A 446,451-nucleotide genomic window follows, 5' to 3' on the forward strand; every position below is an offset into this window, starting at 1 on the left:
GCTGGGTATAGAATTCTACCCAGAAAATAATTTTCCTTTAGAAATTTGGAGGCATTGCCCCACCGTCTCTAGCTTCAGGGTTGTTGTTGAGAAGTCCGATGCCATCTGGATTTCTACTTCTTTGGATGTGCTTTTTCTCTTTGGAAGTTTTGGGTATTTTGTCTTTGTGCCTGGCATTCTAAAGCTTCATGATAATATGCTTTGTATGGGTCTGCTTCCCTTCACTGAGCTGAGTACTTAGTGGGCCCTTTCAATCTGGCAATTTAGGTCTTTCTGTTACCTTTCATGTTAGAGGATTTCTTAAGATGTTTGGTAATCCTGGTTGTCTGCTCGTATTCAAGGGTGAGAAAGCAAAAAGCTGCATAGTAGAAGCCCTGTGCTTTGGGGAAGACCTGTTGCCCAGGAACTTTACTGTAAGATGAAATGGGTAGGCTCTTTGTTGGGGAATTCTAACCACACCCTATCCTCCTCCATATTACCTCTTATCACTATCTTTGGGGATTTTTTTTTTCCTTTTGGGCTGGTAATATTCCTTTAAGAAGGCTTTTCCAATCTTCCACTTGGAAGGTGAGAGGATCTGAGCATTTAGCATGACTGCATTAATTAATCAATCCCAGTTTTCTCTCTAGAGTCCCTATCCCCTTCAGCTATGGCTAAGAAGTGGACAAACCTCTGCATCTGTTAGGACGGAGGAGGGGCAGTTACCCAGTAGAAAGGAGTAGAGAGCATGCATATAAGAAGTACTACTACTTTTTAAGTAGTTCCCAGCCTCCAACCAGTTCCCTTATTTTATTCCTTCTTCATCTTCACTCTATATCCTGAGGATTTTGCAATGCCAGTAACTTAGCATTTGGTTTTCTCGTCTGCTAAGTCCTTTATCACTATTCTCTGGCCTCCAAAATTCTGTTGCTATTGCTTCATCTCATTCTCTCCTCGTTCTTGAGGGTTTTAGTGGGGTTCTGGAGGGAATCAAATTACATGCATTTGTTTAATCCATCATCTCTACCTGGAATCAACTGTCAAACATTCCAAAAAAACTGAGATTTATTTATCTACTAAATACTGAGTGTCTGTGATGTTTCTGGCACCTTGATAAATGCAGGAGATGAACTATGATTTATCTTCATAGTGATAACTGATGCTCTAACATAGTGTTTTGAAAAGAAAAATGTGCCTTTCCTCGCTACCATCCTGAAATTCTATTTTGTGAAGATTGGTAAATGCTGGGGTTATTTTGGGCTAGGGCAGCTTCATAACTGATACTGATTTTAAACAACATCTAGAAGATTTGGATCATTTCTGACATCACCCACCCACCCGTCCACCCCGGATGTATTTCTGAGTGAACTGGCCTAATACCTAATTCTAAGAGTGTATGCCAACTTATCTTAAAGGCCATTCATTCTGAACACTGCATAAAGCAAGATCAAACACCTCAAGCTCTGACCGAAGGGTGAGTATGCAGCTGTCTTAACAAAATTTTTATATACCCTTGATTGTGTCTCTGGTCCTGGTGGCAATTTATTCTAGATCTTGTCTTCAAAGTTTGGCAATCACAATGATATGATAACAGGAGGGAGGTTTAACATTTATTGAGTGCCTACTATGTATCAAGCAGTGGCCTTGATACTTCACAATTAGTAACTCATTTAACGTTATTCCTTAATAAATTCATAAGCACAGCAAAATTCTCCTGGAGCAAAGCAAATAGTTCAAGCATATGTCACTTTCTTTTCATTGTTCTCTTCACTCAGAATTCAAACTCCAGTTCTACATTTTTGTATTCTATTGTATAAAATCTCTTGATGCCAAACAGACATATTTGTACAAATCACATGCATATGAGGGTGTGCTCTCAGAAATGTTGATAACCCTACTCTACCCTGTTTTTATATTCCAACAGATAAACCGTATACACCTAGCAGCATGGCCCAGTTGCTCTGGTGGTAGGTTTGGTGCACCCATGGAACAGAAAGAGGCCAGGCAGGCTCCCATCAGGACCAAACCCCATGAGCTACAGTGGCTGCCATCTTTTGCCTGAAACACCAGTGTCCACTGGTGATAAGGTTTTACTTTGAGAAAACTTTCTTTTGGCCTCCAAACTTTGTCCTGACATTGAGAGGATACACAGTTTTGTTTTGTTTTTTAATGGATTGTGTCATCTTAAATTTCTGGCCCTGACTATTGATCAGAGTCTATGATGAACTGGCAAAGAGAAAATTATCTCTGCTTGTTACTGGTATCTTACACTGGCAAAGAACTGAACGATTTCTGGAGTTCTTCATCTTTTACATGAGTCAGGAAAATCACACATTTGGAGCAACTATCAGTAATAATGACATTAATAATTACATTTTATTTTTGTGAAGGTTACAAAGCAATATTATGCAAACTAGTTCCCATCAATATCCTTGAACTTGGTATTCTTTGATTTATAACTGTGTGAGTCAAAGATTATACTGTAAAATCATTAAAGACTAACACAATAAACATCAGCTAATGATTTTCCAATCTCAGTTTAAAGGTATGGTTTATGTTGAAAATTCCCCACCCCCGTAATAGAACCCCCTCAAAAATCATGAGAACAAGGAATTGTAGCAAATAAGCTGTTTGAGCCTTAGAAGCAGTACCTTAAGACAGAAACATAAAATCTCGGTGAGGGAAGAAACACTGAAGGTCAAACGTCTACCTAAATCCTGCTCTACATTCAAATATTCTTCCGCAGGGGAAGGCTCTAAACGCTCCTAAAAGCATTTTGCATTTCCTAGATAGTGGATTCTCCCTCTAAGCCAGTGGGTTCACAGGAGTAGGAAGGAGAACTGGGGGCAGTGGACAATAAGGAATTAGAAAAGGAGAAGAGGAAGGGAGAGAAACGGGAACTGCCTTAGGGAGAGAAGAGTGGAAAGTTTACAGGCACACTCGTTTTATTGAGCTTCACTTTATTGCACTTCGCAGATACTATATTTTTTACAAATGGAAGGTTGGAGCAAGTCTATCCATGCCATTTTCCCAACAGCACATACTCACTTTGTGTCTCTGTGTCACGTTTTGGTATTCTCGCAATATTTCAAACTCGTTCCCAGTTTGTATATCTGTTAGGATGATTTGTGGTCAGCAATCTTTGGTGCTACTATTGTAACTCTTTGGAGGGCTCCACAAACCATGCCCACATAAGACGGCAAACTTAATTGATAAATACTGTGTGTGTTCTGACTGCTCCACCGACCAACCATTCCCACTTCTCTTTCTGTCTTCTCAGTCCTCCCTGTTCCCCAAGACACAACAATATTGAAATTAGACCAGTGAATAACCCTACTATAATCTTGGGCGACATAGTGAGACCCTGTCTCTAGAAAACATTTAAAATTATTAACTGGGCTAGGCCAGGCGCAGTGGCTCACACCTGTAATCCCAGCACTTTGGGAGGCTGAGGCGGGCAGATCACCTGAGGTCAGGAGTTTGAGATAAGACTGGCCAACATGGTGAAACCCCGTTTCTACTAAAAATACAAAAATCAGCTGGGCGTGGTGGTGGGCACCTGTAATTCCAGCTACTCAGGAGGCTGAGGCAAGAGAATCGCTTAAATCCAGAAGGTGGAGGTTGCAGTAAGCTGAGATTGCACCATTGCACTCCAGTGTGGGCAAGAAGAGTGAAACACTATCTGAAAAAAAAAAAAAATTAGCTGGGCTTTGTGGTGAGCACCTGTAGACCCAGCTACTTGGGAAGCTGAGGTGGAAGGATCACTTGAACTCAGGAGGTCAAGGCCGCAGTGAGCCGTGTTCACACCACTGCACTCCAGCCTGGCTGATAAAGTGAGACCCTGTCCCCCAAACAAACAAACAAACAAACAACAACAACAACAACAAACCCCTACAATGGTCTCTAAGTGCCAAGTGAAAGGAAAAGTTGCATATCTCTCACTTTATTTATTTATTCGTTTATTATTGTAGGGATTATGTCTCTCACCTTAAATAAAAAGCTACAAATGATTACACTTATTAAGGAAAGCATGTCAAAAGATAGGCTGGGCGTGGTGGCTCATGCCTATAATCCCAGCACTTCGGGAGGCCAAGGCGGGAGGATCACTTGAAGACAGGAGTTTAAGACAAGACTGGGCAATACAGTGAGGCCCTGTCTCTAAAAAAAAAATTTGTTTTTTAATTAGCCAGGCATGGTGGCATGTGCCTGCTGCCTGTGGTACCAGCTACGTGGGAGACTGAGGTGGGGGGGTTGGTTACTTGGGCCCAGGAGGTTGGGGTTGCAGAGTGCTGTGACTGCACTACTGCACTCCAGCCAGGGTGACAGAGTGAGACTCTGTCTCAAAAAAAAAAAGCTAAGATAGGCCAAAAGCTAGGCTTCTTGCACCAGTCAAGTTGTGAATTTAAAGGAAAAGTTCTTGAAGGAAATTAAATGTGCTACTTCAGTGAACACACAAAGGATAAAAAAAAGTGAAACAGCCTTATTACTGACATGGAGAGAGTCTGATAGAAGATCAAACCAGCCACAACATTCCTTTAAGCCAAAGCCTAATCCAGAGCAAGGTCCTAACTGTCTTTAATTCTATGAAGGCTGAGAGAGGTAAGGAAGCTGCAGGAAAAAAGTAGGAAGCTACTTTTTCCTGAGATTTAAGGAAAGACGCCATCTCTGTAATATAAAAGTGCAAAGCGAACCAAGTGCTAATGGAGAAGCTGCAGCAAGTGATCCAGAAGATCCAGCTAAGATAACTGATGAAGGTGGCTACACTAAACAACAGATTTTCTTTTTTTTTTTTTTTTTTGAGACGGAGTCTCATCCTGTCGCCAGGTTGGAGTGCAGTGGCGCGATTTCGGCTCCCTGCAACCTCCACCTCCCGGGTTCAAGTGATTCTCCTGCCTCAGCCTCCTGATTAACTGGTCTTAGAGGCACCCGCCACCACGCCTGGCTAATTTTTGTATTTTTAGTAGAGACGGGGTTTCACCAAGTTTGCCAGGATGGTCTCGATCTCTTGACCTTGTTATCTGCCCGCCTTGACCTCCCAAAGTGCTGGGATTACAGGCCTGCGCCACTGCGCCCAGCCAACAGATTTTCAATGTAGGTAAGACAGCCTTATATTGGAAGAAGATGGCATTTAGGACTTTACTAGCTAGAAAGAAGTCAATGCCTGGCTCCAAAGGACAGGCTGACTGCCTTGTAAGGGGCTAAAACAGCTGGTGACTTTAAGTTGAAACCAATAATCATTTACAATTTCTAGAATTCTAGGCCCCTTAAGAATTATGCAGCTGAGCACAGTGGCTCACATCTGTAATCCCAGCACTTTGGGAGGCTGAGGCAAGTGGATTGGGCAACATTGCAAAACCCTGTCTTTACAAAAATAAAAATAAATTAGCTGGGCATGGTGGCATGCACCTGCAGTCCAAGCTACTTGGGAGGCTGAGGTGGGAGAACTGATTGAGGCAGGGGCTGTGATGATTGCACCACTGCGCTGCAGCCTGGGCAACAGAGTAGACTCAAAAAAAAAAAAAAAAAAAAAAAAAAAAAAAAAAGAATTATGCTAAATCTGCTTGGTCTGTGCTCTGTCAATGGAACAATAAAGCCTGGATGACAGCACATCTGTTTACTGTACGGTTTACTGAATATTTTAACTCTACTATTAAAATGTACTGCTCAGAAAAAAAAGATTCCTTTCAAAATATTACTGCTCATTTACAATGCACCTAGTCACCCAAGAGCTCTGATGGAGATGTACAAGGAGATTCATGCTGTTTTCATGCCTGCTAACACAACATCCATTCTGTAGCTCATGGATCAAAGGGTCATTTTGACTTTCAAGTCTTATTACCTGAGAAATACATTTTGTAAGGCTATTACTGCCATAGATAGTGATTCTTCTGATAGATCTGGGCAAAGTAAATGGCCAGATGATTCAAAGGATGAGGTCACCATATCAACACTGAGTTTGGAAGAATTTGATTCCAACCCTCATGGATGACTTTGAGGGGTTCAAGACTTCAGTGGAGAAAGTCATTACAAATATGGTGGAAATAGTAAGAGGATTAGAATAAGTGGCGTCCAAAGATGTGACTGAATTGCTGGAATCTCAGGATAAAACTTGAATGGATGAGGAATTGTTTCTTCTGCATAAGCAAAGGAAGTGGTTTTTTGAGATAAAACTTACTCCTGGTGAAAATAACGTGAATATTGTTGAAATGATAACAAAGTATTGAGAATATTACATAAACTCAGTTGATAAAGCAGTGGCAGAGTTTGATAGGATTGACTCCAATTTTGAAAGAAGTTCTACTGTGGGGAAGATGCTACCAAACAGCATTGCATACTACAGAAAATTCTTTTGTGAAAGAAAGAGACAATCGATGTGGCAAACTTTGTGGTTATCTTAAGAAATTGCCACAGCCACCCAAACCTTCTGCAACCATCATCCTGATCTGTCAACAGCCATCAATCTAAAGGCAAGACCCTACACCAGTGAAAAGAGTATGTCTCACTGAAGTATCAGGTGATCATTAGCATATTTTAGCAATAAAGTATTTTAAAATTAACGTATGTAGATTTTTTCAGACATAATGTTATTGCACAGTTAGTAGACTACAATGTACTATAAACATGACTTTTATATGTGCTGAGAAGCCCAAAAAATTGTGACACGCTTTATTATGGTGATCTGGAAAAGAACCCACAATCTCCAAGGTATGCCTGTATGTTTTTCAGGGGACACTGACCCCCCTCACCATGGACCAAGCAGAGCTGGTGATGTGGAGATACACAGAGAGAGAAAATAGACTCAGCATTCAGGGAGTTTACAGCTTAGTGCAGAGGGAAGAACCTCTTGCATGAAGCAGTTAAATTTAGAATCTGCCACTGAGTCACTGGTAAACTCTGAGAACTGGACTAGTAAAATAAAGGCAAATCAGATTATACTGGATACAGATACTCTCAGATACAGGTACTTTAAAGGGACCGAACAACTCTCAGGCCAAGCACATGATTTGTTCAGAGCAGAATTGGGAGATGTTAACTTATCTACATAAAGAGTTTGGGCCGGGTGCGTGGCTCACGCTTGTAATACCAGCATTTTGGGAGGCCAAGGCAGACAGATCCCTTGAGGCCAGGAGTTCGAGACCAGCCTGGCCAACATGGCAAAACCTCGTCTCTATTAAAAATAGAAAAATTAGCCACCTGTGGTGGTGCGCACCTGTAGTCCCAGCTACTCGGTAGGCCGAGGCAGGAGAATTGCTTGAACCCAGGAGGCAGAGGTTGCAGTGAGCCAAGATCTCACCACTACTCCAGCGTGGTGACAGAGCAACAGTCCGTCTCACACACAAAAAAAGTTTGGTCACCAGTTGGAGGGGACCAACTGGTTGCAAGTTAGGACCAAAAAAGCAAGTCTGAGGGTCTCTTGGATGCCTAATCCCATTCTGAGGAGAGACCCAAACACTGGCTTCAGAGAAGTTCCCAGTTGTGGAGACGGCCTCACAGGGGCCTGCAGGTGCCACCACCAGGACTGCCTGCCATCCTCTGCTGTAAGCCCACTCTTAGCAACACCTTCTGCATGATCTGGTGTTGCAGGTACATCTCCGTGAAGTTTTCCTGGGTAGTATTTCCACCTCCTGGTTAGCATTAACCACTCCCTTCTCTGTCTCCACATTTATTGTGTACATACCTCTCTTGTGGACCAACCATACTGTGTCCGGAATTGGTTCCTCCCGGTGGGTTCTTGGTCTGGCTGACTTCAAGAATGAAGCCGCGGACCCTCGCGGTAAGTGTTACAGTTCTTACAGATGGTATGTCTGGAGTTTGTTCCTTCAGATGTTCAGATGTGTCTGGAGTTTTTTCCTTCCGGTGGGTTTGTGGTCTTGCTTGACTTCAGGAGTGAAGCCGCAGACCTTCGCAGTGAGTGTTACAGCTCTTAAAGGTGGTGCGTCCAGAGTTGTTTGTTCCTCCCGGTGGGTTCGTGGTCTTTCTGACTTCAGGAGCGAAGCTGCAGACCTTTGCAGTGAGTGTTAGGGCTCTTAAAGGTGGCGCGTCAGGAGTTGTTTGTTCCTCCCGGTGGGTTCATGGTCTCGCTGGCTTCAGGAGTGAAGCTGCAGACCTTCACAGTGTTACAGCTCATAAAGGTAGTGCAGACCCAGAGAGTGAGCAGCAGCAAGATTTACTGTGAAGAGAGAAAGAACAAAGCTACCACAGCATGAAAGGGGACCGTAAGTTGCTACTGCTGGAGCTGGTGGCCAGCTTTTATTCCCTTATTTGGCCCCGCCCACATCCTGCCGATCGGTCCATTTTACAGAGCACTGATTGGTCCATTTTACAGAGTGCTGATTAGTCCGTTTTTACAGAGTGCTGATTGGTGCAATTACAAACCTTTAGCTAGACACAGAGCGCTGATTGGTGCGTTTTTACAGAGTGCTGATTGGTGCAATTACAAACCTTTAGCTAGACACAGAGCACTGATTGGTGTGTTTACAATCCTTTAGCTAGACAGAAAAGTTCTCCAAGTCCCCACCCGACCCAGAAGCCCAGCTGGCTTCACCTCTCAATACCACACAGTATTTGTAATGCTTGGTTTACACATCTGTCTCGCCTACCATATTGGAAGACAAGGAGCAAATCCTAGACATTTTTGTGTTCTTGGTGCCCCTGCCCAGTGCTTGGCACTCAGCAGATGCTCAGTCAATATTTGAATGACTGGATGAGTGAGTGAGTGAATGAGTGAATAAATGAATGAATGATAAATGATCAAATAAATAAAAGGGTACGTGGAAAATTAATGTGAGCAAAGAGTTCAAGTCAACACTGTACCCAGGGAACAATGCTAAGAATGACCTGCACAAAGCCTGTGTGAAAAGAATCAAAAGAAAGTAGATTAATAGAGTTAGGCCAGGTAATTAAAGGCCTTGAGTGCCAATAAACGTTCCTTTGTTTATTCATTCATTCCCCTAAAACATGCTGTTAACTTTTTTAGGTTTTGTCTCTATCCTTAGAGAGTACGGAACTGAGGGGAGAGGATGCCCTCACTACAGCTACATTCAAAGGCAGATGGTGGCAAGGGGCAGAGAGGCACAACTAAGGGGCCGTGGAGGTTCAAGGATCAATAAGTCACTTTTGGTTGTGCTGACAGAGAAGCATTTGAGTTGGACTTCAAGGGTAAGAGGACCAGCAAAAGGCACGGCATCAGCAGGGTAGCAGAGGTGGGATTGTGCAAGGAATATAGGGAGGCTGAGAATGGCGCCCCATGGCTAAAGCAAATCAGGAATCAGAGGGGCAAGATAGAAGATAAAGAAGATAAAAATGTAAGAGAGGTGGTTCATGCCTGTAATCCCAATACTTTTTTTTTACTTTAAGTTCTGGGATACATGTGCTGAATGTGCAGGTTTGTTACATAGGTATACATGTGCCATGGTGCTTTGCTGCACCTATCAACCTGTCATCTAGGTTTTAAGCCCCACTTGCATTAAGTATTTGTCCTAATGCTCTCCCTCCCCTTGCCCCCATCCCCTGACAGGCCCTGGTGTGTGACGTTCCCCTCCCTGTGTCCATGTGTTCTTACTGTTCAGCTCCCACTTATGAGTGAGAACATGGTGTTTGGTTTTCTGTGCCAGTGTTAGTTTGCTGAGGATGATGGTTTTCAGCTTCATCCACGTCCCTGCGAAGGATATAAACTAATGTTTTTTCATGGCGGCATAGTATTCCATGGCGTGTATGTGCCACATTTTCTTTATCCAGTCTATCCAATCCCAATACTTTTGAGGCCAAGGCAAGAGGATTGCTTGAGCCCAGAAGTAGGAGACCAGCCTGGGCAACAGTGAGATTCTGTCTCTACAAAAATTTTTCAAAAATTAGCCAGTTATGGTGGTGCATGCCTGTAGTCCCAGCTACTGGTAAGGCTGAGGTGGGAGGATCACTTGAACCCAGGAGTTGGAGGCTGCAGTAAGCCGTGATCATGCCACTGCTTTCCAGCAGTGACAGAGCTGAGGCAGAGCAAGACCCTGTCTCAAAACAAACAAACAAACAAAAAAGATGTAACAAGAGGTTAGGTGAGCCTTGCAGGGTGTTTGTCAGGCTAGGCTGAGTGCACTAATTTCAGGAGGAGCTGGGGAGCGTGTGGTGACTTGCTGCAGGTTTGGGTAGGGCTAATTACTATAGGCACTGAGAGCTGTCAGCCCAGCACTGGATACAAAGGCGAGGTAAATCTTTTTGACAGGCTTACCTAAGGTTTTGAATTTTTTTTACTGTATAATTAAGTGTCAAATGCTGAGGTAGTTTCTGAGGTTTTTGTATAAAAACTCGTTCTTCTCAGGTTGCCCTTTCATGGCACCAGATACTGTCATTATCATTGTGTAGTGTTTGAAGACAGATCTCAGCTGAGACAGATAACCATAGACCTAGAACATGGTAGGTTCTCCCCTGCCTAGTTAGGACACCCTTGATCATGGGGTCAGTGAAGCCTCTAGAAAATGTACTATGAAAACTTTCAGTTTATCAGTACTTGGCACATATTAAACCTCAGTGACTGTTAGCCCAGGTATGGCTGTACTTACATATGGGAAAAACATTTCATGTTCTGTAGTCTTAGAACAGAATACAAGTGTATTTTTCAGGATTCCATTGGTTCTAAGTGACAGCCAAAACCACTTATGCCTTGCATTAGATTTATTGGAGAGATACTGAAGTAGCTCACAGAACTGAAAGAAAAGCCAGAAGTAGGCAGCTCTGGGTGCTTGGAGATGATAGCTGGGCCAAGGCTGCCCAGATTGTCTATTTACCATTCCCTCTGCCAGTGGGGAGCAGGACTTCTGGCAGCCCCAGATTCACGTCCTTCCTGCATCGTGACCTAAGAGGCAAGAATGAGCCTCCTCTCTATAGCTCCAGTAGACAATTCTGGATAAAGGCTTGGAACTCCTTGGTTTGATCTGTGTGCCTCCTGCCCTCACACTGAAGTGTGGTGGGTGGGGTGATGGGGACAGAGCACCATGATCAACTCAGCATGGGTTATACGCCCTCCCCTGTGGTCAGGGAGTCTGGGACTCTGCCAGAGGAGTGGGGAAGAGAGCAGGTACACAAAGACAACAACTACTATGCAAAGGCAAAAAGTCCCGTGTAGGTGCTCATTTGACTTTGGCTGGAACTCTGAGGGTTTCCTGATTCAAATTCCAAAGACTTAAATTTTTGACTGGGTTCCACTCAACAGAGTATGAATCAATGATGTCCCCATACTTCAGTGTACCTTAATTATGTCTTAATTACTTCAGAGTCACTGACACTGGCTTAAGTCCTTCAAATTGTTTAATTTAAAAGGTATTTCTTTTTACCTTCAATCTCTGTTTATCTTGAAAGACATCTTTTAATTTTCTCACTTAGACATGGAATTTTCTATGTCTAAAAGCCAAATGTATGCATTAAAAGACACTCATAGTAGCTTTTGTGAGTTGTGTCCCCTAAGGACCAGGCAGTGACTTGGTCATGACTCACCAGCTGCTGATCTGTAATAACCCTTCCAGTGTCTGAACCTGCAGTGGGAGCACTGGTGCTGGCCCTGCTGGGTCAGAGCTGAAGAGGGAAGGGAAGAGAGGGTCTCCAGCAAAACAGCCAAAGGAAAGGCTTATTCTTTTTTATTTTATGTTTCATAGAGACAGGATCTCGCTAGGTTGCCCAGGCTGGTCTCAAACTTCTGGCCTCAAGCAATCCTCCCATCTCAACTTCCCAAAGTGCTGAGATTACAGGAGTCAGCTATGGTACCCAGTCCTTAAAATGCTGGGTTTTTTTAGATGGAGTCTCACTCTGTCACCCAGGCTCGAGTGCAGTGGTGCAATCTCAGCTCACTGCAGCCTCCGCCTTCCAGGTACAAGCAATTCTCCTGTCTCAGCCTCCCAAGTAGCTGGGACTACAGGTGCACGCCACCATGCCCAACTAATTTTTGTATTTTTAGTAGAGATGGGGTTTCACCATATTGGTCAGGCTGGTCTTGAAGTCCTGACCTCAGGTGTTAAATACTCAGAGTATTAAAAATTGTCTCGGCATCCCGAAGTGCTGGGATTACAGGCATGAACCACTGTGCCCAGCCCTTAAAATGTTTTTAAGCATTTAGGACAGGATCTGGGAATATAATAAACATTTGTAGTAGGGCAGAATAGGAGAGGTGGCAATCCACAGAAACAATTTTCTTCCTTATTCAGATGTCTTGAATAAAAGCCTAGTATATTAAATATCCTGATTAAGAAGGACAAGTTAGCCAGGCACCATGGCTCATGCCTATCATCCCAGCATTTTTGGAGGCTGAGGCTGGAGAATCACTTGAGACCAGGAGTTCAAGACAAGCCAAGGCAACATGGCAAAACCCCATCTCTACAAAAAATACAAAAATTAGCATGGTGGTGTGTGCCTGTAGTCTCACCTACTCAGGGGGCTGAGGTGGGAGAATCACCTGAGTCCAGGAGGTAGAGGCTACAGTGAGCCATGATTGCACCACCACACTTCAGCCTGGGCAGGGCAAGACTCTGTCTCAGAAAACAAAAAGACAGGTTGCATCAAATCTAAGGGTCCATTCAATTTTTAATACTCTAATTACATTATACTTGATATTTCTTGAAATAAAATGACTTTCAGTTGGAAATGCTTTTGTTCTAGTGAATTTTTATACAGTTGTACTTTATAGTGGATTATGCCTATGTATATATAGTCAGTCAAGACCTGAATTCAAATAATTTACCCCAAATGACTCTATACCACTTGTTCTCAACCAGGAATGATTTCTCCACCACTGAATACATTTATCAACGTCTGGACACATTTTTGCTTGTCATGACAGGACAGCCCTTTACACTCTTACAACAAAGCCCCAAATGTTAAGAATGCTGAGGTTGAGAAGGACTGTGAAGGACTATTCTCTCTCTCTCTCTCTCTCTCTCTCTCTCTCTCTCTATATATATATATATATATATATGCAAAAGTACAGTCATGAAAGAAACAGACTGAAAGTGATCTACAGTAAAAACAGGACTTTTCCAAGGAAAATGTGAATGAGTGGTAAGGGAGGTACTGAGGTGAATGGCATGTCAGAAGAGTCTGTCTGTGGAGACTAGAGATGATCAAGATGTCAGGTTTCTAAACAAGTCAGCCAACTTTCCAATCCATCTGCCAAGAGCTCAGCCCAATTCTGCCTCAGCTGAGTGACCCATCTGTAAGCCTTGGCTACTGGAGACAAAAGTGCTGCTATCTCTTCATAGAACTGGGCATAACTGCAGAGTAATGCACACTAGCATTCTTGTTAGCAGTTGGCAAGTTCACAATTAGCGCAATTGTTTCTGAAAGCGTGCGAGTGCACTATTGCTTCATGTTATTAATGTCTGCAGTGTGCTAGGAATAAAAGGATGGCTGGGGGGAGGGGATACATACATTTTAATTATTCAAATACATGCAGAATTCAACAGCCTTAAAGACTATTTCTGAGGCTCCTTCCTGCATCGACACAACGTGTTAGATTCTACCAAGAACTCAAAATAATTCCCTTGCTTTGAGTTGGGATTTAAAAGATACCCATTAATTCTCTTGGGGTACCAGGTGAACATTTGGTCATTCCTGTTGTGGGGGGAAAAAAGAAAAAAAATCAGAAATAACACAGCATGGACTGGTAAATGTCCCTCGGTCCACCTCACCATCTCCTTATTTATGTGGCAGCAGCTCAGAGGCAGCCTTTCAACATAAGTCCCATATTTTATTCAGTTCTGTTCATCAACTGCTGTTCTTGTTGCTTTTCCATCTAATTGTGTTTTTAGCTAAAAAAAAATTTGGGGTTCTATGATGTCAGTATCAAAAGACACTTGCTCTTTGACAAGTTAAGTTATTTTATCTCCAAAGAAAGATATGGAACAATGTCAGACCACTAAGATGCTATTTTATGTTGGGCTTAGAGGTCATGGAGTGATTCAAAGTAAAATGTTACTCAGTCTTATATATTATATAATATATGTTATATATATTATATATTAATCAACAAATATTTAATGAGTGATCACTGCTACTTAGGACCACCAGTGTTAGGTGCAATGAGACATGTAAATATATGTTATTGATCTATAAATATAAAAGCAAATATAAATATAGAAAGAAAACATATCAAATGTTTTTACTGAGTCAGAGACAGTATTTGTGGTGAAGGAGTGTTTTGGTAGGGGGTAAATCAAAAGACTATTCTATGGCAGCTGGTTAATAGAGTTTCAGGCTTCAAGGATATCATAATCTAGTTAGGAAGACAAATTACATTGATAGTAGAGAATTAATGAGTGTTAAATAGTTTGGTCTTCATTATCAGTGTAATGTTAGTTTATAAAAGGAAAAACCAGATTGGCTTGAATAAATGGTTTACTCGGTAAAGTAGTCAGAAATAAGATGGGATGAATAATTCATATCATGGAGCTAGTCAAGCTAGAAAGTCTGAAATTGATCACACACAGACACACACACACGCGCACACACACACACACAGAAGCAACTCTCTCGAATAAGGGAATGACAGTCATTCAAGGGCTATAATATGTGCTGGGCACTGTGCCAGTTGCTAAGGGCACCAAGATGACCAGTGTACAGTTCTTGCTCTTATGGAGCTCACAAAGAGGCATTTTAGGAAATTGATTTGGCTGAAGTCCACAGGACAGACAGGAATGGGGTGAATTGAGAGCTAAAGAGACCAGCTATGAGGATGGCCAGTGAGAAAATGAGGGCCTGGGCTAATGTAGAGGTCTTGGGAGAGCAGAGAAGAGTGAACCTGCAGGTACGGAAGTGCTTGCCACCTGCAAAAGGAGGGTTGGAAAAGAGGGAAGCAATAAGGAGGGCAGGAAGGAACAGTAGGGTTGCCACCAACTGAAATAGGGCACTTGTAAAGGCAGCCAAACTACAGTAGCAGAAATTATGAATTTTTAAAAGATACTGAAAGTGAGCTCATGGCAGGACATACACACTGAAATAAATACTAAGAAGATGGAACTATGGACTGATGCAGGATAGATGAGGCTGGATGAATTCTCCAGGAGCTGAATAGCGAGAGAAATCAGAGCCTTAGCAGGGGCACCCAGAGAGTTAGGAGCTGGGAGGGGAAGGGAGTCAAAAGTAGTTGAAAGGTCAAGAAGAAGGAGAATGTAGTGTCACTGAATCTAAGGGAGGAAAGAATTTCAAGGAGTGGGTTGTCAGAGAGGCTGAAGAGAATGAAAACCAAGAGAAAGCCATTCATTGTATAAAACTGCACTCTATAAGGCAGTCTGTGGGTTTTTTGTTTTAAAAATAAATAAAAAGTATATGATATTAATAGGCTCTGAAATAAAACATATATGCAAATGAACATCAAAGATTCAGTGACCTGCAGGACTGAGATAAGAGTGCCTTATAGTCATATAGCCTTTTGGTTTTTAAAGTACCTTAGAATACATTATTTGAACTGATCTTTTATTACATTCCTGGGATGATTATAACCTAAAAGGAATCACATTTCCTGTTTTGATCATTTAGTTACTCAACTACAGTTTTGCATTTGTACAACTATCAATACTAACAATAAATAACTATCCGGGAACTTTGTGACAGAAAATGAAAGATGATGACAATTATGATGATACCCATAGTAATAATACCCAACATTTATATAGCATGAAATGATTTCACATATGTTATTTCATTTTACCTTCAACAGCTCAGTGAAATAAATCTCATTATCTCCATTTTATATGTGTGGGCAGCTTTTAAAAATCCATGCTCCAAACAGATAAATTAAACAGGGCTAAACTAGACCAAAGAAATGGGCTTTTTATGTTTAATAAACTTAAAGCCCTGCTAAGAACAATGAAGGAAATTTTTATTATAGAACAAGAAACAAAATACTAGGACACATCAATTAATCTATCCCCTTTCTCTAAGAAGACAGAATATGGAGTTGCTTATCCCATTTGAAAGTCTCCTAAATTTCTGCTAGTTAGAAATGTTTTGGTTGCAAATGACAAGACCCACCTCAAACTCATTTAGGAAAAATAGTAGCAGGGGGATTGATTGCTCAATAATTGAACAGACTAAGAGTTGAAGTTCAGTCTAAAGGTTCAGATGTGACTGAATTCAAGCACAATTCTAGCTGGAAAAGAGCAAATGCAGAGTTCAGATGGGCTGAGTGTGTGTGTATGTGTGTGTGCGTGTATGTGTGTGTGTGTGTGTGTGTTGGGGGTGGGGGGAGCGGGGGAGATGAGACAAAGCCCTACCTCAATTTCAAGGACTTAAAGTGGGGAAGGAATGGTCTTCAGAAAGAAAATTAAGGTGCTTCCAGTAGAAGAAAGAAGAATGGATGCTGGGCAGGCAAAACCGTAGATCTCCAAAATTACTATCCTCAAACGGTGTTCACCAACTTACCTGAAATTCTCACTGTCAGAACTATTTCTTTAAGACTTTGGGTCTCAAGAGTTTCCTACAGTTAATTGGCTACTCTGGGGCAAATGTTCTCAATGTTGGCTGTATATCAGAGTCATGTGGGTAGCCAGAAAAGGTTTCAAAAATATATGGATGACTGAGCCTAACCTCTCAAGTGGGGTCCAGTGGATACCCCAAACTTTGTCCATGCAGTACATTTTGAAAGGAACAACAAATTGTGCAAAATGAGTAGCAGAGTTATCAGTTTCTCATTCCATATCTTCTCTCCTCTCTCTTTTCACCTCCAATGCTATCAGTGAGGACTGTCACGGAGTAGGCATCCCATAAATATTGGCAGAACTGAATATAATGGAACTGAAATGAGAGAATATACTATACTATCCGTGTTCCTGTGTTTTCCTCCTTTGAACATACTAGATTCCTACTTCCGGTTTGGGACTTACTGTCGACAAGATAAGAAAAGTGATGGACAAAGTGAGGAGGAGTCATGTGCTCAAGGACCCTCCAATCCAGCAGGGGAAAGAGGTGAGTTTCCCGGAATGACTGGAATTTGGTGAGCACATGGAAGGCACAGCTAACCCCATCTTAAAGAATCCAAATAAGTCTAAGTCTTAAGTGAAATTTAGAAGTCAGGGCCGGACGCGGTGGCTCACGCCTGTAATCACGGCACTTTGGGAGGCCAAGGCGGGCGGATCACGAGGTCAGGATATCGAGACCATCCTGGCTAACACGGTGAAAACCCATCTCTATTAAAAATACAAAAAAATTGGCCAGGCGAGCCGAGATGGCGTCACTACACTCCAGCCTGGGCGACAGAGCGAGACTCAGTCTCAAAATAAAATAAAATAAGTCAGGCAGAGAGAGGGGGTATTGGGTGTGCTGAGCATGGTTAAAGTCCAGTAAGCAAGAAAGCCGGCCTATTTGAAGACTTGCTTCAGTTATGGCTAGAGGATAGTACCTAAGGGCAAGGTGAGCAGGGCTGAAGCTGGGGAAAGAGCCCGGGACTTGAATGGTATGTTTATCTTTATTTAAATACTCAGGGCTCTAAAGGAGCGTTAATTCCAGACAGAATTCTCACACATTCAGTCATTTTTGCGCATGTACATTTCTATTTGTGGATTGAAGAAAAATATTACAGTTTTAAGTTGGGTTTAAAAAAATCAGTCAAGAAATGAACCCAAATGGCTTCCATAAGGCCACTATGATTTGGCGTTCTTGGGCTGCAGTGCCACCACTCGGCCACAGGGTAGCAGTGCAGCTCAGCAGACAGTGGGAAGCGGAAAGCAGAATAGTTGAGGGGCGGGGTTACAGGGAATCCCTCCCCAAAGCAGCAAATAATAGGGCTCTCCTTGAACTAGGTGGAACACATTAGCCCCATTTCTACACCTCCACACTTCCTTCCTCTATCATCTATCCCCACATCTATCAAGTCTAGCATAAATTCATGCGGAGTACAAACATGTTTGTAAAACAATGATCCATCCCTACAGGACTTGCTACATGCCCCCCATCTCAGTAAACAGTGGGCTTTCCTTGTAAAAAAAAAAAAAAAAAAAGGGAAATAATGAAAAGGTCCAATGATCAGAGGCTGACTAAATGACCTGTGGTATGTTTATCAAAGAAATACAATGCCTCCATTAAAAAAAAATCTGTTTTGCAGATTATTTAAAGATAGAGAAAATGATAAAGAGAAAAAAGTGAAAAAAAAAAAAAAAGCAAAATCCGAACAATATGCAGTGAGATCCCAGACTGCTTGCTTGCTTGCTTGCTTGAGACAGGGTCTCTCTATGTTGCCCAAGCTGGTCTCGAACTCCTGGGCTCAAATGATCCTCCTGTCTCAGTCTCCCAAGTATCTAGGACTAGGGGCGCCTGCCACCACAACTTGCTAATTATTTTTATTTTACTTTTATAGAGATGAGAGTCTTGCTTTGCTCCCCGGCTGGTCTCAAATTCCTGGCCTCAAGTGGTCCTCTTGTTTCCGCAGAACAGATATTTGTAACAAAATAGAAACCTATTGTTTTGTGACTTGCTAAATTCATATAACTATATATCCTGAACTTTTCCCATGTCATTAAGTACATGATTTTTTATGACTGGGCTGAATACTTATTTTAATATAAGTGTGAACTATAACTTATTCAGCCAATCTCCTATTGTTAAATATCTCTTTTATTTCCTAGTTTTTAGCTGGTAAGAATGAGACTAATATCCATTTGCTTTTGCGTCTCTTTGATTATTTTCTTAGCATTAATTGTTAGAACTGAATTGTTGGATTAAAGACATTTCATCCATTTGTCAAGTGAAAGGGTGCTGCAATTTACCCCTCCTCAGTACTATCTTTTGGAATATCATAGCATTATGATAAGTCTTGAAACATGGTAGGGTTAGTCATTCAACTTTGTTCTTATTTTCCAAAGTTGTTTTGGCTATTCTAGTTCTTTTATATTTCCATATGAGTTTTAGAATCACCTTATCAGTTTCTACACAAAAAATCTGTGAAATTTTAGCCGGGTGCCATTGTGTGCACCTGTAGTCCTAGCTACTTGGGAGGTTGAGGCAGGAGGATCTCTTGGCTCAGGAGTTTGAGGTCAGCCTGTTTCTAAGAAAATACAAAAACAAAACCAAATTTGGACTGGGATGTCATTGAAACTAGAAATCAATTTGGGGATAATTGACTTATTCTTAAAAATTGGCCAGGCGCAGTGGCTCATGCCTGTAATCCCAGCACTTTGGGAAGCTGAGGCTGGTGGATCACTTGAGGTCAGGAGTTCGAGACCAGTCTGGCCAACATGGTGAAACTCTGTCTCTACTAAAAATATAAAACTTAGCCAGGCATGGTGGTAACCCATTAAATCCTTCACAATTAAGTATTAGGCGTAGGTTTTTATGGATGCCCTTTATCAGGTTGATGAATTCCTTAGCTTGTTGAGAAAATGGATGTTGGATTTTTGTCAAATGCCTTTTCTGCATCTATTGAGATGATCTTGTGGTTTTCTTTTTCAGTTTGTTAAGATGATGAATTATAGGCCAGGCGCGGTGGTTCACGCCTGTAATCCCAGCACTTTGGGAGGCTGAGGTGGGCAGATCACGAGATCAGGAGATCGAGACCATCCTGGCTAACACAGTGAAACCCCGTCTCTACTAAAAAATACAAAAAATTAGCCGGGCGCAGTGGCGGGCGCCTGTAGTCCCAGCTACTCAGGAGGCTGAGGCAGGAGAATGGCGTGAACCCAGGAGGCAGAGCTTGCAGTGAGCCGAGATCGCACCACTGCACTCCAGCCTGGGCGACAAAGTGAGACTCCGTCTCAAAAAAAAAAAAAAAAAAAAAAGATGATGAATTATATTGATTTACTATATATATATATATATACACACACATACACACACACACACGCACACACAAAATACATATGTATCTTAATTCCAATAGCTTTTGGAGTGCAAGAGGCTTCTGGTTACATAGATGAAGTGTATAGTGGTGAAGTTTGAGATTTCAGCATACCAGTCCCAAGTAGTGTACATCCTTGACTTGCTCCTGATTTTAGGGGTAACCCATTAAATCTTTCACAATTAAGTATTAGGTGTAGGTTTTTATGGATGCCCTTTATCAGGTTGATGAATTCCTTAGCTTGTTGAGAAAATGGATGTATATGTAGCTTTTCATCACCTATCCCTTCCCACTCTCCCCCATTCTGAGTCTCCATTATACCACTCTGTGTGACTTTGCACATCCATAGCTTAGTTCCCACTTAGAAGTGAAAATATACAGTATTTGGTTTTCCATTCCTGATTTACTTCACTTAGAATAATGGCTTCCAGGCCGGGCGCGGTGGCTCATGCCTGTAATCCCAGCACTTTTGGGGGCTGAGGTGGGTGGATCACTTGAGGTCCAGAGTTTGAGACTAGCCTGGCTGACATGGTGAAACCCCATCTCTACTAAAAATACAAAAATTAGCTGGGCGTGGTGGTGCACACCTGTAATCCCAGCTACTCAGGAGGCTGAAGTGAGAGAATCACTTGAACCTAGGAGGTGGAGGTTGCAGTGAGCTGAGATTGCACCATTGCGCACTGAGATCGCACCATTGCACTCCAGCCTGGGTGACAGAGCGATACTCCATCTCAAAAATAATAATTATTATTATTATTATAATGGCTTCCAGCTCCATATTGATTCATTTTCTAATTTTAAGCCAACTTTTCATTCCTGGGATAAATTCCATTTGGTCATGACATATTATTCTTTTTCTATATTGGGAGATTTTGTTTAGAATTTTAGATCTCGTTAATGGAAGATAATTAGTCTATAGTTTTCTTGTAACACCTTTGGTTTTGGTATCAGGGAAATGCTGGCCTTGAGTGAACTGAAAAGTATTGCTCCCTTTAAATTTTTAGGAAAATTTGTTGATAATTGGTAGAATTTTTTTCTCAAATGTTTGCTAGAATTCACCAGTAAAGCCATCTGGCCCTGGAGTTTTCTTTGTGGGAAGGTTTTTAACTACACATTTAATTTTCTTAATAGTAATAAGGCTCCCCTCGCTTGTGTCCTATCTTCCAGACCTCATTCTTCTACATTGCCTGATGTCTGTTGCCTTGAAAACTATGCTTTCTTATGTTTGGTCTTTTTCCTTTTTTGGCTGCTTCAGGAAAGACAATAAATCTGGTTTTTGTTATTCCATGTTGTGTGGAAACAGAAGTGCTTTATATGTTTCTGTATTTTCATAGAAAAATTTTTTTATCGCTCAAAAATTATAAATATACATTTGGAAAATGCTACATAGCTTTGAACAGCAAAGAATTTAGTAATTATTTTGAGAATTTCTGACAGGTCCTCATTATTTACTCTGAAAACACTAAACTGTAAAGCTCTATGCAATTATTAAATATTATTTTTGTTGTGTTTTCCATGTTGTATAAAAGCTTTATATATACTTTAGGCTTACAATGTGTTCCTACTTTCACATAATATTTAGAAGAGGCTGACTAATGAAAGCTGGAGAAACAGTATACGAAATGCTTAATTTTGGTTTATCAATTATATTCAATAAGTTAAAATGTCTAGTTTAATGAGTCATTAAATACAAATAACCTGGATAGGGCTATTTTAAAAGTTTATATTAGAGAAGGCTTTCTCTTAACATCTTGACTTTATCTAGAACTTTAGGAAATGTTTAGGTGAAAGGAAAGGTAGCAAAAATTGTAGTAATTAATGAACATTAAGGACAAAAGTTAAAATACCCACTGAAAGCTGCAAATGTTAAACTGTATCTCTTATCATGGTTTGACTTGAATATGCCCTACTGCACACTGAAATATATCAAATTCAAAGATTTTATAAATGATAAAACAATTGTAAGTTTTCAAAAAAAGATGGCAGGAATTGCAGTAAGTGCTTTTAGAGCATTGAATTCTGTTCAGATGATTTTAAAAAATAATTGGTAATAACTTAGTAAATAGTTTAGTAAACTGTTTCTTAAAACTTTTTTCATCCATGATAGATATAATAATGTAGCATATAAATAGGAAGAAGTGTAAACATAAGACAGCCTGAAGGTAAAAATTAAGCCAATGGGAACAATTTCTTTTTCCAGAGATACGGATTTCCTTATTCTGCCACTGTATGGCAGAGTAACAACCAACCAACCAATCAGACAAACAAAACAAAACATCCAACCAATTTTTTTTTTTGTTTTGAGATGGAGTCTCGCTCTGTCACCCAGGCTGGATTGCAGTGGTGTGATCTCGGCTCACAGCAACCTCCACTCCCCAGGTTCAAATGATTCTCCTGCCTCAGCCTCCTGAGTAACTGGGATTACAGGCATGTGCCAGCATGCCCGACTATTTTTTTTTTATACTTTTAGTAGAGATGAGGTTTCACCATGTTGGCCAGGCTGGTCTTGAACTCCTGACCTCAAGCGATCCATCCACCTCAGCCACCCAAACTGCTAGGATTACAGGCGTGAGCCACTTCACCCAGCCGCAACCAATTCTTCAAGACCACCTCATTAGCATTCACAGTGCTGTGTCTCCAAGGCTCTAGAGATAAATGAAATAACTGAATCCTTGAGAAAATTCTATTTTCTTAATGATGAAAGGGGAAATAAAACTGGCTTTCCGATGAGTGCAAATTTAATACATATTTTAAAAGGGTAAGGTTGTCAATTGTCATAAACAAAAACAATCAAATAGAATAAGGGAGCTCAGATTCTGAATGAAACCCTATTCTGTATTTTGAGTCATTCCGTTTTGAATCATACAGTTACCATGTCCTATCAAATACAGAAAGCAGTGAGCAGGATAAATTGGACACCTAACAGCTTTCTAGTTAAGCAGTTTTTACAGCTACCTTCACTGAAGCTATTAGGAAATTTCTACTTGACCTGAACAGAACTACCAGACTGAGTTTCTTGTAAGAAAAAATGATTACTTACTATTGTAGCTATTTGGAGACCCTTGGTTTCAATGAAAACAAGCAAGGTATATTCCCCTATGGGAAATGCATTAGCTGAGATGTAGAATTCCTCTGCTTCTTTCAAACAAATACATCCTACTGTAAATATGAGGCTGCAGGCCACTGTGAATTTTTTTTTTAGGAGGGAAAATTCAATCCTTTCCTTATTAAAAAACAATCATAATAGCTCTGCCACATGCTACAGCATAGTATCTTCATAGGTGAACCTTGAAGGCACTACGCTAAAGGAAGTAAACGAGCCACAAAAGGAAAAAAATTGTATATTCCACTTATACGAGTTTCCTAGAATAGTCACATTCATAGAGACAGAAAATAGCATGGTGTTTGCCAGGGCCTGAGGGAAAAGAGGAAAAGGGAGTTGGGGCTTCATTGGTATAAAATTTCCACTGGGGAAGTTGACGAAGTTCTAGAGATGGAAGTGGTGATAGTTGTATAACAATGTGAATGTACTTAATGCCACAGAACTGTAAAATAAGAAATGGTTAAAATTGTAAATTTTATCTTATATATACTTTGCCACCTTAAAAAACAAAAAACAAAAACTTAGCTCTTATTCCTTTTATTATAAAATTATAAAATTTCTTATTATAAAATTATAGAATACATGTCCATTATAGAAAATACAGTACAGATAATAAAAAAGAAATAAAAATTCTATAGTTAGCCATTGCTAGTTTTACTTTATAATTTTCTAAGTTATTTTGTTGTATACAAATGTATGTTTGTGTGTGTGAGAGATAATTTATTTTATAACACGGCCTCTTTTTTGGGACTGTGAAGCTGGAGAGAGAATGTTGGTGATTAGTTTGACATTTCTTTTGCTTTTTTTTGAGACAGAGTCTCACTGTGTCACCCAGGCTAGAGTGCAGTGATGCAATCTCAGCTCTCTGTAGCCTCTGCCTCCTGGGTACAAGTGATTTTTGTGCCTCAGCCTCCCAAGTAGCTGGGATTACAGGTGTGTGCCACCACACCTGGCTAGCTTTTGTATTTTTAGTTGAAATGGGGTTTTGCTATGTTGGCTAGGCTGGTCTTGAACTCCTGGCCTCAAGTGATCCATCTGCCTTGGCCTCCCAAGGTGCTGGGATTACAGGCATGAGCCACTGTATATGGCCTAGTTTGACATTTCTTATGCTACTTTATTTAAGAGGAGAAGGTAGCTGCCCTTAGAAAGAAACTGCAGGCTGTATTAGAAAAGATTATCAGAATGTAGTAAGAAAGCTATATTTTTCACTTGAGCCAAGAGGGCAATGGTGACCAAATTATCTGGTCAGAGTAGTTAGTGACCAGTGGCTTGACCTAGAAATTTCAGAATGTTGGCTGTGGGAATTGGACAATAAGGTTTAGGCAGAAGCATATATACAAAACCAAACTTAAGACAATATTCAAGACAAAGTTCTAAAGAAAACACTTTCAACAGAAACACGAATAACACAAATGGTAATGTGGGTAGTTCCTTTACTCATTAAATATTTGTGTGTGTGTGTGTGTTTTTTACTTTGGAAAAAACATTCTGAATATGGAAAAATACAGAGGATAGTATAATAAACATCCACATACCCATCACTCAGAATTAACAAAGATTATCATGTAGTCGAATGAGCCCAAATATTTAGGTAATAAAACCCTACACTGAAACATGACAGATAAGAGTGCCCTGCCCCAGGCCCATTGCCTTTCTTCTTTTCCAACCTCTTTCAGTTTCATGGTTTTGCTGTGTGTCCTTCCAGTCCACATTTTTGATAATTTTAATACATATATATTATTCATAAAAAGTACATTGCTTTTTGTGTTTCTAAAATTTACATTAATGGATATATGCTGTCTGTATCTCTTTTTTTGTAGCTTGCTTTTTAAACTAAAAGCTATATTTTGTGTGTGTGTGTGTGTGTGTGTGTGTGTGTGTGTGTGTGTGTGTATAAGACAGGATCTTGCTCTATCACCCAGGCTGGAGTGCAGTGGCACGATCATGGCCCTCTGCAGCCTTGATCTCTTGATTTCCCGGGCTCAAGCAATCCTCCCACCTCAGCCTTCCTAGTAGCTGGGAGTACAGGCACGCACTACCATGCCCAACTGATTTTTAAAATGTTTAGTAGAGATGACGTCTCGCTATGTTGCCCAGACTAGTTTAGAACTCCTGAGCTCAAGCAATCCTCCTGCCTCAGCCTCCCAAAGTGTTGGGATTACATGCGTGAGCCACTGCACCTGGCCTAAAACTATACTTTTAAAGATTGATTCATGTTACTAGTTCATTCCTGTAAGCCAGTGGCTCTCGACAGTTTTTTTTTTTTGAAATGGAGTCTTGCTCTGTCACCCAGGCTGGAGTGCAATGGCACTATCTTGGCTCACTGCAACCTCCACCTCCTAGGTTCAATTGATTCTCCTGCCTCAGCCTCCTGAGTAGCTGGGATTATAGCACCCGCCACCATGCCCAGCTAATTTTGTATTTTTAGTAGAGAGAAACAGGTTTCACCATGTTAGCCAAGCTGGTCTCGAACTCCTGACCTCAGGTGATCCACCTGCCTCAACCTCCCAAAGTGCTGGATTACAGGCATGAGCCACAGAACCTGGCCAACAGTTTTGCCTCCCCAGTGGACCTTTGGCAATATCTGGAGATATTTTTGATTGTCACGGTGGGTGGTGGGCAGGGAGGTGCTATTGGCATCTAGTGGGTAGAGAGGCCAGTGATACTGCTTAACATCCTACAATGCAGAGGATAGCTCCCTGCAACAAAGAACGGTGTGGTCCAAAATGTCAGTAACACCGAAGTTGAGAAACCCTGATCTAAACAAGTGATTCTCAAAATGTGGTCCTGACTGGCAGCATCAGCATCCCCTTAGAACTTGTTAGAATACAAATTCTTTGGCTCTGTCCCTGACCCAATGAATCAGAATTTATGGGGGAGAACACAGAAATCTAAGGTTCTACAAACCCTCCAGGTGATTCTGGTGCACACTAAAGTGAGAACCACTGAGCTAAAACTATTGAATTGTTTTCAATTGTATGGAAACACCCCACTGCATTTATCTTATTGATCATTTCACATTTATCATGTAAGATGATGTTCTCTATACTAAGAGGCTCCTTTGTCCTCCTACACTACACCATACAACATACCCCTTAAAACATTAAAATGGACATTTTAGTAATAAAAAACATCTGTTGGAATGCTTACTATTTCCTTGGCATTATTCTAGGTTTTTTATCTATTAATTACCCGTAACAACCCAAGGAAGTAGATGCCAGTACTATCCAATTTCACAGATGAGAAACTAAGTAGTAAAGTAATTTGTTCAAGGTTACACAACTAATAAGTGTCTGACCGAGCCAAGATTTGAACCCAGACTGTTTGGGACTAGAGCCTGTTTCTTTAACATTGCACACATTCCCAGAAACACAGACTGTACCATTTTGGCTTAATGTTCAGAGCCTAGTGTAATAGATTATGCATCCAAATGTCTAACAAAAAATGACGTGGAGCCTGGGCTCAGTGGCTCATGCCTGTAATCCCAGCACTTTGGGAGGCCGAGACAGGCAGATCACTTGAGGTCAGGAGTTCGAGATCAGCCTTGCCAACATGGTGAAACCCTGCCTCTACTAAAAATACAAAAATTAGCCAGGCGTGATAGTGTGTGCCTGTAATCCCAGCTACTCAGGAGGCTGAGGCAGGAGAATCACTTGAACCCAGGAGGCAGAGGTTGCAGTGAGCCGAGATTCTGCCACTGCACTCCAGCCTAGGCGACAGAGCAAGACTCCTTCTCAAAAAAAAAAAAAAAAAAAGTGGAAATGAGAGAAAGGGTGCAGACAGTGGAGTCTAATCTAAATTTGGCATGCTTCTACCAAGCACAGAATTCATTTTCTCTAAAACGCCTCAAAGCTCCTGCTCCAGCCATATACACAGGCACTTATATTTATATCACTAAGACATGAACCTTTACATGAAATTTGGAGAAATAATCTTGCTACTCAACACTATACATATTTTTAAAAAGATTAAATACAGGATTTAGAATCAGGTTTTCATTTAAGCACATCAAAAATAGATGCTAAAACTTTAATGGTATTAAAAAAACAAAAAATAAAAAAATGGTGGCCTTTAAACATTTACTGTGGTTTTAATTTTTCTTGAGTGTCACTTTATATTTTCATGTGGTATGAAAGGTTTAGTGACTTCCAACCAGAGATATTTTCTGATCACTTTCTAGAAATCTACAATGTTGTTAGGAAGATAAAGCATACACATGCAAAGCAGTTAAACAGTAATACAAGTCCAGGTAACCTTAAGAGGTCAAGGTTATAATATAGCAGATACAAAGCTTAACCTTAAGAGTTTAAGCTTAAAATGTAGCAGATACAAAGAGAGCAAAGGTTATAGAAACTCAGAGAAGAGTGAAAATATCTGAATTGGCTGGAAATTTTTTATGAAGGAGGTCAATTTGCATTAAGTGAGAAGAATGCATATTATTATGAAAGAAGGAAGGTACTTTATGTAAGTTTGATTTTTTTTTTTTTTTTTTGAGATGGAGTCTCACTCTGTCGCCCAGGCTAGAGTGCAGTGATGCGATTTCAGCTCACTGCCAACCTCTGCCACTTGGGTTCAAGTGATTCTCATGCCTCAGCCTCCAGAGCAAGCTGGGAATACAGGCGCGTACCACCATGCCTGGCTAATATTTTTGTATTTTTAGTAAAGATGGGGTTTTGCCATGTTGACCAGGCTGTTCTCAAACTCCTGACCTCAGGTGATCCACCCATCTCAGCCTCCCAAAATGCTGGGATTACAGGCATGAGCCACCACTCCTGGCCAAGTAAGTTTGACATTTTAAAAACTAACAGTACTCTCGGTGATGGGCAAAACAACTTCTGGCAGCTTCAGATTTACATTCTTCCAACCTAGTAGTCCCAGGAGAAAGATTCATATCTGCTTCCAGCATCCTTATGGCAATCCAGGGACGTATTCTGATTTTTCCTGTTCAGGACATGTGACCATCCCTGGCCTAATCACTTTTCCCAAAAAGATAAGCTGCTATGATAGGCCAGGTATAGATCTTGTACTTAATCCAGTGACCACATGGAATAGAGAACATGCAGTTCCTCAAGGAAAATAGGGGTCATGGACACTCAAAAATGACAGCAATCTACTTTACCTTAATATCAATGTTATTTCTGTGTTACTCCATTTTGCACTGCTATAAAGGAATACCTGAGACTCAGTAATTTATAAAGAAAAGAGGTTTATTTGGCTCATGGTTTTGTGGGCTGTACAAGTATGGCACAGCATCTGTTTGGCTTCTGGTGAGGTCTCAGGAAGCTTTTACTCATGGGGGAACGTGAAGGGAGAGGAGGTATGTTACATGGTGAGAGAGGAAGCAAGAAAGAAGGGAACAGGTGCCAGGTTCCTTTTAACAACCAGCTCTTGTGTGAACTAATAGAACGATAACTCACTCATTACCACCAAGACAGCACTAAGCCATTCACGAAGGATCTGCCCATCCACCAAGACCCAAACACTTCCCACTAGGCCTAGCTCCAAACATTGGGGGTCACATTTCAACATGAGATTTGGAGGGTCAAATTTCCAAACCCTATCAGTCTCCGACTCCTCCCTAATATGAAGCCCTCCATGATTATCTTGCCCAAGTCAGTCTCTTTATTGTCTCCTGATCATCCCATGTTTGTCCCGGACTTTAAGACTAAGCCTTTGCTCATGTTGTTTGTCTCTACTAGAATATTATTACTCTTCCTTTCCTTTTTTCTAAATATCCATTACTCAAGCTTAAGTCAACCTCCTTCTTGAGGAATTTCCATCCAGTCCTGATACTTCCTTCTCCTGCTTCTCTACATTCCTATAGCCCCATATTAAAAGAACCTCCATATTATCTTCACCCAGATACTCTCCTTGCTCTATCACCCATTTTCTCCATTATATATGTATGTATGTATGTATGTGTGTGTGTGTGTGTGTGTATACATATCCATTATCATTAGTTTATATTTTTCTGAACCATTTCAGAGCAAAGCATGGACATAAAACCCCATCATTGCTAAACTGTCCAGTATATGTTTCTTTAAAACATAGCCATTCTCTAACTCTGCAGGTCAGGATATCAACATTGATTTTACACTACCATCCATTCTACAAACCCCATTAAAATTTCACCAACTATCCATAAAATGTCTCTTTTTACCTTCTGGTCCAGAATCTCACCCAAAAATATGCATTGCATTTAGTCATGTTTTTTTTGTCTCCTATAATCTGCAACAGTTCTTCGGTTTTTCCCTCCCTTTCATGTCCTCAACAGTTTTAAAAAGTACAGACCTCACATTCCATAGATGATCCTCAACCTGTGTCCAATGTTTCCTCATGCATGATGAGAATCAGGTCATGTTTTCTTGGCAGAAACACCATAAAACTGATGCTGTTCTCTTTACAGTGTATCATCTCAGGAGGCACATAATGTCAACCCATTGTGTTAACCTTGATGACCTACTCATGTTGGTGTCTGCTAGGTTTCTCACTTGTAACATCATCATTTTCTCCTTTCTAATTGATTAGTATTTTATGGGTAGATATTCTGAGATTATGTCAATACCTTGTTCTTTATCAAAACTCTACTCACCAGCATTAGCATCTTTTAACAACTCCTACCTGAATCAACCACCATTGTGATGGTTGCCAAATGGTGATTTTATATCTCTACCATTCCTTGTATATTTATCATTTAGCATTCTATTGTAAGGAAGAGCTTTACACTTATTTATTATATGTATGGACTCACTTGTTTCTATTTTTAAAAATGTATTTGTTCCTTATCTTGTTTTTTTCTTTGATGTTCAAATTGTACCAAATTTACTGAGTGGGAACACCTTCAGGGTGGCTCCTGTGTCTTCTTGACATATTCTAATTATTTTTTGAGCACAAGATATTCTAGGCTCATCTTCCTAACTTTTTGACACAAGATATTCTAGGCTTATCCTGTGCCTTTCCTGCCCCAGACTAGAATCATCCATTTCTCCGAGAAGTCCTAAGTTTCTTTCAGTGAAGGATGGTATTTAGAAACCAAGAACTGGGTCTTGGTGTGCTCATTGCCACTGGGAGATGGAGAGGGGCATTGTTTTTAGGCCTTCTTAGTGGACAAAGCTAGTAAATATATGTGTGTGTACACACACACATACACACACACACACCTAAAACTATTTCTAAATCTTTCTATATACATGTAAAAACATGAGTTTATATGATCCCTGCAGTTTTAATCCAATAGGCTTCTTTCTAGGGTTCCTTCTTTCCATGTTTTTAAGTACTTTCTCCAACTTTTTCAATGTATATACTTATTCACTTAATTGATTTACTTATTTGCTCAATATAATCAATCGTCAACACACTGGCTGTCCTCTCTGCCCACCAACTCCACTCTCTGCCTCTCTAGTCTCTTGTGTTCATGCTGATGTGCCTCTGAATAGCTACTTCCTTACTTTTTTACTTCTCAGTGCCCTCACATTCTTGAATGTCACTAGGAATAAGGGCACTATTTCTTAAGAAAGACGCTATTGGTATTTTTGGGTGGTACAATTCTTCATTATGTAGAACTTTCCAGCACATTGCGGGAAGTTTAACATCCAGGCTCTTCACCACTAGTTGCCAGGAGTGTTCCCTGTCATTTTAACAGTGAAAAATCCTCCCACAAATTTTAACGTGCCCTAATGTCTTTTTTTTTTTTTTTTAAAGATGATCTCGCTCTGTCACCCAGGCTGGAGTGCAGTGGCATGCTCTCGGCTCATTGCAACCTCTGCCTCCCAGGTTCAAGTGATTCTCATGCTTCAGCCGCTAGAGTAGAAGAGATTACAGGTGCACGCCACCACACCCAGCTAATTTTGTTATTTTTAGTAGAGACGAGGTTTCACCATGTTGGCCAACCATGTTGGCCAGTCCCAAACTTCTGGCCTCAAGTTACCCACCCCCTTTGGCCTCTCAAAGTGCTGGGATGACAGGCATGAGCCACCGCCCCCAGTCATATGGTGCCCTAATGTCTTGATATTCAAAATGTGGTCCTTGGACCAGCAGCATCAGTGTCACCTGGGAGCTTGTTAGAAATGTAAAAGGTAGGCTAAGTGTGGTGGCCCACACCTGGAATCCCAGCACTTAGGGAGGCTCAGGCGTGTGGATCACTTGGGCCCAGGAGTTGGAGAGCAGCCTGGGAAACATGGTAAAACTCTGTCTCTACAAAAAGTGAGAAAAAAAAAAAATTAGCCAGTCGTGGTGGCGACCTATAAGCCCAGCTACTAGGGGAGCTGAGGTGGGAGGATCACTTGAGCCTGGGAGGATGAGGCTGCAGTGAGTCATGATTGCTCCACTGCACAGCAGGATGAGACCCTGTCTCAAAGGAAAAAAAAAAAAAGGAAATATAAAAGGTAGGTCTCCATTCCAAACCTAGAGAATCAGCAACTGCATTTTAACAAAATCTCAGGTGATTTGTAAACATATTAAAATTTGAGAAGCAGGCTGGGGCCACTTGGTTGAAAACTATTTCCCTAGGGAAATTCTTGCATATATACATCAGAAGGCATGCACAATAATGATCAGACTAGAGATGCTAAGCATTTTGTAATGCAGTTCCAATTGTGATTAAAATCACATTTGATTCTCCCATTTGATTCTTCATCTCATTGAATATCAGCTTCATTTTGCAGAAATGTGCTCCATTTAAAAGACAAAGACTGGTAGAATAGCATAGAAAACACGATTGAACTATATGCTGCTTACAAAACACTCACCTTCCCTGTAAAGACACATTTAGAATGAAAGTAAAAGAGTGGAAAAAGATATCCCATGCAATGGAAGCCAAAAGCAAACAGGAGTAGCTATACTTATACCAGATATAACAGACTTTAAATCAAAAACAATTAAAAAAAAAAGGTCATTATACAAAGATAAAGGGATCGATTCAACAAGAGGATATAACAATCTTAAATATATATGCATGCAAAACCAGAGTACCCATATTCATAAAACAAATACTACTACATCTAAAAAAGAGACAGGCAGCAATACAATAAAACTTGGAGACATCAACACCCCACTCACAGCAACAGACAGATCATGAGACAGGAAATCAACAAAGAAACATTGAACTTAAATTGTACTTTAGACCAAATGGACCTAAGAGACATTTACAGAACATTTTACCCAACAACTACAGAATATACATTCTTGTCATCAGCCCATGGGATAGTCTCCAAGATAAACCATATATTAGGCCACAATACAAGTCTCAACAAATTTTTAAAAGTTGAAATAATATCAGTGGCTCACGCCTGTAATCCCAGCACTTTAGGAGGCCGAGGCAGGAGGATCACGAGGTCAGGAGATTGAGACCAACCTGGCTAACATGGTGAAACCCCGTCTCTATTAAAAATACAAAAAATTGGCTGGGTGTGGTGGCGGGCACCTATAGTCCCAGCTACTCGGGAGGCTGAGGCAGGAGAATGGCGTGAACCCGGGAGGCGGAGTTTGCAGTGAGCTGAGATCGCACCACCGCACTCCAGCCTGGGCGACAGAGCGAGACTCCGTCTCAAAAAAAAAAATTTTTTTTTTTTAAAATATCATGTATCTTTTCAGATCACGGCTGAATAAAACTAGAAATCCATACCAAGAGGAACTTCAGCAACTATAAAAATATGTGGAAATTAAACAACATGCTTCTGAACAATCATTGAGTCAATGAAGAAATTCAGATGGAAAAAAATAAATAAATTAAGATGGAAATCCTTTTTTTTGAAATGAATGAAAATGGAAACAACATACCAAAATCTTTGAGATAGAGCAAAAGCAGTGCTAAGAGGGTAGTTTGTAGAATTAAATACCTATATCAAAACAATCGACAGAACACAAATTAACAATCTAACATTGCACCTCAAGGAACTAGAAAAAAAAGAACAAATCAAACCTAAAGTTAGTGGAAGAAAAGAAATAACAAAGATCAGAGTAGAACTAAGTAAAATAGAGACCCCAAAACAACACTAAGTATCAACAAAACAAAAAGTTGGCTTTTCGAAAAGATAAGCAAAATTGATAAACCACTAGCTAGACTAACCAGAAAAAGAAGAGAGAAGATTCAAATAAACAAAATCAGAAATGAAAAAGGAGATATTACAACTGACACCACAGAAATACAAAAGATCATCAGAGACTATTAAGAACCATACACTCATGCCCTAGAAAACCTAGAGGAAATTGATAAATTCCTGGAAACACACAACCTACGAAGATTGAACTAGGAAGAAACAGAAACCCTAACAGACTAATGATGAGTAGAAAAATTGAATCAGTAATAAAAAATCTCCCAACAAAAAAAATCCAGGACCAAATGAATTCATAGCCAAATTCTACCAAATGTACAAAGAAGAATGGGTACCAATCTTCCTGAAACTATTCCAAAATCTGAGGAGGAGTGAATTATCCCTAATTCATTCTACAAAGCCAGTATCACCCTGATACCAAAACCAGACAAGGACACAACACAAAATACGACAGCCCAATTACCCTGAGGTATATAGATGCAAATATCCTCAACAAAATACTAGAAAACCAAATCCAATAGCACAACAAAAGGTAATACACCATGATCAAGTGGGTTTTATACCTAGGATGCAAGGATGGGTCAACATACACAAATAAACAATTGTGATTTATCATATAAATGGAACGAATGGCTAAAACCATATGATCACCTCAGTATATGCAGAAAAAGGATTTTATAAAAGCCAACATACCTTCATGATAAAAACAGTCAACCAACTAGGCATAGAAGAAACATACCTCGAAATAGAAAAGGCTATGTACAACAAACCCACAGCCAACAACAGGCTCAACAAAGAAAAGTTGAAAGCATTCTCTCTAAGACTGGAACAAGACAAGGATGCCTGCTTTTACCACTCCTACTCAACATACTACTGCAAGTCCCAGCCAGAGCAATCTGTCAAAAGAAAGAAATAAGAAGTATCAAGATTGGAAAAGAGAAAGTCGAATTATCTCTGTTCACTGATGATATGATCTAGAAAACCCTAAAGACATCACCAAAAAACTGGTAGATTTGATAAATGGATTGAATAAACTTTCAGGATACAAAATCAGTGCACCAAAATCAATAGCATTTCTATACACCAATAATGTTCAAGCTGAGAGCCAAATCCAAAAGGCAATCGCATTTACAATAACTACAAAAACTACCCAGAAATATATTTAAGGAGGTGAAATATCTCCACAAAGAAAACTATAAAACACTGGTGAAATTGTAGGTGACACAAACAAATGAAAAAATATCCCATGGTCATGGATCAGAAGAATTTAATATCATTAAAATGACCTACTGCCCAGAGCAATCTACAGATTCTATGCAGTCTCCATAAAAAACCAATGTCATTTTTTTTCACAGAATTAGAAATAAACAATCCTAAAATTCATATGGCACCAAAAAAGACCCCAAATAACTGAAGCAATCCTAAGTAAAAAGAGGAAAGCTGGAGGTAGGCTGGGCATGGTGGCTCATGCCTGTAATCCCAGCACTTTGGGAGGCCGAGGTGGGTGGATCACCTGAGGTCAGGAGTTCGATACCAGCCTGGCCAATATGGTGAAACCTCATCTCTACTAAATGCGCAAAAAAATTAGCCTGGTGTGGTCGCCGGCACCTGTAATCCCAGCTACTTGGGAGGCTGAGGCAGGAGAATCGCTTGTACCCAGGAGGCAGAGGTTTCAGTGAGCAGAGATCACACCATTGCACTCCAGCCTGGGCAAGAAGAACAAAACTCCGAAGAGAGAGAAAAAAAAAAAAAAAAGCTGGAGGTATCACATTACCTGACTTCAAATTATACTACAAGGGTATAGTAACTCAAACAGCAAGGCATTGGTATAAAAATAGATCAATGGAACAGAGTAGAGAACCCAGAAATCAAGCTACATATCTGCAACTGATCTTTGACAAAGTTGACAAGAAGATACACTGGCAAAAGACAACTTTTTCAATATATGATGCTGGGAAAATTGGATTGCCATATGCAGAAGAATGAAACTGGATCCCTATCTTTCACCATATACAAAAATCAACTCAAGGTAGATTAAAAACTTAAATGTAAGACCTGAAACGATAAAAATACTAAAGAAAATTCTGTATATTGGCCTAGGCAAAAAGTTTATGACTAAGACCTAAAAAGCACAAGCAACATAACCAAAAATAGACAAATGGGACTTAATTAAACTAAAAAGCTTCTGCATGGCAAAAGAAATAATCAACAGAATGAACAAAGAGCCTGTGGAATGGGAGAAAATATTTACAAACTATCCATTTGACAGGGGACTAATATCCAGAATTTATAAGGAACTCAAACAACTCAACGAAAATCTCAACTCCAAAAAATGCTTAACATTACTAATCAGCAGAAAAGTGCAAATTAAAATCACAATGAGATATCATCTTACACCAGTCAGAATGGCTATTATTAAAAAGACAAAAAATAATAGATGTTGGCAAGGATGCAGAGAAAAGGGAGCACTTATACACTATTGGTGGGAATGTAAGTTAGTACAGCCTCTATGGAAAACAGTATGGAGGTTTCTCAAAGAACTACAAATAGAACTACCATTTAACCCAGAAATCACACTACTGGGTATCTACCCCAAGGAAAAGAAATCATTATACAAAAAAGAAACTTGCACTTATAATTATTGCAGCACTATTCACAATAGCAAAGATATGGAATCAACCTAAGTGTCCATCAACAAATGACTGGATACAGAAAATGTGGTATGTATACACAAGGGAATACTATTCAGCCATACAAAGGAAGGAGGCTGGATGCAGTGGCTCACGCCTATAATCCCAGTACTTTGGGAGGCTGACGCAGGAAGATTGCTTGAGTCCAGGAGTTACAGACGAGCCTGGGCAACAAACCCCATCTCTACAAAAAATACAAAAAAGCTGGGTGTGATGGCATCCACCTGTAGTTCCAGCTTCTTGGGAGGCCGAGGTGGGTGGATTGCTTGAGCCCAGGAGGTCAAGACTGCAGTGAGCTGTGATTGTGCCACTGCACTCCAGCCTGGGGGACAGAGCAAGACCTTGCCTAAAAAAAAAAAAAAAATAAAAGAAAGAAAAGGAATGAAATCATGTCTTTTGCAGCAATATGGGTAGAACTGGAGGCCATTATCTTAGGTGAAACAACTCAAACAAAAAGAACTAGACATTGGAGACTCAGAAGGGTATAGGGGTTGGAAGGGTGTGGATAATGAAAAATAACTTAAAAGGGTACAATGTATATTATTCACCTGATGGATACACTAAAAGCCCAGATTTTAACACTATGCAATATATCCATGTAACAAAAACTGCACTTAAATTTATATAAGTAATAATAATTAAAAAACAACTCTTCATTCCTTCTCTCCAGCACTTGCCAACCACTATTCTACTTTCTGTCTCTATGAATTTGACCTCATATACATGGAATCATATAGCATTTGTCTATTTGTGACCAGTTGATTTCACTTAGAATAATGTTTTGAAGGTTCATCCATATCATAACATGTGTCAGAGTTTTCTTCCTTTTTAAGGCTGAATAATATTCCATTGTATGTCTGTACACATTTTGTTCATCCATTCACCTGTTGATGGACACTTGGATTCCTTTCACCTTTTGGCTATTGTGAATAATGTTGCTGTAAACATCAGTGTATAAATATCTCTTCAAGATACTGCTATTAATTTTGGGGGGTATATACCCAGAGTTAGAATTTCTGGATCACATGCTAATTCTATTTTTAATTTTTTGAGAAACCACCATATTGTTTTCCATAGTATCTACACCATTTTATATATGCCCAAACAGTGCATAAGGGTACCAATTTCTTTATATCCTTGCCAATATTTGTTATTTTCTGTTTTTTTGATAGTAGCCATCCTAATGGGTGTGAAGTGCTATCTCATTGTAGTTCTGACTTGCATTTCCCTGATGATTACTGGAGTTGAGCATTTTTCATTTTATTGACCGTTTATATATATATTCTTTGGAGAATGCCTAATCAAGTCTTTTGCCCATTTTGTAATCAGTTTATTGTTGTTGTTGTTGAGTTGTAAGAATTCTTTTTATATTTTGGGTATTAATCTATTATCAGATATATAGTTTATACTATTTTCATCAATAGGTTGTTTTTTCACTCTGTTGATTATATCCTTTGATGTGCAGAAGTTTTTAATTTTTATAGCGTCCAATTTATCTATTTTTACTTTTGTTGCGTATGCTTTCAGTGTCATAGCCAAGAAATCATTACCAAATGCAATGTCATGAAGCTTTTGTCCTATGTTTTTTTTCTAAGAGTTTTATTGTTTTAGCTTTTGTGGTTAAATCTTTGATCCATTTTGAGTTATTTTCTATAAACACTTAAGTTTTTGAGTAAATGAAGTGACATAAAATGATTGTGAGCTAAGGATGTAGTTGCCAATAATAATCAACAGACGCTTCATTCACATCCTCAGATTCTATATGTTAACTGCATTAAATATAATTCTTTCTGTGAAAGAGCTGTGATCAACTTGAGCACTGGGTCTCAACTTTGGCTGCCCTAGCATTCCTGGGGAAGCTTTAAAAGATACTGATATCTAGGTTTTGCCCCCAGAGATTTTCATTTAATTGTTTTGGGGTACTGCCTGAGCATTGGTGCTTTTACAGGCTCTCTGGGTGATTCTGATATGCAACCAAAGATGAGATTCATTGTACTAGAGAGACTCCCACCATTACAAAATTAAGCAAGAGTTTACTGTGTAATGATCACAGATGTTGCTTTTTATTTGCTTTACTTATTGTTGTAAAGGCAGCTTGTAGATTTAAGAGCAGAAAAAGCATGCATTCCAAAATGTTTCTAATTCAATGTATTGCCTTCTCCAATATTTCAAAATATTAGAGGGAATCTGACTTCAAGGATTTATATGTTTTTGAAGAACTCTTAAATTATAAACTGCCTATGGTATTATTTTTATAACTATATCATATTCCCCTTTGATACATAATGGCAAGTGTGTGTTTGTTTGTTTTTTAATTAAAACACTTGTATTTTCGGCTGGGCACAGTGGCTCATGCCTGTAATCCCAGCACTTTGGGAGGCTGAGGTGGGTGGATCACTTGAGGTCGGGAGTTCGGGACCAGCCTGGCCAATGTGGTGAAACTCTGTCTTTACTAAAAATACAAAAATTAGCTGGGTGTGCTGGCGCACGCCTGTAATCCCAGCTACTCAGGAGGCTGAGGCAGGAGAATTGCTTGAACCCAGGAGGTGGGGGTTGCAGTGAGCCGAGATTGCACCACTGCACTCCAGCCTGGGTGACAGAGCAAGACTCTCTCTCAAAAAACAAAACAAAACAAAACAAAAACCAACAAACAAAAAAAACCCTTTTATTTTAGATCCAGGGAGGCACATGTACAGGTTTGTTACGTGGGAATAGTGTGTGATGCTGAGGTTTGGGGTATGATTGATCCCATCACCCACATACTGAGCATACTATCCAATAATTAGTTTTTCAACCCTATGGCAAGTGTTTTATCTTAATGGTATCCTCTTCTGACTCCATGAAACATTCAAAAGTAAAATGTATTGGCAAAAGAAATATGTTAAAGAACTGTAAAAACGTTTAGAACTTTAAAAAATATAACTTTATATTTCAGAACTGATATCCATGCCATACATAAGGCTCCCTATTTCTTTCTTAAACTACTTAGACTTGGAAATATCACTGTTCAACAATTACAATTTCATGAATTCTGGCCAGTAAAACAATTAGAGACTGAAATTCACTGTCAAAGACTGTAGACACAGAGAAACCTGTCGAGGGGGTAAGAGGATTAAGAGAGGAATAAGAAGAGCTGCTTGTTTATGTTATGGAATTAAGCCCTGATGACTGAGATATAGAGCAGCAAACCTGATATGTTTAGTTCAGGAATTATTTTGATAACAGGACATCATGCTTGCTTTTTTGTGGCAGATCTTATAGTTTTCACTTTACAAGGTCATAGATAAGCTATGGGTAGCCAAATCCCATGGCTATTTAGATTTAGAGGAATATAGATTGGATATGATAAAGAAGTGCCCTTTAAATATTTTTCCCCTGGATTTTACACCAGCGGTTCCCAAACTTTACTGTGAATCAGAGTCACCTGACTTGTTAAAACATTAATTGCTGGGCCCTACCCTCGAAGTTTCTAATTGATAGGTCTAGGTCTAGGACAGGGCCCAAGAACTTCCATTTCTAGCAAGTTCACAGATGATAGTATGCTGTTATGGGTAGAGAGGACAATGCACACTTTGTGAACCACTCTTTTATAGTATCTTTTAAACACTGACCCCCCGCAGATCACAGGTGTTTCCTATTATTCCTTATTCTTGAATTGTCAGCACACTTTCAAACTGATTTTTGATTTGATAGGACTTTTTTAAATGTTTTCCTTTTAACATGGTTTCAGTCTGGTATCTGTTTTTATTTTTCAATTGAATAAAATGTCCTACTGAATGATTCCCAGCATGCATGTATTTGGATATGTGGATGTGTTTTTATATGAGTTCCCGTAATCCTTCATATGGATACATTTGATTTATAAAGTATATTTCCTTTTCTATCTACAACAGTGAATTTTATAATTCTGCCACATTTTTAAATTTTGGTTGATCAGAGTTGTGAATTATGGTGATAGGAATGGTTGGTAGGAAATACGGGCTAGTGGCATAGAGGGAAACAGATTTTATTAGGATAACCTGTAGATTTTAATTATTCATACAGTTTTATCCTGTGAGTAATCAATAGTTCACTGGGGCTATAATTTTCTGTTGAAAATCTCCTTTTTAAAAGCACATAGCAGCTTAATTATAATCTCTCACTGCCTACTCAGAGAAACCTCTTGAAACTGGCTGTCGGTTTCTTAAGTATCTGAGTTTAATGTGTTATTTTGTAGCTGAGGACTGAAAATAAAGCATCCAGTATGAAATGTATGTAGTAAGGCACAAAGAGGATGCAATACGTGAGAAACCTAAAAGATAACTGACAAGCATTCTTTAGATCAGTGGTCCCCAACCTTTTTGGCACCAGGGACTGGTTTTGTGGAAGACAATTTTTCCACAGACTGGGGTGGAGGTGGGGGGATGGTTTCGGGATGATTCAAGTGCATTACATTTATTGTGCACTTTATTTCTATTATTAATACATTGTAATATATAATGAAATAATTATACAACTCACCATAATGTAGAATCAGTGGAAGCCCTGAGTTTGTTTTCCTGCAACTATACGGTCCCATCCACGGGTGATGGGAGACCGTGGTACCCGAAGTGTGTTGCTTATGTCCAGTCTGCAATCTCGTTTTGGTTGCTGTCACAGCAGAAAACCCTGCTTCACAAAGATAGGATGTTGGGAATAGAAGCAGGCTTTTTAGTGCTTTTGTGGCAATCTCAGTATATTCTGCTTTCACTTTAATCCAGAACGTATGGAGATTTGAAGTAATCTCAAACATACTTTTGAGGCCACCGACATTTGCAATCTCAAGGAGTTGATCCTCTTCCAGGATTGACAAAGTTGATTTACCTGACTTATTCACAAATGGGGCATAGATCTATTCTTTCCTGGTTAGGGGGTCGTTTGTGGTTGGAAAGTAATGCTCAAACTCTTTTAAAAGTTGAGATAGGTTATCATGCACCAGCTGGGAAAAAGAAGGCCCTGGCTCAGTCTCCCTCAAAAATCTCTGCTAATGTTAAAAACATGTTAGAAAGCCCAATGTTCACTCATCGCCCTTATAATTCCAGTTTGGCGTTGAATGCAGCCACTTTATCTGTCGACTTTAACAAAGTTTGCATTCTCCGCTGAAGTGACAGATTGAGTTCGTTGAGCAGGTTAAATATGTCACACAAATAAGCAAGTTTTGTGACCCATTCTGTGTCGCTGGAATGTTCTGCCAGTGGTGACTGTTTTTCTAGAAGAAATCTCTGGAGTGGCTCTCGAAACTCAAAAACTCTGGCCAGTGATCTACCATTAGAAAGCCATCTCACTTCTGTTACAAGAGAAGTTGTGTGTGCTCTGTGTCCATCTCCTCACAGAGCTGTGTAAATGGACATGAACTAAGGTCATATACTTTAATGTGGTTGATAATTTTAATCACATCCTGCAAAATGTTGTTAAGTTCAGGTGACCCTTTTCACCTAGCCAGCATTTTTCTATGGATGACATGGTGTATAGACTCACATTCAGAGGCGGCCTGTTTGACCTGAATAGTGAAACCAGAAAGCCGTCCAGCCATGACAGTTGCTCCATCCATGCGTATATGGACATAAAATGACCAATTCAGTTTTCCTGATATGTTATCAAAGATTTGAATAGTTCTGCAGTTGTGCTGTTTGTTGGCAACAAAAGTGCACATAATATATCCTCATGCACATCCTCCTGAAAAATATATGGCACAAAAACAAGCATTGCTGCCTTGTCAATATTGGTAGACTGGTCAACCTGGATTGTGTGCCATGGTGACTCATTAATACTCTCTAACAATTGTGCCTCAATATCCTCTGCTATTTAATCGATTCATCCAGTTATGGTGCTAGCCAAAAGAGGAACACATTTGAACTGAAGCCTCTCCTAGAAGTTCATGACAAATATTCTTAGCAGCAGACAGGATCAACTCTTCACCAATAGTAAAGGGGTTCTTAGCTTTAGCAACGTAGTTAGCCACAAAGAATGATGCTTTCAGTGCAGACACATTTGATGAAGGGGTGGCCTTCAATAATTGCTCCAGTTCTTTGTGTTCACATTTTTTTCTTTTGAAAAACTCCAAAGGCTTGTCTTTTAATGCAGAGTGCATGGTCTCCATGTGGCAAAGCAGTTTTGAAGGTTTAATGGCTTTGGTCACATATTATACAAAGTGGGCTTGGAGAATGTGAATCACCTGTTGCAATGAACCTGTAATTTAAGTAGCATTCTTGATACTTTCTTTTAAATGCGGCTTTCTTTTTGTTGGTAGTCTTACAGTCTTCTGTCTCATGATTGGGTCTTTGCCCCTTTTCAAGGAAGTTCTCCAGTGATGTTTGTTTTTACTCATTTCTGGCTAGGGTTAGCTTGTGGGCTTACTAAAACTGCGACTGAGACAAGCGCACAGTGTGGAAGTGGTAAATAAAATCATAACATAAATAAATAAAATAATAGATGGAAGTGGTAAATAAAATGGGCGGGCCACACACAGACTAAAATAAGTGTTGGATTCTGACTTAAAACTTGCCACCAGATGCAGCTGTACAATTGAAGCACATCAACTCACTTGCCTCTATAAAGCTTGCCATCAGATGCAGCTTAATTGTCACTTGCCACTCACTGATAAGGTTTTGATATGAGTCTGCAAGCAATTGATTTATTGTGATCTTTGTGCAGTCAAACCTTTCTGCCAATGTTAATCTGTATTTGCAGCCACTTGCCAGTGCTAGCATCACTGCCTCAGCTCCACCTCAGATCATCAGGCATTAGATTCTCATAAGGAGTGTGCAACCTAGATCCTTTGCATGTGCACTTCACAACAGGGTTTGCACTCCTAAGAGAATCTAATGCCACCACTACCAGTCCATGGTCCGTGGGTTGGGGACCATTGCTTTAGACTATAACAACAGACAAAATAAAGAACAAAAGGAAGGGTAGATGATTTGGAAAATGCTAGAGTTTTTCACAATTATTTTTAAGAAAAAGTTTATCACCGATTGGTTAGAGTAGGTGCCTTCCATGAAAAGAAAAAAAATACCCTCAGATGTCATGAAAGCTCGAATAACATGTTAAAGTAAAAACTGGACCATATCAGGAAAGGCTAAGAGCAGGGAAACTTAAAAAAATGGGACTGCATGACAGCAGATCCACCAATAGCACCAATAACAATAGGATAAAAGCATTCCTAGGGAAGAGCAAATATAACATTCATCTTTTTTAAAGGAGGGGAAAAGAATTTGCCTTGTGACTTTAGGGTAATATATTAAAAGCTTAGAAAGATAATTTAATTGCCTCAATAATTGCTCAATCACCAAGAAATGTGCAAGGCACTGGGAAACAGTGTACTTATCTGCTTAGCTTTCTAAAGAGAAAATTGGGTAGGACTAACTTTTTCTATAATAATAATGGGATGATTAGAGAAAGGGAACATCTAAATATCCATTTTAGGGTATTTGAATTTTTCCATTTTCAACAGATATCATACCCTGCTAGCCAGCTGGATAAAGGGTCTTAAAGATATCATCTGGGATAATGAACCAAATATTCATGGATGTTTCAATAAGAAAGAGGTCATAGGGCTTTGTGGCTATCATGTAAGAACTGTGACCATAAAACAATGAGGTACTCTATGAATTAAACATAAAAACCAATCTTATCAATTTAGAGCTTTACATATATCCAGCCAAGGACATGGAGTCAATACCATATATGTATCCGGGTACTCCTAATTTATACTAACTCTTGCAAATCCATTTGTTTACTCCTTTTTTGTCCAATTGGATTCTATTTCCCATTCCCTGAATATGCCTTTTAGCTTCATGTCACTGTTGATATTTCTTTTAAACAGGAAATACCTTCTTTTCTAATCTTGACCTGTTGAAAATCTATAAAGTCCATCAGATTTTGGTCAAATACTATTCTATTAGGTCTTCCCAGTCTTAGCCCCAGATAAATTTCTCCCCTTTTAAAAATTCCTTATAACTCTAATTCATATTATTCCTTGTTTATAGTGACTAGACAGTTTATTTTCCTTACTGGATTATGATGGTAAAGATAATATTGTGTTCATTTTTATGGCTCTCTTAAGGCCTAATGCAATGTTTGGAAAAAAAAAGGGAGGAAAGAAGAAAGGAAGGAAGAAAATAAAAATAAATAAATAAATAAATAAATAAATAAATAAATAAATGGTTGGGCACAATGGCTCATGCCTGTAATCCCAGCACTTTGGGAGCCAAGGCAGGCAAATTGCTTGAGCACAGGAGCTCGAGGCCAGCCTGGGCAACACGGTGAAATCCCATCTCTACCAAAAATACAAAAAGTAGCTGGGTGTGGTGGCATGCACCTGGGGTCCCAGCTATTAGGGAGGCCGAGGTGGGAGGATTGCTTGACCCCGGGAGGTGGAGGTGAGCCAAGATTGTGCCACTGTACTCCAGCCTGGGTGACAGAGTGAGACCCCATGTCAAAAAAAAAAAAAAAAGAAAAAAGAAAGAAGAATAAAATAAAGGTATATATATACATACACATACATATATCACACATGCACACACAAATATATGGCGTACCACTTATTCTTAAGGCATGTGTTCATAATTATGTAAATGTCTTTGCATGAATGTTTCATGCATTACATCAGAGACTTCTGGTTCCAAGTAAGATGGTGAAATAACCATGGCTCTGGCTCCTGCTCATGCACGAAAAATTTTGGAGATGCCAGAAAGGACTGGCAAAACAACCTGGAATTAACTGATAAATGAATTCAGTAAAGATGCAAATCAACAAAGATAAATCAACAAAAATCAGTAGCATTTATCTACATCAACAGTCAACAATCTAAAAAAGAAATCAAGAAAGCAATCCTATTTACAATAGCTACAAAAAAAATACCTAGGAATAAATTTAACCAAAGAAGTAAAAGACCTCTACAAGGCAAACTGTAAAACACTGATGAAAAACATTAAATAGGACACACATACAAAAAGGACAGATATCTAATGCTCATGGATTGGAAGTACTAATATTGTTAAAATGTCCATACTACCCAAAGCAACCTACAGATTCAATGAAATCCCTATCAAAACACCAATGACATTTTTCACAGAAATAGAAAAGGCAATTCTAAAATTTGTATGAAACCACAAAAGACCCCGAGCAAAAAGAAACAAAGTTGTCTCTCCCTCTCCCTCTCCCTCTCCCTCTCCCTCTCCCTCTCCCTCTCCCTCTCCCTCTCCCTCTCCCTCTCCCTCTCCCTCTCCCTCTCCCTCTCCCTCTCCCTCTCCCTCTCCCTCTCCCTCTCCCTCTCCCTCTCCCTCCCCCCTTCCCACGGTCTCCTTCCACGGTCTCCCTCTGATGCTGAGCCAAAGCTGGACGGTACTGCTGCCATCTCGGCTCACTGCAACCTCCCTGCCTGATTCTCCTGCCTCAGCCTGCCGAGTGCCTGCGATTGCAGGCGTGCGCCGCCACGCCTGACTGGTTTTCGTTTTTTTTTTGGTGGAGACGGGGTTTTGCTGTGTTGGCCGGGCTGGTCTCCAGCTCCTAACCGCGAGTGATCCGCCAGCCTCGGCCTCCTGAGGTGCCGGGATTGCAGACGGAGTCTGGTTCACTCAGTGCTCAATGGTGCCCAGGCTGGAGTGCAGTGGCGTGATCTCGGCTTGCTACAACCTCCACCTCCCAGCCGCCTGCCTTGGCCCCCCAAAGTGCCGAGATTGCAGCCTCTGCCCAGCCGCCACCCCGTCTGGGAAGTGAGGAGCCTCTCTGCCTGGCCTCCCATCGTCTGGGATATGAGGAGCCTCTCTGCCTGGCTGCCCAGTCTGGAAAGTGAGGAGTGTCTCTGCCCGGCTGCCATCCCATCTAGGAAGCAAGGAGCGCCTCTTCCCCACCGCCATCCCATCTAGGAAGTGAGGAGCGTCTCTGCCCGGCCGCCCATCGTCTGAGATGTGGGGAGCACCTCTGCCCCGCCGCCCTGTCTGGGATGTGAGGAGCGCCTCTGCTGGGCCGCAACCCTGTCTGGGAGGTGAGGAGCGTCTCTGCCCGGCCGCCCCGTCTGAGAAGTGAGGAAACCCTCTGCCTGGCAACCGCCCCGTCTGAGAAGTGAGGAGCCCCTCCGTCCGGCAGCCACCCCGTCTGGGAAGTGAGGAGCGTCTCCGCCCGGCAGCCACCCCGACCGGGAGGGAGGTGGGGGGCGGTCAGCCCCCCGCCCGGCCAGCCGCCCTGTCCGGGAGGTGAGGGGCTCCTCTGCCCGGCCGCCCCTACTGGGAAGTGAGGAGCCCCTCTGCCCGGCCAGTCGCCCCGTCCAGGAGGGAGGTGGGGGGGTCAGCCCCCCGCCCGGCCAGCCGCCCAGTCCGGGAGGTGAGGGGCGCTTCTGCCCGGCCGCCCCTACTGGGAAGTGAGGAGCCCCTCTGCCCGGCCACGACCCCGTCTGGGAGGTGTGCCCAGCGGCTCACTGGGGATGGGCCATGATGACAATGGCGGTTTTGTGGAATAGAAAGGCGGGAAGAGTGGGGAAAAAATTGAGAAATCGGATGGTTGCCGGGTCTGTGTGGATAGAAGTAGACATGGGAGACTTTTCATTTTGTTCTGTACTAAGAAAAATTCTTCTGCCTTGGGATCCTGTTGATCTGTGACCTTATCCCCAACCCTGTGCTCTCTGAAACATGTGCTGTGTCCACTCAGGGTTAAATGGATTAGGGGCGGTGCAAGATGTGCTTTGTTAAACAGATGCTTGAAGGCAGCATGCTCGTTAAGAGTCATCACCACTCCCTAATCTTAAGTACCCAGGGACACAAACACTGCGGAAGGCCGCAGGGTCCTCTGCCTAGGAAAACCAGAGACCTTTGTTCACTTGTTTATCTACTGACCTTCCCTCCACTATTGTCCTATGACCCTGCCAAATCCCCCTCTGCGAGAAACACCCAAGAATGATCAATAAAAAAATAAATAAATAAATAAATAAATAAATAAATAAATAAAAGAACTGTAACACTAAAAAAAAAAAAAAAAGAAACAAAGTTGTTCCTGAGCAAAAAAGGAACAAAGTTGGAGGTATCACACTACGAAACTTCAAAATACACTAAAAAGCTATAGAAACAAAAACAGCATGGTACTGGCATAAAAACAGACACATAGACCAATGGAACAGAATAGAGAACTCAGAAATAAATCCGTGCATTTATAGCCAACTCATTTTTGAGAAAGATGCCAAAAATACACATTGAGGAAAGGATACTCTCTTCAGTAATGGTGCTTGGAAAACTGAACATCTCTATGCACAAGAATGAACTAGACCCCTATCTTTCACCATATACAAAAATCAAATAAAGATGGATTAAAGACTTAAATGTAAGGTCTGAAACTATGAAACCACTAGAAGAAAACATTGGAGAAATCCTTCAGGATATTGGTCTGCACAAAGATTGCTTGGGTAAGACATCAAAACTATAGGCAACAAAAGCAAAAATAGACAAATAAGTTTATATCAAGTTAAAATGCTTCTGCACAACAAAGGAAATAATCAACAGAGTGAAGAGACAATCTGCAGAATAAGAGAAAATATTTATAAACTATTCATCTGACAGGGGATTAATAACCAGAATATATAAGGAGCTCAAACAACTCAATAACAAATAGTAATAATAATCTCATTTAAAAATAAGCAAATTATCTGAATAGATATTTTTACAAAAGAGGACATAAAATGGCCAACAGTTATATTAAAAAATGCTCAACATCACTAATGATCAGGGAAATGCAAATCAAAACCACAGTGAGATATTATCTCACCACAATTAAAATATTATCAAAAAGACACAATGAAAAAAGAAAACTACATGCCAATATCCCTAATGAACACAGACACTAAATTGTTCAACAAAATCCAATAAACCAAATCCAGCAGCATATGAAAAAGTTAATTTACTATGATCAAGTAGGCTTCATTGCTGGGATGCAAGGTGGGTTCAACATATGCAAATCAATAAGTGTGATTCACCACATGAAACAGAATTAAAAACAAAATCCATGTGATCATCTCAATAGGTGTGGGAAAAAGCCTATGATAAAATCCAACATCCCTTCATGAAAAAAACTCTCAACAAACTAGGAATCAAAGAAACATACCTCAAAATAATATGACAAACCCACAGCCAACATCATACTGAATGGGCAAAAGCTGGAAGCATTCCCCTTAAGACCTGGAACAAGACAAGGATGCCCATTTTCACCACTCCTATTCACCATAGTACTGGAAGTCCTAGCCAGAGCAACCAGGTTAAAGAAAAAAAGAAAAAACATTCAAATACAACAAGAAGAAATCAAACTATTTGTCTTCAGTGATGATATGATTCTGTACCTAGAAAACCCTAAAGACTCCACCAAAAGGCTGCTGGAACTGATAAAAAAAAAGGATGACTTCAGCAAAGTTTCGGTACACAAAATCAATCTACAAAACCAGTAGCATTTCCATACACCAATAATGTTCAAGCTGAGAGCCAAATCAAGAATAGAATCCCATTTACATTAGCCACACAAAAAATAAAATATCTAGGAATACAACGAACCAAGGAGATAAAAGATCTCTATAAGGAGAACTACAAAACACTGTCAAAAGAAATAATAGATGACACAAGCAAATGGAAAAAACATGTCATGCTCATGGATTGGAAGAATCAATATCATTAAAATGGCCATGCTGCCCAAAGCAGTCTACAGATTCAACATGATTCCTACCAAATTACGAATGTCCTTTTTCACAGAACTAGGAAAAACTATTCTACAATTCATATGGAACCAAAAAAGAGCCTGAATAGCAAATCAATCCTAAGCAAAAAGAACCAAGCTTGAGGCATCACATTACCTGACTTCAAACTATACTATAAGGCTATAGTAACCTAAACAGCATGGTACTACTGGTAGTAAAACAGACACATAGGCCAATAGAATGGAACAGAGAACCCAGAAATCAAGCTGCACACCTACAGCCTTCTGGTCTTCGACAATGTTGACAAAAGTAAGCAATAGGGGCCAGGTGTGGTTGCTCTCACCTGTAATCTCAGTACTTTGGGAGACTGAGGCAGAAGGATGGCTTGACATCAGGAATTCAAGACCAGCCTGGGCAATGGCAATGTAGCGAGTGAGACCTTTCCTCTAAAAAAAAAAAACCCAGGTGTAGTGTCACTTGCCTAGGGTCCCAGCTACTTGAGAGGTTGAGGTTGATAGATTGCTTGAGCCCAGGAGGCTGAGGTTGCAGTGTGCTGTGATCATGCCACTGCACTCTGGCCTGGGTGACAGAGTGAGATCCTGTCTCAAAAGAAAAAAAAAAATGGAGAAAAGGTTCTCTATTCAATAAACGGTGCTGGGTTAGGTGGTAGCCATGTGCAGAAGAATGAAACTGGACCCCTAACTTTCACAATATACAAAAATTAACTCAAATTGGATTACAGATTTAAATGTAAGAATGTCAAGCTATAAGAATTCTAGAAGAAAACCAAGGAAACTCCATTCTGGATAGCAACCTTGGGAAAGAATTTATGACTAAGTCCCCAAAAGCAATTGCAACAAAAGCAAAAATTGACAAGTGAGAACTAGTTAAGCTAAAAAGCTTCTGTTCAGCAAAATAAATTGTCAGTACACTAAACAACCTCCAGAATGAGAGAAAATATTCACAAACATACATCTGACAAAGATCTAATATCTAGAATCTATAAGGAACTTAAATAATTCAACAAGCAAGAAACAACCCCATTAAAAAGTGGGCAAAAGACATGAACAGACACTTCTCAAAAGAAGACATAAAAGTGGCCAATAAACATGAAAAAATGCTCAAAGCAACTAATCATAAGATAAATGCAAATCAAACCCACAATGAGATACCATCTCACACCAGTCATAATGGCAATTATTAAAAAGTCAAAAAACGACAGATGTTGGCAAGGCTGCAGAGAAAAGGGAATGCTTATACACTGTTGGTGGGAATGTAAATTAGTTCAGCTACTGTGGAAAGCAGTTTGGAGAGTCATCAAAGAACTTAAAACAGAACTACCATTTGATCCAGCAATCCCATTATTGGGTACATATCCAAAAGAAAATAAACCATTTTTCCAAAAAGACACATGCAATCATATGTTCATTGCAGCACTATTCACAATACCAAGACATGGAATCAACCATGGTGCCTATCAGTGGTGGACTGGATAAAGGAAATGTGGCACATATACACCATGGAATACTATGCAGCCATAAAAAGAATAAAATTATGTCCTTTGTGGCAACATGGATGGAGCTGGAGGCCACATCCTAAGCAAATTAATGCAGGAACAGAAAACCAAACACAGCATGTTCTCACTTGTAAGTCAGAGCAAAACACTGGGTACTCATGGACATAAAGATGGCAACAATAGACACTGGGGACTTCTAGAGGAAGGAGGCAGAAGGGTTCAAACACTAACTATTGGTTACCATGCTCACTACCTGAGTGATGGGATCATTCAGATCCCAAATCTCAACATCACACAATATACCCAAGTAACAAACCTGCACATGTGCTCCCTGAATCTAAATCTAATCTAATCCTGAATAAAAATGGAAATTATATTTATTGAAAAACCAAATCCTTCTGGGCGTGGTGGCTCATGCCTGTAATCCCAGGACTTTAGGAGGCCGAGGCAGGCGGATCCCTTGAGGTCAGAGTTCAAGAACAGCCTGGCCAATAAGGTGAAACCCCGTTTCTAGTAAAATTACAAAAATAAGCTGGGTGTGGTGGCACATGCCTGTAATTCCAGCTACTCAGGAGGCTGAGGCACAAGAATGGCTTGAGCCCAGGAGGCAGAGGTTGCAGTGGGCCGAGATTGTGCCACTGTACTCCAGCCTGGGTGACAGAGTGAGACTGTCTCAAAAAAAAAAAAAAATGCTCATGAGGTTACAGAGAAAGGGGAACACTAGTACATTGTTGGTGGGAATGTAAGCTAGTATGGCCACTATGAAAAACAGTATGGAGGTGCCTCAAAAAACTAAAAATAGGCCTACCATATGACCCAGCAATCCTACTGTTGCATATATATTCCAAAGAAAGAAAATCAATATATCAAAGAGATATCTGCACTACATGGTTATTGCAGCACTATTCACAATAGCCAAGATATAGAAGCAACCTAAGCATCCATCAATAGTTGAATGAATAAGGAAAATGTGGTTTATATACACAATAGAATATGACTCAGCAATAAAAAAGAATAAATTATGTGATTTGCTTCAAGAAGGATAGAACTAGAGGACATACATTAAGTGAAATAAGCCAGGCACAGAAAGAAATTCTGCATGTTCTCACTTATATGTGGGAGCTAACAATGTTGATCCCATGAAGATAGAGAGTAGAATGACCATTACCAGAGGCTATGAGGGAAATGGGTTATGGGGGATGAAGAGAGATTAGTTAATGGGTACAAAAATATAGTTAGATATAAGGAATAAGTTCTAGTGTTCAATATCATAGTAGGGTGACTATAGCTAACAGTAACTTATATATTTCAAAATAGCTAGAAGATTTGAAATGTTCTCAACACAAAGAAATGATAAATATTTGAGGTGATGGATATCCTAATTACTCTGATTTGATCATTACGCATTGTATACATGTATCAAAACATCACATGTATCCCACAAATATGTACAATTATTATGTAACACTAAAAAATAAAATTGAAAAAAACCCACTGATGGTGGAAGTGAGGTATGAATAGAGAATCTAGAGAGTGGTAAGAGTTGCTAAACTTTAGACATTGACAAGGAAAAATAAGTGTAAATATGGTCCTTGGTAAGTTAGCGCCAGATGTGGTGGCTCACACCTGTAATCCCAGCACTGCACTTCGGGAGGCTGAGTCGAGAGGTTCACTTGAGCCCAGGAGTTTGAGACCAGCCTGGGCTGCTGCTCTATCTCTACAAAAAACTTCAAAAAATTTAGCTGGCTGTGGTGGCACATGTCTGTAGTCCCAGCTACTCAGGAGGCTGAGGTGGGAGGATTGCTTGAGCCTGGGAGTTTGAGGCTGCAGTGAGCCATGATTGTGCCACTGCACTCCAGCCTGGGTGACAGAGTGACCTTGTCTAAAAAAAACAAAAAACAAAAAAACTTAGGGATTACTACCTGAAGAATAAAAACAAAATACATAAATTTTAAACAAGCAGAAGAAAATGTGATCTATCAAAATGCAGGCAAAAAAGAAAGTATGGCAAAAATAAAACTTGAAAAAGATGGCAAATAGAGTGCCAATATACCAGAAATTAGAATATATATGAGTAGATTAAACTTCTAAATCATAACCTGAGAATCTCAGAATGTATTTTAAAAAATTAAATGTAGCAATATGTCATTTACAGAGGATAGACATAAAATAAACAGTTCAAGAGAGGTAAAAAATAAGCATAGAAAATGCAAACCAGCAAAATATGAACCAGAAGAGAACTGGGGTAATAATTTTAATATACAGTTTGAATTTAAGGCAAAAAAAAAAGTTACAAGGGATGTGATAGTTAATTTTATGTTTCAACTTGGAGGGTGTTTTGGATGAGATGAACATTTAAATCAGTAAACTTTGGGTGGGGCAGATTGCCCTCCATAATGTGGGTGAACCTCATCTAATCAGTTGCAGGCCTGGATAGAACAAAAAGACCAGTCTTTCCAAGCGAGAGGAAATTCTCTGCCTGCTGGACTTTATCTGATCCCCTAGCTATAGACTTCTGGCCTATACAGTAGATTTGGACTTGACGGTCTCCATAATTGCATGAGCCAATTCCTTATAATACATCTCTTTCTATGTATATGCACATCCAATTGGTTCTGTTTTCATGGAGAGCAGTAATACAAGGAATAAAGTGGGTTACTGCATATTGGTAAAAAAAAATAGATCAAGAAAATATATTATAAACATATGTGCCACTAATGATGGAAGAAATATGCACTAAACAACATTGTATTAGTCCAGTTGTGTTGCTATAAAGAAATACCTGAGGCTGGGTAATTTATAAAGAGAAGAGGTTTAACTAGCTTGTGGTTCTTTAGGTTGTACATAAAGCATAGTGCTAGCATTTGCTTTTGGTGAGGGCCTCAGGAAGCTTACAATCATGGCAGAAGGTGAAGGGGAACCAGTGTGTTGCACGGTGAGAGAAGGAGCAAGTAAGAGAGGGAGGAAGTGCCAGGCTCTTTTAAACAATCAGATCTCATGTGAACTTACAGAGTGAGAACTCATTCATTACTGCGAGGACAGAACCAAACCATTAATGAGGGATTCACCCCCATAACCCAAACACCTCCCACCAGGTTCTACCTCCAACATCGGGGATTACATTTCAACATGAGATGTGGAAGGGACAAACATCCAAATTATATCAAATATACATTCAAAGTACAGGGAGCAGGACCAGTAGACTACTGGAGAAAATTTTTTTAAATCAACAATAATACATGGTAATATCTAACACGACACCTTTAAAATTTTTTGATAAGGCAGATACAAAATAAGACACAAAATGTACAAGATTAATACATTTCATCTTCTATTGTTCTATATGTTGAACTTTGCATGCCTGAAAAGCTAATTTTTTTTTTTTTTAAAGAGACAGTATCTTGCTCTGTGACCCAGGCTGGGGTGCAGTGGCACAGTCACAGTGTGCAGCCTCAATTTCCTGGGCTCAAGCAATCCTCCCACCTCAGCCTCCTAAGTAGCTAGGACTACAGGTTACGCCACCATGCCCAGAAAATTTTTGTTTTTTTTTTTGGTAGAAATGGGGTTTGCCATGTTGTCTAGGCTGGTCTTAAACTCCTGGGCTCAAGTGATTCAACCACCTTGGCCTCCCAAAGTGCCAAGATTACAGGTGTAATCTCACTGTGCTCACACCTGTAATCAATAATTATAAATGCATAATCAATTAATATAAATGCATAACATAAATCCATAATATAAACTCATAATCAATTAATATAAATGTTCCATGGGTGCTTTAAAAATATCAATTTTTAAAAAATATCTATTTTTAAAGCACCCATGGAACATTTATATTAATTGATTATGGACTAGGTTACAGAAGAGCCTCTATAAACTCCAAATAATTAGCATCACAACAGAGTATGTTGTCTGACAACAAAACACTAGAATAGTTGGCCGGGCGCGGTGGCTCACGCCTGTAATCCCAGCACTTTGGGAGGCCGAGGCGGGCGGATCACGAGGTCAGGAGATCGAGACCATCCTGGCTAACACGGTGAAACCCCGTCTCTACTAAAAATACAAAAAAATTAGCTGGGCAAGGTGGCGGGCGCCTGTAGTCCCAGCTACTCGGGAGGCTGAGGCAGGAGAATGGCGTGAACCCTGGGGGGCGGAGCCTGCAGTGAGCCGAGATAGCGCCACTGCACTCCAGCCTGGGCGACAGAGCAAGACTCCATCTCAAAAAAACAAAAACAAAAACAAAAACACTAGAATAGTTAATAATAAAAAGGTAGATTTAAACAGCTCTGTCAATAAAAAATTCCTAAACCACCCAGGATTAAACTGAAATCCAAAGGGAAATTATAATATTCAAATTCTTTGCATATTTATCTGTGGCAATGCTTTGAAGCCTGGATTTAAAATGCATTCCTCAACAGGATTTGTGTTTGTTGTGCCGGCTGGGCACCTAGAGGTACAACCAATCCAGGACCCATCTGATCTAAACTTTTGGAGTATTTTTGGACCACATAGATAATATTAATTTTGGCTCCAAATTAGGTGTGGAGTTAGTGATTTTCAGGGGAAACTTTTTTTTAAAATCATTCCACCCAGGGCCAAGGCTCAAAAAGGCACATATCTTCACTGTCTTCCTCTGTGGATTCCACTGCCACCCCCCTTCTCCTAGTGTCTTCCTCTAAAGGTTTGTCTCCTGTCCCTTCATTTATATCCCATTGTAACCCAGGTTGTAGGCCACCAGGGATCAGTGGATAATTTCCAGACAAGTGCCGGCTCTGGCGCTCTTTTATTCTACTTTCCTTTAAAAAAAATGGACAGATATTTCATATGCTGTAAAAGTCATCTTTTTAAAAGTATGCATTGAGTGGTTTTAGTATATTTACATGTAGAACCATCATTACTATCTAATTCCAGAGCATTTTCATGACACCAGAAAGAAACCCTGTATCCATTATCAGTCATGCCCCATTCCCCTCTTTAACTCTAACTGCCCAAGTCTCTTTCTGCCTGTATGGATTTGTCTATTTTGATTCTGGACATTTCATATAAATGGAACCATACAATAATATCTTTCATACCTGGCTTCTTTTATGTAACATAATATTTTCAAGCTTCATCCATATTGCAGTGTATATCCTATTGATATTTCATTCCTTTTTTTTGAGATGGAGTCTCGCTCTGTCACCCAGGATGGAGTACAGTGGCACAATCTTGGCTCACTGCAACCTTTGCTTCCCAGGTTCAAGCAATTCACCTGCCTCAGCCTCCCAAGTAGCTGGGATTACAGGGACCTGCCACCATACCTGGCTAATTTTTTTTGTATTTTTAGTAGAGACGGCATTTTACCATGTTGGCCAGGCTAGTTTTGAACTCCTGACCTCAAGTGATCCACCCGCTTCAGCCTCCCAAAATGCTAGATTATAGGTGTGAGCCATGGCGCCTGGCCACTTCATTACTTTTTATGGCCAAATAATATTCCATTATATGGGTATACCACATTTTGTTTAACCATTCATCAGTTGTTGGACATCTGGATTATTTTCACCCTTTAGATATTGTGGCTAATGATGCTATGAATATTTATGTACAAGTTTTTGTGTGGACATATGTTTTGTCTTGCATATATGCCTATGAGTGCAATTGCTGGGTCATATAGTAACTCTATGTTTAATTATTTCAGGAACTATCAGACTATTTTCCAAAGTAGCTACACCATTTTAATTTCCCCTTCTTACTGTTTTTTTAATACTTAAGTAATTCTACTTTCCTGTCATGCATTTTAAAAGATTTAAAAAAAAACCCTTCTCTCTGTCACCAAACAACCATCAATTACATGGGTCTATTTGGCTTGTGGAAATAAGCTGAGCTGTACACTTATAAGTAGTAATGGATAACTAATTCATGGAGTATTTACCCAATGAAATACTATATACAGCAAATAATAAACTACCCATAAGCACATCAACATCAACAATATGGATGAATCTTACAAATAAGAACCAGAGAGACAGATACAAAAGAGTATCTATTCTATTATTCTAGTTATATAAAGTACAAAAATAGACAAGACAAATCTATGCAGTTAGAAGTCAGGATTAACTTTGAGGGGAAATAGTGGTTGGAAGGGGACACAAGGAAGCTTCCAGATTCTGTTTCCTGATCTGGGTGCTGATTACATGGGTTTATTCAGGTTGTCGAAATAAACTGAACTATATACTTATAATACGTGCACTTGTCTTTATGTGTATTAAAAGTTTCAAAAAGAAGAAAAATGTATTCAACTTTGGGTATGCAGTATCCAGAGTTTTCCCTGCATCTTATTGCCTGATGATTCCTACAATACAAGTTGCCCTGGAAAAACAGAAAAAATAGGCAAAGTGTTCAACATAATTTATAAGGCCAATATAATGTTGATACCTAGTCACATAAAGAAAAAAACTCCTATTTTACTTATGAACATAGATGCAAAATAATGCTAAGTAAAATGTTAGGTAACAGAGTCTAATACCCTACTAAAAATATATTACAATCAAATAGGGTTAATATAAATAACGTAAATTTGGTTCAATAAAGGAAGATCTACAATAAAAATCATCACATCAAGGGACATAAACAGGAAAAATAATCACATGATCATCTCAGACACAGAAAAATCATTTTATAAAGTTCAATACCAGTTAATGATTTAAAAATCTCTTAGAAATTTCACAAGAAAATAAAGGAAGGTTTTCAACCTAACAGAGGACATCAACTAAAAATCTACAGCAAACATTCTATTTAACAGAAACTTCAGTGTGGTGCTCTCCTGTAATCCCAGCTACCCTGGAAGCTGAGGTGGGAGGATTGCTTGAGGCCAGTTAGAGGCTGTAGTGAGCTATGACCGCACCTAAGAATAGCCACTACACTCTAGCCACTACGCAGCCAGAACCCATCCCTAAAAAAAAAATTTAAAAACAAAACCAAAAACTTCAGATGCATATTATTTGGAATGTGTTTGCTATACTTAAAAGAAACTGAAATAAAAGTAGTATAAACACATAAGGATTGTTTTTTATCTCAGCAGGAAGTTCAGAGGTCGGCAATACAGCTATGGTACACGACTCCACAAAGCTCAGTGTTCTGGAGGCCCCTTTTGGCTTTCTGCACCATCATCTCATACATTTAACTTTTGCTTTCATCATCTTAAAATGGCTTCTGCTTCTCCAGGTAACCAATGTCCAAGCAGGAAGAAGTGGATGGAAAGAAGGGCAAAGATTCATGGAACCAAGCCAGCTGGGCTTTCTGAAAGTACATGCAAGGACATCCTCTTACATTCCATTGGCTTGGACTGTGTCATATAACTACCTGTAGTTGCAAAGGTGGTTGCATTTTGCTGCTATAAAAAAGCGGGGAGGGCGTTCTGGTAGAAAGATAAAAATAGAGACTTGAAATTGAATAGGCAACTAGTAGTGTCTACCTTGTATTCCCTTTAGGTTTGATAACAACACAATGATCCCCACTGATATGGTTTGGCTCTGTGTCCCCATCCAAATCTCTTCTCAAATTGTAATCCCCATGTATCAAGGGAGGGACCTGGTGGGAGGTGACTGGATCACGGGGGCGGTTTCACCCATGCTGTTTTCCTGGTAGTGAGTGAGTTCTCACATTATCTGATGCTCACACTCTCATTCTCCTGCTGCCTCGTGAAGAAGGTGCTTGCTTCCCCTTCGCCTTCTACCATGATTGTAAGTTTTCTGAGGCTTCCTCAGCCATGTGGAACTGTAAGTCAATTAAACCCCTTTCCTTTATACATCACTCAGTCTCAGGTAGTATCTTTATAGCAGTGTGAGAACGGACTAATACACCCACTATGACCACTACCTTGCAAAACAGTACTTGATGTCTTGGCCATTGAAAACAGACAAAAATAAATGTAACATACAGCTCTGTCAAGAGTTCTGCTACAAACTGCAGAAAACATATGCAGCTGATTTAAAAGAAAATAACTTATTATAATATTAAGTAGCTTATTGAATCTATAAAGTTGTCCACAGAGGTTATGTAAACTTGACAGCTATATAACTAGGAACAACACCCAAATCATATTATAGATCTACTCCAATGGACATGCCATTATTACCACTATTTGGCAAAAATGCTGCAGCATGTACTGCCAACTCCACCAGACTGAGCACTGGGTACTATTGTGGGAATCTCTGCCACTACCCTCTCTGCTAACATATTTTTATTAATTGTACTTGTTAGAAAAAAGAATTTCTTGGCCAGGCACAGTGGCTCATGCCTGTAATCCCAGCACTTTGGGAGGCCGAGGTGGGCGGATCACAAGGTCAGGAGATCGAGACCATCCTGGCTAACACGGTGAAACCCCATCTCTACTAAAAATACACAAAATTAGCTGGGTGTGGTGGTGGGAGCCTGTAGTCCCAGCTACTTGGGAGGCTGAGGCAGGAGAATGGCGTGAACCCAGGAGGTAGAGCTTGCAGTGAGCCGAGATCGTGCCACTGCACTCCAGCCTGGGTGACAGAGCGAGATTCCATCTCAAAAAAAAAAAAAGAAAAAAGAATTTCTTGACAGCATGATTACTATTATAACAGAATACACATTGTTCATTTTTGAGCTCTTTTTTTAAGAGAAGCAACTACAGAAGATAATTTAAATTTAGATTTAATCTGACTACAGATGATAATGTCTTCATGTACTTTTTACTTTCAATTCCAAGGTATCTGGGACAACTTCCCTATGTTGCATTTTAGCTTCTGCTTTTCTTAAACACAGATGATGCACTTTGTCCACTTCCTCATAGGAGTGTTAAGATCTATAGTCCTATGAGCTCTGTGAAAGAAGAATTTGTGTATGTATGTGTGTGTGTGTGAATGATGAAATACTTCTCTCCTTTGTTCATGTAATCTTGAATATCTAGTATTTAACACGTTTAATAATTTGAAAAAAATGTAATTTCAAATATAATTACATTTTAAAATGGAAATAAAGGTGGTAAGAAAAAGAGGGAGAAGTCTTGACTGGCTTCTACAATAAAGAAATATAATTTCAGTGCTTTAAAGTACTATAATAACAGAGCTGAAGAGTATAAAAAATGAATAAAGAGGGGCCAGGCATGGTGGCTCATGCCTGTAATCCCAGCGCTTTGGGAGGCCGAGGCAGGCCGATCACAAGGTCAGGAGTTTAAGACCAGCCTGGTCAACATGGTGAAGCCCCATCTCTACTAAAAATACAACAATTAGCTGGGCATGATGGTGGGCGCCTGCAATCCCAGCTACTCGGGATTGCAATTTCAAGGCAGGAGAATCACTTGAAACTGGAAGGCGGAGGTTGCAGTGAGCCGAGATTGCACCACTGCACTCTAGCCTGGACCAAAGAGTGAAACTCCGTCTCAAACAAAACAAAACAAAACAAAAAGAATAAAATGAAATACATTAATAAAAAACATGATTTAGAAACGGCTACTGTTACTAATATATGCATTTACAGCCAATATACTTATTTTTAACTTTTGCTTAATTAACTTCTAAAGCAGTAGGTTCAAATTAATTGCTGTTTAACTGGATGATGCTGTTAAAAAACGCACTGCTCCATATTGGAATTCTTATATGTTGTCAGTGGGAGCATAAATTGGTATAATCACTTTGGAAAATTGTTTGGCAGTATCAACTAAATCTCATTGTATATACAGCCTATCATCCAGCAATTCCACTCCTGAGAGAAAGTGATACCTTCCTATGGCAGAAAACTTGGAAGTAGAGAAAAGCACAGAGAATAAAAATAAACTGTCATCCTAGTACTGAGATAATCATTATTATTATTATGATTTTTTTGAGATGGAGTTTCACTCTTGTTGCCTAGGCTGAAGTGCAATGGTGCAATCTTGGCTCACTGCAACCTCCGCCTCCCAGGTTCAAGTGATTCTCTTGCTTCAGACTCACGAGTGGCTGGGATTACAGGCGCCTGCCAACACGCCCAGCTAATTGTTGTATTTTTAGTAGAGACGGGGTTTCACCTTGTTGGTCAGGCTGGTCTCGAACTCCTGACCTCAGGTGATCCACCTGCCTCGGCCTCCCAAAGTTCTGGGATTACAGGCATAAGCTACCATGCCTGGCTGAGATAATCATTATTAATATTTGTAAAGAGAATCTTACTTTACACACTTACTTTTATAGTAGACTTACTTTATACAATATTATAAATATATTTCCATGTAATAGATATTTTCCAACTTTTTTTTTTTTTAAGAAGAGACAGGGTCTCACTCTGTTGCCCAGGTGGGCGTGCAGTGGCACTCAAAGCTCACTGCAACCTCGACCTCCTGGGCTCAATTGATCCTTCTGCCTCAGCCTCCTAAGCAGTTGGGACTATAGGCCCGTACCACCACATCTGCTTATCCTTTATTTTTATTTATCTATTTTAATTTATAAAGAAAAGAGTTTTAATTGGCTTACAGTTCTGCAAGCTGTACAAGCATGGCTCCAGCATCTGCTTCTGGGTGAGGGCCTCGGGAAGCTTCCACATGAGCTACCATGCCTGTCTTCATGGTGGAAGACAAAGAGAGAGCAGACAGTGTCATATGGCAAGAATGGGAGAAGGAGACAGCCCCTTTACCTTTAGCAAGACTTATTTCCTCAAAAGAATGAGTCTGTTTCACTCCCAGAGGGCATAATGGATATGAATGAAATTCATATTTGTAGAGAGGGAACTAACATTCTTAAGTGTCTATCATGTATTAGGCATTGTGTTATACACTTCACTATGCTAATTTGTCATCCTAAAACAACCTTAACAAAGTAGGTATTACTTTCATTTTATAAGTTGAAGAAACTGAAGACCATTCAAATTATGCGCCTCTCCTTTCCTGCCTTGATTTTACCCTAACCTCCTTTTGAAGTCTTCTCCAACTTTGTTATAGCAGTTCCGTCCTTACGCTGCCCACATTCAAATTATGCGCCTCTCCTTCCTGCCTTGATTTTACCCTAACCTCCTTTTGAAGTCTTCTCCAACTTTGTTATAGCAGTTCCATCCTTATGCTGCCCAGGCCAAAAGCCTCAGAGTCCTTCTCATCTCCTTCCTTTATACCCCACATCCAATGTGAGGAAACCATCAGCTTATCATCTCTACCACTATTTCTCTGGTCCACATCTCTATCTTCTTGTCCCTCAATTATTATTATTATCTTTTTGTGAGATGGAGTCTCGCTCTGTCGCCCAGGCTGGAGTGCAGTGGTGCAATCTCGGCTCACTGCAACCTCTACTCACTGCAACCTCCGCCTCCTGAGTTCAAGTGATTCTCCTGCCTTAGCCTCCTGAGTAGCTGGGACTACAGGTGCGTGCCACCACACCTGGCTAATTTTTTGTATTTTTAGTAGAGGCGGGGTTTCACCATGTTGGCCAGGATGGTCTTGATCTCCTGACCTTGTGACCCACCCACCTTGGCCTCCCAAAGTGCTGGAATTACAGGCATGAGCCACCGCACCCGGCTGACCCTAGATTATTTTAGTAGCCTCTTAACCAGTCTCTGTGCTTCTACCCTTACACCCTACTGTTTATTCTTAACCCAGCAGTCAAAGTGATCCAATTACAATGTCAGAAAGTGTCACTTTTCTACACAAAATCCTCCAATGGCTCCAACCAACTCACTCAGAGTAAAAGCCTTACCTGATCTGCATCACCCCCACCTTTCACTTCTTTGACTTCATCTTCTCCATTCTTTCATGGTGCCTTCTGGATTGCTCCTAGTACACTTAGGCATACTCCTGCCTCAGGGCCTTTACATTTGCTATGCTTTCTGCCTGGGAAGTTGTCTGCTCAGATATCCCTAACCTCCCTCAAGTCGTTCCTCAAATGTTACCTCCTCCAGAAGCTTTCCTTGATCATCACCCCTCTCCGAACATAGCACCCCTCATACTTTCTATGTACCCTCTCTGCTTAATTTTTATCCACAGCATTTCTTTCTTTCTTTCAAAACAGGGTCTCACTCTGTCACCCAGGCTGGAATGCAGTGGGCTCAAGTGATCCTCCCACCTCAGCCTCCTGGATAGCTAGGACTACAGGTGCACGCCACCATGCCTGGCTAATTTTTAAACTTTTTGTAGATAGGGGGTCTTACTATGTTGCCCAGGTTGGGTCTCCAACTTCTGGCCTCAAGTGATCCTCCTCCTTTGGCCTCCCAAACTGCGGGATTACAGGCATGAGACAGCACTCCTAGCCTCTCCATAGCATTTCTAATCATACAGCAGTCCATATATTGTCCTTATACATTTACCATCTGTCTTTCCCACGTGGAAGAGGTAAGCTCCACGAGGGCTGGAATTGTTGTTTGTGCTCTCTGCTGTGTCCTCAACCCCTAGAAGCGTGCCTAGCATGCAAAAGGCACTCAGTATATATTTGTTGAGTAAATGAATGCTTCCCCCACCTTCCAACTGTTAGAGCAGGCCAAGGGGACCTGTTGTGCAGAACTTCACAGCTTTCTACTCTGAGCTCTATCTTCCTTGTTCTTCCCCAGCTTTTACTTAGGAGCCACTTCTTGACTGAGCTTGTCACAGGTGAAAGGCTGATGAATCTGGAGAGATACTTGTGGCAAGTACCCGGTGTTCCTGCAGTCATCCACAAGCGCAGCAGTGGTGGTAGACAGCTAGAGAAGAAAGTGTAAAGTTTGCATCCTCCAATTATCACGGTTGCAAGACAGAACTTGAAACTAGATACACCTGATTTTGGTTATCTCTGGATGCCATTCACCGAGAATGAAGGGAAGAAGATACTTCCTCCAAAGGAGAATCTGATGAGGCGCCAGCAGGCTGCTGCTGCGGTGGAAACTGCCACATCCGCTTTTGCAAACTGGTGTGGCCCCAGCTGCTTGGACTGAGGCTCAACGCAGGTTTCAGCCACTTCAACCACAGGGCTACGAACATGCCAAGAGAGCCACTAACCAAGTTTCTCATTCCTCCTCTGAGATTTAAAGTCCATCACTTCGCGACTCAAACACGCAAGAGGCGTGGGAGACGGAGGAATGGGGAAGCGAGGCGGCGCTGCCCACCTTGGCAATGGCACAGCCGCGGTCTCTGATGCAAAGGCAGGCGGCCGCGCAGGGCCGGGCCTGGGTGGGAAGGCTGGGCTCTGGGAAGGATGTCGGGGCACCCGGCAGTGCCCAAAGCCACCATCTCAAGCGTGATAGTGGGAAAATGGATGCTGCACCTGCTCTCTCATCTTGCGGGGAATCGTGATTTGGGGAAGTTTCACCTTTGTTGCAGAACTGCCCACATTAGAGCCTTCATTTCTTGGGAAGGGGTTGGCGGGAGTTGCCAGTGAAATGTGTGACACACACACGCGCCACATACTCCCCAAACCCACAGACGACTCCAGTAACGCTCTAGTTACCCTTAAAAAGTAAAACAGAACAAATCAGCAGGCCCCCTCCCTCCATCCTGGCACTTCATTAATGTCGGCCAAGGCCACATTTCCCCTGCCCACTGCAGGGAGTCTGTCAGGAGAACAACAGGCGAACGTTTGCCTCACTTGACTCAGCTCTCTTGGGGCGGTATCAGCATTTTAAAATTCACACCTAAAGGAAGGAGTCAGCAAAGGAAAGCAGAGCTGGGCCGGGGCGCCGGTGGCCGCCGTCAAACCTTTGGGAAGCAAGAAATCCGAAACGCCCGTGACGTGCGGCGTTGTCCGACTCCTTCCACTAGGCAGAACCCGAGAGACGAGCCTTTGGCGGGACGGTGAACGATTGTGCTGTGTACGGCGGTGTGCGTGCGTGAGTAAAGAGTGTGTAGCTCCGGCCAAACGCTAGCCCCCAAGGGCGCGAGTGCTACACTGCGCCCAGCTCAAGTTTCTGTGGAAACTTTCCCTCAGAGGCTCCTCCTCCTTCACCTTGGAAACCGGCGCGGGCCGTGCGGCGCGGCACTGCCTAAGTCCCCGGCGCACCTGGCGGCGGCGTGTCCCAGCGGCAGAGGCGGGGCCGGCGGCGGCGGGGGCGGGGCCGGGGCGCGCTCCCCGAGGCCTCCAGGCAGGTTGGGCCCCACCCCCGCCCCTGCCCCGCCCCGGCCCCCGCCCCCGCCCCCGCCCCCCCCGCGCTCACTAGGGAGAGGCTGGGGGGAGGCAGTGACCCACGCGCCTCAGCCCGCGGCTGACGCACCTTCGAAAAGTTGCGCTCCGACCTTCTCACGACCTACATTCTTCCCGGGCACTCCTGAGTTTGAGCCGGGCCTGGAGGACCTGGGCCAAGACTTTCGAGCGGCGGCCGCCCGAGGTGCGAGGAGCCAGCCCGGCTTTCCTCACTGGGTCCCGCGCAGGCGTCCCCGGGACCGCAGAGCAAACTTTCTGGACTATCTGAGGACACTTGTCCAGCGAGCCCCACTGCTCGGGGAGGAGGAGCCACGGCCGGGGACAGGTAGGTGCTGTGCTGGCCGGAGATTTGCGCTTGAGGGATTCTTTTATTTTAGAGGGTTGAAGGAGGAGGGAGAGTCGAAATGTCCCTTCTCTGCATCCGCCAACTGGGCAGGGGGTGCGGGCATTGGGCTGAGGGAGCAGGCATTGGGCTGGGGGCCGGCTGGGGATGTTCCAAACGAGGTCGCTGCGTCGGGCGGGGGCGCAGGGGGGAGGAGGTGACTTCTAGGGTTTCGGGCTCCGGGACGGGGCGTAACGCGGTGACTGACCCTGGGAGAGAGAGAGCCAGCTTGTTTTGACGAAGGAATATGTCATTAGGGCCCTCCATCCCATTCCTTGGTCCCAGGGTCCTCTGGGAGGCACAGGAAAAGGCAAAGAGATGTGGAGTTCAGGTTTCCCCTGTAAATCAACTTGCTTACACAGGAGACAGAGGCGGTGCCCCTCTGAGGTTTGCAGCCCTTTCCTGGTGTAAGGACTTACTGGTTAGGTAGCTGTTGCTCAATTTCGTAAATTCTGTGATGAAACTGCGTTCAAGTCGTGGTTATTATTGATAGTGTGTATGTGTTTGTGTTTCCTCTGGCTCAACAAAGGTCCCTTGTTAACTCCGCTTCTGCTAGGGAGTGGGAAGAACTACCTTGGTGTCTTATTTCAGGCCTGGTCAGAGCGAGGTGTTGGTGCAGGCGGCGGTAGCCTTGTTGGCTTGGGACTTTGGGAATCACATGAGCAGGTCTAGTGAATTAGTGTCCCAGCCTCCTGGACCCACCCATTCACAGCAGATCTAGCTTCCACTATTCAGCAGATGCTGCAGCCCCAGCTATCCAGGGACAGGGAAACCCCCCTGAAGGGAAAGAGCCAAATGTTGAGAAGGAGAGACAGCTTTCAGGAGGAGGAGTAAACAATGCCTAACAATTGTTGCTTCCCTATAGATTGGGCTTGCTCCCTTGGCTTCTCTGGAAGGGCTGTGCTATCAAATTCATCTCATTAGGAAGTCAGCTGCTCCCTGCTAATAGTCATAGCAGCCCTGATGAAATTATATAGGTCATTGAAAAATAATTCCTGCTTAATTACCTTTATCCTGTTGATTAATGAGAGGGAAGATTTCCTCTCCTTAATGTATTATGCCTGCTTGTCAGGGTCACCTGCCTGACCTCAAGTTCACTTGTACACCTGGCACTAGGCAGGATGCTGTCCCCGAAGCTGTCCACATGTAGTGAACCACAGCTGAAGTCCACGTTTGGAGAACTTCAAAGGTCTTCTTTGGACCGAAATTGAGCAGGATATTTAGTCCATAAATTTACTCTTTAATACAGTATACTTGTTGGCTTTAGGTAACTTTTCGCATAATTAAAGGTTGATATCTTTTTAGTTCCAGTTAATCCCTTTCCGCAGAGCTCATAAGAATTATGTCCATGCCTGTCTTGAAATAAATTAAGTTTGGGGTCCTATTTATCATTTGTCCTGTAGGACAAGGAACAGGATTAAACTGTGTAGGGTGGCTGGAAAGGGGCAGAGAAACTGGACATCACTGAAGTGGATTCAGAGAGTGATTGAGAGTGGTCTAAAAATTTAGGTCCAACTGCCCAGCTACCTTTTTTCTTGGCTCTCATATAAAGACATTGTGTAGGACTTTTAATGGAGGACTTGAAGACTAGAAATAAAAGGAGTGTTTTATTTTTACATAGTCAGAGTGATGCATTGCTGGACAGTTCTGTACTCTGCCTCCCAAGATTGGTTCAAAATACTTTCTCTGCTAAGTTCTTTCTTTAATAGGAACTTGATAGATAATGACTGCAAACAAGAAGCAGATGTACAAATATATTATGTAGAGATATGGAGGTAAAATGAGAAAAAACAAGAATTGCCTCTGAGGAGTGAAATTATATATATATTTTTTTTTTTTTAAAGTTAGGGTCTCTCTCTCTCTCTGGCCCAGGCTAGAGTTCAGTGGCATGATCTCGGCTCACTGCAGCCTTGATCTCCTGGGCTCAGGCAGTCCTCCCACCTTAGCCTCCTGAGTAGCTGGGACCACAGGTTCATGCCATCACACTCTGTTAATTTTTTGTATTTTCATACAGACAGGGTTTTGCCACGTTGCCCAGGCTGCCCTTGAGCTCCTGGACTCAAGCAATCCGCCTGCCTTGGTCTCCCAAAATTCTGGGATTACAGGTGTGAGCCACCATGCCTGGCCTCTTGTATTACTTTCATAAAGAAAATTTAATAAGGAACCTCCTTTCTCCATGCAAATATAAAGCAAAATTGCTTTATTTAATCTGTTTAGACACTTGATCTTTATTCTGTGTACATCTGTCTTCTAGGGTGATACGTAGGCCCAGTGAAGATCTGGATCAGATTCTGCCATTGAAACACAATTTAGATCTACTTCATCCTTATTTTTAGCAACTTCCAACCCTTGGTTCTTAGCCCAGGTAGGGGAACAGTGCTCAAGAGTGACAAGAAACTCCAGGAACTTCATTTATAGGGATCTCTTAATGAAAACAATAACAGAAGTGAACAGTTCTGTAGTGCTTTATGTTTCACAGAGTGCTTTCATGTACCATGTTTGTGCCTTGTGATTTAACCATTTTGTAGTAGATGCCATTGTGTTTAGATTACACAGGAGGAAAGCAGATGAGGTTCAGAGATAATAAGGGACTTTTTTGAGACGGAGTTTCACTCTTGTTGCCCAGGCTGGAGTGCAATGGTGTGATCTCGGCTCACTGCAACCTCTGCCTCCCAGTTCCAGCGATTCTCCTACCTCAGCCTCCTGAGTAGCTGGGATTACAGGTGCCCACCACCATGCTCAGCTAATTTTTTTTGTATTTTTAGTAGAGATGGGGTTTCGCCATGTTGGCCAGGGTGGTCTCAAACTCCTGACCTCAGGTGACCCACCCACCTCGGCCTCCCAAAGTGCTGGGATTACAGGCGTGAGCCACTGTGTTCGGCCAATAATAAGGGACTTTTATGGGCATACTCTTTGCTCCTGTATATTGTGGACTGAGACCTGAATTCAGGATTTCTGATTTACAGCCCATGCTTTCACTTTTTTCCTTGTTACATTTTGTGAAGTGGTTGGATGTGAAATGGGCTTTTCTTTTTCTTTCTTTCTTTCTTTCTTTCCTTTCTTTCCTTCCTTCCTTCCTTCCTTCCTTCCTCCCTCCCTCCCTCCCTCCCTCCCTCCCTCCCTGCCTCCCTTCTTTCTTTCTTTCTCTCTCTCTCTCTTTCTTTCTTTTTTTTTTTTTTTTGATGGAGTTTTGCTCTTGTTGCCTAGGCTGGAGTGCAATGGCGTGATCTCAGCTCACCGCAACCTCTGCCTCCCGGGTTCAAGGGATTCTCCTGCCTCAGCCTCCCGAGTAGCTAGGATTACAGGCAAGCACCACCACGCCTGGCTAATTTTGTATTTTAAGTAGAGATGGGGTTCCTCCATGTTGGTCAGGCTGGTCTCGAACTCCTGACCTCAGGTGATCCACTTGCCTTGGCCTCCCAAAGTGCTGGGATTATAGACGTGAGCCACCGTGCCTGGCCCTCTTATTTCTTATTAACCAAAATATGAGCTCATGTGGAGACAGGATGACAGGACTATATATGAATATGTACATATATGTGTATGTGTAAGTGTGTGTACACATGTAACATATAGTCTGTATAGCCTTGGCATCTCAACAGTATAGCTGTGCAATAAAATTGAAGTAACCTCCATTAAATTTGGGAGGGAGATCTTGGGAAGTGGCGTAGGTGAATAAATACCTTGATAGATTGAATAAGGAATTTTGGCAATGTCTAAAATTGAAAAACTCTGTAAATAGCAGTATAAGTGCATGATTTACAAATATAGAAGTAATTACCAGAAGAAATAGCTAAAAGAGTTGAAGGACCTTCTTTCGGAGAATGAAACTCAGGGGTGAGGAGGAGCCAGACAGGAATCTGCTGTTTTTGGCTATGTACCTTATAATATTAGATAATATTTTATACTGTGTACGTATGTATTACTTTATTTTACTTTATTTATTTTTTGAGGCAGAGTCTCGCTCTGTTGCCCAGGCTGGAGTGCGGTGGCACAATCTTAGCTCACTGCAACCTTCGCCTCTTGGGTTCAAGCCATTCTCCTGCCTCAACCTCCCGAGTAGCTGGGACTATAGGCATGCACCAACATGCTTGGCTAATTTTTGTATTTTTAGTGGAGATAGGGTTTCACCATGTTGGCCAGGCTGGTCTCGAATTCCTGGCCTCAAGTGATCCGCCTGCCTCAGTCTCCCAAAGTGCTGGGATTACAGACATGAGCCACCGCGCCTGGCCTCATATGTATTACTTAAAAAAAAAAGCCCTTTGGCAAGGATGGAGCAAAGGTCTTTTGTCAGAATTTTAGAGCCAAAATTATGTATTCCCAGTTCTTCCATTTTACAGGTGAGGAAATTGAGGTGTAGGAGTTTAAATGTTATGCTCTTGGTCACATAACTGTAGAGACAAACCTCTCCCAGACAAGGTCAACTGTAGAGACAAACCTTTCCCAGGCAGGTAGAAAGTTTTACCTTGCTAGTGATTCTTCAGTTTCCTTTCTAGGCAGTTCTTTTGCCTTCTATCTAGTTAGTGTTTGTTTGTTTTTTTTTTTTGAGACGGAGTCTCACTCTGTCGCCCAGGCTGGAGTGCAGTGGTGCAATCTCGGCTCACTGCAACCTCCGCCTTCCAGGTCCAAGTGATTCTCTTGCCTTAGCCTCCCGAGTAGCTGGGACTACAGGCATGCGCCACCATGCCCGGCTAAGTTTTGTATTTTTTTAGTAGAGATGGGGTTTCACCATGTTGGCCAGGCTGGTCTCAAACTCCTGACCTTGGGTGATCTGCCCGCCTCGGCCTCCCAAAGGGCTGGGATTACAGGCTTGAGCCACCGCGTCTGGCCTCTATCTAGTTTTTACAATCTTTGAACAGGTTACTGGACTATAGATTCAAAAGTATTTTTATCTAATTCCTTAAATTTCCATTTTGAAAATGCTTCAAATGGTTTTTCGAGTCTGCAGAATCTGTACCCTTTTGTTGTTAATTCTGTAATTACTTTTACTTAGAAGTAGAGATGTGCGGTTTGTCTGCAATGTTTAGAAGCTGGCATTCTTGCCCAGTTGAATTTGATAAATACTGGAATTTGGACTAAACTTTTATTCTCAGAAGGCATTACTAAGGGGAGATGCTAAGGGGACTTTTCCAGTATCTATGTGTTTTGCTTAATTTTGAAGTTCTGAGAGTGAGGATACTACTGCCTTCTAAAAGACAGGTAGAGACAAATGATATTTTAGAGCTATTATAAAAAGTTAACACCCTTAAGTTTATCCTTTTCTTTATAAATATGATTTTCTCCTACTTCCTTTCCAATTATATCACTAACTTAAATGAGAGTTAATTTTCTTATTACATACATGATACATATTATTCAAATTCTAAACAATATAGAAATATATAATGTTAAAAGTTAAAGTACACTGCAATGTTATATTCTGGATAAACTGCTATAAATAGATATATTTCCCTTCATTTTTCCCTCTATTTAAAAATGTTTATTATTAACGTGGTTGTTAATAACTACTGGGGTAATCCTATGCAACTTTCAACTTGGTTTTTATTTTTAACTCAATAATATACCTTGAAAATGTTTTTATGACCATACATGCACATCATTCTCATTTTGTTTTTTTTACTGGCTGTATAGTAATGCATTGAATAGATATAGTTTTTTTGGTTTTTTTTTTTGTTTTTTTTTGAGATGGAGTCTTGCTCTGTCACCCAGGCTGGAGTGCAGTGGTGCAATGTCAGCTCACTGCAACCTCTCCCTCCCAGGTTCGAGCAATTCTCCTGCCTCAGCCTCCTGAGTAGCTAGGACTACAGGTGTGCATCACCATGTCTGGCTAATTCTTGTATTTTTAGGAGAGCCAGGGTTTGGCCAGGTTGGTCTCAAACTCCTGACCTCAGGTGATCCACCTGCCTTGACCTCCCAAAGTGCTGGGATTACAGGCGTGAGCCACCATGCCTGGCCCTATAACATGGTTTATTTAAACAGCCTTTTGTTGGGAATTTGGATTGTTTTCCATTTTTCTATATTAAGAACAGTGCTTCAGAGAACATCCTTGAAAGTGTTATCATTGTACACTTGTGTTTTCTGTAGGAAAGGTTTGTGAGTCACTGTTATGAAAATGTTAAATTTCTTTTATTTACATTTCCTCTAGTAGTGTCCCTTCATTTTTAGTTATATGAACATATTCTTTCTTTCTGAATGCACAAGACTGAAGACAGAAATTATTAATAGATGACCAGCCACTGAAATAAGAGGTCATAACAGCAAAAGGTGCTGAGCTTTTAGGTAAGGTTCACCTCATTTCCTCACATTTCAGGTTCTTTTTGGTTTTAATGTTTTCCCCAAGAGAAGATAGTAATTGGTAACAGCTATAAAAATACTCTGCAGCTGTTGGTTGAGCTGCTAATTAGCTTTTATGGAGCATAGTGTTTTTTTTTTTTTAACATTTTCCTAAGAACATTATTTTAGGACATGCCATTAAGGAGTTCAGAAAATCCACTAGGTTTTGCAGAATGCAGAGTGTATTTTAGCTCTTCTCCTTAAATTGTTAAAGTTTACCTCTGTTGAAATATTAGTCATGGGTCCATTTTAGGATCTTTTGGCTTGTAGAAAGTTCTAGGAACTGATTTCCCTCTGTGTGTGGAAAATGTGAAATAAGATACTTTGGCTAAATTTCATGACTCAGGCTCATTGAGGTGGGAACATTTCAGGAATTCCTGTGGCAAAGTTTTTACTGAATGTCTAAAAGAGTTGATTAATATTTTTATTTAGTCCAAGCTTTTTTTCATAACCATTTCATTAGAGGAGTGTGTCTTATTCCTCAAAATGAATATCTTCTATTTTGTTTGTGTTCATGGAACTTTTATTTGGATTCCATTCATTTTAGGTTGATTTTCTTTATAATATACTAGAATGAGTATAGAAAAATATGTTTACAAATGTAATTTCTATACACACATACATACCCCCTATATTTATATATGCACATATGTATTGTACACATTTGTGTATTTATGCCTAAGTATATAGTGATATAAGGAATGTTTTAAAAGTATGATCTTCTTCAGGTCATTTAATAGAAAACTTTGTACATCCTCAAAATAAGGATGATGTCTCCATATTTATTTATTAGAAAAAATGTTTCTTGATTTTCTTGGTATAAAAATTTTTCTTAATAAAATAAGAATTTCTTAGGACACGGGAAACTTATAGTTTGTATATATTCATATTTTGATCTTTTCTGTGGGAAAATACAACATGTCTAATGTATTATCCTTTTTTTTTTGAAGCAGGGTCTCACTCTGTCATCCAGGCTGGAGTGCACTAGTGCAATTTGGGCTCATTGCAGCCTCAGCTTCCTAGGCTCAAGCGAATCTCCCACCTCAGTCTCCTGAGTATCTGGGACTACAGGTGCATGCCACCATGCCTGGCTAATTTTTGTATTTTTTTGTAGAGACAAGGTTTTGGCATGTTGCTCAGGCTGGTCTTAAACTCCCCGGCCCAAGAGATTCCCCTGTCTTGGCCTCCCAAAGTGCTAGTGTTACCAGTGGAGGGTGTGCAGGTTCTTGGTGCTTTGAACAAAGAATTGGACTAAATGCACAAACAAAGCAAGGAAAGAATGAAGCAACAAAGGCAGAGATTTATTGAAAGCGAAAGCACACTTCACAGGGTGGGAGCAGGCCCGAGCAAGCAGCTCATGGGCCTGGTTTCAGAATTTTCTGGGGTTTCAATGCCCTCTAGAGGCTTCCCATTGGTTACTTGATATACACCCTATGTAAATGAAGTAGTGGCCCAAGATCTGTCTGATTGGTTGCAGAAAGCGACCAAGCACCAAGCAGAGGCTAAAGTGAAGTTACAGAGTTACACCCTATGCAAACATCTGATTGGTTGTGGAAAGTGACCAATCAGAGGCTGAAGTGAAGTTACAAAATTATATTTCTATGCAAAGGAAGACTTGGCTTGTGACCAGCCTGATTGGTTTTGGGAGGGGACCAATCCGAGGTACTTTCAGATTTTTATCTGTCATGCGGAACAAGGAGATGGGGGTTGCAAAGGGAATAGCCTCTGGTCCTTTTGTTACTTGGGTGTGGAAAGTTGGGGTTTTCCTTTTGATTTAGTTCTAGGAAGTCAGCATGAATCAGCCTTAGGTTCCCTGCCTCCAGACCCTGTTCTTCTGCCTCAGTAGGATTACAGGTGTGAACCACCACACCTGACCATGTATTAGTCTTGATTATTGCTTATTCTCTAACACTAAGTCACTATTTGATAAGTTGAATTTTTAAATCTCTCTAATTTGTGTATACTACAAAACATTTGTACTTTTGGCTTATTTTAAGCAAGATGTTGTAGTTTAACTGCTTGTAAAAAATCTGCCAGGCCCAATGGCTCATGCCTGTAATCCTGGGCATTTTGGCAGGCAGAGGTAGGAAGATTGCTTGAGGCCAGAAGTTTGACACCAGCCTGGGAGACATAGTGAGACCCGTCTTAACAGCAATAACAACAAAAAATTAGGCGGTATGGTGTCTCACCCCAGGAGTCCCAGCTACTTGGGAGGCTGAGGCAGGAGGATCACTTCAGCTCAGGAGTTTGAGGCTGCAGTGACACAGGATGATGTCACTGCATTCCAGCCTTGGTGACAGAGTAGGAACCTATCTCTAAAAAAAAAAAAAAAAAAAAAAACAAGAGAAACTCTGACAACATGAATTCATTGACTTTGATCTGTTTCAGGAAACACCAACTGACTTGATATTTACCTACTGATTAAACTTAATGGTTAATGTTAATTTCTTATCAGCTTGATTAAGTTTGACCTCTGAATTTTCTCCTTATACTTCTTCACAGTGTTTAGGACCTTGCATGTCCTATTTGAAAAGTACACCCTGGAGTTGCTATAGATAGTAAGAACCAGCTTGCAACAATTGGAGAGTGTTTTTTTTGTCCTTAAAGTAATTCTGCCTCTTGATTATGTCTTAGGATTGGTTTCACAGAGAAGTGGTCATTCCTTCACAGTGAATCACAAAATGAGTAGTTTTGACAGGATTTCCTGACTCAGTCTGGCTAACTCAACCTGCTGTTCTGAGTTTCTGTCAATATTGGCATGCCAGGAGCAAACTCTTGACTTGGTTGTCTTGGGTATACAGATAATTCCTAAATCCATACCCTCATTGCTGACCTTTGGACCATAGGCTTGTTTCTAACCAGTTCCTGCTGGATAGGTCTATGTTTAGATCCTGACATCAAAGTAAACCATAAGGAGTTGAGAGTAACTCTGCATCTTAATTGCCTACCAGAGCACCTTATATTGAATAGAATCCTATAAATGTTTGTTGTTAATGATCTGCCTCTTATTATTATATGGCCAATTATAATATTTTTCATTTTGTTTCTCTTTCCAGTTTTTCTTGCTCTAATCTATTTTCATTCCATAGTCAATTGATTTTCCAAACTATAGCTGTGCTCATGTCACCTATCATGGTCTCTGTTGCCTACTGGGTAATGACTCAACTCAAGGCGTGATGGTTAATTAATTTTATGTATCAACTTGCCTGGGCCACAGGGTGTCCAGGTATTTAGTTAAACATTCTGGGTATGTCTGTGAGAGGATTTCTGGATGAGATTAACATTAGAATTGGTAAACTCAGTAAAGCAGACTGCCCTCCCCAGTGTGGATGGGTCTTATTCAGTCTATTGAAGGCTTCAGTAGTACAAAAAGACTGAGTAAGGGAGAATTCACTCTCCTCTCTCTCTCTCTGTTTGACTGTTTTCAACCTGGGACATTGGTCTTCTCCTGCCTTCAGATTCAGACTCAAACTATAACTTATGTTATTGTCTCTCTTGGGTCTCCAGCTTGCTGACTGCAGATCTTGAGACTTCTTGGCCTCTATAATTGCGTAAGCCACTTCCTTATAATAAGTCTCTTTATAAACACACACATACATCTCCTACTGGTTCTGTTTCTCTGGAGAACCATTGGCTGATTCTCAGGGCATTTATGATCTGGTGCTCTGTGCAAATCCTTTGCTTTGACTGCCATGCTGGTCTGTTCCTCATTCTTTTTTTTTTTTTTTTTTTTTTTTTTTTTTTTTTATTATACTCTAAGTTTTAGGGTACATGTGCACATTGTGCAGGCTAGTTACATATGTATACATGTGCCATGCTGGTGCGCTGCACCCACTAATGTGTCATCTAGCATTAGGTATATCTCCCAATGCTATCCCTCCCCCCTCCCCCGACCCCACCACAGTCCCCAGAGTGTGATATTCCCCTTCCTGTGTCCATGTGATCTCATTGTTCAATTCCCACCTATGAGTGAGAATATGCGGTGTTTGGTTTTTTGTTCTTGCGATAGTTTACTGAGAATGATGGTTTCCAATTTCATCCATGTCCCTACAAAGGATATGAACTCATCATTTTTTATGGCTGCATAGTATTCCATGGTGTATATGTGCCACATTTTCTTAATCCAGTCTATCATTGTTGGACATTTGGGTTGGTTCCAAGTCTTTGCTATTGTGAATAGTGCCGCAATAAACATACGTGTGCATGTGTCTTTATAGCAGCATGATTTATAGTCCTTTGGGTATATACCCAGTAATGGGATGGCTGGGTCAAATGGTATTTCTAGTTCTAGATCCCTGAGGAATCGCCACACTGACTTCCACAATGGTTGAACTAGTTTACAGTCCCACCAACAGTGTAAAAGTGTTCCTATTTCTCCGCATCCTCTCCAGCACCTGTTGTTTCCTGACTTTTTAATGATTGCCATTCTAACTGGTGTGAGATGATATCTCATAGTGGTTTTGATTTGCATTTCTCTGATGGCCAGTGATGATGAGCATTTCTTCATGTGTTTTTTGGCTGCATAAATGTCTTCTTTTGAGAAGTGTCTGTTCCTCATTCTTGAACACACCCTACCTCTTCCTTTTTCCCCATCTTTGTTGAGACCAGTCCTTCCTCTTTCCAGTTATTTTAGTGATGTGCATTCTTCCAAGCCTAGTTCAGAGCTGTGTCCTCCATAAAATCTTTCTTGGCTGTCTTTTCCTGTAGTAGTTTCCTGGCACCTGAATCTCCATACTGAAATTTTAGGAATTTAGTCATTTGCTGCCATCCAGTGTTATCTTTTATACATTTGTCCTTCTTCCCAATTAGATTATAAACTCCTTTAGGACTGGAGCCTAACTCTGTATTTCCACATCCCTCCACTGTTCCTAGTGTTGCTTTTCTTTTGCTTAGTAGGTTGCCAGTGAGTGATTACTGATATTTTTAAAGCACTAAGATCAACCTAGGGAAGGAAAGGCAAATGAGGGGCTTGCATGCCTGCAGTGCCCCATCTTGAGCCCATGGCAGAAATGTCTAATTAATTCCCCACAGGACCCAGAGCTCTCTCAATGCAGTGCTCCGGAGAGGCCTTGCCAGTTGTTTGAGGTTGTTACTAGAAATGAAACTTTTATATCATCCTTAACCTAGAGCCAACTTTTCTAAGAAAAAAAATTGAGTCGCATTTAAAGTCCTCTTGAATTTGCCCTTTCCTAAGGGACTGATTTGCAACGATTTTTGCTGTCATCTGTTTTGCTTTGTCCCTTGTAGTTCCCTTTGTTCTGCCTCTGGCTAAGTCATTTTATATCTTTTTATATATTCTGTATAGCACATTTGGGTCAATAATTTTGAACAATGGTGAAGGAGATCAATATGGAAAATGAGCTGTGTGTTCCCAGGAAATTTGGATTTGTCAAATTTTACACAAATTTCATATAAGCACAGTGTGACTCTTCTTATTTTTCCTGCAATTGAATGTAATTTTTGAGGGACACCATTTGAAATCTGACCTCATTCTCCTCTTTGGCTAGTCTTCTAAGCTCAAAGTATTGCAAATCCTCTGTAGTTTTCATCCCCCTTACTCTGCTCTCCTGCACTTGTCTTTTAACATATTTTAGTTTACTTATGTCTTTTTAAAATTTAAAAAAATTTTTTCAGTGGTTCCCTGGTTGGTTAGTGTCTTTTGTTTATTAACTCTTTCCCCACATAAGAATGTAAAGCTTTGTGATATTTGGTAGTCTTGGCTATATATCCCAATACATAGACCAGTGCATGACATTCAATAAATATTTGTTGAATTGAGTTGGGGTTTGCTAACCTGGAACCCTTCCCTCCCCCGAATCTCTTTGTTAATTGAGGCTTCCTGTTGCATCCTCTGGGACCTCTCTTACTTTTTTCTTCTTGTTGCTGAAGACCCCTGTTTCTAGACCTAGCTAGTTCCTTCAAGCCATACAACTATCGCCTTCCTAGGTCTGTGCCTTTGTAATAGCCACACCAATAACAGAAGTGGCAGTTTCCTTGGCAGTTCATGGTTTGCAAAGCACTTTCACATATATGATCTAATTTGAGGTATTCTTGAGTCTTGACAGTGATGGTACTCTTTAGGGCTTGCCTTTTACCAAAGTATGCAAGTTAGCAAAATCTTGTTCTACTAGGGGATGCAACCATTTTTAATGATGTTCCAGGCCTATTTTTTCCTTGGCTGCACTGTTGTCAAATTATATATGAGGGGTATGCTGCTTTGACAAAGTCTTCTGGCCCACTAGGAACATTCATTAGAGTCCTCGAAGAGTACCTGTATGGTAATAAGATCCTCAAGTAAAGTGACAAAAATGGGAAAGAAAAAAAAAGAAGCAGTTGACCATTAACAAATATTTATGAGACATTAAAAAAATATATATATATATTAACTCTTTCCCCACATAAGAATGTAAAGCTTTGTGATATTTGATAATCTTGGCTATATATCCCAATACATAGACCAGTGCATGACATTCAATAAATATTTGTTGAATTGAGTTTGGGTTTGCCTCCTTTGAAAAAAAAAAATATATATATGCATTTTTTTAATGAGAGAGAGAGTCTTGCTCCATTGTCCAGGCTGGAGTGCAGTGGTGCAGTCTCAGCCCACTGCAACCTCCGTCTCCTGGGTTCACAGGATTCTTGTGCCTCAGCCTCCTTAGTAGCTGGGACTACAGGCACAAGCCACCACGTCCAGCTAATTTTAATATTTCTTTTTAGTAGAGACGGGGTTTTGCCATGTTGGCCAGGCTGGTCTCAAACTCCTGGCCTCAAGTGATTCGCCTGCCTCAGCCTCCCAAAGTGTTGGGATTACAGGTGTGAGCCACCGCGCCTGGCCAGAGACACTTTTCAGTGGAGGTACTTCACTAGATCCTGAAAAACTGGTTGCCCCAAAGTTAATTTGATAGCAGGAGCTCCATGTAGACCTGCCCAGCTGGAATTGGAGATACAAGCGTGGAATTGAGAAGGCTGGAATTGAGAAGGCTGATCTGAATGATGCTGATTGTGTAGAGATCAGAGCTGGTGACTTTTAGGTTCTCTGCCAGTGAATCGCCATCACTGTCTTTCTAGCCCCTCTCTTTCTAAGCTATTAATATGAAGAGGGAATCATTTTCTTCCTAAAGGCCTTCTGTTCTGCTTTCTAGCCGTGAGAGTGATCAATAACTATTAGTGTCTAATGATGACACAGGAATATTCCTCTGAGCAATTGGAGAGCTGTAGGCTTGTCACCCATTGACAGGTGTTCACAAATCTCTTTTTGCTGTTTTGAAATATCACTGCCAGGGGAGTTGTATACAACTTGTTCTGACAGAGTAGTCTTAAATATTCATTCCTTTTACCCGTTGCTTTAAGAGAAATGCCAGCATTTAGTCTTCAGGCTGCCAGTAGTAATTTTGGAGAAATTGTATTATAACTTTATCAAGATGCTGATTTTCATATAGCTAATTTATTTATATATTAATATATTAATTTTACTATTTTTAATTATGGAAGAACACACACTTTGAGGTTAGTGGAAATTTAGGGGTTACATGGAGGTCTTTGATCAATTATGCTCTCAAATTAAATTAGCAAGTGTTTAACATTGTGTGAGGCTGTATGTGCCTAGTGGAAAGAGAATGCAATTTGGGTGCAAATATGTTTCAAATCTCTGATCTACCAATTGGTAAATATGTGACCTTGCACAAGTTACTTTTCTTTGATTAACCTTAGCTTCCTTATCTATAAATAGAGATAATAATGCCCATACAGGGAGTTTCTATGAGGGTTAAATAAGATAACACATGCAAGGTACTTAACATGGAATTAATAATCAATACATGGTAATTGCTACCTATGCACTGAAGCTGTATTAGCACTCTTCTAGGGACTGTGGGGGAGGTTCAAAAGGTGTGCAACATGTATGTCTGCAAAGCCACAAAAGGTAGTGACAAATGAGTACCTGACACACAGAAAATCAGGACAGTATATAATAAAGTGTTAATTGTACAGAAAGGAAGTTTGAGAAACTGGAAAGGTAGAAGTCACTGTGGTCAAACTCTTCAAGAACCATTATGGGGGTTGTATTACAATTCCTTTGGTCACAAATTATATAAATCTAAACCATATAGAAGGGGGATTTATTGGCTTACATGGCTAAAGTGTGGGAGAAGTGAGGTAGTTCTCAGGGAAGCCAGAACGGGGAACTCCACACCACCTACACTTTCTGTCTTATATCTCTGTGCCTCTTTTTTTGTGTCAGTTTTCTCCACATTTTGGGGTGTGGCTGCAGCAAGCCAGAGATCACCCAGAAAGAATGTCTGACCTTCTTCCCTTCATTTAAATTTTCAAAATCCCCGGAATGGTTCTGGTTGGCCTAACTTGTGAGATGTCCCCATCCTTTTGGCCAGGGACACAGATTACCAGGTAACTGGCAGCCCCATCTAGAATTACATCGTTGGTCTGGGAAAGATGAACATTTTCTTTTAAAAAGGATTCTACCATTCTTAGAAAAAAGGAGGAGTGCTGGATGGCAAGAGCAGGAGGTGGTGTTTACTCCCGAGGGGAGAAGAGGAGGGCTTGAGCTGGCTGTAGGGAGAAAGGCAGGACCTTAGAGCAGTGAACCAAAGGCATGGAATCTAGAATGAGAATATGGTTTGTGTTAGTGAAGTAGGATAAGGTAGACTCAGAGTGGATGGTTTGAAGTAGTTGGTTTAGGAGTTTGGACCCATCTGATAGGGCATAAACCCTAAGGACTACATCAGATTGACATAGTCATATTGGATCTTTTAAAAATAGGTTTCATGTTATATGCCAAGTATTTAAATCAGTAACTTGAGAACCAACTTGAGTACAGTTGAGAAGTTATACTCATTGATTATAGACAAGGTGATCTTTGTAGTCAAGAGGCAGATACCCATCCTGGTACTATCTTAAAAACTAGATGCTATCAAGCATTTGTCTTATCTTTCCTGTAAAAAAAAAAAAAAAAGTTGTATTTCAGAATAACCAAATAGATGATTCAGATAAAATCTTGCTTTTAGAAAAATTCCAGTTAATAAACGCAAAATGAGTGATACAAATAAAATACTACCATTTTGTTACCTCCAATGAAATAATAGATTTAGAGAATGGACATCAGTAGCTGCTAAAATTATTAAGTTAAAGGTTGATGGGGAACTTTATAGCTGATGGATTGGACTAATAACCCCTGAACCTACTGGTCAATCTTACCATTACAAAAGAGAAAGAGATAGATGTTACATGCCTCTTAATTGGATACAATAGGTTCTGTATAGGAAATACACAGAACCATCTGTGAAGTTTCTTGCCAGAAAGCTGAACATGATTCTGATCAATCCTTTAGATCTCACTACTCGTTTATAAGAAGCACAGGAAAAGGAGGACTATGTCAAACCATACCATAAAGATGTAGCCAAATTCAGAGTGTAGGAATTTCTACAGGACAGATTACTCAGTTTTTTCAATAAATAAATGACAAGAAAAACAAAGAGGGAAGAGGAACTATTATTAACAGACTTAAGAGACATATTAACCATGTTTGGATCTTGACTTAGATAAATCATCAACCCTAAAGTTATATATTATAAATATAAAATCATGAATAATATGAGAAATTTAAACTCTGGATGGTAGATAAATTAAGGGACTATTTTTTGTTAAGGAAATAATAATGGTATTATTTTAAAAAGAGTTCTTATTTCTTAAAGATTCACATAGACTTTTTTTAGATTATATGATACTGTATTAGTTTCTTACAGCTGCTATCACACAAATTATGTGGATTAGAAAAATAGTAATTTATTCTGTCATAGTTTTGGAGGCCGGAAGTCTAAAATCAAGGTATAGGCAGACCCCATTTTCTCCAAAGACTCTAGGGGAGAATCCTTGCCTTTTCCAACTTCTGGTGGTTGTCCTTGGCTTGTGGCTGCATCTCTCTGCTCTGTCTTTGCATCATTCTCCTCTACATGTGTCCCTGTCTAATTTCTTTCTGCCTTGCTCTTATAAGGATACATGTGTGCTCGCTTCAGCAACACATATACTAAAATTGGAGGGACATGTTATTGCATTTAGGGCCTGCCTGGATAATCCAAGATAAACTCTTCCCTGGAATCCTTAATTTAGTCACATCTTTTGCCATTCAAGGTAATAGTCACAGGTTCTGGGGATTAGGAAGTGAATATCTCTTTGGGACGTAATTTTTCTGCCTATCTTTAATATGATACATGAGATTTGCTTTTAAAAAAACAAGCGGGGCGGAGAGAGGAAATGGAAGATTATAGTTGGCTGAATCAAAATTGGCAATCCATTCATTGTTAACTCTGAGCTGGGTGATGATAGTTCATTGTATGGGTCTCTCTACTTTGTATATGTTTGAAAATTTCCATAATAAAAAACAACAAAAAAGGTTAGCTCTCACACCAAGATTCTTTAGTAATCATTTCCTCTCAGAACCTAGAAAATACCATATTAACATTGATAAATGCAACGCTTAATTTTTTTTTCTGTTCATAAAAATTAGGTATGAGACTGCAGATATCCTGGCTAATCCTTTCATTTCTTACCACCATTTCAGACATATTTCTTTGTGCTTCTCAAGAAAAGTGAAGGGTGAATGAAAATCTCTTCACTTGAAGTTCAGAAATTATAAAATGACCTGAGGTTTAAATAGGATAATCAATTTTTCTTCTTACTGAACTATTGGTGAATGAATGAAGTGGTGTGGTTGTATTTGAAGACTCATTGGCAAAGTAACTTATCATAATATCTTGCCAGGCAGATGAAATCAAGAAAGGGCCAACAGTTTTATTATAGGGAGGTCCCCATCTTTCAGCTGTTGTAATGTAATCATAAAATGTCCTAATGAGCTGCAACTTGGCATACAGAGAGCACTTCCTGGCATAGGCTGGTGGTAATATTTTCCTGTGAATTTTGTTTAGGTAGCCTTACGGTGTTATAAGGCTTAAGATTTTAATTCCTAAACCTAAATTATTGTATTTTTCTTTAAAAACCAAAAATAATGAGAGTTTTTGTGATTTCCCCTCCTCACTCCTGTGCTAGAAAGGTTTCAAGGTACATTTAAAATATAATCACAGAAAGCAGAGCACAGCATTTTTTTTAAAGAGCTATTGTGTTATATCAGAAGTGTAATATTTCCTAAAACACACATGCCCAATTCATGCTTCAGCATATGTGTTATAAATGATGGTGACTATCCAGATCCTGTTATAGGCTATTCAAGTTACTTCACCTAAACTTTAGTACCTTAATGATTTTTTTTTAAGGAAAGAAAACAATTCATATGCAGGATCTCTGTTTAAATAATGCTTAGGTTGTGACTTAGATCACCAAAAGCAACATGTTTAAAAGTGCACTTACTTAGCCTTTAGAAGTCAGTTTATTGACTTATTATGGTTTTATATTTTTTCATCAGTGATTTTTATATTGAGTTTGTTTCTTTCCAAATCAAAAGCTTCATTTTGTAGGAGTGATATAAACTGTAGTTGCAAAAGCTTAAAATTAGACTGTCTTTTTTTAGCTCATGGAATTAGAATTTAGATAGGACATTTGTTGTTGATATATGAGACTAGTAAAACCCAGCTCCTTCTTTATGTTTGCGCTGAGCTGTGGTACAAATTGTTCTCTATAAGTCAGACACAAAAACATGTGGGCAAGTCAGTATAAAATTAGACTTTTTGTGGTATATGTGTTCATACAATCTGTAAGGATGACTACATTTTGTACTTTAAAATTTTAATTTTAATTTGAATTTTTTTTGCCCTCTCAACCCCATTTTCCTAATTCTGAGAAGGACCAGGAAGAGAACATTTTGAACTTCTTATTACATTGTCATGACATTGTAACCCAGACTTATGGGTAAGCTATATTTTCTGGAGGATGTCAACTACAGAGAGCATATCATGGTAATACAGATATAAAATGACTTTTCCATGTGAGTAAAATCATTGGCGATGTGAGTAAAATCATTGGCGAAGGAATAGATCTAAATCATTGCAAGCCTCTTGGGCATTCCAGTTGCTTACTAAATGGTTTATTATGAAACTCGATGGTGATTATTAAATTTCTGAGCCATGCCATCCTTTTAGAGTTATAAAATCACCCAATTTATGTACCCTATAATAAAGGAGAAATGATGTATGGAAATAATCAAGATAGTGGTTTGTATTTCACTTGATATAGTATCATGGTAATCTGTTTTGCATTTTATAGTATATGCTTTTGTGCAAAGAAGTAATGTTTATTCAGGAATATTTCTGAAGGTATATGTTGTTTTATTGCCCAGGTATAACACAATTTTTCAGGAACACACATTTTTACATAAAATGAGATACATCTTGAGTTTCATTTTTCTCTTTGCTGCTTTTTCATTTTTGTCAAAAATATGCTTTAGAAATACCATAAATATGATGCGGAAGGCTGATTGAAAAAGAACCCTAACATTTGTATGATGGTTTTCAGTTTGCAAATAATTAAGGAACTCTTTGGCAAAACCAAAGCATTATCTCTAAGTAAATAATGAAACTGATTTTATATCCTTAATATTGCTCAAATTCATTCATTTCTCTCCATCTTTACTAATACTACCTTCTCTTCTGTGTTACTACATTCGTCTCTTAACTGGTCTTCCTGCTTCTCCCCAGGCCACTCTCTTCTACCTCACCCTTAGTAATATTTAAACAATGTAGATTTCATCATGTCATTCTCCCTCCAGCACCCTCCTTCCCATTTTAAAATCCTTTTGGGGCTTTTTTGTTTAATCACTGTAAGGGTAAATAAAGATCCTTAATACGTGCAAGGCTCCCCAACTGTCTTTCCAGTCTCATCTCATGATACTCTCTCACTAACTCTCAATACTTGAGGACCACTGTCGTTCTTTCATTTCTTTTAATGTGTTTTTCTCTTTTAAAAAGTTGCAGAGCCTTTGCACACACTGTTGACCATACTTGGAACACCATTCCTCCCCCTCCCACATCATCTTTATACATCTCCACCTCAGCCACCTTGGCTTAGTTAACTCCTATTTATCTTTAGCTCAGGCTCCATTTCCTTAGGGAAGTCTTTACCCTAGTTGGGTCTCACTATTATAGGCATTTACATCACTATGTATCTTTTTTTCCCATTGGACTTACTGGTTATAATTTATATGCTTACATAAATTGTTTTCCCACCTGGCTGTACACTTCATGAAGGCAGGCAGTTCGCCTGTTTTGTTTTGTTCATAGTGTTTGGGTCTCACTATTATAGGCATTTACATCACTATGTATCTTTTTTTCCCATTAGACTTACTGGTTATAATTTATATGCTTACATAAATTGTTTTCCCACCTGGCTGTACACTTCATGAAGGCAGGCAGTTCGCCTGTTTTTGTTCACCATTGTTTCCCCAACACTTAGCTCAGTACCTAGTACAGATTAGGTACACCATAAATATTTGTTGAATGAATGAATAACATGAAAGAATGGAATTAGATATGGCCATCATCTAGTTAATTAAGCGCACACACAATACCAATACCAAAGACATTGTAAAAAGTGAAACGTGCCCTTCAAAGAAATCATCTAGGGAGGTTACCTCCTTATTTCATAGCTGCTGTTGTTAGAAAGGAATTTTGGAGCAACTCTAAAGAATTGTCTTTAGAAGTAGTTTACAAGCCACATAAAGGATGAAAGCACTTATCCTTTTGATTAAAAATAATATCCACGGTGGCTCATGCCTGTAATCCTGACACTTTGGGAGGCCAAGGTGGGTGGATCACTTGGGGCCAGGAGTTGGAGACCAGCCTGGCCAATATGGCGAAACTGTGTCTCTACTAAAAATACAAAAATTAGCCAGGTGTAGTGGCATGTGCCTGTGGTCCCAGCAGTTCAGGAGTCTGAGGCATGAGAATTGCTTGAATACGGGAGGCGGAGGTTGCAATGAGCCGAGATCGCACCACTGCACTCCAGCCTGGGCGACAGAGTGAGACTCTATCTCAAAAAAAAAAAAAAAAAAAAAAATCAGTTTGATGATTCTCTTCATTTTCTAAATGTACTTTCCAGCTTACAGATACCAAATTCCACTTTCAAATAACCAAATTTGCCACAGTTGAAAATTTCAAAGGAATGTTATATGCATGAAGGCAGTCCTAAAAGAATTGTTCCTAAAATGTTTAGAGCATTGGTGGGCATTTTTATAATAAGAAGTGTGTTGTCTTTGAAGAGGCTAATGCTCCTCTGGATGTGTGGGTTTTGCTGTTTCTGTTAAAATCTTTCACAAAGCCTCTCTTCATGAAGTAAGGATGTTTCAGTTTTGCTTCTGGTTATGAGGTGGAGGGATGTGTTTTACCTTCTTAAGTCATTCACTTCATCTTTGTGCTTTTCATCCTCCATGGTCGAAATAAATCTTGCAGAATTTGTTTTTTACTAGAAAGGAATGTAACAGGGAGTTGAGTTAACACTTATAAAGTGCCTTACATTCCCAGGTGTTGAGTTCTATGCTTAAGAACAGTCCCTGTTAGTGTGAAAGATCACAGAACTGGGACCACATTCTTTCATTGAAAAGCATCAGGGATTCTTGCCAAGTTCTACTATTCAAGATTATTTATTCAATATTTTCATTGACTTAGCTGCCAGCACTTATCCTTTTTTGTACTAGGTACTGCCCTTTTACTTTCTGATTTTGGAAGAAATTTACTGTGTGTTATACCTTTCTCCAATAGCTTAAATTGGCATTGATTTTAAGTAGGAGTAATTGAGTCTAAAATAACACATATATGTCTTTGCCTTTTAATCTGTGGGAACACTTTTGGATATACTGAACTGATAACAGCAGCTATTGAAGATTACCTTCCAGCAGGATATTTGTCACAGCTCCATTCAGCTGACCCTCAGGACTATACTTTTCACTTGCTTACCTTTGAGAAAATGCACTCAAATCAACATGATACGATGCTTTCAGTATAGTAGACGGCTCTGTAAGCCTAACATTTTGGTAGGAAGCCTTAGTTTACACGGGCAGTAACAAAAGTTCTATTGACCTTTTATTCTAGTATTCTTGTTTGCACCTGAGCAACAGAGGTTTAGCTTTCATTTGCTTTTTGTTTTGTTGACTACTTGCCAGTAAAAGCTTACATTTTCATACTGCTTCAGTGCTGACTATATTTACTTATGCAAATACATTTTTTTGTGCCTAGCAATAATAAGATTTGTGAGAGAACCATCTTTTGAATTTGATCTTTTAAAGACTGCTTCTAGGATAAATATCTTCTTTAGCAGGCCACTGCTTTTTTGGTAAATAAGCCTGGTGGAAAAGGCCTTTCAGTGTTTGTGCAGGAGACTCACTATGTTTTCTGCCCATCTGTGTGAATCTCAGTCAATCCTGACTGTGGTTGAGTCGCAAGCTCTAACCTGAATCAGTGAGTTAATCCTTGTGAGCCCTGGCCCGCCACTCCCTACCTCCAAATGCAATTGTCCCCCAGAGGGATTTGAATAATGTCAAATGCATTTTGACTGAGATGATGCGCTTACATTTGCATTAAGCCCCTTATTATTATTGTTTTTAAAAAAATCATTCTTAAGCTGGGGTCATGTTATTTTGTAATGTATTTAATAGGTACAGTTCATGTTCTTATCACTTACCTGACTGTCGTGCCATTTCCTGTGTCAAGTGTTAAGGGAAAGAGAATTACTTTTCTGTGTGAGATAGTGCCACTTTGGGAAATTATTTTGCTGTGGCTTCAGGAAGTCTTAGGTATGAGGGCAGTAATGTTCTAAAGTCACTTGTGTTCACTGGATGAGCACTGCAATGCTGTAAGGTCATGAAAAGTTAATGAGAATTAATACTTTCTAAACATAATCCCCTACTATTTTAAATAATGACCCATTCAAGTTCAAGCAAAATGTATTGAAATATTCTGACATGAGTTGAACAATTTAAAACTGGTTAAAGAAAGGATAATAAAGGATTCAGGATGGATCATTTAGCTGTGAAGGAAATTGGCTGCTTTGTATGGCAGGTTTACTAATCTTTTAAGGAGGAAGCTGAAGTGAAGAGAGATTAAATAGTTGCCCAAAGTCATATGGGTAACCAGTGACAGAGCTGGGTTCTGAATCCAGATCTCTAAAGCAAAGCTGGTGACCTTAACTACTCTGTAGTACAGCCTTTCCTCTGGAAGAGAGGCATTATGTGCCATAAGAAATAATGCAACTCCTCTTTATTGAAAATATGAGACAAATTCAGATTTGGAAGATAAGTTAGTAAATTACTTGAGCCTTTATTGAACTAGCAATCCAATTTAATAGAAATTTGTCAAGGGCCTAGTATGTGTAAAGCATTATGTTAGGTGCCAGACAGGTTATCAAGATCACCAACTCACAGAGCTTTTAAAATATGTGTGAAAATAACTTTCGTATAAGACAAGATTCATTCATTGAGCAAATATTTACTTGGCACCTATGTTGTGCTAGGACTGAGGTAGACACTAGGAATCATTCATCTAGTCATGAATTCATGAATTCATCCTGAACTTTTGATGATCTGCTGTGTGCCAGGCACTGTTCTAGGTGCTGAGAATATAGTTGTGAACAAAGCAAGCAAGGTTCCTATTCTCATTGGGTGAGTGAGGAAGAGACAGACAATAAATATGTAAGCAGGAAAAGACCTGCTCTTCAGAGAATTAAAGTCAGATGGTCTGCAGAGAGTGACTGGGTGGCTGTATTAGATTGCAAAAATTAGTTAAGACTTGGTCTTTGCTCTGGAGGAGATGGACTTGTAACTCCAGTGTGATTCCATTTGTGCAGTGATCAATGTATGAACAAAGTGTGCTGGGTAAATCCAACTGTGGAGAGCCTTGCATATCCTCATGAGGAAACTGAGGGATGACTAGGCACTGTGCTGACAGGATCAGAAGTGTGTTTAGGATGGTAAGGTTGAAGCAGTCAGAAGTCTAGGCTAGACAGGAGAGAGATTGATAAGATGTGATGATTACTCTCTGGAATTACAGCCCTAGTCAAGTGCAGGGGGAGGGAGAGAGGAGGAAGTGCTTACTTTTTGCTGAGAGGACTAGAAAGTGCTTCCTGGGTGAGGTACCATTTAAACCTGGTCTTTTAACATGCAGAGATGAAGGGAAGGGTATTGTATGGTTGTATTACTAATGAGCAAAAATGGAAAGATACAGCTTATTTTGGGAGTAGTTAGACTTTTGGCAAGTTCAAGTGTGTGTGTGAGGGAGAAAGCCTTTCGGGTTAGGCCTGAAATACCAGCTTGCTTCAGGTGAGCAGAGGAAATGCGATGAAGGTTTTTGACTAAACTGACACAGTCACAGCCTTAGGAATATTATTCTTACAGCAGTATATAAGATAAGTTGGAATGGGGAGAGAGGTGGCTGAGAGAGTATTGAGGAGGCTACTGTGAAGGCCCGTAGGTAATGGCGTTCTGATCTAGGATGGTGACCCTGGGGCTAGAGAAAATGTGATGGGTCCCTGTGGAGGTAGGAATAGTAAGGCAGTCTACTGATGAGATGTGGAAAGTTAGGGAGAAGAAGGGGAAGAGTGTGACTCCAGGAATGTAAGCCCAGATGACTGGGAAGATGGGATTTCTGTGACAAACTTGGGATGGCAGAAAAAAAATAGATTTAGGAGGACAGACTACTTAGATTAGTTTGAAACTTGCGGAGTTAATGGCGCTGGTGAGACATTGAAGTATGAGTATCAGATAAATAAATGAAAATGGGATTTTAGCTCTGAGTTAGAAGAGGTGTTAACTAAGGGCATGGGAGTGGAGGCTGTGAGATAGATGACGGTGGCCAGGAACTTGCTCAAAGAGAGAAGGGAGGTGAGGTGGAAACTTAGAAACATCACAGTTTTGGCTATTTTTATTTTTGTTTTTGTACTTCACTGCTGATAATCTCTGAATCAAACTACACTATTAGACTCGTAGCCCTTTAGAATCTCTTGCTCAATCTACTATGTCTCTTGAAAAATTGCATGCCTGGGCCATATTATCTTGATTCTATTGCAAAGTTCAGATTTAATTAGGGACAGCATATAAAACAGCTCTATGCCCTTTTTTGCTATAGGGATGCTGTTGGGAGATTTTTCCGTCATATCTTTCAGTGTTTCGAAGAGCAACTTTTTCATAGTAAGTGATAGGAAAGAACTTTGCTTCCCTGAAGAAGTGCAAATGTTTGTTCCCGATGGAAAATTATATAACTAATCATGTTTACGTTTTCACCTTTGCTGCTATAAAGCACAAAATCAAATTCCCTGTTGAACTGTAGTTACTGTGTAAGACTTCATGGTCTCCATTTTGAATTCTATTCCATTTTCTTTTATCCTGGCCACATTCTTCATTTACTACCCTAATTTATACTCTTTGGCTGTAAGTCCTAGTTTTCTTTTTTAACATATGCATTTCTCATAAGCTATCTCAAATTCTTTGTAGGATTAGATGGGAATTAATAAATAATGTCACTATGTTACTTACTATATGAATGAGATATTCTTAGACTGTTATAGATCAGTATATAAATATAAGGACTCAGCATATTCTAAATTTACATATTTTTTCTTTTCTATGAAACTTTTCTTTGATAGCTTTAGGCAAGTGGTACATATAATCACAGAGTGTAAAACTATGTGAAAAATGATATAACAGGGAGAGCCAAATTCAGGAGTAAATATTTTCACATTGACTCCAGTTAACTCTGCCTCTTGGTCAATTATTCATTCCCAGGTGTATGAATCATTGCAGTAAGAATTGGATTTTTTTTCCCCAGTCATTCATAAATGTTACCAGTTGGCTCATTTGGAAACTTGGAGTTTATATTATTAGTGACATGGGACTAATCATTGGAATTTGAGCTGATCTAATCTGGTAATGATTTTAGTTCCAATCAGTGTATGCAGATCTTGCCTCAGAACACTGTGTAGTATTAGTTGGTTGTTTACTATTGAGTAATGAGTAGGTCACTGGTTAGGTAAAAAGAATTGACCTCCTACTGCCAATCATTCCTTGATTCTGTTGTCTAAGAAAATATCTTTTCTTTTTCACACTATGCAAGGAAACCCTTGCTCTTGGTGGCCAGATGAGGAATTGGACTCCTTTATGACACACATCTTTTAAAAAAATTGATATGTAATAGTTTTAGGTATTTTGGGGGTAATGTGATATTTTGATACATGCATACAATATATAATGATTAAATTGGAGTAATTGGGATATTTATAACCTCAAACATTTATCTTTTCTTTATGTTGGGAACATTCCAATTCTTCTAGTCTTGCTATTTTGAACTATACAATACATTGTTGCTAACTATAGTCCTATAGTCACCTTACTGTGCTGTGGAACACTGGAACTTACTCCTTTTAGCTAACTATTTTCCTACTCATTAACCAACTTCTCTTCATTCTCTCCTCCCTCCACCCTCTCTCAGCCTCTGGTAACTACGAATCAACTCTCTACCTCATGAGATTCACTTTTTAAGCTCCCACCTGAGTGAGAACATGTGGTATATAAATCTTATAAATAAAAATCTTTTAAATTAAAATTATCAAATAATTAAAGGGGTATCTGTGATGACTGGATTTGCCCTATTTAACCTCCAGTAAAAAATTTTCCTAAACCTGCGTTGGTATAAATCTAAATGGGTTTGGGTGTGGTGGTTCACACCTGTAATCCCAGCACTTTGGGAGGCTGAGGCGGCTGGATCACCTGAGGTCAGGAGTTCAGGACCAGCCTGGCCAACATGGGGAAACCCCATCTCTACTAAAAATACAAAAATTAGCCAGGTGTGGTGGCACATGCCTATAATCCCAGCTACTCGGGAGGCTGAAGCAGGAGAATCGCTTGAACCCAGGAGGCTGAGGTTACAGTGAGCCGAGATTGTGCCATTGCACTCCAGCCTGGGTGACAGAGTGAAACTCTGTGTCAAAAAAAAAAAAAAAAAAAATTCTAAATGGTATAAAAAATCTTTGTAGAATCATATGAATATCAAGTAAGATTTTTTGGAATTTTGTTTTAAAAATAGTAATTCCTAGCTGTAAATCACTTTTGTTTGTTTCAGACTGATGACCTATTTTCCATTTTTATGGAATATCAAAATGATGACATCACAATGCTTTTGTGATTTAATTTGTATAAGAAAAAAGTTATTTAGTTCAGTTAAATGACACATTGATGTTTACTTATTTAGATCCTATCTGTATTTTATTCCCCAAAAAGAAATGCAGCTATCTTAAATATGGCAGCGACGCTTCAGTATCTTCTCTGGAAGCTGCAGGTATGGACCTGACTAACATGGCTGAGCCAATCCCTGCTCTTCTGCCTGGTGTTCATGTTACATTTCTTGGTTTTCATTAGAGTTTCTCAGCCCCACTCAACCTTAGCACTGTTCATTGTAAAACAAACAAAAACGTAGGGGTTTTTATTACATTAAATAGAATCTTTTATCAGGAACCACAGGATAAATTTCATTCTGACTCAGTACCAAAATAGTTCTTTCTTTGAGCAACTGGTTTATTTTTACCCTGTGGACACTGAATCTTAAAACAGATCGTGTTTCTGTCTGCATGTTGGCTGCAGCAAAGCTTAGAGTCCCTCTAAGCTGAACATCTACAACACTTCTCTTCTGGCTCTCATTCTACCTTGTGGCTACAGTTACTGGTACGCATATCTTATCCTACTCGTTTAAAAGTTGCTTGAAGACCAGGATTCTACTGTGGTCATCCCTCGGTATCTGTGAGGAACTGGTTCCAGGACTTTTCCAGTTTTAAACTTGACAAAGTGTCATCTTTGTCTCAAATCACCCTCTCAGTTCTTAGGAAGTGGAAGAATATAAACCTGTGCTAGTCTAAATCTAAATGGTGTAAGAAATCTTTGTAGAATCATATGAATATCAAATAAGATTTTTTTTGGAATTTTGTTTTAAAAATAGTAATTCTAACATCCAGTAGAAATACCAGCATCCAGTAGTAATACCAACATCCATGGGATGTTCAAGCCCCTGATATAAAATGACATAGTATTTGCATATAACCTACACATGTCTTACCATGTATTTTGAATAATCTCCAGATTACTTATAATACCTAATACAATCTAAATACTATGCAAATAGTTGTTATACTGTCTTGTTTAGGGAATAATGGCAAGTAAAAAAGTCTGCATATGTTCAGTACAGACATGAATATTTTGAATATTTTTTATCCTTGATTAGTTGAATCCGTGGATGTGGAACTCATGGATATGGATATGGAGGGTTGAGTGTAGTACTCTTTATATTCTTTACAGTGCTATAATATTGGCCTGCATATGTTTTGCATGCAAAATAATGGCTGAATTGAGTATTAGTAAGCCATTCAAAACCGTGGTGATCATGTTAAGGAGAAAGATATATGTATATAGTATGCCAGTGAAGCTTTTGAAATCCGCTGGGGGTTCTAGGGATTGTGTGTTTGAAAATATAGCATAATGAAATGAGATCCTCCCAAGGATGACCAAAAATGTTGAATATAAGAGCCAACATAGGCTATTTTCCTCTGTATCATATCTAAATATATTGCTTTGTTGAAATAGGGAACCTGGGATCTCCCACCATTGCTCCAGGAAGAAAAATCACCTCTCTTCTTTCATAGAAAAAAGATAAAGGGCTTGTTTGGAGCTGAACAAGTTAATCCATGAGGGTTTCGAAGTTGCTTTGAGGTCTGCACATATAAATAGTATAGACCATTCCTACTGTGTAAAGCAGGTTACATTACCTCTAACATGGTAATAAAATGTCATAGCTGATGATCCATGTATTCAACTATTATTCCATGTGATTAAATTCCAGTACAACTGGACAGACCCATGGGTGGACACACCCATAGAGTGAATCTTAATGGCATGTGACACATAGTCAAACCTTCTAATAATACTGAGAAAGCCTATTGAAATGAAGATGAACCTCATTAACTAAAGGCACATCAACTTTAGACATACAGTTGGTAACTTTTTATAATGCATTCCACAAAATCTATGTTCAGTTGTGTAGAAAAGGAAACTTCTTTTTTTAGTTTAAAAATATGTTATTATATTTTATCAGTATGTGTTGTATGTTATTCAAGTCATGATTCTAATAGTAAAATCTTAAATATCACATGCTTAGAAAAATATTAACTGTAAAGAGAAAACCCTGGGACTGTATTGTCCCCACCCCCCAGCCCCCCAAACTGGGAAAGTGCTGAGAGACCAAAGAATGATGCAGACAAGTCCAGCTTGGTTAGTAGATGTGTTTATTAAGATTTACATATGGGGCACTCCTGGGTGGCAGCAGAACAGCCCTGGAGATCCGTGTTGCCTCCCATCTCTAAGGTGCTTTTAAGCTAATTTTCTGGCTTTTTGCCTACTACGTGTGTGTAATGGGACTATTTTCCTTGGTAGGTTCTTAGATACTCTCCGAGATGTTTGCGTTCTCAGGAATACCTGTTTCTGGTTCGGGCACCATGGCCTTGGCTCACTGCCTGGCCTGCAGGATTCAGGCAGTGGACATACTAGTAACCTAGCGGGGCACCTGTCACACTACACTAACCAGAAAAAGGATTTAATTCTTTTCATTGTATTTCTCTCTCCCTTTCCCTCATCTGAAAACCAAAAGTATGGGATTTGTTTAACTAAAAAACAAAAAAACAAAACAAAACAAAAAAATCTACCTCACCAGAATTATTTATTTATTTATATTAGATTGGTGCAAAAGTAATTGCGGTTTTTGCCTTTTTTTTTTTTTTTTTAAAGGCAAAAATTGTGATTACTTTTCACCAACCTAATAGACAAGAATCTGGCCCTGTTACCCAGGCTGGAGTGCGGTGGCATGATCATAGCTCATTGCAGCCTCCAATTTCTGGGCTCAAGTGATCCTCCCACCTCAGCCTCCCTAGTAGCTGTGATTACAAGTACACACCACCGCACCTGGCTAATTTTTAAAATTCTTTGTAGAGAATGGGGTCTTGCTGTGTTGCTCAGGCTGGGCGTGAGCTTCTGTCCTCAAGTGATACTCCCACCTCAGCCTCCGGAATTTTGTTTAAAAAAGAAAGGTTACGTTAGGGTCTTGAAAGTGTCTTTTGAAGTAGTATGTAGTTGAAAACATATCTTTAAGGACACTTTATTGAATTAATGAAACACCCGTGTACTCAGCATAATACTGATTATATTATATAGTTTCAAGTTTTCTTTTATTTTAAAGCATGTTTTCTTCAAATGAAGCTTAAACGGTTGCGTTTTCCACATATAAATATGTTTCAATTCTGGTAGACTCAGATGAAAAATCTAGAACCTAGTTTCCTAATTAACAATAAAGATTGTGCTATATGAAGTTATGCATAAATAATTAAAAGAGGATGGCTTGGCATTAAAAGGACTGACTCCAGAGTCTTCCTTGGGGAAGGGTTGTTGTGGGGACTAAAGGAGTTTATTATTTATGACAAGTATTTAGAATAGTGTCTGACACAAAGTAAGTGCTATATAAGTGTTTGCTGTTTTTATTATTGCTATTATGTGGCTTAAGCCATTTATTTGTATAATTTTAAAAAGTTTTTTTTTTTCATTACCTTACCCCTAGAAGGATTTGAGCCTCTTCCAAAGCAACTGAAAGGGCTTCTGCTTTCAGTAGAAGTTAATGAAAAGCTAGAGTTTTGGAACTCCCCCTTCTGCCCCAGCTGTCTTTTGTTCTAAGATGAAGTTTCTTAAATTTGGTGGTTCTACATTTTCTCCTCTGTAACATGATGGTCTAAGTTGACATCTGTAAGATGACAGTTCCAAGTTCTGATATCTTTTCAAGCCACAACAATTCTGTGACTCTTTGATCTTACCTTCTGCTTAAGCAAGAATGTTAGGGTTATTCCTTTAGAATTTTAGAACTGGAAAAGGCATTAACCAAACACTCCACTCTCTGGGGAACTCATCACTTCTCCTAGCTTCATTTAGTTTTTGTTGTTGTTTTCTTATAAATTACTAGCAATCTTTGTTCTTCCTTTTATGTATTTTTCTAAAGCACTTTTTACATACTGTATAATGTATTTAGTTATTACGTTTATTGTCTCTATCTCCATGTTGAATGTAAGTGTATTAGTCCGTTCTCACATTGCTATGAAGAAATACCCAAGACTGGGTCATTTATAAAGAAAAGAGGTTTAATTGACTCACAGTTCTGCATGGCTGGGGAGGCTTCAGGAAATTTACAGTCATGGCAGAAGACACCTATTCACAGGGCAGCAGGAGAGAGAATGAGTGCCAGCAGGGGAAGTGTCAGACACTTATAAAACCATGAGATCTTGTGAGAACTCACTCACTATCATGAGAACAGAATGGGGGGGAACTGCCCCCATGATTCTGTTACCTCCCACTGGGTCCCTCTCATGACATGTGGGGATTACGAGTGTTACAATTCAAGATGAGATTTGGGTGAGGACACAGCCAAACCATGTCAGTAAGCTTCATGAAAGCAGGGGTCTTTGTCTTTTTTGTTCAGGTGCCTGACACATAGTAGGTGCCAAGTAGGGGCTCAAAAATATTGTTGGATGAACAAACAAATAGATTTTCAATTGTCTACTGGACAATTTCTAGTAGCTAGTCATCTCCAGTTCTTTTCTGAAGCAACTATCTTTCATGATTTTTCTTATCTCCACCAATGACACTACCTCCATGTTGTCAAGAGCAAACTCCTAGAGAAGTTGGCAGCCACACCTAGAACAGAAAAATTCAGTGATTTTCAAGGGGATTTAGGATAGTCACCACCATCATGGCCCTGGGTACACAAACAGTAGCAGTACAGTGTCACACAAGGTAGATGGAGCTGAATCTTCTCAGAGAACTGGGGGTAACTGGCCAACTGCCCAGGAAATTGCTTCAAGTTACCAAAATTTATTACAAAATCATAGCTTCTGTTGGGTATGCCTGATATGCTTCCTCTGTCATGTTAGTTCCATTGGAGATTCCTTATTGCTTCCAAGCAAATTCCCAGTTTTTGCAGCTTGGCATCCAGTTCCATCTCACACTAGTGCCCCTTGTCAGTTATCTGCTCAGCTGAGGCCTCCTCCTTAGTGTCGCCGAATGCAGTCCTGCTTCTGCTTTAAATCCCCTCTGTTCACTAGGCTGTTTTTCTTCACCCATTCAAATCCAACTTTTCTAATTGACTACGCCAGCTTCTCAGCCCTCACTTGCATGAAGCCCCCCTATCATGTTTCTGGGCTCCCAAACACTATTATTCTTAAATATTTCATTTGCTTATCTCCTGCTTTCCTCACTTATGATAACCTTTTGAGGAAAGAGGCTAGTGGAATAATAGAGGTAGGGATTCGTGAATGAATCACAAATCCTAGCTAAAGCAAAACCCACAAAACCATGGTACAAAATTGACTTAAAGTAAGTGCATTTACTGGCCTGTGATGAAGTTTTCAAGGGGTTTAGAAAATTCTGAGATCAAGTCCTTTCTACTTTTTTTTTTTTTGTATTAAGATGACCTTTAAAAAAAACTGGATGATAGTGTTAATACCTAGTAATAGTAATGGCTTCAAATGAATTATCTTTACTTGCAAAAATAGAACATTGGCAATTGAATTGATTGTGTGTGTGTATACATATGTACATACATATTATATATTTTTAAAAGTAATTTTATGGATCTCTGAGATCAGAGTCTGGGAAAGATGGTTGCTAATCACAGAAGTATACATACATACTCTATCTCTTTATGTTGGCTGTTCTTTCCTCTGCTCAAGCTCAAAATATTCATTCTTCAGGGTCTCAGACATTGGCTTAAGATTCTCATGTTTTGGTTTGATTCTGGTTATCCAGCCAGGAGATGTGTGAAAGTTACTTCCATGTATGTAAAAACACCCTCCTTCCATTTCTTGAACTTCAAAGAATATTTTTTCTTGTTCTGTGCAGATTAATCTAGACAATGGCCTTCCATTCCCTTTTTAAGTAAATCAGCTTTGTTAAGCTCATCAAAAGAGAAATTTTATGTGGCTTTCTAATTTTTCAGGCTGATGAAAGAACTGAGGACACAAAAGACATTAATTTGTTCATTTTCTTTCCAAATCTTGAACGATTTGTTCTCTTGTTCCATATTGTAAGGCAAGTTAACATTTGCCTCCTATTTGTAATTGTTCCATAATCTCAAGTTTTCATTGAATGTTTCATTGAATTCACTATATGTTTACTCTTGGATTTTGACATTTTAATTATTAGGAACATTTGATCACATATAATCTTAGTAATGTTCAACAATACCACACTGCTCACATTTATGCAGAATGCTGACAGAATGACAGGCAGTGGGAGCCAAGATTATGTGCCGCGTGGCTGATTGGTGCAGGGGAAGGCAGGGTGTTCCCATGTTATAATGCAGTGTCTCTTGGTTACTGTGCAGTTCCAGACAATAGATACCTGCTGTTTTAGTCAGAGTTTGTTGGTTGCAAAGAACAGAAGCCCACTCAAATTAATTAAAAAAAAATCAACAGAAAAACCCCCCAAACCTTAAAAATGTAGAATCTCTCAGCTAATCTATATGGCACTGGTAGACCCATGAGGGACTGTGGCATGGGCTGGAAATAGAAAGTCAAGAATCATGGTCATTGCCTCCTCTCTTGTTCTTCCTTTCTCTGCTCTCTATTTTCTTTTCTCTCACATGGGTCAGCATATTTATACATGCCAGCATTGACATGACCTTTTGGTTTTAGGCCCGTATTAGACCCTGCATTTTTCATAAGTCATATTCCCAAAAGAGGCTATTTGATTGGCTTCATTTAGCCTGTGGAGTCATTCCTGCTGGATGAGGTTGCTACCCTGGGTTCAGTGTTCTTCAGGGTTTGGAGTAGGGGAGGATTTACATGGTACAAATTGGGAAGCTATTAGTTGGATATTGCATCTCCTGCATTGGTCCTTTGTTTCTAATCTGTTCTTCCATATGTTCTATCCTTGTGTCTTTTTGTTATATACTTTGAGAGATTTCCTTACTGTTATGGTAATTTTATTAAATTTCTATTTTGCCGATCACATTTTCAGAAATATTTAAAAAGTTTTTTATTGTTCTCTATAATCACTTTATTTTCATTGTGTCTTATTCTTTAATGATTGTAGTTGACTGGGTGTGGGGTGCAGTGCATGGCTATAGCGCTGGCACTTTGGGAGGACAAGGTGGGAGTTCAAGTTCAGCTCCTGCTTGAGGCCAGGAGTTTAAGACCAGCCTAGATAACATAGCGAGACCCTGTTTCTACAAAAAATTGGTATAAAAATTAGTCAGGTGTGGTGGAGCAAATCACTTGGGCGTGGTGGTGTGCTTCTGTAGTCCCAGCTATGCAGGAGGCTGAGATAGGACGATCACTTGAGCCCAGGAGTTCGAGGTTGCTGTGAGCTATGATCACACCACTACACTCCAGCCTGGGTGACAGAGCGAGACTGTCTTAAAGAAAAAAAGATTCAAGAAGATACTACAACCATTTTTTGAGGATTGATCTTGCTCTGTCACCCAGGCTGGATCGCAATGGTGTGATCATAGAACTCCTGGATTTAAGGGATCCTCCCGCCTCAGCCTCAGCTACCACGCATGCCTGGCCACTCTTTGAAGTACAGTACTCTTTTGTTTCCCAAATTAACACTTCGCTTTCAGGGTCAGTTTTCCCCTCATGTTACTGGTTTTCCTTGTAGACTTGGTTCCCTATTCATAATAAGGAAAGAAAGATGGGAAAGTTTCCTCTGCTCTTTTAAAAAGATGTGTATGTAGAGCTTTTTTTTTTTTCCTTCTTTTTCCTCAGTTATCCCTCTTCCCTGAGTGAGAATTCTAAATGAAGCACTCTGTGTGTGTGTGTGTGTGTGTGTGTGTGTGTGTGTGTGTTTAGTACTGGGTTGTCTGCTGGCCAGCTTTTCTTCACCCCCAAAATGCCGTGAGGAAGTATTTACTCTGAGGTATCAGAATTCGCATCAGAAGCCTTCACAAGCCATCTCTTACTCCCTGCTGCCACAGTTGGTTCAGTTTCTTTAGAAATGAACCCTGAGATGTGTTGTCTGTCAATACACTTGGCCAGGCTGCGTGAAGGCTGTGCTAGAGGCAGAGGGAGAGATGGGAGTGCTAACTGTCATCACTTCACCCCCTATTTCCTGCTGCAGATCCTCTCCCCACTCTGTGATACCTGTTGACTCTGAGCCCAGAGCCTCCCCAGGCTCTATTGAGCAGATTGCCTCCTTGGTGGCCTTGGAGAGCAGCTTTCCCCCGTTTCGTCTGTGAGCGCATACTCCTTACCCTGTGTTCCAGGAATTTGTTGAAATCTCTTACCCATTTAAAGTTTCCTTCCAATGAGCTCTTTTCAATAGTATGGAATTCTCCCATTTTGTTCTTTGATGTTTCTCCCTGCATTAGGGACTCAGGAGGGACATGCAGGCGGTCAGGCATCTTGAAATGGAAGCCACATCAGGTTGTTCTTTTAAAAAATAACATTTGAGTCTTGGCTTTTATTTTGCTTTTTAAAATGAGACATATACATATAAAAGAATATACATAAGTACATGTATAATTTAAAGAAACTTAATAAAATGAGCATTGATACCTACTATATAGCTTAAGAAATTGAATGTCATATGAACAGTACCTTAGAAACCCGTTTGTCCTCCCTTCATTGTATCCCTTTTGTCCCCCACCCACTCCCCACGTTTCTCCTATGGTGACCATTATCCTTCATTTCTTAGTCACTCATTTGCTTTTTAAAAAAATTCATTTGTCTTTTATATATTTATCTCTAGACAATATATTATTTAATTTTAGCTGCTTTTGTTCTTTCTACAAATGGAATTCCATAACATGTACACTTCTGTTGTACCTTGCTCTTTTACGCAAGCTTATGTTTTTGAGATTTATCCATGTTTATTCATGAAGCCATATTTTAGTTATTTTTACTACAGTGTAGCACTGCATTGTAAGATATACTACAATTTAATTATCTTTTTAAAAGAGGATTACAATTTTTTACTGTATACTCATAGAACACTTCTGATACAAAATGTGTGTGGGTATTTCTCACACCAACCAATTCTTTAATTCTTGGCAGACATTGACTACTTATCCTCCAATTTAATTCTGACACTAACTGCCTGGAGTTAGAGAGCCCACACATTAAGGGCTCAGTCCAAGATTGCCCCCTACCTCAGATGCCACAAAAAGTAGGGGGTCCCCAGGTTTCCTACAACTTCTATCTGACTTGGCTACAAATTGGAGGTTCTCATGACCCCCTTCCTCAGGTTTGATAATTTGCTACAAAGGCTTGTAGAACCCAAGGAAAGTTTACTTACTGTTACTAATTTACTACAAAGTATATATTAAAGGATACAAATGAACAACCAGGTGAAGAGATAAATAGGGTGAGGTCTAGAAGGGTCCCAGCATAGGAACCTCAGTCTTGGTGGAGTTTGGGATATGCCACTCTCTCAGCATATGAACATGTTCTTGTACATCAACCAGGAAGCTCTCTGAACCCTGCAGTTTAGGGATTTTATGAAGGTTCCATTTATGTAGTAGGCATGATTGATTAAATCATTGGCCATTGGTGATTGAACTCTATTTGTAGCCCCAGCAAGGTGGAGTGGGGGGGTGGAGGAGTGGGGATGAAAATTCCAACCCTTTAATTAAATGATTGATTCTGATGACAACCAGCCCCTATCCTCCAGGAGTCACCTCATTAACATAAATTCAGGTGTGTTTGAAAAGGGCTTATTATGAATAATAAAAGACATCCCTCTTATCCCATCACCCAGGAAATTTTAAGGGCTTTAGGAACCCTGTGCCAGGAATTAGGGGACAAAGGCTAAATATATATATAGGTCTTCTACATTATGAAATACATGAGCACCTTTAGTTCCAGCTATTCAGGAGGCTAAGGCAGGAGGATTGCTTGAATCTAGGAGTTTGAGGCTGCAGTGACCTATGATCACACCTCTGCACGCCAGCCTGAGAGACCTCATCTCTTAAAATATATATATATATATATATATATTTCATATGATATGTTATTATATTGCAGTATCACACTTTCTACTGCTGGTGAACATTTGTGTTTGTGTAATCATATAATCATGAGAAAGATTGCTATGAAGGTAGCGCTGTTGCACATGTGCAAGAGTTTCTCTAGGATATAAACCTAGGAGTGGAATTGCTGCTTCCTAGAGTATATGTGTGTTTAGTTTTACTAGGTGATGACAACTGCTTGCCTGAGTGGTTGTACCAGGATACAGTATATCAGTGTATGAAATTGTCTGTGGCTCCCCATCTTGGACAACACATGGTATGATCAGACTTCTTAAATCTTTTGCCTGTGGATGTGGAATCATTTCTTACTGCGTGTTTTTAAAATCGAGATGTGATTTATGTGTACTAAAATTTACCTTATTGTGGCCTTAACTTTCATTTTTAAGGATTTATTTTCATATGGCTACTAACCTTTCATGCTTTCTCTTCTATAAATTTTTGCCATATCTTTCCAATTAGTTCCTCTTTTAGATTGGTGGATGTGCCTTATATATTCTGGATATACTGTACATATACACACATAATGTCATGGGATTTCTTTCTTCCTTTCCTTTCCTTTCCTTTTCCCTTTCCTTTTCCTTTTTTTTTTTTGCAGGATTCATTTTACCAGGAGGAAAAGGCAGTGCTTATATCCAGTAGTCAGTTTTCTGTAAATATGAATGTGTTGTTCTTTTTCTTTTTTTTTTTTTTTTTTTGGTTGTGGTTTAATCTTTGACAAAATTGGGAAGTTTCGGTGCTTTAAAAAGTTTAGAGTCTTTTTTTCCTTCACCTTCCTAATCTATTACCTCTGTTGTGAAACATTGTGATTGAGAATGTATCCTTGTATTCAATAACTCAGAATGTTTTCCTTAGAGTGCACACTATTAAAGTTGGTGTATGACGCTTAAGATACTTGTGGTGCTTGGTGCTTGTGAGGCTGGCTCTGCTGATAGATAGCTGTTTTGGAGGTATCAGTCCACAGGCTGGCCAGCACTTGAGGAGATGGGTTGTGAATGCTGATCCAGACTTATAATATGAGAGCTGTAGTGTTTTTCTTGATTCTGTAGTTAACACATTTATGAAATTTAATGGAAAAGTAAGTTGGCTTTAATAAAATTATAACATTAATTAGTAACCATTCTTTTTTCCATTTAATGATTTACCCTGAAGTTAACCTAAGGGATATTTTCTGTTAAGTGGTGATATTTCTATGGGTAAAAACTTAATAAAATGGCTAAAATGGCAAATATTTGCGTATTTCACCACATTAGTAATTTATTTTAAAAGATACTCTTTGGAAGACTTCTTAGGACTGTAACAAAAGTGTGAAAATGAACTCTGAAATAGTTTGTCTGTTTTTGAATGCAGAGAGGTCTTCCAAATGTTAATTCAAGGTATTGATGTATGGTAACTAGCAATATGTCTTTTACATAGCTGGTTGGTCCTTCTCATGACTGTTCTTTTTGGAAGGCTTACGTGTTCTTAGAGTTTTTGTAAACATTTGGAATGTTTTTCAAGGAATGCATTTTCATTTCACTTCTGCTCGAAGTATTAGCTATCACTTCCCCTGTGCTGCAGCCACACAGGTCTTCTTTCATTTCCTCGAATCACCATACTTTTCCTGACTTAGAACCTTCCCATATGTTGATCTTCACCCTCTGCCCACTATCATTTATATTGTTTATTTTTAAAAAATTGTAGTGAAATATACATTTTATGGGCTGAATTGTGCCCACTCAAAATTCATATGTTGAAGGCCTAACCCCCAATACCTCAGAATGTGATTGTATTTGAAAATGGGGGTTATTTAAAGAGGTAATTAAGTTAAAAGGAGGTCATGAGGGTGGCCCTTCATTTGATACAAGTGGTATCCTTATAAGAAGAGGAAATACAGACACAGACAGGTACAAAGGAAGACCATGTGAAGTTATAATGAGAAGACAGCCATCTGCAAGCCAAGGAGAGAAACCTCAGGAGAAACCAACCTTGCCTGCACCTCGATCTTGGACTTCTAGCTTCCAGAATTTTGTTTGTTTGTTTTTGAGACAGAGTCTTGCTCTGTAGCCCAGGCTGGAGTGCAGTGGCACAATCTCAGCTCACTGCAACCTCCACCTCCCAGGTTCAAGCAATTCTTATGCCTCAGCCTCTGGAGTAGCTGGGACTACAGGTGTACACCAACACACCTGGCTAATTTTTTTGGTATTTTTTTTTTTTAGTAGAGATGGCATTTCACCATGTTGGCCAGGCTGCTCTTGAGCTCCTGGCCTCAAGTGACCCTCCCGTCTTAGCCTCCGAAAGTGCTGGGATTACAGGTGTGAACCTCTGCACCTGGCCTAGCCTCCAGAATTTTGAGAAAATAAATTTATGTTATTTAAGCCACCCAGTCTATGTTTTTCTGTTATGGCAGCCTGGGAAACTAATATAATACATAACACAAATGAGCATTTTAACAGTTTTTAAGCATACAGTTCAGTCGCATAAAGTAGGTTCACATTGTTGTACAACCATTACCACCATCCATCTCCAGAAGTGTTTTCATCTTGCTAATCTGAAACTCTACCCATTAAACAGTAATTCCCCATTATCCCCCTTGGCCTCCAGCTCCTGGCAACCACAATTCTACTTCTCCATGAATTAGACTACTCTAGGTACCTCTAGACTAGAATCATACAGTATTTGTCCTTTTGTGACTGGCTTATTTCACTTAGCATAACATCCTCAAAGGTCATCCATGGTTTAACATGTGTCAGAATTTTCTTCCTTCTTGATGCTGAATACTCCAGTGTATGTGTATATTCCATATTTTGTTTATCATCTATCGATGGGCACTTGGGTTTCTTCTAGTTTTTTGGTGTTGTGAATGCTATGAACATGGGTGCACAAATATCTTTATGAGTCCCCACTTTCACTTCTTTTGGGTATGTATTTAATACCCAGGAGTTTAGAATTGCTGGATCATATGGAAGTTTTATCTTTAATTTTTTGAGGAACTGCCATACTGTTTTCCTTACCGGCTGTACTATTTTACATTCCTTTCAACAGTGCACAGGAGTTCCAGTTTCTTGGTTTTTTAGTTAGGTCTTTCTGGTTAGTCTGTCTCATGGTGCCCAATTATATTCTTTCATAACATTTACCACAGTTTCTAATGATACATTTTGTATGTTTTTAGTGTCTACCTTTTCAACTAGACTGTAAACTTGAGCAGGGATGATGATGGTTTTTTTAGTATCTCCATAGCATTCTAGTATGATGCCTGATACATAGTAAGCTCAAAAATAATGATTGCATAACTAACTGAATGAATGAATACATGATATGCTTATTTTGTGCCTGGTATAGTATTGAGCATATTTTATATGTTATTTTATTTTCACTACAATCCTTTGAGGCAGGCATTATTTGTAACCTCAGTTACACATGAGGAAACTGAGGTATGGAGAAGTGAAGTAGCTTGCTCAGAATTAAGCAAGTTAGTGAGTGTTGGAGGTGGCATCTTAAAATTAAAATTTTTTTTAATTGACACATTATAATTATACATATATATGGGGTACAACTTGATATTTCAATACATGTATACATTGTATAATGTTCAAATTAGGGTAGTTAGCATATTCATCACCTCATGCATTTATCATTTCTTTGTGGTGAGAACATTCAAAAACCTCTCTCCTAACTATTTTGTAATATGAAATACCTTACTGTTAACCATAGTCACCCCACTGTGCAATAGAACACAGAACTTATTCCTCCTGTCTAACTGTAACCTTTTTCCCCTCTACCAACTTTTCCCCATCCTCCCCTCTCCCATCCTTTCCCCAAGGAGGTGGCATCTTAATACTTGTCTGTCTATACAAAGTTTCTGCTTCTAATCATTCTTAACTCTAGAGGCAGCATGTGTCCTGGGGTGTGTTGGGATGGTGTTAAATAATGCCACAAACTCGTATTTTGCTTTTGATGAAATGTGAAATGACAGTCTGTGAAGGTTTACAATGTATTTTTTTTAAACTTGAGTTTTTCTGTGATGATTTTTTAAATAATAGATTTGCATGTTCCTTTTTTTCTCTGAGTTTAGAAATCTTAAGTTTTATCAGCCTTAAATATTGAGTACCTTGACATCTTTACTCAAAAATTCCCTCAAAATTAAAATTTTACAAATAAGATGTACTTTGATGGTGTTGACAGGGATTGTCATGAGCACACATTTCATAAAAGTTTAAAATGTTTAAGTTTGTTGACTGGTGATATGGAATCCAAGAAGTATTATTTGAAAAAACTTATTTTAATAAAAGCAATGCTTATACATTGCAAAAAGGTCAAACGTAAAGAAGTGTATAAAATAAAAAGTAAAACTGAAATGTCTAGCCTCAGCCTAATAGTTTTTTTATATATTCTTATTTATACTGTTTGATTTCACTCAAATAAGATCATACTGTAAAGCTGTTTCCATTTAATAATATCTTTTGGATATTTTTTCTTAGCACATATACACTATAGGCTAAGAAGTATAGACCATATACTTTTTAAGGGGTGAATTGTGTTCTAGTTTATGGATATACCGTTATTTATTTAATCTATCCTCTTCTAATGTAAATTTGGATTGTGTATTTGTTTATTTGACTTCTGTAAACCATGCTGCAGTGAACATTCTTGTCTGTATATCTTGGTATGCTTACACAACTGTATATATAGGGTAAATTACTATCAGTGATATTGCTGAGTAATACCACTGTTAGGCCAATACTCTGATAGGCCAATTTGCTCTCCAAAATTGTTGCAACAAATGTCTTTAAGATTTTTCTCTTTACGCACACCTTCAACAACTTTTAATATTTGTACATATGAATGACAAATGTTTCAGTGGTGTTTTGATCTTTGTTAATTTTCTTTCTTTATCTCGTCTTTTTTTTTTCTGAGACAGAGTTTCGCTCTGTCCCCCAGGCTGGAGTGCAGTGGTGTAATCTCAGCTCACTGCAACTTCTGACTCCCGGGTTCAAGTAATCCTTCCACCTCAGCCTCCCAAGTAGTTGGGATTACAAGTGTGTGCCACCATGCTTGGCTAATTTTTGTATTTTTAATAGAGATCGTGTTTCATCATGTTGGCTAGGCTGGTCTCTAACTCCTGGCCTCAAGTGATCCACCCTGCTAGGCCTCCCAGAGTGTTGGGATTACAGATGTGAGCCACTGCGCCTGGCCAATCTTCATTACTTTAAATTAAGAATGAGACTCAGTGTCTTTTTATATAACTATTGGCTGTTTGTCTTTCTTTTTCTGTATTTGTACCCTTTGCCTATAGTTTTTGGGGGTTTTCATCTTTTTCTTATTGATTTTTAAATGCTCTTTTTAGGTTAATAAAACTTTCATTATGTACTATAGATATTTTTCCCAGGTTACCTTTCAACTTTATTTATTTTTGCTTTACATTTTTACTTAGTCAAATGCATTAGCCTTTTATGGTTCCTGGTGATTGGATCATCTATGTTTTCTAATGTTTTTATAATTCCTTTTATTTTAACACTCAAATCTTGAGCAAGCAGGAGTTCATTTTGGTATAAGGAATGCTGAGACATTTTAAATACAGTTCTACATGAAAGATAGAATCTAATGAATTATCTGTGCTTCCTGGCCTTTGGGTCTTTGCTGTGCTATTCCTTCTTTCTAAAATGTTCTAGTTCCCCCATATCTTTGTGTATTGAACTATGAAAGCACACCAAGAACTACAGAAGTAGATGATAAGAGGTCAATTTCTTCCTACTGATCCTTTGACCAACCCACGGTTGAATGATTATTTTCTGAAATTAGCAGGGGACACATGAATTTAAAGCTCTATTTCCAGTAAATTTTTTTCAAATAGTATTTGATGACATTTTTATAATAAAGTGCTTTTTTTCAGTTGCATGTGTTTTTCTTTTTTCTTTTTCTTTCTTTTTTTTCTTTCTTTCTTTTTTTTTTTGAAACAGGGTTTTGCTCTATCTGTTGCCCAGGCTGAAGTGCCATGGCACTCTCACGGCTCATTACAGCCTTGACCTCCTGGGCCCAAGAGATCTTCCCATCTCAGCCTTCCAAGTAGCTGGGACCACACACACACCACCATGCTCAGCTAATTTTTAAAATTTTTTTGTAGGGATATGGTCTCCTTACGCTGCCTAGGTTGGTCTTAAACTCTGGAGCTCAAGCAATCCTCTTGCCTTGGCCTCCCAAAATGTTAGAATTACAGGCGTGAGCCACCACGCCTGGCTACAATTAGATGTATTTTTCAAGTTAAACCTCAACAAGGATTCTGTTATTAGTAAGCTTTGTGAAAATCAGTAGATTAGACTCATTAACATGGTTCTCAAAGGAGATTTTATCAAATGTAAAACTTGAAGATGTTACCTTCTGTCAATGCTCATTTGAAAAATGCTCTGGTTTTTAGTGCTCTGTATTCTGGCAGATAAAAATGTCCGTGCTTGGAAAATATGGACACCTTAGTGAAAGGAGATATGAACACTTTACCTCCAGAGTTTAATTAAGCATTTAGTTTTTTAAATGTAAATTTTTCTGGTTATAAAAGTGATACATCAGGCTGGCATGGTGGTTCACACCTGTAATTCCAGCACTTTGGGAGGCTGAGGTGGGCGGATCAGTTGAGGCCAAAAGTATGAGAGCAGCCTGGCCAAGATGGTGAAACCCTGTCTCTACTAAAATAAATTAATAAATAACCATATCTGTATCTGTCTATATATGTATATAGATGTATATATAAACTAGCTGGGTGTGGTGGCTCATGCCTGTAGTCCCAGCTACTTGGGAAAATGAGGCATGAGAATTGCTTGAACCCAGTAGGCAGAGGTTGCAGTGAGCAGAGATTGGCGCCACTGTACTCCAGCCTGGGTGACGGAATGAGACTCTGTCTCAAAAAAAAAAAAAGATACATTTATATTCTAGAACATCTTGGATATAGAGAAAGTATATATTAAACACTGTAATGCCATCATCTAGAGGTAGCCACCATTAAATTTTGGCATATTTATTTCTAGTATTTACCTTTTCCTATGTCTGCAGACATTGAAACGTATATATATATATATACATACACACACACACACACACACAAACATACATTGATATTTTATAAAATTAGGCCTATACTGGACATAGTTGTTTTTTTTTTGAGATGGAGTCTTGCTCTGTTGCCCAGGCTGGAGTACAGTGGCGTGATCTCGGCTCACTGCAACCTCCACCTCCTGGGTTCAAGCGATTCTCTTGTCTCAGCCTCCCGAGTAGCTGGATTACAGGCGCCTTCCACCATGTCTGGCTAATTTTTGTATTTTTAGTAGAGATAGTGTTTCACCATGTTGGCCAGGCTGATCTCAATCTCCTGACCTCAAGTGATCCGCCCGCCTTGGCCTCCCAAAATGCTGGGATTACAGGCATGAGCCACTGCACCTGGCCCATAGTTTTAATTTTTCATTTGCTATTATGATATAAGCATTTTTCCATACCATTAAATATTCTACAAGCTTTGCCACTTAGCTATGCAATCTTGGACAAGTCATTTAACCTCTCAGTGCCTTATTTTGTCATCTACAATAGGGATAATAATGGAGATAATGATAATATACTCACCGTACAAGTTTATTGTATGCATTAAATTCATGTAACACATACAACAAACTTATTAATGTGTGTAAAGTATTCAGAACAGGCATGAGATATTATAAATGCTGAGTTGATATTATTCTTATTCTAAAAACCTGATTTCGGATCACCTGAGGTCGGGAGTTCGAGACCAGCTCGACCAACATGGAGAAACCCTGTCTCTACTAAAAACACAAATGCGTGGTGGCGCATACCTGTAATCCCAGCTACTGGGGAGGCTGAGGCAGGAGAATCGCTTGAACTGGGAGGCGGAGGTGGCGGTTTTTGAACTGGGAGGCGGAGGTTGCGGTGAGCCGAGATAGCACCATTGCACTTTAGCCAGGGCAACAAGAGCGAAACTCCATCTCAAAAACAAAAACAAAAACAAAAACAAAACAAAACAAAAACACCAAAAACCACGATTTATAATTTTTCATAGTATTTCATCCTATGAATATATAATAATATATTTAGCCACTTCCTTATGGGACACTTTTTAAAAACCAAATATTCGTTATTACAGGTAATGCTGTGATGAATAAACATTTTTTACATAATTTTTTCCCATAGGAATGTACATAATATACATTTCCTAGAAGTGATATTACTGGGCATCACAGCTTTCAGGTATAATACAATGTCCTTTTGATTTTATTATGGAAAAGTGTTAAAATATGGGTTTTTAATTATCACTGGATTAAGACAGAGAGTTGATTCTTAAAGGGTTGTGATATGGCATTCATATACCTATTGATTTAGGCATATCACATTGGAGGCACATCAAGAGCCATTGGAGTTATTGGTGTGAAAGACAGGCAGCCATTTCTTTTCCTCCCTGTTTGGGCCAAAGACTGTTCCTATAGGTAACTTTGGGTCTGCTTGTATGACACAGAACAAGCTATGCCAAAATGCAGGCATTTTCCACTACAGAGACTCTGAAATAGCTCTTTTGCAGAACTAAAGAGGCTAGTAAGTTTGTTACCTTTTTCCCTCAATGTAAAATTTTTATATTCCTAAGTGTTTATAGCTGTGTTTGTTTAAAACACGCATGTCCCTAAAACTTCCAGTCCAATGAAGAAAACAGAGCAAGGTTGAGGCAAATTAGGCCTTAGAAATCCGAAGCAGAGATTATAGTAAAACACAAAAGGTCTGGGAAATGCACAGGTGTTTTTCTGAAGGACTTTTTTTTTTTTTTCCAGGTGATACACTTGGGTGTTGAAGGACATTTTTGAAATCATGAGAACTCAATGTTTGACTATGAATGTTTCGTTATAACTGCCTGGAAGGTTAGCGTCAAAGAAGTTGAGGTAGGAATATTTATAAATACGTTCCTTAACTTTTAGCTTGTGTGTGAAAATGGAAAAGATTATGTGGCTTAATGTTAATTTTCCTTGGCCCCTTATGTGGATTTCCCCATAACCTAGTTGCAATTCTTGGTGGCTTACGCTGGCAAAACAAAAATCATTCTTCACTGTGGTTTGGAACAGAGATACCAGATCTTATTGGGAGGGCAAATCCAGGAACCCTTCCCCACATTTTGCCATTCTGAACTCTGATTTGTATAGATGATGATTTGACTCTGAAGCTGCTTAGTTTAACAATTACAAGTTCACAATGTTAAGGACCAACAGTAGCATCATGAGGCTTAGTAAAATTAATTTTACACACACAACTTATATTTTTCTTCATGCAGTTTGTACACTTACTGGTTTGAAAATTCACAGAAAATATAATTAAAGCTATCAAAGCCAAAGAATATAAAGATGTTTCCTCTATTGTTAGCCAGTCTTCAGTGTCACTGTAATAATAGCACCTTGTGTAAGAACTCTAAAAACCTTGCCAATGCTTTATAGGCTTTGTAAACTGAGATAACCACTGCTGTCATTAAAGGAGGGCAGGTCATCCCTCAGCAGGGATCAGCTACTCCTGCCTCCTACTGTTTGCTGGTTTAATTCTCTTTGTAATAGTGAGGCTGGATTAGGAGTCTAGAGCTAGCACTGCATGCCTTTCCAAAGGAACCATGGAAGGACTAGGAGTCAATTTCATTACTTTCTTGAGGTGTGGCCCACCCCCCAGGTCTTTTCCTCATATTTTGGAAGTTCAGAGCCGGTTCAGGGAGATGCCACTTCTTCCTTCAGTGCTGTGGGTATTTTCTGAAAGCCTTCCATCAGTGGTCCTGATCTTGGTCAGTGGGACCACATTTCAGTCTTTGTTATTACACAGAATATAGCACTGCTTCTGAAGGCAAAGAGGCAGAGAGCTGGGTTTACTTTACTGTTAATTAATTGATTGATTAGTTGTTTCATTTATGTTTAACAAATAGATACCAGGAGTCTGCTGTTTGTTGAGAGCTACATTAAACTCTGTGGAAGTATATAAAACATATAAAACACAGTTCCTGTTGAAAGCAGTCTGGAATATTAGATGGAAGCACTGAGCCCTAGAGAACAGAATAGAAAAATTTAATATTTTCCTGTTCTAACTTTGCCCACACAGGTTTTCCATTAGTGATAAAAGGACATAACTGATAATTCAGAAACACATACCTTCTTAACATACATCATCTATGGAAAAAAAAGCTGTTAAGGCACCAAAAAAAACCCACTGTAGGACTGTAAAGATATTTACCTATTACAGAGATTTATTGACATGATAAAATTAAACAACCATAACTCTCTAATTTATTAGAAAATCTCCATCACCTTCTGTCATTCCCGAAAGTCTATCCATTGAAAAGGTTCTTTTTAAAATAACATCAGCTTTCAGTACTCTAAAATGAAAACAAATGGGCTTTTTTCAAGGTTTACAAAATTTTTTCAAAATAAATGCAAAGTAAAAGACAGGGCCAGCGGGTGGTGGAAAGGACTAAGGATTTCATTGTGTGGTACAGAGCTGGAGTGCTGTGGAACTCAAGTGAGGAGAGTTGGGCATTAAACCTCTCGGAAGATGAAATGAAGGGAAAGCAAATAAGGAAAATCAGGTAGAGAGCTACTTTCTGCACATTTACTTCTGACTCCTTATGGGACTTCTTAAGGGCACTTTGGAAATGTACCCTGATCCACCAATCATGGTTACATACAGTATTGTTAAAATATATAAACATTTAAAATCTCATAATGAAAGTATAACTTTTATAGAGCAGAAGACTTAGAAAACATACACATAACACACAAAAGAAAAATAAATCATCTATAATCTGGCCACTTAGAAATAACTATTGTTATGCCCTTACTTTTTTTTCAATGTAAATGATTTTGATTGCATTTACATTGGATTCCCAGAGCAGAGGGTAAACAGATTCCATAAAAATAATGAGTTGGATTCATATGAGATTGTTGTATTGGTTATTGTGACAATAATTTTGGCCCTGTCTACCTTTTACTTTGCAGTTATTTCAAAAAATTTTTGTATAGCTTGAAAAAAACCTATTTGTTTTTATTTTACAGTATTATTGTGATTATTTTAGAGTATTTGAAAGCTAATGACATTATTTTAAAGAGGATCTTTTCAATGGATAGACTTCTGGGAATGACAGAAGGAGATTTTCTAATAAATTAGAGAGTTATAGTTGTTTAGTTTTCTCATATCAATAAATCTCTGTAATAGGTAAATATGGTCTTGTAGTGGGGCTTTTTTGGTAATTTTAACAGTTTTTTTCCCCATAAATGATGTATGTTAAGAAGGTATGTGTTTCTGAATTATTAGTTATGTCCTTTTATCATTAATGGAAAACCTGTGTGGGCTAAGTAAGAATAGAAAAATATGAAATGTCAGACAACTTAAAGTTTCTGATATGTGTGAAGCTATTAGGTGAATTTAAGCCCTTGACCACTGACAGGTGCATTTGGAACAGGAAATTGCCTGAGCAGTGGCCTTCTGCATGTAGGGAAGAGCCCTGGCCCTGGAAGTGTGCTTTCTGAATCTGAAATTATTCTATTTGGTCTATCCGTGTTGTGCCCTACCAGGAAAGGGAGAGAGGGGTTTTGTGTTTTAGAAGAACCTCACAAATTCTCCATGTTCCAGAACTTATTACTGACTGTAAAACTGCAAAGTAGAGTTTATTCCTTTTCCCTCCACCTGTCACATATATGTCTTTTGACTGATTGAGAAATCTTAACCTTTTTGGAAATTAGTGGCTCCTTTCTGTGTTTTTAAAAAAGGTGTTTTTTAGTATACTGTCTGGCTGCCCTAGTTCTATAATGTCTTTGATTTAACTCCCCTTCCGCCCCTTTTTTAGGTATCTCTGAGACCTTTTTTGGAGGGGTGGGGATCACAAACTCAGAGGCCAGGCAGGTAGTATAATATGAATATAAGTTTCTAGGGAGGAATGGTAAGAACTATGACAGACTGGAAAATACTTCTATCTCCAAAGGTAATTAAAATAAAACAAAAACAGAAATATATTTTGATGGCCAAACAGGAAATCCAGATTTGGCTTGAAGCCTACCAGTTTATGGTCCCTGTAGTGATAATGGTAGTAGAGTAGTCATGTAATGATAATGATTGTAAAAAATAGCTAACATTTATTGAGCACTTACTATGTGCCAGGCACATGTGCTATCTTATTCTGTCTTCACAGTAAAGGTAAATGTTATTATTATCCCCACCTTAGAGATGAAACTGAGGCTTAGAGAGGTTCTTTGCCCATGTCGCAGAGGTCATAAGTAGCAGAGTGAAAGCCAGGTTTGTCTAACTCAGAATCATGAGCTCTGTGATGTGTTTTGCTTTTAGGCCACAGAACTTTGAATTGCACTTGGAAGAAAATAGTCAGTGGTTAAGCTACTCAGAGTGTTGGCACCAACCAGTTTTGTGGCCTTGGGGGAAGAAGCCAGGCCTGGAAAAAGGGGCAGTGTTCTTGGTCCTATAAGGAGGAGGAAACAGCCTAGCCAGGTCTGCTGTGGTGTGAACAGGCTCTAGGAAAGTCTTCACCAGGTACTTTGGGAAGTGATTTCTTTGGTAGAGGGTAAAGAAAGTAATAGTTCCTGTGAGGTGCAGAAGATGTGTGTGGGTTTGGGGGTGGGGGTGTCTGTGCAGCATATAGGAGGGGAAAATCAGACTAAATGGAAGTTTAGTAGGAGCTTTTAATGTAGGTTTTGGCAGATTTGAGTAAGGTCTACTGGAATATTTTGTACCCTGGCTGTCCTTAACTGTGTATTTGGGAATATCTAGAACTGTAGAATAAATAACTAAAATGTATGGGGTTGACATTTAATCCAGGGCTTCTTGTTGCAGTACACTTTAAAACTGAATGGGGTTTTAGTCTGGGCGCAAGGGACTGTCTTTTGTTTGGCTTATCTTAGTCGGCTCCTACTCACACACCACAGAGTCGCTTTTCTTGGGCATAGTGGATCTCTATCAGGATCACTGGCATTTCCTGTAATATTTAGCAGAAAAAGGGTCATAGAGAAAGTATCCTCACAAACTCTTGGTTATTGAACCAACCAGCACCACCAAAATATTTGCTGTTAACATAGCACCTTTAAACGAACAAGTGACTTGTTATACCTTGTAGTTCTCAAACCTTCTCTAAGTGACTTTAACACAAGGAAATGAAAAGTAAAGCCAATCTGTTCGTATGACCAGCTGCATGTGAACATAAACCCTGGGAAACACAGTGGCCTCTGTGAGAGGGCTGCTTGCATAAACCTCACAGAGCCCTAAAGAGAATTTTTTTTTAAAGTATATATATACACACACGTGCACAAAAAGTATTACCGGAGTATATCTTGACTTTTGTTCCTGAAAAAAAGTGAATATACTACAAAAATATATAAGAAGGTAAGATTGATTGATGGAGTTTACTTTCTGCTACCTAAAGACTTTTAAATAGATACTGAAGGATAAGGAAGCAAATTTAGTTTCAAGAAACCTAATACGTCTCAAAGTGAGTACGGGTGGGACCAAAAGTCCAGCAAGAGTGGGTCTAGGGAATCCCTTCTGTTAACTGTTTCATGGTTTAAAATGATCACTTTCCTAAAAGGAACAAGAAAAACTGGTCTAGTTTGTTTTCCAAGTTGGAAGTAAATACTTATGTAAGCAGCACCTGACTTTGCAGCGTTTCCATCTGTAATATCATTTAAGAATTTGGCCAGATCTCAAGTGATTTATGTTTAGCAAACGAGATTATCTTCAGCTTCCTATTGTGGAAGAGCAAATGGTTTGGGGTTTGGTTGCTGCTTTTCAGCCTCTTTTTAATTGCTTCTTCAAGGTAGTACTGCATTAATCTTTGTTATTTACCTTCAGTGTTGGTTTGCGACAGAAGCAAGAAACCAGAACAGTGGCTGAAGCTAGAATGGCTTTAAGTGTTAATACCCTTGTTGTAGAGCTACCAAAAACAACAACTATTTATTAAGGTTGACGGAGAGAGAGCAAGAATGAGAAAGACCTTTTGCATACACTTGGAATTCAGCTTTTTGTATATATATTTTTTATCATATGACAGATGCTCTTAATTTTATGGACAAATGAAATAAAGGGAATCTTTAGATTGCTATTTTGAATGCTTATGATTGTTTATGTTTTTAAGAGTTTAATTTTCTCCCAATATAGGAAAACATTTATTTTTGAATTTGTGGCTACATATTGAAAAATAACACTTCTTTTTGATATTTGAGGATACATTATTATGGTAATGTGAATACCAACATACTGTTTATTTAAAATGTGGGTAAATTTTTAATATGTTCTACATTTAAATCAGCTTTTAGAGGCCCTGCGTTAAAGGTCTTCCTGTTATTAGGTTTAAATTTGTGTGAGAGAGGTAAACATTTTAGCAAATAAGTGATCATTTTATTTCCCATGGCTGGACAAAAAAATGAATGAAGTGTTTCAGAGCACAACATTTGGGAAAACTATGTATTACATATTTCATATACCCTGCAGATAAAAATAGCTACTCACATCTAGTTAGTGTGTTTCTGCTGTTGTACCTACCACCACCACCACCTTTTCCTGAGTCTTAATTTGATGGTCTCTTCCTTAACTGCTGTCTTAATATTTTAAGTTTCATATCTTGCACACAGTGCAAACCAAGCAAAGATTAAGTGTATAGAGAGGGTCACTCTGTCTTTCAGATTGTATCAGCTATTTTGAGTCTAATTCTTAAACTGCTCCTGATACCTTGGCAGCAGGCCATGTAGTTGTCATATTGTCTCATTAGAGTTAAGTCTAGTCCTGTCAAGAACAGATTTACTAGTCTTTTTTAATTGCCTGCTTAAAATTTTTCATTTCCAAAATCAGCTGAAGAATTTAAGATCATGATAAGTATGGACCGAGGTCAGGTAAAAGTTCTGAGCAGATTAGGAATTCACTGAAGGAAGGAAATGAAGAGATGAAGGATTTTAAGGCTGTTGTGGAAGAGTGGAGGATTTCTGAAGCATTTGTGTTTAGGAAAATGAAATAGGGCTTAAATTGTGTGGTTGTATGGCAATGGATATGAAGTTTATTTGACTGGTATAAATTATTTTCTTTTGTGCCTTTTTGCATTTAAGTATGCCATCTATTCTTCTAGGGAACTAGAGGCTAAGCATGAGATAATTAGAAGGTTGAAGAAAACCAGATGAAGATAAGGTGGAATCTGGAGAGGACAAATAGGAAAGTGTGCCCAGCTAGCTGAAAATAATGATAGCATGTTGGAGAACAAACAAGGGTTAAGTGTGCAGCCTCCTCATGGGCAAAGCCAGCAGAACCTATGTTCTGCCATATAAAGGAAAGAGGACTGAAAAAAAGGGAGGTGAAGAGATGTTTAGGAAGAAGCAGGATGTTTTTTGAGAAAACTTGTTGGATGAAATAATACATACATGCATCTCTGGGAATAGGAGAGGGCCAGGTTTCCCAGCAAATGGTCAGGCTTATTTTGTTGATGCTGCCTACCTAAGTGTGAGGTGAGGTATGGTGGGCATGGCACTCATTCTCGTGACAATACCATGGTAGGATGATTATAGTTAATAATAAAATATAGTTTCAAATAGCTAGAAGGTAAATATTGAATGTTCCCAACACAAAGAAATGATAAATGTTTGAGACGATGAATATGCTAATTACACTGATCTGATCACTATACATTATATGTATCAAAACATCGCTAGGTACCCCATGGATATGTATAATTATCATATGCCAATTAAAAATAAAATTTTAAAATTTTAAAAATGGAAAAGAATGTAGGGGCTATATTAGCCTCCAGGGAAATGTGGAGCCACGGCAGTTATGTGTGACATTGAAGGAAGTGGAAGACTGTAGCAGTTGGGACTGTGTAAGTGATTGGATAGCCTAATCGAGTCAGATCAGGGTAACCTAACAGGCTCATTTCTTTTTCTTGAATTATCCCTGACCTGAAGGACTTTGGGCATGGGATCGACTCTGTAATATATTGAGGGTAGGTCAGGCACAGTGGCTTACGCCTGTAATCCCACACTTTTGGAGGCTGAGGTGGGAGGATTGTTTGAGGCCAGAAGTTCGAGACCAGTCTGGGCAACAAGGGAGACTCTGTCCCTACAGAATATTAAAAAATTAGCCAGGCATGGTGGTGCATGCCTATAGTCCCAGCTACTTGGGAGGCTGAGTTGGTAGGACCCCTTGAGCTGAGAAGTTGAGGTTGCCGTGAGCTGTGATCATACCACTGTACTCCAGCCTGGGCAACAGAGTGAGACCCTGTCTCTAAAAAATAAAGTAAAATAAATGTATTTTGAGGGTAAGGCTGACCATATTCTAATATGTATCATTAAGGTCCTTATTTTGCTCCCTCTAAGCCTCTTCCTGAGATGCACCATGGGTTCACATTGTTCCCTGACAGGACCCAGTGTGCTGGGGGTGTACTTCATGTTCCGTATCTTTCTTGGTTTTCTTTCTACATGCCAATACTTACCTGTTCACTGTCTGAACAGTTTCTTCAGATAGTTTCACTAGATTCTTCAGATAACTGGAGCTAATTGGTAAAATCATTCATTCTCTTGTGTAGGGTTAATTTATAACCCTTTCTGTGTTATATATTTACATTCAAAAGAAGGATTCATAGTATGTTACATAACTCAAAGAAATGGTGGAATTTTTGGCATGCCTTTGAGTAAATATTAAGATGATGATATTACAGAGGAGTCATATATGCATATTTCACTCATGGGAATTCAACTAATGCACCTGGCCAAAAGAAGAAAGAAGGGCAGGAAATAGCAATTGAAATTTGATGAGCATAGTCCTGGAGTGAGCATAAGATGGGAGTTGTGAGCCTGCTGTTTATAGGGGAGATTTAATTTCCTCTCAGAGTGAGAGCATTTTGGTCTGAACAGCATGGCCCATAAAATGCAAGCTGGTTACTTTCTCTGATGTTTACCTGAACAGACAATAGTCTTTTCTGGATGGCTTATTGTGGACTTACTGAGAGATGACTTAGTATTGTATTTTATGCGGAATTACATGGAGTTTTCAAGGGTAGTTTTACTATTTGTAATTGCTGCCTTGGTTTGACTTTAGATTCTAATCCAGTTCCCTGCATTATTAGGTATGACTTCACAGTGTTGGCCGGTTGAGGGTAGGTCTTTTAGAGCTCCTGTGAGCTCCTTGAGATTTGGGGCTGTGTGTTATTCATCATTGCCAAAGCAACTCAGAAAATATTTTTGTTGAATGAAATAATGAATACTTAACACCCTGCCATGGTACCTAGAGCATGGGCACATTCTGGCTGTTTTGGTTTAGAAGAGATGGGTTTTGCTGAGTGATTTAGGCCATCTGTTGGAACTGGATTGCAAGTCATAGACTTGTTGAGACCATCTTTTCTTCCTACCTCTGGTGATGCCCTAGCCAAAGAAGGTGGCATTGGGGAGGGATGGTTGAAAGTAGAATGATGGTATGTCAGAGATGCCAGTAGCTTTGAAGAGGTTCTTATTATCCTTTCTGTTTTATACTGAATCCATATCTTCTGTGTCATGACAGGGCACCTTGATCGTCACAGACAATTTTGGCATTCCAGGAATGGATGACCTTCCAATTAGAAGATTACACTTCCTCCTTTGCCCCTTGCAGATGGTTTTGAACTCTAGAATTATGGGTGACATAAATTAAAGCTACTCGTAAAATATATGCCCCCAGCCTTCTGTTCTTTCCTTTTAAATGTGGTCCAGTTGTGCTCTACAGTAATGATCCTAGTATTTTATGCACAACTTGCCCAGTAGCTTCCAATTATGTGTCACAAAGAAAAGTTTTAACTGTTTGGTAGGTGGCCTTGTCTGATGACAATACCGAGCATGTGGCATTTTGTTCTGTGTCTCACAGTATCACCATGACACTGACTGAAAAATACCCTGGTTTCTGCAAGGTGTCTGATAGATCAGGCAAGATTAAATAAAGATAATTACCCCTGAGTTTTTCTATTTTTTACATTCCATTTAGAGAGGTTTGGTTACTGCCCTTGGTGAATTTGGAAGCTCCTATATATGATATCCAGATCTTCCTACCAGACATGAATATGATCTGACTCCTAACCTCTCATTCTGATATAGCCTTCTGTCAGCCTCCTTAGCCAGTTTGATATTTTTATTGTTTATTTACTTATTTTTTACCCTTTTTTCAAGAAATGGGGTCTCACAGTGTTGCCCAGGCTGGACTTGAACTCCCACTCCTGGGCTCCAGCAGTCCTCCTGCCTCACCTTTCCAAGTAGCTGGGGCTATAAGTACACACCACCATGCCCAGCAATATTTTTATTTCTGTAATGTGTCATTTAGCCAGTGATTGTTGTATTATAATAGAATCACAGAAATGGAGGGACTCCTAGAGGTAATCAAATCTGGTGGTTTTTAAGCCTTTTATTCCCTCTAAAGGGATAGTAAAACCATTAAAAATATAATTTATCCCAATATGTAAGTCAGAGAAAGCTGAACTTCTGGTTTAGAGAGGAACACAGATGAAAGGCCAAATGCCTCCATCATTTCTCCACTCTCCACCCAACCCAACCTTCAAGGTATCTGGGGGCTCTGTGGACCTCACTTTGAAGACCATAGTTCTGGAGTAATGAAGGACTACTATATTAAGTAAATCCTTCTAGCACCGTTTAGCACCAGTTTGCTTGTATATTGCTTCCTGAGGGTAAAATTTTAAAACAAAACTGCTCCAAGTTCTTCCTCTGCATTTGTCTGTAGTGTGTATTACCTACAGACACTCACCAGTCATCAGGAAGCTTATTGTGTATCTTGAATGTTCAGCCCAACCAGCATACACTGTAGGTACCACAGGTGAGAGGCTGACCTGAGTGACAGAGTGGTACTCACTTTTTTATTTGATGATGAGTATGGCATCTGGATAGCACTTAAGAGATTGGAGTGTACTAGATGAGATAGGCTCTAATTGTGTAGATCAGTGATTGTCAAAGTGTGGTCCCCTGACTAGCAGCATAGGCATCTTCCAAAACTTGTTAGAATACAAATTCTTGGGGGTTGGGTGCCATGGCTCATGGCTGTAATCCCAGCACTTCGGGAGGCTGAGGTGAGGATCATTTGAGGCCAGGAATTTGAGACCACTCTGGGCAACATAGTGAGACTCTGCCTCTACAAAATGTTTTAAAAATTAGCCAGGCATGGTGGTGCACACCTGTAGTCTCAGCTACTAGAGAGGATCCCTTGAGCCCAGAAGTCCGTGGCTGCAATGAGCTGTGATCGCACCATTGCACTGCAACCTGGGTGACAGAGTGAGGCCCTGTCTCTTTAAAAGAAAAACAAAAACAAAAACTACCATCAGAGAATACTATAAACACCTCTACGCAAATAAACTAGAAAATCTAGAAGAAATGGATAAATTCCTGAACACATACACCCTCCCAAGACTAAACCAGCGAGATCGAATCCCTGAAGAGACCAGTAACAAATTCTGAAATTGAGGCAGTAATTAATAGCCTACCAACCAAAAAAAGCCCAGGATCAGACAGATTCATAGCTGAATTCTTCCAGAGGTACAAAGAGGAGCTGATACCAATCCTTCTGAAACTATTCCAAACAATTGAAAAAGGAGGGACTCTTCCCTAACTCATTTTATGAGGCCAGCGTCATCCTGATACCAAAACCTGGCAGAGATACAACAGCAACAAAAAACTTCAGACTAATATCACTGATCAATATCCATGCGAAAATCCTCAATAAAATACTGGCAAACCAAATCCAGCAGCACATCAAAAAGCTTGTCCACCACGATCAAGTAGGCTTCATCCTTGGGATGCAAAGCTGGTTCAACAAACACAAATCAATAAAAGTAACCCATCACATAAACAGAACCAACAACGAAAACCACATGATTATCACAGTAGATGCAGAAAAGGCCTTTGATAAAATTCAACATCCCTTCATGTTACAAACTCTCAATAAACTAGGTATTGGTGGAACATATCTCAAAATAATAAGAGCTATCTATGACAAACCCATCCAATATTATACTGAATGGGCAAAAGCTGGAAGCATTCCCTTTGAAAACTGGCACATGACAAGGATGGCCTCTCTCACCACTCCTATTCAACATAGAAATAAAGGGTATTCATATAGAAAGAGAGGAAGTCAAATTGTCTGTTTGCAGATGACATGATTCTATGTTTAGAAGACCCCATCGTCTCAGCCCAAAAACTCCTTAAGCTGGTAAGCAACTTCAGCAGAGTTTCAGGATACAAAATCATTATGCAAAAATCACAAGCATTTGTAGACACCAACAATAGACAAGCAGAGAGCCAAATCATGAGTGAACTCCCATTCACAATTGCTACAAAGAGAATAAAATAGCTAGGAGTACAACTTACAAGGGACATGAAGGAACTCTTCAAGGAGAACTACAAACCACTGCTCGAGGAAATAAGAGAGGACACAAACAAATGGAAAAACGTTCCATGCTCATGGATAGGAAGAATCAATATCATGAAAATGACCATACTGCCCAAAGTAATTTATAGATTCAGTGCTATTCCCATCAAACTACCCTTGACTTTCTTCACAGAATTAGAAAAACTACTTTAAATTTCATATGGAACCAAAAATGAGCTCATATAGCCAAGACAATCCTAAGCAAAAAGAACGAAACTGGAGGCATCACACTACCTGACCTCAAAGTATACTACAAGGCTACAGTAACCAAAACAGCACTGTACTGGTACCAAAACAGACATATAGACTAATGGAACAGTACAGAGACCTCAGAAATAATGCCACACATCTACAACAATCTGATCTTTGACAAACCTGACTAAAACAAGCAATGGGGAAAAGATCCCCTACTTAATAAATGGTGCTGGGAAAACTGGCTAGTCACATGCAGAAAACTGAAACTGGACCCTTTCCTTACACCTTATAAAAAAATTAACTCAAGATGGATTAAAGACTTAAATGTAAAACCCAAAACCATAAAAACCCTAGAAGAAAACCTAGGCAATACCATTCAGGACATAGGCCTGGGCAGACTTCATGATGAAAACACCAAAAGCAATTGCAACAAAAGCCAAAATTGAGAAATGGAATGTAATTAAACTAAAGAGCTTCTGCGAAGCAAAAGAAACTAGCATCAGAGTGAGCAGGCAACCTACAGAATGGGAGAAAATTTTTGCAGTCTACTCATCTGACAAAGGTCTAATATTCAGAATCTAAAAGGAACTTAAATAAATTTACAAGAAAAAACAGCCCTATCAAAAAGTGGGCAAAGGATATGAACAGACACTTCTCAAAAGAAGACATTTATGTGGCCGAGAAGCATATGAAAAAAGCTCAACATCACTGATCGTTAGAGAAATGCAAATCAAAACCACAATGAGATACCATCTCGTGCCAGTCAGAATGGTGATTATTAAAAAGTCAAGAAACAACAGTTGCTGGTGAGGCTGTGGAGAAATAGGGACACTTTTACACTGTCGATGGGAATGCAAATTAGTTCAACCATTGTGGAAGACAGTGTGGTGATTCCTCAAGGATCTAGAACCAGAAATACCATTTGACCCAGCAATCCCATTACTGGGTATATACTCAAAGGATTATAAATCACTCTACTGTAAAGATACATGCACACATATGTTTACTCCAGCACTGTTTACAATAGCAAAGACATGGAACTAACCCAAACACCTATCAGTGATGGACTGGATAAAGAAAAGAAAATGTAGTACATATACACCATGGAATACTATGCAACCATAAAAAAGAATGAGATCATGTCCTTTGCAGGGACATGGATGAAGCTGGAAGCCATCATCCTCAGCAAACTAACACAGGAACAGAAAATCAAACACCACGTGTTCTCAATTATAATTGGGTGTTGAACAATGAGAACACATGGACACAGGGAGGGGAACGACACACACCAGGACCTGTCAGGGGGTGGAGGGCAAGGGGAGGGAGAGCATTAGGACAAATACCTAATGCATGCAGGGCTTAAAACCAGGATGATGGGTTGATAGGTGCCGCAAACCACCATGGCACATGTATACCTATGTAACAAACGCTCACGTTCTGCACATGTATCCCGGAACTTAAAAAAAAAAAAAAAAAGCCGGGCATGTTGGCTCATGCCTGTAATCCCAGCACTTGGGGAGGCCGAGGAGGGCGGATCACGAGGTCAGGAGATTGAGACCGTCCTGGCTAACGCAGTGAAACCCCGTCTCTACTAAAAATACAAAAAAATTAGCTGGGTGTGGTGGCAGGCACCTGTAGTCCCAGCTACTCCGGCGGCTGAGGCAGGAGAATGGCGTGAACCCAGGAGGCAGAGCTTTCAGTGAGCCGAGATTGCGCCACTGCACTCCAGCCTAGGTGAGAGAGCGAGACTCCATCTCAAAAAAAAAAAAAAAAAAAAAAAAGAATACAAATTTGTGACTAGATCTCCTGAATCAGAAACTTTGAGGCTGGAGCCCAAGCAATTTGTATTTAATAAACTTTTTGGGTGATTCTGTTGCATGTTACAGTTTGAGAACCACTGGTGTCAGTGAATCCAGTGGCAATGCCAAAGGCTGGCCTGGGGTGCCTTAACCCTGCATCCCCTTTCTATTAGCATTCTTCTTGCTTTGCTATGGAAACTCAGTATTTTTTTCACTCTTACGTGAAGTCTCAGGCAACTTTAGCTTCAAAACTAATACCCTAGGTTGGACTTCCAATTAGATTGCCACCCCATGCCCCATTTCTGTAGACATTCTAAAGTAGCCACTGGATGTGTATGTACACTAAGTTTTAGATGTTACCTTAGTTGGAAGGCTGGTCATTTATCAAAGGAAGTGATTTTCTGCTTAACTTACCAGGGCCTCATTTGTCTGAATACTGCTAAGGTAACTTGGGAATTATAGACCTTTCAGCCGCCTGTCTACTGTGAAGGTCTGATGGAGGGTTTCCTTAAGGGCAGCACCTATGTAATCATGATCATCTGATCTGGGGTACTTTGTTATCATTATGAACCTGTTCCTGTTCTCAGTGTCTTTATGATTCACTAGGCAGTTATTCAGTATCCTGCAGTGAGGGATTCCTAGCCTGGGATCCCAAGAACCACCCCTGATAGCAGAAAAATAAGCTTTGCTTGAATATGTGGTTATACTTTTTGTGAGTGGAAGGTCAGTAGTCTTCATGAGATTCTGAAAAGGCTCTATTGCCTTTTACCCTCTTCCCTCAAAAAAGCTGATTTACCATTGCTTTAGTTGCTTTTGGATAATAGTTTTAAGAAGTGTTCACAAGATTTGCAGCCATTTGAACTGGAAGACCTTTTGGTTTAAATTTCACAATCCTATATTAGCTTGTCTTGTCTACTCAGGCGTTACTGTATACATTAAGTCAAGTAAGACTGGTTCTATACTTGTGCAATCTTGCTTTTCTGTTTTTGGTGTTTGAGAACAGTGCTTACTTGTTGCCATCAACAATAGTAATGCATTTGGATAGTGCTTTCCAGCTTATCCAGTAATTTCAGGTATAGCTTCTTTTTAAAATTTGATACTGTGAGACATATAGAGCAGGAGGATATTAGCCCTATTTTTACAGGTGATGACACTAAGGCTTACAGGTGATGACATCACTAAAAACTAGGTTTACCCATCACATAAAAGCTTGGACACTCCCACTACACTCACGTTCTGGTTGCTTCCAAATATGCTTGAATGATGCCTAGAAAATTCTCAAAAGTTCATTATGTCTAAAAGACTGTTTACTGGCACATTAAATCATTATTGTCTCTAAAGGAAATGGATAATTTTAAAATTGTGGATTTCTTTTTTGCTTTTCCTTATTTTTCTTTAAAACAAAACTTAGATATAGATATAATTTCCCCATTTCACAGTCAAATAAAACCCCTCTTCTTTTGCCTTCCACAGATACCTTTCAAAATCCTGTTCAATCATATATTTTAGGATGTCGGGTCAGGAGACGGCAAATCATTGCCAGCTGGTGGCATCACCTCATTTTCATTAGATTGTTCTTTGAGTTTCAAAGACTAGTGCCCTTGTAACTTACATTACACAGCCTTAAAATTGCACATAAAAGTTTGCTGTGGAAGAGTAGCAAATGTAAGATAAATTGAGAAGGTTAAGGGGAAAACTGTGCTAAGAGCTTCTCATAAATGAATTCTCATCATAAAAGCACAGTGATTTTTTCAAGTGACAAATTAACTCAAGAATTGTGCTCTGCATTTTTAAACAATGTGTGGTAGAGTAGTATGGTAATTCCATTTGTCTTTAAGCCAGAGGTTAGTGCCTCAGCATATTACACTTGTGCTTTTTGACTAATAGTGTAGAAAAGAAAGCTGTGTGTATGGATATTTAATTTATTTTTACTTTGCAAATGTGTTATGTCTATGATTTAGTCAATAAACAGATGCTGTGTGTTAAGGCAGGCTGTCATAGAAAAGGAGTTTGTGTTGAGGCTTGGGGCCAGAACATTTTCCAAAAGGAATATTCGTGCTTAGAAAACTTCTTATAAATATTCTTGTTCAGACATGCATTCCTCTTTTACTTCAGTGGGGTCACTGAGTAGATGTTGGTCGTTTATTTCAGTTCCCTGCTATCGGGTCAGTAAAAAAGGTATTAGTGGAGTGTGGGTGGTTTTTCTTTCTGCTGCCAAGTTAGAGGTTTGATTGTGACAGTGAACTCTGAACAAATGACTTCATCTTTTTATGAGGAATATACATATTAATGTCATTCAGACAGTTTCTTGGGGACATACAAAATATCGGTATTAATTTTAGGGTTTGTATAATACAATGAGAATAAAGAGAAGAGGGTTCCTGCCCTGCCATCTTACAGTCTAGCTAGTGAAACCTGACAGATCATGTGAAAGCTCTGTATTCTTCTAGTCATTGATGTCAGTATTATGAGTTTAGACTGGGTAATCAATAATAATATCTTTGCCCTTTGCATCCTTCTACTGAAGTTTTCATTTTCCTTTCTTTGGACTGTGGCCGTATTGTATTTTTGCTCCAGGATTTTAATTTGTGGGGCAGGGACAGTAGGTGTGATGTTAGCTAATTGCCTACAATGCTGGCTGGCGTGGACTTGACCTTTCCAAATTGGAGCACAATACCAAAGATCACATTTTTAGTTGAATGAGATTCTTTGTTGTTTCAATCTGAGGGGAATCTTAGTATCTGGGGATCAATGAATGCATATAGATGAGGGACAAGTGCTTGGTTCAGGAACTCCAGGGCCATTTACCAATCAGTCCTCCAACCTGTGTGGTGGTCTTTACATTTCTTGGAAACATAATAGATTCAAGATATGAGGATAGGAGGGAGCCTGAAGCAAAGCAGTTCTCTAGATTTCCTCAAAGTTCCTTTTAACTCTGGATCTCTCTTGGAATTGTTCCTTTTTTTTTTTTTTAAACTTTAGCGTATTTTTTCCAATAAGGAAAAAAAAAAAAAGAAAAAACCACCAAAACAGCACTCTGAATCTCTTCTTCCTATGGTGGAACCTAGTATTATGGAATCTGTTTACATCTAAATAAGGAAGGTAAATTATAATTTCAACAGCATGCCAATCAGCAGACCTAGAAGCCATAACTTCTAAAAGAAAATTTATATTCTAATTTTTATTTGTTGCCTATGTTTCATAATTTTTAATCTAAGGTCTTTTTAGAAATGTTTGTTAGTCCAAATGAGTGCTCACAATATGGTAAACACATGGGAGATTTCTTTTTTTTTAAATTTTATTTCCATACGTTATTGGGGATCAGGTGGTGTTTGGTTACATGAGTAAGTTCTTTAGTGGTGATTTGTGAGATTTTGGTGCACCCATCACCTGAACAGTATATACTGCACCCAATTTGTATTCTTTTATCCCTTACCCTCTTCCCACCCATTCCCCCTGAGTCCCCAAAGTCCGTTGTGTCATTCTTATGCCTTTGCATTATCATAGCTTAGCTCCTACTTATGATTGAGAACATACAATGTTTGTTTTTTCCATTCCTGGGTTACTTAACTTAGAATAATATTCTCCAGTCTCATCCAGACTGCTGCGAATGCCATTCATTCATTCCTTTTTATGGCTGTGTAGTATTCCATGGCATATATACCACAGTTTCTTTATCTTCTCATTGATCGATGGGCATTTGGGTTGGTTCCACATTTTTGCAACTGCGAATTGTGAGAAGCCATAACTTGATGGGTGTTTTGCAGTTGTATACTCCTTTGTCTGGATGGACACTGGACATATGTAGGGTTAAGAAATACATATGTGATTACAGGGCTTATTGTTTATTGAAAAACATATTACCATTAAATTAGAGTCTGGTGACCTATGATCTGATTTCAAAATAGCTTTGCCCTAATAACTTAAAACAGCTCTTTTCCTGTCAGCTGGCTTTTAACGTGTATTCAGACCATGATTTTTTTTTTGTACTTTAAAAAATTTGAGATAAAATTCACATAATACAAACACTATGAGTATTTCTGGTCAAGAGAATTTAAGAAAAGTTAATTGACTCAACACTTGGTCCATTTTTTTGACTGATGGCTGATAGGCTGGGTGCTATAAAGCCAAGTCTTTGCCTTCAAGATCACAGCCACCTGTGGGGATAAAAACATGTAAACAAATATTAATAGAAACACGTTACAAGGTGCCCTGTGATTGCCAAGGATGTTTATTACACTTTCCTCTTTGAGCCTGCCTCTGAAAATAGTGGAATTTTTTCCTCTTGCCTTGCTGTTTTTTTTTTTTTTTTTGTAGCAACTACTTCATTGTCTTAATGTTTACTCTGTCAGGGATTTCATATGAAAGTTAGAATTTTGTCAGCCACTCTGTTCTTCTGAACATCTCTTCCTTCCAACATTCAAAAGGCAGAAATATAAGTGGTGACACCTGAAGTTAGTGTATTTGTTGGGATTATAAAACATGCAGCACATTTAGGACTTGGTATAAAAAAGCTATTTTTGAATGCTGAAATGTAGACTGGGTTTATACCAAGCTTATTTTTCCTGCAAGTCTGTGGCAAGACCATTGCACAATAAACTCCAAATCTGCTTGCTTACTTAAGCCAGTCTTAATATTCACATATTTGTTTTTATTGTACATTTCACCTTTCTCCCTTCCAAAAAACCCAAGCCAGGAAAGGGTCTCCTTACTGTCTTCTGTGCTTTGAAGTTTCCTGAAATTTTATGTCTCTGTTTTTTGTCGTTGTTGTTGCTATTATCTCTTGGATGTTTGTAAATGTAATAGCAGTCAGTGCCTTTTCCTTTTATACTGGTAAATGAAGGCTTAGCTGGATAATGTTCATAAAGATCTCTAGAATCCTTAGAGAAAGGACTAAATAAAATGAAATAGTATTATGCAAGATGAATAAACTACTTTCCTGTATTAAGCCGAGTTTTATTAAGGTGAATTTTTTCTCAATGCTTATCTTTTTTTTAAAATTTATTTTAAGACTCTAGCTTTATTAATAGTTAATGCTCCTTCATTTCCCTACTCTAAGGCATTTCTGAACTGGTGCAGTTGTCATTTTTCTTCTTAACTTTATAAAGTATAGTATCTTTAAAATGTTAGTTAAACATTCTTTGATGTCTCTCCTTGGCCCATGAAATGTAAAAATTGATTTTAATAATCTTATTTTATTAAAATCTTGCAACATTTTTGTCTAGTGCTAGAATATAATATTCATAGCTCAATTTTAAACCTTAGACTTGAGTTTTATTTTACCTCTCTCTGTGTGAAAAGCTTAAAGGGCAAACTTATCAGGTTATACTTTACAGTTTTGCAGTTTTCCTCCTTTCACTATCCTGACAGCTGAGAAAGTCAAGGGAACAATCAACAGACTGGTTTAAGAGAGCAGAAATGTTTCCAGTGTCCTGGAATTTGCTTCCTCCCTGGTATGAAAGCTTATATTTGTAGCATACAAAGTGATGTTGTGTAAAAATGTGAAGGACAGGTGTTTACTCTGGCCTTGACCAAGGTGAGAATTTGAGATGGAAGAGTCAGGCTCTATATAGGGGATGTTTTGGAACTTGACCAGTCTGTCAGTTTTGTTACCTACCAGTGAAACTGAAAGGTAAGTGAAGGCAATGCAATTTCACAACTCATAATACAGCTCTAAAATCTTTTTTTTGGTTGATGTATTTTAAGCAGTTGAATATATTTTCCATAAATTTTACTGCTTTCCATTTACCTTTGAATAGAAGCCAATGAGGAGAAGTATTTAGAAGGTTATGAGCAATAACAGAATGAACTGTTGGAAAAGTCTTTTTGTGGCTTTCCTCAAGTGTGTACTGGTGGAAAAATTACTGTAATTTGATAGTGAAATGTTGGAAAATGATTTTATTTACTATTTAGAAAATAACACAAATGGGCCTTGCTTTTGAAATTCACAGGTTCAAAACATTTAGTTATGCCTCACTACCTTAATCTTTGCTCATTATGCTTTACATTGATGGAATTAAATGTGACACATTGCAATGTTGGATCAGCCCCACAGTTCTAAAATACAGGGTTTGATTAAATTATAAAAAAAATAAAGATACTGTACTGTTTAGTGTCAGAAATGGAGATTTGTGAAATTTTGTTTTTCGCTTGACGTTGTCTGAAGGAAAGAAAGTATCCCAGTGAGAGAGGAGGAAAAGAACATTAAGAATACCTGACTGTAACTTGCCTGTTGAAATCACAGAAGATTCTTCAGCTTTGGAAGAGCAAATAGTTTTTTCAAAGCTAAATCTTTAGTGTCTGTACTGATCATAATATGGCTAGTCCGCTGGGAAATGGTACTTTCAGTATGTGTGTCTGCCCATGCCAGTAATAAACACGTGTTTATTGGCCATTCGGCCCTGAAGCATCCAGTTTTATCTTTTGGGTATACAAGGGCATGTGCAGATGAAGGTCACAGCTTCATGATGCTTGCTGTGAGGCTTATGGGTATCAGTAGGAAGGCTAACAATGTAATTCCCATAATGTCCAGGGAATTCTTTGGAGGCCATCCTCTGATTCTTTTGCTTACCTTGTACAGGGGCTTGTCTATACAGTATTCCTCAGACTTTCAATCAATGGTGTGATTAACTTGTGCTTTAGAATTCATAAGATTATATGAGCATTTTCAGTGGCCTAAAGTCACCTGTCATTTGTTTTAATGGTTAAGGGTCAGGAATTGAAAGTTAGACGTAGGTTTTAGTTTCAGCTGTGCTTCTGTGTGATTTTAGTTACTTAATTTCTATAAGCTTCAGTTTTCTTATGTGTAAAATAAGTATCCATTCATTCATTTGTTCATTCATCCATTCAATAAATAGTAAGTACTTCCCATGTGCCAGGCCTGCTCTTGGTGCTGGGAAGTGAGCAACAGGGAAAGCAGAGAAAAATCTCCGCTGTCATGGAGCTTCAATTCATGGGGAAATGGAATGTAAATTAAAAGAAGTTAAACATTTTGTGTATTTTCCACATGTGAATATATATGAGATGATGACAATTGCTACAGACAAAATGAAACAGCATTGGGGTAGAGACAAGATTGGAATGCGATTTCTATTTCATGGGGGGTAGACAGGAAAGGCTTCTGTAAATAGGTCATATGTAAGCAGAGACACAAATGAAGAGGAGGATGATATATGAGGATATCTGGGGATGGAGGCTCCGGGGAACAGCAAGTCTGGCAGGTGTTGCACATTCCTGAGGTGAGAACAAGCTTGGTGCATCAGAGGGGCAGTGAGGAGAGGCCATTGTGGCTGAAGTGGCTGAAGTAGAGTGAGGGAGGGGCAGAGCAGGATGGTAGTAGTGCCCAGTTTGTGGGGCTGCTTAGGAAATAACTTGCTTAACATGTACTTCGTACATATTAAAAGAATAAAACACTGTAACAGTTGAGGTTTATTTCGGGAATGCAAGAAGGGTTCATCATCTTATTAAATATAAATAGAAAAAAGTCATCTGTTTTTTTTTATAGAAAAGGCATTTGATAAAATTCAATCTCTATTATCGATTTTTTTTTTTTTTGAGACAGAGTCTCCCTTTATTGCCAGGCTGGAGTGCAATGGCATAGTCTTGGCTCACTGCAGCCTCCGCCTCCCGTGTTCAAGCAATTCTCCTGCCTTAGCCTCCTGAGTAGCCGGGACTACAGGTGCCCACCATCGCACCTGGCTAATTTTTGTATTTTTAGTAGAGACGGGGTTTCACCATGTTGGCCAGGATGGTCTCGATCTTTTGACCTTGTGATTCGCCTGCCTTGGCCTCCCAAAGTGCTGGGATTACAGGCATGAGACACTGTGCTCGGCCGATTTTTTTTTTTTTTTTTTTGCCCAGGCTGGAGCGCAGTGGCAAGATCATGGCTCACTGTGGCCTCAAACTCCTGGGCTCAAGCAATGCTCCCACCTCAGCCTCCTGAGTAGCTGGGATTACAGGTGTGCACCACCATGCCTGGCTAATTTTTTTATTTCATTTTTTTTGTCGAGACGAAGTCTTGCTATGTTGCCTAGGCTGCTCTTGAACTCCTGGCCTTAAGAAATCCTCTCACCTCATCCTCCAGAAGTGCTGGGATTACAGTTGTGAGCCATTGCACCTGGACCTATTATTGATTTTATAAAAACCCTTTAAAATATAATAGGAAAATACCCTTAGCAAAGTAAAGTATGTTCATCTCAACCTAAAACCATCTGAGCCTAAATAGGAAATTTGAGAGCATTTCCATTAACATCAGAACCCAAAATAAGAATGTTTACTATTTTCACTAATTGTTAATGGTATTTGGAATCATAAACCAGTGCTGCTGGATGAGAGAAAATAATGAAGTTATCAAGAAAATCAGAAAGGAGGTAAATGAATGTTGTTTGCAAATAATGGGAATATGTGACTCAAATATCCAAGAGAATAAAATAAAAAGCTAATTACGAAGAATATGATAATCTATAAATGTGCCTGGATACCCAAGTAATGTGTCAGCATTCATAACTTCCATATATGCTAACAATAACCAGTTAGAAGATATATTGGGGAAAAAGGCCATTAGCATAAAAAGGATGAAATACCTAAGAATAAACTTAGGAAAATAATATGGATGCTGTATGTGAAGGCGTTTAAAAATGCTCCTGATGTGTAAAAAAAAAGATACGAAAAAATGGAAAGGTCCCATCATATTCTTGGATGTGAAGGTGCCAATTCTCTGTGAATTAATCTGTATTTTTATGTAATTCCAGTAAAAATAACAACAGGATTTTTGGGGGCTCTAAACAAGCTGGTTCTATGGTCATTTGGAAAAGTAAACAACCACAAATAGGACAATTCTGAAAAAGAGAATAAAATCTAGCTTAGTAAGTCTACAATAATTGAAACATTGGTATTGCCAGATACCATATTTAGCATACAATAAAGGTGGTATTTCAAATTAGTCGGGTAAAGTTGCTCAGTTCCATAACTGAGGGATAACCAGGTAGCTGTCTGGCGGAAAAGGTACTATTTGCAGCAGTATCTCAAATGTTAAGCCAAAAATCAATCTATGATAAACAAATTTAAAATATAAACTAGATTGTAGAATAACATGGGAAAGTTATTTTATAATCTTGGAGTATGTACATACGGCCCTTCTAAGTAAGATAGAAAACTGAGAAGCCATAAAAGAAGAGATTGATATATTTGATTACATTTTTTAAAAAACCTGAGTAGCTTCTGCATACTTCAAGGAACAAGAAAATTGGGGAAAATATTTGCTTCTCAAATCATGAAGGGACTAATTTTCTTAATAAAAAGCTCCTAAAATCCATAAGAAAAAGTCCAAAAACCAGAAGAAAAATGGACTAAGGCTACAAATAGTCTAAAGGAAGGGAAATAACAGTGGCTTTTAAACATATGGAAAGATGCTTAACTTCACCCATTATCACAGATACGCACATTACAACTACACCGAGGTACCATTTATCACTGTTAGATGGACAAAGATTACAAAGTCTTATAACCTATTCTGTAGAGAGTATAGGTGCAAAACATTAGTCTATTTAGTGGGCAATTGGCAAAATCTATAATATGAAAATTTCATATTGCTTTATCTAGGAATTTCAGTTTTAGAAATTTATCCTAGATACAAAAACACAGTCCTAGACATGCAAACATTCATACGCACTATGAATGTATTCTGCATATACTGTACATACTTATTACATGCATGAGAAAATTATGTACAAAGTTATTAATTGTAGTAGTGTTTATAATGGCTAAAGGTTGGAAACAACCTAATGTTCATAATGGGATACTGAATCAATACATTATGTTACAGCTGTACACTCGAAAATGTTCGACCATAAAAATCCACACCAGTGAATTCTCTTTAGGTACCAATTTGGAAACATTGCCAATGTATGAAATAGTATAATATGTTTATTTGTGTAAAAAACATTTATACAAGATGTTTTGTTTATATGTGAAAAGATACAATTTCTGGGAAAGCTAACTTGGTGGCTGAAGACATGCCTAGCCTCATTTCAAAAAAAATCTACATGTAGCACATGCCTTGCTGTTAGCACTTATTACATGCTAGTGGTGGTGGTGATTTTCGTTGTAAAAACAAGATTCCTTTGCCTCACAGGTTGATTTTTAACAGCTGAGTCTGGAAGAGGGCGGTCATCTCATTATAAATACTGCTTATTGAGTGTCAGACTTGGGTTTTTCACCAAGAATGCCGTATATACTTCCTGAAGTATGTTTCTTGGAGGTTATCAATACTAGCTGTGCAAACCAAAGATGTCAAATAATATTGGGCTAAACAAAACTAAGCAGACTTCTTTTCTACAAGGCCTTCTTAGAGCCTTAATATACGTACTGTGTTTTGTGAATATTCAAGAAGAACATTTAGAATGTGGCATTTCCCCAAATTTATTTAACTACAGAACCTTGGACAATAACTACTTAAAAAAAACACCTTATGAGTAGTTGTCACATTGGGAAACATCACTTTAATACTAGAATTTGGTTTCATTCACCTTCATTATTCATTTTAGTAAGTCAGTATTCTTGGTGTATTTCTAAGATACTTGTGGTCTCTGCCTGCTTTCTTTTCCTTCCCTTGTGGTATGCTCCAATTCACGAATTTGTTTTGTAGTTGAGACCCTCCCAAAGTCATCCAAATTACACTCAGTTTCTTGGGTAAAAAAGAATTGTATGAAATTAATGTGAAATCTCAGGGATTGATTGAACAGAAATTGAAGATTGAAGCTTCATTTGGTTCAACTTTTCCTAAAGCTTTAGAAGGTTTGCTGTTGAGAGGAGGAATAAAATCAACTTAATGGATACACTGTTGAGGAATTGTGAGCTTAATATGGAGAAGACAGTATTACTGTGGGGCTTAGAAGACATGGCTTCTACCTCTGTCTTCATCTTTTAGCACAACTTAATTTTGAACAGGTCACTCATCCTCTCTGTGCCTCAGTTTTATCCTCTGTAAAACTCAGGGATTGCATTGAAGTGATAAGTATGGGTCCATCCATTTTAAGACTTTAAGTTATTATTAACGTGCTTAATGGAATCAGTGAAGTTTGTGGACCTGTGTAGAATATTTTGTTCTACTATGGGAGATTCCACATGTGAATATAATGTATTACCTGTCCCAGTTCAATCCTTTTTGAGAATGAAATTATTCAATAATTAGCTCATAGTCAGCTTCATGTGTTTGAAAACTTATTGAATTGTTTGAAACTTCTCTCTTCGTTGGTTGGTTGGTTAATTATCCTCCAGGAAAGCGTTTGATTATATTACAGATCAATTAATACAATGCTATGGATAATCCACACCTCTTGTATAAATGTGCACCCCACCCACATTTGTTTCTCTGGTGTATGGAGAAATCCATGATGTGGATATTAATTCTCTCTCCCCACCCCAACAAAGTGTTCATTTGGTGGTTTTGCTGTGCTTTTGTGTACTCCCTGCCTATTAGCATATTTCTGAACTTGACATAGTAGAGGTCTAAATTCACTGAATTTATGCCATCTGGAAATGAGCTTTAAATTTTGTTCCTTTGTTGAAATTAGGGATGTGATATAGCTATTACACAGGACTGTGAGCCTGAATTTGATTATATTATGTGGAGGTAGAATGTTTTGTTAGAAGGAAAGCATTTGCCTGGGGAGAGATTTGAGTGTGACTGAATTGTTAACTGCCAGCTTCCCCCCTTTTTGGCAGGAGACATATTTTGTTTTTAAATGAGATGACAACCAAGAGAATTATCAAGAACCAGTGAATTTTAAGAGAGTTCTTTCAATTTACTTGAATTCCACTTAACCTTGCTTTCGATGTCATTCTGTGCATTACTGTCAAAGGACTCGGCTTCCTTTGAAGTCATGAAGCGTTGCTGCTGGCGGGATCATGATGGTAAAATATAAGAGTGGTTCTTAGTAAAGCCCTTAACTGATACCCAGCAATGCCTTATTACCTAAGTAAAAGCATATGTGTGCGAGTGCCTAAAATTGTAGAGTGTAAGGGGAGGATATATGATAATGGACATTGAGATGGGAGAAGTATTTCTCATGAATTAGGGATGCCCTTTCATAATTCACAAATTGCAAGATGAGAAAAGGCTTGAAATCACCTGAAAAGCATCTAGCAGCAATCTGTAATTCTTAAGAGGAGGTAAAAGAGCCTGTATCTCTCCAGCACATGATGATAAAACTGTTCCTGTGGGATACGGAAGAAGGAGAATTCTGTTACTTGTAAAACCCCTTGCGATTAAATGGCCAGATATTTGGTTATGAGGTGATACTGGTAGTTCCCAGGTGGTTAATAAATGATTAATTGATTAGACTGAAGAAGGCTGATTTGAGGGTATTGAGGAAATCTGAATATGAAGAATTTGTTTTTTGCATGCAAAACGTTATCCTTTACTTTTCATACTCCACTCTTCTCATGCCTTGCCACTGCTACTCCTGTGCCTAGTTTTGAAGATTTAGGTCACACTGTGTCCCCCCACCCCCATTTTTTTCTTTTCACGAATATTTGTTATAAGAGAAGGTACATTCTAAGCCTTTGACACACATACACACATAGGTTAAACACACATACACAACACCTTTTGTAGAGACTTCTAGGGCCATCTTTTATTATATTGGACTATTGCAGAAAAATTATTATGTGAAAGTGGCTTACCCTTTGAGGCTTGAGAAATCATGGCTATATAGAGATTTCAAAAAGACATATTTGTTTTACAGGACTCTGACTTGAATTGCTCCCCTCAACCCATCTAAAGATAGGAACTATTTTACCTATTATTTGTAACTATATCAGAAGAAATTGCATCTTGTTTTTTTCTTTTGCATAAGTAGTTGTGATCATATGTAATTACAACATTGTACCCTGCTTTTTCTTTCCACTTTGTATTATAAACTACATATTCCCATTTTATTGTAACTCATAACATTTCTTTTTTATTTAAAAATTACTTTAAAAATTTGACATAAAATTGTATATATTATGTACAGCTTGATGTTTTGAAGTATATTTATATATACATATTATGGAATGAAAAGTTTTTAATGGCCAACAGAATTGTGATTAAGTAAATTATGTGGTTGTGGCAAATTTACAGTTTGTGACAAACTGACTTCCTCAGTTATTGGCATTTAAATCGTTTCCATGTTTATTTTTTATTTTTTTAGAACCCTAAGAGAGGCTTCTTGCACCTACGCAAGAAAAAATTGAGGGCAAATCCATAGAGTAAAGTGAAGGCAAGTTTATTAAGAAAGTAAAGGAATAAAAGAATGGCTACTCCATAGGCAGAGCAGCCTGTTTCCATGTTTTAAATTTAAGTATAGTATTTATTATTTCCTTAAAAAATGTACTCTCTTGGACATTTTCTCTGGCCTCCACTTATTGTGATATCAAATAGTGGCTTCTTGTGGTTTTGTTTAGTATCTATGTTGGCTTCTGGCTAACTGCTAAGGGTTAGTCTCTCTAGATGTTCTTACTGCTGTCTTGGACACCTCTACGTTTTGTTCTCTGTGTTTCTCCCAGGTAGGATAATTTCCTTGCCAGCTTCTCTTCAAGCTCATGTTTTTCTGGTTGTAAGGTAGGCATTAAGCCACACATTTGTGTTACGAAAATTATCTTGCCAGTTAGGCCTGATGATAGGAGATGTGTGTCTAAGACCAAAGTAGACTTTGCCCGTTGGATGGCGAAAACCTGAACTATGAATTGTCAGTATCTAGAGAGGTCAAAGTTACTCAGAAATATTTGGGAATGTGTACATTTTTTGAAATTGTTTATAAAAAGTTTTTTGTGCTCCTTTCTTTGCTATTTTATATTATGCTATCATTATTATCTTAATATGATACTGTTGACCCATGGATATGGATTTATTTTCACACTTTTTTTCACTCCCAAAAGAAGCATATAATTGTTTGACATCTCTTATAAGATGGAAGAATCCTTTTCTATTTTCTGTTACCCAGCAGGAGTTTCTCATTTTTGGCTAGCATTCAGATTTCTAAATAAAGATTTGCTTTTTGCTTATTTATTTATTTTTTTATGGTGAAGACAAATGCACACTGGGAGAACCCACTCAGTGTACAACATGTAGTGGTAAATGCGAGCGGAGAAAAAATAGAGATACTCAGATTGGATTTTGCAGTTTATTAATTATTATTTTTATTCCTCTTCATAGATTTTTAAAGTCTTCTTCTAGGGGTTTCCAGCAGAGCCAAATGTTAGAAAAATCTTTCCGCTCCTCTGAAGAGTGAAGTGAGCAAATACAACCCAGCAGTAGGTTATTGAAGACAGCAGCCCCAGGTAATGTCTTCTTTTCTCATTATTATTGACATGTGTTCAGTAATGCTCAATAATATGTTATACTTTTTTTTTTTTAAAGCAAGTCTACTTGAACTTACACATCCATGTGAACATTATCTTGTTTAAAATGTCTTAGGGAGAGGCTGTACTCTATCCTCTATGTGAAGCATTTAAAAAATCTTTTCTTAAGAACTGCATCTTGACCCTCTGGTAGCATTCTTCTAAGCATCCTGTTTTCTCTAGTGGCAAATATCAACCTTGTAAGGATATACTTAGGAAATAGTCTAAACTCATTTAGAACTTGGGTGATGATCATACCTGGGGTTCTCTAATTTTGATCAAAACCAAGAAGGAGCAATAACATAAGGAAACCAATTTTTCTTTTTGTAATTTGAAGACTCATACACTGTATTGAAAATAAATTCTACGAAGTGACTGAGTTTCAAGCAATGGTAGTATTGTTAAAATAATTGTTCAGGCTTCATAATTTACAGAGGCATGTACTATTTATTTGACTATAAATGTTGATATTCTTTCTTATTAAAATCAATAAGTCAATCTGTTAGTATTGTAGAAGAGTTCCTATGTTAATCAGAAACTTCCTTATTAGATATACCTCTAATGCTTTATAATTTGCCTCTATAAATGATCTTCTTGTGGGGGTGGGGGGGTGTTTTGCAATATTTCCCAAAGTGTTACTAGAGTGCTTGCTAAAAAAACACATTAAAAATTTCATATTAGTAGGCCTGAAACTAGTGTATCAAAATCAGAATCAGAATGGTAGGGGCAGGACTTGGGAATCTGCATATTGCAAGTGAATGTCAACAGAGATTGACACTCTGGTCCAGTAAAATCAGACCTCTACCTAGGATCTTTGTAGTTTAAAAAATTTAGTGCAACTTATTGTGTAGACACAAAACAGCTATTTATGATTGTGTGCTTTTCTGGGAAGAGTAGGGGGAAGGGAGGCTTAGGGAAAGATTTGTTAAAGGATCCAAAATTATAGCTAGATAGGAGAAATAAGTTCTTCTGTTCTATACCATGGTAGGATGACTATAGTTAACTATCTAGCTGTAATTTTGTATCCTTTAAGAAATCTCTCCCTAACCTTCCCTTCCCCCTAGTCTTCCAAGTCTATCATTTTAGAGACAGTTTAAGATACGGAACAGAAAAGCTGATAATCATAAATAGCAGTTTTATGTCCACGTAGGACTTCTTATGAAGTTCTGTTTCTAATTAAGGTATTTCAGGAACAAAGTGGTATTGCATAAATTTGGAGCTCATTTTAGACTAAGATTTAATAATTGTTAATAGGCATTGAGCCTGTGTTTAAGTTTTATGTTAGCATTTGTTGGGTAATGACTTCTTAAATTCGGGATTTGACTCTGATGAACTCTGAGTTTTGGTCTTAAGTTTGGAATGTGTGTGTGTATCCTCTGTTACAGGGCTTTTCCCAGTTAACTCCAACCAATGAGAGCTCCTCTGATGTTTTAGGGAGCTTTAATTTCAAGGTCCTTAGCAGAATGAACATTCTTATGATAAAGAATTAGCCACTCATGAATCCTGGGGATAACCTATAGTCGTTTACAACCATTCACCTGTCTGTAGAGCAGAAGTTGTTTGGAACATGTTCTTGCCTCTTAGCTCTAGAAAGCAGCATGAGTGATAGAATGATATTTATACTGGTTTGGAAAAGGTCAGAAACCAAATATTGTTGCCTTAGACGTGAGGTTATTTTGAGTTGTGCAGGAGACTTTGGGAGTGGGGTGTGAAGAGTACAAAAACAAATATATGTAAAAGGGAAGGCCTGGCAAGGATACTAAGAAGGTAGAGGGAGTAGCTTAGGTGGTTGTAGGACTGACTTGGATAATGAAAGGATGTAACACTTGGGTGTATTGGTTTCTTCCGAGGAAATGATGGTGGATACTAAAGGTAGCATAACAAGGACCACCCAAGTGGAAAATGGGTTTGAAGATGGACTCTGAAAGCTTGAAGACAGTATGATGCAAAATGTGTATGATAGTCCTCAGGAGAGGCTGTCAGTAGAATTCATCTGTTATGAAATTTGGTTGTGTTCTCAGAACAGTGAGACAAATAGCAGGTGGATAGAGGCAATTACAGATATTCTGAGCTGTTGAGATAATTGTATATTTGAATATGCTATTTCAGGGTTAAAAGTCGTCTACATGAGAAAAGAAGAGCAGTTATGGCAGCATTAGAAGGCTCTCCTTTCTAATGTAATGCCAGGAATGTCTGAGTCATGCAGAATTGGGGTGGTGAGTGAGGAATGTTTCTCTGTGGCTTCCCTGGCTTTGTGTGGGGAGCCAGTGGGAAGCCATTTTCAAAAGTGGTTTTGAATAAAAATCTAGCCCCAAAACTGTTTTAGTAAATAACACAAAAATATACCTAAAAAGTGACTTGTTAGGGTCAAATAATCAAACCACCTACATAATGCTGTAAATCTGAAATTTGTTCATTTTGCACATATCTTTTCATAATTTTATCAATTTTTAAATTATAATCTGTGCCTTCTTTTGTAAATTTAGTCTTTTTAATTAATTCATCCATTTTGGTCTCTTCACATATTCTATGACCCTTATAATTTCTTTCGAGCATAGTTTGGATCTTTTCCAGTTTTTTTTTTTTTTTTTTTTGTCTGTTCTAATTGACCAGAATGGCTTAAAATAAATATGTATAATTTATGTTTGGTCGTGTTTTCCATTTCATTTTTAACATCATTTCTGAAATACCCTTGTCTTGGTCTTTAAGTGTATAGTGCCACACTGAACTGATGTACTCAGAGAAAAGTCTCTAACAACTCTAGTCTAGACTAGAGGTTCTCAAAGTGCGGTCCCCAGATGAACAGTGCAAACTTCACCTGGGAACTTGTTGGAAATGTAAATTCTTGGACTGAATCAGAAGCCCAGAGGGTGGAGCTCAGAGTTTTTTTTTTTTTTTTTGAGACAAATCCTCACTCTGGTTGCCCAGACTAGAGTGCAGTGGCACATTCTTGGCTCACTGAAGCTTTGACCTCCCGGGCTCAAACAATCCTCCCACCTCAGCTTCCTGAGTAGCTGGTATGACAGGCACCTGCCACCATGCCTGGCTAATTTTTTTATTTTTTGTAGAGACGGGTTTCACCATGTTGCCCCACCTTCTTGAACTCCTGAGTTCAAGCAATCTGCCCGCCTTAGCCTCCCAAAGTGTGGGGATTACAGGCGTGGGCCACTGTGCCTGGCTGAGGTTTATATTTAACAAGCCCTCTAGGTCAGCAGTCTCCAACCTTTTGGCACCAAGGACTGGTTTTGTGGAAGACAATTTTTCCATGGATGACGGGGATGGCGTGGCTTGAGAATGAAACTGTTCCATCTGAGATCATCAGGCGTTAGTTAGATTCTCATAAGGAGTGTGCAACCTAGATCCCTCACATGTGCATTTCACGATAAGGTTTGCGCTTCTATGAGAATCTAATGCCACTGCTGATCTAACAGGAGGTGGAGCTCAGGAAGTAAAGCTCACCCACTGCTTACCTCCTGCTTGGTGGCTTGGTTCCTAACAGGCCAGAGACTGGTACCAGTCTGGGTCTCAGAGGTTGGGGACCCCCTGCTCTAGGTGATTCTGATATGTGCTATTGTGCAAGCCATTTATTTTTTCTTGTCCTTGGTCTCCTGAGCAGATACATTACGGGTTCTCAAACTGTGTGCACATGAATCATCTGGTAAGCTTATTTTAGACATTTCAAGAAGCAGAGAATTTTTCCTGACCACATACCAGGAGATTTTGATTCAATACGTCTTGGATAACTCAGTTTATGTGCATTTTAACGAGCTCTCCAAAGTAGTTCTCATATCTATGATCTGGATTAAATGGATGTCTCTCACTTTCTTCAAGCCCAAAATTGATGTGATTTTAAATGGCTCTTTGGGTTTAGTAACTGAAAACTTGGGGCCAGAAATTTATTTGTAAAATGCAGTTTGGATTATTTTTTGCTGAAGTCAGATTATGTTCTGATTTCTTTCCTTGAAAAATATTTTCTTGCCGGGCGTGGTGGCTCATGTCTGTAATCCCAGCACTTTGGGAGGTCGAGGCGGGCGGATCGCCTGAGGTCGGGAGTTCGAGACCAGCCTGACCAACATGATGAAACCCCATCTTTACTAAAAATACAAAAATTAGCCGGGTGTGGTGTCAGGCACCTGTAATCCCAAGCTACTCGGGAGGCTGAGGCAGGAGAATCACTTGAACCTGGGAGGTAGAGGTTGCAGTGAGCCGAGACTGCGCCACTGCACTCCAGCCTAGGCAACAAGAGCAAAACTCCATTTAAAAAAAAAAAAAAGAAAAATATTTTCTTGCTTACTATATAATATTTTTCTGAGGCTTCTCCTTCTTGTTAAGGAAAAGAGCCTTTGGCCCTTAACTTGGAGATTTCATTATGCAGTTCTTCTAGGTAATTCTTTCAAATAGTAAACCTTAAAACACTATTCTAGGGAATGTCACTTTTTATTGAGATGTATCTTTTTGTCCCTGCCCTGTATTTCTTATCTTTAAGCCTGTTCCCTATGGATGATGGTATATTTTCCTCATCTCAATGTCATTCATATTTTTGTTTTTTTCTTTAGTTTTATGGTACTTCTTTATTAGAAGAATCGTTTGTGAGTCTTCCTCTTCTTTTCAGTCTTTTTTTTCTCTGTTCATCCCTTGGATTTAGGAAATTTCCAAGCTTTTTCTTCTTTCCACATCTCACCCACATGTTCTTCCCTCAGGGCCTGCTTTTTCATGTTGGCTAGGAACTTGCTCAGACATCACCTTAGCGTCCACTTTATAAAGTAGCATCCAACTCCCACAACTCTCTCCTAAGCTTTAGACCTGGATGTCCCACAGTCAGGTCAGGTTATCGTGTCTGGCATTGAACTCATTGTTCTTCACACCTGAAATCCGTGCCTTCTTTCATATTCCCTGTATTGGTAAATGGCATCACCATCAACCATCAACCAAATGTAGCTAACATTTATCAGGTGTTTCCTGTGTGCCAGGCACTATTCTAAGATCTTCCATGTAATTCCTTACAAAATCCTTTGAGATACATTCTATTATTTTTCTCATCGTACAAATAAGGAAACCGAACCACATAGAGTTTAAGAAATTATCTCAAGGTCACAAAAGGATTAATTAATGGAGATGGAATTCAAGCCAGGCTGTCTGGTTCTAGAGCATGTAGTCCTAATTACTGTGCTTTGCTGCCTTTCTTTTTCAGTGGCTCAAGCCAGAAATCTAGGATTATCCTTTACTTCATTTTCTTCCCTCTGCATATCTGCTTGGGACTCTTGAGTTCACCTGCTAAATCTCTCTTAAAACTACACTTCTGCTTCTCTACATTCATTGTAAGGGTTCTGGTCCAGACCTTCATCATCTCTCTTCTCAACTACTATAATTGGTGTTTTCTTTCCATTCATTTATGTTATGACTGGTGTATTCTGATCATGACACTCCTCTGCATTCACCAGTGTAGCTCCTCCACAATCAGTCATCCATTGTGGGCAATGCTTTTCTTTTATCCATATGTGCAGGTTTGTTATATGGGTATATTGTGTGATGCTGAGGTTTGGGGTATAAATGGTCCTGTCACCTAGGTAGTGAGCATAGTACCCAATAGGTAATTTTTCAGCTCTTTCCCCCCTCACTCTCTCTCCACTCTAATGGTCTCCAGTGTCTATTGTTCCCACTTATAAGTGAGAACATGTGGCATTTGGTTTTCTGTTCCTGCATTAATTCTCTTAGGATAATGACCTCCAGCTGCATCCATATTGTTGCAAAGGATGTGATTTCATTCTTTTCTAATGGCTGCATAATATTCCATCATGTACATATACCACATTTTCTGTATCCAGTCCACTGTTGATGAGCACCTAGGGTGACTCTATGTCTTTACTATTGTGAATAGTGCTGTGATTAGCGTGTGAGTGCATGTGTCTTTTTGGCAGAACAACTTATTTTCCTTTGGGTATATACCCAGTAATGGGATTGCAAATGCTGCCATAGTATTCCATTCTTTTCCTTTCATCTGACTCATCAAACTGTTTTAGTTGTTTGTTCAGTTACCTCTTTTAGACCGTGAGCTGCATCTTATTTATTTCTGTGCGTCTATCACCCAACGTAAGTATTCAATATTGATCATATGAAAGGACAAATGAATATTTAAATGAGCCAACTGATTTCTACCAATTCTACATGCTTCCTACTTTTGTAAAATAACTCGAGCTGGTGGAGAGAGAGTGGGAAAATGGCAGATAGGAGACAGGATTAACAGGCAGCTCCCACTTAGACAGACAGAACAGCATATGGAGACTCACATTGTGAAGTTTTGCTCCAAGAACCACCACAGGAACATACCAGGAAAACTGAAAGAATTCACAGACCCTTTGAAAGAAGCAGCTTACCGCTGCAAACTCTACGTGAGTTCCCAAGGTGTGAGAGGAGGAGAAGTCTGCCTCTGCACCCACATCCCACTGGGAACCTGAAAATCCTGAAAATCCAGCTCACAGGAGAAGGATTTAACCTCACCTAGAGCTGAAACGGATTTAGGGAGCTGAGTGAAATATAAAAGTAGAAGAAGTAGTGGGAAGAGCACTGTAGGCACTCCAGGTCCCCAGCTAGAGTCCAGGGAAGCCATTCCTGGCCTTATATCACAGGGGTCTTTGGGGAAGGGAAGGCAGCCAGCAGAATTGGGGAGGGGCCACAGAGTGAAGGAAACTCCTAGCTGAACTTTGTAATAATTTTGACTGAGCACGAATTTTCCTGAGTAGAATGTAGGGTTGAGGAGTGAACAGGAAGCGCGGATAGGAGTGCAGAAGCTACAGCCAAAGGTGCAGGCAGGTGGGGAGGGGCAAGGCCTGAGAGCCCTGCTTGCTTTCTCAGCAGGGAGGCTTGTAGCCTGGGGCAAGATCTCAGCCCTGCTTGCCAGCTGCTGGATATAAACTCAGTGCTGTTATCGAGGCATGGTGGGAGTGAGACTGGCCTTGCTGGGAGCTGGGTGAGACCTGTCATTGCCGACTTTCCCCGCTTCCCTGATGACCTGTAGGGTGCAGCAGAGGCAGGCATAATCCACCTGGGAACATAGCTCTATTGGCCTGAGAACTACCCTCCATCCTCCTCAGTGGCCGCAGCAAATCCTACCCAAGGAGAGTCTGAGTTCAGACCCGCCTAACCCTGTCCCCACCTGATGTTTTTCCTCTCCCCGCCCTAGTAGCCAAAAACACATAAACTCTTGGTTGGAAGTTCTATGGCCCCACCCATCACCTGAGAAACCAGAGCACTTATCTTTGCCTATGTAGGGCAAGGTTATATCCCCCTTCTACTACTGCAGCAAGTGCTCTCTTGAAAGCACCACCTCCTGGCTGGAAACCAACCACTTGAAGTTATTATAGCAACTCATAACAGAACCCTGCTCCAAAGAAGGAGAAAACAACAGCTAATTCCACTACCTGCAACACCCTGGCTAACCAGAGGTCGTGAGTCTGTCTGTGTGACAGCTTCACAGCTAGCATAACCAGCATTTGAGAAAACCAGTGCACTAAACAAAACTAAAACCAAGGACTCCCGCAGAGTCCACTTTACTCCCCTCCCACTTCCACCAGAGCAGGTGCTGGTATCCATGGCTAGGATACTTGAAGATGGATCACATCACGGGACTCTTTGCAGACATTCCCCAGCACCAGCCCAGAGCCTGGTAGGCCTACTGGGTGGCTAGACCCAGAAAGGCAATAACAATCACTGCAGTCTGTTTCTCAGGAAGCCGCATGTCTAGGGGAAGGGGGAGAGCACCACATCAAGGGATCACCCTGTGGGACAAAAAAATCTGAACAGCAGCTCTTGAGTTCCAGATCTTTCCACTGAAACAGTCTCCCCAAATAAGAGGGAACCAGAAAAGGAATTCTGGTAATATGACAGAATGTGATCCCCAAAAGATCACAAGCTACCCAGCAATGAATCCAAACCAAGAAGAAATCTCTGAATTGCTAGATGAAGAATTCAGAAGGTTGATTATTAATCTACTCAAGGAGGCACCAGAGAAAGGTGAAAACCGACTTAAAGAAATTAAAAAAAAAAACAGGATATGGATGAAAAAGTCTCCAGAGAAATAGGTATCATAAAGAAAAGATAATCACAACTTCTGGAAATGAAAGACCCACTTTGAGAAATGCAAAATACACTGGAAAGTTTCAGCAGTAGAATCGAACAAGTAGAAAGAACTTCAGACCTTGAAGACAAGGCTTTTGAATTAACCATCTGACAAAGACTAAGAAAAAAAGAATTAAAAAAATGAACAAAGCCTCCAATAAATTTGAGATTATGTTAAATGACCAAACATAATAATTGGTATTCCTAAGGAAGAAGAAAAATCTAAAAGTTTGGAAAACTTATTTGAGGGAATAATCAAGGAAAACTTCCCTGGTCTTGCTAGAGATCTAGACATCCAAATATAAGAAGCTCAAAGAACATCTGGGAAATTCATTGCAAAAAGATCATGATCTAGGCACATAGTCATCAGGTTATCTAAAGTCAAGACAAAGAAAAGAATCTTAAGAGCTGTGAGGCAAAAACATCTGGTGACCTATAAAGGAAAACCTATCAGATTAACAGCAGATTTCTCAGCAGAAACCCTACAAGCCAGAAGGGATTGGGGTCCTATCTTTAGCTTCCTTAAACAGAATAATCATCATCCAAGAATTTTGTATCCAGTGAAACTAAGCTTCAAAAATGAAGGAGAGATAAACTCTTTTTCAGACAAATGCTGAGAGAACTTGCTACTACCAAGCAAGCACTATAAGAAATGCTAAGAGGAGTTCTAAATCTTGACGCAAAACCTCAACATACACCAAAATAGAACCTCCTTAAAGCATAAATCTCACAGGGCCTATAAAACAATAACACAATGAAAAAAAAACACAAGGTATTGAGGCAACAACTAGCATGATGAATAGAGCAGTACCTCATATCTCAATACTAACGTTGAGCGTAAATGACCTAAATGCTCCATTTAAAAAATACAGAATGGCAGAATGGATAAAAATCCACCAACCAAGTATCTGCTGTCTTCAAGAGACTCACCTAACACATAGAACTCACATAAACTTAAGGTAAAGGGATAGAAAAAGATATTCCATGCAAATGGAAACATAGAAACCAAAAGCAAGCAGGAGTAGCTATTCTCATATCAGACAAAACAGACTTTAAAGCAACAACAGTTAAAAAGGACAAAGGGGAACATTATATAATGATGAAAGAATTAGTCCAGCAGGAAAATAACACAATTCTAAATATATATGCACCTAACACTGGAGCTCCCAAATGTATAAAAAAATTACTACTACACCTAAGAAATCAGATAGATGGCAACACAATAATAGTGAGGGACTTCAGTACTCCACTGACAGCACTAGACAGGTCGTCAAGACAGAAAGTCAACAGAAAAACAGTGGTCTTAAACTATACCGTAGAACAAATGGACTTAACAGATATTTACAGAACATTCCACCCAACAACTGCAGAATATACATTCTTTTCATCAGCCCATGGAACATTCTCCAAGATAGACTATAAGATAGGCCACAAAACAAGTCTCGATAAATTTAAGAAAATTGAGCTGGGGGCGGTTGTGTAATCCCAGCCACTTTGGGATTACATTCCTGTAATCCCAGCACTTTGGGAGGCTGAGGTGGGTGGATCACCTGAGGTCAGGAGTTCGATAACAGCCTGATCAATATGGTGAAACCCCGTCTCTACTAAAAATACAAAAATTAGCTGGGTGTTGTGGTGTGCACCTGTAGTCCCAGCTACTTGGGATGTTGAGACAGGAGAATTGCTTGAATCTGGGCGGCATAGGTTGCAATGAGCTGAGATCGTGTCATTGCACTCCAGCCTGGGTGACGGAGTGAGGCTGTGTCTCAAAAAAAAAAAAAAAAGAAAATTGCAATTATATCAAGTACTCCTCTCTCAGACCACAGTGGAATAAAATTGGAAATTAATTCCAACAGGAACCCTTAACACTATACAAATACATGGAAATGAAATAATCTGCTGCTGAATGATCTTTGGGTCAACAATGAAATCAACATGGACATTAACAAATTCTTTGAACTGAATGATAATAGTGACAACTGATCAAAACCTTTGGGATACAGCAAAAGCGATGCTAAGAGGACAGTTCATAGCAAATAAATGTCTACATCAAAAAGTCTGAAAGAGCACAAATAGATAATCTAAGGTCACTTCAAGGACCTGGAGAAACAAGAACAAACCAAACCAAAACCCAGCAGAAGGAAAGAAATAACAAAAATTGGAGCAGAACTAAATAAAACTGAAACAAACACAAAGGCAAAAGATAAATGAAACAAAACTTGATTATTTAAAAAGATAAACAAAATTGATAGATCATTAGATTAACCAAGAAAAGAAGAGAGAAGATGCAAATAAGCTTAATCTGAAATGAAATGGGAGATATTAAAACCAATACCACAGAAATACAAGAGATTATTCAAGGCTACTATGAACACCTTTATGGCTACAGACTAGAAAACCTGGAGGAAATGGATAAATTCCTGGACATATGCAACCCTCCTATATTAAACCAGGAAGAAATAGAAACTCTGAACAGACCAATAACAAGTAGTGAGATTGAAACAGTAATAAAAAAATTGCCAACAAATAAAGTCCAGGAACAGATGGATTTACAGCCGAATTCTATTAGACATTCAAAGAAGAATTGCTACCAATCCTACTGAAATGATTCCAACAGAAAAAGAGGGAATCCTCCCTAAATCATTCTGTGAAGCCAGTATTCCCTAATACCAAAACCAGGAAAGGACGTACCAAAAAAAAAGAAAATTACAGACCAATATCCCTGATTAACATAGAAGCAAAAATCCTTAACAAAATACTAGCTAACTGAATCCAACAGCATATCAAAAAGATAACGTACCATGATCAAGTGGATTTCATACCAGGGATGCAGGATTGGTTTAACATACACAAGTCAATAAATGTGATATACCACATAAACAGAATTAAAAACAAAAATTATATGATCATCTCAATAGATGCAGAAAATGTATTTGACAAAATCCAACATTGCTTTATGATTAAAATCCTTAGCAAAATCAACATTGAAGGGACATACCTTAAGGTAATAAAAGCTGTCTATAACAAACCCACAGCCAACATTATACTGAATGGGGAAAAGTTGAAAGCATTCCTCCTGAGGACCGGAACAAGACAAGGAAGCCCACTTTCACCACTTCTATTCAACATAGTACTGAAAGTCTTAACCAGAGCAATCAGACAAGACAAAGAAATAAAGGGCATCCAAATTGGTAAAGAGGAAGTCAAATTGTCCCTGTTTACTGATGACAGAATCAAATACTTAGAAAACCCTAAAAACTCATCCAAAAAGCTCCTTATAGATTCTGGATATTTGATCTTTGTTGGATGCATAGTTTGCAAATATTTTCTTCCATTCTGTAGTTTGTCTGTTTACTCTGTTGATAGTTTTTTTGCTGTGCAGTTGCAATTGCTGTTGGTGCCTTTGTCATGAAATCTTTGCCAGGGCCTATATCCAGGATGATACTTACTGGGATATCTTCCAGGGTTTTTATAGTTTTAGGTTTTACACTTAAGTCTTTAATTCACCTTGAGTTGATTTTTGTATATGGTATAAGGAGGAAGTCCAGCTTCAATCTTCTGTATATGGCTAGCTAGTTATGCCAGTACCATTTATTGAATAGGGAGTCCTTTCCCCATTGCTTGTTTTTGTCAACTTTGTTGAAGATCAGATGGTTGTAGATGTATAGCTTTATTTCTAGGCTCTCTATTCTGTTCCATTGCTCTATGGTCTGTTTTTGTACTAGTACCTTGCTGTTTTGGTTATTGTAGCCTTGTAGTATGGTTTAAAGTCTGGTAACATGATGCTCCAACTTTGTTCTTTTTGCTTAGAATTTCCTTGGCCATTTGGGCTTTTTTGAGGTTTCATATGAATTTTGAAATACTTTTTTCTAATTTTATGAAGAATGTCATTGGTAGTTTGACAGGAATAGCATTGAATCTGTAAATTGCTTTGGACAGTATGGCCATTTTAACAATATTTATTCTTCCTCTCCATGAGCATGGAATGTTTTTCCATTTGTTTGTGTCATCTCTGATTTCTCTGAGAAATTTACAATGACGATTTTGGACTTCTCATTGTAGAGATGTTTCACCTTCCTGGTTAGCTGTATTCCTAGGTATTTTTCTTTTTGTGGCTATTGTGAATGGCATTGTATTCTTGCTTTGGCTTTCAACTTGGATGTTATTGGTGTGTGGAAATGCTACAGTTTTTTATACATTAATTTTGTATCCTAAAACTTTGCTGAAGTTGTTTATCAGATTTAGGGGCTTTTGGGCAGAGACTGTGGGATTCTTTGGGTATAGAATCATATTGTGTGCAAACAGAGATAGTTTGACTTCCTCTCTCCTTGGATTATGCTCCTGATTTTATAAAATTGATCAAATTATTAGAAAGTATAGAAAAAAGAATGGAAAGGGGCCGAGTGTGGTGGCTCACCCCTGTAATCCCAGAACTTTGGGAGGCCAAGGCGGGCAGTTCATCTGAGGTCAGGAGTTTGAGACCAGCCTGGCCAACATGGCGAAACTCCATCTGTACTAAAAATAAAAAATTAGCTGGATGTGGTAGCACGCGCCTGTAGTCCCAGCTACTCGGGAGGCTGAGGCACAAGAATCGCTTGAACCTGGGAGGCAGAGGTTGCAGTGAGCCGAGATTGTGCCACTGCACTCCAGCCTGGGCAACAGAGTGAGACTGTTTCAAAAAAAAAAGAAAGTAAAGAAAAGAAAAAAGACTGGAAAGAAAGATATTGAAGTTTTAAAAGTGGTTTGTCTCTCATGTTGGTGCTATGAGTGATTTTTATTATCTTTTTGTTTGCTATATATTCTTTTTTTTTTTTTTTGAGATGGAGTTTCTTTCTTGTTACCCAGGCTGGAGTGCAGTGGTGTGATCTCGGCTCACTGCAACCTCCACCTCCCAGTTTCCAGTGATTATCCTGCTTCAGCTTCCCAAGTACCAGGGATTACAGGCATGTGCCACCATGCCTGACTAATTTTTCTATTTTTAGTAGAGACAGGGTTTTGCCATTTGGCCAGGGTGGTGTTGAACTCTTGACCTCAGATGATCCTCCCGCATTGGCCACCCAAAGTGCTGAGATTACAGGCATGAGCCACTGTGCCTGGCCTATATATTCTTTTCTTACAATGATTATATATTGTTTTATGATTTAAAAATACTGTTAAAAATAAACAATATGTCTACCGTTTTGATGATCAGCTGCTGCTTTGCTATTTAGGGTCTCAGCATGAAAGCTGAAATTTTAATATTGATGTTTTAATCAAGGAAGAATAAGCCCATGGCATATATATCCTATAGGATTTGGGATTTACATATTGGACATGTTTTCCTGCATTTGTTTAGAGATATTTCCTCCTTTTTATTCTAGTAATTTAGATCTCACCTAATGGAATCTAGTACATTAAATAAACAAAAGATTATATATATATATTTTTATATATATATATTTTTTCTTTCTTTCTGTGGCATTTGTTGTAGCTGTTGAAAACAAAAGCACCACAAAGCTTAAAAGCTTAAATACTCATATTCGGTAGCTTTGTAGTCCTGTGGCTGCTTTTAGCATCACCATTTCCAGGGCAATCCTGATATGAATATATATTTGTTTTTGGAGGGAAAGCTGAGAAGATTGTGGCACATTTGTGCTCTCATGTAGTTGACCCTTAAGAAAGATAATGTGTCCCACTGCCCTATTTCATATTCACAGACCCTATAGTCAGGAATAGATTACATTTATTTATTTATTAATTATTTGAGATAGAGTCTCACTCTATCACTCAGGCTAGGGTGCAGTGGCACAATCTCAGCTCACTGCATTCTCCATTCCCCCGGCTCAAGTGATTGATTTTCCCATCTCAGTCACTCTAGTAGCTGGGACCACAGGAGCATACCACCACGTCCAGCTTTTTTTTTTTTTTTTTGTATTTTTGATGGAGATGAAGTCTCACCATGTTGCCCAGGCTGGTTTTGAACTCCTGAGCTCAAGCTGTCTGCCCACTTTGTCCTCCCAAAGTGCTGGGATTACAGGTGTGAGCCACTGCCCTTGGCCAGGAATAGATTAATTATAGAGCTGTATTCCAGAATGCTAGATAAAGAGAGCAAGTATGAAAAACATGTTAAATATAAACCAAAAGAAACATATAAATATAATATAAATATAAACCAAAAGAAACAATAAAAGCAAATCCTGAAAGCAACAATATATAGCTGGGAATTTTGGGACCTGGGGATGGGAATGCAAGGTTTAGATTATGTTTAGCGGGAAAAAGGCAGATTCATGTAAACATTTTAGAGTGGTTTTCCTTAGGCTGTTTGAGAATGAGCAAATCTTTCTAATGTAAAAACATACTTCAGAATGCTACAAGATTCTGCCTCTAATTCTGTTATCTCTTAACTGAGAAAATAATATTGATAGAAAGTTACTTAAACTCTAATTATGCTTTTAAATAAATCCATATTTTGCTAAATATGACATTATCTATATGCCATCTATATTTATTCGAAGAGTGGGAATTAGTCTAATGTAGATTTCCCCAAACTATCTATGGCCCATGAACCAAATTTGGCCAGTCACCTGTTTTTTTATGGCCCACTAGCTAAGAATAGTTTTTAGATTTTTAAATAGTTGGGAAAAAAAGACAAGGAATAGGCATATTGAATGTATGTATCTTGCAAAACTTAAAATATTTACTCTCTGGCCTCTTATAGGAAAAGTTTATCAGCTTGTAGTCTAAAGCAGTTGTCACAACCAGGGGTGATTTTTGCCTCCAGAGGATATTTAGCAATGTGTTATTTTTGATTGTCACAACTTGTGTGTGTGTGTGTGCACATGCACACACATGCTAGTGGCAATCAGTAGGTAGAAGCCAGAGATGCTGCTGACCATGCACAGAAAGGCCCCCAGCAACAAAGAATTATCTGAGCCAAAATGTTGACAAGCATTGTCCTTGACCATGCTTTGTTTAGGCTCCTCTGAGCCCTCTTCTCGACTCAGCCATGACTTGTGGCCCCATCCTGTCTTTAGTCTGTCTAGCTAAGTTTTAGCGAGAATTCTGCTAAATCGGTTTGGTGAGAATCCTCCAACTGTTGATACCTGATCAGATTTGATATCAGATCAAATTCTGCATCCCCCAAAGTTGATATCTGATCACTCTGGCCTGCTTTCAGCAAGAATCCTGTTTGTCAGATTATCAAGAATCCCCCTACCCTCAATGTCTCCTCTTAGTAATATTCCATCCACTGACCCCCTCTCTCTGCTCATTGGCTGTAATTCCCATCTGTGTTTTTTGTATTCAGAGTTGAGTCCCTGATCTCTCTGATCTATTGTGGTAATCTTGATACCTGTTGCAGTAGTCCTAAATAAAATCTTTCTTACTGTTTTAACAATTGTCAGACTAATTGTTTCTTTAAGAATGTCATTAGTGCAGAGATTGAGGAACCCTGGGCTAAAGTAATGTTTGGTACCCGTATGAATTCAGGGACTACCTCTACAAATGACTGCAACAACTTTCTTCCCTTCTGGGGTTCCAGTGTTAGGGAAGGGGAACTGACCAACACAAACATGTAATAGGGAACAGTTGTCTTAAGGCCTTGGAAGAGGCGAGTTGTAAAGATATTTTACCCCAACATCTCCAGGGTAGGGGAGGGCGGTTTGGATAGGGGTAGCTGTGCTGTGTTTGGCCCTCACTCTACTCCCTGGGTATCCTTAAAAATGAAATTTGGGCCAGGCACAGTGTCTCACGCCTGTAATCCTAGCACTTTGGGAGGCCGAGGTGGGCGGATCACGAGGTCAGGAGATCGAGACCATCCTGGCTAACACGGTGAAACCCCATCTCTACTAAAAATACAAAAAATTAGCCGCGCATGGTGGTGGGTGCCTGTAGTCCCAGCTACTCGGGAGGCTGAGGCAGGAGAATGGCATGAACCCAGGAGGCAGAGCTTGGCAGTGAGCCGAGATCACGCCACTGCCCTCCAGCCTGGGCGACAGAGTGAGACTCCGTCTCAAAAAAGAAAAAAAATATATGAAATATGGTTGATTCTCTGTCTAGGGGGATTTCATCATCAACCTCCCTTCCTCCTTATTGTTTTTCTGCCTGTTGGTATCTTCATTAAAAGATGAAGGCTTGCAGTCTTCAATTTAAGGTAAAACACAGAAAGGCAAATGTATGAGCTTGTTAAGACAGATTTAAACAGTTATTAAGCAATGAATAGAAGTGATTATATCTGCCCTGGTTCTCATTTAGAGGTGTGGTTGAAGAGAACAAGAGAGCACATGGAGTCTGAAAATGTGTATCTATATTTTGGGCTAGAAATTAGGGAGGTTAGAGATCTTCATTAGTGGGTGAGAGTCAAGAGAAAGCTAGAGACAATGGAAGAATTTCAAAGCTGTGACTTGACTCACCCTTCTTATATACCTGAGTCCCAGAACCTCTTTTTTTTGCCTACTTGTTTCCTAAAAATTGGAGCTCTGAAGTCTGTTCTGTCTATGTGACTTTGAAATTAACTAAAGCTTTCTTCTCTGGGCTAAAAACTAGATCCTGTGGCCTACCTATTGGTCTTAATTTCTCTTATTTTTACGTGAAGCCAGATCTGCCCAGTACAAGTTCAGCCTGGTGATCTGAACTACTCTATCTGATGATTCCAGTTGTTGTACATCTTGAACTTTCCTTGACCATGTTATTCCTGACCAGATTCTGAAATATGATTTCGTGAAATAAGCATAGTTACACACTGGCTACAAAGTCCTTGTGCATGCCAGTTGAACTTATGTCTGCATCCTTGTATTAGTCCACTCTCATGCTGCTAATAAAGACATACCTGAGACTGGGTAATTTTTAAAGGAAGAGGTTTAATTAACTTAGAGTTCAGCGTGGCTGGGGAGGCCTCAGGAAACTTACAATCGTCGTGGAAGGGGAAGCAAACACATCCTTCTTCACATGATGGCAGGAAGGAGAAGTGCAAAAGGGGCAAAAGCCTTTTATAAAACCATCAGATATCATGAGAACTCACTCACTATCATGAGAACAGCATGAGAGTAACCGCCTCCCGTGATGAAATTACCTTTCACCAGGTCCCTCCCATGAAATGTGGAGATTATGGGAACTACAATTCAAGATAAGATTTGGGTGGTGACACAGCCAAACCATATGAGTCCCCCTCCATTCTCCACATAGATTCTACTTTTTTCTCATTTTCTTTTGGAAGTCTTTCATTTTAATAATTGGAAGTCATTAGAGCAGACCCTGCTACTGTTTATAGGTCTTTGACTATTGTCAGGTAGAATATTTGCATATGGATATTATGGCCACTATCAGGCCTGTATTAGAGACTGTTTTGATGACATGTAATTGACAATATAGAAAATGTTCAGAGGACATGGGGAAATTTTAAAATTTGGGTGGTAAAGGAAGGAGGTTTGTACTTAGCAGAATAGGGGACTTTATGGCCACTCTTTAATTTTCTAGGCCTCAAAAAGACCATTTAGGTGTCCTGGCAACTCAATAAAAGAAGGCAACTATCTGTTAAATAACTAGGTAGAATCTACTAATTTACTATTTGTTATTAATTTCATAGATAAAGAGAATTCTCTTTTTTATTCTTCGATTGTATGGAGGTCAGCCATTCTCAAAAAAAAAAAAAAAAAAAAGACTTTGGACAGCCTGCCTGGGTTTGAATCCTGACCCCTGCCCCATGTCACTTGGGGCAACTTACTTATCTTCTGCCTGCCTCAGTTTCTTCAGTGATAAAGTTGGGAAAATAATAGTCTACATACCTCATAGGGTTGTTGTGAGGACTATATTTATTTATATGTCAAGTAATTTAAGCAGTGCAGGCCACATTGTAACTGCTATTGAAGCCTAAGGTACTATTAATGGTATTCATTGTGGTCTTAGAGTTAAGGCCCTAATCTAGCCAAAGATATTTTTAGATCATTCCAGGAAACATGTTCAGACATTTCCAGGAAAAAAGCCTAATCCTAATTCTTTGAAATACCTTAAATCAGAAAGATACATGAAATTGTTGGAGGTGTTAAATTATATATTTTTCAGATAGGTTACTCACCACGGACACACCAGCATATACTTTTATGTTTAAAGTATTTTTAGCTGACAAAAATTGCCGATGCACTGAAAAGTACTGCTGTGTTGGTTAAAATGGCACTCGTTTAAATTCAGGTTTCACTGTACGAATATTGATTTTCTGAAAAGCATTGGAGTGAAGCTCCCTTTCGGATATAGATTGGGCATAGATAACAAAATACTCTGTTTGAATTTTGGTGATATCAGCAGTAATAAAGGCAATATAAACACCCACATTTAGGTTATTTTATAAAATAAACTTGCCATATATGGAGGGGGCAATTTGGGACATTTGGATCAACAACTTTTTGGTTGTGAATCATGCTGCTATGAACATTCACAAACAAGTATTTGCTTGAGTACCTGTCTTCAGTTCTTTCAGATATTTAGCTAGTCCTGAAATTGCTGGGTTATGTGGTAATTCTATATTTAGCTTTTTGAGGAACCACCAGACTTTTTCACAATGCCTACACTATTTTAATATTTAATACATTATTTAATAGAAACACCGATGTACAAGTGTTTCTATTTCTCCACATCCTCACTAACACTTGTTATTTTCTGTTTTCTTTAATTTAAAATTTTAATTTTTAAATTATGGCCATTGTAGTGGATATAAAGTGTTATCTCATGGTTTTCATTTGTATTTCTTTGATAATCAAAGAAATTTTTTTGTTTTCTGTTTTCTTTAATTTAAAATTTTAATTTTTAAATTATGGCCATTGTAGTGGATATAAAGTGTTATCTCATGGTTTTCATTTGTATTTCTTTGATAATCAAAGATTTTGAACATTTTTTCATGTTTTTTATGTTGGTCATTTGTATATCTACTGTGGGGAAATGTCTATTCAAGGTCCTTTGCTTATTTTTTAATTGAATTGTTGGTCATTTTGTTGTTGAGTTGTAAGAGTTTTTTTTTTTTTTTAAATATATTCTGGATACTAAACCTTTATTAGAAAACCTGGTTCTCAACAAAAACTACAAATCCTACAAAGAAACACAAAAGTATGGCCATTCATAGGAAAAACAGAAATGGACAGAAACTATCTATGAGAAAGTCCAAATATTAGACTTACTAGACAAAGACTTTAAATTATGTATGCTGAGAGAGCTGAAAGAAACCATGGATAAAGAACTAAAGGGGCCAGGCACAATGGCTCATGCCTGTAATCCCAGCACTTTGGTAGGTCAATGTGGGAGAATCACTTGAGCCCAGGAATTTGAGACCAGTCTGGGCAACATAGGGAGAATCTGTCTCTACAAAAGAAAAAAAAAAAAAAAAGAAAAGAAAAAATTAGCCAGGTAGTCTCAACTGCTAGTGAGGCTGAGGTGGGAGGATTGCTTGAGCCTAGAAGATCAAGGCTGCAGTGAGCTGTGATCGTACCACTGTGCTCTAGCCTGAGTGATAGAACAAGACCCCATCTCAAAAAACAAACAAACAAACAAACAAACAAACAAACAAACTAAAGGAAATCAGGAGAACAATTCATGACCAAATAGGTAATATCAGTTTAAAAAAATAGAAATTATAAAGTGAAACCATGTAGAAATTCAGGAGCTGAAAGATACAAGAACTGAAGTGAAAAATTCAGTAGAGGGGTTCAAAAGAAGATTTGAGCAGGTGGAAGAAAGAATTAGGAAACTTTTAGATAGGGCAACAGGAATCACCCAATCTGAGGAGTAGAAAGCAAAAAGAAGGAAGAAAAATGAGCAGAGCCTAAGGGACCTGTGGGATACCATCAAACCTAAAACATGCATTATGGGAATCCTAAAAGGAGAAGAGAAAGGGGCAATGTGCTAGACATTGAGTACAGAAGGAGAGTTTCATTTGAGGCCATTCAGTTTATTATTAATATTCTTGAACAATATACAATTTTGTGTTCAATTCATAGCAGGCAAGGACAACTAAAAACACTCTACTGGCTGCAGACCAGAGAATGCTAGAGAGGTGTCATTTCTCTGTCTTCACGCAGTCCTTACATTGTTGGTGTTGGCCCATATTTTCAATACAGCTAAAGAAATTTAATGACCGTTATACTGAAACATCTGGTTTACTACATTAACTTCATATTCTTCTTCTGAAATTGGAATGGGCCCATTATGTTTCTCCACATTTGCGCCTTATTTGTCTTTGAGGAAACAAATAAAAGTTTCACCAAAATTCTGTAACCAAATTACAGGTTCAGTTGCTCACCACTTGCGGAGTCTAATTAACAAGAGAGAGGTCTAGTATAAAGAAAGTGACTTTTTATTCCAAAGGTAGGTTAGGGGAAGAAGTACTCCTACCTTATGGATACTGCTTTGCTTTGGGAGCACAAAGCAGGGGCTTTTAAAGGGAGAACTTGGCATGAATGGCATACAGGGGAGGGAGTGAACAGGTGAGGGTCCATGTGACTCACTTTGGTACCTTATCTACCAGATGGTTGAGCTGGCGCCATCATGGGCAGAACTAGTTTTTAAAGTGGTCTTTGTCTCAGGATATTCTCCATGTAGGAAAGAGTTTTGTAGTGGGCATACTTTAGGTTGTAAATTGACTGTCATCTCTTGAGGCAATCTCCTGGTGGGAGAGGTTTTTGGCTCTGGAGCTTCCAAGCACACAGTTAGATAAGCTTGATCTGTAGACAGTGTCTGGTGAAGGGAAGATAGAGGTTCTAATTGCATTTCTAAAGAGCCAAGTAGAAAGTAGGGAACAGGGGGAAAGGAGGAAAGAGAAAAGAAGAGAAAAAAATTAAAAAAAACCCAACTCATTCTCTTTCTCTTAGAAAAATGGGAATACTTGGTTACAATCCCACAAATGAAAAAAATGCTGAATTCTTCTGGCATGCTTATTCCTTTCAGGTTCCATTTAGTTCATTGCTTCTCCCCAAGTATATTAGGACATACTAGGTTCCAAAGGCCTACTTTATTGTAACAACACCAGACTTTCTCTATAGCATAGACTCCCTGTGGGCAGATCTTAACCTCAAATCCTTTGTTCTTAGATCCTCTTTCAATTCTGTTCCCATCCTTAGGAATCAGAATTCCACTCAGATTTACTTTGAATGCAAAACAATAGGAATGTCCCCTGGGTGCATGAATCCTAACTGCACAAAACCTAAAGGTAAATGTTCTCCAACTTGTTATATGGTCATATTTGTACAAACAATAGCCCAAAGAGAAAACTTCCTTACCAAATTAGCCTTACCAACAGTAACTCGAGATCAACTATTCTAAACCTATTCCCTTTAGTCTGGTGATTCTCCTCAATTACCTTTTAAAATATATATCTCCCTACATTTAACTGGAATAGCATCTCTCAGGGAAAATGTTTGCAACTCACTTATCCTCAAACATTTATCAGAAACAAGCTACAATGCCTGTACAGTTGGCTACTGATCATTTCCACACTGAGATTTTTTTTCCTCTGGCTGTGATTTAGTAATACCAGCTTTGGAAAAATTCTAGGTTAGACTTAACATGAGTATCTCCTTCAGCATGGAACACTGGGCCCTCAGTGGTTTATTAAGCCAGTTATTTAAGTGAATAGAAAAGAAAATCAGGACTGTATCCCCAGATACTTCCTCAGCCAGTATATTACTCAGGATGTTTGAAGTTATACATGATAGAAACCCAACTCAAACCTGTTTAAGCAGAACAAGAAATTTATTAGCTCATCTAGCTGGGAAAAAATTTTATGTTATGTTATGTTATGTTATGTTATGTTATGTTATGTTATGTCATGTTATGTTATGTCATGTTATGTTATTTTGAGACGGAGTCTTGTTCTGTCGCCCAGGCAGAAGTGCAGTGGTGCGATCTCGGCTCACTGCAACCTCTGCCTCCTGGGTTCCAGCAATTCACTTGCTTCAGCCTCCCAGATAGCTGGGATTACAGGCATGTGTCACCATGCCTAATTTTTGTATTTTTAGGAGAGAAGGGGTTTCACCACGTTGGCCAGGCTGGTCTCAAACTGCTGCCTGCAGGTGATCCACGCACCTCGGCCTCCCAACGTGCTAGGATTATAGGAGGGAGCCGCCGCGCCCAGCCTGGGAAGAAATTTTAACTCATAAAATAGAAGAAAACTGTCAGGACTCTACTATCAGAGAAATTCATTTGCTCTTGCCCATTACCCCCCGACCCAGTCTCTGTTTGTCTCTGTGTCTCCTTGCTTCCCTTTCTTCTACTGTATGTATGTCCTCCATGTGACACAGGAAGTAAGCTCCAGGCTATCAATTGTCCTGTACTTCTATCCTAAAAACGTAAATGTCTTACCCACTAGATTGTATCACAAAAGTTCTAGGGAGGGTTCTTACTTGTCTAATGAGATCATTTGCTTCTCCCTGAACACATCACTGTAGCCTGGAAAATGGGGGTCTCTGATTAGCTAGGCCTGGGTCACATTGCCTACTTTCGTGATGATGAATAGAAGATAGGAATTGGGGAGGCTATAGACAAACATGATTATTATCCTTACAAAACTACATGAAATAAGAAAGGAGTCCCCAAATGGAAGGGGCTGCTATTACCAAATGGCAATGAGGGAAAAACATTCAGGACACCCATAATCATTACCTATTACAGTCTATCATCGACCCCTTCCATGCAAAGGTGAAGTGGCCATTTATTCCAGTGTCATTGCTAGACTTCTTAACATTTTTCAGAAGGGGACAGCAATCTGCCACTCAGATGACCACTGTGAAGCATATGAATATATTCTTGATCGGTAATTTTGAATAATTGAACGCTGAATGTTCACAAAAAGAGAAAAATCTTTAATTCTCTGCTGTTGAGTCTTTATCAAAAGCTTAGTTTTAATAAATAACATTCAAGTGGGCATGGTGTGAGCCTGTAGTCCCACCTACTCAGGAGGCTGAGAAGAAAGGATCACTTGATACCAGGAGTTCAAGACCAGCCTTGGCAACATAGTGAAAATTTTTTAAAAATTGAAGGAAGATTACACAAAAGATTTTCTGTCCATCTATAACTACTGGTTACTTTCCAACAGCCAGTTTACCCTTCTTTTTTTGTTGAATGATATTGTGGGAAATTGGATAAAGGAATTTTTTTCTTGAGATAGGGTCTTGCTCTGTCACCCAAGCTGGAGTACAGTGACATGATCAGGGCTCACTGGAACTTCGAACTCCTGAGCTCAAGTGATCCTCCCACCTCAGCCTCCTGAGTAGCTGAGTCTACAGCACATGCCACCATGCATGGCTAATTTTTTCATTTTTGTAGAGGTGGGTGTCTCACTGCGTTGCCCAGGCTGGCCTCTAACATTCCCCCTGTCTTGGCCTCTCCAAGTGCTAGTATTACAGGTGTGAGCCACTGTGCCTGGCCTAAATGGGGGAATGAAATTGACCTCGGTGGTGAGTAGGAAGAGAAGGGCCATTTTTGGAACAGGATAGTTAATAAAATATTTACAATGACTGCAAGGCTACACTGAGTTTTCTATGAACTTTGTTAAGGAAGTATTTTCACTAAATGAAAAGAAGTATATTGCAGTATATTGTCTTAGTCTATTTATGTTGCTATAAAGAAATACCTGAGGCCGAGTTATTTATAAAGAAATGAGGTTGGTTTGGCTCATGGTTCTGTAGGCTGTAAAATAAGCATGGCACCAGCATCTGCTTCTGGTGAGGGCCTTGGGAAACCTCTACTCATTGCGGAAGGTGAAGAGAAGCTGCTGTATGTGGAGGTCACATGGTAAGAGAGCAGAAGCAAGAGAGAGAGGGGAGGGAGTACCGGGCTTTTTTTAACAGTCAGTTCTTGTGGGAACTAAGAGTGAGAAGTTATTCACTCCTAAGAAAATGGCACCAAGCCCTTCATCAAGGATCCACCCTCATGATCCAAGCATCCCCCACCAGGCCGCATCTCCAATATTGGGAATCAAATTTCAACATGAGACTTGGAGGGGACACATATCTAAACTATATCACATGCCTTCAAAGAGTGCTGAATTAACATAAAAATATGAAACCAGTTATGTAATATGGGAAGAGATTTAGAATTGTAATTATTTTTTAAATTTATTTACAAACAACTTTGCTTCCTGGGACAGAGGACAGGTCTTCCCATTTCAACAAAAAATAAATCAAATATGACATGCCATTAGCACATAAGGCAAAAATGAGACTTCCATAATCTTGAACACAAGGTACTTGTTTCTAGTTGAGATTTCCTACCCAGAATGGCACTGCTTCATTAAGTGATTCATTCCACTACCTCTATTTATGCTGTGAAAGCCTTTCCCCTGCCCCCCCACTTTTTTTTTGAGATATGGTCTCACTCTGTCACCCAGGACATAGTGCAGTGGCATGACCACAGCTCACTGCAGCCTTGATCTCCCAGGCTCAAGTGATCCTCCCAGCTCAGCCTCCCAAGTATCAGGGACCACAGGCTTGCACCACCACACCTGGCTAATTTTTAAATTTTTTGTAGTGATGGGGTCTCGCTATATTGCCCAGGCTAGTCTCCAACCCCTGGGCTCAAACAGTCCTCCTGCCTTGGCCTCCCAAAGTGCTAGGATTACAATAAGGAATGAGTGAGGAAAAAATGAGAAAATAAGAAAAAATGTGAAAAGTTAGAACATGTTATCTATTATTTTTAACCTAGATTATTTATTTTTTCCCTCTTTCCATTTAATATGTGTATTTATTAGTATTTGATAGTTAAGGATTATCTAGTGGATTTTAATTTTCATATCATTATACATTGCCAAGTGCTGTGGCAGATGATCTTAGATGCATATTGTATGTTATAGGATATGCTTTCTTGGCTATTAAGTGAACAAGGGCATCTATAATGTTTTCGATATTTATTTTCAAAATTGTAATGACCCATAGAAAAATCCCTACTGCTCTCCTCATCCCCCACCTCCTTATGGTTTAAACACGTTGAGAACCACAGTTCTGTCCTCTGAGAGAGAGATGGAGATATTTACAGGGATAGAAGGGATCAGGAGCTGAAAAGAATGGTAAAGGCTATTGCTTACCAGTGAGATTGTGTTATATATTATTTAAACAGGGGAGGTAAATGTTTCTGATCCTGGAAGCTTGAGTAGTACTGAACTTAGAGTCTCTTTCTTGACGCATTTTGAATCTGAAGGATTCTGAAGAAGATAGAATATAGAATGAAAACTGAAGAGGCTATTTTGAGGTAAAGACTGGAGGAAGTGGTACAGGAAGACCAAGAAATCAGGCAAGGCCTTATCCAGCAGGTTTATAAAAGGTTTGGAAGAGGCACAGAGATGGAACTAGGTAGATAAAGCAGGAGTTACAAAACAGGATTGCAGAATTTTATGTGGCTCTGTGCTTTTGAGTAACTCAATTTTTATTTAATCTTAGAATATCTCAGAGAGATGCAATATTTACAAATGGAAAACAACCCCTTTTGGAACTTAAGATCTGGGAAAGAACAAAGCAGGCACAATAATTTGGGGAGAAAGATTCGTGGGTCCTGCCTTCATGTGCAGCCTAGTAATGTTAGGTGTACTGAGGTCTGTCCACTGGCCAGGGTTGTCTCCTTTGGTTGCTGGTTCTGGAATTGTTAGTCTCTTGCCTTGAGCTGGGATCTGGCCCATCTAGAAATTTCCCATCAGGAATACGTGGCTGTAGGTGGTCCAGGGCTGAAGCTATAGGTAAATGATGAGTGGTGAGAAAGAACAGGCTGCCTTCTTCTCGCCCTGTAGGTGAACAGTAGCACACCCTCTATCCCTAACCATTGTTTAAACCAAAAAATTCAGCAGTATACTTGCATAGAAAGGCTCTCAGAATCAAAGTTTGACACTTTTACTCTTGGAAGGCTTAGAATCATGGGCTTACCAAAAATAGGTGACTTGGACTTGGAACCCACTGAGTCCTGGAACCAGGTAATGCTGGTTTCTTGGGATTGACTTGACCCTGTCAGAGACAGAGCGGAGCAAACAGCCTGCTCAAAGATTGGAAAAGTCCATTTCCCTACCAGTCAGCATTTACATACTCTCTTTCTCCCCAGCCAGCCCTCCCTAAAAACTACCCACAATGTTGAAAGAGCACTCCTCTTAAAACTTCTGTCCCCTCCCAAAAAATCTAGGAAACCCTTAAAACAACAGTTTTTCCTCCTTTTGGGTTTGGATGAAATTCCTCTCTTTGAGCAGGTGTCAGACATTCTTAAGCAGTGCTACAGTGCTAGGATGGGGCTTCCCATGTACAAATGAATACTAAATAAATATTACTCGAGGAGAGTAAAGGAGCTGGGAAGCAAACTGACTTTTTCAGTCACTGGCATGACTGGAAGCATTTATTAAGTATTTTTTTTGTTTGTTTGTTTTTTTTGAGACAGTCTCACTCTGTCGCCCAGGCTGGAGTGCAGTGGCGTGATCTCGGCTCATCACAACCTCCGCCTCCTGGGTTCACGCCATTCTCCTGCCTCAGCCTCCCAAGTAGCTGGGACTACAGGCACCCGCCACCACACCTGGTTAATTTTTTTTTGTATTTTTAGTAGAGACGGAGTTTCATCACATTAGCCAGGATGGTCTCGATCTCCTGACCTCGTGATCCGCCCGCCTCAGCCTCCCAAAGTGCTGGGATTACAGGCGTGAGCCACCTTGCCTGGCCAAGTTCTTTACCTTCCTGGGGTAGTGAGCCAGGGATGGTACAGACTACATTAGCAGATATGACTTCTGCCCTTGGAGACCGAGGGCACCATTTGTGAGCTCATTTTTGTGTGAAATGTACCTCGGTTGTCATTCTCAGCTGACACATAAGTAAATAGTGGTCGGGGCAGGGAATAATGGTGACCAATAGAAGGCTAGCTTTCAGGTAGACTGCACCTCAGACGCCTCCTTTGTTCATTCCACATTCCTTTCCCGTTGAGCTGCTCAAAGTACGTTAAAAATACTGTCTCTATGTTTGTGTGTGTGTGTGTGTGTGTGTGTGTGTAGGTATATATACATTTAAAGAAATTAATTTCCCCCCACGATATATCTCTCTGGAATATTATGATCTGGATTGGAAACATCAGCTTGGTCAAGGAATGATTTATCTTTCTTTGTTGGGCAGGAACCTTTTGGGAGGCCCAATAATTTTCCTGCAATCTAAAGTATCTTTAAAACATGGCAGGTCCTGGACAGGGTTGGAAACTGGAAGGAGAGATTGCTGTTCCTACTCTGGCCCTTTCCTTTTCCATGTGCCTGCAAACTTCCTGCTGCTTTTAGCTCCCTCACTTTACACATGGCCTGGGACCCTCCCTGCCAGCATTTTTTTTTTCTTTTTTTGGAGTCATGGTCTCACTGTCATCCAGGCTGGAGTGCAGTGGTGCAGTCATGGCTCACTACAGACTCAAGCTCCTGGGTTCAGGTGATCCTTCCACCTCAGCTTCCTGAGTAGCTGGTACCACAGATGCATGCCACTGTGCCCACTAATATTTTTTTCAATTTTTTGTAGAGATGGGGGTCTTACTGTGTTGCCCAGGCTGGTCTCAAACTCCTGGCCTCAAGCTGTCCTCCCACCTTGGCCTCTCAAAGTGCTGGGATTTATAAGCATGAGCTACCATGCCTGGCCCTATCAGCATTTTAAAAGAGATTTTTTTATTTTGAAATAATTTTAGATTTACAGAAAAGTTGCAAAAATAGTATGGAGAGTTCTTGTAGACCCTTCACCCAGCTTCCCTTAATGTTAACCTCTTACTTAACCTGTTTGCAGTTTGATGTGTGATTTCTACTGAGTGCATTTTTTGAACCTCATCTGTCCTAGGGATCTTACTATAGTCGGGATTCAGCGTTGACATGGTTCCTTTCTCTTGCCTTCAAGGAGCTAGCAATCTAGCAGTGGGTTTTAGTGACTTAATGTTTTATCTTCTCACTTTTACATTTAAAAATGTTTTTCTGGTAACAGCAGTAAGGAATCTAAAGGTAACAGTTTCTAGTGATCAAATTTCAGCTACAGTAGAATCTGGATGAAGGAGACATTTTTGAATTGAGAGTCTTTGCTGGGACTCTTGAAATGGCTGTTTATTTATTGATTTTTCTATTCATTTAGCATTTATTGACTGTCCCATATGTGACAGATACCATACTAATCTCTAGAGATAACTAAGTTGAATTTCAAGATGTAGCTCTTGCCTTTAAAGACTTTATGATCTTTTGGGGGAAGTATACAATTGCAAAACAATATGGAAATGCTGTGGTAGAGTTACTTACAGGCTACTCTGGAAAACATGGAAGGAGACCCTGAATTCCAGCCTGATATGACAAATCCCCATTAGGCTGCTCCAACTAGACAGAGAGCTCTTTGGAAACTGTGAAATAATATGTATTATTCAATCTAAAATTATAATTAAGATGGCCTAGGTAAATTCACGGGACTATCAGTCCTTTGGTATTTTACAAATGGATAATATATTATTCGTCCATGGGGTAGAGTTAAAATATTCATGAAATGCAATCCCGAGGTGGAGCCAAGATGGCCGAATAGGAACCGCTCCGGTCTACAGCTCCTAGTGTGAGCGACGCAGAAGACGGGCGATTTCTGCATTTCCATCTGAGGTACCGGGTTCATCTCACTAGGGAGTGCCAGACAGTGGGCGCAGGACAGTGGGTGCAGCGCACCGTGCGCGAGCCGAAGCAGGGCAAGGCACTGCCTCACTCAGGAAGCGCAAGGGGTCAGGGAGTTCCCTTTCCTAGTCAAAGAAAGGGGTGACAGACGGCACCTGGAAAATCGGGTCACTCCCACCCTAATACTGCGCTTTTCCCATGGGCTTAAAAAACGGCGCACCAGGAGATTATATCCCGCACATGGCTCGGAGAGTCCTACACCCACAGAGTCTCGCTGATTGCTAGCACAGCAGTCTGAGATCAAACTGCAAGGTGTCAGTGAGGCTGGGGGAGGGGCGCCCGCCATTGCCCAGGCTTGCTTAGGTAAATAAAGCAGGCAGGAAGCTTGAACTGGGTGGAGCCCACCACAGCTCAAGGAGGCCTGCCTGCCTCTGTAGGCTCCGCCTCTGGGGGCAGGGCACAGACAAACAAAAAGACAGCAGTAACCTCTGCAGGCTTAAATGTCCTTGTCTGACAGCTTTGAAGAGAGCAGTGGTTCTCCCAGCACGCAGCTGGAGATCTGAGAATGGGCAGACTGCCTCCTCAAGTGGGTCCCTGACCCCTGACCCCCGAGCAGCCTAACTGGGAGGCACCCCCTAGTAGGGGCAGACTGACACCTCACACGGCCGGGTACTCCTCTGAGACAAAACTTCCAGAGGAACGATCAGACAGCAGCATTCGTGGATCACGAAAATCCGCTCTTCTGCAGCCACCACTGCTGGTACCCAGGCAAACAGGGTCTGGAGTGGACCTCTAGCAAACTCCAACAGACCTGCAGCTGAGGGTCCTGTCTGTTAGAAGGAAAACTAACAAACAGAAAGGACATCCACACCAAAAACCCATCTGTACATCACCATCATCAAAGACCAAAAGTAGATAAAACCACAAAGATGGGGAAAAAACAGAGCGGAAAAAACAGAGCAGAAAAAGTGGAAACTCTAAAAAGCAGAGCGCCGCTCCTCCTCCAAAGGAACACAGCTCCTCACCAGCAACGGAACAAAGCTGGACGGAGAATGACTTTGACGAGTTGAGAGAAGAAGGCTTCAGATGATCAAACTACTCCGAGCTACAGGAGGAAATTCAAACCAAAGGCAAAGAAGTTGAAAACTTTGAAAAAAATTTAGACGACTGTATAACTGGAATAACCAATACAGAGAAGTGCTTAAAGGAGCTGATGGAGCTGAAAGCCAAGGCTCGAGAACTACGTGAAGAATGCAGAAGCCTCAGGAGCCGATGCGATCAACTGGAAGAAAGGGTATCAGTGATGGAAGATGAAATGAATGAAATGAAGTGAGAAGGGAAGTTTAGAGAAAAAAGAATAAAAAGAAATGAACAAAGCCTCCAAGAAATATGGGACTATGTGAAAAGACCAAGTCTACCGCTGATTGGTGTACCTGAAAGTGATGGGGAGAATGGAACCAAGTTGGAAAACACTGTGCAGGATATTATCCAGGAGAGCTTTCCCAATCTAGCAAGGCAGGCCAACATTCAAATTCAGGAAATACAGAGAACGCCACAAAGATACTCCTCGAGAAAAGCAACTCCAAGACACATAATTGTCAGATTCACCAAAGTTGAAATGAAGGAAAAAATGTTAAGGGCAGCCAGAGAGAAAGGTCAGGTTACCCTCAAAGGGAAGCCCATCAGACTAACAGCGGATCTCTCGGCAGAAACTCTACAAGCCAGAAGAGAGTGGGGGCCAATATTCAACATTCTTAAAGAAAAGAATTTTCAACCCAGAATTTCATATCCAGCCAAACTAAGCTTCATAAGTGAAGGAGAAATAAAGTCCTTTACAGACAAGCAAATGCTGAGAGATTTTGTCACCACCAGGCTTGCCCTAAAAGAGCTCCTGAAGGAAGCACTAAACATGTAAAGGAACAATCAGTACCAGCCACTGCAAAATCATGCCAAATTGTAAAGACCATCGAGGCTAGGAAGAAACTGCATCAACTAATGAGCAAAATAACCAACTAACATCATAATGACAGGATCAAATTCACATATAACTATATTAACTTTAAATGTAAATGGACTAAATGCTCCAATTAGAAGACACAGACTGGCAAATTGGATAAAGAGTCAAGACCCATCAGTGTGTTGTATTCAGGAAACCCATCTCATGTGCAGAGACACACATAGGCTCAAAATAAAAGGATGGAGGAAGATCTACCAAGCCAATGGAAAACAAAAAAAGGCAGGGGTTGCAATCCTAGTCTCTGATAAAACAGACTTTAAACCAACAAAGGGCAAAAGAGAGAAAGAAGGCCATGACATAATGGTAAAGGGATCAATTCAACAAGAAGAGCTAACTATCCTAAATATATATGCACCCAATACAGGAGCACCCAGATTCATAAAGCAAGTCCTGAGTGACCTACAAAGAGACTTAGACTCCCACACAATAATAATGGGAGACTTTAACACCCCACTGTCAACATTAGACAGATCAACGAGACAGAAAGTTAACAAGGATACCCAGGAATTGAACTCAGCTCTGCACCAAGCGGACCTAATAGACATCTACAGAACTCTCCACCCCAAATCAACAGAATATACATTTTTTTCAGCACCACACCACACATATTCCAAAATTGACCACATAGTTGGAAGTAAAGCTCTCCTCAGCAAATGTAAAAGATCAGACATTGTAACAAACTGTCTCTCAGACCACAGTGCAATCAAATTAGAACTCAGGATTAAGAAACTCACTCAAAACCAATCAACTACATGGAAACTGAACAACTTGCTCCTGAATGACTACTGGGTACATAACGAAATGAAGGCAGAAATAAAGATGTTCTTTGAAACCAATGAGAACAAAGACACAGCATACCAGAATCTCTGGGACACATTCAAAGCAGTGTGTAGAGGGAAATTTATAGCACTAAATGCCCACAAGAGAAAGCAGGAAAGATCCAAAATTGACACCCTAACATCACAATTAAAAGAACTAGAGAAGCAAGAGCAAACACATTCAAAAGCTAGCAGAAGGCAAGAAATAACTAAAATCAGAGCAGAACTGAAGGAAATAGAGACACAAAAAACCCTTCAAAAAATTAATGAATCCAGGAGCTGGTTTTTTGAAAGGATCAACAAAATTGATAGACCGCTAGCAAGACTAATAAAGAAGAAAAGAGAGAAGAATCAAATAGACACAATAAAAAATGGTAAAGGGCATATCACCACCGATCCCACTGAAATACAAACTACTATCAGAGAATACTACAAACACCTCTATGCAAATAAACTAGAAAATCTAGAAGAAATGGATAAATTCCTCGACACATACATCCTCCGAAGACTAAACCAGGAAGAAGTTGAATCTCTGAATAGACCAATAACAGGCTCTGAAATTATGGCAATAATCAATAGCTTACCAACCAAAAAGAGTCCAGGACCAGATGGATTCACAGCCGAATTCTACCAGAGGTACAAGGAGGAACTGGTATCATTCCTTCTGAAAATATTCCAATCAATAGAAAAAGAGGGAATCCTCCCTAACTCATTTTATGAGGCCAGCATCAACCTGATACCAAAGCCAGGCAGAGACACAACCAAAAAAGAGAATTTTAGACCAATATCCTTGATGAACATTGATGCAAAAATCCTCAATAAAATACTGGCAAACTGAATCCAGCAGCACATCAAAAAGCTTATCCACCATGATCAAGTGGGCTTCATCCCTGGGATGCAAGACTGGTTCAATATATGCAAATCAATAAATGTAATCCAACATATAAACAGAACCAAAGACAAAAACCACATGATTATCTCAATAGATGCAGAAAAGGCCTTTGACAAAATTCAACAACCTTCATGCTAAAAACTCTCAATAAATTAGGTATTGATGGGACATATCTCAAAATAATAAGAGCTATCTATGACAAACCCACAGCCAATATCATACTGAATGGGCAAAAACTGGAAGCATTCCCTTTGAAAAGTGGCACAAGACAGGGATGCCCTCTCTCACCACTCCTATTCAAAATAGTGTTGGAAGTTCTGGCCAGGGCAATTAGGCAGGAGAAGGAAATAAAGGGTATTCAATTAGGAAAAGAGGAAGTCAAATTATCCCTGTTTGCAGATGACATGATTGTATATCTAGAAAACCCCATTGTTTCAGCCCTAAATCTCCTTAAGCTGATAGCAACTTCAGCAAAGTCTCAGGATACAAAATCAATGTACAAAAATCACAAGCATTCTTATACACCAATAACAGACAGAGAGCCAAATCATGAGTGAACTCCCATTCACAATTGCTTCAAAGAGAATAAAATACCTAGGAATCCAACTTACAAGGGATGTGAAGGACCTCTTCAAGGAGAACTACAAACCACTGCTCAAGGAAATAAAAGAGGATACAAACAAATGGAAGAACATTCCATACTCATGGGTAGGAAGAATCAATATCGTGAAAATGGCCATACTGCCCAAGGTAATTTATAGATTCAGTGCCATCCCCATCAAGCTACCAATGACTTTCTTCACAGAATTGGAAAAAACTACTTTAAAGTTCATATGGCACCAAAAAAAGAGCCCACATCGCCAAGTCAATCCTAGGCCAAAAGAACAAAGCTGGAGGCATCACACTACCTGACTTCAAACTATACTACAAGGCTACAGTAACCAAAACAGCATGGTACTGGTACCAAAACAGAGATGTAGATCAATGGAAGAGAACAGAGCCCTCAGAAATAACGCCGCATGTCTACAACTGTTTGATCTTTGACAAACCTGACAAAAACAAGCAATGGGGAAAGGATTCCCTATTTAATAAATGGTGCTGGGAAAACTGGCTAGCCATATGTAGAAAGCTGAAACTGGATCCCTTCCTTACACCTTATACAAAAATTAATTCAAGATGGATTAAAGACTTAAACGTTAGACCTAAAACCATAAAAACCCTAGAAGAAAACCTAGGCATTACCATTCAGGACATAGGCATGGGCAAGGACTTCATGTCTAAAACACCAAAAGCAATGGCAGCAAAAGCCAAAATTGACAAATGGGATCTAATTAAACTCAAGAGCTTCTGCACAGCAAAAGAAACTACCATCAGAGTGAACAGGCAACCTACAAAATGGGATAAAATTTTTGCAACCTACTCATCTGACAAAGGGCTAATATCCAGAATCTACAATGAACTCAAACAAATTTACAAGAAAAAAACAAACAACCCCATCAAAAAGTGGGCAAAGGACAGGAACAGACACTTACCAAAAGAAGACATTTATGCAGCCAAAAGACACATGAAAAAATGCTCACCATTACTGGCTATCAGAGAAATGCAAATCAAAACCACAATGAGATACCATCTCACACCAGTTAGAATGGCAATCATTCAAAAGTCAGGAAACAACAGGTGCTGGAGAGGATATGGAGAAATAGGAACACTTTTCCACTGTTGGTGGGACTGTAAACTAGTTCAACCATTGTGGAAGTCAGTGTGGTGATTCCTCAGGGATCTAGAACTAGAAATACCATTTGACCCAGCCATCCCATTACTGGGTATATACCCAAAGGACTATAAATCATGCTGCCATAAAGACACATGCACACGTATGTTTATTGCGGCACTATTCTCAATAGCAAAGACTTGGAACCAACCCAAATGTCCAACAATGATAGACTGGATTAAGAAAATGTGGCACATATGCACCATGGAATACTATGCAGCCATAAAAAATGATGAGTTCGTGTCCTTTGTAGGGACATGGATGAAATTGGAAATCATCATTCTCAGTAAACTATCGCAAGAACAAAAAACCAAACACCGCATATTCTCACTCATAGGCGGGAATTGAACAATGAGAACACATGGACACAGGAAGGGGAACATCACATCTGGGGACTGTTGTGGGGTTGGGGGAGGGGGGAGGCATAGCTTTAGGAGATATACCTAATGCTAAATGATGAGTTAATGGGTGCAGCACACCAGCATGGCACATGTATACATATGTAACTAACCTGCACATTGTGCACATGTACCCTAAAACTTAAAGTATAATAATAATAATGATAAATTTAAAAAAATATATATTCATTAAATGCAGCAATATGGCGACTTTGGTTGTCTTCCCAGCCCTTTTTCTGTGCATATTTTTACCTTTATAAAACTTAAATGTGGTTATTTTGTAGATGCTGTTTTATATCCTGCCATATATATATTCATGCACTGCATAAAGATGCCTTGGTCAATGATAGATGGAATGTAGAACTGTGGTCCCCTAAGATTATAATGGACCTGAAAAATTGCTACCTTCTAGTGATGTTCTGATGATTCTGACCATGTGCAAGCCTAGGCTAACGTGTGTGTTTGTGTCTTAGCTTTTAACAAAAAAGTTTTAAAATTAAAATAAATAAAAAACATTAAAAATCCAAAAAAGCTTATAGAATAAGGATATAAATAAAGAAAATATTTTTGTACAGCTGTACAATCTGTGTTTTAGGCAAAGTGTTAATACAGAGAGTCAAAAAGTTCAAAAAATTAAAAAGTTTATACAGTAAAAAAGTTATAGTAAGCTAAGGTTAATTTATTATTGAAGAAAGAAAATATTTTAAGAATAAATTTAGTGTAGCCTAGATGTACAGTATTTATAAAGTCTATAGCAGTGTACAGTCATGTCCTAGGCCTTCACATTCACTCACCACTCACTGACACACCCAGAGCAACTTTCAGTCCTGCAAGCTCTATTCATGGTAAGTGCCCTAAGCAGGTGTATGATTTTTTATTTTTCATACTGTGTTTGTACCTTTTCTATGTTTAGATAGCTTTAGATACACAAATATTTACCATCATGTTACAGTTGCCTGCAATATTCATTACTACCATGCTGTACAGGTTTGTAGCCTAGGAGCAATAGGCTATACCAGATAGTCTAGGTGTGTAGTATACTGTACTATCTAGGTTTATGAAAGTATACTCTATGATATTTTCACAATGACAAAATCATGTAAGGATGCGTTTCTCAGAATGTAGCCCATTGTTAAACAACATATGACTATATGTTTTCATATACTCTACATTTCAGCAGATATTCTTCTCATACTATGGTTTTCAATATTTTATCATGAAAAATTTCAAACATAGAGCAAAGTTGAAGGAATTTTATAGTAAAGAAAGACCTAACCCATCATCCAAATTCTACCATTAACATTGTTCTATACTTGCTTTGTCACATAACTATCCATTTCCCTCCCTCCCTCCCTCCCTCCCTCCCTTCCTTCTTTCCCTTTCCTCCCCTCCCCTCCCCTTTCTTTCGTTTGAATGCGGTGGTGCAATCATGGCTCACTGCCACCTTGAACTCCTGAGCTCAAGTGATCCTCATACCTTAGCCTCCCGAATACCTGGGACTGCAGGCATGCGCCACCATGCCCAGCTAATTTTTTAAAACTGTTTTTATTGTGACAAAAAATTGTCAATCTGCAAAACATCGATATGTTGTCCAGGCTGGTCTCGAGGTCTCAAACTCCTGGCCTCCAGTTCTCCCACTTTATCCTCCCAAAGGCTCGAGCCACCGCACCTAGCTGCATCTTAATTTTTTGATACCTTTCAAAGTAAATTGCAAATATCCTCTAAGTTCTTCAGCATATCTATCATTAACATGAACTCAATATTTATTTAGTTTTTCTTTTGATACAAAATTTGTACTCAAATGAAATGCGTACATCTTAATTATATATTTGCTGAATTTTAATAAACACATACACCTGCATAATCCAAAGTCTGTCATAATATAGATTATATAACATCATCATCACCCTGGAAGGTTCCCTTCTGACCCTTCCCAGTCAATCCCTACCTCCCACCCTTCCAAAGACAACCGCTATTACAATTTTTTCCACCATAGGTTAGTTTTGCTTGTTCTATGATTTTATGTAATTGAAATCATACAATATGTACTTCTTTATGTGGTGGTTCTTTCACTCATCATAATGTTTTTGAGATTCATTCAGGTTGTTGTGTTTTAGTAGCTTTTTTTTTATTGCTGAGTACTATTTCATTGTATGAATCACAGTTTCCTTATTTTATTGATAGACATCTGGGGGTATTTTCATCTTTTAGCTATTAAGAAAAAAGCTGCTATGGAACATTCTTCTACAAGTCTTTTTGTGGATATGTGTGTGTGTGTGTATAGTAAGTGTATATGTGAATATGTATATATACACATCCACATTTATATATGTGTGTTTATATTTCTATATCTGTTTCTTTTGGGTAAATACCCAGGAATGGAATGGCTTGATCATAGAGGAGGTTTATGTTTACCTTTTGTAAGAAACTGACAGGCCTGTTTTCAAAGTGGTTTTTTTATTTTACATTCCCACTCATAATGTATAAGAATTCTGTTGCTCCATATCCTGGGGTTGTCAGTTTTTAAACTTTGGTCATTCTGGTTGGTGGGTAGTGGCATAATGATATTGAGCCTATTTCAAGCACTTAGTGGCCATTCGTATATCCTCTTTTTTGAAGTGTCTAGTTACATCTTTTTTCTATTTATAAACTGGGTTGAGCTGTTAAGAGTTCTAAATTCAGATACCAGTTCTTTGTCAGATGTATGTTTTGCGGATCTTTATTCCCATTTTGTGACTTGCCTATTCTCTTTACTAACCATATCTTTAATGAGAAGTTTTTAATTTTGATAAAGTAATCTTTACTATTTTTCTTATATTATTGCTTTCTGTGGCCTGTTGCCACATGTCAAGATGATATTCTCCTGTGTTTTCCTCTGAAAGCATTATGGTTTTAGCTTTTATGTTATCTATATTATATCTCAAGTCAGTTTTTTTGAGTGATGTTAGCCAGAAGTCAAGGTTAATATCACTCCATATGGATATCTAGTTATTCCAGCTCCATTTGTTGAGAAGATTTTTCTTCCCTTGTTGTATTGTGTTGGTGCCTTTATTGAAAATCCTGATTGTGTGTGTGGGAGTCTGTTTCTGTGACTCTTTCTGTTCTATTGATCTACTTTGATTATTTTGGTCTTGTGCCATTTTTAGTAGTGGTATATTCTATGAATGTTCCATAAATCATATGGAATCACTTTGCCATTGTTGGACATTTTTAAGTTTATAATTTTTTATTATTAAAAACTGTACTGTGATGTATATTACTTCTGTTGTTTAATCTTTACTTGAGTGCAAGTGGTAGAAATAATTTATAAACAAAATTCAAGACAAATATGTATAACATTACTTTTAGCTTTACATAATATATTCTAATTTTTAGTTCAGTGACAAATGACAGTAACTACTATTAACAAGAAGGTAGAGTGAGTACTGTGACCAGCAGCCATGAAGTCCTCGTCAGCTGGCAGAGGAAAATTCACTTTGCTTCTAAATGTCATTCATGGATTGTTACTATTATACTAGTAACTAAAATTATTAGAGTAGAGAAGTATAAAGAACAAAAACTTCAAAAAGGCTTTCTTAGAACTTAGTGTTCTCCATGGGTTCTGTAATATATTGTAAACATGTATTTGCATGCATGTTGCAAGATTGAAAATGGGAGTCAGATATTTGACCGATTGTTTAAAGGTATTCACTCAATTATGGAAACAGAACAGTGGTTATAACACATGTCCTATGTATTGTCAGATGTGAGAGGTTATCTGTCTTGAGCTTTTGTATATGGTAATCAGAAAGACATTTAGTTGTGTAAATGATCCCTGAGGTGCATGTTTTTATTTTATGTGTGTATAAATAAAATTATACCACTGCATGAAGTGTTTGTAAATGCTTAGCTTCTTTATGTAACAATTTATCCACTTAGAGAAGCAATTTGTGGTATGTAGGCTACCCTAGATTTTATTTTAAGTGTTTGTGATTCTTTTCTTGGGGAAGGTGGATTTTAAGGGAGGAACAGTCATTTTGGATGAATATTTAATAATTTTTTTCATATTCTTGTCCATATGAACAGTGAAATAAATGTATATCATAACCTTTTAAGAGGTTTTCTTGCATTTACCATAACAACAATTAATATCTGTGATGGAAGGACTACTATACTGGAAAACTACACTTTTCATAAATTATTTAGTCGTCTCTGCGGTCTAATCAGGGTCTGATAGCTGTAGCTTGTAGGAAGCTAGATCTTGGTAAAGCACAAAGACCAAGGACTATACCTAGAACAGTATCATAGGAACCTTGTATAAGAATGGGTTATTCGGACTGTTATATCTGCCTTCTAATTTGTCAGTAAATTGGAGGCTTCCTTTCCGGGTATGTCAGTTTGTATGTATGTATGTATGTATGTATGTATGTATGTATGTATGTATGTATTTTTTTATTTATTTATTCAAGACAGGGTCTTGCTCTGTCCCACAGACTGGAGTGCAGTGGCATGATCACAGCTCACTGCAGCCTTGGCCTCCCAGGTTCAAGTGATCCTCCCACCTCACCCTCCCAAGTAGCTGGGACCACACACATGTGCCACCATGCCTGGCTAATTTTTAAAATTTTTTGTGGAGATGGGGTCTCCCCATGTTGCCCAGTCTGGTCTCAAACTCCTAGGCTCAAGTGACCCTCCCACTTCGACCTCCCAAAGTGCTGGGATTACAGGTGTGAGCTACCATGCCTGGCTGATGTTGGTTATTTTTAGCAAAATAAAAACTCTTAGATGTCTGAAACTTTCACTATCACTCTATGATCTATTATAAATCAATAAGAATCTTTAGGCAGGCTGTCCCCTTTTTCTCTCTTTCCTCCATGAAAGAACACAATGAAGTGAGTAAAAAAGCCATTTATTTGCCCTTCCTTCTAGCCCCAGTGCTGATTCCAGCCTTCAGTGCTGATCCAGTTTCTGGATCACTGTGGATACAGGGTATGGGGGCCACTCTAACCGACTTTAATCCCTTCCTGGATTCAGCTCGTGAAATAGAATTGTTTGTTTTAGTTGTATTGGCTTTGAAGTTTTGTGTAGTGAATTGTCAGAGTCCTGGACTGAACTCAATCTCTGGTTAATTCTTGATGAAATGATTTCTCCTTTCTCACAGAACCAAATGGACATCCTCAGTTGTTCTCTGTTCAGGAATCTCCCTGTGGAAAGTCAGTGGAGGTTTAACCAGGTTGGGAGAGAGGACAGTCACTGCTGGCTGCTGCCTACTGTGAATTCCCTTCAGTATCCAATTTTTCACTTCCCTGCCTATTCTTCTAATGAGAAATAACCCAGAAGTGGAACAGAAGAAAAACAAAACCCAAAACCATCAAACAAGCTTAAGACAAATTTTGTCCTTTGGCTTTCCAATCTTCTCATCTAATCATATTATTTTCAGCAACTTTTGATAACGTGTTGCTTGTATAAAATCAATTTGTGTGTCTTTTTTCTTTCATTCTTTCTTCCTTTTTTCACAATAAGATCTTGGGAGAGTGAATGCTAATGCAGTTCTAAAGTGGAAGCTTAAAACTAAGAACAGTTTGTTCTCCTTCCATCCCTTTACACTGTGATCTTTAACATCACCGTCAAGGAGAGTGTGTTTGGTTTTGTGATCAATTTAGCTGTCAGGGGTTTGTGATTTTCTGAGAGCTGACTCTTGCTGCTAATGAACATGATCATTTATACACTGTCACTGTAGTATAGGCATGTTAAATAATTGATCAGGCCCTGGCAGTTAGAGAATGGCAAATGCAGTCCCTTTGTTGCTATGGTAATACATTTGGTTAGGGGGGCTGTCATTTGGACCACATGGATCTGGCACATGTGACATAATTGCCTGTGGTTGAGGCGGTTGCAGGAGAAAATCAACTTAAGAAGAGGTGGCATTTTGAAGTAAATTAATGTATATTTCAGGGTTTTTTTTGGGCTTAACATTGTGGAGTGACTTATTCTTTTCTATTAAAAGGCTCATTCTCAGCTAATGGTAAGCATAGAGAATGAGTCAAGTGACAGATTTGTTTACTTGCTGACACAGTGGAATTTGTTCATTTATTGTATAAAATGGTTATTGTGTGAAGTTTACATTCCTCCCTCTATTATCCCCTGGAGGGCTCCCCATAAGTGAAATTGATGCCGGGCTTATTAGGGATCCCGAAGGGAATGGACAACATACTCTCTTTTGTTCTCTGTTTTTTTTTCTTTAAACAATCATAAGTTTTTAAAGGTAGGGGCTATGTTTTTGTATTCTTTCAACAAATATTTATTTGTTGCAAGGTGCTCTTAGGGGTTGGGAGCACAGTGTGAGCAAAGCAGATATGGTCCTTGCCCTCAGAGGTTAGACTGTGGTGGATTATGTCCATTTGTCTTTGAGTTTCTCCTTTAGCCCTATCCTTAGCCTTATCAAGAACCTTCTCAATATGTGTTTGGTAAGTGTTTAGAATAGTTTCTTCCTTTCCAGTCCAGTCTCTTAATATATGTTTCTTCCAATGATCTATTAATACTATTTGTGAACAACCAACACAAAAGTAAATGAAAGCTTAATTGACATAAGTGCAGCCCTTCCATTGATCCATGTCCTTCTTTTCCTTCATAGTTTAGCCAAGTTCTACCTCTGCTGTGATGCCATCCAAGCCAACAGCAATGTCTTTCTGGCTATTTTTTTACTCAGTTGATGTGACATATTTTGTTCTGTTTTTTAAAAATGTTATTATTGGCCAGGCGTGGTGGCTCACACCTGTAATCCCAGCACTTTGGGAGACCGAGGCGGGCAGATCATGAGGTCAGGAGATCGAGACCATCCTGGCTAACACAGTGAAACCCTGTCTCTACAAAAAATTAGCTGGGCGTGGTGGCACGCGCCTGTAATCCCAGCTACTTGGGAGGCTGAGGCAGGAGAATCACTTGAACCCGGGAGGCGGAGGTTGCAGTGAGCCAAGATTGTGCCACTGCTCTCCAGCCTGGGTGACAGAGTGAGAATCTGTCTCAAAAAAAAAAAAAAAAGTTGTTACTTAATCTTTCATGTGTCCTTGCCATCCCTCTTAGATGATTTGGGGCAGGAAAAAAGCTGAAATCCAGTGGTCAAACCTCAGCATCTTCATTTTATAGAGAAGTCAGGCCTGTAGAAATTAAATGATGACAGGTTAATAAAAGAATCAGGACTGGTATCGAAGTGTCTAGACTCCAAGATTCCTCTTCTTTACTCTTCATGTGCCATTTCTGAGAGGAGGCACCAGCAGCTGCTGTGCTCTCAACTTAAAGTGGGAGTCTTGTAGCCATGGGTGGTGAACAGAGGGCTGATGCTAGGACTGAACTAGGCATAATGGGTAACAACAGTGGTTAGATAATGCAGAACTAAAGGTTGAAGCACTTTATCAGTTTTAATTTGACATATGAAGCAGTTGGAAACCATTGTAGGCTTCTGAGAAGAAGCTAAACATGAGCAAATTAACACTTGAGGGAAGATGCAAGAGACACCTGCTGAGTATCAGTATGGTTGGGGGCAGGGAGGACAGCAGGAAATGCCTTTGGAAAGGAAGTGTTGCCTGTTCGACATGTAGAAACTTGAGGCTCTTTGGTTTTGAACTAAGATACTATAATAAATACATGACAGAAATAGGAATCAAATTCTCAAATGGTGCGTCAGCTCCATCTCTTTTGATCAAAGGGCTTTCTGGCTCTGAATTTTGATGATTATCTTATTTTATTTTCACTTGCAGAAAGATCATTCTAGCATTGCTTACCTCTCATCCCATACTTATGTGACTCCAGCCCTGATTAAAATAGACTGAAATTAAGAGAAATCTTCTAAATTAAACAAAAAGGAAAATTTACTGAAAGAATTCTAATAGGTTATGGAACTCAGGCTCAGCTGGGCCTAAGGAAGATTTTACATCAGGAATTAGAATGCTAGCTCAGCACCCTATTCTGTTTTCTTTCTTTCTCTCACTAAACTGGCTTTCACTCCACATGGCTAAACCAGGCTGCACTATAGCTTCTGAGTTTATGTCTCAGTTATTGAAGCAACTTGAGAAACACATTGAGCATTTTCCAATTGTATTTTCAATTCCTGAGAGGAAAAATCGGATTGACTCAGCCCATTTTTTGCCCAGCAAAGGTGGGAGGTAGAGCAGCCAGGCTCATCTGATGCCAAAATGGCAGTGCCAGATCTCATCCTTGAATTGGAAGTATTGGGGGACAGAGAAGGGGGTCTTGGCAGATGCCCCCAACAAATTGAAAATCCCCACTTCAAATTACCCAGATTTCTAAAGAGGTGTTTGCCATTTGTTGAATAACTGTTTTGAAATTTCATTGTGGCATAATGAGGAATTACATTTATTCTTTCCATTTAATCAATTTAATCATTTTAAAAACAATTTAGATCTGTAGTGTTTTCCTGAAGCTAATGTTTTGCTGCTCACCTTTGTACTTCTTTTTTTTTTTTTTTCATTTTTAATTTTTTATTGATCATTCTTGGGTGTTTCTCGCAGAGGGGGATTTGGCAGGGTCACAGGACAATATTGGAGGGAAGGTCAGCAGTTAAACAAGTGAACAAAGGTCTCTGGTTTTCCTAGGCAGAGGACCCTGCGGCCTTCCGCAGTGTTTGTGTCCCTGGGTACTTGAGATTAGGGAGTGGTGATGACTCTTAAGGAGCATGCTGCCTTCAAGCATCTGTTTAACAAAGCACATCTTGCACCGCCCTTAATCCATTCAACCCTGAGTGGATACAGCACATGTTTCAGATAGCACAGGGTTGGGGGTAAGGTCACAGTTCAACAGGATCCCAAGGCAGAAGAATTTTTCATAGTACAGAACAAAATGAAAAGTCTCCCATGTCTACCTCTTTCCACACAGACACGGCAACCATCCGATTTCTCAATCTCTTCCCCACCCTTCCCCCCTTTCTATTCCACAAAACCGCCATTGTCATCATGGCCCATTCTCAATGAGCTGTTGGGTACACCTCCCAGACGGGGTGGTGGCCGGGCAGAGGAGCTCCTCACTTCCCAGTAGGGGCGGCCGGGCAGAGGCGCCCCTCACCTCCCAGACGAGGCGGCTGGCCGGGCGGGGGGCTGACCCCCCCACCTCCCTCCCGGACCGGGGTGGCTGGCCGGGCGGGGGGCTGACCCCCCCACCTCCCTCCCGGATGAGGCGGCTGGCCGGGCGGGGGGCTGACCCCCCCACCTCCCTCCCGGACGGGGCGGCCGGCCAGGCAGAGGGGCTACTCACTTCCCAGTAGGGGCGGCCGGGCAGAGGCGCCCCTCACCTCCCGGACGGGGCGGCTGGCCGGGCGAGGGGCTGATCCCCCCACCTCCCTCCCGGACGGGGCGGCTGGCCGGGCGGGGGGCTGACCCCCCCTCCTCCCTCCCGGACGAGGTGGCTGCCGGGCGGAGACGCTCCTCACTTCCCAGACGGGGCGGCTGCTGGGCGGAGGGGCTCCTCACTTCTCAGATGGGGCGGCTGCCGGGCGGAGGGGCTCTTCACTTCTCAGACGGGGCGGTTGCCGGGCAGAGGGTCTCCTCACCTCTCAGATGGGGCGGCCGGGCAGAGACGCTCCTCACATCCCGGACGGGGCGGCAGGGCAGAGGCGCTCCCCACATCTCAGACAATGGGCGGCCGGGCAGAGACGCTCCTCACTTCCCAGATGGGATGGCGGCTGGGAAGAGGTGCTCCTCACTTCCTAGATGGGATGGCGGCCGGGCAGAGACACTCCTCACTTTCCAGACTGGGCAGCCAGGCAGAGGGGCTCCTCACATCCCAGACGATGGGCGGCCGGGCAGAGACGCTCCTCACTTCCCAGACGGGGTGGCGGCCGGGCAGAGGCTGCAATCTCGGCACCCTGGGAGGCCAAGGCAGGCTGCTGGGAGGTGGAGGTTGTAGCGAGCCGAGATCACGCCACTGCACTCCAGCCTGGGCACCATTGAGCACTGAGTGAACGAGACTCCGTCTGCAATCCCGGCACCTCGGGAGGCCGAGGCTGGCAGATCACTCGCGGTTAGGAGCTGGAGACCAGCCCGGCCAACACAGCGAAACCCCGTCTCCACCAAAAAAATATGAAAACCAGTCAGGCGTGGCGGCGCACACCTGCAGTCGCAGGCACTCGGCAGGCTGAGGCAGGAGAATCAGGCAGGGAGGTTGCAGTGAGCCGAGATGGCAGCAGTACCGTCCAGCTTCGGCTCGGCATCAGAGGGAGACCGTTTAAAGAGAGGGAGAGGGAGACCGTGGGGAGAGCGAGAGCGAGAGAGAGAGGGAGAGGGAGAGGGAGAGGGCACCTTTGTACTTCTTAACTGCTGGAAAATTGACTTTATTATTGTTATTATTTTTATTGGTAACACAGGGGCTGAGAAGTTAAAGGTCTGCAATGCTTCAGTATAATGCTCTGATAATTAAAAGGTGAATTTCTGTGCATGAAGAAATTCTGTGAATCATAAACCATAGTTCTTTTGATTGTGTTTATACTCTTTCCAGAGAGGTTCAGAAATGAATAACCTTGAGATACTCAGACCTCACAAGGTTTACTAGCTTCAAAGATTCTGATTTTATTTATAGGCTGCAAAAAACCACTCAATGAAGTTGGTTGTGATTCACTGCTTATCACCTTGGGCTATTGCCACTCAATGCCAGGAAGGTATTGAATTTTGTACAGTGAGAGAGTAGAATAAAAACCGTGTAGCTCCAAACAGAAGCCCAAGCGTTATCTCAGGTATTTCTCATAGCTTATTGAATGGACCCAGGCCAGTGGCTTCAGATCTGAGTTTTTCTGCTTCTCCCCACCTCTGTGAGAAGTGAATACTTTGTCAATACAGCAGCTGCTTGGTTCTTTTGGTGACTGAAGGAAGAGCTAATAGGAACAGTAATTTTCATGGCCAGTTGAGTAGTGGTCTGACGAAAAATAAATCTGGATAAATTATGCCTTGGCCTGTTAGAGTACCCCTGTTTCACTCCCAGCTTTGATTTATGCAGTAGTGCTCCTCTACTGCCTCTTTAAAATCTATGGTAAACAAATTTTCTGTTATATGCAAATTTGAGAAAGGCGCTGAAGTAGATAGCTATGAAATGTACATCATGGGTATCTGCTGAAACCCATTGTCCGTTCTGTCGAAATATAGAACTCATTTATTTAAACCAGAAAACACGAAGTGGAACAAATTTTGGTTGGAAGCTAGGTAATAAAATAAATGATACATGGAAAGGGACCCCAAAGGTGCTCCAGAAAAGCTGGCATAGGATTGGAGGCCAGGCTAGGAGGAGGTGAGCATTGGGTAAGGCTTCATGTAATGGCTCCTGCAGGATTGATACTGCTTGTTATTTTGACTGTCATTTTTTAAATTATGTATTTGGATGGGGGAGCAGAGGGAAACTTTGCTTTTAGGTTTTTTCACTGTTGTCGTTTGGTTTTTGTTTGGAGGGTGTTGAATAGTCTTTCTTTTTTCATTCCTTAATGGAACCTTATCTCAAGGAGAAAACCAGCAACATTTGGCTTTGTTTCAGTCTTAAGAAGTGTTAGAATAATATTTTCCCCCCCTTCAGCTGAGGCTACAAATTGTGGCAAAAGTATGAGAGCTTCTGGACTTTATTTGGTGTTTCACTTCATGGAACTTCTTAAAGTTATCCTATACTTATTGTAACTGGGGTGTTCTACCCTCCACCTGCCCTCTGGTTGCTTCCTCTGGTAGCCTGTCTCTGTGAGAGGCATCTTGAGCCCTTCTCAGTTAGATGGGTCATGTCATTTCTCCCTCCCGGTCTTTTCAGTGAAGTCCAACAAAGCAGCTTGGTAAATGGCTTTCTGCCTCCTCATGGCCTCTTTCACAGGTGGGTGTAGGCTCCCCACCTACTTTATCTCTGGTTGCAAAGAATAGAGATACCCTCCTGTGACCTCAGGTAGTGGGAAGCTTACTGTTAGATCCTAGGAAAAAGGAATAGCTAGGCTTCAGGAAGGGCAAGGGCTGAGGAGAGCTAGTCACCTAAGAGGCTGGAATCAAAAGGCTGAGGGATTGTGGACTGTCATTCTGGGAGTCCGCCGTTATTGTAGCCTGCTACTCTCTGAGTTGCCCTTGTGTCTCAGATTTACCTGCTTTGCTGCCTGCTGCCATCTAGCTTTACCTCCTAGTTCAAATCCCCAGGATAATTTGAAAGGCTGAGCTAATTCATGATTATCTCTGACATTAGAGCACATCATAGGTTAAAGGCCAGCCTAGGGATTGTTTGCTTCTAAATCAGGTTCCCATCACTCATTCTGTCAGGTTCCATTCCCTGTGACTAGCAGGTTGATGGTGTGTGTATGTTTTGGTACAGGAAATCATGTCTAAGGCTGCCCCCGAGCAGTGGTTGGCAACATAACCTGTGCCCTTTGTGGGGGCTGTGGGCAGGGAATGCATCACAGCTGGGGTGAAGAGTACACTCGTGTCCATAAGATTCTAGAAGGATGGAGGTTATCCCCATTTTGAAACTGAGGAAATTGGAGCCAAAAGAGGTTAAGTACTTTGCTTAAAGTTACAGACTTAGTAAGTAGCAAAACTGTGATTTGAAGCCAGATTTATTTGACTCCAGTAGGCCATGGCATGTTTTTCAATTTTGAGTTTTTCAAAGATGAGGTGGGGCCATATTGAAACTTCACGAACAGTACTGGCCCTTTCTTATTCTTGGAGAGGCTGTAAAATTTCAGAACTGTTTTCCCTAGTGTCACACAACCAGAGTAGTGTCCTATGTTTTCATCTTTAGGAAAATGCCTTCTAAGAAAGATTCTGAGTTTGCGTTTATTGAAAATAAGTCGTTCGAACTCAATGCTCTGGAGTCAATACTGTCCTCACTATAGTACAACTAAATTCAGGATTGGAGTGGGGGTGGTTCTTCAATTGAGAAGTCTCCTCCTGAGTTGGAGAACACTAGAACTGAGCATTCCTGAAGTAGATCCTGTCAGTCCTGCTCATTTGCCCTTCACAGGTTCTGTACACAGGTTGTTTTCCTCCTTTAGGGTTTTATGGTTGCCCTCAAGCACATGGAGGCCCGAGACCAGGGCAGTAGGTAGGCACCTGGCACATGGTAGGCATACGATTCATATTGGTTGGGTAACTAGATGAAAGTGGGTACCCATGTGGCTCCACTGCCTCTCCTCAGTTAGGTACCTTCCTGATGAATCACTCTTTCCTCATGCTACAGATTTGCCATTTCTTTTTGTTCAAATTTTACCAGTCTTGGAAGAGAAGGCAAGTTTTCTGTAACCTGTTTAGGGAATCTTTGGAATTCTGTTTGGGCTTCTCTAGTGGTTCAACATTCAACTTCTGTGGTTTTGACCATTTTTAATCTTGTAAATGAACTCTGGGAAAACGTTTGCAATTGTCAACTCCTTCTCTTTCCTGCCTCCTCCCCTCTTTTGACATGGCCTCTTTGGTGGCGTTGTAGTGACTAACAAACAGTATAGATTTTGGAGCAGCCAGACAGACCTGAATTTAATTCTCTGCTCTGAAACATTCTGGCTGGGTGACCTTTGGCAAGTTACTCAGTCTCTCTGAGCTTGGGGCAGGTACAAAAACACTTAGCATAGTGCATGGCATATGGTAATGTCTCAAGAAAAGTTACGTGGTGCTAATATTATTATAATAATAATCAGGATAATTGCCACATTTCTTTCTAGGGCTGTCAATGCTTCTTATTCCCAAAGTGGGGAGCTGTTAACTTTGTCTGCAGCAACACAGTAATGGACAGGAGCCTTAATGCATGGTCTTTTTGTTTATATTCTGTTGTCACCCTAGAGTTTGAAGTATTTCAAGTGTTTTAAAGCACATTTTGTATGAAGATAATTATCATGCTTCTAATGTATTTGGGAGCTGAGGTATTTTAATTAATGATGTGCCAGCAACCCTTTCAAATAGGGTGAAGTGTGATTTTTAAGGCCTTCATCTGCTTGGTCATAATTAGGGACATTTGGAACGTTCAGGCATAATATCTGCTGATTTGCACACTTTCATTAAGCAATCAGGACTGAATGACCAAGTGACCACACTTTCATTGGATCAGGTTCCAATTGTTGAGGTGGAGGGGCCTTCTGTGCTTTCTCCTCCTCTCCCCTGCCCAGTTTTTCCTATAACATTTACACACATTCTGTGTTCATCTAAAACAACACTACTGTGCGTATTTTTTCAAGGCCTTGATTTTTGTAGAATCCCTGTACCGCATTTTCTTTTTTCTTCTTTTTTTTTTTTGCCTTATGAACCAGTCTGGCCGAATCTCTGTTAGAAAGTAAAATTTTCATATGAGACAGACTGTTATGGGAGTGTTAAAGGTGATTAATAATGTAAATGAAAAAGATGAAGTTCATTCCATGAGGGAGGGAGAAGAAGAGTTCTCTGAGAACTGAAAGAGACTGTTGATTTCATATCTAAGCTCCATAAAGAGAGGAACCATGTTTGACTTGTTCACTGTTGTCTTCCTTGTACCTAGCACTGGTCCTGGTACAGAGTAGAATTTACTGAATAAATTTATGTGCAATGCATGCCACTTACGTAAATTACATTGGTATCTACAAGGACAGAGCCTAAGTCAGAATCTGGATCTCCAGGGCCCAAAAAGAAGTATATGAAGAAGAGAATGAGGTAAAGAAGGCAAGAATTTAAAAAATCAACACAGAAATATATAAGGAATGTAAAAGAAAGTTACAAAATAAAAAAGGTAAGTTTTGCTCAGTAGCATTTTATATGGAAGAAATGTAGAGTATGTGGATACGTGGCATCGCATATTTCAATGCTGCTATTTGATTATTTTTTTAAAAGCAGAAGTTGAGTAGCTACATGACAGCTCTGCTGTTGTTTGGTCTATATCGTTTTTTTGGTTTTGTCATTGCGAAACTGGGATGATTTTCAAGCTCAGAGTCTTCATTATTTTTCCCCTTTCCACCTTAGGTTTATAGTTGCTGTGTTGAATTTCATAAATCTTTTTCTTGCTATTTACACAGATTGTGTAATTTCTAATCTACTTTCATTTGCCAGATCCTTTGTACATTAAGTGGGTCAAAAGCTAGTACCTCAAGTATCTTCATTCAACAGGATTTTGAGTTTTAAGCCAGTCCTCCAAACACACACTCTGTTGTGCAGTTTTCATGGACAAGGTACTCTTTCTTTTTCTACCCTCATGGCCACTCTCATTACAGACATCCAGAGGTGCCACAAGAGCCTCCTGGAGGAAGGTTAGCGTATGCTCCTTTAGTACTGGGGCACTTTCAGGCAACACAGTGAGTGCCATCCTTATGTCCTAAAGCTAGGTAAGGATTCTAACTCCTGAATCAGATCAAAGAGGAACTTGGTGGGGGGTGCTTTCTGGGATGGCGGTGGAGTCAGGGAGAGGACAGACATTTCCTGAGGAATAGGAGAAACAGATAATAGGAGAACAGATAGTAGGAGAAGACATACTGAGACTGGGAAGAAAAATAGGTTTAATTGGACTTAGAGTTCCACATGGCTGGGGAGGCCTTAGAGTCATGGCGGGAGGTGAAAGGGACTTCTTACATGGCAGCAGCAAGAGAAAATGAAGAAGCAAAAGCGGAAACCCCTGATAAACCCACCAGATCTTGTGAGACTTATTCACTGTCACGAGAATAGCATGGGAAAGCCTTGCCCCCATGATTCAATTACCTCTCCCTGGGTCCCTCCCACAACACGTGGGAATTCTGGGAGATTCAATTCAAGTTGAAGTTTGGGGGCACAGCCAAACCATATCAACCTTATTGATGTTTTTGCAGGTGAGTGCAACACTCGACTGTCAGATAATAATTGTAGCCCTTTAGCTGTGGAGAGAGATCTGTACTAGCTACCCACTCTAGGGCTGGAGCATGTATATAAGGGAGTCAGTTTAAGGAGTGTTTTTGGTGGTATGTAGGATTTATTTCCCCAGCCTGGTTGACGTGGCAAGACCCTGTCTTTACAAAAATTTTAAAAAATTAGCTGAGCATGGTGGTGCATGCCTGTGGTCCCAGCTACTGGGCTGGTGGTCGGGGTTGGGGGGCACCTAGGCGGGAGGATTGCTTGAGTCCAGGAGGTTGAGGCTGCAGTGAGTTGTGATTGTGCCACTACACTCCAGCCTAGGAAACAGATCGAGGCCCTGTCTCAAAACAAACAAACAAACAAACAAACAAAAAAAGGATATATTTCCTTTGGCTCATTGTAACACATAATTGTGACTTCCAATTTTGTAGGCATCTAGAAAAATTAGTTTTGAAAATTTGTAGAGTATGCCTATAGAACTGTTTACCAATCCATCTGTAATTATTTATTGATCACATAACATGTGACCAGGCCTAGCCAGCCCCTGTTCAGATAGAATAGTAAAATTTGGTGTAGGGTTTTTTAACTATCATTCTGTTTGTGATTTAGGTTATTAGGGAAAGCCCATTTACCCTGAATTCAAGACAGGTAGCCTCCGGGAGTTCTGAGTGGAAATTCATCTGTTTCCTCTGTCATTTTAGAGAAGGTGCTGCACTTGTACTTTCAGCAGTGGATTATGCACAATCAACCGTGATGAATATATGAGCATTTTTAATTAGTCTTCATGCCTGTGTCTAATGCAATCAGAAACCCTGTATCAGAGTAGAGATTTGTAATCAATCATTCATCATCTTCTGAGGCAGATATAAACCCATTTGCTTTTAGCCTGCAACTTAAAATATCTGCTTTAGAGAATTATTATTAACCAGGCAGATATCTGTAAATGAAGTATATTTTGAGCATGTAGACTTAAATCTCAAATTGTAGATTGCTCTGATTAGTGTAATTGTGAGAATTAAGGTGTCTCTAGCTTTCAGTCTGTCCATAGAAAACCTACCAAAAGACAAAATAGTGTTAGATAAAGAGTATCAGACTGGCGTTAAGGAAACCTGAATTTGAGGCCCACCTTTGCAAACTCCAGTTTTCTCATCTGTAAAATGAAAAGAGGATTGAAATAGCAGCTATTTAAGTTCTCACTATGTTATGTTAAAGGTATGTTACTTATAATAGAAACACTAATAGTAAACAACATCTGGGAACCATTTAATATGTCCGTGGAGGCACATGGAGCTTCTATTGTGTCACCTTTCCCCATATTGCTCCTATGAGGTAGTTACTATAAAAAGGCCACCTCTGTCCTTAGCTTGGGAGTTCTTGTTGGGGAGGCTGATCTCTGTAAGCTGAAGATTTAGAGATGTCAGATATGAATCCACAATGGTTATCTAAATAAAGATCATTGAATTAAATATAGAGTTCTGCAGAGATGATTTTTTGTTTATCTTAGTGGGTCTGTCAAAATTCTGCAATTAAAGTAAAATTGACAAATTATATTTTCAAATTTAACTGACAACCAAGTAATTATAGTGTATTTATCTGCTGTTAAAATAATTTTTTCCCCCAAAAGTGAAATTCTAGAGAATCCAAGAACAAGTTAATCCTCAGTGTTGATTAGCAGCATTAGTGAGCATGGAGAAAATGGATCACTAGTTATTGGAGTTTAAAGCAGTACAACTTTTGAGGAGTCCGTTTACATCAAAAGCCTTCAGATATTCCTACTCTTTGAGCTGATGTTTCCACTTCTGGGATTCTAATTGAAGGACAAAATCATGGGTATGTTCAAATGCTTAGTTAAAAGAATGTTCCTTGGCTGGGCATCATGGCTCACACCTGTAATTCCAGCACTTGGGAAGCTGAGGCAGGAGGATCTCTTGAGCCTAGGAGTTCAAGACCAGCCTGGACAGCGTAAGGAGACTGTCTCTACAAAAAGTAAAAAAATCAGCCGGGTGTGGTGGTGCACACCTGTAGTACCAGCTATATGGAAGGCTGAGGTGGAGAGGATTGCTTGAGCCCCGGAAATCAAAGCTGCAGTGAGCTGTGATTGTGCCACTGCACTCCAGCCTGGGCAACAGAGCAAGACCCTGTCTCAAAGGGAAAAATAAAGGAAATTCCTTGCACAGTGTTTATGACACTGAAAACCTAAAAGCAAACTAAATACCCAGCCACGAGCAGATTGGTTAAATAAACCCATTTAATGCCAAATATGTCATAAAATGGCACTCTCTGGGGACCAGTCTTTTTTCCTCCAATAATTAAAAAATCAATCTAGTTATACTTAGTAATTATAGGAATTTAGAATATACAGATAAACAAAACTAAACATACACAATCCCACTTTCCAGAAGGAACCATTATTGACATTTCCAGTTATGTCCTTCTGGAATTTACACTATATATACATATCTATGTGTATATCTATGTGCATATGTGTATGTATGTCCATACTTATATGTGTATTTGTAACTACACACACAGAAATGTGTGTTTAGTTCTTTCTCACCTATTTACTTACTAACAATCATTCAGACTGTACAGTTTAATGAAACATTGGGATCATACCTTATTTGGCATTTGTTAAAACTCCCAGTGCAAGAATAGTGCCTGGCCTGTAGAAGGAATTGAATAAATATTTGTGGAACAACTGAATGTATCTTGACTATCATTCCAGGTTCACTGTTTAATTCCAAAAGATTATTTTGATGACTAGGTAGAACTTCATAGTGTGTATGTACCACATTTAGTTGTTTCTAGTCTTTAAGTATAAAAGCCATTGCTGAATAAATGCTTTTGTCCCTTAATTTTCAACACATTACAATTTGTTCGTTACAGTTAATACTCTAAAAATGGAATTGTTGGATAAAAGGTTATGTGAGTTTCTCACTTTTGGTAGCATTGCCAAATGCCTTCTGGAAAGAGTGGGCCATTTTATATTCCCGGTGAAAGAATGCACTGTCTGAGTTCACACTTGAGAACATGAACTTTTTTTTCCCCCCAATAAAAATGTTTATTGGGATAATTGTAGATTCACATGCTGTTGTAATAATTATACAGAGAGATCCTTCCTACACTTTGCCCAGTTTCCCCCAGTGGTAACAGTTTACAAAACTATGGCATAATGCCATAACCAGGCTATTGACATTGATACAGTTCACACATCTTCCTTAGTTTTACTTGTGCTCTTTGTGTGTGCCCGCATTACATTCTACAAAGTTTGCCATCTGTGTAAGTTTGTATATCTACCACCAAAGTCAACATATTGAATAGTTCCAACACTATGTGGGTCCCTTCTATTGCCCTCTTATAATCACACCACTTCCCTCCTGCCCTCCCTGCCCCCATTTTCCCATACATCATCCCTAGCAACCACAAATCTATCCTCCATTTCTAAAATTTTATCGTTAAAAAATGTTATATAGGTGGAATCATACAGGATGAAACTATTTGAGATTGGCTTTTTTCGCTCAGCATAATTCCCTGCAGAGTCATTCAAGCTGTTGTTGGTATCAATAGTTCATTACTTTTTATTGCTGAGTGGTATTTCATGGTATAGATGTACCACAGTTTGTTTAATCATTTACCTATTGAAGGATATCTCAGCTGATTCTGGTTTTTGGCTCTTAGAAATAAAACTACTATGAACATTTGTATACGGGTTTTTGTGTTAACATAAGTTTTCCTTTCTCTGGGATTAATGCCCAGCAGGTCAGTTGCTGGATTGAACAGTAGTTACATGTTTGCTTTTTTATTCTTTATTTTTTTGTTTTTTTGACAGTGTCTTACTCCGTTGCCCAGGCTGGAGTACAGTGGCATGAACACGACTCACTGCAGCTTTGACTTCCCAGTCTCAAGCGATCCTCCCACTTCAGCTTCCTGAGTAGCTGGGACTACAGGTGGTCACCACTAACCCAGCTAATTATTTTTATTTTTTCTGGTAGAGACAGAGTTTCACCATTTTGCCCAGGCTGGCCTTGAACTCCTGGGCTTATGTGATCCTCCCTCCTCAGCCTCCCAAAGTGCTGGGATCACAGGTGTGAGCCATTGTCCCAGCCCATGTTTAGTTAAGAAACTGCCAAATGTTTTCCAGAGTGACTATACCACTTTAAACTCTTACCAGCAAGTGATCTAGTATCTCTGCATCTTTTCTGACATTTACTATTTTCACTGTTTTTAATTTAAGCCATGCTGATAGATATGCAGTAATATATCTTTGTGGTTTTAATTTGCATTTCCCTAATAGCTAGTAATGTTGAACTTTTTTCATGTGCTTGTTTGCCTTCTGTATTTCCTCAGAATTATCTCTGTTCATGTCTTTTGCCCCTTTTCTAATTTTTTACTGTTGAGTTTTGAGAGTTTAATATTTTAGACACTAGTCCTTTTTCAAGTATGTGGTTTGCAGATATTTTTGCCAGTCTGTAGTTTACCTTTTCATCTTCTTCACATGGGCTTTCATAGAGCAAAAGTTTTAAGTTTTGATGATGTTCAATTCATCAGTTTTTTCTTTTACAGATTGTGCTTGTGGTGTCAAGTCTAAGAACTCTTTTCCTAGCTGGTATGGACTTTTGACTCATCCCTTAGAGACCCTCTAACATTGGTCATAATTTTGCAGCTTGAGGTAACTGTGTTAGAAATTGGGTTGGAATATCCTTTGTTTTGTTAACAACTAGACTATTGTTTTTTCCTTTTTCATATCTTTAGCTGGAGAATGGTACAGCTCTCTTTTATTTCAGGCTGTCAGAGCTTTTCTGAAATGTTGCAATCCTGCTTCAGAATAGGGGCATCTGAGTCTTGGCATTCATCCCAGTCATAGCCTCTTTTGCCAATTCTTCCACAATTTCTGTAATTGTAACATGTAAAAGAACTCTTCATCCTGACCAGGAAGGATGGTGGTGAATGTGACAGTGGGGATTCATGGGTAAGGGATAAATGACTTTAACTGAGTCAGAAGCAGCAAACTTTGAGGGGTTTGTATTTCATGTTGAGAACGTTCCCTTAGACCATAGTAGTAGTGGAGTATAAGGAGATGGTTGAGGGTGAACTCTTTAACCTCATGGCCTGGTTTTTCATCCTGGCTCTTCCCCTTACTAGTTGTATAAGCACAGGCATGTTTCTTAATCTCTCCTTTCATCAATTTCTTCAGTTGTAGAATGAGGATAATAATAATAGTACCCATTTTATAGCGTTGTTCCAGGATTAAGTTGTTACATGTAAAGTGCTTGGTATAGGGCCTGGTAACTGCTCATAGTTGTTAACATTTTTATTATTTCACCTCTTGCATCTGTCCTGTCACCTGAAGTACTTTTTAAAATGCAGATTCCTGGATTTCCATTCCCAGACCTTCCAAATCAGAATCTGAAGGGATAGGGCCCTAGGAATTGCATTTCAGAAAGATTCCCACATGGTTCTTAGGAATGCTAAAGTTTTTGAATAGTTACCTTGAGCCATTACTATTTCTCCATGGTAAGTGAGCTCTCTAGTCTTTCTTTAGAGATGTGGTTGGGTACTTCTGCAAAAGCGCATACCTCCTCTCTAAGAACACTTCTGGTGTTGCCAGAAACTAACCAAACTTTCTATACAGAGTCAAGTTATGGCGGAACTGTGTATCTAGCTGGCTCAGTGGCATGCACACTGGGGTCAGGCGGATGTGAGACCATAGAATGTGATGAGTTCTATGACAAACTAGAGCATGAATGTTATATTCAAAGGTCTCCAGATGAAAATAAAACATAAATCTGTGGGCTGGATTCAGTATTCTGGCTGCCAATTTGTAATAGTTTTACATAGGTATGGAGCAGTGTCTTTAGGTGAGGTTGGGAGGGAGAATATAAATTTGCAAATCTCTTTGTCAATTTTCTTGTAAGTGTGCTGCTCAAGGCCAGTATTTTTTCTACCAGCCGTTCTATTAGGGATTATTGTCCAGTGTAAATATTGCAAATTAAACTCTGGGGATAACCTTAGGCTATATAGATAGCAGTATATGCTTCCTTTTTCAAAAACGATGACTCTGTAGCACTTCTCCCCCAAAGGATGTGGCAGAAAGCCACAGATATTCCCTCTCTGAGAGACTTAACTGATACTTTTTTAAGCAAGAATAACCATGATTAAAGTTACTGTTTTAAGTTAGAGACTAGCTTTTGAGAATACAACTGACTTCTTTTTATAGTACAGTAGACGTGGCCAGGCACAGTGGCTCACACCTGTAATCCCAGCGCTTTGGGAGGCTGAGGCAGGTGGATCATCTGAGGTCAGGAGTTCAAGACTAGCCTGGCCAACGTGGTGAAAATAAAAAATTAGCCGGGCATGATGGTGGGTGCCTCTAATCCCAGCTATTAGGAAGGCTGGGGCGGGAGAATAGCTTGAAACTGGGAGGCGGAGGTTGCAGTGAGCTGAGATCTCACCATTGCACTCCAGCCTGGGTGGCAGAGGGAGACTCTGTCTAAAAAAAAAAAAAAAAAAAAAAAATACAGTGGACGTTCTCTTAACCAATCTATGTGGTTCCCTGGTTTACCAGTGCTTTCCATTCTCTCTGGAAAGTACATTGACTCTCATGCCCACTCCCTGCTGAGTGCCCTGTCTGGTAGGCTATTTCCCATGTGTGCTCAAGGTTCCAAACATTTCCTCCCACTGCTGAGTTGTGTGCATTGTTACAGTAATTACATAGTTTCATTAAATAACAAGTATACTGATGAAATATGTGTGTGAAAAGGAAATTGTTTATTTTGATGAAGTTGAATTAATTGGAAAGACTAAAGGCAACTTGCCATAAGATATTGGTGTCAAATTGGATGTGGAAGAGAGAACTCTAAATGATTGGCAAAGATGTTTAAAATATGGAAGGATTCTGCACTGAATTGATTCATACTGAGGTTCTTCTCAACTTCAAGTAACCTAAATGGGAAGTTAGGTTTATGCAAGAAAGACAACTTTGACCTTCAATCAGCAGACCTGTACTTAAAGAAATAGCCTTGGCCTATGTGAAAATGCTGGCAAATAAATTTGCTTTTTTAAGTTTCATGATTAAATATTTAAGATAGGAACATATGTGTCATTTTTTAAAATGATTATGTACCTTAAATGGTATTTTCTCTTAATCTACAAACCATCATCCCAGTTGCAATAGAGTTTCTGTAGTTCCATCCCACAGAGCTATATTGCTAATAAAATAGAGTAGTTGACCAAGACTAGCCTGCAGCCAACTTGGGAAGAGGATCTCTTTTTACAGAAAACAGTGCTTTCAAAAGCGGACTATCCAGAAATACCTCATATATTTTTTTAAGTTTGATCCTTTCACTTTATACCTTAGTTCTACCTAGTTTTAGCTTTTCAAATACTTAAATATAAGTAAGTATACATTTCATAAAATGGTAAAATCGACATTTTATCTTCCTGTGAAAAATTTCTCATTAAGTGGTGCTTATTCAATATAAAGTGATTCATTTTTAAGCTCAAAGGTGTTCAGAATACTCTACAGCAGTAAAATTGGGTATAATAAACTATCCTTACTTCAGACATGAACTGATAAAGAGTTTCTTATATAAAATCCTAGTGGTAAAAATAAGTTTAGAAAATAAAAAATATTAACAGTCAGCTTATATGGCCAAATCTTTGTTCTGCTCCCATTGTATTTTCTGGGTGTGTTTTGCTCTCCTGAGTCAGGCAGCTGCTTTGCTGCTTAGGTTATTCCCAGACTTCTCAGGGCTCCAGGAGCATGAGCTTCTATGGCTTCCTGGTCCAATGTTCCCCCGAGGCAGTGATGTTGAAGGTAGAACAGACAAGACAACTTGGATAAACAACTACATAAAAATTTTCCTTATCTTGACTTTGGCTCCAGTCCATGAGTGAGACACAGTAGAATAATATCCTCGTGCTTTTTGAGTATGTACGTACCTCCTAAAGCTAACCAGTGAGTCATCAGCAGACTACTTGATGAAGCTAGTGTTGTTACTTTTCTCTAGGGTGTTCATCTCTTCCCATTAAGGACTTTTTTTAAGATATGCTACACTAGTTTTTAGACCCTCTCTTGCATTAGTAACAAAAAGACTAGAGATCATTGTTTATTACCTGTGATGGTAAGTACCCAGGAATATTTGTTGAATGAATGAACTGGTTTGCCAGTCTCAACAGACTTGTATTTGCTAATAACCCTGAGTGAAGAGGGACATTATCAGTTAGGTTAATAAAGCATTAAGTTGAGAGTGGGAATGTTAATGCAGGCATAATGGAGTAAAATTGCCTGGCCTGAGCTGGTAATTGGAGTTTAGCCACTGCATATACATTTTTACAGTCCTTTATGTTTCTTTCTCTTTTCCATCACGAGAGCTCATTCTTTTGAGACTCATGTCTGTGTCATCAACATCCAATAATATTCATTAAGCTCCTGCATGCCAAGTACTGCTGGGTTTCGTCCCTTTTAATGAGTGTGACGTTTAAGTTGAAGGATAGGCTTTTATGCAACACTGCTTTGTCCTGGAAGGAGTAATCTGTGAGTACACATGATTTTGGCACACTGTTTTCCTCAGTTCAGTGAGCTAATTAGATCAATCACATATTTTTGTTGGCAAGCTCTGGCTGCTTCTTTAAAACAAGGGGTAAATCAGTGTGCCTTTATGCTGGGAGATGTTATCAGACCTGGGCTCTGTCGGTAGTAGCCATTAGTGGGTTCTTTTATCTTGATTTTGTAAATAGTTGCTCCTTTACACAATAGATGTTCATGCTCCATGATTCCTTGCTAATTACACTTTTGTCACTTACTACAGTACGCCTTTTCGGTCATCAAGCATTGCTTATGCAGAGTACAATTGAGACAGCCAAGTAAAAAGGGGTCCCTGGAGAATCTCTGACTGGCCTGTGCACTGGGAGGATGGGTTGGAGCCTTGGGAAGTTCACACCATTTGCAGTGGGGAGGAGCCTGGCCTCTCCTTTCCTGTTAAGAGGAACCTCTCTCACTTTGTTGAGAGGTTTTCTTTTTTTTCTTTTTTGCCCAGTAAATTCTGTTCCCCTTCACCCTTCAAAGTGTGTGTGTGGCTAACTTTTCCTGGTTGTGTGACGAGAACCCAGTTTTTTCTACAACACAGTGTTGTGTGTGTGGTGCTCTGTTTTGTGCTGCTCTTGGTTAGGTTTTTAAACAATGCTTTAAAAATAAGTAATTGCACAAAACAACATTTAAGGAAATCAAAATACATGGAAACTTTTTTTGTCCAGCCCTTGGTGGAATGTGACTTGTCCCCTCCACATCCCCTGCTTTTTTTTATTCCCAGTATTAAGTATTTGTAAGCTCTCTTAATTTTCCCTTCAAAGTTGTTTTGATTTGTCCCACTCTATATTCTCTTTGCTATCACCTGGCTTAGTCCCTCATCACTGTACTACCTGCTTTACCTGCAGTATTCTCTCTCTCTCTCAACAGCCTCGTTTGCCTCATGCCAACTTATCCCATGTTTATCTGCCAGACTCATTTCCTTACATCCCTCTTTTGTCCTACAATAACTATGCTCAGAATTCTTTATGAGCTCCCAGTTGCCTCATGAACTGGCCCCTGACTCCCTTGCCTGGCTGTCATTACTCGGTTCCATGAACTCTGTCAGTGGCAGTTCCTGCTCCTCAAAAGTCAGTTGTCTTCCCTGGGGGAAATAAGCTTGTTTTCCGCTCCCTACAGCATGGCACCATGGTTAAGAGCATGGGGGAGCAGATTTGCTTGAGATCAAATGCTGGTTCAGCCACTTACCTCAGGAAGGCAACCTCTCTGTGCCTTAGATTTCTCATCTATAAATTGGGCATAATGCTAGCCCATCCTTCATATACTTCTGAGGTGTGAGTTGTGTTATGTATCTGACACAGTAAGAATTTAGCAAAAGGGTGAACTACTATTGTTATTATGTTGCCTAAAATGCCCTTCTAATAATTATGTTAGCACTTATGTATTGCTACTATGTGTCAGATAGACACTGTTCTGAAACTCTTTCCTATGTGAATTTGTTTAGCTCTTACAATAACTCCATGAAGAAAGAACTGGTACCCCATTTTATAGATGAGAAAACTGAGGCACAGAGGTGGAGTGACTTGCTTAACCTCATCCAGCAGATGTGGCAGGGCTAAGATTTGAACCTAGGAAATCCAGCTCTAGAGTCTGTGCTCTTAAGCACTGTACTGTAAACCTAAATTCTCCTTGTATGATAAACATGCTGTAAAGTGAACCCCCTCCAAAACTGTATGCTTAGCCCCTCACCACCAGCCCATAGGGATGGCTTTCTGAACTCCTAATGCATGTAATAGGCATAGAAAAGCTAAAGCCTTCATTGTTTTGTATCCTGCAGTCCTGTATATATATGAAAAAATTCTTTGATTATAATTATTGAATGCTATAATAGAGAATTTGGAATATGGAGACACCAAAGAATAGCATACAATACACCTGGAGATAACTACTATTCACAGGTTATCTGTGTTCCTGAACTTATTTGTAAATATTATACATATATCTTTCACAATATAGGGCATTATACGTACACACATTATACATAATTATTATCATACCATGTATATAATTTTGCATCTTGCTTTTTTTGCTTAATATTATAGTGTGAGCATTTGCCTGTCATTAAATAATCTAAGTCACCATTATAATGAATGCAAACAATTTAATTTGTTATTTAGACTGTAGTGGACATATTGTTTCCTTCTAATTTTTTATAACTAGAAACATTTCTACAATTAAATGGATCAAAGATTATGGCTTAAAAAAGACTTCTGGTATGTTTGCAAAATTGCCTTTCAGTAGGTTGTATCTATTTATTACTTCTGTAGTGGAAAACTCTAGGGTGTTTCAAGGCACTGATTGATTGTGAAAATTTTGATGCATCTTTGCTAACGTGATAGATGATCTAGGGCAAGTGTCATGGCTCAAATTGCGTTGAACCAAAGTGCTTAGGGCAATAAGCACATGGTACTCCCTGAGTACTTATTTGGCTAATTTTCAATAGTGATGTGGTGGGATTTGTAGAATTCTAAGATTCAGAAACTGGAGGACACGGGACAAAATCATTTACTAAAGCTCCATATTTTGAAGATAAAGTGAGACACAGAGTAGTGAAGTAACTGTCCAAGTTCGTATAGCTGGTTGGGAGCAGAATAAGTATTATGTTTCTTGTTTTCAAGCTCTGATTGTTTTCACTATGTCACATTGTTTTTCACTTACCTTAACCCATTGACCCCGATCTGGCTTCACTTACAGTGAGACATAGCTGCCCAAACTTGGAGGTGCAGCTTATGACCATATACCAAAATAATCAATGTTTTCAACACTTTGGGTCTAAGATACAGGGATACTGATTAACCTCACCAAACAGTCCAACTTTGTCATTATTTAATTTCTCCTTTTCCTGCTTAGAGCTTCCCAGGTGCCACTGTTTAAGATCAACTGGAGGGAGTGTGAAGATGGGGACCTGAAATATGGCCTGTCCCTCACAGACCGAGACCTCAGACTCTGTGATGCTGTTTAGTGCTTTGTGCTTGGAAATAGGATTCTTAGGGGTTATGGGTTTAGGTGGTAGTTGCAGTGTCTGGCTGTGTGGCCTTTCCCCTCTTCTGCCATGGTATTGAGAAAAGGAAATCCATGGAAGCTGGCTCAGCTTGACTTAATCTTGCCTCTGGAACCAGTTCTCTGAGCTGTCATCTTAATACAGCCTTGCTCTGCAGGTTCAGAGGTGTGGAAGTTGGGAGGCTGAGGCAGGAGTTTGTCTTGAGCCCAGGTATTTGAGACCAGCCTGGGTAACATAGGGAGACCCCCTATCTACAAAAAAATACAAAAATTAGCCAGGTGTGGTAGTGTGCACCTGCAAAGCTACTTGGAGAGGCTGAGGTGGGAGGACCACTTGAGCCCTGGAGGGCAAAGCTTTAGTGAGCTGTGATCATGCCACTGCACTCCAGCCTGGGCAACACAGTGGGACTCTGTCTAAAAACAAAAAGTGTGGAAGTCCTCACTGCCCTCACTATTTTTGCATTTTCCAAAAGAGCAGTTGGTTTCCCAGAAAGGTCTGGGTAGCATGGATTAATATTTCTACATATTGATAATGTGGAATGAAAAGTAAATGCAATGACTTTTTGCAGTTTAATCTTTCTTTGATATTGTGTTAATTAAGCCATAAAAAACTAGTAGTTTCAAGGCAGAACATACATGTTAAATTCATATCCACCCATATTGCTAATAAGATTGACTAAAATTTCCAAGGCAAAATATTTCCTTATCCTTCTTTTTTTTTTTTTTTTTTTTTTTTTTGAGACAGAGTCTCGCTCTATCTCCCAGGCTGGAATGCAATGGCATGATCTCGGCTCACTGCAACCTCTGCCTCCCGGGTTCAAGCAATTCTCCTGCCTCAGCCTCCCGAGTAGCTGGGACTACAGGTGCCCACTGCCACGCCCGGCTAATTTTTTGTATTTTTAGTAGAGATGGGGTTTCACCATGTTAGCCAGGATGGTCTCGATCTCCTGACCTCGTGATCCACCGGCCTCAGCCTCCCAAAGTGCTGGGATTACAGGTGTGAGCCACCTCCCCCAGCCTCCTTATCCTTCTTAGTTTTCAGAATAACCTATCTATATCCCTCCTCTTGTCCTTAACAAAGAACAAAGGATGTAACTAGTTGATTATAAGAATTATTTTGAATTAAAATTTCCCTATTAAAAAAATTGAAAAAGAAACCTGCTTTGAAAAATGTCTCACCTTCAGGGAAAGGTGAATGCCTGAATGCTGTTATGCTGTTTATTATGCTTTTGGATGAGAAACTTTATTCATTCAAATATTTCTTAAGGGCCCATGTGATGGTTAATTGTAAGTGTCAACTTGACTGGATTAAGAGATACCTAGATAGTAAAGTGTCACTTCTGGGTGTGTCTGTGCGGTGTTCCCAGAGGAGATCAGTATGTGGGTGGGTGGGCAGACTAGTGGGGTACATCTGCCCTGAGTGTGGGCATGGAACATCCAATCTGCTGGCGGCCCAGGTAGACAGAAAAGGCAGAGAAAAGGTGATTTCCTCTCTCTGTCTCTCTCTCTCTCCTGAAGCTGAGACACTCTTCTTTTCCTGCCCTTTGACATCAGACTCCAGGCTCTTCAGCCTTTGGACTCCCGGATTTATACCAGCAGCCCCCACTACCTCACTCTCAGGTTCTCAGGCCTTTGGCCTTAGACTAAGAATTATAACATTGGCTTTCCTGGTTCTGAGGCTTTCGGACTTGGACTGAGCCACACTACCGGCATCCAAGGTCTCCAGCTTGCAGATGGACTCCTGTGGGACTTCTTGGCCTCCATAATTGCGTGAGCTAAGTCCCCTGGTAAATACTCTCTCGTCTATCTATCTGTCTGTCTGGAGAACTCTCACTGATACAGACTGCTATGTGATATTCATTGTGTAAGGTATTGGGGATATAGCAGTGAACAAAATGTAGACCTTGCTTTCACAGAGTTTGTAGTCTTGAGGAGCAAAAAGACAAGTTCTTCTGGGAATTCTTCCTAGTAGTGGAGACATCTAGGCTGAGACCTGAGGAGTGAGAAATCTCAGTTACCCAGGACTGAAGAATATGCCTACTGTGATTGGATCTGGAAATGGGAAAGTGGGGATTCAATATTTGGCTTAACTGTTAATGTGGACATACACACGCAACATGTTAAAGAAGGAGAACCATGAGAATATTTAGGTTTAATAACAGAGTCTTTATCTCAAAAAATGTTTTCTGCTACTTTAGAGCCTAAATCTTGTTTCTTCAGGTGGGCTGGCCTCAAGAGGTAGGGGGAGATTGAAGGTCTCAGGTTCCAATCACAAAGACATTCTCCTTGGTCCCCACTTCATCAGTTCCAGCAGCACCCGCCACCCCCTGCCTTGCTACTTGTTCCTTAGTTTGAAAACTGCATGGCAGTTTTTTCTCTAGGTTGGCAATTCTGATTAGAGTGGATTACTGCTACTCGGAAACCAGGAGAGAATAGTGTGACATGCTTTTGTGCAGTGGTACCCTTGATTTGCTGTATCTTGTCCCCTGAAGAGTTGTCATAAAGGACTGTAGGCCATCAATTGCATCCTGTATGTGTGAGCAGTGGCAGAAGTACCTGCAGATACAGTGCTGGTGATATGTTAGAAAGAAGGTATGTCTGAAACAGTCAAGACACACTTCTCTATTTTAGTGTGTAAATGGTAGCTCCAAGAGAAGAGCCACCCCGCAGAGAGGCCATAGGCTCACAGAAAGGTAAGGCTTAAGCTATAAGATCATCTAGTCTAATGTTCTTAGAACTTTCTTAAACACTCTTTTTTTCCCCCAAAAAAACGTTCTGTGGAAATCCAGAATATAAATTTGATAAAAAGCAGTGAATTGACACCTTAGAGAGTTTTAATATTTACCATTTTTTAAAATATGTGAAGCACCACTCCTCCCCAAAGCTCTTGGATTCTGGTAGGCACAGATGGAAAGATAGCTCATAGTAATGGCTCACTTTTGTTAGTATTTGCAGTGAGAAGGACTCTGTGCTGGGCCAGGCACAGTGGCTCATGCCTGTAATCCCAGCACTTTTGGAGGCCAAGGCGGGCGGATCACCTGAGTTCAGGAGTTTGAGACCAGCCTGGCCAACATGGCGAAACGCTGTCTCTACCAAAAACATAAAAATTAGCTGGGCATGGTGGCGGGTGCTTGTAATCCCAGCTACTCGGGAAGCTGAGGCAGGAGAATCATTTGAACCTGGGAGGTAGAGGTTGCAGTGAGCCGAAATTGCACCACTGCACTCCAGCCTGGGCCACAGAGTGAGACTCCCTCTCAAAAGAAAAAGAAAAAAAAAAAAAGATTGTGGTGAGCACTTATCTGCAGTGTCACTTTGAATCTCCCCTGTAGTCCCATGAGGTAGGCACCATCATGATCACCTCTATTTTACAGATGAGGCTTTAAGCTTGGAGTGGTTTAATGTCCTGCTGAAGGTTACATGGCTACTAAGTGATATAACTTGTGCTTGAATCTGGGTCTCCATGACTAACCACTCAATGCCTTTAATTAATAATCTAGTGGACTCTTATCACTAGATGCCTCAGGTTCATGCCAGCACCAGCACTGGGACCCAGGAATTCAAACCCCTGGTCTAGTGTTGTTGGTGCTACACCAAAATAGGTAACTGCTTTGGAAATATCAGAGTAATATTTAATAAGCGGGCTAATTCCATGGAAACAGTTTTATCAGAGGCCTTTGAACCAGAGTGACTCCATTTTGAATAGGGGCTGGGTAAAATAAGGCTGAGACCTGCTGGGCTGCATTTCTAGTAAGTTAGACATTCTAAGTCACAGGATAAGATAGGAGGTCAGCACAAGTTATAGGTCATAAAGACCTTGCTGATAAAACAGGTTGCAGTGAAAAAGCCAGCTAAAACCCACCAAAACCAAGACCAAAACCAAGATGGCAATGAAAGTGACCTCTGGTGGTCCTCACTGCTACACTCCCATCAGCACCATGACAGTTTGCAAATGAAATGGCAATGTCAGAAACTTACCCTATATGGCCAGGCACAGTGGCTCACGCCTGTAATCCTAGCACTTTGGGAGGCTGAGGTGGATAGATCACCTGAGGTCAGGAGTTTGAGACCAGCCTGGCCAACATGGCACCATCCCATCTCTACTAAAAACGCAAAAATTAGCCAGGCGTGGTGGCACACGCCTGTAATCCCAGCTACTTGGTGTTGGAAATGCAAAATACTTGTTCCCCGGTGCTGTAAAGAAATAGCACTCGAACATAAATTTAATTTTCTCAGCAAGGCAACTTTTACTTTCTGCAGAAAGGGTGCCCCTCGCAGATGGAACAATGGTGAGAGCACACCTGGACAGGGGAGGGGCAGGAGTTCTTATTCCTGATGCAGGTACCCTCTACTGTTGTGTCATTCCCCTATTGGCTGGGGTTGGACTGCACAGTCTAAACTAATTACGATTGGCTATTTTAAAGAGGGCAGGTGTATGAGCCAGAGTGGCGGGGTGAGTAGTTTGGCAGGAAGGACAGTTAGGAACAGGTAACTAAAGGTGACTTAGGTCACAGCAGGTGACTGGGATGAGTCAGGACAGAGCAGGTAATCAGGGGAACAGACGTAAACTACTGATTCGGACTGGTGGGAAAGTTGTTTAGTGAAACTAGAATCAAGTGGGCAAAGAGAACCAGGAAGTTTAAAATGGAGAATCAAAGAATAAGAGAGCTGAACATACTGACATACTGATTCTTTGAAGAGAAACTTGGGGTTCACTATATTTAACATTGGGAGGCTGAGGCTGGAGAATTGCTTGAACCTGGGAGGTGGAGGTTGCAGTGAGCCAAGATCACACCACTGCGCTCCAGCCTGGGCGAGAGAGTGAGACTCTGTCTAAAAAAAAAAAAAAAAAAAAAATAGTTACCCTATATGGTGAGAAAAGGGGAGGAACCCTCAGCTCTGGGAATTACCCATGCCTTTCCCAGGAAACTCATGAATAATCCACCTTTTGTTTAGTATGTAATCAAAAAATAAGCATAAAAATGGTCAATCAGCCACCCTCAGGGCTGCTCTGCCTATGGAGTAGCCATTCTTTATTCCTTTACTTTCTTAATAAACTTGCTTACACTTTACTCTATGGACTCACCTTGAATTCTTGCATGAGATCCAAGAGCCCTCTCTTGGGATCTGGATCGGGACCCCTTTCTGGTAAGTTTCCTTAAAAATACATGTAGTATGGGACACATGTTCTTTTTAAATGTAGCTTTAAAAAGACTAGCCTGTAGTCTTTGAAAGAGAGATGAGTATGTGTTAAAGTAAAGGGGAAAATTTCTCCTTCCTTCTCTTTTCTCCCTTACTTTCTACCTTTTGTAATCAGAAGACTTGAAAAATCTTTAAAAAGGGTTTATTTTTGAAAGAACAAGTGAGTGACAGGATGATTTTTCTTGTTCTCCAGGTTGTTGGTATTTATTTGTTTGCCTGTTTATATTTTTAAGTTTTTTATTTTTAATTTTTGTGGGTACATAGTAGGTGTATGTATTTACGGGGTACATGAGCTGTTTTGTTACAGGCATGCAATGTAAAATAATCACATAATAGATAATGGGGTATCCATCCCTCAAACATTCATCCTTCATGTTACAAACTATCCAATTGTACTCTGATTTTAAAATGCACAATTAAGTTATTATTGACTGTAATCACCCCTACTATGCGATCAAAGAGTAGGTCTTATTCATTCTTTCTATTTTTTGTACCCATTAGCCATCCGCACCTCCCCCCGAACCCCTATGTGTGTATTTTTAAATTAGCCAAATTACCTAGTAGCCTCGCATGAAGGGTAAATAGTTTTAAAATGGTAATTCAGTATGTAGAGTAAAAGCCAGTTTTTGTGTTAATTCTTAAGATTGGTTTGGGGTCATTTAGAACTATTAAAGATGGAATATTAGAAAATATTGATTGAACTTACTGAAACAGCTGTGGTGTGTTTTTGTTAGTTTGCCTAGCAAAGGTAATATTCTTTCTTGGTTTGAAGGCTTGTACCATTTAAAAGATTTCTGAATTTAAAAAACTAATATTTTCCCTCTCTCTAAGTGTCTTTAATAACCTTAGATATGTAGTTTCTTAGTTGATGGATACTGTGGTTCTAGTTGCTTGACATCCTGGGATGCAGACTCTGAGGTGGAGATTTGCATGCAGGAGTTTGTTAGGGTATGTTCTCTGAATCAGCACCTGTCAGGGAGAGAAGCAGGACTGTGCAGAGGATGATGTTGGACAACCATCAAGTCCTTTCTAAGGCCTAGGCTGACCCTACAGGAAGCTCTGAAACTGGGTTGACTCCCTCAGAGTTGTCCTGAATTGGGGATGGGGGCAACATCCTCCTTTAGTCATGGATATGAACTGCCCTTAAGGGGGAGGGCTTAATCACGGGCAAAGCAGCTGTCTTTGGCAGAGGGAAAATTCTGGAGAGGGCTGACAGCCCACAGCACTCCTGGCAGCTGGAAGAATAAACTTTTTGGTCCTGGAGGGATTTAGGGGAACCTGAGGGCATCCATTACAGTGCTATTAAAGCTTGAAATTTAGTAAAAGGGTAGGGGAAGTGGACAAAAGGTCATCAGATAATCTCTGTGTGATGAACATAGTGTTAAGGTAGATAGGTAATTGTACAAGTATAACTAAGATTCACTGCCATCCCTATCAAGATACCAATGACTTTCTTCACAGAATAGGAAAAAACTACTTTAAAGTTCATATGGAACCAAAAAAGAGCCTGCATTGCCAAGACAATCCTAAGCCAAAAGAACAAAGCTGGAGACATCACACTACCTGACTTCAAACTATACTATAAGGCTACAGTAACCAAAACAGCATGGTACTGGTACCAAAACAGAGATATAGACCAATGGAATAGAACAGAACCCTCAGAAATAACACCACACATCTACAACCATCTGATCTTTGACAAACCTGACAAAAGCAAGAAATGGGGAAAGGATTCCCTATTTAATAAATGGTGCTGGGAAAACTGGCTAGCCATATGTAGACAGCTGAAACTGGATCCCTTCCTTACACCTTATACAAAAATTAATTCAAGATGGATTAAAGACTTAAATGTTAGATCTAAAACCATAAAAGCCCTAGAAGAAAACCTAGGCAATACCATTCAGGACATAGGCATGGGCAAAGACTTCATGTCTAAAACACCAAAAGCAATGGCAACAAAAGACAAAATTGACAAATGGGATCTAATTAAACTAAAGAGTGCACAGCAAAAGAAACTACCATCAGAGTGAACAGGCAACCTACAGAATGGGAGAAAATTTTTGCAATCTACCCATCTGACAAAGGGCTAATATCCAGAATCTACAAAGAACTCAAACAAATTTACAAGAAAAAAACAACCCCATCAAAAGGTGGGAGAAGGATATGAACAGACACTTTTCAAAAGAAGACATTTATGCAGCCAAAAAACAAATGAAAAAGTGCTCATCATCACTGGTCATCTGAGAAATGCAAATCAAAACCACGTAAGATACCATCTCACACCAGTTAGAATGGCAATCATTAAAAAGTCAGGAAATAACAGGTGCTGGAGAGGATGTGGAAAAATAGGAATGCTTTTCCACTGTTGGTGGGACTGTAAACTAGTTCAACCATTGTGGAAGACAGTGTGGTGATTCCTCAGGGATCTAGAACTAGAAATACCATTTGACCCAGCAATCCCTTTACTGGGAATATACCCAAAGTATTATAAATCATGCTACTATAAAGTCACATGCACATATATGTTTATTGTGGCACTATTCACAATAGCAAAGACTTGGAACCAACCCAAATGTCCATCAATGATAGACTGGATTAAGAAAATGTGGCACATATACACCATGGAATACTATGCAGCCATAAAAAATGATGAATTCTTGTTCTTTGCAGGGACATGGATGAAGCTGGAAACCATCATTCTGAGCAAACTATCACAAGGATAGAAAACCAAATACCGCATTTCTCACTCATAGGTGGGAATTGAACAATGAGAACACTTGGACACAGGGTGGGGAACATCACACCCCGGGGCCTGTTGTCGGGTGGGAGGATGGGGGAGGGATAGCATTAGGAGAAATACCTAATGTAAATGACGAATTAATGGGTGCAGCAAACCAACACGGCACATGTATACATATGTAACAAACCTGCACATTGTGCACATGTACCCTAGAACTTAAAGTATAATTAAAAAAAAAAAAAGAAAAAACAAAAGCAAAAACAAAAAGATGTAATCTGTTAACAGATCCATTTCTCCCGGGTGTGTGTGTATGTGTGTGTTTATGTTAAGGAGGTTTGGTACATAACCCTGTAAAAATAGAACCACCTTTCTTACACAATTTATTTGATTCATGATGTGATTTGTTCTAGTGTTTAATTCCAAACCTGGCTAAGCCACAGATCTTTAAATTGCACATACAGGAATGTGCTTTGTATTATAATTATTTGAGGAAAAATCTGGGAGTATGCTGCATGGAGAAGATGAACATGATCTACAGAAATTTTCTAAAGCCAGGAGTCAAATTGCAGAATCTGATCCACAGTGGGAGATTTAATATGAAGATCAATGATTAATGACCTGCATTTTTATTTATAATATCACATGGTTTTATATTTCATAAACAATTACAAGAAAAGTACATATAATTAAATCTTAATTTGCTAATTTAAATTGTATAAAAACAGGGAATATATACAACTAAATTTGTGGGTATTCCTTGTATTATTGATCAGTATCTGCCATATGAAAGGGAAGAAACAAAAATGTTTTGAGTCTGCATTTTGGGTGATTTATCTCTCAATACAGTTAATGTATCCTTTCCTTTAGAATGAAGTAATTAATTGAGATACTTTAAGTGATTAATATTTAGTGTTTTTTTCTTTTAACTCGTAGGATAATCAGTTTTGTTTATATTTCTATCGTGTATTAGAATTACTAACCAGTTGGAATTGATTTGTATAGCTAGACTTGACTTAACCAGGGAAATGGAATATCTGTAGTGGCTGAAATGCGAAGTTTCTAGACTGTTTGAGTGATACATTGTGGTGGTAGCAATGACTAGTAAACCAGTTGTTACAGCTTCTTCAAGTCATTGTTTTGCCTATTTCCAATCTTTTAATCTCTCTGAAAGTTGGATATGTGATAGGTGAAAATTCCAAGACACTGTTCTGTTGACCTTATGTCCAAGCAAACAAACAAACAAACAAAAAACAAATGTAGAGGTTTCATTAGAGACTGAACTGCAGGAAATCACATCATGTTTTTATCAGCACTCTTTTTATTTGCTTAGGTGAATTGCTTCTTTGTATCACCCTCGGATCTATTCCTATGCAAGCAAGGTATTTATGCAGGAGCTCCTTCCTGGTAAAGCCATTCCTATACCCCTCTTATGATCACAGCTGCCCATTGACTCTTGGCTCCCATCCAGTCCTCCCAGTCCTCTGACTTTTCTTCTTACTACCCATGTGACCAGTCACTTTTCTCTAGGCTTCAGTTTCTTCATCTGTAAATGGGGATGACGCCCTACCTCAGTGGGTGGTTGTAAGAATTGAATAGACAATTTAGTGTGGTGCCTGGCACAGAGTAAGTGCCCAATAAACAGTGGCTTTTCTCACTGGTGGCTGTTACTGTTATCTGCTGATGCAAACACCTCTCCATAGTAAGCTGCTTATTCCCTGATTCCTGGGACTAGATTTTATTCACATTCCCACACTGCACATCTTGGGCTCTTGGATTAAATGCTTACTAAATCAATACATGAATAACATAAAAATGTGATCCCTACCTTCAAGGAGACCAGACTCTGGTTCTGAAATAATCACAGCAGAAGGCAGAAACTACATCACCATAGGGAGATGTAGTTAAACTAAAAGGTTTAGAGGAGAAAGATATTAATAGGCAGGTTTAAGGCAGGTACTTAGTAGGCACTTTGTTCAGCGTAGTGTTTTTGATGTTGGTAGCCAAAGGTTTTGGGATGCTGAAAATTTTTGGACATGTTCTATTTCTACTGTGAATTTTACACCCTTCAATTTTAATGACAACTTGTTCTTTTAACTGCACATGTGACAGGGATGGACAGAGTGCTCCCTTTTAGCCCACGCAGGTGGAATTAAATCTGAGGGCTTCTGTTAAAAGCATGCAGTTTCTTTTTATACTTTTGCAACCATTTACTAAATATGTTTTCATTTCTTCTGGTTTGCTATTAGACTGAATATATATGATAATTTCATATGCCTTGTAGTTAGTGTGCGTAGATAATTCAAACATTTTTGCTTTTTTAAGACTTCCATTATATAGTTATTCTACTTAATGACTTTGAAAAGATTCTTTCTCCAGAGAGAGAGAGCCAAACTGGAATTAATTATTTTTTAATCACTTTTTTGGGATAGCATGTTCTGCTTTGTGGTTCTCCCCCCAATCACAGAAGCTAGATTTATGAGAGAAATCACAGGGGGCTCTGTTCAGGCAGTTACTTGTTTGATTCCCCCAGAGGCGTTGGCTCTTTGATCTTCTACTGGTGTAGCTCCTCTGATCTTTTATTCTGTAAGGTATTTGTGTCTCTGCATGATGGATGTTACACTGACCCAAGTAAATGGAAGAAAATTTTCTCTAGCCTTTAAATGTATTGCTTTCCTTGTTCTTTCAAAAAACATACTTTTCTTGGGTAAGAACATTTTAGAGGCATCTGGCATCAAATCAACAGAATTGTGGCCTTTAATGGAATTTGAGGCACTGTGAAGTGGTTTGATTGGTAAGAATCCATTTTTGTTTCTTTCTCCTTGACTATGCCCCCACTTACACAATAACAAAAACAACTCTCCTCCTCCTCTTATTTTTTGAAACAAGAGTATCTGATTTCATTGAATTCTGTACTTTTTTATTTTACTTTTTTGAAATAAGAAAGTTCTTAAAAGGTTTTTATTGTCACTTTTATTTTCTTCCTTGAAGGGGAGGAAAAACTCTCAACTGTGTACAGAGCAAATTAAATTATGAGAAAAATAACCTATGGAGTTAAACAAGATGAACTGAGGTTTTGGAACAAATCTAAGAATTGCCTTGATGTTGTAGGTAGTTTAACCCATGATTCAGAGATATATTAGTCACTTTGATAGACTGTTGATTTGACTAATTACCCTGAAGGCTGGCTGGCTGACTGAATTGCTCAAGTCAGCTAGTAATTTTGATCAAATCAACGAGTAATTATGGTTTTGTGCAAGCAACAAATATAGAATACTGATTATGTTAGACTAAAGAAGATGTCATTGTGATATAATCATATAAAATATTTAATTCAAGCACCATAGCATCCCTTTTATTTTTTTCTTACTCTAAGGTTTACATTCTCAGAACAAATAATAGAAAAGGTTGTGGCAGCTTTTTGGAGAGAATAATTTTATTCTCTCAGTAAACAATGTATAAATGTGAACGATTCTCTAGTGCTAAGGTATATACTCTCATATTTTAAGTGTACTTTAATTATAATATGCGTATTTTTGGGAGCCTTCAGAACTAAACATGGTCAGATTTTTAAAGCTGAAAGTTCTCTAGAAAGGAGCAACTTACATGGGAGAGCTGGAAGTTACTGCTGCTAATTTCCTTACCAGTTCATTATATAGTTATTGATATTAGTATGATCAGGTCTACCTAAAATCCAAATGCTTGTATTTGTTTGGTTTCTATTCTATCATCATCCTTTCCCTCACTTTTGAAAATTCTTTCTGCAGAGGATGATGTTTATTATTGAATTCTAATTAGCAGTGTTTGTGTGCTATATTTGTGGGTTTTCAAAACATTTTAGAAACACAGACATGTTTACTTAATGGAAAAATCTGTCTTTAATTTTACTTGAGTTGTCTCTTGGATGGCTTACCTGTATTACATTCCTTTTCTATGAAAGCAGGAAATATAATTTACTTGGAACTCCGTGCAGATTTCAGTGTATAATTAGTAACGTTTGTGAAGCCCCTCCAGGGTAGTTATTCTGAAGAGAGCTCCAGTTTTGTATAGTCATTTCATTCATTGTATATGTTCTTGGCATTATCTGCCCCCTTAAAACCAGAGATTGAAAGGGAGAGATGGAGAGAGGGAAGACAATCATTTACAAGGTTAAGATAATTTTGAGTTTATTCTTCAGGAATTATAGATGTATACCTACTGTTTCCACCAGCCGCTCTCATAGTGTGGGTATCTCACTGTGCTGAAAGTAGTTCTTGCATTTGAAGACATATATTATTTTTTGTACATCCTGACCCCAAGTGCCTACTGCTTTGTTGGATATTCAGCTGTTTTGTCCAACTTAATGAGAAAAAAAAAATGTGTTGGTTTCCAACAAATGCCTCGCTAAGGGATGTTAGCTGGTAATTTTTGGTATTTTCATGTTTTGCCTTATTCAGTAACATCAGAATCTAGTCCCCATATATTGCAATTTCACTCTAATAGTATTGGGTCAGATAATCAATTTTTGGTAATTACCTAATGCATAGAATGGAAGTGAATTATTGTGAATATATGTGTTAATAACATATAAAATAATTTTTACATAAAAGGAACTATCTAGGTTCCTGTTTTGCTTCCATACTCTCTTCACAACTCCTTTGATTTTAGAAGTCAATTAACTCCAAAGTGCAGGATGCTTTCAAGGGGGAAGTAGGAACCTTGTCTATTCTTGCTCATTGTTTTCTACCTGAAGCACCAACTCTAGGGAGAAATAGCGCCAAATGCAAAATCTATCTGAAGCAAAACTTAATTTAGAATAGTCTTTGATTTTTCTTTTCTTGCTTTTGCTTTCTCTTTTTTCCCCCTGTGCAAAAGACATTGATACACACATGCTAATTTAGTGGAGAAGACTTTTAATTAAAGAAGCATAGATAGCCTGAAACCATTCAAGTCTATGCCAGTCACTCTAGAGGAAAGTGTAGATGAATTGAAGCAGAATATGGGAGAGTTGTGATCTACCCACTTGCTTCTGGAGGCTTTTGGATAAATTAATGCATTCCTCCCCATAGAGACAGCTTCTCTGCTTGGAGGGGTGGCGGCCATCCAGTCAATAAGCCATCTTTGCTGTGGCAGAGAAGTTGCTCAGTATAAGTTGTTTCAGCTTTTACTTTTATTTCTTGGAAGTACAGCATGGTAAGCCTAAATTCTGGACCTCCAAGCAGAAATTAGATCCTCCTTTACCCTTTGCTAATTGAAGGTGACACGAGGCTTTTTCTATTGTAGGGTCTCTGAAAAGGCAACAACTATTGATTATTATTTACATCTGTATGCTGAGCTAGACTTACACGTGTATGTGCGTGTGCTACAGTGTATGTTGTTCTATATATAAGGGAGAGACATTGAGAATGTATTCTTTGTTGAGTGAGATACAGTACTGCTTTATTCAGGGGTAAACAATCTTGTCAGAATTTCACAAAATGATGCTTGGGACAAAATGAAAGCTTCAAAGCAGTTAGATCTGCCATTAATGAGTGCAATATTTTAAAGAGGAAGTCTAAGAAACTTATTTACAGGTGCATAATAATATTTAGTTTTCAGAATAAATCTTAGTTGGAGAGAATAGGTTTTGTACGAGTAGAAAAACAATCTCATAAGAAAAGCCAATTTTAGAGTTGTGGTGTAGCCAGGTGCAGTGGCACATACCTGTAATCCAAGCACCTTGGGAGGCTGAGGCGGGCAGATCACTAGAGCTTAGGAGTTCGAGACCAGCTTGGCCAACATAGTGAAACCGTGTCTCTACTAAAAATACAAAAATTAGCCAGGCGTGGTGGTGCACGCCTGTATTCCCAGCTACTCGGAGGCTGAGGCATGAGAATCGCTTGAACCCAGGAGGCAGGGGTTGCAGTGAACCGAGATGCGTCACTGTACTCCAGCCTGATAACAGAGCAACATCCTGTCTCAAACAAAACAAAACAAAACAAAACAAACAAACAGAAAAAGTGTTGCAGTGAATAGTGCTCAAACTGCTTAAGTGAAGTTATGGTAAGCTGAGTGCAGGAAGCTTTTCTGGATATGAGAAATCTTCGTAGTGAGCTACATTTACTTTGACCGATTTCGTTGTTCCTTAAAAAGAGGTCCTAGAAAAAATTGTTGAGAACCATTGAGGCTCCCTGAAAGGGTTTTGGGGAACCCTAGGGTCCCTCAGACCACATTTGGGGAACCACTGATCTAGACTGACAAAAACTTTGGCAAAAGATTAATTTTACAAATTCCTAGAGCTAGTCACTTAGACTGAAGGTAAATTGCATAAATTTAATTCACTGAGTATTGTGCAACAATAATATTAAGACAACCACTTAAAAAGTGCTTCTGAAAATAAGACTACCACTCTTCTGTGAATTATTTACATTTTCCTGATATGTTATTTTTGTATATATTTATTCCATTGGAAGTTAACAACTCTTCTAGGTACAGATGCAGTTGGTTTTCCTTTATATGTTTTCTGTTAAATATCTTTCAGACATTTGGTAGTCATTATGATGGAGTCAAATAGCATATTGTATTAAGCTACTCTTTTATCCCTACTCATACCCATCAGGCTATACTCATCGTGCAGGTACTTTCCTTTCATATTGAGACTCAGAAGAGACTTCAAATATGTTGTCATTGCTATACTTATGGTAGACATAGCAAGTCCTTTTCCTTTTATTTAAGTTGTTCTTTTGCTTTTATTTTGTTAAATAAAAAATGTTTTTGCTAAGTAGTACATAAATATGGTACAAAGTTCAAAAAGTCAAAGAAGGTACAGTTTGAAAAGTGAGTCTTCTTTCTTCAGCTGTCCCCCAGCCCCCACTGCCCTGTGCTGACTCAGCCACCTTAAGAGTTCTTGTGTATCTTCTTAGAAATCTTCTATGCATCTACAATCATATGGGCTAATACATTGCTTTTCTTCTTACACAAATCGTGGCATACTATACTTGCTGTTCTGTATATATTTTGGCAGCCTTATCCTATCAGTACATTAAGAGCTGTATCTTTTTTATAATTGTAACATAGTATTCCATTACATAGAAGTGCTGTCGTTTATATAACCAAACCAGTATTGATGGATATGTAGGGTCTTTTCAATCATTTACCATTTAAACAATGCTGCAAGGTACTAGTGTAATTAGTAGCTATAGATAGAGAGTTATTGGTGGCTAAGAGAATGTGTCTGACTCTGACTTGATAGTCTGAGTCAGACTCCATGATATCTGTGTGACTTTCATGAGATGAGTTCTTTTTACTTCTGCTCTGTTCATAGCAGAACTTTTTGTTATCACAGAAGTCACAAAATTCCACAACTACATCTTCAGTAATACCATGAGAATGTGAACTGGCTATTAGCCTGTTTTGGGACTCGATTCTCAATGGTTTTACCATGAATGCATCTTTAAAGTGGGTTTTAAACTTTATTGAAGCGGGGCACCTCATGGACCCTTTATAGAATTGGCTGAAAACTACAGCCACCTCTCTTCAGAAAAATATGCCCACAGTTTATGAGATTCATGGATGTATATGGAATTTTATTGTTATTTCACTAATTACACTTAGTACTTTTATATCATGTAGATAAAGAACCTTTTTGAAAGATTGGTTTTTACGTTTCAAAAGGTAAGCATCACATCATCTGGATAACACTACAGGTTGCAAAGCTGCACATGTTCACATGAAGGGATTTAAAGCACTGGGTGGGGAACTAATTCTGATTGACAAAACTGTAGATACAGGTATTAGACTAAACAACATCACTTGCCAAAGGTACCTACTCTTCCAGAGAACATGACCAAGACAAAAACTTACATTTCTGTTTTTTTTCCAGGAACATTTTTTGAATATAACTTTATGAAGTGAGAGGGTTCTTCTTAGAAAGATTCAGAGCATCTACTTCAAGTCTCGCCTTTCAAGTTCTACCCTATAGAACTTGTCAGATCATTTTTTTCTGCGTTTACCTTAGTCAACTTTTAGGGTTTTGTGGCAAGAATCTTAAACAAGTTGTTTCTTAATAGCTTTCAACAAAATAGTGATGTGAAAGGATGGTGTATACTATCAAGAGTACAGTGATCAGTTGGGTTGGTGGGGAGACTTTCCCCAAGAATGGTCCAATTTTTAGGTTTCAACAAATCACCCTATGTGTATAAGAAACTTTTCTGTTCAATCGCCAAGGAGCTGATATCTCAATACTTGCTATAAATTTCAAAATACATAATTTTTACATTCTAAATCCTTGCCTATAGGGATTTAGTTTCTTCTTTAAATTTTTTTTAATTTTAAGCTTTATCGAGGTATAATTGATCTACTTAGTTTCCTAAATAGCTTTAAAATTAAGTCCAAAAACAAATTTCAGATAGGAATTTGAATATTTTAATTTTTCTTTTCACATTTATTCTGCTCATCAGTCAGTTGCATGGCACTTGGGTATGACATAGTTGGTAGCCTGTTCTTGTGAAATTAAGGTGTAAAACGAGGTAGGATTGTTTCGTGGGATTATTAAGTTTTAGGTATCTTGTTACTGTTTTGAAGCATGTATTTTCCAAAGCTGGAAACCATTTGGAATGTGTGTATTGACCGAATTTTCTTTGTGCACATTTTGTGTGTTAACTGGTGACCTAGAAGTTGGTGGAATGAAATAAGATTCTGATTTACTGAAATGATGGACGTTTTACAGTGAATGAGCTGGAGTTAAACTATGGCAAATTGAGGGAGGCTTAAGCACAAGGTCCAGAAGAATAGGGGGCTATTAGATGCTTGCTTTATTTTTCGCAGTCCAGCATTGCCCTGTGATATTGTGGTGAGAGAGAAAAGAGAACTGGGCCAGAAGATTAGAGCACAGGGAGGATTTAGGTTTAATAGGATTTTATGAGGCTCTAAGAAGAGGTTGTCTGAGGTAATTTGACCCAAAATGAAACACCCTCCTCAATACTGCTATTAGTTATAATTGAGGGCACAAGGTTCACCTCTCTTAAGGTGTTCCCAATATTTGATGAGTCTTCATCCTTAGATGGAATTTTACATGATAAGCACATTTACAGTAATAGACTTTTTATATATTTTTTATGTATTTAGTAGCAGCCAATTCAGGGCATTCCAAAGTACATTCTCAAACAATGAATTTTTCTATTGGCAGTTGCTCAGGAAATAAACAAAAAAAACCTCAATCATGGAATTATATTTACTGTGGCTGATTCCTGTGCTGTACGTTCCTTAAGTCAAATATGCCTTAGTAGTAAAAAGAATCCCATCTGCAACTAGATTTCTTATAAAGATTTTTGTACAAAGGCCATCATCCTTCTTTAATGATTATCTGATTACCCCTCTCCAATTGGTATAACAGTTGTGATAAAGTACATAAAATAATGACTCAAGCTGTAAGAGACCTAAGAAATCCTACTTTAGTTGTAACTGCTTACTTAAGTGACATTCCAAAAGAAGAGTCCCATTTTTCACTCAAGGTTTCACAGCTGGTTAGAGCTAGAACTAGAGTTTTGGGTCCCTGCCTCCTAGCTCAAAGCTCAGGTTCCCAGGTTGGGACTTTAAATTTTTAGACTTTCAGGCTTGGACTGAGCCAACAACTCTTAGCCATTACCCTTTGTTCCCTACTTTAAATCTACCTATATTCTCTAGCCATTTCCACAAACCAACCAGAGTAATATCAGGAGGGATGAAGAAGGAGGGGTAGGAAGGGAGCCAGCTGTGCTTCCCATCAAGTATAAGGTAGTGGTTTTGGTTTGGAAACTCACTGTGAAAGACTTGGCTTTGCCTCCCTTTTATCTCTAGCACTCTCCTGCCTGTGTTCTTGATCTCACCTTTCTTCTGCTCCTTTTGCTCCATCAAAAATCTTTTTCTTGTATCTTCAAATTATCCATGTTCATTGGTTCATTCCCATTAGGCCTGCCAATATAATCACTTTTCCTTCAATAAAAATGTTCCTCTGGCTCCGTCTCCCCTTAAGGTGGCCATTCCATTTCTTTCCCTTAAGAATTTTTAAAAATAGTTCATCATTAGAGAGTATTTATTTAAACAGATAAAAGAATTGAAGGATTGTATGAGATAATATTTAAATGCCAAGATGTTTATAATTTAAGTTTAGTCTGATAGTGAGAAAGGGATATATCAAAATATAGTTATTGAAAGTTCAGGAGGAAATGCGATTTTGACATATTTTTAGCTTTTCTAATTATTGTAGCTGTCCAAATAGTCTGAAGTTGGGTAAGATGTCTATCTGGGAATGAAGTTTTTACACTGGAAAAAGTGAAGAAATTTTTACATTGGAAAAGAGGTGTGATTTAGATGGCTAGAATCTGAGCTTTTATGATTATATGATATATTTTATAATTCTGTAAGGTGGAAGCATATGTTTTGCTTTTTGCATCGTCAAATAAATATATTTTTGAAAAACAGCAAATAAAAATAGATATAATTATTTGGCCAGTTATCCCTGTCTCTAACAATATTTAATATAATTTTTCTTTCCTTATTGATGGAAAGTATTTTTATATATAATATTAATGAGATATAAATATGGCCACTCAATAATGTCTATAGTCAGTTCTGTCTTTGCAGTGTAGAATTTATGCTGAAATATCAAGCTATTGTATATATATTTTGACAGCTCATCTCTTTCTTGCCCATTACCACAACCAAAAAACTCAACCACACCACACACCTACATGCACCCACTGTTGCAGAGTTCTTTGAGTGTTTTTTTTGTGTTGGTGGTTTTTTTGAAGAAAGATAAAAAAAAAATCACTCCTTGGCATCTAAATGGTTTGTAGAGCTCTCTCTCAGGCATGAAATTTGAGTCAATGTGCATGTGTGTCTTTACGGGAAGAACAGACTGGATGTGTGCCAAAAGTGGCAAGGTTTACTTGAAACATTTTTGACATCACGTACCTTAGACTGAAGAGTGCAGAGGGAAAGAAAGGAGAAACGTCTGATGATGCCATATTCATGACAGACTCATATTTTAGTGACTGCAGCTGCTTTACCTACTTACAGCTTTTGCCTCCATTCTGTCCTCTGTTCTTCTCTTGGGAGTTTTAGCATTGGACTGGGAATATAGAGATTTATATTCTATTTCTATCAAAACTAACTTGTGCTGGGCATGGTGGCTCATGCCTGTAATCCTAGCCCTTTAGGAAGCCAAAACGGGAGGATTGCTTGAGCTCAGGAGTTCGAGACCAGCCTGGGCAACATAGGGAGACCCTGTCTGTACAAAAAATAAAAAAAAAATTGGACAGGTGTGGTGGCACATGCCTGTAGTCCCAGCTAGTCGGGAGGCTGAGGCGGGAGGATTGCTTGTGCCCAGGAGTTCAAGGCTGCAGTGAGCTATGATGGCTTCTGCACTCCAGCCTGGTGACGGATTGAGACCCTGTCTCTAATAAAACAACAACAACAACCAACAAACAACAACAACAGCAAACTAGTAAGCTCATGACATTGGCTATTTATCCTGTCTATACTGCATTCTCACCGTTTCTGAGAAGATTGCATGTAAATTCCTTCTGAAAACTAACTTGAAGGATCTTAGCATATCTTTCTGTTTTTGATTTAGAAGCAATTGGCATGATGTATGTTCCTTTCATACCTTTGAAGAAGAATCTTTGAATTCTGGAGCTGGAAAGACCTGAGTCTTGTAGCTTTTCGATCTCTGGGATAACACAAAACTTTGATTTTCTTCGTTATGATCATTATGTAACCTAAATGAAAGGCCTTGACATTTTCACAGAAATGTAGTGTGTAGAATAACAAGGAAGTTGATTCAGAATCTTGTTTTATCTCTTATCATTTAAAACAAGGCTGTAAATGTAAATGTTTATAAGGGCTAGTGAGGTAACCTGAATGAGGTGAAGGTTCTGGCAGTAAGATCACAGGGAGTGGCAGGGACTGTGGGGACGGGAGAATGCGTACCCTGCAAATGTGGGATAGCCACTCTTGATGTTTGAAACACCAGATGGACCCAATAGTAGCAAAGGACTATGGTTGCCACTGGACAGTGTCCACTGAAAACAAGTTTGTAGTATTTGGAATTTTAGTTTGGGGAATTCAATTTTCATAATAAAATACAGCTGTAGAAGAAACACACAGGCAGTTTTCCTGGAGTATGTGATTTGTGTACTTCTTCTAACAGGTCGTCCTTTCTATATACCTTAACCCTCCTCCATTCTTTTTCAAAAATGTTTCTTTCCTCAGTACTATGCTTGCAAGTGTTCTGTTCTTATGTCCCAAAAATTCTTTCTAAGACCTTTTCATGTCGAATGGTTGCCCTCCTACTAACAGAAGTGCTTGTTTTAAATACTCCTAAACTATTTTCCAGTGTCTAATTCTACTCCCCACAAGGAACTTAACCCCTGAGTCTCCTCTGAAGCCCACTTTCTCCCATCTTACTGTTTGTAGGGAGGAATAGCCGATCGGTGTTCTCCTTGTAATACCCTTCCTATTACTGTGTTGATAATGGCTACCCCCTGTTTTCTTTTGACATTACAAGTCTACAAACTTTTATTATGGCTTTTGTTTTCCAGGGTTCTGGTAGTTGTAATTACTTTTTTTCTGAACTCTTCCCAATCTGTACACGAAAAAAAATAATATTTTGAATTATACCCAGTCCTTTTATGGGCTGATCAAACTAGTGAGACAATACCACTGCCTTACTGCTTTCGTCAGTGCCACACAAATGGATCATATTCACCGTACACTCTATGACCTCAATTTCTTTTTTCCCCTACTTGCTGTCTGGTAGTCAGGATTTCTTTGTATTTTTTCCATGTTTCATTTTTCATTTGTAAGTGTGCTACCTTGCACTCACACCTAATAAACACTATCTTGTTTTTGATGGATCATTTCTATCTCTGATTTGTCAAGGTTACTTGGAATTCCATTATTTTTCAGAAAAGCTAGAAACTTTAACCTAGTTTATAGCCACAAAATGATTGAGAATCCTTTCAATTCTGACAGCCATTGATTTAAAAAAATATTCAATCAAATTAGACCCAGGAATCTGGGTGCTGTTTTATAACACCTCCCCCAAGTTGCATCAAGCCGTTTATTTCTCTTGCTGTTAACTCATGGTTTTCCTGTTACTGAGTGTTTTTAAACTCTGCAAACACTGGTATCATAATAGTTTGGTGCAAAAATAATTGCGGTTTTTGCCCTTGAAAGTAATGGCAAAAACCGCAATTACTTTTGCACCAACCTAATAGTTTCTTACTTGATTCTAGGAACTAGACTTGAGCTTGAGTGCTTTAGAATAGTAATTTTGGGGGGTTGTGGCTGGTTGTAGTGGAGAGAAGAAACCCAATAATTGTTTCATTTACTCATGTATCTTAGCTAGCATTATTATTTTGTATTTTTAGTAGCAAAGTAGGAGAAAACAGGAGAGCCTTTAGATTGAGTATAATATCTGTTTTGTAGATTTTTTTCTGTGTTGGACTTTGAGAATGTCTAAGCTTTGATTTAAATTTAATAGTCAGTTTCCTATTTAATTTATGAACATAATAAAATTCATTTTTTTATTATTGCCATTACAGGTTTTGGAAGGTGACAATGAAATGTGAAGAAGTTACATTTCTCAAACTTGAAAGTTAGTGACGGCTTACCAAATTTTAATGAAAATTAAATATGACTTAGAAGCATTGATTTATGAAGGCTTATGATGTCATCGGTTTCGACAGAAAGCAAACTCCAGCAGGCTGTGAGCCTACAGGGAGTTGACCCAGAAACATGCATGATTGTATTTAAAAACCACTGGGCACAGGTAATGTATGAATTCCACTTTTTTTGCTGGTCTCAGTAACCCCAGGGGCCTCCATCACACTGAATCAGGGTTTTCTACCTCTGTGATAGGTAACTAGATTGCTAGAAACACAGGGAGGGAAACTCTTTCAGATAGGAAGAAAAGTAACTTTTTCTTCTTGCTTTCCTAGAATAGGTATCTGGTCAAAAACCATGGTTTTCACAAAAGCAATTAGGGTACATGCATGTTACTTGGATATTTTTAGAAGAACAGCAGTTGTTCTTTAAAGTGACTTTTATATCGCTTTGCAATATACTTGACCATAATTATATCCTCTCTCTCTCTCTTCCCTGCTGATTTCCTTCCAGTTCTTAAGCTCTAATAATACTAAAATACACATTTATTAAACATTTACCAAGTACTCTGTTGAGTACTTCAAATGCCTTATGTCATTTAATCTTGTCCACAAACCTGTAAGGTAGCTGATGTTAGTTTCCTCATTTTACAGAAGAGGGAATAGAAAATTACCGAGGTTAAATAACTTGCTTAAGGTTATACAACTAGTAAGTTACTAAGCCCATTACTTAGGCTTTGGTGCCTTGACTCCAAAGCTCGTGTGTTTGATCTCTGTGCTCTACCATTTTGGGGCTGGTGGTCCCTGTGTAATTTAATGAAAAACGCCTGAGTATACCTGAATATATGTCTTCATTACAAAGTGATTATAAAATTTTTTTTGATTATTTACTTTGACTTCTCTGATCTGCTGTGTGGATAATTAAGGGTTGAATGTTCAGAAAATTTACTATTCCGCCCCTTTCCTTAGGGAGTTTACACATAGTAAAATAAATAAAATTGTCATTCTTTACTACTTGCCCAACATTGCACTCCCCAGGTGAGCTGGTAAGTGGCTATTTATGTGACAGTTTTTTAATGACTACCCAGTTCCTTCTTGTGGCCGGAAACAGCACACTGGTTAAAGCACTGAGCCTGTAAATCACAGCAATTATAGGGGACACAGTTTAGATCAAAACCAAGCAAAATCAATTCTGCTTCTGAGCCGTTTATACTTTGTAGCTTCTTGTTACTATCTAGTATAAACCTTCTCCGATTTTTTGTGCATTCTCTGACCTTTTACCATTAGAATTTTAATGGATTTGCTATGGACATTAGGGCACATATGCTTTAGTTAAGGGAAGAAAGTAATTTAGGAGTTTTCCAGATAATTAGAGTAATAACCTTTGGCTTTGCACTTTTATAAATATTTTAAAGCAGTATCTCCAAGGCGAGGTGGTGAATCCTAAGGAATGAGCCCAGTAGTTCATTGGGTGTAGGAAGAATATTTTAGAAGGTCTGTTTCTATCTTTACCTTTTACAAATTTCTGTTTTGTGTTTAAAACGTACATTATACATTTGTATATTAGTGTCTGTATGATTACTAATTTATTTATTTGTGCTTATTTAAAAAATCTATTAGTGCATAATCATATGTTTTTAACTGAGAACATTTTCAGCTCCAGTCATTTCATTAGGCTTAGGAAGTCTATCTTACTACGTAATCTTCGCTCCCAGCCCATTTTGTTTATTCGTTTGCGCATAATACCTTTGATTATAATCATTTCTGCTGGGGTAACTGTGATATGATCCATTTAGTATTCTGTGCCACTTCCCAAAGACATGATATATCATCAACTTCTTGATTATATGTAGGTGGGTCATCTGCCCTGTCAGATTCTGTCCCAGGCAGGCTTTCTCCAAATGTGAGGAATGTGCCAGTACATTGTGTCACATTGTTGAAAGACTATTGGTCCCAGAATCATATTATTCATTTCCATAACAATACAAATGACTTCAGTATTATTGCACATTTTGGGTTCTCTGAAGCACAGTACAGATACATAGTACTCTCAGTGCAGACAAGTCTTGAGTTGAAGGTAAGGATAACTTTGTCATAGGGGATACTGTTTAGTTGTTAAATATTTTCTTTTATAAAGTTGAGACACTCATGGTCTTACTGTTGGCTCAGCCATTTCTTTACCTTTGGACAGGTGTTTTTAACCTTTTTTTAGGCTTGATGTTTCCTTTTAAATAAATCTGGAAAATGCTCTCAGTCTCTGCCTACAGAGGCTCTTGAGGGCCTTTCTGTTATCTTTATGAATGAAAATGCTGGTTGAAGAAATCTATGTGAATGTAAAAGTGTTATTGTTCAATGGAGATTTACTGAGCACACACTCCAGGCATGTCGCTGTAGGCATCACACGTGGGACTTGAGAATGTATAAGCCTTGGTCTGGGCTTTAAAAAATGTATAAGCTAATTCAGATGACAATGCAAGATACATTATTACAAAATGAATAACCATGATTACAGGAATTAAGTCAAGAGAAGGGGCTATTATGGCTGGAAATGGCCTGGGAATGGAGAAAGTGAGATTTTGCTACGTTGGCTATGGAAAAGGAAGGTTTTGATGACAGACAGGAAAATAATATTTCAGAGAATGGATACTAGGAATAAATGCTCAATTTCAGCTTTTTTGGATGGTACATATAAAAGAGGGGAAGGCAAAAAAATCAGAGCCAGGCAGAGATGTGGGACCAAAAGTAAGATAAGGAATGAGATCTTCAGCTGGGGGAAATGAATGCTACTTATTTGTTGTTTTGGAGTTTCATACGTTAGCTCTTGGCTGTGAGTTGTTGGGCTGGGGTGGGTGAAGAGCAGTTGCAGAGGATTGGGAAAAGAGCTCCAGTTTGACATAAGCTCCTAGGCCTACTGTGACTGCAGCCCCTGGGTTCACCTGAGGCAACCCAAGAAAAACCTGTAAGGCTGGTAGGGAATGAGGCATAGACAAAGCTGGGAAGCATTTTATTTGCCCAGGTGTCTGTTACCTGCCCAGTGTAATGCTTTTTTAAATGTTAAATTAGCAAAAAGTGTTGGCCGGGCGCTGTGGCTCACGCCTGTAATCCCAGCACTTTGGAAGGATGAGGCGGGCACATGATGAGGTCAGGAGTTTGAGACCAACCTGGCCAACATAGAGAAACCCCATCTCTACTAAAAATACAAAAATTAGCCAGGCATGGTGGCGGGTGCCTGTAATCCCAGCTACTCAGGAGGCTGAGGCAGGAGAATCACTTGAACCCAGGAGGTGGAGGTTGCAGTGAGCCGAAATTGCGCCACTGCACTCCAGCCTGGGTGACAGAGCAAGACAATGTCTTTAAAAAAAAAAAGGAAAAAATGAAGGCAACAAAAGCCTGTGGTATCCCAAGTTCTGTATGTTAGGAGACTTAAGTATAAATTCAACATAATTAACTTGTATTTGACAGGTTCTGTTCTGCTATTTGTTAATAGCCTCTTTTCCAGAGCTTGAGTTAAAAAGCAAACATTGATGGAGGAGATCTGCTTGCCCACTTATACCTTAGAGCCTGTCAGAGGCAGCTAGTTATACAACCAGCCATCATCCAAGCAGTCTGTGATTCTGGAGAGTTGCCAGGGGAGAGACCTTAAATGGCCCAGTGGTGCACTTGAGGTTCCCAACTGCTTCTGGGTCCAGTGATCTCATGGCATCCCCAGAATCATTCTAGAGTAGACTTTCAGGAATGGTTGCATTCCAAATAGTGACACTGAAGAGTCTGGGCTGTAGAAAGTAGCCCCTGACTTCCTGTCACCTTCTGAGATGCCATTTTATGCTATAAGTTGCCAGAGCAATGAATCTCAAACCCAGATCTGTCTGGTTCATTCCTCTGGTTGAACCTTTCAGTGGCATCTGGCCACCTACAGCCCAGGATGACACACAGAATTTGTTACGTCCTGGCTTCTGTTACTCTCTGCCTCTCATTTAATCTCCAAAAATGCAAAGTTGCTTGGGGTTCCTAGCCACCCCCTCTCCTGGCAGCGTCCATCATGCTGTTTCATCCCTCTGTGCCTTAGGCACTCCTTCTTCTTTCTGCCTGAAATATTCCTCCCACTGGTTAAATGCCTGTCCTTCTACAGGCCTCATTTGAGGGATCATTTGCTCTAAGAAACCTTCCCTGCCCTCTTTCATGCTCCCACCCCATGTTCAAGCATTAACCTGAGTATTCTATCACTCTTACACCAACCACCTTTTAATTTAATTACTTATATTTTTAGAGAGAGAGTCTCTCTATGTTGCACTGGAGCGCAGTGGCTATTCACAGGTGTGATCATGGCACACTACAGCCTTGAACTCCTGGCTCAAGAGATCCTGCTCCCTCAGTCTCCCAAATAGCTGGGACTGCAGAGATGTGCCACTGCGTGTAGCCCAACCACTTTTTATTAAAATTACATATACAGTATCTTCTTCACACTCATTACGGGCTCCTCAAGATCAGAGGCCATTTGTAACTTACATCCCCATTGCCCGGAACAGAGTGTGACATATAGTAGATGTTCAATAAATGATTGAACTGAAAGGCAGTCAGTATGAAATACAAGTTTAAAAGAGCTAGGCAACTTAGGAAACAGCTTTCAACATACACTAATTTTAAAACATTGTATAATTTGTCACCGGCAAGATCTTTGGACTTGGCATTAAATGATCTGGAAGAGTGTGTGTATATACTTAATTTTTATAGTAGTCTATTAGAACAGTTTATTCTCTAGTAGACTGTTGTTTTTATCTCTTGCCTTTGTTTCTTTGTTTTTATCTGAATGGAAAAGAGGACAGAAATAGTAAGAAGCATTAGCCCACCAGGCAATAAACTATTCAACTAGACTGCCATGTGAATTAAATTCCCTACACTAGTTATTTTTGATGGCACAATTGTACTTTCTGAAGCTTCATGGACCTTGCTCTATTCATTTTCTATCTGCTCCTTTCAAGCATTGAATTCCAAAAGGTCTCTGCTCTTAGAGCCAGGAGAACAGAGGAGGTGGGTTAAAACAAATCAATTGGAAATGCACATTTCTGTCTTTGCTTCTAGTTAGTTAATAGCCCAGAATGACTTCTTTCTACCTTCAGCCTTTAAAAATAAGCTGTTTAAAAATTTTTTAGGCTAAGAAAATATCAGAGCTCAAATAAAGTAATAGTGATGGATGAGGAAAAGTCAGTGGGTTTAGTAACCTTTTTCATCTTGGAGGGGGTAGGGATGGGAAAAAACAGAACCATCTAGATTGGTTAATTAAGTCAAATGTCTTCCCACAAAAATGAAAAACAGATAATATACTTGAGTTATGGTATTTTGTGTGGAGCTCCAAGTAGCCCGAATCTAAAGTCTAGAGCATCCATGCATGGATTTGACATGTGTACTGTATTTGAGTCTCATTCCCTTGCTCTGCTCATCTCCACTCTTTTGCTCTGTGCCTTGTACTAGACTAAATGACAGAGAAAAATTAAGTAAAGCCTTTGAGAGATGAACAGTTGGGACGTATTAGAGAACTCTGATTCATTTTCTAAATATCTTAGTAAATTGATGTTTGTTAACATTTCAAAAAGTTCTCTCTCTCTTCCAAGACTTACAGGTAGCTCTAGCCTTGACAGTAGAAGGTAAAGTGAACCAAAGTTATACTTCTTAAGTTAGATGGCCGAGGCATTAACTTGCACTTCTATCAGACTCTAAAGTGGTTGAGCATGGCCGGGTGCAGTGGCTCTTGCCTGTAATCCCAGCACTTTGGGAAGCCGAGGTGGGCGGATCACCAAAGGTGAGGAGTTTGAGACCAGCCTGGCCAACATGGTGAAACACCATCTCTACTAAAATACAAAAGTTAGCCAGGTGTGGTGGCACATGCCTGTAATCCCAGCTACTTGGGAGGCTGAGGCAGGAGACTTGCTTGAACCCAGGAGGCAGAGGTTGCAGTGAGCTGAGATTGCACCATTGCACTCCAGCCTGGGTGACAGAGCGAGACTCCATCTCAAAAAATAAAAATTAAAATAGAAATACAATGCTTGAGCATGTTGAAATGTCAGCAGCTCTCTTACTGTGTGCTTGGTGGTAAGTTTGATTTTTGCTGTGGTTGAAATTAGTGTTCTTTGAAATATTATTATTTGGATCATTACTCATAAGGCCTTTCCATAACTGTTTTATCCAAGATTTAGGCAAGCCTCTGGAGCTCAGGGCTGGAGCTGACATTAAAAAACTGGTGTTAAGTGAATACGTATTATAAAGCTGTTATCTTAATATAAAAAGAAGTGACTTGGTAGAGGTCTCCCTGTGGAAACAGATGCACAAGGAACACTTCATACTGAAAGACACAGCTGTTAAGTAATGAACAAGGACTGTATGGAAACTTTTGTGTAGTTATTTGGTACATTAAGTGGAATTTGGCTTTAGATGGCTAAATCTTGCCCTTCAGTGTGTTGGAAAATATTGCATAGTAACTTGTTTTTTTCCACAATGCCACCTTATTTTAGCATTCCAAAGGATTTGGAAGTATGGGTTTTACACATATGACTTTCTTAAAATAACTAGGCTCTAACTTTGGTAGCATAAATAATTACCTACTGATACATGCATGTATGTAAGACATAGAATAATATTAAGTGGAATCAAAGCTAGTCTCCTGAGAGAGAAACACTTGTGTTTATCCTGAAGGGTAATCATTTGTAGCTGACATACAATTAAGTGATTTATGTAGAGCCTTCATTTTGAAAGCATTTGCACTTCCTGTTTAGAATTTGTGGCCATTTGAAATTCAGGCCAATTATCATTGGGTCACAGGGGCCATCATAAGGGATAAGGATAGGAGTATCTGATACTACTTAGTGAAAGAAATACGCTATTTATTAATCTTATTTAGCCCCAGTAATTCTCACATTTTTAAGTCAAATGGCTTTGAAATTAGGTTAAATTTAGCTCTATAAATTCGATATTTTTAAGAGCATTGTTCACACTGTTGATTTTTATGTGTTTCTTTCTTTTTGGAATTGTGATACTTTACATTTAGGATCAATATGTGATCAAGGCTAATGATGCATCCAAACACACACACACACACACACACATACACACACACACATGTCTGCGTTTCTTAAAGTTTGTAGATCAACAAATGTCTAGCTATGATCCGCAAAACGTTTAAGTTGCTATTTCTGATTTCAGCTGGTTTACTTAATTAATGAGCGTGGGCTTTATAAGGTGTTGAGGTGTTGATTAGTTTTTTAAATGGTATTTTCAGCCTAACAAAGTAAATTTGTTTTATAATTTGGAAATATTTGCAAAGTATATTTTGGTTGCTTTCATTCTTTTACCTGCTGAGATCCCTCTGGCCCCATTAATTTTGTTTTTTTTCTCCTGAGCTGAATCCCTGAGACTGTCTAGATAGCTGAGAAGAAGCCAGGTATGGGAAATGAGTCAAGGTTGAGAGTATAAGACAGCTGGTAATCAGGAGTAGACCAGGCCGGGGGAGCCACTGTGAGCAGCATGAAATCGTGGCATCCATAGCACTGGAAGGTAAAAGTTGGTATGTGGGTGGAACTCTCAGCAAGCAGAAATCAGGGACACAGAAATATTGGAGTTTGATGGGAGTGATATGAAAAGAGGGCACAAAAGGAAAAAATAAGGAAAAGTCCAGGTCACATCAGAGATCAGTTTATAGAAACTGAAAGAACTATGACACTATTGGAGTGACAAACTTGGGACATTGGGACAGAAGTTCTTTGGCATTTCAGTGCAAATTGTGCTCTAGTCAAGAAGCTTCTTAGGCATTCCCTGCCAACATAGGAACCAGTCCCAAGGTTGGGCCACCAGAGCCCGCTTGTAAAAGCAGGTCATGGGTGTGTCTGCCTGGAAAGGAAAAGGAGGTAGCCTGGGAAGGTCCTAAGGAGAGAGGTTAAGGACATGTGGCAACACAAGCATAATCAGCACTTTGCTGAGCCTTGTGTGTTCCATGACTCACATACATTGGTTATAACACACCCATCTTCCAGGCAGTAAAACCAGTGGGTTAGAGCTGGGTCTTCAATGTGTCTGCTCCATCTGAAGGCAGTATAAGGGAACTACTATAAAGAGGGTAAAGATGCTTCAGTTTAAAAGCTGCTAAACAGTTTGCATTCTGTATAAAAATCTTAGTTCTCTTTTTAAAGTTTTTCATAGCAAAAAGAGGTCTGTTTGTAAAGGATTGAATTGGAATAAATAATATAAATGAAAGTTAATGAGAAAAATACAATTTATGGTTATGTAAATAGACTTTTGCTGTATCTTTCATATTTGCATGCACATATATTGTATATATAAAATATAAATACATATGCATATTTATAAATTTATATTGCTTAGAAATTGCTGAGTCTTAAGAGATCTCTAATTGTTAATTGTTTTAAACTCAATGGTTTGGTCTTTTTTGGGCATTAGTACATGATTACTTTGTCTACCTTTGTTTTTATTTAAATTATGAAATTAGGTAAACTTACAGGAAGGAATAACTAATTAACCTTAAAATCTCATTTATATCTCTTTAGACTCAATCATATATCTACTTGGCAATGTATTTGCTTTTTAACTTACATTTTAATGATATAAAACGAATTTACTTAGTATTTATTTTTGATGGGTCTATTGTATGGTGATATAACATATTTTGATTCTAATTCTCTTATTCTTGACCATTTGAGTCAATAGTATTTTTTTTTTCATTATTGGAAAATTGAACATTTTTTAGCAAATTATTTTTGGGTTGTTTCCTTGGGGCATTTTCCCCAAAGTCAGATTAACAAGTCAAAGGGCAGGAACAATTTTATAGCTCCTATTACATATTGCCATATTGTTTTCCAGAAAGATTGAGCTAATTTGCCACTCCACCATCAATGTATAAAGCACAGCCCCAGTTTTAGATAGTTTAGACAGTCTGGGCACACATGAAAAGTATAATTACATTTTTACCCTGAGGCCTAGCTGTAAAGATAGCTCTCCTAAGTAAACTCAATATATGGACTTTGAAATTATAGAACTGATAAGGCATGAATTTTGTTCTTCAGAATGTGGAGGCTTGAAGTTAGGGACTTTTGGGGCTGGACCATGTGTGGTGTGGAGGTAGAGGGTCCCTTTGGACCAGTGTGGTACTGTGATTGCATTCTATTGAGATGTTGGTAAGGCCCAGAACAAAGGGATGGGAGAGAACCAGGTCCCAGTGTTGCTGCTGCTAGGAAGGTCACCAGGTGCAAGGAATCCTGGAGGGCTTGGTGGAGGTTGTAGGATAGTGGGTGCACTTTGGAGTCAGGCATGCAGCAAAGAAGAGGATGTCTAGTGGCTGTCTTGTGGCCACTAGTCAGTGGGCCAGGTACTCCCTGGGTAGGGGCTAGCCAAAGGCCTTCCTTATTAAAAATGTCAACTTAAGGGTGTTAGGGTGATTTTTTTGCCTTTGTGACACAGCATTATCAACTTTATAATGGAAGTCAATAGAGATTATACTTTCTGTGGAAATTCTTTTATTCTGTAAGGATGGACTTGCCTGGTCTATAACGATTTTTTTCCCTGTTTCTGACAAGGGAGAGACTTAGACATTTCCCTGAGAAACAAATTTCCCTCATTGCTCATGCATGCATTATCCCTTTGCCAGCTTCCCCAATGACTTGCAAAAATTCCATAACCTAAGTACTTGCACAGAACATGTAACAGCACATCATAGGACTGGACCTGGAGGGTACTGCAAAAGACACATAGATTCCATGCAATTCAGAAAGGCAAAAACGGACAAAGATAAAGTCATTGATAAATGTTTGGTTGTTTAAAAATTATCGTATGTGTATATTTTCAAGGGAGTAAATGGAATGAATATTATACCAGAAATTCTAAGTCATGAAGTTAAATGGAAGTTGAGATAACAGATTGTTTTAGTTTCCAGGTCGCAAAGTGGAAGTAAGTATCTGTTGGCAGAGAAAGGTGAGAAACCTTCAGATGCTAGCAGTGGGAAAGGAGAGAAGCTGACTAGGGCTGTGAGGTGACCTATTTAGGGATTTTTATTTAAATTGTTAATTGAGTTTTTTGTGGTAAAGTATATATAACAAAATAGGCCACCTTAACCAATTTTGTTTTTTGTTTTGTTTGAGACAGGGTCTTTCTCTGTTGCCCAGGCTGGAGTGCAATGGCACCATCAAGGCTCACTGCAGCCTCAACCTCCTGGGACTCAAATGATCCTAATACCTCAGAGTCTCAAGGCATGCACCACCACACCCAGCTAATTTTTAAAGTTATTTTGTAGAGATAGGGTCTCACTATTTTGCTCAGGCTGGTCTTGAAGTCCTAGGCTCAAGTGATCCTCCTACCTTGGCCTCCCAAAGTGCTTAATTATCAGCTCTATTTCCAAAACTTTTTAATCACTCCAAACTTTAGGAATTTGTTTCATAATTGGTTGTCTCAGAATTTTTAAGCTTAAAGAAACACAGCATTCAAACCCTTCATTTTTTAGTTTCAGTACATGCCATATGCTAGGGTTGATTCTACTAGTTGTATGTCTCTTGTTTATCAGTTTCCTTTAATCTTTTCTGTTGCTGCATGTTTGGTTGAAGAGGGCATCCATCCAAGTAGGGAAGGGAGGATATTGTTCTGTCAAGGGCATATGAGTAGCTGTGTTCCTCTGCTGAGATCTCCAAAGCAATTCTATTTGTAGGAGAACATGGGTAGTATGGTTTCCTTTTGCTTATTTAATGTATTTTAAAATTAAAAAGCAATATTATACATCAACAATCTAGAAAAAAATTTAAGAATTTGTCACGACTTTGAACATCAAAATGATTCTTTTTGCATATTTTTTTACATACGTCTTTGACATAATTATTATGCATCTAACATCTACGAATAGCTTGCTTTTTTCATCTAACATATCACTTACAGTTTCTCATTTTCCTCAGTTATGTTCATAATAAATAATCCAAAGAATGCATGTAGCTTAATTTATATAACCATACTATTTTCTTCAATATTTAGATTGTTGAAATTTATAACTGTGTAAGTAAACATCTTCAGACATCTTCTTTCTATAGTTTAACTCCTTCATTTTAGTGTTTGAGAGGGAGACACACACACACACACACAATGCCCACACATATCTTGTGGGCAGTGGCTCCTGCATTTTTGGTGACAATTTGGTAAAATCAGTGGTGATATGTTTTTGTAATTATGATAAACATCAGATGGATGACAAATGCTTGACTTGGTTACAGGTTGTGAAAATCTTGGAGAAGCACGACCCCTTGAAGAACACCCAGGCAAAATATGGGTCTATCCCTCCAGATGAGGCCAGTGCCGTGCAGAATTACGTAGAACACATGCTCTTCTTGTTGATTGAAGAGCAAGCCAAAGATGCTGCAATGGGGCCGATTCTGGAATTTGTGGTCTCTGAGAACATCATGGAGAAACTTTTCCTTTGGAGCTTGAGAAGGGAGTTTACTGATGAGACTAAAATTGAGCAGCTAAAGATGTATGAGATGTTGGTCACCCAGTCGCACCAGCCTCTGCTGCACCACAAACCCATTCTGAAGCCTCTGATGATGTTGCTGAGCTCTTGTTCAGGAACAACCACCCCCACTGTGGAGGAGAAGCTGGTTGTCCTACTCAATCAGCTCTGTTCCATTCTTGCCAAAGATCCATCCATTTTAGAACTCTTCTTCCACACTAGTGAAGACCAAGGCGCTGCCAACTTCCTCATCTTCTCCCTTCTGATTCCCTTCATTCACCGAGAGGGGTCAGTAGGCCAGCAAGCTCGGGATGCATTGCTCTTCATCATGTCTCTTTCTGCTGAGAACACCATGGTGGCCCATCACATCGTGGAGAACACCTACTTTTGTCCAGTAAGTCTCTTTCCTTGGCATGTTTTCCACTCACTCCCTTTTTTCTCTTCTGTTGCTAGTGATGAATACTTTCTTACTCCCTTTTTTTCTCCCAGTAAGTTGTACTTGGCACTTCCTATGGAAGGATGTTTAGAGGAAATCTTTGGAGGGAGCAGACGAATCTAAGTTGAGACGCTATTTGGCTGAGCAGCATCAGCTCATCATAAGCCAACAAAGGAGGCTAGATGTGTTACCATTTTTGGTTAATTTTTACTGCATTAAGAATGATTTTAGTTGTTCCAGGAGCATATCCTGAGAGATTGGTAAAACCTGTGCTTTCTGATTCTTAGCTTTTCAGGTTGATTTTGCTCCAAGGAATCATGGCATGTGATAAGACCTCCACTGCTAGTTTCACAAAGTAATTTGTTTCTCAGCAAGAAAATGACCACTAGTTTTAGTGTATTTTGTTGTCATAGGAACATGGGGGGGTGGAGTGGGAGTTCAACAGTCAGTTAGTGTGCAGGGGCCACGCTGACAACAACAAATGCTGGCAAGATGTGGAGGAGTAGAAACTCTCATTTGTTGCTGATGGGAATGCAAATTGGTACACTTACTTTGGAAGACAGTTTGGCAGTTTCTTACTAAACTAAACATACTCTTGCCATGTGGTCCAGCAATTGCACTCCTTGATATTTACCTAAAGGTGTTGAAAACTTATGTCCACCCAAAAACCTGCACATGGATGTTTATAGAAGCTTTATTTATAATTGCCAAAAACTTGGAAGCAACCAAGATGTCCTTTAGCAGGTGAATAGACAAATAAAGTGGGGATATATGCAGATAATGGAATATTTTTCAGCTAAAAAGAAATGAGCTGGTAAGCCATGAATAGATATGGTGGAACCTAAATGCTTATTACTGAGTGAAAGAAGCCAATCTGAAAAGGCTACCTACTGTATGATTCCAACTATACGACATTCTGGAAAAGGTAAAACTATGGAGACAGTAAAAAGATCATTTTTTTCCCCTGAGCATTGGGGCAGGGTGAGGGATGAATAAGCAAAGCACAGAGGAATTTTATGGCAGTCAAATTACTTTGTATGATACTAGAATGGTGGGTACATGTCAATATACATTTGTCCAAACCCATAGAATGTAAAACACTGAGTGAGCGCTCATGTAAACTATGGTTTCTGGGGTGACTATAATGTGTCACTGTGAGTTCATCAGTTGTAACAAATGTAGCACTCTGGTAGGGGATGTTGATAATCCGGGAGGCTGTGCATGTGTTGGGGCAGCGGCTATGTGGGATATCTCTGTACCTTCCTCTCAGTTTTGTCATGAACCTTAAACTGCTCTAAAGAAAACCTCTTCAAAACGGCAGTTTTGAGAGGGAGCTATACGTGGTTTGGGTTTTAGCTTATTTGAATTGTTTAATTCAATTGTGTAATTCTGCTGTTAAAGGAGAGCAGGTATTGTAACAAATCAAAATATTCAGGTGGTTCACTTGATCAGTATGCAAAAGGCAATTTAGAAAATACCATTTACAAAAGCAACATAATCATAAGATATCTTAAAATAAATCCAACAAATACATGAAAGGCCTTTATGGAGAAAATTATAAAGGGCATAAAAGATCTAAATAAATGGAAAGCTCTACAGCTTGTAGATAGTGTATAGATGAGACATTCCTGCAAATTATAAAGTTGATGCAATTTATGTTTTAAAAAGTTTTTATTATGAGAAAAAATAAAATACAGAAAACTTAAAACACTAAGATGAACACTGCACACCACCTAGATTCAAAGTTGTTAATATTTTGCCATCCTTTGGTATTTTATGCTTTTATTTGTTTTTGTTGTACCATTTGAAATTAAGTTACAGACATTAGATACTTTAGTCTGTGTTTCCTATGAATGGGGATATTCTCCCACATAACCACAATACTGTTATTGTACCTAAGAACATTATACAATAATTCCTTAATACGACTAGTATCCAGTTCTCCTACTGTGCCCCAAATTACTTCCATAGTTTTTTTCTCCCCATTTGTAGAGTCCAATAAAAGATATCCATCTAGCTATCAGGTCTCTTTAGTCTCCGTTAATATAGTAACAACCTGCCACTTTTCTTCCCCATGACATTGACTTTTTAAGAGACCAAGCCATTATCTTATAAAACACCCCACATTCTGGGTTTGTTTCTTTTGTAGTTTGACTTGTCCCTAACCCTGCATTTCCTGCAAATTGGACTTAGATCTACATGCCCAGTTAAATTTAGGTTAAATATTTTTGGCAAGGTTACTTTACAAGCGATGCTATGTACTTATTGCATTACAGCAAGGGACCTGTGTTAAGTTGTCCCACTATTGGTGATGCATTGAGATACCAGTTAATACTTATCAGAGTAGTAAGTATTAAGTGGTAACTGTGTTGTCAAGAGTGAAAAAAACAAGAACTTTTGAGAATATAAATTGGTATAGTAACTCAGGAAAGCAGTATGGCAATGTTTGGTAAAACTGAATATTTGCCTACTGTGTGATCCTGCAACTTCCCTTCTAGATATCTGGCTTGGAGAAATCTGGCACTTATTTACAAAGATACATATACAACGATGTTCAATAAAACAGTGATTTGAAAAACAGAAAAATATAAGTACGTGAAGTGAAAGATAAACTGGTTTATTCATACATCAGTGGAATACTTTTCAGCATTCAAAGTGTATGAATCATGTGTATTATCATGTAACTATATGTATGAACAGCAGTAAATCAAAAAACATGTTGAATTATTTATTTATTTATTTATTTACTTATTTATTGAGACAGAGTCTCACTCTGTCACCCAGGCTGGAGTGCAGTGGTGCGATCTCGGCTCACTGCAACCTCCGCCTCCCGGGTTCAAGTGATTCTCATGCCTCAGTCTCCCAAATAGCTGGGACTACAGGCGTGTGCCACCACGCCCAGGTAATTTTTTGTATTTTTAGTAGAGACAGAGTTTTACCATGTTGACCAGGCTGGTCTTGAACTCCTAACCTCAAGTGATCTGCCCGCCCAGCCTCCCAAAATGCTGGGATTACAGGCATGAGCCACTGCGCCCGTCCAGAGTTTACATAAAATTTTAAAACACAGAATCTTAGTGTATGCTGTTTTTTGGATACATATGTATACAGTAGAAGTACAAAATAACCACAAGGATAATAATATATGCTAAGTTCAAGACTGTGGCTTTTTGGGGGTGAAGGAAGGGAAGGGATGGTAATGAGATTGGAGTAGGGTGCAGTTCTATTTGTAATTTTTATTGTTTGAAAAAATCAGAGTGTTCTGAAGAAACACTTGGTGATGGGTTTCTATTATGTTTTATATATTTTTCATATTTCATAATTTAAAAATTTAAATATGACAAGAAGATTTCCATTTAACTGCATCATAAGCAGATTTTAGTTGAGCATTGCTTTTATAAAAACATATTTTAAAACACTGTACAGATCATTAAAGTTGGAGGGAAAACAACATCTCCAGCTGACCTTGTTTGCTAGAATGGAACACGAGCTTCATTGTGTTAAGTTGCCCCTCAGGATAGATCCCATAATCTCATTTGTACCCAGTTTTCTATAATTACATCTGACAACATAATTAAAAAAAAAGCCCTCTTTATGTTGAAGATAAAAGCATACTCTATTAACCATCCAGCTAAGGACAACAATTGAGAAAAAGGTTTCTCTAATTAGTATGATTGTCAAAGTGTGTTAGCATCAGGCTGTTGGAACAGTAATGACTCTTTCAGGAAATCGGACCACTTTTGGAAACCTTTACTGTTATAGTTGATAGGAAGAGCTTGCTGGTTCTGCTGCCTCATAGCTCAAGATGTGCTTTCCCAGGAAAAGAAGGAGATTGAAGATACTCTAGGGAACAATTTGGTGCCAACAAAAGGATGGGGACTAAATGACCCTGTCACTTTTTTTTTTAAAACCAAATATTGATGGTTAAGCCCATGCCACTGTTATATATTGGCAAATGTAGAAAACAGTGTGTACATAAATCAAGTGATGCAAATTAAAGCAAGCGACCTTTAGGTACACAGCCACAGGTAGAATGTTATTTATCCCGTATCCAAAATTTATGAGATTTTTTGTTTTAGCAAGTTGTATCAAATAGTCCCTACCAGGTGTTATGCTGCGAGCTTCAGACTAAAGCCATCTGCCAAAAATCTTTGTGTTTGCTAAAATTAACCAGATATCATTAGATGTTTAAAGTTAAACATTACTCATTCACTGCTCTGTGCATGTCATCTTTCTTTCTTTTTTTTTTTGTATGTCATCTTTCTTTCCTTCATTGGAAACATTTCTGTGCGTAAAACATTATGCTAATCTTGGTAGATGCATTATTTTCTTTAATCCTGGCAACAACTTAGTGAAGAAATGGAAATTTAGAGAACTTTAATAACTGCCTGTCAGTGGCAGATTCTGGTTCAAAACTGCATTTGTCTGATACTTAAGTCCTTGGTCTCAGCAACTGCCACACTATACTGCTGCCAGGGAAGTTGTTTGCTTTTTTGTCTGTTGTTATCCTTGTGGTTTTACATGGTGATTAGTTTCTTTTAAAGAGATTCTTGAGGGAAAATAAGTGAAAAATAAGTGCAAATAAGTGAAAAATGGGTTAATGCTTAATGTGTTGGGAATAAATAGAATGTTTTGCAATTTTTTTGTGTGTGTGGATGGGAATCCAAGAATCAATGAAAGGCTAAAATAGTGGATGGGAATTTTATTTTAAATGAGCTGTTGAATACATCTATATTTAAACTTTTAATAATTTAATTCTAAGTTAAAAAATGAAATTTAAAAGTAAATAGAATGTGCTATTCATCTCTTAACCTAGAAAAGTTAGCTACAGACCTGTTGGAATCTTTCTTTTTCCTTATCCTGTTCCCACAGCACTCCGTATCCCCTTGGGTAGTAATTATCTTTCTTGCCTGTATTAGTTTATCAGCCGTCTTCTCCATCTTTCCTGGTCCAACTTGTTCACTACTCTTTCCCCAGGACCAATCTTGCATATGTCTGACCCACAGTCTGTGTTCTAGAAATATGTGCAGTCTGGGTGAATGAATCTGAACTCTGAGCGCAGTCTAGGAAGGGAGGATATAAATACCATAAAGATTTAGAATCTTGTTTCTAAGACTATGTAATACTCTTTATTCCGCAGAATATTTTCTCCCCTGTTTCTTTGCCATTCTGAAGGAGATAGCAGAGGCACTTTTTGTAGTGGCAGGAACATGGCAGGACTTCTTATTCAGCTGTCACTTCTGTACAGACAATGTCCTTCTGTTCCGGGAGTATCCTTATGCATAGAGAGTATCCTTCTGTACAGGGACTACCTTCTGGATGGGCAGGCTTCTGCTCACATCTCAGCCATGCCCTTTCACAATATTCATTTTAAAAAGTGAATATTACATATGTGTTATTTTTAATTACTGTCACTGATGTATGTAATTTGAAAATTAATGTTGCTATAATTATATTGATATACTGAGTAGTTATTCCCAGCTTTTTAGTCAGACAAATTAAGCCTGTCTTTATGAATTCATCCTCAGAGCCTCAAAGTGGTTAAGAATTCAGGAGTATGCAGAATTAAAGCCTTTGTTCTGTGGTTAATTTAGCATGAGTTAGCAAATGTAATTGATTTAAAAAAATGTGGCATCAAGATTAGATTTCTCTTCGAGGAGAACTTTTGGTCTCTGTTCTCTTTTGCCAGAGGTTTCTAATTTATAAGAAGCAACTCATTTGGGTCACATTCAAAACTGGAATTAAAGTGATTTGTATGGGTATGTTCACTTTAAATAGGGGACATTCTCCTTTGGGACCAAAGATGCCCTGATTTTTTAAAAAGAGATAAATGTACTGTCTTGTTTACGGTTGTATTTTCCGTACTTAACATAGTACCTGGCCTGAAATAAGTGTTTGGTATTTTTTTTAATGAATAAGTAAATGAATGAATGATTAAAGGTTGCCAGGAAATAGAACAGAGAAATGTATATTATTTTTTTGATTTCTCTAGTACTGAAATGGTTCATCTGTTTGTCTTCTTGTTCTTTATACTCCACTGGGGGCTCCTATACCATCTCCCCAACCCCTCCTAGGCCCTCCCATGACTTCATATGGTCTCTCCATGTTAACATCTGAAACTCAACATACCTGACTGGACAAATCATCCATACCTCCAGTGTGGACTTGAATGAACAAGTCAGACCAGGAGAGATGGAGAAGATAGGCAATACACTAATACATGCAAGAAAGATGATTGCTACACAGAGGGATACAGAGAGTGCTGTGGGAACAGGACAAGGGGAAAAGGAAGGCAACAATAGGTCTACAGATAATTTTTTTCCAAGTTTAACATACCTAGGCCCACACCTCCTTCTGACTTTCTGTTTGTGATGCCAGGCATTGTGGATTATTTTGTCATATCTCATCTGTCTAAATCTCCCTTTCCTTCTCTGTCTGGTTCGTATGGCTTGAGGTCCCATCTACATGTTGATGGCTCCGTCTCTAGCCCAGAGCTCTCTTTTAAGCATCAGCCCCACGTATCTGAATACTGGGCTCTCCATTTGGATGCCCCACACGCTCCTCATGTTGTCCTATAAAACCCTGCAGGATCTGATTCCCGTTTACCTTGCCAGCCTCTTTCTACCTGTAATTCTGCACTCTAACAATACTGTGCTTCTCTTAGTTCCTGGAGAATACCATCTTTTCTTTCTCCTTTGAGCTTTTGTATATGCTGTTTTCTCTGCTTGGAATATTCTTCCCCCTACTCTTTTTCTGGCTAACTCCTACGTACTCTTCACCAGCTTAGATATCACTTCTTCTGAGAATATTTCCTGCTGCCAACCCTCGAAATCTGAGTAAGAGTCTTTTGTAAATCCACAACACCATATATTTTCTATTATGTATTCTGAGCATTTCTAACACTGTTTTAATTGCCCGTTAATCTCTCATTAGACAGTGAGATCAATGAGTATGTCACTATTTCTTTTCTGGGCCTGCCTCATTATATTTTCTTGAATGTTTCCATCTCATTCGAGGCCATTGTCACCTCAGGGTTTGTGCTAGAGCAAAGCCTTTTGTAGCTGGCTTTTTTTTTTCTTTCGAGGCACTCCAGCTCTGTCGGCCAGGCTGGAGTGTAGTAGGTCCAATCTCGGCTCACTGCAACCTCCGCCTCCCAGGCTCAAGGGATTCTCTTTTGCCTCAGCTTCCTGAGTAGCTGGGATTACAGCCTTGTGCCACCACACCCAGCTAAATTTTGTATTTTTAGTAAAAACGGGGTTTCGCCATGTTGGCCGGACTGGTCTCAAACTCCTGGTTCAAGTGATCCACTCACCTCAGCTCCCCAAAATGCTGGGATTACAGGCATGAGCCACCACCCCTGGCCCCATAGCTGGCTCCTTTGCATTCAATCTGTGCCATCCCTGGCCATCTTATACATATCTAGCAAGTCAGGATCTCCAAGTTGCTGCTTAGTCAGTATCACTTCCCAGCTGGGAGGCCTCCAGTACTATGAAATTCATTGCATCCCTGGTTTGATATTCCACAAGGTAAAATCAACAAGCACTCAGCATTAAGTATGTAATCTTCCTACATTTCTGTCTCTATTAAAGGCATCACCATTTTCTTGGTGACCAAGTTGGGTAAGTTGACAGTTTTGAGTTCTTACCCCACTTACCAAGCCCAAAGGCTGTCAATTTAAATTAAGGACCAGAACACTAAGGGAGGAAGCAAGCCCTAAGAGTTTTGGATTAATGCCAGACCGATAGATGTCATGGTTAGATCACCCTCATATTCACCTTCCATGTGATGCTCAAATTTTATTTCCTCCTCTCTTTTCCTAGTGCTGATGCCTCCGTGTAGACTCACTTTATCTCTGCTTGAATCTTGTCATCACATCTAACTAACTGATTGCTGACCCCCAATTCTTTCTCCTTGCTATTGCTTGTGAAGATCAAATGAGAAAATATACGTGGAAGTGCTTTGTAAACTGCAAACATGCAGCTGTCAGTCGTGACCTCAAGCATGCAAGGAATTGCATGGAATCTTTCCCATAAAGCTCATGGTTCCAATGTATGTGACTTTCTGTCCTGGACCACCTCAAAACAGGAGTTTCTCCTCTAGACTGGGGTATGTGCCTTCTCTGTATTTGCACTTGATGTATTGTACTATAGGATACTGTTTATGAATTTGTTCCTCTCCTGAACTTCTTGAGGCCAGAATAATATTTTATTCATCTTTGCGTGTACTCCTCCTACACCTAGCCCAGCATAGTGCCTGGCACATGAGAGATGAGCAACCCATACCAACCATGTGTATATTAGCCAGATAGTTCTGATATTGCCATTCCTTCTGCCAGAGTTGTCCTTCCCTACTGTCTTCACCTGTTTGCATCGTTTTTAGCTGGCTGACGGGCTCTTATACCTTTAATACCTTGCTACTTAAAGATATAGTTTTGGGACCAGCAGCATTGGCATCACCTGTGAGCTGTTAATTGCAGGTTGAGAACTTTGGAAAAGCATTTATTTTGTTTTTATTTCTGAACACAGGTACTTGCAACTGGGCTCAGTGGTCTCTACTCTTCCCTGCCTACAAAGCTAGAAGAGAAAGGCGAGGAATGGCACTGCCTTCTGAAAGATGACTGGCTTCTACTTCCTTCTCTTGTCCAGTTCATGAACTCCCTGGAGTTTTGCAATGCAGTCATACAGGTACCAGAGCACAATAAAGGATCCCTTTGCTATGGCTTCATTCAGAGCACAAGCACTGCAAAGGATTAATTTTAAAACGTTCATTTTTTAAAATGTTAATAAATGTTTATGGAATATTGGTGCTTTAAGCCAATTGAATGTCCTTGAATGAGTGAAAATGTTAGTTTGTAGGTTTCTGGAAGTTTTAACTGAGAAAAAAAATGAGTAGATTTTCTTTATCTTCTTTATAAATTAATTCTGTTTTGATTATCTACTTAACCATCAAAAATAAGTTCAATGCCTGACTCATTAAATAGATTATTTTTAGGTTTCTAAGTACTCCAGATTATACCGCTTTTACTTCAAGGTCTTCTTGGGAATTTACAAAGGAGAACACTTTATTTTGCTTAATGGCGCATACTACATAAAGAATATTGTTATCCTGATTGAATTTAGAAGAAGTTAAGCATTTTCATTGCAACACAAATTAAATTCTCTTTGAAATTGTCCTGTTTGGGAGAGGAAAAAAGCAACCACTGAATTCTTGTGTATTTGGCTTCTTGATTAGATTTTTACCTTTAGATTTGTTGTTACTGTTTTCAATAAAAATCAGATTTTAAGTATATTTAAGGATGTGGTAAGTTTTCATAAAAAATATTTTAGTTCCATATAGCATAAATATTACCTTAATATTAGATTTATTAAGAAATCAAGTTTTCTTTCTTTTTTTTTCTCGGCCTTTTTTTTTATTATTATACTTTAAGTTTTAGGATACATGTGCACAACGTGCAGGTTTGTTACATATGTATACATGTGTCATTTTGGTGTGCTGCACCCATTAACTTATCATTTAGCATTAGGTATATCTCCTAAGAAATCAAGTTTTCTTTATAGTGATTGTAGGATGAAAGATGTTAGTTATAATCTGTTTATCTACCAAATAAAGAAATAGCTTCTGGAAGAAAATACAAGTAAATTATTTTAGTTCCATCTCATTTTTATTGCTAAGTCAAAGAAAGTTTTATTTATATATAAGAAAAATGGATTACATCTTATTTTTTCCTTTAATATTGCAGTCTATCAACCTATCAACATTTTCTTGCAGAAGTTTGTGGAAATAAAAAAGATGGAACTACTATTAGTTCTTCCCCAAAAATATATACACACAGAGAGATTATCAGTAATTTGAAGATCTAGCTTCACTTTCCTAGAAATTGCTTTTTACTTTATTGTTTGACTTTCTTTCTCTTTTTCATTTTCTTCTTTTTTTAAAGAAAGAGAAATAAAGCTAATGGGCATGGTAAGAACAGGGAAATTATATTATTTCATACTGCATTTTGACATCGAAACCATATACTTTTAAGGTTTTTTGTTTGGGGAAGCTACTGAAAAGGTTATTTATGAAAGATATTAGTAGAGGGTTATCTACACTAAATATATTTTGGAAATCAAATATGAGAAGTATTGTACTTCTGATAATGTTTTCCGCTTTTGAATATTATCTATTTTTCTGAAAATATTTTTAAATGCCTTTTCTTTAATATAAATGACTATCAGGAAATACATATTTAAAATGAGGAAATGTTTTCTGCTAGCAAAATAAATGTATTTAATTGTTTTGACAGTTATACTCAGTTTTTAAAATTAGTTACAGGTTGAGATGTGATTTAGAAGAAAGTAAGGGGCAAAAATTATACTTTCCAGTTTGTTAACTTTAACAAACTGGATATGTTTAACACACTGGATATGGTATGTGTAAGTATGAATCCTTATACATACTCAGTCTATTTATTGTCTTTTTTCCAAATACGCAGTTTAAAATTACCAATATTATGTTTGAAAGTTCAACTTCTGCGGATTTTAACCAAGGTGTTTATACTGGAATAAGCTATTTGAAAGGCTTATATGACAGTATGAGGTCTGATTTGTTCTTTAATCACAGAATAAATGGCCAAAATGTGGATTTCCTTTTTGAGTTCAGGATGTACACAGAATTGTTTTATTTTAAGAACTGAAGATTGAACTCTTTGCCTTTTTCATGCCTATGTGCCTCTCTCTCAGGTGGCTCACCCCTTGATTCGAAATCAGCTTGTCAATTACATTTACAATGGATTTTTGGTACCAGTCTTGGCTCCTGCTCTCCATAAGGTCAGTGATTGGCTCATGTAATCTTCTGTCTCTATAATACAAGTGATGGACACTGAGGAGGGTAAACACAGTGTAATTGATTTGATGGTGATTTTAGCCTGATTTTTCTTTTCATTCCGTCTATATTTCTTAGCAATATCAAACACAGGTATTAAAATGGCCACAGCTTAAACTGATGGTTCTATCTGGTGTCATAGAATACAGTATTGTGAGTGTCAAGTAGGATAGTCAGCCTAAAGGAACATTGGCAGATAGACTCTGACTCTGCCTGTTTCACTTCGTGGGCAGTGGCAACTTGGAACTGTCAAGATGTTCTCCAAGGCTGAGTCTGTCATAGAGAATGCAAGGTCTGCTGTGGGCATGGAGAGGAGCAGTGGTAGCACAAGTGCCATAGATTTGCCATCTACTTAATAAAACATAATTTTTTATTGTAACAATTTTGTGACAGCAAAAATTAAAGTGGAGCCAAATTAAGGTCCCATCAAATGTTGGCTGTCTCATTAGCACAACTGAATTTCTTATGACTCTCTCATTTTGTATAATAAATCAACTGATATCTTTTCCATTGTGAGCTGTCAGGAGACACTCCTAGGCCTAGAATTCTGATTTTCTGTTTTTCCTTCACTAAGTAAAGAGACGTGTGCAGTATTTAGTTCAGGGGATCTTTGTCAAGATTTTGGAATCATACCTCTAGCAGAGACAGAAGCAAAGAGCAACTTGATCATATGTTGTTTTGATGGAATGCCCACCATTCTGCATCCTGAAGTTCAATTTCTATGGACTTTTATTTTACAGAATCCAAAAATACTTGATTATGGCAACTTTGAAACCTTGCCATCCAAGCTGATGAGGTTTCTGGTTTAGAGCAGATCTTGACAGAAGATGTTCATCCTTTACTATTTAGTGCCTCTCCAGCATAGTGGCCATGTTTTCCAAGCCAAACAGGGTACTTGGTTTGAATTGGATTTTTATGTTATTTCTAGGTTCAAGAGGTCATCTTTGATGTGGTTTAAACATAAAAATACTGAGGTTTCCATGTTATTTTAGTAGTTTATGGGCACAAAGGAACCAAGTCTGTGAAATTAGATCTCTGTTGGAAAATAAGGGATTAACTCTGGAAAATACAGAACTTGTATTTGTTTCTAGGTTAACTTTATGTTTGTCAGTATTCTGTTGTTCCAGGGATGGAATGGGTATCTTGCATTGAAGACCTCTAAGCCTCTGCATGGAAGAATTTTCCTCTTCGGAGGAACACAAGAGTGCTATAGAAATTCTTTGGCAGTAATTATCCATATATGCTCTCACACATTTAGACTTTCTTCTTCATTTATTTCCATCCTTTTCCTCAATGACCTATTGACATAAACATTTCCTGTCATTATTATAATAGTGATAATTATTATAATTACTATTTGTTCAGGAAATTTTATGTTATTATGATTAGCACACTTTAGTGTTACAGACATTAGTGATAGCTCTTTATTCATAATTGAGGATGAAAGCCACCTCAGAGAGCTGTTACGAGGATCTTACTGGTCACCACACACTACTTCTTCATATCACTTAGTACAGGTAAAGTTAAATCATTACATGTGCTATTGCTTGCTTAATGTCTTCTCCACAGTGGTATGCGTGCTTTCAGTTATGGCATATTATCACATGTGTTTTATTCACTGGGATATCTCCAATGCTGAGCACAGTACCTTAGACTTAGGAGGCTGAAGAAACAACACACAAATGGAATGCTTGTTAAAGTGCCAACAGAGTGCTGGCACTTAGTACCTTCCCAGACAGTGGTTTGTAAGAGAATAATTGCTAACATTTGATCTAGCTCTTTACATATATTATGTAATATCCTCAGTTGTGCCCATAATTAAAATATGAGAGTTTTGAAACCATAAAGTTAATACATTTAAAGTTTAAAGCCATAAAGTTAATACATGCTTATTATAAAAATAAAAAAGAGTCAATGCTGAATATGTAAAATGAGAAGCGAATGTTACTGTATTAGGTTTGAATTTCCAACCCCTAATTAAGATTCCTTAACTTGTATCCATTGCAGACAATTTGTCTCAGGGCTATATAGCAACTAGGGAGAACAAAGATGAATTTTTTTCCTTCTTAATTAATTTTCTCCCTGTTCTCTGTCTGTTTTTTGTTGGTTTGCTTTTTTTTTTTTTATCATGTAGGATGAATAGGGTTAGGGACGGAGCAGGCCAGGGAAGGAGAACAGCCTCTCCTCTGGCTCTTGGCTCCTTATGTGGTTGATGAAGAAAGGAGCCATTTCATGAGTGGCAGGACAGGAAATCAGAAGCACATGAACAAAGAAGTCTAGAACTGGATGTTTCTTGAGGGGTTCCCAGTGAGAGCAGTCATATCCCATTTCCTGTATTTCCCCCTTTGGTATGGGGAGTGATACCGAGAAGTCTGGGCTCAGGTCCACTGGAGGGACTCCTGTCTGTGTTTCCTATACTCCATGTCCACTGCCTTGACATGAGCATTATTTTTTTTAATTCTTTATTTATTTTTATTGTATTTTTATTATACTTTAAGTTCTGGGATTCACATGCAGAATGTGCAGGTTTGTTACATATGTATACACGTGCCATGGTGGTTTGCTGCACCCATCAACTCGTCATCTACATTAGGTATTTCTCCTAATGCTATCCCTCCCCTGGCCCCTGGCCCCCTGACAGGCCCCGGTGTGTGATGTTCCCCTTTCTGTGTCCATGTGTTCTCGTTCAACTCCCACTTATGAGTGAGAACATGCGGTGTTTGGTTTTCTGTTCCTGTGTTAGTTTGCTGAGAATGATGGTTTCCAGCTTCATCCATGTCCCTGCAAAGGAATGAACTCATCCTTTTTTATGGCTGCATATTCCATGGTGTATTCCATGGTGTATTCCATGGTGTATATGTGCCACATTTTCTTTAGTCTATCATTGATGGGCATTTGGGTTGGTTCCAAGTCTTTGCTATTGTTAATAGTGCTGTAATATATATACGTATGCATGTGTCTTTATAGTAGAATGATTTATAATCCTTTGGGTATATACCCAGTAATGGGATTGCTGGGTCAAATGGTATTTCTGGTTCTAGATCCTTGAGGAATTGCCACACTGTCTTCCACAATGGTTGAACTAATTTACACTCCCGCCAACAGTATAAAAGTGCTCCTATTTCTCCACATCCTCTCCAGCATCTGTTGTTTCCAGACTTTTTTTTTTTTGAGACGGAGTCTCACTCTGTCGCCCAGGCTGGAATGCAGTGGTGCGATCTCAGCTCACTGCAAACTCCGCCTCCCAGGTTCATGCGATTCTCCTGCCTCAGCCTCCTGAGTAGCTGGGACCACAGGCGCCCGCCACCATGCCTGGCTAATTTTTTGTATTTTTAGTAGAGATGGGGTTTCACTGTGTTAGCCAGGATGGTCTCAATCTCCTGACCTTGTGATCCACCCGCCTCAGCCTCCCAAAGTGCTGAGATTACAGGCGTGAGCCACCGCGCCCGGCTGTTCCCTGACTTTTTAATGATTGCCATTCTAACTGGCGTGACATGGTATCTCATTGTGGTTTTGATTTGCATTTCTCTAATGACCAATGATGGTGAGCTTTTTTTCATATGTTCTTTGGCTGCATAAATGTCTTCTTTTGAGAAATGTCTGTTCATAATCTTTGCCCACTTTTTGGTGGGGTTTTTTCTTGTAAATTTGTTTAAGTTCCTTGTAGATTCTGGATATTAGCCCTTTGTCAGATGGATAGATTGCAAAAATTTTCTCCCATTCTGTAGGTTGCGTGTTCACTCTGATGCTAGTTTCTTTTGCTGTGCAGAAGTTCTTTGGTTTAATTAGATCCCATTTATCAATTTTGGCTTTTGTTGCCATTGCTTTTGATGTTTTAGTCCTGGAGTCTTTGCCCATGCCTGTGTCCTGAGTGGTATTGCCTAGGTTTTCTTCTAGGGTTTTTATGATTTTAGGTCTTACATTTAACTCTTTAATCCATCGTGAATTAATTTTTGTATAAGGTGTAAGGAAGGGGTCCAGTTTCAGTTTTCTGCATATGGCTAGCCAGTTTTCCCAGCACCATTTATTAAATAGGGAATCCTTTCCCCATTGCTTGTTTTAGTTAGGTTTGTCGAAGATTAGGTGGTTGTAGATGTGTAGCATTATTCCTGAGGTCTCTGTTATGTTCCGCTGGTCTATATATCTGTTTTGGTACCAGTACCCTGCTGTTTTTGTTACTGTAGCCTTGTAGTATAGTTTGAAGTCAGGTAGTGTGATGCCTCCAGCTTTGTTCTTTTTGCTTAGGATTGTCTTGGCTAAACAAGCTCTTTTTTGGTTCCATATGAAATTTAAAGTAGTTTTTTCTAATTCTGTGAAGAAAGTCAATGGTAGCTTGATGGGGATAGCATTGAATCTATAAATTACTTTGGGCAGTATGGCCATTTTCATGATATTGATGCTTCCTATCCATGAGCATAGAATGTTTTTCCATTTGTTTGTGTCCTCTCTTATTTCCTTGAGCAGTGGTTTGTAGTTCTCCTTGAAGAGGTCCTTCACATCCCTTGTAACTTGTATTCCTAGATATTTTATTTTTTTTGTAGCAATTGTGAGTGGGAGTTCACTCATAATTTGGTTCTCTGTGTTTCTATTATTTATGTATAGGAATGCTCGTGATTTTGCACATTAATTTTGTATTCTGAGACTGCTGAAGTTGCTTATCAGTTTAAGGAGATTTTTGGCTGAGATGATAGGGTTTTCTAAATATACAATCAGGTCATCTGCAAACAGAGACAATTTGACTTCCTCTCTTCCTGTTTGAATACCCTTTATTTCTTTCTCTTGCCTGATTGCCCTGGCCAGAACTTCCACTATGATGTTGAATAGGAGTGGTGAGAGAGGGCATCCTTGTCTTGTACCAGTTTTCAAAGAGAATGCTTCCAGCTTTTTCCCATTCAGTATGATATTGGCTGTGGGTTTGTCATAAATAGCTCTTATTATTTTGAGATACATTCCATCAGTACTTAGTTTATTGAGAGTTTTTAGCGTGAAGGGGTGTTGAATTTTATTGAAGGCCTTTTCTGCATCTATTGAGATAATCATGTGGTTTTTGTAATTGGTTCTGTTTATGCGATGGATTAGGTTTATTGATTTGCATATGTTGAACCAGCCTTGCATCCCAGGGATGAAGCTGACTTGATCGTGGTGGATAAGCTTTTTGATGTGCTCCTGGATTCGGCATTGCCAGATCGATGTTCATCAGGGACATTGGTCTGAAATTTTCTTTTTTTGTGGTGTCTCTGCCAGGTTTTGGTATCAGGATGATGCTGGCTTCATAAAATGAGTTAGGGAGGAGTCCCTCTTTTTCTGTTGTTTGGAATAGTTTCAGAAGGAATGGTACCAGCTCATCTTTTTACCTCTGGTAGAATTTGGCTGTGAATTTGTCTGGTCCTGGGCTTTTTTTTGGTTGGTAGGCATTAGTTAACTTGTTATTGGTCTGTTCAGGGATTTGACTACTTCCTGATTTAGTCTTGAGAGGGTGTATGTGTCCAGGAATTTATGCATTTCTTCTAGATTTTCTAGTTTATTTGCGTAGAGGTGTTTATAGTATTCTCTTATTGTAGTTTGTATTTCTGTGGGATGAGTGGTGATATCCCCTTTGTCTTTTTTTTTTTTGAGATGGAATCTCGCTCTGTTGCCCAGGCTGGAGTGCAGTGGTGCGATCTCGGCTCACTGCAAGCTCCGCCTCCTGGGTTCATGTCATTCTGTCTCAGCCTCCGGAGTAGTTGGGACTACAGGCGCCTGCCACCACGCCTGGCTAATTTTTTGTATTTTTAGTAGAGACAGGGTTTCACCGTGTTAGCCAGTGTGGTCTCGATCTCCTGACCTCATGATCCTCCCACCTTGGCCTCCCAAAGTGCTGGGATTACAGGTGTGAGCCACCGCACCCAGCCACCTTTGTCATTTTTTATTGTGTCTATTTGATTCTTCTCTCTTTTCTTTTTTTATTAGCCTGGCTAGCAGTCTATCTATTTTGTTAATCTTTTCAAAAAACCAGCTTCTGGATTCATTGATTTTTTGAAGAGTTTTTCATGTCTCTATGTCCTTCAGTTCTGCTCTGATCTTAGGTGTTTCTTGTCTTCTGCTAGCTTTTGAATTTGTTTGCTCTTGCTTCTCTAGTTCTTTTCATTGTGATGTTAGGGTGTCAGTTTTAGATCTTTCCCACCTTTTCCTGTGGGCATTTAGTACTATAAATTTCCCTCTGAACACTGCTTTAGCTGTGTCCCAGAGATTTTGGTATGTTGTGTCTTTATTCCCATTGGTTTCAAAGAACTTATTTAATTCTGCCTTAATTTCATTATTTACCCAGTAGTTATTCAGGAGCAGGTTGTTCAGTTTCCATGTAGTTGTGTGGTTTTGAGTGAGTTTCTTAATCCTGAGTTCTAATTTGATTGCACTGTGGTTGGTCTGAGAGACTGTTATGATTTCCGTTCTTATGCATTTGCTGAGGAGTGTTTTACTTCCAATTGTGTGGTCAGTTTTAGAATATGTGTGGTGCTGAGAAGAATGTATATTCTGTTGATTTGGGGTGGAGAGTCCTGTAGATGTCTATTAGGTCTGCTTGGTCCAGAGCTGAGTTGAAGTCCGTCCTGGATATCTTTGTTAATTTTCTGTCTCATTGATCTGTCTAATATTGACAGTGGGGTGTTAAAGTCTCCCGCTATTATTGTGTGGGAGTCTAAGTCTGTTTGTAGGTGTCTAAGAACTTGTTTTGTGAATCTGGGTACTACTTTATTGGGTGCATATATATTTAGGATAGTTAGCTCTTCTTGTTGCATTGATCCCTTTACCATTATGTAATGCCCTTCTTTGTCTCTTTTGATCTTTGTTGGTTTAAAGTATGTTTTATCAGAGACTAGGATTGCAACACTGCTTTTTTTTGCTTTCCATTTGCTTGGTAAATATTCCTCCATCCCTTTATTTTGAGCCTATGTATGTCTTTGCACATGAGATGGGTCTCCTGAATACAGCACACTGATGGGTCTTAACTCTATCCAATTTGCAAGTCTGTGTCTTTTAATTGGGAGCATTTAGCCCATTTACATTTAAGGTTAATATTTGTTATGTGTGAATTTGATCCTGTCATTATGATGCTAGCTGGTTATTTTGCCCATTAGTTGATGCAGTTTCTTCATAGTGTCAGTGGTCTTTATAATTTGGTATGTTTCTGCAGTGGCTGGTTTTGGTTTTTCTTTCTTATGTTTAGTGCTTCCTTCAGGAGCTCTTGTAAGGCAGGCCTGGTGGTGACAAAATCTTTCCGCATTTGCTTGTCTGTAAAGGATTTTATTTCTCCTTTGCTTAGGAAGCTTACTTTGGCTGGATATGAAATTCTGGCTTGAAAATTCTCTTAAGAATGTTGAATGTTGGCCCCCAGTCTCCTCTGGCTTGTAGGGTTTCTGCAGAGAGATCCCCTGTTAGTCTGATGGGCTTCCCTTTGTGGGTAGCTTGACCTTTCTCTCTGGCTGCCCTTAACATTTTTTTCCTTCATTTCAGCCTCGGTGAATCTGACAATTATGTGTCTTGGGGTTGCTCTTCTCGAGATGTATCTTTGTGGTGGTCTCTGTATTTTCTGAATTTGAATGTTGGCCTGTCTTGCTAGGCTGGGGATGTTCATCTGGATAATATCCTGAAGAGTGTTTTCCAAGTTGGCTTCATTATCCCCGTCACTTTCAGGTACACCAATTAAACATAGGTTTGGTCTTTTCACATAGTCTCATATTTCTTGGAGGCTTTGTTCATTCCTTTTCATTCTTTTTTTCTCTAATCTTGTCTTCATGCTTTATTTCATTAAGTTGATCTTCAATCTCTGATATCCTTTCTTCCACTTGATTGATGTGGCTATTGATGCTTGTGTATGCTTCATGAAGTGCTCGTGTTGTGTTTTTCAGCTCCATCAGGTCATTTACATTCTTTTCTAAACTGGTTATTCTAGGTAGCAATTCCTCTACGCTTTTTTCAAGGTTCTTAGCTTCCTTGCATTGGGTTAAAACATGCTTCTTTAGCTTGGAGAAGTTTGTTATTACCCACCTTCTGAAGCCTACTTCTGTCAATTTGTCAAACTCATTCTCCGTCCAGTTTTGTTCCCTTGCTGGCGAGGTGTTGTGATCCTTTGGAGGAGAAGAGGCATTCTGGTTTTTGGATTTTCAGCCTTTTTTGTGCTGATTTTTCTTCATCTTTGTGGATTTATCTACCTTTGGTTTTCGATGTTGGTGACCTTCGGATGGGGTTTTTGAGTGGACGTCCTTTTTGTTGATGTTGATGCCATTCCTTTCTGTTTGTTAGTTTTCCTTCTAACAGTCAGGCCCCTCTGCTGCAGGTCTGCTGGAGTTTGCTGGAGGTCCTCTCCAGACCCTGTTTGCCTAGTTATCACTAGTGGAGGCTGCAGAACAGCAAAGATTGCTACCTGTTCCTTCCTCTGGAAGCTTCGTCCCAGAGGGTCACCCGCCAGATGCCAGCTGGAGTTCTCCTGTATGAGGTGTCTGTGGACCCCTGCTGGGAGGTGTCTCCCTGTCAGGAGGCACAGGGGTCAGGGACCCACTTGAGGAGGCAGTCTGTCCCTTGGCAGAACTCGAGCGCTGTGCTGGGAGATCCGCTGCTCTCTTGAGAGCTGGCAGGCAGGAAGGTTTAAGTCTGCTGAGGCTGTGCCCATAGCTGCCCCTTTCCCCAGGTGCTCTTTCCCAGGGAGATGGGAGTTTTATCTCTAAGCCCCTGACTGGGGCTGCTGCCTTTCTTTCAGAGATGCCCAGCCCAGAGAGGAGGAATCTAGAGAGACAGTCTGGCTACAGCAGATTTGCTGAGCTGCGGAGGGCTCTGTCCAGTTCGAACTTCCAGGTGACTTTGTTTATACTGTGAGGGGAAAACTGCCTACTCAAGCCTCAGTAATGGTGGATGCCCCTCCCCGCACCAAGCTCGAGTGTCCCAGGTCGACTTCAGACTGTTGTGCTGGCTGCGAGAATTTCAAGCCAGTGGATCTTAGCTTGCTGGCCTCCATGGGGGTGGGATCTGCTGAGCTAGATCACTTGGTTCCCTGGCTTCAGCCCTGCTTTTAGGGGAGTGAACGGTTCTGTCTCACTGGCCTTCCAGGCGCCACTGGGGTATTAAAAAAAAAACAGCTCTTGCAGCTAGCTCAGTGTCTGCCCAAATGGCCGGCCAGTTTTGTGCTGGAAACCCAGGGCCTTGGTGGTGTAGGCACCTGAGGGAATCTCCTGGTCTGCGGGTTGTGGACCATGAGAAATGTGTAGTATCTGGGCTGGAATGCACTGTTCCTCACGGCACAGTCCCTCACAGTTTCCCTTGGCTAGGGGAGCGAGTTCCCCGACTCCTCGAGCTTCCCAGTGAGGCAATGCCCCACCCTGCTTTGGCTTGCCGTTGGTAGGCTGCACCCACTGTCTAACCAGTCCCAATGAGATGAACCGGGTGCCTCAATGGGAAATGCAGAAATCACCCACCTTCTGCATTGATCTTGCTGGGTGCTGCAGACTGGAGTAGTTCCTATTTTGCTATCTTGCCAGCCACCTCTAGTTATTCTATGAGGCTTATTTAGTATCCTAAATAAATTTTCTTTGTGCATTCTCTCAGCCTTATGCATTCTCTCAACTTATGCATAACATTTTAGTTACCTGCCATCAGCGTAGGCAGTTTACAGAGGTGAACCTATTCTCTCTGTCTCATAAATAATATAAATAATTTCATGCTTAAACAATATTTCTGCAGCATTTCTGAACCAGAGATTTCTGATTTTTTTAAGGGGCTGCATAGTTTTCTATAGTGTGAATAGGTTCACAGTTCCTTATTCACAACGTAAACTTCAAAAGCTCTGGAAACTGAATGTTTTCTTACAACTCACTTGGTTCACAACCTAACTTTTGATGAACTCATTTGGTATTGAACCCTACTTGAACCACCTCGAGGCTATTTACTTTTAACTCACTTGTGTTAATATTTGTATGTTGTGTAGAAAAAACAGTAATGTATTTGATTATAGGTGCTGCCCCCAGCCCCACTGGGGGAGGTTCTGTCAAATATGGCAGATGTACATTACTTTTCTTAAAGTTTTGCATTCCAAAATACACATGGTCTCCAGGGTTTGAGATAAGGGATTGGAAGCCTATTTTGGACATATGGGAAAGGATAAATTTTTAATTTAAGGTCAAAATCATACTTTGTAAAAGTCATATTAAATAAAATGATACTATGTTAACATAGGTAATATAGGAATTAGATCCAGCTATAGATACGGATATGATTTTGTGCAAAACTGGTTATTTATGACTTCAGATAAATGGGACGGCCCTTATTCAACAAGAGCTAGTTTTGTTGTCTCTGTATGTTTAATTTGTCAAAGCTAAATTTTCAAGGCTGAATATTCATTGGTATAGTTCTGTTAGTCTGGGTTCTCAGAGAAGCAGATGCCAAGATAGGATTGAATGTGCAAGGATTTTATTTGGGGAAATGCCTGTGTGAGAGAAAATAGGAGCAAGATGGGGGAAGGCTGGGAGAGCTTTCAGACTGCAACACCAATCTGACCCCAAGTGATGACAGAGGCAGAGAAGGCTGGCTGGAAGTGTCCTAGACTGTTGAAAAGTCTGAGAAAGGCTATTAGAGGCCTGCATCTCTCAGGAACAGGCCTGCCTTAGTATGCTTACTATACTCAGTGCTTCCAGTCACTGGCTGGGAACAACCTGTAGGAAGTGTAGCCTCAGAGCAAATGTGGAGAAGATTCCAGAGTTTAGCAGCAGGGGCCCCAGCTCAGTAATGCTCCCTGTAGTTGGAAGTCTGCAAGGTGCATTTCCAAGGCCACTAACGTGGTAGATGGATTTCCATGGTTTTTCTGATTATAGATGTGTACAAGATGGTTATATATATTTGCTTATTATAGAGACCTCTTTCCTGGTGTACAGAATATTCAGGAGTTCAAATGGACCCCTAATGCATGGGGGCATTTCGGTCAGGATTAGCTTGACAGAGGAGCTTATAGTAGCAGTCATGATGATTATGCTGTAGTCACAAACAGCACTGAAATCTCAGGGGCTGAAATAACAGATGTTTGTCTCTTGTTCACACTGCATCTTTGCATTGCATCATCACTGCATCTTTGCATTGTATCATCACTGCATCTTGATTGTGGGTTGAGCAATTTGTAGCTAGCTTTTCTCCATGTTATCCTCACTCAGGGATCCAAGTTGATAGAGCCTCCACTATTCGGAACTGATATCACTGGTCTCAAGGTGATGTCAGGGAGAAGAGAACCTTGTGAATGGCCCACTGGCTCTTGAAGCTTTTATCTGGAAGTAACACATATCATTTCTATTGACATTTCATTGTCTAAAGCAAAGCAAGTCACTAGGCCACATCTGACCTCAGGGCGAAGTGCAGTTCTGCCATTTTTTCAGAAGCAGAGAAGTCTAGAATATGATTATCAGCCCTAATGTTTGTCATATGTTATGTATTTAGTCAGGGCCCCAGAAGGAATAGATGGCATTCAGACTGGGTAGTGAGGGGAGCTTAGTAAGTGGACTGGTTACAACAGTGTGTTGTTTCAGTGATCTAGCACTGTATAATAAACTATTCTCAAACTTAGTGACTTAAAACAGCCATTGGTTATTAGTATAAATCATGATTCTCTGGTTCAGGAATGCAGTCAGAACATGGTGGGGACAGCTCATCACTGCTCTGCGATGTCTGGGGCCTCAGCAGGCTGGGGCCTGAACAGGTTGGGGCTGATTAGATCTCTCTCTCTCTCCTTCTTTCCCTCCTTCCACACAGCCTCTCCACAGGGCTGCTTGGGCATCTTCACAGCATGGCAGCCTCCGGTAATTGGATTCCTGTACTGATTGAACTCCAAGGACTCCGAGAGTGAGTGTGCCAAAGAGGCAAAAGATAGAAGCTGCTAGTCTCCTAAGGCTGGGGAACCTGGAAGAGTATCCCTTATGCCATATTTCATTGTTCATAGTCACACAGAGACCACTCAATTTCAAGGGAAGAGGACAAAGACCCCACCTCTTTATAGTAGCAGTATTAAAGAATTTGTGGCCATATTCTGGGCAGGTTTACCACAGTTGCCACCCCTAAGTCTGAATGTGCTGTAAAGGGTCAAAGAGACATATGTGGAGAGGCCCACCTGATAAGAGCCATGAACTTCAGTCATGGGTTACAACCTGCCTGAGGCAACCCTTCAGAGGGGAGTCAGGGGAATAAATAACTAAGTTTCCTTCTTCTTCCTTCCAGTCTCCTGCTGGAACCCCATTGGGTGAACCCAAGTGGAAAGCATATGGAAGGGAACCATGGGAAAAAGGTCCATACAGGTCTACTGGGGGGGCATAGGGCAAGGTGGAAAAGGTGGAGAGTAGATTTAGAGGGGCCGTTGGAAGCCATCAGCATGCTTATTTACCAGTATCAGCATCTTAGAGCAATAATTGGAAGGTAGATATGGTTCCTGTAGAGTGTGTTTGGGTTTAATGCATAAGTAAATTGCAGCTTAAAATTTTCTAGAAACACATTAGTGAATCTACTTTTTATAGCTTATAGTTACTGCCTCATTCTGTTTATTGATCCTTGTCCTCTGGAACCTAAAATCAGAGTTGGACTCCAATGTGACGGGTAGAAATGCTAACAACATACTAGATATGAATAAATGAAGGAATATCTGAAGCATAGGTAGCCATCACCAAATCAGGCTTATTATTACATGAATTTATACAGAGTCAGGGTGTGCAGTGGAAGAGCATTAGACTGTGAGTAAGAGATCTGGGTTCTAGTCCTGGCTCTTTTGTTTACTACTGCTGTGTGAACTTGTGCAAAGCTTCCAACCTCCTTGAGTCACATTTTATATTAGTCCATTTTCACGCTGCTGATAAAGACATACCTGAGACTGGGAAGAAAAAGAAGTTTAATGGACTCACAGTTTTACATGGGTGGGGAGGCCTCACAATCATGGTGGAAGGCAAGCAGGAGCAAGTTACATCTTACATGGATGGCGGCAGGCATAGAGAGAGAGCTTGTGCAGGGAAACTCCTATTTATAAAACCATCAGATCTCATGAGACTTATTCAATGTCACCAGAACAGCATGGGAAAGACCCGCCCCCATGATTCATTTACCTCCCACTGTGTCCTTCCCACGACATGTGGGAATTGTGGGAGCTACAATTCAAGATGAGATTTGGGCAAATCATATCACATTTCCATAGCTGTACAATGAGGATAGTAGACCTCCTCTTTCCTCCTTACAGGGTATGAAAATCAAATATAAGTGTGTTCTGAAAAATCATATACTGTTATATGCAAAGGTATTATCATAACTATTGCAGGACAGATTCTGCCATCTCATATGCAGTAAAAGGATAATATTGTTTGTTCAAAGACCATTTAGTCAGTGTGCACCAGGTGCAAAGTACTGCCAGACTCCATGGGGAAATGAAGGTGGCTGAAAAACTCTGTCATCTCCATGGAGTTTATAATCTGGGACCCAGGAGACTGACATGTTAATTTAAGCAAGAAAAACTAAGTGCTGTGACAGAGAAAGTAGCCAGGGCAGGTGGGGAGGGAGAGAGTGACATTGTGCCGAACCTTGAAGGTGAGCAGGTAGGGAGGGCGTGGAGGAGTGTGTTTGGATGAAAGTACGCCAGGAGAGCTGTGATGTCCAAAAGAGGTGAGGGACCACGAGGACTGAGAAAAGACCCTAATGTGATTTGTAAGGCAGGTGAACATTGATATCCATAGTAAGCAGTGCAGAGGGAGTCAGATAAGGGGCTCAGGAACCATCTGGTGGTGACAAAATAATGCCGCTTAGTGTGGACTGGCATTCTGGGTAGTGTGGTGATGAACAGAAGAAAACAGGCAGGGGATTCAAGAGAAGGGAAAGGTGTGGAGAAAAAGACAGACACAAGTGATTCAAGATTTAAGAGATAAGGGATTGTCCTGCTTTCTAGCTATAAAACCTTTCTACACTACCTAAAAGAGATGACTGCTTCTCCCTTAAGGACTATACCCAGCTTTTTCCTCACCAGGCTAATAAATGCACTTAGCATTTGCTTAAAAATATTGGGATTGTGGCCAGTCGCGGTGGCTCACGCCTGTAATCCCAGCACTTTGGGAGGCCAAGGTGGGTGGATCACGAGGTCGGGAGTTAGAGACCAGCCTGGCCAATATGGTGAAACCTTGTTTCTACTAAAAAATACAAAAAACTAGCCAGGTGTGGTGGCATGTGCCTGTAGTCCCAGCTACTCAGGAGGCTGAGGCAGGAGAATTGTTTGAACCTGGGAGGTGGAGGTTGCGGTGAGCCAAAATCGCACCACTGCACTCCAGCCTGGGCAACAGAGCGAGACTCCGTCTGAAAAAAAAAAAAAGAGAGATTGTAAAGAATCGCTTTATTAACAACCCCTGGGGCTTCTGACTCCCTGGACCCGGGTTTCCTCTTTTCCCCCTTTGATGCCACACTCTGAACTCTCTTAGTTCTCCTTAGGGTCTGTCTGCTCTGCTGACTGGATGTTGTCTTTCCCTAAATGTGGGCATGCCTCAGGGACTATTCCTGCACTGATTGACCCTCATGATTGCTATCCTTGCTCTGCACAGATGGCCTAAAAAGCTCTGGGGCTGAGTATTTGACCACTGGCTAGATCTCTTCATCTCAATGACCTGTTGCTTCCTCAAACTTAAAATGTCAGGAGGCAAACTCATAATGTCTTTCTCCCGAGGCTAGCTTAATTCATCCTCTGCATACCTTCTTTTTGTGAATAATATCACTTTTCCCACTTACCTGGCATAGAACTCTTAATCATCCTTGAATTTTTTCTCTTAATCTTCCCAAATATAGTGCCAACCTTTTCCTGCAAGGTTCTTGAGTCTGTTTTTTTGTTTCTTCTCCCAATAGTGTCACTCTGGGTCTTCATCTCCACATATCTTGACCAGGGTTAGTTTTCACTTATGGTCTCATTACTGCAACTTCTTTCTTCAGATTATCTCACACAAAACTGCTGGATTAAATTTTCTAAACACATCATCCTTCCTCTGAAACCTTAAGTGGCTCCACTTCCTACAATGTTCTTGGTCTACATGCTGTGTCACAGCCCTGACTCCGTACCATTCTCATTCTTGGTTCAAGGCCTCTCTCCTATACTCAGTCCGTTTTCTCTGCTTGGAACATTCTCTTCCTTCCTCCTCTGTGGTCAAGAGTTACTCTTTCTTCAAAGACCAGCCTAAATCCCACAGCCTCCTGCAGCTGTCCCTTACATTGGAGGTTCTAGTCTTCTCTGTTCCCTAGAGTTGGCAGCTCTCGGTGCCCATGTTATTCTGAGCACGTGCTCCTTTCTATTGTTAGGTGATTTTGCATTTGACCCTGCTTCCCTGCTCTTTCCTGAAACCCCTGGAAGGGCCTGCATCTGTGGTTCCCAAACAGTGCACCAAGGAGCCCTGGGGCTTTTCAATTAATTCACAGGGGTACTAGGAGATATTTTCAGTTTGTGAGGGAAACACAGTGACATCTGTTGGACACCACATGAACTAACAGCTCAAAATAATTTGCAGTTTTGGCATGAAATCATATTCATTACTTTCAATTTGGTCTTACCAATTTAAAAATGAATTTTTGGGCCGGGCATGGTGGCTCACGCCTGTAATCCCAGCACTTCGGGAGACTGAGGAGGGCACATCACCTGAGGTCAGAAGTTTGAGACCAGCTTGGCCAACACAGTGAAACCTTGTCTCTACTAAAGATACAAAAATTAGCTGGGCATGGTGGTGGGCGCCTGTAGACCCAGCTACTCAGGAGGCTGCAGCAGGAGAATTGCTTGAACCCAGGAGGCAGAGGTTGCAGTGAGCTGAGATCGCGCCACTGTACTCCAGCCTGGGTGACAGAGTGAGACTCCATCTCAAAAAAAAAAAATACTAATAATAATAATAAATAAATAAAAATGAGTTTTTGTTGGGTTCTGTGTTTAAGAACAAGTATCATACAAAAATTGATGTGAAACAGGAAATGAGGTTTGTAGCAGACAAAAACAAGTGAAGCAGTCTAATTGGTTTTGTCATTAGCTTGGGAAAATCTCCATCCAGATATGTTGTTTCAGGATCCTGGGCTGGTGGGAGACCCGTAGAGAGTTGGCAGTTGCAGCCAAAGATGGCTTCAGTGCTTGTCCTGGATCTGGCAGGATTAGAAAGAGGGGACTGTTAGGTTGTTTGGATGGGAAAAGGTTGTATAAGTAGCACCTCAGGCTCAGTCATATTATTTCTGTCAAATGTCTTGTGAACTAGGGTAGGGTAGTCTTTTGTTTAGTGGGTTGTTTTGCTCCTTTTTAAAAAGAGATTGTTACCAAATTATGGCAAAAGTTTGGGACTATCTCTGGTGGATAGAGGTAGAGACATCGAGGTGAATGTGCTGAAGTAAGAGGTAGATGGAAGGGAAGATAATTACATACCATCCCTTCTGCAGGCAGCTCACAGGCATTCGCAATGATAACTGTGACCACAAAGAAAGCCTGCACCTTTGGTTTATGCAAAGAGCAGCCAGCTGTGTTTCATTCAACAAATTATTCCATTCAAGAGCACTTGGAAAGACAGAAGCAAAAAGTCTACCAGAAAAACTGATTTTTCCACCATCTCTTCTGTGCTGAAACCATGCTTGAACAACATACATGGGTAGAATAATTTCAGCCATTTCCTTAAAGGCATGTGTGCTGGGTTCATATAAGCCGCCGTGGAGCCCATTTGTTTTACAAGCTTGTCTTCCAAACATGCACATACGTATTCATGATCTGCATCCTGCAAGCTCAATAATTCATGGCTTATTGACTTAGGTTGATGGATGGAAGTTTTTTGGGGACTAGAGAAGTAAAGATGGAAATTTTGAGAGGCTGAGAGCAGCCACACTTGTGAGTTGCCCACTTGCTGTAAGTGTGTATGTGGGCGGGCAGGCTGGAACTCCGGTAGAGCCCAGTTTGGCTCTTACTGGCTAGGCATATTTTGGACTTTTATGCCCAGTGAAAATAGTGACTGAAGATTTTAAGAGCAATTAAGTACCATCTTCAAATTATTATCACCATTATAAAATATTAACGGGCTATAATTGGGTGCTGAGTTTGCAGGAGGAATACACTGATCGCTTATGTCATAGTGAGGAGTGGGCAGGACAGCATGCTGTTCAACCATGATTTAATTTCATTTCTCCTGTCCGTTCTTCCTCATGCCTCTCTAGTCTGGGAGATAGTAGCGGGGGTTCTGGAGTAGGAGAAGGGTAGACACAAGTCCTCTTACTTGTTCTCTGGCAGACTTCCCGTTGGATTTTTGGATGCTTCAGCAGGTCTCTGCTCTTTGTCACTTGTCATCTGTGCCACTTCCTGAGGAAAAACGTCTTGAAGTTTTATGCCTGGTTTCCTATAATGCTGTGGAATTTCACTGATCATGTCATTCCTTTCAGTGGAAAATGGGAAGAAGGAATCAAAAGCATGGAATGTAAGATGCCACCTTGGCTTTGGAATTTTTAGATTTTGTTTTTTAAATTTGGTGGTTCTTTGCTAAATCTTTTGTAGCTTCCCTTGACTTAGTTGAGCCCCAAACGAGGCACCATCTCTGGGGTGAACCAAACTAAAAGATACAGAGGAATACTTTTTTTGATATCTGCATTTCATATTTCTACTTATATATTTCAATAATTTGCAGAAAACCCCACAAAACATTGTCAACCTTATTGACCCATGGTTTTTAATCACTGAAGGCTCCTGAACATTGTCTTGTTCTATTTTTGCTAGCTGCTTTTTCCTCTTCTTGTAATAATCTTGAGCTGTATTTGTTCATGTGGAACTTTGCCTGTTTCTTACCATGCTTGGAGTAAACCAGTGACTTAGATTGTATTCTCCACTGCGCTGAAAGCATACCTATGTGCCCACCTCAGCCCACAGACTGCTGGTCTGGTAAGAAGTTAGGGGGATTCCAACAATGTCCTGCAGAAATGAGGTGGTTCTTCTTAGAAGGTGCTGCTGTTGTCTCCACAGCTTTACAGGCAGGCGCTGGTTCCGGGACAGACAGGTATTCCATTTAGAGCCACCCAGCAGTTGGGGAAGTTGGGGATTCTTAAACTTGGCAGGAAAGCTCAATGCCCCTGGTACCATCTCACACTTACACCCTTATCAGATGCTGTCCGAGATCCAGTTGTAACCAAGGGAGCCATAATTAAGGAGCCTGGCTCAGCTGGGATAGGAGTGGTGGAGCCCAAGCAATCATTCTGTCTACTCAGTTCCCCTGGACTTAAACAGAAGAGTACCGTGGAAGCAGAGGGCCAGATGTAACCATCACTATAATCAGTCAGTAAACACAATTGAACGAGGTAATTAAAAGGCCCAGTCCTGTTGTGGGCCTGCAACTAGGTAACATGGAGTGACGGTAGCACTATTAAATCTGGATTGAAAAAATCATATTAAGCAGGCCAGTTTTAGACAGACTAAATTAATAATTTCTCTATCCAGTGACAGCCAGCTATTAAGTAGATCTAGAAAATTTTAGTGACAAGTGTAAGAGGCTTTGACTTGGGAATTCTTGATTAATTGAAAACTAAAAGTGTGTACCATCTAATATATTCAATTAATGCATTATATTCAACTGATACAATTTTGGGAAGCTGCCTAGCTTGACAGTTCAAGAAATGGGTTTTGAGTTAGCAAGACCTTGGTTTGAGTCTAGTTCTTTGCTACTTTATGTGCCTGTGGCAGGTATTCTCATTGGTGTATATGTATAATCTAGGGATAATAATACCTACCTTATCGGGCTTTTGTAAAGACTAAGTAAGATTATGCATTTAAAGTGCTTATCATTGTCTCTGGCACTTAGTGCTAAATACATACTACCTATTATTACTTATTTAAGTAACCAGCTGAATCTCTAAAGTGAGACATCCTTCACATGACACTGTGTGTTACTAGCCAATAAATTTTATACCATTTTTGGTCACTATAGTGTTTTGATTTTAGATAATATGCTTGTTGCTCCTTAACATACTTTTACATTATTTCACAGCCAGCATCACTTTTGATTTTCTTTTTCTTTTTTCTTTTCTTTTTCTTTCTTCTTCTTTTTTTTTTTTTTTTTTTTTTTTTGAGATGGCGTCTCACTCTGTTCCCCAGGCTGAAGTGCAGGGGCATGATCTCGGTTCACTGCAACCTCTGCCTCCCAGATTCAAGCGATTCTCCTGCCTCAGCCTCCCAAGTAGCTGGGATTACAAGCGTATGCCACAATGCCCAGTAAATTTTTGTATCTTTAGTGAAGACAGAGTTTCACCATGTTGGCCAGGCTGGTCTCAAACTCCTGACCTCAAGTGATCCACCCACCTCAGCCTCCCAAAGTGCTGGGATTGCAGGCATGAGGCACCACGTCCGACCCCTAACTTTTGATTTTCTCTTATTTCTCTCAGAATGTGGTATCAACTCAGTTGCTTATATAATTGTTTTCCTATTTATTCTAATTCTCAGTGTCACATGTTCTCAAACTTGAATGTGCAGCTAGTTACTGGGGAACTTCTTCATTGCAAACTCCTGGGTTCCGGAGATTCTGCTTTAATAGGTAGGGTTGAGGCCCAGGAATTTGCACATGAGCCGGCACCCAGGTGCTCCAGTGACCACACTTGGAGGAGCACTGATCTATGCCCTTGTGCCGGCACTTCTGCTATTAATGCTCCTTCGCTGAACTAGGATTCAGAAGACAGGGGTTCTAGTTATGTGTGCTGTCAAGGGTCTTAACCCAGTTAAGGATTCAGTTTTGTCTTCTATGGTAATCCCCACCTTGTCAGCCTCCCAAGACTGTGGTGGACATCAGATGATGTCAGATAAAAGCACTTTGGTGAAGCCTTTTCCAAATGAGCAAGGTATTAAACTGGAGATAAGGAATCTCAAAATATTTCATATAACTTAAGACTTAGTAGTAGTATCTAAAGGCGAGTAGTGAAAGGAGATTGTTGGGTTCTTAAATATTAGGGGTTCCAAGAATGTGTTTCGGCCTCTAATGTGTGAGTAGTGTTTGATTGAGCGGGGTACCTCCCATTGTTCAGGATGCTGGCCAAGTGTCATTATTTATTACTATGAAATCAACCCTGCTCTCCTGTGTGGTGCTATTAAGATATGTGGACAGTGATTTCGATACCATAAAACTTTTTTCGAATGGAAATGTTATCAGCTTGGGATTGCAATACTGGCCACTCAGTGATGTCATGTATATCACAGAATACTATAAGATACCACTGTTCTACCTCTGACCCAGTCCTGCCAAATGCCTTGGTGCTATGGGCAGGAGGGAAAAGAGTGCTCCTTATAATTTGAAGTTACATAATAAAGATGTGATGGGAAGATTTTCTTCAGCTGAGTATAACCATTATTACTTTTTTTCACTTCCCATTTTCTAGGTTATTAAGTGGAAAGATGATGTACCCAGACATTTAGATCTATATACAAATATGCTTTCTCTTCATCCACATGTAGAAAAACCTACAAGAATCCATTATTTATCCCAGAGCTATACTGTGGACCAACTGTAGAACATAAAGAAATGACAAATGTTTATGGTGGAAAGCCTCTGAGAATGTGGAAATATAATAGAAGCAATTGGAACATTTGCTTCTTTTTTTTTAAAGAATATCTGTAATTACTATCTGAAGTCTTGTGCTGAGTTTCCAGTGTAGTTAAGCACTGTGTCTTTGAATGTTTTGTAGACAAGGAGGCTCCCTGTAAGGCACGTGGCATGTGTTCAGCTGATACCTGGGCATATTGTTATGTGACTGGAAGACCAGATCTTTCCTCTCATTTTGCATAATCACACAACAAGTAGTGAACTAATTGGCCGTAGGATCTATATCACCTTGGCCTACAGCCAACTTCATAGTATCTTGAGGCACCCCATCACTTTAATGCTGTATCTAATGCTGTGCCAAAAAAAAACAAAAAACCCCAAAAAACTAAAATAAATAAAAATGCTGTCTTAAGTAAGTAAACTTAAAATAGAGAGCAAAGAGGAAGGCACATTTATTCATTGACATGAACCTAGATGTAGTGGTATCTAGTGAGTAAGTTTTTTGTGAAGGATTTAATATGATGTGGATTTTAGAGTCAGACTACCAGGATTGGTTTCCCAGCTCTGCCACTTGCTAGCTCTGTGCCTTTGGTAGAGCACTTAATCTTTCTGAGCCATGTTCTTCATTTGTAAAATAGGGGCAATAATAATAATGCTTTACCTTATAGGACTGGTGAAGAGTAAATGAGTTGATACTTTAAAATGGTGCCTGGAACAATGTGTATGAGTTAACTCTTATTACTGTTTTTGTTTTTATTGTTACATACTTGTTGGGAAAATAATAGATTTAGATGACTAAACAGCTCTTTTGTTCCCACTCCATGCCACCCCATAATGCCACCATCTAGTGGATCTAAGAAGAGGCTCTGTGTATATCATCTTTCCACTGTAATTTATCAAATTTGGCATATTGCCAGGAGGAAACAGGTAGAGAATTGTAGAAATCAGGTTTATTAGGAGAAATAACTCAGAGGTGTAGACTTGGTAGAACCCAACCATTTGAATCTTTTCCTAGGCTAATCCCAAAGCTCCTTCTACCTCCTTCTCTGTAGACTCACTTCTCCAGCTATTCTGGGCCATTTGCTATACCCTGAGTGTGATTCCAGCCTTCTAGTTAAATGCCCATGCTTATGCCTTTCTTCCACTTGAGATGCCAACTATATTTAGCATCTATTCCAACTACATTTATCCAAATCTTCTCATCCTCCAATGTCCAGACTGCATGCCACCTCCCAGATTCTTCCTGATCAGTGCAGGCATAGACAATAACTCTTCACTTCTCTAGAGTTTGCTGGCATCACCCAAGTGGGACTTGAAGATTACCTGGTATGATCATTATAGATTTGTTATGTTGTACCTCTCATACCAGGTGGTAAACACCATGAGAGTAGGGAACCATACACATTTCTTTATTCATTTGTTCATTGAACAAATGTTATAATATATAGCAGAATTTATAGTACATTGCCAAGTATGTAATAGGTATTATGACATCTCTTGAATAAATGAACATGTGAATGTAGATATGGTAACTAGGTAGGAGCCTGTGTGTGTGTATGTATGTGTGTGTGTGTGTATGTAGCTATGAGAGAGAAAACTAATGAGAACTGTAGTGGTCAGGTTAGGTTGATGAACTGATGTTTAGCTAGCATTGTGAGGTGGCATGGAGTGGGAGAAAAATGAGGCACTTGCACAGGGGTGGGTGGTGGTGTTTAGGATTGGCTAGAGATGGCTGTTGCTTGGTACCCAGTAGGTGCTCTATGTTAGTAACTCTTAAATGTCGTGGAAGTCCAAAAGAGAACCAGAGTTGAGACAGATACTGCTGGAGAAATTTAAAGGAAGATATAGATATTTTATGAAAAATGAACCAAAAAATATTTCTGAAGAATGAATGATGGCTCCAAGAATGATGTTTGAAATGTGCTCTCTATATGTAGAAATGAAATTGTATAAGGGCGTCAAACTTTTCTGTACTGTTTTTCATTTGAGTTGCTTATGAGATATCGAGGTAAAATAATTGGCAATATATCATTGCTATGGTTATTTATCAAGACATCAAACTTTCTGACTAAGCATGTGTAATATTTATATTTATGTTAAATGCTTTAATACAACTAGTAGATTTTAACCATCTAGTTTTTTTCTTTGAAGATAGCATTCTGTTTGTCTGAAATTAGAATCCATTTCAGTTTCATGGAGGAGCAAAGGTGAGGCACTCATCTGTCTCTATGTCCTTTTTGCCTGACACAGTGTTAGCCCAATGCTTGGCACCAGTAGGTGTTCTATGTATAAGTGTTTTTCAGTAAATGAATTAATAATATATCAGTTTTTCTCTAAATGAATTAATAACATCTCAGTTTTAAAAACTTCACAGATTAGATGGATTGATTTCATGAAACATTTCCTTTGTGTTTAAGATTCTTGCCAAATCTAAGTGGAGAGATTAAATTGGAGATAGAAAAATGATTATGTACATTTGTAGAACTTTAGTACTAGACATAATTCCAGAGATTATCTAGTTCCAGTTCCTCATTTTTCAGACAAAGGCATTGAGGACCAGAGAGGTTAAGTGACTTGCTTATGCTCACATCATGTCAAGCTTGGACCTAACCCAGATCTCCAGATCTCCAGGCTTCAGTATCATCTCTTTCCATTAGGCACCTTGGAAGTAAATCTTAGTTTCATTATTCCTTTCATGGCCTAGGTTTAACTCCTGAGCTCCCAAAGAAGAATTTAGGAAAATTTTTATTGTGTTTTTGTTAATTGCAAAGTAGAAAGATTTCTGAGACAGCAACTCCCCTTCCTCTCAAGGATCCTGTGCAATGCATGGGCTGCTTGGGGGTACCCATATGTTTTTGTTTTTGTTTTTGTTTTGAGATGGAGTCTCGCTCCGTTGCTCAGGCTGGATTGCAGTGGCACAATCTCTGCTCACTGCAACCTCCGCCTTCCGGCTTCATGCAATTCTCCTGCCTCAGCCTCCCAAGTAGCTGAGATTACAAGTGTGCACCACTACGCCTGGCTAACTTTTTGTGTTTTTAGTAGAAATGAGGTTTCACCTTGTTGACCAGGCTGGTCTCAAACTCCTCACCTCAAATGATATGCCCATCTCGGCCTCCCAAAGTGTTGGGATTACAGGCGTGAGCCACCGCACTCAGTCTCCCATATTAATTTTTAAATGTCCTTTCCTCCTGTTAAGTCTGCTGGAAAAAGAGAGCTTGTGCCATCTAGTGGATCTAAGAAGAGGCTCTCAGGCTTAAATTTTGGGTGGCCTTACTTTAAAAAGAAGAAAGGAACAATATTTTTATTTAATGAATCTGCACATTCTCACATGGAATCCTTTTTATCATGAGAGTGGCAGTAGCAGCACAGAATGAAGTTAGGGTCACTTTGTATTTCATAGTGCTAGAGACGCGACACCTTACTGACCGTGCTTCTTTTTAGTGGTGGAAGGCAGGTCACAAAGTGGGTAACTGGATTTAACTGATTTAACTGGATCAGGAAAGGCATGAGCATGGGTATTTTTAGGTAACTCTCCAGGTGATTCTAACATAGAACCAGGGCTGAGAACCACTGCTGTATTACAATCTTGGTTTTTCAACCAGTGCTTGGATTCTTGTACTCGTTAATTTAAAACACTGGCTCTTCTGTAATGGGTCTTTCCATCCTAGTTGGGAATTAGTCAAATCCTATTATTCCTGGGAAACCCGCTAGTGCTCATTTGGACAATTAACTTATTCAAGAATGTACAGCATTCTACTATCCAATGGATAATGAAGTTTTAGAAGCTTTCAAATTACTCCTTTGTTTTCCTTCAATGGAGATTTTAAATCTTTTTACATGCTCTGGAAAATATTTATCTCATGTGGCAGGTGGTAGAAGACAATATCTGTCAAGCGGGATAACTTGATGACTGAATGGGCAGTGCAGGCCGAGGGCTGTCATCACTGACATTGCCCTGTGATCTGAAATGCCCGTTAACCTCCTGGGCTTGAATTTTCTTTGAAGAGTGTGATTGGTCATCTTTATATTTACAGAGTACTGCTCAGCAAAAAACTAGGTTACAAAAAAAAGCTTTTGTTACTCCATCAGTGAAATATCTTAAGTGGCACCTTAGCACCTGTGTAGTGTAGTTGTACTTGATGGTCATAATGACCAGGAGGCTTTGTGATGGTGGTCCACAGCCTGGTGCACATCAGAAGCAACAAGGGATGCCTGGCACTAGACCTGGAGATAATTATTTAACTGGATCAGGATAGGGCATGAGCATGGGTATTTTTAACTAACTCCCCAGGTGATTCTAACATGGAACTTGGGTTGAGAACCACTGCCACAAGATATTCTTAAAAATGTTTTGCAGGCTGGATGCGGTGGCTCATGCTTGTAATCCCAGCACTTTGGGAGGCTGAGGTGGGTGGATCACCTGAGGTCAGGAGTTTGAGACCAGCCTGGCTAATATGGTGAAACCCTGTCCCTACTAAAAATACAAAACTTAGCTGGGTGTGGTGGCGCACGCCTGTAGTCTGAGCTACTCGGGAGGATGAGGCACGAGAATCACTTGAACGTAGGAGGTGGAGGTTGCCGTGAGCTGAGATTGTGCCATTGCACTCTAGCCTGGGTGACAGAGCAAGACTCCATCTCAAAAAAAAAAAAAAAGTTTTATAAGGCCAGGCATGCTGGCTCATGCCTCTAATCCCAGCACTTTGGGAGGCCGAGGCAGGAGGATTGCTTGAGCCAAGGAGTTTAAGACCATCCTGGGCAACATGATGAAACCCTGTCTCTACAAAAGATACAAAAATCACCCAGGTGTGGTGGCATGCACCTGTAGTCCCAGCTACTCGGGAGGCTGACGTGAGAGATTTGCTTGACCCTGGGACCTCGAGGCTACAGTAAGCGGTGATCACGCCACTGTACTCCAGTCTGAGCCACGGTGTGAGACTCTGTCTCAAAAAAAAAAAAAAAAAAGTTTTGTGAACCTTGAATTTCAAATCAAGTTTGGCAGTCTGGTGTATATTTTCTGGCTTTTAAATTATTTGAATATTGGAGATCCATATTTGATAACCAGTATTCTCCTGGGGCCCAGGGAGCAGGAATTGCACTGTTTTGTGATTAGAGTAATGAAGTTATTATTGTGTCTAAATGACTCCATTTTTACATCTCTCAGAGGTGCTGGTGGAGTCAGTCCCTGTATATGACCCAGGTTTGAGGAATGTGAGTACTTTCAGGGATTGCCAGGAGCGGTAAGGGCCAGAAGTTAATGCTTCTCTGAGTGGCAGCTTAATGTATTGTCATAATTGTACGCATCTGAGAGCATTGATTCTATATTGTTGGCCCTTGTCCCAGTGACAGTAGGAAAGTGGGAGTCTTTCACATAAAGCTTTTTTCCCCCTCTTATCATTTTAATAATGAATTTCACCTCTTTCTGTGGTTTCCAGGAGTAGGGTGCTCTGTGAGTTCTCTGCAGAAGCTGTTTTCTGCAGTAAAGTCCTGATCTGTCACTGGGAACAGCTTTCTTCTGACAAATGTAGCTGAATTGGTTGGCAGAAGGATGGCAGGGAGGTAAAAGGGCAGGGAGTGGTTATAAATCCTCTAAAACGCCATCAATTGAACTCTTACAATGGGAGACAGTGTCTTTGACGACGTGTTCCAAATGGTTGATACAGATATTCAATTTCAAAGGATTTCTGCTGTGTTTTCAGAGGGCAGGGGACAAAAATGCCAGGAAATTGTTAGAATTCTTGTAAAAACCATGAAATTTATTATCAGGTAGACTTAGGTTTGTGTCTGGCTTCTGCCACTTACTGTGTGCTTCTAGGGCAAAAGTTTGAGCCTCACTTTTCTTAGCTGTAAGATGAGAATCCTAATACCTACCTACCATTTTACTCTATCAAGGTGAATTAATTTGTATAATACATGTAAAACATCTAATACAATATTTGGCACAGAGCTGGTACTTCATAAATGGTAGCTATTTCTGGAACTACTATTAATAGTGGTAGTAATTGATGATAATGGCCTGTATGTCCACTTAGCCTTTGGTGGGGATGGCAAGGGGGTGTTGACAGAGGCTCATCTGGGAAGGGTATACTCAGAATTTTCATCCTCACATAGTCAACCTGTTATAATTTAGAGTCTCATCACATATTAATCCTTTAAAATGCAGTCACTCTCTAGAATAGTTCATTTCACTGATTACTCATTTTGTGTACATCCTGCTGTTTAACTCAGAGGGCTTACAATACAGATTTTTTATGTAAACAGTGTGGACAGGGGGTTAGTAGAGGAGAGGGGAAAATATAATTTGGGGATTACTTTGGCCATAAGTCACACCTGGTGTCATGGTTTGGTGTGGAGTTTGGACACCCAGAAAAGGAAAGTTTAGATTATTGGGAAGTTGGGAAGAGGAGATGCCAGAATGGGTGACAGGAGGGTGGTAGGGACCCAACTACAATTTAGAATTTCCTGTGCAGGGTTCTCTGTTAGGATTGCCCGTGTGTTGCCATGAGTTTGTCTTGGTGTCCCTTCTGTCATTTGCCATCAGTTGGCAGTGTCTAGAATACAGTTCCATTTCATTGAAGCACTCAGTCTAGAGTATAAAGCATTTATGTGAATCAGTGGAAACTGAATTTGTACGGCTGAGGATCTGTACTGCAGTTTCAGAAAAGTCAGTATAGTTTAATTGAGGTATAAAGGGCTCTCCTCCCCATCTGAGTTGTGACAAGTTGAGAAATACAAAAAATGAGGCAGATGGAAGATCAAAACACCATCTTTATTACCAGTAAAACTGTTGCCAGAGAATAGGGTTTACTCCTGTGGGCAAACATTCCCAATATTTAACCCTAGAATTAGACAGACACTCACCCAGACACATTATAGAACCTGTGGTGGGGAAGAGCAGAGACAAATATATCTTTCTTTCTTTCTTTTTTTTTTTTTTTTTTTTTTGAGACGGAGTCTCACTCTGTCACCCAGGCTGGAGTGCAGTGGTGCGATCTCGGCTCACTGCAAGCTCCGCCTCCCGGGTTCACGCCATTCTCCTGCCTCAACCTTCCGAGTACCTGGAACTACAGGTGCCCGCCACCACACCTGGCTAATTTTTTTTGTATTTTTAGTGGAGGCGGGGTTTCACCGTGTTAGCCAGGATGGTCTCAATCTCCTGACCTCATGATCCACCCACCTCAGCCTCCCAAAGTGCTGGGATTACAGGCATGAGCCACCACGCCTGGCCAGTACTTTCTTTTTTTGAGACAGAGTCTCACTCTGTTGCCCAGGCTGGAGTGCAGTGGCACAATATTGGCTCACTGCAACCTCCATCTCCTGGGTTCCAGTGATCATTCTGCTTCAGCCTCCCTAGTAGCTGGAACTATAGACACGGGCCACCACACCCAGCTAATTTTTGTATTTTTAGTAGGGATGGAGTTTCACCATGTAGGCCAGGCTAGCCTTGAACTCCTGACCTCAAGTACTCTGCCCGCCTCAGCCTCCCAAAGTGCTGTGATTACAGGTGTAAGCCTCTGTGCCCTCCCCTGAATATGTACTTTCTGCTAGAAGCCTGGCTCCCAGGAGAAGAGAGGAAGGGACAGGCTCAATCCCAAGCTCAACAAAATGACAAGTTACTCCTCCTTTCCTGGAGAAGAATTATATGGGGAGTCAGAGAGAGGCCAGAAGTACGCTGCTAGGAGATTCTGCATGTGGGAGGACACATGAGGATTGGAGACTTCATTTTACTGTATCATGTCTGCATAAATTCAAACTAAGTTCTAGCGAATTTGGAAGTAGTAATTCATACTTAAAAAAAAAAACAAATTGGAGTGGTTTAAATGTCACTCCGATCACTAAGAACCTATCATGGTCCCTGTGACCTGCAGAAGATAATCCAGAGTCCTTAACCTGGTTTTGAAAACCTCTCCTGATGTGGCCCCATCCTGCCTATGAGCCTTCCTTCCCTTCATGATGTTCAAATGCAGATGTAAAGTCTGATCAGTGCCCTCATCATCCTCTGAACAGTTCATTCTTGCTCCCGTGTTCCTGCTGGATTATCCTTTCCATTCCTTGCCTGTTCATCCAAAGTGTACTCATCTGGGCCAGGCGCGGTGGCTCATGCCTGTAATCCCAGCACTTTGGGAGGCTGAGGTGGGGGGATCACTTGAGGTCAGGAGTTCAAGACCAGCCTGGCTGACATGGTGAAACCCCATCTCTACTAAAAATACAAAAATTAGCCAGGCATGGTGGCGTGTGCCTGTAATCCCAGCTACTCAGGAGGCTGAGGCACAAGAATCACTTGAAACCGGGAGGTGGAGGTTGCAGTGAGCTGAGATTGCGCCACTGCACTCCAGCCTGGGTGACAGAGAGAGACTCTGTCTTAAAAAAAAGAAAAAGTGTATTCATCTGTTAGGTCTCAATACAAGCACTGCTGTGGGCAGAAGCCTTGCACTGAAGCATATGCTGACTTCTCTTATCTCCAAACTGCCAATGAACTTTCACATAGGACTGCACTGCTTAGTACTTGTTCATCAAATGAGCTTTATCTGCCAATTGCTGGAAGTTTTTTGAGGGATAAATGCTTCTTATACTTCTTTTGTGTATCCTCAGCTGCTAGTATATTGTACAGCTGGAAAACACTCAATATATATGCAGTTGGTTAAATAGATGTGTCAAAAGAAAGTGGCTAGCACTCATCACTATATTAGAATAGAGTGATGTGTTGGTTATGCTGGAAAATAAAATACCAGGGCAAAGAATTGAGATTAGCACTTAGTTTTATGTCACTGACATGGAATCAAAGAATGCTTTGGGACAGACTTTTGTAACAGAGAGGGTAGATCATCTAGTTCATCATCATTTTACAGCAGAGAAAACAAAGGCTCATGATTTGGAAAGAAATGTTCAGAGTCTGTGAGCTTAATATTTGTGAGAGGAATAGAGGATATGAAGCAGATGATCTTTCAGTTCTTTAATATTTGATTATGTTTACAAGGTTTGTGTGGTAGCTTTATGTTTGCATTAGAGGGTCCTCTAAGTGTTCCAAAGTGCTTTTCTATTATCCTGTAGATCCTCACTTCTTTATGTGCTCGCCAAAATCTGTGGAGGAAGGCACTTTTCACAGAAGCCTTCACATCTCATCGTTTACCTTCTTCATTGACACATGTCAACTCACTGCGGTAGATTACATAGTATGCAGGCCTGAGACATCAGGCTTGTTTTCCGTTTGTAGCAGTTGGGACACCAGAATATTACTTCACTTGCCCATGGTCACCAGATGCTAAGAATTAAAATGCAAGTGTCTTATATTCATTCCCATTGCAGACCATTTTCTACTACTCCATGATGTTTTTCTCTTCTTTAAATTATCATCTGGAGACCCTGAGAGAATCCTGGCTGAGAAAGGGAGCACATTTGTGATTCCCTGATCAGCAAAGAGATCGGTTAATGCAAGTACCTTAAGCACCCAGGGTAGAAGGTTATGAACCCCAGATTGGAGAAAGGATGGCCTGGCTTTGATGAGTGCTGAGAGAGGATGCTGCCCTGTGCCAGAGTGGAACAGGAAGCGGGAGCTGATACCTGAGAAGGACAGGTCAGCTAGCCAGCTCTCAGGGAGGGGTTTCCAGGACAGCCTTATTACTTGCTTTATGTTGTAGACTTCTCAAGACATCCATGATCATATTTAACTATTGTACAAAAATAGCAAACAAAATATAAGTAGTGTTTTGGTCATTTGTGCCACTGTTTTTTTCCAGTAAATTAAAACAATTTTTGGTTTTTAACTTAAAAAATTAAATGTTAGTGTTGTCTCTTATTGGTTAGTTAACAGAAAAGCTAATAGAGAAGTTAGTCTGTCTAGTGTATATTTTTAAACAGATTTCAAACACTGAGTTGTTGCATGAGTAAGTCATGAAGTCAATTTGGTAGGTCACAATTTAAAGTTGAATAAAATAGAAAATATCAGAGTGCATTGCACTTAGTAATGGTGAGTACTAGATATTATTGTAAAATATTTTTATTTTGATGAGTCTTAGTGTTAAAAAGTTTGAAAACACTGAATGGGAGAATGTTACTAGATTACTTGTTACTTGATGTTACATTTCTGCTTTATCATGGGCTGCGAATAAATGTTAGTTGGTATTCTTCAGTTCTAAAACATTCATTTGTTAATTATTTCATTCAACATATATATTTTAAGCACCCAATATATGCCAGGCACTGTTCTAAGTGTTTGCTGGGGTTGAGATATCTATAGCAATTTACTTACAAAGCATATTTTATTTCTCTTACTCAGAGAAAACACTGAATCGGTGTGCCTAAGGTTTAGCTGTGGATAACAGAAAACTCCCTTTACATTACAGAAAACTCCCTTTAATGATCCTTTCATATTCTGCACACCAGTTCTATTTACAACTCACTAGCCAAAACATACATAGTAACATCTAGATGCAAAGGAAGCAGGGAAATGTGGTTTTTTATTATAAAGTCAGGGTTTATTCCCAAGGAAGAGAGGGAGAATAAATATTGGGGAGACATTTAGTAGTGCCTGCCATAAACCTCAAAGCTTCTTACATGTAAACAAAATTTCATTTCCATTGATGGGAAACTGGAAATTTCTATTATTATAATTATTGGAAAGGCACAAGCTTTGCAGGGCCACTGCATAGAGTTGGGCAGGTTGTCTACTGCACAAGGGCAGCCTGCTGAGGGTGCAGATAGGAGAGATGGTGTTCATGTTCCATTTGCCAGACTTTGTGTCCTGGCATGGGGCTGTGTCCACCCACAGGAAGAGGCACCCTTCTCTAATTGGCAGAAGACACCTTCTTCTCTGGCCAAGCCATCTGCTTACCAAACTGTGGGCTTGGGGGGCTACTTTGCCCAAAGAGATCTATTTCTAATTTGCAGAAATGCCCTATATGGGCTGGCTGTGGCTCAGAGGCCAGTCTCAACTAGCCTAGAGGTCGTCTTAAGCATTTGACCCTGACATACCTGATTCTGTCCCTTCTTCTAGTATAGCTCTTCTTGCCTGGTTTTATATTTTTAAAATAATAGAAGTTAGCTGACAAAACTGTATGCATTGTCTTATCACAAATAGGCACAGAGTAAATTTTCAGAGGCTGAGTAGATCTACAGGTCCTACAGAGTCTCCTCATCCCTGACCTCTCCATTACTTCTCTTCCATTGTAGGAAAGGAAATTAGCATTATAAATTAAGCTTACATTGATCTCTGATTTGAAATGGAAAATTAGATATCTTTTTTTTTTTTTAACTTCAACAAGTGCATGAGGGAGATAATGGTACCAAACGATTGGGTTCTTAAGCATCAGAATTATGAAAAGATAGAAAGGGTCCCACCCTCCCTACACACCGAGAATAAAAAAAAAAAACCCCACACAAAACCCCACCTTATCTAAGGCAGCCAGGTGGTATTCATCTTGGAAACAAATGCAGAGAGTGGAGGGAAGATCTGGTCTGAAAGTTGGTGTGAATCTTTTATTCTTTCCCTGCACTATCCTAAGAGAACATTAAAAATTTATCAGCAACAAAGGCCCTGCAAGATTTTCTTCAAGTAAGAAAACCAAAAAGCAAGGAAAACAGAGAAGGAGTTTAGTCTGTTTATTTTATCTTCTTGCTAAATTTTCTCTCACCGCACACTAAGTTTTTTTTGAGGGCTTGCTGTCCCCTCATTTTTGTGTCTGACTTGCGTTTCAGGTGAGGTAAAGCAGGAATCATTCTGATGGGATGCTCCTCTGTGATTATCCAGTGCCAGATGATGTGCAGGTCTGGGACAACAGAGAGAAACGAACAGAATAACTGCAATTATTGAATTTGTTTGGGCAGATATGTGTGTGTTTTCTGCCTTCCCATTGTATTGAGGTCTTTCCGGTGCTCATGGAAAATAAGCTAGGAGTGAAATCTGTCTTTTATCATCAGAGCTTGCTTTGTTACTTTGTTACAGTTTGAGTGTCTAGGAAAATTGGTCTAAACTTAAATTCCACTGCCGAATGATACATTTAACCCATCAGGGAGATTGTGTGTGTGTGGCAGGGGGTGGTGGGGGGTGCGTGGGGGAGGAGTTGGGGGGGTTGCGTGGAATGGAATGGCAGGCATTAGATGCTGCGTTTTTGCAGTGGTTCTCAGATACTTCATTCTAGAGAAGCTGCTGGTTGGGGTTCTGGCCCATGGACCATTTCCCCTCTACTGTGGGTTTTAAAGTCAGTCTCATCAGCATTCAGTAGTATTGTCTTATTAATCAGGAAGATAAATAGGGAGAAGCCTGAGGAAGCATTTCTTTTTTTTTTTTTCCAGTGGATCACTTTTCGAGGTTGCCATAATTGAAGAGCATGGAATGAGTTACGCTCTGCATTTTCAATGAAATGTTATTCACTATAAATGGAAAATTTCCCCTGCTGTTCAGGCATTGTAAAATTAATATAACTACCCTGCTAAGGAAGGCATCCCCAACATGGGCTGTTGGAAATCCAGTGTTTTTATTAGTAACAGGGCTGCTGATTTCCATCTTGACACATTTATTGATTACTCTGAGTACCTGGTGGTGCATCAGGTCCTTTGAGAATTCATGTTGCAGGTCAGTTGTAGTCATTTCTGCAGTAAGTTTGCAATCTTAAAGGATGAATATGTGTATTATGAAAACTGAGAAGGGGAACTGACAGCCTAGAAAAGGGGAGTCTGAGAGGTTTAATAAGAATTCTGGAATAGGAAAGTTGAGTTTTGGGGGGACAGCATTTCTCCATCACCACTTATTAAGATGAGGGCAGGGTAAGGTACAATTTAAATTACAGCAGGTGGAATCTCCCTTTATAATGAGGAGTACTTTCTTCTGATGCAAAAGATTATGAGCCTCGACTAAGCTGTGTTGCTGAAAGAAGCCGTGTAATCTCTGTTTGAATTTGAAAGAAGGGTGTCGTGGGTGTCTGTGTTTTGGCAGCCCAGCACCAGACCTCTTTTTCTTTCTAAGCCTGTCTCTCCAGCCTTCTGGTGATTCTGTGAGACACCCCTTCAGTAAGTATCTTTTCTGCTTGGACCATCTGGAGTTAGTTCTCATAAGATTGTTGGGACTCAAATAACTGAAACAATATGCTTCGAATAGTCCTTAGTTGCATACTCGGTGCTCAGTAACTGGTCAGTGATGTTGTTTTTATTGTTTCTTAAATTGTAACCAAGAAGTTTGAATCAAAAAAGGACTCTGTGGAACAATTAGTAAACAAGAAAGAGAAGAACCAAGTGATCTTTGGAATACCCCTCAGATCTTTGTTTCTGAGCCAAAATGCCCCCATATTTCCTTGTTAATTATTACCTCAGGACCATGCTATGAATTACCTTTCTTATGGGTTATTTGGGTATTCAATAGTTAAACTTTATTAGATGAGGTTCAAGTATAATGGATCATATACTGCATTATACTCTAATAAATTATATCATAATGAAGCTGTAGGGTACAAGTTATGCACACATAGTATAGGAAAGGAGGCTATAGACGTAGCCATTTGCTGAATCCTCCAAGGAGAGAGGTTTATGATAAGCAAGCAAAAATAACTTTGGATGTGATGAAAGCAGTAACCCTTCAACTTGGCCAACGCTAGTTGCAGCATCGGCCCATTGGACATAGGACCATTTTTATTGGCAATGACAGCTTTATTCTTGTTCTGTCAGTATTGGTCAGCTTGTCCTGTGGGATTAGAATCAGGTTTAGATTGGCTAACATTGGCAAATACAGATGAAAATATGTTTTAGGGAGTTTCTGTGTCCCCTCTTAACCACAGCCTGTTCTAGGACACACTGAATCTTTGGGGCTGAGGTAGCCTATCCCTTGTGACCACCTCAAAATCTTCTGATTCTATAAAATGCCTGGGAGGGAATGGGGAGGGAGTGGAAATGGATGAGGTGTTCATTTTCTATAAGGGAGGTTGTACTTTTCCCCCTCCACCCCCGAAAATATGTACAGACAGGCAAATTTTGTTCTTTTGCCACCAACACTCCCGCTGACTTCCTGGTCCTTTTTTTTTTTTTTTTTTTTTCGCCTCAATTTGGCTTATTTTAAACTGATGACCCAAGTCAGGAAATAATAGCCATCCTTTACTGAGTCCTTTCTATGTGTTGAGATTTATGCACATTCTCTTTAATCCTCTTAATACTTTCAAAGATATTGATTATCCCCATTTTGCAGAGGAGGAAACAGGCTTAGATTAAATAACACAATAAAGGTTATAAAGGTAATAAATGTTAGGATTTGAACTCTAGTTTGTGTAGCTCCAAAGCCTCTCCTTTTTCTGAAAACCACTCTCTATTATCTTCCTCTCGCTGTTTTCCTCAAAACCTCATTTTCTGCTCAGAGCTGGCAACCGTATTCTCTGCAAGGCTAACATAACTTCTGATATAGACCTCACATAAGTTCAGGTCTTAAGTAGAATTTACTAATGCATTTGCCTTCTGCTTACAACAGCAAAACACTCAGAACTGTGTTTTGTTCATCTTTCTGTCCCCAGCACCCAGTACAGAGCTTTCACACCTGCATAAATGTTTGTTGAATAGGGCCATTCCTGATATGTTCCCATTGCGAGGAGGTATAGGAAAAGTTAGGAACCCCAAAGGAGCAGCATCCATAGCATTTGACAATATTCATGACAAGGTAATCTGAACACTGAGAACAAAATGGGAAATGCAGAAAAACAATCAACCAAATCCCAGATACTAAAGTTTGTACTTCGGGGACGGGTAGTCAGTGTTTATTCAGGTACCTCAAATTTGGGCCAGTTAAATGCATTGAGAGCAGCTCCAGGGAAGCAGCGCTCAGTGAGGAAGCCACATGGCCTTGGGAGCACCACCACTGCCTGTGGTGTGAGTGGCACTGCCTCCCACGTGTGCCTCTTGTACCTGGTTTTTCCCCAGGCAGACAGACCCCAGCTCCAAATTCCATTGGGGAGATGAGCGGTGTTTCACTATTCAGGGCCTGGAAGGACCCTGAAAAGCCATTTGTTCACTGCTTCCCTTTTCTCCCAGAAGGCATAAATTTATTATACTAATATATTTAATGTATTACAGATCCATTGAAGAAATGCTGGGAGAAAAAGGGCAGAGATTGGCTTTTATTTTAATACACTTTCCTCAAAATACGTTACTGAAATCCTCATTGTAGCCAGTCTGTTTCCTCCTTCCTCAAATATTTTAGGAATAAATCAGCAAACTTGCTGACTTTGGCTGTCACCTCCATTCACCTCCCCAGCTGGCCTCTGGCGGTGCTAGCAGTGTAGCGTGTGGCCTAGAGGTCGGGGAGCAGAAGGGAGGCATAGGGGAGCCGACGGGAGGGAGCCGGAATCATCAACTGCAGACTATTTTCAGATCTGGAGTCATTGAACATTTTCTGTCCTGAATTTTTGGCTGAAACAGTAGAGCTGCTTGCTGAGAACCAGGGCGTCTGTCTTCCCTTTTGTACTTAAATGTTCTTCTTGGCGCTTCTTGTCCTTGGAGGGGAGAAGATGGCTGCAAGGAGCCTTTCCAGCTGCTGCCCTTGGCTGCAGGTGGGTGGATGTGCCTCCCACCTGTCCGTTGGCTTGGCTCTCTCTGGCAGCAGCGGGTAGGCTCGTAGCCTGTGTTCCCTGTTAAGACCCTTTCACTCCTGTTTCGTGTGATCCAGCCTTGTCATTCTTTTCCCCTCTGCTGATTTCAGTGGGAGCTTCACTCTGGTTGGACCCACTGGGGCTGATGACTCACTGATAACCCAGGTGAACCAGCAGTTAGCTAGTTTTTTCCTCTGTTATCAAAGGAAAAGCCAAGGAAGGGTGGCTTCTAATTTGGAGAGGGTGCCACCTGCCTGCCTGACCCCACTGCCTGCCACCTGCCTGAGTGACAGAAGGTAGGATCCATCTGTTTGTTCCAATGTGACTAGATCACAAAAAAACAATTAGCAGCTTGGAAATGTATTTTTCAGGACACACATAAACCTGCCATTACAGGGAGGATTCTGGTACTAATTTAGATGCAAATGGGATCGCCTGACTAGAGCTGATTACAGAAAGGTCAGAATGTCTATATGCTCAATTTCACTCATACGCCGTGCAATAAGTTAATGTGCTTCTGCAGTTGTGGGCATGATGGCTGGGTTTGGTTCTGGCTTTAATTTTTTTTAGAGAGCTTTGGTTTTATAGAAGTAGAATGTGATGCATGGTGTCACCTCCTCCCTTCCCACCCACCTCCTTTTTAAAAGAAAACACACTGTCCATTTTGCCTATTTCTGGGAAGCTTGAAATTCTAATAAAAAATAAAAACACACTTTTGGAGCTCTTAGCCTAAGACAAAAAAGAGTAGATTGACTGTAAATTCAGTTGCCATCCTGTTCAGAAAACTGATCTCACCTATGTGTGCACTTCTTCCAGGCCAGACCTTGACGGGTTATAGCCTGGAGCATAGGGAACTGGCGATGAGAACTGGTGGGTGAAAGCATGGCGTAGATGATTGTGAACTGTGCTCCTGTGGTGTTTTTCAGATGTTTTTGGCTACTGCTCACAGTCAGAAATAATATTTTGTATGTTTGCATATATATGTATATTTACTGAATTTGCAAGCAAAGCACATATATTTAATGTATCACATTATGTATATTTTCAACAAAATATGTATACACAAGTTTGACAAAACAGGACTTGCCCTTACTACATGCAGGGCACTCTAATATTTTCTATTGGAATCTGGTCTAAACCATTAATGAAATAATAAACTGAATTCACTACCCACTTTTGGATTTCAAACTATAGTTTCAAAAACACCAGCTTAAGGGATTGGTGAAGATTCTCGGCATGAAGAAGGACCCGGACAAGGGCTATAGGAGTGTGGAGAAGATGGGCAGAGAAAGATTTATTTCCAAGGATGGACTAAACGGGACTCAGTAGCAGTAAAGTCAAGTACCTGAGTCAGGCCTCTATTCTGGAACTGACACATAATAGTGCTTAAGCAGAGACATTCTTTAGAGTAACAACTGTTCTTATCTTAGGGATAATTACTCATTTGTGGACACTGAGTTTTCTTTAGGTTATTTCAGTCATTGTGGCCCACCTTTAGTATGAAATAACATTCTTAAGCTTTAGTATCCCTAAACTTTATTATTGCGTATGATATGGCAGTAAGGTAGAATGTCATTTACTGTTTCTATTAGTATTTCTATGTAAATTCGTAGCTACCTGCAATTCTTTATAAAACAAATTAAATAAATATTGATAGTCATCTCTAAGACAGAGGTCTTACTTATATTAGCAGCTGATTGTCCTCCATAATGGGTGCATGAAGAAGATGCTACTTTCCAGTCTTGCTAACACTTCTTTGGGGCATTAGCAGAAGATTTCGTTTTACATTCTGCACAGCAGAGCATCTTTTCCCTGGTGGTTTATTGTTAGCTTTCCAGTGATCACACTTAGGCTCTGGTCTCATCCTCGTTAAGGAGGTTGCATATTTGGGGGGATTAGAGGAAGTTTCTGAAAGTAAGATAATGGGACAGGAAAAGATTTTCTGGTATAAAAAGCTCCTGAAGGCTCTGAGGATATGGTAGAAGGAAAAGATGGAAGAAGGGAGCCAGATTTTCCTGGTTTGGTTATTCGTTTAAGGTGAGTATGATCTGTTTATAAAAATAGGCAACTTAATGCTTAATGGACTTGGGTTTTTAATATTTATAGCATGTTATATAAATGCTGTCCCTCCAAGTGCTTTCTTAAATCCTCTTAGCTTATAAATGACAGCTTTGATTTCTAAAAAGAAATGAAATATTTTCATTTATCCAGCCTAACAGTAGTAAACAATAGATACTTAATGCCCTCCTTTCATGTTAGCCCTCAAAGACTGAGACTTGTAGTCTAAGGAGTTGATTGCTGTGCTTTCAAGCTTACTAAGGTCATGTGTAACTTAAGGGGGGAAAAGCTGATGCTACATTATTGGTGCAAAGGCTGGAATTCTGTATAACATGTCAGTTCAGCAGTGTTCCATAGATAAGCTGAAAATATTGTGTTACAGAAACTACATACATGGCCTGTTTGGAATGATTATGCAACTTTTTTCTAGTGATCAAGGTTGTTGGGGAATTAGATTTTTGCCTAAATCATTTAGGATTAAGTTTCTGCTAAAGGATCCCAAGTTTGCAGTAGTGAAGTGGATGTGAGCTAATGTAGGGTTGTTGTGAGTCATTTCCCCCTTAGCTATGATTGGTGACATCAGTTATTACAGAGATCTTTATAAAAAACGTCTCTACTTTCTGGGACCTTCAGGACACATGTAGAGGATAAAGGATAATTAAAAGTTAAACTAAATTCTGGCAAATATAAATCACTAGATCTTTGGGGCTATCATTCACTCAGGAAGAAGTACATTTTATGTGCCAGGCTTTGTGCATTGCATTGAGGTAATAAAGAAAAGACACAGTGTGCATCCCAGGGCAGCATTAGGAGTGCTTCATATATGGGACTAGAAAACATCAGGAAACACAAAGACGGAAGTAGTTTGTTTCAGAAGCAGGGGCAGACCATGAAAAGCACTCTTCCCAGTGCAATTTATTTGTTAAATGTTTGATGGTTGCCTATTTCTGTTGCTGTATATGGGCCACAGAGAGCTCTTTACAGTTGGTCAGATGACATAGTGGTGTATTGAATGACTGAGAACTTGCATTGTTGGCACCGAGCTAGGGGAAGGGGATTTGCGCTATGATATGTACTCAGACCACTGTGGAATGACTTCTCGTTAGATACTAATGCACTGGATAAGCATGCCTTGCTTAGATAAAGAAAACAGACACACTGACTTGGTAATATCTTATCCACCTGGGCTCATCTATCCAGAAGAAAGCTGAGCACCAATAACTTTTTAAAAGTAATTTAAACTGCCAAAATAGATAGCTCCAAGCCTTTATGCACAGATGCATCCACTCAGGGCTCATCTACACTTATGTAGCAGATCTGGACATCTGGTTTCTAAACTAATCTGTGGATTTTAAAAGCCGAAAATTAAAAGGGGAAGAGGAATGGAATATAAAAGGAATGGCCCAGTAACCGTAAGATAATGTGACAACTAACACTTTTAAAGGAAGAGAATGAAAGAAGATTTTAAAAAATGGAAAAGGGAAAATAATCACTCAAAAAGTATTGCCATCTGTTTTGTTTAAAATCGAGTGCATTTGACTCATGGTGGAGGGATTGCTAAGATTTCTAGGGTGTGTGGTATTAGAATCTGAGAGTTTGAACTATTTCTCTGGTGGTTTTCACGCATTCAGGTGTGGCTGTTTCTTTATGCTTCTGCGGGGCAATTGATGACCCTGGGAATGACCTCTATTCATCAAGAGATGGTATATTCTCATCTTAGGAGGACAAAGATGTATATGCTAGCTCTTAAAATACTCCCAATAAAAATGTTTAAGGTTAGAATTTTGATACTTGAAGCATCAAATCCTCGGCTTCTTGAAAAACTTGGCTCTTCAGAGTCTTATTCACTGAAAAATTGACATTTTACTGCATGAGAAAATTACACCAGGTAGCATATATTAATTTGTTATAAAAAAGTCGCAGTTACTTTATAAGCAGTAAGTTCTTATAGTACTTTGTAAATAACATTTTATGTGTATTATTCAGTTATAAAAAATTTGACATGCAGCTCTCCAGAAACACATCGGAACATCTGTAGCACTTTGTGTCTGTACTGCTCCTTTGCAATTTATATTATCATTTTGCTTGTCATAGCTCATCTTTCTGGACATAAGGAATGTTATGTTTTCAGCTCCTCGTACATAACAGGTCCCAATAAATGTTTACTGAATGACTAATAAAGAAACAAGTTATTCCGGGCTTTCTAATTAATCCTTTACTAACCATGTAAATACTTTCCATTATCTTTTTTCTTCATTTTTGATTACACTCTAAAATCTTTATGGTATTTGAACTGCATTTGATGATTAGAGTTACCAGAACACTTGAATTGATTCTTTATGCCTTTCTTTTTCCTTATTGAATTAAAGGGCGGAAACAGCATGAGGTATTGTGGAATGTGAATAGGTTATGGGCTTCAATAAAGCTCTGAAGTGTGTTTTCGTGGGCAGGCATGTTCTTGCCTTGATGATGTCACTGTGGTGAGGCTGGGGGCCACGGGAGAGGCGTGTATCACAGCATCAAAAGGATGCTCACCTGTGCTCACTCCGTTGTTTGTCCTAGGTGACTGTGGAAGAGGTCATGACCACAACTGCATATCTGGACCTTTTCCTGCGTAGCATCTCCGAGCCAGCACTACTTGAGATCTTCCTCCGTTTTATCCTATTGCACCAGCACGAGAATGTCCACATCCTAGACACTCTCACGAGTCGAATCAACACCCCGTTTCGGGTAAGGAGAGCGCCAGAGGAAGGGAACTTACAACTCAGAACAGATTTCAGGAGAGTTTTTTTTTGGGAATGAAATTATGAATATTCTCTTTTGCTCTCCTTTTTTTTTCTTTTTCTTTTTTGGTTGTTGTTGTTTTGTGGCCATTACCTTCTTTCTATTTGGGTAGAGATGAATGGAATAATGCGTTTTGTTCTCAGGGATCCTTCTGTCAAGAGGTGACACTTACTGCCTTTCCTAGGACATCTTTCGCTATTTCTCTGTTTTAGCACTTTCTTCTGTAGAACTAGCAGAGTGCACTTCTGTGGGGGCAAGATGCAAGGGAACATGTGGGCTTAAGCACAGATAAAGCCAAGGAACCAGAGTGCATCAAGTCTGGGTGTTAGAGATCATATTCCTGTCCATGAGTTTTCTTGAAATGGAAGTTTGGAAAGTTGTGAATTTGGGTGGTCATTCTTCATTTTGAAGCTCTGATTAACTTGAAAAATACTCCTCCCCAAAGGCTATCTCTAGTTAATTGCAATTCTTGTTTTAAAAGCAAAAGAATGAGAATGTATATATCATTCGGTTTGCAACATATATAGAGATAATATATAACAATAATTGCACAAAGGGGGGAAGAGGGAATAGACTTATATAGGAGTAATATTTCTATATTTCACTAGAGCTAATTTAATATAAACTTGAAGTAAATTCTGATAAGTTAAAATGTATACTGGAAGCCCTAGAGCAACCACTAAGAAAATAACTAAAAAAAGTGGAAAAATCTTTTAAAGGAATTAAAATGTTATACTAGAGAAAATATTCAATTAGCACTACACTTATCAGCAACATAATACACATTCTCCTCAAATGTACATGGAATATTCTCCAAGACAGACCATGTGCTAGGCCATATAACAAGCCTCAGTGAATTTAAGAGGATTGAAATCATGCAAAGCATGTTCTCTGATCATGATGGATGGAAATTAAAAAATTATTGACAGAAAGAAATTTGGGAAATTCACAAGTATATGGAAATTGACACACTTCTAATCAGTGGGTCAAAGAAGAAATCACAAGGAAAATGAGAATTTACTTTGAGATAAATGAGAATGAAGACAAAATATATCCAGACTTATGAGACACAGTGAAAGCATTGTTTAAAGGGAAATATATAGTTGTGAACACATATGTTAAAAAAAGAAGAAAGAGCTCAAAGCAGTAACCTAAGCTTCTACTTTAACACACTGGAAAAAGAAGAGCAAACAAAGCAGGCAGAAAGAAAACAATAAAGATTAGAGCAGAAATTAATGAAATAGAAAATTAAAAAAATGGAGAAAATAGGTGAAATAAAAAGTTGGTTCTTTGACAAGATTCACAAACCTTTAGCTAGGCTGAGAAAAAAAGAGGGAAGTCTCAAATTACTAAAATGAGAAATGAAAGAGGAGGATATTACTATCAACCTTACAGAAATAAAAACAATTAGGACCATGAGCAACTATATGCCAAAGGATGACTTAGATGAAATAGACAAATTCTAGAAAGACACAAACTTATGAAATGGAAGATCTAAATAAATTTATATCAAAATAAGATTAAAATAGAAATTAAAAGAACTACTCACAAAGAAAAGCCCAGACCCAGATGGCCTCACTGGTGAATTCTATCAAACATTTAGGCACTAGTTAAAAAGTGATGTCAGCAAAATGGTGGAATAGGAAGACCCAGGCCCTTATTCCCTCACAGAGAAACCCACTTAACAAAAATTTATGACCAAACTGCTTTTGTAAGAACTTCAGAAACTTTGTAAGAACACCAGTTAAGAGGTTGTAGCACAAAGCCAAGAAGAGACATATTGAAGTGTGCAGGAAAATTGGTGGCATTATTACCTGCTCTAGCCATGTCCCCTCCCCAACACAGTGTGGCAAGATCCAGAGAAAACTCCAACTACTGACTTTTACTTTGTGAGGGAAAGAAAAGAGTGAATTGCTTGCTTCACATTACTTCTTATGTTCTGTCTGCTTATTGGGAAAAGAGGAATAAAGTAGCTGTAAGACACACAGAAAACAACAAAATGGAAATAGTAAGTCCTTCCACCTCAGTAATTATTTTAAATGTGGATGGATTAAACACTCCAGTCAAAAGATATAAACTGGCTAAATAGATTAAAAAGAAGATCCAAGCATATACTGTCTAAAAGACACTCACTTTCGATCTAAGAACATGCATAAGCTGAAAGTCAAAAGATGGAAAAATATATCCTATGCAAATGGTAACTAAAAGAAAGCAGAGGTGGTTGTACTTATATTTAAAAATTAGACTTTAAGATAAAGAGACAAAAAAGGACACGAGATAAGGAATGACATTAATGATAAAAGGGTCAATTCACTAGTAAGATATAAATATTATATATAATACATGCATGTAAAAATTATATATATGTGTATATATATATATGCATGTAACATCAGAGTCCCCAAATATATGAAACAAACATTGACAGAATTACAGAGGGAAATAGACAGCTGCACAATAATAGTAGGAGACTTCAATGCCCTACTTAAATAGTGGATAAAAATATCAGACAGAAGATAAAGAAGGAAACAGGATTTGAACAACACTGTAAACCAATTGGACCTGACAGACATATACCAAATACTCCACCCAGCAATGGCAGGATATACGGTTCTCCTCAAGGGCACATGGAACATTCTCCAGGATAGACCACTTGTTAGGTCACAAAACAAAGTTTAACACATTTACAAAAATTGAAAGCACACAAATAATTTTTTTCTAACTGCAATGGAATGAAACTAGAAATAAATAGCAGAAGGAAAAGTGGAAAAAATTATGAATACATACAAATTAAACAACACATTCTTGGGCCAAAGAAGAAATCACAAGGGAATTTAGAAAATATCTGGAGACAAGTGAAAATGAAAGCACAATATACCCAAACTTATGAGGTGCAGTGAAAGCAGTACTAAGAGGGAATTTTATAGCTGTAAACACTTAGGTTAAAAAAGAAAATCTTGAAGCAACAACCTAACTATACATCTTCAGGAACTAGACAAAGAAGAATGAACTAAACTCAAAGTTAGCAGAAGGAAGGAAATGATAAAGATCAGAGCAAAAATCAATGAAATAAAGAATAGAAAAACCAATGAAACCAAGACTTGGTTTTTTAAAACAACAGCAATAATATTGATTGACCATTAGCTGGATTAACTAAGAAAAAAGAGAGATGACTCAAATAACTAAAATCAGAAATGAGAGAGGCGACATTACACCTTATGCCACAGAAATAAAAAAGAGCATACCACAAACAATTATACACCAACAAACTGGATGACCTAGAGGACCTAGATACATTCTTAGAAACATATAGCCTATCAAGGCTGAATCATGAAGAAATAAAAAAAAATCTGAACAGACTTGCCTCAAGTAAGGAGATCAAAACTGTAATGATAATTGAAAAATCTTAAAGAAAAACCCAGGACCAGATGGCTTCACTCTAGTGGTCTACCAAACATGTAAAGAAGAATTAACATCAGTCCTCCTTGAACTCCTAAAAACCTGAAGATCCAGGAACATTTTCAAACTAATTTTATGAGGCCAGTGTTGCCCTAATACCAAAACTAGACAAAGATACTTCAAGAAAACTAGAGGCCAGTATCCCTGATGACTGTTGATGCAAAAATCTTTAACAAAATACTAGCAAAAAGCATTAAACAGCACATGGTAAGGATTGTATAACATGACCAAGTGTGACTTATTCCTAGAATGCAATGATACTTCACCATATGAAAGTCAGTCAGTGTAATATACCACATTAACAGAATGAAGGACAAAACCCACAGCGTCATCTCAATTGATACAGAAAAGGCGCTTGACAAATTCCACACCCTTTCATGATAAAAGCACTCAACAAACTAGAAATATAAAGAAACAACTACAACATATTAAAGGCCTTATATGAAAAGCCCGCAGCTAACATCTTACTCAATGGTGAAAGACTAAAAGCTTTTTCTCTGAAATCAGGAACAAGGCAAGGATGCCCACTTAGAGGTCCTAGCCAGAGCAATTAGGCAAGAGAAAGAAATAGAAAGCATTTAAATTGGATAGAAAGAAGTTAAATTGTGTCTGTTTGTAGACAACATAATCATATATATAGAAAACCCTAAAGATGTCACCAAAAAACTGTTAGAACTAACAAGCGAGTTCAGTAAAGTTACAGGATACAAAGTCAACGCACATAAGTAATTTCTATATATTAACTATGAACAATTCGAAAAGGAAATTTTAAAAAGTTCTTTATAATAGCATCAAAAAGAATAAAATACTTAGGAATAAACTTAACTGAGGAGGTGAAAGACTTGTGCACTGAAAACTACAAAACATTGAAAGAAATGAAAGAAGAACAAATAGAAAGACATTCCGTGTTCATGGATTGAAAAACTTATTTTCATTAAAATGGCCATATTACTCAAAAGCAATCTACAGATTCCATGCAATTTGTAACAAAATCCCAATGGCATTTTTTGGGCAGAAATAGAAAAAAAATCCCAAAATTTATATGAAATCTCAAGGGACTCTGAATAGCTGAAATAATATTGAAAAAGAAGGAAAAAGTTGGAGAGCTCACATTTCCTTAAAACATATTACAAAGCTATAGTAATAAAAAACAGTGTGGGACTAGCATAAAGACCAATGAAACAGAATAAGAAACAGAATGAAACAGAAATGAACCGTTGTATTATGGTCAAATGATCTTTGACAAGGGTGCCAAGACTACACAATAGGAAAGGACGGTTTCATCAACAAATGGTAATGGTAAAACTGGATATCCACATGCAAAAGAATGAAGTTGAACCCTTACTTTACACCGTATAAAAAAATTAACTCAAAATGTATCAAAGACCTAAACATGAGATCTGAAACTACAAAACTCCTAGAAGAAAACATGGAGGAAAACTTCATAGCAATGGATTTTGTAATAATTTCTTGGATATGACACCAGAAGCGTAGGGAAAAATAAGACAGATGGGAGTACATCAAACTTAACAACTTAGGCGTATCAAATGAAATAATCAACAAGATGAAAGGGCAACCTACAGAATGGGAGAAAATATTTATGAGTCATATATCTGATAGGGGGTAGTATCCAGAATATATAAAAAGTTCTGTAACTCACCACCAACCAAAAACCCAAATAATCTAACTTAAAAATAAACAAAGTACTTGAATATTTCTATGAAGAAGACTTACAAAGGACCAAAAAATATATGAAAAGATTAGAGAAGTACAAATCAAAACCACAATGAGATATTATCTCATATTCATTAGGGTGGCCACTATCCAAAAAACAGAAAAAATTAGTGTTGGTGAGAATGTGGAAATACTGGAACCTTTGTGTCTTGTTTATGGGAATGTAAAGTGGTGCAGCTATTATGGAAAACAGCATGGAGGTTTCCCAAGAAATTAAACATAGGTTTAGTACATTATCCAGCAATCCCACTTCTGGGTATATATCTAAAAGAATTTAAAGCACGATCTTGAACAGATATTTGTACACCCATGTTCATTGCAGCATCATTCACAATAGCCAAGAGGTTGAAGCAACCTAGATTGTCCATTGATGGATGAATGGATAAGAGAGTATGTTATATATATACAATGGAATGGAATGTTATTCAACCTTAAAAAAAAGAAGGAAATCTTGTCATATGCTACAACACGGATGATCTTTGAGGGTATTATGCGAAGTGAAGTAAGCCAGTCACAAAAAGACAAACTGTAGGATTCCACTCATGTAAGGGATCTAAAATAGTCAAACTTAAAGAAACAGAGGGTAAAATGATGGTTTCCAGGAGCTAGGTGGTAGGGAAAATGGGGAGTTGTTCGGTGGTTACTGAGTTTCAGTTTTGCAAAATGTAAATGTTTTAGAGATCTGTTGCATAACAATGTGAATATAGTTACCACTAGTGATTTGTATGCTTAAAAATCATTAAGACGTTAAATTTTATTTATGTGTTCTTTATCAATTTAAAAAATGAATAATTAATACAGATTCTTCACAGACTCTTTCAAAAATTAGAAGAGGAGGAAATACATCTCAACTCATTCTATGAAGCCAGTGTTATTCTGATTCCAAAACTAAACAAAGACACCACGGGAAAACTCTACACTAACATCTACTATGAATATGGGCTCCCCAGTTCTCAATAAAACACTAGCAAATGAAATCTAGAATAAATAGAAAGGATTATACACTATGATCAAGTGGGATATATCAAACTAGGATTGTAAAGCTGGTTTAAAGTCTGAAAATCAATTAATGTAATACATCATATCAAGATAAAGGAAAACATCATGATTATCAACAGCATACTCAACAAATTAGAAATAGAGGGGAACTTCCTAGCAATCTGATAAAGGGCATCTATGAAAAAGTCAGAGCTAACATTATACTTAATAGTGAAGAATGTTTTTCACTAAGATAAGGAAGAAGGTAAGATATCTTCTCTCCTCAATTCTATTCAAGATGGTACTTAGTTCTAGCCAGGGCAATTCAATAAGAAAATGAAATAAATGCATTTATATTAAAAGTAAAATAATCAGTATTTGTAGATGACATGCTCTTGTATGTAAAAAACTAAGGAATGCACTAAAATTGTTAGAATGAATGAGTCTAGTAAGGTTGCAGATACAAGATTAATGTACAAAAATCAATTTACAATAACATCAAAAGAATAAAATATGAATAAATTTTTACAAAAGAAGTGCAAAACTTGTGCTGCAAAAACTATAAAACATTGTTTAAATTAAAGAAGACCTAAATAAAAGGGAAAACACCCAATGTTCATAGACCAGAAGACTTAATATTGTTAATATAGGAATACTCCACAAATCGATCTACAGTTTCAATGCTTTTCTATAAAACTCCTATCTGGCCTATTTGTTGAAATAGATAAGCTGACTCTAAAATTCATATGGAAATGCAGTGGACCCAGAATAGTCAAAACAAACTTGAAGAAACAAGTTGGAGGACTCACCGTACCTGGTTTCAAAACTTTCTACAAAGCTACAGTAATCAAAGCAGTGTGGTGCAGGATAGACATACAGACCAGTGGAACAGAATTGAAAATCCAGAAATAAACTCATATATCCATGGTCAATTAATTTTCAACAAGATTTCAAGACCACTCAGTGGGAGAAAGAATAGTCTTTTTAACAAATGGTGCTGAGACAATTGGATATCCATGTGCAAAATAATAAGGCTGAATCCACACCTCATGCCATATACAAAAATTAACTCAAAATGGACCAAAGACCTAAATGTAAGAGCTAAAACTATAAAACTCTTAGAAGAAATCATAGGAGTAAATCCTTGTAGCCTTGACAGTGTTTTCTTAGATATGACACCAAAAGCATGAACAACAACAAATGAAAAAATTGATAAATTGGAAATTATCAAAATTAAAAACTTTTGCCTTCAAGGGACAACAGCAGGAACTTGAAAAGACAATTCACAGAATGGTAGGAAAGTTTTGCAAATCATATATCTGATAAGATACTTGTACACAGAATAAACAACTCCTACAACTCAATAATAAAAAGATAAATACACCCTGCTGCTCACCCTTAACAGTGAGCGGTAGGGGTTACTATGCAATCTGATAAATTAACAGTGATTTGCAGGGGTTACTGTGGCAATGGATAAGAAGGAAACCTAACTGAGCTGGGGAAAGGAAGTGTTGGATGGTAATATTGTGAGACAGAACAGAAAGGTTTCTTAAGGGAGGCGATGCCTAAGCTAAGACTTTGAGAATAGATAGGAGTTAGCCCATGGGGGAGTCAGGAAAAGGCATTGCATTTAATGGAACCACGTGTGCAAAGACTTGGAATGGGAACAGAGTATGTTGCTTCTAGCTAACGACAAGTATATGACCTGCCCTGAGGATAAGAGATGTTTTGAGTTAGGCTAAGTACAGCTCTTTCTTTACAGCATTGTTGTAGATTTCATTGGCCAGATTTTAAGCCCAACCTGCCTAGAAGACAGACTAGCATTTATTCTCCTGTACAAAGAATGAGAGCTTAAAATTACTTAAATGGGCCAGTATGATTGTTAAAAGCTTACTCTCAAAAGGGTACAAAGATTTTACAATACACCTTTGGGTATCTCCCCTGTTTGGCAGTTTACCTTCTCTTTTTGGAAATCAGTGATTGATAGAATTCTTGTGTTTTAAAGAACTTTTTAGAAAAGAACATTATCTCACCCTCAGCACAATGGGAAATGGAACCAAGGAAAATGCCCCAAAGCCAAGAGAGGAGCTGAGCTTGAGGCTAAGAACTCTGAAGGGAGACTTGGCTAGGTTATATGCAATTTTCTGCAAGCCCTGTCTTGTAAATAACTAATGGCATATTTGAAAATAACTCAGGAAAACAAATTACCTAAATAGGAGATTGTGTGTGTGTGTGTGTGTGTGTGTGTGTGTATGTGAGAGAGAGAGAGAGAATTGGAGAATTGTAGGTAGAATGTTTATCTGTCTGGATCTTTAAAAGTTGGAAATATGAGCCCAGACATTTTTGTAGGAAGATAATTCTGCACAGTGGCATAATTCCAGACACTGGCTTTCTAATCAAATCCTATAGGAGAATTGATATCCTGAATACACATTCTCCCTGGCAGCAGCATGCTTTTTATCAAAACTGCTAAAAAAAAAAAAAGGCCATTATATTTTGTAATTCTGATTTATTTACTATCTGTGGGGAGTAGAGTTATCGTTCCAACATCTGAACTAGAATGTGTGTCTCTTGCTTCCCAGCTTTGTGTGGTGTCTCTGGCATTATTCAGAACTCTCATTGGTTTACATTGTGAAGATGTGATGTTACAGCTAGTTCTAAGGTGAGTTGCCTTTTTTGTTTCCTTTAAAGAAAAATTCACTTTATACTTTATATTACTTTATATTCATATACTTTGTTATTTATATACTTTATATTACTTTGGTTGTATAAGCTAAAAAGGCGCCAAGCATCTAAGGAAGAAAATTATCACGAACATTAATTTATTTTTTGCATTGTTTCCCAAGGTTAATTTTATTTGTACTATTAAAAGTTTTTAGAGGGCCATATGCATTATATTGTAAATATGCTCCTGGAAATTATAGATAGAATGCTTGAAAATGTTCAGAAGTATTATAAAAGCTATTCTGGTCTGTGGCTGAATGTCTTTCTCCTGAAGTGCATTTATAGGGGACTTTTGCTATTAAAAGCAAGTGTTCCAAATATAAAGTGCTTTTGATATATAATTTCTATGATTTTTGCTTTGATAATGATACACACAGTGTATTCTCTCTGATCTGTGAGTATATTTCAGTTAAATTCAGTAAAAATTTGATGAGTATTTGCTGTGAACTGAAAGGTAGCAAAGGTTTGTCCTTTGGACGGAAGTACAGGTGGGAAAGGTTTTATGAAGTGGCTGGGATTTGAGGACGAGTATTAGGAGTCAAAGTGCACAGCTATTAAGAAGACATTCATTTGGCAGTTTAATAGGGGACTCAGGAACACCAAATCTTGCCTTGGCCCAGCAATCCCTCTTCTTCTCTGGAACGCTGTGAGAAGCATCTGTTTTTGTGAAGGAAAGCAATGATGCTTCCTTATTAGCTCATGATTTAGCCCCGAATCTCTGCACAGAACTCTAGAAACTCCTGGTTAGACCATGGTGTACATCTTTCCTTCTTTTTGGTAAACCCAGATCCTGAATCTTGGAGTTGACTACTCTGGTGAAACCCTACCCCAGCACTGCAAGAAGCGGACCCAGAGAGAATGTGGCCCCAAAGCTGAGAGAGGAGCGAAGGGCTAGGGCTGAGAGGAGCTCCGAGTTGCGAGGGTTTGTGCTCTTACATGCTCTTCTGGTGGTGTGGAAGCAAAAACGAAAAAGTGGGACTACCAGGGTCCTCCAGCATGCGCTCCCTGCTCCTCCTTCCTTAGTGGACTTCCTGACCCTTCATTTGACCAGTCCTGGGGAATAAGGGTGGGTGGAGCTGAGAGTGGGGGAAGAGGGAGGAGACCTGGTCTTCCCCTAGTCCACATTGGGGTTTTGACATGATTTGAGTAGAGGTTACTGAGAAGAAGACATTCCAGGTGGATGCACTAGCATTTCCAAATAGGTAGCTCTGGAAAAGCCAGGGGTGTCAAAGTGTGATGCTGGAAACTAGTTAGAAATGCAAATTCTTGGTCTCCTCTCGGACCTACTGAATCAGAAACTCTGGGGTTAGGGCCCAGCAAGCCATGTTTTAACAAATTCCGGGGGATTCTGATGCACTACTAAGTTTGAGAACCACTTTGAGGAGTGATGCCGTGCAGGCATAACATCTTGCAAAAGAGAGTGATTACAAAATGAGTGTGAAAAAGCTGGTAGTGGCCTATTGTGGAGGGCCTTACAGAATTGTCAGGAGAGTATCACCTATTAGTTTTTCAAGTTTAAAAGAGCTTTTGAACTTTTTACAGTTTTAGATTAGGTCATCAGTAGCTAATCTTAAGGATTAGCAGAAAACAAATCCAATCTTAAAGAAACACCCTGGGTAGTCTGGGTAGAACATTAGTTATCTTTCCTAAAAGGATTATGTTAGCTCCTCATCAAGCCTCTACTGATATATGACAGAATGCATTAGCAAGGCCTGAATGAAATCCAGAACAACTTGGCAAAGCCGTTTTTAGTGCCAAAAAAACCAGGCTTTTACTCCAAAGTGGGTAAAGCCTGATGGTATTTAAATGTTAAATTCTTAAATACTGCTTCTTTGATGGTAGGAAAACCAGCTGTCTTTTTCAGTGTACTTGGAAGCCTGGCCTTGATCTGGAGGTGCAGAGCCTCCCAGCTCTGGGTCACCAAGTCAGATTTAGTCTAGGTGATGGAAGCTCTTGCTTGCTGGCTGTTCAGTGGCCTTTAGAAGGTGAGTGCTGATCACCCTTTTACTGCTCATATAGTGGTGTTTGTTGTGTTACAAAAGTGTCCGCAGAGATGGCATCGGTAATGGCTTCTCTGGAGACCCAGACTTGCCCCTTATAAAGATGAAGAGATCAGCTCATGGTTGAAATACATAAATGTTCAAGTCAGGGATAGTCATTTCTAGGGTGGGTGAGGATAAATATACCAGGAAAGTGCCTGAATGTTATGTTATCACAAGTTCTGAATGGAATAATGGAAAAAAAAAAATGCCAGACCTGACGTTAGGAGATGGGCTTGACTGCCTGGTCCTAGACTCTCTGGGCCCATGTTTCTTTAATGAGGATGATAGTGATAATAATAATAATATAGTTGCTCTTAATTGAATACTTCCTCTGTTTCTAATTCTGCTGTGCTGCTTGAGGGATTCCACCAGGAGAGAAACTGAGAGGACATACACAGAAGTCAGTTGGGCACATAATAGGCATGCAAGAAACCACTGGCTCCTGGTATCCTTCTTCTGCACTGCTGATGTGACTCAGCATGTTTTGGTTTTGGAGTATGCCACCTCATAAGATTATTGGGAGGATCAACTGTGGTGATGTTTGTGAAAATGTTTTGAAATGCTGTAAAGCAAGGTTGTGTAACCTGTGGCCTGCGGGCCGCATGTGGCCCAGGACAGCTTTGAATGGGGCCCAATGCAAATTTGTAAACATTCTTAAAACATTATGAGATTTTTTTGCAATTTTTTTTTCTTTTAGCTATCATTAGTGCTAGTGTATTTTATGTGTGGCCCAAGACAATTATTCTTCCAGTGTGGCCCAGGGAAGCCAAAAAATTAGACACCCCTGCTATAAAGTATAACACACATTTTAAGGGAGGGAATTTTCTAGAAAGGACATTTTAAACTAATGAAAATAATTCTTTTCAGATTTAGAATCTGTGCAAAAAGCAAAGCCAATAAAAAAATCTTTATTCTTCAAGTCATTTAAACATTATTTTAAGGGACATAAAAAATAGATTTATAATCTGTCCTTTTTGTTTGTTGCTGCCACTGCAGTCATTTGAATATACATGATAAACTTGCAGATCTGAGAGGCAGTAGAGCTGTGAAGATTATGTGACTGCGTTTAATGAAGGTATTTGTTATGTGATAAATAAATAATGACTGTATGTCAATTTTTATTACAACCCAAATACTCATAAATACCAACATTTCAAAATGATGATCCATTTGTAACGGATACTAGTTTCTTTCATTTGGTGAAATATCAGAAAAGTAAGTTGAAATAAGGTACCCCCAAAGACAGGATATTTTAGTGAGCAGAAAACCAAGGAGAAATTGTCCACCTCCACGGATATGACATATGATAGGCCAAAGGCAGGCAGGAAATGCTGACAAGCAGTGAGGTAACAAATCTCTGCCATGTGCCTGGAACCTCCCAGTTGAGACAAAATTTAATTGCTTAATACATTGAATACTATTTCTGAATATTCTTTTTAGAGAGTTTTTTTCAGAAGTACTGGTCCATTGTCAGGTTTATGAACTGTCTTGCCTGTTGTGTTCAGATAGAGGTTGTTTTGCCTGAAGAGAAGCTGTGTGTATACTTCAGGAACATTTTCATCTTGCATAGGAGCTAGGGGTTTGGAGGAAAGGAAAACAACAACAACAACAACAACAACAACAAAAACCCTGTAAAGCCTGCCAGCCTAGGGGAAAATGAATAGGAGAAATATGGCCAGAACTTCTTTGAATCACAAATGATCTTTTTGAATTCACTAACATTGCTTTGTAGATGTTTGTCTATTGGTGCATTGTTGGGGTTATCATCCCAGAAGAAGCACTTCACTTAGCTCATCGTACTTCACTGCCTTGTTTTGCTTGTGTTTATGGTCAGTGTAGCATAGGGCAATATGTATGCTTTGTTATCAATTGATTGTCACAGAATTATTTTAGAAGTGATGATGGTTTAATTTAATGACCGATATCCAAGAAAATAAGAAACAGGCCCAGGGTTATAAAGGGTTGGGGAAATAGTGAAAATCAGGGAGGACAATATGTATGATATATATATATCATATATCATATTTTGGACAATATGTATAATATATATGATACATATTTTATTTATATATTATATATATATTTTTCTTTTTTTCCTTCTGTGTTGGGGGATGGCTTTGCAAAATCTGGACCTCTGAAGTCAGATATTTATTAGTCTCTGATTATTTTTATAGTTTCATGAATTTAAATTCTCAAACAAAATACATATAGTATAAATGAAAAGATAGTTTGATGATAAATACCTATACTAAATTCATAAGTGATTTTTCTACTATTGACAGCCAATTCATTTTCATATTTGAAATGTGGGGATATTCTGGCATTCATTCTATTTCTAATCTTTTCCTGTGAGTGATGAAAAGACAGAGACAGAGGAGCACAGTCTGTTTTTCTATTCTTTCTTCTGGGATGATCCTTCATTTTAAAGATACAGCAGAACCACTGCTTTTTTCTTTTCTTTTGAAAATTGATGTATAATAGTTGCACATATTTTTGGGGTACACATGATATTTTGATGCATGCGTGCACTGTGTAATAATCAAATCGGGATCATTAGGATATCTATCATGTCAAGCATTTATCATTTCTTTGTGTTGGAAACATTACAATTATTTTCTTCTAGCTATTTTGAAATATACAATAAATTATTGTCAACTGTAATTTCTCTACTGTACTATTAAATACTAGCACTCTATCTAGCTGTATTTTTGTACCCCTTAACTAACTTCTTCCCCCTTCCCTTCCCAGCCTCTGTAACCACCATTCTACTCTTTACTTCCATGAGATTCACTTTTGTAGCTCCCGCGTATGAGTGAGAACATGTGATATTTGTCTTTTTGTGCCTGGCTTATTTCACTTAACATAATAACCTCTGAGAACCACCATTCAGAATACTGGCGGGCTATTCATTTGAATAGACTCCCCATTTCCAGTTTCGTAGACTCTCTTTCAACCAATAGGGGATCTCCCTTGATTTGATTTATTCAGAAGAAAATTTTTAGTTTCTACTGAAAGCATGTGTTTGTAAAGTTGCAAATTCCCAATAAGTCTTTATTCTAATATAGTTTCAAGCTACCCACTGGTGATATTTGATAAATAGCTTTATTAGCTTTGATCCAGTGTTCCATTTTTAATACTTCAAACAAAGAATAAAAATCTATGAATATCAACTTAAATCATGAAATATGCTTAGTTTGAGCTGTAAGCAGTCATTGCTGTTCCAGCAGTATATAAAAGCATTGAAGCAGTTTATTTCTTAAATAATTAATGACCAAAATAAGGATACCATAAATCCTGTGTAATCCGAATTTCTCTAGGCCTCACCAGCCTATAGGAAGAGTTCACATCAATGGCTACAGGACAGATTTTCCCAGCTCTCACCCCAGCCACCTCATAGAAAACCTTGGGCCCAACCCCCAAACCCCCCACCCAACACAAAAAGTATCACTTATCACTTCTAGGGATCACCAAGTGAGAAATCTTTTTTGTTTATCTGTTTTTGTTTTTTAGAGACAGGCTCTCACTCTGTCCCCCAGGCTGGAGTGCAGTGGTGTAGTCATAGCACACTGCAGCCTCTATGTCCTGGGCTCAAGTGATCCTCCTACCTCAGCCTCCCGACTAGCTGGGACTACAAGTACACACCACTACACCCGGCTAACTCTTCTATGTTTTATAGAAACAGGATCTTGCTGTGTTGCTCAGGCTCGTTTTGAACTCTCGGCCTCAAGCAGTCCTCCCGCCTTAGCTTCCCAAAATGCTGTGATTGCAGGCATGAGGCACAGTACCCCACCCCCAAATAAGGAGTCTTAAATATATGCATGAACAAATCTCCCACCACGGTTGCCACAGCAGCATCAGCCATGGTCCTCTCTCCTGCTCTGATCCCTTTTGTTGCTGCTGCCTTCCCTTCCCACCCCTCAACCTGCTGCCCCTGTTCCTGCTGTGCACCCTGGCGCCCTCCTGTGGTGCTAGAGCAGCATTGTCTTCTCTGGGTGCCCACTGGGGTCCAGCTATGCTTTGTTCACAGCTGGTGGGTTCACACAGAGGTGCGAGAATGCTTCTCTCTCCTGTGTTATTTCTGGTTACCAGAGCATCTCTACTCACAGATATCCTTGTGGAAAAGAGCTCCTTTATTTTCTGCCTGCAGCATTCATTTTTCCTCATTGCTAAAGTCCCCAAAACTAAGCCAAGAATCAGAACAGTCTTGCCCCCTGTTCCATACTTTCCTTTTTGTCCTTGTAACCTTCTACTTTCATGAAACTGCGCTTATGAAAACAGCTGCCACCACATCAGACCTGCAGGGTGTGTCTGGTTCTTACTGACAGCAGGTTCAAAATATATATCTGCCCATGGAGACAGTAGGAGGAGGGGATGAGGACCGCCTTACCTAGATGGTTTGCTTTTTCTGAAAACTGAAGGTTAAGTGGCAAGTTTGCTATATCATACCTGGAAAGTATTATTAAAACCTTCAGCATCAAGTACCACACAGAGAATGGAATCTTTCTTTCCTCTCTGACTCTGGCTCTTGCAGTGGATCAGTTGGGAATATCAACTTAGGTTTTCCTCATTTGGATCAGCAGGAGGTATGGGAGATGGTTGAATGTTTACAGGCCTGAAGGCATGTCCTGAAAGTCGTACTTTTTATCTTTTTTTTACAAAAACCTTAATCTTAGCTTGTTTTTCTCTGCACGGCTTCTTTCTCAAATGCCAAATACAGAAGCAAAAACACTCTGGCTGATTGAAAGTTTGTGATCGTTCACATAAGGGATTAGGCTCATCTGCAATTGGCTCCTGCACACATATGTGATGCTTGGCTCTGGCTATAAGTTCTTTATCCCATTTGCTCCATTTTTGTTTAAATAAGCAGTATGTTTTTTTTCCCTGTTAAGAAAGTAAGTCATTTAAACACACTTTATTCTAGCCATGAAGCCCACTGATGTGCTCCAGGTGTGTCAGAAATGGTTGCTCAGGTTTTCTTGTCCCCAGGTTCAAAATGATACTAAGATGCTTTTGATCACCAACCAAAAGTGTTTTATGTGAAATGGGGCCCAGTGATCCTCAGTGAGTCATTTACCATTATATTTTCTCCTGGCCACACGTAAGAACATAAGAAAAGGTTTACACTATGGAGTGGTTGTTTGCTGCTGCCATTCAGTGCCTGCAATGAGCCAGAGTTTCTGGGATTATAAGAGAAATGACTGAAGCAGCTCCTTGCTGTGGTAGCACATTATATTCAGGAGGTAGACTGAAGTAATTGTGATACAAGATAATATTGCTTAATAGAGGCCCATGAGCATAGTGGAGGGAGGGATTAGCTCCCTCTCAGAGAAGGTGACACTGAAGCTGGACTTTGTAGAATGAAAGGCATTGGTCAGGCAGAGAAAAGGGGAAAGCACAGGCCAGGTAAAGGTGACAGTGGGCACAAAGGCATGGAGTTTGAAGAGGGATCGTTTAAGAGATGAAGAAGTTCCTGGAGATTGAATTATAAAGACCATTAAGTGCTTTGCAAAGAGGTTGTTCTTTCAGAAGAAATTAAGCTAAGGAGTGAACCCTGGTGGCTGGTGAGATGATCAATTGAGAGCTGAGAGAGGATGAGTCTGCCCCTGGCCACAAGGAGTCCCTGTTATGGTTTAGTTAGTCCCAGTAATGGTTCAAGACATTGCAGAGACCAAACGCTTGTTCTTTTTGTCATTCTAGGTATCTGATCCCCTGCAATCACATGATGCTGAGTCAGAGGTGGGCTGTGAAGGAGAGAGACTGTTACTCTGTTTCTGCGGCCAAGCTTCTCGCCTTGACTCCTGTCTGCTGCTCCAGCGGGATCACTCTGACGCTGGGGAACCAAGAGAGGGATTATATTCTCTGGTCAAAGTGTATGCATGACACTTCAGGTAGGAACTCGCTAGTGATGATCTTTAAACAAAAGGATGCCAGTTCCATCTCGCCTTGGGATATGTGTCCCTTTGGGTAGACAGGGAATTATGTGGTGGGTCCCATTTCTCTTATGAATGACTAGTTAGGATCCTTTTCTGCTTTGTAAGGAGTTATGGACACGTTGTAATCAGTGTTTATTGACGTGCCCAGATGTTACGTTCTGTTGCCAGATCTTTATTTTACGTAGACTTTCTAGTGGGATCCTCAGAGTCAAAATGTGAAAACGTGTGCTAGCATGTCTTCGGAAACAAGACGGGGGTGAGAGGTGTGGAGATGGCTATTGCTGAGACAGAATCAGCCCTAATTTTAATTTCTAAAATGAGCCACTTATAGAAATCTGTCATAAGGATTTACATATTATTATATATCACTATAAAACTTGAAATTTGTGATATGACAGCAAAATTGCATGCATTTGATTGACCTAATGAGGAAGGCTGCCATAAATACTTTACAGGGGTTATGATACTTGGTGCTATTTGCCAGCTACAGTTCACCTCATACAAGCAAAACTGAAATGGCCATCTCTGTCAACCTTGGCCCTCTGGCAGGCAGCTAGAGCAAGGGAGCATCTGTATATCTTTGATGGTCATATGGCTGTTTCAATTCAGGAACATTCTGTGTGTCCTGTGACCACTAGGAAATGCCCAGTCCTGGTGTTGAGTCAAGCGTTTCCAGTTTATATTCTGATATCCACCCCAACAATGTCATTCTGTCCACCCAGCTATAATTTTCTTAGGTAAAGTGTATTTAAAAGCTGGGTTACTTGACTAAGAAAATGTCAGTATGTTTGATATTAACGTAATTTGTAGAAATTAAGGTTGTCTTACGGATTCTTGGTCTTTATATAAAGATGCATGGAAATCAGCAATTTATGTAATTTAATTATATTTTCCTATTAGGCAAATTAGTATGGATATCTTATATTTTCATACCTAAAAGTTATTTTTTAAAACATATTTAAAAATTGGCGTCTTTCTAAATTTACTATGAAAGTTTTTTCAAGAATGATTCTGTGGCTAACCTTGCCTCAGAATTCAAAATTCAAGTTAAACCTATGATTCTCCATAACTTGCCAACTTCTCTCCTGGTGTGATCACTTTTAATGCTTTGAAGAAGGTAGTATTCCCATTTTACAGATGAATAAACAAACTGAGAGAGAGGAATTGTCTTGTTCATGGTTATACAGCTAAGTAGGTTCTCTGGTTTCAGATGCCATGTTCTTTCCACTCTCCTGCCTCTGAGGTTGCCTTATAGCAGATAAATGCCCTAATGGATGGGTGGTGACATAGCTAGCTAGCTAGCCAGAGTAATTACTGTCCGGGGTAAATAATTTGCCTAAGAAAGTAGCAGAGCCAAGACTTAGGTTCTGCATCTTGGTTCTATGTCTTGGTTCTAGTACTTTCTTGGGCAAATTACTTAAGTTTTCTAAACTTTTTTTCTTATCTGTAAAATAGTACCTACTTCAAAGGGCTATTCTCAGGAAAGCAAGTGAAGACATGTAAAGCTCTTAGAAGACTGCCTCGCATGTAGTAAGTGCGCAATAAATACTGCCAGTAGTAGTATTTGATGTCTTTTTACATAACATAGATAAGAGATAAACACTAACGTTTTAGCTTAGCAGTAGAGCTATAAAATATGAATTATGTCTACCCTAATGCCCTGGAAATGGGTATCCTTAAAAGCTCGATTCTGACCCAGTCTGGTAGAGATTTAGAGCATGAAGAGACGTGAGGCTTGCAAAGATGTGGCACTGACGTAAGAATGGAGGTTGGTGTGAAATTGCCTGTGCTTGAACTGTGGCTCTTCCACAATTTGGGTTGGGTGTTCTTTCATCTCTGAGCCTCAATTTCTTTATCTGAAAATGGAGAAAATAATATCTACCATATAGGATCATTGGGAGAATTAACTCAGATAGCATTGATAAAGCACCTGCAGCCTACTAGATGTTTAAGAAATGATAGACTATATATTTTTCCCTCAGTCTTTTTCTCTTGAGGGAAAATGTAAACTCATAGGAAGATATTTTCGCAGCTATTTCAGTAGTGAAGTTGGAACTTTTAACATCAGAGGCAGTCATGGTAACATAAGCAGCATTCTTGGGTTAAAATGACTTTTGTAGTGAATATGATTTTACTCTAAGAGACCATTTGATAATATCAACATCCCTGATAGTCCCCAGGAAGACAGAATGAGTTAATAGGCTTTTCTAAAAACCCAGGATTTTTCTACAAAACGTCTGGTTCTCAGATTCATGGATTACCAGCCTTCCGCTTTAGATTCAAAGTAAAAAACTTTAAGGTTATTACTCTGTGGCAGGTACTATATCAGGTGTATTACCTAATTTAATCCTCTCAACAACCTGAGAGATTGCGATCATCAGCTCTTCTTTCTCTAATGACTCGTACCAGATAATAGATTTCCATCGGCTATAGCCACTATCTGACTGGCTATATTGGTTTTCTATCTTCCGTGAGGGTAGAGTTTCTATTATTAATCTTTCCTTCTTACAATCTAACCATATTATTCAGAGGTCATTTTAATCAGATATAATTAGACCCAAAGTAGCTGGCAAGACACAGTCTTAGCCCGAATGGGTCACAACCCCATCCACTACCTTTGTCCCCACACCTCCCTTGTTCTAACCAGCCTCTGCCTCCTGTGCAGGGCCTGTGGAGCGGCCATTCCCCGAAGCGTTCTCCGAGTCAGCCTGCATTGTGGAGTATGGGAAAGCCCTGGACATCAGCTACCTGCAGTACCTGTGGGAGGCCCACACCAACATCCTCCGCTGCATGAGGGACTGCCGTGTCTGGTCCGCCCTGTATGATGGCGACTCCCCCGACCCTGAGATGTTTCTCCAGAGTCTGACGGAGGAGGGCAGTGTGAGCTCGGCCTGCCCTGTGTTCGGGCTCCCGCAACAACTCCCCAGGAAGACAGGACCTCAGCTGGCTCCCAGAAAGGACAAGAGCCAGACAGAGCTGGAATGGGATGACAGCTATGACACTGGAATCTCCTCAGGGGCTGACGTGGGCTCCCCAGGGCCTTATGATGATCTGGAGGTTTCAGGCCCCCCAGCACCCATTGATCCCCCCAAACACATCCAGGAGATGAAGAAGAATGCCCTCCTGCTCTTCAAAGGGTCCTACATAGAAGAGTCGGACTTTCAGGATGATGTGATGGTGTACAGGCTGTGTGCTGAGAAGGACTCCGAGGACATGAAGGATTCTCAGGAGGAAGCTGCTAGGCCACCAGCTGAAGCCCAGGCTGAAGTTCAGAGTGTCCCCATCAACAACGGCCCCCTCCTCAGCACCCAGCCAGAGACAGATTCAGAGGAGGAGTGGAATAGGGACAATTCAGACCCGTTTCACAGTGAGCCCAAGGAGCCAAAGCAAGAGAGGGAACCTGAAGCAGCCCCAGAATCCAACTCAGAGTTAGCATCCCCTGCCCCTGAGGCAGAGCACAGCTCTAACCTGACAGCCGCCCACCCGGAGAGCGAGGAGCTCATTGCCCAGTATGACCAAATCATTAAAGAGCTGGATTCCGGCGCCGAGGGCTTGATGGAACAGAATTACCCCACACCTGATCCCTTGCTTCTCACTAAGGAGGAAGAAGGGAAGGAAGAGAGTAAAGGAGAAAAGGAGAAGGAGGGGAAGAAGGAGCTAGAAGATGAGGAGGATGACTTTGACTCTTTTATAGCGGAGATGCCTGCTGTAGAGACTGTGCCTTCCCCATTTGTGGGGAGAGATGAGGCTGCCTTTGCCAGTCGCCATCCCGTGAGGACTCAAAGCACCCCATTCACAGGTGACCATCTTAAATTGCTTTGTGGTTTCTGCTTTCGAAAGTACTTGTATATATTGGAACAGGAAAGGAAGGTAGGAAAAGGTAAGGGATATTATCGGTTTGTCTAACAGAGGGCTGCAAATATTTTTGTAAAGATCAAAGAGGGGTGGCTTTATTTTTATTTTTCCATTCTTGTAATGATTATCTTATTTATTTCTCAAGCTAGAGGTTAGATTTTATTACTTAGTAACTTCTTTTGATATGTCAGTGTTAAAACAGTAGGGCTGATTAAACCACACAAGAATCCAGACGTCTTATTTAATGACTTCATTTATTCTAGCGTAACTAACTTATTTTTCTCCTTAGCACTTATTTACATTTATTTTTAACAAATGACTGTCTCCCCCAGTAGAATGTATGCTCTGTGAGGGTGGAGCTCTTTCCCTAGCACTGGAAGAGTGAACAGAGCACAGAATAGGTGCTCAGAGTCCGTGTTGGGTGACAGTAGCTGTGCACACATCAGAGGCATTGGGGTTAGCTGTGCCTTTGCCTGGGAGCTCATTTCAGAGAATCACAAAATCTTTATCCAAAAATAAGTGGAGTGGACCCACGTCAACTAATAGCTCTTTGAAAGAGTGGGTATATTCAATGATACACTACCAGCCACAGGTAGAAATCTTGCAAGAGGTAAAGGGATAGGATAGGACTTAAAGATAGGCAGATTAGGATGAGGAATTATGATAGAAAACATCATTAAATATTAGCCAACAAAATCTGCATTTACAAATCATGGTGCAGAGGGAATCGCCATAGATGAGAGGGCTCACTAAGCTCAGGGAAGGCCAGGGTGGGACCACTGGATGGTGTTCAGGTAGCAAGGAGAGGGGCTGGAAGATAGTAGCAATGGAGGGTGACAGTGGCCTTGGACCAGGCCAGGGATTGAGTCCTGGTTCTAGCATTTAGCAGCATGTGGCTTTAGCATCCCAGGCCCTCCATTTGCTCCTGTGAGGACTGAATGAGATACTGGGAGGTCATTATTCATTTTATGACACGTAGCACCCAGGAGAAGCCTGGTGAGGAGGGACTGTGCTCCTACCTCTTGGAGTAACCCAAAATAGATGAAAACAGATTGCCTTCTGGTCCAGCCAGCCAAGTAGGTTTATGTGATTTCAAGGAGCTCTTCCAGCCTCCTCCTCCAGTATTTATTCATCTATTTACTGATGCCTGAAGATTTGTATATACAGGAAGAAAGCTTTTAATTCCACAATTAAAGGCTTGCAGTTCTAGTTGAGATAACATTTCAGTCTGAATGAGTTTTAATTAAAATTCAATCAGTCAGTCAATCATAAGTAAAATGGATTAGATAATCCCACTTTTCCCAGTTGATAAGGGGGACAGGGAAGGGGGAGTTGGAAGAGTTCGCTTGAAGGGAAAAGGGCAGCAGTAACTTAGCATGTCACAGCTTGCCTTCTCATAGGACATCTGGGCTATCCATAGCCATGAAGATTATTCTTTAGAATGGCAGCTTTCTTACAGAGGAGCTTCATTCCTGGGAAATGTGTAAATAGAGGAAAGAAAGTATAGCTCAGGGCAAGGAAAAAAAAAGCTAATCCAACACCTTATTAAATAACATCAATATTTTACATATAATACACCTGAGAACTGACAAAACATACTACAAGCTCTTTGATACATACAGGTAATTGTCACTAAAACCTTCCTTTTTCCTCTTTTGAACCTTATACACAGCTTTAGGAAACATCTCTCTTTCCATGTATGTGTGCTTTATAGTTTCCAAACTTCTGAGTGTGTTCTGTAGCATTAGGCTTAACTTCTTCTCTCCAGGGCATCTGATTTCTACTGAAATGAGTTCACTTCCCAGCAAAATCAAAGCATTCCATTTGTCTAATTTTATTTATTCATGTGTTCAGCAATCTTTTATTGATCCCCTGAAGTTTGGCAGGTTCTATGCTAGGAAATAAGGACACAACATTAAAGGAATTCACAGACTTTTAGAGGAGACCCCAACAAAGAAGTGTACTCTTAGTGGGAAATGCATGATTAGTTGTCATATGCCAAGACCAGTGGGAACCCAGTGAGGGGAGTGGGAATGGCCTCACAGAGGAGGGGCATGGACAGTGCAGGGGAGTCCCCAGGTGAAAGCAGGTGAGAATGATAGTCCAGGCAGAGGAGACACCAGGAGGAGACTGAAGAGCCTGCCAGCCTGTGGGGTATGACCGCATTGGGTGGGGAGGTGGGAGAGAAGGGCAGAAAGCTTGGTTGGTGCCAGCTTATGGAGAGCCTTTGGGCCAAGCCAAGGAATGGAAACCTTGTGCCCTGGCACTGAAGAAGGCCCTGGAGTTTAAAGTTGAGGAATGATGTGACTGGATCTGAAAAGGCCAGCTTTGGTAGGAGTGTGGGGAGAGCACTGGAGTGGGGAGAGGTTGGTGCCAGGAAAAACAAGTGAGACACCCTTATTGCCGTGTCAGAATTCAGAATGCGCCAGTGCTTTTATCTAGTAATTCTGTTTCTAGGAATGTCCTCAGAGCTGTATTCACACTGTGTGCTAAGGTGTACATACAGGGATGTTCATTGCAGCATTGTTTAGAATAGGAAAAGACTGGAAACAACCTAAATGCCCACCAGTAGGAGACTGACTTGCTTGTGCAACACCCTAGCAATCTAATATTTTGTGGTCCTGAGATGAGACAGCTCTGTATGTGTTGACACGAGGTGTGGTCTCTAGGGTGTATTGTTAAAAATACTAGGTCTCTCTGTGTGTGTGTCTCTCTCTCTCTCTCTCTCTCCCCCTCCCTCTCCCTCTCTCTCCTTGGCAGGCAAGATAATGCATTGGGTAAGAGCACTGGAACAGGTGGTATGAATTAAAATTCTATTATTCACAAGCTGGGTTCACTTAGCATTCTGCCTCCTCTTTAAATGGGGATAAATAATAAATATACTTCCTAGGGTTGTTTTGAATCTTGAGTGAGTTGATACATGAAAAGTACTTAGCACATTGCCTGGCAGGTAGGATGTTATTAATAAATGTTTTCAGTAATAATTAAATCTCTATTAACATAGAAATGCTGTTGCTGGAGTCCAGACCGGAAATGAGACTGACCTTAGGCAGTGGAGCAGGGGAGGTGGAGCTTCAGGTCCACATCAGAGATATGTCCAGGGTAGAATTTGCCGAGGGAGGCACGGAATCAATGGCCGCTCCATTCTTGGACAGGGGAAGTGCAGGAAGAGGGTGCAGGCTCGATGGAGGCAGGGGAACGGGAGAGCGGTGAGTGGATGACAGGAGGGGCAGTGGAGAGAGTCTCAGTGATTTTGAAGAATGTAATACTTTGTGAGGTGGGGAGTCTATCTGTCCTCTTAGGAGATGTGGGAAGAAAATAAAACTGCTGTCCTCCAGAAACACCTGCGGCTTCCTGAATTGTGCTGAGCCTTTTGATTTTCAGCTGCTTACCAGATCCCCCTCACATTTTTTGTTAAGCAGGGTTTTTTTTTTTTTTTAGTGCTAGAAACTAAGAATAAAGTAGGAATTTGAAAGTTTTAATACATTTTTAATTACACATGCCCAAGGAGTGATGAGTCATTTCATTAGCAGATGCTAATTATAATGTCAAAGTGGACTCCATTTGTATCATTACAGTCTACTGGCCTTGACCTAATGATATTCCGTCATTCACCTAGGTCAGTGATGACATGATCTTCCTCTCCACAGGGCATGGGATTCAAGCTCATGTGCCCCCCCACCTCACCCCTTATAGTAGTGATGTCCTGTGGATGGTCCCCCCTGGTCACTGCATGGTCAGCAGTTTAGAGTTTGTAGGCCAAGCACAGTCTGGGACTGGGGAAGGCACAGTCTGGGACTGGGGAAGAGAAGTTGAAGGATCATTTTATGGTCATATGTTTTACAGAAGACTCTGCCCACCTAAGTATGTCTTAATTCACCTGCTTTTGCTCCATCTGGAAGGAAATAGATGCTAAGCCAGGGACTGCGGGGGAGCAGGTGAGAGGAAGCTGAGGACAGCAGCCTTCCCCCTCTAGATCTACCTTGAAGGCCGAATTGTGTTGCGATGCCTTAAGAGTTGCCATTGACATTTCTGGGGTTCTTTATGGGAAAACCATTAGTTGCTTTCAAACTGGGGTCCCTATCCAGAGTTTCCAAATGTGTTTGGCAAGTCTCCCAGTTGTTTGTTAAGCATCTTCAAAGAGTCTCTATCTGAAGAGTTCATTGACCTCTTATGTCATGGAAAGTGACTAAAGACCTCTGCCTCCCGTCCCAAGGATGGGGAAGTTGAGGCTAAATGCCACACATGAGGGGATGGTGCCTCATGTTGAGATCCCTTAGAGACATCCTTAGTGTTCCTGGAGACAGGGATATTGCAGTTACCCTGTTCCTCCCCTGTGTGGTAAAGGTTTCGGTTTGGTGTTCCCATTCCACACACAGAGCTTCTGTTCCTTGCAAAGGGTTTTACTCTCTTATGCTACCAGGGCTTCTGAATGAAGGAAGCATCTTGTGATGAAGTATGTTTTTGTTAAACTCGTATTAATGTTGGTGACATCTTCATAAGGCATGGCTTATATATCAAGGGATGTGTGCTTTCGTTGTAAACATGCCATGGTTTAGTAGCATCATCAATAGCTCCACCAAGGGAAATGCAAAATTCTCATTGATTGTGTTTAACAGAACACTTTTATGGTAAAAATTTAAAGTATCTTCAAGTAAGTTTATTAATGCCAGATTTATTTTTGGTTTTCCCCTGCCCTCAATGAACTCAAAGCATATTAATTTTCTAGTGACCCAAAGTAGCAGAAACTTCTTTTTGCCTATTTTTCTTAATGGACCGCTTTTGTATGACTAATTTTTTAACTGCTTTTTTAAAATGACTGCTTTTGTAGTCATACGGATTTTATTTTTTAAGAAATCTGTGACATGCCGAACTGTATCTCCCAAAACTGACACCCTTTTCTCTCTCCTCTGAAAATTCACGTGTGGTTACCGAGTTGCTAAGGCTACTAAGATTATAAGCAGGGGCTCCTCCACCTCTCACCTATTTTTTTTTATTGTTCCACATTACGACACTTGACAAAACCAAATTTTTCTCAGTGTGCTTGTTCAGGATAGGCAACCCCTGTTGACAGTGTTGCTATTTGATAAACATAGTTTGTGCGTTTTTGGTGTTCTTTACAGAGAATTTTTCATTACTAAGACTTTTAATGGCCTTTGGTGCTTACATGAAACCCTACCGTCCATACAGTCTGTGCATCATGAGATGATGGCTGTCATGTTTTAAGCATTGGCAGCCCCAAGAAATACAGGAATGATGTAGAAAAGCATATTTTAATTTTAAAAAGTTAAATTATTTGTTTTTTTTTCCCGAGATCTGTGATAATTTTAATAAGTATCAAAACTGCTCATGGAGTGAAAATGTCAGTAGCCATGCCTATTTTTCTGTTTTCTTTTTGCCATGGTGGTTTGTTTTCCGTTTTGGTTTTGAGGCAGGAGAAAACGTGGCCATATTTGCTGTGTCTGGCTTGCACCTGTGGGCCCATGGTGGTTTGGGAGATGTGGCACCGATGGTTCTGCAATTGTCAGGGAAAGGCATCCCTGTGAGCCCAGCCAGCCCTGAAGCCTTGTGTTCTTCCTGCAGGCCCATTCATCAGCGTAGTCCTGTCAAAGCTGGAGAACATGCTGGAGAACTCTTTACATGTTAATTTGCTGCTTATCGGGATCATTACTCAGCTAGCCAGCTACCCCCAGCCACTCCTGCGCTCCTTTCTGCTCAACACCAACATGGTCTTCCAGCCAAGCGTCCGCTCTCTCTATCAGGTATGTTAGCTGAACCCACATCCACACCTGTTGATTTTGTGGGTGCTAATTTGCAGGGCATCTATTTCTCTTTATTTTGTTTTTCAAAAATTCCTTTGCTCTAATTCATTTGCTTTCCTTCCCTGTCCTATTAAGCTCACTGTGTAGTTTATTCTAGACAAACTGTAGAGCTTCATTTAGTTTGATGTTTTGACGGTGCCCTACGCAGAACACCCAGGCAGTTAAAAATGAACAAATGTCTAACATCATAATAGTTCCCATAATGAGGGTGCTACCTGCAAGATATATTGATAACTGGGAGTGGAATTTCATGGTGAGGCATTAACATCAGTAATGCTGTTTTTGACAGGTCCTTGCATCTGTGAAAAACAAGATTGAACAGTTTGCTTCTGTGGAGAGAGACTTCCCAGGGCTCCTCATTCAAGCTCAGCAGTACCTGCTCTTCCGTGTGGACATGTCTGATATGACCCCTGCAGCACTAACCAAAGGTAAGCCAGGTTTCTCCACAGCGCCCCTCCTTAAATTCCTCCTCCACGTCCCTGGCCTACTGGCCTCAGTTCACAGATGCTGCACTGGCTTCTGGATCCTAGAAGCATTCAGAGATATTTTCATTTTTATGCAACAGGGAGGAACCACCTCTTAGCATTCTTAAACCTAAAGAAAGGTCTGCCTTGCTCACACCTGGCCTGTTTCCTCTGTGGAGGGTCTAGAGGGGATTTTGTTTTTTTAACTGAGAGTGGTGCCTGCAAGGAGCTGATGTGTAGGGTATTGTCAGGCTAGAATAAATCACACGGCACACATGGGCCAGAAAGAGGCATTATATGCACTCTCCGAGCCATTTTTTTGGGCAGCCTGTTCTGAGGAGGGCATGTGTTCTCTTTATTATGTTTTCAGAGGCTCTTGGGCCAAAAATAAGTGTGCTTTAGGGCCCTAGGAGGTAAAACAAAACACAAAACAAAAAAACGGTTTGGACTGGGAGAAGTAAAGTTTATGCTCAGCCTAAAATCTCTGAGAGTGCCTTTTTATGGGCTCTAGAGGAGATGTTAGGCCAGGGCCCTGGCAGAGTGAGGAGTGGGGGTGGGGGCATGGGTCGGTGCTAGTAGGAGCGCTGAGGATGGCTGGCCAGGCCTGGGAGCACCACTGCTGCTTTACCTTATTTAAGCTCTGGTTGGACCGATTTGCTGACCATTGTCCCCTGAGCTGTGACTTAGGCCTTGGTAGGAGCAAAGCAGGAATGCCCCATATTGCACTGGCTTTTACTTTTCCACACACAGACCAGTCAGGCTTCTTTGTGGCAGATGAACAGTGGGGAGAGTAAGGCTCTCAGTCCTGGGCCAAAGGCAAGTGATCAGAAACAAGACTGGCAGTGAGCGGCAGAAATGAAACTCAGGGCAATTGTTCCACCTTTCAAAGAAGCTGAAAAGAACCCAGAACTCTGAAGTCCTGATGCTGCCCCTGTGCAGCTATTTGATCTTGGTTGCTTTACCTCACAGGCCCAATGTCCCTTGACTTTTAAATGAAGGATTTGTTCTCCATCTCTTAGGTGCTTTCCGGCTGAAGCCAGAACTTGGGTTGTGATGAGCTCTTAGGGTACTGCAAGTTAGGATTTGAAAGAAAGGTAGGCCATGTGCCACTGGTAAAGCGAGGAGTCGGGCTTTGAGAAGAGCAGGCAAAGGCATTCATGGAGGGAAAGAAGCCTGGCATCTCTGTGAGAAGGTAGACTTCGGGTGCCATGTGGCCTCCTTAGACACATGGGTGGTAAGTGTGTGACCTGTGTTCCTCCTGAACAGGGCGCATGCTGCTGCCACCCACCCTGTGAGAGAAGGTACACCAATTACCAGTATAATAAACCACTGCAAAAACTCATTGGCTTAACACAAGGCCATTTATGATTGCTTATGAATCTGTGTGGTCATCTGGGTGTTTTGCTGATCTGGGCCAGGCTGATTTTACCTGGACTCGCTTGTGTGTCTGCCATCAGTGGGTGGCTGGATGTCTAGGATGGCCTTACTCACATCTGTGGCTGTTGGCTGGAGTGATGGAGGTGATGGGGGTGTTTCTCACCATCCAGCAGATTAGCCCAGGCTGGTCCATGTCACAGTTAATGGGGTTCCAAGAGTGAGAGCAGAAGCATAGAAAATCTTTTGAAGCTCAGACTCGGAGCTCACGTAAGGTCCATTCTGCAGCATTCTGTTGGCCAAAGCAAGACAGAGGGCCAGCGCAGATTGAAGAATGGAGCAAAAACCCCACCTCTTGATGGGAAGAGTGGGAAGAGCTGCAACAAGTTGTGGGCATTCTGCAGTCTCCTAGACAAGGCCTGGTCTTCATTGTATTTTACAGTTTATAAGGGGCTTTCTCAAGCGGTCAATTTTCATTATCAAACAGTGCTCTGAAAAGGGCAAAAAAGGCACCATTAGCTTAATTTTCATTAAGGAAGCCAAAATTAGAGGTCCAGGGTATTCAACCAGGATCATGAAACTCAAGTGCCTGAGCCCGTCTTAGCTAATTCAAGGAGATGAGTGTACACACTGACCAACCTAGATATACTGAGGTGCACTAGATACTCAGGGTACACTGAGCCTTAACCCCTACATTCAGGGAAGGGGTGGGGGTCACTCACACCTTAGGCTTGTCCTGGTTTCAGAATGTCTGGAGGCCATGATTGCAAAATATGTGCCCAGGGAACTTGTTCTCACTGCCTAAGGTTGTCAAATTAGTTAGCTGGGTTCCATGCTCCTTAAGTAAGGTCTGTGACACTCCAGGGCTCTGACCTGTAAGAATCTTCTCTCTGGATATAACATTTTTCTTTTACTTGAGTTTTTTTAGATTAACTTTCTAACTTTTCCAGGTTAGCCAAGTCATACTCTTCCCCCACTTAAAGCATCTTTAACTGACAGAATGAGAGTTTCCTGTCCCCTTGTACAAAGCTGACTTCTGAAGCATTTACTGTGACATGATTTCCTGTAAATGAGTCAAATCTGGGAGGCCTGTTCTCACTGGGATACAGAGCAATTTACAATGAAGAATTATGGTAATGGGCCAAATATTTGGGTTTCCAAGTGTCTGTGTGCTCTGCCCTTTGCCTAATGCTGCTGCCAGGGAGATGAACACATAATGTATCTCTCTCCTCACTTCTGAAATCTTCCCAGTATTAGTCTTGAAAACCTTGTGTTGCAGCTTTTCAGACCCAGGGCAACATTTCAGAAGCCATTCCTAATTCTGACATTTATTTATACTTCCCTCCGTCCTGCCTTTTTCTTCAGGTGCTCGTGCATGCTTGTTGGACCCTTTTATGAGGGGCGTAACTCAGGCGTCTGTAGCCAGAGCTGCTCCATTATGCAGGCCCTGCATTCCCTTCACCTCCTGGCAGCCCCGATGAAAAACGAGCCTCCTCACTAATGCTTCCAACAGCAGTAAAAGTCTGTGTGGCCGCTGCTCCAGAGAGAGCGGACGTCCTGTTCCCAGTTCCACATTATTATTCTTGAGGCTGTTGGTCTCTGAGATTCAGCCACTTGCCATGCCTTTCTCTTTCTACTCAAATACTTTCCAAACCACAGAGTAACAGTTCACTGTATTTACTTATATTCAGAGCCCTTTTACTGGGCACTGATTCTAGAAGGGAGATCAGGTAGGTAATGGCCCCAGTTTACAGAGATGGAAACAGACATTTTATGATGAGCTGGTGGCCAGGTAGGGACCATAACTCGGGTCTGCTTGCTTTTGAATGGAGAATTTGATGGTGCTTGGTGACACACTGAAAGGCCAAGACCCCGGAGGGGAGCCCGGGTCAATGTGCTGCCACCACTGATGGAATCATGCTATGGATCTCCCAGCCAGCCCCTGGTCTCCCTCACTGGGTGTTCTGCCTTCATTAGTGAAGACAGTTCTGATTCTTGGATTCATACTGGGTAAATGAGCCTTAGCAATGACACTTTTTATTCACAGATCAAGCTAGACAAATGAGTCACAAAACCCCTTTTTAGGGGGGAAGAGAATGAATGAATTTGGAAGAGAATGAATGAATTTGAAGGAGAATGGGGAGAGGAATACGAGCAGCTGCAGGGAGAATCAGGAGTAGGGAAGACTGATGAGATCAGTTCCTTCACTCATTTATTCAGCAAATGTTTATTAGCTTCTGTGAATACAGAAGTGTGTTAGGGGTTGCTAAAGACATGTTATCAGATAGGGCTCAGCCCTGAGAAAGGTTGGAGTCTAGCAGAGGTGATAAAACATAAACAATGTGAGGCTGAAGGGCAATGCAGGCCTTAGTTGGTCAATAACATGGAGAGGAGGCTAGAATGAGACTGTTTGGGTAGAGGGCAGAGGAAGGCATAAAGACTATAGGAATGACTTCTGGGGGCAGGAAACTGGAAATTCATTGTGAAGTTGGTGGCAACTGTACTGATGAGGATGATGTGGTAGCTGACACCCATTCAGAGGTCCCTGTGTACTTTATACCTATTGACTCATTTAATCCTTATAACAACTCTATGAATAGCTTTTGGCAGGTGAGGAAATAGAAGTACAGAGAGGTAAAGCAATTTGCCTGAGGTCAGCCAGCAAGTGGCAGACTCTGTGGTCTTAACCACTGTACAAATAATGCCTCTAAGGCTAGTAAGATTTAGGTGAGCAGAGAATGGGGCAGGGAATTCCAGGTGGAGGAACAAGCATGAACAGTGCAGGTCTCGGTCTGGGAGTAGGTCCATGGTGTCCCAGTCCCCATTGGAACGCAGGCCAGCTTCCTTTGTGAGCTTTGCTGGGCGCTTTGGAGAGTGACAGGGCCTGAGCTAGGGTTGGGGATGAGAAGGGGTGCTCTCCAAGGTTGACATGTACCTCAGTGACATCAACACTTTTGTGCTCACTCTGTTGCCGGGACATGAATTTCTGCTGAAAGGTAGCAGAAGACAGATTCTCAGCAACTTTTCCAGTTCTTTATGGCATTAAAGCTGTGATAAGCCTTAATCTAAAAGGATATTTAAAGCAGTCAAGTGGAAGTTGTTTTTTTTTTTTTTTTTTAACACTAAAGACTATAGTAGTGAGATGTGGAAAGTACTATAAATGTCAAGAATTTTTAGTACTGTAGTTAAGCAACACTCTGAGAAGAGTGTTGAAAAATGGTACTGAATTCTAAGAAGCAGCCAAAATAATGAAGAACTTGAATATAATGATTTATAAGGAGTAATGAGATTGTTTGGGTAGGGGGCAGAGGAAGACATAAATAATTCCTACAAATATATGAGGGCTGATGATGTTCAGGAATCAAATAGGGATGTTGAACCATTTTAATTAGTAAAAACTGATTTGATAGGAAAATGCAAATCACTTGGATATGTTAAAATTTGAACTCATCTTAAGCCTATGTTATTGAAATTGAGATGGGAACCCTCCTTCAATATAGGCTTCTAAGCCATTTGCTGCTACTAATTCCCCATGGTTGCAGGAAGTTCTTAATCTGGTCTTTCCAGCACCCAACTTCCTTCCCTTCCATTATTTCTGCTGATCTCAAGGAATCTTCCGCTCTCCTTTTATGTAAAACGTTGGAGGTCCTGGCCAGAAGACTGGAGGTCACCGGGGAGCCCGAGAGGCTGGAGCACCCGCTGCAGAGAGCTTGGAGTGACCCATTTCACCCAGCCTCCCTGCTGGAGCTATGCTGTGCTGTCAGGGCTTAACTGGCAAAGGGAGAACAGTCATCCCAGCATGAGAGGCTGGCAGAGCAGGCGGGACTACTCATCGCCCCTTAATAAGCCAATGACAGGAGATGCCTTTGTCAGTTTCTCCCATTTCCACATTCTGGCATGGAGGATTCTTGACAAACCTATATTCTTGCCATGATTTCTGCATGAAGTTCCTTAGAAGGAATTTTGGGTGAAAGTCTCATATCAGATGCTATATGGTGGAGGATATCTGTTGGGCAAATATGTGTGTCATGGAGTGCACAAGGGCTGCATCTTCAGGATTTAGTCCGTTATAGGAACTGCACTCATAACTAGATACTCTCCAGCAACTCTGCCCCCAAACACATGCTTCACTGAAGAGGGTGGATTAGAAGGCTATGGAGGGACACCATGATGGTTTTCTTTCTGCTTTCAGATCCCATTCAGGAGGCTTCCAGGACAGGAAGTGGCAAGAACCTTTTGGATGGACCTCCAAGAGTGCTTCAGCCCTTCCTGACCCACAGAACCAAGGTGGCTGAGGCACCCCCCAACCTGCCCCTGCCGGTGAGGAACCCCATGCTGGCTGCTGCCCTCTTCCCAGAGTTCCTGAAGGAGCTGGCGGCCTTGGCCCAGGAACACTCCATTCTGTGCTACAAGATCTTGGGTGACTTTGAGGACTCCTGCTGTTAGCTTTTTTTTTTTTTTTTAATAGAGGTTCTTGTTTTGTAAGGTTTTAGTGTCTTGACTGAATGTTAAATGCAAAGCTGCTTACAAAGATTTCTACTTTAATGTTTCCTGACAATACTTGATTTGTGGGGAGGGGAATTTTCTGTATCTTTCCTCTCTCTCTCTAGCCGGGCCTTTCCACCTTATGTTATATATAGAATGTAAGTCTCATAAGCTGGTTGCTCCCTTGGCAGTTTTCTTTGCTCTGTTTTTCCTCCTTATATTTTTTTGGTTGTCATTCTCCTATCCCTTTGAGTTACTCTTCTTGCAGCTCAGATCACGTCAAGCAGATATTGGGGTTCAGTGATGTCTGGTGATGTCTGGAAGTGCCCCATGTCAGAATTCCAGCTGTTCAGCAGCACAGGAAGATTGTACACCTGCAACTGTGCGAATGGTCCTGTTGCCTCCTGCATTTTGGCCTCTGTTCTATAAAGGAAGAGTAAAGATGGAGCTCCTCCTGCCTCCATCACGAAAGCACATATCATCTGTCCCTTTGGATTTTACTTCCAGGACGTGTGTCGTCCCCAGCGTGTGTTGCCTTATGGTGCCGGCAGAGCCTCAGCTATCTGCCTGGGAAGTCGGATGTCCTTGGAGAGAATTTGGAATGCAGATAATTTTTCTTATTTCTTGAGAGCTTACTTTAATCAGCATGACACTACCTAAACACTGAAGATGGCCTTATATTAGTAAGATTTGCACAAAATTAAGTATACCTATGCAAACTATTACTTTGGTTTTTAGGAGTTTGATCAGATGAAGAAGTAATGGTATCACATATATATGTAAGAAGACAACCATCATTATTTTTGTAAGTGTTTTATAAAAACAAACTGATTAACTTGTGAAGCCATTTCATAGTGGGTTTTTTCAGGGAGGGTATGCTGGGTGGGATGGGGAGATAAACTAAATGCAGCCTGTAAAAACACTGATCATTATTTAAAATTCTATTCCCTTTTGCTAGTAAGCTGCACTTTGTAGAGAAACAGGAACTGTACAGCCCACTTTGGGACCTTGGATGTAAATGCAAACAGGTCACCTGGAGCCCTGCAAAGCCAAGTGCCTGCTGGCGACTCACTCTGCATGGAAATGCTGCCTTCCGAGTAATGGGGTTCATTAGAAGGCCCCAACGTGCTGTATGAGCGTCCCTCTGCTGCTTTGCAGCCTGCTCCAAGAGGCAGGATTATACTTAGAGCCACAGCCATGTTAAACCACCACCAAGAGGGGAAAACAGAATAATTGTGAGCTGAAAATGAGACCATAAACAACTGATTTTTATGGATATTAAATTCCACTCCCCTCTATTTTGGGCCCAGTTCTGCAGGTGCGAAGCAAGTAACGAGCTTGAGCCTGCCTGTTTGGAAGGAAATTGGAAGGTTTGTCTCTCTCTGTTCTTTGTGGGCATCTCTGTGGAGCCCTGAGGGCAGCCACAGGTCTGGTGGTTGTGCCTCAGGAGCACTGGTTTGGTCTTAATCAGGCCTTTCATGCACAGGCAGGGCAGTGGCGGAAGAACCACACCTGCAATGCTGTGGAGCAGTGGAGGCCCTTTTGTGCTTCAGGAATCTTGAAGCAGCTTTGTATTGAGTGAATGAGAAATTGAGAGCTGGCCTGTGAAATGACAACAGGAGACCTGGCCTGGGCAGGGTGAGCTGTTAGGAGCCAGCCTTGCTTTCGTGTTTCATAGTCCAAGCAAGACACCAAAGATTCCTACTCACTGTACATTTCTGTTTGTCTTGACAAATGGTTTGCTCAGCTGTGGTGCAGCAGCCAGAAGGGATGAAGCACAGCAGACTGGTCTGCTTCTGGCTTCCTGATGTCTGGTTGTATTTGCACAGCCCACAACTCTCCATTAGAAAAGAAGGTAGCTTAAGATAGAGAAAGAGGAACAGTTGAAGATGGAAGTTCGGCTGTAATTTATTATACTCTGTTTGTTTTTGCACAAGTATTTATCTTCTTGTTTGGACTTACAAAGTCATAAAATGCCAACGCCACATCTGTAAATGGAATTCTTTAGCTTTGTAGTTTGATTTACACCTTTCTCCATTATCTGGTGGTGGTGTTGATTCTTCTTGAATCCATATTTCTGCATTGTAGAATACCATGGTCCCCTTTGTGGAAAGTTTCCTTTGGGAAAAGATTGATTTTGTGCCTCTTACTGTTTTTTTCAATAGGTACTGAAATAAACTTACTTTATTATTTTATTTTTTTGAGACAGGATCTTGCGCTGCCTGGGCTAGAGTGGAGTGGTGTGATCACAGCTCATTGTAGCCTCAACCTCCTGGGCTCAAGTGATCCTCCCACCTCAGCCTTCCGAGTAGCTGGGAATATAGGAACGTGCCACCACACCCAGCTAACTTTTTGGTATAGTTTGTAGAGATGGGGTTTCACCTTGTTGCCCAGGCTGGTCTTAAAGTCCTGGGCTCAAGTGATCGTCCCGCCTTGGCCTCCCGAAGTGCTGGGATTACAGGTGTGAGCCACTGGGTCCAGCCTGAAGTAGACTTACTTTAAATGAGGACAGAGATGACTGGTGTGTGCAGTGACAGGCAGGAGAATGTAACTTCCCATGCTGGGGTGCTGGCAGCAAACTCACACGATAACACTAACTTCCTATTTGGATTTGGAAACTGGTTCCTGTTTCTGAATCCATTACAGTCCTCAGAGGTTTTTGTCCATGGTTTTGCAAAATGAAGTCAGAAAATGGAGCTGGATGTAGAGAGAACAGGAAAACCCATGTGGCTGGGTGAAATAACTGAGAGTGGGTTATTTAGGGAGTGACGTGGACATGCCAAAGAAAAACAGCAGAGAACTGAGTCTATCCACGGGAGAAGAGCAAATCCTGCACGATTCGGGGGAGTGAACATTGATCTAGGCGGATATGAAGAAACCAGGGAGTGGGTGGGTGAGAATGGGAACTCCTTGTCAGGAAAAAAATCATTGGCAATGAAGTAGAATATTCTGGTCCTAAAGTAAATCGGCAAGCCCTTAGAAATATCTTTTTTTATAATGAGTTGGGGGGAAAATCTTAAATATGTTTGGCATGCTTAAAGATATGGTCCGAGAGTGTGGACACTTCTCTATGTGACAGGCTCCTACACCAGTCGCTGTGCTCCTTGCTGGAAGAATGTAGGGGAAGAGAAACCGTGGGTACCGCCCGCTGGCGCAGCCCCTGAGCTGGCGTCACTGCGTCTGGCCTGGGCAGGAAAGGTGAGGGAGCCAAGGGTTCCTGGAGTATCACAACATTAACCTCAATTCATAATTCAGGGCCCGACTTAAAGTTCCAGACTGAGTGACTTCTGTGGTTCAAAATATATGAGAGCACTGGGATATTTAAAATTGATTTTTTGGAAATGGCCAAGTAAATGTTTTTTAAAATTTTACACAAAGAAATTCCAACTTAGGTTCAGCCTAAAACATAATTTCATGGGTGGTAAAATACAATTTCCCAACCATGAAATGGGAGTGCTGGAATAGCCAGTTAGAGATGTGATTTTTCTTTACCATTAGATACCTCCTTTCCCTGGTATTTAGAGGAATTGTGAAGTGGTCCCCATTTTGTGGAGTATCATTTTGGAAAATGCTTTGATGTGCTCGGGTTGGAGTGGATGTCTGTCAGGTGTTAGGTAGGACGCATTCGGTATTTTTATAGGTCATCAGGAGTACCCTTTCCTTAGCAGGTGGATTTTATTTAGGTCAGATATAGTTAGTTTCTGTCCAGGATAAGACATCATGGAGCCAGGGTCTTGTCAGGAAAGCATCCTCTTATGAACAGAATCTAGAAACAGGCTACATGAATATTGGGGTTGCCTGTTTAATTTGGGCAGCCAGTGGGTACTCAGGGTCGAAAGTTGTTTCCAGTGTCTCCAAATCAGCTTGGCTGTGGCCGTCATGTGGACTGATTCCCAGGTCTGTTTGAGGTTTAGGGTTGTGGATGGGCTGCTCTTCTGAATCTGGATCAGTGTGTCTAGGTTGTGTTCAGGAGGGAAGCACAGCCGCAGCAGTCTGGACAAATCAAGTGCTTTAACGATGGCATCGTCCTCTGGGAATAATCAGTCCTTAATACAGTTTTCACTTGACATAATAGTTTTGGTAAACTGTCTTTATCTGGCTGCACCCCCTTTTAAGTAAGCCCTTAATTTTAAATGGTCCCGGCGTGGTGTTCAGTATCTGCATATGCCCCAGTTCTCATTTAAGGGCAGTTCAATGTAATTGCTAATTACCAGCCCTGTATTTACTGAAATGGCTGTCTGTCATGCTTGCCATTTTTATGAAACACTTTATTGCAGGTCAGCTATTATTGCACGTGCTACTTCAAGTCACTGGCTCAGGCTGGTGTCATGTGTGGTTTGCTGCAAACGGCAGCCTGCTTTGCAGTGTGAGCTCTTCCTGGAAACAGCAGTCTCTTGTAGCTGATGCCACATCAGCTTTAAGTCATTAGGAAGATATTCTAGGCCCCTTGTTGCTTCAGCCATCAGTCTATAAATAACACAACACTAATTTTCCATCAAGTAACAGCTTAAAACAGAACACTGTCAAACCACTTTATGTTCCACCCTTAAATCACATCACTGAGGAAACACTGTAAGAGAATGCAGTTGACTCTTTCCCCCCCTTCTTTTTGAATGAACCTCGTAAACCTAATGCTTTAGAAAGAGCTCTCAGAAGACTGAGAATGGTTTTTAGGATAATTTTGCCTCAGTAAATCCTCTCTACATTCAGGCATTTATTAGGCCATTACTTGTTTTGGGACTACAGATTATCCTGGCAGCTCAATAACTGGATAAACAGGACTTTAGTGAAAGATTTTCAGAGGTTCTTTAGGGAAAAGAATGACCAGGAGAAGGTGGGTGGAAGCCTTCAGTTCTTTGACCTCTTGCACGTAGAATCCTAAAACTGATCATGATTTTAGCTAGGACTGACCTTTCCTAGCTTGTAGGGTCACTGTGAATTTTGTTCATGTCTTAAAAGGTTTAAGTTAACCTAGTTCACTGTTACCTACACAAGTAACAAGACGGCCAATAGGACCTGTCAGCATGACTTCGACATGCATTCCAGGCATCTTTCGGGGAGTTTAGATTTACTGTGTCATTTCAGAACCCAACAAAGGTGATGGAAGCTCTTAGGCCAGATTAAATTTCATGGAACGGAGGCTGCAGAAGTCTGTGCTGCTTAGTGTGTCAGCTGACTTTTTACTGGGACAAGTCTATGAAAGGCCCACCTGTAACAAGGCCCCTTTTTGCCCTGTGGATATTTTAAAAGAGGGAATTTGGTGTTGACAATCTTACTTACACGACTCTTGCTAAGCTATTTGACTAAGGGTTTCAATCAGATGCTTCCCACCTCACAAGCAAGGGTCAGCTCTATTTGCAAATAATCCATGAATATGTTTGTCTAAAACCTGCTGAAGAGGCATGGCAGCCACTTCCATGCTGCTTTTGGTAATGGGTAAAGAATATGGCCTTTCAGATAGATCTGGTGGCTTTTCCCCAATAGTCACCATGTGGAAACTATGCAACTAAATTCAATGGAAATGAAAGATACAATATAAAATAGCGGGTCATGGCCATAAGCTGTGTCCTGAACTAACCAACTCCAAGCTGAAGGAGGGTGTGTACTTTCCGAAACTTCGAGGCCATCTTAGTAATTATTTTAGCAATAATTACTAAAATGTACATGGGGTGGGGGAGCTCAGCTAAAATATCCTTACTTTGGTGCAATAATGATCTAGGTTCTTTTTCCTAGGCCTAGGCCTCCACCTTGAAAGACAGGAACAGAAGTTCACTGTGATGTGTGACCCTGGACAGAGATCAAACAGCTCCTTTCTAGACCCAGATGACCCAGAACGCAGAAGCCTAGTAGTTGGTATCACCAGTGTCTCTTCAAAAGGGCCCCACAAAAGGCTGTCCATTAATTTGTTTCATACAGTAAGCGAGCTTTTACTGAATACTCCCTCTGTTAGGTAGCATGCAGAGTGCTAGGGCTGGCACATTCCTGCCTTCCCACCAGAACCCTCCAACCTCCTCCCCAGGCAACAGAACACAGGGTTTGGGCCTGACCAGGCAGAGCTGGTTCAAGCCAGCCTGGGGCAGAGCCAGTTTTCCAGCACACTTCTAACTTCTAGTCAGAGCCTCAGCATTATACACCCAGCCTACAGGTGTGTGGATTCCTGAGACAGATGGCAATGGCATCACCTGTGGTGCCAACTCATACATTTTAATGAGATTTCTCCCTGAAGGGTGAACCAGTAGACCAGACTAAACGCACACTCATGCAAGAATGTAAAATTGTATTTCACTGAGGCCCCTTTATAAGCAGAGCCATCTTTGCGAATTTCTTGGGGTGTTAATGTAAACATATCTTTAGAATATCTCATCGGGTTTCAGTCAGAGCCATGCTTTGGGTTTTTCCTAGCAGCAGTGATGATATCAACTTACAAGGTTTGGCTTTCAGGATTTCAGAAGCTGGCATTCAAGACAACAGGCAGTTTGTCAGAGCTGAATGAGAATCAGCCTGGACAAATCAAGTGCTTTAACAAGGGCATCTTCCTCTGGGAATAATCAGTCCTTAATACAGTTTGCACTTGACATAATAGTTTTGGTAAATGTCTTTTTCTGGCTGCACCCCCTTTTAAGTAAGCCTTTAATTTTAAATGGTCTGGAAAGATCTTCGATGCTTTCTGTAAGGTTTAGTCACCAAGAAGCCAGAACTTTTGGTGAAAACAGAATTTATAAAATGAAACTGAACCTTCTCCTTTCTTACAAAATAAAGATCCTGTCAGACTCCAGTCTCAGACCACCTTTGCCCATTTGTAATTCAGACTTGCAGAGTGAGGAGAGAACTGCTTCAGCCTTACTGTCTTGTAGAGAGATTTGGTGAAAATCATGTTACTTTAGACCCAGTAGTTTTCAGGACCGCAACAGGATGCGGGGCACCTGGCTTCCCGGGTAAGGTCACATAGTCTCTTAAAATTCTGTCACTAATTTTTTTAAACGACTTTTTTTAAAAAGCCACCTCCTCATGCCTGTCCAAAATGAACCACGCAACTGGTTACCTTTCTCTGCCTACCTTTTGGGCTGGGGAAGAGGGGCACCTTTCTCATCACTCTCAGGGAAGTCCTGAGGAACTGTGCAAGCCAGGAAGCATGAGTCGCTGAATTGGTGATGGAGGGGTGTCCACTTTTTTCTAGTTCCTCAGCTGCTTCTGGAGCAGTGTTCACAACGGGAATGTTTTTACTGTCCTTGGTAGGCTACAGGTTCACAGCTTCAAATCAAGGCCTCCAAGGATTTTATTCTCTTACATCACAGTTTTGACAAGTATGCTTTTAAAAAACAACATTTGCAAAACTGGTCTTTAAGCGACGTGAGTCAGAGGTAACAAAGGCATATATATACCGAACAAAGGTGCTCCGGTGCAGTGGAGAGAACAGTATTAGTGTCGCAAGCACAGGAGTGCAGACAGCCCCGCCTTCATCGTGATGCCTGCAGCACACCACGATTATCATGAGAGGTCAAGATTTTGATTTACTAATTTATAATCTTATTTCCAAGCAAAACAAGTCAATTTCATGTTACAACTTTTTTCTTGTTTCTTTTTATCTTGTTTGGCCTGAGGGTTGGGGGATTTGGGGGAGTTGTCAGCTGCACAATCTTTGAAGTGTAAGTTAATTTTTATGTGATATTTCAGTATATATTTTATTGATTAAATTTATTGGAAAACTTATTTTTTTAATTCATTTATTCTCAGACTGTGCCTTCTGGGATGGGGAGGGAGTTTAACAGGCAATATCACTTCTACTCAGTCGATAGGTTGATTAATTCTAATAATATCCTCCTTCCCCACCCTCTTGAGACCTCCTTAAACAAACAAATGTGTTTATACTGTGCCAGTTTATTTGGTTGTATTTTCATCTTTGTTAACCTGTGTTTAGGTCTGAAAACAATACATCCAAATTACAGTCTCTCTTGACCACTGCTAATGCCCATCACCTACAATGGCTGGCCCTTAGGAGTTGCTCAAAAATATTTGTTGAAGGAACTGCAGAATGAAAAGTTTTCTTAGAATGGGTAACAGTATCTCCAACATACATTTTATTTAGTTTAAAATTCCTTAATACAAGAAGGTGTTACTCCTTAACCACTGCTGCAGCCTCACCGGACCCTCCTGATGTGGATGAAGCAGGCGGGGTGGCTGCTGGTCGGCTGTGGAGGCACCTCCAGGCACAGGGCCTAGAGGGTGAGAACACTGGTGACATTAATGCCATAGCTGTGGCTTGGGACAGGGATTGAGAGGCAGCTCTCAGGGCACATGGGCATCAGCTTTCACAGGATCCTGTTCCCAGTCAGGCTGCACTGTTTGTTGTTGTCCCTTGGGCAAGGGGATCCCAAACATCTCACAATGACAGCTTCTTCTCCAGGATCTCCTTTATCATGACTGGATCTGCTCGGCTTTGAGTCGCTTTCCGGACCAACCCAATCAGTTTATTTATAGCTCTGGGGTTTCTGTTCTTCACATCCATTACCTAGAAGGACAGAAATTACTTACTTAAGAGGAGAAAATGAAGGGATTCATGCCCCCAAATCCCAAACTAAGGCTTAAGTTTACTGAAAATTAAATTCCGCTTATTTCCACTAGTATTAGACATAAAATGTAGAACAGAAAAAGGGGAGGGGCCTCACTTCTGAGTAGGTTTCTAGGCTCCTGTCAAAGGAGATTTTTGCTACTCTGCTTTCTGATTAAAATGAGCAAGAAGTGATTGCCGAAAGCCAGAGAAGCTGGCACGTGGGAGCCAGGGCCCTCCCCTCTGCGACGCCACAATGACCGAGGACACTGAGTCTGGGGAGGGATAATCTCTCTGAGATGATGAATCACTGCGTCTAATCAGTGAGGACACCTCTCTGATTCTCAGTGATGTTCAGCTGAAATGTGTGGCTTTCCTTCTCCCCCTGCTCCCCACCAAGAAGATTCCTTTATCAGAAAGCAGATCTACACACTGGCCGAGTCTTCCAGAGCGCTGGGTCGGGGGGAGTGTGCTGTGTGGGCAGGGGGAGTGAGGAAGCCAGGAGGTGCTGAATTCCTATCAGATAGCCACTGACTCTTAGGGCCACCACGTGACCTCCTGCTCTGCAGCGTCTCCAAGGGCAATGACATGAGGATCTGCACTCAAGTGCCACAGAACAAGCCTGAAACTACTGGCACGTCTTTATCAGTCACCACAGATGAGGCAGGAAGACGAGGCTGTGGAGGCCCAGTGCAGGCTCATTTTCCTTATCGAGAGCTCTTTACAGAGCTGTGAGTGTCCCCGGCAAGCTGATGGGTGGGTGGGTATTATTCTGAAAAAGATGCCGACAATTTTTTTCCCCACTGAAAAAATATCTCTAGACAATATGATTAGACTTGGGGAGGGAGGGATGCCACTCGTTTTAGCTTTTATGTCTTGTGCTGTGCTAAGAACACAAAATGACCTGGTTTTCAGTCATGCTCCTGTCAGGGATTTTCTCCACAATTTATGAATACTTTTCCCTTCTGCCTTTCTTCCCACCTCTTAGAAGCATGAAGCTGAAGTTCCTGTACTCTCCCTGCTCTGCCGGCACACCTGCTGGTTCTTTACTGGGAGGTCCTTAGGAAGTAGCGCTAACCACAACAGATTCGAAATGCCAACCCTGGGAGAGGGCGACACACCTGGGAGGTCACAGCTTGGATTTCGTGAGCTTGCTGACACCCTTTTAAACTACACCTCCATGGAGAGTAAACTCCAGGGGTGGCATCCTTCTTATAGGAAAAGAAGTTGTGTTTTTCCAATATCCACCTATTTCATCTCTTCTGACCTTAACTAAAAAGATGACAGTGAGGGAATTATTGATGAAACTGGGTCAGCCATTCTTAGGAAGAGCCTCTGGGCTGCCACAGGGAGCGATGGCGAGGCTCTTGGGCATGTCCTGGGGCTGGCTCTGGCCCTCTCCCCTGCCCGAGATAGTCACCACTTGAGGATGGGCCTCCATCACAGAGTGGCAGAGCTGCTCCAGTGCCCCCTGGTCCTGCATCAGTTCAAGCTGCTTTTCTGAAACAATCTGCCCTGGAGTCTTGCCTTCCCTCTTCCACAGTTCCTCAAACACCTATGGACCAGAGAAGGGAGAGGAAAGAGAAATGAGAAGTCAGCTCTTCTGCCAGCTCCATTTGCAGTGCTGTGCTGTGTGGAGCTGGGGTGGGAATGAGCAGATTCAATTAAGTCCCCACTGCCTGGGCCTGGCCCAAAGGGAAAGGGCACCTGGCTGCCCTGCCAGAGCGTTGGCTCTCCTGAGGCATCCCTGAGTGCAGGGCTGGGGAACAAGGCCAGCTAGGTGGAGTGAATGCACCTGGGGTCTCCTCCTGAGGCTGAAGTCTCCCTCAGCATAAGGTGTGAGAGGACTCGGGCCAGCCAGATGCCCTCGTGCCCAGAGGGATGGTGAGTCCTGCCCGGCTGACTCCACATGGCGGGGGGGGGCCGCGGGAGGCGTGGAGGTGCCCATCACTCATGGGCGCCTGCTGACGGGAGTCGGCGGGCCACTGATGGATCTGTCTCATGGCCGCCGAATTAATTGAGGTGACATTTTGGTGAAGGATGGGGCCACACAGCCTGCAGGAGGTAACCACGGTACTAAATAAAGTCCAGAAACAGCATGCTGGGAAAGATGACTTTAGGGAGGCAGGAAAGTAGCCCCGTAATGAAGATACAAAATGGCAAACAACTGAAAACATAAATTAGAATCCACAGGGGCCCCCTGGCCTACCACATTCATCTCCTACAGGTAGAGCCGGACCCAAATCAGACTAGGATAATGAACGCTAATGTTTGGGGCATTTTTTTTTTACTTAAAAAATGACAACAACAAATCCCCAAATTCATCAAACCTGAGAAAAAGGAAACCATTTTCAAGGAAGGCTATTTCCTAGGGTAGCTGTTTTCCTCATTTCTCTTGTCTTCTAGCGAAAGCCAGAATTGGGAGCCGGGAGGAGGGCTTCCTCTGTTGGTCTCCCACCGGTGCCACCTCCGTCCAGTCCACAGTCATGACTGAACACCCAACTTTCCCTGTTACCTTGGTGGCCGAGAACGGGCCAACCAGGAGCCATTCCTCCTGGAAAAACAGAGCTCTTCCATAATTAGCACGAACAGCAAAGCAAATAAAAGGGAGATGCTCTGAGTCTCAGCAGGGCTCAAAGTCTTCCCCAGTCTGATTCAAAAACAAACCACAAATACTTATCACTGCTGGGACAGGCACTGCGCCTTCAGCCTGGTGCCTCAGAACGTGCGCTGTGACTGTGGCCAAGGAGGTGTGCTTGGCAGGTCCTGGGTAAGCTCCCTACAGGGCACCCCTCTGCCGCTGCCCGACTGCTCAGGAAAAGCCTGGCCCTACTCTTAGAAAAATACAGAATGCACGTGCCTCCAACTCAATTCAGCAGATATGTACGTGGCCTGACAATGAGGAAACCATTGGGAGAAAGGGGGCACAGAAGCGGGAAGAAACTTCCTCACTCTCAACATGCTTATCAGTGGAGTGCTGCCAGCAGAAGCACTGGGGACCTGGATGGCGTTCCATGGAGCTGCCCTGTAAGTCGGAGGAGTCCATCTGCCCCCTTTCTCTGACACGTTTATTTTTTGAACTAGGACTTAAATTTTAAAAATCATTTTCTAATAATAAAAGTTAATACACATTCACTGCAGAAAATATAAGGAAATACAGGAGAGATCAAAAGAGATCACCGGAATTCCCATTTTCTCAAGAAAACCAATGTTAATATTTTGGTGTTTTTTCTTCCCATCTTTTTCTTTCTGTTTTGTAACATACTTGGGATCATAACGTATATTCAGTTTGTGTCCTGCTTTCTTTCATTTAGCACAGAAGTACTTTCTTAATAAAAAGATCTAGCTAGTATCCATCAGATGTATTTATCATAATTTATCCCCTCCTCGTAGATATCTAGACTTTGACCAGTGTTGATTTTGTTCATCTGCACAGACTCCCAAAAAAGCTCCTAGCTGAAAACCTGGCTCAAAACAGAAACCACCTGTAAGGACTTGCTCGTGAAAAATCTACGCAGCAGTTCCCTCCAGGAAAACCAGGCGGACGAGCAGCCTGTGCCTGGAAGTAGGCGGGGCCCCTCCTGGGTCTGCGTCTGCAGACACAGACCAGGGAGCGATTTCTCAGCGCCTGTGGTAGCTGCTGCGGTGGGAAGCACACGGCAGACCCTGAGCAGGCTGGCCAGTGAGCCAGCCTCTTTCTGACGGGACCCACAGCTCGAATGTTGGCTGGATTTGCCTGGGCCAAAATAAGCGGAAGAGTGGCAGAGTGCTTGGGGATCACTTCCAATCACACCATTCAGAAGGAGAAGCAGTGCACCTCTAGGACAGATGCCTTCAAACGAAGAGGCTGGCTGCTCCCCGAGAAGGAGGGCCAGGCGGGGTGGTACCAAGCAGTGCCGCTAGAGAAACATCATTCAGCAGCCTCCTGGAACACATGGGAGCCCGGTGGCTGAAATGTCCTTTCCTCCCAGAGTTAGAATACATAATGTTAGTTAACTCCACAAATTAGTGCAGTGGCCATGACAGTCGAGGCCCCCAGTCCCCAGTCCCCTAGGCTTATACAACAGACGCCGGTTGTCCCATCCTTTGCTCAATCCTATTTAAGACGAGGATTGTGCACTCCTGGCTGGAGTCCAGGAGGGTGGGAGCCACTGGGTGGTAGTGGAGCGGCCCTGTCTCCAGGCCAGACTCTCCTGCTCCTGGCCCTCTTGACGCTCACAGAGTGGCCTCTGTGGCTGCCGAGCCCTGTGCTGCAGCATAAATCCTCAGCTTTTGTCTGTGTTTAATCCCACCCTGAGAAGTGATATCCAAGTGCAACTGTTTCCAGCCAGGAGCGCAGCTCCCAGGCCCTGCTGCTGCCTACCCAAGACAAACAGATGTAACAAGGAATTTCTAGCACAGTGCTGGTCCTCTGTGTTAATAAATGGCCGACCAGGAGTACTGGGTAATGCAAGCTGGGAACTCCCCATCACACACAGACACTGGAGCCGGCTCTGACACATGGGGCAGAGACTCGGCCTTTGGTTCCCTGAGGACTGAATTTACACACCCTCTTAGTTGCCACCCAACTGTTTCTAGCTAAAGCTATTTTTGAAGTATCCTGAAGGAAAGCACACAAGACTCTAGCCTCTCCCTGCCTGTCCTGGGTTTCCAAGGTCAGGATATGGTGGAAAGACCTGTTCAAGGGACATGGCATGGAGGGAGCTGTCACAGTTACAGAGAAGGGAGCCCCCTTTTTGGTCAAAGGCAAGTATTGTGAAAGGTTACTTTTCTAGAAAGGCACAAACATCAACCCAAGCCCCTAATAAAGCGGGGCCCAGTAAACTGTGCAGATAACTGAAGCACTAAAGAGAGAAAAAGACATCTAGTCATTTGTAATACAGCTTTGGTGCATGATATATAACATTTTGTACATTAAAAGGTTTTTGGCGATTTCTCTTTAAAGCAGACCACAAAGTAGACAAGAGATTGGTTATTATGGAACACTTGTGTGTTAAACGCGATTTCCATCTCTGCGGCACCCAATTCCAGAAACGTTAACTGGACAATCCTCAGGGGATGGTGGATCATCTGCATCTGTTTCCAGACGTGCATGAAGGATCTCCTTCGTACACCTACACAACCCATGCGATTTCCCTTGAACCATGACTAACCAGCTGTCTGGACGACATCCAGGGCGAGTCACAAGAGGCTTGGGAATCCTGGGAGGCTGTTTTCAGGTTAGCTGTAACTCTGACAGTTTGGGAGTCTGATGTGTCCAAGCTGACCCTGTCTTTAGTGAGGGGAGGAGACGGGGTGCCACCTGCCACTTCAATACACAGCCTGGGTCTTGTGAGGGGCACACGGGGTGCTTTTGTCTACAGTTCCCAGGAGATAACTGCTCATGATGATATATAATTTCCCAGCTTCTATTTCTGATTCTGAAGAACAAGGCTGCTTTGTGGCAGCAACCTCTTAACTCCCCTGGCTCTGGGGTGCTGAAGGGATGAGGTTTGTAAATGTCGGGAGCACTGGCAGGACACCTGGGAGGAGGGTGCAGTGAAAGGCAGAAGGAATGAAGATAATGCACAAGGAAGTGGGTGAGAGACAGGCAGAGAAAGGCAGATTCATAACCAATTAGAGCACAAAGTGGGAGGTTCTTTGGAATTCGGAATTCTGCTCTCAGGACATGATTCTTCTTTCTGTGTGTCTGTCATCCCTAGGAGTCAGTCACTCAGTCACCTTTCTTCCTTATCCCCTGGTCATCTATCTAATCACTTATTGGAGCCTCTTCCAGTTCTGCCAGAGGCAACACCAATAACCAGTAGGATCAGAGAGTCTCTGTTCTGGCTCACAGCTTTCTAAAACCCAAGCCATGCTTGGACTCTTCTATTAAATTTGGAAAAAAATATCTGTAACACATTTTTCTTTTTTAAAAAAGTACACTATAAAAATAAGATACAAAAATATTCTCAACAGATTATGGAAATGCAAATCAAATCCTCCCTGATACGACTTCACACCCACTAGGACGGCTATAGAATCAAAAAGATGGACAATAACAAGTGCTGGTGAGGACATGGAGCAACTGGAACCCTTGCACACTAACAGGTGAGACTGTAAGATGGTGCGGCCATTTTAGAATACAGTCTGGCACTTCCTCATTATATGAATGAAACACAGCATTACCATATGACCCAGAAATTCCATTCCTATAGGTATACATCCAGCCTGTGTGCAAAAACTTGTACATGAATGTTTAAGGCTGCATTATTCCTAATAGCCAAAATGTGGAAACAACTCAAATGTCCATCAACTGATGAATGGACAGACAAAATGGAATGTGTCCGTACAATGGTGAAGGGGCTTGGCAGACGAGCAGCCCCATTTAGCCCTAAAAAGGCGTGAAGGACTGATGCGTGCCGCAACACAGATGTACTTTTCATAAAATGTCCAGATAAAATAAAAATAAATAAATAATACAAAGTCAATAAATACATAAAATATCCAGATAAAATGCTTGACACTATATAATTAATAATAAGAAATAAACTAAAAAAAAGTACACCATAACTTCAGTTTTTGAAAGTCTTTATTGCTATCTTTCCTTCCTCCCTCCTCCTCCTTCTTCCTTCATGATGTTCATCTGATATTAAAGGTAGTTATTTCAAGGTGGTAGAACCTGAGAATCTTTGTTTTTCTACATTACTTATATTTTTTTATGATCAACATATATTACTTTCCCCCAGAAAATCAGTAATTTCCTAAAAACAGAAAAAAAAGGTAGAAAAACAAAAAAAACCCCAAGGCAATGATACATCACGGGGACCCCCTTAAGCAACACACACTAGACACCCTTCTAGCCAGGCTTGTATTTTCGCTTGACTGCCTCACAGAAGTCCCCTCCTTTAAACATGCTGGAAGCTGATAAAATCTGAAAGCGTCCCTACATCTGAACCCAGCTGTCAGCTTCCAACATTTTCCATTTCTTCTTACTGGAACTATCTTATTCACCGCACTAGGTATTTTGTTCTGTTGTGTTGTGGGGCAGGATGAGTAGGAAAAGGGGAAGGTTTTTCCCTTCTTTCATTTCACGTGCAATAATTCAATGTGTTCTTCTCTCTCTCTCTCTCTCTCTACATATATATATAGTGCTTTTTCTGCCCTCAGGCCATCTAAACTTCCTGCAACTGCTCAGCATTGTCATAAACATTTGTATTCCCCTGACATCCAGACAAGCAAGAGCCTTTCCTAAACGCGGTGAGGTCCCTGTAGTTGACAGCCTCACTCGAGGTGGGTAAACAGAGCTTTTATTAGTCCCGTCTCCAGTTCCACAGCACCCAGCCCGGTGCGTGCACTATGGTGCCTCATAATTATCCCAAAGCAGCCACTTTCCCCAAGCCTCCCTTTGTAACCTGCCACTACTGTCGGTGCAGATAAACGTTACATGCAAAAGGCACCATTAAAATAACATTAAACTTCTGGCTGAAGCATTGACAGCTGCGATCACTGAAGCTGAGATGAGGCAGCCACCTTGGTGTTCTTGATCTTTCTGGTTATGTGTTTTTTTTGTTTTTGTTTTTGTTTTTTGAGACGGAGTCTCGCTCTGTCACTCAGGCTGGAGTGCAGTGGCACAATGATCTCAGCTCACTGCAACCTCCACCTCCCTAATTGAAGTGATTCTCCTGTATCAGCCTCCCAAGTAGCTGGGATTACAGGTGCCCGCTGCCACACTCAGCTAATTTCTGTATTTTTAGTAGAGACGGGGTTTTGCCATGTTGACCAGGCTGGTCTCAAACTCCTGACCTCGTGATCCACCCGCCTCAGCCTACCAAAGTGCTGGGATTACAGGCGTGAGCCACTGTGCCCGGCCCTCTGGGTATGTATTTGTAAGAATCTTCTGAATTCCACGAGTCTGTCAACTGCCTAGCACTTAGGCAGAGGTATAGACAGACAAAAGGCTGCTTAGGATGATGCTATTTTTCTGAGTTTTCACACACCGGGCATGTCTGTAACATTTTATCTACAAAGTGCAGAGTCTGACTTCACCCTCCTTGTTGAGGACAGACTCTCTGAGGGCAACCATGCAGCAGGGACAAGGGAGCCCTGGGACTGGCTGGGAGGCGGTGTGGGGGCGGGACAAGAGCCCCAGCAGGCTGAGAGCTGAGCTGAGGCTGCCTTGGGCACGAGGGAAAGTTCTCAGGTGTAAAAGGGCTACAGGAGACATGTCAGGCGGAGATGTTCAGGGCAAGACCAGACAATAACTATTTCCCCAGGTTAGCGGTGATGACGAGAAGCAAACTGCCTGCATTGCACATATTGGCTTCATACGCTTGCTAAATAAAATGTTTCTACCTTTCAGCATTAAAAACACCACTACTGGCATTTAATACTTCCATGATGAAAGTCACTCAGTGATGGCATTTGGGTGTCACAGAAAACATTTCTTGGGACAGTAGCACAGTCAGAAGCTGTCGGGAGTGTGGACATACCTGTTTAGCTGCTGATGAAGAAATTGTTCTGCTGTCCAGCAGGTCAAGAAGCTCAGCGAGTGCAGAGGGTGTGACAGGACTGGTGGCCCCCAAAAGAGAAAACACATTTACATTGCACACTGTCAGGGCATCCATGAATGGCTGTTCGGAATCAGAACACTTGCTCTAGTGGGGGTAAATATCGGACCCACGCCTAGGGATGAAAACAGCAGGCCAACTGGGCTCTCTTTTATTTTACTTATTTATTTTATATCTTAGGATATAACAAATTTTTGTGACTAGTGTTCTTTCTTTCACCACCCAACAATAACAGCTGTTTGGCAGAAGTTGTAGCAACAGACAACTGCTCAGTGTAATTAGTCAAGAAAAGGAGGTGGCTGCAAAATTCATGAACCACAACAGGAAAGGGAAAACAAACTCCAGTAATTAAATATTTTCAACGGAAAGATCAGCCTAAAAATTACTTAAAAAAAAAAAAAACCAGCTAACAAAGTCACGTTTCTGAGTGTTTCTGTGCAAATATAAATTCCTTTAAATTGCAAGAGATTTTCTGCAAGGGAACACAATGACTACCAGCCACATTTTCATCCATCCTCAGGAACCTGATACATAACTCTCTTCTCCAGGCTCACACAGCTTTCTGGACACAGAAGGGCCTAGAATCCACTATACCTATATTTCTAGGATGTGACTTATTTGCCAATATCCCATGAAAGAAAAGGTCAGGGGCATCCAAGCATAGTGAAACAGCGAAGTGTCATTAATTCACTTGAAGGTGAATTAATGGTAGGGGTGAGTGCCTAAATTATGGAAAAGACAACAGTGAATTACAAACTATTTCTTTTAAAATGCACGGTTTTCTGACTTCTAAATACAGGTTGAGTTACCTCATCTGAAATGCTTGGGACCAGAAGTGTTTCCAATTTTGGATATTTTTGGATTTTGGAATATTTGCATTATACTTACCAGTTTAGCATCCCTAATCCGAAAGTCTGAAATCTGAAATGCTCCAGTGAGCATTTCCTTTGCACATCATCGTCAATGCTCAAAAAGTTTTAGATTTTGAAGCATTTTGGATTTCCAGGTTAGGGATACTCAACCTGTATTTATAGCAACTAGGCTCATGAGATGCTGCCTATCTGAGATCATTTGGGGACTGGTTTTAAAAAGGTAGGAATGACATCAATAGCACATTAGTGTTACACTGTGTAAATGAGGGCTTCTGAAATGCTTCATGCCACTTGAAAACATCTTCTATTTAAGTCTTGGTTCCCATCATGCAAAATTAATTTCTTTGGATGTGCTTAGAAAATACAAAGGAAACTACAGCTTAGTCCCTATGCCGATTTCCCGGGCTCTAAACCAATGGAGTGTGTGTTAACCAACTGACTTACTGTACTCTAATTCAAGTGCAGTGAAACCCTATTGGGGCTGTCCACTTAAAACAGCTGATGTACTGAGGCAGCCCATCATCCTGTAAGTGTCTGTTTATCCCAAAGTATGACTAAAAGGCAATTCCAAGTGAAACTTAGGTTTGGAGAATATCTGGTGTTACTAAATTGGTATTCAGAACATCTGTGAACCACCCTGATTAAACCTCAAAAGGAAGAGGGGCAGCGGGCGGCTAAACAAACTAAAAAAACCTACCTTTACTAACAAGTAAAAGGCAGGCCGGATTTTTCTAAAAGCGTGGGTTGCCTGGATGTTCTGCAATCCTAGAAAATACCATGGCCCATTATCTTAGAATGCAGACTGTGTGCAGAACCCATAAGAAGCACTGAGGTGGAACTGGATTTCTTGAGCGTGCAAAAGATAAGGTCCCTAGGCCCATACAAGTCGATGATTGCCTTGGTCTGTTTGGGCTGCTCTAACAGGTTAGTACCAAAGACGACATGGCTTATAAACCATGGAAACTTTATTTCTGCTCTGGAGGCTGGGAAGTCCAAGATAAAGGCGCTGGCAGATTCCATGTCTAGTGAGGGTCCACTTTCTCACTGGTGGCACCTTCTTGCTGTGTCTGCATGTGGTGGAAGGAGCGAGGGAGCTCTCAGAAGTTTCTCTGATGAGGGTGCTAATCCCATTCATAAAAGCCCCTCCCTCATGACCTAATCGCCCACCAAAGGTCCCATTTCCTCACACCATCACCTTAGGGGTCAGGATTTCAACACAGGAATTTGGGGGAGGATCCCAACATTCAGATCGCCGCAATGACATAAAAGACGTAGGGGTGGAGAGGGACAGAAAAGGAACACAAAATAACTAAAAATAACGTCGCCTTTGAGAAGTTCATCTAAGGACCTTAATTCATCAGTTGGGTCATAAATTTAGACTACAAAATCTTTCCACTGACGTAATCACACTTGGGATTTCTCCATCACTTTTCTGTCCCTACGATGCCTGTCACACAGTAGGTCATCATATTTGTGTCACAGGCTTCCTCACACCCATAGGGATGTCTGGCAGACTGCACATGTTAATTCCACATATGCCAGGGCTAAACTTGAGTCAGACGATGACAAAGATCAGTACCTGTCACACAGACCCCGAAAGACCCCACTCATCGCCTAAATAAATAAACCCTCAGACTCGACACGCAATGGCAGCAGCAGCACAGGCTACTAATTTGCTGTTGTCAGGTAATACTGGTTTCTGGATAGTGAATGCGTCTCCGCTGAAGAAGAAACTGACACCGCGGCCTTCAGCTCTGTGTGCTGCTCTCTTCCCTCCCATTCTCTGAGGCCGCGGTTCGACAGAGGAGGGGAAAGGGGCTCTTTCAAAGCTCCAAAATTTGTCCAGTCCCTCAGAGCTCATTCAGGATCACAGCTCCATCTCCTGCTTGGATGAGAGCAGACAACGCTGATGCTTCTACAACCACCCCCGACCCCCCGTGAACCATGCTGTCTGTCCCAATCCCCCAGCTTATCTCAGGCCCAAAGTCCACCTTCTCTGCTTCTGTTAAAACAGGATGCAAGAAGAAGGAAGACATTGGGACTTGGGCCTCCAGGTGGTACCTGCTGCGCACAGGATTCTGTGTTCATCTCACGGATTTCGCAGTGCCCCTAGCTGGCGTCCCACCAAGCGCCTGTTCCAGGCAGCCCCCTTCTGCTCCCCTCCTCTGCACATGCCCTCACCTCCCATTTCACAAGGACATCAGCTGAGCCACGGTTGAGAACTTTCTAGGGCACTCTCCTCCTCCTCTTCCATCAAACAACCCCTCCACCCCTGCTCAGAACCCCACTCTTTCCACTCCTCCGAACCAAAGATGCTGGTTTCCCGTGTCCTGTGGCTTGAATCTCACAGCTTCACAAATGCTCCGATCTTCCCTGTCTTGACAATGCCTTTGGCTGACCTTGCAGTCACTTGCGTCTGCCCAGTTTCTTGCTTTAACAATAACGATCTAGCACCAGTGGCTACTACCTACCCTGTGTAAGCACATGCCATCTGGATTCTGTGCCTACCCCTCTATAGAAGCTCTTCTCTTAAAAATCAACCCCCTTGCTTGTGGCCAAACATTCAGCTTCTCCCCATCCCGCTGCACCCTGACTCCTGGGGCTGCACCGTAAGCTCCTTGTGAAACCTCCTTCTTGGGCCTCCGGAATGTCCTCCTCTTCCTTGCCTGTCCCTCTGCTGCTCCTTGCCAGTTCATGCCAGGTGGCTCCGGTGTCCTCTTGCTGGGTCCTCTGACTTGACCCCTAGCCGTGAGGAGGATGCCCAGGGCTGCCGCTGCTGCCTCAGGTCCTGTTTCTCTCCCTGGTTGATGTCAACCACCTCCTGAGAGGCCCCGTTCACACCTAGACAATGTGCTCTAAACCAGGATGGCAAACTTCTGGAAAGAGCTAGGGTGCGCATATTTGAGGCTTGGTGAGTGCCCTCTGTCACATATGCTTCTTTGTTTTAACAAAGGTAAAAGCAATTCTTAGTCACAGGCTCTACAGAAACAGGCCAGAGGCTGACATGCTATAGTTTCCCAATCCTTATCCTAAGCCAAACTTGTCTTCCTCACAGACCAGCTCCTCTGCATTTCCCACCACCCATCTTCTGTCTCAAATGATGACAACACCACGCTTCTAGGTATCAGAGTGCAAATTATCATGTTGTCTTTGCTTTATTCATCACCTACTCCCTGAAAAATCTAGTACCTTATTACCAGATCCTAGTGATCCTTCCAAACATGAAATACGGCCATCCTGCCTTTTGCATTCCCAACACCACCACTTCTGACTTGCTGTGGGTCTGGCCACAGTGAGCTCAACAGGTTTCCAATGCCTGCAGCCCATCCTTGGATGCTATCCTACATTTCATGCTGTGGGACACATCTTCCTCTCACCTCCAGTCCCTTCTTGGTTTCAAATCCTTCCCTGCTCCAGTGCTCAGAAATTGTTGCCCACAGCTCACCTGAAACACTGGGGCACTCAACTGGCTTGGACAGCTGGATAGCTGTACCTGCCTAATTTTACCACAAAATGCTTGCTCAGGAAATCTACAATGTCTACTTTCTTAACTAAACCAAATCTGTTACTCATAATTCAGAAGCTGTCAACCAAATAAACCAACCTTTCAAGCAATATACTCAATTAAAAAGCCAAGTTCAACAAGAGGTTGGACCCTTCAAACATCAGTCTTCTGAGAGGTCTTTAAAGATGAATGCTAATTCACGTAATCATTCTCTACCAATTTGATCTCCAGAGTGTTCCTTGCCTGGGTATCATTGTGAGACTATAGCTAGTTTTGCAGCTACTGCCCTTCTAAGCTCTGGAAACATTAGCACTCATAGCTGAGGCTGTTCATTAATTAATGTTTGCTCTATGGGTAGCCTAGTATATCAGTCCAGCTAAACGTTCTTTGAACTGTGTAGGAAAAGAGCTGCTATGGTTTGGTTTTGGCTTCTCAGTCCTTGTTCCATTTAAACTGTAAAACACAACTGTTGCCTGCTTCCTCTTTACTTGATTTTGGAACAACCAAGCCTACCTTTATTTAGAATTGGGTACCCTTCAGGTTCTTAAAACTTTACTGCTTATAAACTGCTTGGGTAAATACCAGGGGCTCCAGGTCCACTCAACAGGCTAATTTATCTCTCAGCTCCTTTAGAGGCCACCAAAATGACTGTTAAACCCCTAACTTCACAGACCAACATATACAGAAGCCGATCACAAGCCAGGCGACTTGGCTTCCAGTCTTTGTGGCTGTGCCATCTGAGGCAAGTCACCTTATCTCCTAGGGCCTCCGTCACCTCGTCTGCTAAATGAAAGAGCTGAAGATCCCTAAGTTCTCTTCCAGGACTAAAGTTCAGCAATTCCGTACATTTTAACCAACAACATAGAAAAACTAAGTTTAAAGCTAAGAAATTTCTATTTCCTCCAGAAGCGCAAACACCTCATCTTCTTGGAGCTTTCCTGGACTCTTCTGGCTGGTGTGAATCTCCCTCCTCTCTGTTCCCACTGCACTGTGTCTAGTTCTAACACTGGAAGCATCCCATTCTGCCTTGAATTAAAATTCTGATGCACAAGTTCTAGTCCTCCCCAGGAGGCTGACAGCACCTGTGGGGTAGAACCGGGTCCTGGTCATCCCCCACACACTGCAGAGTGGGGCTCTGCACCTGATGGGTTCATGGCTGAATCCCCCTGACGTTCCAGAGGCTCCCTATTCCGGCTCAGCTCTGGCTCTGCACACAGCCACACCTCTTGGCCTCTTTCCACCCTCTGCTCCTGCCAGCTACGCTCCTCTCCTTCCCAATCATTCCAGTTCTTTGCTGTTCCTGCACCTGGGCTCCAGGTAGGCACTGCCCTCTCCCTCACCAAATCCTGTTGAGCCTTGAAGACTCTGGTAGAGCTGTATCCCATCCATAAACTCTTCAGCACGGCTCCTGCCTCCACAGAACAGCCACACATTTTCAGCACCAACACCAGAATTTCTGAATGGAGAGGCCAAACCCGGGAGGACAGGGATGAAAGACCAAGAGGCGCGGTGGCTCACGCCTGTAATCCCAGCACTTTGGGAGGCCAAGGCGGGCTGATCACTTGAGATCAGGAGTTCGAGACCAGCCTGCCCAACATGGTGAAACCCTGTCTCTACTAAAAAGAAAATACAAAAATTAGCTGGGTGTGGTGGCGGGTGCTTGTAATCTCAGCTACTCAGGAGGCTGAGACTTGAGAATCACTTGAAACTGGGAGGTGGAGGTTGCAGTGGGCAGAGATTGTGCCACTGCACTCTAGCCTGGGTGACAGGGCGAGACTCTGTCTAAAAAACAAAACAAAACAAAAAAAAGACAAAGAGGCAGCAGATGCCACAAGAGTTCAGGAGGGTGGCAGGTGCTCTGGTATTCAGCACACCACCCTGGCAAAGAGAAGGTGGCTCACACCGAGGCCCACAACGTGCCGGGCACTGTGACTTTTTCCCTCAAAAGCTCTCTGAGGCACGTCCTGCCATTTTCATTTTACAGTGAGGAAACTGAGGGTCAGAGGGGGAACTCATTCAAGCTGAGCAGCCGAGTCGGGAAGGGAACTAACACCCGGGCCACACTAACACATGGATGTGTGCATCCATATCCAGTGGCTGAACATGGAGTTGACACCATCTAGAGTTAACTTATTTGGGCAAACAACTGTTGGGAGTTATTTGTCAATATCTGTCTGTCTTCACTCCCCGGGATGCTGCTGAGACAATGACACACCCACCCAGCCTGGGCTCCCCCTGCCCCGGGACCTTGCAAGGGCCCTGCCACCTGCCTATGTGCCCCCAGAGAACTCTCTTTCTGATGCCCCAAAGTGACACCTACTGCCCATTCTTTCCTTCTTGAAACTTGCCTCTCCCTTGGCTTCTGTGTCACCAGTCCCCGCCCCGCCCCCCCCCCACCCCCCAGTTTCCTGGTTTTCCTTCTACTTCTGTGCCATCGCGCCTGCATTTCCTTCTCTGTGCACGCTTCCCAGTTAAAGGCTAAAGAGCTTCAGGTTCGTTCCCCAGCCACCCTGGCACGCTGCACCCTCCCTGAAAGTTCTCATCTGTCCAACAGCTTCAAGTACAGATGCTGCTGAGTCCATGTTCCACTTACGTTGTGCTGTGTCCCTGGATTCCCCAAACTCTCATGCCCAGACTCACCTCAGATTTCTCCACGTGCTTTTCCCCATGCCTGGAACACTTTTCCCTGTCAGCCTTGGCCTGTCCCTGCTCATCCTCTCCTCAGGTCTTAGCTTAGCTGCTACCTTCTTCCCCTCTCAGAGCACCCCTGTCACTGACTGTAGCCACCAGCTTCAAGGCTGCCTGTGCTTTGATTCAGGGCTGGTGTCTGTCCCAGGAACTGCGCTTCTCATGCTGGGCACAGACCTTAGCACACAGCAGAGGCTAAGTGAACATGAGCTGAATAATGAACCAACGAGATAACTCTCAACTGCAAACCTCCCCAAGATCTTATCAGCTGCAGACTCATAGATCTTGCCTACTGGTTAGCCCCGTGGGGGTGATGTCTGTCCTGCAGGCAGCTCGAAGTCAGCACGTCTGAAATGGAATACGGCATCTTCCCTCACCCCCGGCCTATAAAGTTTATTCCTTTTCCTTTAGCTCCTCCTACATTGAAAAAGTCTGCCCTCTGTTTCACCTCTGCCCAAGCAAGAAATCTGGAAGTTCTGCCAATTGAGATAATTGCTCTCAACTTGGCCTAGCTCACTTCAACCCAGCCACTGCCACCTTGGCTCAGGCCTGGGGCATTTCTCATCCGCATTCCTGAAAGAGGTTCCCAAATGGAATTCCTGCTTCTAGTCTGCTCTCAGACGCTGAATATTTGTGTCCCACCCCAAATTCCTATATTGAAGCGCGATGGTTTTAGGGGATGGGGCCCTGGAGGAGTAATGAGGTCTAGAAGAGGTCACGAGGGTGTGGTCCCCATAGTGGGAATGGGGATCCTATAAGAAGAGATTGGAGGGCCTTCTCTCCCTCCCCCCTTCCTGTTTCACCCCTCAACTCCTGCCTGTCATGTGAGGACATCTGTGAGCCAGGCAGAGGGCTTCACCCAGGAATGCATCAGCTGGCACCCGGATCCTGGACCTTCCCCACCTCCAAAATCATGGGAAAGACATGTTGCTGAAGCCACCCAGTCTATGGAATATAGTGGCCTGAGTTGAGTGAGACACACTGCATTTCCGCAGTGTGAAACTGGCATGAGCTTGTAGTCTATGGCTGTCAAGAGCTGGTGATAAAGGCAGACACAGTTCTCCAGGTGGCCCTTGGTCATCTCCGCGGCTCTGTCCCCACCATTCCCACCTGCCTGCCTCCGGCCCCTGCAGCTTCTGGCGTTCCTGAGCCTGCTGTGCTGCTGCTCTCTGAGCTTCGCACTCTGCTTTGTCTGCGTGATCTGTCCCTCCCACTGCAGAGCGACTCTCCCCTAATGCTTCAGGGCATGGCTCAAACGTCCCCTCCCGAGGGGAGCCCTGGTTGGTTCCCCAGCCTCTGTTCAACTCCCCTTTTTGTGCATTCCCAGCACCCCGTGCATGCTTCTGGCATGACAGGATCACCCTGGGGTGGCTGTTTCCTTACAGATCTGTATCCTCCACAAGTTTGTAAATGTCTGTCTCATTCATCTTTGTGCCCCCAGCCTCTGACACAGTGCAGAGGACACAGTGCACAGTCACAGATTTGAAGGAATAAATACATTTTTACACGGGCTAGAGAACATATTTAGAATGTGGAGTCCACAGGGGATGTTTGTGTCATGTCAGGATATCCTGAGGGAGAACAGCAGGAGCAAAAAAATGGACCTGCCCTATTTCCAGCACTTCTGGACAGAGCTCATCACAAAGGAAGAAAGAAATCCCAGACCTCACTCACCTCTCACTGACAGCGAGGTTCTGTTGCTTTAAATAGCCCAGAAAAGTGTTGAGGACCCAACTAGTCACCTTTTTTGGCTCTGCCCTAGTTTCTTTTATCACATTTTGGAAGAACTCCAGTAGGCCGACTTCGTTCTGTTAAAAAAAAAAAAAGAAAATTACATAAAGCCTCCCCAAAAATGAAAGATCAGCATTCTGAAGGCAAATCTGAAACTGTCCCCTCTGCCTCCTCTGAGACAGCCACTTTTTCTTTGCTAAACCCTGAGATGTCACCAGAACATTCTGATCACTTTCAGCTAATGACAACTATTCTACTACTGTCACTGTGCATTTACATAGCATTTTCTCAAAAGGATAAACACATTTTAGAGAGCCCTGACTTTGCAGACCAGAGGGATGGTGAAATTCCACATCCCCCAAACCCACTTGCTTTCTCCGTGTCTGCTGTGTGTAACCTGCACTCTCCATCCCTGAGCTGTGAACTGGGCCTAAAATGTTTGGCCTGACTTTAATGCCCCTGTTCTTTCCAGGCCTGTCCTCTGCTGAAGTCCCAGTAATTGCTAGAAAAGAGGGTAAAAAACAAAGCAAAATCAAGAAAGAACAAACAGAATATTCTACCTCTGAAAAATCAAAAGTGGATCATACCTGTACTGATTCTCACATCATGACAAGAAATAGACAGGAATGGTTCTGAAATGTTTTCAAAGTGAGGGAGAACATGGGCACATGTGACCCACTTAGGCCACTTAATAACAGGTGGAGAGGGCAGCAGTGTCCCAGCCTTCTGAGCTGGGCCAGGTACAAGATGCCCTGCCTCTCATCGTTTCCTGGGGAAATGATCAGCTGGAGACTTGTTTCATCAAGACTGTACCACTTCTCCCCCTCTGAACTGTCAGCCCCACGAGTCAGGGCTGTGCCCTCCCTGTTCACGATATAGCTACAGCTAAGTCCATGCTGGGCCATGGCAGCTGCTCAGTATTAGGTTGGTGCAAAAGTAACTGCAGTTTTGCCATCTTTCAATGGCAAGAACCGCAATTACTTTTGCACCAACCTAATATCAGCAGACGGAATTGGTGTCTCCCGTCAGCATGTATGTGTGTTGGAAATCACACATGAGGCGCGCATTCTTATCATACCATGTTCACCTTTAAATACTGCAACTGCCACAACTATGCATACGACCAGCCCTGAGGCACTTACCAGGTTCTATACTACAGCTTGCTGCCAGCTCAGATAGTTTTGACACAATCAAGAAATTTAGGTAAGTCCACCCCTACTATTTCAATAAGAAAAATAAAAACTGTGCTGCTCAGAAAGGGAAGGCTGAAATTTCCAAATTCAGAGGATATACGTTTTAAGTAGCAGATTTCCTTTACCCATGGAAATTCAAATCAAACAAACTTTTCTTGAAATATTCCTTTTAAGTTCACACTGCACCTAAGGCTTCTACCCCTGCTCCTTTCAGAGACCCTTCATTAACCAAAAGAATTTTCTGGAAAAAATGAGATACTGGAAAGAAGCAAGATATACTAACAAAAGTGCTCTCCAAGTGTAGCTATTGCAGCTGCTGGAATACACACACAGGCATAGCAGAAATTCCATAATAATAAAAAACCCTACATGTTCTTTGTAACAGATAAATTCTCTGGTGACAAGCCTGCTGAATAATCCTGCAATCATCTCTTTAATCTCTTTTCAAGCCAGTGCTATTATTCTGCTCATGCTAAACCAGGGCAGAGGCCACCTCGGCAGCCCAAGCTTGACTACAGATAAAGGCAGAGCCAGGCAACTTGAAGAGGAAGTTCTGCTTAACTTATGGAAAAGTATTCAAACTTCTACAATAGTACACAAATCACTGGGGAAGCAGAAAACTGCTATCTGGCCCAAATCAGACGGGCAGAATTCCCTTTGTTCTAACCCAGACAGGCTGGCCCACTGGTAAAATGAGCTGTCAGGAGAACTCTTTGCTTTGCCAGGGAAAGGGTTTTCTAAATCCACCTAGAAATATTGCACTTAAACTCACAGGCTTGGCTGAGTTGCTGGGACGTGATGCATATCTATTCCTCTACCCTTGGGTGGTTTTTTTATTGGATGGATAACACGGCAAGTCAGATTTCTGTTTGTCTTTTCATGTCAGTGCTGTGATGAAGCCTCTCTGAGCTGGAACTGTACTTCACTAGGGGATACATAGTTTCAGTCCACAATTTAAAGCAGACAGGAAAATCTGTGGTGGTGATGGGGTGAGCTATAGCGAGTGGGGCTGAAGGAGGCTGAGCTGCAGCCACCCAGGAAATGATGGATCAATAAAAGCTGCACATGGGCTGCCCGCTCTGCTCTTCATAGCAGAAGCTGCTTCTGAGGGAAGAAACACACACATTCTAGTTTCCTCATCTTCTTAGTTTTTCCATGAGATTGGCAAATGCTAATAAGCTTGGCACGAATCTCAGAGTCTCTGGTGAACATGTCAGTGCAGCCATCTGGTTTTCTCAGAAAAACAGTGAGCTGGTAATTCCCTTACATAAAAATCATATGAAGAGCAATGCAGAAAGGCTACAGCATTAGGGAACCTTTAATGTCCTCCTCAAAAGCAACAAGCAAGCATTCGACTCAGGATGAATCTACCCTACATGCAATAGAACTGCAACTTCAGCGACACAGAGAGTCAAGTTCCCTGGCTGACTGCGACTCTAATTGTTCCTTCAGAGATGGCTAAAGCAGCAGGCATGAGCGGTCCTGTCTTTTGTATAATACCTGACAGTCTCTACAGCTCTATGACTGGGAAGCATCTTTTTCACATTTTAATCAGATTTCCCAAAGCACTGAATTACACCCAGAACCAGTGCTGGCTCCGCCTCTCAGACATTAACAGGAACCCTTGATTACTAATGATTTGTCAGGTGATCAATGCTGGTGTGAGGCAAAGCAGAGGGACCTGCTCACCACCACTGCCTGCTCAGGGAAGGAACCTCAGTCTACCCTGCACTAGGCCCTGGGAGCAACCTGCCTCGAAGCGGTCTTCTGCATCCCACCTTCAGAGATGATCAAATGCAAATGCTGGAAGACTCTCCAGTTGGAATAGGATGAAGGCTGATTTCTCAACTGCATTTCTTGTTCTAAGTCACACACCCTGTGAAGCTGACGATAGGCCAGGAACGAGGTGGACTATATTTATTTACGAGAAGGAAACCTGATAGAGCCAGCTGCCCAGTGGCAGACTCAGAGAAGGAAAAGCAGCCCAGAAGAATGCAAGTTGAGGAACAGCTGGTTATGTGACAGGGAGCGTTCTGACAGCTACAAGGGACCCCCAGATGAGCCATTCTGGGCTAGTCAAAGGTGCTCAAGAGTATCTGCTAAATATCTGCTAGACACAGAGCTCAGAACCAGGCCCTGTGGGTGGCTGCGTGAGGCTACTGCTGCTGCTGAGGACAGTGATAACCAGAGTTACAGCAGCAGCGGTGATGGGCGCCAGGCACTGTCTACGCACTCTCTCCACATTACCTCAATTCATCCCAACAACAACTCTCTGAGCTCAGCGCTCTCAGGACTTTTACAGATGAGGACACGAGGCACTAGCTTGCTTGAGGTCCCACAGCAAGAGAGCACTAGAACTAGGACCAAACCTCTGCGGTTTGTGCTTTTAACCTCTGTGTGGCACTGCCTTTGAGGAAGAAAAGGTCATGGTCTTTGCCTGCCTGGGACCGAAACTGAGCACCTAGGAGTGCCAGGCGCAATGGGAGGCAGCCAGCTCATCTGAAGAAAGCACTTTCCCACACTTCCATTATTTTATTTGAGAGCTGCCAGCTGTTCAAAGGTTCTTAACATATTAAAAATGTTGCAAGGAAATTAACTTTGAAATCAGAAGGAGAAAATGGCAGGTTTACTTTCTGCCTTTGCCAGTGTACACCTAGGCCACGTGGCATTCAGCTGTGGCATGACACACACCTGTTCCCAGACCAGGAAGGAAGACAGCTGCACGCCCACTGCACAGGCCATACTGGGCTCCGGGGATGGAGGGCGGCCAGAGCTCCTCTGCCCCTCTCCTGCCCCCTGCCTTGCCTCTGCATCCCCTCCCCACGCTACTGCTGCCCCAGAAAAGGTCCTGCGAGCACACCCAGACCTGGACACTGCACAGTCCTGAACAAGACAAATCTTGTTATTTCTCATACCAATTGAGCATATTGTATTTTATTTATTATTGCATTCTAATTCCTCTAATAGGGTAAGTCCTACCTAATTGAGCAGGTCATGCCTGTGATGGGAGCTGCTGACTATACAAAGGCTCTACATCTGCAGACGGAACCACAGGGGTTTCCACTGGACAAGGCTCTCCCACGTCACAGTGTGTCATTTTGCAGAGGCGCACACTGGAATTGCATCCGTCCCCTTTGCGGCGGGGGTGCTGGGGTGAGCAGCTGCTGAGCATTTGTGCAGACGCTGGAGGAGGCTCATCACCTGCGTATCAACGCAGGCACTGCTGCTTTATTATTCCTGTGGATTTGGTCATTCTTATAAAGTGAGAAAAACAAAACTCAAATACAACAGCTATGTAAAAAAAAAAATGGCCCTGAAAATAACACCAAATGCTAGTGCTGGGGATGGCAATGAAGCAAAGAGGCCCAGGACAGTGATGGCTCTCAGCCAGAAAGCAGGCGTCAGGGCAAGGCTAAGGACTGGAATGTTCAGTGGGGCGGTGGCTTGGGTGGGTTCACGGGAATCGGTGCCCCTTCTGCTTTTCACAGAAACAAGAAGCCGCTGCAATAATCTTTCAGCGAGTGCTCCTGTGAACAGAAAAATTACTCATTGAGAGAGGCCTCGTCAGTGGAGAAAACAAACAGAAGTTAACTGGTGGTGTGAGGCTGGCACAGGAAACACGACCCCCCCCTCAAGAGTGTCAGGAGAAAGCTAGAACAATGCAGAACCTCCACTGCTGCTGGCAAGAATACAGGGATCTGCAGAGGCTCTGAAATGGACCCACAAACATCACGGGTGTGTTCTCCCAAGGAACACAGAACTAGGGGTCCAGGGTCCTGTTTTGGTGCCCACAATTTTTATTCCTGGGTCATTTCCCCAGCAAGGCTTGGGAGCCCCTAAAATCTGAGCAAAACTTTGGCCCCAACCATTTCACTTGTGCTATGTTCCCAGGAAAGCTGGAAAGTAGACAGATCTTGAGTTCAACTCAGGCACCAGTTCCATTTAGGGGATATTCAAACTAATGTGAAAATGACTTTACATCCTCTGAGATGCAGTAACTCCAGGGGAGATGCTGAAGGAAACCAGTTTGGGAATAACAACTTCCCCCGAATAATCAAAATCCAAATAATTCAGGTACTACAAGCTGACAGCAGACCGGCACTGCTAAAAGACTATCTGCACGAATGGGACACAGGCAGTGTGTTGTCAAGAAATCAATTCCAATTGTAGTCACGTTCCAACGCACCTAACACCACCACTGTCCAATCGTCCCCACATGGAAGGAACCTGAGTTGCTCAATAGGAGCTTTCTGGCTGCAGCTTAAAAACAGCAACAGAGGCAGTGAGGATTTGCTCCTTTCCTCCAAGATCTGCCTGAAACCTGAAATAATATATATTTATCCTGAAAAGGAAATTATTCCACAGGAAATTGGGCTTTGGGATAGGTTGGGGACAGAATCCCTGTGGGTCCCCAAGGCTGGCACTCAGGACTTTACTCCTCCCTGCACTGTCTCCCTACTGGGCAGGATCCTGAGGTGTCACACGGCTCTGAGCCCAGAGCATCTTCCCCTCTGAAAGCTCCTCATCCCTTGCATCCAAAAGAAATGAACTGCTGGTTTTACAGAAGTAGAGTTAGATGATACATCTTTTTATTCAACTTTACCAGAACAAAACATTGGTTATTTTTCTAGTGTATAGAGTCACTGTAAAAGCACCCTTAGGCTAGCAAGCACTGGATGCAATTTTTATAAAATGAAGAATAAAATCAATTTTGAAAATTGCACGGAGCTGAAATATGGTGCCTGATGATGTTGACCAAATAGATTTTCCTTCAACAGTAGTTAGAAGGTGAGTACTTTGCACCTCAGTAAGTCTGGCCAGTCTAAAACCAGTCAATATGTTTGTAGATACTATTAGCTTTAAAGTAGTATTACATATGGGATATATAGATATTTATCATGGGAAATTATTTTATAGGCAATTCATCCAGAAAGCAAACCTGGTCATTTCTGGCTTACTAGCCACTTAAAGGAAAATTCTTGAAAAACAATCCACTTAACAACCAGCTGTAGTCATGATATCTTTTCTGTTTCTTTGTCCCTTGGAGACACCTTAACCTTTTCCATGATGTCAGAAACAAAGGATTATGATTTTAAAAGTGGAAGAACCAGCTGGAGAGAATGAAGTTGTGTAAGTAAGATGACAGATCCTGAGGCTGACTATAAAGACAAAGACAAGCATATGGCAGCCCAGGGTGCTGATTCGAGGGCTCGCAAGTACATCTTCCTACAGTCTCACTGGGGCCATGTGGGATGTTTCTACAGCCCTGCCTTTCGTGGCTCTCAATGAACTGTTTTAGCGCGTTGCTTGGTGTCAACACTCTTCTCCCTGGCGACATATTCTTGGGAGTCTGCTTGGCTATATTTAGGCTTTAGATTCAATGAAGATTTGGCTGTGTCTGTCATCTTTGGGGTAAGTGAGTCATCGCCCCCTCTTTCAGCTGGGGAGGGAAACAGCTCTGGTTACCCTGCAGAGCCCTCCCAGCTCCAAAGTGTCAGAGGTCAGATGTGGAATCAAGGGTGTCTGTCCCCAAGTCAGTGTTTTAACTCAATTCCCTGTAGGGCTGCTCTGGAGAGACATGGAAAAGCTGAAGCACTGACATTTGGAACTAGCATCCGGCACTGCAGTCAGGGTGGCAGGCCCTCAAGAAACACTCAACTCGGGATGCTCTGGCTTCCTCCGCTGAACTCTCCCACCGACGAGCTTCAGATCTTCCCGTCTACTGACTGCATGCACAGCCAGGGCCCTGCAAGCTCATCTCTGCTTCCTACCAAGTTCCTATTAAAGGCCAGTCTTGAAGGACAGGAGGCACCAGGCAAAATCAAACCACAAATGCCACAAACTCTGCCCTACGTGGAGACACTCCTCAGATTCTTTTTTCTTTTTTTAAAGTTTAGAGACAGGGTCTCTCTCTGTTGCCCAGGCTGGACTGCAGTGGCACGACCACAGCTCGCTACAGCCTTGAATTTCTGGGCTCGAGCAATTCTCCCACCTCAGCCTCCCGAGTAGCTGGGACTACAGGTGTGTGCCACCATGCCCGGCTAATTTAAATTTTTTTTTTTTTTTTTTTTTTGTAGAGATAGGGGTCTCACTACACTACGTTGTTGCCCAAACTGGTCTCGAAATCCTGGCCAAAAGTGATCCTCTCACCTTGGCCTCCCAGAGTGCTGGGATTACAGGTGTGAGTCACCGTGCCTGGAACTTCCCAACGATTCAGACAGGACTCAAGTGCTTCCAGCAGAAGGTTTAAGAAACAAAATAAATAAAGCTGCAGAGGACGGCTTATATTACTTTTCTTCTAACTTTATTTTTTCACTTGGAAAATAGACATGATTTCTGCTTTTCATTGGCGTTGACTGATTTTCACTAAATTTAGTGGATGGCACTTTATGTTTATTTATAGGGCAGTCTGGCATCTTAAAAATCAATAGGAGTGGTAAAAACTTTTAAATGAATCTATGTTCTGTGATTGTGCTGTACAAAACGCTAGTGGCATGAATGTTAACAAAAGTACAAACTCTGTTTTCTCCACTAATGAAACACAAGTGACTCCAAACATCAATTAACTAAAAACACTATTTCTGTTTGACATTATAGCACATTATATATGCAAGCGGGCAGCAGAGCTTAGGAATGAAGAGCGTAGGCCTTGAAGTCAGCATGATCTGAATGTGGCTCCAATACGGGCTTGGGGAAGTTATTGAACCAAAGAGGTTACATTTCCCTACCTGTAAATGGGGAGAGCAGCAGTCCCTGCCTCAGAGGGTTGCTGTAAGGATAGATTAAAAAGTCGTACAATGTGAATTGCAGAGCATGCTAGAAGCAGGCAGCCTTTTCTAGGCTGCTTAGGCAAATGGCTACAATGCTTTTGTGTTCTCTGAGTGAAGTAAAGCACAGAGTTTAGGAAGAGATGCCCCACAGAAATCAGCCAGGGAGGATTTTGCTAAGAAAAATGCACATGCATATAATTCTGATCATTGTATTATAATAACTACTACTGATATACTGACTCAGAGAAAAACTTGTTATGCTATTAGAATCTCTCGTTTTTTCAGAATCCTAATGCCTGGATTTCAGCTTCAACATTTCTATTCTTTAATCTTTACAAATGAGGTCATGTAGAGAAAAGGAAATGCTTATATACTGTTGCTGGGAATGTAAATTAGTACAGCCTCTATGGAAAACAGTATGGAGGTTCCCTAAAGAACTACAAATAGAGCTACCATTCAATCCAGCAATCCCACTACTGGGCAACTAGCCAAAGGAAAATAAATCATCATTTAAAAAAGATACCTGCAAGCGAATGTTTATCACAGCACTATTCACAATAGTAAAGATATGGAATCAGCGTAAGCGTCCATCAATGGATGACTGGATAAAGAAGTTGTGGTATATCTACACAATGAAATATTATTCAGCTATAAAAAAGAATGGAATCATGTCTTTTGCAACATGGATGAACAGGAGGCCACTATTTTAAGTGAAACGACACTGAAACAGAAAATCAAATACCACATGTTCTCACTTATAAGTGGGTACACTCTGTGTACCCAGGGACACAGAGTGTGGAATAACAGACACTGAAGACTTGGAAGGGTGGGAGGGGAATAAGGGATGACAAATACTTACTGGGTATGATGTATATGATTTGGGTGACGGTTACACTGTAAGTCCAGACTTACACTATGCAATATATCTATGTATCAAAATTGCACTTGTAGCCCCTACATTTATATTATAATAAATTTTATAATCATAAATATTTCCGTATATGTTTTATAATATATATAAATTTATATATATAGAAAAGCTAACATTGCTTCTCTAGCTTATGTCAAGTTGCCTTGATATATATATTTATATACATACACATGCACAAAATCAAGTTGCCTTGATTTCTGTCCCAGCTACTTGGGAGGCTGAGGCAGGAGAATGGCGTGAACCTGGGAGGCGGAGCTTGCAGTGAGCCAAGATGGCGCCACTGCACTCCAGCCTAGGCCACAAAGCGAGACTCCGTCTCAAAAACAAACAAACAAACAAAAATCGATTTCATATATATGTGTGTGTGTGTGTGTATATATATATATATATATATATATATATATATATATATATGAAATGAAGGCAACTTGACATAAGCTAGAGAAGCAAGGTTAGCTAAATAGGTTGAAGTTTTAGGTGGGGCAAGATACCCCATGATTCTCTGGGTTGTCAAAGCATGGTTTATGTATCTGACCTTTGGAAACAGGGATGCTTTTATCAGGAACACTGCTTCTCCCAGGATCTTCCTGTGTGCTGTGATAACATCCCATTCACTCACCCGTCTGTCCACCCAGTCATGGAGTACCTACCGTGTCAGGTATTGTGTGTGGTAGACGCTAAAGCATAACATTAGAGTTCTGTAAATATTAAGAATAATTTGGTGCTCACTGCACGATAAAATGACAAGATAAATTAAAGACTAGAGTTAAATTCTGAAGTTTTTCGTCATTTGTGGGTGAGGTGTGCATGGGGGTGGGCATGTGCATAATGCTTAATTTAATAAGCAATCCAAAGACAGAGAGCACAGAGTTGCAGCTCTGCAAAGCACACCTCCACCACTGCTATTTATTTAATGAATACTCCTGGGCGCTCTTTAAATTGAAAGATGGTTCATTAGATTTGTGCATCTGCCCTTCTCAGCAATCTGTTGTGTTTCTGATGAAGGCAGGAAAAAACACGAACATATCATTTTCGGGTATGTTATGAGTAACGCCGCTTCCAATGATTACAAAGTCATAAAGGGCTCAGGCTGCCTAATTTCAGGAAAACAATTTGTCTGAATCATTCTCTTTCCATTCCTATCTCATTCTAATCTCACTCATCTTGGAAATTTCAAGTACTAGCCCTTTAAAGGAAAAATACTAATCACCCAATACATTATCTGCAAGCCATAAAAATAAGGACGTTTTTAAGGTATCAAAAAAAGTCCTTTCAAAAATGGCCAAAAAATTCACCCTTCTTTTTTTTTTTCCAATCAAGTTAACCACTACCTCTTGTGGGCCCTGATCCTACATTATCCATCTATCTAGTGTAATCTGTCCTGTGGGCTGGTTATTGTAGTGGGGTGTGTGTGTGTGTGCATGTGTATGTATAAATTCTTGGAAGGCAAAAAAAATCTTTAAAAAAATCTTTTGTTTCTGTCTCAGTACGTGCTATACAGAAGATGCTAATAAAAGTGCTGAACCAGGCCGGGTGTGGTGGCTCACACCTGTAATCCCAGCACTTTGGGAGGCAGAGGCAGGCGGATCACTTGAGGCCAGGAGTTCAACCAGCCTGGCCAACATGGCAAAACCCTGTCTCTACTAAAAATACAAAAAATTAGCCAGGAGTGGTGGCGCATGCCTGGAATCCCAGCTACTCGGGAGGCTGAGGTGGGAGGATGTCTTGAATCTGGGAGGCAGAGGTTGCAGTGAGCTGAGATCGTGCCACTGCACTCCAGCCTGGGCGAGAGTTGAGACCCTGTCTCAAAAAAAAAAAAAAAAAAGTGCTGAATTAAATAACTGAAGGTAGGTTTCCCTATACAGGCCTTTAAACTATTAAAATATAGACTCACTCATCTGCCAGCCCCTAGCAAACACCTATTTAAGGCCTACTAGGTTTGGGCACCATGCAGGACCCATGAATAAAGACAAGGACACAAACACAAATACAAAAATGTCCCTGCCCTCATGGAGCTTATGCTCAGTGAGGTAAGGCAGGCACTGTCCCCATCACCGCTCATGAACGGCCGAGAGTGACAATCCTATGGAAATGCCCTCTGAAGGGGGCACAGATTCTCATACAGTGCCTTGAACAGAAACAGCTGTATTCTTGAGATTCTGAAAGTTTCTTTCACTCTCTTATGGAGACAGCTAATACACACACACACACACACAAATTAATGTTATATATAGTCAATTTCTCTATGAAATCACATTTTGAGCAAGGAAACCTTGGCCATTTCTTGGTTCATCATACACTACCTCAAAGGGTTGGCTTGGGCTCCTGCTGAGTGGAGGGAGGTAACTTAAATCTTCGAGGCTGAGTAGCCTTGGTCCCTTCCTCCCATCTCCTATGTAATTTCACAAATAGTAATAAAAGGTAGGGCTAGAATTCAGTGTTTATTTCAAGTAGGTTGGAAACTCAAGTGGTCAAGATGGTGGGGAAGATGTATAAGACTAAAACGTAGTTTTGTTACGTCAACCTAGGAAAAATACATGAATTGTAAGAGGCTTTGGGTTAAGAGGTGCTCTGTACGGAATGCTGACTGACTCAGTCATAGTCAAAGTGTGGCATTAAGCACTGCTGATGTTGTGCTCATCTGTGCTGAGTAGCACAGAGGATGAAGCAGTCCTTGCCTTCAAGATGCTGAACAACATACACTAATAAGTACTTAAAAGACAGTGATATAATTGCCAGAGAGGTAAGAAGAAGATCAAACAGCAGCCCACAGGAGGCAGTGACCAACTCTGCTTCTCCAAGTAGCTGATTTATGGATGATGAAGAGAGAATCACTCATTCAACATGCATCTGACTGCCTACGTTGTACTGTAAATGCTAGGATGTTGTTATTGGAAGTGTATAAATAGACATATAAATATATATACTCCAGCATCCCAATGTAGTTATGACTGGCCATCCAAAAAGCAAAAATCCAGTTTCCGCAGATCCTGCTGCCCCAAAAGATAGGTGTGGCATATACTGATTCCCTGGAAGATGCAGCAACAAAACTTCCCACTTCCTTCCTAACAGACGACGACAACGGTGACAAAATACTACCCTCACTGATGCCGCATCACTTTAATGCTGCCATGACAAAGAAAACCACAAAGCCCCAGGCAGCTTTGAAAAGGATGGAAAATCCCTAAGCAGATCTTGACAGTGTCAGGTTCTCTACCGGCCCCGTCAGACGCAGCCTCAAGCCTCAAAGGACTGATACTTTTAGTCAGAGTTTTTAGTGTTTCATGTGGAATAAATGTTTTCTTCTGAAATTGGCAAAACAACTGGCTGGCTTTTGAGAACGCAACATCCTGCCAGCCCTGTCATGGCTCGATACCGCTAGACATCCAGAAACCCTATACATTGATTTTCTTTTGTCCTTCAGACACATGGGAAAAACTCATCCATAACATTTGGACAGTCTTCAAGAAGTCTCCACAGCTGCTGTGGTCAGGCGTTCATTTCTACACAGAAGAAATGACTAACACAAGATTGCGTTTCATCTTCTGGTTGTATGAAGAGCATTTACCATAAAGGGTAGTGAGCAAAGGTTACTACATCTTATTCTTCTCAGTAGCATCTATAGTACAACCCAAGAAACACGCCCACCCCACTCAGAGCCCATGGCAGCCTGTGTGTGGCGGGGCCTCTGAAGGGCACTGCCCCATCTGCTGAGCCGGGATCCTCTTGGCATCCGATCGATACCTACCAGCAAAGTGAAGCTGTGTTCCAGCAGCATCCCATACTGTTGGACAAGCTTCTCTCGGGTCACACTGGGGAGCTCCGGGAGTGTCTCCCGAATCTGGTCAATATTGATCACTTGCTGTGGGTCTGCACCTGCGGGCAGAGATGTGGCGTCGTAGAGCACCAGGGGAGGCAGGTTGGGTTCTGGCATGAACCTGGGCAGACAGAGGAGACGGGACCTGAATCTGGAGTACTTGGATTAATGAGAAAACAAAACCTCCCCCAGTAATATGAATGTTTCTGTGTTTAGATGCCATGTTACTTGCAAATATTTTCAAATGTCCTATTACGTCAATTCTGTTTCCCAGGGAAGCCATTGCATAAGTGTCAAAACCTCCAAACCCACCCCTCTCCATGCTTATAAATAAGATGAGTGAAAGAAGCACAACACAGGCTTGAAGTCACACTGGGATTTGTAACTGTGGATCATTCATTCCACTGTTCATCAGGAATTGTGCCCACAGTTGTGTGTTGCTTCACAACGGCGATATGTTCGTAGAGATGTGTCGTTAGGTGATTTCGTCATGGGACCATCACAGAGTGCACTCACATGAGCCTGGATGGTACAGCCTACTACAGATAGGCCATGTGGAGTAGCCTACTGCTCCAAGGCTACTGAGTGTCCCAAATCCTGCAGGCAACTGTAACACAATGGCATTGGTGTATCTAAGCATGTCTGAACAAGAAAGGGACGGTAAAAATGCCATATGACAATCTTATGGGACTCCTGTAGCATACGTAATCCACTGTTGACAGAAACATCCATATGTATGCAGGACTATGTCTTCATAAAGACACAGGCTGGAAAAAACAGGACCAAATGAGAGCAATTTGCTTATTAGAAGGAAAGATGACTTTCCCCCCATTTCAACATTTCTACTATTTTTAGCAGCATTTACATAAATAAAAAATGAAAGGAAAAAAATTTACCCTTGAGAAATAGAAGAAATGAATAGATTTTGCCTAAACAAAATGTGACAGCTGGAGAAGAGGGAGGGAGGGATGAAGAGGTGGAGCACAGGGCATGCAGTGGAACTTCTCAGTGTGACACGATGGTGGATGCATGTCATTGTGCATATGTCAAAACCCACGCAATGTACCACACAAACAAGGAACCCTAGTGTAAACCATGGACTCTAGCCAATAAGGAAGTGTGATTGGTTTCATCATTGTAACAAATGAGCATCTTGCATTACTGTGGCACATTAACAGGAGACTCTGGGGGGAGAGTGGGGAGCGGGAGTATGTGAGAACTCTGGACGTTCCATTCAATTTTATTGTAAAGCTAAAACTGCTCTAAAAAATGAAGGGAATTAATTTTTTTAAGTGTCAAAGCTGCACCATTGCATGTAATCTTATGAAACAAGATGTCCCTCCCTCTGTTCTCGTCCAGCACTAATGGTTACTCTCTGCCCATTTTTGTCAAAGGGCTTATGTAGAAAAAGCAGGGTATTCAGAAGAAGTGGTGGTTTGGAGGGAATGGATTCGAAGCACACGCTACCCATCGGCTCACTGCCAGATCTCTTCTGTGAGTTAGTCTGGCTTCTGAGGGCAAGAGGAAACCCAGGGGAAGCTTCCTGCAGCTCACTATCATTTGAGGCATCATGCTGAAGCCACGGGCGGATGGAAAGCCGGACTCCACACTCAGGGGAAGGCGCACCAACAGGGGAGGGAGCAACACTCAGGAATAAAGTGGGCCCCTGGGAGAACAGACTCACCCGGGAAGTTCACGGTTAATTAAAATAATTTTGACTCTAGCAGACAGACAATGGGAGTTCTTGGGGTGAGGTTCATGCTAAGCGTTTATGAGTTTCTTCTTTCCCACATAAACATGCAAATTTTGATCCTCATTGATAATAGCTACATTTGCATCTTTCTGCCCTTCACAAAGGAAAGGTGGCCGATCTCACAACTTTGTTGCTTAAAACTTCAACCTGCTAAACTCAATGAGAAAAAAATAAAAGTTTCAATTATCTTATGCCTGTTCTTAGCATTTGCTTTATTTGTGGGTCTCATATTAAGTAGTTCAACTTAATTTATCATGAAATAGCATCATATGAGGTTCAAGGGAACTACCATCAACATACGCTATCAACATCTCTTTTCTCATTTCTTCTCAAGGAGCTTCATTCAGCGTATTACTGAATCAGTTACTGAACATTAGAATAAGAACAGCCTAGGCCCCAACCTCTACAGCCATCCTCCTAGCTCAACTATGACAACTTTGACACAGCAGTGGATGAACAAGTTCTTCCAAAAGCTGAATCAGTCAAACAAGGCACCAGATCTGAGGCTACCAAATCAAGAAACTAGTACTTCTCTCGGTATGCATATCAAAGAGGAAGTCTAGATGTCCCATCATGTTACAACAATGACAAAAAGTGGTTTCTAAAAATTGTTCAGGATCATTATGTTGAACTTTAAATGAACTTGAAATACGCCCCAGCCCCCGATATATAGCGGTATTTTGCCATAAGGAGTAACCACCTGTAGTCCTGTTTTCCTTCTTTGTCTCTCATTGACATGGTGCACCTGCAATAGTTAAATAAGAAAACATTAAACATTGAAAGCAGCACTGGCCAGCCTATATGTGGGGAAGGGCTCCCCTACCAATAAGGGGCACAGGCAAAATCAAACTCTGTGGACTTCCATGGGGAAACCTTAAATGAATACATTCAAAAAACAATCATAAAGAAAGCGAAATGTACAGAATGATCTTTTTTTTTTTTTTTTAAAGGAAATGACTTCAATGTAGCCATCTTTCAGCCAGCTCAAACTCGGCTTTTGAGCTTTTTTCAGTATTCTGCTTTAAGTATACAATGCTCAAAATTCTGAGTGAGAAAATTAAGGCCCAAGTTATCTAAACAAAAATAAGGCATCTCTACAACCAGGTCTTCACTCTGTTCCGCCTCTAGCTTCAGCTGGGAAAGATCTGATAGATTAAGGAAGTAAAAATTCTTGCCACAAGGCAGGTAAGCTGGAAGCAGAGAAGGAAAGGGCCTAAAACGAAGCCCTTGGGCACAGTCTGGGTCACTTCAAGCCTCCTGGCAGCCCTAGGGTATATTATATCCCTATAGGGTACAGTACTTTTCTTTTTTTTTTTTCTTTGAGACGGAGTCTTGCTCTGTCGCCCAGGCTGGAGTGCAGTGGCACTATCTCGGCTCACTGCAAGCTCCGCCTCCTGGGTTTACGCCATTCTCCTGCCTCAGCCTCCCGAGTAGCTGGCACTACAGGCGCCCGCCACCACACCTGGCTAATTTTTTGTATTTTTAGTAGAGACGGGGTTTCACCATGTTAGCCAGGATGGTCTCGATCTCCTGACCTCGTGATCCGCCCGCCTCGGCCTCCCAAAGTGCTGGGATTACAGGCGTGAGCCACGGCGCCTGGCCTTCTTTTTTGTTTTTGAGAGGAGTCTCGCTCTGTCGCCCAGGCTGGAGTGCGGTGGCAACATCTCAGCTCACTGCAAGCGCCGCCTCCCGGGTTCATGCCATTCTCCTGCCTCAGCCTCCCAAATAGCTGGGACTACAGGCACCCATCACCATGCCCGGCTAATTTTTTGTATTTTTTTAGTAGAGACAGGATTTCACCATGTTAGCCAGGATGGTCTCGATCTCCCGACCTCGTGATCTGCCCATTGCCTCCCAAAGTGCTGGGATTACAGGCATGAAGGGTACAGTACTTTTCTAATTGTACTAATGAGGAAACCTAAAAGTGGAGACGCTACGTGCCTCCTTCAAGGTCACATGGCTGGTCAGTGGCTGAGCCCAGCCCTCTCGCACCACCCCCGGCTGTGGTCAGGACGCTCAGCAATGCGAACTCACCCCAGCTTGTGATGAAATGAGCGTGTTTCGTTCAGAATTTCACCTCCATTCTCAAGTTCATTGATTTGCCTCTGAATTTCATAGTCTAGGAAAAACACACTAATTTAGCATCATATTTTGATTATACCTTTCATCCAGTCAAGCAATAATTAGAAACAACCTTTCTCAATCTCTAAGTTAAAAAAAAAAAAAATCAAGAAGATTGTTTATAATAATCCTTCCCTTACACACTATATTTCCTTCTCACTGCCATCGTAGAATATTGGTGTTGGAAAGGGCCTTAGGAAGGCAGGCTCACTCCGTGTTGAGACAATTCAGGTTCAGAGAGATTAAGCAACCCCATGCAGATGACATGACTTGGCAGAAGTGGGGCTGGGCCCAATATCTCGGTCTGAGATTGCTGCCTACCCAGGGCCCTTACCCTGGGAGTCTGGGATGGGCTTCAAAGGCTCTGGTATCCCCAAAATTATACACAAAGTGTGGGTTGTGTGCATATGTGCAGGTTTTGGAGAGAGGGTCCAGCATTTACATTATCTTTTCAGAGGGACCCACGACCCCAAATGATTAAGATCCAAGGACCCATGCCTCAGCATCAAATGAGGGAGGCTGTGGGAATCAAAACACAACCACAATTGCTAAGCTGTTGCTGCTTTTTTTTTCTTTTTTTGAGAGATGGGGGTCTCACTATGTTTTCCAGCCTAGTCTCAATCTCTTGGTCTCAAACAATCCTCCTGCCTTGGCCTCCCAAAGTGCTGGGATTACAGGCATGAGCCACTAAGCCCAGCCTGCTAAACTGCTTTATGAAAATATCTTGAGCCTCCACCTTAACTCTCCCTCCCACCATGTACTACCTTCCCTTGCCCAAACCTAAACCCTTTTATCTGAGTTGCTAAGAGGCAGCAACAGCAAAACGTGTCAGTTTTTGCTCCCCATCTCTCCCCAACTCCAGTGATCTCTTTGGTTGACACGAGATGATGGCTAAATGGCCTGACATAGGGAGAAAAAGGTGGTGAAAAATCACAGGCTTGGAGAATTGAACCCATAGTAAAGCTTTGGCTCTTCCACTCTGAGTCAGACCACAGGGAGATTTCTCCCTCAGACTGGTCCTCCAAAGAGTTCTTCATAGGACAGGAGAAGGTTAGGGGTCTCCTTCAGAACTCATGGATGACTCTACCTAAAATTGGGCTGCTTTTTTAAGGTTACCATCACCACCTCTTAAAATAACGGGTCCCAGCCCACTACCTACAGGGGGAGGTGGAACTTCCTCCATTTGTTCCAGGCTTCCTCCTCACCAACTTGGCTTATAAGGGTTTTCCCTGACTCAAACCTTTCATGGCTTTGGGAACATGGGCTATGTCCCTTTCCGGATGCAGAACAGTTCACCATCTTTAGTCTGCCTTCATATAGGAGCCTATCCCTTCCCTCTCTGCTCCCATAAGCTATCCGTTTGACCACTTTAATGCCTTTTTCCTGAAGACTGTCTTCATTGAGTGGTTGATTCACTTCAGGTTCAGGACAATAAGGTCTAATACAAGACTAGAATCATCTTTTCTGTACTGTTTCTAATACTTTTCTTGACAAGACCAGGGCTCTATTAAACATTTTGGCTACAGCAAAACTTTGGCAACAGATTCAGTTGTCTTGGTCTCTGTGCACCCTTGAAGGGGTGCACTTCAAACTCCATCCCTCCCTCTTCCTCTCTAGATAGCTTCGGTTTTAAAAAATCTTTTTAGTCCTCTGAGGTCCTCCCCTTGAATTCACAGTTACCTATATCTACGGGACTGCTCAGATATTTATCTTGCTAAACTATTTTAGTTATTATACATTTATCATCAAAGAAATACCCACAGTGTGTGCTCCAGAAAGACTACTACTTCACTGCATGGGCACATAATCTAGCAGTTAAAAAGAATATAAAAAGCAGGAAAACATAATGACCATTTAGGTCAAGCCATGGTCAATCTAAAATGAACAACCATGACCTAGTAAATCTCAAGCTGGTCAGAAAGAAGGTGGTAAATGGTAAAACACAGCCATGATCTTTTGTGGATCCTCTGATAAAGAGGTGGAGTCTAATTTCCCCTCAAGTCTGCTTTGAATTCAATGTAATTTTCTTTTTTTTTCTTAGAGACAGAGTCTTGCTCTGTCGCCCAGGCTAGAGTGCAGTGGCGTGATCACAGCTCACTACAACCTCAAACTCCTGGACTCAAGTGATCCTCCCACCTCAGCCTCTTGAGTAGCTGGGACTACAGGTGCTCACCACCATGCCTGGCTAAATTTTTAATTTTTTATAGAGATGGGGTCTTGCTATGTTGCCCAGGTGGTCTTGAACTCGTGGCCTCAAGCAATCCACCCACCTTGGCTTCCCAAAGTGCTGGGATTATAGGCATGAGGCACTGTGCCTGGCCTCAATCTACTTTGAATAGAACACATTGGAAGTGACACTGTGTGAGGTCTACAGCTTAGGACTCACTTCTGCCTTCATCCTCCCGAAATGCTCCCACTGCCTCATAAGAAAGCCAAGGCTAGGCAAGTGCATGAAGAAAGATCACATGGATGGAGAAGCCCAGCAGACATCAGCATCAAGGCCCCAAGGTATGAGAGCGACTACCATGGACCCTCTGCTTCAGCTGGCCTGCCGGTTTCCCACAGCCACATGAGTGAGCCGACACAGGACCAACAGAACGGACCAGTGAAAACGAAAGTAGTTCTTGTGTAAGCCACTAAGTTTCTGGGTTGTTTGTTACCCAGCAAGAGAGAAACAATAGGAAGAAGGACACTAGGAGCGGCAGCTGGCATTCACCTATGGCTTTGGCCAGGAACCTGATGCTGTTGAGATTCTTCACTTCCGTTCGAACGCCCAAAGGCTCCCCAGGGTGATGCACGGATATATTGGCATCCACTCTCAACTGGCCCTCTGGAAGGAGAGAAGAAAACAACTCCTTAGAAATTCTTTGAGGTGACATAGTCTTTTAAAGGCAGGGAGTGTCAAAGGAAGCAGCATCTAACTCTACCTGCTGTTTAGTTATAGCAGCCTAACTTCAGAGAAGGCACGGTTGGTTCTGAAGTAGGTCGTGGCTGGTACTTCTGGCCACTCGAGAGGGGTTACAGTCCTGAGGCATCTACAGTGTGTGCCTGTACATGTGAACATATACAGATGTGTGTGCTTATGCACATATGGAAGAGAAGTTTTAGATTCGCCAGCTGGAGAGATCTAATTTTTTTGTGCTAAACAAGAAAAACAAAACTATTAAAATGGAGATTGACTCTGCAGTTTTATACTGAAGTTTTTTTTCAAAGTGTCAGAGCTGAGTTGGAGGAAAGGCCTCATATATCTGATAACCCTACACTGCTCTCCATTGGAATGTGGATTTCTAACAGTGATTCCAGGAGATTTAGAGGAGAGTCCTTGAGAATTTGCAGCTCAAGGGCAAGAACTGAAATCTGGGCTTTCCCCCCTCCTCCTTCCTCCAGGTACTGTAATAATCTCTTCCTTCCACAAACATGACTCCGAATCCTTCCTGACTGCTCTAACGATTTGCTACAGCAGACAGACAGCACTGTTACGAAGTCAGGAGTCTGTGGTGGGACTCAGAGAGGTGCTGACCCCATGCTGGGAGGACCTTCTTTGACCCTGGAGGCCCCTCAGATTAGGAGCAACAAGCCCTAAAGAAGCAGGCAATGTGTGGGGAGGACTAAAAGGCTCTTGAGGAAGAGAGAGAGAGAAAAATCCCAAGACAAATAGATGTAGGTAAGAAAGAATCACATTTGGCACCCTACAAAGTAAAGCTCTCAGATTCTCTGTTCCTCGTTTCATTTACAACATTTAAAAGAGAACAGAGTGAGAAGACAAAATGCTGGATTTTATTTTCCTAGTTACGTTTTTAAATTAAAAGTAATCTGCCAAACCTGAGTGTCTTGATGGGCTGAATAAATTCATTTCCCAAGATTCCAAAGCAAAAGCATATTAAAATAATAAAGTAGTCAAAATGAATTCCATGTCAAGAAAAGGAGACCCTTGGAACTGGTTCTCTGTCATTCTCCCAGTGCTGGGCTGTGGGGCCTATACCAAGCTGGAGGTCGCCGGCGGCCCGTGGCTGACACCTCACCACTCACCCTCAGAGAAAGGGAAGGGCTCGCCCAATTGCCACCCGTGCTGACAGGGAAAAGATGTCTCTTAGCTCAGACATTACTCTCTCCAGCACTGACTTCTCAACACTTTTACAAGAATTCTGTAACCCCTGATTTTTAATCCCTTTTTTGACAAGTTGTGTGTATCTGCATCTCAGGAAGTCCCAACTATTCCTGACACCGTGAGACTCTCGGTCTAGGAACCCTGAGGTCATCTTCTACTTCTCTGTTTTCTTTGCCCCTTATATCCAAACTGGCAACTAGCCCCTACCAGTTTGGAAGCTGTCAAATATCACTAATGTCTGTCACGGCCTTTCCATTTCCATGGCTACCACCCTTGCCCAAGGTGCCTCGCCCGAGGTCTCCGAACTTTAGGCTTAGGTGATAAGAGCACATCCTGACTCAACACAGTTCCCTCCTTGTCCAGGGACTGGCAATGTGGCTGTAACTTTCATCCTGCTATATATAGTCTGGGTTCATCATTCCTGCTGTTTACTCAACAGCACAGACAGCTCCTACCGGATTATCTGGGCTCCTCTGCTTGGTGCTCCACAGCTGTCATCTGGATTCAGTCGACATAACCTGTATGTTCCCACTGCTCATTCCGGGAGAAAGCTCCCCTCCAATCAGGGCAGCCTTCTGTATACACAACCCTGTCTGCTCCACCAGCACGCTCTCTTTATCAGAGCTACTGTCCCTCTCCTCATCCCTCAAGGACTCACTTGAGTGTTACCGCCTCCTCCTAGAAGCCCTCCTCAGCAAGCTGGCCTGCACTGGTGGGTCCCCTAAACTATCAGAATACTTATAATCTATACTACAGAATTCAGTACATGACCATAGTCTTCTGTGCACTGGCCTCCATCTTTAAGACCAGAATGAAAGGCCCCTGAGGACTGAGCCAGATTTTAACTCCCACTTGCCTTCTCAAGGGCATCACTCTCAGTTATCCCTTCTCTCCCATACCAGTCATTACTCTTTCTCAGCATTCCATCTGACGTATACATATGCAATAGTATTTCTTATTAAATGAACAAACAAGAACCCCAAAACCTATTCCCTTGAACCCAGTTCTCACTCTATCAGTCACTCATCTATCGTTTCTCTGGTTTCCTTTTCAGCAAAGCCTCTTAAACAAGTTTTGTTTGTTTGTTGCATACACTGTCTCCGCTGTTTCACTTCCCATTTATTCCTTAACCCACGTCAGCCTAGCTTCTCTCCCCATCTCTCTAAAAATGCCCTTGTCAGAGTCACCAACAGTCTCCTGGCTGCCATATCCAGCGGACACAGGACACGCTTGTCTTCACCTACTGGACGCCTCAGCAACATTTGACAAGCCAACCAATCCTTCCTTCGTGAATTATCTTCCTAGCTCAGCTTCTGCTGCCTTTTGCTCCCAGTTTTCGTCCTCTGGATGCTTTGTTTCCATTTCATTTGCTGATGGCTTCCTTCCCATCCAAACCCAGGATCCCCTTCCTTATCTAGACTCTCTGGGTGGACGGATACAGTTTTAAATACCACCTCATGCTGAGGATGCCTACATTTCTCTCTCCAGCCCAGACCTCTCTGAGCTCCACACTTACAGCTCTGGTATCTATTTGACACCTCCACTTGGAGGTTTCACAGGCATCTCAATTTCCAAAAGGAAATCCTGATTTGCCCCTGCACAAAGACATTCTCGATCTCATCTTCCAATTTCGGTAAACAGCACCACCATCTAGCTCCTCCAACTTCCCTAAAGGCATTTGTGCTTCCTCCCTGTCTCTTACCTTCCACACCAGCCTATTTCTAAAAACCATCTTGTATGTCTCTCTTGTCTCTCCTTCATCTTCACTGCCACCAGTGCTGTCCAAAACAGCATCATCTTCCATCTGAACTATTGCAAAAGCTTCTTAACTGGTCTCCTGGCTTCTACTCTTACCCATCGGAAATCCACTTCCCACAGAGCAGCCAGAGCGGTTTTCTAAAACATTCATCAGACTATGTCTTTCCCTTGCTTAAAAGCCTTTCAGTGATTACCACTGCACCTGGGTTGAGAGCTAAACTTCTTGCCATTCTCTCTGATCTACCCCTTGCCTGCCTTTACAGTGTCACCTGATGCCACTGCTCCTTCTGCTTCTGGCACAGTGGCCTTGTGCTACCTCGCTTACCTCGTGGCCCATTCCTAGCTCTTTCTCACCTCAGGGCCTTGGCCTTAGCTGTTTTCTGGAATGCTCGTCTCCTGGCTCTATGCTGCCTGGGCCTTGAATCATTCTTCAGGTTTTAAATACATGTCACCTCCTCTGAGGGCCTTTAAAAAACAACATTGTCACTTTCCAATGTTACTCTGTAGCATGGCACCCCATTTATTTCCTTGAGGCATTTGTTGCTGTAATTAGTTTATTTGTTAATGTCTTTGTCACCCTCCTGAACATAAGATCCATGTGGCAGGAACAACGCCTTTTGTGGGACCTAGAGTTGGGTCTGGCACTTGGTGACTGTTCAATAAATGAAATCTTATTGAGCGACGAATGCCAGAACGCTGGCATTTTCCTGAGCAATGAGTAAGCAGACTGGTTTCTGTCTCACACTAGGTTCCCGGTAAGTTCTACAGTTCCGTCTGAATAGGACTAATCTGCAGTTGGAATCCTCTGAAAGGCCCATTAAGCTCAAAGGAAAACTTCCAAAGTGTGCTGAGCTCCATCGAACCAAATTGCAATACTTGGGAGACAACTTTTTTTGAACTCAGGGAACCATGAATTGGACCTCGCCTGCTTTTAAAAATGAAAGCATCTTTCACAATTTAGAATTCTAATTTGGAAGAGGAATAAAAGCATGAGTTTCGGTCTCTCCCAGAGAAGACTACACTCCATAAATACCTGAGAGGAATCATTTAGTATCCTGCAGTGTTGAAAGAGAGTTCACCAGCCTGGATTCAAATGCAGTATCAAACATTAACAAAAGACATGCTATCTAGTGAAGACAAAATACCTTTTAAACAAATTAAGTTAAATTGCCTCAAGTGCACAAAAGCTTTACTAGTTAGGTTTACTTCAATGCATTCTGCACCACTGAGGGACAGCCTTCATTCACACATCATGAGAATGGCATCAGGCTCAATTTCTATCTTCTAGAAGTAGAGATTTATAACAGCAAAACTAAAAAAAACTATACCACTGAGCACAGTGATAAAGTGCAGTTTCATATTTTTCTCTAAAACACACTCACACAACAGAAATATAACATCAAGATGGAAAACTGTTTCTGCAAACAGCAGGGGCCCAAAGATGCAGTGGGTAAGGTTTGTTAAGCTATCTCGTTCTGATCACTGAAAATAACAAGGTTTGACCAAAAAAAAAGCGAACAAATTTTACTGAACGTATTTTACAAAGCTCACTCATCTAGATGAGTGGTAATTCCATAAAAGTATTACTACTTATTACTGTTAATAAGAGCACCGAACATGTATCCAGCACAGGCTGTTTTCGAGGCCCTGTCCTAAGTTTTCTAGACATTAGTACATTCATTAGTACATTTCTTGACATTAGTACATTCATTGTAATATAGCTTTAGTCAGAAGTCCCCAACCCGGGGGCCATGGACAGGTACTGGTCTGTGGCCTGTTAGGAACCAGATGGCACAGCAGGAGGTGAGTGATGGGCAAGAGAGACAAGCTTCATCTGTATTTACAGCTGCTCCTTATCCCTTGCATTACCATCTGAGCTCCGCCTCCTGTCAGATCAGCCATGGCATTAGATTCTCATAGGAGCACGAACCCTATTGTGAACTGTGCATGAGAGGAATCTAGGCTTTGTGCTCCTTATAAGAATCTACCATCTAATAATCTGTCACTGTCTCCCATCACCCCCAGATGGGACCATCTAGTTGCAGGAAAACCAGCTGAGGGCTCCCAGTGATTCTACATTACAGTGAGTTGTATAATTATTTCACTATATATTACAATGTAATAATAGAAATAAAGCAGACGATCAATGTAATGCACTTGAATCATCCTGAAACCACCCCGCCTTCGGCCCCCCAAGTCCACAGAAAAATTGTCTTCCACGAAACCGGTCCCCGGAGCTAAAATGGTTGGGAACTCTTGGTTTTGGTGACAAAGCCACTGAGCTATTCCCAAGGCCTTTCAAACTTAACCTGCCCAAACTGGAATTCTATGTTTTCTCCCACAAAGTCATTCCTCTCAGCCAGCTGCTGCAACTCCATCAGCTCTATCAGATGGCCTTGATGATTTCCTTTCCTCTTTGGTTTCTTCTTTTCCCCTTCTGTACAAAATTATTTGGGAACATGTTTTTTAAGTGTGGAAAGTGAGGCTCAGATAAATCAAAGCCTGGGAACCTACAGCTAGAAGTTGCAGGACAGGATTCCAAGCCAGATCCAGGACCTGGCAGCCCTTGGCACCCCACCTTGCTATCCTGCCTCTCTTAAGTCAGCATCTGTGATGGTCATGACACTGCCATGGCTGCCACTAGGGAAGTGGTACGAAGCTGTGCTTACAGAAAGGGCTCTTGGACCCAGACACACCTGGGCTCAAGTCCCAGCTCTGTCACTTCTTGTAAGCCTTAGGCAAATAACTCCCACCTCTCTAAGCCTCAGTTTCCTCACCTGCAACAGGCAAACACTACCACCTACTTCTCAGCAATGTCATAAAATGTAAATGAGATGTCAAATTAATTTTAAAATGCCTAGTGAACTGAGGAGCATATATTAAATGTTCCAACTGATAGATATTATTATCGTTGAAACACTTAGCATGTCTACTTCTGTACACATTCAACTTACCAAACTATTAATACTTTGGGCATCTCCACAACAGGGGCAAAAGGCTGTCCACTGAGAATGAAATGACTTGGAACCTGGGCTAAGCTGGTCTATGCTCATCAGCAAAACTATCAGGAACTCACAGAACCACAGCCCAGAAGCAATTAGGCTTCATTCCACAGCACCCTGGGTGTCCACTAGTCTTCAGTGTCACCTCTTCAGGGTGGCCCTCAGCTCCTAAGCTGCAGGCTCCAAGGCCAACACAGTGGTCCTAAAGGGGTGGGAGGAGGGACAGAAGGATGAGCAAAGGAGAGGGGGCTGATAAAATGCTCACAGCACCAAAGGAGCTGGCTCCCTGCAGACTCCAGGCAGACCTCAGCTCCCACGGAACTTTAGAACAACCAAAGCTACTCGGCTGCTGTGTTAAAAGCTGTTGGATTTGTATTTAAAAGAAACAAAAAGTGTCACAACAAGTGAGATTTAATGAACACTCTCAGCTGTCACTGACTGATGAGTTCTTGCCACTATCGTTTATCTCTTGGCAAGGACCCAGATGGGACTATTTCTCAGTTAACAGGTGACCTATTTATGATCCCATAGGGTTGGTAGGAATCACAGTTATTTTGAAGAAGAATGGGATAATAAAAACTTTCTTAAAGCAATCAACACTTGGAGCATAAATGGATAACCATCCAACTTGCCCACATTTCATTTATGTTCTGTGGATTAAAAAAAAACTGGCATGAGTGATAAATCTAAAATTGAGAATTCTCTTACTCTAAAAGAGAGTGTTGTCTCTGTAAAGAAACTTGTAGGCAGCTAACCTTTATGCCACTCAAACTCATGTGGCTGTGTTTTTCCAGTCTTTAAGTAAAATAGCAAATAAGCAAGTTCTGTCCTCAGATTCAACATGTACCAGGGCTCTGATGTTATAATTTGTTGCTTATTACACATCCTATGTGACAAATGTGGCATTACAAATCCAGAAGTCCCCCTGTAACATGCAAATACATTATGTGACATGCTAAGCTTGGTAAACAGTATTATCAACCAGCATGGAGATGAACATCATCATCAACGGGATTTCCTGGGCACCTGCTGTGACCATTGTACAGTGCTATGGAAAAGTACAATTGTAGATTCAGAACCTATATTTTGTCTCCTCTCCATCAGGGTGTGCTCTGAGGGTGGAAGAAGTTTTCAAAAAGTCCCTAGGAACAGAGAACAGGAGAAAATGATAGCAGAGGCTACCCTTTACGGACTTATGGGAGAGCAAAGCAGTACCAGACCAGGGCAAAGGATACCTAGAGCCATGAGGAAATTGAGTGTGACCAAAACCTATGATCTTTATATGTAATTTACAAATGCTTATAATGTGTGGTCTGGTCCCAAGGGTGCAGGTGTTTCTTTTATTTGTTTTAGTTTCCCACTGTATTTCCACTGAACTTAATTAAGATTTTATCTCAGGGTAAAGTTTTCATAATCTTGGCTTATAGTCAATATAATTTGGCTTCCGCTGTATATGGATGAAAAATCTACAAAAGGAAAGAAACAGACCCAAAGGAAAAGAGGCAACTAATTATGAAGTGCTATCTATACGGTACTCACTAACTAAGAACTGTTCTTGATAAACAGTGTCTTCTTCCTGAGAAAGACTGAACTGTTCAAAGCCATTATTTCATTAAGGGTTTGGTGTCTCTGCAATGTTGTTGGTCGTATATTTATATTTGGTTGGGGGCTCATCAAAGAATCCAAGGAAAATTCTAAACAAACAAACAAACAAACAACAACAACAAAAAAACAGGGTTGCAAAAGGCTGGGGAAAAAATGGCTGCAAACAACCTCAATATAATAGACAGAAAATAAAACTAAAGTCAGAGAGGTTCTAGAAGGCAGGAAGGGAGAGGGAAAGAAGAATACTGCTTCTGTGGCTTCTACCTGCCATGTTCGCCTGGCTGGTCCCCAGGGCTTGAAGGATCAGCTGCAGCTCCCTGACAGCTGTTGCCGCCTCTTCTCCACAGGACATGTCGGGCTCCAGGACCACCTCCAGAAGGCCCACTCCTACCAAAGAGGGGCAGAGTCAGCCTCACTGCAGCTCTCCAATTTCACCAACAGAAAAATTAGGCCTAAGTTTCAGGAAAACCCTGCCTTACTGAAGGACTCTCAGAGTGGTTCTAGCCTCTCAATCATTTCTCTTCCCTCCCACCTTTTTTTTTTTTTTTTTTTTAAAGAGGCGTCATCTTGCTCTGCTGCCCAGGCTGGAATGCAGTGGCATGATCATAGCTCACTGCAGCCCTGAACTTTTGAGCTCAAGTGATCCTCCCACCTCAGCCTCCTGAATAGCTGGGGATACAGGTGTATGGCACCACACCTAGGTGTTAATTTTTTGGCAAGTAGGTCTCGCTATGTTGCCCAGCCTGATCTCAAACTCTGCGTACAGTGATCCTCCCACAGCCTCCTGAGTCACTAGCATTACACGTGTAGGCACCTAGGCTCCACGTTTTGATTTTTAAATGTTTCACTTCTTTTAATGACTGCTTAAAATATCCAGCTGCTGGGTCTGTGACTAGGTGGATAGGTTTGTCTAACTTCAGGGTGAGTTATTAGCAAGCCTAATAATTACAGTTCAAGCCATGTTCGCTAGTCAGCTATGCCAATCCCAATGCTGATATTTTAGTCTCCATCTATCAGGCTCCTGTGACTGCTTTCTCAATTTGTTCAAGAAAACTCTAGCGGTGAAAAGAGGGCCCTGCTATCCAAGAACTGAAGTAGGAAGGAGAAATAATGAAAACACTCCAAGCCTACCTGCCCTGTTCAAATCAATGAGCGTCTGAGACCTCAGGTTGTCGTGGAGGCTTTTGCCACTGTCTTGCTCCAACTGGATCTGCTTGATCCTCACCGTCTTGGGGATCACCTGACTCTGCTTCTTCCCTGCACAGACGCCATATATCAAGCTCCCATTCACAGCAATTGGGAGCCTCTGCTGGGTAATTTGGTAGCCTGCCTGCACACAAACATAGGGTAAACATAGTCACTGGTCCACACATAAAAGCTGGGATCCAGTTTACTATCCCTTTTACAATGTCACACAACGACAGGCCTACTTAAAGCAAAAACAACAAGAAAAAAAGGAAAAGGAGAAAAAAATTAGTTGCTGCATTGCAGCCATCATTGAGCCTGGTCTCTTCTGCCCCTGCCATCACCCCTTCACCCTCCCCAAATCCTCCACCCCTGATAACGATGCAATAAACAACACGAATTCATCCCATTGCCCTCATTAAAGTGCTGTATTGGGGAATAACAATAATGTCATTGTCAGGGACCCCTAAGAAAAGAATTTATTGTTTCCATCCAGCTCATTAGCCTAAACTCTGCATCTCATTACCAGGCTCCTGGCAGACCCTCCTTATTTGGAATGCTGGCTAAGCATTTTGCCATCTACTCTCCACACGGCCAACAGCAGTTGCTAGTGTGTGTTTAAGCTTGTTTTGTTTCTGCTTTTTAAAGGAATCAATCATGGCAGCTGCCCTCCCTGACCCAACCTCCCTAGCTCCTCCAGTCAGAAAATGCTGTGACACTCCCCCTCCATTAATGGAAGGCACATGGTACTAAAGCACTGATGGATCCTGCAAGGATCCCTCACCTGCTTCTAAGTGGAAAGGAAGAATTACTTGCAAACGCACAGAGGCACCAATACGCACTAAAGAGACAGCAGGTCAATGAGGAGAATTGGAGAAGAACAGAGAATAAAAGCAAAGGCATCTGTGGCACTTCCTAGGTCCCAGGTGCTGCTCTCACTGTGTTCCCTCAGTTAATTCCACAACAACCCTAGGAAGGAGGAACAAGGCGTGGAGGGATTAAGACCTTGCCCACAGCCACATACAGAGCTAGTGAGCATCAATGTCAATGTCTGAATTCAGATGGTCAGGCTCCAAAATCCGTGTCTTTCACCACTTGGCAGGCCCCCAGTTTAAGAACTTTAACTGCATCAGAAATACTACTGTGCTTGTCAAAAGACAGACTGCTTGGCCCGACCTCAAAGGTTTCCGATTCAGTAGGTCGAGGGTGGGGCCTGAAGATTTATATTTCTTACCAGTTCCCAGGAGATGATGATGTCAGTGCCCTGGGGACCACACTTTGAGAATCCTGCAAAAGGCTAACCCGTTTTCTATGCTGAGACGGGAAGTCTCAATTTGTAAAACTAAGCTCTGGGTAGGGTTGTTGGATAAAATATAGGACACCCAGTTAAATCTGAATTTCAGAAAAAACAACAAATGCTTTATTATATGAGTATGTCCCATGAAACTCTGGATTATTTGAACTATCTGGGCCAGAAAGACCAGAAAGCCACAGATGACCAAAACATCTCATTTTAGTCATATTATTACTAAATCTCCCACCTCAACCAAACTGTCTGTCACTCTTAAAAGATAAAGAAAGGCGGTTTAATTCTTTCCGCCCTACCAAACAGTAGACTTGCTGAGAGGCTGGAGGCCAGAGGGGAAAAGCAGCAGCCACTGGAGAACGCAGGTCTTACTTGTATTTTTTATTTAATTCTACTCGTGCCCTCACCCACTAAAAAACAGCTCGCCCCAATCTTCAGTTCAAGGAGAAAGAGGTGAAGCAACATCATCACTGTTGTTTTTCTGAATCAGACCAAACAAAACATTATTTTGGGAAACCCATTCAACATTTCAGTTTTGTTCCTGTTCAATAGTATGAAAAATTGGCTCTCACTCACATGGTGTGGCTTAAAGAAAAAAACCTTTTAATTTTCAGAAAAAAGCGGGTCAATATGGAGTTTACTGCTCAGCCAAGTAACTGGACCAACAGTTTACTGTTCTTGGTCCAGATTTCTGGTTCATGTTTCCGCTTACTATTGTCCACTTACTTGCTCCTTGTGAGATGACAGAAATGTCTCCAAAGGAGACAGCCCTATTATTGGGAACTTCAACTTAAAAGCGATTCGCTCTCGCTCTGCTGACAGAACTACAGTATGCATTTACTGTTGCATCAGCCAGAGCCTTAGCTTTTGTACTAACAGGCAATTAGCACCAAATACCACGGCCAGGCTGAGCCTGCAAACACTGGCTTCTACTCCCTGTGCAATTATGAGCGAGCCACCAGAAGCATGAGGTAAGCAAGAAGTCAGCAATCAGGACAACTGCATCCGATCTAGTAACCATCAGGGGCACCTGCCTGCATCAGGGCTGGGCCGAACTTCCTGCTGGGATGGACACAGTGCTGGCTGAAAACATGAGAGGCACAGCCCCTTTCCCTTGCTCCGACCCCCCACAGCAGGGCTGGCCCAGCTCTGAGAACTTGCAGTGGGGTGGATCACAAAGTGTACTTACAGGGAGGTCTGCATAGAAGTAGTGCTTCCTGTCAAACAAGGACTTCTTGTTTATGTGGCAGTTCAGAGCCAGGCCTGTCATCACCGCCGCTTCTACACACCTCCTGTTGAGAACCTATGGGAACACAACACACAGTTCCTCTCAGAACCGCAGGCTGAACAAATGCTTCTCCCACACACTGACATCCTCGCTGAATATGCAACTTGGCCCTTCAACAGGCATTATCTCTGGTTCTCTGGGTGGGCAGCTCCAGTTCACAAGCCGAGTCTGTTTGCCTGGGAATCAGGGAAGGATATAAAGAAGAAAATGTATGCAGCAGTGGGTCCCACCGGGCACTTAAGGAACTGCCACATCGGGAACCCTTTCCCCCAGTGCCCGGCATCAAAGCTAACAGGAAGAGTCGCAGAAAAGCTTAGCGGAGTGGTTACTACATAGAATAAATCTAATCTCACTCCCTCTACAAACAGAATAAGGGGCCGGTCAGAATACACAAGAGGCACTGATTGCTGAGAGGAGTCCTGAGGAAGGGTGGCTTCACTTTGACAGAAAAAGAATGAACTTCTGAAAACGACAGGGCCGTAGCCATTTTCTCAAGGGCTAGGAAATGTGGCACAGCTGTTGCCTGGCTTTCTGTCCATGCCAGGCCAACTCCCTAAAAGTGGAACGCCAACGGAGGGCCTGTCCCACACACTGGACGACTCCGTGCTGCTGGTCTCTCTGGGGGCACCTGGTGCTCCAGTTCCCTCTGGGTGCCACCCTGTCCCACTTACAGGAGTGAATGACCAAGAAATGGCTGGCACACTTCCCAGCACCAAAGAATGTCAAAGCTTTTAAGAACACTGGGGGTCTGGAACTAGACAACGAGATAATGTAGCCAAGGAGAAGGAGCATTAAGTTCTCGAGTCAGGTTCAAATCCCACTTCTGCTGTGACTAGGAGTCTCAGTTTCCTTGTGTCTAAAAGTGGGATTTAAGATCTACTTTGCAGAACAGATAAAGTGATAGCTGGAACACCTCCCCTAAGGTAGAGATTCAATAAATAGTTCATTTCCCTACTCTACTTTGGGACAATTTTGGAGGATGTCATGTTTGCAGATGAAATATATTTCTATTTTTGTTAGGATATTTATGATGTTCTTTAGTATATTTAATATACTATTATTGATATAGATAGGGCCTTCTAGTTGAGCATTTCCACATCCACCATTTTATTTCAGCCTCACAGCAACGCTGTAAAATAAGGAATCTGCATTATTCCAATATTTCAGATTAAAAAAACAAAACTAAGACCCAAAGAGTCTAAAACATTTGCCCAAATTCACAGAACTGGCAAGTGGTAAAGCTGCCTGTAAAGCCCACACATGCCGTGGCTGAGAGGCGGCAAACAGAACTTCTGTGGTTCAGGGACTGGCTCTTTAGGCTGGGATGACGAGTGTAGACCAAACACAGATTTTAAAAACAAATTTCTACAACAAAATGGAAGGGGCATTTCTATTTACTGCAATATACGGTCCCCAAAGAAAACCCAAACAAGGGCCAGGCGTGGTGGCTCATGCCTGTAATCCCAGCACTTTGGGAAGCCAAGGCGGGTATATCACGAGGTCAGGAGATCGAGACCATCCTGGCTAACACAGTGAAACCCCGTCTCTACTAAAAATACAAAAAATTAGCTAGGTGTGATGGCAGGCACCTGTAGTCCCAGTTACTTGGGAGGCTGAGGCAGGAGAATCACTTGAACCCGGGAGGTGGAGGTTGCAGTGAGCCGAGATCTCGCCACTGCACTCCAGCCTGGGCGACAGAGCGAGACTCCATCTCAAAAAAAAGGAAAAAGAAAAGAAAAAAAGAAAACCTAAACAAATCTCCCGCCTAGTGACAACATCACACCCTTATTTTTCAGGACTCAGGTTATAAGATGGAGCCATTTCACAGTTTCTATTTGGAGTTCTTCATTCTGTGCCTAATAATGTCAGCTCTGCAGCAATAAAGGTTTTCAAGAAAAGATGTGTGGGGAACAGGAGGCTCTAATTATTGATGTTTTCACTTGCCTAATGTCTGGCATTTTACTGAGCGGTTGTTACTGAGATACAAACATAGCTGGTGGAGAATCCCGCCAAATCCAAGCCTGATGATTCGGGTCCAGGCACACAGAACATGAAGCTGCAGTCCCGACCCTGGGCTTTGCTCTTCCTGGGGTCAGAATGCAGTCAGCCAGGGCTGGCTCGTAAACTGCCTGACTCCTGGTCTGCACCAGTTCTGCCTCATCATTCCCTCTGCTTTCCTAACCACTGCTTTCGCTCTCATTTCAAGCTTCTTTGCCCCTGGGACCAAGCTGCTTCCTCCTGCTAGGCATGAAGAGAACCCAGGTTATTTTGTTTGTTTATTTTCAAGCACGCACCATAGCCTCCCTGTGGGAGAAGAGTTGAGGACCATCACAGACTCTCACTGTGTCCGTGTGCACACAAGCGCACGGGCACTTCATAAACCACCACTTTCCAGAGAAGAAGGCAGTAAAACACACAAACATTACAGTGATACTGAGAATATGCTTTAATCTTTTTTTGATGATTTAGAAGCCATGAAGTACTTCAAGGTCAGAATTATAAGCATCAGTCATCACACGTTACAGATGCACAGAGGGCCCAGTAAACAGAGAGTGTCAGTTAGAAGAATGCCAAGAAAAAAAGGAATTTCCTAGGATCTTAGTCAAGCTGCTTGTGACAGATGGAAGTCCAGGTCAGCATGTTCTGAGGATAGGATACAGAATGGGAAAATTCAACTTGGGCTGTCTTCACTCTGAAAAAAAAAATTCTTAAATGTCTATAAAGCACTAAACTTTAGGGGTACATAGATAAATAGGACTCTGTCTCTGCCCTCAATGAATCCGCAGTGGTGACATGAACCTGCCAGCATCTGCAAACCCTTTTCAAGTTTGTCTTTCATACTAGGGTGATCCTGCTAAAATTGTGGATCTGTGGCATTCTGTTACCTGAAGTCCCTCAATGGCCCCTGATGTTCCCACGACAAAGGCCAAGCTCTTACATGATCAAACTCCTGCCTACATCTTCAATTTCATCTACCACCATGTCCCCCCACAACACCTCTGCTGTAGTTCCTCTGTGCAAACCGTGCTGATCTTCTGATTCTCCCCATTCTTATTCCCTTCAAAATCCTAGTGGGACGTCACCACTTCTGTGAAGCCTTCCTTGTTGTCCTTTCTGTGTACCTCTTCTGACCTTCTACACACTCCCATTGGGGCTTCCATCACAGTGGATTGAATTTGTTCACATGTAGTTCCACACAATTGCACATTTCATGAGGACGGGAATTGTCTGTTCACCCTTGTATCCCTGGAGCCTAATACAGAACCTGAAAAATTGTGGTATTTGATTAATGTGTGCTGAGCTCAAAGGAGGAGGGAGGGGATGATATCAATGGACGATTTCAGAGAGGCAGTGATGCCCCAGTCTCCTCTAAGGTGTTACCTGCCACATGCTGGCCTGCAAACTTGTTTCTGGAAGTGCCCTGAAGTGACAACTGATTGTGTGTGATACGATCAAGATGTAATTTAAAAACTAAAAAGACTAACTTGGCTTGAAGAAAGTATGTTCCAGAATTTCTCTGTAATTAAATGACTACAAAGGATCTCAGGGTTAGCCATAGCAGCTCTCGTTTGGAAAGAAGGCAGTAATTTTTGGTACTCACGCAGCACACCTTTCTCAGCTGAGCCTTCAGAGGCTTCTTTTTGGCTTCAGGAAGGGTCAGCAGCGAGTATTTATTGTGCACTGACACTGTGTCAGGAGGTGTGCTGCACATCACACACACATGCCATTGAATCCTCTCATTCCTAGGGTAAATACTATTATGATCCTCATCTTACAATGAAGGGAAGCATAGAGATGACACAGTTTGGTCAGGGTGACACATGGAAGTGGCAGAGCCAGGAAGTCAGATCCCAGAATCCAGGCTCTCAACCACTATATTCAATCTGAAATCTTACAAGAAAAAAGCATGTTAGTTTTAGCTATCAAGACTACTAACAGCAGGCCATAACTCCAGAGCAGCACCTCAACCCAAATCCTACTGTACATCATTTAAGGCAGATGCTATTTCTAATGTGTTTCTTCTTGCCAGTTTCTCCCTCTTTAGATTTGTTTCCAGATGTTGAACTCTCAGAGGGCAAGCATTGTGTTCTTTTAACTACATGAAAGAATTGAGTGTTCTTTCAGTGCAGTCTCTGGCATGTGGAGTGCTTGGTGATGGGTGACCCTACATGTTTTCTCAACGAGCAGAGGATGTTCTATTGCTAGACTTCAGAAACCCTTAGACACAGGCACCCATACAATGATTTATCAAATAAGAGGCTAATTCTTCTATTTAATCAGAAGATGAGAAAGCTGTGATGGGTAGAGGTAGGAGATGAGATAAATACACAGTGGGTGGCCAACAAATTTTATGACTAGTAGAGAGAGATAAGGCACATAATGGCCAGGAAAAAGATCTTGGGGTGGTGGGTGGTGGGAGTAGCAAATGATTTTTAATAAAGAATTGCTTGTCTGGCTTATTGTAAGACCTGAGTAGTGCTGCAATCATAATTGTTTGAAACCTAAGATACATCTAGCTCATAAGGCAGCATAAACAACTCAGAGTTTGCATGAGACCTCTAAGGGGACACAGCGACCCCAATTTGAGAAACAGGCTTCTAGTTTTAACATTTATTTAGCTAAACCAGACAAATATTCCATGATCTCTGAGACCATCATTTAACAACAACTCCCAACACTTTCAAACAAATCACCAAGTTCTACACATTCTACTTTCTTAACATTTCTTGATTTTTCCCCTCCTCCTCTTGCCTTCAGTTTTAATTCAGGTCTTTGTTTAAACACCACCCACTCCCACCAGGACTTCTGCCACTCACCACCTGGCCAGGAGGTTTCTCTGCCTCCATTTTCAGCCCTCTAGTCTCTCTTCCACACCTCTCCTAAGGTGACCTTTTTGAAGGATAAATCTGTTCATGTAATTCCTCTGCTTAAAATCCTTTTCACTGCTTCCCAGTCCTAACAGGATAAAGTCCAATTGCCTGGCAGAGGCTTCAATGCTCTTTGTGGTCTACCCCGACCACCTCTCTAGCTTCCTCTTCCTCCAGTCCCCCTGACCACCATGCTCCTGCAGCCAAACGTGACACATGCTTTCATACAAACTGCTGCTTCTGCTGGGAATGCCCTTCTTCCTCATCTGCTTGAGCAAGATCTTAGTATCTGGCAAGACTTTCGGATGTCACCTGTTTTGTGACATCTTTCCCACCACTACTACAGTCTAGGTCTTTCTTCCATTTAGCTCCCCTGGCACTTGGGGAACACACTGTTTCCCCAAACAGACTGAGTTCCCTGAGGGCAATCAGGTCATTTTGTCTTATTCTTCTTTGCCCCATCACCTAAATATAATACCAAGCTGATTAAATGAGATAATGAATAATTTAACATTTCCTTTATCAACATTCAAAAGACTATAAGCTGTGACATAAAAGCAAATTGTTCTACAAAATGTATGAATCAGGAAAAGGAAACCACTCTTTTAACACAGAGGCTTTATTACACATGAGAGAAGAGCTGAAACGTCAAAGAGGGCACATTTGGGCAAGTTAAGAGATTCTCAACAGCAGGAGGCCACTCCTATCACAGGGTATTGGGGCCATCAGAGGATGCTGGAAACACACTAGAAGCTGGAGCCATGGGTAAGACCCATCCTCTATCAGAGATGTTGCTGGAGGCAGAGCAAAGGCGAAATACCCTCTTGCTCCTTTCCTCCTACCTCTAGTCTTCTATCAGAGCCTCCTGCTGGCCTAACCCAGCCAGAAGCCAGCCGAGCTGGGGCTCTAGGATCTGTAGCCTGCAGGAGCAGCCTCCCTGCCATTCAGAGTGGAGCAGCAAAGTGGTGTAGCACAGAGCTGAGAACACACAGGCCATGACTACCTCAGCAAATACATACAGTTCTATGTTCATTTCTGTCCTTTTTTCTTTTGATAAATAAACAGCTATTCAAAAAAACAATGCCACTCTCTAGTCTGTCCAATCAACTTAAAACTGAACATTTTGTGGACACCCTTTTCACATGCGTGGAGCCAAGAATTATGAAATCCAACTAATTTATAAGGAACATTTGTGATAACTCATCTGGATTGAACTCAACTGTAAATCTACATTAAATACCAGGAAAGGGTTTGCTAAGCAAATTAACAGAATAAAGAAGATTATATAACTTACTTAAGTCCATAAAATATTCTCTAGGATTTTAGTACTTTTATGTGAAATTCCACTAATTACAAATAAATCTATTCACAAAAGCCAGTCTCTAGGATCTATACTGAGAAATATCTTGTTATGTACTTCAAAGGAATAACATTGAATGTCTTTCTAAATAGTCCTCAATTCACACCATTTCTCTCCCCTTCCTACTTTGCCCTCAATTGGTGAGCCCATGATGCTGTAACACCCAAAGTTAGTCCAATAAGTATCAGCACATCCTTAAAAAATTGAGGTGACATGGCAAGACTAGAGTCCTTACTGAAAATCCAGCTGGCAATTCCTCTCAGGCATCAAAACAAAGAGTAGAAGGTGATGTTTTCCAAAAAGCCCACATGGCAATTACTCTGTGAAACTGATGCTATACATGACAAATCTGATAATTAGGATATAGCATGGTAAATGCTTTAATTTATGGAGAGAAAGCAATTAAGATTTATTAAGTAAAAAGAAGGCAGTAAAACAGGCCTTTATCTTACTGCTAACCATAAATTTGTCTCAAAGCATGAACTCCCTCTGATTCATATTCAAAGCAAAAGTTACCACACGGATAAATTTTCATTACAGTTGAGAATATTGCTCCCCTGTTTCCGCACCCCTACACCACTTCTCACCACTGAGCCCTTTTATCATCACCCAAAACAAATACAAAACCTCTTGTGCTATAATAATTAAGCTTGCTGAAACTGGTCAGTTAATTTTTTAAAGTGGAATTTTACCATCCAAAGGTACTCCTTTTATGCAGGTATTAAGTATTTATATTAACAGAACCACATAAATATATATGTTCTTTATCCTTAAGCACAGGCATTGCCTAGGGACAAGGAGAATGTGAAGGCTACATTTCCTCTTTTGTTTAAATCCCTCTTTCCCGAAGGGGAAAGAAAATCAAATAGCCATCGCACAGGAAGCAACTCTGATTCCAAAGAAGAGAAGTGTAGTCTGGCAGGTTCAACTATCCTCAGTTCCCAGTTTTCTCCTATTCTGAGCTCTCTTATACTAATTCCATTCCCCAGGGGTGGTCAGGAGCAAGGGGAGGAAATTTTCCTTGGTCCAGAGTGTCAAAAGTCCCATTTTTCTCATCTGGGATTCCATCCTCTTCCTGTCTTTGCCTACCTAGCAAGCTCAGGAGGCCACGGTCACCATGAGGCACTTGATGTCAGCATGGCTTTTGGCACTGGGGCTATCTCTCTTTTCTTTTCTTCTTTTTGAGACAAGGTCTTACTCTGTCGTCCAGGTTGGAGTGCAGTGGCCCGATCACAGCTCAAGGCAGCCTAGATCTTCCAGGCTCAGGGGATACTCCCACTTTCGCCTCCCGAATAGCTGGGACCACAGGTGTGAGCCACCATGCCTGGTTAATTTTTTAATTTATATTTTGAAGAGACGAGGTCTTGCTATGTTGCCCAGGCTGCTCTTGAACTCCTGGGCTCAAGCGGTGTGCCCGCCTCAGCCTCCCAAAGTGCTGAGATTTCAGGCTTGAGTCACCATGCCCGGCCCTTTATTGCTTTTCCATGTACCACTGGAATACTAAGATCTGAGATTTACCTCAGGGATTTTAGAAAAAGGACAGAAAAGTCTTTGGCCTACATCAGTCCTAGGTCCACCCCTAATATGGATGAAAAGAGCTCTCCCATGATACAGTTTGGTTTGCTTGGATTTCACTTTGGGATTGGAGGCCAATGGCCCAACTGCTACGGCATACATTTGTGAAATCTCATACTTGGCCAGTTAGCCATGTTAGATAGGGAGGTTACAGTGGTTGGTGGCCAGTAAAAGACAAGACTGGGTGTGTAGATTAACTGGTCTCTATTCCTTGTTCCCACAACATTCTCAACAGTTACTAATCTGGCATTACTCACTGGTGATTAACCTGATCTCTGAGAAGACATATACTAATTGATGAACTAGGGCAAAATTTAGTCAGAAAGAACAGAATCTGAATCTTACTCCTCACACTAGCCATGTTATCTTGCACAAATTACCTTACCTCTCTAGGCCTCACTTTCCTTATCTGTTTAGGGAAGAATAGTTATTTGGCAGGATTGTTCTATGAATTAAATAAAATAACTTCACACATAGCAGACACTTAGTAATATTAGTTTCAGAATGAAAATGTTATTAAATGCAAAGTGCCTATCTCAATCGAATCTTTCATATGTTAACTTTTCCAGGAGGCATGGGAATTTGATGTGAAAAGGGCTAAACAGCTCCACAGATCTATTAGTCTGGATTTATAATCCAAAATAAGGCACAACAGATGCTGAAATTATGTATTATGTCAACATAATATTTCCCCCTTAAATGATAACCAACACCTTTTGTGATAATTACTTGTGTTATCTCCAGTGGACTGGAGACCATATTTCTTAATGTCTCAGGGAGCTTACAGGACTTCATTTTCTTTGTTTCATAATGAAGCAAAAATTTCCTGGATAACCTTGTATGCCTTCCCATGGCCAAAAAAAGCTCCCATGTGCACTAAAAGAAACGAGCTTCTAACAGGCTGAAGTTACAAACCAGTTAACTGAGCCAATTTTTACTCCCATCTCATTCTTGCCTGCCACACATCTGTAACTTCCTGTCTTCTAAGCTAGTAGCTACTTTTGAAATTCAATGAGAATTGATGAAGAAGAGATGTATAAAGGATATGGGAATCATGTAAAAACACAAAACCAAACAAACAATCAAAAATATTGTTCTTTTTGAATACAACTTTAGGATATGGCCAAGATCTTTAGTGAAGAAAGATTTCTCCTACTTCAACTCTGAATATTTGTCTTTCTCTTGTTTATAACTTTTTTAAAAAAAGTATATTAATATTTAAAAAGCTAAAACACAAACTCATTCATCTAGATTTGCCCCATACTGAAACTGTCAAGTCTTTTCTGATGTGTCCTAAAATTTACTCAAGAGACTCTACACCTGGAGAGATCTGATGCAATGACAAACTATTTCACATCACTGAAACCTCAAGAGGAATCAGTGATAGTAACAAGAAACATTAATTTCATGACTGAAAAGCTCTAATAATCAGAATGAGATTTACTTTCTTCTTTATATATAAGATTAGTATTAAGTTGAAAGATTTGACTATTGCTAAGAAACAAAACAACTGTCTTGAACCAACCAAACTCTAAGTAAGAAATGCAGCTAAGTATTCACTATTGATATGAATACAGGATCAGGTATGAACGAGGCCTATGAATATCAGAAACAAATTCCTAGAGATACGTGCCATTTTGTCAAAAGTGCACCTGCTATATATTCACCAGCCTCACAAATGTCCTGAGAAGTGAGTCTCTGGAAGAGTCTATCAGGACAGAGACTTTTAGGAAGAAAAAGCTACCTTTAATTTCACACATCCAATAGGAATGCATATAGCATCATCTTAGAGGCTTCTTAGTAAGTCATAAAATCATGGAGGTTCGTAAGAGAAAGAAAGAAAAAACTGCAAACTTTCATAGGGCAAACTCCCTATTTCCTTAATTATGTTTGCTTTAGGAGTAGATAGTAAGATAAAATAGCTGGCCTGGGCATTTCAAAACTGTCAATGTCATGAAGAAAGGAAAGAAGGAAGAGAGAGAAAGAGAGGAAAGGAAAGGAAAAGAAACAAAAAGAAAAAGGACTAAAGAGACATGACAACTAAATGCAATGGGTGCTCTTTGACTGGATCTTTTATTGGGGGAAAAATAAAGGACAATACTGAGACAACTGTGCAAACCTGAATATGAACTATGTTTTAAATAACAGTATTCCATCAACAGTAGCTTTCCTGAGTGTGATAATCATACTGTGATCATAGAAGTGAACATTTTTATTCTTAGGAGATAGCTGCTAAGATATTTAGAGAGGAAGTGCCATGATGTCTGCAACTTACTCTCAAATGGCTCATCCAAAGGAGGAAAAAAAAAATCTAGGTGCAGGATGGATTTCATTGTGCTATTCTTTCAACTTTTCTGTAAGTTTTAATTTTTTCAAAACAAAAAATGTTGAAGAGAGTGGAAGTGTTGGGTAATTCTTCTATCTAGGTGAGATGGTACAAGCCTCCCACACAAAACTCAAGGAATCTATTAACTATGAAGAGAAGAAGGAGAGTCCCTAAAGGAGGCAGGAGCTATTGAAACTGATGCTGGTCGGATCATGGCAGACGGGAGGCAGGACTAGATTGCAGCTCCAGACAGAGCAGCATGCGGAGGCTTGCATTGTGAATTTTACCTCCAGATCAGCTGCAAGAGCAGGCCAGCAATCCTGAGAAAACTGCTCCTACAGGACCCGGGAGACACCCCAAATACTCTGGGAAGTGGAAAGCCTCAGGCAAGTTTTCAAGCCCCACCTGCCCTCTGCCTGGAAACAGACTCGGGGTGTGGTGGGAGTGAGACTGGCCCTTTGGTTTGTGTGGGAGCTGGGTGAGGCCTGTGACTGCCAGCTTTCCCCTTCTTCCCTGACAACCCGCATGACTCAGCAGAGGCAGCCATAAATCCTCCTAGGCACACAACTCCAGTGACCTGGGAATCTCATCCCCATCATCCACAGCAGCCGCAGCAAGACCCGCCCAAGGAGAGTCTGAGCTCAGACATGCCTAGCCCTGCTGCCACCTGATGGTCCTTCCCTACTCAACCTGGTAACAGAAGACGAAGGACATACAATCTTGGGAGTTCTAGGGCCCCGCCCACCACTGGTCCCTCTCCATACTACAGCTAATGCTCTCTGGAAAGCACCACCTCCTGGCAGAAGGCCAACCAGCACAAAAATAAAGCATTAAACCACCAAAGCTAAGGACTCCCACGGAGTCCACTGCACCCTCTGCCACCTTCACCAGAACAGGCGCTGGTATTCACGGCTGAGAGACCAATGGATGGTTCACATCACAGGACTCTGTGCAGACAGCCCCCAGTGCCAGCCTGGAGCCACGAAGACTCACTGGGTGGCTAGACCCAGAAGACAGACAACAGTCACTACAGTTCAGCTCAAAGGAAGCCACATCCACAGGAAAAGGGAGAGAATATTATTACATCAAGGGAACACCCCATGGGACAAAAAGACCTGAATAGCAGCTTTCAGCCCTGGACCTTCCCTCTGACAGAGCCTACCCAAATGAGAAGGAACGAGAAAACCAACGCTGGTAATATGACAAAACAAGGCTTTTCAACACTCCCCCAAAATCACACTAGTTTACCAGCAATGAATCCAAATCAAGAAGAAATCCCTGATTTACCTGAAAAAGAATTCAGGAGGTCAGCTATTAAGCTAATCAGGGAGGGACCAGAGAAAGGCGAAGCCCAATGCAAGGAAATCCAAAATATGATACAAGAAGTGAAGGGAGAAATATTCAAGGAAATAGATAGCTTAAAGAAAAAACCCTCTCCCTCCCCCTCCCCTTCCCCCTCCCCCTCTCCCCACGGTCTCCCTCTCTCTTTCCACGGTCTCCCTCTGATGCCAAGCCGAGGCTGGACTATACTGCTGCCATCTCCGCTCACTGCAACCTCCCTGCCTGATTCTCCTGCCTCAGCCTGCCGAGTGCCTGCCATTGCGGGCGCGCGCCGCCACGCCTGACTGGTTTTCGTATTTTTTTGGTGGAGACGGGGTTTCGCCATGTTGGCCGGGCTGATCTCCAGCTCCTAATCACAAGTGATCTGCCAGCCTCGGCCTCCTGAGATGCCGGGATTGCAGACGGAGTCTCGCTCACTCAGTGCTCAATGTTGCCCAGGCTGGAGTGCAGTGGCGTGATCTCGGCTAGCTACAACCTCCACCTCCCAGCCGCCTGCCTTGGCCTCCCAAAGTGCCGAGATTGCAGCCTCTGCCCGGCTGCCACCCCGTCTGGGAAGTGAGGAGCATCTCTGCCTGGCCACCCATCGTCTGGGATGTGAGGAACGCCTCTGCCCGGCTGCCCAGTCTGGGAAGTGAGGAGTGCCTCTTCCCAGCTGCCATCCCGTCTAGGAAGTGAGGAGCGTCTCTGCCCGGCCGCCCATCGTCTGAGATGTGGGGAGCGCCTCTGCCCCGCTGCCCCGTCTGGGATGTGAGGAGCGTCTCTGCCCGGCTGTGACCCCGTCTGGGAGGTGAGGAGCGTCTCTGCCCGGCCGCCCCGTCTGAGAAGTGAGGAGCCCCTCTGCCCGGCAGCCGCCCCATCTGAGAAGTGAGGAGCCCCTCCGCCCGGCAGCCACCCAGCAGCCGCCCCATCCGGGAGGGAGGTGGGGGTCAGCCCCCGCCGGGCCAGCCGCCCCGTCCGGGAGGGAAGTGGGGGGTCAGCCCCTGCCCGGCCAGCCGCCCCGTCCGGGAGGGAGGTGGGGGGTCAGCCCCCGCCCGGCCAGCCGCCCCGTCCGGGAGGGAGGTGGGGGGGTCAGCCCCCGCCCGGCCAGCCGCCCCGTCCGGGAGGGAGGTGGGGGGAGCCTCCGCCCGGCCACCGCCCCGTCCAGGAGGTGGGGGGCGCCTCTGCCCGGCCACCCCTTCTGGGAAGTGAGGAGCCCCTCTGCCTGGCCACCACCCCATCAGGGAGGTGTACCCAACAGCTCATTGAGAATGGGCCATGATGACGATGGCGGTTTTGTGGAATAGAAAAGGGGGAAAGGTGGGGAAAAGATAGAGAAATCAGATTGTTGCTGTGTCTGTGTAGAAAGAAGTAGACATAGGAGACTCCATTTTGTTCTGTACTGGGAGAGGTTCTTCTGCCTTGGGATGCTGTTGATCTGTGACCCTGCCCCCAACCCTGTGCTCTGGGGCATGTGCTGTGTCCACTCAGGGTTGAATGGATTAAGGGCGGTGCAAGATGTGCTTTGTTAAACAGATGCTTGAAGGCAGCATGCTCATTAAGAGTCATCACCACTCCCTAATCTCAAGTACCCAGGGACACAAACACTGCGGAAGGCTGCAGGGTCCTCTGCCTAGGAAAACCAGAGACCTTTGCTCACTTGTTTATCTGCTGACCTTCCCTCCACTATTGTCCTATGACCCTGCCAAATCCCCCTCTGCGAGAAACACCCAAGAATGATCAATAAAAAAAAAAAAAAAAAGAATTTTTATAATTTTAATGAGAAAAATTAAGAAACAAAGATCTGTGAATACTATCATTATAATTTTGTTCAAAAACATGGAAAAATAAAAAGATGCTAAAATTATATTAAAAACTATGTAGAAATAAAAAGATAAATATTAAAAAAACTAAAAAATTCAGGAAACTTTGGACACACTTTTATAACTGAATGACAATAATGACACAACCTATCAAAACCTCTGGGATACAGCTAAGAAGGTGTTAGGAGGAAAGTTCACAGCCCTAAACACCTACATCAAAAAGTCTGAAAGAGTACCAACAGACAATCTAAGGTCACACCTCAAGGAACTAGAGAAATAAGAACAAACCAAACCCAAACCCAGCAGAAGAAAAATAACCAAGATCAGAGCAGAACTAAATGAAATTGAAACAAACAAAAAAAATACAAAAGATAAATGAAACCAAAAACTGGTTCTTTGAAAAGATAAATAAAATTGATAGACCATTAACAAGATTAACCAAGAAAAGAAGAGAGAAAATCCAAATAAACTCACTGAGAAACGAAACAGGAGATATTACAACTGACACCACTGAAATACAAAAGATCATTCAAGGCTACTATGAACACCTTTAGGCACATAAACTAGAAAACCTAGAAGAGATGAATAGATTCCTGGAAAAATACAACTCTCCTAACTTAAATCAGGAAGAATTAGATACCCTGAACAGACCAATAACAAGCAGCGAGATTAAAACGGTAATTTAACAATTGCCAACCAAAAAAAGTCCAGGACCAGACAATTCACTGAAGAATTCTACCAGACATTCAAAGAATTGGTATCAATCCTTTTGACACTATTCCACAAGATAAAGAAGGAATCTTCCCTAATTCATTCTATGAAGCCAGCATCACCCTAATACCAAAATCAGGAAAGGACACAAACAAAAAAGAATATATCCTCGATGAATGATAGATGCTAAAATCCTTACAAAATACTAGCTATCCGAATCTAACAAATATAAAAAAGATAATCTACCATGATCAAGTGGGTTTCATACCAGGGATGCAGAATTGGTTTAACATATGCAATTCAATAAATGGGATACACCACATAAACAGAATTAAAAACAAAAATCAAATGATCATCTCAATAGATGCAGAAAGGGCATTCGACAAAATCCAGCATCCCTTTATAATTAAATCCTCAGCAAAACTGGCACACAAGGGACATAACTTAACGTAATAAAAGCCATCTATGACAAACCCACAGCCAACATAATAATGAATGGGGAAAAGTTGAAAGCATTCCCTCTGAGAACTGGAACAAGACAAGGATGCCACTCTCACCACTCCTCTTCAATATAGTACTGGACGCCCTAGCCAGAGCAATCAGACAAGAGAAATAGAAGGCATCCAAATTGGTGAAGAGGAAGTCAAACTGTCCCTGTCTGCTGACGATATGATCTTTTACCTTGAAAACCCTAAAGACTTCTCCAGAAAGCTCCTAGAACTGATAAAAGAATTCAGCAAAGTTTCCAGATACAATTAACATACACAAATCAGTAGCTCTTCTATATAGCAACAGTGACCAAATGGAGAACCAAATCAAGAACTCAACCCCTTTTAAAATAGCTGCCAAAAAAAAAAAAAAATACTTAGGAATACACCTAACAAAAGAGTTGAAGGACCTCTACAAGGAAAACTACAAAACACTGCTGAAAGAAATCACAAATGACACAGACAAATAGAAACACATCCCATGTTCACGGATGGGTAGAATCAATATTGTGAAAATGACCATAGTGCCAAAAGCAATCTAAAAAGTCAACACAATCCCCATCAAAATACCACCATCATTCGTCACAGAGTTAGAAAAATTCATATGGAACCAAAAAAGAGCCCGCATAACCAAAGCAAGACTAAGCAAAAGGAACAAATCTGGAGGCATCACACTACCTGATTTTAAACTATACTATAAGGCCACAGTCACCAACACAGCCTGGTACTGGCATAAAAATAGGCATAGACCAATGGAACAGAATAGAGAACCCAGAAATAAACCCACATCCTTACAGTCAACTGATCTTCAACAAAGCAAACAAAAACATAAAGCGGGGAAAGGACACCCTTTTCAACAAATGGTGCTGTGATAATTGGTTAGCCACATGTAGCAGAATCATACTGCATTCTCATCTCTCACCTTATACAAAAATCAACTCAAGATGGATTAAGGACTTAAACCTAAGACCTGAAACTATAAAAATTCTAGAAGATAACATTTGAAAAACCCTTCTAGACATTAGCTTAGGCAAGGATTTCATGACCAAAAACCCAAAAGCAAAAGCAGTAAAAGCAAAGATAAATAGCTGGGACCTAATTAAACTAAAGAGCTTTTGCACAGCAAAAGAACAGTCAGCAGAATAAACAGAAAACCCACAAAGTGGGAGAAAATCTTCACAATCTATACATCTGACAAAGGACTAATAACCAGAGTCTACAACAAACTCAAACAAATCAGTAAGAAAAAAAAAAAAAAACAAACAATCCCATCAGAAAGTGGGCTAAGGGCATGAATAGACAATTCTCAAAAGAAGATATACAAATGGCCAACAAACATTATGAAAAAATGCTCAACATCACTAATGATCAGGGAAATGCAAGTCAAAACCACAGTGCGATACCACCTTACTCTTGCAAGAAGGGCCATAATCAAAAAATCAAAAAACAGTAGATGTTGGCCTGGATGCAGCAATCAGGGAACACTTCTACACCGCTGGTGGGAATGTAAACTAGTACAACTGCTATGGAAAACAGTATGGAGATTCCTTAAAGAACTAAAAGTAGAACTACCATTTGATCCAGCAATCCTACTACTGGGTATCTACCCAGAGGTAAAGAAGTCATTATTTGAAAAAAAAAGATACTTGCACACGCATGTTTATAGCAGCACAATTCACAACTGCAAAATCGTGGAACCAACCCAAATGCCCATCAATCAACAAGTGGATAAATAAACTGTGGTGTATATATATATATATATATATGATGGAATACTACTCAGCCATAAAAAGAAATAAATTAACAGCATTTGCAATGACCTGGATGGGACTGGAGACTAAGGCGTAAGAATGATACAATGGACTTTGGGGACTCGGAGGAAGAGTGGGAAGGGGGCAAGGGATAAAAGACAACATACATGGTGCAGTCTATACTGCTCGGGTGATGGGTGCACCAGGATCTCACAAACCACCACCGAAGAACTTATTCATGTAACCAAATACCACTTGTACCCCAATAACTAATGGGAAAAAAAAGAAGAAACTAATGCTGACTTGTAAACCCCACATCCTGCCACTTCCATTCACTGCTGCTGAAAATCAGCTCTAGAAAGAAAACATTACATATTAAAGCTATCTACCTAAACTTTCCTATGCCATAGATTCAATTAAGCTATGGGATATTATTAAGGCCCTTGTGTATGTAATCAAGTATGGTGCAACCAAAATCTGTTAAGAGAATTCCACAGTATCTATAGAAAAGTATATAAACCCTGCAAATAGACACCATATACATGCATAATCAAGAGTATGAAAGGAAGATTTGTTCTTTTAACTGGTAGGAAAATAATTTTCCCCAATTATATATTTTCTAGCTGAAAATACTTTTAGCTTCCCCCAAAGCTGTATGTGTGTCTTATTTTCTATCAGTGCTTCCATTCTGTTGCCTCACTATGTAAATGTATATGTATATTTATCAATTTGTGCTTCTCTGAAAGACATCTGTGACTGAAAACTTCTCATTAATTGTTACTCATACTGTTGTGAATACATGCCATCCTAAGTTATGTCAGGATAGTATGATGTAAGTGTTTACCACTGCCACTCCCAGCCCAACTCTATTGGCCACTATGAAGTGGAAGTATCTGTGCTCACATTTTAATGATGCAAAGTTAAAAACATGAGTACTGATATGGTTTGGCTGTTCCCCACCCAAATCTCATCTTGAATTCCCACATGTTGTGGGAGGGACCCGGTGGGAGGTAATTGAATCATGGGGGCAGGTCTTTCCGGTGCTGTTCTCGTGATAGAGAATAAGTCTCACGAGATCTGATGGTTTTAAAACTGGGAATTTCCTTGCGCAAGCTCTCCTCTCTTGTCTGCTGCCATGTGAGGCATGCCTTTCACCTTCTGCCATGATTGTGAGGCCTCCCCAGCCAGGTGGAACTGTAAGTCCAATAAACCTCTTCCTTTTGTAAATTGCCCAGTCTCAGGTATGTCTTTATCAGCAGTGTAAAAATGGACTAATAAAGTAAACTGGTACCAGGAGTGGGGTGTTACTGAAAAGATACCTGAAAATGTGGAAGTGACTTTCGATCTGGGTACCAGGCAGAGGCTGGAACAGTTTGGAGGGCTCAGAAGAAGACAGGAAAATGTGAGAAAGTTTGGAACTTCTTAGAGACTTGTTGAATGACTCTGACCAAAAGCCTGATAGCGATATGGAAAATAAGGTCCAGGCTGAGGTGGTCTCAAAAGGAGATGAGGAACTTGTTGCAAACCGAAGCAAAGATGACTCGTGTTATGTTTTAGCAAAGAGACTGGTGGCACTTTGCCCCTGCCCTGGAGATGTGTGGAACTTTGAACTTGAGAGAGATGATTTAGGGTATCTGACAGAAGAAATTTCTAAGCAGCAAAGCATTCAAGAGGTGACTTGGGTGCTGTTAAAGGCACTCCGTTTTATAAAAGAAGCAGAGCATAAAGTTTGGAAAATTTGCAGCCTGACAATGTGGTAGAAAAGAAAAACCCATTTTCTGAGGAGAAATTGAAGCCAGCTGCATAAATCTGCGTAAGTAATGAGAAGCAGAATGTTAATCCCCAAGACAGGGGGAAAATGTCTCCAGGGCACATCAGAGGTCTTCACAGTAGCCCCTCTCATCACAGGCCTGGAGGCCTAGGAGAAAATGGTTTTGTGGATCAGGCCCAGGGTGCCCCTGCTGTGTGCAGTCTAGGGACTTGGTGCCCTGCATCCCAGCCACTCCAGCGTGACTAAAAGGGGCAAAGGTACAGCTTGGACTGTTGCTTCAGAAGGTGGAAGCTGCCAAGCCTTGGAAGCTTCCACGTGGTGTTGAGCCTGTGGGTGCACAGAAGTCAAGAACCAAGGTTTGGGAACCTCCACCTAGATTTCAGACGATGTATAGAAATGCCTGGATGTCCAGGCAAAAGTTTGCTGCAGGGGCGGGGTCACAATGGAGAACCTCTGCTGCTGGGCAGTGCAGAAGGGAAATGTGGAGTCAGAGCCCCCAGAGCCCCAAGACAGAGTCCCTACTGGGGTACCACGCTGTGAGAGGAGGGCCACCTTCCTCCAGACCCCAGAAAGGTAGATCCACTGACAGTTTGCACTGTGTGCCTGGAAAAGCCACAGACACTCAATGCCAGCCCGTGAAAGCAATCATGAAGGAGACTGTACCCTGCAAAACAACAGGGTGGAGCTGCCCAAGACCATGGGAACCCATCTTTTGCATCAGCCAGCGTGACCTGGATGTGAGACGTGGAGTCAAAGGAGATCATTTTGGAGATTTAAGATTTGACCTGGTTGGAGGTAACTGAATCATGGGGGCAGGTCTTTCCTGTGCCATTCTCGCGATAGTGAGTAAGTCTCACGAGATCTGATGGTTTTAAAGATGGGAATTTCCTTGCACAAGCTGTCTTCTCTTGTCTGCTGCCATATGAGACATGCCTTTCACCTTCCACCATGATTGTGAGGCCTCCCCAGCCAGGTGGAATGGTAAGTCCAATAAACTTCTTTCTTTTGTAAATTGCCCAGTCTCAGGTATGTTTTTATCAGCAGTGTAAAAATGACTAATACAAGTATTATAATAACACCAAATAAAATTTATGTGCTACTTGAGAGTCTATGAAGTGCTTTCACATATATTAACTTCTCTGCACAGATGTAAAAATGAAAAAGAATCAGAGATAAGGTAAATAAGATAGCTAGCTGGCTGTGATAAGTAAACAGAGGTTATGAGTGACTACAGGCATCTTAAATGTTTACAACCAGCTATAAAGGAAAAATTCCCCGCTATGTTTTGTCGGAAATGAACAATTAGCAAGTATTGCAGCAGCGAGTGTAATCTGGTGCTTATACTAAGAATAGGGACCAGGCAATTCTCACTTCTATTTTTAGCTGGGTTCATGACCTCTTTGTGTCCTTGGATAAGTCAGTAAGACCATCAGTTTCCTCTCCTATCAACTGGGGTTGGAGCCCCTGACCTTGCTCATTGGGATGGCCTATGAGTTGGCAAATATCACTGAAAATTCAAAATGCTATTGACAATCACATATTATTGCCTGTCTGCATTTCCTAAGAAAGCTGCAAAGCATGACAAAGACCCTTGATTGATTACGCTTCTTGCTTCTATAATTGTAAAAGGAGATACGTGCATAAAAATTTAGAATAGAATATTTTAAGGCTCCCAGAAGCACTAATGCCTTTTGATTCCCAGTTATTCTCCCTGCCTCAGCTCCAGTCCTTATTATAATGATGTACCCAGTGGTGAAAGGCTGGGGAACACAAAGGCTCACTAGCAAGAATCCTCTGCCATGAGGAACAGAATGCTCTTCAGAGGAGCCCAGCCTGACTACCTACCCATGCCAGAATCACCAAGCCTACGTTTGTCATCTCTGGTATGCCAATGGCAAAATGACCTCCTAACTTTGCCAAGATTTTTAAAAGAGCTGAGGAAAAAAACTCCCCAAGATGCCGCAGCGTAGAAAATAGCCAACTCTCCCCACAATGTTACATGTGAAGCCGCAAACACACATAAAAATGGCCAAGAGAGGCCAAGCCAATGGCCTCAGATGACAAGTGCATCTACTTGCAGTATAAACAAAGAATTCCGCAAGACTCACCCAAAAACAGCTTCTCACATCTATGCCCAGACATGATGTGACACTGGCTTCATGCTTTTGAGGGCACAATTTGGGCAACGGTCATTCCCCTGCCCCTAGGTTTCCATGTGACAGGACTTTGCTTTCTACTCTGTATTCTCTTGTCCCCAAAAGAGTGACTTTTGTGACAAGTGACTTTGGGAAATGGAACCACATGAGTGGGTTGGCCCCATGGCTGAGCATTCCTATAGAAGCTTATAGTATAAATTATCAGGAGAAAGCCTGCATGAGTTCTTCCTAATCAACATGCCCACAATGATGGGACAGTCAGCTCTACTCTGGCGACATGATAAGCTTTCTGCAGAAGCAAGTTCGTCCTCTACAAGTGAAAAGCCTGCAGTTTTGGAAAGCTGAGTTCAACAGAGGCAGCAAGTACTAAAAAGCATATGGCTAAACATCACGTTGCATTTTTCAATCAAGCTATTATCTGTAATAAAGCTGGTATGTTCATTTCCATCTGTCTGACTTCTGTGCTGATTTCTCAGTTGGTTCTGACTCAAGACAGGAAGCGAGTATTATTTTTATTGACCCACTAAAACTACACAATATCTTCCTAGAAACTCTTTCCTAGTACAGTCGTGCATCACTTACCAATGGAGATATGTTCTGAGAAATGCCTTGTTAGGAGACTTTGCTGTTGCATGAACATCGTAAGAGTGTACTCATACAAACCTGGATGGGACAGCCCTCTACACACCTAGGCTACAGGGTATAGCCTATGGCTCCTACGCTACTAACCTGTACAGCATGTTATGTACTGAATACTGTAGGCAACTGTAACACAACAGTAAGTATTTGTGTATCTAAACATATTGTCATGTATTATGCCATGATGACAAGATGGCTATGACATCACCAGGCCATAGGAATTTTTCAGCTCCACTGTAATTTTATGGGACCACCATCATATATGTAGTCTGTTGTTACCAAAATGTCATTATGCAGTACATGATGTACTCATAAAAACCATCTAGCAATCCCCGCAGCATCACCGATGATGCCACAAAGCAGAAGAAACCCAAGAGGGCAGCTGCCATGGCCAGGCATGTATTGCCTTTGCAGGAAGAGCTTTGCCAGGCCTGCCGTAATTTGTTAAGTTCGGGAACTGTCCATGGAAGAAAAATGAATGGTACCCAGCTGCATGATTTCAGGCTGCGTTTTTATTATAGGCTTCTAGTATAAATCACCAGAACAAAGCCTGTATGAACTACTCGAATGGCAGAGACAAAAATAGTGTCACAGAACACTGTTAGGTTTTTTTTTTGGACTACTACATATTTATATCACCAAAAGACTCCTAAGCTTTTGTACTCTCAGGCATCTTTGGTAATGTGTTCATACTTTATTTTCTGCACACTCCTACCTCTCTTTCCAGTACAGGAGTGCCCCCTTATCCATGAGGGATAGGTTCCAAGACCCCTGGGGGATGCCTGAGACCTCGGATGGTACCAAGTCCGATATAGACTATTTTTTTTCCTATCCATAGGTATGTATGATGAAGTTTAATTTATAAATTATGCACAGCAAGAGATTAACAACAATAATAAAAAAGAACAATATACTGTAATCAAAGTTATATGAATGTGGTCTCTCTCAAAATATCTTATTCTCCTGTACTGAGGGTAACTGAAACTACACAAAGGGAAACTACAGATAAGGGAGTACTATTGTATTACAGATTTTTGGTTGCAGTAGTGTACAAAATTCATTTTGAACAGTTAATAATTCTAAGTATAACACTGCCTTCTCTAATAAGGGCTTATTATTTTGCTCCATATCTCATCCATGTGCATATTTTTGAGGGAAAACAAACCAATAAAAGGATGTGGAAATGGGAGAAAAGGCTTTCCCAAACAATACTGGCAGTTTCTTGCTCAGGAATGAATTTGTGGGGAGATGAGCAAGCTGCCTGGAGACTTCCATTACTAGGAAAGGAACATCAAGCTCCTAAGAAACACTGCTGAGTCAGGGAGATGCTCTGCAGACCCAGAAGATTCACCCAGGGGGAGGCCAGACGAGGTCCCTCAGGTTCGCCAAGGCTCAGGTGGAGAGGAAAGCGAACTCTCAATTTCCTCATTGATTTCTCCCACTAGAGCCAGCTGCTCCTGTCAACACCATCATATTGCTTTTTGTTGTTCTTTAGGAGGAGTGAGATGGCATCATCATTTCTACACAAAGGTTAAGGGAATCATTTTATTAAGGATGAAGCTTTTTTTGGGAAAATGATCATCTTTAAAGGCAATAAGTGAGAGAGTGCATCCTTGCACATCTAGCGGGAATTTGGAAAGAGCTCAGTCACCTGATCTGTGTCTGTGATGAGAGGACAGATAAAAGGTACTGGGATGTGCACCAACCTTGGCCCTAACTAGTGTGAACTGCAATACATACACAACAACACAGAAGAATTACAATGGGAAGGGAGGGATATGGTTTTTTTTTTTTTTTTGAGACGGAGTCTTGCTCTTTCGCCCAGGCCGGAGTGCAGTGGCGCTATCTCGGCTCACTGCAAGCTCTGCATCCCCGGTCCATGCCATTCTTCTGCCTCAGCCTCCTGAGTAGCTGGGACTACAGGCGCCCGCCATCGCACCCGGCTAATTTCTTGTATTTTTAGTAGAGACGGCATTTCACCGTGTTAACCAGGATGGTCTCGATCTCCTGACCTCGTGATCCGCCTGCCTTGGCCTCCCAAAGTGCTGGGATTACAGGCGTGAGCCACCGCACCCGGCTGGGAGGGATATCTTAATGGGACAGGGCAAGGGGGCCAGAGAAAGGTTAAAGGTGCCTTCCCTGCTCCATTCTGAGTCACCCATATTCACAGCCTTTGTTTCATCCCCTCCCTTCTATAAGGTTTCAACCTTAATAAAGTTTCAGCCAGATTATAGATTTTGGTGGGTGGCAATGGGACAGGGGGTATGGGAGTCTGCCCTAAGAATTGATAGTCTGCTCTCAGACAGGCTTGGGGTCAGATGTACTAACTCTGTGGTCCAGAAGCCCCCAAGCTAAGAGGTAAATATGGAAAATGGCCCTGGCTTAGACCTGGAGCATCAGGCAAAAGCCAATGCAAAAGTGCTTTAAAGAGATGCACTCTCAACAAGATCCCACAAATAAAGCCCTGTCAGATATGGCTTCATAATAAAAAAATTACAAAATACACCAGAGAATCATCTACTGCCAGCCAGAATCAGCAGTCAAGCAAAAAGCATAATAAGATCACCCAAGAACTTCAGGTAATGGAATTACTGAATACAGACTATAAAATAAGTAGCTGTAAAATTATGAAAGAAATAAAGAACTGAATACATGAAAAAGGAACAAGTTATTTTCAAAAGGCTAGAGAAATTTAAAAGAGAAAAACAGAATTTCTGTAATTGAAAGATCTAGTGAACTAAAAACCTCAATGGATATGTAAAAGAGTGAATATTATAAAGAAAATTAGTGAACTAGAAGTCAGTGTAGAGAAAACTGGCCAGAATGAAGCCTAGAGAAAAGATCCTAAAAGAATTTTCCCATGACCGCTATTTGCATCGTGATCAACATACAGCTAAGAGCTGCCCATAGACAGGCCTGCTTTCTTCATGGTGAGTCTGGGGAAATCCGATGCACAGGGCCCTGAATTGGAGGCTAATTAGGTGAGATTTCCTTTATCCATTTCTTCTTCTGACTCAACATTCTTGTCTTTGCTCTCTCCCTAGGTTTAGATCTCACACCTAGAGGGCATCATAACACATGGTGCATACAACCAGCATCAGTGCTGTGTAGTCAGTGCCTCTGTATGTGTATAAGCATGTGGACATACATCTATAAACATATTACACACACATCTGTTAATGAGATTAATGTTTTTGGATGTATACTCATATATACATATCTGTAAAATAATAGCCACCTACATAAATCTGACTTCCAGCAACTTCAACTATAGTGGAACAGGTTGAGAGCTAATCACTGAACTGGAAGTGAGAAACTTTGGTTCTAATCTGAATGGAATGTTAAGAAATTGTGTGACCATGGGTAAGTCCCAACAGCAGTTCTCTCATCTGTAAATTAAAAGGACTGAACTGAATGATTTTCAGGACCTCTTCCTATTCTATTGTCACATGGTGATGCTAAATAGCTTTCATAGCATCCATGTACTTTCTTTTGTAGGACAGGTTTCTACTCAGAGCTTTGTTCTTATTTATATTTACAAAAGTGATAATCTGACTTTGTGAACTAATCAGAAATAATCATTGAGAAGTGAAAAATGAGCAAGAAGGGATTCCTAGAGCCAAATATACTGACAGCAGCTTTAAAAACCCAGTGAGGAACACATAACCATAAAAGCAGGGAAAAACACTGTAATATGAAACCTAAAAACAATGGCTATCTTTAGCCATTTACTGTAGGATCAAAAAGCTTTACACACCTCAATAGACCTTGAAGCCACCATTATAACACTGAGCAATAACTGATGTTGCTGATAAGCTTGGGTAATCAAGAAAAGGTTGTCTTATGTTCAGCCAGGACAAGAGACCCATAAAGAAGTTTAAAAAATAGCTAAAGGGTTTTAGACAGGAAAATCCTTTTATATGGATGCCTCGTGTGTGTACGCACGTGTATGTACGTGTATGCAAGTATATAGGGAAATATTTACAAGGGGTGCTATACACATGTTCTATGCAAGGTACTGTCAAGTAGCCCAAGAAAGATCCATGAATTGCTCTTTAGAAGCGTATAATCAAACACAGAAATCCTTATAAACAACATACATAAAACATAAAAAGATGTTCAGTCAACTGTATGAAACAAATACATATTGATAGAAAGTAGAGGCCAGGCATGGTGGCTCATGCCTATAATCCCACTTTGCGAGGTGGAGGCAGGAGGACTCCTTGAACCCAGGAGTTAGAAACTAGCCTGAGCAACATGGTGGGGCCCTGTCTCTAAAAAAAATAAAAATAAAAATAGTAGAAGCATTATTATTAATATGGTTAGGTTTCAGGTGGGGAATATTGCATGCAAAGCTGGTAGAGAGGTAGGGAAGTGAAAATTGCTGTGAAGAGAGAGGCTTTCAAGAACCCACTGAAAGTTAGAAAAAGATCTATGGCAGGGAAGGAGTCAAATGCTTCCCACAGGGAGGGAGGTGAGATCATGCTGCCTCCTGAACATGAAAGTCATCATTGTCATGAGTCACTGAGTTCATGGGAGACATCCGGTTAACTAAGTTATAAGGCAGGTTTAGACCATCAGCAGAGTAAAAGCTGAAAAGGAACATTCCACATTTGTGGGTATGAGCTCACAGACACATACCTCCTTTAGGGTGACAAGGGTCACTATACAAAACACCTAATCCCTGCAACACCTCACTCTCAAAAGCATGGAGGATAACTATAGAAGTGATTTGCAGAGTGACTGGCAAGAAGCAAGTCTGAGTATACAACATAATTATAAATCTTTCAGATTACATTAAAGCAAATCATTGAAATGGAAAGAAATTTCATAGAAAATGGTCACATTTTGTCTTCTTAAATAGCTAAACATCATCTAAGTGTGAATGGACGGAGAGATAAATGTAGATCTGATTATAAATGTACGTATTTAAAGACTTTTCCCTAATGATGCTATCTTCAATTTCTGTTTCATTTCTACATTTTGAGTTAAAAACAACTTTTATAATTATGTTTAGAATTAAGAGCCAGAAAAGCATTTCAGAAAGCCTGATGCTCCCTAGACTAGTCAAGGGTTTCTAAATCTAGCAGGTTCTTCAAAACAAAAGTTATCACCAATATCTTCTATGTTCAGAGTCGGAATGCTGCAGATTTACCTAGCTTGAACGAAATCTGTCATAAGGAATCTAAAAAATAAATTAATTCCAAAGTACTTTAGAAAAGCGTTCACATCACTATTTCTTCAGGGAGGCAAGACCCCTTCTGCTGCAATGTGCATACATATGTTCCAGAAGGAATCTCTAGCAGAAAGCACAGCATTTGCATTGTTTGTTAGTTCCCAGAGGGCAGGCATCACATCATATTTATTCACATCATATTTCTTCCCCTCTTCATTCCCCTTATTCTGGCTAATAATAGTATGCACTCTTGTGAATAAAAGAAAGTTTTGTAAAATGTAGTAAACAACATTCCTGTTTTCATTCCATAGCTTCCAGGGCCAATTCTAAATACCTTTGATATGGAAAGCCCTGAATGCTTTTTTAAACAGGCTGATCCTGAGAAAAGAGGAGAATATTCTTGCATACATGTGTGAAAAACAGCTTTTATGGTCTTTTCCCCAGTTCTGGAGACAAGAGGCATTCACAGTTGCTAGGGAGTTCTATGTTACATACAGATAAGAGCTTTCAGACAAGCAAAACAAGAGCAGAGCTTCTCATTTCTTATTAAATGAATTGTAGTGCAGCCTGATTATCAGGAGTTATCTACTGTGCCACACTGAGCATTCCTACCAGCCAGCTACGGCAGAGGCAACGGTGTCCTCTCCCCTTTCCCCTGCGTGGGAACTGACACCAGGAGAGGGCAAGCATTTCCGATGACAAAAAGTGAGTGTGTGTGTATGTGTAAACATGGGTTTGCACATGCATAAATTTCAAACAAACTTGATTCTTTGCTGAAATCTCACCATTACTGGAAATATTACTTGGCCAATTATGAAACAGACTTGTAAAGCCCATGACATTTTACCAAACAAATATATTTTCTTTCTTATTTTTCTTCCCATTTCACAACCATATACAAAGTATTACAAGTAGAAAAATTGGAATGGTATTGTTAAATAGGAAATAACTAACTTTAAGCAAACAACCTAAGATCCTGTCTATAGATCTATAGGTGAATAATTACTTAATAAATTAAGGAAGACTTGGCACCACAGTAAAGAGATTTTACTAGGTCCAAATAATGAGTGAAGCTGAATCCCTACTAATAAAAACAAAGAATGCTGTCCTTAGTGTAGCTGTAATCCTGCCTATAAGCAGTGAAATGGGCTGGCTGACCTTTTCATCCTCAAGATTTATGATGGGCTTCCATAAAATCCTAAAACTGAGGGAAAATAAGAAAATAAAAAGATCCTAAAAAACATTCAGAATAAGGGTTACTAATCAGAACGGGGAGGGGGTTGGTCAAGACAGCAGGTGTGCTCCAGACATGCTGGGGAACAGGGAGATGGAGGCAGGAGGCAGAAATGAAGTATTCTATTTATACACACATACATTTATATATACATATAAATTTACAAATACACAGATGTGTACATGCCCAGAGCCAAGCTCAAAGCAAGCAAGAAAATCCCCTGGGGCCGCAGAAGTAATGGTAGTTTAAAGCCATGTGACACCAGGGGTAACCACAAGAGACAGGACAACACATTTTCTACTCACTTTCTAACTGTGATAAGGACAGCAACTGCGGCAGGTAGGGTTGTTATGAGGTTAGAATAAGTGAATACATATAAAGCACCTAGAACAGTGCCTGCCACATGGTAAGCACTTGGTACATGGTAGTTGATTTTACTACCATTATTATTGTTAACTGGGCTGATGAGACATCAGATGTCAATGCTTTAAAGCACCTTGGGGGCAGAAGTCAAGGCCATGAGCCCATGTGATAGGGAGCTGGGATGGCTTCCTGCATAAAGCTGTGAGCCAAAAAATTCTAGTCCAGTTAGAAAACCTTTTGCCACCAACTGGAGGGGTTGCTGTGGAGGAGGCCAGCTACTTCAGGCCATAGGTGAAAAAGAGTCTTGAGAAATCTGAGCCCTTGACCCTGTGCCTGGCTTGGATGTGTGCAGCTTGACGCTGGCACTATCTAAGCTGTGTGGCAGTTAGGGGGCCAAGAAATTAACATACAAACCGGTTCATTCAATAAAACCCAATGGGCCCTGGCAGAGGCCACCAGGAATTCATTCCATAGAGATACCTCCATAGTCCAGGGTACAGTACTTAAGTTAAAAATCACACTGAGCAGAATAAATAAAAACAAATTCACATATGGACACATCCTGGCTAAAGCTATCAGAGTGACACAACAGATTACTGACAAGGGATGCAGACTTCTCATCAGCAATTACAGATGCCTAAGGACAATGGAAAAATGTCTTCAAGTGCCAACGGGAAATAAATGTCAAGTTGGAATTCTATACTACTATTCCAGAGTGAGGGGGAAACAGAAACAGCTGGAGGCACATACAGACTAAGAGAGTTCATCACCCACAGACCTGGAAAGCAAGAGCCACCAACACAGGAAGAAAACGGTGCCCAAAAGCAGAGTGAGATGTAAGAAGCAATATCTGCTACAAAATGAAAAAAATCAAGGGATGTGAAGGACCTCTTCAAGGAGAACTACAAATCACTGCTCAATGAAATAAAAGAGGACATAAACAAATGGAAGAACATTCCATGCTCATGGATAGGAAGAATCAATATTGTGAAAATGGCCATACTGCCCAAGGTAATTTATAGATTCAATGCCATCCCCATCAAGCTACTAATGACTTTCTTCATAGAACTGGAAAAAACTACTTTAAAGTTCATATGGAACCAAAAAAGAGCCCGCATTGCCAAGTCAATCCTAAGCCAAAAGAACAAAGCTAGAGGCATCACACTACCTGACTTCAAACTATACTACAAGGCTACAGTAACCAGAACAGCATGGTACTGGTACCAAAACAGAGATATAGACCAATGGAACAGAACAGAGCCCTCAGAAATAATACCACATCTACAACTATCTGATCTTTGACAAAACTGACAAAAACAAGAAATCGGGAAAGGATTCCCTATTTAACAAATGGTGCTGGGAAAACTGGCTAGCCATATGTAGAAAGCTGAAACTGGATCCCTTCTTTACACCTTATACAAAAATTAATTCAAGATGGATTAAAGACTTAAATGTTAGACCTAAAACCATAAAAACCCTAGAAGAAAACCTAGGCAATACCATTCAGGACATAGGCATGGGCAAGGACTTCATGTCTAAAACACCAAAAGCAATGGCAACAAAAGCCAAAATTGACAAATGGGATCTAATTAAACTAAAGAGCTTCTGTACAGCAAAAGAAACTACCATCGGAGTGAACAGGCAACCTACAGAATGGGAGAAAATATTTGCAATCTACCCATCTGACAAAGGGCTAATATCCAGAATCTACAAAGAACTCAAACAAATTTACAAGAAAAAAACAACCCCATCAAAAGGTGGGCGAAGGATATGAATAGACACTTCTCAAAAGAAGACATTTATGCAGCCAACAGACACATGAAAAAATGCTCATCATCACTGGCCATCAGAGAAATGCAAATCAAAACCACAGTGAGATATCATCTCACACCAGTTAGAATGGCGATCATTAAAAAGTCAGGAAACAACAGGTGCTGGAGAGGATGTGGAGAAATAGGAACACTTTTACACTGTTGGTAGGACTGTAAACTAGTTCAACCATTGTGGAAGACAAGTGTGGCGATTCCTCAGGGATCTAGAACTAGAAATACCATTTGACCCAGCAGTCCCATTACTGGGTATATACCCAAAGGATTATAAATCATGCTGCTATAAAGACACATGCACACGTATGTTTATTGCGGCACTATTCACAATAGCAAAGACTTGGAACCAACCCAAATGCCCAACAGTGATAGACTGGATTAAGAAAATGTGGCACATATACACCATGGAATACTATGCAGCCATAAAAAATGATAAGTTCATGTCCTTTGTAGGGACATGGATGAAGCTGGAAACCATCATTCTCAGCAAACTATCGCAAGGACAGAAAACCAAACACCACATGTTCTCACTCATAGGTGAGAACTGAACAATAAGAACACTTGGACACAGGAAGGGGAACATCACACACCAGGGCCTGTTGTGGGGTGGGGGTGGGGGAGGGATAGCATTAGGAGATGTACCTAATGTAAATACACCAACATGGCACATGTATACATATGTAACAAACCTGCACGTTGTGCACACGTACCCTAGAACTTCAAGTATAATTATATATATATAATAAAACAAAAAGAAAAAAGAAAAAAATCAGAGAGGTGTTTCCTCAACCTTTGACAACCAAACCTCAAAACTTCCTCACACCTGGGAGCAGAGGGACACATCTTCCCCTCGGGTTACAGTAGGAGAGGGCTCTTTCTCCACAGCTCTGGAGACATTGTCTGCTTTCTTAGGAACCTTATTCTATCAACAATTCCCTCCCCCTTATATCTTTATTCCTTTAAACCTCAGTTTTTTGTGTTTTGTTTTTTTTTGAGACAGAGTCTGGCTCTCATGCCAGGCTGGAGTGCAGTGGCGCTATCTCGGCTCACTGCAAGCTCTGCCTCCCGGGTTCACACCATTCTCCTGCCTCAGCCTCCCGAGTAGCTGGGACTACAGACGTCCGCCACCACACCCAGCTAATTTTTTGTACTTTTAGTAGAGACAGGGTTTCACCGTGTTAGCCAGGATGGTCTCAATCTCCTGACCTCGTGATCCGCCCACCTCGGTCTCCCAAAGTGCTGGGATTATAGGCGTGAGCCACCACGCCCAGCCCCTAACTTAAGTTTTTTAAACAAAATATCACAGACATGTATTTTTAAATAACTGATCATGAAAAGCAGCAGTTCCCCGCCCCACCCCTTCCTAGGTCCCGTCCTGTTCCTGGCAGCAACCACCTTCAGATCTTTGAGCTGTCTCGTTTGGTATTTATCTTCCTATTTTTAAATAATATGCTGTGCCAGGGGACCTTTGGAAAATCCATCACCTGTTGGCCAAGGCTCCTGGCCATTTGCTATGTGACAATCCTTCCTTAATCTGGAAAAAAGATAGATTTGATAAACTGTCACAATGATACAGTGTACTTGTTTTAAGAACGTGGACTCCTAAGACTTGGCCCATTCCATTTCTGAGAGATAACTGAGATAAGTTACAAGATAAGAGAATAACAATATGAGACATTTTGCAATATTTTTATATCTTACTTTATCAAAGAATTACCCAAGCTTGCTGCTACATTATATTTTTTTCTTTTCTTTTCTTTTTTGAAACAGGGTCTCACTCTGTCACTCAGACTGGAGTGCCGTGGTACACCTCCCAAGCTCAAGTGATCCTCCCACCTCAACCCCACAAGCAGCGGACTACAGGCATACACCACCATGCCCGACTTATTTTTGTATTTTTTTTTTTTGTAGAGACAGGGTTTCACCATGTTGCCCAGGCTGGTCTCCAACTCCTGGGCTCAAGCCATCCAACCACCTCAGCCTTCCAAAGTGCTGGGATTACAGGCACGAGCCACTGTGCCTAGCTGCTAAATTATATTTCTATCCAAAAATAAAATATACCCACTCCCTAAAAGCCCTGCCATGAGAAGTTGGGTAACATAAAAGTCCATAAAGTCAGTTAGAAAAAAGGATGGTAGGTCATGTCTCCCCCAGGGAAGCAGACAGAGCCATTACATGCATGAGCTTGAGTATGGATGGATCTAGAATGTGGATGAGTCTATTTCTCCTAAAATCAGGGTAAGGGTAAGAGTTGTGAGAACAGGGGTGTGGTAGGGGACTCATTATTTGGACTTTGAGAACAAAAAACAAAACAAAATGAAAAGCACTTCACCAGCAGAAGGCTGAGAAACCAGTACAGGTAATGTTTGATTATTACCTAACGTTATCTTGTATATAAAATAAAAATAAATCTTGTTTTTAAAAATGCTTTTGACTACTAGTCTGTTTCTTGGGAGCTCCAAATCATTTACCCATCACCTAATTAAAAAACAAAACAAAACACAAATACAATCCCACATCCCACCTCACCGCCAAAGAAAAACACAACAAAATAAAACCCATCTACTGGCTTAAGGCCTGAAAAGGAGAAAGAGGCCTCCAATCAGTGGCCAAAAATGTTCCTACAGCCTATACTTAGGTTACTTTTTTCTTGCTTTACCAATTTAGAACATGACTTCCAATTATGGTAGGTAAGAATTTAGTTCTTTTCCCAATATCCAAGTTATATCACAGTTTTTATTAAATCAGTAGCTGGTGCTTCTATTATTATTTACATGTTTCTCTCCTAAGCTAATAAAACACTATGATTACATTTCCTTTCTTGAACATTTTGTTTTTCCTAGACTTGCTAAGCCCTTCATTGTTTTCATGTGCTTCATTTTTTATGTACCTATTGCTCATTCCTCTAAAGGCTAGATTATATGGAAATCTTTTTTCCACACAAATCAGATACCTGTTAATTCCCTACTCTCATTTTTTCCTAGAATTCTTTATTCTGGAGCCACCTTCCTCCTCTTCCAACGGTCTCATGGTAGAGCTGGCAACCTGAAACTTCTCTATTATTCCAGCAGGTTCCTGGGGTAATGAAAGGCAAACTTTTTGAGAGTCTGTCTGAAAATACCATTCTTCTACTGTCACATCTGATTGACACTGTTGGGTACCGAATTCTAGGTTAGAATTATAATTTTTTTTCCCCTAAGAATGTTTAAGGCATGGTTCCATTCTCTTACAGGTATAAGTGCTGCTGTTGAAAAGTCTGATGTCTGACTCCCAATCCTTTGTATGTGGACCTGATTATTTTTTTCTTCTCTGTAAGCTTTAGGACCTTAACTTTATTCTCAGTGTTATTAAGTTTCTTGACATGCCTTCATGTTAGACTATTTTTATTCCTCAGGCTGGGTAGTTGGCAGGCCCTTTCCATTTAGAGATATATGTCCTTCAATTCTGGGAAATTAATCCACGTGTTTTGTTTGAGAGTTTCCTTGACTCTGTTTTCTATTTTTTCACGAGTCTCTTATTAATCAGATGCTGAACTTCCTGGACTGATTCTCTAATTTGCTTATTTTTTTCTTCTATTGTCCAATGCACTGCACATTGGTTTTGATCTCTGGAAGATTTTCTTGACATTATTTTCTAACTTTCCCAGGGGAAGGAGAGGCACCATAATTTTAATTTCTAAGAGCTCGTTTTTATCCTGTTTGTTCATTTTTTAAAAGCAGTATTGTGTTCTTGTTTCAAAGAGGCAGCTACCTTCCCTTATCTCTCTGAGGACATTTATAAAAGCTATTAATTTTTTAAGTATTCTTTTACCCTGTGCATTATCTATAGCCTCCTATTTCCTTTAGTTTTCTTTTTTATTTTGAGCTTTGTCTATCATGTTGGAGAATCTCCTCAAGTGCCTGGTGATTTTTGGCTCTCAATCTATATTTTAAAGTAAGATACTAAAATGCCAATTAAAAGTCCTATGTAAATGCCCAGGGCTTATTCATCAGTGGCCTTCACTGTAAAGCAATCAGGTGGCCAGACAGATTTTTTTAAATTGAGAGACATCCCACCATGTCAATATCTCATGTTCTTCCCACTAGGGTCACACAATCTTCAAAGAAGCTCCTGCAGATTCTTGCTTGGGGGAGGAGGGGAAGAGGAAAGATGGACATACCAGGCCACCTAAGTTCCCGCACTGGGGCAGGGAAAAGAACTGGGTAGGTCCTGGAGTTCACTACAGATGCTGTCTGATACCGCCTTTTGCTCTGACTGGTGGCCTCAGGGAAAGTGTGTCATGAGCTGAATTTCTCCAAAGACTATACATTCCTATGGGGGTAGGGCAGCTGCAGAGGGTCAGGTAGAGAAGCTCAGATCTCACTGCACTGTACTCAGACTCTGACTCAACCCCTTTGTTTTCACCTCAGCCAGCCTTCCACAATACTTGACGCCCCCACATCCTGAGCGTTTTTAAGGTTGTGTAGGACACATCATCTCAGTTCTCGCTAGTGTCCCTTCCTGCAGGCACTTAGGTCACAGTGCATCCTCTGCAAAGTGAGGCCCTCCTCCACCTACCATCTCTCTCTCACACACTCTTGTCTCCTCTCCCATTCTTTTGTAGGCTTATCACATTTGCATTCTTTCACTATGATTTCAGTGGGGTTTCTCTGGGTTACAGAGAGGATGGATTAAAATGCATGTGTTCAGTTGATCATATTAATCAAAAGCCTCTCCTGTCTTTACCCCTTCTTCATTGGCTCCTTCTCATCAGCATTTTTAAAAAATTTTGTTTTATTGCAGTAAGAACACTTAACATGAGATCTATCCTCTTAAACACATTTTAAGTGTACACTATCATAGACTACATAACTCATCAGCATTTAAACATTCCCAAGTCTCTCCAATATTAAGAAAGACATGACCAATAAATGTTTTCTCTTGATTCTATGTCTCCTTTCACTTGCTGCATTCTGTTGTCCTTCATAGTAAAACTTTTTGAAACAGTTGCCCACACTCACTTCTTCCTCCATGCCATGACATTTCTCAATCCACTGCCACCTACCTTCTGTTTCCATCACCCCACTCAAACTGTTCTTGCAAAGGATACCCTTCTTAATAAATCCAATGGGCACTTCCTAGTCCTCACTTTACTTGACCTCTCAGTAGCATCCAATGTTCTTGTACTCCCTCCTTCTCAAAACACTCACTTCCTTGGAGTTTCTGGCCCTGCACTCTCCTTACGTCTTCTTACCTCTTTGCAAATGGGATCCACACCCTTTATCAGGGCTTATATGGTACAGGCTATGCTTTCTGCTCTAGCCTCACCTCTTGCAATGCCCATATTCAAATTCTATGCTACAACACATGGAAAACGTTTCAGTTTCTAGAGCAAGCCACGTTGTTTTTCTTCTGGTCTTTGTACATCCTATTCACTTTCTACTTGGCCAATTTCATCAATTCCTTATATCTGTGTTGAATACTCTTCCTATGTGCTCCTCAAGCACCTTGTATTTCCACGACTAACATGTTTATTAAAAGGTAGTGCAACTGCCTGCTTGCTTGTTCATGCTCCATGTGGGCAACACCCATATCTATCGTCTACCAAGTTCAAAACTGTGTCACTAGAGCTACACAAGGGCTAGCATAACGTGGGCATCCAATATATGCCAGCTGAGTGAATGAAGACACAACCGACAGAGAAGAAGAATGAAATGTCTACAGAAAGACTATACATTATAACAATTGTTTTAAGTGACAATCCTAATTTTTTACTAAATCAAGAGCCAATACCATGTTGAACCAAAGAAACACTCCAAATAACTACAGATGGAAAAAAAAAAGCTCATAAGCCTTCTTTTTCGCAATAAAAGTAATGATTTCTAATTCAGAAATAATTTTATCCATATACTAGTTTTTACTGGTTTTCATTATTTACTTAATTCTCTATACATCTCTGAGGTGATGAGATACCCAGGTTAGTTTTTGTTGGCAGATCACTTAACTGGTGAAATCAAGGTTAAGTGACCAATTGTTATGTGTAGCATTTACTTTTGCTCTCACTGGCAACGTAACTGTGCACAATAACTCAGGAGAGCCTTTGTAAAGATAAAAGCCACCAATCATTATGGGTATGCTAGCAGGTAAGATTTACCTTACCTATTATTAAGAGCTTTTTAATTAATTACCTGTTATTACTTGTTAATTATCTGTTAATTAATAAGAGCACTTACTACATGCAATTACTGTTTTAAGTGTTTTAAAGGTACTGATTCATTTAATTCTCACACAAATCCAATGAGTCAATTATCTCCATTTTATAAGAAACTGATGCAAAGAAGATTAAGTAATCTACATGAAAATTCTATTCATCTCACTAGAATTTTTATCTTTAGCATTGTCCTATGTCACTAAAAGTCTATTATAAACATTATCAGTGGCTTCATAATGTTGTACTGTACTGATGTATTATAATTTACTCAATGATTCCCCCATCACTGAGAAACTGTGGTTACTTCCAATTTTCTACCTTTAAAAATAGATCTGCTATAGACATCTCTGCATATAAGTCTTTGCCCACATGTTTATTTTCCAAGGACAGATTCCTAAAAGAATTACTACGTCAATAAACATGTTGGGCGAATAAAGTAGTCAAATTGCCATTTTGCCTAATTAGCTGTTTTTTCTTGCTTTTATGCCTACAAAGTTTCTCCCCAACCCAAGGACAAACAAATATTCTCCTAGATATTTCTGGATTTAATTTGACATTTAACTTATATTATATATATATGAACTTTGTTTTGATGTGTGAAATGAGCGATACTTTTTCTCCAAATAGCTAACCAATTCCAAAACCATCAGTTAAATAACTTATCCTTTTCCCACTGATTTTTGCTTCTTCTTACATATATTTTCCCTTGTTGGTTTATTCTTTCGTCAGGAGGCAGTGAAACTTTGGGGAGAAAAGATAACAGGCTTAACACTGTAACTGCTGAATTTAAGATGTTTATGAATCATTCAGATGGAAATATATAGTAGGACACAATAGATATAGGTTTCTTGCCTAAAAGAGAGAGGGGAGCTTTATTTGAGGGTAAAAAGATTACTCAGGGGAACACAGGTAACAGAAGAATTGAGAGCCAAAGAATAGGGCATGGGAAACCAACATTTCAGGGCTGAGTGGCAGAACACAGCCATGTGAGAAGGCACAATCAGCCAGGTAGAGGGCGGGGAAGAAGCAGGAGAGAAGGGAGCAATATAAGCCCTGCGCAGAAAGAGTTTCAAGTATCATCATGAATCACACTTACACTTTGGTTTACTTGACCAAAACAATAACATAATGTTCTACTAAAATCCTCGGAAGCACAAACATATTCTCAAATTATTGGTTTCTTATGAATGGAGTTATAAGCAGAGTCTGGCTATCAGAGCATGTTTATACATCTCCATAGGGCTTAGGGGAAGGACAACTGTCTAAAGGTTTTAGTGTATTTTAAATCTATTTAGAGGTAAATCAAAAGATTTTGAAATGTTTTGAATGGCAATGCTTAATTCTGGGAGTTTGGGTATAATGTTGCTCACGTACAAAATGAGGTCCCTTAAAGGCAGAAACATTTCTGAAGAAGAGGTAGATCTCCTCTGTCTACAGAATAACCCATCTAGGCTACTTAAACCATAAGCGTTGTAGGCTCTGAAGAGGAAAACAAATCCTAGCTCATACAAAACTGTATTTCCAGACTTTGTCTGCCATTTAATTAATGTAAGCCAAGCTCTCAACACTCAAATGTCCCAAACACCTTCACTGTGTTATTGATATGCTTATCAGTGAACAAGCACCTTCTTTTTTGGTGCATGACAAGTTTTACAAAGCAATTAAAATGTTGGCATTTTAATTATTTTGAATTTTTCTAATTTGGTCTAATTTTTGACCAAATTTAGGTACAGCTGGAGAGTCTATATACAGAAAACATGCTTATCTGCAAATGGACCTGTTTCTAAAGTGAACTGTAATAAGTATGGCCTGATAGCCATCACATTCACAGCTGGAAAAACCTAGGATGAACTCAGAGCTTATGCCTAATCTCTTGATAATTAACTACAACATGGGAAAAAAATGTTTTGAATCTGGAAGGGAAAATGTAGAGGTGTTATGACAACTTGCCTTCCATTTTACAATAAATATTATTGTATCTCTACTATATCTGAATCTCTGCCCAAAAAAGATGTCATATATTTATAACCAAAATATTCACTCTTCTCAAATAAACAAAAAATCTTTCCATAGATAGATCTCTAAGTCAGAGAGAGAGAAAGAGGGCACACCTCCACATCTATCTTCTCCCAGAGGGACCCAGCAGCAAATCAAAGGTGATCCTTGATATGGTCTGCAGGGAAGGGAGTCCTCCATGACAGAAAATGCGATAAGAGAAAAGTTCCAAGACAAAGATGCTGCCCCAATACAACCAAAGCTGAGTGAGGCAGGCATACTGGAGGCACTGCCCAGAATCTTCCACTTTGGTCAGTGACTGAGAAAAGTATACCTCTGCAAGCCTGCCAGTGCTCAGTTCAACCAGCTTCCAGATTTTTTTTTTTTTTTTTTTTTTTGAGATGGAGTCTCGCTCTGTCGCCCAGGCTGGAGTGCAGTGGCGCGATCTCAGCTCACTGCAAGCTCTGCCTCCCAGGTTCACGCCATTCTCCTGCCTCAGCCTCCCCAGTAACTGGGACTACAGGAGCCCACCACCATGCCCGGCTAATTTTTTGCAGTTTACTATTAGTAGAGATGGGGTTTCACCGTGTTAGCCAGGATGGTCTCGATCTCCTGACCTTGTGATTCGCCCACCTTGGCCTTCCAAAGTGCTGGGATTACAGGCGTGAGCCACCGCGCCCGGCCTCAACCAGCTTCCACTCTTATTTAAATGTTTGAGAGCATGGAATTTACCCATGACAATGTCTGCCTCTCCCCACCTTTGTCACCACCATGGATACACATTTCCTCCAAAGATGGCAGGAAACCCCAAACACAGTTGATATTATAGGTCCTGGACAGACCATATGCTATTTATTAGCTAAAACATTTACTTGTTCCCTTCATACTTTTCTTAAAAATTCAACCAATTATATAAAAATATATGCCAAAAGTCTTGCTGATGAGTATACTGGGCCCAGTCATTCCATAGGATCAAGTAAAAATGAGTGGTTAAGTGAGTACAATAGTTAACTCACTGCATATTATGGCTGTTTTCTACATTATTGAGTGTTTCTTAATTTGCAATAACCACAATCATTACTGGCCTTACACTGTAAAATCATGTAATATACACTGCTTGCTTTGAGTTGACTCCTCCTCCTCCTTCATTTATCTGCCTAAATTTTATTGGGCTTCTCAAATAGCTCAGGCCACCACCTCTTCAGTAACCCTTCCTTAACCTAAAGTACCCCTACTTCAATTTCTCACAACAGTCCTTTCTTTTACTGAATTAGTTGTCCCTCCTCTGGGTTTCGAAATCATCCTCTGCATATTACCTTCAAAGAAGGAATCACACTGTTCTCTGTTTGTTTATAAGACACATCTCCCCTACTAGTTTTTGAACTCCTTAAAGGCAAGGATCATCTTTATGACCCAGCTCAAAGCCCAATGTCTGGTATTAGTAGACATGCTAAAATGTTTGTGAAGTGATGAATACATGTATGAATATATTCAGACTTAGAAACAGCATCACAGAGATGGGTCTTCAGAAAACATTTAATATATCCCGCTTCACCCAAAACTCCCTAAATAAGTATTTCCAAAGAGTTGTGTTATTATTAAAACAAGAAAATAATTTTCCATGTTCAATATAAAATAAACATTTTTCTAATGAAAATAGGATTAAATAAGAATCTTACCGGCAAAGTTCCAGGTAGAGATGCATCAAAAAAAGAAACCAAAGAATTTGGAGGTGCTGAAAAGCGAACTTGAGATCCAGAGAAGAGTTTAGAGTTGGAGGAAATCTGGGCATGAATTTCCAAACCTACCACAGCAGCCCATTTGTGTTCACTAAGAAGAAAGAGATAATGGTTAAGATGTATTATATTTGTCACCATGAATGAATTTCTATAAGTCTAAACCACAAATGTTAATTTCCTATATGTGTTTTAAACTTAATACAATGTTATATCCTCACATTAAAAATGTGTCATATTTTATCAGTGACTAAATAAAAAACAATTTAGAATAAGCGCCTACACTGAGATTGGCAAACTAAAATTCATTTACAACATGGCATCAGGAGGCTGATGATATAAACATGAAGGCTATAGAGAAAGGAACAATTTGGCGTCTTAAAACAATTTAGAAATGGGTATCAGGTGACAACTGCTTGGCTGACTTCAGTGAAAAGCGGCATTTAACAAATTAACTGTAACTTATCAAGTAATCACTCAGTAAATGATGAAAGCTGATCTTTCCCACATTATCTAGAATTAACATAAATGGCAACATTCTACTACTAGAGAAATAATGATAAATAGTTCCACGTCTCTTATTTAAAAAGGAAATTCTCAACCATGTTTTGGTTTGCATGTATAATAACCAGAGAGACACAGATACAATAAATCACCACTAAATGATACTCTTAAAAAAATTTTGCAAAACTCCACCACACTAAACCATCTGATGCGGCATATTTTTGGTCCCCCAAATCACTTTCAATTCCTGAGACCTAATTTCAGGTTACTTTTTTAATGCTTATTTGCTATCAAATCTAAGAAGCTGTTAAATGCTATAATAATCTCTCTTATCTGGTCAGTCCTACTCTGTTGGGTCTGTACATAGGCCTCTCCAGGTCCTTATAAATGTGCTTATTCCCTATGAAATCCATGTATGTTCCTATCCTGCTCTTCTCCCAAGTAATTTTGTGTATATACATATATATATATATACATATTTTACATCGTTTTGTTTTGTTTCAATCATTTCAACATATAAAGTTCTATATCTGAAGTACTGCAAGAATAAGTCCTTCTTTTTAAAGTTTGGAAACACAGCCCATAAGGGAGGGGAATTAAAGTAGGAACTCATTAGAAATTCTGCATGCAGTAAAGCACCATTCAAAGTATTTTTGCATTTCCATTACATGAGAGAAAAAATGTACTTTCCATTCACAAGGAAACAATCTAATTCACGAAAAGAATACAAAACTGAATACTTCTTTCTGGACAATTTCCCTCTGTTCCTCCAACTGAAAGTAAAAATAATGCCAACTAGTCTCAAAGAATAAACAAAATATTAGAAACTTGCCATATGTTTCTGTATTTAAAGAGAAACTATTTAATTCTTACATAATGAAGCATAAACAGCTGTTCAGGGGATATCTGGCCAAATAAGCAAAACTCTCCATATAACCAGGGGGAGTATCTCTTCTTTTGGCTGCGTCCTCCTAGGTCTAGTCACACATATTCCAACATAAAACGCCTGCACAGATAGCTAGTGTTTTCTGACTAATGACAATAACCCACCACTACCAAGAGCTTGTAGGTAAAGGCTCCCTTTCTACCTTTAGAACGCTGCCAGCCCATACTAGCGCTAAATAAAATCAGCTAAATATGATCCCGCTTCTCGTGTCACCGTCCCCACTGCTAGTGCTATTAGTAAGATGACCGAATCCACTCTTCTGTCTGTGCACCCTTCAAGAAAATATTTGCTATTTTACACTCGCGAATTCCCCAACTACATCTATTTGAAAACAGTGGTTTATATATGGGGGCGGAGTTGATAGAAAGTCTGTTTGTGCTTTTATTTAGGTTTCGGGGCTCCAGGTTATAACTCAACGCCCTCCCGTCAGCCAAAACGTCTAGAAGCTGGGCCGTAATTGCCATTATTTCCCCAGTCCTGCAGTTCCACCTCACAGTTAGGTGGGCAGAAATGTATGAAACAGAATACCCTTTCCTCGTCTTCTGGGCCGTGTGGAGGGGCTGCTGAGCCACTGAGCTCTCTCCCCTAATCTGGTTGGATGTGGACCCAGTCGGAGCCCCTCTTCGGTGGCAAGAACCACCGTCAACCCGGGCGAAAGCCCAACGTCTTCCACGGCAGCCCCAGCGCAGCATGGGCGCCGCCATTGTAACTCCAGGGTCTTGGTCAGGTGACTCAGCCTCACTATGCCGCGAGGCTCCCTGGGAAGCGTAGTTCTGGAAATGCATTAAAAACGCCATAGGCTCGGACCGGAAGACTACTATTCCCGGCGAGCATTGTGATTCGAAGCCTGCCGGAACCCCGCGGAGAGGGGAGGGAAGGAGAAATAGAGGAGAGGGTGGGAGGGTTTCTGGGTGGGGAGGTGTGACTCCTCCTAGCGGGGAGTTGGAGAGGTTTGTGGCTGTGAGCGTGTGTATAAGTTAGAGTGTGAGCGCTTGATGCTTGGTGCTAAAGCGTGGCCGGGATTTTATAACCCAGTTAACCTTGCAAGGGGAAGTAAATGACCTTGACAGCTCAGCAGAGACTTCCTCAGCCCCCAAACCCAATCCGTTATATTCTCTGTCTACTCTCCTGCTTCACTCAGCAATTTGTGCGTTAATGCAACAAATACTTATTTGCATGCCTACCGTAATGCCAGGCTCAGTTCTCTTAGGCACTGTAGTTACTGCAGAGATCAAGACAGTTATGGCCCGCATGTTCATGGAGCTTACATTCTAAAGAAGGGAGACATACAGAAGTTAACAAAAATAAGATACTTCCATATAGGTAGTAAGTGCTATGTTTAAGCAGAGGTAATTGGAGACAAACAGCCCTAGATTGAATGTTCATGTACATTTTAACCTCCTTTTTATTATTGGCCAGTATCAGAAACACACTCCTTATATGCTAGGAGCAGATACCATCGTCCCAGCGGACTTCCTTCATTTTCCTGTGTCAAAACTAATACCCCTTGTTAAAACTGCCACCGATTTCTTGTGTTTGAACACAGTCTAGAATAGTCATTTAGCCACTCTCTATTTCATCACCCGACTTTGATTGTCCTCGTAGTGCTTTTGACTGCCTGATGTTTATCTTCTATTTCCACAAATTCCTCGTCTGTCTTATTCACTACAGTACAAAGTAGGTTCCTTAAAAATATTTGTTGAATAAAGTAGTGCAGTGTGGAGAATGCATTTGACAAAGGATGGAGTGGATGCCCTTTGGAGCAGTAATTGTTTAGGGGAGAGATGATGAGTTAGGGTGGTGGCAGAGCCAAAGAGAAATGGATCTGTTTGAGATAGATATAGGAAGTAAAATTGAAGGACTCTGATGGATTGGATATGATGGTGGAAGGCTAGGAGAAACAAATAACTCCTGGATTTCTGGTTTGCACAACTGGCTGATGAAGTTATCCACCGAGATAAGGAAACCAGAAAAGGAACAGGTTTGCAAAGAAAACATATGAGTTTGGTTGCCTTGGAGACATTCAAGAGGAGAAATCAAGTAGACATCAGTGATGCCTAATTCTGAGTATAGAGCAGGGCAAGGGGAAAAGCTGCATATTTTGTATACTTCACATTGATAGATTTTCAGTTATTGATCAATAATCCATTGATTAGTTGGCTGTAACCTTTGATCTTTTCCTTTAATACACTTCAATTGCATATCCATATGGAAGAAAGAAACTTTAGTTACTGTCCTTAAAATTGTCATCATTTATTTTTTCCATCTTTTCTACTTTTTCATCCACTATCACTGTTCTAAATTGCCACACCAGAAGTATCAGTCATTTGACCAAGGATGAAAATGACAAAAATGACAGGGACTGGAAGGGAGTGGTGGAGACTTGTTCCAAAATTTCTCTCTAATTATTGCCCTTTATTTAAGGTTCAGATGATTCTCTAGATCCTTTACTAGAGTCTTCCCTCTGAGTTTCCATGTTTTCCACCTTTACTCTAGGTAAGCTAGCTTTCTTTTACTTATTTAGCTCCTCAGGTTTTTCTGGCCCAGACTAGGGGTCAGGAGAGTTGCCTCTGAGCACAAAATGGCTTCACTTTTGTTAGGACAACAGAGGAGAATGGAATCTTGTATCTCTAGCTAAAAAGAGAGGGGGACACTTGTTACCTCATCGCTGGTAATCAGCATCCTTAAAAGGCGATTCACTCCATCAAATGGAAGATTGGGAATGTTTTGAAAACCACTGTAAGGGAGAGCAACACATTTAATGAAAATCCTAATCTTACGGGTAAAACGCGCTATAAGGGAAGCTCATCTTTGTTTCTGAAGCGGTATTATTCAGTAATAGGCTATCGCCTCAAAGGCCCCACCCCACCACTAGAGGAGATAAAAATCCTACGCATGTAAGTGTATTTGCTTCCTTTCACGAACGGAAACCGGCCAGTTTCCTGCATCTTGTCTCTATCTAATCATTGCCCTTTCAAAAATCCTATAGAACTAATCGTGGAAATAGAGACTTGTCAATAACCATCTCTTTGGCTGTCCTCTCCCTCAAGACTATTTGTCATTTCCCGAAATGCCTGTAGTTTTCCTTGTGAAAACAGGAGCACTGTTTTCTGAGTGCTCCCCCTGCCTTGCTCCTTAGCTGGTCATACTCCCACCAAACCGCCTTCTGTGGGACCATTTCTAGCCTTCCTGCTGCATGCCAAATCTGATATCTGTCAGAACTATTGCTGATAGACAGCTCTCCAGCTGCGAGAGCTATTTTGGTTGCACCGACAAGGTGGCTGTCATCTGGGAGACACAGAGATTTTCATTTTCAAGGAACTCAGAAGGTAGCTGGGCAGAGTTTCTAGCAAAAACAACATTTTTCTTAGGGAGAGCCTCTCGGCTCTTATTTTATCCATATAATTGATACACAGTACAAATAGATTTAGAACAGGTTTTTAAAAAGCTATGTAAAGCAGAGCAGAATTTCGAGTCGTTACTTATAAATGGCAGTAGTTAGATGTGTCAAAATAACATGCTTGGTTTTGTTTAGTGCTCTTCAGTGGGTCTTTGAATGTCAGAGTTGGAATGAACTGGCTCACCTCTGCATTTGACTCAAAACTATGAATAAAACCACATTGATTTCTGAACACAGATTACTTTTTCTCTCAAATCTAAGTTGTGCTTAATTGTAATCATTCCCTTTCACTAGTTCACGATGGGGGAAATAACATGAATACCCAATGTCCTAGGATAGATAGCTTCTTCAGCAATGTGGGTGCAATGTGAGGGGGTAATACAGGTGGTTCTAAGTTTCCACTTTTTAAATGAAATAAATAATTTCAATAGAAACATTAAAATTGCAAGTAAAGTGAAAAAGAGACAGTTTCCACTATCCTGGCAATGTATGTCGAAATCTATTTGTATACATCTTTCCAGTTAAAATTGCATTAACTAATGTAGTCTTTGATTAACTACTTTTGTCCTGTGGAAACAAAGTCAATGCTTTAAAAGCATTTAGCAGGCTAATCAACAAAATGCCCCTTGTAGTCTAACAGAGCTGGAAGCAGATGGTTATCTTAGTATTTCTTAGCACAGTTGTGAGCTTGATCCCTGTCTTTCTTGGCTGTGAGTTTCTATGTGTTCTATGGCTATGGAACTCAGCCTGCTGTCTTGAAACTTTATGCCACATGGTAGAGACGGAAGATGGCTAGGTCAGTAGATATTCTCTTAAAAAAAGAGAAAGAAACCACAGCAGTAACAACAAAACCCACATAAGATAATGTACATATAACAGAAATTAATAGCATCATTTATGTTGTAACTAGAAGAGCTCCTGTTTTTGAGAAAGCATTCTGAAAACATGAAGTTCCTTCTTAGAAAAACTACATTTTAAAATCCAGTTAGGTGTCATTAGGGGAAAAAAGAAAGACTGGGAATACATGCATGCTGAGCAATTGGGAAAACAGGATTCATTTCCTTTTATTTTACCATTAAAGTCTTGATTCTGATAAAATACTGATGCAGAGGGAATAATTGCTTTCTCTAGAAGATTGCTTTGCAGCAAAGAAATCTATGACTCCTTTTTCCTTTCCAGTGCAAGGAAATAGAACACCCTGTTCAATGTCCTTGAGAGATGAAGGGCCATATGGGGAAGATGAGGCCAGCACATTGTTGCTATTATGCCTGGACCATAAACTGGAAGCTCTCTATGGTCTCCCTTCTTCTATCTAATCTCAGGGGATGGTTTGGATGGTTTGCTCTTTCCCCGGGCTTTTTCTAGAAATTTCTAGAAATCTGGCTACTCCCTCAGAGCCAACAAGAATGATGTGTAAGAAAGAAGCTCCACTTCCATACATCCTTTGCTTCATGACGTACTTGAAAGAAGATACTCCTGATTTGTAAGTAATGGGTGGTAGAACACGTTAAACTCCATGTTTCTGTAAACTGTGTTTTTGCATGTGGTCATATCCCTCTATGCACCAAGAAATTCTCTCTTTTGTGTTTTGGAATTCGATATTTGGCCTTCAAAGTTAGAGAGCTTGTACACACACACACACATCACCAAACACACACTTCTAAGCAGTAGCTTAATTCAGGAGCTCCAATAATAGAAACGTTTAGGTTTCAAAACAGATGATGTTTTTGTATGTCAGATGGTTCTCCTGATTTTAAGCCTAAAGATGTTGAAAAGTGTGGCATTAAAGAACTCCACCACCAAGACACGTGGACTTTGATGAGACCTTTCAGCGAATGAACTCCTACTTGATAATTGAAGGGAAGATGTATCAGAGTCCATCAGCATGGTACAGAAGAGAATGGAAGAGCTTATCTTACACATCCTGCCCTGTAATTGGTGTCATTACCTATGCGTATCTGAACTGGTATCTCTGTATCTAGGCCACCCTTGAACCAAGAATGGATGGACTGCACAAAGCAATAAAGGCTGAACTCATGTTGGTGGTAGAGCCTTCAGGGCTCACCACAGTTTAATGTATAGCCGTTGAGAAGAAATTTAGTGCTCCATGAAGAAGTGCCAGATTGAATTAAAATCAAGCAACAATCAGATGAAACAACCACGGAGATAAATGCAGAGAGAGAGAGAGAGAGAGAGAGAGAGAGAGAGAGAATTCCCAGGGATTCATTAATACTAGTTAGGGAAAGACCAGCACACACATTATTCATGTCTCCTTGGAGTCTGAGTCTAGATTCTAATTCAACAATAAGATTTTGATGACTTGGCCTAGCAGTGATTTCAGTTGATGTGAATTCCACACTTACATCAGCTTGGCTACTAAAAGGCATTTTCATCCCCTCACGTATAGTAAGAATGAAGATAAATGGTGTTAAGAATGGGACTGGATACTGTGTTTTTCAAAAGGCAAAAGAAAGTAAGAATACGTAAAATGCCTCTCTAGCAAACAGGAGCCTGTCTAGCCCAATATTCTATTTGTGTTTATTCCCTATAGCTGTTATCTTTCTTTTGGCTGCCGTAGCATACTGGTATGATATCTTTGGGAAACATTTTGTAGTACTTCAGAGAACGATGAATTTTAACATTTTACATGGGTTTATTAAATAAATGCATTATCTTCTACTTATTGCATTGAAATACACAATCTCATGAAATGTTCTCATCGTTTATGAGGGCAGTTTGACATTTCACAATCTCTTAGAATTTAGTGTCTTTAGCAAATGTCAAAATGAAAAATCTTGAGTTTAGGAAAGAAAACATTTGCCTTGCTTAGTTCTCTAGTGGTCCCCAACCTTTTTGGCACAAGGGACCAGTTTCGTGGAAGACAATTTTTCCAAGGACTCGGGGGTGGGGTTGTGGGGGAATGGTTTTGGGATGATTCAAGTGCATTACATTTATTGTCTACTGTATTTCTATTATTATTATTATTACATTGTAATATGTAAAGAAATAATTATACAACTCACCATAAGGTAGAATCAGTGGAAGCCCTGAGCTTGTTTTTCTATAGCTAGACAATCCCATCTGGGGGTGATGGGAGATGGTGACAGATCATTAGGCATTAGATTCTCATAAGGGGCATGCAACCTAGATCCCTTGTGCGTGCAGTTCACAGTAGGGTTTGTGCTCCTATGAGAATGTAATGCCGCTGCTGGTCCAACAGGAGGCACAGCTCAGGTGGTATTGTGAGTGATGGGGAGTGGCTGTAAATACAGATGAAGCTTCTCTTGCTCACCTGCCGCTCACCTCCTGCTGTGTGGCCCAGTTCCTAACACACTACAGACAAGTGTTGTTCGATGGTCCAGGGGTTGGGGACCCCTACCCTAGGCCAGCCATCATCTTAGGTACCTGAGGCCTTTTTCTTGGGATCTATGACTAGAGGATATTAGCTGCTCTGTAACCATCCCTCTTATAGCAATTCTGATTACTTCTCCAAGGAAGATCAAGAATATTTTGCAACTGGCCTACATTGTTTATTAACTCTTTCTAGAAACTTCTACTAGGCTTATCCTGAAGCCCTTGTGTTCTCTTTAGCCCACAGAGATATAAGGTATCACTTATTTCAAAGTGATAATATCCTTTTGCATTGGTTTTATTGTACAGTGGATCAGATGAACTGTGGTTCTCACTGTGTAAGTTAACAGAAGTTGTCCATGAACTTGAAAAATAAAATTGAGTATGTGTTTTGGGTTGGAATTCTATGCCACCATTTAATCAAATCTTGTGTTTACTCTTTTTTCTTTTAAAAAATGCTGTTACTCATTTTCAATTGTCAAGAAACAGCGAGCACAGAAATGGTAATTTTCACTCTGTCTGAAATACAATGTGGCCAGACAGGCCCAATTACAGAAAATCAATTAGTTTCTGTTACAAGAGTCATGTATCTGAGGTCTTGTTCTGTCTCCGGTTACTGTAGCTAATGTCCACTTCTCTCCAAAGGAATTCTTAGGAGAAAATCAACCAAAGACTTTTTTACTAGAGCAAAAACCTATAGGACCTAGACATTGAATCTTTGTCAATTAAGATAGAGACAGAAATAAATTTCTTCCTTGAATCACTTCCTCTCTTCCTGTACTTTTAAACAACATACTCTTGAAAGAGAAGTTATCATTTAGTTTCTGAGACCTAAAATTTCCAAGTGTTACTTCTATATTATACTATCTATGCCTTTTTGTATAAGGTAAAGACCATAATGCTTCTCAAGCACGTGGTTTCACATAAATCTGATCTATGTCATGAACTCTTCTCTTGATCTAAATCAACTAACAAATTCAGTTGAACAAATATATCTAGGTCCAAAGTTTTTATTATTCATAATGTTCCTGTTTCATAGATTTACAGTTGCACATGGCTTCTAGGAAGAAAACACTGCCCCCACATTTCCTCGCTTTTCTCTTTTATATGCTTTTAAAGAGAGGGCTTTTGTTTGAAAGATTCATTTTGGTGTCATATAACTTCTTGAGTTACACCTAGGGAAACCCAAGACATCTAAAAATAGCAGCAACATGTTTTTTTTTGTAAAGATAAACAACACTAATTGCTGATTTCAGGATATTACTGATTTCACAATATTACTGGTTCCATTTTCCTCATTATAGAACAGGACAGCCATAATCAAGAAAAACTTCAATTAACATTAAAGATTGCACTTGTACCAAACTCGCACTTAAAGCACAGATGTAGAAGGATTGTTTCAAAGTGTTGTTAAGAAACATTAAACTTGTGGTAAGCCAAGTTATAACTTGTGTTATCTAGGGCCTATAATTAATTTTTTAAAAATCAAAACACTTTTAAAAATAGTCTTGTGCATTGGATTCCAGCATGCTGCTGCTTTTTTGTAGAGGGATTTCTGTAAAATGCAAGTTTATTTATAGATTGCAAGTGACTCAAAGATGTTACAATATAAAAGAAAATGATACTCTTGAGTCTTTGTTTGGGGATGTTAGGGGCTGTCTTGGAATACTCAGTTCACTCAGAAGATTGCTTTTAATCTGAAGCAAAAGAAATTTCATAAACTGAAATTGTTGGCCAGATGGAATTTCCTGATTAATTTTTTAGTGTTTGGTATTAAACATAATAATGAAAAGGGGAGTTCTGAGAGTAAACCCAATTAACATTTCATAAAATTTATTGCTCTAAATATGGCTTACCCTTTATCTTCCCAGATAACCTGCTGGTACCTTGAAAAACTTAACTGGTCAACTTCCCTCCTTCCTTCCCTTGCATTCCTTCCATTTCTTTGTCATTTAACTTTCTTTTCTTTTTTGTACTCTATTCATTGAGTCCTTGCAAGGCTACGGGCACCCTTCCAGGGCTTACGTTGTCCTATTCTTTATGGACCTTGGTAGAAAGACTATTTGTAGCAGTTTGTAATATTAAGTCCTGGCACTAGAGTGGGGTCCCTCTTGTTGTACAAGAGACTCTTAATACTATCTGTAATCATAGACTGGCTTGCACTTGGTAAAGCTAGTCTTTGTGATGTTGAGAGCAAAGGTGGATGTTCTCCCTATATTTTCTTTTCCTATTTATCACTTTTCTATGGTAGTTGGATATTCCCATTCACTCTCTCTCTCTCTCTCTATATATATATATATAATATATATACAGACATTTAATCTTTGTCAATTAAGATAGAGACAGAAATAAATTTCTTCCTTGAATCACTTCCTTGGTAGAAAGAATATATATATATATATATGTGTGTGTGTATATATATATGTATATGTGTATATATATATATATATATATATATATATATACATACACATATAATATAGTCATTTGGATATGTGGGGATTGGAGAAACAACTTTTTGAAAATAAAATTTATCCTACCAGACTGAGATTTTTGGAGGGCAAGAACCATATCGTCCATGATTCAGTGTCCTTCCAATTCTCAGGGCTATACCAGCTGTGCTGGCCACCATCTACCCACCACTCCTGGGAACTATTTTCCCGTCCCCACCAAAACCCATCCACATGGCTATGTTAAGAACTGCCAAGCTGAGCTAGTACTCCGTGCCAGGGCTGGCTACGTTATTTGTGAAATTCAGTGCAAAATTAAAATGCAAGATCACGTGTTCAAAAATTATTAAGAATATCTAGATGGCAGAAGCATTATGCCAAACATAAGACCCTTCTAAGCACAGGTCCCTGTGCAACCACACAGGTTTCATGCCCAGCTGTGCTGACTTTCCCACCTCCCACACCAGCCATGGTTTATCGAGTCCTAGGGGAAGAGAATATCTAACTCAGGTAAAACCAGAGACCTTTCTGGTTGATTTGTTTGTACCAGAACTAAGAAAAAAAGTGTCCCAGTTGGATAAAACTGGGGACCTATCAGCTGGCTTGCTTTCAGTCATGTGATGAATGCCATTGACGGGCTGAACACACATCATTTCATTGTATCTCATGTGCTGGCAATGGCCCAAATATCACCTAAGGTACCAATAGTTTGCTAGTCTTTCTGTTGACCTGCAACTTATTGTCCACCAGCTTTGAGGCTCTGGAAGCTAGAACAGATAACCTCTTGAGCATTTTCCATTTCTGTGGTTCTCTGAACCTATGACCAGATTCTACAAAATGAACCTAATCTATAGCCATATATGTGTAAAAATGCAAAAGAGTTCTTGATTACTCATTTATCTTGGTTAAGGTTCATGGAACAGTCATTTGCTTAGATCTTGATAGTGTGGTGACCGCTGAGATAAAAACAAAATGAAACAACAAAACAAAAATAACCTATCCTTTTAAAGCTAACCATCAGTCAAGGCAGTTTGTTAGCATTCCAACTGCAAGATGATTCTGAGTGCTTCCTTAGGGGAAAACCGCTTAAGGTCTAAGTAAAGAGGACCTCATACCCCAGGGAACCTCCATCTTCACAGTTTCAGTCTCTTTCTCCTTTTCCCAATAGTATGACTCCCAGTAATTTTCTCAAAGAGGATTTACAAAACACTGGTAAATGAGTAAAGATCGGCTCCTGGCAGACCTCTTGTCTGGCATTCTTCAGGGAGCTAGCTTTAAAGGGAAACTTTAGGGGCAGGACACAGTCAGTGTTCATAGACCAGCACCTGGGCTTTGGTATTTTCTGAGTTTTTTTTCTGTTACCCTATTAGACTCTTCAAGGAAAAAAAGAAGGATCAAGGTAAATCGAAGGGCTTAGATGAAATTCAGATTTAACAAGTGATTACTTCCCAAGTTATACACAGAAACTTGGGAGGAAATTAGCTGGATATTGTGTTATGTCAAGTGTTTTATAATAAAGATGTGTACAGGTGGAAATCTATTCTAGCCAGGTGTGGTGGCTCACACCTGTAATCCCAACACTTTGGGAGCCTGAGGCTGGTGGATCACTTGAGCTCAGGAGTTTGAGACCAGCCTGGGCAACATTAACAAAACCCATCTCTACAAAAAATTGAAAAATCAGCTGGGTGTGGTGGCCTGTGGTCTCCGCTACTCTGGAGGCTGAGGTGGGAGAATCACTTGAGCCCAGAAGGCAGAGGTTACGGTGAGCTGAGAATGCGCCACTGCACTCCAGCATAAATGATAGAGCAAGACCTTGTCTCAAAAAGCAAAACAAAACAAAACGAAATCTATTCCAATGAGAAATGAATAATTTCTCAAAATATACCTAAAATTTAGGGTCATAGATGCAGAGCACTTGTTGCAGAATAATATTTAGGCAAATCATTGTTCCTGGAAGATTTTGTTTTTAAAAATGTCACCTCTCTGTCAATTTATAGATGAAGATGCTGGATCCCAGCATGGAGAAAATTCATATTTTCCCAGTGTGTATCTAGAGCTGTCCAGACCTTTTTGTCTCTAATCCTGGCTGGGTTAATATCCAGAGCCCTGCTTTTGTACACTGCCTGAGGTAAGAAATTGATATGTGTCATAATGATGACTTACTCTTACATTAATATATTTTTTGTCTTTTCAGTTGAATACACTTTAGCCTTTTATCTCTTAAGTGAAAACAGGATAAAGCCAAGGTAAGAGCCGTAAGACTGGAAGTGAGAGCAAGCCTGCAGTCCCCAAGGGAAGGCTCTTCTACAAATGTCCAGAAGATTATGTCCATATGTCTTTCTGGAACTTTTGCCAAGATAGTCACAGGATCAAAATTACTTCTTCGTGGCCATTATGCAGTGTCACATCTTACAGAGCCAAAGGAATAAATTCCAGACATACAGAACACACGTCCCTTCAGCCTCTCTCAGGCAGGCTGTCGACTCTGCAGCATTAATGCACAAATCAAAAAAGGCAGCCAGAGCCTGAAGACTTTTTCTGCTAGCCTATTCCTTACTGTCCGCCTTCCTAATGCACTGGAGTGAAAAACCTACAGCCAGGCCCTTGTCCTTCACGCTGTGTACCCCCATGCTGGCACTCCCAGGCTAGAAAAAAGAAAAAAAAAAGAGCAAGGGAGGGAAGAGAAAACAGAGGGAAGAGATTTTATCAAGCAACAAAGGAGAAAAAGCCATGTTTTCACGAACCCTTTAGTAGAGGACCTACCACAAAAAATTTGACTTGTGCTCCTGTCCCTTAACTGGCCAAGAAAGCATACTCTAAATGCCACTCCTCCTTCTTCTCAATGTCCCTCTCTTTATCTTCCTCCCTGATGGTCTGTCCTCTACAGCCGAATGCTTCTGAATGTTTTTACTCTTAGAAACAGTATGATTCCTGTCAAACCACAGCTTAAACTTTACAGAAAAGCTCTTGAGCTTTCATTCCTGTAACCAAGATCAGCGATCTGTCATGTACAGCGGCATTTCCAACTGACTGCTAGAAATCTCTGCCTTGATGCCCTGCCAGCACCTTGAAATTGACAGTTCCACAATCTTAGCATCTTCCCTCCTGAAAGAAATGTTCCTTCCCTGGACTTTTTTTTTTCTGTGAATGACAAACCACTCTCTCAGTCATTCCAGCCTCAAACTTTGAAATTATATCTGATTACTCAGTGGTATTGTCACATGTTTTTGGTGATCACCAGGTTTCTAGAATGGGTGGCTAAGTGGAGGTGATGCCACTATGGAAAAATAAGCAGGTGTGTGGAAGAGGATATTAATTGCAATTTTGGACATTGCTTTGAGATGTCAGTGAGACATCTAAGTAGATATATGCAGGGCTAGTGGAAAATACCAGTCTGAAAGCCAAGAAGTCTGGACTGAAAAGATAAGTTTCAGAGTCATCAGATCAGTGGTAGTGAAGATGTGAGAGTGATGGAGTGATGGGGTTACCCATAACAAGGGTGGAAGGCGTAATATGTTTTAAAAGTTTTTAGTAGATATATTTTTTTTTCTTGGGAGCAAACATGAGGTTTCTGGATCAGAGGCAGAGTTATTATAACCACGTGGGTTCCTCACATCCCATTCTCCCATTTTAGGGTAATGGGATGACCAGATGTCACTCTACATATGTAAAGAAATTTTTTTTCATTATAGAAGAGGAATTCTAAAATTATGGATCTGGCAATCAGTCACAAAGTTTTCTTGTATGTTTTTCCCTAGACATCTTATAGCTTTAGGTTTTACATTTTGGTCTATAATATACAGGAGTTAATTTTTATATATGGTGTGAGGTATGGATCAATGTTCTTTTAAAAAATAGATATTCAATTGTTCACCATCATTTGAAGACAAGACTATCACGTCTCCACTAAATTGCCTTTGCACCATTGTAAAAAAAAGTCAGTTGTTTGTGTATACATAGATCTATTTCTGGACTCTCCACTTTGTTCCATTGATTTATATGTCTATCTTTCCACCAATACAATACTGTGTTAACTATTATAACTTTATTATAAACCTTGGTATTGGTTAGTGTTCATTCTTTAACTGCGTTGTTCATTTTCAAATTCATTTTGGCTATCCCTTGCTTTTCCATGTACATTTAAGTATCAACTTGCTAATTTCTACCAAAAAACCTTGCTGGGATTTTGATTGAGATTACATTGAATCTATAGATTAATTTGGGGAGAACTGATATTTTAACAATTTGAGTCGTGTTTAATTTATTGAGTTCTTTTCATTTAGTTCTCTAATTTCTCTCAGCAATATTTTGTAGTTTTGAGTGTATTTGTCTTACACAATTTTGTCATATTTGTCTCTAATTATATGATTTTTGTGCCATTATAAATGGCATTGCTTTAAATTTTCAATTTCTAATTGTTTGTTATGAGTTCATAGAAATATGGTTGATTTTTTATGTTGAAATGCATTATGCAACCTTGCTGAAAACACTTACTCATTCTTTGAGTTTTTTGGTAGATTCCATCAGATTTTTTGCATGGAAAATCATGTTGTCTTCAAGTAAAATGAGTTTTACTTATTCTTTTAAGGTCTAGATGCATTTTTTTCTTGGTTTATTGCACTGACTAGAGCCTTCAGGACAAGGTTAAATAGAAATGGTGAGAATGCACATTCTTACTTTGTTCTTAATCTTAAGGGAAAAATTTGCTTTTGTATACTTACCTCTATAGTTGCCAGTTCTGGCACTCCTTGTTCCCTTGCGTAGATATATATATTTCCATTTGTTATCAGTTGCTTTTTGCCTCAAGAACTTCCTTTAACATTTCTTATATGCAAGTCTGCTGCTGATGAATTATTGTAGCATTTGTATGTGTACAGAAGTCTTCATTTTGCCTTCATTATTAAATACTTTTTTGTTGTGGCTATATGTAGAATTCTAGATTGACAGCTAGTTTATTTTTATTTCTTTAAAAGACATTGCTCCAATGTCTTCTTACTTCCATTGTTTCAGACAAGAAATCAGTTGTAGTCCTTATCATTGTTCTTCTGTATATAATTTCTTTTCTCTCTGGCTGCTTGTAGGATCTTCTATTTATCACTGGCTTTAAGCAATTTTGTTTGTTGTGCCTTGTGCTTGAGATTTGTTTAGCTCTTATATCAATGGATTTATGGGTTTCTCCAAATATGGAAAATTTTCAGTGATTATTTTATCAAATATTTTTTCTGGCCTCCTCCTCCCTCATGCCCTTCAGGGACTCCAATTTCTTATGTATTAGGCTTCTTAAAGTTATCTCACAGCTTAATGAGGCTTTTTAAATTTTGAAAATTTCTGTGCATTTTTATTTGAATAGTTTCTATTGCCATATCTTCAAGTTCACTAATCTTTTTTTTTCTGCAATGTTTCATCTGCCATGAGTACCATACAGTGTATTTTTCATCTTAGATATGCCTTTTACAGTGAGGTGTGTGAAGGAAGAAGCACATTCACCAGGTGGGCATTCGGGATCCTAAATAAGTTTTCCAAAGTGGGTGTCTGGGATTTATTCTCTTTGTGCATTTGCTGACCCTCCCTTTTTTTCAATATTAATTTTTATCCATGTTATGCATAGATAGTTTAATAAGTCAGATAGTTTCTTAAGGTATATATGTTAGTTAGAATTAGTTTCATCTGTATTTAACAGAAACTCCAAATAACAGGGTCTTAAATATATAAAGCTTACTCATTCATAGTAAAAGCTGTTTCATGCTAGTCAGTCCATAGCTTATTTGGCAGTTCCTGAAGTTATTGGAACCATAGGCTCCTTCTACCTTTCTGTTTCTCCATCCTTTGTCAGATAAGCTCCAGTCACTCATGTCTGCATTCTAGGCAGCAGAAAGATGAAAAGGGGGAGAAACAAAGGGGCATGTCTGTCTGATAACTCCTGCTTACATCTCACTGGCCAGAATAAAGTCCCATTGCCACATCCAGCTGCAAGAGCATCTAAGAAGCATGGATTTTTATCTGAGCCTACTGCTGTTATGAGTAAAATTGGGGTTTTATTACCAAGAACAAAGGGAAGAATGGTGGGCATCATTTCTAAGAAGGACTCCTGAGCCATCTTCCTTCTTACCCTAATTGTACTCCCTAGAGGCAACTACTTTTAGCTCTTCTGACTGTTTTTTCTAGGATTTATTTCATATTCAGACAACAACAACATTGTCCTGCTAATTCATTATTTCCTTATTTTAAATAGGATGAAATGAGGATTTTGCCTCTCTTGTACCCTTATTCCCATACCACTTCCACTTCCCTTCACCCATTTTTCCAAAATAATTGTCATAATTTTATTCACTCAAAGTTTATATTGTTATGATCATGTTAATATTATTCAAAGCTGAGTCATGTAGTATACTGTAATTACATATTCCTAAATTTAAAAAAAGTTCACTAAATTATTTTTTATTTGCTTAGTTTTATATGTCTCTAGTTTATTCCTGAGCTTTTAATTTAAGTATATATTGCTTCCTCAGTACAGTCAAATTTGTCTACCAATTTCATTTTTGTTTGAGGGATATGCTTCTGGATACCTTTGTTTCTTTTATTTCTGACCTGGAATATCTGCTGTCTGGTCTTGATACACAACTGTCTTCCTGAGCAATCCCATCATCCTCAACCTGGGAATTCCCTTTACTCCTTGCATGTTTTGGGTCTCCTATTTCCTTGTTCCCATCTTATGACTGCATTCTTTGTTTGTTCTCTTGTTTTGGTAAGGCACATTCTCTAGTATCTTCCAGAGAATGGACACACTGAACATAACTATTTTTGAAATATATATCTGAAAACCTCTTAATTCTAGCCTCATACTTGATTGATAGTTTGGATGGTTTTAGAATTCTAGATTGGAAATAATTTTCCCCAGACTTAAAAACAGATTTTTTTTTTTTCTCATAGATGTTTTAAGCCATTTGAGTTTTTCTCAATAGTGTTCCATTTGAAAAGTGCTATGACACTCTGCTTCCAAGTCCTTTTATGTCACCTGGTTTTTTTCTTCTTGGGATGTTTTTATAATCTTTTTATTCCTAGTGTTCTCAAATTTCATAACAGTGTCAATTTATGTGGGTCTTGTTTTCATGTACTGAGCTGGACATTTCATTGATCAGCTCAACCTGAAAATTTATAACTTTTGGTTCTGGAAAAAATTTTTGAATTATTTCCCTGGTAATTTCTTCCTGTCTGTTCTCTTTCCAGAGCTCCTACTATTTGGATGTTGAGCCTCCTAGACTGATCTTTTCTCTCAATATCTTTGATACTGTGGCTTTATGCTTTGTTTTATGCATTTCGGTCATTTTTACATAATTTCAAGCAGTAATGGTAAATGCATATGTCCAGTCCTCTGCATTTAACTGGAATCCTCTGATCTCTTTTCAGATACTTTACTGCAGGTAAGGAAACTATTGTAGAAATCCATATGGCATGTCTGAGATGAGCACCAGGCTTTTTTTTTTTTTTCTGGTCTGATTCTCCCACTTATCAAACTCTTCTTTAGGATATTTACACTAAGTAGAAACAAAGGCAAGTAAATGAAAGTAGAGCAGGACCAGGTGCAAGCCCCTTGGGCACATTATCCACCTTCGCTGTTGCTAGGTTTACTCATTTCAGAGATGAAGGCCAATAATACCCACTTTTTATAGCTCAGGCTTGTCTTGATGAACAAATGAGGGCATGTAGATGAAGATTTTTGGAAAGATATGTAGTGGCATATAAATGTGAAAGATTATAATTCTCCAAAAGGAACATAGAACCTCCTGATGAATGCTCAATTAGAACATGCTGTTGCTCTTTTTGGCCAAGGGAAAATATAAGGCAAGAATCCAGTAAGATAGTAGCAAGATCAGTGGAAAGGAAGGTCACAGAGGAAGCTCTGGGCAGTGGATGGAGTGGAGGCCTTTCAGATAGACAAGATTCACACCCTGATTTTAGGACTCGCTGGATCATCCATAAAGTATCCTTTTCTGCAAAATGAGGAAAATAATACTTACCTTGTAGTGTTGCTTTAAGGAACAGACTTACAGAGACAAAAATAAATATAAAGCCTTGGTACATAGATGGCATCCAATAAATAATAGCAACTGTCAGTGGCTAGGCTCACTGGCTCTGGAGTCGAGCTGTCTGGGTTCTGTCCCATTCTGTCATTTATGAGTCAAGTGATATGGGGACAAATGACTCAACCTCCCTGTATCTCTTTCTTCATCTGTAAGATGGGACAGTAACATTAGCCACCTCATCTAGTGGTTGTGAATATTAAATATGTTAGTTAGTGGAAAGTATCTATAATAGAGCCCTGGTACATAAAAATCAGTGCTTAATAAACATTAGCTATTATGATTGTTGTTAGCTTATAAGCAAGGCAATTATTTCAACCATGTATTGAGTCATCATTCAGAGTCCAAATAAAGTTGCAATTTAATTTGTGTGCTGCCTTAGTCTGTTTGGGCTGCTACAACAAAATACCTTAGACTGGATAATTTATAAACAAAGATTTATTGCTTACAGTTCTGGAGGCTGGGAAGTCTAAGATCAAGGCACCAGCAGATTTAGTGTCTGGTGAGGACCCATTCCTCATGGATGATGCCTTCTATGTGTCCTCACATGGTAGAGGGGATGAACAAGCTCTTTTGGGCCCCTTTTATAAGGGCACTAATCCCATTCATGAGGGTGGAACTCTCATGACCTAATCGCCTCCCAAAGGCCTAACCTGTTAATACCATTACCTTGGGGGTTAGGTTTCAACACGTGGATTTGGGGGGGATGCAATTATTCAGACCAGCATGTGCTACAGTAAATTTGCACATAATAAATAAATAGAAGTTACTTGTCCTAATGTCAGGTGGCTCATTATCTAAAGGGCCTCCACTTCTGTGTTCCTGGTCCCATAGGTCCTTAAACTAGGGCTGGGGTGAGAACATTTGAAGATGTTCTGGTGTCAGGGCTCTGAGCCAAGTCCTGATTCTCATTCTGAAAAGAAAAAGCCCTAAATTGAAAAACAACAAAGGGAAGAAAGATCAACTATCTCCAAATCAGCCTTCCAGATTTCATGGGCATAACCAAATAGCTTCAGACACGACGGCCTTTCCATTCGATGCAAAAACTGAGATCTTATAGAACTTATTGAATCTTGCCTTCCTGACTTCAGATATCCAAATACCAGCTGGCTACTCCACCCAGTGACTGGATGGACTATGGAGATCTCCTAAGCCAGGGGTCCCCAACCCCCAGGCCGCAGACTGGTACCAGTCTATGGCCCATTAGCAATCAGGCCTCACAGCAGGAGGCTAGTGACCATTACTGTCTGAGCTCCGCCTCCTGTCAGATCAGCTGTGGCATTAAGTTCTCGTAGGAACATGAACCCTATTGTGAACTGCACATGCAAGAGATCTAGGTTGCATGCTCCTTATGAGACTCTAATGGCTGATGATCTGAGGTAGAAAAGTTTCCTCCCGAAACCATCCCCCTGACACACCTCCAGCCCAGTCTGTGGAAAATCTGTCTCCCACTAAATGGGTCCCTGGTGCCAAAAAGGTTGGGGACTGCTGCCCTAAGCTTCATCAGGCTGCAGAGCTACTCAGTGCCCCGCACCGGGCTGCCAGCTCTATGCTGTGGCTTGGTTCCAACTTATAAGGATGGCAGCATTGCCCAAGCACCCAATGACTATTTTGTTGAATGAATAACCACTGGGGGAGGAGGTAATACACTGAGTATGTATGTGTTCCTAGCATATCATGTATCTGCTATATCAAGGCAATATCTAGCTTATGGTTTTAAAGGTAATATGTAGTGTTTGCTCCCCTACCCTAAGCTCATGGCACTTGCACTGTAGTGGGTGTTGTGTTTGTGCCTCCTTTAAAAAACTGTGAACCCCTCAAAGGCAGGGGACTTATTTGTTATCTGGGTAATTTGAGGAATGGATGAATGAATGAATTTGTCATTAGGCACATATTTGTTGAGCTCCTAGCAATGATCTGGAGATATAACAGTGCTCAAGACAAATGAGGTCTGTGAGCTCATGGAGCTTACATTTTAGAGAGGGAAACAAGCCATAAATGAATAAATGAACAAGGAAATTTCAATAGTGAGTGCAAAAAAAAAAAAAACCCCTCATAAATTCTATCAGTGCAAAGTTTTTGGCATTTTCTTATAAGGAAAACGTAGTATGTAATTTGGCCCTGAGTGCCTTCTCTGTGCAACAGATCTCTACAGAGGAAAGAAGGATAGACTGCAAGAATTTATCTAAATTACTAAACTGTAATGATCTAGTTCTCCAAAATGAGACAAGCAGCAGCATTGCTTAAGTGTTTTAACTTGGCCTGCAATTTGCTAATCAGAGGCTAGAGGTGACATGCCATAAAACTGCACAGGCTTTTAACTGATAGGTTTACAGAAGGTTCACAGCAAATCTGTGCCCTGTAATTGAAATTTAAAGGCACAAATCTCAGGTCATTTGAATAAAACAGCTCAATACTCCTATCTTTTCTATCTTCTAAAAATGGAAGGAAAACATATGTCAGAAATAATCTGATATAGGTCCATAACTGCCAGTGAAGAAAAAATTGAGAGCTAGTGGCAACCAAGTCCTTACTTTAGGTAGCCACAGCACTTTTAACATGTAGGTGTGGATAGGAAAAATTCTTTCTTAAACACATAATAAACATATTTTGGAGATACTGTTCTACATTGTCTACATGATACAAACGGAAACAAACTTAATTAGCCTAGACCAAATTTCACCCTGATGCACATAGATAACTCCCACTGTGATCATTATGCAAAAGCCAAGGTGGTGTTTGGATCTTGGAATAATGTGTGTTTTTCCAAGGGCAGAAGTTGATCTTTAACACATAGGCAAGTAATAATCTCCACCTGTGGCTTTCACAGAAACTTATGTTTTAGGGGTTCCTGTGATGGTGGTGGTAGTGGTGGGAACTTCTGGTCCTCTGTGATTAGTTAGTAGTCTGTTGGTGGCCAGGAAATGGGACAAACAGCAACTGTGGCCATGAAACAGACACACCGTCAATGAGGGTCTACCTCACCAGTGCTTCCCTCCACTAGCATTGCTTAGTTTTCTTTCTGATCCATGTTCTGTAGATGCCTGAGCCAAGGAGTGGGGCAGAAGAAAAATAAGGTCTTCTACTTTTCCTCCATAGCCATATTCCTTATGCTTCAAAATCCCGGAATGAAAATCATTGACATTTGGGTTAAGGGGTGTACCTTTAAGTGTGTATTAAGTCAAATTCCATAAAATGATAAAAATAAATTACATATTTATTCTAGGCATCCATGAAAATAGTGTGAGAATAAATTATTCCGAAGTGATTTCTCCTCAGAAAAGAGCTATTATACAATTTCTACACTTGCCCCTAATGTTTCACTTAGATTTATATTCATAATGTTATCAGAACACATTAATCCAAGCAAGACACTGCCCAAGAACTTCAGTTATTATTTCCTTATGTATGTACACATGCATTTATGAAGCTGAAGGAAGCGCACGCATGCAAATAGATAGACAAACAGACACACAAACACATGATGCTCCATCTCATACAGTACAATCATTTGTGACATGCTAATTTCTAGTAGGTGCCCCGTCAATTGGTTTCACAGCTTAGCTATTCATCGTCAGACAGAGTGTCTGTGTTTCCCCCATGCACTTCCAGTTCACGGAATAGTGCCAGACTGGCATCTTGTCTTGTGACTTGATAACAGATTCCATTAATAGTGTATCCACTGGGACTAACATCCAGTCCCTCTCAGCTGGGAGAAATCTGGCAATTAGTGCCAGCCCGAAGGACTGCAAGGGCTGGGAGCCTCGCATGCCAGGTCATGCATAAGAGGCTGACTGTGAATTCACACCATATATATGCACAAGGAATTACAAAATGGGAGCTTTGAAAAACAAAAAACAAAAAACAAAAAAAAATGAGGGAGTATACTGGGTAAGAACTTTCCTGATATCTGCCATCCCCACTTTGTGAAATTGGGGATGAGACAAAATCGTCATTGTTTCATTAGATTGGGACCATGCCTAGCTCTGAGCTCCATTTATTTCTCAGCACATTGCTAGTTCTCAATGATTATCATTATCATTATTAATGATGGTAATAATTGACAACATGATAAACAACTTGAAAAGAGCTAGTTTCCTGAAGGAAAAAAAATAAGTCACTGTAATAATGGCTCTTTTACACAGGAACAAATAGAACATTTGTGTCTTGGTATTTTAAATTATGTCTTTGTTTGCTGAGGCTGGAGGGCACAGGGTGCAATTTTAAACTCCAATAAATGAACAGATGAATTAGCATTAGGAAAAAGGGTACATGTTAGTCAAAACCAGCCATTTGGACTTGGGGTCCTTAATGATATGTAGATTTTCTGTCTTGCTTCTTTCATTCTAATATCACTTATTCCTGGATTTGCAGAACTGGCTTTACCCATAACAGGAGGAAAATGTTGCTTACTGGGTGCTGAGGTTTTAGGCCATGGCACATAAAATAGTTCTTCCGAAGGAAATCCCTTTAACAGAGGTAAAGTGTAAAATGCCAATATGCTAAAAGCAAGGACCAAGAAGGACCTGGAGCTCCTGAGCCAGCCAGCTTCTCTTTCTGACTTTATTCAGTCACTAGAAGGAAGGAAGACAGATGTGGATCATCAGTTTCTGAAAATTTGAGAGTTAATTAATTTTTTTCCCAGAAGACTTAACAAAGACACTACTCAATAGTCTTACTGAGAAAAATGTGTGTGTTTCCTCCTACCTCTATCTTAAAACATTTTCCTGCACTTACCTGCAAGGAGAACATATTTAACTTGGTCAATCATTTCAATGAAACTGGAACTAGAAAAAATTAACATTTCCTGCAATGTGAAATAATTGCTCCAGCTTTTCTACCCCTACTCTTTCTGTAATTTACAATGACATCTAATATTGGAATAAAAACTCAGATATGATCTAGAGAGCTTGAGTGTATTTCTTTTTGAAGTGGTTTGGCATGAATGTATTTGTGCAACTGAACTCATTTGTTTTAAAAGATGGCAGAGTAGATTTTACCCAGGAAATCCCTTAGAATTCTAAATATACATTCTCTGGGGTATGCATTTATTTTCCGAATCTGGTAAAAAAAAAAAAATACATAGGAATCCATTTGACTAATAAAGCCTTTCTTGAAATATCAGCTTGGTAGATAAAGTGTCAACTTGGTGGAAGTAATAATAATAAAGATGATAATATCTCCTTGGAAAACAGATTGAGCAACATTTCATCCCCTTTTTTCCACAGAGCATCAGGGGCCAGCTGTACTGAATCTTCAGATCATGAATTTACATTGCTCCCCGATGCCTCATTTCCTTGGGCATCTTTACTTAAGGCCCTAAAAGCAACTCACACATGCTTGGAGAACCATTGTCCCAGCCCCTGTTTCCAGCTTTATCATTGATTCCTCATCACCTTTAACTATACAGTTGGAAAATTTCTTGCCCTGTGCTTAAGGCTGAGTTCCATCTTGGTGCACCTATATTTGGTTCCTCTTGGAGCCACTAAACACAGTTTCTGAGTATGGAGGAGTCTTTTCTAGATATCCCACATGTTCTGGCTGAGCTAACAACCCACCTGCAGCTACACCCTCCAACCACTTCTGCACCTGTGAAGAGACAGAGAACATCCCACTTTCTGTGCAAGGGGCTTTGCTTCCTCTGTGTTCTTCCCTGTCCTGGGTGAATACCCTATTGAAGTGTTTCCTTGCAGAGTATTGCTGTTTGTTTCTTCAGGCTACCATCAAAAACGGCCACAAATTGGGTTACCTGAAACAAGAGAAACTTATTCTTGTACAGTTCTGGAGGCCAGAAGTCCAACATCAAGGCATTGGCAGGGTTGGTTCCTGCTGGAGTTTCCCAGGGAGAATCTATTTCTTGTTTCTCCTGGCTTCTACTGTTTGCAAGGAAGCCTTGGCATTCCTTGGCCTGTGGCTGCTTAACTCCCACCTCTGCCTACTTCTTCATGTTGCATCCTCCCCTGTTTGTGTCTGTGTCTCTTATCCTCTTCTTATAAGGACAACAGTAATGTTGGATTAGGGCCCTGCCCTAATCTGGTATGACTTCATCTTAACTTTATTACGTCTGCAAGGACCCTATTTACTGTTGTCCAAAAGACCACCAAGATGGCTAAACAGTAGAAAGGAGAGGTTTATTGGTGATATCAGTTTGCAAGCCAGGCAGAGAAAGTCTCCAGTGTAGACTAAAGGTGCTCTCTTTTTGAAGAGGGGAAGGGGGGCAGGTTGGGTTTCATGCCCCACAGGGTCTGTATTATACAATAGAGTCATACATATTCAGCAGGTTCAGGAGAGAAGCTGTATATATTTATGAGGGGAACTGAGCACATTTGTAATGAGTAAATGCATATGTGACATACATTCCATGGGTTTTAGATTAAAATGAGGTAGAATTTGGCTCTTTATGTCAAAAGGTGAACTATGGGATATAATGACAGTTTGTGCACTGTGTCTATAAGCTGGCTGAAACTGGTGTGAGGTTTGCAATTGCTTATCAGAAAAGAATGTTTTTAAAGCTGGTCCTGCTGTGCAATCAGAGTTGTAGTGGTCTGGGTTATAAATCAGAGCCCATAGCTCCTGTTGTTAGGGAGTTTAGCCATAGGAATTTAGAAATTAGTCATGCAAGCCTGGACTTGAACCCTTGACTATAGCTAACTTTGTTTCCTTAATCTTTGGGTCCATCTTGATAAATGGGCACCTATTTTGGTCTCTCAGATCACATTCCATGTAAGTCACATTTACAGGTATTGAGGGTTAGAACTTAAACATATCATTTTGGGGGACACAATTTAATCCATAACAGTATTACAATATTTCTTTACATTGTTACCTTTTTTACTTTATTTTGTAATAGCCTGATGGGTTCATCTTGCCCACTGCCCAGAAAAGCAAAAGCACCGAGAACAGTAAGTATTACAGGAAAGAAAGAGTTTAATTATCGTAGGGCCAGCCAAGTGGAAGAAGAGAAGACATTCCTCAAATCTGCCTCACTGAGAGCTTGGAGGCTGGGATTTTTAAGGTTAATTTGGCAAACAGGGGGCTTTGGAATGGGTGCTGTTAATTGGTTGGGGATGAAATCATAACAGTGTCCAAACTGTCTATGCCTACTGAGTTAGTGGCTGTGTGATGGTCACCAGTTAAATCAATTCCTTGATATGTGTTACGGGTCTGGTGGAGTCAGTCAGGATGCAAAAGTCTGAAAATTATGTCAGAGACTTATCTTGGGTTTTGACAATAGTGATGTTACCTATAGGAGCCAGTTGGGGAAGTCACAAATCTTGTGACCTCAGCTCCATGACTCGTGAGCACTAAGGGATTTTAGAAAGGCAAGATAGGGAACAATGGCTGGTTATTGTTTAACTATGCTTATGCCTTCCAGAATGTAGTCCCCGTCCATAAACATAACCTTGCGGCCTTTCATTAGTCTTACAAAGGTGATTTTGGTCCCTGAGCAAAAAGGGAGTTCGTTTCTGAAAAGGACTGTAATCATCTTTGTTTTAAAGTTAACAAAGGCAGTTAGCTTGTAAGATTAGAAGCAAGGTGGAGTCAACTATGTCAGATTTCTTTCACCGTCATAATTTTTGCAAAGGCAGTTTCAATTCCGAGCACTTTGGAACAGTTCTCTATCGTCTATATATATCTCAGCATCTGGTACATCATAGTGCTCAGTAAATAATGACTGATTAATGAATAAGCAAACTATGCCTATTCATAATCACTGTGTTGGGGTTTGGGGAAATGTTGACGTTTGATAGAAAGAAGGACCCCAGGATCTTGCTTGGGTGTCTATAATCCATTATCCTTTGGAATGTTAACTGCAGTGGGTACAAACAAACACTACAATGTCACTTCATAAAACTAGTTCCAATATTTCAATAAACCTGATAGAAAAGACATGTGTATACAGAGAAAGGCTGCACAGGCTAACCAAAATGTCAAGTTTCCTTGCACTTGACTCAGAATTTATATTAATCGGAATTGAGAGTGGCTCAGGAAAGCAAAAACTCAGCGTCTTCTCTGCTTGATGGCATTGCAAGGTCAGTTTGAAGGAGCCAAGCCCTACACTGGGTGGTCTCTTACGCAGTACTATGTAGAGGGTGGACTGAGCAGAAGGCAAGTGCTCACATTTGCCCTTGGTGTTGCTCTCACTATCCTCACTTATTTATAGCAAATACCCTTCTCTGGTCCAAAGCTGGCCCACTGACTCTCTCCTTTTCTCTTCTTCCTCCTCACTCCCTGACTCTTACCCAGGCTTTTGTTTTTTTATCATCCGCTGCCTTACATCCTCTTCTTATGGGGCAACAAGACTTACTGGCTTACCTGTATTCGGGGAAAGGAATAGCTTCTTACCACAGAAGAGTTCCATATAAGCCCTTAATAAAATGGATATTAGAGGAATTTGGAAAATCCTCTCAATACAAATGCCTGGCTTGTAAAGCTGTTGTTTTGCTGCATAATCCTATTTTGCATGTCAGAAGTGAATACCATCCTCCCCCTTTTTCTTTGTTACTTCTACAATAAATTCTAATCTCCCCCAGGCAGATGGATACCTTGGGCCTACTAGTACAAAAACTAACAAAAAAGCTGATTAAGTAATTTTCAAAATATCTCTTCTAATCAACTAAGTAATTTCAAGTTACACAGTGACAAGTGCCAAAGAATAAATCAACTAGGTGATGAGACAGCATGAGTAACTTGGTGGGGAGTTTACAGAGGGCTTTCCAGCCCACTGAACAGTCTTGGAGGGGGAAAAACTTAGCAGGAGGGCCCCAAAGAGACAATATTATTCTCTTCATTAAGGCATGGACCACATTTTACCACTGCCTTGACTAGCCAACCATTTAATTTTACTCTGCAGTTTTCCCCATTTACTTCAGACGGACAAGCATCTTCTAAGTGATTTAGTCTTCGGTAAAGCTTGTGACATTCTCAGAGACCCTTATCTAGTGATTTTTAAAATGTTCTAAAAACCTATCATTTTCATGTTGGAGCCTGGAGGAGGGAAGAGGAAGAACTAGAATCTTATTTTGATGCCATTGTCAGGACTCAGAACACAATATTCCCAAGTATGGCACCTTGGCATGTTGAGTATTTTTGAGCTGAAGAAGACAGGAGCGCCTCAGAAACAAGAAGGTCCCTCTGATCTTCTGCCCTCCTATCTCCCACCCTGCTTTCTTCCCCTAAGCAGGTCATATAAACTAGAATTCTTCTCCCCAAATCAAGCTATAAGACCTAGGACATTCTCCTCCCACCTCTCTCCTGTGTCCTGCCCCACACCAGGGGTTGGGAGAAAGGCATGTCTTACAGACACACAGCAAACAATCTGAACAAACAGGACTTTCTGTATTCCCCTAAGTTTATTACCATTAGGTCATACTTCCTTTTTTTTTTTTTTTTTTTTTTGAGACGGAGTCTCGCTCTGTCGCCCAGGCTGGAGTGCAATGGCGCGATCTCGGCTCACTGCAAGCTCCGCCTCCCGGGTTCACGCCGTTCTCCTGCCTCAGCCTCCCGAGTAGCTGGGACTACAGGCGCCCGCCACCGCGCCCGGCTAATTTTTTTGTATTTTTTAGTAGAGACGGGGTTTCACCGTGTTAGCCAGGATGGTCTCCATCTCCTGACCTCGTGATCTGCCCGCCTAGGCCTCCCACAGTGCTGGGATTACAGGCGTGAGCCACTGCGCCTGGCCCATACTTCCTTTTTTTCCACTCATGTGTCTCCATAACTAGTCACTTTTTTCATCAGATGTAGCATAAAAATACACAGTTTTCCTTAGGTCTTTGGGTCTTTATTTCTGAAGGCTCCTGTGTCACATAAAACTTTGGTTAAATAAATTTGTTATGCTTTTCTCTTGTCAACTTGTCTTTCGTTATAGGGTTGTCAGCCATGACCCTTGTGATGGGTGAAGAAAAGGTAATACTTTTCTCTCCCATACCATGGCAGTGGTTCTCAACCTTTGCTGTACATTAGAATCACTTGGGGGCATTTTAAAGGCATATATACATGTCAGTATGTAAGAGTTTATTATTACTTAGGCCCTACTTTCTGGGACAGCACTGATCAGGTGCTGAATTCTGGAAGGATTCCTTTTGGATTTCTGTCATCAAATTGAGTCCATGCTAATTCTGTTCCTGGTGTTGGCATTGGCCTGCATTTGAGAGATATTCTTCAGCCTGTGGTCCTCCCCATCCTCTCGTCTCAGTCCTTGGCATCACAGATTTGACTTTAGCCTGAGGATGTGCTACACCATCAGACAGCTTGGGATAACTGAGTTACCATAAAACCTGCAATGTTGTCTCACCCACTGTCATGATGTCTGAGCGAGCACTAATGCATTGCCCAAGATCATATCATGGATAATGCCTTCTTATTACAGCAGAAAGGTGGGGTACTGAGGATGAGGGCTCAAGGGAGGGCACATCTCTTTACAAGAGATTAGCACTATCTAACAAAGATGTCTGCTGTCTCTGTGGTATTTGGTAACCTAATGCTTATATTTCCATTTTGCCCATGACTGATAGAATTAAGCATAAAATCATTAATCTTATTTCTTGAAATTCTGCAGCCTCCCTTTATTCAGATTCCTCAAAATGAGTAGACCAGATTCACTTGGGTTCACTTGGTTGGCATGGCCCATGAGAGTTTCAAATCATGACAACTGGGATTTCAGATTCCTTACTAATGAGTAGGTAAGAAAGAGTCCAACAGGAGCCAAGGAAAGGCACCTAGCAGAAGGCTCCAGGTGAAAAAGAATGTGTGGACTTTCTGAAGTGTTGGCTTATTCATTCATTATTTTATTGGCTTATTCATTCATTATTTTCTTCTTTTATTTCTTGGTTCAAAAAAAAAACACATTTATTATACACCATTGAGTTGGAAAGGGTCTGTGGGTGCCTGTCTCACAGTAGGTGCACCTCCAATATTTGTGGAATGAGTAAATAAGAAAATGATTTCTAGAAGGAACTCATTATTAATTGCCCTGATTTACTTCTTGTTTCCTAGACATTCTTGTCCAGTCACTTCTGTAATAAATATAGACCAAGTTCTCCTGCTTACTGGTCTCTGCAGCTGCCTTTCTTCCTATTTGCTGGAATGGACATTATTTCTGTCTCATTTCTACATTATCTCCACATTATCCTCTGGCTTGTCAGTCATAACATTCACATGTACAAATCCATTTTTATCGTTTTTTTTTATCTACTAGGAAAAATTGGGGTCAACTTTAATGTTGTTCATAAATTATACTCTACTTTTCTATTTTTTTGTCTTATTTTCTATACATTTTTCTTTTGCTTTTTGCTTAGTTTCTGTCCTTTCTCCATTTTTCCCTAGTTGCCATTTTCTTCTTCATACATAGATCAGGATTAAGAATGAGGGAGCTGAAGTTAAAAAAAAAAAATAAGAGCTAGTGAAAAACTTTATTTTACAGAAGAATTGAGATAAAGATATCCTTATTTAGTAAGGCCATTTCTCCTTTTCATTAATTCTAATTTATGCTCTGCATTTTGCTGAGATGATAAAAAGAAACAACTGAAGCCAACTCGGTTACTGTTAGGGTCCTAGTCAACTTCTTGGCCAGGTTACTTTCTCCTGGATGCCTTGTCGAGCGGCTGGCACACAGTAGGCCCTTGATACATGTTTATTTAATTACTCAAATGGAAACAGAGAGGCTTTTAAATCCCAAATTAGTTCAATAAAAAGATTGAAATGGAAATGGGGGCAAAGATTGAAATGGAAATGAGGCTTCAGGCTTCTCTGTGGATCTTGTTTCTGATTCCTGCCTGTTCTCCATTAGCATTGATAATTGAAAATTGACTACATGTAATCTCAAATCTATTAATTGATAAACCATTTACTTTTCCTGAAAACAAAATCAGTGGTGTTTTTTGACTGTTTGACTACTTATCAAATTGATTTATTCAATTAATTTTCAAACTTTTGACTCATTTTTATCTTGCAAGATTGTCCTTGACTTCTGAATGGTTCAAATAAATTACCCCTCTAAAATTACAGGAAAGTTGGTGGTAAAGCTTAATGTAACCAAAAGAATCTCAATTTGAGCAACGCAGTTTTCCAGTGATACAGGCTTTATGAAATGAAAACAACTGTTCCAAGCTGTAGCTTAAAATCTGCCTTCTTCCCAAGGCAATGGCAGAGGCACCTATGTTATTGACTCAGGCAATTCCCCTCAATGAATTGTCCTTTAAACAACTTTGATTACATACATTAGTTGGGAGCTCTGTTTCATCAGCTTGTCCATTTCTTACAGCTCTCCTGTTCTCATACCACCAAATGGGCATGATTAATCTGAGATTTCCTTCTCTTCTAAAGTTTTCCAACCATCTCCCCCTTTCTTGGTTTCTAAGAACTGCTCAGGTTTTTCTCTGAAGATGAGTCTTTCTCTTCTAAATTTCCCTTTTTTTCTTTTCTAGGTTAGGCATTTATTGATGTATTTCCTTGGTGGTCAGAATTTGTTACCCAGTGAAAATGTCAACACCTGCAAGTTTCTTCCTAGCTCTGGCAACATTTCCTGAGAACAACTGGCTGATTTCCTTGCTTATATATTATTTTTAATGGAAGTGCCCTTGACCCTGACCTGTTCTGTAAAAATAAAATTTTGTTTTATTTTCTCTAGTTTTTGTGCTGGGTCTTCAGCTGAATTTTATTTATTTTGAAAGCTATGTTTTCTAGTTTTTTTTCCCTAACTCATTTCGACAGTTTTTTTACTTCGATTGTCCATTATCTTTAGCATGAAAACTAGCATAACAAAGTATAATCAATTGGCTAAGAGATTGCTATTAGGGATTGTGGATTTTTAACCATACAATCAATGAGTTTAGTTCAGGTCGCATGTCCCAGTGTAATATATTAACTCTGTTGTTTAGAAGCCTGGGATTTGCCCATCAAAATAGCTGGAAGTGATGAAAGGAATGAAGCAAACAATCAGAGATAGAGACAGAAGAGCCATAGCCGGTTGCCGATTGCCTAAAATAAGAAATCTATTATAGATCTGACACATGTGCAACTTTTTCTATTAGCAATCACTGAGCTGCATCTTAGACCAGATTTTTTGTCAACGTCCCAGTGAAGGTTGAGAACCCCTCTTTTCCCTCCCTTTCCACAACCCAGGAAAGGTGAAGAAAACAACTTAATACAATAGGTTTTCTTCATCTCCTCCTGATGCGGATGCCTTCATTTCTCTGCCTCCTCCTGTCAAAATGGTAAAAAATTTGTATGTGATTGAAAATGAATGTCTATGTTGACTATGAACAAAAGAAAATAAGCAGGCACCTTTCTGCCTAAAATTTCAATGAGAACATTGGTCTCAGACACCTACATCTACCCTGGCAGCCCCTGGCTGGTCCTAACCACTTCACCTCTCAGATGGAAATCTCAGCCAAGTGCTCCAGTTGGCCTGAATTTAATGCAAGGCAGCACAGAGGACAAAAAACAAGTGAGTGCACTGCAAACTATTTTTTTGTTTGTTTGTTTCAAAAGTGAAATTTCTTTCAAGGAGGCCAAACTGCTCTTCCTCAAACCACTGCAATCCACTACAGTTTTCCCTGAGAGTTTCTTACTGGGAATATGCCATAGTTAAAAGACAATGTCACAAGCCAGTGACTATCAAACATTGGGGATGACTGAATAGCTATGAGCCAAATCTAGATCCCAATAAGTGACTTTAGAGTGCTCCTTTTCTCACATTTAACCTGCTCCTCTTTCCCCACCCTCTTAGTGCCACAGGTCTTTAATGGGTCTTCAATACATTTCAATACCAATTCAACAACCTAGTGTCTCCAAGAGAAAAGTACACATTTATTTATCTGAAAGTGGCCTTTGTATAGGGAAATAGTCTTTTTGAATTTAGTTGTAAGGATGACTCACTTTGCAGAAAGCCAGAGGCACCCTTAGGTAAGAAGGGGTAATAAGTAGGGCATCTTGAGGGACCCTTTGCAGGCCAGGATGGCCCCACTACCAGGCAGACTCAAGGTTCTGAGGGGACTTGAGGTTGGGCAAACAAGAATACAGTGCTTGCTGCAGTTAGTCAGAAGGGCCAGTGGATTTGAGTATTTCAGATCAGATTCTGCCTTTGTGACACTGCATCTTTGTACGGAGAGACATTTCACAGTGTTTCTTTTA

At 40.5% G+C, this 446,451-nt stretch overlaps 2 protein-coding genes, 2 long non-coding RNA genes and 1 pseudogene across 21 annotated transcripts, besides 18 other annotated features; 3 read left to right on the top strand and 2 right to left on the bottom strand.

Moving 5' to 3' along the window:
* Positions 46,113–46,616: an enhancer, noted in NCBI's record as "OCT4-NANOG-H3K27ac-H3K4me1 hESC enhancer chr4:152312507-152313010 (GRCh37/hg19 assembly coordinates)". NCBI's record gives its function as "activates a minimal SCP1, AML or CMV promoter by ChIP-STARR-seq in naive H9 embryonic stem cells {active_cell/tissue: H9 hESC(naive)}" and the evidence as "EXISTENCE:reporter gene assay evidence [ECO:0000049][PMID:30033119]".
* Positions 55,834–63,650, bottom strand: FHIP1A-DT (FHIP1A divergent transcript). Of its 8 annotated transcripts, NR_183959.1 has the most exons (4): positions 63,393–63,650; positions 62,247–62,465; positions 60,281–60,366; positions 56,202–57,107 (listed from the first exon to the last, which is right to left on the bottom strand). It is a non-coding gene; the product is annotated as an FHIP1A divergent transcript (long non-coding RNA). The 8 variants fall into 8 exon arrangements; NR_183962.1 differs by lacking the exon at positions 56,202–57,107 and adding an exon at positions 55,834–56,177 and having other exon boundaries at positions 62,247–63,650; NR_183963.1 differs by lacking the exon at positions 56,202–57,107 and adding an exon at positions 55,834–56,177 and having other exon boundaries at positions 61,941–63,650.
* Positions 62,364–62,673: an enhancer, noted in NCBI's record as "active region_22021". NCBI's record gives its function as "activates an Ori minimal core promoter by ATAC-STARR-seq in GM12878 lymphoblastoid cells {active_cell/tissue: GM12878}" and the evidence as "EXISTENCE:reporter gene assay evidence [ECO:0000049][PMID:35858748]".
* Positions 62,364–63,904: a biological region, named in NCBI's record as "H3K27ac-H3K4me1 hESC enhancers GRCh37_chr4:152328899-152329598 and GRCh37_chr4:152329599-152330298".
* Positions 62,505–63,204: an enhancer, noted in NCBI's record as "H3K27ac-H3K4me1 hESC enhancer chr4:152328899-152329598 (GRCh37/hg19 assembly coordinates)". NCBI's record gives its function as "activates a minimal SCP1, AML or CMV promoter by ChIP-STARR-seq in naive H9 embryonic stem cells {active_cell/tissue: H9 hESC(naive)}" and the evidence as "EXISTENCE:reporter gene assay evidence [ECO:0000049][PMID:30033119]".
* Positions 63,131–63,603: a silencer, noted in NCBI's record as "fragment chr4:152329525-152329997 (GRCh37/hg19 assembly coordinates)". NCBI's record gives its function as "represses an EF-1alpha promoter that drives an FKBP-Casp9 reporter gene in an ReSE screen in HepG2 liver carcinoma cells {active_cell/tissue: HepG2}" and the evidence as "EXISTENCE:reporter gene assay evidence [ECO:0000049][PMID:32094911]".
* Positions 63,205–63,904: an enhancer, noted in NCBI's record as "H3K27ac-H3K4me1 hESC enhancer chr4:152329599-152330298 (GRCh37/hg19 assembly coordinates)". NCBI's record gives its function as "activates a minimal SCP1, AML or CMV promoter by ChIP-STARR-seq in primed H9 embryonic stem cells {active_cell/tissue: H9 hESC(primed)}" and the evidence as "EXISTENCE:reporter gene assay evidence [ECO:0000049][PMID:30033119]".
* Positions 63,724–63,893: a silencer, noted in NCBI's record as "silent region_15748". NCBI's record gives its function as "represses an Ori minimal core promoter by ATAC-STARR-seq in GM12878 lymphoblastoid cells {active_cell/tissue: GM12878}" and the evidence as "EXISTENCE:reporter gene assay evidence [ECO:0000049][PMID:35858748]".
* Positions 63,934–325,261, top strand: FHIP1A (FHF complex subunit HOOK interacting protein 1A). Of its 10 annotated transcripts, XM_024454201.2 has the most exons (15): positions 63,934–64,223; positions 70,482–70,559; positions 109,459–109,566; positions 137,282–137,406; positions 220,896–221,122; positions 232,208–232,834; positions 241,399–241,557; positions 243,598–243,684; positions 284,460–284,627; positions 293,435–293,514; positions 301,316–301,506; positions 304,217–305,350; positions 310,990–311,168; positions 311,518–311,656; positions 317,259–325,261. In XM_024454201.2, the coding sequence occupies exons 5-15, from the start codon at positions 221,018–221,020 to the stop codon at positions 317,510–317,512; spliced, it is 3,123 nt and encodes a 1,040-aa protein (XP_024309969.1). In that variant the 5' UTR covers positions 63,934–64,223; positions 70,482–70,559; positions 109,459–109,566; positions 137,282–137,406; positions 220,896–221,017; the 3' UTR covers positions 317,513–325,261. The 10 variants fall into 10 exon arrangements, with proteins under 10 accessions (XP_024309969.1, XP_047272083.1, XP_011530523.1 ...); XM_047416127.1 differs by lacking the exon at positions 137,282–137,406; XM_011532221.3 differs by lacking the exon at positions 109,459–109,566.
* Positions 138,668–139,324: an enhancer, noted in NCBI's record as "OCT4-NANOG-H3K27ac hESC enhancer chr4:152405062-152405718 (GRCh37/hg19 assembly coordinates)". NCBI's record gives its function as "activates a minimal SCP1, AML or CMV promoter by ChIP-STARR-seq in primed H9 embryonic stem cells {active_cell/tissue: H9 hESC(primed)}" and the evidence as "EXISTENCE:reporter gene assay evidence [ECO:0000049][PMID:30033119]".
* Positions 139,325–139,980: an enhancer, noted in NCBI's record as "OCT4-NANOG-H3K27ac hESC enhancer chr4:152405719-152406374 (GRCh37/hg19 assembly coordinates)". NCBI's record gives its function as "activates a minimal SCP1, AML or CMV promoter by ChIP-STARR-seq in primed H9 embryonic stem cells {active_cell/tissue: H9 hESC(primed)}" and the evidence as "EXISTENCE:reporter gene assay evidence [ECO:0000049][PMID:30033119]".
* Positions 140,080–140,779: an enhancer, noted in NCBI's record as "H3K27ac hESC enhancer chr4:152406474-152407173 (GRCh37/hg19 assembly coordinates)". NCBI's record gives its function as "activates a minimal SCP1, AML or CMV promoter by ChIP-STARR-seq in naive H9 embryonic stem cells {active_cell/tissue: H9 hESC(naive)}" and the evidence as "EXISTENCE:reporter gene assay evidence [ECO:0000049][PMID:30033119]".
* Positions 140,780–141,478: an enhancer, noted in NCBI's record as "H3K27ac hESC enhancer chr4:152407174-152407872 (GRCh37/hg19 assembly coordinates)". NCBI's record gives its function as "activates a minimal SCP1, AML or CMV promoter by ChIP-STARR-seq in naive H9 embryonic stem cells {active_cell/tissue: H9 hESC(naive)}" and the evidence as "EXISTENCE:reporter gene assay evidence [ECO:0000049][PMID:30033119]".
* Positions 143,581–144,214: an enhancer, noted in NCBI's record as "NANOG-H3K27ac-H3K4me1 hESC enhancer chr4:152409975-152410608 (GRCh37/hg19 assembly coordinates)". NCBI's record gives its function as "activates a minimal SCP1, AML or CMV promoter by ChIP-STARR-seq in primed H9 embryonic stem cells {active_cell/tissue: H9 hESC(primed)}" and the evidence as "EXISTENCE:reporter gene assay evidence [ECO:0000049][PMID:30033119]".
* Positions 179,245–179,809: an enhancer, noted in NCBI's record as "NANOG hESC enhancer chr4:152445639-152446203 (GRCh37/hg19 assembly coordinates)". NCBI's record gives its function as "activates a minimal SCP1, AML or CMV promoter by ChIP-STARR-seq in naive and primed H9 embryonic stem cells {active_cell/tissue: H9 hESC(naive and primed)}" and the evidence as "EXISTENCE:reporter gene assay evidence [ECO:0000049][PMID:30033119]".
* On the top strand, positions 231,524–231,674 carry RN7SKP35 (RN7SK pseudogene 35; annotated as a pseudogene).
* Positions 300,897–301,458: an enhancer, noted in NCBI's record as "NANOG hESC enhancer chr4:152567291-152567852 (GRCh37/hg19 assembly coordinates)". NCBI's record gives its function as "activates a minimal SCP1, AML or CMV promoter by ChIP-STARR-seq in primed H9 embryonic stem cells {active_cell/tissue: H9 hESC(primed)}" and the evidence as "EXISTENCE:reporter gene assay evidence [ECO:0000049][PMID:30033119]".
* On the bottom strand, positions 325,262–415,765 carry GATB (glutamyl-tRNA amidotransferase subunit B). 2 transcript variants are annotated; one of them, NM_004564.3, is made up of 13 exons: positions 415,565–415,765; positions 413,530–413,680; positions 374,183–374,296; positions 371,634–371,832; positions 370,767–370,889; positions 362,746–362,859; positions 359,943–360,027; positions 358,609–358,653; positions 356,087–356,276; positions 343,388–343,521; positions 334,571–334,649; positions 327,520–327,654; positions 325,262–326,060 (listed from the first exon to the last, which is right to left on the bottom strand). In NM_004564.3, the coding sequence occupies exons 1-13, from the start codon at positions 415,738–415,740 to the stop codon at positions 325,932–325,934; spliced, it is 1,674 nt and encodes a 557-aa protein (NP_004555.1). In that variant the 5' UTR covers positions 415,741–415,765; the 3' UTR covers positions 325,262–325,931. The 2 variants fall into 2 exon arrangements, with proteins under 2 accessions (NP_004555.1, NP_001350270.1); NM_001363341.2 differs by lacking the exon at positions 327,520–327,654.
* On the top strand, positions 326,347–332,648 carry LOC107986197 (uncharacterized). The gene is made up of 2 exons (XR_001741447.3): positions 326,347–331,318; positions 332,058–332,648. It is a non-coding gene; the product is annotated as an uncharacterized LOC107986197 (long non-coding RNA).
* Positions 327,305–328,104: an enhancer, noted in NCBI's record as "H3K4me1 hESC enhancer chr4:152593699-152594498 (GRCh37/hg19 assembly coordinates)". NCBI's record gives its function as "activates a minimal SCP1, AML or CMV promoter by ChIP-STARR-seq in naive and primed H9 embryonic stem cells {active_cell/tissue: H9 hESC(naive and primed)}" and the evidence as "EXISTENCE:reporter gene assay evidence [ECO:0000049][PMID:30033119]".
* Positions 342,220–342,720: an enhancer, noted in NCBI's record as "NANOG-H3K4me1 hESC enhancer chr4:152608614-152609114 (GRCh37/hg19 assembly coordinates)". NCBI's record gives its function as "activates a minimal SCP1, AML or CMV promoter by ChIP-STARR-seq in naive H9 embryonic stem cells {active_cell/tissue: H9 hESC(naive)}" and the evidence as "EXISTENCE:reporter gene assay evidence [ECO:0000049][PMID:30033119]".
* Positions 342,721–343,221: an enhancer, noted in NCBI's record as "NANOG-H3K4me1 hESC enhancer chr4:152609115-152609615 (GRCh37/hg19 assembly coordinates)". NCBI's record gives its function as "activates a minimal SCP1, AML or CMV promoter by ChIP-STARR-seq in naive H9 embryonic stem cells {active_cell/tissue: H9 hESC(naive)}" and the evidence as "EXISTENCE:reporter gene assay evidence [ECO:0000049][PMID:30033119]".
* Positions 415,481–415,760: an enhancer, noted in NCBI's record as "active region_22022". NCBI's record gives its function as "activates an Ori minimal core promoter by ATAC-STARR-seq in GM12878 lymphoblastoid cells {active_cell/tissue: GM12878}" and the evidence as "EXISTENCE:reporter gene assay evidence [ECO:0000049][PMID:35858748]".

This window comes from Homo sapiens, chromosome 4 (genome assembly GCF_000001405.40).
Source record: "Homo sapiens chromosome 4, GRCh38.p14 Primary Assembly".
NCBI lineage: Eukaryota > Metazoa > Chordata > Mammalia > Primates > Hominidae > Homo > Homo sapiens.

Coding starts and splice junctions, on each gene's coding strand:
- GATB (NM_004564.3), bottom strand. CDS start 415,740: ATGGCGGCGCCCATGCTGCGCTGGGGCTGCCGTGGAAGACGTTGGGCT. Junction 371,833..374,182: donor ACTTCTATGCAGACCTCCCT/GTAAGTACACTT, acceptor GTTTGTGTGCAG/GCAGGCTACCAAATTACCCA. Junction 362,860..370,766: donor CAGCCAGGCGAACATGGCAG/GTAGAAGCCACA, acceptor CTCTCCTTCCAG/AGGGCCAGTTGAGAGTGGAT.
- FHIP1A (XM_024454201.2), top strand. CDS start 221,018: ATGATGTCATCGGTTTCGACAGAAAGCAAACTCCAGCAGGCTGTGAGC. Junction 241,558..243,597: donor TTTGCAATGCAGTCATACAG/GTACCAGAGCAC, acceptor CCTCTCTCTCAG/GTGGCTCACCCCTTGATTCG. Junction 305,351..310,989: donor TCAAAGCACCCCATTCACAG/GTGACCATCTTA, acceptor TTCTTCCTGCAG/GCCCATTCATCAGCGTAGTC.